Source organism: Balaenoptera physalus (assembly GCF_965194825.1).
Source record: "Balaenoptera physalus genome assembly, chromosome: 20".
NCBI lineage: Eukaryota > Metazoa > Chordata > Mammalia > Artiodactyla > Balaenopteridae > Balaenoptera > Balaenoptera physalus.
This window is the reverse complement of record NC_138901.1, coordinates 18491449-19015896: the sequence shown is the minus strand read 5'-3', so window position 1 is coordinate 19015896 and position 524448 is coordinate 18491449. Positions and strand designations below refer to the sequence as shown.

The 524448-nt window shown below is 44.9% G+C and overlaps 13 protein-coding genes, 1 long non-coding RNA gene and 2 pseudogenes across 46 annotated transcripts in view; 10 read left to right on the top strand and 6 right to left on the bottom strand.

Annotated features, from left to right (window-relative positions):
- LOC309650182 overlaps window positions 1-7934 on the top strand; it is a 12037-nt gene extending 4103 nt beyond the window's left edge. For both annotated transcript variants that reach the window (XR_014257444.1, XR_014257445.1), the window contains 2 exons: window positions 6255-6353; window positions 7377-7934. This is a non-coding gene — a long non-coding RNA (uncharacterized lncRNA). The remainder of the gene's footprint in view (window positions 1-6254; window positions 6354-7376) is intronic.
- A 15580-nt stretch (window positions 7935-23514) lies between these two features.
- Window positions 23515-40129, bottom strand: LOC309650709 (large ribosomal subunit protein eL19 pseudogene; annotated as a pseudogene). The gene is made up of 3 exons (XR_014268692.1): window positions 39986-40129; window positions 36266-36364; window positions 23515-34453 (listed from the first exon to the last, which is right to left on the bottom strand). The product of XR_014268692.1 is annotated as a large ribosomal subunit protein eL19 pseudogene (transcript).
- A 10844-nt stretch (window positions 40130-50973) lies between these two features.
- On the bottom strand, window positions 50974-97630 carry CDK12 (cyclin dependent kinase 12). Of its 4 annotated transcripts, none has more exons than XM_082442356.1 (14): window positions 91262-97630; window positions 86112-86990; window positions 79854-80030; window positions 78776-78915; window positions 78054-78224; window positions 74647-74836; window positions 69350-69406; window positions 68861-68962; window positions 63366-63443; window positions 62235-62351; window positions 61623-61754; window positions 59604-59815; window positions 58283-58735; window positions 50974-54426 (listed from the first exon to the last, which is right to left on the bottom strand). In XM_082442356.1, exons 1-14 carry the CDS (start codon window positions 92308-92310, stop codon window positions 53714-53716), a joined length of 4470 nt encoding a protein of 1489 aa, XP_082298482.1. In that variant the 5' UTR covers window positions 92311-97630; the 3' UTR covers window positions 50974-53713. The 4 variants fall into 4 exon arrangements, with proteins under 4 accessions (XP_082298482.1, XP_082298481.1, XP_082298483.1 ...); XM_082442355.1 differs by having other exon boundaries at window positions 86112-86993; window positions 91262-97629; XM_082442357.1 differs by having other exon boundaries at window positions 50974-54399; window positions 86112-86993; window positions 91262-97628.
- A 2752-nt stretch (window positions 97631-100382) lies between these two features.
- Window positions 100383-126106, top strand: MED1 (mediator complex subunit 1). Of its 9 annotated transcripts, none has more exons than XM_082442351.1 (18): window positions 100405-100870; window positions 102839-102945; window positions 105398-105476; window positions 107308-107362; window positions 107467-107599; window positions 108303-108331; window positions 110987-111058; window positions 111578-111652; window positions 112146-112219; window positions 112817-112906; window positions 114191-114302; window positions 114826-114950; window positions 115205-115323; window positions 116096-116297; window positions 117734-117829; window positions 117954-118059; window positions 119693-119984; window positions 125192-125366. In XM_082442351.1, the coding sequence occupies exons 1-18, from the start codon at window positions 100846-100848 to the stop codon at window positions 125222-125224; spliced, it is 1824 nt and encodes a 607-aa protein (XP_082298477.1). In that variant the 5' UTR covers window positions 100405-100845; the 3' UTR covers window positions 125225-125366. The 9 variants fall into 9 exon arrangements, with proteins under 9 accessions (XP_082298473.1, XP_082298472.1, XP_082298471.1 ...); XM_082442349.1 differs by having other exon boundaries at window positions 125092-125330; XM_082442352.1 differs by lacking the exon at window positions 125192-125366 and adding an exon at window positions 120028-120283 and having other exon boundaries at window positions 119693-119833.
- A 90-nt stretch (window positions 126107-126196) lies between these two features.
- Window positions 126197-242967, top strand: FBXL20 (F-box and leucine rich repeat protein 20). Of its 4 annotated transcripts, XM_082442359.1 has the most exons (16): window positions 128185-128345; window positions 174703-174764; window positions 203017-203071; window positions 205688-205762; window positions 207556-207650; window positions 208150-208218; window positions 222099-222194; window positions 223830-223956; window positions 225245-225319; window positions 228476-228606; window positions 230549-230609; window positions 231527-231571; window positions 233333-233389; window positions 234394-234606; window positions 236078-236291; window positions 238576-242967. In XM_082442359.1, exons 1-15 carry the CDS (start codon window positions 128304-128306, stop codon window positions 236183-236185), a joined length of 1311 nt encoding a protein of 436 aa, XP_082298485.1. In that variant the 5' UTR covers window positions 128185-128303; the 3' UTR covers window positions 236186-236291; window positions 238576-242967. The 4 variants fall into 4 exon arrangements, with proteins under 4 accessions (XP_082298488.1, XP_082298487.1, XP_082298486.1 ...); XM_082442362.1 differs by lacking the exons at window positions 128185-128345; window positions 236078-236291 and adding an exon at window positions 126197-127486; XM_082442361.1 differs by lacking the exons at window positions 128185-128345; window positions 238576-242967 and adding an exon at window positions 126197-127486 and having other exon boundaries at window positions 236078-238415.
- On the bottom strand, window positions 162211-174694 carry LOC309650714 (small ribosomal subunit protein eS27-like pseudogene; annotated as a pseudogene). The gene has a single exon. The product of its transcript is annotated as a small ribosomal subunit protein eS27-like pseudogene (transcript).
- Window positions 242968-242973: 6 nt separating the features above from the next.
- LOC309650701 (transcription factor CP2-like protein 1) lies at window positions 242974-253951 on the bottom strand. Of its 3 annotated transcripts, none has more exons than XM_082442370.1 (15): window positions 253306-253950; window positions 252683-252834; window positions 252473-252546; window positions 251619-251724; window positions 251404-251510; window positions 249108-249260; window positions 248759-248869; window positions 248185-248282; window positions 247914-247968; window positions 247537-247630; window positions 247064-247154; window positions 246529-246611; window positions 245923-246068; window positions 245726-245777; window positions 242974-245103 (listed from the first exon to the last, which is right to left on the bottom strand). In XM_082442370.1, exons 1-15 carry the CDS (start codon window positions 253386-253388, stop codon window positions 244856-244858), a joined length of 1653 nt encoding a protein of 550 aa, XP_082298496.1. In that variant the 5' UTR covers window positions 253389-253950; the 3' UTR covers window positions 242974-244855. The 3 variants fall into 3 exon arrangements, with proteins under 3 accessions (XP_082298496.1, XP_082298498.1, XP_082298497.1); XM_082442372.1 differs by having other exon boundaries at window positions 244942-245108; window positions 253306-253949; XM_082442371.1 differs by having other exon boundaries at window positions 244979-245777; window positions 253306-253951.
- Window positions 253952-264111: 10160 nt separating this feature from the next.
- On the top strand, window positions 264112-277930 carry STAC2 (SH3 and cysteine rich domain 2). 4 transcript variants are annotated; one of them, XM_082442390.1, is made up of 12 exons: window positions 264114-264278; window positions 264437-264586; window positions 271278-271584; window positions 271923-272020; window positions 272204-272294; window positions 273702-273817; window positions 273910-273982; window positions 274075-274136; window positions 274610-274707; window positions 275097-275148; window positions 275517-275654; window positions 276360-277930. In XM_082442390.1, the coding sequence occupies exons 2-12, from the start codon at window positions 264497-264499 to the stop codon at window positions 276462-276464; spliced, it is 1230 nt and encodes a 409-aa protein (XP_082298516.1). In that variant the 5' UTR covers window positions 264114-264278; window positions 264437-264496; the 3' UTR covers window positions 276465-277930. The 4 variants fall into 4 exon arrangements, with proteins under 4 accessions (XP_082298518.1, XP_082298516.1, XP_082298517.1 ...); XM_082442391.1 differs by having other exon boundaries at window positions 264114-264586; window positions 273705-273817; XM_082442389.1 differs by having other exon boundaries at window positions 264114-264586.
- A 4558-nt stretch (window positions 277931-282488) lies between these two features.
- Window positions 282489-286936, bottom strand: RPL19 (ribosomal protein L19). Its single transcript, XM_082442396.1, has 6 exons — window positions 286793-286936; window positions 285729-285835; window positions 284200-284322; window positions 283451-283571; window positions 282957-283067; window positions 282489-282698 (listed from the first exon to the last, which is right to left on the bottom strand). The coding sequence occupies exons 1-6, from the start codon at window positions 286795-286797 to the stop codon at window positions 282575-282577; spliced, it is 591 nt and encodes a 196-aa protein (XP_082298522.1). The 5' UTR covers window positions 286798-286936; the 3' UTR covers window positions 282489-282574.
- A 2737-nt stretch (window positions 286937-289673) lies between these two features.
- On the top strand, window positions 289674-308061 carry CACNB1 (calcium voltage-gated channel auxiliary subunit beta 1). 3 transcript variants are annotated; one of them, XM_082442377.1, is made up of 14 exons: window positions 289674-289961; window positions 292405-292491; window positions 295581-295700; window positions 296813-296935; window positions 297501-297637; window positions 297863-297939; window positions 299334-299353; window positions 299618-299698; window positions 300143-300201; window positions 300388-300497; window positions 300650-300801; window positions 303882-303977; window positions 304402-304587; window positions 306161-308061. In XM_082442377.1, exons 1-14 carry the CDS (start codon window positions 289878-289880, stop codon window positions 306620-306622), a joined length of 1794 nt encoding a protein of 597 aa, XP_082298503.1. In that variant the 5' UTR covers window positions 289674-289877; the 3' UTR covers window positions 306623-308061. The 3 variants fall into 3 exon arrangements, with proteins under 3 accessions (XP_082298503.1, XP_082298502.1, XP_082298501.1); XM_082442376.1 differs by lacking the exon at window positions 299334-299353 and adding an exon at window positions 298349-298503; XM_082442375.1 differs by lacking the exons at window positions 289674-289961; window positions 292405-292491; window positions 299334-299353; window positions 306161-308061 and adding exons at window positions 293813-293917; window positions 298349-298503 and having other exon boundaries at window positions 304402-304805.
- A 2117-nt stretch (window positions 308062-310178) lies between these two features.
- On the top strand, window positions 310179-316877 carry ARL5C (ARF like GTPase 5C). Its single transcript, XM_082442399.1, is given in 6 exon segments — window positions 310179-312984; window positions 314971-315118; window positions 315825-315878; window positions 315882-315908; window positions 316428-316433; window positions 316437-316877. Coding segments are annotated over 6 exon segments (462 nt in total). The 5' UTR covers window positions 310179-312961; the 3' UTR covers window positions 316641-316877.
- Window positions 316878-316906: 29 nt separating this feature from the next.
- PLXDC1 (plexin domain containing 1) lies at window positions 316907-392706 on the top strand. Of its 2 annotated transcripts, none has more exons than XM_082442374.1 (14): window positions 316907-322454; window positions 330640-330821; window positions 352346-352489; window positions 352779-352848; window positions 353453-353575; window positions 354208-354326; window positions 355276-355375; window positions 364679-364774; window positions 368897-368978; window positions 372277-372337; window positions 373516-373651; window positions 379880-379915; window positions 382076-382236; window positions 383560-392706. In XM_082442374.1, the coding sequence occupies exons 2-14, from the start codon at window positions 330687-330689 to the stop codon at window positions 383677-383679; spliced, it is 1383 nt and encodes a 460-aa protein (XP_082298500.1). In that variant the 5' UTR covers window positions 316907-322454; window positions 330640-330686; the 3' UTR covers window positions 383680-392706. The 2 variants fall into 2 exon arrangements, with proteins under 2 accessions (XP_082298500.1, XP_082298499.1); XM_082442373.1 differs by lacking the exon at window positions 316907-322454 and adding an exon at window positions 322804-323020.
- A 13579-nt stretch (window positions 392707-406285) lies between these two features.
- FBXO47 (F-box protein 47) lies at window positions 406286-454599 on the top strand. Of its 7 annotated transcripts, none has more exons than XM_082442380.1 (11): window positions 406287-427996; window positions 430145-430351; window positions 430888-430980; window positions 433637-433713; window positions 435037-435114; window positions 436739-436847; window positions 441461-441637; window positions 443125-443271; window positions 443945-444087; window positions 446397-446556; window positions 447215-454599. In XM_082442380.1, the coding sequence occupies exons 2-11, from the start codon at window positions 430171-430173 to the stop codon at window positions 447325-447327; spliced, it is 1278 nt and encodes a 425-aa protein (XP_082298506.1). In that variant the 5' UTR covers window positions 406287-427996; window positions 430145-430170; the 3' UTR covers window positions 447328-454599. The 7 variants fall into 7 exon arrangements, with proteins under 7 accessions (XP_082298509.1, XP_082298510.1, XP_082298506.1 ...); XM_082442382.1 differs by having other exon boundaries at window positions 406288-427996; window positions 430810-430980; window positions 453184-454599; XM_082442381.1 differs by having other exon boundaries at window positions 406288-427996; window positions 430810-430980; window positions 448172-454599.
- A 4257-nt stretch (window positions 454600-458856) lies between these two features.
- Window positions 458857-499317, bottom strand: LASP1 (LIM and SH3 protein 1). Of its 2 annotated transcripts, XM_082442393.1 has the most exons (7): window positions 498871-499303; window positions 491572-491666; window positions 482624-482708; window positions 475214-475321; window positions 464991-465135; window positions 464530-464633; window positions 458857-461896 (listed from the first exon to the last, which is right to left on the bottom strand). In XM_082442393.1, the coding sequence occupies exons 1-7, from the start codon at window positions 498937-498939 to the stop codon at window positions 461723-461725; spliced, it is 780 nt and encodes a 259-aa protein (XP_082298519.1). In that variant the 5' UTR covers window positions 498940-499303; the 3' UTR covers window positions 458857-461722. The 2 variants fall into 2 exon arrangements, with proteins under 2 accessions (XP_082298519.1, XP_082298520.1); XM_082442394.1 differs by lacking the exon at window positions 464530-464633 and having other exon boundaries at window positions 498871-499317.
- A 12114-nt stretch (window positions 499318-511431) lies between these two features.
- RPL23 (ribosomal protein L23) lies at window positions 511432-516660 on the top strand. Its single transcript, XM_082442397.1, has 5 exons — window positions 511432-511577; window positions 512137-512220; window positions 512521-512649; window positions 516299-516412; window positions 516520-516660. Exons 1-5 carry the CDS (start codon window positions 511565-511567, stop codon window positions 516600-516602), a joined length of 423 nt encoding a protein of 140 aa, XP_082298523.1. The 5' UTR covers window positions 511432-511564; the 3' UTR covers window positions 516603-516660.
- A 138-nt stretch (window positions 516661-516798) lies between these two features.
- Window positions 516799-521903, top strand: SPMAP1 (sperm microtubule associated protein 1). The gene is made up of 3 exons (XM_082442398.1): window positions 516799-519329; window positions 520688-520787; window positions 521650-521903. Exons 1-3 carry the CDS (start codon window positions 519123-519125, stop codon window positions 521805-521807), a joined length of 465 nt encoding a protein of 154 aa, XP_082298524.1. The 5' UTR covers window positions 516799-519122; the 3' UTR covers window positions 521808-521903.
- The last annotated feature ends 2545 nt before the right edge of the window (window positions 521904-524448 follow it).

Sequence of the window (524448 nt, the reverse complement as noted above, 5' to 3'; positions counted from 1 at the left end):
AGGCCCATGGGGTCTTTTGCTTGAAGCTCTGGGTGAACGATGCCACTGTGAACAGCTCCAGGACTTCCAGTCTAATCTGGGCCCCTGGGAAGCTCGAGAGAAGCAATTTGCTCCACCTGGCATTCTTCCTCTGCCCTTTCCCTGGACACTGTAGTCTGTCTGGGTCATTCATGCCCTCTCTCACTCCTGCCATCTGCATCTCCACCCTCCCCCTTCCTCTTTCTCCAATCTCTTTCCTCTTCCCTTCCTTCTTTCATCCTCTGTCTATCTTCACAATTCTTTCTCTTCCCCTTTCCTCTTTTTTCTCTCTCTCATTTTCCCCTTCATTCTCTCTTGCCTAGTTATATGATAAACCTTTTGGTCCTTGAAATCCTCCCCTCCCAATCAGGAAAGTGGGCATTACTCGTGTTCCATAAATTTCACAACTAAGAGGCTGCTGGTGAGAGATCCATTCTTACTAGACAATCCTACCAGAGGGAAGCTTTTATCTCAAGAGAGGGAGATAGCAACCCATAATCCAATCTTGTGGATAAAATTAAGCAGTCACTAAACCCCTGCAATCCCCAGAACAAATCCAGATCAACATTGTTGTCCACTTGCCCAACACCATTTGGGATAAGAAATCATGTGGGGAGCTATTTGCAGGGTCATTATTGGGTTTCCCTAGTGTCTCTCTCCTTACTCTACTGTTTTAAGATCCTCCAGGTCAAGAAGACACCCTGAAAAAAGACAACTGGGGGTCAACAGAAACCACACATCCAGGGTCCCTCACATGCCATTGTACCCCTACCAAACTCTTTTCATTCTTGGCCCTGAAAGGCAAAGATAGATAAATCCTTGAGCCTGATACTGCACTTGGGCAAGAATGGGGGACTGAGATCACCTTCCATTATCACCTCCCTCTCCTTGTCCCAGTGTTCACAATACTGTGGTTCTCCTGGTATCTTCTAAACACACACACACTCTCTCACTCTCTCTCTCTCTCTCTCTTTCTCTCTCTCCCCTTTATCTGTGGATTTCCCCCTCCCTTCTCTTCTCTCTCCTCCATTCCTTCTTTCTTGTCCATTACCTATCCCAAGTCTCTTTCCATCTCTTCCTTCTGTAAAGAGGTCTGTCTGCTTTCAGCACCACGGACAGAGGCACTGGGTGGGTTTGCCTAACCGGCGGGGCCGGACCCTAGCGGGTCTACTTCTGCCTGCTGGGATCTGTGCAAGTGGTGACTGCACACGAGTTTCTTTCGGCGTGTGTGATTGTGCGTGTGTGTGTGTGTGTATGTGAGTGTACCCAAGCCTGTGTGAAGCCCGTGTCTGTGCCTCCCTGGGGCACACGCCTGTGGGCATCTCCGGGTGCATCTGTGTGTTTGTATCTGTCTGTGCTGTGTCCCCGCCTGCTCTCTGTGTCCCTGGCTGAGAAAGGGGATGAGATGGGGACGCTCCGTTCTGGAGGTGGGGGAGGGAGCGGGTGGCTTAGTATCCCAGCCGGGCCTGGGGGGCGTCATCCTTGCCCAGACGTGCTCCAGTCACCATGTGGCATGTGTGCCAGCCGGCACAGGCTGAGGGCATTCTGCCCTGGCAAGGGAGGAGGTGGAGGGGGATGCAGGGAGCTGGAGACAGGCAGGAAGAGGTGGGAACTGAGCTCAGAACTCAACTCTGGGGCCAGGCCCTTTCCATCCTGCATGAACTCCACTCACAGTCATGGGCATGAAGAACTGTACAGATTATTTGCCTCTGTAAGGGCCTAGACAGCCAGATACCTCACACACACACACATATCCTGAGGGAAATGCATGGGAGGCAGGCCTATTCCGGCTTGCACATGTGTGCAAATCACCTGGCCCTTTTTGTACCGGTTCCTGCACAAATGCACACACACATACACAAACGCCCAAGCCATTCTTAGAGTGTTGGGGAGGCTTTGTGTCACAGGACGCCTCATCATGTGGGCACTTCCCTCCAATGATACCAGGCAACCATGGTAAGGGTCTGGTAGCTCCTATAATAACTGTTCCTTCCCCGACAAACGGGCGGTGCAGGCCCTGGGGTTGCCATCAGGAGTGCCTGCCCTCTGCACCCAGGTAAGTCTGGGAGGATACTGCTGCTTCCGTGCTTCACCTGGGACAGAATGAGTGAGGGAGAGGGGAAAGGCACCCGAATGGCTCCTCCTTTCCATCAGTCACGCGCTCCTCATGAAGTCCTCATCCTCCTCAGAGAGCCTGGTGTACTGGAGACAATCCTAGATTACTCATCCCAATTTCAATACTAACTGGCTGTGTGACCCTGGGCAGGTTATTTCTCAGTGTGATTTAAATATGACAGTTCACGTAAAGGGCTTAGCTCAAGAGAGTTGTCATTAAGTGGTCACTATTAGTATTGTTACATTAATACTATGGAAAGAGTGGTTAGCCAGATTGGATGAAATAATGTTGCTAAAGCTTCCAGCACAGTGTCTGACCCATAGTGGGTGCTCAATGCATACGAGTATAGTATAAATTTAGTGGTAGAATTTCAGGAATTTAGGCAGTTAAAGGGAATTGAGAATGAATGACAGTATTCTCTCTCCAAACTTGAGAGGCATGCACTCCCAAGCACAGCAGGAGTGGAAGTTAGACTTGCAGAAAAGCTGAAGGGCAAGCTAGGAAGCAAAGGATTGGGTTGGTGAGAGGCAACCCCACTGTTGTGGGGCATTCAGATCTCTGTCCTTCAGAAGCCTCTAGAGGGTCTCCATTCCAAGTCTGAACCCATTGTCCACATGTCTTCCCTCTTGTTTCTTCTCTTGGCTTCCCCATCAATAAATGGCACCACCCAGTTAGTTGCTCAAGCCAGAATCCTGGGAGTCACCCTCAAGTTCTCCCTACCTCTCACTCTCCATATAGACTCTCACCAAAAACCATTGATGTACCCTGAGTCCAGACTCCTCTCTCCTTCCTCAATGCTTCCCCCCTAAGCCAGCTCATGTTACTTCTCATCTGAGTCTCTGCTCTAGCGTCCCACCTTACCTTCCTGCAATCCAATCTCCCACAGCAGCTAGGGTAATCTTTTAAAAATATAAGCTGGGCCTTTCGCTCCCTGTCTTAAAATTCTGCAGTGGCTTCCTTAGCACGTAGAATAAAATCCAAACTCCTTACCTGCTGGGTCTGGTCCCTGCTTCCCTCCCCAGTGTCATTTTCTGCCTCTCCCTCTCCATGCTCCAGCTTCATTGGCCTTTCTTTCCACTCTGCAAACATTGGAAAGATCACCTTCCCACCCTAGGGACTGAGCTGCTTTCTTGGCCCAAATCAATCCCCTCGCCTCCCTCTCACTCTTTTTGTGACCAGCTCCTTTTTACCCTTCAAGTCTCAGTTGTCCCCTCACCCCCATGAGAAACCTTTTCTGATGTCTTTATCCAGAGTGGTGCCCTGGTTATTCTCTAGTTCAGCATTCTGTTATTTCCTTTGCAGCACTTTACTTAACTCTTCATCTTATTTTTGTAAATTTATTTATTTTATTTATTTATTTTTGGCTGCGCTGGGTCTTTGTTGCTGCGCCCCGCCTTCCCCTAGTTGCGGCGAGCAGGGGCTACTCTTCGTTGCGGTGTGTGTGCCTCTCATCACGGTGGCTTCTCTTGTTGTGGAGCATGGGCTCTAGGCTTGCAGGCTTCAGTAGTTGTGGCACGCGGGCTCAGTAGTTGTGGTTCGTGGGTTTAGTTGCTCCGTGGCATGTGCGATCTTCCCGGATCAGGGATAGAACCCGTGTCCCCTGCATTGGCAGGCGGATTCTTAACCACCGTGCCACCAGAGAAGTCCTTTATTAACTCTTGACTTGGTTTCTGTCTGTCTCTCCCGCTGGTCTGTAAGCTCTCTGAGGGCAGGGACTGTAGTATTTGTTCTGTTCCCATGGTAAACTCTGGGCGCAGCATGCAATAGGTACTTAGCCAATGTGTTTGTATGGTTGAATTGATGAGTACTTGGACATATTCGAAGAGGAGTGGGGGAAGGGTAAGCAGGTCCTGTAGCCTGGGCTCCAGCCTGCCCCATTAGGGGTCTGTCTCATCTCTCTTTCTTCCTCTCAGAGGGCCTGTCTACTGGCAGCCTCCTAATTATATTTTACTTTACTATAAATCTTTTTGTTAAATGTAATTGAAAAATACACCTTTCCAATCATCACATTAACCTAGCATCCACTCTGAGGCGGTAATTAAAGACTTCCTAGAATCTCCCACTGGCTTGGGAAGAACTGGCTCAGAGAGCATCCTCTGCCAATCCCTAATGTGTCAGCATGAGCCTTCCTGCCCCAGAGAAGGTGGAAGCACAGGACACACGCTGCCCACAGTTCAGGTTCAGGGGGTCGAGTATATTTTCCCTCTTCTCTCCCTGCTGCAGGACTCAGACAGCTGGGAGCAGGGCTCAGACCCCAGTCCCGCACTCCCTCTGGGACCTGACGTCTGCAAGATACCCCCTCCTCATTCTCTCCTGGGCTTCCGGCTCAGAGCTGTCTCAGGTAGAAGGTCAGGGAGGAAGGGGAAAGAGAAGGAATAAAAGCTCCCCCAGCACCTTCAATGAGTCAGGTCTGTCCCAATCAGTCTTTGCAGCTCGCTGAAAACAGGCTGAGGAAACTGATGCTGCGAGGGGCTCTGCAATAAGTAGGGATACAGTCCAAATTGAAAGGCCAGGCTCTTAGAACCTAACTCATAATATTGCCCCTTTCAGAGTCCTGGTGCTGCCCTTGGTGACTGGTGCCCTCAGGCTAGCCCCTCTCCCTTTCCAGGACTCTAGTTCCTCAACTGTTCTGGTTTCCTAAGCCCAAAACTCCGGAGTCATCCTTGATAATGCTCTTTTACACCCGCACCTGATTCAAAAGCAAATCTGTCTGCTGGGCCTTCAAAATAAATCCAGAATCAGAGCACTTCTCATCTCCCCACTGCTACCACCCTGGTGCAAGCTGCCATCTTCTCGCTCCTGGATGCCCACAGCTTCTGTCCTTGGTCTGCTTCAGTCTCTTTTTGGTGTGGCAGCCAGAGTGATTATTTATTTATTTATTTAATTTTTGGCTGCGTTGGGTCTCTGTTGTTGCGCACGGGCTTTCTCTAGTTGCGGCGAGCAGGGGCTACTCTTGGTTGCGGCATGCAGGCTTCTCACTGCAGTGGCTTCTCTTGTCGCAGAGCACGGGCTCTAGGCGTGCGGGCTTCAGTAGTTGTGGCGCATGGGCTTAGTTGCTCCGCGGCGTGTGGGGTCTTCCAGGACCAGGGCTCGAACCTGTGTCCTCTGCATTGGCAGGCGGATTCTTAACGACTGCGCCACCAGGGAAGCCCCTATTTATTTATTTATTTAATTGAAATATAGTTGCATATAATATTACATTAGTTTCAAAGAGTAACTTTGTAAAAAATAACAGCTTTAGGGAATTCACTGGTGGTCCAGTGGTTAGGACTCTGCACTTCCACTGCAGGGGGCACCAGTTACATCCCTGGTGGGGGAACTAAGATCCTGCCAGCTGCATGGCCAAAACAAACCAACCAACAAAAATAACAGCTTTATTAAGATATAATTCACCTATTTAGGTGTACAAGTCGATAGCTTTTTAGTATATTAATGGAGCTGTGTGACCAACACCACAGTCAATTTTGAACATTTTCACCACCCCCCGAAGAAACCCATACCCGTTAGCACTCACTTCCCATTTCCCCGCTAGGCAACCAAGATTAAACATCACCTTCTCTAAGAAGCTTTTCCAGACTACCCCATCCAAAACTGTACCTTGTTTCCCTTTCCCCCTTCTTTGTTTTGTTTTTTTTTTCTTTAGTACGTATCACCACCTAAAATACTATGTATGTTACACATTTATTATGCTCACTGTCTAGTTTCCCCACCCCCACATCATACACAACAAGGTTCCTGAGGGGTGGGCTTTATTTATAGTAGCACTCCCAGCACCTAGGACAGGAACAGGTACATAGTAGGTGCTCAGTAAACAAATGTTGCATGAATGAATGAACTCAATAATAAAGGTATTGAGATCAAGGATCTCAAAAGTGGCATGCATTCTCTAGGGGCTGGCAATGAAGACCCATCATGGGGCCAGCTCTTGGGTGCCTGGATTTCTCTTTTTCCTCACTCTTCCCCCTTGGTCTTCTTTTCTTTCCTGCCTCAGGCACGTATTCCCCTCACCTCCACCCTCTGGGCAATCCTTAACACAAACTCCCTAACCTGTAGACTTGACCCTCCTCCTACTCTCCTCCTGCCCTGCCCAATCTCTGGTTCTTCCCCGATCTGTTTTCAGACTCAACCCTGGAGAACATCAAGTGGGCGGTCTTCGGCAGGCTACAGGAAGAATTGTCGGTTTCACTGCTTGAGTCCTTCAAGAGTGATGAGCCCTCCAGTAAGTGTTCACATTACTGTGCATACAACTTTGGCCAGGCCCTGAGTTGAGTGCTTTGGACCAGTCCTGTCAGATAGAACTTTCTACAATTATGGAAATGCTCTATTTCTTTTTCTTAAAATTTATTTTACTCAAGTATATTTGATTTACAATGTTGTGTTAATTTCTTCTGTGCAGCAAAGTGATTCAGTTTATATATATTCTTTTTCATATTCCTTACCCTTATGGTTTATCACAGGATATTGAATACAGTTTCCCTGTGCTATACAGTAGGGCATCATCATTTATCCATTCTAAATGGAATAGTTTGCGTCTACCAACCCCAAACTCCCCGTCCATCCCTCTCCCTCCCCGCCCCCCCCACCTTGACAACCACAAGTCTGTTCTCTATGTCTATGAGTCTGTTTCTGTTTTGTGGATAGGTTCATTTGCACCATATTTTAGATTCCACGTATAAGCGATATCATATGATATTTGTCTTTCTCTTTCTGACTTACTTCACTTAGCATGATAATCTCTAGTTGCATCCATGTTGCTGCAAATGGCATTGTTTTGTTCTTTTTTATGGCTGAGTAATATTCCATTGTATATAGGTACCACATCTTCTTTATCCATTCATCTGTTGATGGACATTTAGGTTGTTTCCATGTTTTGGCTATTGTGAATAGTGCTGCTATGAACATAGGGGTGCATGTGTCTTTTCAAATTATAGTTTTGTCTGGATATATGCCCAGGAGTGAGATTGCTGGATCATATGGTAACTCTATTTTTAGCTTTTTAAGGAACCTCCATACTGTTTTCCATAGTGGTTGCATCAATTTACATTTCCACCAACAGTGTAGGAGGGTTCCCTTTTCTCCACACCCTCTCCAGCATTTGTTAGGAAATGCTCTATTTCTGTTCTGTTCAATACAATAGTCACTAGCCAATATGAGGTTATTAAGCGCTTTAAATGTGGCTAAATATGACCAAGGAAATGAATTTTAAATTTTATTTAATTTTTGGACTTCCCTGGTGGTGCAGTGGTTAAGAATCTGCCTGCCAATGCAGGGGACACGGGTTCGAGCCCGGGTCCGGGAAGATCCCACATGCTGCGGAGCAACTAAGCCCATGTGCTACAACTACTGAGCCTGCGCTCTAGAGCCCGCGAGCCACGACTACTGAAGCCTGTGCGCCTAGAGTCTGTGCTCCACAACAAGAGAAGCCACCACAATGAGAAGCCCGCGCACTGCAACAAAGAGTGGCCCCCACTCGCCGCAACTAGAGAAAGCCCGCGTGCAGCAACGAAGACCCAACGCAGCCAAAAATAAATAAATTTATATTAAAAAAATCATTTTAGGGGCTTCCCTGGTGGCGCAGTGGTTGAGAATCTGCCTGCCAATGCACGGGACACGGGTTCGAGCCCTGGTCTGGGAAGATCCCACATGCCACGGAGCAACTGAGCCCGTGAGCCACAACTACTGAGCCTGCGCGTCTGGAGCCTGTGCTCCGCAAAAAGAGAGGCCGCGACAGTGAGAGGCCCGCGCACCGCGATGAAGAGTGGACCCCGCTTGCCGCAACTAAAGAAAGCCCTCGCACAGAAACGAAGACCCAACACAGCCATAAATAAATAAAATAAATAAATTTAAAATTAAAAAAAAAAAAAAAAAATCATTTTAAAATTTTAATTTAATTTAAATTAATTTAAATTAAAATAGTCACATGTAGCTAGTGGCTTCCAATTGGGCAATGCAGGTTTAAACATGTTATTTTATTTAATCTTTACAATTATCTTGAGGAGTAAGTATGATTGCCCCCATTTTACAAATGAAGAAGAGTGGCTAAAAATGGGACCACCCTCCAATCTAGATCACCTTTTCATGACTTCCCCCCCACCATAGCATTTACTGCCTTCTAATATAATTTACTGATGTACTATGCCTGTCTCCTCAGCCAAAATATAAGTTATCTGAAGGCAAGAATCTTTGTCTGAAACATCCCAGAACCTCAAACAGTGCCTGGCACATGGTAGGATATCAATGAAATTCTGTTGAATAAATGAACACACATGCTCAAGGTACTTCTGCCTTTGCAGGAGGAGGGCTGGATTCTAACTTGAGCCCCTTTGCTTCCAAAGCCTGAGTTCTTTCCCTTGAAGCCATTTTCTCTTAAGTAGTCTCCCCAGCTCCCTCCCCAAGTTCTCTTCCTTGGTGACCCTGGGCTGACCCAGGAGTTCCCTGCTCCTGCAATTTCTAGCCCAGGCAGAGATATGGCTTCTTTTATATGACCTTGGCTATGATGCCCATGAATTTTACTAAATTTTACCAAAACTCAGAGATCCTCCTGCTTTCAAGGCAGCAGCCTGGGTCTGTTTTTCAGGCTGTGGCCCCAGGAGGTCTCCCCCTCCTCCTTGGTTCTCTTCCCACCTCAGACACTGCTATTCCTTCCCCTCTCTGCTGAGGAGGGGCTGGGCCAGGTGGCCTGGTCATTTCCTCCTTTCAGAGGGACACCTCTGGGGATGCAGTGACATGAAGGTAAGTGGGTAGAATCCTCCCCCATCCCGAGTCCCACCCCGTGAGGAAGGTGATGAGGTATGTCCTCATGGCTGGGTGGAGGGGCAGGAGCTCTTCCTTGAAACTGGCAACTGGGGTTGTTCGTGACTCCATTAGGAGAGATGAGAGTTAGATAGCAGGAAGGACTTCCCAAAAGTTAGGAAATGAAGTAAAGGTATGAAGCCTCTTCCCAACTTAAGGGTTAAGAGAATTAAATGCACTCGCCTTCCTGTACACCTTCTTGTACATCTTCCTGAATGGTCAATCACAGGTAAAAATGACTGCCGGCTCTCCCCTCAGAGCTCCAGAGCTCATCCTTCTCCAACTTCTCTTTTCCACTCCTCCTCACCCCTTTTCCCACATCCCTCAGCTCAAGGCCACTTGCTGGGGCCAAAGGGGAGGGGGGCCATCTCCCTAGGTATCCCAGGCAATATTAAGCCACATCAAGAGGGAAGAGCTGACTTCTGATGTGTGGCCCAACCACCTTCTGGCAGTGAGATGGGAGGAAAGGCTAGGGTTTCAGGTCAGTCCCAGCTCTTCCGGATCATAGCTGTGTTGTCCAGAGAAGCGGGTCAACCTCTCTGAGCCTCAGCTTTCTCATCTGTAAAATGGGACCAACAGTATTTGCCCTACAGCATTATGAGAGTTGGAGACGGCTCATGGGAAGTTCCTGGCACAGGGTAGACACTTAATTATTATGATTATTATTACTTAGGCTCCAGGAGGCCCTCTCTTTCATCCCCACGGATGAAGGAGGGCCTTTCCCCTGCCTTGTTCTCCATTTAGACCAGTGCAACGGTTTCCTTACTGGATTCCCTGCCTCTAGTCTCACTCTGTTCCAATCCAACCTCTACACCCTGCCAGAATTCTTTTTCTAAAACTTAATACAAACCCATCACTCCCTTCTGAAAATTCCTCCCAAGTTCCCCACTGCCTACCAGGACACAGGAAGCATACTGCATTAAGAGTGTGGCCTCTGGGGTCAGACCTAGGTCTGATGCTCAGTTCTGTTGCTTTCTAGCTGTGTCTCTTGGGCAAGTTACTTAATACCCCTGAGCCTCAGTTTACTCATCTTAAACATAAAATAACAGTACCTGCTTAGTGTGGTTATTGAATGAAGACACAAGGCAATCAATATAAAGTGTTTGACACATGGAAGATGCTAGCTCTACCTATTATAACAATATGAAAAAGTTGTAACTCCTGAGAATGGCATGCAAGGCTGTCTATACCAGTTAGACAATAGGAAAGACTTCCCAGTTTTTAGAGCAGGATTGTCATGATGAAGCAAGCAGCTGGCCTGCCTGTCCAACCTTGTTTCTCCCCATCCTCCACATGATCCCCACGTTGTGGTTGGCACAGTGTGTTACTCACCATCCCCCATGCTGAGACTTCTTTCAGCGCCTTTGCACATGTTGTTCTTGCTGCCTTGAATGCTCTTTCCTTGCCCTCCTGGTAAACTCCTACTCATCAGTTAAGACCTCATTCAAGCCTACTGTCCTCTTCAAAGACTTCCCAGACCCCTGAGCAGGCTCAATCACGTTCTGGTCCTTCACCATCCCAGCCCTGACCTCTGCTCAGCATGGGGTAAGAGCCACATACTTCAGGACCAGGCAGCCTGGGTTTGAATTCTAGTTCTGCCACTTCCTAGCTGGGTGACCTCAGGCAAGTTACTTCACCTGTCTGTGCCTCAGTTTCCTGATCTGGAAAGGGGGATAATGATAATAGTATCTATCTGATAAGGGTGTGAGGAGTAAATGAGTTACTACGTGTAAAGAATTTGCTCTCACTTGGCACAGGGTAAGTAAGGGTAAGCTGCCATAATTATTATTCTAGCCTCTCTTGCCTTCCAGAGCAAGGTTTGGTCTACATGTGTGTCTTCCTCACTAGGCTGTGAGCTCAGAGGTTAAAGGCAGGAGCTGAATCATAGGCTGGTGCAGAGTAGACACTTGGCACCTCCACCTGGATGGACAGTCACGAAGGCTCTCCTTTATCAAGAGCTTTCTCGTCTGTCCCTTAGGGTAATTCTATGAGCTGGGTACAAATGTTCTTTCCATTTTACAGATGAGGAAATTGAGGCCCAGAGGTAAATGCCTTGGGGTCCGAGTAAGCGAGCAAGTAGCAGAGCCAAGGGCTACTCTTGGACCCAGATGACTCCAATCAACCCCTCCTCCTCCCACTCCTGAGCCTCAATTTCCTCATCTATAAAATGGGATGATAGCTATTCTTCCCGTGTCTCAGGTTTACAGTGTGGATTAACTTATGTAAATGTAAGAGATCTTGAGGAAGAATGAGGTTGGAGTCCCCCTTATGAACTGGGTAATGCTTTGTCTAGGATAAAAACAAGAACTTTTCTAGGGGTGAAACTGAGGAGTAGCTGAGACCCAAAAGGCCCCAAAGCCCCAGTTCACCCCTCTCCTTAGGGTTTGTCTGGAGCCTGGGGCCAATTCAACAACCTCCCCCCTTTCCTGGGCCCACTGCCAGCCCCTCCGCCCCTTCCCCCGCCACCCATTGCCACTGGAAGACAATGGTGGGCAGGCCCAGCCTTTGTGAGAGGGGTCAGGCCAGTTAATCTTGGGCTGGGCTGGGGAGGAGCGCACAGGGGGACCAGGGGAAGGGAGAGAGGGCGGCTAGTGGGGACAGACAGCAGAGGGTCTGTGAGGGCTGGGAGGGCATGGGAGGCCAGGAGCCTGAGGAATAAAAGCTTGAAACAGGCTTTGGGGAGCTTTTCCTCCGAATGTAGATTTGAGCTCCTATTAAACTTGCCAAAAATTTGTGTTAGCTAATGGATTCTTAATTCTGTCTAAAATGAGAGAGGGAAAATTATGCCATTCATCTTGTATTGGTTTGAAATTACATCTGACACCTAATCGATCATACTGTGGAACATTAACTCTTTGGAAGAGGCCCAACTTTTCCTCTCTCCCTTGCTTTCCAGTGTTCTCCAGCCGCTCCCACCCCCTGACTCCTTCTTTTGTATTTCATTAACTAAGCAAAGCTCTGGCTGTCTCTGGGGGAGTTAGGGAAAGGGTTCATTTGAATCAAAGGAGATAAGCAGGCCCCCAATCTTTTGCCCAAAACCAGAGCCCCAGCTTCCAACCTTCACGTGTCCTCCTCTCTCTGCCTCCTTTTTCCTATGCATCCTGAGATCTGGAAGCGCAGAATGGAAGGCATTGGGGTGTGGGGTGACCTCAGAGCCACCTTGGGGGCACCAGGGAGAGGCAGGGAGCCAGTCAAAGCTGAGCTAGCACCTGGGGCTGGGGCAGGGGCCGTGGCAGGGGGCTCACCTGCGACTTGCCTGGCAGATGGGTGAGGAGGAGGAGGGCAGATGACAATAGATTTGCCTTTGGGGATCCTGATGAGCTCTGACTGAAAACCCCAACCCCAGACCTGCTTTTCCAGGAGGAGGACTTTCTGGCAGCAGGGAGAGCCCACTGGAGGCCGACAGACCTGGGCTAGGATCTTGGCTTCACTGCTGATGAGCTGTGTGACCTTGGGCAAGTTACATAACACCTCTGAGTCTCAGTTTCCTTCTCTGACACAGAGCTTTCTGTGAGGGTGAGAACTGGATGAGACTATCCAGGTAAAACTGGGACAGAGCCCATGGCCTGGCACACAGTAGGTGCCTAATGAAGGCGACAGTCAGAATCCAGATCAACACCCTCCCTCCCCACTTCTGCTGCTTCCCCTCCTCGCTCCCCTGCCCCCAACCTCATTCTCCTCTCCCACCTCCAACTCCCTGGCCCCTCCCTCAGGGCAGACACAGGGCCGAGAAGCCACAGGGTCAGGTCAGGCCAGGAGGGCCAGTCAGTATCTCCTCCTAAGAGGACACCCAAAGGAGGCCTGGGCCCCTGGGTCTCTGCAGTGCCCCCAGCCCCCTTCCTTCCTGGAGCTCCTCTGTCTCTTTCAAGAGTTGTGGGAGTTATCTCCTGCATGGAGTTCTCTCTCAGCACTCCCCTCCCTGCCCAGAAGGTAAGGTCTCTTGAGGAAGGGACTCTCTAGGAAGTGAGGCCAGGAGGAGGGGCAATCCAGCCGGGAGAGAGCCACTTGCTTCTACTGAAGCATCTCTGACCTCTGCCTGTGGATTCCAAAGGGCTCCTGTCCTCAATCCGAGCATCCCATCTTTTATTGGCGAGGGGTAGATTGGGCTGGGAGCGGGGCTTGGTCCCTCAAGAGCATGGGAGGGCAAAGGGAACCAGGTGGGTGTGAGAGAGGGGAAGGGGGCAGGGACATTGCCACCACCTCTATTCCCCAGGGGGTACCATGGCTTCTCCCCTTGGCTGACTTCGGGCCCTAAGGGAGGAGAAGGTTCCAGCGCCCTCCAGCTCCGTGTCAAGGGGGTAATCGTGGAAGGAATATAGCATGCAGCTGGTCTCTGGTGCAGGACACCATGGGGGGCTGAGATGCCTCTTTCATGAAAATCTGGGCCATTTCTGGACTGTCTCAGTGTAGACTACTCTCATTAAGCACCCACAAATACTAGAATAAATAAACGTGCAGATGAAGGGCCCAGGCTGGTTTAAGTGACCAGTCAAGGTCACACAAGGAATCATTAGCTCCTATCAGGTACCTGCTCCAAAGGCAGGAAAGAATGGCCTAGAATGCCCTCACTGCATTCTTGAGCCTTGTGGAGAAGCTCCAATGTGGGGGCTAAGAATGACGGGGAAGTCTCACCTAGTGCCCTCATTTTACAGAGGAGGAACCCAGGACTCAGAAAGGGGGTGCAACTGACCGGGGCCACAGGGTGAGACGTGGGCCTCTGGCTCTCAGTCCCCTGCTCTTCCCCACCCGCATCATGAGCCTGAAGGGATGTTTTCTGGGTCACTTGTCCAGCAGAACCCACACTGTTTCTGGGGAGGGGGCTGGAGTTTTGGGAGGGAGAGAGGAGAGATGCTGAGAGATGCTTTCCCTGAAGAGTGAAGAGCAGAGGGGCCTGGGTGGGGGGCTCTTAACTCCACCTCCCGCCCCAAAACACATACAAACACACAGAGGCAGGATTTTACTTCCGAGTGTCCCTGCTCTGGGGAGCTTGCTGTTTCCCAGGAGACGCCTAGTGGAGATGATGCCCCTTCCTGCCAGTCTCCCTGGTAGCCACTAGGCGGCTGTGGCTCCCTCTTCTGCCTAGAGACACCACAGCAAGGGTCCCACGTGGTTTGTATTAATAGGAAGTGGAGCCCAGGCCTGTAAACGCTGAGGATGGAGCAGGGCACCCAGGAGCAGGTGGGCAGCAGGGTCAGTAGGCAGACTCAGGCAGCTGCTCACAGGGCCACATTGATCAAGGGTCCTGGGCAGCCTGGCATGCCTAGATACGTCTGGTGACCAGAGGGGAAAAAAATCCTCCCTCCCTGCTATCTTTTTTCCCAAACTGGGAATGTTTTTATTGTGTTTTTACCTTGAATATGAAAGTAATGCATGATTGCTATAGAAACAGATAATTCCAACAAAACAGAATAAACAAAAGCTCCAGGCTCAGATTTTAGGATCTGCCTTTTCCCACAGGAAAGCAATTAGCTTCTGGCTCAAGAGTCCAGGGCAAGAGTCTGCTGTGTTCAGGAAGGAAGGGGGAAGCATCATGACATTGTGGAATGTTCTATAATCTGGGAGATCCTCCTGAAGTAAATACCCTTGTATTAGAGAGGCTGACATGTGTGTCTGTCTGTTTTGCCCCCAGATCAGTGGCTTCAGAGTAAAGTTCTTCCCACCCACTCTGTGTTATTCCCAAACTCCCACCTGCTGGGTGCACCAGTGTGGTCACCCAGGAAATACAGACTGGAAGAATAAATGAATGAACTCACCGATGAGGAAACACGCCCAGAGATAGACACTGAGTTGCCAGAGTGGCCCAGATCAGGTTCGCAAACGCCACTGCCACTGGAAAAACTGGCCTCAAATCCTTCACCAGCTTCCTCTTTCCCAGGGCTGAGGAAAGCTAAAGGTTGGAGTTAGCCAAAAAGCCTAAGCCTATATAAGAAATAGTCCAGGTTTGGCCCTTGGAAAGGACAGGGCCCAGGCACTAGAGGGAGACTGTCATGGCTTGTAGGAGGAGAGGCCCCACCCAGAGAGGCATGGAGAACCTGATGTGAATTTAGAAATTAAGTCTATGCCAGATTAAGCTCTATGAGAACTCCTGAACAACAAGATTTGATAAGCTTCTGGGCTGGTGAATGTATCCATGTGCTGGGAAGGTGGTGCACCCCAGTTCCATGGGGACCCTTCTGGACCTTGCCCTGTGTACCTCTTCATCTGCTGTCTGCTGTTCTTTTGCAATCTTTATAATAAACTGGTAAATGTAAAAAAGAAAAAAGAAAAGAAAAAGAAAAAGGAAGGGAGGAAGGGAGGGAGGGAGGGAGGAAGGAAGGAAGGAGGGTAGAAGTTAAGTTCATGCCATGCCAATGAAGTGGAGAGAAGTTTTGTCCCTTTACCCTGACAAGGAAGCAGCTCTGGCTGGAAGGTTCCAGGTCTTCTTCCAATTAAAAAGGGATGTAAGCATATGGACACTTACCTCCTTCAAGGAGAGATTAGGGATCCACCCAACACAGCAGCAGGTATGGAAGCCAGCCCCTCATCTCTTTTCTCTTTCTTGCCAGAATTTAGGCAGGGTCCTGCCATCAACATATTATCCCATTCAGCTATTGACAACTGTCAGGGAAGTCTTAACCCCATTTGACAGATGAATAAACCAAGGCTAAGAAAGGTAAAGTCACTTGCCCAAGTCACAAACCAAGCAGCTGACCTAAGAAGAGCCTCTAGTCTCAGGTCTGGCCCCCAGATGCTCTTTCCACTGAGGCCTCCCCTCAGCACTTGGTTTCCTGGGGGCCAGGATTTCATGGCCAGACCACCCCTGCTAGATGCGGGGACAGGTTCTCTAGAGGCCCCTGGCCTTCCTTTGAGCTCAGATCCTTGCCGCGTCCTGTGTTGTTTGAGCAGACCCTGTCCCTACTTCCCCTAAGAACTGTACTTAAGGCACCCAGGGAAGCATCTGATAAGACATGTGCCACCCTGTCTTGGCCCATGTGATCAGTTCTCCTCGAAGATGTCACATTTCCCATTTTGCCAAGACTCGTTCTACTGAATTTCTCAGTCCATCACTGTGCTCCCTCCCCACCCCAAGCCATCCGTACCCTCCTGGGGAAGGGGCAAAACTTTTGCTGAAGGCAGGCCCGGAGGCCGGCGGTGTTCGTGGCCCAGGGAGGGCATTATGGGCCCCTGGGACGGAGTTCAGAGCCGGACTCAGCTCCGCTCCTCCTTGGGGCCCTCCCCGCCCACCGGGGGCAAAGGCCGGCCGGCTCTCCCTACCCGCTCTGCCTGGCCTGCCGCAGCAGGGCACCGAGGACCCGGCAGCCCGAGGAGCGACTGAGGGCAAAGGCCGGGGAAGGGGCCCACAGATGCGGCCTCGGCCCCCCCTTCTTTGGCCGGGGCCCCCACGGTGTCGGGGAGCAGGAGGAATCAATCAGGATAATGAAGCTGCAGCCTGCCACGCACCGCGGGGGCACTGAAGAGCCGGGGCCGGTGCCAAGTCCGCCAGACGGTTCGGAGGAGCCGAACCCGTGGCGACGGCGGCGGCGGCGGCGGCGGCGGCGGCGGCGGCGGCGGCGGCGGCGGCGGCGGCGGCGGCGGCGGCGGCGGCGGCGGAAGCCCGGAGTCCGCGCGCCGAGGCAGGACGCAGCTCCGCGCAGGCCCCTGGCAACCGCGCCTTGGCAACCGGGACGCCCAAGAGAAATCTTAAAGCTGCAGCGCCTCTTTCCTTGCCGCCGCCGACTCCTGGACCCCAGGGGAAAGGGGCGTGCCCTTAGTGGTGGGAGTCAGGCCCTGTGCCTCTCGGGATTTGGGGGTCTGACTCATACCCTCACTCGTTTGTTTATCAAATGTAGATTGAGCCTACGCGCCCAAGCAAGGGCTAGACTGGGGAGGGGAATGGGCAGTGATTAAAAATTGAGCGAGGTCCTGCCAAGAGGAGTTCACAGTCTAGCGCGCAAGGCAGACCAGACTGGCTGAGGTGAGCAAAGCCCTGTGTTACCCGGGATGAAGGGCTTCGGCTGGAGTGCTGAGGGGCTGTTACAAAGTAGTCTCACAGCACCTGCCTTGCTCCAGGCTGTGGGTCAGCTGCTTCTTTCCTGTTATTATACCCCCACCAGCCCTGTGAGATGGTATTATTATCATTATCGATCCCATTTTAAAGATGAAGAATTAGAGGCCCAGAGAGGTGAAGGGACTTAGCCAAAATCTCATTTTATGTTTTGGACAATCTAGGACCGATTTACATGACTTCTTACCCTGGCCAGTTTTCATTACAGCGTGATGTCTGGAAGGTTAGGCTTGAGTGAGGACTTCCCAACACAAATCGTGTAAGAAGTGGGGAGAAAGGGTAGCTGACATAAGAGATGGCGACTTCTCCCTTCTGCTGCCCACTACCCTGACCCTGTCTGTCCTGTCCTCATGCGCTGGCCTGTATGTGGGCAGAGGGCTAGAAGCGGTGACCTCCAGAGTTCCCTCTGGTTCTGTGATTTGATATCTCCTGCCTGAAGTCCAGGCACTGTGCCACCTCTCTAGGCAGCAGTAGTTGGCAGGGGGCTACAAACTGGGGGAGATTCCAGTCTTCTGAAAAAGGGGGTCAAGGGTGATGGGGGAGGATTAAAGAAGTGGTAAGGGGTCTTTGGCAAAAGAAAACCTGAGTCAATATCATTAGGCAGGTTGGGCCTCATCTTCCTGTCTCTTGTCCACCTATCTTTCTCTTTCGGCACATCTATTCAGGTAAGAAATTTGCGCCAGGGCCTGAGGTAGGCTCTGAGGCTGTTGGTGAGGCAAAAATCATGCTGGCTTTGGAACCAAGCTCATCTGGTTTTAAATCCTGCTCTGACACTCATCAGCTATGTGAGTTTGGGCAGGTGACTCAATCTCCTGAGCCTTATTCAGTTTCTTTATCTGTAGAGTAGAGGCATTAATACCTACTTTTCACAATACCTTTATTGTGAGACTTAAATGCAATGAGAAAAATGTATATATGGTGTTTGGCACATGGCAAATGCTTATCAAAAGGTAAATTTAAAGATGTCTTTGCTTATTTTGGTAGTCTAAAGATATGTCCACATCCTGATCCCTGGAACCTGTGAATGTTACCTTATCTGGAAAAAGGGCCTTTGCAGATGTGATTAAGTTAAGAATCTTGAGATAGAATATCCTAGATCATCTGGGTGGGCTCTAAATGCCACAAGTGTCATTATAAGAGAGAGGCAGAGGAGATTATACACACACAGAAGAGGAGAAGGCGACGTGAAGACAGAGGCAGAAATTGGAGTGATGTGCCCACATCCAAAGAATGCCCAGCAGCCACTAGAAGCTGAAAGAACAGATTCTCCCTTAGAGCCTCTAGAGAGAGCACAGTCCTGCTGACACCTTGATTTGGGCCCAGTGAAACTGATGTTGAACTACTGGCCTCCAGAAATGTGAGAGAATAAATTTCTGTTATAAGTCACCAAGGTTGGGGGAATTTGTTACAGCAACCTGGGGAAACCAATACATTTACATTGGAAATTCCATCTTGAACAAAACCCAGTACTTGCCCTCTAGTTCACAGTCTAGTGAGAAATGAGAGAAGTAAACAGTGCATAGGGATGCCCAGAGGGTGGAAGGGTAAGGTAGGTAAGGCTGTTGTAGTTGGAGAAGTTAGCCAGGTGAGGGGCTAAAGCAGGAAGGGCATTCCAAACAGAGGAAACAGTGTGGGTAAAGGCACGGAGTAAGAGAAAACACTGCCTTCAGGAAACGACCCACATTTGGAATGGCAGGTGCATGGGGATGTGGGGGGTGGCATGACAGAACTGCTGAGGTGGGAGGCAGGGGCAAGAGAGCCGAGTAGCTTCCACCCCTGAATGGAATCAAGCTGTCTGCCCTGGGCTGGCACTGGGCCCCAGATCAGAGAATCCTAGACTGTCAGTTATGGACAGAAGCCTTAGAGACCATCCTGTCCAGTCCTGCCATTTCACACATAGGAAAATTGAGGCCCATAGAGACAGTCCATCCGGGGAATAAGCTAGAACCAGACAGCCACACTCTGGCCTCTCTTGAGCCTGGGTGTCCCATATCTGAGGGTCTCAGAGACACTGCCTGGTGGTCCCTCGGTAGCCCACTTCCAAAAAGCACAGGCCCTGTGGTCTCTAAACAAAGAGGGGATTATTTGCATATTATTTGCATGCTGTTAATTAGATGAGGGAGGCAGATTCACTCAGCCCCTTCCCTTCATGTCCCCCTGTCCTATCTCACTCCCACTGAGCTCTTCTTCCTCAACCATCTCTTGACCTCAGCAACTTCTCCCATAATTCCAGCCCAGGCCTCACCCCTCAAGGCCCCTTACCTAGCCCCAGCCCAACCCCTACTGTATTAAGTGTTTGGTCCTGTCTGGAAAAAGTACCTGGTGTGCCTTTAGTATATCTAATCTGGATGGAGGATCTTGGAGCGTGTTGTAGTGGAAAGGGAGGTGATGGGCTTTCCCGCTCGAGGTTTTCTCTGCGAATGGGGAGCGGTGAGCTCTGTCTCCCCGTAGCCCAGGGGCCATCTAAACGGGGCTATGGAGTGGGGGAGGCAGGTGCTCCTTGGGGATCTGGGGGCAGGTGCCAGCTGCATGCCCCAGGCCTGCCCCAAGCCTCTTGGCTGGCAGCCACACCAGCCCACAGAAGAGCTGGCTCCTTCTTTTAGGGAGGGGGAATCCTGGGGAAGGTCAGGGAGCATCCCTTGGCCTGGCAGCCTAACATGGATAAGGTTGAGGTTACCATGCGCGTCATTACGGATCCTCCAATGGGGACAGCACATCCAGATTCCGGGGCTGTCATCAACCCAGTCCAGAAAATTATGAGGCACTGTGCTAAACTAAGCACAGTGTCTCCCTGAGGGTAGGCACTCAATAAAGTTTTTCTGATAATGAGGGGAGACAGGTAAGGAGGAAGGAGAGTCACAGAAAGGCACAGGCTCTGCCTCTCTCACCTCCCACTAGCCCCCTCTTATCTCCGAAACCAAGGCTATGCCCAGAACCTCTCTCAGATGAGATGTCTGAGCCTGTCACCTGATGGTCACTGGAGAAGGCACCACACTGTAGCCATGACAGGTACACAGGATGAGCTCAGGTGCCCCCTACCCCATCCTGGCAGAGTTGATCTGGGGCTCTGTCACAAATACGGCTGACTCAAGGTAGCTGCCAGGAGCTGGGGAATGTTGATGCATTAGGATTCATGGAAAAACCTGAGGCACAGCTCTGGCTAGCAACTTGCAGAAACCAACTTGCTCTGGTTAGGACAGTGGCCTGGATATGAGAAGAAAGACTGACCTGCACATGTGAATAATTCTTCTCCACGTATGAGTGATGTACAAGGTGCGTGTATACGTGCTACAGGGGGACTCAGGAAGCACTCTGACCTGCGTGCACAGCTGTGTGTACATATCCCAGTGTGTACAAGTATATGTGGCATGTGAGTGTCTTCATGGAATTCTACCTTTTCTCTGCTCTGGGACTTCTCTTCTTGTTTTCTGGTAAAATGGGAAGTGGGGTAGGAATGTCAGTTTCACCATCCCCAGCCCTGCTCCCTTGTATAGAGGTTCCCTGCCTCCATTTGCCCATGACAGCAAGCAGTGGATCCCTCCCTGGTCCTGAGTGGGGGGTTCTAGTTGCTTACTGGCCTGGATGACTCCATCCTGCACCTATTCCTTCTTCCCCTAGTGTGCCCCATGCCACTCCCGCATCTAGTGTCCAAGTCAAGGGGAGAGGTGGGAGGAAGTGGGGTGATGCTATGGGAGTGGGGGTAGGAAGGGTGGATCAGATACTGTTCGATTTTGCCCGGGTCCCTCTGGATCACTGCTGCTCATTTAAAATTCTGATTTAAAGCCGAGCGGCTCTTTAAATTTCCACATTAGCATGCTGCCCTGATGCCAGGCCAAGATGTTGGGATGGATTTGGCAGGAACGCCTCCAACAGCAGCAAGCAGCAGCATTTGCCAGCAATAAAACAACGCATGAATAAAAGAAGGCTGGCTTGGCGGCAGCAGCAGCCCAGGTAGCTGGGTGAGTCAAGGAGGGGCCCTCGTATTCAGAGGCTCAGAGACATGAAGGCCTGTGCAGGGCACATGTGAGTGTAGGACTCTGCGGCTGTTTTGGCCCTCACCCTCAATCTGTGCCTGCAGTGGAATCTGGAGTGAGGGCCCAGGAAGGATGGTGGTTCCTACCCTGTGCCTGTCTCACCCCCCTCTCCACAGGGTTATCTTCTTGGAGGGGACAGATGTTGCTTTTGATGAGGACACAAGGACTTGGCCCATAGCCTGAGTTGTCCTACTTCATTAGGGGCCCAGAGAACAGGTGGGGTCAGAGAGAACAACACTGCCTAGAATGGCTTCCAGATCCATGACCCCGGGTGCCTGGGTGCTGAGGGGCACTGTCAGGATAAGGGGGCTGGGTGGGAGGCTGCCATGAGGACTGGGTATTGGTCCTGAGCTGGGTGCGAGAGATGCTCTGGGCTGGGTGGTTGGCTAGAATGAGGAGCGACCAGGGAGAGCAAAGGGCTGCTGGGCCTGGCCTAACTCTAACTTTCTGCAGACTCGGGAATATTATTTGAGGTCAGATGGCAAGGGCAGCAAAGAGGTCAGATAAAGCCCTGGACTGAAGCCTGGCCACTCCTAGAGGTCATTTTGTCCACCCCTGCTTCCCAGCGTCTAGAGAGTTCAGCTCCAAAGGACTTGAGGCTGCTGGATCCTGTGCTCCTCTGCTCCAATCACCTGGCTGAGGCTCATCACCAGCCCCCAAGAGATTTCAAGGAACAAGCGGACTATCCTGCTCTTACCATCTATCCCTCCCACTTGGTCAAACCATCTTCTTCCTTGAAGCCCAGGGGAAGAGACAGAAGCAAACAGAGGGGTGAGAGCAGATGGTCTCTGTAGTCTCAGCTAAGGCAGTAAGGCAGAAAAGAGCCTTATGCAGAGCACCCTTTCCCAGTGGAACTCCTCCCTTCCAGCTCACGAGTGATTTCAGGCCCCAACATGGGGAGACTTTGTTGGGACTTTGAATTCTCTCAATCCCTGGAGAAGCAGGAGGGCAGACAGGCAGGACCAGGCTTGGGCAGGGCAAGGGCCCCATATCCTGGGACTTGGCCTGTCCTGTCCTGATAGCTTTTTCCAGGGAAAATGAAGTGGCCTGGCCTCCCAGGCACCTTGTTCCCTGTTCCACACATTGCAGGTGAGTCAGCACTGGGGTTGGGGAGTGGCTACTAAGCTGAGTTTAGGCCAGAGAGATGTCCTTCTGTCATTTTTTCATTCACTCAACAAATATTTACCAAAGAGCTGCTTTATACTAGGCACTGTGCTGGGCACTGGGCACACACTGGTGAACACAGACAGACAAGGTCACTGTCCTTGTGGAACTTTCCATCTGGTGAGGGAAATAGGATCATTATTCAAAGGACTGCACAAATAAGTATGAAATAACTGCGCTAAACGTTATGAAAGAAGACTATATAGTACCATGAAAGTATATAATCGGGGGACTTGGCTGAGTCGAAGGAGCTGAGGATGAGCTTGCAAAGGAGACAGAGAAAGAGCAGCTAGAGTGGTAGGAGAATTGGCAGTGACATCACAGAATCAAAGGAGGAGGTGGTCAACCGTGCTGAGAGATGCTGCGAGCTCGTGAGACACCTATCCGCCCTGACTCTTCACCTGCTAGTTGTGAGTACAGGTATGGAAAGGCTCTGGCATTGTGCCTGGCTCACAGTTGGTGCTCTGTAATGTTAGCTCCCTTTTCCCCCTCCCTAAGCTGAGCCTCCCTCCAGGGACCCCAGATTTCTGGAACAAAGGAACTGCCTAGGCTTAGCCTCCTCTGTCAACTCAGGCCCCAAACCCCAGCCATCCAGTCGTCAGTGAGGGACTCTGGGCCTCTCCACATTAGTCCCTTCACATAGAGCTCTACCATCCCCCAAACTACTTCTTCCTTTGCATTGGTCTTCCACGAAGAGGGGCTGGGGTCTAGGTCTTGGAGAAAGATGGCATTCTGGCTGTGCTTCTGGGGCTGAGTCTGAGAAGGCAGTTGGAATCCTCAGCAGCTCCCAAAGCTGCCAGGGGTGAATCTGAGTGTCTTAGGTAGGGAGAGGGAGTAGTGGGGAGATGAGGAGGGGGGCTGCCCACCCAAGGCGGCGTAGAGCCCAGAGCCTTTTCCATTGCAGACACCCCATCTGTCTCCCACAGAAGGCTCGGGTTGGAGGAGGTGCCGAGGAGGGGGGTACAGAGGGTGAAACTGTACAGTCCGAAAGTGAGTACAATGGCAGTGAAGGTGCTGACTGGGGAGAAGGTGGAGGGTCAACACGGGGGATCGGCAGGAAGAACTAGAGGTCAGAGGTTGGGAATGGAGGTGGGGAGGGTAGGGACACTGCATGCTACTCTCCCATATAGCTTTGTGTTTGATTTTGATTTAAAGCTCCCTACCCCACTGACCAGAGGGCAAAGAATCACACTTTTCTGGCTAACAGACTAATGATGTTCCTAAGCCCAGGGCCAGGCTGGATTCATGATGCTTCCCTCTTCCCAGCAGTCAGACCTTTGCCAAACCTTAAAATAATATTTTAGTTAAATTGGATGGCTTCCAAGGTGTTTCCTTTCACATAGTACTTTAACTGATCCTGCTAAAGTCCAGGGAGGTAAACATTATTATTATTCATCTACAAATAAAGCAACAAGGGGTTTAAAAGATTAAGTGAATAACTTGGATCACAGGAGAGTAAAGAAAGGGGACCGGAACCCAAGTCTCCTGACTCTATATGCAGCCATTAGGCTGTTCTTGGGACTTCCTTGCTCCTTATTTTTGTTGATTATTGTACCACCTCCACTGCCAGGTCAAGTCTGAGGTTTTCTAGTAGAGAGCTCAGATCTCCTTCCCTGAAAAACCCAGGCCTTGTTGAACACACATCGACACAGCACCCCCCCTTTCTAAAGTCTAATCCAGACATTAGAAAACTGGACATCCCCAGAGGGATGAACCTCCCATATATGGAAATATGAGAGCGCTCTAGACTGGAAGTGGTGAGGACGGAGGGACAGGGCAGGGTGTGGGGAGAGGGAAATGCCAGGCCAGGAAGCAGCTCTGTTGGCATACATTCCAGGTCCTGAGTGGACCCTTGGGAATCCCTTTGGACATCCCCTCCCCACATTCCAAGTTCTAAATACTAGTTTCTTTCCTCTACCTATACCTAAGAGAATGTGATTCCACAGCTTCCCTACCTACTCCAGTCTTTTCTCCAACTCTTCCCTGTTTGGAAATTCTTCCTAGGGTGTAACTTTATAAGGCTGCAGCTTATCCCTTCTAAAACAGATGCCAAGGGAACCCAAGACAGGGCTTCGGCTATTAAATATAAATAGACAAGGGAGGGAAACTGAATATAGAGACAGATATTATATCTCTCAGTCCCTGCGAGTTATTAGGAAGAAGGCACTAGTGGTTGCTAAGCAACAGGTCTCCATAGAGGACAAGGCACCTAGAGGAAAAAGCCTCCTTTGACTGAATATTGGGGTGAGAGAGTAGGAAGGTGGGGGTCGAAGGGCTATAGACTGGCAGGCTGGGCTTCTGGGGAATGGTTGGTGTGTCCTCCAAGATCAGCCCTATTACCCAGGCCTTAGCAAACTCCGCCTTTATAGCTTTCAGGATTGGTGGAAGGAGGAAGGCCTCAGGCACTCCTCCCTTCCTGCCAGGAGGAGGGAACCTGATTTCCATAGCAACCCAGAAACAAACCTGGCCTTGTTTTGCTTATGGCTTCTCTGTAACCCCCTCAAGGAGCACCAACTTTCATAGAGCCCTTTCTCTGACCCCCAACTTCTGATTTGAGGGGCAGGGCCCACAGAAAGGTTAGGGGTGGGGATGCCACAAAGCTGGTACACTTGGCTCTAAAGTGACCTATTAAGACTCTAAAGGGGGAGTGACTTTTAGGGGAAAGGACTTCCAGGTGTCCTCTGACCTCTGCACCTCCTAAGGGCTGAAAAAAGCAGGGGCAAGTGGTGGCATCAGAAGCAAATTCTGGGCCCAGGCTTCCTTTCTAAAGATCAGGTACAGGCTGGGGCTGGGGGTCAGGAAGAATGAGGAGGCAGGGTCTTTTTTTGCCCCTTGCCCACCCAGACCCCCATCCTCCTAGACCTGAAGTCCACTGTCATCAAGCCCCGAGAATGGAGATATAGAACATTAACGTATGTCAAGTATAAGTGAGTGGCACCGAGGGGCATAATCTGTTTTTCTAATATGACCACAAGCAGAGTGTTAGAAGAATTAGGCCGACAGCTGCTGGTTTCCCCCTCCCTTTCTACCCCCCCTCCTCGCTCTCCCTCTCCCTTGCTCCTCGGCGTTTGCACACACCAATGGCAGCCGAGCCCTGCTCGCGATTTCTCTTAATCTTCCTCCGCCATCCTGCGCTCTTTCCGCAGGCGGTGCTGCTAAACCGGCAGAACTCCGCGTCACACCTTACTGCTCTCTGAGATTGCTCCACAGAGAGCTGAAGGAGATGGCAATTCGGCGCTGATGCCGGCTGGCAGCAGTTGAGAGAGGGGAAGGAGGAGAGAGAAGGAGGAAGGGAGGGGGGAAAAAGTTGGCACGGATACCAAGTTTTTCCCTAGAGAGACATGGTTTGGGGGGGGCGGGCGGTAGAGAAGAAGGGAGAAAATGACACAGAGAAAAGGAAACGAGGAAAAAGAGGCAGAGGGAGAGCGACAGAGAGACAGAGAGAGAGAATTAAAGTTCTCTCAGACATTCACATGTAGGCATCCTTAGCCCACCTCACTCATGACCCTCTAAAGATCACACCACCCAGTCGGGGTTCCCAGCCCCCACTCTCTCTCTCCTTCTCTCTCCCCCAGCCAACCTGGAAGTCAAAGCGACCGAGGCATGTTGTGTGTAGTGGTGCAAGTGTGTGTGTGTGTGTGTGTGTGTGTGTGTGTGTGTGTATACGCCTGTATGTTGTCTCTGTTTTGGATCGCAGTAGAATGCAGTATGTAAATGAGATGGTTATTACCGCAATGTTCATCAAGCTGAGCCGAGAAGACATTAATAGCCTGATGAATATGCATGTGAATTTGTTAATTAAGTTAATTATTCTGCTGAAAATGCATTCGTCTTCCAAGGACATTTTCCCAATGATTTTTACATGCTCTAGCCATTAGTCATGCTATATTTTATCAGGGAAATGAGTTTGCTTAAGTTGTAAAAAAAAAAAAAAAAAAAGAGAGAGAGAGAGCAAGAAGAGAAATAGAGAAAGGAAGAGGGAAAAAATGAAAGAGGAAAGAGGAAAATGTGTTGAAGTTGAGAGTTGGAAGGCATCTGAGGCCAGCCTGAAGTTTGAGGCCCAGCTGGGCTTTTGAAGCCTGCCCTCGATTTTTATGGGTATCTCACTCTACAATTTTTGCCCTTTTTTTGATGACAAACTTTTTTTTCCAGTGCCAAATTTCCAACACATTAATTAATTGTTGTAGCCAATTAACTGTAGTTGTGCAAATGAGTTTAGCACTAATTACCATGCAGTGCCTGTAATCACATAAAAAACTTGCTGAGAGAGAGAGAGAGAAAGGAGGAATGGGAAGGGAGTGGTGGCAGGAGAGAAGGGTACCTGGAGTAGAGGGGCAGCCAAGGGAAGGGAAGAAGCAGGGGTCCTGAAGTTTCCTGATTAGGCTCCATCTTGGCTTCAAGGGCAGGTAGCTGTCTCCACATTCAGGACCTCTGACAATCAGGAAATCTCAGAGGGGATAAGAGCCAGTAAACAGTGGTCCCTTTTGTCTAAGAACTTCCACCCAGGGAATTTCCTGGCGGTCCAGTGGTTAGGACTCCATGCTTTCACACACAAGGGCCCTGGTTCAATCCCTGGTCAAGGAACTAAGATCCTGCAAGCCCCTAGGCACAGCAGAAAAAAAAAAAAAACAACTTCCACCCAAAAAAGAGGTTTAGAATGGATATCTCTGGTTGCTTCAACAATGCAAAGTACTCCCTATACATTCTGAAGCCTTCAGTGTTTATCCCCCATGGCTGGAATTACTGGATAAGGATGGAGGGCACCATTGGAAGAAGATGTGCCATTTCTGATGGGCCATGGAAGATGGAGAAGAGTGATATGTGCTCTCAGCCTGGTTCTGGAGCTTTAAGTAGACAGGGAAAGTTGTTATAAGTCCACCACAGCTACTAGAATAGGCCAAGGGAGCAATGGTAACATCAACTGTAAAAAATCCAGTTCCAGCAGGAGGTGGGAAGAGGCAGCCTTTGGCCAGACATAGCTCCCAGGAGAAAAGCCAAACCTTCTCTCCTGAAAGCTGGCATTTCTGCCATTGATCACGTTTGGGCTGACTTTAGGTTTCCACCTGTCAGCTTCTACCAGTGCCCAGAGGCTGAGGGATAGACCAAATGATTTCTCTAGCTCCTTCTGATTTAGCTGTCCATGATTTGGAGAGAAAGAGCAGTGGTAAAGTGAGGACTAAGTGTGAACTGGCATTTTTTTTTTTTTTAAGCAGATAAAGGCTTGTTTTTTATTGAATGAGTGATCTATGTAATTGCTGAGGCCACTATGAACAGAGAAGAGGGAGAGAACTGTATTTCTTGGTCTCTTCCTCCTTGGACAGAGTCTTGACGATTTCCTCCTTCTTGGCCTGGAGCCACTCTTCGCGCTTTTGGGCTTCCTTGGTCTTAGACCTGCGGGCCTCAGCATGGTCTGCCAGAAGCTTCTTGCGAGTCTTGTCTGCCTTCAGCTTGTGGATACATTCCATGAGAATCCGCTTGTTTTTGAACACTTTTCCCTTCACTTTCAGGTACAGGCTGTGATCACGTGGCTGTCAGTCTTCTTAGAGTCACAGTATTTTCTGAGCAGCTGGTGCAGAATTCTCATCCTCCTCAACCAGGTTACCTTCTCGGGCATTCGAGCATTGGTAGCACCCTTTCTCTTACCTATGCCCATGTGCCTGCCCTTCCGGCGGGCCAAGGTGTTTTTCCAGCATCAGGCCCAGGAATGGACTGTCACAGGCTTCCAGATGATCAGCCCATCTTTGATCAGCTTCCGGATCTGCTGATGGGAGTTGGCATTGATAATTTCATTAGTCTCATTGGGGTCCAACCAGACCTTCTTTTTGCCACAGCGGAGGACACTGAAGCCAAGCCTTTTCTGAAGCCTGAGCATACTCATGCCTGCGGCCGCAGCAGCAAAAGAGTGAACTGCCATTTTTGATTCCACTTTGCTTTCCCCAAACCATGTCCCAGACACTGAGCCTGCCCAAGGGGTGTGTGTGTGTGTGTGTGTGTAAATGACCTATAGTTCCCCACCACACTAAAAAAAAAATTAAAATGCTATTTCTCCCTTACTGCCCCCCGCCCCAGAATAGAGAGCTCACTTGTCATGGGACTCAACTTCCTCAGACCTCATCAGAGACACACTCAACTTCACATTTCCAAGGAGACCCTTGACCATTTGTCCTCTGATAGACACCCAAAGGCTGAGTCCTCCCTTTCCCATTCTAGGTCCCAGGTCTGTGGGCAGATTGCTCACGGGCTCCATTCACTTCAGTCTTGAAGCGGCAAAGGGGAAACAATTTGAAGGGCATAAGCCGTATTGCCCCCTGCTTCTTGACACTGCTCTTCTAACCTATGAACCAAAGTTACCTGTGAGGACCTGAAGTGACCCAGGCTGCTCCAGTGCTCTTCCTGCCTCCGACATCTCTCTTCTGGTTCTGCCTACACCCTCTTCCTAGCAACCTTCGTCAAGGTCTGAGAAAGCCTGGTGTAGTAGAAAGAGCCCCACTGTCTTGAGTTCCAAGCTCTTCTTCGCCATTTAACAGCATGTGATCATGGGAAAATCATTTACGATAAGCCTTAATTTTCCCTGTCTATGAAATGGAAATAATAATAGGTGCCATGCCTGAAGGGTTAAGAAACTTAATAATTGTGATTATAAAACAACACTCAGGACACCAAGTAAACAGGCTATTTCATTAATTGCTAGTGAGTACAAAGTGGGAGCACAAAGTGTTCCTTTTTTAAAAAAAATTTTAATTTTATTGGAGTATACTTGATTTACAATGTTGTGTACAAAGTGTTCTTTAACAGGTGAATGGTTAAACTGTGGTACATCCATATCATGAAATAAATAAAAGAAACAAACTATTGATACATTCAAAAACTTGAGTGGATATCCAGAGAATTATGCTGAGTGAAAAAATCCAATCCTAAGAAGTTACATAGTGTATGACTCCATTTTTCGAATGAAAAAATTTTAGAAGTGGAGGATAGATTAGTGGTTGCCAAGGGTTAAGAAGGGGGTGATGTAGGCATGATTATAAAAGAGCAACATGAAGAATCCTTGTGGTGTTGGAACTGTTCAGTATCTTGACTGTAGTGGCAGATGTAAGAATTTACACAGGTAACAATATTGCATAGAACTTAATATACACACATACACAGATAAAACTGGGGAAATATGGATCGAACTGATGTCAATATTCTGGTTGTGATGTCATACTATAGTTTTACAAAATGTTACTACTGGGTAAATGTGGGCAAAATGTACAAGGGATCTCTCTGTATTATTTCTTACAACTGCATGTGAATCTACAATTACTTCAATTTTTAAAAAAGGATATGATAGATTATTAATGTTTCTGCTGGGTTTAGGAGAAAGAAGGGGCTGCCCATGTGTTTCGATTGAAGAATTCCAAAGAGGAGGATTAAAAAATATTATTCTTATTATGGTACATCAATAAAGTGATCATACCTATGGGGAGGGGGGATATTTGTATCTGTTGACCCAATAATTGTACTTCTTGGAATTTACTATAAAAAAATGCATGGGGACTTCCCTGGTGGCACAGTGGTTAAGAATCCGCCTGCCAATGCAGGGGACACGGGTTCGAGCCCTGGTCCGGGAAGATCCCACATGCCATGGAGCAACTAAGCCCATGCGCCACAACTACTGAGCCTGTGCTCTAGAGCCCGCGAGCCACAACTACTGAGCCCGTGTGCCACAACTACTGAAGCCCACGTGCCTTGAGCCTGTGTTCCACAACAAGAGAAGCCACTGCAGTGAGAAGCCCGCGCACCACAACGAAGAGTAGCCCCTGCTCTCTGTAACTAGAGAAAGCCTGCCTGCAGCAACGAAGACCCAACGCAGCCAAAAATAAATATAAATAAATAAATAAATTTATTTTTTTTAAAATGCATGAAGTTTTAGGATAGGATGTACATCATGGTATTATTTATAACAGTAAACATGTCTAAATGATTAAAATAGTGGATGAGCTTTATAAATCATGGCATATCTAGGTGATGAAATACTCTATAGACTTTAAACATACTTAAAAAAAAATACACTGAGCACAATGCCTGGCAGTCAATAAATGGTAGTTCACTTTACTGGGATGTTCTGGGTATTAAAAGAGCTAATGTAGGTAAATGCACTTGACAAACTGTAAAGTGCTTGGCAAGTGCTCTGTGTTGCTATCTTTTTTTTTTTTTTTTTTTTTGGCTGCGCCATGTAGCATGTAGGATCTTAGTTCTTTGACCAGGGATCAAACCCATGCCCCCTGCAGTGGAAGCGCAGAGTCTTAACCACTGGACAGCCAGGGAATTCCTCTGTGTTGCTATCTTTTGTGTGTGTGTGTGTGTGTGTGTGTGTGTTGCTATCTTAATGGCTGTCTCTCCCAGCTCCATCCTAGATGAAGCTGTACTTCCAGGCAGAACACTACCTAAGGAACTCCTAGCTGGAGGCATGGGAATGGGGAAACTGACTTCTTTGGGAGTATGAGTCAAAGGATTGGGGCTACTTCCCTTCCAGGAGACTGCCACCCCCTGCTCCAAATCATCAATACAACTATGGACATTCTCCCCAGCACACGCACACACTCACATTTGGCCTATAATTCCAGGGGACTCATAGAGTCTTTGACACGATGTCAGCCGTGATGATTCCATAAAATTAATAGACTCTATTGTATCAACCACTGTTGACTGAGCACCTACGCAGTATCAGGCACTGTCCTAGGTACTTTACACACATTATTTCACTAAATTCTCTACACCACCTTAAAAGGTTGTTTATCTGCATTTCACAGACAAGGAAACTAGGGCTAAAAGAGGTTAAATGACTTACCAAGGTGGTACAGCTCGTAAATGGCAGCACTGGCATTGGAACTCAAGGCTGTCGGCCTCTAAAACTTACAATCTAACCACCACACATACTACGTTTAGAAGAACTGAGGAGGGAACTGCACTGAGGACCACATCTGGAGGAGCCCCAGAAAAGTACCCTTTGTTCTTCCAATGCCCCTTGGGTGGACACAGACTTAAACTCATACCAGGCAAAAGAAAAATCTCTAAAGAGAAGTGGGTCCATTCTGAAGTCTTATATCCCATGAGTAAGTTTTTCCATGTGTCTAACCTCTATCCTTTCTGCTAAAATCCAATCCTTTTTCCTCTCTTGTTTCCAGTGGGGATGGTGAATATATGACATTGTGCCCCTCCATGAAAGGTCCTCGGTCAGGAGGGGATCGAGGAATTTCTCTTTCCCCAGGACTGTTGAGGCCTCAGTTCCTTGGTCTCTTGGATCTTCCCCAAGGTATCAAACCAAAAGATGAGCAGCAGAAAATGGACCAGGAAGAAAAGCAGAGAGAGTAGCCTACCCAGACCAAGGAGACCAACTTGGAGGACGGCCTGGGACTCTTTCAGGACCTAAGTCCTGGGCTCAGGGTGAAGTTAAGGTGGTCAGTTTTCCCCACCAGGCTCAGCAGCCAGCTTCATGTTTGACATCTATCCAGCTGTGGAGGTCTGGCCAGCATCCCTCACGCCAGAGCCTCTTGTTTGTCGCAATGTGACATCTCTATAGAAAGGAGGGATCTGGGGGTTCTGCCACTCTGCATTTATTCCTCCCGTCTCAATACTACCTTGCTGTACTTGCTCAGGACCAGCCAGCCCAATGGGAGGAGCTTAGAGAATAATCTGAGGAAAAAGAATAATCTTGTGAGGAAGAGCCTGGGATCCCAAGACTAGGTCCAAAGCTCTTTTCTCTCAACATGAGAGCCAGGAGGGAAACTGGGGCCTGAGTCTGGACATAGATTGGGAACAAGAGGTGTCTTCCCTCCCTCCATCCTTCCTTCCCTCCTCCACACACTATTCTACCTTGCCAGGGCCTAAGCATGCTCACAGCTCACTTTGGCTTCCCTTGGCCCATCTACCTTATGGACAGGAGAGAGTTAAAGGCATGGTATGGCAAGCTATAAATTTCCCATCAGTGTGGGGAGAGGAGAACTGTTGGCAGGGAGGGGGTTGGGCTGGGGGGGGGAGGGGGAGCTGGGAAAAAGCCAGGAGGTTGTCTCTAGGTAACAATAAACACTGCAAGCAAGGAGCAGCTGTTACACTTACTCTCTCTGCATCACAATGCTGAAATAACACTAATAAACCAGTGTGCCCAATACACAGGCATATACGCATTTAGGGCCAAGCCCCACTGTACCCCTAGGGCTGCCCTTTGCTTCAGGTCAGGGGCCTTGGTGCCAGTGGACATACCTGTCTTGGCCTGGCTATACTTATGTGGAGGATGAGGACTGGTGAGTCAGTCTCAGAGCCAGAGTGGCATTCTCAGAGGAAGCGGGGGATTCCAGGTTCAGATCCTGATGGCATTCACTGGTAGGAAGAGGTCAAATGGGGTAACTCTTGGCTGGGAGTTGGGAGGAGGGGAGGAGAGTGAGAGAGAGAAAAGTATAGGGAACAGACAACTACTTACCATGTCTTCTCAGATTGGAGGGCATGAGGCAGCCAGGAGTGGAGTTAGCTGAAGGGAGGTGGAAGAAAAGGGGGACTGAGGAGAAGGTTTAAGAGGAGGAACACGTGGTATTGAGGAGTGATCCTTGTATCTCCTGGGGCTGAACTCCCTACACCTGCCTACACCCCACCTGGTGCACCCAGGCTCCCCCTCACAGCACCACTTTTATACCAGAGCCAGGTGATATGTCAGTTCAGTTCAGGATTGGGCTTTATTATGGGCATTCCAGCAGGGACCCCTGGGCTCCTGATGCTGCCAGAGAGCGCTGGGGGAGTGGAGCTGGTCCCATCTCCCTACACGAAGAGCAGCTGGTCTGTCCCTTCCTCCAATCAAAACTGTCTCTGGATCCCCAGGCGCATCCCAGCAGAGCGCCCCTCATCCCAGCTGGACAGCAGAGCCGTCATCAGTGAAAGGAATAGAAATAGGCAAATGAAAACTTAGGCTCTGTCAGAGAACTCCCCTCCTATTCTTCTCTGAGGTTAGAGGGAGGATATTTATTATGTGTCTGGATACATTGGTATCCGAGATCCCTATTTCCTTTTGCTGAAACAGGGAGGCCCTTGGGACTGTGGTCAGAAGCACAGCTGATTCTCCTGGTCCACTTTCTGGCCCTGTTCTGCTGGTGTGACCTCAGACACAGTAGTCTATCATCCCCCTGATTCAGAAAGTCAGGAGAAGATGCACATTGCCCACCTGACCTGTAAGGGTTCTCTTCTCCAGCGAAAGAGTACTGAGACCAAGTAGTGGTAATCCTTCCAGGTTCTGGTCTTGTAAGAGTGCCTTTTTCTTTTTTTTTTTCTTTTTTTTAATATTTCTAAGTCATGTGGTGTCAGCTGGGTACCCAGACCTCTGGGCAGGTAAGTGAGAGTAGGGAGGAGTAGCTGTGTCTGCCTGGAAAGCCCCTTTCCTGAAAGGTGCCTAGGAGCGCTGAGCTGCCTCAGCACAGAACCCTCTGTGCAGCCCATGGATACAGTGGGGCAAGAATAACTAGCCTTTCCTCACTGGGAAGCCTCTCCCTGGGAATGCTCAGCCTCCCCTGCTATCTTCTCTCCCATTTCCCTCTCTTCTTAGCTGGGGCCTCTCCTTGCCCCACAATCCAGATGACAGACCTCTATCCAGAGCTCAGAGTGGGGGAGAAATGAGGTAAAAGAGAGCTCTAACAGGCCTGGACCCCCTTCCCCTCTGTTGTTTTCATGAGCCACCCCTGCTGCTATGAGCCACCAGAACCTTGAATTCAGGTGAGCTGCCAGCAGCCTTCTCCCTCCCCACAGCCACTCCAGCCAGGAAGATACGCACCTAAAGGGCCCCAGAGCCCACGGTCTTCCTACTCGCAGGGCCACAGCCCCCTCCTGCATCCCTAGGAATCTGCACCACAGACAGACTGGGATGAGTTAGAAAGAAGTGCGAGAGACCCCACCATGTGCTGTGTGCTGGAGCAGAGGGCCAGCTGCCTGTACGGCAGAGCAGGATCACCAGCCAGGAGAGCTGGCACAACTTGGGCACAGAGCCTTGTTGGCATGTTAGAGGGGGCAGGGGAGGGGATGGGGTAAGAAGGCTGTTTCAGGAGCACACATCTCCTCCTGGCTCCCTCTCTGGGCACTGTTTCTTCTCCTTGGCTTCTCTCCCTGGGTACTGATGGACATCATGGCGCTGCCACCTCTGAAATGTCTTCCTTCACTTCTTCCATGGCTTTGGGAGCTAGAGAGGGCATCTGTATGATAACCTTCGAGGTGTTGAGGTGGGAGGTTCAGACATCCAGCTCTCTCACCAACCAATGGGACACACTGAGGGAGAAGGAGGAAAAGAGTCCCATCAGAGTAAAAGCTAAACCCTGGGCCAAAAATGAGCTCCTCAACAATTCCCTCTTCTCTAGAGCACAGGGGATTCTGGGTACCGCTACCTCTGCCTTCTACTTACTTCAAGTCTATCCCTCCTTCCCTGCAAAAGCTCAGGGTTTCTTCTGGATTCCAGAGTAGGCTCCAGGCTCTGACTCCAGGGCTGTAGATCTCATACCCTTGGCTAAACCTTGGGAGTATGAGGCAGGGCTGGTGGGGATTGAGGGGAGGGAGATCTTGTTCCTTAGAGAAACATCAAGAATCTAGATTGAATGCTTTAAGGGCCTTTTAGCCCCTCCAATATACCTCTAATCTTGGAGTAGGGGTGGACAAGGGGTGAGAAAGAGGGCCTAGAGAAAGCCTGACGCCTCCTCTCTTTCTTCACTGCGTGCGCCTCCTCTGCTGCTCCCTGTTGCAGAGGAGAAACAGCAGCTCTGTGAACAGGAGCTATCTAATAACCCCCCGAACAACACTCAATATGAACGGCCTGCCTTATGTTAGGCAGCCAGCCCCACAGGTGGGACTACAGGCCTCAGTTTCCAAATTTCCCCTCTCTAACTTCTCCCCTCTTTCAGGCTTCTCCCCCATCTCCCCGCACAAGAGAATCTTCCTTTTCAACCCCCTGGCACAGTTCTCCTCCCCCACCCCCACTTCTGCAGGCCCTTGGAAACAGGGGAGGAGCTAGACGGAGTCTATCCAGACTGTCCTGAGGCAATGCAAGGGGGCCCTTCTCATCCTGTTGGTAGTAGAAAAGGCAGAGAATTAGATAGCCAAGGAGATGACCCTGAGTGTCTAAGACAGGGCAGGGTGAGTCTGGATGCACTTAGAGAGGTGCATCTTGCTCTTCCCTAGGGACTCTGGGGATATTAAATGGTGTACTAAGATAGAGGAGAAGACAATTCTGGGAGTAGAGGATAAGTGTTGGGGGTTTGGAGGGTGTGACGAAGTTTCTACCCATACTGCTTTCCAAGCTCTGTGCCCATCCTTGCCCTGATCGCAACTTAGTCTCAAGAAGCACAGAACAAAGAATGTTGAATTTTTTGAGGAAGGAAGGAGATGCCAGGAAATGCCATCTTCGGCAACTTGGTGGGCAAGCCACTTCTCTCCATCATTCTTTCTTAACTCTAGTGTCTGAATAGTGAAGGAGGTGGGGGTGGGAGATGGGGACAGCTGGAAATGTGCCCCTCTCTCCAGTGTGCACCAACACCGCATAGAGCCAGATGGGGCTTGACTAAGAGCTCTGGGCCATGGCACCGCGTGACTACAGGGGCATTTCTGACTCAGCTTTCAGAGCCTTGAGTTTTAATTCTGTCTCTCTTCTTGGCTTAGACATGGGACAAGACCACTCCTCGCTACATTTTTTGGCATAATTTTCTTTAGCAGCTTATATTGCAGCAGAGAAACTTGTGATAAGATCTCAGAAAAAGCTCAATATTTAGTCACCATTGGGGGATTTATTTCTTGGTTAAGGAACTGGGGAAGTTAGTGTATTTCCTTCCCTGTGGACCTTTTAGAATATGGTAAAATCTCATGGGAGTGGGAGGTTCTGGGGGATCTGTCTACTTGGAAGCAAGGGAATGGATGAGATGACCTCTGGAACAGGCTGTACAAGGGAAATGTTCCCCCAGTAATGCACCCACCTGACTCCCCTGAGTTGCTTCCAAGACTTAGGAGCCAGAGACATGAGACTCCAAGCAATGGAGAATAATATTCTGCCTACCCTCTTCCCTTGACTTTCCTCCCCACACCCTACCTACTTACATTTCCCTGTGTTCCCAGGAACTCTCCAAATCCAGGAACAAAAGCAACTCCAGGGCAGGATTCAACTGATTTCCCTTCTCTGGGTCTCTGTTTTCACATCTGTAAAATGAATCGTTTGGCAAGATGAGCTCCAGGTTCTCTTCCTCGCAACAGTAAGGGTCTATGATTCATACCCCAAAGGCACCAGCCCTCATTTGCATGCTGTTTTGCATGTAATCTCCACGGCACTTATTCTAAACACACAGAAATATCTCTGAACCCTGCCCTTCTCCTCCCTGTCACCACAGTCTCTGGTTCTACGGTCCCTAGTTCTTGTCCTCCTCTTCAAGGACCTCAAAGCTCTGTCCCCACCTTCCTTTCACAATTTTACAGCACTCAGTGGGACAAGCTCAACTGAACAAAACCTCGGGAACAAGAAAACAGCCTTACCTAATATCCTGGCTGCAATTTGGGGGCCCAAAACTGAGTCAGCTGGTACATTTCCATCCTTTTTGGAGGTCCTGGCCATTGGGGGGAAATCCTGGTACCTCTCCCCAGTGCCTCCCCTCCTCCTCCACCTTGCTATTCTCCATGCCAGAACGCAAAGTGGCCAGTGATTGATGGGCCTGGGTTCCTGGTAACCGCACCCAGTGGCCCAATCCTCCTCCCTTACCCAATCCCTCCCCTGTCCCTATTCAGAGATCAGATTGTCTCATGTTGGTCCCTGAGGTCCCATTAATTAAAAATACATCCAATTAAATGGCAGGTGAAAACGTGCTATTGGAACTCTCCACCCCCCTACCCCAGCTTGGTCCTCCCCACCCCCATTTTAAGGCTCAGCTGTGCTTTGAGCTGAGAAAAAAAAGAGGGAGAGAGCAAAAAAGAGGGAGAGAGAAGAGGAAGACATAGAGGTGGGGGTATTCGGCGGGGGAGCTATTTGAACCTCTGCCAGGGTAGCATGTGCCAGCCTGGGAGGGTGGCACTGTGCCCTGGTGTCTAATTTCTGGAGGTGTGAGTAGGTTCAGTCAGCTGGGTACCCACTTCCATTTCCCTTAAAGGGGCAGAGGGAAGTCAAAGGGTGTGTCTAGCTATACTGCCCTCCTTCTGGGCTTGGTGAAGGAAGGAGTAGAAGTATAAATGGTAGAGGGCCCTTAAGAGGGGATGTGATGTTCAGGGGTTGGGAGAATCTGAGGCTTCCATTCTTGGCATATCCCTGCTCTTCCCTGAACTGCAAAGAAGATAACGAGAAGCTGTTTGGGACCCAGGTGGCAGGGCATGGCAGTGCTCCCAAGCCAGGCTGTACCTACCCCTGCCCACAGGAAAGCTGAGAAAAAAACGGAGGGATGAAGGAAGGAGCCATATTCTGGGTGGGAGCAGATGGGTCAAATAGGATAAAATATACAAGCATGTACATTTGTGTGGGCAGCACCTTATAGGTAAGAGGATCTGGAGGGACTTGTCCTATTTGCCCTTTCTCTAGGCAAAAGGAAGCAGCAGTAGTGTGAAGTCACCTCAAACTGGCAGGCTGCGAGTAGGGCATCTCCTCTCCTCCACATTTATGGTGTCCCCAGCGTTTTGTCAGGTAAGGCATCAGCCCCACCCTCCACCCCTCTAAAGCCCTCTGGCCCCAAGCAATGCAAAGCTAATAGGCACTGAGAGATGTTGGGAGAGGAGCTAGGAAAAAAAAGGGTGACTAAGGGTGGTACTCAGAATCCAGGCAGTAGTGGGGGTATCTGCCGACCGAGGGCCCCCGTCTGGCCTCCTTGGCAGCCTCAGTACCTCCTCACTTCACTTTAACGCTAATTGGAGATTTTAATCTGCACTGCTGCTCTGCTCGGGGTGCTGGGGGGAGCGCCAGCTGTGCAGCAATTCCAGCAGCACCGACTGTTTAATCAAGCTGTCCTCCTGGGGAGGGGCCCTCGATCATGGGGGTAGGAGGGAGGAGGAGAACCTCTGTCATCTCCCTTAGCCTGTTCAGCCTGGAAGGGCTTCATGGAGACTGAGGATCAAATATGGGACATCTCATCCCCATAAGGGCTCCATGGCCACTTGGATCCCTAGCAGAGACATTACACAGTACGGGGGCGGCCTGAGGATCAAGGGTCAAAGCAGCCGCCATCCCCATCCTGCTTTCTGAAACCATTGTTGGCGCAGAGCCCCAGAGTGTCCTGGGTGTCCTCCAGCCATTCAGGTGGTAAACATCCTCCAGACCATCTTAAGCTCTGCAGGTCTGTGCTGGGGGAGGTGATGGGGGCATAGAAGACTGAACTTTCCTAGTCTCTCAGTCTCTCTGAGAGAGTCCTCTCCCCAAAACTCTTTCCTAAGAGAGCTAGTTCTTTAAGAGCTACTTCTCTTAAAACAATTGTAAGAGATTTTTTTTTTTTTTTTTCTCTCTGAAAAACCAGATACCTCCACCCTCTGGGCCAGAAAGAGACTGTCTTAGAGGCTGGGGACAGTGGGGTGGACAGCTGGAGCCTGCTACACCTTGAAGGAGAGAAACACCTGTGCAAGGTGTTTTGTGACGAGAGCTAGGGGGCTTCCCAGGTTCAGCTGGGAATATAGTGACATGTCAGTCCACTAGAGAAGAGCATTCAGGGTCTCAGGCCATTTTTAAGGAAGAAAAAGTGGAAAAGCAACTAATTATTCTTCTGGCTCCTTGGGACCCTGGTCTCAGGCTCTCTGGGGGTGTTTCTGACCCCTATCTTGGGGAAAGATTGCGGTGTCCCCCTCTCCCCTCACCCAAACTCTGTCTGCGGAGGGGCAGGAGTTTTAATTGGTCAGCAGTGCCCTCGTGTGGCAGAAACCAAGACTGCAGCCGCCCAAGTGGCCCAGCAGCTTTGAGGGATCAGACATCCAGGTTGACAGAGACGTAGGCAGGGTACCCCAGGTACCCAAAGCATACTTACTGCTCAACCACTTCCAGAGACATTTCTTACTTTCTAACACCTACTCTATCCCTCCATCCATCCCATCCTAACTGCTTCACCTCCAACTCAAGGTATGTGCCTACCAGGGGAGGGAGCACCTTACCCAGACCTGGCACTTATTTAGGCCTGCTGCTTGTGCCGTCTGGATTGCAGGGGTGAGAGAGGCATTGCTGAGAGAGGAGACCTAAGGTCAAAAGGGTAAGCTGATGTCAACTCCAGTGGCAGGAGAGGCTCTGGCACCCCTGCCAACTCCCTATAAGTGCCAGACAAGAGCTGCCACCCGAGCTCAAGACAGAGTATTACCTACTGGTGGGTTCTTCCCTGTAGCAATCCATTCGCTACCCCCTGGAGGGGTCTGGGAATGAATACAGATAGACTCTTAGGGTCTGAGATCCTTGTCCTCAGGAATGGACACCAGATAAAACCTTTCCCTCAAAAGATTCAAGTATTCCCCAAGGATGCCAGGCCACTGGACAGAATGCACATCTGGACTTCAGGCTTTCAGCTCGAAGAGAAGGGCTGCCTGTCATTAGACCCTTCCCCTCCAGTGTCAAATACCATCCATTTACTGTTTACTGTTCCCTTCTTTCCACACGCACTAAATGGGGGAAATGGTTTTAAACTACAGAAAAGGGGGTGGAGAGTTAACATTAGGAAGGTCTCTCTAAAATGTAGGGCTGGACGTCACCAAGGCAGAGAGCTGAGTCACAAAGGCCTTCCCCTTGTTGGAGAAATTTAACAACAGAGAGAAATAGTCCCAGAGAGAAATATGACCCTGTTTAGGGTTGGTGGGTAGGGAGAGGAGCACACCTACCTGGCAGCAAGAAGGGTAGGGGTAGGCACAGTAGGTTGGTGACCTGCCCAGTTCTAGGCATTGAGGATGGAAATAAGCAGGCTGGCAGACCTCTACTTCTTGTGTCTTTGCACAGTGTTTGGACAGGGGGGGATCTCCCATCAAACCTGGAAATGATGTGGAGAAGCTGATGAGAGGTAGTTAGAAGGGATATCAATGCCCTACCCTCACGCAAAAGAAAGAAAGAGAAAATAGCTTCTTAGGGAAGAAGAAGAAGGCAGGACTATGTGTACGTATGAGGTGGTAGGTGAGTGGGGCAGGTGTTGTAGAGAGGCTGAGAGTAACCAATATCAGCATCACACTATTGAGGAATATTCATTAGCACAGCTGGCCAAGAGAAAAGAACAGGAATGAAATGACCACCAATGCCAATAGAGGGGGTTACCCACTCCAGCCAGGAGGGAGGAACTGCTAATCAGAAGATAGGACACCATAATAGGGTCAAGTAAAAAGCTAAGGATTTCCCAAGGCAATAGAAATTGCCTTGGGAAAAAGCAAAAATAAACAAATGGGACCTAATCAAACTTGTAAGCTCTTGCACAGCAAAGGAAACTATAAACAAAACAAAAAGACAGTCTATGGACTGGGAGAAAATATTTGTGAATGATGTCACTGACGAGGGCTTAATTTCCAAAATATACAAACAGCTCATACAACTAGATAACAAAAAATCAAAGTACCCAAGGAAAAAATGGGCAGAAGACCTAAACAGACATTTCTCCAAAGAAGACATATAGATGGGCAGTAGACACGTGAAAAGATGCTTAACATCACTAATTATTAGAGAAATGCAAATCAAAACTACAATGAGGTATCACCTCACACCAGTTAGAATGGGCATCATTAAAAAGTCTACAAATAACAAATGCTGGAGAGGGTGTGGAGAAAAGGGAACCCTCCCTACATTGTTGGTGGGAATGTAAATTGGTGCAGCCACTATGGAAAACAGTATGGAGGTTCCTTAAAAAACTAAAAATAGGGGGCTTCCCTGGTGGCGCAGTGGTTGAGAGTCTGCCTGCCAGTGCAGGGGACGCGGGTTCGAGCCCTGGTCTGGGAAGATCCCACATGCCACGGAGCGGCTAGGCCCGTGAGCCAAATTGCTGAGCCTGCGCGTCTGGAGCCTGTGCTCCGCAACAAGAGAGGCCGCGATAATGAGAGGCCTGCGCACCGCGATGAAGAGTGGCCCCCGCTTGCCACAACTGGAGAAAGCCCTCACACAGAAACGAAGACCCAACACAGCCATAAATAAATAAATAAATAAAAATTAAAAAAAAAAAAAAACTAAAAATAGAGTTACCATATGATCCAGCAATCCCACTACTGGGCATAATATATCCAGATAAAACTATAATTTGAAAAGATACATGCACTCCTATGTTCGTAGCAGCACTATTTACAATAGCCAAGACATGGAAACAACCTAAATGTCCATCGACAGATGAATGGATAAAGATGTGGTACATATATACAATGGAATATTACTCAGCCATAAAAAAAGAATGAAATAATGCCATTTGCAGCTACATGGATAGACCTAGAGATTATCATATTAAGCAAAGTAAGTCAGAAAGAGAAAGACAAATACCATAGGATATCACTTATGTATGGAATCTAAAATATGACACAAATGAATTTATCTATGTAACAGAAACAGACTCACAGACATAGAGAACAGACTTGTGGCTGCCAAGGGGGAAGGGGGTTGGGGGGAGGGTTGGATTGGGAGTTTGGGACTAGCAGATGTAAACTATTAAACTATTATATAATATATAGAATGGATTAAACAACATCCTATTGCATAGCACAGGGAACTATATTCAATATCCTGTAATAAACCATAATGGAAAAGAATTAAAAAAAAAAAAAAAAGAGCTAAGGAAACTTCTCTGGAGATCTTTGGGTGTAAGAACGGCCCTGAGACTGTGTGTGTGTGTGTGTGTGTGTGTGTGTGTGTGTGTGTGTGTGTGTGTGTGTGTGTGTGTGTGTGTGTGTGTGTGTGTGTATGTATTAATCCCTTACAAAAGCAGGTCAGTGGCCTCTGATTGGCTTAAGGTCTCTACCTGGCCTTAAAGTCTGTGAAAGAGACTGAATTTTGCAGGGGTCCGGATGTCAGGTAATTGATGGACATTACCAAATTCCTCAGGGGCCATCACTCCTACTGCTGCTGCCACCTGTAAAAGAAAATTACAGGTTATATTAGAAATAAGGGATTAGACACCAAAAAGGGTCTATGGGCTTTCACCCAGGGAGCATGGCCTTGGCAGGTAAAGTGATGGTGATGGTCACCACTCTTCTAATTCACAGAGCTGAGAAGGATTCTGGTGAACCTTAAGTATGCTCCCAAAAAGAGTTGTAAGTGTTCTAAGATTCCTAGCTCCAGGGAACTAGCTCCCAGTCTGATAAAGTAAAAACCATGGTTCCTATACTTAAAAGTTAGGAATTCAACAGAAATAGAAGCTGTGAAACCCAGAATTATAAAGGGCAATGAAGGTTCAAGGCTAATGGAAAGTTAATGCAAGAAAGTGACTCAAAGGAGGGTATCTAGTTTTAGATCAGATAATCAGATTGTATTTGAAGCCTCTCTTGTCCAAAACAGCTTCTTCAAGAAAGGCTCAGAGGCCAGAAGAAGGTCCTATGAGTTAGAAAGGAGGTTTGTGGGACAGCAGATTTGATGCAATTTGGGCAGGTAGGTCTATACACTCCCTGTGTAGGGATGAATCTGCATGGGGACCAACTCCACATTCCTCCTGTGCTATCAACTAGGGTGTGATGGAGAAAACGTAAAGATATGTACTGGGATCTATTTGTCAACAGCAGTCAATACTCATTTTTTTTTTTTTTTTTTTTTTTTTTTAGTCAATACTCATTTTGCAAACTCCCTGCCCCTCTGACCCAGACCTATAATTCTTTCTATCTCTAAGCTGCCTTACTCTCTCCAAGATACTGCTTCCACTTTAACAACTCGTTAGCATTCCCCTCCCTGCTTGTCAGTGGCTCCCAGACTCATGCTGAGAAAATAAGCATTGGAAGGGACTGTAGAAACATCTGGGAGAGGTCCAAAGAGGAGAAGGGAGTCTCAGCACCAGAGTGAGATGACTTTAGAACCTGCTGTGCATGTCAGCCCATTGAGCACATTATTCAGGGCTTAGGTCATTGTGGAGCACACCACCTTCCTTCTGCCCCAACAAAGGAGAAAACCAACCCAAAGCTAAAAAACAGGGGGGGGAGGAGTACAGCTCCGCCCCCATTTGCCTGTAATCTCAGAGAATATCTTATTTTACTCAGAGTTCTATAATCCCTTCTCTCATTCAGCAACTCCCCTTAGTTTCCCAGCAAGTGAGGTGTTTTCTTTCTCCTTTCCTTCTGATTTTATTTTTCAATATAGCTGTATTATAATGCAAAGGAGCCTGAGCTGAGCTTTAGGGTAAATTCCTCACAATGCCTCTGAGGATCTTTTCCTACTATCCAAGCCCGAGATAGTCGGCAACGAGCTCCTTGAACTATGGTGTAACTCTGAGGCATCAGGATCTTTGGCTGTGGCTTGCCACTTGCTTCCCAGTGAACCAGAGTTCTTGACTCTAAATAAAAATTACAGTTGTACAATTTGCATGTCATTGAAAGATTAATCTTTGAGGTAAAAATATATAAATCTTCTCAGTTTTTCTACTAATTTTTTTAACCTAACTTTCCCCCTCAATCTGTCCTTCCCCCCTCAAAATCTCACAGCCCTACCTTCCTTTCTTGAGGAAGCACAGGGCTGTCAGGAATTGATGCTCTTGGATTCTAGTCTTGGCTGACTGCCACTAACTCACTGTGAGACTGTGGACAAGGCATTTCCCTTCCCTAAGCCTCAGTTTCTTGCTCTGTAAACTGAGAAGTTGAATTAGGTGGTCTCTAGTTCCCTTTCTAGCTCTGGCCATCTATGATTCTATCAGGAAGAAGACACAAGTGTCCTCCCATCAGGAAGTGAGATATTCCTGCCCTTCACACCTTTCTCTCAGGGCCACTGCATAAAGAAGCTCCCCTGTAGATGCCTGCCTTTCTCATGCTGGCTTAACTAAAGGGACAAACAAGTGAGTTCCAGCAGGAGGCCAAACTCCTCTTATTATGAAGAAAAGATGTTAAAAAGGTGATCTAATTCTAACCTTGAATCTTGAAAGCAGATAGGAGAAAAGGCAGGTATGGGGCAGGAAAGAGTATGATAAGCATGCCCCCCTAACACACTGAGCACACTCACCCTAGGGAACCCCGTATAACCAGTGACTGCTTAGCCAATACAACTGTGTGTGGATGGAAGAAGAAAGCAAGGACATGTGTAAACACTTCAGGAGCATAGACGTAAATGTCCGATCAATGCATATACACTCACTCCTGTTCTCTCCTACTTAGGCCTATACGTGCCTTGTAAGAAGCTAGAGTGGGAGGGGACACCACATCCCAGTCTTCTCCCTCCCCAAAGTCAGAAAGGAAGAGACAGTGAGACAGGAGATACTTGGCTTCCTATAAATTGTTTTGTCCTTCCTCACAGCTGCAATCAGAAGCTAAGGGCTCCCGCAGGCCTTGTTCTGATCTGCTGCAGGCAATGGAGGGTTTTTGAAACCGAGAGGACTTGGCTGCGGCCCCGTTTCAGCTGCCATTGGGTCTGGCTAATGGGCTCATTCGGGAAGACCCCCGCCTGCTGCACTAAAGAGTCCCCTGCCGACCCCTTCCCCAGTCCCAACCCAATTAATAAATGGGGGCTCCCACTTTATGGCTCTGGGAGCAGGAACCAGAGATGCAAATGACCCCCAGGGAGGGAGAGAAAAAGGCCTTCCAAGAATCAAGCCAGAGAATTGTGCATCCACAGGCACATGCTGCCACAGGCTAGTCATATCCCATTTTCAAAGCATTAAAGGGGAAGAAACTGGCAAAAAAACTGTATTTTCTTTCCCAGATCCAGAATGGGATAGCATTCCTGAAGTCTGCGGGTACACCCCAGGAATAAACTCTCTTTCACCTGGTTCTCCAACCTGAAAAAGGCAGAGTGCAGGTGATCATCTGGGCACAGAGCGTGTGCCCAACTATTTTCCAGAGGCTGTGCCTCCTCCTAGACTCTGCAATAATGCACATAGACATATTCCATCAATTGGTTAATAAAGTAAACACTTTCTACTTATTCAGAACAAAGCAACTACCTCTTTCCAAGCTCTCATCACCATCAACAGCATAAATATGTCCTGGGGTTATCATCTTCAGCCTATCTTTTATTCCTCCCCTCACATCCAAACTATCATCAAGTCTTGCTAATTCTACTGCCCCCTCTCTTTCTTCTCCTTCCCCTTGTCCTACTCTAGTCCTGGCTCTTGGGGCCTTACATGTGGACGAGAACAATATCCTAGCAAGCTTTCCTGCTTCCATGACCTAGTATAGCTGCAAAAGTCCTCAACGTCATATTCATCTCATCATGCTCTGCTCTGTTACTGCTTACCAAATCAAATTCCTCATTCAGGCCAACAAGATTGCTCCTCCAACTTCATTTCCTAATATTCCTTTCCCGTACTACCCTGACTACTCCACTCATAGCCCTCTGCACAAAACACATAAGCTTTCCATAAGTTTTCTCCCTCTGATCACCTTCCTCTCTTCTGTTTCATGTCCTCTATCTTCATTACCTTCGAGGAATCTTTTCTGGCTAACTCCAGTTTTTCTCATTATTTCTTTGCTTTGGTTCCTTCTGTACTATGTTACTATTTTATTTTATAACCTGCATTAATGTACTGACTTATAAATACCAATTTCCCTACTTCCCACCAGGTATAAGCCTCATCTCTCACTAGACCCAGAAGCTTCTTAAAGGTGGGACCCTCTCATAATCTTCCCTAGAAGTTGCCCTGTACTCAGGACATGATCCAGCTAATGATATTACTGCTCCCCATAGAAGCAGCCCTCGTGGTACAATTCGGGATATCATATCAAACAACTACAAGAAATACAATCTTATTCTCAATGTCAGTTTTCAGGCTGCCACCTACCCTTACCAACATTGAACATGACTTCAAAGTGTGTTGCAAAACAAAACAAAAACCTAAAAAAAAAAAAAAATACAGTAACCGTAGGATTTTGTTTATCTTCTTAATTCATAGTATATATACTATTTTTTTTAAGACCCCCTTAGGATGAGAAGCCCCATTTTGTTCCCTATTCCTGAGATTAATCTTATGTTCTGAGGTCATGACCTGATTTTCTAGAATGCAAATCAATCCCAGAGGCAATAGTAATCTTGTTTCCTACCAGCCTTGTCTCTAGCCTGCCTCTGACCCATCACATTTTTGGAAGGTCCCTAGGAATAGAGAAGTTATTCTTGAGTCTCTCTCAACTACTTAGCAAGTACTTCCTTAGATTAACCTCACTCTCAAATGTTGACTCCACTTCCTCTAGTTTAGCCCTGTGTGTTTAGACAGGAAAAAATGATCTGCCACCCCCCTTTATCTCCTACATATTGCTCCAGACAATAAGGATTTGCCTTTTATTCTTTCCATCCCTTGGCCTCAAGGTGCTTAATAATCCAGATAATAAAAGCAAAGGTACTATGGTACCTGACACATAGTAGGTTCCAGACAATGTTAGTTCCCCATTCTTTCCCTTCTTCCTCCCAACACTTTCTCAACCTTTTTGGGTCTGTTTTTTCACTGGCTAACGATGGCACTGAACTAGACAAACTAATGTCCTTTTGTAGCTCTAACATTCTGTGACTCTAATCCACATATTCTGGTTTGTTTGCTCTTCTATGCATCCTCCTCACTTGGATCTAAAATGAAGGGGAGAGGAATAATTAGCTTCCAGGTTGACCTAAAACATATAAAACCACGTGCAGGAGAGTTTTAGAACTCCAAAAATACAAATAATTTTTAGCTTGATGCATCCATATCATTTCCTTCTTATTCCTGAAATACTCTCTTGAACTACATAGATAGCAGTGCTAAGCAAACTGTCCTTGATATAAATTATTTGCTTAATATAATCTAGCTTCCCTTGTGAAACTGTCTGCAGAGCATCCCCCAGCTTAAGGGTTCCAGGCTCATCCTCCAACCGTAAAGGTAACACTACTGTAATCAAGGGGACACTTTACTCTTTAATGCGGCTTCCTTGAAATGAATTGTGAACCTTTAAGGCAGTTATCCCCTTTCAGTACCCCAACGACAAATTTTCCTTCCATCCTCATATCTGTATCTCTTCTTTATAAGCAATGATACACTGTTTCTTTCTGCAGCCCCACCACCAGACTCCTCTGGTTCTCCCTTCTTTCCCTTATTTCCATCTCCTTCTCATATTGCTTCATTTTATATGAGACCTTTGGTCCCCTAACAGAAATTGCAAATACTGATACAAGGCCAAACCTAGAAGTTCCTGAATTTATAAAAGGGATCAGACTCCTAGGCTTTCTCTAGGTCTCTGAATTCAGCTTCCTTTCTCCAGGGCCGAAAGCATTCAAAATTGCATTAACCTTGGTAGGGAGGGCTATCTGTCTACAAGCTGATCCTCACCAAGGGTGTCCCCCATCAAACACAAGAGGAAGAAAGATCCTCTCCTTGAGACAACCCATCAGGCAAGCGCCTTCAACTAAAGACAAGATGCTCTCAAAGATCCCGGCTCTGCTTTTCACTTAGCTTTGCTACATTATAGCCTTTTTAAGGTCTCTCCATGTTGCCGGCCTCAGGGATGGTTTGGCTTGGATAAAATGTCCTTCATTCTTTTAGAACTATCAACATTATCTTCAGGTTACAACCATGCCAGAGCAAAACATCCCAAAATCCATCTATTTCCAGGTCCTAGGGAACATATGTCTAAATGAATTTACTTCACGGCTATACCCTCTCATTCCAGAGAGTATGATGTGGCTGAGGGCTGCATATTGAGAAGCCTTGGCTAACAACTACCCACCTAGAGAGTATTAAAGAGTAACTGCGTATCAGCCTCTTTCTCTCAGCCTTGGACTAGTAATTCTTGAGATAGAGATATGAGAGCAATCCAGTTGTCCAGTGTTTTGGCAACCTAGTGATTAATCACCAGGGCATCAAAGCAACCCTCATCTGCTTTCTCAAGGATAGCAGGGCCCTCTTGTCATCAAGCTTTACTTCCTATAGACACCATCTGCAACCGAGCTTCGAAATGTTATCAGCAAAAGCAACAGTCTCAGGATATGAGGGAAGAGAACGAAGAAGCGAAGGTTAACCAGTTAAAGAATCTCTTGTACCCCACACAACGTAAATTAAAAGCTCCTTTCATAGCTTTTAGCAATGAGAAAGTTATTTTGCTTTCTCCTTCACCTCTCACCCCATTAAGTTGAGGATCTGGAATAGACATTTGTCTCCTGAATTTCTTCTCACTACCCTTCAAAACTACTAAGCAGCAATAACTCTAAATACCCTGCAGGGTTAATCAATCAATCTCTCTGGCAGGACTAAAGCATGTGAGTTGGGTAGTGAGCTGGGAGAAGAGAGAAAAATAGGAAATGAAAGGAAGTGGGTGGACAGGAGATGGAGAGAGAGCTGCACATGGTGAGGAGTGGTAGAGTACCACCAGTAATTCCTTTAGGTGTCATACCTCCCCCAACTGGCTTGGAGTATACTCTCACTTGAGAGTATTCCTAAGGCTATATAGGAACACTAGAAATGCCACACCTGGACAGTAAAATTAACCAAAGTGTCCAGGAATGCTCACCTTGCCTCTCAGGACAACCAGAAGACTCAGCAGTTCCATTTCTCCCTTGGAATGTTTGAATATTTACTCACTTGAGGAACTCCCCACTTCCATTCCACCTAGCCGTTCAGGATGACTAAGTTGTGAACAGAGAAGTAACTCAATACCAAAAAAAAAAAGTCAAGCTATTGGGCAGTCTTTAGCAACAATGTAAATCCCAGTTCAGCACAAAGAATATTAACTGTCAACTTCCTTGAGGCATTAACCTTACCACACAGTTAAGGATGCCTGTCTAGGAAAAGATAGTGCCCAAGAAATTTAGGTACTGAACAGTATGGTTTCTACTTAGAAATAGCCTTGAGTGTGATAGAGAAAAAAGTCCAGGTTAGTTAGGTCCTCAACTTTCAGGCCCAGAATTGAAGACAGCCATTGCTATGAAGTGGAAACAATATTCTCTACTAGGTTGAAGTTCACACTTCTAGTCATGAACTTGCAGTACATAAAGATCAAAAACGAATTCCTTTTCTCTGGAGGCTAACAAGAAACACAGGACTCCAGGAACTGGAACAATCTTGAGCTCTCCATTCTCCTTCTGGGTAAAGACATGACAGCCCACAGGCAAGGAAACATCTTACTTAAACTGTGGGGATTCAAAACAAGCTGGCAACCCTCATGATCACGTTTTTGAATTGGATTTCTTCCTAATTTCCTTGTTCTGGTGTACCCCTTAACCTTGTATGATTGCTTACCCCACTCACAACTTCCTGATACCTGTCTCCCCTCTTCCTGTCTCCTGATGCTTTTTTTTTTTCTGTCCTCTGCCTACTTATGTCATAACTAGCAGGAATGTAGCACATATTACAAGGGAAAGTTTAGTCCCCAGTGTCCTAAACCATGAAAGGGAAGGGAAAGCAATCTTCTCCTCATGTGGAGACAGGAAAAGATTTTGGAAATAATAGGAATTTTACCCTTATAAATAACTTTGACTTACTTCCTGGATTGGCAATGTATCAGGAAATCTCAACAGAACTAGCAACACTAATCCATCCCCATGCTGGCCCTACTCAAGGTACATAGGAGCTGGCGTGAGGGTGAGGGTTTCTGATTTAAGAGACTATTTTTTTTTGGGGGGTCTAAACAGCTTCTTACCAACTTCTCTTGATGACAGTTGAGCTCAAACCCACTTACCTCTCCTTTCAGGAGGAGTCAGGGTACATGAAGCTCAACTCTTTTGATGGCCTGGCACCATCATTACTTTTGTGCAACTGTTTTTTACTTTAGAAAATCACATCTTATGATTTCCCCCAATTCTTTATTCTCTAGTTCCTAGTCTAGTGTTTTGAAGCACCTCTTCAAATCCTGAGAACTTTTTTTTTTTTTTTTGGTAATTTACGAGTCTACAGAGATTCTGAGACAAAGAACCCCTAGGATAAAGTGGAGGAGAAATGCTCTTTATACATATAATTAGATCTGCTCAAAGGGTACAGATTAAGAAGTAAATGCAATGGAGCAAAAGTGGTATAGTAACAGGAAATATTTAATTTTCCAATCTCCACTTTCCATTTTTATAAACTGAAAGAAAAAATTTAATATATTACAAAATATCTATACATAGACAAGGTAAACCCGATGGGGGGCAAAAACAAGAGAGAGAAAGGAATACAGTGTCAGGAACCTAAATCAGGGAGAATGAGGTGGCAACTGACACTTTTCTGATGCAGCATTCTCTCTCAAAACCTGCTGGTAACCATTTTAGTACTGTAACTATATATGCATATTATACACACACACACACACACACACACACACACACACACACAGGTGGCTGGGTGATGTCTATGGCATAAGCTAACAGAAATCCTACTTACAATTCGTGCTAACTGCCCTGCTTTTAAACGTATAGATCTGATGTTTTCAAATCCTTATCGTTCCCGTGGACAGTTGAAGGAAAAAACTAAAGAAACTGGGTCAAATTTGTTTTCAAAACATAAAAATGATCATGGTCCGGCTTCCCTGGCGGCGCAGTGGTTGGGAGTCTGCCTGCTAATGCAGGGGACGCGGGTTCTGGCCCTGGTCTGGGAGGATCCCACATGCCGCGGAGCAACTGGGCCCGTGAGCCACAACTACTGAGCCTGCGCGTCTGGAGCCTGTGCTCCGCAGCGAGAGAGACCGCGATGAAGTGTGGCCCCAGCTTGCCACAACTAGAGAAAGCCCTCGCACAGAAACGAAGACCCAACACAGCCAAAAATAAATAAATAAAAATTAAAAAAAAAAAAATGCAATTGATGTTAAAAAAAAAAAAAATGATCATGGTCAAACCAGTTTTGCCTCTCATTCGTGAACAGAATCAGACTTCTCATCTATTCAAAATAATGTATTTAATGGACAATATCTCCCATGGTTCAGTAATTAAAACCAAAACCACTTCTGAATATAATTAATTCGGTTTGTAATTTTCTAATAGCCAAGCAGAAATTCTGCCAAACCTGTACTTCCATCACGTTTATAGATAACATAGCTGAAAAATTAGCAAATACCTTTTCTTCCTCCAGACAGATTACAGGTTGTTTCTTTGTCCTTCCGCCTTTAGAAATAGTCCAAAAATTTTTTTTTCTTTTTAAAGGTTAGACTCCCAAAATGGGGGTGGGGGTTGAGATGGGATCATACATACACACACACACACACACACACACACACACACACACACACACTCACCCCCTTCCCTAGTAGTAGGGATGGGGGAATGGAGACTTAAGTATATTATTTAGAGTATTTGGCATAATTAAAAATAAGGGGTGGAGAGGGAAAAACACTATTGATGACTGCTGATAACCAAAATACAATTAAAATATATAGAGAATTTTATTCATATTTGATGGGAAACCAATTTTTCTCACTGGATACTTTTGAAAGTATCACAGGCTTAAGTTCTTTAATCAAAAATGGGAGAGCAGGGCTCAATGACTCTAATTCAAATATTCTAAAATACAAAGGCCCATGTCTGAGGACTAAGAAGTCAACAGACAAAAGGTTCAGATGAACTTTAATGCAATTTACCAATAGCATGTCAGTGAGCCTAGCAAATCTAATTGGACACACTGGTATAAAAAGCCATCAATGCCAAAATGGCTAGAAGGTTCTCTTTTTAATCAATGTTTGGCCCTGAGGGCAAGGCCAGACCAAAACCCAGAGAATAATAAAGAAATACACACACCGGATATCTGCCTATTTCAGTAACAGGGGAAAATAGTCTTCATGTAAGTATCAGAAGAGGGTTCTTCTTTCATTTCTTTAAAGTTTTTTTTTTTGTTCTTTTTATTTTTTAATTAACGCACCTCTCTCTTACAAGTAGTGTTTATTTTTTAATATAAGAACTTGGCATTGAAACATGAAACTTTACTTGAGGTCTGTAAACTATTCTCCAAGATGCTGAAACATATTTGCCTTTTCTTTGTAAAACGGGACTAACCTATGTTTCACAAAGGTCTAGGTCTGTGCAGATAATTTATTTAAATGTATATGTTTTAAAAACACATTATATGCTGGTACTCACACAAAACTGGAAGCCAGAATGAGAAACCTCCCAGGTTATCCCACCCTGAAAGCCTTTCCCTCTTCCATTTTCTGTTTATAATAAGGCAAAATTCTTGCCATGAAGTCATAATTTAACCCCTTTTACCAAAACCAAAATCAAACCTCTCTGGAGGAAAATCCCTAAAAGAATTGGCAGGATATACATGCTGAGATGTGTATATGTCAATACTGTTCTTTCTTATGGTCTGCTCTTTTAAAATTATTTTTTTAAAAAAAGGTCTCAGGTAGTGATACATCTTCAGAAAAATATCCACCCTCAACTAAGTTACATTTCCATGTATTTTCAGGATGTATTTTTTTCTCTTTGACAATATTACAATGCTCTGTTTCAAAGGTTTTTCTTGACATAAAAATATATGCGTAAACAGTATGTATGCTAACTGATCTTAGTAGCCCTCCATGTATGGAGGCATCATCTGCTACCCTAGCTCAGCAGCAATGTCCTAGGCTGGTTGCATCTACAAATCAACTTCACCATCAGAACGTGGTTTTAAAAAAACCAAAAAACATTTTAGAATTGAAGATTTACAGAGAACAATATAGGAGTTTGAATTTCCTTTCCTTTATTTCAAAAAAAGTAAAGAATTATCCCAGGTTTTTGGGCATCTCAACAATTAATTTTTTCCAAACAAATGCCTCAAAAAAGAGAGAGACAGAGAGAGCGAGTGAAAGAGAAACTATAAAGATGGGGTAAAAAAGGTAATAGATGGGGTAAAGTCTACCTACTTGCCCAAGAATGCCACTTTCTACAACCTGCTTCATGTGCAGGGAGAGACGGGGCATGTCTTTTCTCAAAGTGGAGCAAACTTTAAGGACAAGCAATTTATTTGGAAAAAAGGTATGTTCAAGATGCTCAATGGGGTAAAAAAAGAGTTCACTTGAAAGCAAAAATGTGAGATGGTGGAGAGGAAGGAAACATTTATTTAAATCAGCCAGTCACTCTGTTTCCCTTATAGCAAAAGCCTAAGAGCAGCTCAAATTTTGTGAACACTATTCTCTTAAAAAAACAAAAACAAAACAAAACACAAAACTTTAAAAACCTAAAGAGAGCCTCTCCTGAACCATCTCAAAATTGAAACTGTTTCCTTTTTCTTCTGCTCAAGAAGTACAGGCAATGAACTAATTAAACATTTACTTTTCAATTTAATGACCCTCTCTGTATTCTCTACTTATATTTACTAGGTAGAGCTGAAGTAAATGTTCTGGCTATAGCCCATCCAGGGGGAACTGGTGCCAACATCACTATTTTATAAGTCGCTTGCTAGTAGCAAGTGAGCAAGAAATACAACAGACAGCTTTGCAGTAGCCAAATGCAGATGATTACCTCGCTCTGGCAAATGATTTCATTAACGTTTCAGAGGACTGGGTGGAAGGATGGATAGGGAAGGACTCTTTCAGGACTCTGAAGTCTCTGGGTTAGTAAGGAACTCCTCTCCCTCTTCCCCCTCTTGGAGGGACTCTTGTAGGCCCCCGATAGAGTTTTCCATAAGCAGAAGACTGAGCTGGGGCCCCCCAGTTAAGGCCTGCTCCTGAGCCGCTGGCCCCAGTGGTTCCTGGCCCCAGCTCCCCATAGTTTTGCAATTTGGTCTCTGCATGTACCACAGAGTTGCTGCTTCCCTCAGCCTTCAGGAATGGTTGCCCGACCACTGAGTGTAATGCTAAGGGGACCCTGGCAAAACGGAGGTCCTGGTCCCCTGGGAACTGCACTGACCCTGTGCCCTGGTAACTGCTAGACTCCCCAAGGTGGCTCACAGAGCCCGAGAAGGTCCTGTTCTTCACCAGGGTCTGGGCCAAGGATTCTGTCAAGGCTGGACCAGAGTGGCGTTCATCAGTGTCAGTGGCACTGAACCCTGTTTCAGGCCCATCATTGTTTCCATAAGTCCTGTTGGGATGGGGTCGGGTGGAGTAATCCATTGGTCTCAAGGCCTGGTGCTCATGTGGCAGGTGGCCAGGAGGCTCTGCTTCAGGCTGGGATAAAAGTTGCAGCAAGGCGGCTGTCACGGCTGGGTTCAACTCCTGGGGGGCGCTGGAAAGATCGCCTTCAACCAGAGGGGGTGGAGGTGGCGGCGGTGGAGGTCCGGGGGGCTCAGGGGGCCTCTTCTCTGGTGGAAGAATGTGAGGAGGACATGCTGTGGAAGGGTTACTTCTTTTAAACACCATCTTAAAAATCACATGTGACTATAAACACAAACACACACACACACACAGACACACACACACACACACAGCCCAACATAAACAAATATCAATACAAGTAACCAAATATATATAAAGAATAAAACCTTGGGATCAGGAAATCGCAATTTATAAATAAAATCAAGTGATGAAAAGTAAAACAGTTGCATTCTGGATCTAACAGCTGGTGTAAAAAGATCATATATTTCAAATGATTGTCCTGCTTTTTGTCTGAGATTTCCTCCATTTCCTTCCTTAAGGAATTGTTCTAATATGTAGGCTGTTGGTAGCCTCCCCGCCCCTTTTTTGCTGTTGGATCAAAACATTAATGAAAATTAGAAAGAAGGAAGATGAGAGGGAACAATACAAATGCTGTGGTCACATATCTAGGACATAATCTTGCTGTACAATAGGAGACCTTGTATGGACTTAGCTAACACATTTTACAGAACGTTTGATGATATAAGGTTAACACATAAAACAGAACTAAAAGAATATACAGGAGAGGTGAAATAAAGTAAAAACCTTCCATTACCGTCATGTATAAATTATACACTTGCTTCTCCCAACTTGAGTCCCTTTTCCCCATAATCACATTCTGGAGAATAGGATATTAACCACCATACTGTCATTCAGTTTCCTTTGTTACAGTAATTATAAAAAATCACTATAGCAATGTCATGCAGAATGGGATGTTGATAAACATCTGTTTATCTTGGAGACAGTGACAAGAAACGAGTATTTAGAAATGTATTGAACTAATACTACACTCTGTCTTTCCAAAGATCTTACTAGAACCACTCCCTAAAGTTTTTGTCACCCACTGCTGGATTACTTTGCCTAACCATGGCAATCATTGTCTGATAACTCCTGCCAAGGCAAGAGACTAGAAATGTACAACAGCGTGAGTTTGAGGACACACAAAACCAAGTACAATCAGAACTGTGACTTCAGAGAGTTGGGAGTCATCCTGCTGAAGAAAAGACTTAAAGTTTTGGGATATCTTCCAAATGATTGATTTTTCTGTTCCCTATGGAAGCATATTTTTAAATGTCCATATAATCAATTCTTTATTATTATCTGAGATAGTGATATAAAGTCATTACTCAGGCAAGCCAAAAGTAGTTTTTATAGTTATCATTAGGTATTTTGGTTGTATATTTACCACAATTATATTTTGCAAAAACAATCAGGAAAGCAAGCATGCCCTTAGCGTGCAGATGAAAGTACTCTGAAAACACTACGAAACTGTTGAGCAGTAGGAGGATAAGGTCGGTGTGTAACATACAAGTAGGGTGACCAAGAGTCCCAATGTACCTGGGACTGAGGGGGTTCCCAGGTTGCTAACTTTCAGTTTTAAAACCAGGACAGTACAGGGACAAGGTGGTCATCCTATATACAATACGCACCCAAGTTACTTGTTAACAGACTGGCTGGTTGACTAGGTGGTAGAGAAAACTGAATTAAAGGACAAAAAAATTAGCTATAGAAAAGACTCACAACTTGAAAAGTAGACATCCAGAAAAAGGAGAGCTAACTGGACTACAAACATCTATAGATTTCAGAGCTTTTTGCCGTGAACACTACATATCTCACTACATAAGAACATCAATCACAGTACCAGTTATTTTTTAAAGTATTTTTGGTCTGTATATGAAATGGAACACCAGTTTTTTTGTTTTTTTGTTTGTTTGTTTTTTTAATACTAAGGGCAAACAACTTTAAAAATGCCTAACTGTAAAAATGGACAAAGCTACACTTATTTTCTTCCATCTATACTACTTTTCATATTTGCCTTTTATGTAAATAGCCTAGTTGTGTTTCAACAGAACTAATTCTTGAGCTCACATTCTTTCACATGTATGAGAGGATGAAAACTATTTCAAAATAGCAAAGGCAGATGGATTGTAAAGAACTATTAAAGGTTAATAAAATGTCTTAAGAGAATTAAAAATAAAGATCACATTAAAAAAACATACTGTTATAAGATTCAAAATATTAACAATATTGCCAATCCTTAACAGCCTGTACCAATGGCGGGAGGGATTAATGAAATACACAAATAACTTAAAACTTCATTTTACTCATTAGATTTCAACCAAAACCCTTTCCCAACGAGTACAGAATAGCTAAACAGTAGCCAAAGTGATAGATTTTTACCTTCTCTGGCTAACTCAGTCTGCCCTCTGGTGGAAGTGCTAATGAACACTAAAATGGCCAAATGAGAGGTAGCAGGGGAGAAACAAGAACACAGAGACATCGGAGAGACACCAATGGGATAATCCAAAAGTGACTGTAATCATTAGGAATGGCATTTCTACTCTCCTCTGAAAAGTAAATCCAACAATTTCTGGCCATGAGCCAGGCCTTAATTTTAGTTCAATTTCACCATTTGGCTGATAGCTTGTTGACTCAATTACTGGGTGAATTTCTTTCAAACACTATGCCATTGAACTTGAACAACTTCTTTCAGATATTTTGATTGTAGCTGAATTTTTTTTTTGGTTGGGGGGTGGGTGGTGGTGCAAGGGAGGAGGGTATGAGAGATGAGACAAAAAGGCCTACTTTAATTCTAGATTTGCTTTCTCTGTTATTCCACATCCTGGAGTCTCTTAAAAACAATTGGAACTGTTATGGCATAATAGCAAAGTGAACTACGAAACACATTAAAAAGAAACACATTAAGAAGGTACAGGAATTCTAGTTCTGCCTATGATTCCAGCAGTGGGACCATAGGCAGGCTTATTTAAACTCCCTGGATTGCAGTTTCCCTATCTATAAAGTAAGGGGGTAATTTTATTTATGTTACCTTCTGTTTTTTTTTTTAACTTTACATATGATAAATAGTTTATATATTTGACCTTGTACTAGTGGAAATAAGGCATATATTCTCCATACCAACCCATATGAAATGTGAGTACAAGAGCCTAAAAGTTGAAGGTTAGTGTACCCCATCAGACCTTGTACATCTTCTCATTCCCCAATTCATGGGGTCTTCATGGACAGCAAAAATTTCCAAGGAGTTGGAATCACTTTCAGATAAGTAAAGATTTTGCAAGTAAAGACTGTGAATCAGAATTCATTAGAAAATTTAAACTTCTTTTCCCTCTAATAAATTGTATGCTGTGGTCATGTGAGATCAAGGTATACATATTTTCTTTTATCAGATTTTTTTTTTTTTTAATATAATGCTCAATTCCTAATCTGGGGTCCATTTAGTTACCTCTTTCAGGAACACAGATTTAAAGGAATCATTTTTATATGCTATTTTTTGGAAAGGAAATGTACTTTGTTAATTATCTACTTAGAAATCTCAAATTATTCTTCAGGAGATTAACAATGATATCTTATTAGGGCTTTCTTGACTGTATGTTTCTGGCGAGACTGGTATCTAGCATCCACTATACTAGAGTACAATTGACTATTTGTACAATCTCATTAATGGTTTGTTTGGAAGGCAGATTTTCAAGTGCCAATACTAGTTGGCCACCACACACACAGTGGTTCAAGATGCATCACTAGCTACAGTTGTGGTTTCCTTGTGTGAGAACACAGGGACTTTACTTACCTACTCCCTAGGAAATGGAAAGATGGAAAAACAATCAGTATATGAAAGGTGCTTTAAGAAGCTTTGAGACTTAAATAAAAGAAGCTGGGTAAGAAATACATCACTTGGTGCTATGTTCTCCTGTAGACTAGGTGACAGAAAGACTGAAACCGAGGCCACTGATGTGAAAAAGAAAATGTTAGAGATTTTTAAGAGGATCAACAGCACCTGAGCTCAATGAGATTCATGACCGGTCTGTTTACCTGCTGCCTCCTCCTGTGGCATTGTGGGAGTTCTTCGGGGCCCCTGTGGCCCACTGTTCTTGTCACTGTTGTTTTCCTCCAGGTTGCCTGCTGGCTCCTGGGTTTTCATTAGTTGACTCAAGAGAACTGCCAACATATTCTGCATGTCAGCTGGTGTGCTTGAAGCTTCAGGGGTTGTCTGTTCTGCTGAAGGTTGGACCACTGGGGCAGGGGGTGCCTCCTTCAAAGATTCCTCTGGGGCCGTGGGCTCTGAGTCCTGCTGTTGGGGAGTGGCTTCTGTTAGGGCACTGATGGATTGGTTCAGGGCCTCCAGCTGCTGCTGTATCTCTGGATTGGAGTGGATGTTAAGCAGCTGCGCCATTTGAGGAATACTTAGGTCGGTTTGGCTCTGCAGCAGGTTCAATAACACTGCCAATTCACTTTGATTCAACTGCTGTGTGATGTCACCGAGGCCTGTGGAGAGACAGTGGAGCCAATATAAGAGGATGAGGCAAGGCAAGGACCTTTGCCTTCTTCAACTGGCAATAGCAACTTACAATATCCAATGAATGAAGTTTCATTTTGAATGTCTCATTTTTCGTGCCTCCAACTGTCATGACACATTTGTTATTCTTTATATTTTCACTTAAAAATACAGGGACTAATTAAAACATCTCTGTATTGTGAGTAAAAGTGACTTCATTTTATCTATATTCTTCAAGGTCAGTGATTTTCAACCCTTACTGTACATCAGAATAGGAGAGGTTTTTTTTTGTTTGTTTTTTGTTTTTTTAATATCTTTATTATGAGTATAATTGCTTTACAATGAGAATAGGAGAGATTTTAAAATTCAGAAGCCTCAGGTCCCATCCCTAGAGACCTGGCAATTGTTTGCAGGTGTTTACATTTAAAGCTTTTTAGATGATTCTAATATGCAGCCAGCACTGAAAACCACTGTTTTAAGTGGACAAGGAAGGAAAAATGAGCCAAGGAAGGAATAGCTGTAGCTCAGAAAAAATGGTTGCACCACAGGAGAGCTACCTCGTTGTTTATAATAATTCATTATTACACAGTTTTTGATATATTTAGATCAAATAACAGTCTACAGAACTAACTACATTTAGCAATTGTGACTTAACATGATTAAATTCTAAGAAGGTCTTAACAAATCTAACATAAACAGGGCTCCAGTTATGTTAGGGAGCCATGGGTAAACTAATCTTAAATTAAAACACACACACAAACAAACACACACACACACACACACACACACCCTTGCACTTGACCTTTAAAATCTGCCACGTGCTTAGTAAAAGCACAACGGCTCTATCCCAGCACTGACCTATTGCATCCCCAGCCCCAGGCTCCACCTTGCCAGGAGCAGGCTGAGGTGGTGCTGGGCTGCTGTTCTTCACAGGCTCAGCACTTGTCCCTGAGATAGTTTCTTTTCGAGAGGCTTTGGGTGGAGGTGGCTCTTCTACCAAAACACCGCTTTGTCGCTGCCGTCGCCGTTTCTTACTCCATAATTCATGGCAATCCTGCCAGTGGGGGAGGCTGGAAAAAGACAAAAGAAATGTGTGTGGGAATGCAGTAGTGAGTGAATGGAGGAACAAGAGATTAAAATGGGAAGGCAGGGGGTTCCCTGGTGGCGCAGTGGTTAAGAATCCGCCTGCCAATGCAGGGGACACGCTGGGTTCGATCCCTAGTCCGGGAAGATTCCACATGCCGCGAAGCAACTAAGCCCATGTGACACAACTACTGAGCCTGCGCTGTAGAACCCGCAAGCCACAACTACTGAAGTCCGTGCACCTAGAGCCTGTGCTCCGCAACAAGAGGAGCCACCACAATGAGCAGCCCACACACCGCAACAAAGAGTAGCCCCCGCTCCCTGCAACTAAAGAAAGCCCGCGCGCAGCAATGAAGACCCAACGCAGCCAAAAATAAATAAATAAATTTTTAAAAATAAATAAAATAAAATAAAATGGGAAGGCAAAGTGCAAGGGGAAATAGAAAGGATAAGGAAAATATAAAAATAACCAGAAAAGTTAGTAAACAGAGAGTAGCAGTGTAAATAGAATCATGGCATATGGTAGTCTGAGAAACTAAAAATCCAAAAGCCCAAAGAATTTCTTTCTACAGTGAGAAATGAAGATCTTGCTAATACCAGAGACACACTTGCTATATAAATGCCCATATTCCAGTCAAACAGTTAAGTTTTATAACTGTTCTTGCTTGGCATAACAAAAATAAAGGAGACCTTTACTGGTCAAGTTTCAGTTGGGAATAAATAGAACAGAGGTGACTGCCTTGTTAATATCTACAAAAAGTCCAGGCAAGGTGGTAATTTAAATCTTGGAACCACAAGAGCATATCATGATTAAATCACCTCTGTGTAAAATCGATTTATGTATTACTTGGTCTGTAAGGACCAAAAAACTGGTTCTTTCTTCTTTCTGCCCACTGAATTTCATGACTGGATATTTTCATTTGTGAGGTTTATTAGTATATTTTAATATATTTCCAGACTTTCCTATACTCAATAAATTCCAGTAAGTCAAACCTTACCACAATAAAGATTATCATAGCCAAAATTTCTCTATAACAAGTTTCCAATTTTTACTAAAAAGCTTACATATTTCAATCACATTCAATGTATCAAAATTCAAACACAATAAATGAATTCGAACATTTCTTTGGATTATCAGATTTGTAGATATTACCTGTTTGTGTACTAACATCTCATACATTTAAGATACACAGTACTTCTATAAGAAAGAAATGCCCAAAAACTCTGACATGAAAGCTATAATGCTGTCAGTGAGAGTCAAAGATTTTTATCTATCAGAATGTGAGATGTGAGTGTAGAACCTCTGAGGATCTCATACAATACAGGAAATTAATAAGATTCTGATGGAAGAAAGACACATTCATAGACCATATTTTCTATATCAAAATTCAGGACATATGGCTTGATAGTGAGACAAACTATTTAAAATTAGAACTGTCCTTGCACGTGTGGGATAACATGGTCACCGCAGATATAGGGAATTAAGAAAGATGAAATGGTTAACAGCAAAAATTAGAAGGAATACTTCCAAAGAGATTATATAGAGCAATATGCTGGGGATCCAGGGACAAAAGAAGATAGCACGAGTCCAGTTAGAACAAATATCATATCTAAATCTATCCTTTAAGAAAAAAACATAAAGCAATAAACTTCTTATCAACCATAATACTCAAGGACACCTCTCTATTTGGTTGGCCACTGCAGTTCCTTTTTCAAAAAACCTATTATTTTGAGTTTCTCATCTCCTGAAGCCTCGGGAAGGTTTAGGGTCACTACATGGTCACCAGCACTTACTCTGGAGGATCCATTTTGCTGAGCTCGACATCTTTAAGGAAGTCACTCTGTAGGGTCTGCTCAGCTGTACAACGTTTGCTAGGATCTAACGTCAGCATGTGGTCCAGTAAATCAAGTGCTGCTGAAGGAATGCTGTGAAAAGGAAGAGAGAAAGAATGAGTTCACAATGACCCCACAGTTCTTAAACCGATAACCTTATGTCAAAGGTCTCTGAATTTCCAGCTCCATGTAAAACTATGGGAAGGGAGTTGGAACCTGGCTAAACAAGCAAGCAGATTTACTCCCACAATGGATTCAAGAAATGCAATAGTAATACAGGTAGAAAACATGAAGCCAGCAGTTTCATTCTCTTTTTGTTTTAGGAAGATCAAAAGGACTATGAGAAAACTTATATATCATTCAAAATAAAATGGTTTTCTATCAGCTAAAGCCTCCATATGAGAAAATTACAAAAGGGCTATGATAAAACTCATACTGCTCAAAAATAAAATGTTTTCCTATGGTGTGTTTTCATAATAAACTGGGACAGCACTAACTCCTTAGGATAGGAAAAAGTCAAGTCCAAACAACAGCCAAACACGGAAACTAGATGTACATATCTGTCAAACTCACAAAGAGAATTCTTCTCGTAGGCGCCTTCTATATTGCTTCTTCGGTTTCATTGTATTGAAGTAGGGCAGCTTGATAACATCAGGCCACACAGCTGGACAAGGGCTACCACAGAGTCGACTGAAAACAAAGCAAGAACAAGGAAGTGAGTGAGTCAGCATCATAAATTCTGGAGATCCTAGAAGCAGAAATTATTACCTCCTCAGGTCTGGGGGATCTTGGCTTATTAAGTTAAAAGGCATGCAGAGAGGTAAAACCTGACTGCACTGCTTTAAGGACAGAAGGAACAGGACAGAAAGACTGGTTACACGATGGTGAAGAGAAAATACTGGCACAATAGTCCAAAATGATCCACAGATTTGGTTTTGTAAAACATGTTCTTAATCCTCCACATAGGTTTCAACTACCAATTTTGTTCTGTTCAGTTAGTATTAATTTCAAAGAGCTGAGCTGGTCCTATAATGTCCCTCAAAGGGAAAACTAGCAGAAGAGAGCCTAAGACTGGAATTTTGATGGAAAACTGAATTTACTGCATAACACATGAGTTACACACCACCTTTAAAAAAAAGTCTACATTAGCCTGTCGTATTCTTCCCCTTAATCTTACTGAAGAGAAATAAAACAAAAAACAAAACTCAAATTCGATCCCAACCCCAGACTTTCCCAAAATCCTCTATTACAGGCTCCCTTTTATAATTATCTGTTTACCTGATGCATCACTTACTAAACTCTGAGTTCTTTGAAGGCAGGGACCTATCTTATTTATCTCTGAATCCTATAGTTTAACAGAGATAGGAATTTGTTATAGAACAGGCTCAACGAATGTTTGCTGGATAAAGTTGATCTTAATCTAACCTAAGTAAGAATGGAACAGCTATCCTGAAAACAGCATGCTTTTATATGAAGAACTAATAAAAAAAAAATGCAAAGAAAGACCTAAGAACTAGGTGGAATACAACTTCTTTCCATATACAACCCATGACAAAATATATGGTAAACCTGATTGAGTGAAGAGAAACTTACGTAGACATAAGGAGCATAAACTCACTTAGCAGAATGACTGAAAAGTGTTAGAAATTAGAGGATGAGATTACCTATCACCCCTGGGCACTCAGAGCACATGCACAGCTGTACCTGATCAGTTCTAGCTGAGCCAGTTCCAGATTGGCTTGAAAAATTGGCTTCTTTGTGAACAGTTCCCCAAGGATGCATCTAGAAAGAATAAAATTGAGAGGTCAGAAGAGAAATTCCTGGAGCCTATTTAAAGTGTGTCTCAATAAACTTTTATACTATATCAGACTGTATCTGATATACTAAATAAGCCCAAAACTCAGGGTCTGAGTTTCATAAAAGAAAATATTTCTTGCAGTGAAAATAGTACAAAGGATTTAGATTTGCTGGTAGATCAAACTTTTGCCACCTATAAAGGACAGTCTATAAGCAGAAAAAAGGAGTCAAGAAGCCTTTTCTATCAATTCCACTGTAAATTTAGGAAATAACTAAACACTAAAAAACACACACTTCAATTTTACAAAGATGCTCAGCAGTTTCAATAAAAAGAATATTAGCCTTTTTCATTCATCTGCTCTGCAGAATGTACACTATGTACATGTACAGCCCTCTTGGCACTGTATTTGTAAAGAAAAGTTTATTGTCATCAGTCAGGATCAGTTTCAATAGGACTTTCAAACATATTATGCGTAAACACTTTTACCATTTTGAAAAGGCCTTTCAAAACTATATTGACATATTTACCCAGTCTCCAAGTATCTCTCCACAAATTACTTATTAATTACAAAAGGAAAACTGCTAACTATTTAGTGTGGAAAAAAGACAACACCTTAACCAAGTGACCAAAATTAACATCATCAGTAAGAGGCAAACAGGGTTCATGTAAATACAAATGTAATACCTTAAAAAAAAACACTTATGAAATAAAAAAGAATGAAATTCTGCCATTTGCAACAACATGGATGGACCTAGAGGGTATTATGCTTAGTGAAATAAGTCAGATAGAGAAAGACAAATACTGTATATTATCATTAATATGTAGAATCTAAAAAACAAAACAAATGAATGAATATAACAAAACAGAAATAGACTCACAGATAGAGGGAAAAAACTAGTGGTTACCAGTGGGGAGAGGGACTTGGAGAAGGGCAAGATAGGGGTAGGGGATTAAGGGCTACAAACTACTATGTATAAAACAAGTAAGCTACAAGGATACATTGTACAGTACAGGGAATATAGTCAATATTTTATAGTAACTTTAAATGAAACATAATGTACAAAAATTCTGAATCCCTATGTTGTACACCTGAAACTAATATTATAAATCAACTAAACTTAAAAAAGAACACTTATGGAATATTCCAGCCAAAATCAAAACCAAAAAAAGGCTAAGGAACTGTTCCAGATTAAAGAATGAAAACTAAATGTAGTATATGATAATGGACTGGATCCTCTATCAGGTGAAGTATTGTTTCCAGGACATTATGAGGGTACCGACAAAATCAGAGTATGGAATGTAGGTTAAAGTACTCTATTAAATACATTGTATCAATGTTAAATTCCCTGAATTTGATAATTATACTGTGATTATAAGAGAATATCTTTGTTCTTAGGAAATGTACATTAAATATTAAGAGGGAAAGGAGCATGATACATAGAACTACTTTCAAATAGTTCTGGAAAAACATACGTGGTATACATATATAAACGCACATTTTATTCTATGTATATATTGTACGTTGTATTATATATAAGTACATATGTATAATACATATACATACCACATAATATATACATATGTGAATATAAAAGGAAATGTGGCAAGATGTTAAAAATTAGTGAATCTAACACAAATGATCTCAAAATAATTAATGCTGAGTAAAAGATGCCATAGGGAAAAAAGAGCATATATAGTATGATTCTGTTTACATAAAATTCTAGAAATGGAAATCAATCTAAAGTGATAGAGAGCAGAACAGTGGTTGCCTGGGAATGGGATGGTATGGACAGTAAAGAGGGACTACAAAGGAGCACATGGAAAATTCTGGAGGTGACCTTGGTGACGGTTTCACTGGTGTATATAAATAATATATCAATACTTAAATTATATACTTTGAATATACGCAGTTTATTGTAAATCTCAATTGAAAGGTTAAAAAAAATCAGTGAACCTGGATAAAGGTTATACTAAAGTTCTTTGTACTATTCTAGCATCTTTTCTGTACATTTAAAATTATTTCAAAATAAATTTAAAACATGAAAAAAATTACACGAATACTCTATACTTTTTTGTATGCCTGAAATATTTTTTTTTTCAAAAAGTGGGGAAGAAAAAAGTGAACAACGAATCTCTTCTAACCTGTGCTCTGAAATGAGATTAATTTACAAATATTCCCCAAACCAATGTTTTCAGTCAGCCCTCTGTATCCATAGGTTCCTATCCACAGATTTAACCAACCATGGACTGAAAATATTTAGAAAAAAAATTCCAGAAAGTTCCAAAAAGCAAAACTTAAATTTGCCACACTGGCAACTACTTACACAGCATTTACATTGTATTTACAACTATTTATGCAGCATTTACAGTGTATTAGGTATTATAAGTAATCAGAAATGATTGAAAGTATACTGGAGGATATGTGGGAGGGTGTGTGTAGGTTATATGCAAACACTACACCATTTAATATAACAGAGTTGAGCATCCCCGCGTTTTGGATGCAGGGGGTCCCAGAACCAATCCTCCTGTGGATACAGAGGGACAACTGTTTATAGTTTAACTTTGAAATTCTTTAGCTTGACAAAATTTGAGAAAGCAAACAAATCCAGCTTTTAAAGTTATTAGCACACCTTTCTTTTAGCATTTGTTAACCTCAAATTCTTATTTCCAATATTCCCACAAACCTTATCCAAAGAAAGAAAAGCATAAGTAAAATTTAATTCTGTTTCTAATATTAACGGCCAAATCAAATTCCAAATACAGTGTTATCACAACATGTAGAATAAAACGCAGAAAGAACAAACCCTGATGAGTTTTCAGACTCTAGGTATAATGTGTTGTACTAGTTTTTCTGGTTTCTCCCGATTTTCAAACTGAACTGCTCCATCAATTAATTCTGTCAAGAACATCCCACAAAAATATCTTCAGAGAGACTACCATGGATCACCAAAGCAGTAAGTGCACATCAAAAGTCAAGCAAAATCTCAATTCAATGAGTCACTGAGCTTTAAAGAAAGTATAATTTTCTATAATTTTAATTTCCAATTGTGTTTTGTTTTATTTCAGTTTCCAGTCCTTTGGTGGAGAAGACATCATTATGTAATCAACACTTTGCTACTGCACTGATGTAGCAGGTTGCACAGAAATAGTACCAACAGAGCTATGAACTTTCCCTGTGCATCTTAATGGGGCATTAACTTTAGAGCCTGGTTGTGACAATTTAAATGCTAATACTGTTAGAGCAAATAGTCCAGAACACAAACACGCCCAGCTTGGTCAGTAAAATTTAACTAAAGCTTCATTTGAATTGGGTAGGTTACTACAGAAATCATGCTCTTTCTCCATCACCCTTTTGAATTTTGAAATAAAAGCCCTATACTGCTCCTTTTAAAGAATGACGTTAACAGAGGAGAGAAAGAATGGAAAAAAGTGATATGCTCCACTGGGAAGTATGTGTGTCAGAATCCTAAAGTATGGAGGTCAAGGTCAGTGTGCATGCATAACTCATACAGTGTAAGAAACAATTAACTAGGGGACTTCCCTGGTGGCTCAGTGGTTAAGAATCCGCCTGCCAATGCAGGGGACACAGGTTCGAGCCCTGGTCCGGGAAGATCCCACATGCCGCGGAGTCACTAAGCCCATGTGCCACAACTACTAAGCCTGCGCTCTAGAGACCGCAATCCACAACTACTGAAGCCCACGTGCCTAGAGCCCATGCTCCACAAGAGAAGCCACCGCAGTGAGAAGCCTGCGCACGGCAACAAAGAGTAGCCCCTGCTTGCCTCAACTAGAGAAAGGCCACGTGCAGCAACAAAGACCCAACGCAGCCAAAAATAAATTAATTAAATTAATTTATATATTAAAAAAAATGAAACAACTAACACAGCCCATTTAAAATGTCTATGCCCCTAACATACAAATTGTGGTCTCTAAGTATCGTTTTGTACTAAAAGGAACTAAGACTCCTTAGAGAAATGGCCAATTCCAGGTCTGTGGCAGGAAATGAACAGGATGAGCCTAGAACCAGAAAACAATGAAGGCTATCAAAGACTAATATGGTTGAGTCAAAAGGTCCCAAGAATTAACCTGCATAAACTCCCACTGACCAAAGACTGGACAGTTTGAAGAGGAATAAGGATGATAACTACAATGAATTAAAACATGTCAAATTTGTTTAAATCCATGAGTTCATAATGAAACTAAAAAACAAATCCCAAATAACTTCTCTTTGGTCATCTTTGGAGGATAATAGTAAGCCACCTCATTATTTTGAAAACTGGTAAATAAAATGAAAGAATTCAACCTTTAATTAAACCTTTTCAACTTTTTTTTTTTGGCTGTGCCATGAAGCTTGTGGAATCTTAGTTCCCCTTCCAGGGATCAAACCCAGGCCCTCAGGAGTGAAAGCATGGAGTCCTAACCACTGCACCACCAGGGAACTCCCTAATTAAACCTTTTCTGTATCATTTGTACCCAAAGTTAGCCAAATAGATAAACTATCTTTATTTCAAGAAAGAATAAAATGATTAGAATATCGTATCACAAAACAACCACAAATGGATTGATGGATGTGGATCATTAATAGCTAATAACATTTCAAAAAGAGACAACTACGTATTATGTAAAGTGGTGTGTATATGTGTAAATCTGCTCCGATAGGGATGAATATTTTATTAGACATTGTTTAGAACTGCTTGTATAAGAGGATAATAAAAAGTAGACTAATTTATAATGGATTTTTAAATTGTTTTTAAGTTCTCTACAGATAATGTATCCAGTTATTGCCTGTACTATGGGCAGAGGCTCCCACTGCTTCCTACCCCCAACTTTGATGCACAAGTGCCTATGTAATCTGTCAGAAGTACTCAAAACCACCTGTAAAATAGTTTCAGGGTCAGTGGGTGTTGGGAATCAAACCTGAATTCACCTACAATTTACAGGAAATAAAAAAAATAGAGAACCATGCTAAAAGATCACCATGAGAATGCAACCAGCAAAGTCCAGATTATGGGAAATTCTGTAGGACAAATGACCCAGTTTCTTCTAAAAAAATTATAAGAGGGGGGAAAAAAAACCTAAGAGAGATGGAGGGGGAGTCTATAATTAAAAGACTTGAGATAATCAATTACAATCTATGAGCCTTATTTGAATGTATTTGGATCCAAATTCAAAGTAAGCTTAAAAAAAAAAAGAAAGAAAATTGGGGAAATGTTAAAAAAAAAAAACTATGTGTCTGATATTAAGAAATATTCAACAGATTTCTTTGAAATCTGGCTAAAAGTTGATCCCCATCCTTTTGAACTTAAAGAAAAGCGGCAAAAAGCCAATGTAGAGATAAAACAGGATACAAATTCAACAGTATGTGAGTTACAAACAAAAGAACAGGTGAAAAAAGCCTTACCCACAGCTCCAAACATCTATCGCTGGCGTATAACGCTCCTCTCCCAGCAGAAGTTCTGGAGGTCGGTACCACAGAGTAATGACTTTGTTTGTATAAGGGCGGCTGAAATGTAAAACATAACCATGACATAAATTTACAATGGTTACAACAGTTTCTGATGAAAAATACTTGTACAATTAAATGCAAATTAAAATAGCTGCCAACTGGAGACAGGATCATTGAAACAGCTCCATAGCAACCTAAGAGTTCAAAAGTAAACTGGACAGAAGGGGATGAAGAAATAACTTCCATTCCAATTTGAGTTGATTTATTTCAGTCTAAGGCAGATTCAAGAATTTAGATAGAATTTACTGTCTAAAATCTAGGTGGTAACACATTTAGAAAATTAGGGAACTCTGAGAGTTATTGCAATTTGCAGAATACTAGCATATCCAAGAATGAAAAAGATTCTTTCCTATTTCCCACATGTAATTTTGTTGAATGACTCACCTCTCTTCAGAATTATAGAGCCGAGCAAGTCCAAAATCTGCTAGTTTGATTTGCCCACTGTAAAACAAAAATTAATTATTTTCATAAGTAACAACAGCAGCCTCCAAATTACACCTAAAAAGTCAAGTGCTAATTTAGGAGTTAAAGGAATTACAAAAATGAATTTTTAACCTCTGCTCTTTTAGTTCTACTCTTAATGATCACTCTGCCAGATTAAGCCTCTTTTGACGACTCCACTATACAAAGCCTTAGGGAGTTTTTTTTTGCACTACTACTGTATTTTTGGATTTGACTCCTTAACTAAATATTTCTTTTATTTCTTGGCAAACAACAGTGGCTAGAACCTGCTAGATTAAATACCTACTGTTGGGGAAAAAAGGAACGGGCTGTTTTAGATTAAGAGAGATTTAAGAGGCCTAACAACCAAATCCAATTCATAATCCTTGACTGATTCTGGTTTGAATAAACTAGCTATACAAAAGGCTTTTTTTTTTTTGGCCACGCCACGGGGCATTGGAGATCTTAGTTCCCCAGCCAGGGATTGAACCTGGGCCACAGCAGTAAAAGGGCCGAGTCCTAACCACTGGATCAAACGTAATGATATCTGTAAGTTACTTTAAAATACGTCAGGCAGAAAAATAAAAAGGGAGCAAATATAGCAAAATGTTAATTGTATATGTATTATTAATTATATTAGTGTCTCAACTTTTTCTTATAATTTGACATTTTTCATAACAAAAAGTAAACTGCAACAATTCTGTGGCTATAACAGATTTTTCAAACAGAGAACATACCTTCGATCTGAACAATTTTTATGATGAACAAGGCCCCTTCTACCAACAAACTGCCATCACTTCCTATACCATAAAGATACACAATTATGACTTTAGAGGGGTTCTCAGACGTTAATATGAAATAAGAATCACCTGGAAAGCTTGTTAAATGTTTTCTGGGCCCCATTGCCAGAGATGCTGATTCAGTAGGTCATGGTCCATGAATCCGCATTTGCAACAAGCCCACAGGTGATGCCAATGGTGCTGATCTGAGAACCACACTTTGAGAACCACTCCCTTAAAAGGATCACATCCACGTTTCATTCTGCTAAATATTCTGTCTTTGACAGTGATGTCAAGCAATATTTTAATAAAATGCAACATAAAATGTTGGGAAACTATTTAAAAACCATTATTAACTATTTTGGATTAACCATATTTATCTAAATTCTTGTGTAGTCTATTTATTCACATTTACAGCTTGCGTTACGTCTTGCGGAATGAAAAGCCAATTCACCTTTTTTAAGGGACTGGGGATATCTCAGGTGCCTGATAGCTCAGATCAAGCAGAAAAGTGAGGTAGAAGAGAAAAAAAAGGGCTCTTCTAGGAGGTGCTCCTCAAAGTCTGAGCAATGGGACAAAATATTAAAACAAAAAAGCTACTAGCAACTAAATTTTACATTAAATCAACTCTTACCATTCCTAGTAAAGATTATGGGCACCTTACCCACCTGTCCCAGACATCATCACATTTTAAGTTCGATTTATAAGCAAATTCTGAGAGAAGCAAAAAGGAAAGAAATAGCTGACTTGAGCCCTATACTGAGACAAAAAGCGTTCCTCAAATTTCTTGGCATCCTTACTTTGATCCCAAGACTCAAGGCAAGTCCTACTATGGTAGGACTGAAAGTTAAAATGGCAATAGATATACACTTATGGAAAATGAGGCTAGACCTAAACATCACCAGCACCTAGCATATTTCCTAATCCATCCCCCCCCCCACTCTCAGTAAATAACCTTTTTCATTGGAAACAGAAGCCATCAGGTGGGACCTATTTAACATATTTTTACCTATAAACTTATTTACACCTCTAACCTTGCTTTCTCCTTTCCCTTCAATTACAGAAAAAGTGCGTCAATCTCTTTTCTTATTCAAGGATAATCAGTATTACCACCTCTGGCCTTGACCCCATCTCCTTTAGAAATTCGTTTCTTTAAATTACTTTGGTTCTTTCTTGAATCTTCAACTTCCCCTTCTTTACTGATTTTCTTTTTGCTTAGCATTTAAATATGCTCAAACCTCTGCTTCTTTAATACAAAATTAATAAATACAAAAAACTGAAGTCACACCTACAATCACCTTCCCATTAATTGTGCTACCCACCCACTTACCCCACACTTTCACCACTGACCTTTTAATTTTCAGATTCTCTCCTTGGGTCTTAAAATCTACCTGCATCACCTGACATCTATGACCACTCATTTCTTAAACCTGCCTATTTTGCATTCATATTTCCTTATTTTCTTCCTATCTGTCTAATCAGCCCCTCGGGTTCCATCTTCTCACATCTTTTCTATGCTTGATAACTCCTGAATCTACACTGCTAGTTTGAAACTCCCATGTGACCATATGCCTATTCGACGTCACTACCCTGGATACATAACAGACATATCCAAAAGGGGTTTACTCTTCCCCCGACGCATCCTGCTGTTCCTTCTGTATTCCCTATATTGACCACTGTGCCACCCATCTAGATAGTTTCTTAGGACAGAAATCTTTGAGTTAAAGAACTTTGATTCATTCGCCACCATTCACTCACTCATCAAAGTCTACTGGTCTACCAAGTCCATCCTGTCCATCCTCTTCTAGCAATGCCTTGGTTAGTTCAAGCACTGACCATTTCTTACATTGTTCTTAATAAGTCTCTCTGCCTCCAGTCCACACGCTATATAGTGACCATTTAGTGATGTTTCTAAAACAGAAGACTAATTATGTCTCTCCTATATCTAAAATAATTTGGTGTCATTTATACTTGTGTAATTAAGATAAAATAAACAGCATGGGGCTTCCCTGGTGGCGCAGTGGTTGAGAATCTGCCTGCCAATGCAGGGGACACGGGTTCGAGCCCTGGTCTGGGAAGATCCCACATGCCGCGGAGCAACTAGGCCCGTGAGCCACAATTACTGAACCTGCGCGTCTGGAGCCTGTGCTCCGCAACAAGAGAGGCCGCGATAGTGAGAGGCCCGCGCACCGCGATGAAGAGTGGCCCCCACTTGCCGCAACTAGAGAAAGCCCTCGCACAGAAACGAAAACCCAACACAGCCATAAATAAATAAATAAATAAATAAATCCCATTTAAAAAATAAACATCATGGAGCCCAACGCTGCTCTCCTCCCTCTCGTCAATGCTTTCTCTTTGTCCACCTGAGGACTCCTCTCTAGGCCATCTCACCCAGAAGTCTCTGTGTAGACAGAACTAAATGGGCAAGAGCAGAGGCTGGCTGGATCAGACTAGACCATGAGACTCCTGCATCCTGCTTAGCAACCTGAGAAGGAAATTCACTTTAGTCTAAAACCTTATCAGCTTCCTGAATATGGGAAGTCAGGGACAGAAAGGGGCCTGACCCACCAGAAAGGACACCAAGCAGGACTGCAGTTATTCCCTGGCCTGAAACTTCCCCCAATAGAGGAGCAAAAGGAACAGAAAAAAGTATATTAATACTATAGTCCAGAAAGCTGCAAGATGATAGCCATCATCAAATTTCTGAAGCACTATTACTGTGGATACAGATTAACCAAGCCCAGCTTTAATGAGAATTGTGGTGGATCACAGGGATAGTGACAGAAAGGAATGACATATATATATATATATATAAAATTTTTTTTTCTTTAAAGACTTTTTTGTTGTTGTTGTGGACCATTTTTAAAGTCTTTATTGAACTTGTTATCATACTGCTTCTGTTTTATGTTTTGGTTTTTTTGGCCGTGAGGCATGTGGGATCTTAGCTCCCTGACCAGGGATGGAACCCACACCCCTCGCATTGGAAGGCGAAGTCTTAACCACTGGACCGCCAGGGAAGTCTCCAGAAAGGAATGATATTTTTAATATCGTGTTTTGTCTAAAAAAGATATTTAAGTACAAATAACAATTTTACAGTAATTTGTACAATTAATATAATAATGCATTAATTGTATAATTTAAAAACAAAAAATTAACCAGCACCCTTCAATGGTTGTTACCTGTAAATAAAATTTAAGCTCCTTAGCAAGATATACAAGATCTTTAAATTGGCTCCTTGCAACTGTCCAGCTTCATCTCTTGCCATTATGTGCTTCACTCTTCTTGCCCTAGCAATACTGACTCCTTTACAGTTTTCCAAACATAACATGTTATCTTCACATTTATGTGCTTTTGTACATGCACTCTTCTTTTGCCTAGAAATGTGAACCTCTGTTGTCAGCCTTTCTGATAAATTCCTATTCACTCCTCAAGACTGCATCTTCCCAAATGCTCCCAAATTCAAGGGAAAAAAAAAAAAAAGCTTAATAAATGTTTATTGAATTGAGCAACTTATTTGTTTGGCTTCCCTACTAAACTCTGAAATCTTCAGGGACCAACCATCCCATGTGGGACTTTTAGTGCTAAAACCAGGACAGTCTCAGGCAACACTGGAGAGTTGGTCACCCTACTCCACAAAGACAGGAAATATGTCATAACCATTCCATATTCCCATCTAGATAATGTTTGTTAAATAGAACTGATCAGAAATATTTAAAACAAAGGGTGCATCAGACAAAGATGGCTATAAACAGCCCACTACCTACAGAACCAAACACTGGCCTTATTTCAATGGTGCCAGACTTGCTTTTTATTCCTCAGTATGCAGGGCTATCACCAAAGACTACTGTATCTCAACTGATATCACCAACGCAATTTAGGCAAATAGCCAAAGAGGAAGAAAGCAGATGATAAAAACTTCTGAAGAATTAACACTGTTCTTCAACAAATTCCTGTCTGTCTATACTATTAAAACCCAGGAGTGAGTGCTGGGCAGAAAGGTCAGTCACCAACTACATCTGTGTTTACTCTGAAATTCGATAACTGAGAAAGTCTCAAGAGCAGTTAAAAGAGCAGGTATGTTTCTCCCCACTAAACAAAGGAGAATGTCATTAAGAACTTGATGTGTGTTTGAATTTGCCTAAGACCACAAAAGTATTATTTACTAACTATGGCAAAAGCTCTTTGAATATTCCTATAGGATGTAAGTAATTCTCTAAAATGTCTGCATTTAAAAAAACCTTTATAATCCTACCTCTTTTAGCCCTTACCAACACTGAGTCTGGAGACTCTGCTGATCAGAGTACCCCTATCACAAGCTGTTCCTAAGGTATAGACATCAGATGTACGTAAATGCAAAGAAGTGCATTATTGGGTTTACCTATAACCCCAATTAACTAGCTGAAACTAAGGGTGTCAGAAGAGAGGGAGAAAATGCTTAACCTCATATGGTTACTGTGTTACCTGTTGTTCAGCAAAATGTTAGAACACTTAATATCCCGATGCAGGAAATTCTTTTTGTGACAGTAATCCAGTCCTTCCATTAGCTGTTTCATGAATGACTTGATATGATCCTCAGAAAAGTGCACCAAACCAGATTCCAAGAGTCCCATTAAGTCATGGTCCATATACTCAAATACAAGGTAAAAGGCTCCTACATAGGATAAAGGAAAAAATTAAAAACAAGAGAAAAAGGATGCCGAAATGACAATGCGTCAAATTTTAACATCATTTTGGAGTTGACCATAAGCTTTCTGGAAAAACCACTTAATTTTATACATGAAGAAACCAGAACTCAAGCAGTTGAATAACTTGCCCATTCTAACAATAAATAACAGAACTATTTTTTGAATTAATTTTCTGACTCATAGTCCAGTGCTCTTTGGACTACTTACTTCTCTGAAGGGACAACTGCCCCAATTAGATTGTATAACTAGTCTTTTATGATCTAAATCAGTTGGCAAATTACGGACCCCTTGGGCCAAATCCGGCCTGTCTATTGCTGTAAATAAAGTTTTATTTGTACTATACAACCATGCCCATTTGTTACACATTGTCTAAGACTATTTTGTAGAAATCTTTACCTTAGTTAACAGCACTCACATAATACGCCAGGAGTACATTTAGTACGAATTATTATTATTTTTTTAATTAATTAATTAATTATTTATTTTTATTTATGGCTGTGTTGGGTCTTCGTTTCTGTGCGAGGGCTTTCTCTAGTTGCGGCAAGTGGGGGCCACTCCTCATCACGGTGCGCGGGCCTCTCACTATCGCGGCCTCTCTTGTTGCGGAGCACAGGCTCCAGACGCGCAGGTTCAGTAATTGTGGCTCACGGGCCTAGTTGCTCCGCCGCATGTGGGATCTTCCCAGACCAGGGCTCGAACCCGTGTCCCCTGCATTGGCAGGCAGATTCTCAACCACTGTGCCACCAGGGAAGCCCCTAGTACGAATTATTAATGAAATTTATAATATTTAAGAATTGAAAGAAAAATGAATCATCTAATTCAATTTCCTAAATTTAAAAGTAGATAAAAGGCTAAGAGAATTGTGAAAGATTTGAAATCCATATTATCTTCCCACTTTCAGCAGGGTGCATGATAGAGGCAAATACTGTAACATAGGAAATACTAGACCTAGTTAGACAATGATCCATCCAGCCTAAAATTCTTCTCTCAGTAGCATAAAGGCAAGGATTCTTAGTCTAGGGGATAGGCTTCAAGGACTCTTTGAACTCTCTAAATAGCATACAACATTTTAAACACATGTGTATGCAACATTTTAAATGTATTTTTTTGAAGAGTGGATCCATAAGATATTTTAAAAGGTTCATGACCCCCAAAAAGTTAAGAACCACTGCATTAAAGGAATATCTTATCTTTAGCTAAGCCCTCGTTATGAATTACGAAAACACTAAAACTGCAAAAGAGGAGTGGATAAAGGACACAAACGGACAACTCAAAAAAAGAGAAAATAAGTAAAATTGATAAGACATGGAAAAAAACTCAGAATATAAAGAATGCAATCCAAAATCATGATATCATTCATGCTTCACCTATCAGATAAGATGACAATTTTTTAAAAAGATAAACTCAGTGTTAGGGAGGATAAAGTGGGATGGGACTCACTGGTGGGACATAAATTATTACTATCTTTCTTAAAAGCAATCTGACGTTAAATATGAAAATTCATTTGACCAAATAATCCTACTTCTAGGAAACTATATTAAGAAATAAATCAAAATACAAATATTTATGCACAAAGATGCTCAATGCAGTGCTATTGTAATATTTTTTTAAACTGGCAACTAATTGTTCAACAAGGACTGGTGAAATAAATTCGGATTCATCTATCTTTATGCACAGTCATTAAAACATGTTAATGATACAGGAAATTGCTTATGACAAGTTATAAAACACTAAATACACTCTGATCTTGGTTATGTTAAAATAAATACAATATATATAAAATATAAAGTACTAGAAAAAAATATGCCAACATGCTAATACTACAGTGGTCTTCTATGGATGCTAGTATACTGGGAGTGGGAGAGAGTGATTGCCATTTTCCTTTTCTTACTCGCCTATGTTTTCAATTTTTCCACAATGGGCATGCATCACATCCATTCATTCATTTATTATTTTATGATTAAAAAATTTTTTTTTAATTTTTTGGCTGTGCCACACAGCATGTGAGATCTTAGTTCCCCGACCAGGGATCGAACCCGTGCCCCCTGCAGTGGAAGCACGGAGTCTTAACCACTGGACTGCCACGGAAGTCCCCTATTATTTCATGATTTTTTAAAAAAGAATTTAAACAGTACATGGTAAATTATTTAAACAGTACAGAAGGGCATGGATGAAAAGCAAGCACCTCTCCAGAAGCAACCAATTAACATTTTCTTACGCTTCCTCACAGAAACTAGTTATACACTGTATTATTTTTATAATCAGAAAAGGTTAAAAAAAACACCCAGAAATATACCTAGTATACTTAATTCTATTCCAATCTAACTTTCATAAATTTATCTAAGCAGGATTTCCTCTTTTCTTTAAAACTACTTCTACTAAACTCAAGAGGTATTACTCCCCTAGTGCTAATATATGAGGCTCTGTAAAGAAGTCCAACTTAACTTTATCCATTACCCTCCTAATTTTATGTATTTCAATCATATTCTCTGTTAACATCTCAGGCTATATTCACAGATGCCACCTCTTCACAGCTGCCTCTCTCTAAACCTTCAGATTTACTTTAATAAAAGTAGGCTGGATGTCATACATAGACTACTTCAAACATAAGTATGGAAACAACAAACGAGTGTATCCCCCATAAACAAAAGTTACAAATCCAGGAAAACAAACCACTATGTGACCTGAAAACTGTTTTAGAAATACCTGCTTTGGATTCTAAACTGTATGAGTACAAAACTACATTAAAAAAAAAAAAGGATGCATATAAATGAAGGATGTAAAAATGAGAATAACTGTCAAATCTGGGTTTTAATTTCCATTATTGTTATTACAATTTGTAAAAAAAAAAACCAAAAAAACCCGACTTCAAAATGTTGGTTGGAGGAGAATCTTATATTGTTTATGTGCTGGCCTTATTAGGTGTTAACAGCAGACTCTAATTTTAATGATTAACAATGATTTCTAGAAGTGTAAGAGTACACTAATGACGAACAGACATTTTATAAAATAAGCACTGTTCAGCACAAGAACAATCTGTTAACATCTTAATTCTGATGTGGATTAAAGAAAGAAGCTGGACTTTAGTACAACTTGTTAAAAAATGCAAACAGGCAAACAAGCTAAGAAAGGGAAATAAAATGTACCAATCTCCCATGCAGAAACATGATTCTTTGCTAGTACCTTTGTCCTTCTTGAAATCCAGCGCGTCTTGTTTATCTGTGACAATTTCCTTCATGTTAACAACACTTCGGTGGATTAGCTGACGAAGGATTTTGATCTCACGAATGGCTGTGATTGGGAAGCCCTCTTTCTCATTGTCCAGTCTCACCTTCTTCAGGGCCACTAGCTCTCCTGTTACAACAAATTCAAACTGTTATATTACAATTAGCATTTTTGGCCACCATCATGAATCAACCAATATATGCTCTTGCTCTGAAACAGACTTAATGCCTACTTTAATGCTACATGGCAGATATTTTTACACTGTTTAAAAAAAAAAAAATCCTCATGTTCTCTTTATCTTTGTTTTTTTAAAGATTTTAAAAGTTTAATTCAATATTCTGTTAAGCCTAAAAATTTTGTATTATTAAAATATACCAATAATTCAACTACTTCATTTTCTCTTCAAGGACTAGCCCCTTACCAAAGAGCAACTGACAAATTTTATTTGTACCTTCTCTTAAATTCCCAGCAAGCTTATTATAAAACATTTACAATGGACAGAAGGAGGAAGGTTTTTAGACAGTAGTAATTATGCTATTCTTTTGGAAAATTTTAGTCTATTTCATAACTTTTGGAGACCAAATAAGAACTCAAAGTTTACTTTTGCTAAATCCACTTAAGACATCAGTACTGCTAAATTTTTAACCTTCTGACATCTAAAATTTTGTGGCAATATTTACCTGTGTCTTTGTCCTTGGCTTTATATACTTGGCCATAGGTTCCCTCTCCAATAATCCCAATAATGTCAAACTTGTCCACACAGCGTTTCCCCCAGTCACTTTCTGTTTGTCTTCTTTCTCCATAACGAGGACAACAAATTCTAAAAAAGGCAAAACAAAAATAAAAACAAACAAAAAAGTTATTTTAAAAAATTAAGTGTATTCCTTTTTTTCTTTTTCTTTCTTTCTTTATTTTTTTGGCTCCATCACATGGCTTGAGGGATCCTGATCAGGGATCAAAACCGTGCCCCCTGCAGTGGAAGCATAGAGTCCTACCCATGCCAAGAAATTACCTAAGTGTATTCAAAGAACAAAACAGAATTCTTTTATGATGATTTCTCTGGCTCCTGAGTCTTTTATCAGTTTATTAAAAAAGCAGGAACAAATGATATGAAATAAATAGTTTAAACAGTCTCTCACAGTGGCTAATCTCTCACAGATTTTTTTTTTTTTTTGCTTCAGGAAGACATAAGATCAAATAACAATAGATCTGCTACCTTACTGAGTACTGGCTTCCTCAACCATAGACTGGGAAAATAATCCCTACATCATAGGGTTACTATGAAAGTAAAATATAAAACTTTGGCAATAATATGTGCTCAACAAATGGCAACTATTTTTACTACCAAGAGAAGAATGCTAACAATCAGAAGATCAAACTCAGATTCTACTACATTTATGGCATGGCAATTTATGTAGTTCAGGGGAAAAAAAATCCCACATCTATTAATTCTTCATTAATGTGTACATGGTTGACACCCTCTGAATTAAAGGATTTTTTTCTTCTTCAATACGCTAAGTATTATGAATTCAAAAGATACAGTGGGATCAATGTTCATGGTATACTTGGAATTGGGAAATTATTGCTTTTCTAAAAAACACAACATGGTATCTATGAGTGTAGATGAAAGGATTTTATCCATTAAAATAAAATAAGATCTACATTAGGCCCAATCCTCTATAAGCCTACTGGTGTAGGTTGAGGTCCAAAGGTAAGGAAGAAAGCTGTAATTAAGGATGGGTCCCTCCAAAAACTCACTTTGGTCTCTTTTTGTATGGTTGCTGAGGTGGTGTGATTGCCTTTGGTTCTGGAGAGTCTGGGGGAGATGGATCCCCACCAGGGAGCTCTGGAGGGAGAGGGAGGTCTGTGAGTAGATGACGTGGCCTTTGTTCCTTCTCTTTCTTTACAGGTTTTGAAGGTAGAGTTTCTTTCGGACTAAACAACAGAGAGGAAAAAATGAAAAAGATCACAATTACTTAAAGGATGTGCAAATAAAACTTTTCAAAGATTATAATGTCTGGCGGTTAAAAGATTACAAAGATTTTACTTTTAAGGGAAAAAAACCCTTAAAATAATAATATAACATAAAGTAATATAACATAAAGAAATGGAGTTTATCACAGTTAAAGAGACTTGGATTTTGCAAAAAGAAATCTATAGTATATTAAAAAAACCAATACAAAATTTGGCATATTATTTGTAGAAACTTTAATAAACTTCTTTAATGTCCTTCCTAAGATTCTACTTGGATTTTTATTGAGATGAAATAAAATGCAGGAAGTTATAATCTTAAATTTGCAAAGCACCACTGCAACTCACGAAGTCACCAAACCTGCGCCATATTTTAACCAGCAAAGATTTAAATGACTGAAAGCCAAGCAATGTAATATTGGGTTGGCCAAACAGTTTGTTCAAGTTTTTCCATGTTACAGAAAAACCTGAACGAACTTTTGGGCCGAGCCAATACTATTATGCTACTAAAGATGTGGAGAGAAACTTGGAAAAAGAAAAATAGTATTTTACAGTGTTTTGTAAGAAATACAGCTAAGCTGGAAATCAAAATAAGTGAAAAATATACTTATTTATTCTACTGGCTGGGAAGCAAAAGGCAACCATATCCGACCATCCAAAATGGATAAATAACCTTCAAACTAAAAATCTAAGGAGAAAGAGTCCAAGAGACTATTTCAGAATCATTAAAACACTGGTAGCAGAAGGTCTCTCATGATAATCAACAAATTTTAATAGTCAGTGGGGGAAACAGAAGGGATGGCTTTCCTGGAATAGATTAGAAAATTCAGTTTTCAGATCCAATTTTTAACCACCTCTATTTATGAGTAAAGGAAGGATTTTGTGCTAGGCATGTCCTCAGAAAAGATAGTGCAGCATACGAATTCATGCCTACAAATAAAACCATGCTAGATAGTCTTCTGTATTCCATCACAGTATCAGAAGATTAAAAAGGATCTAAGAATCCTAACCACAGTACAAACCTCCTCTACGTTTTCAACAAGTGGTTACTTAAAAAAAAAATTCTTTCATGAATACATCCACAGAACCATAAAGAACAGATCTACCCCTTGCAATGTATCTTTTTTTTTTTTTGGCTGTGTTGTCTTTGTTGCTGGGTGCGGGCTTTTCTCTAGTTGCGGAGAGCAGGGGCTACTGTTCGTTGCGGTGCACGGGCTTCTCATTGGGTGGCTACTCTCTCTGCAGAGCACGGGCTCTAGGCGCGTGGGCTTCAGTAGTTGTGGCACTCGGGCTCAGTAGTTGTGGCTCATGGGCTCTAGAGCGCAGGCTCAGTAGTTGTGGCGCACGGGCTTAGTTGCTCCGCGGCATGTGGGATCTTCCAGGGGCAGGGCTCGAACCCGTGTCCCCTGCACTGGCAGGTGGATTCTTAACCACTGCGCCACCAAGGAAGCCCTGCAATGTATCTTTTTAAAGCATACTGCTGCCCTCTGTGTGTGAAACACAATCTCAAAAGCTACTACTTCCTACCAATTTTCATCATTTTAATCTCTTATAAATCAGACAGAACAATAGAATCTAGTTTGTACCGTATCAACCAGAACTGGGGTAGTCAATGGAGAGCAAAACAATCACCTGAAACTTTCTGTTAAATTACTGATAGAGATGAACACACAACATTATTATAATTTGCACTAAGATTTTTCTACCCTGGGAACAAAGCCTGTTACCAGAAAACTCTTGAGTCAGGATGCCATATAGATTTTTTAAATTTCCCCAATTTTTAAGACATTTGGGACAGAAAATTCCTAATTTTTCAACTAATGTCAAAATATTTTTTATAAATTTCAACTCCTCATGACTCAGAAATAGATTCCATCTTGGTTCTGTGTCACTAGAATCAAATTATCTGAATTCTTTCACCATCATTTAAGTTCAGTCTATATTTTATATTTACACTTGTTTTCTCCAAAACTTACTTTATGGGTTCAAATATTGTTTGCCACTGTGAAATGTACATTGCTTCTGAAAAATTATATTTTTAGTATGTTTATGTCAAGAAAGAATGAGTGTTTGATGGGATATGTACTACCAGTTCAGGGCACACAAGTTAATAGAGGTCAAATTCTGTTTCAACAAATTCCAAATGTACCAAAAACCTTGGAATAATGATGACCCATAAAATTGCAGTGCTTAACAACATTATGCTCTTTAGCCTTTAGTGTAGGGCACTCACTAAAATAAAGCTCTATATAGTTCTGAGGGCATACAGTAGATGCAGAGAGCCTAACATATTGGAGCAGATACTGAACATCTAAGTCATTACTTGAAGATTCAGTACCAGGAAGTGCTGATCTACTCTATCAATATCAGTATTTCCTGATTCTCCATTTATACCTGCAGATGGGTTCACATGTAGTGACAAGGTTGCATAATGCTTGTGTATAATTAAAAAAAAAAAAAAGTTGCCAAGCTCCAAGATGCTGAAATTTTAGAATCCGGAGAGTCTCTTGGAATTTACGATGCTGGATTTAATCTGTAGGTACAATGTTAACACCTCTAATAAGTTTTTATTGTTAATAAAGAAAAAAATATGAATTTACATATGAACTATGCGAAAAGAAATTAATTCTTTTTTTTTTGGCTGTACCACGTGGCTTCAGGGCTCTTAGTTCCCCGACCAGGGATAGAACCCGAGCCCCCTGCAGTGGAAGCACGGAGTCCTAACCACTGGACCATCAGGGAATTCCCGAAAATTAATTCTTATTAATTTTCAAAACGTAAAATAAACTACTTTAAATAGATCATTTATCTCCTTCCCCTTAAAGCAGGTTGTTTAAAAAGTGATTTATTTTTATAAATTTCTATTAAAAATTTGAGTGAATACATTAAAAACATTGTATTAGCATTCTAGTAAAAAACAAGCATTCTATTAGAAAAATCCTAAAATCGAATCTGAATGTTTACCCAGGTCTACTCTACACGAGCTCAGTACTTTAAAAATACAGCCTTTAAGAATAATGTAGACTTTACTCAAGTCTGATAAGACTCCAAATGAACCAGGCTATCAAAAAAATAAAACAATATTAAAAAAAACCCTATATGGTTAACTTAAAATTTTTTAAAAAGCAGCAGATCCCCATGAATAGCTATGTTCATGAAGAATGTACTATATCAAGGTGGATGTCTGGCAGCCTTTGCTTCCTGAAACCAAGAATTGTAGACCATGAATCAGAAAGGTTTTTGCAATACCATTAATTAAATTCACTCCTGCATTTGATACCTGGGTTAATACACTCCTGGCCCAATATATATGTTTGAAAGAAAAGTTTCATTCTTTTCCCAAAAGGACAAATCCTCTAATACAAGCTTTATGTCATCCAGGTGGCAAATAATTTCTTAACTACATGCCCGATGTCATTTCACACAAGCCCTGACCCTGGCTCCTTCAGCAGTTTTACTTATTCAAATAATCAATATTTAACGGCTGCATTCTGTGTTCTATGTTTAAAGCACTGTAGGCAATAAAAAAGATGTTAAGTCACATTCTCAACATTTAAGCTCCTGAAGCCTCACATGAGAGAAAATAGAGAAGAATATGAATCCCATGTGCAACTTTCAGATTCCTTCCTAAAAAGTTTTCTTACATAAAATTATTTTTCGGGACTTCCCTGGTGGTCCAGTGGTTAGGACTCCGCGCTTCCAATGCAAGGGGGGCAGGTTCAATCCCTGCTCAGGGAACTAGGGTCCTGCATGCTGTGCGGTGTGGCCAAAATTTTTTTTTTTTAATAAATAAATATTTTTCATGTGAAAGATAGGTGCAGCTGGTACATAGACAGGGTGGCACCAAATAAGTAAATAAAGACAAGAACAGAAAAACCATCTTGAATTTACAGTTTTATAGTAAAAAAATAAAACTGATAGTGGAAGAAATCTTCACTTCCATTTTTCTACCTTTAATAAGGACTATAAAATAAAATAGTTACACTTTTGGAATCAGAATAAATATATAACAAAAATAATTTTCTCACTTCATTCTCTCTCTTACACATTTTTAAAGATAGCTACACATACTCAAATAAGCACTGAATGGTCTTACCTTACCCCTCATCCGCAATCTGAAAGATAAAAATTCCTATGTGCTTTCTATCAAGATTGTTCCACCTCTGGAAACCTGCACTCTATGCTGACGCATGGTAGGTAGGTTCAACAGCTATTTGGTTAGCCAAGTAAACATTTCAAAAGGAAGATTCTTAGCCACACTGATATTGTCCTAGCCACTACGTAAACTAATATTTAAACAAGGTTCCTGTGGATAGATAGTGGCCTAGGTTCCCTTTGGATGATACTCAACTGACTATTTTCCAACAAAAACTGTAAAAATATATAGCTTGTATCTATGAGAAGTATATTGTGTACCTCAAACAAATTTTCTACATAAATTTCAGGTTCTGTTCTCCTTTGCAGTTCTCAGGATGTGGCAGAATTCATAAATACCTATTAATATTAGAAAGAGCATGTGGAATTTTTCTTTAAAATCAGATTTACAGCTATGTATAGTAATGGAGCCATTCTTTTAAATAATCTCTTTCCCCCTCATTTATTGCACTTGCACCCTCTAAAAAAAGCGCAGAGTGTAATCTGAAAAAATATAGACCTAAAGGGCTGAAATGTGTCACTGTTCAAACTACTGATGTCACCTGGAAAGTAAGGGAAGCTTGGGAATTGGTTTGGGATGCAAGACCGTTAATACTTATTTTTGTGCTTACAATGGAAGTTTGTTGCAATAACTGAAACTCATATCCTCCAGAACAAGAGGGCAGAATCTCCATAGAAAAAAGAATAACACAAAGACTGCCATGGCATATGTCACTGCTAAATCATGTTTGTTTGGTGGTACTTGCCTGGCTAGGCCTGTCAAGAAATTAAACAAATATATTTCCTAATGCCTTCCATGAAATCAGATTCATGCTTCAAATCATTTCAGTTTTCAACACTCAGAGGACTCATTAAAATTAGAGCTCTTCCCATCACCCCACTGTGAATTTATATTCTAATTAGCAAAGATTCTACATATTGTTCTTTTCTTCTTACAGGATAATTAATTTTTTTAAAGCATCAGGAGGAAAAAAAAAAAAGTAGCTATAAAAGACATTTTTGGGGGGCTTCCCTGGTGGCGCAGTGGTTGAGAATCTGCCTGCTAATGCAGGGGACGCGAGTTTGAGCCCTGGTCTGGGAAGATCCCACATGCCGCGGAGCAGCTGGGCCCGTGAGCCACAATTACTGAGCCTGCGTGTCTGGAGCCTGTGTTCCGCAACAAGAGAGGCCGCGATAGTGAGAGGCCCGCGCACAGCGATGAAGAGTGGCCCTCGCTTGCCGCAACTAGAGAAAGCCCTCGCACAGAAACGAAGACCCAACATAGCCATAAATTAAAAATAAATAAATAAATAAATAAATAAAAATTAAAAAAAAAAAATGACATTTTTGGGACCATTGAGGATATTATTATTATTGATATGCTACTGATACTATTTAATAAATGAATAAGTTTTTTAGGGTGATAAAGGTATTGTGATTATATAGGAAAATGTTCTTGTTAAGAGAGACATGCTAAAGTATTCAGAAGTGTCATGATATCTACAGTTAAAACAAATGTGGCAAAAAATTAATAACTGGTGAATCGAGGTGAAGAGTATACAGGTGTTAATTATATTCTTTTAACTTTTCTGCAGCTATTTAATATTAAAATTTTCAATGTAAAAATTTAAGGAGAAAAACACACGATTTTTTAAAATTTGAATCAAAATTATCAATAAATACACTTATGAGAAAAAGGGTTACGAGACCTCAAACTGTAATTCTCTTTTCCTAATAAATGTCATGCATAAGGACTTTTCCACTGAAAACCAAACATCAAAGGCATTTCCTATTCATGAAAGCATTCTAAACAGCCATGCATTAGAGCAATTTTGACAAAGCTTGAGAACAAAAAATACATTACACTTCGAACAAGAGGGTTAAAATTTCCCAGTTAACCACAGGACTTACCTATCCATGTCATCATCTCCCAGTAATAAGGGTGGGAAGGGCAGAGGAGGCAACGTTGAAGTTTTTAGGTGTGGAATAGCAGCTGTTACAGATACTTGAGTCTTCACAGAAACCTGTACAGGGGGCTGAGAATTTGCCTGAGAGGACAGAGTTGATGTCCTTGGGTGAATAGAAGGGGGCAAAGTTGAAGTACTAGAAGAAAGAACCTGACTAAATGCTGGCTGGGGAGGAGGCAGAGGTGGTTGCTGTGGAAGAGCTGGTAGTGGAGGCAAAGGTGGCAAGGGGGGTGTCTGAGGTGGAGGGGTAGTAGTTGGTAAAGGAGGTGGAGAAGTAACTGTGGGAAGAGGTGGAAGGGTCTCCTTTTCAGATGTCTCTGTCTCTTTTGGAGTAGCAATCTCCTCTTTCAGTACTACAGGTTTAGAGTCTCTTGTTCCCTGTCCTTTCGAATCTTTAAGAACAGGATGCTTCTCAGAGTTCTCATCCAACTTTATTTTCCCTGTATCTAAAGAACTTTTCACCTCTGTGTTTAGATGTGTTACATTCACCAGTTCAGTATCTGGGGCAGATTTTTCCAATTTTACACCTCTGGGTAACTTTTTAGACTCCAAGCCTGAATCCTTAGCCTCTACTGAACTGTTCTCTTTTCTAGGCAAAAATATAGGTGAACCCTTGGATTCCTTTCCATCCATTTTTGCTGCAGCAGCAGCTGCTCTTTCTTTCTTTTTCCTACTGAGTTCAGCTCCCAAGCTGGAGTTCAGTGGAAGCCTGACAGGTGAGATACTGGAATGTCGACTGCGTGACCCGGATCTCTTCTTTTTACTATGAGAAGTTGAGTGTCTTGAATATGCAGGACTTCTACTTCTAGACTTCATGGATTTTCTACTGGAAAGAGAACACAGCAGTTTAAAATAGATAGACTACAGCAATATGGAATAGATCAGTTAAACAAACTATGAAGAACTGTAACTTAAAAAACCCACTTTGAGTATTTAGCAATCTTAAAAATAGATTAGGTACCATCAAATAATAATAATAATGTATCAATATTGGTTCATTAATTGTAACAAATGTAAGATGTTAACAATGGGGAAACTGAGTTTGAGGACATAAAATAATTCTTTGTACTATCTTTACAATTTTTCTGTAAATTTAAAACCGTTCTTTACTTAAAAAAATAGATTAGATGGGCTTCCCTGGTGGCGCAGTGGTTGAGAATCTGCCTGCCAATGCAGGGGACATGGGTTCGAGCTCTGGTCTGGGAAGATCCCACATGCCGTGGAGCAACTAAGCCCGTGTGCCACAACTACTGAGCCTGCACGTCTGGAGCCTGTGCTCCGCAACAAGAGAGGCCGCAACAAGAGAGGCCGCGATAGTGAGAGGCCCGCCCACCGCGATGAAGAGTGGCCCCCACTTGCCGCAACTAGAGAAAGCCCTCACACAGAAACGAAGACCCAACACAGCCAAAAATAAATAAATTAATTAATTAATTAAAAAGGGAAATTCTTTAAAAAAAAAAAAAAAGGCTAAGTCATCTAAGCAAATAAATTTTAAAAAATAGATTAGAAGGAAATAAATCCTGCATGGCAACATATTTCAATCATATAATCTAAAAATTATCCACTACTTATTCAACTGAAGGAAGATGGATGGATACTTTTTTCCCATGTTAGAAAACACCCATATTCACAATGATTACTTTTAGCATTTTGGTTTAAATATGTGATAAAATGAAAACATGATTTTAAAAAGTCACACTTAATGCTGAATGTGGGTTATATCAATTAGGAAGTTAAAAGTAACTAGCACACTTCACCAAAACCTAAATTTTTAAAACTAGACAGCTATTTTATTGAGAAATCCCAGGATTCTGTTCCTTGTATCCTCACTTTATAATTAAGTTGCGCCTATACTAAACAAACCCCCGATATACAAGAGTTAGGATTTACAAAAACTAGATAAACCGGAGAAACTGTCTTACCAAAATAATTTATTAGAAATTCTTAAAACTATGATGGCTTCTAGTACTTTCAAATATAAAATGATTTCCAATAAACTTTTTAGGAATTCATAAGGCAAGGTATTATTGCATGTTCAACTTATCTTCTCCATTATTAAGGAAGGATTGGGAAGTAAAATCTGGGAATCTATAAGGCAGATTATTCTAAATTAAAACCCAAACCCTCATTAATTCTTTTTTGCTTTTTAATAAAGCCTAATGTGCTTAGGGCTCAGTGTGAGGAGGAAAAAAAATTAGCACAAAAAATGTGACTGGACAAAAGATAATTTGTCCAGTAGTGTAAAACGAATTGTTCCCATTCCAGATCTTCAATATCTCCCTTTATCGTTGATCATTGGTAAGATTGATGTGATTCAAAATGTTTCAAAACAAATAGCATATACATGGTAAGTGAAACAACTCACATGATGTTAGTCATGATTTTCTTATACCTATAATGCCTTTTGGAAACTTTCTTCCAAGTTTATTAAAATGTAAAGTTATCATTGGATTCAAAGTGCTCAAAACAACAATAACAACAATGTATATATGAACACAAGGATATAAAATACTGAAAGTAGTTAAGTGAATTTACCAAATATCCAATTACCCTTCAGAAAACTAATACTTCTCTTGTAAATGAGTGGCTAAAACAAGAGGTATTCTCATATTGAATTATAGGCTGGTCTAAAACTAACATTATCTCAGGAAAACACTAAATAATGTCAGAGACCGTGCTCTACAAACCACTGTTTCTTTCATCTTTCAGCATGACTAAATCTTCCTAAGGAACTCTGCTACAAACCCTCAACTTCTGAACAGAAGCCTACTGTTAATAGGACGTTTGGATGGCCATAACTTATATAAACGTTACATTTGAGGTCCAGGTCCACTCTTCATGGAAAAAAGGGGGTAAAAGGGAACAACAAATAGGTAAATGCAGGCAACAAAAAAAATTGTCTTCAAAAACAAATGTATTTTTTCCCTGAATTAAGTTAGGTTCCACCATTTGAAATGAAATTTCTACTATTAATCACTACTAATTTGGTGGATGCAAAGACCTTGCGTTTCTGCCAAAGCATTTTCAGTCTTTAAAAATGAAATCTTTTGTTTAATTTTGACTGTCTCTCTCAAGGAAAAAAAAAAAGAGAATACCATAAAAGGGATCTGTATGTTCCTCCACTCTGACTCTAAGAAATTGAATGAGGAAAAATACGTACATAACGCACACACACAAACACATAATGCTCTTTTCAAGCCAACTAAAAATGTGCATATGACTCCAGGATTATTATGTAGTGTTTATATTTGTGTCCTATAATACTGTGTCTCCAATTCTTTGATTTATTTTTACCAACACTGCACTAGTTCCAACTAAGTGAGTAGAGGAAGAGAGAACTTGAGATTTGAATCCAAAAGGAATCATTGCAAAGTAGCAGTTTTTACTGAAACTTGTTTTAGTGCTTTAGCCTCAATGTAATTCTGTATTCCCAAACCCCATTAACAATCAAAAATTCTCAGAATAGCCTTTATGAAACTACTCCCTCAAGAAAACAAATATTCTGAGAATATTTCTTAGGCATCCTTTAAAAACTGAGCAATTTTACAAATGGTACACTTAAGACATCCATTTCACTGTATATAAATTTACCCCTCATCCCTCCAAAAAAAAAAAGTGAACTCTAGCTAATGGTGTACATGCTAAAGTGTTTACAGTGAAGTATACGGATGCCTGCAACTTACTTTGAGATGAATCAAAACAAATGAAGGTGGAGAGATGGATAGAGATGATAAAATGTATAGCAAATATTAATTGCAGAATCTAGGTGGTACATACCTGAGTCCTCACTACAATTGTTTCAACTTTTCTGTGTTTGAAAAATTGTAATAAAATGGAGGGGAAAAGCCTAAGGAACTTCAGACTCTGACAGCTAAGAACTCCTGTAGCTTGATGAATTCAAACTAGTTTATGAATAATTATAACTTTAAGTCAGCAAAAATTACTCACATTGACCATATAAAAGACATGCATGGATTTCTTCGAATTCGCCTAATTTCTCTACCAGTGTTCAACAACATTTTCCTCATTCTTTGATAGAATTTACTGACTGGCTCCAAGTACCAGGCACTGTACCTGGCTATGCACTCATATTTACTAATTAATCCTCACAACAACTCTAGAAGTAGGTAGTTATTATTCTCATTTCACACAGAGAGAAATTAAATTATACGCCAAAGGTCACAAAGCAAGATTAGGATTCCACTCAGGTAGAACTCCAAAGCCCAAGTTCTGCTTTTGAGGAAAATGTTAAGTCCACAAAGAGGAAGGTACATCTCATCACCTAGGAACAAGAACAATTTTCTGTAGACAATTCACTTCAACAATTAAATTTCAAACTAACATGACTTTCTCACCAAAAATATCACAGTGAAGGTACTATTACCAATTTTTAAGAGAAAGACTTTGAAATTCACCTGTGGTCACAAATAAGTCAATGGTGATGCTGTAAATAAAATCAAATTATCCTTGGAACCAATTTCTGCTAGGTTATACCATAAAAGAGAAAAAGAACTAATTGGCTGAATTTCCACTAGAAACATCACATGAAAGATAGGAGCCTCCTCTAAGTTATCAAAAAATTGTCAATTAGGAAATAAACTTACAGGTTTGGAGACTCAGTGAACAGCACAAATGGTAGATGACTTAGGCAAATAGCCCCGAGATAATACAAATGAAAATTTTTAATTTCTTACATCTCCAATCAGGTCCAATGAAGCCTAAGGCACTAATACCAAAGTGATTTTTAAAAAGTTAAGACAAAGCAACCGAAATAGCTGGATAAACTCTGGGCACCAGTATCAATCCTATGCAGTCAGTAAGCAGAAGCCTATGATTTTTCTCACATGGGAGCTTACAACTGAAGATCCCACCACTGGAAGTACCTACCTTTAGCAGCTGTAGGCATGTGAACTCTGCACTTCTCCAATTCTGGGTTAAGAGGAGACCAGACTCACCTACATGATGACTAGCCAATAGCAAAGTGTTCTAGTCAATGATGAACACCGGGGGCTTCAACAAAATGTTAACATGTCTAATTGCCAGTTCCTCATAAGCCACCGTAAGAAAGAACGGACTGTTAGACAAATAGCTCACCTGGGGAGCGGACTCCGGCTCAGAGAGCGCTTGCTCAGGAAAGGGCTGCTGGACCGCCTTCGGCCGTAGGGACTGGGTGATCTCCCACTGTAAGAGCCACTCCTTTCATAGCTGGAAGAACGTCGCCGGCTATAGGGACTCACAGACCTCTGTCGTCTACTGTAGGGACTGGGTGACCGTGCGCTGGACTGGTAGGCCGAAGGTTCCTTGTAAGGTGGGCTGATTGACTGCCTTCTTGAGATACTTCCCGGACTCTTCTTGTAGGAGTCATAATTGCTAGAGGTGTGAGATCTCGGGGGACTAAGGTCATAATCTTGGCCGTAAGAAGCTCCTGAGGGGCTATCATCTTGCTTGGGGCTGTCCGACCACTTCCGGTGGGGGCTCCTGGACCTCCGTTTGGGGCTGTCCACGGTTTTGTAACTTTTGGGTGTTTCCCTTTTCCGATGACTTTTACTCCGGTCTTTGTGCCCGGACTTCAACTCACGTTCTTTCCGGGTCTTCTCCTTATGGAGTTTGGATGACCTGGATTCCTTGTTGCTGCTGCTTTTGGAGATCTGCGTCTTCCCATGGTCATCATTCTCCTCATTTGAACGCTTTGAACTTCCTGATATCCGGTCCTTCATCGATCCCGACTTGCTGGAGGCTTCCAGGTTTTTTTCTTTCTCTGACTGTTTAGTTTTTAGTAAGTCCCGGGAACGTCTGTGCTGGTGGTGACGGTGTTTGTGCAGGCGGTCACTCCGATCAGTCCCGCGACGTTCATCATTCTCCCTCCGGTCCAGTTTGAAGGCCATGTCGTCAGAGAAGGTATCGGAATCAGAGCTAATGTCATCATACTCCACCAAAGGTTTGATAATTGTACCCAAAGGTGCTGCTTCGGGGGTCACCAACCCCATGTCTTTGGAGTGCTTGGACCTATGCCGCTTGTGCTTCGACACCAAGCGGTGACGCTCTCTGCTGTTGGAGCTGCCACCTCCCGATGACGGCTGCAAAGTTCCAGAAGCTCCTCCACTCCCGTCCTTCTTGCCCCCATGTCTCTCTGGATTGGGCATTCCCTTTCCCCTGGCCTCAAAAAGGGGAAAAAGTTCCCCAGCACTCCAAAAAGTAACCCCCACCCTCCCCCCCAGCCCCAGCCCCACGCCTACCAAAGCGCCCCTAACAAGGGGGTGGGGAGGGAAGGGACGGTAGCCCAGGCTCCTCCTCCCTCCCGACTCCTCAGCACTCTCCTACATGAGGTGGGGGGTGAAGGAGCCAGGGAAGAAATGAGAGTTCCTCAGCAGTGGAGTTGCGAGACAACGGGTAGCCGCTCGAGTCTGTTTCCCCTCCTCCCCACGCCGAGCCAATCCTCAGGCCCAGGCGCCGGGGAGGTCGAGGAAGTAGGAAGCCGACGGCCCGGGGCTGTGGGGCCGACTCCTGCTCTGGGGCCCTGTGAGGACTGCGCGCGCCCTTCCCCTACCCGGGAGCCCGGCTCGGGGCGGCTTCCTGTCGCTGGGGTCCCGCGGCCTAGGTGCCTCACGCCCCCTTTGTCCCTCGCTCCTGAAAGAGCCCCTTTTCTAGCTTCCGCCTCACCTCAATACCTCACCCTCACTCGCTCCCTCACAGAGTCTCTCAGTCACACACTAGGTTAAACCGAAACGGCACTGGGAGGAGGGGGGAGGGGGTAATCCCAGGAAATATCGCGAGAGTCTGCAGTACTCTCGCGGTATTTCGTGCTTCCTTTCACCTCTCGTCACTGCCTGCTCAAACAACGCGAGAGCAGGTCCCAGGCCAGAAACGCATTCCGCCAGATTCTCGCGATAAGATCCCAGCTCCCCGGTTGAGCAAAACTTTATTGAAACGGATCTAGAAGGAATTTTTTAATTCAAGACTTTATTAATAACTCAGTGAACAAATACATATTCCCAAGTTCCGGCGCAAACTAATTTTTGCATACTCTGTAACAGCTCCTTTAAATACCAGGATGAAAATATTGTCAACAGGATAAAGGGCAAATGTGGGGCTATTTCAACCCAAGTGCCTAAGTATTAACGATTCTTCCCACTTAGGTAGCATACACTACTACGTGCATTATTACTAATTTTCGTACTGCCCTGCAAAACACGATTTCCTCATCCCTATTTTACAGATAAGGAAACCCGGACTCAGAAAAATTGAGTAAGTTACTTAGGGTAACAAAGCTAATCCAGCAAGGGCCAAAGAAGAGATTAAAATTCACGTCTGGGGACTTCCCTGGTGGTGCAGTGGTTAAGAATCTGCCTGCCAATGCAGGGTGCGTAGGTCCGGGAATATCCCACATGCCCGTGGAGCAATTAAGCCAGTGCACCACAACTACTGAGCCTGCGCTCTAGAGCCCGCGCTCTAGAGCCCACGAGCCACAACTACTGAGCTTGCATTCTACGACTACTGAAGCCCGCACACCTGGAGCCTGTGCTCCGCAACAAGAGAAGCCACAGCAATGAGAAGCCCACACACCACAGCGAAGAGTACCCCCTGCTCGCCACAACTAGAGAGAAATCCCGGGCACAACAACGAAGACCCAACACAGGCAAAAAAAAAAAAAAATTAATGTCTGACAAACTACAAGCTCTTTCATTGTGTGGTACTACCACTCTCCAGTCTGCTTAAAATCTTAAGAACCTTGAAAGCTCATCACCTCTTGAGATCCTCTTATGGCTCTTTTGGAATCATTTAGCCATTTATCTTCACACAGAAGATTATAGTTATGAACAAGCAAAGCATAGTATCATGAACAGGAAAAAGTATCTTACATTGCTCCTCATTTTTTATTTTTCAAAATTCCTTGGCACATGTTAACTCATTCCATTCACAACTTACCTCTTCACAACTAACCCCTGAAATAAGTTGCATTAGTGAGGTGACTAAGGAACAGAGAAGCTAAGTGGCTTGTCCAAGGTTCCCCATTCTTTTCTTCAATAAATATGTGTGTGAGACGTTAAGGTCATTCTCCGTGTACTAGTGCCCACGGAGGGCCCTCAAGAAGGATATAGACAATATATTCATACCTCAAAATATAAGGTAATAAATGTCATAAGAATGATACAGAGCAGTGTGGAGGTTCAAAAGAAGGTTGGGAGTGGTAAGAGAAAGCTTTATAAAAGTATGACATTTGAGGGGCTTCCCTGGTGGCACAGTGGTTAAGAATCCGCCTGCCAATACAGGGGACACGGGTTCGATCCCTGGTGTGGGAAGAGCCCACATGCCGTGGAGCAACTAAGCCAGTGTGCCACAACTACTGAGCCCGCATGCCACAACTACTGAAGCCCGCACGCCTAGAGCCCGTGCTCCGCAATGAGAAGCCACCGCAATGAGAAGCCCGTGCACTGCAACGAAGAGTAGCCCCCACTCGCCGCAACTAGAGAAAGCCCACGCGCAGCAGCGAAGACCCAACACAGCCAAAAATAAATAAACAAAATTAAAAAAAAAAAAAGTATGACATTTGAGTTGGACCAGAAAGAGTAGATAGGGATTTGTATATGCAAAGAGCAGCCAGTAAATTAGGAGTCAGAAAACATTCTGAATGAAGGCAGAAAAATCTACTCTCCAAATCACTCCCTGAAAATGTTCTTGTTGCTTTGGGTCTCATGGGTACAAAAAAAGTATTTTACTTAAATGTTTGAGTCCATAAATCTTCATTTAAAAAAATGAAAAAGACGGGGAATTCCTGGCGGTCCAGTGGTTAGGACTCGCTGCTCTCACTGCCAGGGGCCCCGGTTCCATCCCTGATGGCGGAACTAGGATCCCACAAGCCGTGCGGCTCAGCCAAAAAAAAAAGGAGAAAGACCAAGTTTTTCATGACAACTTTTTAATCATCTACGGAAGTAAAATTAATACTATCAAGAAAAAAGAAAGAAAAAAAGAGGATAGAGTTAAGCACTCGAACTCAGGTGTGGTAACTCCTCATTCATTGCTGCAAGAGGGCCTGGATGTAAAGGTCTCCACCAGTGTCTAACATGATGGCAGATGACGTGAGACTTAATGAGCCGATTAGATGAAGTGACTGGTCCACCTTATTAAACGTTGGCATAAGTTCAGCAAAATTACTCTGATTTTTTTCTATCTTTTAAATGAGATCAAGGTTTTGACCCAGGATGCACCCACAACCCACAGTAAAATGGAAAAGTGGGGATGGCAAAAGGAATTGTGATGATGTGGCAAATTAAATCTTGAAGAGTAAAATTCATTATCCAAATTAATCCACCATTATTCCAGCAGTAGAATCTTTCTTGTTTTTTTAATTAATTTATATTGGAGTATAGTTGCTTTTTTTTTTTTTTTTTTACTCATTGTGTTATTTATTTATTTATTTACTTGGTTGCACCAGGTCTTAGTTGCAGCTCGCTGGCTCCTTAGTTGAGGTACATGGGCTCCTTAGTTGTGGCATGTGGACTCTTAGTTGTAGCATGCATGTGGGATCAAGTTCCCTTACCAGGGATTGAACGGAGGCCCCCTGCATTGGGAGTGTGGAGTCTTAACCACTGTGCCACCAGGAAAGTCCCTGTAGTATAGTTGCTTTACAATGTTGTGTTAGTTTCTGCTGTTCAGTGAAGTGAATCAGTTGAACGTATACACATATCCACTTTTTTTTAGATTTCCTTCCCATTTAGGTCACCACAGATCACTGAGTAGTGTTCCCTGTGCTAAACAGTAGGTTCTCATTAGTTATCTATTTTATACATAGTAGTGTATATATGCCAATCCCAATCTCCCAATTCGTCCTACCCCCTCCCTTCTGCCCTTGGTAACCATAAGTTTGTTCTTTACATCCGTGATTCTATTTCTGCTTTGCTAATAAGTTCATATGTACCATTTTTCTAGGATCCACATATAAATGATATCATATGGTATTTGTCTTTCTCTTTCTAACTTACTTTGCTTAGTATGATAATCTCTAGGTCCATCCATGTAGCTGCAAATGGCATTATTTCATTCTTTTTTATGGCTGAGTAGTATTCCATTGTGTGTGTGTATGTGTGTGTGTGTATATATATATATATATATATATATCTCACATCTTCTTTATCCATTCATCTGTTGATGGACACTTAGGTTGTTTCCATGTCTTGGCTATTGTGAATAGTGCTGCTATGAACATAGGGGTGCATGTATCTTTTTGAGTTATAGTTTTGTCCAGATACATGCCCAGGAGTGGGATTGCTGGATCATATGGCAACTCCATTTTTATTTTTGGGGGGGAACTCCATACTGTTTTCCACAGTGGCCGCACCAATTTACATTCCCATCAACAGTGTAGGAGGGTTGCCTTTTCTCCACACCCTCTCCAGCATTTATTATTTGTAGACATTTTAATGATGGCCATTCTGACTGGTGTGAGCTGGTACCTCACTGTAGTTTTGATTTCCACATTTCTCTAATAATTAGCAATGTTGAACATCTCTTTATGTGCCTGTTGGCCATCTGTATGTCTTCTTTGGAGAAATGTCTATTTAGGTCTTCTGTCCATTTTTCGATTGTTTTTTTTTTTTTGGTTATTGAGTTGCATGAGTTGTTTGTATATTTTGGAAATTAAGCCCTTGTCGGTCTCATCATTTGCAAATATTTTTCTCCCAGTCTATAGCTTGTCTTTTCGTTTTATGGTTTCCTTTGCTGTACAAAAGCTTATACGTTTGATTAGGTCCCATTTGTTTATTTTTTATTTTTTTTAAAAGATATGGTACATTTTAAAAAATACTTATTTAGGCTGTGCTTGGTCTTAGTTGCGGCTCATGGGATCTTAGTTGCCGCATGCTGCGTGCAGACTCTTAGTTGAGGCACGCATGTGGGATCTAGTTCCCTGACCAGATCGAACCCAGGCCCCCTGCACTGGGAGTGTGGAGTCTTACCCACTGGACCACCAGGGAAGTCCCCTATTTGTTTATTTTTGCTTTTATTTCTATTGCCCTGGGAGACTGACCTGAGAAAACATTGGTATGATTTATTGTCAGAGAATGTTTTGCCTATGTTCTCTTCTAGGAGTTTTATGGTGTTCTGTCTTTAAGCCTTCAAGCCATTTTGAGTGTGTCTAAATTTTTAAATACAACTGCTGAGATTGGCCCCAAAACTGGTGAGAATTGTGCCTTTGTAAAATAAGGGTTGCTTCCCTCTACAGAAAAACTTTGAACTCTGAAATTCCAGGACTGCATGATTTGCTTTATTTGCATGACCTCCCAGGGCAGGGAGTCAGGGCAACTCTGGGAAGCCCAAGGTGATCAGTCAGGTGATGACTGTAGTTTCCCTGTAAATCCCCCAAAGCAGGTCAGAAAGCTTCTCCTTAGGCTGTACACAAGGGGAAATATTTAACTAAAGTTATAATAATTTTCCCCCACCCCAAGGCCAATTTGTTAGTTTAGATTTTGGTTTAAAGAGTCCTCTGGAGTCTCCCACAAAGCTTAGTCATTTAAAATTTGTCCATCCTCCTCTTCTTGGCATTTAAGATTACTCCTATGTGTACCTTAAATGCTTTTCTTATTTAATGACACGTCTCTCCTATCTTTACTTTTAGAGTACAAATTTTTCCACAATGTCATTTCAGCTGCATTTTTGGTTGAGAAATAATAACTTATTCTATTCTGTGACTAAAATTTGGTAAAGTTTATTCTGTTTTCAAGTTTTATATGATTTAACATTTCCTAGCCACACTTAGCACAGACATTATTGTTTATTTGTACAGAGAGCTTCCATGGGGAAATGTAACTGTGTATCCAACAGTGATACTTTGGGCATAAGAATAAATTAACAAAAATTTTTGGGTGCCTACAATTACAGTGACCAGTCATATTTTCAGAACTCTAAATCAGGTGAGCCCATCAAGGGCTGGGGCTGTGCTTTCAAGTTTATATTACCAGCTCCTAATACACAAGTATTAGAACTCCACAGACATTTGTTGGATGAAGAGCACTTTGACAACAAGAAAGGAAACAGCATTTTATTTTTTGCTTTTATTTATTTATTTTTTGGCCGTGCCACATGGCTTGTGGGATCTTAGTTCCTCAACCAGAGATAAAACCCAGGCCCTTGGCAGTGAAAGCGTGGACTCTTAACAACTGGACTGCCGGGGAATTCCCACAGCATTTTCAATATGAACTGTCTTTGGAAATTCTCACTAGGATAAATGCTCTCTGTACTTCATCAATGTTAAGATTGCTAGATTTACATTCTATAATGTTTGGAACATACTTTTACACTAAAAAAAATTTGATTATCTGAAATTCAAATTTAATTGAGTGTTCTGTTTTTTATCTGACAACACTATCAGTTTATCCCAACAATATGCATTGAGTCTCTGACATGTGTCAGGAGCTAGGTTAGACAGTGTCACTAGACAGTAGTGAAAGCAGCCGCCCTTCCTGGATTTGATAGTTTAGCAGGGAAGACAGGCATTGAATGCATCATCATGTACTTAATTAATTTTGATGGTGAAAGTGGTATTAAAGAGAAATTTGAAATAATATAACGGAGGACCTGATCAAGTCAGGGGTTAGAGAAGCCTTGCTTCTCTAGTCCAGAGCAAGAGACATTTACATTGAGATCTGAATAAGTCGGCCTCAGTGAGGAGAGGGGGATGGGGTAGGGAAAGACCTCCCAGCAGTTAAAAAGGCATGTTCAAGGACCTTGGGAGAGGAAGGAGTGAAGGAATTGTCTGCAGGTGGAAGGTCAGTGTGGCTGGGGTTTGGCAAAGGGAGAAGAGCTGGGTCTAGAGAGGCTTTTTAGGCCCAGTAAAACATTTGTCTACTAAGCCCAAGTACAGTGCTAGGTAGTGGGGATTCAGAAATGAGAGGCAATTCCTGCCCCGAGAAACTCACTGTGTAGTGACTGAAAGGAATGAGGGCACAAGGAATAGACAAGAAGTAAAATTTAAGTTCTACTTTCAAGGAGCATGGTTTATATCTTTGTGGCAATAAGCATGTGGCAAATAAAGATTTATTCTTATTAAATTTACACTGCTGTGCCTGCTCATCTGAACTGCAGTTACCTGCTGGAATGGCTTCGGAGGATGTTTGCATATCATTTTTGAAATACGGGGAATGTCTGAGACTAAAGAACCAGTGGAAATCCATTGCTTAATATCCTTAGAGCAAACTAGGTAAAATCCAACTTTTCAGCAGTTATTCTCGAGGGTGTGTATGGAAAAAAAGAACATTAAAAAAAAAAAAAAAAGGTAGCCTTAACTATTTTAAGAACTTCCACCCAATGCTAGCACAATTGTATTTTAGCTTGGCTCTTGTTCCAGTGGCCACGAACTTCTCGGCATTACTCCAGCTTTCTCTTTGTGAGGATTTACTGATACAAGAGATATGACTACACATTCTTTGTGATTTGTAGTGTAGAGTATTAGCTAAACTGCTTGTTTTCACTATGATTACAAAAAAAGATACAGTCAATTGTGAACACCTTTGGGATCCTAAAGATAATTAACAGCATCCGATGATCTGACGGCTGCAAACAAGTTTTTCTTAATCCAGAATATCCCAGATCTTCAAAAATATTGGAATTGCTCAAGAAAAATATTTCTGAAATTAAAAAGAAAATGAGGACATGTAAATTAAGCGTACCGGGCTAGCTTGGGACATTGTTACAAACACCCAACATCTTTTTTCCACCTAGTATCTCAAGAAAGCGAATATTTTAATAAAATATTCCCGATAACAATATTCTTCGAAAAGCTAGTTACAAACACCCAACATCTTTTTTCCACCTAGTATCTCAAGAAAGCGAATATTTTGGGCTTCCCTGGTGGCGCAGTGGTTGAGAATCTGCCTGCCAATGCAGGGGACACGGGTTCGAGCCCTGGCCTGGGAGGATCCCACGTGCCGCGGAGCAACTGGGCCCGTGAGCCACAACTGCTGAGCCTGCGCGTCTGGAGCCTGTGCTCCGCAACAGGAGAGGCCGCGATGGTGAGAGGCCCGCGCGCCGCGATGAGGAGTGGCCCCCACTTGCCGCAACTAGAGAAAGCCCTCGCACAGAAACGAAGACCCAACACAGCCATAAATAAATAAATAAATAAATAAATAAAGACACCACGTTAATACTACATTATAAAAAAAAAAAAAAAAGAAAGCGAATATTTTAATAAAATATTCCCGATAACAATATTCTTCGAAGAGCTAGTCTTTTAGTAAAGAGAGCTGGGGATTTAAATTTGCAAACTGCTTAAAAGCCAAAACGAAAGTGCCAATTTTCGCAGAGAAGCCGAACACTACCCACTGACAAACTCCATACCCAGGGCCGAGAAGTCTGAGACAATCGAGAGAGAAGGAAGGGTGGGGAGAATCTCGCGAGTAGCAACGTATTAACCATTTTTCGCGATATTTGGTGCCCAGCCCTTTTCCTCTCTCTCGCAGGATCACGGTTAATCTCGCGATCTTTCGGAAGTTCTGTTGGGGAAGATGGCGGCGGCCGCGAGCACCCTTCTCTTCTTGCCGCCGGGGACTTCAGACTGAGCCTTCCCGGGAAGAGTGGGGACTGCAGGCGCCCTGCGTCCCGGGAGCCCGAACCAGCTTGGTTCCTCTGTTAGTGGTGAGGAGGGGCATATCCTCTTGTGTAGACCTCAGGCCCTTCCCGCTGTCAGGATGAAGGCTCAGGGGGAAACCGAGGGTGAGTGACTGAGGGGAAAAGCAGGGGGCGGGACACAGCTGGGGGAGCCAATCTCTGAGAGGAGCTGGGGGGCAGATGCTTCCGCGAGGGCCACTCTCCCGAGGGCTCAGAGTCTAGGAGGCGGGATGTGTGTGAGTTTTAGATTCTGACTGCTTTCCTTGGTGATGGAGAGCTTTGACTTTGGGGAGATGGGGGCTCCCAACTTCTGTTAAGGTTTCCTGCTTAGCTAGGGGCAATCATTTGGGCCTCAGGGAATTTTTAGCCTAAAGGGATGGGAGACGTGGCGAGTGAATGTAAAACTTGCTCCTTCCAGAAGAGAAGTGTGAATGATGACAGAAAAACAATAATACAGCGCTGTATGTCAAAGGACTGGAGAATGTTTTCGCGTGAATGAAAAGATTAGGTACTTAAGGTATTAAAAGCCAGCAGTTCTCAAGAATGTCACAGTGTTCACATCTTGTGCTATTGTATATTCTAAAAATGCGTTGAATTTCAATCAATGTCTGAACTAATTCAGAACTGCTGAAAAACAACTTTTCTGTGTAACCTTATGTAGATTCTCTGAAGTTCCACTTTCCAGTTTAAATGCTTCCTTAGCATTTTGGACACAGTTCTGTTGATACAGCTCACTATTATTTACTTGTCTTCTCCAATGTGCTCTGAGCTATGTAGATCAGGATCTTGCCTTTCTCATCATTATATAGTCCCCGGCACATAATAGTTGCTCAAAAAATGTTTCATTAGAGCATTTTTGTAAAGATATTTATCATCAGGCTTCTTAAGGGAAAGAAGGGGGGATGTGTTTTGAAGGGGAGGAAGAAAAAAGGTATACTTCTTGGTGCAGAGGAATGACAAGTGTAAAATGGAAACTCGATGAGACAGTTTTGTCTAGTTTGCTCACTGCTGTATCTCCAGCATGTAAAATAGTGCCTGAGTGAATGAGTCTTGAAAGTGGGAATTGTCAAACATTTCTCCAGAACTAAAAATTGGCTGAAACAAACCAAAAAACAGTTTTCCAGAAGATGAAGGCATTGGAGGGAGGAGTTGAATCTTGATTTAGATGTCACTATCTCAACTCAGATTGCTGACATTCTATTCATCTTTCAATGGCACCTTTTCTGTAACATCCCCACAACTAATTACAAACTTTTCCTCCTTTGAATTTCAATAGTAATGTGTCTCTGTTTTTAAGAACAAATCTCATTTTGCTTTGTGTGATGGTTATTTTCACATTAACTTATCCACACCCCCTCACAGGTGTCATCTCAGGCATGTATTTTTGCACTGCTGGTGGTCTCTAGCACAGGTCCTTGCTCATGCTAAGCAGTTACAAGAATTACAGGAGTGTTGGAGGGTGTAGGAGGTTCCTTTACACACTATCCAGGAGCCATTCTTTTCTGCTTTTCTCTTAACTTTGCTGGAAACTCATCGTTTAATCATTGACATCGTCCATGTTCATATAGTTTGAGTTCAAATAGGAAAAATCTTAATGGCAAATAAAGCCTGTTTTCTTGATAATACTTATAAATCGATCTCTTAAAATTATGTGAAAAAATTAAGAAAGTCTGTATTTTCACTTTGAAAACGAACTAACCGTAGTTAGGCCATGTTCAAATGTATGCTCTGCATATATCATATAAGGGATTTCACGCATATCATGAAATTATTTTGTCACTAAATGGTAGTCTTGATCCTTAAACAGGATTAGAGATGGTTCTTTTTTTGGTTCTCATTAAGTTTGAATAGAAAGCAGTCCCCTTCTATGGTGTTCGTTAGACTAGACCCACAATTGTGTGTGTCTTCCTGTCATTAAAAACGAATTCTTCATATGTTTTGAAGTAAATCATATTGGAAAAGATTTTAACTGAGTTCTTACCAGGATGAAGTATGGGAGTTTTGTTTGCAAGAAAAACTGTGGAAGGTCTTGAAAGAAGAGTTGCTGATGATGTTTTCTGATTTATATCTTAGAGTCGGAAAAGCTGAGTAAGATGAGTTCTCTCTTGGAACGGCTCCATGCAAAATTTAACCAAAATAGACCTTGGAGTGAAACCATTAAGCTTGTGCGTCAAGTCATGGTGAGGATTGTGGTGAAGTGGATAAAGTGTTGTGCTTAGATAATTATTTAATAAGCTAAGCTCCCTGTGTAGACTTTTTCTAACTAGTTATTATGGTGTGTCTTCAGTTTTATTTCTCATAAAATCGTAAGCACATGGTGGCTTTCAACTTTTAAGAGTCTACCTAAGAAGGAGGTATATTTATAAAATTGTGTTAATCGTGAGTTATAATACACTGGGGTACTTTAGGCAAAGTGCTAAGAAATACACCTGATAGGGAGTTCCCTGGTGGCCTAGTGGTTAGGATTCCTGGCTTTCACTACTGTGGCCCAGGTTCAGTCCCTGGTCGGGGAACTGAGATTCCACAAGCACCACAGTGCCGCCAAAAAAAAAAGATACACATGACAGACAGACTGATAGAGACATTTATTTTTCACTTCCTGTCAAGCTCCTTGATTCTAATGTGTTAATACTGTCACTGTATCTATTTTGCTAGTTGAGTTTGCAGTTCATTTTTAATTAACTTCACCTGTTTACTCTGTGGCCCTCTTTCTCTACAGTACTACTTCTCCTTTCTGAGTCATTCACCAGTATGGGGAGCCCTTAGTTAGGTGGAATACAGGGAGTGGGGTGAGGGTAGAGGCTGGATGTTAAAAGTTCATCCATATGATTCCAGTGGTAGTAAAATGTTATAGGAGTACTTTACTTCTATGACTTGACCTGGGCAATGGTTATATGGATGTGTTCACTTTGTAATAATTCACGATCTCTTCACTTCAGGTTCATATACTTTTCTGTATACATGTTATACTTCAGTGAAAGTACCCCTCTACCAAACCTTACACCGGGTCCAGAGTAAGTTCAGTTTAGTAGATTTATTAGAGCTTAAAATGATCATATCAGTATATAGCCTAGGAAAAAAACTGAATTTGCTGTCAGAAAACCTGTATTTTAGTCTTGACTCCAGTACTTCTACCTATGCGACCTTGGACAAATTATTTGTTCTTTCTGACCCTCAGTTTCCTCATCTGGAAAGTAGAGACACACAACACCAGTTTGCTTTTTCACACAGTTTTGCTGTAGGGATCAAATGAGATAATGGACACCAAAGTGTCACGCTGCTAAAAGATTTCCGTAACTAAGTTCTACAGATATCTTCTGGCTCAGGATTGTGTGCATAAAAAAGGTTTTTTGTTTTTTTTTAGAAGTCTTAAAGAATGGCAATTTTTCCAGTCTGGGAATTCAGAGGTTGTCATTTTTATACTATAAGGCAGCCATATTCTAGTTTGAAATATGGTCTATAAGTGATATTGTCATTAGGGAGACATTATGACATAGAGGGATTCCAGGTGGCTACTAAGACCCTCTTTTGGGTTACCAGTTCTTGGTTTGGTCACCATAGCTTCCATCGTCTACTTCTCACTTTTGCAGATTCAGAAACCTACTTTTATTGGTATGTAAAAGATTTTGAAGAGTTTTCAACAGCTGACATACTAACAAAATCTCAGTAGATGAACATGGAAATCAGAATGCCAGTTTATTAATTTACAGCAGAGTGTTTGTCTTTCCAGCTACCAAAGTACTGGTATCCATTGTCCTTGCAATGGACAAGGTCCTTGTATATTCAAGGTACAAAGGGAGCTAGATTATTAATTAGTCAGATATTTGTGAGGGTGGAATTAGAACAAAGAGAGATGGATTTAGGGTGTGGAAAAGTCTGAAAAACTATCCTTGTGTCATAAAACTGTTCATACTTCTGGGGACTAGAATGTTGTGCGAAGAGAAACTTCTTCCCTGGATATGTTTAGAAAAACCATGCTAAATTTTTTGCTCTTTGGCTTTTTCTGGACTATGTATCCTGTTTCTTAGAGTCAATCTAGTTTGACTAAGGTCTGGCTGTATTTCTTAGATTACATGCATATCACCTTATTAGATTTGGGAATTGTCCCATCTGAACTATCCCATTTAACTTATTGAATCTTAGGATGTAGTCACTTCTACAGGAGGCTGATCTCATTTATTACATTTTGATTCTTCCTAATTTTTCCCTGAAAGTTATCTTATTTTAGATCTGGAAATACCTTTGGAATAGGCTTTTTTTTTTTTTTTTTGCCATGCATGTGGGATCTTAGTTCCCCGACCAGGGATAGAACCCACGTCCCCTGGGTTGGAAGTGCAGAGTCTTAACCACTGGACTGCCAGGGAAGTCCTAGATCTGGAAATACCTTTTTCTACTTTCATGGATATGGATATGCCTGTATCCATGTATATTAACCTTTCCTTTTTTGGATGGATGGACAAACAGTTAAAAATCTATAGATTATCTAGAATATATAGAAAATATAGAGTATATAGATTATACCATAATATATAGACTATCCTGAAATGTTATTTCTAGGATAATGTGTATGTTTACCCAAAACACTATTGGCTTTGTTAGCTTTTACCTGAAATGTTTTCCTTCTTAATACAGGAGAAGAGGGTTGTGATGAGTTCTGGAGGGCACCAACATTTGGTCAGCTGTTTGGAGACGCTGCAGAAAGCTCTCAAAGGTTTGTAAACATCTTTGAAATATGCTAATTTCTTAAAAACCCCCCAGTTTAGGAAAGACTATTTTATACTTACACTAGAAATATAAATTGAGATAGGTCAACGTTCTATGCTAGATGTTGTTCTTGCTTTCATTATGGAGTTGAGATGAGCTCTTACCTGAACTTTTGAAACATTTATTTTTTATCCCATTTTGGAGGTAGGTAGAAACTCAAAAGATAATTGATGGAGGGTAGCTATAAGATTGCAGATAGCAGGGGAAAGTTTTTTTTTTTTTCCCTTCACATGTTCTCTCCTAATTAACTCAATAAGAAGATGGACTTTTTGACTCTAAGAGATTTTTACAGTGTTTATAAAGAATGTTTTCAGGAAAGCAAACATAAAATTCAAATCATGAGCTTGATTATTCAAGCTTATAATTACTACTTCTGTTTTTGAAGGAAAATGAAAGTAAAAACAGATTTTACTCTGATTATCACAAATGAACCTAATTCAGCTGAATATTGTTTTTTTTTTAATTGTGGTAAAATGTATATAACAAAATTTATCATTTTAACCTTTCTTTTATTTTAATAAATTTATTCATTTACTTATTTTTGGCCGCACTGGCTCTTCGTTGCTGCGTGTGGGCTTTCTCCAGTTGCGGCGAGCGGGGGCCACTCTTCGTCGCAGTGCGCAGGCTTCTCATTGCGGTGGCTTCTCTTGTTGTGGAGCACAGGCTCCAGGCGCGCGGGCTTCAGTAGTTGTGGCTTGCAGGCTCTAGAGCACAGGCTCAGTAGTTCTGGTGCACGGGCTTAGCTGCTCCACGGCATGTGGGATCCTCCGGGACCAGGGATGGAACCCATGTCCCCTGCATTGGCAGGCGGATTCCCAATCACTGCGCCACCAGGGAAGTCCCATTTTAACCGTGTTTAATTGTACAGTTCAGTGGCATTAAGTGCATTCACATTGTTGTGTAACCACCACCACCATCCTTCTCCAGAACTTTTTCATCTTCCCAACTGAAACTCTGAACACGTTAAACAGTAACTTGTCATTTCCCCTCTTCCCAACTCTTGGTGGCCACCATTCTATATTCTGACTCTAACAATTTGACTACTCTAGATACCTCATATAAGTGTAATCATACAGTATTTGTTCTTTTGTGATTGGCTTATTTCACTTAGCGTAATATCTTCAAGGTTCGTCCATTTTATAGCATATATCAGAATTTCCTTCCTTTTTAAGAAAGCTGAATAATACTTTATTGTATGTATACATTATATGTAAACAAAATAACATTTTGTTTATACATTCATTCATTGATGGACACTCAGGTTGTTTCTATCTTTTGGCTATTGTAAATAATGCCACTATGAACATAGAATATTTGTTTCTATGCTGGTTTTGATGTTAATCTTCCTTATTCTAGCATTAGCAGATAAATGTGTCTTTTTTTTTTTTTTTTAGCCGCACCGAGCGGCATGTAGGATCTTAGATCCCCGACCAGCAATTGAACCCGCGACCCCTTCAGTGGAAGCGCGTAGTCTTAACCACTGGACCTCCAGGGAAGTCCCTAAGTGTGTCTTCTTTAAAGATAACTTGTCCCAAATGAGTAATGAAAAAGAGAGGAGAAAAGTCCAATCATTTTTTTCAAATCTTTTTTGATCCTTATTACTGCTTAGGCCACAGCTAAGCCTTACCAAAGAACTTTATGCACATTATAAGCATTTGAACTATTGAATGTGTTTCTGGCTTTGGAAGGATAGATACACTCTCAGGATGTTTCTGGCTCTGAAGAATACAATTTATTTGGAACATCTTTTGTGATTTCCTTTTTTCACCCTTTTGTAGTAACGTCTTTACCAGCAATGACTGACCGTTTGGAGTCTATAGCAAGACAGAATGGGTAAGTAGTGTATCTGTAGGCAGAAATGTTTAACTTAGTGTTGACTTTGGGTGGCTTTATTTATGTGTCTTCTATTAATTTTTGTTTTGATTTGTTCCTGCTAGACTGGGCTCTCATCTCAGTGCCAGTGGCACTGAATGTTACATCACGTCAGATATGTTCTATGTGGAAGTGCAGTTAGATCCTGCAGGACAGCTTTGTGATGTAAAAGTGGCTCACCATGGGGAGAATCCTGTGGTATGTGTTGTTATTTCACTGGAATCTGTGGGGTTTACTTAGGGACATTAATTTTAAAAGGAATTGTTGGGGTTTGAAATAGCTTGGGTTTAGGTTTTTTTCATGAGCCACTATAGAGATGATGTGATGGGCTACAACATCAGTAGCTGTAGAGTGGAATTTAGTATAATCTGGGTCCATCTCTGACATCATCCAGAGGCTTTGACAAAAGGAAACACCAGAGGAACCCTTTCCATTTCATATCAACAAACGTGAGCCGCAATTGAACAATAGGTTCTGGGGATACAAATAATTTAAAGTTCCTACCTCAAAGAACTTATAATCAAGAAGCACAGATAATCTTGTACATAACTAATGTCTCTGAAAAACCCTGTAATAGAGAGGAATGTAAAATGTGTATAACCAGACAGTTGAATATGGATTCCAAGGATGGCTTTAAAGAGAGGTCCTAATGTTTTAAACAAGCAGCTGAAAGTTGATTCCTTTATAAGCTATTTCATATATATTTTAATCTTTAATTTCCTGACCCAACCCATGGTTTACCAAGTAGGAGAAGATATTTTTGATATCTTAATATAAGAACCTTCTATAGTTTTAATGTTTTTGTTATAAAGCATGTGTTATTAATAAAAGAGAAAAACTTTTGATGTCTTAAAGCATCTTAAAGTAGTTTAAAGTTTTAACATAATTTCTTTAATTTCAGAGCTGTCCAGAGCTTGTACAGCAGCTAAGGTGAGCAGATGACATTTATATTCCCTGATATTGGGAGACAGTGCTATTCTTTTTTTTTTTTTTAATTTTTAAAAAAATTTTTGGCTGTGTTGGGTCCTTGTTGCTGCGTGCGGGCTTTCTCTAGTTGCGGCGAGTGGGGGTACTCTTGTTGCGGTGCGCGGGCTTCTATTGCGGTGGCTTCTCTTGTTGTGGAGCACGGGGTCTAGGCACGCAGGCTTTAGTAGTTGTGGCATGCATTCTCAGTAGTTGTGGCGCACGGGCTTAGTTGCTTTGCGGCATGTGGGATCTTCCTGGACCAGGGCTCGAACCTGTGTCCCCTGCATTGGCAGGCGGATTCTTAACCACTGCACCACCAGGGAAGCCCGACAGTGCTATTCTTTATAGCTAAGTTTTGAGGATGGTCAGAAGTTACTTTCCTGAGGAACAAATTTATTTTCTTGGGTCAAGATTTTTCATAGTCTGTACTTGTTCACTTTCAGAATTGACTTAGCTTGATGTTTTTTTACCCTATTCCGTCTATCCCAGGGTTTTTCAACCTTGACAGTATTGAAATTTGGGTTGGGAAATTCTTTGCTGTAGGGGGCTGCCCAGTTCATTGTTGGATGTTTAACAGCATCCCTGGTCTCTCCCAACTAGTTGCTAGTAATATCTCCTGAATTATGATAATCAAAAATATCTCCAGATATTGTCAGGTGTCCTCTGGAGGGCAAAATCACTCCTGGTTGAGAACTACTGAGCTAACCTTAGGAATTCTGTGTGGAACAAAAATAAATAGAACCTAATTATTGAATCAGAGAAAGCTTGAGAAAATTGAGTCTATACCATGAAAAGAACTTTTTTTCACTTCAACTTTGAGAAAAATTGTTTTATATTTAAGGTATATGGGTCCCATTATAGTAAAGTGATAGGCTTGAAGACAGTCTCTTTCAGTAATTGATGTTTTTTGCCATTGGCTTATCTTTTCTCTTTGAATTGAGTGGAAATTTTCATGCTTAAATTTAAACCCAGAATTAACTCTCTGGGAATTTGAGAAAGTCATTACTTCAATTTTATGTTTTAAATTATAGTGAAGTTATCAGATATCACATGGAGGAGTCTTAGAAAGGGTGTTAATATTGAGGAAATAAGTTTTACACTCAGTCTTCTCAATGATCAGTTTAATGTCCTTATAGCCAAATACACCAGATTTGAACGAGCTTTGAAAAATTGCAGTGCAACATAAAAAAATAACATTTTATGATTTCATTAACTCAATAAGTCTAGCAAAGGTGTATTACCAGAATAGTCCAGGAAAAAAATATTTCTGGCTCTAATGTGGAGTAAGAGACCATACCAATTTATGAACTGATGGTGTTCTAAAGTTAATTTGTAGGCATGTTTGAAAGTGGGAACCTTAGGAAGAATATTAGTCTTTACCTGGTTTTGTTTTTTTTTAAATTTATTTATTTTTGGCTGCATTGGGTCTTCGTTGCTGCGTGTGGCTTTCTCTAGTTGCGGCAAGCGGGGGCTACTCTTCCGTGTGGTGTGCGGGCTTCTCGTTGCGATGGCTTCTCTTGTAGAGCACGGGCTCTAGGCGCGCAGGCTTCAGTAGTTGTGGCGCGTGGGCTCAGTAGTTGTGGCTCGCGGGATCTAGAGTTCAGGCTCAGTAGTTGTGGTGCAAGGGCTTAGTTGCTCCGCTGCATGTGGGATCTTCCCGAACCAGGGCTCAAACCCATGTCCCCTGCGTTGGCAGGTGGATTCTTAACCACTGCTCCACCAGGGAAGTCCTACCTGGTATTTTTGATCACTTTGTATAGATGGTAATTTTAAGGTAGGGAATATATTTTGCTGCTGCTCTTGCTTCCTTTTAATGTCTTCATGGCACTTTGGGCAGTAAGTGTTCAATAAATGCCTGACCAAGTATCTGACATTGTCAGAGCAGTACAGCTTTCAAGAGACATTTTTTTTGTTTTTAAGTTTGAAAAAAGATGTAGAGAGTTAGAATTGTTGAGTTATGTTGGATTCCTGCTCACAAAAGCTTATTTGACTAAGAATCCATGCCTGAATATTAGTTTCTAGGAAGCCAGGGGTTCATGGTAGTAGTTACTTTTTCCTGGGGTAAAGCTAGTCATAGGAACATTTTGGAATATGTGGTTTGCCTTCACAGTACCCATTCTCCTTTTCCTTAGGTCTCCCATCTCTCTCCTAGTGTTCATTTTCCTTCTTTGCTCTTATGTTGCCGTATACATGAAAAGTGTTCTATCTGTATACATGAAGTGTTCTATCTTCCCAATTTATTTATTTCCATTTTCTCTCCAAAAGTTCTTTTTCCTCATGACATCCAGTCATCTCAGTTACAAATTAAGAGGAGAAGAAGTGATTTATTTAAACCAAGTCTCATTACTTAAGAGGGAATTACTATATGAGTTATCAGGTCTTTTTGACTATCTTTTATACTGCTTATTAGCACCTCCTCCAGAAAAATGGGGCAGAGAAAGGAATACATTGCATTTTCTTTTCCTACTTTTGATTGATTGTAGAAAACTTTTGGGGAAAAAGAGTAAAGCAAATTATTAAGATTAGTTTTATATAGCCATGATTTTTGGCACTTTGCTGATAAGACTGAATAGTAACTGTATGTTTTATTCTCTTCCCTCTCCCCTGAACTTCTTATAGGGAAAAAAATTTTGATGAATTTTCTAAGCACCTTAAGGGTCTTGTTAATCTTTATAACCTTCCAGGGGACAAGTAAGTATTTTTATTTTTTTGCTTTTTTTGGAAAAATTAGTATAAATCTATAAACCATTTTGTACTTAGAAATTTGCCAAGTCTTCCGCCCTAGCTCATTTGTGATTTCTACTCATACTGACAATGTATAGCTCAGCTTCCAACTCAATGTCTTTTAAAGGTATTTTAAATAAACAAATATCTGCATTAATGGATTATAGTGCTAGAAGATAATCCTTGAGATGTCTTCAACATACTGATTTCTAGGCTGAAAGAAATTGTTATGGAACTGGGTTGCCACTTTTATTTTTAACCTACCTGGGATTCTGTATACCTGCTTGGCTCTTTTAAGTAGAGATAAAAATTAGCTTTGGTAGATCAGTAATGATTTTTTTTTTTAACATTTTAAAGTTTTATTTTGTTTTTTAAATAGATATCTTAGTTGCCTCTAAGGTAGACTTGCTCTCTAGGCTTTCATGTTTGTGTATATATGTATATTTGTCAACTATTTAATTCTTGTTTTCTTTATTTACTTTCTAGCAAACTGAAGACTAAAATGTACTTGGCTCTCCAATCCTTAGAACAGGATCTATCTAAAATGGCAGTTATGTATTGGTAAGACTGGCTAAAGTGTCAATTCTGTTTGACCTTGTTCTTAAAGTTTTTCATCTATGGGGTTACTAGGCTCTTATTTTTTTTTAATATATATTATAGATGTATGTTACTATGCATCTATGTTTTACCTGTATTGTACATCTTGTCCATATCCTTTCACTTCCCAAGTGATTGCATTCCATTTTCTGAGTATCAGTATCCCTAAGTTGTTGGTTGGTATTCCTTAGGTTTTATCAGAAGATTGTCAAACCTGGCCTCCCTTCTGATAAATAATAGTATAGTTGTAATTTTTGTTCACCATATTACATACTGATGTATTCTTAGAAATAATCCCTTCACTTTGAAGTTGAAATACAATTGTTAAATGCCCAAGTACAAGATAGAGTCATTGGGATAGAATTATAAGATGTTTAAGACCTGAACTCATTATCACATTGTACACTAATACCTTTAGGGCTTAAATATAAGCAAACAGAGATCATTTGTCTTGCAGGAAAGCAACCAATGCTGGTCCCTTGGATAAGATTCTTCATGGAAGTGTTGGCTATCTCACTCCAAGAAGTGGGGGTATGTGATTCTATTTTGCCTGTTTAGAAAAGTGTCTCATTTTAGTTGAGGGGTTATTACTTACAATTTCACCTTGGGTTTATAAGCAGAAGGTGAAAATTACCAGTCATTTGTGTTTCTGTTTTTTTTAATTGAAATATAGTTGATTTACAATGTTGTATTAGTTTCTGGTATAGAGCAAAGTGATTCAGTTATTTTTTTTTTCTTTTGCACATTCTTTTCCGTAAGTTTATTACGAGATATTATGTATGGTTCCCTATGCTTTACAGTAGGACCCTGTTGTTTATTTTATTTATAGTAGTTTGTATATGCCAATTCCAAACTACTAATTTATCCCTCTCTCATTTGTGTATTTTTTTAATGGTTTCTAAGGTGTCAACACCTGCCCTCCCCTAGTTTTTTTTTTTAAATTGTGAAGTAAATTGTTGCTGCTAGAATCAATATTTATGCTTCTGTCATATTTCATAAGCTGCTTTGGATCATTAGTCCTCATATCTGAAACTATTTTCTTGTATATAGGTTTATAGGAACGGGAATGTTTTTCTTTATTTGTAATTTACCTGATAAAAAAGTAGTGATAAGTTTTATTTTGCATAGGTCATTTAATGAACTTGAAGTATTATGCCTCTCCTTCTGACCTGCTGGATGATAAGACTACATCCCCTATCATTTTGCATGAGAATAATGGTAAGACTTTCACTGTAAAGTAACTGAAGGTTTTGCTCGGTGTTTAAAGAATATTTTCAAAAATTTGAATGCCCAGGCCTGCCTGTACTTTCTGGTTTGCTACTCCCAAATTAATTTGCCATCCCTACCAAAGTTTTCCATTTCTACCAGAGTTTGCATCTGATACATTCACATACACTCCTACAGATATACATATCTATATGTACACATATATACATAATAATAAAAGCTTAATAATTGCTTTTGAATAAGTAAATGAGTAAATGAAAAAATGTAAACCATCTGACTTGAAATAATCCCCTTTAATCATTACTTTAAAGGTAAAGAAATTAGCCAACTTACTAAAGAACTAAAATAATGGATCTTACTTTGAATTTGCACTTTTTTTTTTTTTTTTTGGCCGTGCAGCACGGCTTGATGGATCTTAGACCAGGGATTGAACCCGTGCCCTTGGCAGTGAAAGCCCGAAGTCCTAACAACTGGACCACCAGGGAATTCCCTATATTTGCACGTTAATAGACTAAAACATAATGAGAAATGGCCTAATACCTCATTTGGTCCCCTTTTAACTTCAATCATTGACTATCCTATAATCATAATTCTACTTGAATGCTTTCTGAAGTTGGAGAAAATAAGTAAATATTGGTAATGAGCCTTTACAATTTTTTTTCCTTGGACTGCATTGTTTCCTGTATTTTGTTTTATTTACTGACAGAAATATTGCTTGGTTAGAAAGATAACTTGTAGCATTTCTAAGTTATATAGGTATTATAGTATCTGACAAACAAATTAGGGCTGACAGATTATACAGAAGTTAGCTTTTTTTTTTAATGTTAAGATACTTATAATTTTTTTTTATTTCTTTTTTTAAAAAATAAATTTATTTATTTATTTGCTTTTATTTTTGGCTGTGTTTGGTCTTCACTGCTGTGTGCAGGCATTCTCTAGTTGCGGCGAGCTGGGGCCACTCTTCGTTGTGCTGCGTGGGCTTCTCATTGTCATGGCTTCTCTTGTTGCAGAGCACGGGCTCTAGGCGCACGGGCTTCAGTAGTTGTGGCACGTGAGCTCAGTAGTTGTGGCTCGCAGGCTCTAGAGCACAGGCTCAGTAGTTGGGGCGCATGGGCTTAGTTGCTCCGCAGCATGTGGGATCTTCCAGGGCCAGGGATCGAACCTGTGTCCCCTGCATTGGCAGGTGGATTCTTAACCACTGCGCCACCAGGGAAACCCAAGATCCTTATAATTCATGTTACTTTGGAGAATACCATTTTTCTTTCCTTTTCTCAGTTCCTCGATCTTTGGGCATGAATGCATCAGTGACAATCGAAGGAACATCTGCTATGTATAAACTCCCAATTGCACCATTAATTATGGGGTCACATCCAGTTGACAACAAATGGTAAGTTAAATATAATTCTAGGATAGCAATGTCCATTTATTTCAACCTTAAGCCCAGTAAGAAACAGGTATTACTTTGACTTGGCTCTTCCCCCACTTGACTTTCTAGAGATGGGCTTTTTGTTTTACCCATTTAATTTCTCTTTTCAATATTTGCATGTTCCTCTTTGAAGTCTGCTCATAGAACACATTCTTATCCTGAGAGAGAAAGAAGAGAACTGTGCTACTTGCACTGGTTTAATGATTGCTCTATGGGATTTTGCTATGGGACTTTATGTTGATTTAGAGCTATGCTGGAGTAATAACTAGAGAACGTGCCTCAGGATAGATGTTTGATAAGATACTCTAGGGTTAACAAACAGGATATTTTGGAATTGGGGGAAAGAAGTTCAAAGAGTGAACTTTTGATAGGTTTTATGAGTAGGTGGTTATATGATACAGACATGTCTAAGAATGAGTGTTTAGATTTTTCATTTTCACATCAATTCAAAATCCCAATCCTCTACCTTTTTTTTTTTTTGAAGGACTCCCTCCTTCTCCTCAATCACCAGTGCCAACAGTGTTGATCTTCCTGCCTGTTTCTTCTTGAAATTTCCCCAGCCAATCCCAGTATCTAGAGCATTTGTTCAGAAACTTCAGAACTGCACAGGTGAGTTTTAAGAAGCATCAGGAGCTAATAATTGTTATAAAAGTGAAAAGCAAACTTCACATTCAGATTATCTTAGACCTCTTTCAGTCTTGGCCTCAGAAAACCACTGATGGGTATAGATGTCATGGTGCTTTTGCTTATTAGTAAGTACTTTTTGAATAAATGGGCAAATGAAGTAGAACTCATGAAGGGAAAACTGAGCTGTCGACGTTTTCATCTTACTGTGATCATTGTATTGATCTTTGTTTTTCTAGGAATTCCACTGTTTGAAACCCAACCAACTTATGTACCCCTTTATGAACTGATCACTCAATTTGAGCTGTCAAAGGACCCTGACCCTATACCTTTGAATCACAACATGCGATTTTATGCTGTAAGTAAGGCCCTATGAATTGTTGTAGATTATGTTTGGACCCAAGATCAGAATCTTCCTTTTATAGGATAACTGAGGTCAGATGATGTTCTTTTGGACCGCTGGATCATGTCCTATTTCCTCAGTCAGGCAGGAAATTACAGAAATCTCTGAAACATACTGAAGAAAGAGCAGGAGCTTCCAAGTCAGGAAACAACGTACATTTCATTGTTGAAATTTCAGGTGAAAGTGTCTTAATGGTATTCTGAACTTTTACAAGCATATAAGTAGGTGTTAAGAGTTCTTGCTGTTTAATTCTTTCAAGTGCCATGAGTTTATAATCTGCAAAGTATTTAACAGAGAAGAAAGTACTGGAATGAATAAATTAAGGAGCGTTTTAAAACCACATCTGGACTTGAATTTATTTGAATGTTTGACAGTCTGGATTAAGTAATAGTTCCCAAATTCTGGCTCTGTTATAACTATATATAGGGCGTTATTAAAAATATAGGTTTTGCACTTGTGGTCCAGGGACCTCTTTTATACAGATTTCTGAGGTAATTTTTATGTTAGCTAGATTAGGAAACCACTAGCAGAACATTTACAAAGAAGGGGTCTTTTCAGCCAAGCGAGTGTGTGGCATTTAACATTAGCTGACCAAAGAACTGTGGAGCTTTAATATTCAGCAAGAAATTGCTGATTTTTGAGGAGTAGGTTTTTTTTAAGGATAGTTTGTGGTTGGAGTACAGTGGGTGAGTAAATAGCATTCGTTTCCTTTGTTCTTTTTGCCCAGGCTCTTCCAGGTCAGCAGCACTGCTATTTCCTCAACAAGGATGCTCCTCTTCCAGATGGTAGAAGTCTACAGGGAACCCTTGTTAGCAAAATCACCTTTCAGCACCCTGGCCGGGTTCCTCTTATCCTGAATCTGATCAGACACCAAGTGGCCTATAACACCCTAATTGGAAGCTGTGTCAAAAGAACTATTCTGAAAGAAGGTACTGCCTTTCCTTTTGATATACTTACTGGTAAATGGAAACTGACTACTCTAGTAGTTCTCTAATTTTGTGGCCCATCATATCACCTGTGGAGCTTTTAAAACTACATATATTTGGTTTTCATACCCAAATGAACTTAAATGTGGGAGAAGTTGGGAATCTAGTTCAAGCTCCATGAATAATTTTGATGGAACCAGTCTGTAAATTGGCATTTGGAAACCACTGGATTTTTTTGCAATGGACTTACTCTTTTTCTGCATGCAGCAATATAACTGGGTACCTAAGGGCCTGAACCTTGCAGCAGATATATAAGGTAGAATTTGGGATTCTGCAGGAAGAGAGGAGTTCTTGATATCTCAATTTTAGGTTGTTAGGACAGTGGTTCCCACGTTTTAGTCCTGAGTATATTTCCTCTCCCCATTCTTTGGAGAACTTAATCATATAGCTTAAAAAAGGATGAGACGTGTGCCCTTCTCTTTTTTCTCCCAGGATGCTGGAATGCTGATGTTTTTCAAACAGTTTGGTATTAGAAATCTTGATATGAATTTTGGCTGCTCTAGTTAACCATAGTTAATTTTTTACTTTAGTTGTAAAGCACTTCAGTGATAGAGCTGTATCAGCGCAAATGGTAGGCAAGAAGAAATGGAAGGTAAATCAGGAGATATCTTTTATGGAAATAAGAATTGCTTTAGAAATGAGAAATTTTAGAAAGTTGGAGTAATGACACAGAGCATGTGCAAGTGTCCTTATGACCCTTCTGTTTCATATATTTCAATCCTAGGAGAATTTTCCACATAGCTTCACGGTATTTAAAAATGAGTTTTTGTGAGATAGTTATGAAGTTAGTCCTACAGAGATTTATGCTTTTTCCCAAGAAAGTATATAATCCTTGTCTCTGGGCTGTCAGCCTGTTTGGCTTAGAAACCAATGATAATAGTTATATATAAGTGTATTTGGCATAAATATATCATTTTAGATTGTAGCCCCTACATCTGTGCTTACCAAACTATGGAGTGTATAGCTAACAGCTGTATACTGGTAGAAGGCAGGGTTTATGGTAGTGGTTCTAATGTCCGCTTATCAAATAGAATGAGAAACTCCTCTTGGCCACATTTATTTTCAGAATTCACTTTCAAGGCAGGGTCTTTATATCTGCCAAGGACTTTATCAATTGGGATTAAGTGCCTTCATTTTAGAAAACTGAAGTTTAGTTACTTATTTGTTTTGGAGTATTTGTAACATATACTGGTAGATTCCTTGGAATCTGATACCTTTAGTCACCTGTGGGTGACATAGTAGGTTTTGTGTATTAAAAAAATGTGTGGGATTTAGTTTCCAATGCGGGAGAGAAAATTTCATAGTTAATAATTACCATTTACATGTCTCAAATCTTTTATTTGGTTGATTATTTTATGATCCTTTTCTTTGCCTTTTAGATTCTCCTGGGCTCCTCCAATTTGAAGTGTGTCCCCTCTCAGAATCCCGTTTCAGCGTATCTTTTCAGCACCCTGTGAATGACTCCCTGGTGTGTGGTGAGTTATGTGGGTGGCTAGCACCTCTCTCAGGGCAGCAGTTTGGTCCCTTTATCTTTTTTTGAAAAGTCAGAAACTGAAGCTGAATCTATCTTAAATGCCTCCTATATATTTTTTCTTTCAGTGGTAATGGATGTGCAGGACTCAACACATGTGAGCTGTAAACTCTACAAGGGGCTGTCAGATGCACTCATCTGCACAGATGACTTCATTGCCAAAGTTGTTCAAAGGTAGCACTGGCCCTTTTCCATCAGAGTCCCATTAAGAGGTGTATAAGGAATGTTGTTTTCAGTATTAGAGTGAATTGGAAATTTAGTAGGAAAGCATTTAGTCACTGCTTTGAATTCACCCTTCTCTGCTTTTGGATCAGAAGCAATGTGAGCTTTTTGGTTTTATAAATCTCATTATGAGAGTAATAGGAAGTAAGGTAGGTAACTTCAGGCCCCACATTAGGGTTCTTTTATGAGGGAGAGAGGTGAAATAAGATGTAGATCTTTTTCCACTTTTTCCTCTGTGTCATTTTTTTTTTAAACACATAATGCGTCAAATGGCAGTCTGTGGGAAGATCCTTAAGCCAGTCAGCTTCCCATAATTTCAAGATTTTTTTGGAGTAGGTAGCAGTGGTCTGTTTAGTAAATAAATTTTATTGGAACACAATAAAACATAGCTGTAAGTGAACACATCTGTTCATTTACATATTGTTTATGGTGGCTTTTGAGCTAAGATGGCAGAGTAGTTGGACAGAAACCATATGATCTTTGAAAGTCTAAAACATTACTATCTGGTCCTTTAAGAAAGGTTGCTGACATATTTTAGAGCAAAATATTTTCAAACATGTTTATAAACATAAATTTATCTGTAACATAAAAAGTGCTTTGCTTTAAAATTAAAACGATTTCCTGCCAGTGGTAGCACTTTTCACAGCATAGCTTTGGGGTGATCTAAGCCATTAAAGTTTAGAACTCGATGGGTCAAGAGGTTTTTCTAATGGTTCATCAATTAAGATAAATTATATATACCATTAATCACATGTAAAGCCCAAAAGGAGGGCATTTTCTTACTGAGTTCATTATTACCAGTTTTATTTTAGTTCAGTATGATGTCTAATTATTTGGACTCTTGTTTATGGTTGGTTTATTTGGTGGCTGGCACTTCAAAAGAGGTTGATGATTGCCTCTGGTCCAGATTCTTTTTTTTTTTTTTTTTGGGCTGCGCTGTGCAGCTTGCGGGATCTCACTTCCCCAACTAGGGATCGAATCCGTGCCCCCTGCAGTGGAAGCATGGAGTCCTAACCACTGGACCGCCAGGGAATTCCTTCCAGATTCTTTTTATTTTTAATTTTTTTTTGGCTGTGTTGGGTCTTCCTCGCTGCGCGCAGACTCTCTCTAGTTGCAGTGAGTGGGGGCCACTCTTCGTTGCGGTGTGTGGGCTTCTCATTGCGGTGGCTTCTCCTGTTGCGGAGCATGGGCTCTAGGTGCGCGGGCTTCAGTAGTTGTGGCACACGGGCTCCAGAGCACAGGCTCGGTAGTTGTGGCACACGGGCTTAGTTGCTCTGTGACATGTGGGATCTTCCCGGACCAGGGCTCGAACCCGTGTCCCCTGCATTGGCAGGCAGATTCTTAACCACTGCACCACCAGGGAAGCCCCCAGATTCTTTTTAGAATGAGTTTACCCAAAGCTCTGGCATTTCATAGAACTGCTCCTGCCTTGCGGGTTATTTGCCTTGCCTGAAAGCTGCTTATTGTAAACCTTTTGGCATATGTAAGTCTCAGGCAAAATTAAAGCCTGTTTTCCCAAATAAAAAGTTGGTTTCATTAGCAGCTAGTGCAGTATTAACTTTGTTTTTTCCATCTTATTTTACAGATGTATGTCCATCCCTGTGACGATGAGGGCTATTCGGAGGAAAGCTGAAACCATTCAGGCCGACACTCCAGCACTGTCCCTCATTGCAGAGACAGTTGAAGACATGGTGAAAAAGAACCTGCCCCCGGCTAGCAGCCCAGGGTATGGCATGACCACAGGCAACAACCCAATGAGTGGTACCACTACACCAACCAACACCTTTCCGGGGGGTCCCATTACCACCTTGTTTAATATGAGCATGAGCATCAAAGATCGGCATGAGTCGGTGGGCCATGGGGAGGACTTCAGCAAGGTATCTCAGAACCCAATTCTTACCAGTTTGTTGCAAATCACAGGGAACGGGGGGTCTACCATTGGCTCGAGTCCGACCCCTCCTCATCACACGCCGCCACCTGTCTCTTCGATGGCCGGCAACACCAAGAACCACCCGATGCTCATGAACCTTCTTAAAGATAATCCTGCCCAGGATTTCTCAACCCTTTATGGAAGCAGCCCTTTAGAAAGGCAGAACTCCTCTTCCGGCTCACCCCGGATGGAAATGTGCTCGGGAAGCAACAAGGCAAAGAAGAAGAAGTCATCAAGATTACCACCTGACAAACCCAAGCACCAGACTGAAGATGACTTTCAGAGGGAGCTATTTTCAATGGATGTTGACTCACAGAACCCTATCTTTGATGTCAACATGACAGCTGACACGCTGGATACGCCACACATCACTCCAGCTCCAAGCCAGTGTAGCACTCCCCCAACAACTTACCCACAACCAGTACCTCATCCCCAATCCAGTATTCAAAGGATGGTCCGACTATCCAGTTCAGACAGCATTGGCCCGGATGTAACTGATATCCTTTCAGACATTGCAGAAGAAGCTTCTAAGCTTCCCAGCACTAGTGACGATTGTCCACCCATTGGCACCCCTGTTCGAGATTCTTCAAGCTCTGGGCATTCTCAGAGTGCCCTCTTTGACCCTGATGTCTTTCAAGCCAATAATAATGAAAATCCATACACTGATCCAGCTGACCTTATTGCAGATGCTGCTGGAAGCCCCAGTAGTGACTCTCCTACCAATCATTTTTTTCCTGATGGAGTAGATTTCAATCCTGATTTGTTGAACAGCCAGAGCCAAAGTGGTTTTGGAGAAGAATATTTTGATGAAAGCAGCCAAAGTGGAGATAATGATGATTTCAAAGGATTTACATCTCAGGCACTAAATACTTTGGGGGTGCCAATGCTTGGAGGTGATAATGGGGAGACTAAGTTTAAAGGCAATAGCCAAGCTGACACAGTTGATTTCAGTATAATAGCAGTGGCTGGTAAGGCTTTGGGTCCTACAGATCTTATGGAGCATCACAGTGGTAGCCAGAGTCCTTTAGTGACCACTGGGGACTTAGGGAAAGAAAAGACTCAAAAGAGAGTAAAGGAAGGCAATGGCACCAGTAACAGTAGTCTATCAGGGCCAGGATTAGACAGCAAACCAGGGAAGCGCAGTCGAACCCCTTCTAATGATGGCAAAAGCAAAGATAAGCCTCCAAAACGGAAGAAGGCAGACACTGAGGGAAAGTCTCCATCTCACAGTTCTTCTAACCGACCTTTCACCCCACCTACTAGTACAGGTGGATCCAAATCTCCAGGCAGTTCAGGAAGATCTCAGACTCCCCCAGGTGTTGCCACACCACCCATTCCCAAAATCACTATTCAGATTCCTAAGGGAACTGTGATGGTGGGCAAGCCCTCCTCTCACAGTCAGTATACCAGCAGTGGTTCTGTGTCTTCCTCAGGAAGTAAAAGCCACCATAGCCATTCTTCCTCGTCTTCTGCTTCCAACTCGGGCAAGATGAAAAGCAGTAAATCAGAAGGTTCATCAAGTTCCAAGTTAAGTAGCAGTATATATTCTAGCCAGGGGTCTTCGGGATCTAGCCAGTCCAAAAATTCATCCCAGTCTGGGGGGAAGCCTGGCTCCTCTCCTATTACCAAGCATGGACTGAGCAGTGGCTCCAGCAGCACCAAGATGAAACCTCAAGGGAAGCCATCATCACTTATGAATCCTTCTTTGAGTAAACCAAACATATCCCCTTCCCATTCAAGGCCACCTGGAGGCTCTGATAAGCTTGCCTCTCCAATGAAGCCTGTTCCTGGGACTCCCCCATCCTCTAAAGCCAAGTCTCCTATCAGTTCAGGTTCTGGTGGTTCTCACATGTCTGGAACTAGTTCAAGCACTGGCATGAAGTCATCTTCAGGGTTAGGATCTTCAGGCTCATTGTCTCAGAAAACTCCCCCATCATCTAACTCTTGTACAGCATCTTCTTCCTTTTCCTCAAGTGGCTCTTCCATGTCATCCTCTCAGAACCAGCATGGGAGTTCCAAAGGGAAATCTCCCAGCAGAAATAAGAAGCCGTCCTTAACAGCTGTCATAGATAAACTGAAGCATGGGGTTGTCACCAGTGGCCCTGGGGGTGAAGACCCAATGGACGGCCAGATGGGGGTGAGCACAAATTCTAGCCATGCTGTGTCCTCCAAACATAACATGTCAGGAGGAGAGTTCCAGGGCAAGCGTGAGAAAAGTGATAAAGACAAATCAAAGGTTTCCACCTTGGGGGGCTCGGTGGATTCATCTAAGAAGACCTCAGAGTCAAAAAATGTGGGGAGCACGGGTGTGGCAAAAATTATCATCAGCAAGCATGATGGGGGATCCCCCAGCATTAAAGCCAAAGTGACTTTGCAGAAACCTGGGGAAAGTAGTGGAGAAGGGCTGAGGCCTCAGATGGCCTCTTCCAAAAACTATGGCTCTCCACTCATCAGTGGTTCCACTCCAAAGCATGAGCGTGGCTCTCCCAGTCATAGTAAGTCACCAGCATATACCCCCCAGAATCTGGACAGTGAGAGTGAGTCAGGCTCCTCCATAGCAGAGAAGTCTTACCAGAACAGTCCCAGCTCAGATGATGGCATCCGACCTCTTCCAGAGTACAGCACAGAGAAGCATAAGAAGCACAAAAAAGAAAAGAAGAAAGTAAAAGACAAAGATAGGGACCGGGACCGGGACAAAGACCGAGACAAGAAAAAATCTCATAGCATCAAGCCAGAGAGTTGGTCTAAATCACCCATCTCTTCAGACCAGTCCTTGTCTATGACAAGTAACACAATCTTATCTACAGACAGGCCCTCAAGGCTCAGCCCTGACTTCATGATTGGGGAGGAAGATGATGATCTTATGGATGTGGCCCTGATTGGCAACTAGGAACCTTACTTTTTAAAGCAAAAACCATGGCCAGAGAAAAACTAAGTGTATAGGCAAATCACCATAAGGAGTGAGACAGGTCTGATTTTGTGTTTTAAGAATCTTAAATGGCATGGCTTTGACACCAAGTGCGGTGAATTTAGAAAGGCATAGCCAGACCCTACTAAAGAGACCATAGGGTTTGATTCTGGTTACCACGAATCACTTGTTCCTTTGCCAGAAAAAAAAAAAAAAAGTTAAAATACTTGCTTATGAAAGGGAGGGGGTGGGAAGGGCTTAGGGAGAGGGAAGGGTGGGAAACAGTTTTGTGGGAAATATTCATATATATTTTTTCTCCCTTTTTCCATTTTTAGGCCATGTTTTAAACACATTTTAGTGCATGTATTTGAAGGGCTGGGCAGAAAATGAAAAAGCAATACATTCCTTGATGCATTTGCATGAAGGTTGTTCACCTTTGTTTGGGTAGTTGTCCATTTGAGGCGTGGGCAAATGAAGGACTTTGGTCATTTTGGACACTTAAGTAATGTTTGGTGTCTGTTTCTTAGGAGTGATTGGGGAGGGAAGATGATTTTAGCTATTTATTTGTAATATTTCAATCCTTTATCTGTTTGCTTTTATACAGTGTTTTTTTCTAATTCTATGAGGTTCAGGGTTCAAAATGATGGGAGGTGGAAGAACGAGGCTTATTTGGTGGTAGGGAGCTTGCAGCTTGTGCTGGTCCTGGAGTCTCAAGCTGAGGCAGATTAGTCCGAGTCCACCTTTGGAGTTAAGTAGAAAACCAAAATGGTATTTTTGTTTTAGGAGGTTTTTCATAGGGTTCAGACATCATAGGAATATTAAGAGTTATCTTTCTGTGGAGGTATTGATTTATAGTTTCTTTTTCCTTTAAAGAAAGCTGGGCTGGCTTTTTGGGATGTAAACGTGTTTTCAGATGCAGTGAGGTTTAAAAGTGGGACAGCCTCCCTGATCCAGTGGCATGAAAACCAGTACAGAATTAATAGTTCTCCTATTTCTACAATGTGCCAAAAGTCCACATCCCAGCATTTTGTTTGTAGGAGAACTGATGCCATTCCTGAGAGCTGGGCTCCTTGTTTCCCTTCATCACAAGGATAAGGAGTCCAGACTTTAATTATTCCATTGTATGCTCCCTTAGATAAAACAGTAAAAAATTTGCAGCCATAGTTCACTTAAAACAGTTTCAAGCTCACTTGAAGTAATGGGGGCCTGGAATGCTAGGTGGGTATGAAGATAAACCCTTGCTACTATGTAGCAACACAGTTGGACCTTTTTGGAGGAACAGGTCTGAGTCTGGATTCTGGGGGACATCAATAAGAAGCCCTTCTCATAAATATAGAAATCCAGGAGACCATTTGAGTGCAACACAAGTTCTCAGTATTTGGAGGGTCCTCTCAAAATTCTGCGGCCTTACTTTGATTTTGACACCTGCACTGTGCCATTCCTGATGATTCCATTCAGGTTCTGTGTCAGCAGGACGGGGCATGATCCCCAGCACAACTCTTCTGGATTAAAAAAAAAAAAAAAAAGCCAGGTGATTCATTTGTGTGTGTGTGTGTGTGTGTGTGTATGTATGTATGTGTGTGTGATAAATGGAGTGACTTCATCAGGTATTGAAGATTTCTATATTCATCCCTTTCTGCAGGTTGGAGTTAGCGTAGAGTTGGAAAATCAGCTTTGGCTTTCTTTCCTGACTGTCTCTGATTTCCTTTAGTGTTCTCCCTTTTCTGGTCATCAGCTCACAACAACTCTGCCACTTTTGTGTCCCAAGGTAATAAGAAGTAGGAAACGAAACATTGCAAAGTGGAGCAAGAAAAGTTATCGGTTACCGTATCAGAGTCAAATGTCTTGGGTGACACTAAGGAGGACATGGGCAAGGTGATACCAGAGTGCTTTATCTTGTGATGCTGATACAGTAGCAGCCTCTCAGACATACAACCAGGTTGGATTTCTCACCTAGTTTTGAATCCTATCCCACTGGTTTCTGCAGGAAAAAAAAAAAAAATGGTTTTTAAGCTTGTCTGGGTGGGGAAAATCTTATGGGGAATGTACTGCATAGTATCAGGGGCTCAGCTCCCCCAAGCAGAGCCAACAAATACCAAAATGAGTAAACTGGGAAGCTTTTTCTCTCTTTCTGTCTTCATCCCAGATCAAAGAATCCCGAGTTAGGATCTGGATGAAGGATAAGCCCCTGACTTGTCGATGGGCACACCCCACACACTGACCCAGCATCTGAACTTGCTTAACAGGGAGCCGGGGCTAAACTGCTTCACCCTGCCTGAGAACCAGGGAGCACTGCATTTCTCCACAGGGTGGAGGAGAAGAGGCAGAATAAACCAAGCCTGGGACACCTCCCTCCTGTCTAGGTGTACTCATTCTCCTGTTTCAAAAGACGGCAAGGACATGAAGTCAACTTCTACCTATCTTCTGCTGCTGGAGTCTTTATGTATTCTTAGTTTGACCTGATTCCTCTTCTGTCTTTTGGCTTCATGTTAGGGGTTCTTGGTCAAAACCTGCTCTGATGTACATGAAGATTCCAGGTTCAAAAATCAATTTCTTTTAAAACAAGTATTTGGGGGGGGGGTGGTGGGAATGAAGCAGGATATAATTGCCAAAACTAGGCTTGAGGTTGGTGGCTCTTGGAAGGATTTTCCTTAAGGCCTAGGTCTGAAAATTTAGGGCAGCACTATTATGAATTCTCATAAGAAACCTTCCAGGGAGCCAGTGAGTCATAGTATCCAGATGAGTCACTTAAAGCAGATGCCAGTATAGGAAACTCATTATTCACAATCCCTAAGCAATCTCATTTTCTTTTACCTTTCCCCCCCCCCCCCCCAATCTTCCTCCCCCCTGATTTCTACCCTTGAGTTAGTTTTTTGAGGGGTAGGAAGTACTTAACATATCAGAAGCTAGGTTGGGAAACATGCTCAGTTGCAAAAGCTGAGCTTTAAATTTTGTTTCAGAAATGTACATCACGAGCAGATGGGGAGGGTCTTTTCTAAAATCTTTTCAAATTTGATTTTCTGTGCATATGGCCGTTCTGTAAATACTTCGGGGTTTTTCATTTTTTTGAAAGTAGACAAAAATCTGTGGGATTTTTTTTCCCCAAGCATTACAAAAACGTGTTTATTTACATGCGAATAAATTTCTTTGATAAAAAGCAACATGCCTATGTGTAATAAATTTTTAACCTTTGAATAATTTTTGTTTATTCAGCTTTTTAAAAGTCCAGTCAAAAAATTTTAACTAACAAAGTAAAAGTCTTTCCTATTACTTGAAATTAACTGGAAAGTATAATTGAAATTAGGGAAACAGACCCGTGAAAGTTTTCATCTGATTTATCTGCTCAAGTCAGTTTTACTAACTTTTGCAGGCCTTCGTCACTAAATTCATCAGTAGTGCTTGCTGGGAGAAAACTGCTCTTAGATGAGATGCAACTAAAAGGCTGTTCTTATTTGACTGAAGTGAAGCAATAAAAGTAAAAGTATCTGGCACAGGAGGAGGCTGTAACATCTAGACCTGGCTTTGTGGGCCTGAGAATGAGTTTCTGAAACTGGTTTCCTTGCTTAGGAAGCCCTTTCTAGGATAAAAAAGTTAATTTTAAAAAGCTCTTGAGGAGTTGGTTAATAAGCCTTCCAGCTAAAATATGCCGATTTTAAAAGATCTCCAGCACTAGTTGCTCTTAAATAAGCTCATCTCTTAATCAGACATTCCTAATAAGCCAGTCACTGAATGTGCAAGTGAAAAGAGGTATGAAGACAAACTCATCTACTTTGTAATACAATTAGAAGTGGTCCAGCCAGGACTGCTAGAATTTATGATAGTTTCTAATATTTTATCTTTGGGAAATAATTCTGTAGTTTGTCGCTCTAAGGGTAGACTCTTATTCGTTAATTCATAGAAATTAGATAATAAGTTTTGAGACCTTGAGGGCTGGGGTTGCTAAAGTATAATATGACACAATCTAGCTTCTACAGAAAGAGAATGAATGTTACGGCTGGGCAAGCGCCCCCGCCTGCTCCTTCAGACACGCTTGTTTCTCCCGCCAAAGTGGCGTCAGGATCAGGTTCTCACCAACCAGAGCCCTGATTGGAGGGCGGGCAGGCACTAGAGCCCATTGGGTGCCAGCGGCGGTCGGGCGGCGGAGGAGCGGGTGAAGCCAAGGCCTTTCTGCCTCACCCGCCCCCACCTCCACCAAAGCGCGCCCCTCCCCCAGCTAAAGGAATGGTCGCCCAGCTCCTGCACTGCACCCCCTGACCCCAAGGCACGAGGTGCGGCCTTGCCGCACGTCCCCAGAGCAGAGGGCAGCACAATTGTCCCCCTGTCCTCCTGATCCATGCACAGGAAGATCCACGCTCCGCAGCGGCCCCCCAAGCCTCCCTGCAACACCCGGTAATGCAATCCACGGGGGCGGGGGAGGCGGCGGCAACAGCGGCGGCGGCGGTGGCGGCAGCAGCAGCACTGCCCCAATCTAGAGACAACCAGAGAGGAGGAAAATGGCTCCGAGCAGGGACCGCCTGCTGCACTTTGGGTTCAAGGCGACAGTGAGTGATAGGGGAAGGGAGTTGGGTGGTTGGGAAGGACATGTGTGCCAGCACAGGCTACCGGGGAAGCGACAAGACTTAGGGGGCTGGGAGGACAAGACAGACAGCTCAAGTGCTTGGTGAGTTGGTGCGTGCTGTTTGCCCGCGGAGGAGAGGAGAGGGGGCTCGGGTGCTGTGTGCAGTTGTCCTGCTTTCTTCTCGCTCACCGGTCGGCGAGCACGCGCACACTCGCATCCGCCCCACAGCCCCTCCAATACATAAATACACACAGACACACAGGCACTTCCCTGCCTCTCCTTCTCGCGGTGGGCTTTCCTGCCTTGGAGGCGAGAACGCGCTCGTGCCGCCGCCGCCGCCGCCGCCGCCGCCGCCGCCGCCGCCGCCGCCGCCGCGCTCTGGCTGCTCCCGGGCTGATGGTCGCCGGCTGCGCCCGGGGGTGGGGGAGGGGTGGTCCTGCGCCGCCGCCGCCGCCGCCGCCGCCGCCGCGCGCTCCTCCTCCTCCCCCTCCCCACGCCGTTCCGAGGCCCGGGCGGCTCTGCCCAATGAGGAGCGGCGTTGCTGGTAGGTGGGGAGTGTTTTTGTTTTGGGTTGAAGTTGAGGCTGAGGAGAGAGAGCTAGCGACGAGCAGTCGTCGCCACCACCGCGGGAGGTGGAGGAGGCCCTGCCGGAGTCGAGAGGTCTCTCCTCCCCGCCGACGGTCCCTGCCTGCAGCTCCTCTGCCTCCTCTCGGTGCCGGAACTCCCGGGCCTGCCCGGGGCCCCCAGTCTTTGCACTCCGCACGCCGCAGCGCCCGGCCCCGGCCGCACCCGCCGGCCCCATGAGGAGGGACGTGAACGGAGTGACCAAGAGCAGGTTTGAGGTGTGCGCTTGGAGGGGGCAAGGGTGGCGGGAGGAAGGCGATTCCCTCTCTCATGCCCCGAAAAATTCGCTCCGCACCGAGCCTCCTCCCTTGTCTGGCGCCGTCACCCCCCGGCCTCTAGGACTGCCAGACTTCTCTCCCCTTTCTCGCGACCCGAAAGCCCAGTGCAGCCCGGCTTCCCTCTTCCTCCCGACCGGTCGCCTCCTGCCTCTTCCACCAGCGGGGCCCCGGCGGGGGATTAGCTCTGGCGCCCTAATTCCCCCTCCCCCCAGTATCACTCAGCTTTCCACTCTTTACACAACCCTTGGCTTGCCTCCCTTCACCCGGCAGAAAAAGCATCACAGCTCCGATCGACCGGAGGGAGCTAGCTTCTTTTCTTTCTGCCACTTTCTTCGTGAAGCGAGGGGGAAATTATGGGCCAGGGGGCTTTTCTCCGAGTTTGAGAGACCTTGGTTCAACTAGGGAAGTGGGGGTGGTAGACTGAGATGATAGAGACGACCACGAGTTTTCGGTGCTGTTTGCTTTGGGTATTGTTCTGATACTTCCTCTTCTTTCCCGTTTAGTCTGTACTTTTGTAGCTCATTGTTTCTGGGAACTCTTAGACGTGTACAGGCTTTGAGATTGGGACGAAGGTCTGAGAGACTTAAAATCCATTCAAGTCTCTTTGTCTCTAAGAACTCCACCTCTGGCGAGAGAGGTTTATAGTAATGGAATTAAGGAATGGGTGAGGAAATAAAACATCCGAAAGCGTCTTTAGAGAGTAGTCAGTGTCAGGAAGTGGTTCCTTTGGGAAGTGAAGTATCGTAGCTACAGGTGAATTACAGTAGTATAGTAATATACGGGAAGGTTTTTTGAGGGGATAAGAAAGAGAAAGAAACTACAGCAAGAAGAGTAAATGTTGCCTGGCCTTTTTTGGCAGAGAATCAGGCTGACCTGGGATCACTCACAGCTCAGTGTACATCTCACTTGGTGTTTTTCTTCATTTCCATTTGAAGGATGAAATTGTAAGACGGTGAGACAGAAGTTTCAGGAAGCTTGCCAGCTAGTTGCAGAGGATGAAATTGTTACCTGAGGTCTTCAGTTTAGTCTATTCCTTGATTTCTTTTTATGCTTATGGGAAAAATATTTTAATTTACCCATAAAGATCAAGACAGGGAGTGTTGGGGAGAGTTTAATTGCAGAGCTACAGTGTTACTGTTGCAGGCCAGGAGTGGAGAAAAATCAAGGAATTGGTCTCCTTAGAGTTTTCATATTTAACTTAATCATGGGAAGAAATTATTATAGTAGATATGTTTTGGTGTTTAATAGAACTTTATGTTGCCCTAGTGTAGAGAGACCCAGTAAACTTAATTTATGATGGTTTCCTATTCAGTACTACTGTAAAAGTCCAGACTGTCATTAAAATTACTGAATAGATATTTAGCAGTTAACAGAAATCTTCAAAGGGGAACCCAAATACTGAAGAATTGAGTGGAGGATGGCCTTTTGCCATTACAGTCAGCTCTTTATCATTTTGATATTCACTTTTAGGTTTTGTGAGTAATTGTTGGAAAGAGTTCTTTGTAGCTTGTGCTTTAAAATTGCATTGCTATATCCTGTTTTTGTAATTATCTTATATTTTAATTTGTAGTTTATCTGTACTGGTGGTACTAAAATAGTAAGAAAATGTATTGCTTTCTTGAGCATGTCTGGGTTTTTAAAATAAATTTATTTATTTTTTATTTATTTTTATTTTTGCCTGCGTTGGGTCTTAGTTGCTGCGCGCGGGCTTTCTCGAGTTGTGGCGAGCAGGGACTACTCTTCATTGTGGTGCGCAGGCTTCTCATTGTGGTTTCTTGTCTTGTTGCAGAGCACAGGGTCTAGGCGCGTGGGCTTCAGTAGTTGCGGCACATGGGCTAGTTTTGGCACACGGGCTTAGTTGCTCCGCAGCATGTGGGATTTTCCTGGACCAGGGCTTGAACCCGTGTCCCCTGAATTGGCAGGCGGGTTCTTAACTACTGCACTACCTGGGAAGTCCTGCAAGCATGTCTGTTTACCTTGATTGGTATGTAACTGGAAACTAAAGTTTTCTGAACATGTCTAAGATAAAAAGGGAGGAAAACTCCATCTTCTACAGTGTTTATTTGTAAACAAAAAGCTACTCTTATTATGAATTGAAGTGTTCATGCTGAAATACAAATGAGAAGGGACTGGAAATGATATGTGTTAATGAGTTTCATTGTCTGATGTTTCTTAAAGTCATTTACCCCTTAATGACCTAATATACCGGTAATAAAACAATGAACTATTTGGTCTCTCATGAAGTAATAAACCTTGCTAATTCGTTGAAAACATTTTAAATATTTACTTTCAATGGATAAAAGATGTAGATAAGATAAAGCAGGCTTTTCATATCTAAAATATTTACATCAAATTATTTTTTTAATTCTCAAAAATCACAGGTTTTTAAAGGACTGATAATTTTATGATTGTAAGCAGATAGCTCTGAAAATTTTTGTGAGTGCAGGAAATTTCTATAGCAAATATATAACAACTAATTTCAAATTAGTTATGGTTAATACAAAAAGTGAAAGATTGTTTTCTTGGCCACATTTTTTTTCTGGGCAGAAGATAACTAAAGCTTATCATTTTTTATTTAATTCTTTAAAATCTTTTTTAGGGAATATTCTGTGTATTATGCTTTTGGATGTTGTTAGTGAAGGCCACACACTTTAAATCTCACACTCAGGGGTAAAGCTGTAGAAAAAAAAATTTTTAAGTTAAAATCAAGGGAGAAGAGTACCTGTTAGGCAGCTATGTAGTGTCCTGTAGAATAGCCAAGTAGATGACTGTTGGATGTAAGAGTTTAAAAAAGATATGGAGGTGTGAAAATTATTGTTGTTCTTTGCTGTATCACTTTGGCATTAAATCTGTACTATGATAACCCTTATAAGTTAACGTAATGCGTACTGAATTGTTTTAGTCTTTTAATTGAAATTCATTCAAATACTTTTATATTACTTGCAGTACACTTTGTTTTGTGGCAAATTTTGATAATTTCCTTTCACATTTAATAATGATTATTAAATATGTCCTGTATGCCAGGTGCACTGAGCTAGATGTTTTACCTTGGTTACTTCTACTTCTCACAATTCTCTTTTGAGGAAAGCTAGGGCCCGAGAAGTATTCAAGTAGCACAGCTAGTACTTCTGGGAGCCAAGATTCCAGTCTGCATTTTTTTTTACTCCACTCTATCATTCTGCTCTGTTTTTAGCATAACATAGCATAAAAGCCCATAAAATGTGTGGAAAAGAGCTTTCCTAAAGTTCTTCATCCAGTATATTTTATTTTGCTTTTGCTATCGAGAGAATACAGCTATCCTTCATTTTAAGTACTGTAGCCAGTGCTATCTTAACATAGTGAAAATTAATGACAGACACGTGTAAATATCTAAGCTAGCCCTTGAATCCAAGTTTAGATTTTTTTCAGTTAAGACTCTCCACTTGTCATACTCGTAGTAGCTCCATTATAAGAATGTAGTACTATTGGAGGAAAAAATTCTTATTTGGGTTTATTAAAAAGTATAACTTAAAAAAAAAAGTTATAGTGGTAACATTCACTGACATTCACATACCATTTTACAGTTTAATCAGTGCCTGGAGATGTTAAGACTCACATAGCTAGGAAATGATGAGTTCCAATTTGGGTATTTTGAATCCCTGTTCATTACTGTTTTTCATTATACCTCACTGCCTCTCTGATAAATCTATAATACTACAGTTTGTATGATTAGGTTGTAATATTTCTTTACCTGCTTCATTTTATTGCTTCAGTTTGTCCAAAATAAGAAAAATCATAAACTGTTTTGTGGCAGAAAGAAAATACTGCATTGGGAGTTAAGAGAACTGGATATTAGATAACCTTGATTTTTGTCACCAACTAACTGTAGCTTTGGTCATCTCTTTTCACTTCTCTGGTTTGGTCATTTACCTCCTTTGTAAGAAAAGGTAGTTAGAATCAATTATTAAGGTTCCTTTTGTTCCAGATCCTATGAATCTGTAATTTTTGAATAAAAGCCGACCTTGGGCCTTTCTTCTGAAATAGCCACTCCAGTATTTTGTTAAAGTTTGTAGGCTCAGTCACACAGTACAGTTAAGACTGCAGTAATGACCCTTTTTCTCCCTTAAGGTTTTATCTTGTAACCTAAAGAACATTCTGCATAGTAAATAACCACATTTTCCAACTTGGTGCATGTGGAAAATGTTATATGTATATTTTCCAGTGGGTGAGAGTTATTTGTGTCACTCTATTTGAAAGGCCTTGCAATGGGAAAGTAAAACTAACTACTAGTAAAACTAAGGAATTTTGTTTTTAATGCTTTAGAGATTGGTTTGAAAGCAATTATCTAACATTACTATAGAAAATCCAAATTAAAAGTCTGGGCTTTTTAGGCCCGTTCAGACAATCTGTCCTTTTTTGAATAGTGTTATTGATATTTCTTTATTGTATAATCATGGGTCCTTTTGAATCACAGTACACTGTATCATGTACTTATATTGTAGTCATTCATTATTTAAAATAAACATATGTTTGTATCTTGCTACAGTATACATAAGATAAACAGTTATGTATTGAAAATTATGCTTTCCATTAAGTCATTAAATTTTTTTAACTTGGCAAAAACTTCACAAGATGTATTGTTGATATTTAATCCTACGTTATAAGATGTAATCTATTTCTTTCTTTTTTTTAAAATAAATTTATTTATTCATTTTTGGCTGTGTTGGGTCTTTGCTGCTGCGTGCGGGCTTTCTCTAGTTGCGGCGAGCGGGGGCTACTCTTCATTGCGGTGCGCGGGCTTCTCATTGCGGTGGCTTCTCATTGCGGAGCACAGGCTCTAGGCGCACGGGCTTCAGTAGTTGTGGCACGTGGGCTCAGTAGTTGTGGCTCATGGGCTTTAGAGCACAGGCTCAGTAGTTGTGGTGCACAGGCTTAGTTGCTCCGCGGTATGTGGGATCTTGCCGGACTAGGGCTCAAACCCGTGTCCCCTGTATTGGCAGGCGGATTCTCAACCACTGTGCCACCAGGGAAGCCTCGATGTAATCTGTTTCTACATTTAAGATTTTCATTCATTAAAGCAGTATTTCTGTTAGAAGTATCCACACTTTTAAAGTCATGTCTTCATGTTCTAGGCCTTTTGTCAGTTTTAACTGTTAGTATTGGTGTTGTTTTTTAATCTTAATTTAAAAAAATCCTTCTATTTTCATCCCCAGAGTTGCCTCTTTTCAAATTTTGGTCTCATTTTTCTTCTAAATTAATGAGTACTTGTGTTCTTCCTAGCCCTTAGATTACTGTTTCCCAACTGGTGACAGATTGGAAACTAAATTAAAAATTTCAGTAATCTAACTAATACTGTGGTCTTGCAAGGGTATTTTTAGATGTCCAAAATAAAATATTCCGTTACACCAGGAAAATCCAAGGGAGGGAGGAAGAAGAAAGAATGCCCTTAAACTGACCAAATTTAGCTGCTTGTGCATAGTTGTCTTTACACTGTTTTCCTATTTAATATCCCAGACTTAGTGAATTCTTAGATCAGACCCCCCACCCAAGAATTGCCTCAGAAAAATGAAGGCATCCACCTGTGGTTTTATAGTTTTATGTCTTAATGCACTTGAACCCATTTGATAAAAGATTTTAACTTAATAGCAACTACAGTAGGTGGTGGTATTGAACTATGCAGTAGTATTTATGCTTGATTCATGTTGCTTTATTATATAACTTTAAAAAGAAAGGTATGTATTCAAATGTAATAAATCCAAAACAGATTTGTATTAGCTTTTGAAGACTATTTCTGTTAAAAGAATGGCTTTGCTGGCTAGTTATTTTCAGCACATATCAAGTAACGATTTAGCAGGCATGTGATTTAAAGCTATAGGTAAGTAACCTGTTTATTCCCAAATCATATTTCCTCCAATTTGATTTTATGATATCTGTTGGCTTTAATAAGCCTCATATCTGACAGTTGTAATCAGGTGGAATTGTAAGTAATTTAATCCATTTTGCTGTCTTCTAAGTTGCTCTGAGGTAAAAGTCACCTATTAAAACATGGTAGACAAGGACTTAGTCAGTTATGAAACATATATTGGCAATGTCTTCTGTCATTTTTGTCCTTGATCCCAGGAATTTCTAGTAAAAAGTAAAACAAGGGAAATAGAACACTGAAAGTAAATAGTAAATTGATCTTATGCATTACTTTGGTGCTAAGACAGAAATCATATCTAATAACAAGGAGGTGAAGGTTGGCAATATATCGAATGCCTGCCCAGTTTTATATAATCAAATGTAAAAGCTATTGTGATATTTGTTGGTGAGTGTAACTTTCTAATTAACTGAAGGATGCAGGCAGATATAATTTCACGATCATTTATTTATTTTTTGATTTATTCTGCTACTTTATTTTCATGTAATATTTCCTACATGACTTAAAAAGAGTTATAAATTAATCATATTTTAACAAGGGTGGATAATTATGGGTACATGCACAGAAAAAACTCAAGAATTCAGAGTCAGACTGTGGTTTATTCCCTACCTTAGAATTTGTAGCCAAGGGTTTCTTTGTTTTTTTTCCCACCAAGAAGAAATCGATATCTCGGGGACTGAGAAAGTGGGAGATCTTTGCTGACATGAAAAGAGTTCTACTTTCAGAATGGGTTAGAACAACAAGGGGTGCATATACTAACTCTTCACGATCATTTAAAAGTAAAAAATGGAAAAGCATTCTCAGTTTTACTTAAAATTTGCAATAATAAGAATATGCCATAGGTATAGCTATTCTGAGTACTTTTTTTTTTTAATATATGAAGAATGAGGGTATTTATGTTGCAGGAGGGACAGGCAAAAAGAAAGCAGTAAAATTTCTAGATTAGGGCAGGTTTTTAAATGTAGAGTACCTCTTCTTTTATGCTTCTGTCATCCTTGGTTGACAGTGTAGGCCCTGGAAAGGTCATCGCCAACTGCCTGTATCCTGAATTGCAGTTAGCAGCAAAGAGCCAGATTTGTTTTGTTCTTTGTTTTCTTTTTTCCTTTTTTGAGGTGGGTGGGGTGAAGGGAAAAAAAAGAGAAGGGATTTGCAGTTCCTTGAAAATTAACAGTTAAAAAAAAATGTTTCTGAAGAACCTAGGGGCAGGACAGGAATAAAGATGCAGACATAGAGAATGGACTTGAGGACACGGGGAGGGGGAAGGGTAAGCTGGGACGAAGTGAGAGAATGGCATTGACTTGTATACACTACCAAATGTAAAATAGATAGCTAGTAGGAAGCAGCCGCATAGCACAGGGAGACCAGCTCGGTGCTTTGTGACCACCTAGAGGGGTGGGATAGGGAGGGTGGGAGGGAGACGCAAGAGGGAGGGGATATGGGGATATATGTATACGTATAGCTGATTCACTTTGTTATAAAGCAGAAACTAATATAACAATGTAAAGCAATTATACTCCAATAAAGATGTTAAAAAAAAAAGAAAATTAACAATTTAATGTTAACTGTAAATGTTAGCTGCAAGGTTTTCTAGAGTTCTGTGTTAGAATATGTTATCCATTTTTTGTCATCTTATTTTTTGAACCAGATCATCTATGTACTTTAATGTTCTAATTTTGAAATTAATTTGAGTAAGGAGAGGATGGAAACATTAAGATGGGACTTCCTTGGTGGCGCAGTGGTTAAGAATCCTCCTGCCAATGCAGGGGACACGGGTTCGAGCCCTGGTCTGGGAAGATCCCACATGCCGCAGAGCAACTAAACCCGTGTGCCACAACTACTGAGCCTGTGCTCTAGAGCCCGTGAGCCACAACTACTGAGCCCACGTGCCACAACTGCTGAAGCCCACGCGCCTGGAGCCTGTGCTCCGCAACAAGAGAAGTCACCGCAATGAGTAGCCCGCGCAGCGCAATGAAGAGTAGCCCTGCTCACCGCGACTAGGGAAAGCCCGCGTGCAGCAACAAAGACGCACTGCAGACAAAAAATAAGATAAAATAAATTAATTAATTTAAAAAAAAGAAAATGAAAACTTTAAGATGTTGTCTTTAGGATTTTACAGGGGGAAATAACTTCTGAACTATGAAGTACACATGTATGTATTTTACATACACATACACGTGTGTATCTATGTGACCTTGGGTAAATTGCCTTTCTGGACCCCACTGTCTGAACTCTAAGGTTCCTTCTCACATGGAAATTCTGTGATTCTCTGTAAATAAATCCCCCAACTTGCTGTGAGTTAGATATTAGATATTCAGTTTATTGCCAGTGTTCTTACATTTCTTTGTTTTTAACTGCTGGTAAACACAAAACACTTAGCCTTTGTGACCTGAACCTATATTCTGCTTTCGATTCCTGCTTGTTTTTGCCCTGAATTTTGATAAAAATGGAGGTGGGCACTGGCAAAAGAAAAAGACAAAAAGTATGGTATATGTATATACCACAGGTACATGTAAACCATATGTACATGTATATGTATATACAGCTATGGTGTATCTGTCCAAATGACCTTTGCCAAGGGAGTGAGGAATGTGTTAGGAGTGTTATGATTCAATTTTTAATATTTATGGAATTTTATGTATTTATATATAGAGAACCTATTTAAGAGCATTAGCTTTGAAGTCTGAGTTTGAACCCTGGCTTGGAAAAAGTGTATTATAAAGGAAAGAATGTAACTAATGATCTCTTTTCATCTGATTCAATTTTATATATCAGGTTTATTGAACAGGAACATCTATGAATTTTAACCAATGTAGTTGAACAGTAATTAACAGTGTTTCAATTTGGAGTTTATACTGTAACCATTATTGCATTCATTGTTAGGCAAATGTGGATATATGTCTCCTAAGATGAGAATCTGGAACTAAATTGTAAGTTGACATTTAAAACAGTCAGCTTTTACCCCAGAAACTGGTCATTCTTCCGTCTCTGATTTGTAGAAAATAAAGCTATGGCATGACTGAACATGGACAAGTAAATAGAGATGCATTTATTTTTTTAAGAGAGCACTGCATTGCTAATACCCTTTCCCCACACTCATCCTTATCAGTTTATTTGGAAAATTATTTACATGTCCTTCATGTAAAGACACTCATGTTGCAAAAATCACATCATAACTTACTTCTGCAACCCATTTGTAGGAAGGAAACATGATATATTTTTGAAGTATCCTTGGATAAGTTAAAGCATTTATTTAATAATGTAACTTTCCTAACATTATCATGAATGGTAACTTCAGGAAGATAAAGGACTTACTATTCAGTGTTCTTAGTCACAGCTGACTGGAGTTATACAAAAACAGCTTCCCAAATCTAGATCTACACAACAACAAAAAATGCAGTTTTACTGAGGTCAACACGTTCCTTAAGAAAGAATAATTGTATTTAGATTTTTTGCCTCAGAAGGTGGATTATAGGCCCTAAATGACATAAATTTCTTCTGAGCGCATCAGTTTCTGGTCCAGACACAAAAGTTTGGCCTAAATATAGGAATCAAGAACTCAAGGGGCCTGATGTTGGCAGTACTGTGAACTCAAACTGAACACTGGGGAAAACCACTTACTTCTCTGTCTTTACAGCTCTAAAATAAGATTTCCAATATCTATTTCCCTATTTTAATACAAACTGGATTAATGTTAAAGATTAAACCTAATATAATGTTGTATGCCAATTATACCTCAATAGAAACAAAAAAGATTAAACCTAAAACCTCTACTACTCCCTGAGTTAAATGGATATTATTAAGGAGGAATAAATGAAACTAAATTTAATTTATGGCAACTGAATTCCATAGTAGAGATAAATAAGTAACAACCTGAATGTCTAATCAGAATCACCAGTGAAGTTTTTTGTACAATACTAATCCCTTGAAACACTGGGATAAAGGGTCACAAGTTAACTTGTATTTGCAACCTGAACTCCACGGGGAAATCAATCTACATACCATAGATTTGCCATTATAAAACCAATATGTCTTTGTAAGTTTCTATCCTATCCTAGATGTTTTAGCCCTAGAAACAAGAGCAATATCTAATGTATAACACCTAAAATATAGTTATTTTACAACTTGCACATTTTATGTGAATCAGATACATTCAGTTTTACTAATGAAACCACCACACCACACTACAGCCTCTCAAACTACCAAGAACAAATATGTCTGGGAGCTCAGCAAAGCTTATCTGACCTTGTCTGGGGCACAGAAAATCTCAGTATAGAAAACCAGGGCGGGCTTCCCTGGTGGCGCAGTGGTTAAGAATCCGCCTGCCAATGCAGGGGACACAGGTTCGAGCCCTGGTCTGGGAAGATCCCACATGCCGCGGAGCCACTAAGCCCGTGTGCCACAACTACTGAGCCTGAGCTCTAGAGCCCGCGAGCCACAACTACTGAAGCCCACGCGCCTAGAGCCCGTGCTCCACAACAAGAGAAGCCACCGCAGTGAGAAGCCCTCGCACCTCAACAAAGAGTAGCCCCCGCTTGCTGCAACTAGAGAAAGCCCCTGCGCAGCAACGAATACCCAACACAGCTAAAAATAAATAAATAAAATATATAAATTAAAAAGAAAAAGAAAACCAGGGCATGGTATTGATAGGAGTTCAGTTCTGTTCAAATTTTATTTAGCACCAATATGTGTCAGATATTGATAGGTGTTAGAGGTACAAAGCTGCTCCAAAGCATTGTCTTTTCCTCAGGGAGTTTGTAGTCTTAGTTAAGAAGGAAACTGCATGAGAAAAATAATTTAGTGGGTTCTGGTAAATGCAGTGATAGCTATATGGGAGCATGATAAGAACCAATTTCATGAAAAGCATTCACACTTTCTGTGATCCTCATACTGCTTATATGAGATGCATTACATTTTATTTAGTGCTTTTAAAAGAAAACAAAATCCATTGAGGCTGCTTTTAAAAAATATTAGCACTCTACTGTCAGGTGTAAGAATTTATTTTTTTAATAAATTTATTTTTTATTTATTTATTTTTGGCTGCATTGGGTCTTCGTTGCTGCACGCGGGCTTTCTCTAGTTGCGGCGAGTGGGGGCTACTCTTCGTTGTGATGCGTGGGCTTCTCCTTGCAGTGGCTTCTCTGGTTGCGGGGCATGGGCTTTAGGTGCGTGGGCGTCAGTAGTTGTGGCACATTGGCTCAGCAGCTGTGGCTTGCGGGCTCTAGAGCGCAGGCTTAGCAGTTGTGGTGCACCAGCTTAGTTGCTCCGCGGCATGTGGGATCTTCCCAGACCAGGGCTCGAGCCCGTGTCCCCTGCATTGGCAGGTGGACTCTCAACCACTGTGCCACCAGGGAAGTCCAAAATTTATTTTAAAAAGTACAGGTATGAATTACTTATACTTATCTGTACCAGGGACAACCAAGGGAAAAGAGGCATGTTTTCATTAGTAGTTTCTTTGGTTTTGCTGGTACATCTTTAGGGAAACAAAACAGTGGGACTACTAATGATAGAGCTAATCAGAGTAACTGCTCTTCTCTAAAGCTGGGCATTTCTCAGAGATGTAAGCAGAAATTAAACAGGGTTAGAAGAAGAGTAACAGGAAAGTAACACTTTCACCAGTAATTCCAGGAATTAATTATATAGTAGGTAGTTATACATATATTGTTCCATTTGTTCTTAAAGCAAAGAATAAATTTTGTTAAGGAATTTATGAATGACTGAATAATACTGACCCTCATGTATGGAGGGCATCCTGCTAACCTTCCTTCAGTAGGACAGATATTTTGAACTGCCTTAAATAACCACTTAATATAGTGTTTTATACATTAAAGAACATGTTCCCATTTATGATTTCATTTGAACTTAAAAAAAAATCTTGTATATTAGGTAAGGGATATTTTTCTGCTGTTTTATAGGTAAGAAAGCAGATGCTCTGGAAGGCTGTTATTTTACCAACATTAAATAGCTAAGTATAAAAGCCAGAACTTTAATCCAGTTGACTTGAAGTTTCTTATACTTGCCTCTAGGGCATGCTGACTGAGAATTTTTTTTTTGCTTACTTTCTTTCTCTTTCTTTCTTTCTTTCATTGGAGTATAATTGCTTTACAATGTTGTGTTAGTTTCTGCTGTACAGTGAAGTGAATCAGCTGAGAATGGTTTTTTTTTATTTTATTAAAAAATTTTTATTTTTAATTTATTTTTTATTTTTATTTTTGGCTGTGTTGGGTCTTTGTTGCTGTGCGCGGGCTTTCTCTGGTTGCGGCGAGCGGGGGCTACTCTTTGTTGCGGTGTGCAGGCTTCTCATTGCAGTGGCTTCTCTTGTTGTGGAGCACGGGCTCTAGGCGCACAGGCTTCATTAGTTGTGGCACATGGGCTCAGTAGTTGTGGCTCGTGAGCTCTAGAGCGCAGGATCAGTAGTTGTGGCTCATTGGCTTAGTTGCTCCGTGGCATGTGGGATCATCCCAGGCCAGGGCTCCAACCCATGTCCCCTGCATTGGCAGGCGGATTCTTAACCACTGCACCACCAGGGAAGCCCCGAGAATGGGTTGTTGTAAACAATATACCCATTGTTATTCTTTTGATCCATAGCAAGTATTTATAAGATGTTTGGTTAGGGTTGATTAACACTTGAGTTTGTGGTGAGCGAATTGAGCACAGTTAATTTTGTGGGGACTGCAAAACATGGGCATTGAACCTGTACTTTGGCTTACTAGCCAACTTAAGTAACTCTTAAACAACCATGAACAAATATTCTGGATAAATCATGCCAAGTTGTAAATTCCTTTCAGATACCTATGTAATAAATTACATTTGTAGCAAAAGCTGTTAGTGTATCATTCATATGTTGAATAAAACTGATTTGATTACCTTCTTTACTATAATTCTTCCTCATGAAGACTAGGAGTGAGATACTAAAAGTTTTATAATAAGTATTTGTAGAATCTTGAATATAAGTTTATAAGGCTTCATGTTCAGCCTCTTTGCAAGTTTTGCTCTTAGGCTTGATATATAAAGTCTGGGCAGCATTTTACTCTATCATACTATATTATTAAAGATGAAAGGTAGGGCTTCCCTGGTGGCGCAGTGGTTGAGAATCTGCCTGCCAATGCAGGGCACACGGGTTCGAGCCCTGGTCTGGGAAGATCCCACATGCCGCAGAGCGACTAGGCCCGTGAGCCACAATTACTGAGCCTGCGCGTCTGGAGCCTGTGCTCCACAACAAGAGAGGCCGCGATAGTGAGAGGCCCGCGCACCGCGATGAAGAGTGGCCCCCACTTGCCGCTAGAGAAAGCCCTCGCACAGAAACGAAGACCCAACACAACCATAAATAAATAAATAAATAAAAATTAAAAAAAAAAAAAGATGAAAGGTAGCAATATACCACTGTTGAGTGAAAAATAATAAACATTTAGGATATAGTATTTTATGAATAAACAGACATGTCTAGATAAAAGATCATGTAGGTTTAGTAGAATAAAAAAATTTTAATATCAGAAAGAATACCAAGAAACAATATTACCATCTTCTAGAGTGTTTAAATTATTTATTTCAGTAATTTGAAATTTGCATTAAAAATGATCCCATCCATAAAATGCAAGGTGTTCTGGAGTTATGGCCAAGATCTATCTGACCCTTCTAACAGCTATCAAATATATAGTCATATGAAGTGTGTGATAATTCACTACATTACCTTTTTAGTCTTGACTATACTATATACCTACCTAGGATCCAGTTTTATTTTTCTATGCTTTACATGTTCTGGCTGTTGTCAAGTGACTGGGGTCTTGTCAGTATTTCCAATAACGATATTGTTTCAGAGATGAATTAACAGAATGAAAAACTACAGGATTCAATTCAACATTAGGCTGGGAACCAAGGGAGAATATATATGCTCCACATTATCCTTTTTATTTTTTTAACATCTTTATTGGGGTATAAATGCTTTGCAGTGGTGTGTTAGTTTCTGCTTTATAGCAAAGTGAATCAGCTATACATATACATATATCCCCATATCTCCTCCCTCTTGGCGTCTCCCTCCCACCCTCCCTATCCCACCCCTCTAGGTGGTCACAAAGCACCGAGCTGGTCTCCCTGTGCTATGCGGTTGCTTCCCACTAGCTAGCTATTTTACATTTGGTAGTGTATATATGTCCATGCCACTCCACATTATCTTAATTGGAAAGAATGTTTTTCTCTTGTGGAATTAGGCCTGGATACACATTCAGGTTGAAGGTGCATAGGCAGCCAAATAGTATTTGTAAGTAGTTGTTTTGCTTAATGCCAGTGGTACTGAAAAGGAAATGATCAAATTGAAATCTAAGTAAAACTTAACCAAGAATTAGCTCAGTAAACTTTCTTGTAGCTTTTATTTACTGCGGCTGAGTTGGACTATGGCTTATTAAATGGCATGCAATCTCCGTGAAGTGTACCATTATTTTAGAGAAAGTCAGTTTTAGCATCATCCGCTTTGGCTGTCCTAAAGTAGCCTCACATCTCCCAGTTTAATGTGTTTCAGGGACGTGTCTTTCTTCTGCCCACTTCTATTTTGCAAAAATAAGACAGTTATAGGCCTATGGTTTAATTTGGTACTGGTAATGTGGGTTAAATTAAGTTGTTGCTTTAGTATTTGTTCTTGGAAGAGAAGTTAAATTATAATTTACTATGCACCTTAAAGTGAGTTTCAAGTGAAAAGCAATTTCTCCATCTCTCTATTCTCTAGAAGAACAATTGTTAATTGTTTAATATGTATCCTTTTTAAAATTATGTATCTATTTAATATGTATGGATATGTTCACATTTTATGAACAAACAAAATTATGCTGGACATACGGTTTAGAAACTCGCTTTTTTCTTTTAAAAAATTATAGTAAGTTTTAATTTACCTAAGAAATACGTGGATACATTTTTATTTAAAAATTAAAACATTTTGAGTATGATAATTCCTTTTTATACTGCCCATAATCCTGATCCTCTTCACCTAAAGAGATAAGGGCCAGATAAACAACAAGATCCTACTGTGTAGCACAGAGAACTATATTCAATATCCTATGATAAACCAAAATGGAAAAGAATTAAAAAAAGAAGAATGTATGTATATGTATAACATATACACATTGCTATACAGCAGTAACTAACACAACATTGTAAATCAACTATACTTCAATAAAAAATTAATTAATTAATTTAAAAAGGGGGAAACCAAAAAAAAAAGAGAGAGAGATAAGGACCAATTTTAAATTTGATGAGTGTCCTTGGAAGTCTTTTTCTCTGCTTTTACATAGCCTTAGTTTTCTGTGTGTGTGTTTATGTAAGTTGCCTCATACTGTATCTGGCATTCGGAAATTTTAACTACGATATGTCTTAGAGGTCTGTTAGATATATTTCTTTTCACAGTTACATAATATTCTATTATATGAATATTCTAGTTTGTATAGCTAGCTATTAATTAACCTTTAGGTTTTCTCCTTTGCATTCCAAACACAAATGCAATGAATGTTCTTATATATGTGCAAGTGTTCCTTTATGTTAAATACCAAGAAGAGGGTTTTATCAGATATTGTCAAATTGCCTTCCTAATTTATGTTTTAGCCCATAGTGTGTGAGTGAACTTGTTTCTCCACATCTTTACCAACATGTGATATTTCCCAACTTTAAAATTTTTCAGTGATAGAAGGAAAATTGTGTTTTATTGTATTTTGTATTTCCCTCATTACTACTGAAGTTGAGTATCTTTAGTCTTCATGTTTTATTGATCTCATGTATTTCTTCCATAAGAAAGAAATTTTTCTTTCTTGCTTATTTTATCCTTTGTTAAGTTTTAAAAATTAGGTCATGCCTTTTTTTTGTTTGTTTTTTGTTTTTTAATCCCTTTAGGCATTCTATATATTGGATACTAACCCTTTGTGTACCCATGTATTCGCAAAGGTTTTCATTGAATGGGCTTGTCTCAGTGTTTCTTGGTGTTTATTTAAAAAAGGGTCTCCTATCCCAAGATCATAAATATTCTTCCATATCTTGCTACATTAATTTTTGTAAAATCTAAGTTTTTAACCCACCTAGAGCGTATTATATAAGGTAGAGTTTTAACTGAATTTTCCCACATATTGATAGTTCATCTTCTCCCCACTGGTTTTGAAATGCCATTTCTGTCATAAAACCAATTAACTGAATTCAAAGGTCTGTTTTGAACTGTGTTCTGTTTCTTTCATCTATTTTTTTATCGCCAGTACCACAATTTTAATTAATTGGTTTTATACATTAATATGAAGGAATTTATATAATATTTTCCTTCCCATTCAAGAATATGATAGGGAGTTCTTCCTTTAAGATCTTAACACAGTTTGGGTTTCCCTGGTGGTGCAGTGGTTAAGAATCTGCCTGCCAATGCAGGCGACACGGGTTTGAGCCCTGGTTCGGGAAGATCCCCCATGCCGTGGAGCAACTAAGCCTGTGCACCACAGCTACTGAACCTGCGTTCTAGAGCCCGCGTGCTGCAACTACTGACGACCGCGCGCCTAGAGCCTTTGCTCCACAACAAGAGAAGCCACCGCAATGAGAAGCCCGAGCACTGCAACTAAGAGTAGCCCCCACTCGCCACAACTAGAGAAAGCCCGCGCACAGCAATGAGGACCCAACACAGCCAAAAATGAATAAATAAATAAATAAATAAATAAAAAGATATTACACAGTTTTCCTTTTATTTCTGCAAACTTTATAGTTTTTGAAGTTATTACAAATGAGCTTTGTTTTCCTGTTACAATTTTTTCTTTTTCTTTCTTTTTTTTACATTTTCTAATGATTAATTCATTCAGCAAATATTTGAGCACTTTCTATGTGCCAGATATTGTTATAGATGCTGAGGGTATAAAAGTGGACAGAACACAAAATCCTGCCCAAATGGAGTTTAAAATTTAGTGAAGGGAAATGGACATGAAACAGATAAAAAAGTAAATGCGTAATGTGTCTGATGGTGATAAGTGCTATGGACAGAAATGAGGGACAGGAAAAAGAGGAAGGGTGGTGGGCATGGTTCATATTTTACATAGAATGGTTAAGGAAGACCTCACTGGTGGTTAACATTTGAGCAGACTTAAAGAAATGATGGAGCAAACCCTTACAGGCAAAGGAATACAAAAATGAAGGTGGGAGTGTGCTTGATGTATTCCAGAAACAGAGTGGACAGGTGAGTCACTGTGGCCAGATCATGGTGAGGTTGGGTAACTGTGGTAGGGAAGAGGTCAGAGAGTTATGAGTCGGGGGTCGGGGTGGGGTGGGGAGTGGGGAGCATGGGAGAGCAGGGCAGGTCATAAATGGACTTATTGGCCATTTTGCGCTCTGGATTTTATTCTGACAAGGGAAGCCATAGGGATTTTTGAACAGAAGAGGAACATTCAGGCTTTGAAAGGATCACTCTTGCTTTGTAGAGAAGTAGTATATATATAACTTGTGTTAAAGGTTCTTGGAGTAATTCAGAAAAGTAATAGTGGTATCTTGTATGAAGTTGATTGTGATGGAGGTGTAAGAAGCAATTGGATCCTGGATATATTTTAAAGGTAGAAATGATAGGATTTACTGTCATTAGGAAGCTATAAAGTTGGTGTATTGATTTTTGTGTATTCATTTTTGTGTCCAGTTAGCATGCTCCGAGCTGCAAATACTAGAAAACCCTTTTAGTGGCTTAAAGAATAAGGTGTTCCTTATCTCACATTATAAGGAGTCCAAAGCAGAGCTTTTTCCAGGATTAAGAGGCTTGGTTTAGAGAGGTGGTTTTCAAACTTCAATTTGCTTAACAGTCACCTGGAAAACTGGCAAATCACCTGGGCCCATGAACTTGCATTTCTAAGATATATAAAGGTGATGCCTAAGTGAGTACCACACTTTGGGTAACACAGACTTGGAGCCTAATAATTAAGAGGACTTTAGGGTTTGAGCAAAACAATGGAACCATACTGACTGGGTTCAAATCTTAGCTCTGCTATTTCCTGTCTGTTTTAAAATTTCAGATATATTGATCTCAAGGGGCTATTTTGTTGTTCATTTCTAATTTTATTGTATTACATATAAGTGTATTAGTGGCTTATATGATAACAGGTGTTTTTTTTGGTAATTTTATTTATTTATTTATTTGGCTGCGTTGGGTCTTCGTTGCTGTGCGTGGGCTTTCTCTAGTTGCAGCGAGCAGGGGCTACTCTTTGTTGCGATGCATGGGCTCTAGGTGCTTGGGCTTCAGTAGGTGTGGCATGCAGGCTCAGTAGTTGTGGCTCACGGGCTCAGTAGTTGTGGCTCGCGGGCTCTAGAACACAGGCTCAGTAGTTGTGGCGCACAGGCTTAGTTGCTCTGCAGCATGTGGGATCTTTCCGGACCACCTGCAGCATGTGGGATCTTCCCGGACCAGGGCTCGAACCCGTGTCCCCTGCGTTGGCAGGTGGATTCTTAACCACTGCAGGCAGGTAGGTGGATTCTTAACCACTGCGCCACCAGGGAAGTCCCGTGATAACAGGTTTTTGAAAGTTTCTTTGTGGCCAAGTACATCATGAGTTTTTGTAAGTGTTCTGTGTTGGAACAAAGTAAGATTTTGTTTATTGAATGCTTGGGTTTGATGTGGGGGAAAAAAAAATCACAGACACAAAATTTTAAAATGAGACTGCCTTTTTAAAGGGTGCATTGCAGGAAGGAAGAAGAGAAGTGCTTACCAGTCAGAGACTGGAGACCAGAATACCCCATTTTCTTAACATTTCTTAAAATTATGGTTTTTCTGTTTATATCTAAATATGAAATTGTGATGGATCAACAGAGGAGGCAAGCCTCAGAACCCTTAAGTAGAGGAAACAAAAGAAGACTCTTAGGTAGAAGAGGGAAAAACCTAATGATGAACCCTAAATACAAAGGGGACCTCATATTTCTGACTTAAAACATTTTAAAAGGTCAGTTTAAACTTGGAAAACTTCAGAAGGGCTGATGACACTTTTGAAAGGGGTCATAGTGTTTGTCCAATAAAACATTAAGGATTTATTATTTTCTTAGCGTCTTACCGATTCCTAATTACTGACATGCAGTACTGTCGAATTATGGCAAAGCTAATTTTTTTATCAGTTCATATTTTGGCTGAGATCGCTATTTAAAGCTGTGTGACTTTGGAATACATTTAATCTCTGCGCCTCAATTTTTTAATTTAGGAAATGGAGACAAAATAGAATCTTTCTATCCAGGGTTGTTGTAAGAGTTAAATGATATATAAAGTGTTTACAAGGCCGCAAGGTATACAATATACATTCAGTAAGTTTATTGTTATTATTTGACTCAATTCATTACACATATCTCTTAGATCAAGTTTGTAATATGTGGTATTCAAATCCTCTAGATTTTTATTAACATTTTGTCTATTTTGTCTCTCTTTTTTCCCCTAATTAATTAATTAATTTTGGCTGCGTTGGGTCTCCGTTGCTGCGCACTGGCTTTCTCTAGCTGCGGTGAGCAGAAGCTACTCTTCGTTGCCGTGTGCGGGCTTCTCATTGCAGTGGCTCCTCTTGTTGTGGAGCACAGGCTCTAGGCGCGCGGGCTTCAGTAGTTGTGGCTCGCGGGCTGTAGAGCACAGACTCAGTAGTTGTGGTGCATGGGCTTAGTTGCTCCGTGACATGTAGGATCTTCCTGGACCAGGGCTCAAACCTGTGTTCCCTGCATTGGCAGGCGGATTCTTAACCACTGTGCCACCAAGGAATTCCCTGTCTCTTGGTTTCTTTTAGAAGAGTATTAAAGTTCTCCGGCCATGTCTAAATGTGTTTGTTTCTTCTCACAGTGCAGTTTTTGCTCCATATATTTTGAAGCTTTGTTGTTAGACATATAAACTTTAAAGAATGTTAAATTTCCTTTTCTTGGTGAGTTGTTTCTCTGTATCTATTTCTCCTTCAACTCTTAATGATTTTTTCCTTGAATTAATTTTATCTAATAATATTGCTGTAAAGTCATTTTATTTTTGAGTATTGGGCTTACTTTGGGTTCTCGCATTCTAGATTTTGGACTGGTAGTTTTTTTGCTCTTCCGTGCTTTAAAAAAATCTACTATTATTATTGTCATTATTTTTAATATTTCACCAAAGTTTTTAGTGGTCCTTAGAAGGTTCATGAAAATAATCTGGTCCATTACTCCCAAAAGCAAGAGAAGTACCTGGTTCACTTTTCTTCTTCTGAAAGTAGATCCTTTTAAAAAGGTTCTTTTACCGTGGACCTAAGTGATGAACTTACCTAATTACTTATGTGTGGAAACATCTTTTTTTCCTCCTCATTGCTAGGGTCATCTAGGGTGGGCTGGGTACAAAGTTCTCAGTTGCAGTTATTTTCCCTGAGCACTCTAAAGATATTTCTCCATCATCTTCCAAGTTCTGTTGTTACTGAGGAGAAGTTTCCTGTGAATTTATTTTTATCTTTCTTCTTCAAAGAGCTTATTGAGTACACATTTTTAAATTATATTTTTTATTGAGATATAATTCACATTACAAGAAAGTTCTCTTTTTTATAGTATACAATCTGGTGGCTGCACAGATATGTGCAGACTATCACCACAATCAATTCTGGAACATTTTCTGCACTTCAGAAAGAAACTTGTACCCTTTATCCATTACTCCTTATCCACTATCACTCCCTTGTTCTAAGCAGCCACTCATCTGCTTTCAGTCTCTGTAGATTTCTCTTTTCTGACTTTCATATGAATGGAATCATATAGTATGTGGTTTTTTGTGACTGGCTTCTTTACTTTGCATAATGTTTTCAAGGTTCATCCATGTTTTAGCATGTTTACCTTTTTATGGCTGAATAATGCGTTGTATGGATATACCACATTTTGTTTATCCATTCATTTATTAACAGGTATTTTGGTTGTTTCCACCTTGCAGCTGTTGCGTATAGAGCTGCTGTGAATATTCTTATGAATAAGTATGTGTTTGAAACGTTTTTTCAGTTCTTTTGGGTATGTACTTAGGAGTGGAATTGCTGGGTCATGTTGTAATTCTATGTTTAACGTTTTGAGGAAGTGCCAAACTATTTTCCACAGCAACTGCCCATTTTGCGTTCCCACCAGCAATGTACAATGGTTCAGATTTCTCCATATTCTTACAGTTATTCTTTTCCCTTTTTTTTTTCTTTTTCTCAAATTATAACATCCTAGTGGGTATGAGGTGGTATCTCATTGTGGTTTAGCTTTGTATTTCCCTAATGACTAATGATGTTGAGCATTTCATGTGCTTGTTGGCCATTTGTATATCTTCTTTGGAGAAGTGTTTATTCATATTCTTTGCACATTTTTAAATTGGGTTATTTGTATTTTTATTGTTCAGTTGTGAAAGTCCTTTATTTTGAATACTAGACCCATATCATATAATTTGCAAATTATTTCTTTGCATGCTTTGTAATTTTTTGTTGAAAACTGAACATTTTGAGTATTAAAATATGGCAACTCTAGAAATCACATTCTCTCCCCTCCTGGGTTTGTTGATGCTGCTTATTGTAGTAGTATTGTTTGTTTGTTAGTGTCTTTTTCTGAACTAGTTCTATAAACTCTGTATTCTTTGTCGTGTGTGGCCACTGAAATCTCTGTTCCATCAGCTTAGTAGTCAGCTAATGATTGTACAGAGATTTCCTTAAACATCTGGAACCAGAAATTCTCTCAGTCTTTGCTGAGGGGCCTCTTGTACATGTTAGGGCATGCCTTCAACACTCAGCCAGGCAGTTTACAATTATGCCTTAGCCTTCACTTCCTGTTTCTGCAACGCCTCAAGATCAACCAGAAGTGATAGCTTAGGGTCTTCTCAGGTTGTTCCTGAGTGTGCGCACAACCCTGGGCGTGCATGTGGCCTTCTAGATTCCCAGGATATAGGAGCTTTTCAGTACCCTTATGGACATCTCATTCTCTAGCCCTTTCCCCTCAAGCTCTTTGGTTAGTCTATTGTTTGCCCCAATTGTTATCTGTTCCTTAGGCAGCAGTGACTAAAACATTTGCCTATAAATGTTTTGAACAAAGTGGAGTAATTTCTTTAGCACTAGGCCCCTTTTGAGTCGGGCAAAATAAAGACGAGCCTTTTGAGCTCATCTTCCAGGGAGCAGCCAGACAGGTCAAGACAAATAATTACAACACTTTGAAAATGAGATATGTTCTGGTTCCTCAGTTACCAGCAGTGCAGGCTGTTATTTTCACTACTGCAAATCTGGGGGTTGGGGTAACTTAAAATGCCACAAAGCTCTCTGTTCTTACTGAGATTCAGCCTTTGTTCTTGAATATTCACTCCTTGGACTGTTGCAAGCCTTCGGTTAATTTCTGAAGTTGAAAAATATTTGATTTTGTCAGTTTTTTGGTTACTTTTATGGGGAGGTGGGATTTCAAAATTCCTTATTCCACCATTTTTGTTGATGTCACCTCTGAGTATGCTATTGATCTGAGGTTTTAGAGGAAACCCGATTCTGGCTCCCTAATTTTGAAATACTCCAATTATACTAAAAATGTACTTTCTCAATTTCTAATTTTTATTCTGCAGAAGAGTGACCACAACCACTAGTTTGGCCATGTTGTCTCCTAATCATTTTTACGTACTACTTATTTTTAACCACTCCTGTTACTGATGATGATTAATTAATACAGTGAATTTGAGTGGTTATTGTCTTTGTCCTATATTATAGAAAGGTATCTTGAGATATCAGCTTAGATTCTGTCCATTTCATTTGAATTCATCTCCTCAGTGTAAACTGAATTATTTTCAATTTTAGGTTTATAGGATGTATAATTAGCTTTATTTTTTATTTTTTTAATAAATTTATTTATTTAGTTAGTTATTTTTGGCTGCGTTGGGTCTTCGTTGCTGCTCATGGGCTTTCTCTAGTTGCGGCGAGTGGGGGCTACTCTTCGTTACGGTGCGCAGGCTTCTCATTGTGGTGGCTTCTCTTGTTGCGGAGAACAGGCTCTAGGCACGCGGGCTTCAGTAGTTGTGGCTCGCGGGCTCAGTAGTCGTGGCTTGCAGGCTCTAGAGCGCGGGCTCAGTAGTTGTGGCACATGGGCTTAGTTGCTCCATGGCATGTGGGATCTTCCCGGACCAGGGCTTGAACCCATGTCCCCTGCATTGGCAGGCGGATTCTTAACCACTGTGCCACCAGGGAAGCCCCTAATTAGCTTTTAAAAATCCTAGAGGAGGCAGACAAAAAACAGAACTGGTGATAATGACCCAGTGTATTGCAGAGGAAATTTGACAAGGGAAAACAACATCTTAGTTATAAGATTAATTATAATCTGGCAGTCTTTGATATGCACTTGCTGTGACTTTAGAATGAGTAGAACCAGAAATAGCTAGAAACGATAAAATTCTCTTTGCTTTTAGTTTAAAGAAACATTTAGCCCTTCAGTCAGTCAGTGCAACAAATATTTATATTATGGTTTGTCATGTGTAAGGCACTGTGGTTAATCCACTTTCTTTTTTTTGTTTGTTTTTTTTTTTAATTAATTAATTAATTTATTTTTGGCTGTGTTGGGTCTTCGTTTCTGTGCGAGGGCTTTCTCTAGTTGCGGCGAGCGGGGGCCACTCTTCATCGCGGTGTCCCAGACCAGGGCTTGAACCCGTGTCCCCTGCATTGGCAGGCGGATTCTCAACCACTGCGCCACCAGGGAAGCCCTCATCCACTTTCTAAAAGCTTACAGCCTAGTAGGTTAGAAGATTGTCAACACAATAAGAAAAAATTTAAGATATATAATAGAACTATAAGCAAAGTTCTGGATTATAGGAAAGTAGGAAAACATTTCCACCTAGAGATTATTGGGATTTCTGAAGAGGTTTCAGGTAAAGCATCCCTTATCCTTTCTGAAGTTCTGAACAAAGAAAGAAAACAAGAGTAGCAGGTAGGGGTGAAAATACCACTTTTATTACTAACAGAGACAAGGTTGGAGGATACAACTTTGAGTACGTGTGCCAAATTGTGCCTTTTAACTGAAGTCCTTTAGGTAGACCAACCTGCCTCCAAGCAGTGCTATATTGACTCAAGCCTCCCTATGCAAGGGAGAGTCTGGCGCTAAATAAGCGGCGAATGCTTGCTCCACACCTTGGAAAGGTAGAGCACAGAGATGGGCCAAGTTTGCTCTTCACTCTTCTAAGATTAACTAGTCAGATAGGGTCAGATAAGTCACTCTGTCTCTGTAAGTAAAGAAGTACAGAGAAGTCAGGAGTGTGTTTAGGGAAAGTTCTTCCTCATGAAAACCTGAAGTGGGAAAAAGGCATTCCCTTCTAGGAGAGAGGATCAGCGAAGCTTTCATGGAGGATATGAAATTGGAGCAGAGCATTTAAAAAATGGATTGATTTCTAGGTAGAAGACATAAAGCCATAGGGATGAGAAAGTATAGGCTTTGTTTGAAAAAGAGGTAGTAGTCTAATTTAACCGAGCATTTGAGTTCTTGGTTTCAATAGTGTTATCCTTTGGGGGTTATTATCAAACATAAACATTTAGCTCTTGAACAGTAGTTGGCTCTATTTCAAGGTTATTTGACTTAAAAGATTACAAAAACCATCCCTTTCAGGTTTTAAGACAGCAAAGTAAAATTATTTTCAGGCTTTTTTGAAAATCATCTAAAGACAGGAATATAAACTCCATTTTGAAAGGATAAGACATCTGTAATCCTACTTGTATAAGAAGAAGGAAAGCAAAAAGAAGTAGTAAGTGGCCTAACAGAGGAGAGGAAGGTCAAACTCTATAGAGGAGAATACTGGCAAGAGACAGATCATGATTTGTCTGCAAGACCCCTGAAAAGCTCAGTACATGGAAGTACCATGTACCACAGATGGAGGCTGAGAACAGGGAGCATTGTCTGAAAAATCTATAATGGGGGATGGACCCCTCTCTGCCACCACCCCCACCCCCATACTCACCCCTTGCACCCTGATCAGTTGAATGACTGCCATCAGACTTACAGAAGTCAGGACATTATTCTTTGGAGGAATTGAACATGAGAAGTTCAGGACCTAGGACCCTAAGCCCAGAGGCAAATGAGGCTAAGATGCCACAGCGAACAGTGGAACCTGCTAGTCTCCTTCCCTCACCTAGTTCCAGAATTCCATCAGGCAGGTAAGAGATTAGAGTCTTCCTTCTAGTAAGAGAAGGCTCCAGAGAAAAGATAGCTGAATTTAAAATTCTACTTACGTATCAACAGGCTTGTGCCTATCAGTGTTGATTTTTAAAAAAAAAAATCTGTAAACATGTTTCTGTTCATTTTTTATGGCTGTTGGCAGACAACCTCGTAAAGTCATTCATGACCAAACTCTTTATAGAACTGTCCCATAAAACATACATTCTAGGAAATCTACAAAAGCCTTGGATTAGTAAAATGGGGAGAAAAAAAGGGAGGGGGGCTAACTAATAAAAGGTTGCTAACATTTTTTTAAATGTGTCATATACCATTGATATTTTAAAACAAAATACAGATTAATTTAAACCAAATCTAAAGGGTATAATCCCAGCATTTAAAAATGGAATGCATGTAGATTTATGAAAAATATCATTGTCCTAATAGTTTTTGTTTTGTCTTGGGTCACCACTGGTTTGGGGAGATAAGGTCAAGCATACTGCCAAAGAACAGAGTTATCAAGCCTATGTTCTAGGCTAAGTCCTAATTTGTTTGTACATCCAGTAATGACACTGGCCTGCTTTTTCTCAGTCTGTATTGATTTTAATTTTGATTTTTTTTTTTAAGATTTATTCATTATTTATTTATTTATTTATTTTTGGCTGCATCGGGTCTTACTTGTGGCAGGTGGGATCTTCGTTGAAGCATGTAGGATATCTTGTTGCGGCGCGCGGGCTTCTCTCTAGTTGTGGTGTGCGAGTTTTCTCTTCTCTAGTTGTGGCGCACAGGCTCCAGGGCGCATGGGCTCTGTAGTTGTGGCGCTCTGATTCCAGAGCGCGTGGGCTCTGTAGTTTGCGGCACATGGGCTCTCTAGTTGAGGCGCACGAGCTCAGTAGTTAGTTGCCCTGCAGCATGTGGGATCATAGTTCCCTGACCAGGGATTGAACCCGCGTCCCCTGCATTGTAAGGCAGATTCTTTACCACTGGACCACCAGGGAAGTCCTAATTTTGATTCTTTTTTAATGTTTAAGAAAAATAACTAAATGTAAACCTATTTTAGTATATTCTGTATGCCTGTGTAAATTACATTTCTTTATTTATGTTGGTTCCCTCTTTGGTTTCTTTCTCTTTTTGTATCCAGCTTTACTGAGATATAATTGACATATAACATTGTGTGAGTTTAAGGTACACAGCATGATGATTTGACATAGTGTATTTTGCGGCTACCACAGTAAGGTTAGTTAACACATCTGTCACCTCACATAGTTAATGATGTTTGTTTTGAATGTGTTTTTATTTTATTTTATTTTGGCCGTGCTGCATGGCATGTGGGATCTTTGTTCCCTGACCAGGGATCAAACCCCTGCCCCCTGCAGTGGAAACAGTCTTAACCACGGGACTGCCAGGGAAGTCCCAGTGATGTTTGTTTTGTGGGAGAACATTTAAGATCTACTCTCGGCAACTTTCAAGTATACAGTATAGTAATGTTCACTATAGTCACCATGCTGTAGATTAGATTTACAGAATTTATTCGGCTTGTAACTGGATATTTGTACCCTTTAACCACCTTCTCTCATTTCCCCCACTCCTCAGACCCTGGCAACCACCACTTTTGAGATTATACGGTATTTGTCTTTCTCTGATTTATTTGACTTAGCACCATGCCTTCTAGGTTCATCCATGTTGTTGTAAAAGGCAGGATTTCCTTCTTTTTTGTGGCTGAATAATATTCCGTTGTATATATATACCAATGTTTTCTTAATCCATTAATCTGTTGACAGACACTTAGATTGTTTCCATATCTTGGCTATTGTAAATAATGCTGCAGTGAACATGGAGGTGCAGATATCTCTTTGAAATAGTAATTTCATTTCCTTGGATATATACCTCAAGTGGGATTGCTGAATTATATGGCAGTTTTGTCTTTAATTTTATGAGGAACTTCCATACTGTTTTCCATAGTGGCTGTACCAATTTACATTCACACTAACACTGCTCAAGGGTTCGCTTTTCTCCACCTCACCAGTACTTATTATCTCATGTCTTTTTGATTATAGTGATTCTAACAAATGTGAGGTGATATCTCATTGTGGTTTTGACTTGTGTTTCCCTGATGATGTTGAACACCTTTTCATATACTTTGGAAAAATTTCTGTTCTGATCCTTTGCCCATATTTATTTATTTATTTATTTATTTTTGTTATTATTGTATGAGTTCTTTATATATTTTGGATCATAATCCCTTATCAGATATATAGTTTACAAACGTTTTCTCCCATTTTATAGGTTGCCTTTTCATTTTGTTGGTTGTTTCTTTTGCTGTGCAGAAGCTTTTTAGTTTGATGTAGTCCCACTTGTTTTTTGCTTTCCTTCTGTGCTTTCGGTGTCATATCCAAAAAAATCATTGCCAAGACCAATGTTAAGGAGCATTTTCACTATATTTTCTTCTAGGAGTTTTAGGCCTTACATTTATTTAAGTCTTTAATCCATTTTGAGTTAATTTTTGTGAGTGATATAATATAGAGGTCTAATTTTATTCTTCTGCATGTGAATATACATTTTTCCCAGTACCTACTATTGAAGAGACTATCTTTTCCCCATTGAGTCTTCTTGGCTCCCTTTTCAAATATTAGTTGACCGTATATTCATGGGTTTATGTCTGGGCTCTTGATTCTGTTCCATTGGTCTGTGTGTCTGTTTTTATGCCAGTACATAATGTTTTGATTACTAAAGCTTTGTAATGTAGTTTCAGGTCGGGAAGTGTGATGCTTCCAGCTTTGTTCTTCCCTCTCAAGATTACTTTGGCTATTCAGGATCTTTTGTGGTTCCATATAAATTTTAGGATTGATTTTCTATTTCTGTGAAAAATGCCATTGGAATTTTGATAGAGATTGCATTGCATATGTAGATCACTTTGGGTGGTATGGACATTTTAACAATATTAATTGTTCCAGTCCATAAACATAGATATATTTCCATTTATTTGTGTCTTCAATTTTTCTCATCAATGCCTTACAGTTTTTATGTACAGATCTTTCACCTCCTTGGTTAAATTTATTGCTAGGTATTTTATTTCATTTTTAATTTTTTTAATTGCAGTGTAGTTGATCTACAGTGTTGTGGCAATCTGCTGTATGGCAAAGTGACTTAGTTTTATACATATAGACATTCTTTTTAAAATATTCTTTTCCATTATGGCTTATCCCAGGGTACTGGATATAGTTCCCTTTGCTATACAGTAGGACCTTGTTGTTTATCCATTCTAAATGTAATAGTTTGCATCTACCAACGCCAAATTCCCAGTCCATCCCTCTCCCTTCCCCCCTCCCCCTTGGCAACCACAGGTCTGATCTCTATGTCTGTGAGTCTGTTTCTGTTTTGTAGATAGGTTCATTTATGCCATATTTTAGATTCCACATACAAGTGATATCATATGGTATTTGTCTTTCTCTTTCTGACTTACTTCACTTAGTATGATAATCTCTTGTTGCATCCATCTTGCTGTAGATGCCATTATTTCATTCTTTTTTATGGCTGAGTAATATTTCACTGTATATATGTACTACATCTTCTTTATCCATTCATCTGTTGATGGACATTTAGGTTGTTTCCATGTCTTAGCTATTGTGAATAGTGCTGCTATGAACATAGGGGTGCATGTATCTTTTTGAGTTATAGTTTTGTCTGGGTATATGACCAAGAAGTGGGATTGCTGGATCATATGGTAATTCCATTTTTAGTTTCCTGAGGAACCTCCATACTGTTTTCCATAGTGGCTGCACCAATTTATATTCCCACCAACAGTGTAGGAGGGTTCCCTTTTCTCCACACCCTCTCCAGCATTTGTTATTTGTAGACTTTTTAATGGTGGCCGTTCTGACTGACGTGAGGTGGTACCTCATTGTATTTTTGATTTGCATTTCTTTAATAATTAGTGACGTTGAGCATCTTTCAATGTGTCTACTGGCCATCTGTATGTCTTCTTTGGAGAAATGTCTATTAAGGTCTTTTGTCCATTTTTTGATTGGATTGTTTGTTTTTTTGTTGTTGAGTTGTATGAACTGTTTGTATATTTCAGAAATTAAGCCCTTGTTGGTTGCATCATTTGCAAATATTTTTTCCCATTCCATAGGTTGTCTTTTTTTTTTTTTTTTAAATGGTTTCCCTTGCTGTGCATAAGCTTGTAAGTTTGCTTAGGTCCCGTTTGTTTATTTTTGTTTTTATTTCTATTGCCTTGGGAGACTGACCTAAGAAAACATTGGTACTATTTTTGTCAGAGAATGTTTTGCCTATGCTCTCTTCTAGGAGTTTTAAGGTTTCATGTCTTATCTTTAAGCCATTTTGAGTTTATTTTTGTGCATGGTGTGAAGGTGTGTTCTAACTTCATTGATTTACACGCAGCTGTCCAACTTTCCCAGCACCACTTGATGAAGAGACTGTTTTTTTCCCATTTTATATTCTTGCCTCCTTTGTCAAAGATTAATTGACCATAGGTGTGTGGATTTATTTCTGGGCTTTCTATTCTGTTCCATTGATCCATGTCTGTTTTTGTACCAGTACCACACTGTTTTGATCACTGTATCTTTATAGTATTGTCTGAAGTCTGGGAGAGTTATTAGGTATTTTATTTTTTTATATTATTTTAAATGAGATTGTTTATTTTCATCTAGTTTGTTCTTAGTGTATAGAAGTGCAACTGATTTTTGTATGCTGATTTTGTAACCTGCAACTTTAATGAATTATTAGTTCTAACGGTTTTATGGTGTAGTCTTTAAGATTTTTCTGTATAAAATCATGTCATCTGCAAACAGAGATACTTTTACTTCTTCCTTCTGATTTGGATGCCTTTTATGTCTTTCCTACCTAATTGCTGTGGTTGGGACTTCCAGTACTGTGTTGACTAGGAGTGTTTAGATTACCTTTGTCTTGTTTCCGATCTTAGGGGAAAAGCTGTCATCCTTTCACCATTGTGAAGTCAGCTGTGGGCTTGTCATATATGGCCTTTATTATGTTGAGGTACATTCCTTCTATATCCAGCTTGTAGATGGTTTTTTATCATGAAATGATGTTGAATTTTGTTCAGTGTTTTTTTCTGTATCTATTCAGATCATATCATTTTGGTCTTTCATTCTGTTAATGTGGTTTATCACATTGATTAATTTGTGTGCATTGAACCGTCCTTGTATCACAGGGATAAATCCCATTTGATCATGGTGTATGATTTTGTTAATGTGCTGTTGAATGTGGTTTGCTGTTATTTTACTGAGAATTTTTGCATCTAAATTCATCAGGGATATTGGCCTATAGTTTTCTTGTAGTTTCCTTCTCTGGCTTTGGGTAATGCTGGCTTCATAAAATGAGTTTGGGAGTGATTTCTCCTCTTCAATTTTTGGGGAAGAGTTTGAGCAGGATTGGCATTAATTCTTTCTTATATGCTTCCTAGAATTTTCCAGTGAAACCATCTAGTCTTGTGCTTTTCTTTGTTGGGAGGTTTTGATTACCGATTCAGTCTCCATACTCATTATTTGTCTATTCAAATTTTCTACATCTTCATGATTCAGTCTTGGAAGTGTTAAGAAAAAAAAAAAACCTGTTGCACATTAAAATGTTGAAGAGTTTATTTGAGCAAACATTAATTTGAATTGCATAGCACCAGTCCAGAAGCGATTTTAGAAGTGCTCCATGCACAGGAGCTACGGGCATGGTTTTTATAGACAAGACACCGAAGCAAAGTAGTTATTTGATTGGCTGTATCTTAAGCTGTTGCCTTATTTGGGATTGTTCTTAAGTTTCATTTTCTCAGATTCCAGTGCATTTACGCTGGCTTAGGTTTTGGTTTGCAACCTGGGCTACCAAGGCATTAGAGCCACCTCAGACAATTAAACCCTAATTGCCTCCTTGTTTAATTACCTTAACAGTAAGTGGTCATGCTTCTAGGAATTTATCCATTTCCTGTAGGTTGTCCATTTTATTGGGGTATAATTGTTCATGGTAGTCTCTTATGATCCTTTACATTTCTGTGGTATCAGTTGTAATGTCTCCTCTTTCATTTACAATTTTTTTCTTTTTTTTTCGTTTACAATTTTATTTGAGTCCTCTCTTTTCCCTTGGTTAGTCTAGCTATAGGTTTGTTAATTTTGTTTATCTTTTTAAAGAACCAAGTGTTAGTTTCATTAATCTTTTATATTAGTTTCCTTTCTCCATTTCGGTTATTTCTGCTCTAATCTTTATTATTGCTTTTTGCTGACTTTGGGCTTAGTTTGTTCTTTTTCTAGTTCCTTGAGGTGAAATGTTGGTTGTTTATTTGGGATCTTTCTTTTTTCTTAATGTAGGCATTTATAGCTATAAACATTCCTCTTAAAACTGTTTTTGCTGCATCCCATAAGTTTTGGTTTGTTGTGTTTCCATTTTTGTTTGTCTCAAGATATGTTTTGATTTCCCTTTTGATTTCTTCTTTGATCTATTGGTTGTTCAGTAGTGTGTTGATAGATTTCCACATATTTGTAAATTTTCCAATTTTCCTTCTGTTACTGATTTCTAGTTTCATGCCTGTGATATTGTGATTTATAACACATATATTTTGGTCTTCGTTCTTGACTCCTGACTCACAACTCCCAAAAACCCTTGTAATTTCCTAAGTGAGCAGTGGGAACATCTTTTGTTCTCAGTTCAAAGCCATAAAGGTGAAATGGGTGTCTTTTTATTTACAACAAGCCCCTTTCAACCACACCTGAGTTTGTTAATAAGGTGAATTTTTGAAGGCCCCTAGGTAACTGAATGATGGAGACCAGTTGCCAGGGGAGCCAACTATGATTAGAGGGTTGGAACTTTCAGTTCCACTCCCCATTTCCCCCTTCCCCACCTCTGGGGAGGAGAGAGGAGCTGAAGGTTAAAGCAGTCACCAATGGCCTGTGGTATAATCAATTATGTCTATGTATTGGAGCCTCCATTAAAAAAACCCAAAAGGATGAGGTTCAGAGATCTTCCATGTTGGTAGCATCTGCATGCCAGAGGGGTGGTGCACCCCAGTTCTTATGGCAACAGAAGCTCCTGCACTCAGGACCCTTCCAGACCTCACCCTGTGTTACCTCTTTATCTGGCTGTTCATCTGAATCCTTTAAATAAGCTGAGAGGGCTTCCGTGGCGGCACAGTGGTTAAGAATCCGCCTGCCAATGCAGGGGACACGGGTTCGAGCCCTGGTCCAGGAAGATCCCACATGCCGCGGAGCAACTAAGCCTGTGTGCCACAACTACTGAGCCTGTGCTCTACAGCCCGCGAGCCAGAAATGCTGAACCCCTGAGCCTGTAGCCTGAGGACGAAGAGTAGACCTGCTCACCACAACTAGAGAAAGCCCGCACGCAGCAACGAAGACCCAGCGCGGCAAAAAATAAATAAAAAGTAAATTAAGTAAATTAAAAAAAAAAAGTTGAGAGGCATAAGTTAATGTTTCTCTGAGTTCTGTGCACCACTTCTAGCAAATTAATTGAACCTGAGAAGTGGGTTGCAGGAACCTTCAATTTATAGCCAGTTGGTCAGAAGCACAAAGTAACACCCTGGACTTGCAATTGGTGTCTGAAGTGGGGGACACTTGTGGGACTGGGCCTTTAACCTGTGAGATCTGATGCTATCTCCTGGTAGATAGTGTCAGAATTGAGTTAAATTTGTAGGACACCCATTCAGTGTCTGCTAAGAAATTGGATATTGCTTGGGTGTTGGAAAACACACGTCTGAATACCATTGTGATCAGGAAAGATACTTGATATGGTTTCTGTCTTACTGATCTTGTTGAAATTTGTTTTGTGGCCTAACATATGTTCTGTCTTGGAGAATGTTCTGTGTATGCTTGAGAAGAATGTGTATTTTGCTGCCATTGGATGGACTGTTCTGTGTAAGTTTATTAGATTCATTTAGTCTATGATGTTGTTAAAATCTTCTGTTTCCTTATTAATTCTCTGGAAGATCTATCTGTTATTGAGAGGGAGGTATTAAAATCCCCTGCTACTATTGTATTGCTGTTCGTTTCTCCTTTTAGTTCTGTTATATTTGCTTTATATATTTAGGTGCTACAGTGTTGGGTGCATAAATATTTACACTTGTTGTATCTTCTTGATGAATCGACCCCCTTTATCATTATATAATGATCTTCTTTGATTCTTGGTTTCTTTATTTCTGTCTTCCTTTAGTGGAACCAAGCTTAATGTCATCTAGTTAAAGCTCCTTCTCAATGGAAGAATCTACTCTATGACATCGCTGATATTGGAGAGACTGGCTGACCAGTAATGGGGAGAGCTCACAGCTTTACACATTTATTTAAGCCAAATCTGTCTTAAACACATTGTCTCCACTTCTCCTAGGTTGGTTATCTTGAACAGTATAGAGCTACTTGATTGTAAAGGACAATTCTTCAGTTATTCGATAGCAGCTATAATGTTCTTCCATTGAACATTTTGAGTATTCCTCTTATCTTTACCATTTTCCACAAAACTTAGCTTTAGAACCTCTCAATATCCTGGGATGCATTTTCTAAATGATATTTAGTTGATTTCCTTTCTCAAATGTGACGTTAGAGTTATTGACAACCACTCAGAATATACAGTAGTTTTGTCCCTTGGTCTGGTCTGCTTTCCATTAATGTATCCTAAGATTATAGTTTTTCTTTTCTTTTAAAATTTGTTACAGGAAGTCACATAAGTAACTCATGATAAACTAAAACTCCCTGTTTTTTGTGAAACTAGGTTCCTAGTTTCATATTTATATAACTGGTAATTGCTTAATTTTAGTGAGAGATTTTTTTAAAATTTGCCCTGTTTAGTTTCCTCATTTTTAAAAATTAATTAATTTATTTATTCATTTTTGGCTGTGTTGGGTCTTCGTTGCTGTGCGCGGGCTTTCTCTAGTTGCGGTGAGCGAGGGCTACTCTTCATTGTGGTGTGCGGGATTCTCATTGCGGTGGCTTCTCTTGTTGCGGAGCACGGGCTCTAGGTGCACGGGCTTCAGTAGTTGTTGCTTGTGGGCTCTAGTGTGCAGACTTAGTAGTTGTGGCACACAGGCTTAGTTGCTCCGTGGCATGTGGGATCTTCCCGGACCAGGGCTCGAACCCATGTCCCCTGCATTGACAGGCAGATTCTTAACCACTGCGCCACCAGGGAAGTCCCTAGTTTCCTCTTGATACTGTCCTTTTGAAATCATGTTGAACCCTGATTCTGTTATCCAAGGTTATTATTTATCCTAATGAGTTTCATGGTATACAGAAGTTTAGTAAGTATGTTTATGACTTTATTCAAAATATCTAAAACTATTGCATGGGTATTTTGGTTAAACATGGGAGTTTGACTTAATACATTTATTTCCTTTCTTTTCAAATAACACTAACATTATAATAAAAGAATAAAAAGGAGTATGAGATCACAGGGACAAGAATGACAAAAAAAATTTTAGAAGATAAAAAAATTAGTAGAAAAGTGTTAAATAATTTAGCCAAGTAGAGGGAGGTACACTCTGGGTTGTCTGCAGAGACTAGCAAGCAAATTTACAAAACCTCCAAAAAGACTCAACATTTGGTAGTAAAAAGTGAAAATACAAGAATGAGGCTTGAGATTAAAAGTAGGTAATGGTTAGAGAAAGTTTTTTTAATCCAAAATGTGTTTATTGGAATGTTTTCCCATTCATCTTGATTCTGGGGGCTTTTAGTACTGCTTCCATCTGAAGGAGCATCCTTCTGTAAGCCTTGCTTTTCCTCATGTAGGCTGGCAGAGGACAGTAGAGCAGCCAACACACAGAACTACTGTTTGTGCATGGCCAAAGACAGTGGTGATTTTATAGCATCCTGAGCATTTCACATCCATGAAATAGGAATTGGGGCTCTGCACCAGGCTCTTCTTCTTGTGTTTCCTTTACTCCTCTTCTGGAGAGGGACGAAGGAGATCCTTTGAGAGAGGCATGTTCTCGTGGGGAGGTCGTCACCATCGGAAAGGCTGAAGAAAGTCTTAAATTAAGTGGTTGAATCCTATGTAAACTACTACTTCCCCCTCTAGGAAACTGGGCATTTTTTTCTTCAAGAAAATGGAGGCTGAGGGTTCTGGATCCAGGAATATCAGATGTATGAAAAGGATAGGGATATGGAGCCAAACAGTGAACTTACAATAGCTTCTTAATGCCATGAAAAGGAGTGGACAGCCAAGGATAACCTGATAGTTGAGGAAAGCCTCCAAAGTGAGAGGCCAAACAAACACATAAAAGAAACAAGGTAGAGAGCAGAGGGGAAGAAACTGCGGGTAGGGCAGAGGGGAAGAGGTATTAATCTCTAAGAAATGAAATGTTGCATCTTCAAAAAACAGAATGCTCTTTTGAAACTCTTTCAATAAATAAGAAATAACTCTTGGAAATAAAAAATGATACCCCCCCAAAAAAAAACATTAGTGGAAAGATTGGAAGTAAAGTTGAAGCAATTTCCTAGGAATTAGAAAGAACATATTAAATGAGGAAAATAGGAGACAAATAATTTTAAAAATTAAAGATAGACCAGGAGGTCCAATATTTGACTAATAAGAATTTGAGCATGAGAGGACAGAGAAAGTAGTGGGAGATGATACCAACAGATTTCCAAAGCATTTTCCAAACTGAATCATAGAATTGCAAGTTGAAAGATACGATAGAATAATAAAAAAGACACAGACCAAGAGGACTGATTATGAAATTTCAGTAAACTGGGGATACAGAGGCTGTACTAAAAGCTTCCAGCAAGAGTAGCTAGAGGTTACATTCAAAGGACGAATCAGAATAGCATTACATATCACAGTAGTAACATAGGAAGACAGAAATGCATTAAGCAGTATCTTCAGATATCTTCAGTGGAAAGGATTTCCAACCTATAATTTTATTCTCAGCCATATTATCAATCAAATGTGAGTCTAGGATAAAGATATTTTTAGACATGCAAGTGACCAGAATTTCAGTTCTCATGAGCCTTTTTTCCCCCGTAAGTTACTAGTGAATGTACTCTTAAATAGGAAGGGAAAAGAAATCGGGTCCAAGACTCAGAATTCAGTCAAAGAGAAGAGCCAAGGGAGAGCCCAAGGTGACAACTCTGTACCTAGTCTAGAGAGTCCCACCACAGAGGGAAGCAGAAGAAAGAATAAAGTGTTCTGGGAAGGTATGGCTCTGGGAAAAAACAATATCTGATGTGTTTGAGCATATGGAAAATATTGATAGACATGTGACAGATGCTGGAGCATTTGAGGAAAAGTTAAAAATATATAGAAAGTAGAAAAAATGAGGTTGTCATTAATTTGCAGGGAGAAAGAGTGCATGGTCCTATTGTTCTGCTTGGCTCAGCACTCAGTAGTATCTGTCCAGTATTACATTCACACTCACTCTTTATTTAAACAAAGATTGTCATAAAATTACGTAGGGTATGGAGGCCAGAGGTAGAGGTTGAAACTAAATACTTACATTCCTTGGCAGTATGTCGATAGGTAATATCTAAATTTGATAAATCAAGCATATTTAGAAAAACAGAGGTAAATATCAAAAGAACCCCCTGGAAGATTCGATAGGGTATAAGGGTAGGGTGGACCCTACTGTTTTTCCAATGTCCTTTTGTCTTGGTTGACTTTTTATATAAAAATTCAGTTAAGTTATATGGTATATTATAGAGACCTCTTTCTAGATATATATATATATCAATTAATAACAGCCAAATATTTAGCTATATCATGCATCCTTTGTTTAGCTATCTTGTTCATAATAGCACCACTGTCTTATTCATATCATGGCCTAGGAAGTCTAATAGATTTCCTTTGTCTATTAATTTGGTATCACTTTTCCTTAATGATTTTCTTACAAAGTTATTTCTTCCCTTCCTTTTTAAAGAATCTTTGTTCTGATTTAACATATTGTTTCTTTTGGTTCCTTTTAAATCTAAAATATAATTTCTGGCATGCAGTTAGGGTATCTAGGGTACTGTGTACTTTGTTTCTTACATTATCTAAAACAGGGGAATGCTTTTTCTACAAATAAGTAGCATGGCTGTATTAAAATACCATTGCTTTGGAAATATTTCCTTAGCAGTAAGATGATTTAGAATGTGTGTTTGTGAGTGAGTTGTAAAATTACTATCTGACATATGTCTTGGAAAATTCCACAGATTCTGCCAGTTTTCAGTGTCTGGCACATCGACTAGAATTTGTACATGAGGAAGTCAAACCCTACTTTCCTCTGATTTACCACCCCCTCTGGCATTTTGGAATATGAGATTCAGTTGAATGCTTGCTAATCCTGAGTCAGATCCCATCATGGCCTTGTTGTATCTACTAGTAGTTCTTTTGTGTGTATATAGTGTGGTGGAGCTGGGGTAAGTGGAGGAGAAAAGGGGAGGACATGTAATTATATTGCCACCTTGACTTTAAAATTCTTTCCTTTCACCTCATAACTTCAAAAGAAATTTTCAGTAGGGCATGGAAGATTTCCAGGATTGAGCAGTACCCAAAATGAGTTCCAGTCATATCCAGTAGTTCATCAAAGTTCATGGAGTCATCGGTGCTCTGGAATGTTGTTGTGGATAGTTAAAACTGATTAAGTGGAAGAAATTCTCAACAGAAAACAGAATAAAAGTGTATACTTATTTTAGATTGAGAGCAATGAATTGGTAGTGGATATTGATTTCGGTTAAAGAAACAGAAGTCAGGATAAAAGAAAGCTTGTAATATTGAGTCAGATATTAGAAAGTGTCCATAGCAGAAAGTTTGATCTATTAAGTAATGTATCTGTTTTCTAAATGTATCCCTTCCTTGGTGTTTTTATCTAGGGATTTCTTTCTTAAGGTAAATTTAGTCATGAGATGGTAATGCACTGACAGCAGTTTGCTTCTAAAAAGCAATTCTGTTTCTACTAGGGACAAGATGTTGGGTGGAGGAATTACAAACTTACTTTGTTTTAGGTTTATTTAGCCATACAAAAATGTTTTTCCTCTTAGATTTTGGCAAGAACACTAACCAGTTGGAAAAACATCTGGTGTTGGTTGAGTGAGGAGGGAATGGCATAATCAGTAAAAACTACTTATAGGAAAAAATCGTTTTAAAAAAGTCTCTGCAGCTTCAACTCTGGATTTCTTTATGATGGTTCATTCTTAATCTCTCTCAGAAATTTTCTTCCCACCAAAAGATTTTACCTATGTTGGGCTACTTCAGTATGTCTCAGATTTTATTCAAATCTATGAAATTTAGATCACGAGTCATAAACTTTTAAAATGTGTAGAATGTGTTTTCATAACTTTTGCTGTCTAACAACCGCTCTAAAACTTAGTGGCTTGAAACAATTATTCAGTCTGGCAGTTCTTCTTCTAGTCACCCAAAAAGGTCGCCCGTGAGGCTGCAGTCCTCTGGTGGCTTGACTGGGGCTTGAGTGTCTAAGATGGCCTCATTTACAGTCTGAGACCTTGGTGTCACTGTCAGCTGGTACTCTTTTTCCACAAGGCCTGTCATCATTCACAGGTTTAGCCTGGGCTTTCTTACATGGTGGCAGGAGTGTTTCAAGAAGGTAAAGTTTTGGTTAAGGCTTAGCTTGGAAATTGCAGTGTTATTTTCACCACATTCTTTTGGTCAGATCAAGTCATCATGTGAACTCAAATGCAGAGGGTGGGAAAACAGACTCCACCTATTGAAGGGAGGTGCAGCAAAAGCCCATTGCAAAAGGGTATTGTAGCAAGGAGATAAGATTCTTCGGAGGCCCTTATTATAAGGTTCTACCACGGTCTGCCCTCTGGCTCCAATGATTTGCATTCTTGTCGCATGCAAATCATTCCCTCCCAAGACCTCGAAAGTCTTATATCCAAAAACAACCTGTATAAATACACAAATAAATAATGGTGAAAACCTGTAACTTGTTATCTGCATTTGATTTAGAGGTAGATGAGGGTCCTCACCTGTAGTTCCTCTTGATCCAGAGACCTATGAACTAAAAAGAAAAGTTATCTGCCGCATACACTCAACATATACTGTTATTCACAGAGATAGAATAACGGCAATATACATTCACCCTAAAAAGGGGGAGTAACAGGAGGCATATAGCGTATATCAATTCTGAAATATAGCAGGCGCATTGTCAAGGTCACCTACTCCAGGTGAAATGGAACAGGACCCTATGGTCCTTCCCCCCCATGTCCTCTGCCTCCTTTTGTCTGTAGAAAAACTTTAGCTAAAGAGTTTAATCAGAGAATTGAGAAAATGCAGAAGCAAAGGAAAACAGTCAAACAGACCAAATATTAATAGTTCAGTTATTAAACAAATTCAAGGACCTTTAGTTCCTCCTCATGGGCTGTAGATAATATTCTATGTCCTTTGAGTTGTTTTGTAGATATTGAAACCCCCACCAGGTGGAAGAAGTTTACTACATGATGACCAGACTGTAGCCATGACATGAGCTGCCACAATTCTGAGAACTAGCCTCAAGGAAATGGGAACAAACCGACCCTGGAACTGAAGATTAACTGTACTTAAAATCAGGATGACGCTGATCAGACCACCGCATGACCAATTTCAAGATGACTGTCAGAGCTGACTATTTGGTTCCTGCATGTAGCCCCCTACCTCCGCCTATACACGCCTGAAACTCCCCTTTAAAAGCTCTTGCCCACTGATTGTCAGTGAGGAGTTGGCCTTTGGGCATGAGTCCACCCTCTCCCCTGGTTGCCAGCCTCTGAAATCAAATTTTACTTTCCACCAACCTTGCCTCTCAAGTATTGGCTTTCGAGCGGCAAGCAGCTGGACCCTACTTTTGGTAACACAGAAGCAGGCAACGTGCCTTGATTGGGGCCCAGTTTTGCTTCCTGGGAATGGTTCCCTAATCCATTGTTCTCTGTGATTCTTGGTACTGCGTTATGAGCTCTTAACACTGCTTTCTGAGAGGTCTCTCCTTTTACATAAGAAATATCTTATGAAGCTAAGTAGCTTTCTCAGGGTACTTCCTCCCTATAGAAAGTTGGGAACCCAGAGGCCTTTTTTCATTTTAAATAGTTTCTGTCCCTTGTTGTACCCAGCAGGTACAACTTCCTTTAAAATTTCTGAAATTTTCTGTGAATCTGGTTTGTGTTATTCCATGTCCCCAAAGCTACATCATTATAACTCTTTTAAAGACAGACCTCTCCTGACTTTGGTTGTGTCTATCTGCTGTGGCATAAATTCCCTTTAGCTTCTTAGAGGCCATTATGTTTAGTTGAGAGAGTCAGCTAGGTATGGCTTTAAAAGTTTCTGAATTAAAAGACAATTGTATATGGACTTCCCTGGTGGCATAGTGGTTAAGAATCTGCCTGCCAGTGCAGGGGACACAGGTTCGAGCCCTGGTCTGGGAAGATCCCACATGCCCCGCGGAGCAGCTAAGCCTGTGCGCCACAACTACTGAAGCCCGCACGCCTAGAGCCCGCGAGCCACAAGAGAAGCCACCACCATGAGAAGCCCATGCAACCAAGAGTAGCCCCCGCTCGCCACAACTAGAGAAAGCCCACGTGCAGCAACAACGACCCAACGCAGCCAAAAAATAAATAAGAATTAAAAATAAATAAATTAAAATTTAAAAAAAAAGACAATTGTATAACCTTTGGTTAGGCAGAGTTCACATATATGATATTCAAAAGCATGGTGTGTTAAAAACAAGGATAAATTGGACTATATCAAAATTAAAAATATTTATTCTTCAAAAGACACCATTAAGAAATAGAAGTCACAACACACAGAATGGGAGAAAATATTTGCAAGTCATAGAGTAGATAATGAATGTGTATTCAAAATATATAAAGAGCCCTAAATCTCAATAGTAAGAAGATAAACAACTCAAAAGGGAAAATGATTTGAATATACATTTCACCAAAGAAGTCTTTTGAATGGCTGAAAAGCACATGAAAAGATGCTCAACAGCATTAGTAATTAGGGAAGTGCAAACTGAAACCACAATGAGATACCACCCCATTAGGCTGACTGAAATAAAAAAGACAACAGCAAGGAACGGTAAGATAGAGACAGACTGGAAACCTCGTACATTGCTGGTGGGAATGTAAAATGGTGCAGCTACTCTGGAAAACAATTTAAAAGTTTTAAATAAACTTAACCATATGATACAACCCAGAAAATCTCCACCTTAGAATTTATCCAAGAGAAATGAGAACGTATTTCAACCCAAAGACTTGTATGAGAATGATCATAGTAGCATTATTCATAATAGTAAAAAAAATTGTAACAATCCAAATGTCTGTCCACTAGGAATGAATAAACAAAATATAGAATTCCATACACTGGAATACTATTCAACAATAAAAAAGAATGAACTACTGGTACATGCTATAACATAGGTGAACTTAAAAAACATGCAGAATAAAAAAAGTCAGATGCAAAAGATGACATATTTTATGATTCCATTTTTTAAAAATGCCCAGAAGGGAAAATCTACAGAGACAGAAGGAAGATTAGTGGTTGCTTGAGGTTGGGGATCAGCACAGGGATTGATTGCAAATGGGCATAAAGGATATTTTTGGGGTGATAGAAATTCATCAAAACTGAATCGTAGTGATGGTTACACAACTTTATAAATTTACTAAAAATTATTGAAGTGTACACTTAAAACCAGTGACTTTTATGATATTTGCATTATGCCATAATAAAGCTGCTAAGAATGCTGTATACAGATGAAATCCCATGATGGTGAAAACTTAGCAATTATTACAACTTTTTTTTTTTAAACAAGAAATGTATCATATCCCTTGAAATAAATGGGCCATAAGTTGAATCTTCCAACTTTTTTCTTCAGGTATTTTAATCGTAATTTTTGTAATGTATTCAGTCTTTTGCTGTGTTGATGTCATTTGCATGTTATTTGCTGAATTTAGAGTAACATTCAGTTTATTAAATTTCTTTCTTCCTCCCCTCCCCTCCTCTTCCCTCCCCTCCCCTCCTGAGATACAAAGTGAAAAAACCATGGAAGCCTGCTGGGAATTTACAGTCAAAAAGTATTTCCTGATCTGTTTAGTAAAAATGACATTCATTGGTTGAGGAATTTCTAGGCATTGTATTGCTTACCGACGATACTGGGGGGAACTAAACAGACAAGGCCCCTTTCCTCTCAGACCTTACAGTCTGATGTAATGGACACATCATCCTTGAGGAAGGAGTAAAGAAGGGGCACACTCTCTCTCATTAAGGACCCTCCTGATACCGCACACATCACTTTTTCTTACATCCCATTGGCCAGAACGTAATGAGAAATAAAGTCTTCTTTCCACACAGCCATGTGCTAGCTAAAAATTGGGAATTCTGTTACTCTAGGTGAGTAGAGAGGATATGAGGGGATACTAGTATTCTATGCCAAAATACATATTAAATTTTGTATTTCTTCCATAATGCTTGAATAACATAGGTCAGACCTTTTAATTTCCGTTTTTGGAGTTGGTAGCTATACTTTAATTTAATCAGCAGGGGTCACTGTTGAGAAAGTATTTCTTTTCCTGTCATTTGTTCAACCCCTCTGCATTTCCCACCCAGGTCCTGTATTTAAAGCCTCTTGAATTGGTTTCCTGTGTCTTTTTTGTGTGCTAAGCATTTAAATTTACTGTGTTAGTAAACTAATTCCCAAAATGTGCCAAAGATTTAAAAACTGATCAGAAAGGCTAAAATAATAGCCCAAAAAAAATGCTTCTTATTCTTCAGGAGCTCTATGTTGTAATTACAGTTTGCAACAAGTGGTTTCACAGTTACATTTCTCAGCTAGGTAATTTATAGAAAAACAATTACAGTTTTATACAAAACAACAATAAATGCTAATGTATGACAAAACAAATCACTTAATTTTTTAAAAACCTGAATATTTAAGAATGTCCTATCCCTATATGACAGGGGGGCTGTTGCAGTGTCTGTTTTTGTTTGTTTAGGGGATGATGTCCTACCTTGAAAGAAATAATCAAGAGAGAACAATGTAGTTGCTCTCATGTTCCCCCCCACAATATCCTTGTAATTTTTTGTGGATAGATTATTAAAATATATAATAATCTATCCACATATTAATATGAAACCAGATAACCTAAGAATGTCGAATGTTTGAACAGTGACTTCCTCTACAATGATTATATCTAAAACCTTCACAAATTTGTTATAATTCATTATATCCTTGATGTAGTTGGATTTGACACCCTTTATATTTTGTATGAGAAACCTAGAGTTTGGATTCAGCTGAAACAGTAAGATATCTAAAACATGTATTCTATTGCTTCTGTGAAACATTTATTTTACAAACAATACCATGGGGACTTCCCTGGCACAGTGATTAAGAATCCGCCTGCCAGTGCACGGGACACGGGTTCAACCCCTGGTCCAGGAAGATCCCACATGCCCTGGAGCAGCTAAGCCCGTGTGCCACAAGTACTGAGCCCATGTGCTGCAACTACTGAAGCCTGCACACATAGAGCCCTTGCTCCGCACCAAGAGAAGACACCGCAGTGAGAAGGCCATGCACCGCAATGAAGAGTAGCCCCGGCTTGTCACAACAAGAGAAAAGCCCGTGTGCAGCAATGAAGACCCAATGCAGCCAAAAAATTAAACAAACAAACAAAAAAAACCCAGTGCCATGAACTGGAGCAGAAACCATTTGGGTTTCCTAGAAAACATCTAAAATTAATGTGTGTCTACCTCTAAGATTATTTTCTAAGCTCCATTGCTATGTCACTACAAATAATAAAATATTCTGATTATGTGTTATAACTGTAATTTCTTAAGTCCTGAGATTCTCAATCTATTTTATCTGTTCCATTGGTTCTCAAACTTTAGGAAGCATCAGTATCACCTGGAGGGCTTTTTAAAATACAAATTGCCCCTCTTGCCCTCCACCACCCCTGGCATCCTGTTTCTGATGCTATAGGTCTGGAGTACAGCCCAAGAATTTGCATTTCTAACAAGGTTCTGTTTGATGCTGATGCCGTTAGTCAGGTGACCATGGTTTGTGAACCACTGATCTTTTTCTTGCAGACTTGGAGTAGGATACATATGTGCAGAAGGAATTGGAGGGAAATATAAATCTGGACAGATATCCTATACACATGATGTTTCCCAGATACTCCCAGGACACTGTCTATTCCTTTTTTTCTTTTCTCTTTTCATATACCTCATGTTCTTACAGAGACAACAACATTTGGTCTATTTAGACTGACTTAGGGGAAAAAATTGCTGCTGGGTGTGACTTTTTTTTTTTTTTAATAAATTTATTTATTTATTTATTTTTGGCTGAGATGGGTCTTTGTTGCTGTGCGTGGGCTTTCTCTAGTTGTGGTGAGCGGGGGCTGCTCTTCGTTGCGGTGCATGGGCTTCTCATTGCGGTGGCTTCTCTTGTTGCGGAACAGGGGCTGTAGGCATGCGGGCTTCAGTAGTTGTGGCACGTGGGCTCAGTAGTTGGTGGCGCACGGGCTTAGTTGCTCCGCGGCATGTGGGATCTTCCCGGACCAGGGCTCGAACCCGTGTCCCCTGCATTGGCAGGCGGATTCTTAACCACTGCACCACCAGGGAAGCCCCTGGGTGTGATTTTTGTTCCTTTTTATACCTAGAATTGCACAAATCGTGAACAATGCATAGCAGGTTTATATTTTTTATCAATTTAATTACCGTGTATGTTCAAGTGAGCAAAGTGCCTTGGTGGGTGAGATACGTAGCATTCAATTAAATACTTTGAATATACAAGATAAAGAGCTTAGCATTTCTAGTATAAAAATGATTATCTTTTATATTTTGTGGATTTGAGTTGGGCATAGTCTAGTATATTGGGTGCTTAGCTTAGTGATATTGTTTTATACTTGCTAACTTGATTTTTCCCCAAGATCTCAAGCTTAAGATATATGTTGTGTGCTATGAAGTCCCCCAGGCAGGTCTCAATTTTAGATACATTAGCTGTCTTTGTAAGACATTGTTATTTATGTCATCAACCCTAGATTATTCAGGGTATACTTTATAACTACTTCATGCATTCTTTCCTATAAGTGTACCTGGAGAAGAATGATCTTAATGGTGTAGAGTCTTAGAAACCGTGGAATTTGAGAACTCGTTTAGGAGGAAATGTGATGGCTTCATTTTGAAAGTCTGCCTTATAGAAAAAGGGATATGATTTTTTCTTAATACCTTCCATTAATGGGTAGAGAATTTAGGGAAGCAGATTATTCTTTGATGTCCGGCAATTTCCAAAAACATGTAATTGTCAGGCAGCATTACTTTTATTGTAACATAGTGTGTTTGCTGCACTGAAACTTGGTAGGTGATCCAACTTTCCATCAGCAAGTCCTGTAGCTTCTTTAAAAATCCTTTTGTCTAATTTTTTTATTTTCCACTTCCACCACCCCTGTAATCTTACCTGCATCATCTTTTACTTGAACTATAATTTTAATTTATTTCTAGCTTATCTCCTTGATGCCAGTCCAAAATTAGTATTTGCTTATTTCTGTGTTCTTCATTGTAGAGCAGGGGCTCCTTAAGTACCGAGATAACATCTTACTGTTTTTGTATTTCATTGCCTAGAAAAGTGCCTAATACAGCGTGTTCAATAAATGTTCATTGTATGAAGTCAAGAGGCATCCATGTAATACTTAATAGCAGGGACTGAACATATTCCTCTCAGTTTCAGTGACATGTGTATTGTTTTTAGTTGCTTTTTATTGGATATATAGGTATTTGGGTTTTTTTTATGTAGCTTACTAGAAAAGCTTATAGTGACGGCTCTGTTAAAAGTACCCATTGTGAGTTATTTCATTAATTTGTTAAATGATCCTGCATGTATCCAGAATGCATATGGTGGTGGTTATGAGGCATTATTACTTTTCTGCATGATATATAAAACTTGAAAGAGAACATTTCCTATCCTAGGTTTCTGAACATCTCTGTGAACAAATAAATGTGAGTTAGATTTGGAGAATAACCTTACCTTAATGGCATTTTTAAATGGTCACTCAGTACTGATATGCAAATAAATCTTTTGTAACTCAGTTTCCTTATATGTACAATGAAGACTAAGGGTAGTATGAAGATTCAGTACACTAATACATAAAATACACTTAAAATAGCACCTGGCACATAATGTCATCCTTCTGACTGCTATTAGTTCATTTTTTTTCTAAAGACAGGGAACAAATTAAATGTCTCAGACATTTTTTAGCCTAAAGAGTTTCTGAAAATATGACTTTGGCTTATAACACCCACTGTACTTATTCACCTCTCTCCTAAGAGGATTACCTCTGAACTGTTGAGTTGAACATAATAAAATGTTAAGTGACACTTGACACAATGATTTTGTTTTTGCAGATGTTCTCAAATAGCGATGAAGCTGTAATTAATAAAAAACTTCCCAAAGAACTCCTATTACGGTAAGTCTAACTTTATGTTGGTTTTTTTGTGTGTGTGTGTATCATATTTGCCTGTTTAAAAAAATTTTAGACTTGTTGCTAATTTTCATATATGTATAGGATCTGGATTATGTAGATTTTAAAATTTATTGATTCTTTTGTTAAACAATCTTATTCTAGGGGTTACAGCCTTTTAAAAATTAAAAAGACAAGTTTTTTGACACTTTCCTCTGTTAGACTTATGAGTTTACCATCCTTATTTTTAATGTGTAGAAACTACATTTGGGATCACTTGTAACATAAAACACACAGCTCCCAATTTATATACCTCTGACTTAGGAATCACCTGGGGAGAAACAGGCATCCAGGGAAGTTATTTTCAGTGCCCATTATTTGGGCACATAATCATACCATTCTTTGTTCACTTTTGTAGAATATCATGACGGAGAAAGGCACATTCTCTTTGCAAATGTTAGAAGTTAACAAGTTACTGTGCTCGGGACATTTTTTTCTTGCTCATAGCTGCTACTGCAGTCTAGCCCATAACCAGCCCAGTCCCTGCTTCAGGGTGAAAAATAATCTCTGCCCTAGTGCTGGTAAAGAGTATTCCTGGCATTCCTAAGTATTTGCATGCTGAGTCCTCCACTAGATTGCAAGATCCATGGAAGCAGGGACTAAATCCTATAAATCTTTACGTAGGACTTAACACTTTGAAGATGCTAAGAAAAAGGAACTGAATTGAACTTGGAATGGATGTTTTCTGTGAAAGCAAAACATACATATGTGCTGGTTGACTGTAGTTGAAAGAACCTCCTAGACTACCCAGAGCCATTGGAAAATGTATCCTGAATATCTTGGGTATCCCTCAAATTTCAGCGAAATTTTAGCCATCTTAAAGAAAAATATTTTTAAAACAAGTTATGTTCTTCACTGTTACCATAAACTGAGTACACTAAGACACACTTATTTTCAATATTAAGCATATTTTGTACTACAGTAGTTTACCTTGAGACTCGGAAAGATATATGGAAGTTATTTGACTCTTTGGTAACTGGCTGCATCCTGTTGTGGTTATATTTTTATATTTTATTAGAGTTTTTCTGTTCTGCCATGAAACTCAAATTCCTTACTGTGGCCTACAAGACCTCTCATGATATGGCAGGGGAATAACATGATCTGGTTTATATTTTTAAAGGATTAGTCTGGGTACTATGTTCCAACCAGATTGGGGGATTGGAGTGGAGAGCAACAAGAAAACTTTTAAAGAAATCCAGGCAAGAGATGAGGGTAATACAGATAACATTTTCTGTAATTATTTACACTGCGTTGCCTGCCCCGACTCTTTCTAGCTTTAGTCACTGTTTCTTTCTCTTTTCCCCTCCCTTCCCCTCCTTCCTTCCTTTTTTAGATATAAATTGACATATAATCTATTAGTTTCAGGTATACAACGTAATGATTCAATATTTGTATATATTGCAAAATGGGGGCTTCCCTGGCAGTCCAGTGGTTAAGACTCCATGCTTCTACTGCAGGGGGCACGGGTTTGATCCCTGGTCGGGGAACTAAGATCCTGTATGCCACGTGGCGCAGCCAAAAAAAAAAGGATATATTGCAAAATGATCACAACAATAAATCTAGTTAATATCCATCATCACAGGACTTCCCTGGCGGTCCAGTGGTTAAGACTTCGCCTTCCAATGCAGGGGGTGTGGGTTCGATCCCTGGTCGGGGAGCTAAGATCCCATGTGCTTCGTGGCCAAAAAAACCAAAACATAAAACAGAAGCAATATTGTAATAAATTCAATAATGACTTTAAAATTGGTCCACATCAAAAAAGAAAAAAAATCTAAAAAAAAAAGAAAGGGACTTCCCTGGTGGCACAGTGATTAAGAATCCACCTGCCAATGCAGGGGACACAGGTTCAAGCCCTGGTCCAGGAAGATCCCACACTCAGTGGAGTAGCTAAGCCCGTGCGCCACAACTACTGAGCCTGCGCTCTAGAGCCCACGAGCCACAGCTACTGAGCCTGCGTGCCACAACTACTGAAGCCCATGCACCTAGAGCCCGTGCTCCGCAATAAGAGAAGCCACCGCAATGAGAAGCCTGTGCGCCGCGATGAAGAGTAGCCCCTGCTCGCCGCAACTAGAGAAAGCCCATGCACAGCAATGAAGACCCAATGCAGCCAAAAAAATAAATAAATAAATAAAAATTTACGAAAAGGAAAGAAAAATATTTATCACCACACATAGTTACAAAATTTTTTTTCTTGTGATGGGAACTTTTAAGATCTACTCTCTTAGCAACTTTCCAAACATATGTTACAGTACTAACTATAGTCACAAAGCTGTATATTTTATAAAGCTGTATATCCTGAGGACTTATTTATAAATAACTGGAAGTTATGTATAACTTTTGGCCACCTTTACGTATTTCACCCACCCCCCACCTCTGGAAACCACCAATATGTTCTCTTTATGAGTTCCAATTTTTGTTTTGTTTTTTGTTGTTTTTTAGATCCCACATATAAATGGGATCATACAGTATGTGTCTTTCTCTCTCTGACTTAGTTCATATAGCATAATGTCTTCAAGGTTCATTCATGTTGTGGCATATGGCAAGATTTCTTTCTTTTTTAGAGCTGAATAATATTCCATTGTGTGTATGTATACATATACATACACACATATACATACACACATATCTCACATTTTTTTTATCCATTCATCCACCAGTGGACACTTAGGTTGCTTCCATGTCTTGACTATTATAAATAATGCTGCAACGAATATGGGGGATGCAGATATCTTCTCAAGTTAGGGTTTTTGTTTCCTTCAGATAAATACCCAGAAGTAGAATTGCTGGATTATATGGTAGTTCTATCTTTACTTTTTTAAAGAACCTCATACTGTTTTCAGTAATGGCTATACCAATTTACATTCCCACCAACAGTGTATGAGGGTTCTCTTTTCTCCACATCCTCACCAACACTTGTTATTTCTTGTCTCTTTGATAATTGCCATTCTGATTGGAGTGAGGTGATATGTCATTATGGTTTTGATTTAGTTACTGTTTTGACTTTACTCTAGTACCTGTTGATGAGCTGTAAGGTCTATAGTTGCCAAAACAGATGGTATTCTGGGGAAGATTGGATAAAGAGGAATTTCTGTATCAACCAGTTTTTGTTACCACAAACAACTCCTAAATCTCAGTGGCTTTTTCTTACCATTACATGAAGCTATGGGTTAGCTGAGGCTCTCTTTCAGGCAATGGGTCAACTTTTTATTTAAACCATTTAAGCCAAATAGGAAAGAGACTTTTGTGGTATCTTTGAAATTACACTAAACAGATAACAATTGATTAGTATAAATATTAATAAATTCTATCCAGGGCATTTGTAATTTTTTGAAATTTGTTGAATGTAATATTTCCTTAAGAACTTTGAATACCTTGATAAATATCTTGTGGGGAGATATGTGTTGTTACAAGACTATGTGTTGTTACTCATTTTTGTCCACTAATTTTAGTATCCATTGCTGTTACCTGAAACAGTTACCACTGTTATGTTTGCCAAAGTTTTATATTTCTATAATTCTTCCTGCATATAAATTCTATTTCTATTATTCTAATTAATAATAATTAGAATTCTACTGTAAGGAAGAGCCTTCACTTCAATTACATTTACTTATTTATTCAGTTATTTATAACAGTATAAACTCATGGATATTTGTTTTATTTTATGAATTATATTGTTACTATCATGACTTATTGTTCAGCCTTTTTATGTCTTCTAAATTTGTGTGTGTGTGTGTGTGTGTGTTTGGAATTTCATACCATGTCTGTGTATTATCTATTTTATTTTATTTTTTTTAATATTGTAACAAATTCAATAAAGACTTTTTAAAACTATGTATTTATTTATTTATTTGGTTACACCGGGTCTTAGTTGTGGCTCATGGGCTCCTTAGTTGCAGCACGTGGGCTCCTTAGTTGCGGCAGGTGGGCTCCTTAGTTGCGGCTCCAGAGCTCCTTAGTTGTGGCTTGCCGGCTCCTTAGTTGTGGCATGCATGTGGGATCTAGTTCCTTGACCAGGGATCGAACCCGGGCCCCCCTGCATTGGGAGCGTGGAGTCTTATTCACTGCACCACCAGGGAAGTCCCTGTATTAGCTATTTTTAAAAATACAGATTAATAAGTAGCATAGAATATTTGGTTTGATTAGATTTTAAGTTACATGTTAACATTATTTGATCCACCATATATCAATCTACAAGGAGAAAAGTTGTGTTACTAGGGCTGTACTATTTTCTTGCAAATCCAGAGCCACAACCAAGTTACCAATGAATTAAGGAAGTGTTCTTGTTTTTTCTTAACTGTAACTTACTAATTTTCCTCCTTCCTTTTTGAAACAAAGTTTATTAGTAATGCTCTAGCAAGCTGGAATCCACTGCTTGCATAATGTGAAATTCAGTTAGCGGGATTGACAGTACTTCCTTTGAGAGCAGAACCATATGCATTTATTTAGAAGTACCTCTTGAAAAATGAGTGTCAGTGTTTATGAGACAGAGACTCTTATGTGTTTTCCAAGAGCTAATGTAAAGTGAAATTACATTACATTCATTAAAGTGAAATGCAAAGTGAATCTTTGTTTCTCAAAGATTCCTTCTGAGGATGACATTGATAACTGTAATAATAATGTGAGTGGTAAGACTGCTTGAGCCCACACATGCCCTTTTAGCTATAAAACAAAGTGCAGTTTCAGAATGAGGATTATCATTGCTTATAAGAATCTGAAACTTTTTTCATTAATTTTTCAACTCTTGGGGTGTTGTGGGTCATAATTGTCATGCAATATGTAATACGTACGTGTGAGTTGGTAGATGAACTTTCTGAACTTAGATGGAAAGAATGAATTGGCTGGGATTTTTTGTCTAAAAGAGATAATCATGCTGTGTTGGGGGTCCCCAAGACTACTCCTAGGTTTGGTGATTTACTGGGAGGACTCAAGGCTCAGCATATAGTCATACTCATGGGTATGATTTATTACAGGGAAAAGGTACAAAGCAAAATTAGCAAAAGGAAAAGGTGCATGGAGTGAAATAGAGAGGAAACCCGGTGTAGGCTTACAAGAGTCCTTTCCCAGTGGAGTCACACAGGATGTGCTTAATTCCTCCAGAAATAAGTTACAATAAAAAAAGTAAAATGTTGTCTACCAGGGAAGCTTATCAGGGAATAGTGGGAACCCTCCCCAATCCAAATTCTCAAATGCCATCCAAGGGTCAACATTGCAAGCAGGCCTTTCTAATAAGGATAGGCCTGCTATGTGAACTCTTTTCTGTACACATGCTATCTTATATTCTCTTCCAGGAAGCTTACAACATTGATGATATCTAATAGATTTTCATTCAGTGTAATTGCCAGGAATTCAGGGCAGATAGGGGTTTGTGTGTTTTCTTACTTTTAAAGGCACATAATGGTGAAGAACATGGACTCTGGAATCTGAACACCTGGATTCTGTCATTTGCTAGCTGTAAATTGAGGATTTTAGTACCTACCTCTTAGAGTTATCCTAAGGATCAAAAGGGTTGATAAATGTAAAGTGCTTATTAGAAGAGTGCCTGGCACATAGGAAGTGCAATAAAAATGTTATGTATATTACTATTGATTCTATTTTTTACTCATAGACCATAACATGATGTGATTAGATGCTAAGACTACCAAAAGTGATCATCTCTCAACTTTAAGGTGCATTGGCAGATGTTCCTGAATGAAAGAACAGAAAACCAGTATTGCTCTTACTGAGCATTTAGTTTTCTAGCCTTCTCAATTGTCCAGAACAAATCAAAGAAACAGGAAGCAAGCTGTAAGAACAAATGTGCATTTTACTCAGAGGATGCATGCCAGCCATTTCTCAGGCCCTATGTACTCCTTTTTTTTTTTCTTTAGACACAGTTATTACAAATTTGATTATGAATAGCAGTACGTAAAAATGGGATCAGAAGATTTATGTTAATAGAGAGACCACTGAGTTTTAAGAAGTAGCAATCTGATAGTAAGGGAGAATATATAAAAACTAATTTTAAAAACAAAAGCAGGGGACTTCCCTGGTGGTCCAGTGGTTAAGACTCCACACTTCCAGTGCAGGGGGCACCTGGTCAGGGATCTAAGATCCTGCGTGCCCCGTGGTGCTGCCAACAAAAAAAAGAGAAAAGAGAAAAAGAAAAAAACATACCAACAAACACGTAGGATTGAGAACAGAGCAGTGGATCCCAGGTGGGAAGGGGTGGTGGGGAGGGCGAAAGGTGTAAAGGGGGTCACCTGTACGGTGGATGGATGGAAAATAAATTTTTGGTGGTGAGCTTGTTATAGGGTATACAGAAGTAGAAATATAATGTTGTACACGTGAAGCTTATACAGTGTTATAAATCAGTGTTATTTCAATTAAAAATAAATAGTAACATTCAAAACCACTACAGTACAGGGTTGCTTATTTAATGAGAAGTTTTAGTCACTTAGTTACCCATGAGGATTTCACTGTATAGGATGACAAGTGATGTTCTTTATGAAAGCTATGCAGTATCAAGAAATAATTAAATTATATTCCCTTAAACCTTTTGGGGAGGAAGTGGTTCAAGTGATAAATTTAATTAAATACCAAGAAAAATAAGTCAGTACATTTTGTTCTTTACTGATTTTTAACACAATAGTTACATATATGACTATAAACGTATATTTAGGCTGGTTTTTTCCTATACCATGTATGCATGATGCATTTTCATTTGAGTTTGCTACTGCAATTAATTGATATGTTTTCTTTTTTAAAAAATATATATTTATTTATTTATTTATTTATTTTTGGCTGTGTTGGGTCTTCGTTTCTGTGTGCAGGCTTTCTCTAGTTGCGGTGAGCGGGGGCTACTCTTCATTGCGGTGCGCGGGCTTCTCATTGTCGTGGCTTCTCTTGTTGTGGAGCACGGGCTCTAGACATGCAGGCTCAGTAGTTGTGGCTCACGGGCTTAGTTGCTCCGCGGCATGTGGGATCTTCCCAGACCAGGGCTCGAACCCGTGTCCCTTGCATTGGCAGGCAGATTCTTAACCACTGCGCCACCAGGGAAGCCCTCGATATGTTTTCTTGGTGAGAGAATTTTGCATTAGCAGAATGGCACAGTTTAAAAATTACTACAGACCTCATTCTTGTACTTTGTATTCCTTCAACTTTCTTTTTTTTTTTTTTTTAAGAAATTCACGTTCTTTTATTTATTTATTTATGGCTGTGTTGAGTCTTCGTTTCTGTGCGAGGGCTTTCTCTAGTTGCGGCAAGTGGGGACCACTCTTCATCGCGGTGCGCGGGCCTCTCACCATCGCGGCCTCTCTTGTTGCGGAGCACAGGCTCCAGACGCGCAGGCTCAGTAATTGTGGCTCATGAGCCCAGTTGCTCCGTGGCATGTGGGATCCTCCCAGACCAGGGCTCGAACCCGTGTCCCCTGCATTGGCAGGCAGATTCTCAACCACTGTGCCACCAGGGAAGCCCAACTTTCTTTTAAAGAATTAGTATTTGTAGAGCGGTTTTAGGTTTACGATAAAATGAGAGGAAGGTACTGAGATTTCTCACGTACCCCCAACCTCACACATGCATAAACCCCCCACCCCCATTATCAACATAACCCACCAGAATGGCGCTTTTTTTTTTTGCCAAGGATGAACCTACGTTAACACGTCATAATTATCTGAAGTCCATAGTTTACCTTAGGGTTCACTCCTGGTGTTGTAGATTTCATGAGTTTGTACAAATGTGTAATAATATATCCATGATTACAATATCATACATAGTAATTTTACTGCCCTAAAAATCCTTCATGCTCTGCCTATTCATCTCTCTCCCTTTTGATCTCCATAGTTTTGCTTCTTCCAAAATGTTACATAGTTGGAATTTCTTTTAACCTTACTATAGGAGCAAACATGCAGTGTACCAGGCATTATGTTAGATATAGAAATAAACAGGAGTCATTGTCCTCAAGAAGCTCAGCGAGTAGTAGAAAAGACCAACAAGAAAATAATCAATATAGAGCTATAATGGAGGTTTGCCTAGACCATTACAGCAAGCTCACGTGTAGGACTTTACAACCAACCTTGGAGAGCTCAGAAGATGCTTTCAAGGAAATGAGACATGAGTTGAGTCGTAAAGGGGTAAGTAGTGATTAACTGGACAGAGAAGGAGAGTGAGGGAGAAGAACATTTCATATATGAGATTATTGTTTCCCCTTTGTGGACAGAGGCAAAGGGTCTTTGATTCAGCTATACTACAAGATTTGAGGCTCAATCTCTTTTGCATAATACACAGTATTGTAGTTCAGGATTTTTTTCTCCTAGGGTTTGCCTGGCAAGCAAACTGTCATTTGTGATACTGTTTATATTGGAGAATTTACAAACTTTGCACATACAGTCCATTAGTAAATTGGATGCTGCCTGTGTATAGAACTTCATCTCCTCCCTGGTTTGCATGTTTCTTCATAATTGCCATTTGCTTTTTTTTTTTTGGCTGTGCCACACAGCATACAGGATCTTAGTTCCCCGACCAGGGATCGAACCTGTGCCCCCTTCAGTGGAAGCGTGGAGTCCTAACCACTGGACCGCCAGGGAAGTCCCACAATTTGCTATTTTAATATTTCCAAGCCTAACACTTCATTGCCTGGAGGAACAACAACAACAACAAAATATTCTGAGGAGTAAATTGGATGTTTTATTTTAGGTCTGTCAGGGAGAGACTTCAGCTCTGGTTTGGCTCCAGATTTTCTTAGCCAGTAGCAACTCCTGTGCTGCCTTGATAGCATGGTAGTGATGGACTATTAATAAGATTAGGCACACTGCCTTTGTTTAGGTCGTGTATATATGTGGACACACAGAGCTGTTTGTGTTTTGAGACTAAGAGCCACCTGGCTATGCGAAGATACTATTTTTTTTCCAAGTCCTTTTTGTCTTCCTATCATTAAACATCCTAATACTGTGAACTCCCACCAGGCTCAGCTTGATATTGTGAAGCTAGTTTTTGTTTTTTGTTTTGTTTTTTTTTTGGCTGCGTTGGGTCTTTACGGTGGCTTCTCTTTGTTGTGGAGCACGGGCTATAGGTGCCCGGGCTTCAGTATTTGTTCTATCCCATTTTTTCCTTTATTTTTTAATATCAATATAGACTCATGGATTCCTACTTTATTCAGTGTGTTGTAATCCCATTTGGGTTATCCTTGTTTTCTGCTCAAAACGTTTCAGACTTAGCCAGTGGGAGCCCCTACAGTTATATTCTATGTTCTTGGATTATGTCCCCATCGTTGTTTGAATATATACCCGTTTTTTGACACAAGATATTCTAGGACCTTCTTGTACTTTTCCTGACCCAGTCCTGGAATCAGACATTTTTGCAAGGAGCTCAGGGATGTTTTTTAGTGGAGAATGGTATTTAGAAGCTAAGATCTCTACCCTAGCTATGCTTATTGCTACTGGGGCATCATTGCTCGTAGATCTTCTCATCAGGTAGAGCTAAGAAATACGTGTTTGGGGGTGGGTGGTATGTAAACATATCTTTATGCAATTTTATGTCTGTCTGTGTCTATATATAGGTGGATAGATTAAAAATGACAATTCTCTTACATAACCAGTTTATACTAACACCCCCGATCCCAGTCTAATACCATAGGGCTCATTTTAGCTCTCATCCCTTCCATATTTATAACTATCTTCTCTAAGGGAGAAATATGACTCTATCCACAATATGTTTACTTATTTACTCAATCTTAGAATGCACATGAAATAATTAACCCATAACATTGTGAAAAGAATCTAATTAGAGTTCATTCATTATTTATAGTTTTTTGGTGTGACTTTTGTTTGTTTTGGTCTTTTGCCTGGTGATATACAGAAAATACTGAGTTCAAAAGTTATATTGGTTCATTCTCTTTTTTTACATTATTCATTTAAAATATAGTTCATTTTATTCATCTCTGTTTGTATTCAGTTTGGGGTTTTCCTTTCCATCCTTATTCAATGGATTTATTTGTTTGTTTTTAGCAGATAGGTAACTTGGCAGTTACCAACCTACAAACTTTGTGTCCCCTGTGGTGGTTGGCCCCTGAAATGTAAGTTCAGTTCTTCTAACTTTAGCAGCTTGGAGTCTGCCCCACACACGTAGTATTCAGAGGTCACTCAGAGGTTTGGACAGGATTTGTGCTCCCCTCACCTCACTCTGGCTCCCTCCCTTCTCTCCTCACTTCCCATTGCCTGTGGTTGCTCCAAACTCTGTTCTCTGGTTCTCCTTCACAGATTTCTATACAAGTTCTAAGGGCCCCAAGTACAACCTGCCCTCAGGATAAAACCCATGAAAAAACAAAACAAAACAACTGGAAAGTCGCTTGTTGTTCCCTTTTCCTCTTTAGTAGCTACCTGCATTTGTTCACTCTCCATTGCCTTCAGATGGTTGTTTTTTTTTAAATTAATTAATTAATTTATTTATTTATTTATGGCTGCATTTGGTCTTCATTGCTATGCGCGGCTAGTTGCGGCGAGCAGGGGCTACTCTTCGTTGTGGTGCGCGGGCTTCTCATTGTGGTGACTTCTCTTGCTGTGGAGCATGGGCTGTAGGCTCATGGGCTTCAGTAGTTGTAGCATGTGGGCTCAGTAGCTGTGGCTCGCGGGCTCTAGAGCACAGGCTTAGTTGCTCCGCGGCATGTGGGATTTTCCTGGACCAGGGCTCGAACCCATGTCTCCTGCATTGGCAGGCAGATTCTTAACCACTGTGCCACCAGGGAAGCCCCAGATGGTTGTTTTTATATTTTGTTCAGAGTTTGAAGTTGTGTCTAGAAGATTAGAACAGTGAAAATTTACTCAGCCATGACCAGAAATAGAACCGATTTTGTTTATTTCTGACTATATAAAACAGATATGGTTTCAGAAGTCAGATCTGTACAACAGGAGATATGGCCCTCCAGCCCCACCTTTCTACCCCATCCCCATCCTCCATTTTGAATCATTTAACAAGAGTTCTGACGGAAGAACGATTCTTTTTTTTAGTTTTTATTTATTTTATTTTGTCTGCGCTGGGTCTTAGTTGCGGCATGTGGGATCTTTAGTTGCGGCATGCAGACTCTTCAGTTGTAGCATGCATGTGGGATCTAGTTCCCTGACCAGGGATCAAACCCAGGCCCCCTGCATTGGGAGTGTGGAGTCTTACCCACACCACCAGGGAAGTCCCTGAAGAACGATTCTTGACCTTCACTTCTCTTGAGTATTAGATTTCAAACTCAGGCAGATTCCATCTTTGACATCCATTTTTTTTGTCAGTGGTTATGGATTAACTAAAAGATTGATCTTCACCTAGAGATGTGAATTTGTAAATTAATGATAAAACTTTGCTGCCATGCACTACTGTCATCTCTCTAGCCTGGTATATTTCAGTCTGTGATCAGGGGGTTAAAAACATGAAGGTGTACTTGTTCTGCAGTTTGCTTTAAAAATGTCTGAATTGTTGACCTCTAAATTCACATCTTTTATAAATGTTTTTGAGAGTGATAAATTAGTAACCTTTATAATATTAGTAAGAATCACCTGGAGAGTGGTTTTTTTAAAAAATTCTGCAGATATCTGGGCTCCACACTCAGAAATTCTGAATCCGTAGGTTTGGGCTAGGACCCAGGAATTTATATTTCTACCAAACATTCTAGGTATTGGGTGGGCCAAAAAGTGCCTTTGGTTTTTTAAGTAAAAATAAAAGACACATTTTTCATTTTTACCAAGAACTTTATTGAACAGCGTATTCACCCTTTTGTTCCACTACCTTCTGCCGTTTTTCAGGCAACTTGATAATTCCATCTTCCCAAAACTTTTTATCTTTTTGAGCAAAGAACTCATGGAATTGAAATTTTTTCCATTAAGAGAATTTTGTAAAGACGGAAATAAACGGAAATCCAAAGGTGCAATGTCTGGTGAATGCGCCGGATGAATCAGAACTTCCCAGGCAAGCTGTAACAGTTTTTGCCTGGTCATCAAAGAAACATGCGGTCTTGCGTTATCCTGATGGAAGATTATGCGTTTTCTGTTGACTAATTCTGGATGCTTTTTGTCGAGTGCTGCTTTCAGTTGGTCTAACTGGGAGCAGTACTTGTTGGAATTTATCGTTTGGTTTTCTGGAAAGAGGTCATGATAGAGGACTCCCTTCCAATCCCACCATATGCACAACATAACCTTCTTTGGATGAAGACCGGCCTTTGGTGTGGTTGGCGGTGGTTCATTTCACCTGCCCCATGATCTCTCCTGCTCCACATTGTTGTACAGTATCCACTTTTCATCACCCATCACAATTTGTTTTAAAAATGGAACGTTTTCATTATGTTTCAGTAGAGAATCGCATGTGGAAATATGGTCAAGAAGGGTTTTTTCGCTTAATTTACGTGGAACCCAAACATCAAAGCGATTCACATAACCAACCTGGTGCAAATGATTTTCAGCACTTGATTTGGATATTTTGAGCATGTCGGCCATCTCCCGCGTGGTATAACATTGATTGTTCTCAGTTATTGTTTCGATTTGATCGCTGTCAACTTTAACTGGTCTGCCCAACCATGGAGTACCGTCCAGCGAGAAATCTCCAGCACGAAACTTCGTAAGCACTTTTGACATGTTCGATCAGTCACAGCACCTTTCCATTCGCTGCACAAATCTTTCTTTGAGTTTCAGTTGCGTTTTTACGTTTCTTGAAATAATAAAGCATAATATGCCAAAAATGTTGCTTTTTTTCTTCCATCTTCAATATTAAAATGGCTACACAAAAATTCACCAATTTTGATAAGTCTTTTTTTAAACGCACACTGATATGAAGCTATCACATACAATCTAACAAAATTGTTTCAAATGAAGTTAAAGACAACTAAGTGCTACTAGAGCCACATTATGGAAAAAAACTTACAGACCTTTTGGCCCACTCAGTACATTGGTGCAAGTGATCCATGAACCGCACTTTAGTAAACAGTGAAGCAAAAGAATACGAACTAAACCTTGGGAAATGCCTTCATTTGAAAACAGAAGTATAGTAAGTGGCAGATACAAGGTGGTATCTGAGAAGCCAGAAGAGGAGGTTCTTAATAAGGGAATGGTCAATATGTTTGGAGGGATAAGGCTTATTGCAGACTGATAACGGCCTTTGGATAGCACAAGAAAACCATTAGTGTTCTTCAAGGTACAACTGCAATTGAGTAGTAAAGATAGAAATTAGATTGTAAAGTGAGAAAAAAGGGGTGATGACAAAAAACCCTTTTCTCTTTGACTATCTCCACCCATATTGACCCCATTGTTTTTTTACTTTCAGCAGCACTTATATTTTCAGGTCACACATTATATTGGTTAATCATAAGCTGCCCTGTGTCTACATGTTTCTTTCTACAAGACTACAAGCTTCTGGAGGGCAAATATGTTGTCTTATATTATTGAATTTCCTCTCTGCCTAATAGAGTGCTGGATATAACTAAGAACTCTGTGGACACTTAATGACTTAACCTTTTTTCTTGTGTGACTGTGAATTAACAAGATTAACTTTTTTTGTTTGTTTTGCTATCCAAGAACATTGTGTGTTACTAATTATTTTTGTCTTGATTCATGTCCTTAATGATACAGTTTCTTAATAAATTTCATTCTGTTTCTGTTCTTGCTGGTTGTAGGGAAAGCTATCAATTTTTCATCTTTTAGCCACACTTTTAATATTAGTTCTAGTAATTTTTAGTTGTTTCTTAGATTTTCTATATATTTGTGTCTCCTGCCCAAAAAAAAAAAAACTCTTCCAATTATTTATAGTAATTTTTTTTCATCATTGCTTTAGCCACAACCTCCAAAATAAATGTTGAATGAAGGTGATGCTATCAGTCATTCTTGTCTTGTTCCTAACCTTACCATAGTTTTCAAAATCCATTCCTTGTTAGACTCCAGGTGTTTCCCCAGTTATCTGCTATCGTAGCACAGCTATAATGATCTTTCTTCTTTTGAGTATTTGAAACCATCCTTTATGATTTCATTAGGGTAAAATCCTAGACGTGGATTATTAAGGTGAAGAGTATTTTCCTTGACAATCTCAAATTTACAGAAAAGTTGCATTATGGTACAAAAAACTTTTCTTCCTGAACCATTAGAATAAATTGCAAACCTGATACCCCATGAGTAGGTCCTTAATACTTTATTTTGTATTTTCTAATCCAACACCATATAAGTCTAGTTTCCTCCCTTTCCAGATTTGAATTCTCTTCTGTGACAAACCTGACTGTTGTTATCCTTAATGTATTTTGTTATTTACTCAGACTTCCTGATTGTAACCAATCTCCGACTGCGGCTGCTCCCTTTCACAAGGATTCCATCTTCACCCCACTGGGTTCACACGACTCATGCCAGACCACTCCCCTCCTCTTGCATGGACACCCTTCTACTCTACTTGGGTTCCAAAACCCGTGGTGGATTTCTGCTCCATGTGGTTGCCCTCTTCATATGGCCCAGGCACTGACACATTATGGTAGGTCACCCCAGTGTGTGGATGCCCTCACTTCTTTTGGGCTTCAACTCGTCATGTGAATCACCTACACGGACATCCTTCTCAGCCCCCTCAACCTGTGACACCCCACACCAGGCTGCCCCTTCACCCTGCTTGTCCAATATCTCACTAGGTCACCCTCTTTGTGGATGCTGTCCTTCCTCATATAACTCAGCATTCTACTCCTGTACTCAAATACATTCACACAAAAACTTATAAGTGAAAGTTCATAGCAGCATTATTCATAGTAACCGAAAAGTGGAAACAATCCAAATGTCCATCAACTGAAGAATGGATAAACAACGTATGATATATCTATATAATGGAATATTATTCAGCCATAAAAAGGAATGAAGTACAGATATGTGCTACAACATAAATGTATGATTAAAAACACAGTAAGTGAAAGAAGCCAGACACAAAGGCCACATACTGTATTAGTCCATTTATATGAAATGTCCAGAATAGATAAATCCATGGAGATAGGGGTTGTCAGGGGCTGCAGTAAAGGGGCAATGGGGAGCGACTGCTAATGTGTACAAGGTTTCTTTTAGGGGTGATGAGAATGTTCTGAAATTAGATGGTGGTGATGATTGCACACCATTGTGGACATACTAAAACTCACTGGATTGTGTGCTTTACAATGGTAAATTTTATGGTTTGTGAATTTCCTCATGTGTATATAACTTTATATAAACTTATTTTAATTTATAGTAAGTAATATAATTTATAGTAAATGTGTAATAAATATAGTGGTGGTAAAATATACAATTACATAATAAATTTTTATTTATATAAAATTTGAAACGAAACATTCTGCCCTTTATTGGGAGGAAGTGATGGCCTGAACCTCATGATAGTAATAGGCTAGAGAGAAAATAGACTCAATCAAGAGATTTTTAAGAGTTACATTTGGTGACATATTTGCTGGTTGATTTGATGCATTGTCAGTGGGGGTATATATTGGAAAGGAGTGAAAGATGATGCCCAAGTTTTTTGCTTTCTACTAAGTAGATAGTGAGAATACTCACTAAGATAAAGTAGGAGGAGAAACAGGACTAATGGGAGGAAAACAATGAAAATGAGTTCAGTTTTGATAATTGAAAATATCAAAGTAGAGCTGTCAAAAGGCAGATGTATATACAGTCTAAAGCTTATCAGCATGCTTTAGAAGTCATCAACATATATATAGTAACTAAAGCCATGAAAGAGACACTGTATTATATTTAGCTCTTTTGGATTTACCAGTACCCGTGGGAAATAAGGAAACCAGAAGGAAACACAAGGCCTCTCAGACACTGAAATAAAGAGCTTTGGGGCCAAAACTTCATATATAGCCTAGTGGTTGTCCTGTAGATTGACAGCCTTTGGGTCAGGTGTCCAGCCAGGTTCAGCCAGGTACCAGCTTGGCATCATCACCTGGTGGTTGATGTGGAACTCTTTAGAAAAGAGCTGTGCATGGTAGATGTTGAGGTTTGGCCATACGTCCAGACAACTGTACTCTTACATATTCTCTCTTGGCTTAAATATTTTATATTAAGGTGATTGATGTCTTATGAGTTAGCAATATTTCATGTGTATCTTAATCTAATATATGTAAATCAGTATGTCAGCTATAACTGAAACCTATTTGATTTTTATTTACTTTATTTAATTTGTCTCCAGAGCATCTGGGGTGGCTTAGATCAGGAGCAAATATAATAAATACAAATAAATAATCAGAATCATGAAAAATGTAAAGAAAAGTAGAAAACCAAAGCCAGAAAGTAAACAGATGCACCCTTGTAAGAGGCTACATAGTTGCCATAGATGGGTCTCAAATTTAGCTTTAAACTTCTTGATAGCATAAATGAAATGTCATTCTTAACAGAAAAGAAGAAATATACATATTAGTCCATAAAAACAGAGTGCTTCCTAGCACTAGTTTCTAAGAGAAATTTCTCAAATGGGAGTTTACTTAGATTTGGTAGTTAAAATTCCATGGCTAAATCAGTCACAGATTTCATATGGTCACATCTTGTACATGGGATTACCAGATATGGATAGATTAGGTTTGCATAATTTCTGCTGAATATAAACTTGGTTAAAATAATAGTTAAGGACTTCCCTGGTGGCACAGTGGTTAAGAATCCGCCTGCCAACGCAGGGGACAGGGGTGCGAGCCCTGGTCCAGGAAGATCCCACGTGCCGTGGAGCAACTAAGCCTGTGCGCCACAACTACTGAGCCTGCGCTCTAGAGCCCACGAGCCACAACTACTGAAGCCTGTGCTCCTAGAGCCCATGCTCCGCAACAAGAGAAGCCACCACAATGAGAAGCCCACGCACCACAACGAAGAGTAGCCCCAGCTCGCCGCAACTAGAGAGAGCCTGCTCCCAGCAATGAAGACCCAACACAGCCAAAAATAAAATGAAATAAATAAATAAAAATTTAAAAAAATAATAATAGTTAACTGTAAGTAACTGGATAACAAGACCGATTGTCTGATGTGTCTCCTCTTCGTATTTCTTATTTGAAATAAGGTCATTTCAAAAATGAATAGGAGACTTAGTTTTCTCTCCTTTATGGCCAGGGTTGTGCATCTGGTTTATTTAAGAGTGATTTTGCATTGATGTTCAAGTTTAAAAGGAATGGGGGACCAAAGCACAGCCCTGATTTAGGAGGTTGAAGATTATCTGATCTAGCAGATTATGTCTACCAGCTTTGATTCACTTAGTAATATGGAAGATGTCATCTTTGTGTTCACGTTAATAACTAAGCAAGTACAGAGAGCTTTTATAACTTAATATATAACAACTCATTCTTGTCTAAAGAGTCAAACTCAAATAAGTCCATTATAGCTACAGGTAGCATACGTTGCTTTTGGCAGAATTCTTCAAAAGATCATGGTTAACTACAATAATGTCATAATTATACCTGAAGTCCTCTTATCAGTTGTCTTAAATGACATCATGCTCTTATTCAACCTGTGTTTTTCACTCATCCATATGTAAGGAGCATTTTCAAGAATGCCGATGATGAGAAACACATTTTCCCTTTCCTAGAATGTAAATTATATTCCACAGGATTCTTTTTTTTTTTTTTTTCCACCTGGCATATCTGCATTTTTGCTTCTTTGGAGGGAGAGACTTTACTCATGTTCCATTTCCCTCCCATAGTAGTAGACCACCCATTTTTAGTTGAGTGTCCAGCCACTACAACAAAGACGATGCATCCCAGTAAAACAGGAGCCTAGCAAACGTACATCTGTAGTCTGCTAATAAAGACACTAGCATATAGTTTTAATGAACAAGTCCTGCAAACCGATGGTCTCATGAGGAATAGGTTTGCAACTTTGAAAATACAGTTCCTGTCAGACAGTAGACAAGTATCAGAATTCTACATTCGGAGCAGGCTTTAACACTCATGTGGCCAAAGATCTGCATCTAGTGCCTTAAAAATTTTTTTTAACAAATAAAATATAAATCACTCATGAGCCCAACACTTTTTTAAAAAAATGAAAAATCATAAACAAATGGCTTCCTTGTTCCTGCTTTGTCAACACCCCCCCACAAAAAGCCTATTTTCCCCACAAAGCTAACATATATCCTCTTATATTTAGATATATAATATGCACAGTGCTTACATGCATGTGTTCATGTGTACCTATTTTATATTTTTCAAAAATGAAAACATATAAAAACTGTTCTACAACTTGTTTTTGTTTCTGTCATTTAATAATCATTGACATCTTTTTAGGTCCGTTCATGTAGCTCTGTCTCATTCTTTTAAATGGCTGCAAAGTGCAAATTTTTTTTTGTACCATAATATATTTAAGCATTTTTTAATTGATGTATATTAAGGTCATTTTCTAACTTTTTGATATTTCAAATAATGCTGCCATAAACATTCTGATAACTATCTTTACTCATACTTTTGCTTCTATAGGATGTAGTGTCTGTGTTTTTTATTTTATTTTATTTTGTTTATTTTTTTAATTTATTTTATTTTTGGCTGCGTTGGGTCTTCATTGCTGTGCGTGGGCTTTCTCGAGTTGCGGCTAGCAGGGGCTACTCTTCGTTGCGGTGTGCGGGCTTCTTATCGTGGTGGTTTCTCTATTGCAGAGCACGGGCTCTAGGCACGCAAGCTTCAGTAGTTGTGGCATGCGGGTTCAGTAGTTGTGGCTCGCGGGCTCTAGAGCACAGGCTCAGTAGTTGTGGTGCACGGGCTTAGTTGCTCCGTGGCATGTGGGATCTTCCCAAACCAGGGCTCGAACCCGTGTCCCCTGCATTGGCAGGCGGATTCTTAACCTCTGCACCCCCAGCGAAGCCCTGTGTTTTTTTTTTTTAATGGGTACTATTGAACTACTCTCCAAAAGAGTCGTGCCCATAGATATCCCCATGGTATGAATGGAATTACTTATTTTGTTATACCTTCTCCAGGATCATGCTATGCTTTTTAACTTTATTTAGTAAACAGAACTATATTAAGAGGTATTGCTCAAGAAGGTTTGGGATTTTTGTCATAAGGCTGTGAAGACAAAGGAAGTTGGGAGTAAATCTTTTGCAGAACCATACCATGGGTAACCATATCCCCAAATCTACTCTCGGTATTTACTTTAACAGCCAGCTCCATGTTCTCCAAGAATCTAGTATTAAGGGTTTGGGGTTTTTCTTTCTTTCTTTCTTTCTTTTTTTATACAGCAATAGATTTATTTATAATTAGACCCCGTCTTCTTCCACATCATGTCTCAGAAACCTGGCCAAAGTCTTTTTGCATGAGTGGGGAAGGTGAGGCCCACTTTTCCTCAAAGCTAGGCCAGTTTTTCAACAATCTATTGATAAGAGAAGGGGGAGGACTTTTATTGAAGCAGTCAAGCAGGTTCCTTCAACAATAACAGACCTTTCATTCTGCGTCAGTTTTCTTATCTCTTTGATCATAACCATGCTGGTTATGGATAATAGGTATCCTCAAGAAGGAATTATGTGAAGGGTTAAAGTGTAAGGTACCAAGCCTGAAGATGATGAAAAGCAAGAAGGTTCTAAGTATAATGTTTTATTGTTCTGGCCTATCATATAGAAATGTCAATATCATTTCCCCTTGATTTATCCTACAAATACATACTTATAGTGATGTTTTTTATTTAAGTTAATGTTACCATATTTAGAAGAATAAATGTTCACTGTGAACCTCCTCCTCTCCATCCTCCATCCCCACCCACCCCCCCCACCCAGTCACTGTAACTAAAACTCTGACAGCTTATCTCATCAATCCTTATATTTGGGTTTCTAAAGGTAATTGTCTCTATTGTCAAGTACATAGAATAAATAGAAGTCAAAAGCTACTAAGTAATAGCAGACATTTAGACTGCTTGTGGAGTGGTAGAAGGGATTTAAGCACAGAGGTTTATCACATACCAGGGAGCCAAATCAGGAGTGGGGAGTCCAAGCTTTTATTGCTTGATAGAGGAGCACAGCGACTGTATTTGTCTTCTCTCTCTCTTTTTAATGTACCATAATGTCAAACCCAGGTGAAAAGCCAACTCATGGGAATTTTGACATTAAGAACCCCAGGCAGTACATTCTAAGAATGAAATTATGATTGTTGGGGCATGTGCTTCAGAGAGTCTCCTAGGTCTGCATTTGACCTCTAGCCTGAGGTTTCATGTCTATCTTTATTTTGTAAAGAATCTATCTGTTGAAAGTTTACTAAAGTGTAACTAGGATCGTTATCTAAAATTTCTCTCCTGTGCCCCCGCCATGTGTAATATTATATTTATACAAATTGCTCAGGGATTAGTGGTAATTTGGCAGAAACAGGATCTTTAGAGTATGAAGCTCCACATAAAGGCACTATATAGTGGATGACAGGAAAAAGCAGCAGCATTTAAGCAGTGTAAGAAGGTTTGTTGCATTAGATAGATAAACTTACTGTTTTAGGAATTGAGGTACCTGGGGGTATATATATTTATTTGGGAATGATTTGTAATCAGTATTTTAAAAGATGGGATATTTATTTTATTTATTTATTTATTTATTTATTGAATTTTTGAATTTTACTTTATTTTTTTATACAGCAGGTTCTTATTAGTCATCAATTTTATACACATCAGTGTATACATGTCAATCCCAATTGCCCAGTTCAGCACACCACCATCCCCACCCCACAGCGGTTTTCCCCCCTTGGTGTCCATACGTTTGTTCTCTACATCTGTGTCTCAACTTCTGCCCCGCAAACCGGTTCATCTGTACCATTTTTCTAGGTTCCACATACATGCGTTAATATACGATATTTGTTTTTCTCTTCCTGACGTACTTCACTCTGTATGACAGTCACTAGATCCATCCACGTCTCAACAACTGACCCAATTTCGTTCCTTTCTATGGCTGAGTAATATTCCATTGTATATATGTGCCACATCTTCTTTATCCATTCATCTGTCAATGGGCATTTAGGTTGCTTCCACGACCTGGCTATTGTAAATAGTGCTGCAGTGAACATTAGGGTGCATGTGTCTTTTTGAATTATGGTTTTCTCTGGGTATATGCCCAGTAGTGGGATTGCTGGACCATATGGTAATTCTATTTTTAGTTTTTTAAGGAACCTCCGTACTGTTCTCCATAGTGGCTGTATCAATTTACATTCCCACCAACAGTGCAAGAGGGTTCCCTTTTCTCCACACCCTCTCCAGCATTTGTTGTTTGTAGATTTTCTGATGACGCCCATTCTAACTGGTGTGAGGTGAAACCTCATTGTAGTTTTGATTTCCATTTCTCTGGTAATCAGCGATGTTGAGCAGCTTTTCATGTGCTTCTTGGCCATCTGTATGTCTTCTTTGGAGAAATGTCTATTTAGGTCTTCTGCCCATTTTTGGATTGGGTTGTTTGTTTCTTTAATATTGAGCTTCATGAGCTGCTTATATATTTTGGAGCTTAATCCTTTGTCCATTGATTCGTTTGCAAATATTTTCTCCCATTCCGAGGGTTGTCTTTTCATCTTGTTTATGGTTTCCTTTGCTGTGCAAAAGCTTTTAAGTTTCATTAGGTCCCATTTGTTTATTTTTGTTTTTATTTCCATTACTGTAGGAGGCGGATCAAAAAAGATCTTGCTGTGATTTATGTCAAAGAGTGTTCTTCCTATGTTTTCCTCTAAGAGTTTTATAGTGTCCAGTCTTACATTTAGGGTTCTAATCCATTTTGAGTTTATTTTTTGTGTATGGTGTTAGGGAGTGTTCTAATTTCATTCTTTTACATGTAGCTGTCCAGGTTTCCCAGCACCACTTACTGAAGAGACTGTCTCTTCTCCATTGTATATCCTTGCCTCCTTTGTCATAGATTAGTTGACCATAGGTGTGTGGGTTTACCTTTGGGCTTTCTATCTTGTTCCATTGATCTATGTTTCTGTTTTTGTTCCAGTACCATATTGTCTTGATTACTGTAGTTTTGTAGTATAGTCTGAAGTCAGGGAGTCTGATTCCTCCAGCTCCGTTTTTTTTCCCCTCAAGACTGCTTTGGCTATTCGGGGTCTTTTGTGTCTCCATACAAAGTTTAAGATTTTTTGTTCTAGTTCTGTAAAAAATGCCATTGGTAATTTGATAGGGATTGCATTGAATCTGTAGATTGCTTTGGGTAGTATAGTCATTTTCACAATATTGATTCTTCCAATCCAAGAACATGGTATTTCTCTCCATCTGTTGGTATCATCTTTAATTTCTTTCATCAGTGTCTTATAGTTTTCTGCATACAGGTCTTCTGTCTCCCTAGGTAGGTTCATTCCTAGGTATTTTATTCTTTTTGTTGCAGTGGTAAATGGGAGTGTTTCCTTAATTTCTCTTTCAGATTTTTCATCATTAGTGTATAGGAATGCAAGAGACTTCTGTGCATTAATTTTGTATCCTGCAACTTTACCAAATTCATTGATTAGCTCTAGTAGTTTTCTGGTGGCATCTTTAGGATTCTCTATGTATAGTATCATGTCATCTGCAAACAGTGACAGTTTACTTCTTCTTTTCCAATTTGTATTCCTTTTATTTCTTTTTCTTCTCTGATTGCCGTGGCTAGGACTTACAAAACTATGTTGAATAATAGTGGTGAGAGTGGACATCCTTGTCTTGTTCCTGATCTTAGAGGAAATGGTTTCAGTTTTTCACCATTGAGAATGATGTTTGCTGTGGGTTTGTCGTATATGGGCTTTATTATGGTGACATAGGTTCCCTCTATGCCCACTTTCTGGAGAGTTTTTATCATAAATGGGTGTTGAATTTTGTCAAAAGCTTTTTCTGCATCTATTGAGATGATCATATGGTTTTTATTCTTCAGTTTGTTAATATGGTATATCACATTGATTGATTTGTGTATATTGAAGAATCCTTGCATCCCTGGGATAAATCGCACTTGATCATGGTGTATGATCCTTTTAATGTGTTCCTGGATTCTGTTTGCTAGTATTTTGTTGAGGATTTTTGCATCTATATTCATCAGTGATATTGGTCTGTAATTTTCTTTTTTTGTAGTATCTTTGTCTGGTTTTGGTATCAGGGTGATGATGGCCTCAGAGAATGAGTTTGGGAGTGTTCCTTCCTCTGCAATTTTTGGGAAGAGTTTGAGAAGGATGGGTGTTAGCTATTCTCTAAATGTTTGATAGAATTCACCTGTGAAGCCATCTGGTCCTGGACTTTTGCTTGTTGGAAGATTTTTTTTTTTTTTAATTTTTTAATTTATTTATGGCTGTGTTGGGTCTTCATTTCTGTGCGAGGGCTTTCTCTAGTTGTGGCAAATGGGGGCCACTCTTCATCGCGGTGCGCGGGCCTTTCACTGTCGTGGCCTTTCTTGTTGCGGAGCACAGGCTCCAGACGCGCAGGCTCAGTAGTTGTGGCTCACGGGCCTAGTTGCTCCGCGGCATGTGGGATCTTCCCAGACCAGGGCTCGAACCCGTGTCTCCTGCATTAGCAGGCAGATTCTCAACGACTGCGCCACCAGGGAAGCCCCTTCTTGGAAGATTTTTAATCACAGTTTCAAGTTCATTACTTGTGATTGGTCTCTTCATATTTTCTATTTCTTCCTGGTTCAGTCTTGGAAGGTTATACCTTTCTAAGAATTTGTCCATTTCTTCCAGGTTGTCCATTTTATTGGCATAGAGTTGCTTGTAGTAGTCTCTTAGGATGCTTTGTATTTCTGCGGTGTCTGTTGTAACTTCTCCTTTTTCATTTCTAATTTTATTGATTTGAGTCCTCTCCCTCTTTTTCTTGATGAGTCTGGCTAATGGTTTATCAATTTTGTTTATCTTCTCAAAGAACCAGCTTTTAGTTTTATTGATCTTTGCTATTGTTTTCTTTGTTTGTGTATCATTTATTTCTGCTCTGATCTTTATGATTTCTTTCATTCTGCTAACTTTGGGTTTTGTTTGTTCTTCTTTCTCTAGTTCCTTTAGGTGTAAGGTTAGATTGTTTATTTGAGATTTTTCTTGTTTCTTGAGGTAGGCTTGTATAGCTATAAACTTCCCTCTTAGAACTGCTTTTGCTGCATCCCATAGGTTTTGGATCGTCGTGTTTTCATTGTCATTTGTCTCTAGGTATTTTTTGATTTCCATTTTGATTTCTTCAGTGATCTCTTGGTTATTTAGTAACATATTGTTTAGCCTCCATGTGTTTGTGTTTTTTACGTTTTTTTCCCTGTAATTCATTTCTAATCTATAGCATTGTGGTCGGAAAAGGTGCTTGATATGATTTCAGTTTTCTTAAATTTACTGAGGCTTGATTTGTGACCCAAGCTGTGATCTATCCTGGAGAATGTTCCGTGCGCACTTGAGAAGAAAGTGTAATCTGCTGTTTTTGGATGGAATGTCCTATAAACATCAATTAAATCTACCTTGTCTGTTGTGTCATTTAAAGCTTCTTTTTCCTTATTTATTTTCATTTTGGATGATCTGTCCATTGGTGTAAGTGAGGTGTTAAAGTCCCCCTCTATTACTGTTACTTTTGATTTCCTCTTTTATAGCTGTTAGCAGTTGCCTTATGTATTGAGGTGCTCCTATGTTGGGTGCATATATATTTATAATTGTTATATCTTCTTGGATTGATCCCTTGATCATTATGTAGTGTCCTTCCTTGTCTCTTGTAACATTTTTTATTTTAAAGTCTATTTTATCTGATATGAGTATAGCTACTCCAGCTTTCTTTTGATTTCCATTTGCATGGAATATCTTTTTCCATCCCCTCACTTTCAGTCTGTATGTGTCCCTAGGTCTGAAGTGAGTCTCTTGTAGACAGCATATATATGGCACTTGTTTTTGTATCCATTCAGCAAGCCTGTGTCTTTTGGTTGGAGCATTTAATCCATTCACGTTTAAGATAATTATTGATATGTATGTTCCTATGACCATTTTCTTAATTGTTTCGGGTTTGTTTTTGTAGGTCCTTTTCTTCTCTTGTGTTTCCCGCTTAGAGAAGTTCCTTTAGCGTTTGCTGTAGAGCTGGTTTGGTGGTGCTGAATTCTCTTAGCTTTTGCTTGTCTGTAAAGCTTTTGATTTCTCCATCAAATCTGAATGAGATCCTTGCTGGGTAGAGTAATCTTGGTTGTAGGTTCTTCCCTTTCCTCACTTTAAGTATATCATGCCACTCCCTTCTGGCTTGTAGAGTTTCTGCTGAGAAATCAGCTGTTAACCTTATGGGAGTTCCCTTGTATGTTATTTGTCGTTTTTCCCTTGCTGCTTTCAATAATTTTTCTTTGTCTTTAATTTTTGCCAATTTGATTACTATGTGTCTTGGTGTGTTTCTCCTTGGGTTTATCCTGTATGGGACTCTCTGCGCTTCCTGGACTTGGGTGGCTATTTCCTTTCCCATGTTAGGGAAGTTTTCGACTATAATATCTTCAAATATTTTCTCTGGTCCTTTCTTTCTCTCTTCTCCTTCTGGGACCCCTATAATGTGAATGTTGTTGCATTTAATGTTGTCCCAGAGGTCTCTTAGGCTGTCTTCATTTCTTTTCATTCTTTTTTCTTTATTCTGTTCCGCAGCAGTGAATTCCACCATTCTGTCTTCCAGGTCACTTATCCGTTCTTCTGCCTCAGTTATTCTGCTATTGATTCCTTCTAGTGTAGTTTTCATTTCAGTTATTGTATTGTTCATCTCTGTTTGTTTGTTCTTTACTTCTTCTAGGTCTTTGTTAAACATTTCTTGCATCTTCTCGATCTTTGCCTCCATTCTTTTTCCGAGGTCCTGGATCATCTTCACTATCATTATTCTGAATTCTTTTTCTGGAAGGTTGCCTATCTCCACTTCATTTAGTTGTTTTTCTGGGGTTTTATCTTGTTCCTTCATCTGGTACATAGCCCTCTGCCTTTTCATCTTGTCTATCTTTCTGTGAATGTGGTTTTTGTTCCACAGGCTGCAGGATTGTAGTTCTTCTTGCTTCTGCTGTCTGCCCTCTGGTGGTTGAGGCTATCTAAGAGGCTTGTGTAAGTTTCCTGATGGGAGGGACTGGTGGTGGGTAGAGCTGACTGTTGCTCTGGTGGGCAGAGCTCAGTAAAACTTTAATCCACTTGACTGTTGATGGGTGGGGCTGGGTTCCCTCCCTGCTGGTTGTTTGGCCTGAGGCAACCCAACACTGGAGCCTACCTGGGCTCTTTGGTGGGGCTAATGGCAGACTCTGGGAGGGCTCACGCCAAGGAGTACTTCCCAGAACTTCTGCTGCCAGTGTCCTTGTCCCCACGGTGAGCCACAGCCACCCCCCACCTCTGCAGGAGACCCTCCAACACTAGCAGGTAGGTCTGGTTCAGTCTCCCCTGGGGTCACTGCTCCTTCCCCTGTGTCCTGATGCGCACACTACTTTGTGTGTGCCCTCCAAGAGTGGAGTCTCTGTTTCCCCCAGTCCTGTCGAAGTCCTGCAATCAATTCCCACTAGGCTTCAAAGTCTGATTCTCTAGGAATTCCTCCTCCCATTGCCTGTGGGAAGCCTGACGTGGGGCTCAGAACCTTCACTCCAGTGGGTGGACTTCTGTGGTGTAAGTGTTCTCCAGTCTGTGAGTCACCCACCCAGCAGTTATGGGATTTGATTTTACTGAGATTGCGCCCCTCCTACCGTCTCATTGTGGCTTCTCCTTTGTCTTTGGATGTGGGGTATCTTTTTTGGTGAGTTCCAGTGTCTTCCTGTCGATGATTGTCCGGCAGCTAGTTGTGATTCTGGTGTTCTCGCAAGAGGGAGTGAGAACACGTCCTTCTACCCCACCAACTTGGTTCCTCCTCCGCCATTGGAAATTTATTTTATTAAAGAGAGCCATCAGGGTGGTAGCAAGTCCGCCTCAAGGGAACAAGAAAGGCATTCAACATTTCCATCTATGGACAGATGTAGAAAATGTGGTATACAGCTTTAAAAAGGAAGAAAATATTATTCAACTTTAAAAAGGAAGGAAATTCTGATACTACATGCTACAACATGGATAGACCTTGAAGACATTGGTGCTAAATGAAATAAGCCCGTCACAAAAGGGCAAATACCATGATTCCACTCATATGAAGTACCTAGAGTAGCCAAATTCATAAAGAACGAAAGTAGAGTGGTGGTTGCCAGCGGCTGGGGGAGAGGGAAATGGGGAGTCATTGTTTACTGTGTCCAGAGTTTCAGTTTGGGAAGATGAGAAAGTTTTGGAGATGGATGGTGGTGGTGGTGGCACAACAGTGTGAATGTACTTAATGCCCCTGAACTATACCCTTAAAAGTGGTTAAATGGTAAGTTTTATGTTATGTATATTACCCAAATTTTAAAGAGTTTCAAGAAACTTTATTTACAAAATGCATGTAACTTTGTCTGATGTAATTATTAACTCAGTTTATTCCAAGTTCTAAAATGTGATTGACAGCCTCTAATCACTAAATAACAAAATTTTGCTCTATTAAGCTAACTCAGAGTAATAACAGAATAGAAAATGTAGCTTTCATTCGTCTCCATATTAATGCTTCCTGACCTCCATTTTGTAACACTCCAGCTATCTCAAGGAATATCGTCTTTAAAGTACACACTATATTGTACCTTTTGCCACCTGCACAAGAGCTTTACTTGTTATTCAGATCAAAATGATCCTTAAGGGTGTTCATGAGCAAGGAGAACTGTAAGAACAAGTGACCCGTTCACTTTACTCCCAGGATGCTCTGACCTGTTTTTACAGGTGGCTTATGGTATAGAGAGTTATCGTCCTTTAGGCAAATTAATTATTTCAAATAATAACGCTACAAAATAAATATTTAGCCTCTCTAAGACTGAGAAGAATTTTAGGTGGTGTTTCCTGACATTGATGTGTTAACTGAGTTTTATAATTTCCCAAATTGGAATTAAATATATAGAGATTTAATATTTTATAGTTGCTCGTTTTTAGGTTTTACCAATATTTTATCTTTTTTCCTTCATAGCTGTAAAACTCTTTATAAAGATAACCGTCCCCTAACCTATTTCTTTTGATAACCAGAATGTGGAAATTGTTCTTTTACTTAAAAAAGTATCAGAAATATTTTATCATCCCTTGATGTGAATAAATGAACTTGTTATGGTACTTACACATACATTATCAAGTAAAAGATTACCTTTCCCCCCTACATTTTTATGGGCAGTATTGTAAATTGCCCCAGCTTTTTGTGTTATTGTTTAAAGAACGTCTGCCTTTTTGTGCATGTGTTAACATCGCCAATTATTTATAAGCAAAAATCGAGAGAAACTAATTCATCATATAATAAAGTTTTCCTCCATCTCTTTTTAGGATATTTTCTTTTCTGGATGTTGTTACCTTGTGTCGCTGTGCTCAGGTCTCCAGGGTAAGAATGGCTGACATGATTACAAGAGCATCCCTTCCTGACATTAATGATAATCAGCTTCTGTAGTAGGCCAACTGTTTACTTCAGATGGTAGTTGTGTGTTATGTTTCCATGGTTGTGGTTTCACGCATGGGATACCCAAACCCATGTTAATTCTACAGTGGAATTCTACTATATGTACTATCTCTAACTTTAATTTTTTGAAATTCTTGACTATTTGTATCATACAAACAGAAGAAACATTTTCAAGGAAAAAGCACTAAACATGCAAATTAAAAGAATAGGCTTTACTCAGAACTGTAATAATATAGTGTTTCATTATGTTTCCCTTATTCATTTTATGTACATACATGGAAGGCTCTTGATATCTCCCTATATTTTTTTTCTCAAAAGGTTATAGCTAGAATTTAATTTTTAAGAAATTGTAGAGCAAACCAAATTCCATTCTCAAAATCAGTTTCTGCATTACTCTTACTTATCCATTTTTGTCAATTGACATTACTATGACAAAACAGTGAAACATAATCTTATTGCTGCCACTAATATTAAGAATAGAATCTCTGTTGTGGGAAAATTGCTTTATGAATCATTCATAGTCTCTTTTGTAATACAGATATATAATAATTAATAAAATGAATGAGTAAAAAGTTATCATCTTTTTATAAACTGGACAATGGCTTTTTGATGTTTAACAAATACTTATTGAGAACTTACTATGTACCAGGTATAGTCCTAGGTGCTGAGTATGTAATATGGTTATATCACAATACTCAGCATCAGAGTATTGTGTTTATCTCTGTAAGTGGACAGGTTTTCCTTCAAATTTCCATCACCAATTTCCTTTAAAAAAAAAAAAAAACCCACAAAACTTGCCATAGAAAATCCACCTCATCTTGCTAACTTTAATGTAATTTCTACATCCTAAAAGCCATACTAAATCTGTATCTCAGCTATTTAGGAAACAGTCAGGCATATTTTGATGATTTCTATTCATGACAGTTCTGTTCCTGGTACCTGAGTGGTTACCCTAGTCATGGCTGGTACAAATGAGTGGGGTTTCTTTTTTGTCTCCATATGAAGCTGAGGTCATCATTGAGAAACAAAATTCCCAGACCAGTGTCTTAACCTGTTTGGTTGCAGAGTCTCATCTCAAGAATGTTGATTTGAGTGAGTTTTAATTGTTGTTTTCATGTTCAGGTTCCTCTTCGTTCTTAATGTGTTTTAACTTAAAAGGAAGCACAATGCCAGTTTTCATTAAATCTGTACAATTGGAACATTGGTAGTTAGCCTGTTATTCTCTGTACTTGAAGTATTTAGTTAATTTGCTTTTAAAAAAAAAACAACGAAAACTCTAGAGAGGAACCTGTCATTCCTAATTTTAGTCTCACTTTAGCATGTGTTGTCCTGCTTGCTGAAGAAAGTAGTATAAGGAAATGAGAAGTATCAAAACAAATCAGAGATACAGTTAGCCCAGGAATCTAGTAAACATATGATCTTTAAAAGTTTTATCTCATCTCCCATGGAGCCACTTAAGAAACTGTTGGAAAAATATGAAGCCACAAAAAGAAAAGTAACATTGAAATCCTGAGAAAACCTTAAAGATTTCTATAATAATAACTGTTTATCCTCATACCCCTGACATTTCTTACTGATTGTGTGATAGTTACCTGGGGCTTATAAGTGTATCTTCAGTTTCCGTTTTAGAATTTCAGTATGGAATCTGTGTTTTGAATTGTTGTAGTAAGAGATAATATTCTTAGTTTATAACTTAACAGTGTTAAGACTTTTGTTTACACTTTAAATTTAGTAGGGAAAACGTTTAAAGGCTTTCTGATTAAAATACAGAACGATCCGCGAAAGGTTAACTCTTAGTGGAGTCATTTTTCACCTTATCCTGAAAGGTTGAAAATCTTGGAAGCTTTCTTGCCTCCCTTTAGGTAATTAAAGAAATGTATGAGAAGTCTTAAATTTCAGTGTTTAAAATTACCACTGAATCAAGTTGAAGGGAAAGATGACCAGTTGAAAAACACGCCTGAGTGAGCAAATTGGTAATGAGGAAAGCATTAAGTTTCTGTCATGTATACTGAGAAATGATAGTGTCTTTTGTAAATCCCAGGTCACCATATCACAGTTTTGGGTCCAAACAAGTGATGCTATGAATAGCATATTTTTATTGAACATGGCATATGTATTGAACACACTACATTCAGAGTGCCGTCTTCTTTCTTTCGTTTCACACTCACCTCGTTCCTAGTTGAGGGATAGAGTAACAGACTTGCTTTTCATTAGCTGGATTATCTCATTTTGAGATTGGAAACTCCAGTTAGAAAACAGTTTCCGGCTATGATACTTATCACAACCTGTTCTTTCCCCAGCCTGCTAACGTAAGATCCTTCTTAGCTACTAATTTCTGTACCCACTCATTTATGAGATAATCTACTTGGAGAATAAAGTATGAATCAGAAATAACACTGACTTTTTGGGAGTTAATGGTGGAGGTGCTAAGAAATTTTTTGGTCAATTTCAATCATTAGTAGGTTGAATTGTGAACTTGAATTTTGCTGGCTTTTCCCCTTCATTTCAGCTTCTGTTCATTCTGTCTCTTCTTCAAAATAGGCCTGGAATGTTCTGGCTCTGGATGGCAGTAACTGGCAGAGAATTGACCTGTTTGATTTCCAGAGAGATATCGAGGTATGACTGTGTGGTGTGTGGCCCCATCTCCCTCCTTAGAATGTAATTGCAGCATATGGGACAGATTAGCCCCAACCACGTAAATCTCCTTTCCCTGGAGAGAGAGACTGTTCATTTCAGCGCATCTGAACTTCATGGGAGCCTGCAGTTTTCCCAAGAACTGGTTCAGTTTTTGAGAATGAGCAGAATTATTTTACTGAAATAATACTAAGTTATTTAGTATTCATAGGACTCAGAAATTTTTGTTTTTATTTTTGTGGTGGAAATGTGAACCTTTGTTTGCTCTTTTTAAGGAAGTCTTTTCATATTTGTTTGTTTAAAAATAAGTGGAGTTAATTTATTGGGGCATGATATTTGCATAAATTCTTCTTGATGAGCATTTTGGGTTCTGGGGAGCCTATAGATAGTTCTTGTAGAGAATGAATTGGATTACTTTTGTTGGGGAGAGATTTTTTTCCCTTCTCACTTCTCCCCCATATTTTATCTCTTAGTATTGCCTATTTTCTCTAAAATGGAGAAGAATGGCTTAAGCTTAAATTATTTTAACCTGAATTTGAGCTCTGTGGTCCTTGGTTTTCTCATCTGGAAATAATAGCTTCCTCACAGTGTTATAAGGATTAAATAAGATTTAGATTTAGCTTTTTTTTTCTGTTGGTTTTTTTTTTTTTTTTAAGTTCTAGTGGAACGTAGTGGTCTTGAGAATCCATGTAAGAAGTTAAAAAAACCTCACATGAACTTTACATTATCTTCATAAAGTACTTTTATTTTTTAATATTTTTTCTAAAGTTTTTTTTTTTGATGTGGACCATTTTTAAAGTCTTTATTGAATTTGTTACCATATTGCTTCTGTTTTATGTTTTGGTTTTTTGGCCACAAGGCATGTGTGATCTTAGCTCCCCAACCAGGGATCAAACCCACACCCTTGGGCTTCCCTGGTGGCGCAGTGGTTGAGAATCTGCCTGCCAATGCAGGGGACACGGATTCGAGCCCTGGTCTGGGAAGATCCCACATGCCGCAGAGCAGCTAAGCCTGTGAGCCACAATTACTGAGCTTGCGCGTCTGGAGCCTGTGCTCCGCAACAAGAGAGGCCGCGATAAGTGAGAGGCCCGTGCACCGGGATGAAGAGTGGCCCCCGCTTGCCATAACTAGAGAAAGCCCTCGCACAGAAACGAAGACCCAACACAGCCATAAATAAATAAATTAATTAATTAATTAAAAAAAAAAAAACAAAAAACCCACACCCCTTGCATTGGAAAGCGAAGTCTTAACCATTGGACCGCCAGGGAAGTCCCATAAAGTACTTTTAAAATGATACCCACCGACATGCTGGATTTTTCTGTTTTTCACAATTCTCTGATCTTCATGGATATAAATGTTTAAAGCAGCCTGGCCTACAAAATCATTCAGCAAGCTTTTGTGAAGTGTTCATTGAGTCTCTGCTGTATTTAGAGTACTATAGTAAATACACAGAAATAATAGAGAGAGTTAATATCCTGTAGCTGCAGGAGGGGAATCTACATTGAGGTAGTGGCATAACAGAACTACAGAGCACCATTTCCTCAAATACTGAGTATCTTACAAGAGGAACAAAGTAAATAATAATATAGGGTTTAGGTATGTTTCAAGTAGATGGATTAATCAGGAAAGCTTTCTCCCAGTAAGTTGAAAATTTCATTTTGATTTAATTAGGTCTTTAAAACGAGTAGAAGTCTCTTAAAAACGAGGATGTGGTCTTTTCAAAAACAATGTGGTGGCTTATCTTTTTTTTGTATACCTGTCTTCTTTTTTTACAGGGCCGGGTAGTGGAGAATATTTCAAAAAGGTGTGGGGGCTTTTTACGAAAGTTAAGTCTTCGTGGGTGTCTCGGAGTAGGAGACAATGCATTAAGGTAAAAACATAGCTATCGATTAACTAATCTTCTTGACTGAAGTGAAGAACAACACCGAACACAGCACTGTCTCACCCAGAAAAGGCTGGAATAGTTTTCATATTCCTAAGCTATTCTGAACCCAAATACATGTTCACTGCTTATAACACAAATATCCAGTAGTGGGATGTCTGGTTTTGAGAATAAAACAAGAACAAGTGCTCCCCACAAAAAGCCAGATTCCCCATATTATAAATGGTTCGTTTGGAGCCTTGAGTAAATTTTTTTAAGTTTGTTTACTGGAAGTTAGGATAATTTTAACTTTGGTTGACAAAAAGATTGATGTTTAAAAGTTTATGGTTGAAAAGTAATTTATTCGTAATTGTGAACAACTTTTTGTACCATTTTGTACCAGTAGTATCCATTATTTACCACTATTGGTATCTTGTATTATTTTTTTAATACCGAGAATTGTGCCCGTTTTACCTCAAACCCTTTATTTTGTTTCTTTCCTGTAAAGGACCTTTGCACAAAACTGTAGGAACATTGAAGTACTGAATCTCAATGGGTGTACAAAGACTACAGATGCGTAAGTATTTTATGTTTTAGAAGGGTAAGTCATAGCCTCTTGTGTCCTGCCTATACTAGCTTTTAATGCAGACTACTAAATATATTTAGCAAATTTCATTTTGGTTTTATAGAGGAAAGATGTTTAAATTTAGAAATGGAATAAGATACTTATTTTAGAATTTGGCTCAAATTCTGTTGTGATATTTAAAAGAAAACTTAAAATTGTAGTCAGTGAATGTGCAGTAGGGAATACTAATATAGGACTACTTATATTTCAAGAAGACACTAGTAGCTATCATTCAAAAGACACATAAACAGGTGATTCTATAAAAAGATGTAAAATCTTAAACACAGCTTAGAGTAATCAATATAGACAGCGTTTATTAAATGACTCTTTAAAAGTACAGTGTCTTGTGTCAGTCACAATATAAAAGAAAGAAAGCATAATCCTCCATCCTTCAGAGTATACTGTCACAGACCCAATAGACATAGAAGGTAGACATAAAAAACATTCAGCCTAAGGATCTATTGGTAATAACATGTATCAATTAACATTTAAATATTATGTAGGTGGGGCTTCCCTGGTGGCGCAGTGGTTGAGAATCTGCCTGCTAATGCAGGGGACACGGGTTCGAGCCCTGGTCTGGGAAGATCCCACATGCCACGGAGCAACTAGGCCTGTGAGCCACAACTACTGAGTCTGCGCGTCTGGAGCCTGTGCTCCGCAACAAGAGAGGCCACGATAGTGAGAGGCCCACGCACCGCGATGAAGAGTGGCCCCCGCTTGCCGCAACTAGAGAAAGCCCTAGCACAGAAATGAAGACCCAACATAGCAACCAATCAATCAATCAATAAAAATAAATAAATAAATCTTTAAAAAAAAAAGCAGAAACCTACCATTTAAAAAAGTATATATATTTTGTAGGGAAATTGTTGCTTATTGGAAGGTGAAGAAGATGTTTAAACAGGGAGTGGCCAGGGTTAGTCAGTGGATCTTCCTGTTTTTCAAAAAGGCCTCATGAAAGAGATGGGCTCTTTAGAATTGCTTGAATGAGGGAAAGTAGAAGACACTCCAAGCACAGGGTACACATTGTTTATTTTATTCCTTTCTTTGAGGTTACAACTGGTTAACTTTTTAAATTATTTTATTTTATTTATTTTTGGCTGCGTTGGGTCTTGTTGCCGCACGCGGGCTTTCTCTAGTTGCAGCGAGTGGGGGCGACTCTCCGTTGCAGTGTGCCGGCTTCTCATTGCGTTGGCTTCTCTTGTTACGGAGCACGGGCTCTAGGCGCCCTGGCTTCAGTAGTTGTGGCACGCGGGCTCAGTAGTTGTGGCTCACGGTCTCTAGAGCACAGGCTCAGTAGTTGTGGCACACGGGCTTAGTTGTTCTGCAGCATGTGGGCTCTTCCCGGACCAGGGATCAAACCCGTGTCCCCTGCATTGGCAGGCGGAATCTTAACCACTACGCCACCAGGGAAGTCCCACAACTTGTTAACTTTTAATTCAAGAAAGTGTCTGAGGATTTATATTTTCAAAAGAAACAATGGAAAAATCATCAAAAATGAATAAAATGGTTACTTATGGGGAGAGAAAAAACATGAAGAGACAAGAATGAAAGGGAGACCTCTGAAGTATCATGTTTTGTAATTTTACTTTAAAATTAAATGTAAATATTTTGTATAATTGAAACATGGATTAAGTCAAAAAAAAAAAAAAGCAGTTCCTAAATATTGAAAACAAAATAGAACACATGAACCGATCCATATCAAGTTGGAGGTGTAACCATACAGATATTACTTCTACTGACTTCTGATTTCTTATGAAAAATTTAAATATATGCCAATCTAGACCAAATGGTATAGTGAACCTTTCACCCAGCTTCAAATTGATAACTGAGAACTTATCACTTTATGGCTAGTCTTGTTTTTTCTATACCCCTGCCCTTTTATCTTACTCATTTTATCTTATTTTGAAAAAAGTCCTAGACACTGTATTATTTAATCTGTAAATATGCATTTCTAAAATATGCATTTCTGAAAGCTAAAAGCTTTTAACATAAGCACATTAACTTTACCACTCCTATTTTAAAAAACCCATAATATCTTAAAATTATCAAGTAAGCACTGGTTAATGTCCAGAATTTTGCATGTTCTAGTGACTTTAGAAATACAGTAAGTCCCCTACATACAAACGAGTTCCGTTCCAAGAGCATGTTCGTAAGTCCAGTTTGTTTGTAAGTCCAACAAAGTTAGCCTAGGTACCCAACTGACACAATCAGCTATGTAGTACTGTACGGTATAGATTTATAATACTTTTCACACAAATAATACATTTAAAAAAACACAAAAAATAAAACATTTTTAATCTTACAGTACAGTACCTTGAAAAGTACAGTAGTACAGTACAACAGCTGGCATACAGAGGCTGGCATCGAGTGAACAAGCAAGAAGAGTTACTGACTGGAGGAGGGGGAGAGGAGGTGGGAGATGGTAGAGCTGAAGGATCGTCAGCAGTAGGAGACAGAGGGCAAGCTGCAATTTCACTCACGCCTGACGTTGATGTAACACACGTTCACATCTTTGAAAGTTCGCAACTTGAAGGTTCGTATGTAGGGGACTTAGTATATATTAAGCATAGTTTAAAAGAAAAAAGATACAAACTTTAAAATCAAAGGTGGAGACTTCTGCTTCTGATGATTACAGTCACTGCCCTCCTGCTGTAAACAACTCTAAAACCGTACAAAACATAGAAAACAAGCAGTATTAGATGTTGGACAACATGCAGAGCAGGTCTGAGAAACAAATGAGGTGAGCCTTATGATTGCCCTGGCTTTCTGCTTGGTGGCATTTTCGAGATAATGGCACAAGGAAAAGGAACCCAAGCACAGCACAAAGTTCTGGCTGATTTGAAGAGAAAGAGATCAAAGTTCAGGGAGACCAGCATGGCTAAAAATGTGTCTGGAGAGCGGGGAGCTACTCAAAAAAGGGCTACAGAAACCTACACAAATTTGGCTGAATAGTAAACTGTATATTCACATATTGAGACCCCACGAAGCTGCGCAAAGAACATCTAATAAGGAAAGAACAATTACTGGGAAACTGTGAACTGAAGAATTGCCAGAGCTTAAATAAGGTTGGGAGAAGTTCTGACTATCCAAAATGGAGAAAGCTCATTGAACACCTTGGGACATTTAATAGAGACTTCAGAAAGGTCACACCTTGGTAGTGGAGCTAAACTAGACCAGCCCTAATAAAGGCTAAAAGGAAAAAACTTAGGATCAAATTGATTCACAACTAATTTAACTGCCTGCTAAATCAAAACTCAACATTCTTTAAAGAGAGACACAAAATCTAGATGCTCAGCAATGTAGCATACAGAATTTCCAGCATTCCATCAAATATTACAATACATGCAAAGAAGCAGGAAATGATACCAGAAGAAGAACCAGAAGAAAAACTAGGCAATAGAAACAGACCCAGAAAGGACAGTTTATAAAATTGACCAACAAAACGTTTAAAAATAGCAATTACAAATATGCTCAAGAATTTAAGAAAACTTAAAGATAATATGGAGATTAAGAGCAAAAGGATGGGGAGGGACTTACCTGGTGGTGCAGTGGTTAAGACTCCACACTGCCAATGCAGAGGGCGTGGGTTTGATCCCTGGTTGGGGAACTAAGAGCCCACATGCTGTGGGGCAACTAAGCTTGCGTGCTGCAACCACTGAGCCCATTGCTCTAGAGCCCATGTGCAATGAAGAGCCCGCACACTGCAACAAAGACCCAGTGCAACCAAAATTTAATTAATTATTTAAAAAAGGAAAATTTCTCTTAAAAAAAAAAAAAAGAGTAAAAGGATGGGGGACTTCCCTGGAGACCCAATGGTTAAGACTCCGTGCTTCCACTGCAGGGGGTGATGGTTTGATCCCTGGTTGGGGAACTAAGATCCCGCATGCCGCGTGACATACCCCCCCAAAAAAAAGAGTAGAAAGATGGAAAAAGATGTACTATCACAGGAAAGTTGGAGTGGTTATTAATATCAGATGATGTAAACTTCAGGAAGAAGAGTAGATGGAAAGATATTAAATAGTACCCTCCTCTTTCAGTAAAGATAAAACAAGTAGACAAAAAAAAAAAAGAAAATGGAAAAGCTATAGAAGACTTGAGCAGCACTATCAGTGAACTTGTCCTAAGTGACATAGAATGCTGTACCAGAAAGCATGCTTTTCATTACTGGGATATTCAATAAGATATACCAAATACTCAGCCATAAAACAAATTTCCGTAAATTTAGAATGATCGAGATCATATTGAGTGTATTCTATGGCCTCAACAGAACTAAAGTAGAAATCAAATAGCACATATCCGGAAATTTTGAAAATTAAATATCACCCTTCTGAATAATCCATGAGTCAAGGAAAAAATTACAAAATAAGTTTCGCTGTGTGATAGTGGCAACACAACATTCGAATCTTGTGGAATGCATTGAAGGCAGTGCTTAGAGGAAAATGTATAGCTGTGAATGCTTACCTTTTTCTTTTTTTTGTGGCTGCGTTGGGTCTTCTTTGCTGCACACAGGCTTTCTCTAGTTGCAGCGAGCGGGGACTACTCTTCGTTGCGGTGTGCGGGCTTCTCATTGCGGTGGCTTCTCTTGTTGCGGAGCACGGCTCTAGGTGCACAGGCTTCAGTAGTAGTGGCACGTGGGCTCAGCAGTTGTGGCTTGCGGGCTCTAGAGCGCAGGCTCAGTAGTTGTGGCACACGGGCTTAGTTGCTCTGCGTCATGTGGGATCTTCCCGGACCAGGGCTCGAACCCATGTCCCCCTGCATTGGCAGGCGGATTCTTAACCACTGCACCACCAGGGAAGTCCTGTAAATGCTTATCTTAAAATAAAGGTTTAAAATCAAATCTTGCACCTTTGAAAACTAGAAAAAGAAAAGTAAATCTACAATAAGTAAAAGGAAGGAAATAAAAAAGATAATGGTGGAAATCAATGAAATAGAAAATGGCCATAGAGTAGAGAAAAATCCATGAAACCAGAAGCTGTTTCTTTGAAATAAAATCAATAAGCTTGATCGACCTCTGTCGAGATTAGTCAAGAAAGAAGACACAGGGCTTCCCTGGTGGCGCAGTGGTTGAGAATCCGCCTGCCAATGCAGGGGACACGGGTTCGAGCCCTGGTTTGGGAAGATCCCACATGCCGCGGAGCAACTGGGCCCGTGAGCCACAACTACTGAGCCTGCGCGTCTGGAACCTGTGCTCCGCAACAAGAGAGGCCGCGATAGTGAGAGGCCCGCGCACCGCGATGAAGGGTGGCCCCCGCTTGCCGCAACTAGAGAAAGCCCTCGCACAGAAACGAAGACCCAACACAGCCAAAAATAAGTAAATAAATTAATTAATTTAAAAAAAAAAGAAGATACAAATCACCAGTACCAAGACTGTAAAAAGAAATATCACTAAAGTTTCTACACAGATTCAAAGGGTAATAAGAGGATGTTATGAGCAATTTTATGGCAATAAACTTGACAGCTTAGATGAAATAGATAATTTCCTTGAAAGACACAAATTACCAAAACTGTAAAGAAATAGAAAATCTGAATAGCCTTATATCTTTATAAGCTGGATTGGTAATTAAAAACCTTACCACCAAAAAATAAAAACCAGAACAAAAACCTCTAGGCTTGGACAGTACTGAATTCTATTGAATATTTTAGAAAGGAATAATCTTTCAAAAAGAGGAGGAGGGAAAACTTTCTAACTCATTATATGAGATCATCATTACCATGATATCAAAAATAAAATAAAAATGACAGGAAAAGGAAACTACTGGCCAATATCCCACATGCACATGTAAAAATCCATAACAAAATATTATCAAATTGAACCCAGCAACATATGAAAAGGGTAATAAATCATAATCAATTTGGATTTATCTCGGAAATGTAAGGTTGTTTTAACATGCAAAATCAGTCAGTGTTATTAAGTTCCAACTTAATAACAGATCAAAGAAGAAAAATCACATGATAATCTCAATAGATCCAGAAAAAGCATTTTACAAAATTAAACACCCATTAATGATAAAATCTCTAAACAAACTAGGAGAAGGTAACTTCCTCAACCTGATAAATTGTATATATGAAAAACCTAATTTTAACATTGTATTTAGTCATAAAATACTGAACACTTCCCCCTAAGGTCAAAGCATGGATATTAGGTCTACTACATCCATTCAACATTGTACTGGAAGTCCACCTAATACAATAAGGGAAGAAAAAGCGGGGTCATACAGATTAGAAAATAATTTTTAAATGGCATGATAGGGTTCTAGCAAGTTCACAGGAAACATGGCCAGTATGCAAAAATTAATTCTGTATCCGTAAACCATCAATGAACAATTGGAAAATGAAATTTTAAATATAGCAACATTCGTGGTAACATCCAAGAACACAAAATACTTAAGGATAAACTTAATAAAAATATGTGCACGTTATGTACACTGAAATCAGATTTCTAAAAATTAAAGGAAAGTAGGTCTTAAAAGTTTTCATGGACTTCCCTGGTGGCGCAGTGGTTAAGAATCCGCCTGCCAATGCAGGGGACACGGGTTTGAGCCCTGCGCCGGGAAGATCCCACATGCCGCGGAGCAACTAAGCCTGTGCGCCACAACTACTAAGCCTGAGCCCTAGACCCCGAGAGCCACAACTACTGAGCCTGAGTGCCACAACTACTGAAGCCTGTGTGCCTAGAGCCTGTGCTCCGGAACAGGAGAAGCCACTGCAATGAGAAGCCCGTGCACAGCAACGAAGACCCAATGCAGCCATAAAGAAAGAAAGAAAGAAATTTAAAAGTTTTCATCACAAGAAAAAAAAATTGGAGCTATGCATAGTAATGGATGGACTTATTGTGGTAATCATTTTGCAATATATGTGTATATTGAATCATTTTGTTGTACACCTAAAACTAATACAATGTTACATGTTAATTATATACCCAATTTTCAAAAGGAAAGTATGATAATAATAACTTGTTAAATAGAGAATATCAATTAAAAGAAATTGTAAAATATGAGTCAAATGGAAATTCTGGAATTGGAAATACAGTATCTAAAACATATATAGCATGATGACTATAGTTAACAGTACTGTATTGTATACTTGAGAGTAGATTTTAAATGTTTTCACCGTAGCAACAACAAAATGGTATTTATGTGAGGTAAACATTGTGTTAACTAACCTTCTTGTGGTAAACATTCTACAACATATATGTGTATCAAATCATCACACTGTATACCTTAAACTTACATAATGTTATATGTCAATTACATGTCAGTAAAGCTAGGGGGGGAAAAACCCCAGAAAAACAGGTAATCAATCAATAAATTTAGAGATCTGTAGGGCTTCCCTGATGGCGCAGTGGTTAAGAATCCGCCTGCCAATGCAAGGGACACGGGTTTGAGCCCTCGTCCAGGAAGAGCCCACATGCCACGGAGCAGCTAAGCCCATGAGCCACAACTACTGAGCCCACGTGCCACAACTACTGAAGCCCACGTGCCTAGAGCCTGTGCTCCGCAACAAGAAAGGCCACCGCAATGAGAAGCCCACGTACCACAACAAAGAGTAGCCCCCACTCGCCGCAACTAGAGAAAAGCCCTTGTGCAGCAATGAAGACCCAATGCAGCCAAAAATAAATAAATAAATAAATAAATATTTAAAAAAATAAAAATAAATTTAGAGATCTGTAGCAATTATCCATCCAGTCTGAAGAACAGAAAGATTAAAGAAAAATGGACAGAGCTTCAGAGACCTGTGGAACAACATCAAGAGTAGAATGCGAATGAATCCCAGACAAGATAGAAAGAGGCAGGAAGGAAAAAAAAAGTGAGAAATTAATGGCAGAAAGCCTCCCAAATTTGATGAAAAACGTTAATCTACAGATCTAAGAAGTTCAGTGAACCGCAAGAAGGATAAAAATATCCATACCTAGACATGTTAGGGCCAAACTGTTGAAAACTGAACACAGAAATTTTTGAAAGCAGCAAAAGGAAAATAACTCATGTATACAAAAGGAATATTTGAGTAATGGGTGACCTAATCAGAAATAATGGAAACCAGAGCCATGTGACATATTCAGTGTGCTGAAAGGAAAAAAACAAGAATTCTGTGTCTAGCAAAACTGTCCTCTGTAAATGTAGGCAAAATAATGACATTCTCAGATAAACAAAAAGGGAGAGAATTTGTCGCTAGTAAATATGCCTGGCAAGAAATAGTAAAGGAAGGCCTTCAGGATGAAAGGAAATAAATACCAGACAATAACTCGGATCCATAGGAATTGGTAAATGAAAAGCATCAGTAACGGTAAATATGTGGGTAAATCTAAGACTCTAATTTTTTCATATCTTCTCTTAACTTCTTTAGAAAATAGAAGATTGTATAAAGCAATCATTATAGCATTGTATTGTTAGGTCTATAATATATATATAGAAGTAATATATGAAATATATTTGAACATATGAAAATAATAGCACAAAGGAGAGAGGAGGGAACCATTACGTATTGGAGCAAAATGCTTGTGCTTTATGAGAATTAAGTTACTGGTTTGTTTGTTTTTTTAAATTTATTTTATTTTTTTGGCTGTGTCGGGTCTTAGTTGTGGCATGCGGGATCTTTGTTAAGGTGTGCAGGATCTTTCGTTGTGGTGCGCAGGCTTCTCTCTAGTTGTGGCATGCGGGTTGTTTTTTTCTCTGTCTAGTTGTGGAGTGTGGGTTCTAGAGCACGTGGGCTCTGTAGTTTGCAGCACACGGGCTCTCTAGTTGAGGCTCATGGGCTCAGTAGTTGTGGCACGTGGGCTTAGTTGCCCTGTGGCATGTGGGATCTTAGTTCCCCGACCAGGGATCAAACCTGCATCCCCTGCATTAGAAGGCAGATTCTTTACCACTGGACCACCAGGGAAGTCCCTAAGTTATTGTTTTGAAATAGATTGTGGTAAATTAAGATACATATTGTATTCCATGAGCAGACTATAAGAAAATAATTAGAAAAAAAAAGGTAAAAAATCAACAGAGGAATTGAAACAGTACACTTAAAACAAGAAAACAGTAAAGGAGACACAGAAAAACAAACTCAAAAAAAGCATGAAGCAAATAGAAAAGGATTGCAAAATGGGAGAGAAAATCCAACCATATCAATAATTTTATTAAATGTAGACAGACTGAACTCTTCACCCAAAAGACAGATTATCAATATGGATTAAAAAGCAACACCCGGGGCTTGCCTGGTGGCGCAGTGGTTAAGAATCCGCCTGCCAATGCAGGGGATGTGGGTTCGAGCCCTGGTCTCGGAAGATCCCACATGCCACAGAGCAACTAAGCCCGTGCACCACAACTACTGAGCCTGCGCTCTAGAGCCCACAACACAACTACTGAGCCCGTGTGCCTAGAGCCCGTGGCCCATAATTAGAGAAGCCACCACAATGAGAAGCCCGCATACTGCAACGAAGAGTAGATCCCGCTCGCCACAACTAGAGAAAGCCTGCGCACAGCAACAAAGACCCAACGCAGCCAAAAAAAAAAAAAAAAAAAAAAAAGCAAGATGCAAATATGTGCCGTCTACAAGAAAGAGACATGCTTTAGATTCAAAGACGCAAATAGGTTGAAAGTAAACAGATGGAAAAATGCATACTATGCAGATAGAACACTCCACCCAGTGATTACAGAATAAACATTCTTTACAAACATACTGGAACATTCTTCAGGATAGAGCATAGATTGGGCCACTAAACAAGTCTTAATCAATTGAAGAAGATTAAAATCATTCAAAATAGTTCTCTGACCAGAACTAGAGAATTAAACTAGAGATTCATGACAGAACAAAATGTGGGAAAAGCTCAAGTATTTGGAAATTCAGCATCATGCTTCTAAATAATTTTGAACTGAATGAAAATGAAAAGCTACCAAAATTTATGTGATTCAGCCAAGGTAATGATACAACTCTGCATTCCTATATCACAAAAGAGGAAAGAAAGAAAGCTCAAATCAGTAACAACCTTCAACTTTAAGAAAATAGAAAGAAGGGCAAAGCCCAAAGCAAAAAGAAGAAGGAAAAAATAAAGATTAGATTGGATATCAGAGAAATAGGAAACAAAAACAGTCATAAAATCAATGAAACCAAGAGCTGGTTCATTGAAAAAAGTTTTTTAAATTGACAAACCTAGACTAAGAAAATAAGAGAGAAGATTCTTTTTGATAATCTATCAAAAGCAGGAATGAAGGAGAGAACTAAGTACTTTAGCCAAAAGACAGATGAAACGTTTATCCGGTAATACCATAAATAACTTCATACTAACAATTCAGGCAACCTAGGTGAAATGGACAAATTCCTGCGAAGGCACAGATTACCAAATTTGACTCAACAGAAAAATAGACAATCTGAATAGGTCTATAGCAAGTAAATTCAGTAATTCAAAATTGTCCCGCAAAAAAAGCCCAGGCCCAGATGACTTCACTGGTGAGTCCATCAAATATTTATAGAAAAAATAACACCAATACTCAAACTCACTCATAAAATAAAAGAAGAAATACTTCATAACTTGTTCTATCCGGCCAATATTTTTCTGATACCAAAAATATCTGATGTCAAAGCCAAACAGAGATATCACAATAAAAGGAAATCTACTGTATTCCTCAGGAACAGAGATGCAGAAATACTTAACAAAATTTTAGCAAACTGAATCCAGCAACATATAAAAGGGTTGGATCCTAACCAAGTGGGATTTATCCCAGAAATACAAGTGTGGTTTAACATCTGAAAATCAGTTAATGTAATAGTTCATAATAATTAGTAGAATAAAGCAGAGATCAACAAACTTTTTCTTTATGGGGCTGGATAAGGAAATATTTTAGGCTTTGTTGGCCATATGGTCTCTGTCACAGCTACTCAACTCTGCCAATGTTTTACAAACATTGCCAGTGTTTTACAAAGTGGCCACAGACATTACATAAACAAATGAGCATGGCTGTGCTCCAATAAAACTTTATTGCATGGTGCTGAGATTTTAGTTTCATTTAATTTTCACATGTCACAAAATAGTATCTTTTGATTTTCTTTCAACCATTTAAAAATGCCAAAACCATTCTTGACTTGCGGCCATATAAAAATAGGCAGCTGGTGAGGTTTACTGCCCTCTGGAATAAAGGACAGAAACCACATGATCATCTCACTATGATAGGCAGCCTCTAAAATGGCCCCCAAATAATCCCTACCTCCTTATATTTGCACCTTTGTGTAATCTTTTCCCTTTGAGCGTGGACTGGACCTAGTGACTCATTTCTAACAATAGAATACTGCAAAAGAGATTGGATATCTCTTTGGAGATTAGGTTACAAAAAGACTGTGACTTCTATCTTGCTCTACTTTCTTCTCCAGCTCTGGGGAAGCAAGCTGCCCTGTTGTGAGTAGCGCTGTGGAGAGGTCCATGTGGCAAGAAATTGAGGTCTCTGGCCAGCAGCCAGCAAGAACCTGAATTCTATCAAAAACCAAATGAGGGGCTTCCCTGGTGGCGCAGTGGTTGAGAATCTGCCTGCTAATGCAGGGAACACGGGTTCGAGCCCTGGTCTGGGAAGATCCCGCGTGCCGCGGAGCGGCTGGTCCGGTGAGCCACGGTTGCTGAGCCTGAGCCTGCGCCTGCGCCTGTGCGTCTGGAGCCTGCGCGTCTGGAGCCCGTGCTCCGCAACGGGAGAGGCCGCGATGGTTGAGAGGCCCGCGCACCGCGATGAGGAGTGGCCCCCCCTTGCCACAACTAGAGGGAGCCCTCGCACAGAAGCAAAAACCCAACACAGCCATAGATAAATTAATAATAATAATAATAAATTAATTTTAAAAGTTAATTAAAAAAAAAAACCAAATGAGTAAGCTTGGAATTAGATCGTCTAAGGTCTGCCAACATCCGCCTAAATGAGCTTGGAAGGGAATCTGTACCTAGTTACCTTTGAGATGATTGCACCTGTGGCCAGTAGTACCTTGATGGTAGCCTTGTGAGAGACGCAGAGTCAGAGTCACCCTGCTAAGCTGCCTGTACCTATGTTCCTGATCCATGAAAACCATGAGATAATAAATAATTCTTGTTTTAAGCTGCTCATTTCCGAGGTAATTTGCTCTGCAACAGTAGATAACTAATACATCATTAGATACAGTAAAAGCACATGACAAAATGCAACACTCATTCGTGATCAAAATTTTAAACAGGGAATTCCCTGGAGGTCCAGTGGTTAGGACTCAGCACTTTCACTGACAGGGCCCCGGTTCGGTCCCTGGTTAGGGAAGTAAGATCCTGTAAGCCTCCAGGCGCAGCCAAAAAAGAAAAAAAATTCAACAAACTAGGAATAGAAGGGAGTTTCCTTAATCTGATCAAAAGCTTCCATGAAAAACCTACTGCTAACAATGTACTTAATGGTGAGAGACTGAATGCCTTACCTTAAAGTCAGGAGCAAAGTGAGTTTCTATTCAACATTCTACTGGGGATTCTAGCCAATGCAATAAGTTTACCAAAAAGAAAAAAGCATACCAATAGGAAGGAAGTAAAACTGTCTTTTTTGGCAGATAACATAAATCAGAAAGAAATGCCAGATTTCTACTCTGAAAACCATAAAACATTACTGAGAGAAATTAAAGAATATGTGTATCAAGAATATATAGAGAATTCTTACAATCAATAACAAGGCAATCCAATTAAAAATAGGCCTGGGACTTGCCTGGCGTTCCAGTAGTCAAGACTCGGTGCTTCCACTGCAGGGAGCACGGGTTCAATCCCTGGTTGGGGAATTAAGGTTCTGCATGCCGCGCTGCGTGGCCCAAAAAAATTAATTAAAAAAAAAAAAAAAAAGACCTAAGCACTTAGACATTTCACCAAGAAAAGAGATGAATGGTTAACAAACACAAGAAAGAGTGTTCATTACAAAATTGCAAAATAAAACCACAAGAGGCAATTTGACAAAGGCATTTATGAGGCAATTGAGGAAACTTGAACACAGACTGGGTGTCAGACATTAAGGAATTAAAATCCTTATTTAGAAATATGTCCTGAAATATTTACAGGTAAAATAATATGTCTGGGATTCACTGTAAAGTACTGAAACAAAGAAAGGAGGAAAATAGATGAAATAGCAATAGTAGAATATTGATAAATGTCAAAGCTTAATGATGGTACATGTGCATTCTCTGTTATTCATTCTTGAGTATATTTGAGATTTTCCGTAATTAAAAAAAATTTTAAATGAGGAACTTGACCACTGTGGGCAAAGAGCCTTTAAGGAATTCATAAAGAAAAGCAGGCAGTAATTTACATAACTTAGTTTGTTTCAGCCCAACACTGGTCCATCCTCTGTATACCTTGCAAAAATCCGATTTTTTCATTACTGCCATGCAAAAGGTTATCTGAGCAGAAAGAGATTTAAGTGAAAGAGCAGAGACAGAGGTTTTGGGCTTCATGTTTCACCACTTGCTGGCAGGTACTAGCTAGCTTTCTGATGTTCCTGAATTTGCAAAATGCATGTAGATCTCTTATCAGCACAAACGTAGTTTGCTGTCAATAGCTACTAACATTTCCAAATGTGAATCAGGCACCATCTTCCCCTCACACACATTCTCATAAACAGCACAGCTTTTTTTTATCCTTTGTGAACCTGCCTCTTCCTCAGCGTGAAAGGTCCCTGGATTTATAACTGCTTTTATTTGGGGTATGGAAATTTTACAGTTCTTGTAACACGTGAGAGTCATGTATGATATTCCAAGGATGTGTTCTTATTTGTTTATTGAGAATTGTGTATGATATTGGTATATCATACTAATATCCTTAGTAGGATGTGTTCTTATTTGTTTATTCATTATTTTCTCCTTTTTCCATTTTTCAGTACATGTACTAGCCTTAGCAAGTTCTGTTCCAAACTCAGGCACCTTGACTTGGCTTCCTGTACATCAATAACAAACATGTCTCTAAAAGCTCTGAGGTAAATTTCTTACAACAAGAATGTCCAATAATCAGAACAGATACTTATTTTTTTATTAACTAAAATAAAGTTGGAATTGAAGGAAACTATGTTTTGTAGATACGTACTGTAGTTCAAAATAGATCTTTTGTTTTACTACTTGCCCAAATTACAGGACACATTCAGGTGAAATGATAGAGGTAACTAGGATTTCTGAACAGAACAGTACAGTTTGTACGTGAATGAAGTGCTTAGCAGGATTCTGTATATATAGTAAGTGCTCAGTAAGTTTTCATTGTTTTAATGTTACTGTATTTTTTAAAAGTACATTACAAAAAGATATATCTTAAAAGGAGGGTGAAATGCCCAATGTCTTTGTACTTTTACTTTTTTATCAGCCTTTTATAAAAGATCATGGTGCCATGTATTAGTTACATTTATGAAGAGTAAGAATTAAGCCATTAAAAGACGAAATGTAAATTTAGTTAAGTAGAGTGTAAGTAATCTGAAAATGTGTCTCCTTCTATACCTTCCTTATGAGCATTGAACACATGTATCTATGGCTGGTGTAGGATAATAAATAAGATAGTATAACAGTGTTTATAGTTCATAAGTAATTCACATAAATGATCTCATTTATTTTGAAATCTTGTGAGGTAGATAGGACAGACACTTTACAGATAAAAAAAATCTAAAACATTTTTGAATGCCAGGTACTGTGGTTCAACCATGGGAGGTAACTGAATAAGATATTGTTCCTGCCCTTAAGTTGCTCAGAGTCTCGTAGAAGAAAAAAAAAACTAAATGTGTTGTCGTATTACAGCGGGATAAGTGCTATGGTAGAAATGAGTGCATTAGTTTGGGGAGAACATAGAAGGGCTACTGCTAATCTTGGTTTAAGAGAGGTTCTGTCAGGCTTCCCGAAGTGACTTGCCTGAAGTCACACTATTAATGTTGAAGAATGAACTTGAACCAAGATCCCCTGGCTTTATTTTATAAAACAATTAAAGCAGTATTTTCCAAAGAATGCCATAGAGCTTGGGATTCTTCCATAGTTTAAATGTGAAATCAAAGATCAAAGATGAAGCTAGTGTTTGATAGAAGGCAGAGATCTAATACAATATTTCCTAAATTCAGCCTGTGGAAACTGTACCTAGATACTTCCCAAGAGAGAAAATTTACAGATCCTTTGTAATTTTTAAAATAAAAGTTTAAATGGCCTCATTATTACTTTGATAAGTACTTGAATTATTTGATAGAGAAATTGAGTTTGAATCTGACTCTTCATTAATTACTCTGTTAACTTGAACAAGTCGCTTAATTTCCATTTCCTATATAGAGACCGTTAAATTTGTGATAAGTGCAAAAAGAATATACTTTGAAAAGTGTAAACCTCCATAAAAATCTAATGTATCTGAAAAACAGCATTGTGCTTGAGTTTGTTAGTTAAGGTGGATTTGAGCTAGCCCTCCTAGTGATGTAGTCCCACATGAACACCACAAGCGTTGATAAATGCACCTTTTGTTGCAGAATTGCCTGTATTCTAAATCTACATTAAGTAAATATGTCCCCAACTAGATGGCCAATAAAATGAGACTTTGGTGCCTTTGGAATTGGATTTAGTCATATGTTTGTTTCATTTTGTTTTATCCTAAGTGAGGGATGTCCACTGTTGGAGCAATTAAACATTTCCTGGTGTGACCAAGTAACCAAGGATGGTATCCAAGCACTAGTGAGAGGCTGTGGAGGTCTTAAAGCCTTATTCTTAAAAGGCTGCACACAGGTAATACTCCCTGTCTTACTTGTGAATGATAGAGGCACCATGAACTTGGTGGGCAGCCCAAGATGTTGGCTTGAGAGATACGTAGTTGTTGTGTATTACTGACCAAAGACCCATGCTTACCAAAAATTAAAGGGTTTTCCCTAGAGTGAAAAAATAGAAGAATTAACACCTGCCTGACCAAAGATAAATTTTTGAGGGGAGGCAAGATGGGGAGACAAAATCATAATACGGAACAGGTGCCACAGGCAAGAAGGTTTTCAAGTAATTTAATCTGAAAAGACAACTTGTCATGTTGTCACTGCCTGAGACCTTGAACTGGATAGGCAAGGAAGACAGTCTTGGCAGTTTCCACTAGTTGTTTAACTACCAAGAGCTTTTCTTAAATGTGCCAAGTATACAGCAACCTACATTTCATAGTGTTGATGCTTATTTCCTGCCAGTCACATCACAAATCCAACATATTTTGTCATTAAAAATTTTAGTATCTCAGTGTTTTACAGTGGGAAAAAAAAAGGAATTGACATGGTAACAACACCTGGAAGGAAATGATCAAGAGTGGGTTTAGAAGTGACTGACAAAGTAGGGCTAGGCTCTTATTACCTTATTTTATTAATGGTTGCTAAAAACCATGCCTTGTATTCTATTAAAAAATGCCCTCATTCTTTCACCACGAAGGGAAGATTTTCACGGTTTGAAACAGAGCTTTGAAAGTATGACCGCCTTAAAACAACAACTTGAGCTCCTGGTTATTTATGGAATCCTGAAAAATATTGATTGGGATGCATGATTATAGTCAATTACTTGCCATCTGTTCTCCGCACTGTACGCATAGCACTGATCTTCCAGCAGCAGATAACTACAGATTTCTTTCTCAGCTCCTGTTCCCAAAAGTTTGTTGTTAAGAAACTTTACAGGGAGTGTAGCAATGTGAAAGTTATTTTAGTTTCAAAATCCCTCAGCAAAATGCTGCAAGGCATCTTTAATTTATCAGAAGAAAAATCCATAAACATTAGGCAATGTTTATTTTATCTTTCCCTTGATTTGGTGATAATATGAATTTGACATGGTCGGTACTGATAACAAATACTGATAACTGTACTAATCATTTGAATTACACGTTTATATGATCATAGTTCATTGTTTCTGGTTCATTTGTTCCTTTGAAAGTTGGTTGGCTATATTTAGAATGTGTTGACGAATGTGTACACTCTTAAATCTTTAAGATTTAAGGTTTAAAGATTTTAAACAATGTCAGTAATAATTTCTTCTCTCTTTTTAATCTTTCTAGCTAGAAGATGAAGCTCTCAAGTACATAGGTGCACACTGTCCTGAACTGGTGACTTTGAACTTGCAGACTTGCTTAGTAAGCAGTCCTTCCCACAACTCTTCTGTATTAGTAATTCATTTCAATAATATTATTGTAAGAGTTTCAGTCATAAAGACCAGTAGTTTGTCTACTTCAGCCCTGGGGACGCAGTAATCATAGATGATTTTTTAAATGCTCAACAGTACTCGCCCCTAGGGGCTTTGACATAGATGAGATAGAGGGTAGCTTATACAGAATTCCAAATAAGCTAAACTGTAGCTCCACCCCTTTCTCTTCTACTTAAGAAAACTCTACTTTTTAGAAGTAAATTATTCACAGACTTCGGCATTTAAAATATTTTTGGTAAATTAATTGCAGTCACACCGACTAACATCTGTCAGTGAGTAATGACTATTGGGAATCATTGATATAAGCAGATGACAAGCAAAATGTACCCTTTAAATTATTTTCAAGTAGTATTTGTAGTTCACACTTGGCTTGTTTAGACTATCAGCTTTTTTGTGTCTATCCCAAACCCCCTGAATTTTGCTCAGAGAATTTGCTGAAACTATTCAGGATCCTAGAACATTGACAATACACCTTTAGCTTTTCCCTCTTGCCTTGAAAATTGCATATGTGTGTTGCCTTGAAGTGAGAGCTTCTCATAGCAATGAAAAAAGTTGGTGAGGGTTTTCTTTGTTTTTGCTAAGCCTTCTGTGTATAATACTCTCCCCTTCTTGTTTGGTCACCTGAAACTTTAGAGCATAGTGGTTGTTTAGTTTAAAGGTGACACACACAGGGCCACGTTTTGTGCAATTTAGGCACCCTGCGCTTCCAGCCCTTAAGGGATGGTGCTGATAGCAATCTGTTTCAGAGGCTCCTAGAGACTGAGTTAAAGGAATGATATTTTGATTTCCATAGTTGCTAACTACCAGAATTTGCCTACTTTCATTTATGAAACAAATATTTGGCCTGAAAGAAAGATCTTACACAGCTATTGTAAACACGAAACCATCATCTTACAGTGATAGGAAAAAAACTGTTCTTGCACATCTTCAGATTTTATTTATATACATACATAAATATACACATGTGCACTCTGTATATGTGTGTGTGTGTGTCTGTGTATATGTTACGTACACACACACACACATACATAGAAATACATATATACCATACCTACCGTTTGCCATTTTAGTTTCATTTCCTTTACCCTTCCAGCAGACAGAAACCAATTGGTAAGCATAAAGAACCAGCTCTGTCATATGTTTATTTTACTGTTTACCTTCACCCAGATCTTAGGGCATGAGTCGTTCCTTCTGTCATTCTGTACAATGTGATGAAATGATTGTCAGCATTCATGAGACTTCTTGAAGTTTCTGCCCAAAACTATTGAAGTGACCAAAGTACACACTTAATGCATTCTCTTTTTCTTGACTAATCTGAAAACATAAAAGTTTAGTAGATTTTGCTCTTTTAACAGTTTAAAGTATTGGTAATATGACTTTCTTCCTCAGTAATCCCTTATAGACTTCAAAACATTAAGAAAGAAAAGGCAGCACAACCCTCCCAGTATTTTGTTAATAATGCGTGACACAAGCTCCATTGACCTGCTAAATATGCATGTTTATGGATTGCTGCTTCTCTCTTTATTTACCTTTCTTTCAGTTATCCTTGTTTAGTAATAACTATACGTCACATTTGTGTGGCACTTTTTTAAGGTACTTCTACATGTGTATATGCCTCATCAATTTATTCTCATGACAGACCTTGTATCTGCCTTAGCATCCATTTTTCATCTGTATGTTGTTTCAGTTCTATAATACTGAGAACATACTGATTTAAGCAGTGAATATTTAAAGTTTGATTTTTTTTTCAGTTGTCCTTGCAACCTAAGAATACTGTTTGATTAAACAGAAATGACAGGAGAGCTTTATTCTGAGGCTTACACAAAATTAGCAAATCTATCAGGACAAATTAAAATGCTGATCATATCCAACATGTTAAGGTGTTTATACATGACATCTTTTTTTTAATGTAACATCTTTTGTGTTCTTTTTTCATTTTAAAATAATAATTTAAAACATACAAAATTATATTGGAGTTGGATACAACTATTTATCTCCATTAAATTAGGATAGTCTTTTTTATTTATACATCTTTATTGGAGTATAATTACTTTACAATGTTGTGTTAGTTTCTGCTGTACAACAAAGTGAATCAGCTATATGCATACATATATCCCCATATCCCCTCCCTCTTGAGCCTCCCTCCCACCCTCCCTATCCCTCCCCTCTAGGTGGTCATAAAGCACTGAGCTGATCTCCCTGTGCTATGCAGCAGCTTCCCACTAGCTAGCTATTTTACGTTTGGTAGTGTATATATGTCAGTGCTACTCTCTCACTATGTCCCAGCCTCCCCTTCCCCCACTGTGTCCTCAAGTCCATTCTCAACATCTGCATCTTTATTCCTGCCCTACCACTAGGCTCATCAGTACCAATTTTCTAGATTCCATATATATGTGTTAGCATACAGTATTTATTTTTCTCTTTCTGACTTACTTCACTCTGTATGACAGACTCTAGGTCCATCCACCTCACTACAAATAACTCAATTTTGTTCCTTTTTATTGCTGAGTAATATTCCATTGTATATATGTGCCACATCTTCTTTATCCATTCGTCTGTCGATGGACATTTAGGTTGTTTCCATGTAGGATAGTCTTTATATTATAAAACTAAGATTTAGAAATAAATGGATTTATGGTTGATATGAGATTACAGCTATGATCCACAGGTTGTTTCCTTTTTTTAAAGTAACTTAGTATCAATTTTGAACTTGTAAATGCATTTATACTATTAAAATACTGCTGTTTTTATCTGTTTTCTAGGTTTTAAAATCATTTAATTGAACCTACACCATGATGCACCCCATCTGTTCCCAGTCCTGTCAGTCCCATTAGGTTAAAAGAACCCTGTTATAGCTTCTTCCCTTTGCACCAGAAATGAGCACAGATTCTCTTGAAAGCTAAATCAAAAGGAACTGGAAGGAAGAAACAAAGTGTATTCATTTTCTTTTAGGTCTGCTACATGGTTAATATCAAATCTGCTTTTATTTCTTTTTGGCACTTATTTCACAGAGGTAACTTTTTTCTGTCCTTATCTTCTGCTAAGTAACTAATAACTATGGGTTTTTCCCTCTTGTTTTTTTTAGCAAATCACAGATGAAGGTCTCATTACTATATGCAGAGGGTGCCATAAGCTACAGTCCCTGTGTGCCTCTGGCTGCTCCAACATCACAGATGCCATCCTGAACGCTTTAGGTCAGAACTGCCCACGGCTTAGGTAAACGTTTCTTGTTTATCTCAAAAAATCAGGGGAAAGGAACAGTGGCCTCCTTCACTCATATTTATTCCTTGGAACCTTGAATTTTTTAAGGTAGACACTACAAGGCCACTACTACCCTTTCAGATGCGCACCTACTTGCTTTGTACCTCATTTGATTACATGCAATTGGCCTGAACCAGGGGGTAATAGTCCTCATTTTCTGCTTCTTGGCTATCCATACTAGAAAAATATCAACATTTTATCACATTACTTGAGAAAAGAAATGAAAGCATTTTCTCTTATTAATGCTTTCATATAATTCCTTTCTGAAGAAAGTTTTTAGAAGCCCACCCTGTGATCATTTATATTGTAGTAATGCTGCCAGGTGCATAGCAGGGAGCATTTAAAGAGAAAAAACAGCTCCCCCTTTGTGCTGATGGTCTTTTAAAGCGAGCTTTATTTCTCTGTGGCTCCTCTTCTCTACCTAAATACAGGATTGGCTGAATATTTACTAAGAATGCTGTGTTAGCACGCACATGGTATCAAGCCCATATTGATTTTGTAAGAGCACACAGCACACTATTTTGTAATAAATAGGGATAATCCCCGTACACCTTTTTTGTTCTTTAAAACAAAACTTATATTGTACTTACTATATATTAAACGTGTTAGCCACTGTTTTAAATTATTTACAAATATTAATTCATTTAATCATCATAACACCACATAAGCACTGTTATTATCTCTGTATTATAGGTGAGAAAACCGAAGCACAGGTCGAGTAACCTGTTCAAGGTCTCACAGTTAGTAAGTGCAGGAGCAAGTGTTCATTCTCAGGCAGTCTAGCTCCAGAACCTATGAAACCACTTGTCTTACACATAAGAATCATTGTAAACCAATAAAAACTTTCTTAAAACTTTTTTGTAATCACCTGGCCATGGGCCTTTGTAATCTCGGAAGCCTAGAGCAGAATACTCTTCAGGAGCTGAGGAGGCAGCCAGTCTTCTCTCTAAAAAATATTACGTATTACCTTTTTCTGTTTTAAAGAGAGGGATGTTCAGCTCCATTCTCCTTCATGGTTTATTTTATTGTTAGAAAAAAAAGGCTCTCAAATGTGATACTTAAAAGTTGGGTTCAGTCAGATCATACTTTCCCATTAGATACAGTATTTTAATTGATTGTCAATTGATAATGATTCCTTATACTTTAGCTTTATTTTTTTTTTTTCAACTTCTGTAGTAATTTGTAAGCAAACATACAATGTTCTTTGGTACTGTCGTGCAGACACCACCAGACTTTTCACAGAGAAGAGCTACTATTTTTGATTCCCCAGCCCTGTGGTTGGTATTTAAGGTGGTGTTCAGCAGTTCCTGAATAGGAGCGTGGCTGCCAGCTCAGCTGCCCTCTCCACTGGGCCTCCCTGGGAGCCTGTGGGAGGAGGCAGGAAGCTTAAGGGTATTTTTTCATAAGTATGGAATTTCATATTTGGGACAGGCCTGTGATTAACCAGTCCCTTCATAGTATTTTGAAAAGCTATTTAAATCTTAGTGAACCTACATGTAAAATAGGGAAAGAGAATAATTTAGCAACAGATTAACTGAGACAGAGTATTTATCTCCATCTCCTTTGTTTTCTAGGAGCAGGCTGCCCTCTGGGGGTAAGCAGTATGCCATCAAGAAGGCTTTTAAATGCGTTTCTCATGCATTTTGGCATTAACTACAAGCTTCTATTATATTCTTCTGATTGCATCACCCTAAAATGTGGTATTTACAGGACCACTTTATGATGACTCCATGAAAACGAGTAGCAAGATCTGTATACAGACTTGCTTAGCTGTGAATATAACTCCGTGTTATATAGTCCTTAGGGAATAAGAGGTTGTTTTCTTAAATTCTTGCCGTTTTAATAAACCCAGTTTTCAGGGACCAATGGGTTGACTTTCACTTTGTTTTTTTAACAGAATATTAGAAGTGGCAAGGTGTTCTCAACTAACAGATGTAGGCTTTACCACTCTGGCCAGGGTAAGTGTTTTCTTCAGGTTCTGTAGGTTTTGTTCAGGGTTTTTTTTTATTTCAGAAGAATGAGCAATGAGGGAAATGTGGAGTGGCAGCAGAATTGAGGGTGTAGGGTGTGGGGGGATCTCTGTGGCTGGTGTTCCTAAGCATCCTTGGGCTGCAGCTACAGGCAGCTGCTCTGGAAAGGCAGATGTGCATTGGAGACCATGACATTCCTTCGTGAGACTTGATTTTCCGCCTCTTCATAAGATTATAAGTTAAACTAAGTGGGAATTTCCTAGTGCTTTTGAAAGAAGCTTATTTGGTTATTTGGTATGCAACTGGTGGATGAGAGTAATGTTGAAAGAAACATATAAGCCTGATTTAAATGGAGAGGTTTTAAGAGATTTTCTGTATTCTCCACAAGATTTTAATACATGGAGTGGTTTGTAAATCACTGTATAATAATAGTATTTAAAATTATACCATCTTTGACCAGTGTAATGGAACATGGGAAGGGCATTTGCTTTCAGGCAGATCAATGGAATACTAATGGGGGCGGCGGTGGGCAGGCCATGGCATAACTAGATGAGGACATACAAATTCCCCTTCTGTGCTTACAAAGAAATCATTTTCATTAAATTATTTTTGGTTGAAAGGATCTCTGTATTAGTTCAGTATCAATGTTCAGGAAATTTATTCCCTTGGACTTTTAAGATGTTAGATACTTTAAGTGTGGAATAATTGAGAAATTTCACGGTGATAAAGGCCTTTTAAAAATGTGTAATTAATGGAATAAGGCAGGAAGTGATATAAGAATGACACCAACGCTGAAGCTCTTAAGATTTCATCAGTCTATTTAATATTACTTCTTCGTTTTCTCACCTTAATTTTTTCCCAATTTTAAACGTTTGTACTGTAATGTTTGGGTTTGTGTCTTACAGAATTGCCATGAGCTTGAAAAGATGGACCTGGAAGAGTGTGTTCAGGTAAGATTGTGGATTTTTACTCAGAAATATAGTATGATAGAAACTTACATAGTACGTGCACATCAGAACGTTCAATTCCCTACCCTAGTATAGTGGGGAGCCTGCAGCACTGCTGACTCTGCATTAATTGAGGTGTCCTCCAGGCATACCAGCAGAGGTGCTCACGGTACTTTTGCTAAGGAACTAGGAAAATACCTGCCATCAATAAGGTTGCCATTGGCGAGAAAGAAGGCTCAGGCATTTAGACCATAAAGGTACTAAGATATTTCCTTAGACCTACAGGGTTATGATGCTAATAAATAATTAAAGGCCCAGCACACTGATAGATATCACTGCCCCTTTTTAGCTTAACTGGACCCTGCGCCCCTTACATCATTAACCCTGGAGACCCAACTCTGTATGGAACCCTGCCCTTCAGGCAGGCAGACTTAGCTTCTTATCAAGAGTTTTTTTTATTACCAATTTTAAGAGCTTTCAGCTTATTAGTTGGCTGGGGAGAAATTTTAAAGAGGGACTCCTAAAAAGAAGATAGAGCAGTGAATTTTTTTAATGGTAAAAATAAAGAAGAGAAGATACTTCAATAACTATAGACGCCAGTTTTTCTAAATTACTTGTTATCCGGACACTACTTGGTCCCTATTAGTTCTTATTGAAGTGAAACTTACTCACATCCATCTGTTTCTTGCACATGCCCAAATGTCCTGTGCGTCCTTTCCAGTGTTAGTCCTCTGAGTGACGTGCACACGCCTGCCTACTCCAGTCCCCCACCCCTGCCATTTCTTAGCCCCTGTGAAATTATGTGTATTATAACAACAATCTCAGAATTGGAGAGAAATTTGAAAAGAAATGCTGATTTACTCTCCATCCTAAGATAGCTATAAAAGACTGTTCTTCCTTCAGGAGTTCTTCCTTACTGAATGTTCATAGTTAACCCAGCAGCCTCTTTCTGCCACCCTTAGGGAAAATAACTGACATGCCAATTATCAATCCTGAGTTATGACATGGCTTATAAAAATATGGGCCAGATATCTAAAACTTTGAGGATGTTCCTACATTAATTTTTTTCATGGTGCAGTGTCTTCTGATTCACTTCTGTGATGGTTCTAAGGAGGTCAAACAAAGTCCAGTGGGTGGAAGTTATGAGGGAACACATTTTCATTTGTTTCAAAAACAAACAACTTTCGACAGACCTGTTCAAAGATGACTAGATGAGTTTAAGCCCAGCCTGGATAGATTCTCAAAGAACAGGTTCTGGGGCTTCCCTGGTGGCGCAGTGGTTAAGAATCTGCCTGCCAGTGCAGGGGACACGGGTTCGAGCCCTGGTCTGGGAAGATCCCACATGCTGCGGAGCAGCTAAGACCGTGCGCCACAACTGCTGAGCCTGTGCTCTGGAGCCCACGAGCCACAACTACTGAAGCCCGTGAGCCTAGAGCCCGTGCTCAGCAACAAGAGAAGCCACCACAATGAGAAGCCCGTGCACCGCAATGAAGAGTAGCCCCCGTTTGCCACAACTAGAGGAAGCCCGCATGCAGCAACAAAGACCCAACGCAGCCAAAAATAAAATAAATGAAATAAATAAATTTTTTTTAAAAAAAAAAGAAGAACAGGTTCTGGTAGCTGATGGGATTTCAACCTTACGATTCTGTTATTTGATGATCGATATCAGGATATCAGTCTAAAATACTAGTGTAGTCAAGAATGAGGTATGACCTATGAGTTTTTTGGAATTATACCTAAAATAAACTTATATGTTTCTTTCAGATAACAGATAGCACATTAATCCAACTTTCTATACACTGTCCTCGACTTCAAGTATTGGTGAGTTTGACTGTGGAAGTTTTATGTATCTATTGGATTTAATCAAAACCCAGCTCTTACTTTCATCTTGGTGCCTGGCTACCATTTGGGGAAAGCATATTTCTCCAAATTGTCAACTTACAGAGGACCAAGGGAGGATCTGTGTGAAGGGAGAAACTGAGATAGAAACTGGAAAAGTTAAACATTTTCAGTATCAATGCTTGGAGATTGAAAACTCACATGGAGAGTATGAGTTCTCGCTCCCACATGAATTACACTCCAGCCTGAACAGTGCTTAAATTTCCAGAGATCCAGGAGATGAGATGGCCTGAAATACGGTTTGCTTCACATTGGGACCAAGTGTTCCTATAAAATAGAACCAATCAAGGCTTTACTAGGGGTCGTTCTCTGCTACTGCTTCCAGTAACACTGTGGGAAAACATTCTGGTTGACTGTTCTGTACCTAGGCTTATTTTTGGTGTTTTGTGGCACATTAAACTATGTTTCAGTTGAGGGTTCTGATTTTCGCATGGAGGAACCAGGGATTTAAGGAAAACTCGTAAAGGGAAGAGGTGACCACATCTTACAGCTGTAAGAGTCATCTTAGGTTAATTAACTATTTGGGCATGCCCCTGCACCAGGTATTCAATATTTAGTCCAAATTCCAGAAAATGTTTTACAGGAAAAGCTTGAGCCCCACTTGTCCCTGTAGAGAAGAAAAGTATCAATAATGTGTGTGTGGAGAGCGTGGGGGGACATATTTTGTTTATCAACTATTTCACAGTCATTATAGGAATTCACAAAATATATTTAGAATCACACAGAGAAATGTTGATCATTGATTGTCAAAAGCAGAACCCCAGCAACTCTAGTATGCGTTCTTATTTCACCACACGGCTCCAGTGATGGCTCCATATACTTCAGACTCAAACCAGAAAATTCTCCTTTTTGGTTGCACACAGGCCTCTGGGTAGAAGAATGCCATTAAATATTTCAGTGTCCTTCCTTGCTCTATTTGGCTGCAGAGTCTGTCTCACTGTGAGCTGATCACAGACGATGGAATTCGTCACCTGGGGAACGGGGCCTGTGCCCATGACCAGCTGGAGGTGATTGAACTGGACAACTGCCCCCTAATTACAGATGCATCCCTGGAGCACTTGAAGAGCTGTCACAGCCTTGAGCGGATAGAACTCTATGACTGCCAGCAAATCACACGGGCTGGAATCAAGAGACTCAGGGTAAAGATGGTGGCATCACCCTCCGGCTCTAGTGTTCTCAGCACCCTTTCCTTCTTTCTTTATTTTTTCCCTCCATTTCCTTTTTTTAGATTTAGATTCCTGTGATTATTTATATTTATGTGGACATTCAGCAAAGAGAAAAAAAGATGGAGAGCAAACCTAAGGGTAGATAGTTCTTACCTGTTGTTCCAGATATTTAGTAGGAAAATACCCACTGAAGGGACGAAAAGTAGATCTCCTCCCAGCAGAGTCTCTCTAATAACATGCCCAGAGTCAAAAAAGCACATGCCAGATTTTGGTTCTAAAGGAAAAAAAGGAGTAACATAAAGAAAATATTTAGTTAAATGGGATTTAAAATTTTAATTTGTATTTCCTTTCATAGCAAACTGTTTTGCTGGGGTTCATATTTTTTTAAGGCAACAAATGGATCACGTAGTTTTTTACTTTCTCCTTTTGCCCCATCCTTCGTAATAGACCCATGTATAGCCAAATGACTAAAAGACAGATTGCCAGCAAGGAGCTTATAAAAGACTGGATGAATCTATATGTTGGATTATTCAGCTCAACAGACATTTATTGGAACATCTGCTTGATGCCTGTTGTGGGAAAGGCACTGTGTTAATTTGGCCCTTACAATCAACCTTTAAAATTATCCATGTTGGCCTTATGGCATCTGAGTGCATAAAGGAGCAGCACACTTCATCTTGAGTTCCAATTGACCTCAGTTCCACCTCTCCCTTCAGACCTAGAGGACTGAGAACATAACTGCCATGGGGAGGCCTCGTACCCATAGCTCTTCAACACCAAAAGAGGCGGAAAGCCGCAGGTCAACCAGAGCATCTTCTGTGGCCTACGTACATTAGGGTTTTTGGACCTGCCTGGCTGTCAGGAGTCTCTTCCACCTCTGAATCCTCAAGAGTCACTTAGCACTTTGACACTCTAATTTAGCTATTTATGTGCATGTCTAGACTATAAGTCCGCTAAAAGCAGGATCTCCATCTTGACCATCTTTGCAGCCCTTTTACATAACTAGCACAGTACCTTGAACATAGTAGGAATTTAGAAACTATGTTGTAAAAATTAGAAGCATGTTGTTAAAAGAGGATAATGAGGTTTTTTTTAATATCAGAAGAAACATTGTCCATAATGGCTTGGAAAAAATTAAGTTTTTAAGCGTATATAATTTCTTCCAGCTCTGGGAACACCTTTAGGACAGGTTAAGAGATTAGCATGAATTTCTTCCCCAGTTTTATTATTATGGAAGCAGTTACTAAAGTTATGTGAGCTGATTTGGTCTTTTAGAATAACGTGGGATGGTACAAAGTAGAACCCAGGTCTCTCAACATCCCGTCTGTGCTCAGCCTCTGCCCTGCCCTCATGTACACTCAGTCCCTCAGTGGTTTTTCTGAAAAGCAACGTTGCTCTTTCTGTTTAAGCCCTCTCTCTTAGTAATGTTTCTGTCTTGTTTCAGACCCATTTACCCAATATTAAAGTCCACGCCTACTTCGCACCTGTCACTCCACCCCCATCAGTAGGGGGCAGCAGACAGCGCTTCTGCAGATGCTGCATCATCCTATGACAATGGAGGTGGTCAGCCTTGGTGAACTGAGTATTTAATGACACTTCTAGAGTTACCATGGATCTCCATTGGAAGCGACCCCAGTGTTCCGGGCAAAGGTTACAAAGTGAGGGCAGCGTCCAGATCCCCAGAGCCACACATACATACGCATACCCACTCTCACCCCCACCCACTCTGTCTCTGTGACCAGGGGATTGGGTTCGTGCTGGCTTTATCATGTGGACTGGTAAAACTTAACCATTCCTGTTGGATGTGCCCAGAAGAAAATCATAAGCAAGGTAGACGGAAGGGGGCATTCCAGCAAACCCAGTGTTACCGCTACTGTGGTTTCTTTATTTTGTTAAGGGGTTTCTTTGGCAGTTTTGGAACAGCAGCTGCAGTCCTCCAGGGTCAAGGAAAGCATAGAAAAACAATACATGTTGTATCCAGGGACCAGAGAGAAAATTTCTTTGCATCCTATAAATGGTAGCCATCCATTGTAAGATGACTACAGAGCTTCTGTGCTTCCTTGTTCCCATGCCAACATGCTGAGCATGCTCACAAAGAAGGCTTGTCCATTCCTCCTCCTGTGTTTTAGTATTTGGCCCAGAGGTTTCCTAAATGGTTGCATTGAAATCGCTGTGGTCCAAAAGTGATGACGTATTCACTCAAATTGTCACTTTCTGTAGCACACTGTGTACCTGTCTTTCATTCTCTGTTGCTCCCTGCCGCACTCTTGCTCAGTCTGTCATCTGTGCATAGTCTGCTTACTCACACTCAGTTGTTACTCCTTTGCTGTTGTTATGTTTACAGTTTGCATTTTGGATGATTAGTTGGGGTTACCAAACATTTTTAAAAGAGACATTATCAATAAATATTTTTTAAATTCTAAATTTTACCATTAGGGGACCCTGCCTGAATCTTTGCCAGTCTGAAGGGAAACTATAACAAAAGCAAGAAAAATTATGAGAAGAAATTGAGCTAAGACTATTTTGATGAAAACAAACTTTGCTTTTTGGTTTCTGTTACATCTTGTGATAAATGATAATATGCATGATATGCCCAGTATTCCCCCTGCACATTTTTCCTTCCATCTAACTTAATAAGGAGAGAGAAATGCATTATTAGGAAAGGGTGGAATGGCAAATCCCAAAACTGAACCTGAAAGCTGCCGCCACCCAAGCTCAGATGTGTTGTGTATTCACCGAAATCTAGGTGTGATCAGTGGCATCTAAGATTTGTGTCTCTGAGGTTTGTTCTGCTTTAGCAGGAATGCTGCTAGAGGAGTTGTGCAGTTGAGCCGGGTAGTTTCTCTTTTTTCCCCCCATTTCAGCCTATCAGGGGTTCAAGAATGACCCTATCACAGCTGGTCAACTGTATGTCAGTGTTGATGGTATCATATCTAATGTTGGAGCCTCAAAGGACCAGAACCTGTCAGCCATATCTCTCTTGTGCTCCAGAGTTTCTGTGAATGAAATACTATAGTAGCCAAGTGAAGGCATTGGGGCAGCAGAAAGAGAACATTGAGAGGAAGTAGGGGGTTCAGTGTCTCTTCCCAGCCTGGTCACCAGAGCTGAGGGGAGGGAATTTAGTGCCCATGACTCAGAGTCAAAGAAGAAGCTCCCCCCACCAAAAAAAAAGAAAAAAGAAAAATCATGGAGGATGAGGGAAATAAAATGAGTTTCTGAAGTACGAGAAGTAGACTTCTAAACATCAAGGTTAGAGACCTTGTGTGATTTTTAGTAAGGTGACTTTTTGTCTTTTAGGACATTAATGTGCAGTCCACTATAATCTTAGGTCATCTTCTGCATGATCCAGGCTGTTATCAGGCTTGTTTTAATGCTGTAGGTGCTGGTTCTACCAGCATGTGTAAGAATAAAGTGTGATTTGTTTTTCCACAAGCAATCAGTTGAAAAGGTCCTAGGAATCTGTACTATCCACCATTATTTAGCACTTAATTTATTTTAAATCCCATTTTATTATTGTGCCCTTTTAAGCTCAGATTATGTGTGTTTTTCATTTCCCTTCCCTTATCCTCTTTTCAAATTACCATATAAGGAATATACTTTTTAAAGTGAGACCCACTCTCCTGGCTATACCCCACATATACAGATACACACATGTGCACACACACTTCCAGATGTGGTTGATAATATTCAGATCCCTGGGTCCTCACTCAAACAAAACTAAAAAGAAGAATATTTAGGGGGCAGCTGCTCTAACGTACAAGTTTTTTTTAAAAAAAAAACAACAGTGTCTGAACAAAACCCTGATTTATTAGTGAGTGTGGATTCGAATTTCCCAATAGTTGAAGCTCTTGAGGTACTTCTTTATTTAAAAAACCCTATTCACCAGTACATGAAGGTCTTGGAAATGCTGTTTCTGTTCTCAAAGAGTGTACCCATGTGCAGGTCCATGTGGAGGCGAGCCCTGCCTGTCTGGGCCAAGAACAGAGTCAAGTGAGGGAATAAAGGCCCTGGAGTGTGCAACACTGGCATGTATGTGGTCAGGCAGGAACCTTGTTCCTTTCTGAAGAAAACTTCTGGCCCATCAAGCTTGGAAGGACATGTATTTTTTATGCCAATCTAAAACCTATGTCAGCTGATGAAATGTACCAGGACTTCGAGAACGCAGAACGTGGTAAGTTTTGGTCAAGTGGAAGGGCCCTGCCATCTGAACATAGTATTTCCTGTCTCATCTTCAGGGACACTGTTGAAAATCCAATAAGGCTTTACAGATGTAGGAAAAACTCTTCCTTAAGAAAAACTTATTGGTCCGTTTGTCTGACTCCAGAGCCACTCCACAATATGCCTTCAATAATAAAAAAAATACAGAGTGAACGGAGAGAAGAGATTTGGGATAAGTAAGAAGGTGCCCTCAAAGTTACTATACATCCGGATCATCTCTTTCCTAAGCAGCCTTTTCCCCTTACATTTTTTAGCATCATCAGTATCTTTTACATCTTCATTGGCCCCATCAAGGTGATGATTCCAGGTTTGTTTTTTTTTTTGCATTGACTTCTCCCATGTCCTTCCTATACCCATCCTTGCCCTCTATCTTGAAAGCTTCCATCTCACTCCCAACAATGCTGCTAATTTATTCTCGTGTCTTCAGTTTAGCTTCCTCTTTGGACCCTTGTCCTGATCTGGGCAAACTATCCTGGGCAGCCTTGAATTCAGTAACTGTCATGTAGCTCAGGCCATTTTTCACTGGGTGATCTTTGTTGTTTGCCTACTGAGTTTGAAATCAAACTGTTAGATATGAGGAGTAAGAGAATCTGCCTTCATCCTTTTTCCAATATCTGGAATGTGAAAGCACATCATGCTTTATGTAAAAAAATGTTTTCTCCTCCTGTTCTGCTCTTTAGTGGATGTAAAAGTATTAAGTGGTTTTTATAAATTTCTACATCCATTAAGTTGATTTAGCAGACATATAAGTCAGAAATTTTTCATATTCCTTATATCACATTTTAGAGGGCAACCTGGTAAATATTTTTATGATGCTTTATTTTGAGCTTTCCAAACTGTTTGAATGGTTCAGTATAGCTACAATGCTATATGGCAGTCAAGTTCTTTTATTTCTTCTAATTGCCTTGTAAAATGCATTGTTACTGGTCTGATAACCCACTAATGCCATGGGGGAGCTAAACAAAGTATGAGTTGGAACCTGTCTTGGTTTGAAGTTGTTAGGAAGTGTGAGAGTGTCCCTGGAAAGAAGAGGTGGTTTCCTGCCTGCCTGTGGGCAGCATATCCTTGGTGACTGTATTGTTTAGAGGGGAGGAACACTTGATCATGGTGGACCCTTGTCCATTTAATGTTTATGGAAAGTCAGATTGCTTATGACAGTTGCCACTAGTGAGAGAGGAAGGGTTTAAAGAAAATTGGACTGTTCTGCTTTTTCCCTCCTTGTGTGCATGATTTAAGGTTAGATTTCTATCCTTGTTGTGCATCCTGGCTGACAGACTCTTTCACTGGTATGCTCTGAGCTTCCGGAACATTTTATACAAAGATTGCCTTCTCTATCTGCCCACCAGTTCTAGGATTTTTAACCACCTCAAACCCAGGCGATGTGAATTAGTCAGGTGTTGTCTGAGAAGACATGTAGGATGTTTCATTGGAGGTCTTGAGGCAGAACCCTCCTGCTTACAATGATCTTGGACCAAAGAACGCTAAAGTGTCAGGAGGGTGAGGGGAATTAATAGTCTCAGCCTCTCCTCACCTTTATTTCTATCATAAATTTTAATTGTAAGATTGGAAGATACAGAAAGCTGTATACAACCATGTCGATAGGGTATAATTAACCCAGGTAATTTGGGAATAAAATTTGGCTTGTATTTGCTATATCCAGATGCCCAGACTTAACATCTTGGTTCTCCAGCAAAGAACATGCTGCTCTAACCTTGCCCTCTCCCTTGGGACAAACTTTCTACCTACCAGAAACTACCATTTGAGGCAAGTGAGTCTTCTGTGTGAAGGGCTTCTGCAGCACAGCCCCCCCGTGCCCTCCCAAGGCAAATCTACCTATTTTGCCCATTTTTATTCTTAAGAACATCAGTTCTGCATCTCTGAAGCCTTTGATCCTTTGGGAAGTCAGTAAGAACTTCTCAGCTGAGTCTGAGTGAATCTTTGGAGCCCAAGAGAGTTACCCTTAATTTTCAGCAGAGAAAAAAATTTTTGGACAAACTCACGTGTGTGTTAAGAAAATTCCATAATGCACTTCCTCCGTCTCTGCCCTCTATGTTTGTTGAGTAACCCCTTAGTAGAGGTTGTTTCACAGGTGTTGAGACTCAGTGCTTCCTCAGCCAGGGTAGTTCACTGCCCTTTTAGGAAAAAGAACCATGAACAACCAAAACTGTATCAATTGACCCTGTTTATTTTCTGTGTTTTTCAGTGTCTTGTTTTGAAGAATTGGGGTGGGGAAATATGGTAGTTGACATTCAAAGTAGAGGAGAGAATCAGTTCTGGAAATGGGGTACTTTGCTTCAGGTACAAGCATCTGTCCTGAATATGTAGAAACAGCTGCCTCACATGTGAGTAGGTTTACTTTCCTCTCCATGTAATGAACTCCATGCCCTTCTTAGTAGCAAGGAGGGCTTCTACTTTCTACACACGTAACCAGGGTCATCCAGATGGGGATTGGCACCACTGAACACCACCTGTGCCTCCCATCGGCTTCTGGGCATGATTTTCACCAGGGCAAGAGCAAGTAGGCAGTAAATGAGAATCCCCACCCCAGGGAGAGATAAGAGAAGAGAGGTGTTCAGACACATACCTATTCTCTTCTGCCATATCCCCAAGAACCCAGGGAAATGTTTGAAGTGATTTTTTCTTTTTTTTTAATTAAAGTGGATGAAGAAAGATTTACCCCACTAAGTTTTAGCTTGCCCCTGTCTCTTATACTACTTGTTGTTATTCATTCAAATCTGTACTACACTGCTGCTCACATACATGTATGTGTTTCTTACCTTAGCCTAACCCTTCTCAACCCCTGAAGTCATTATTCTATTTTGTGTTTTCTTTTTTTATGGCACTAGTGAATGAGAACCTAAAGTCTTAGAAAATCCTAACTTGAAAAGGAGTCTCTAACTGGCATGGTTTGATTAATTACTTTACCTTTTCCCCCTAAAGACTTGAATGATTTTCTTCCCTAGTGCTATATAATAGATCTGTAATAAGTGAAACCTTTGCTGCTACTTTTCTGGGTTTACATCAGTTTTTTCCTTCCCTTAAAAATAATTTCTTATCTGTGCTTCTCTGATGACTGTTAATTTCTAATAAGTACAGGAAGAGGTGAACCTGAGATTTCTTCTCTTACTCCCCTCCTCACCCTACCCCCAAATTATACACTAACCTCTAACATATATAAGATCCATGAGATGGGGCTCATCATAAGATGCTTGTGGGGTTTTTTTCTCATCATGCTGCAGCTCTCAGAGCTGGCCCCTGAGGATCTGTGACTACCCAGTCCGAAGGGTTACTACAGGGAGAGAAAGGCTTTCTTAATTTTGCCTTTCTCCATTCCTGTTTTATGATCACCCTTCAGATGCCTCCCATTCTGGCTGCCTCCTTTTTCCTCCCAGGAGTTGCTTCCAAGTAACCTGCCTCGGTCATTTCCCAACTGCTCTCCTCACCTTTGCCCACCTTCCAGTGACCCTGAGAGCACAGACCTGAGAGCTGGGGCCTGTGCAGAGCTCAGAGAACTGTGAGGACGACCCCTGCCTTTCAGACTCTACTTGGGGACAGAGCTGGGTAAATGGTGCTGTGGGAGAAATTTTTATCTTCAAACCAGGCTGTTTCGCCCTTTGCACTGCCCCGCCTCCATCCCCACTCCCCTGAGGAAGGGGTAAAATGCAGAGGATGGTTGACTAGCAGGGTCTGATCCCCAACATTGCCGTCTGGCCTAAGCCTTGTCCAGCCATTCGGCCTGCTGTGGCGTGAGAGCTTCAGTGTGTGGGAGCTGCCGCTTGCTTGTTTCTCCACCAGGCCTGCCCCAACACTTAGCCGGTCCCTGGGGCCAACACAGTTCCCTACGTGGTGACTTAACACCAGCCTCCATTAGCTGTCCAAGCGACTGTGTTTCCACCCAATACTTTTGGCGCTTGAGGATGGGGGGAGGGAGGGAGGGTTATTTAAAATAAATAAAATCCAAGGTGGCAGTAGAGGATTCCTTTTGCTTTAAAAATCTTTGGACTAAAAAAATTTTAAAATTTAAAAAAATGTTTTTTTATATATGAATATATAAAGTAAATTGTTATGTAACTATTATTGTTTCCTGTATGTTCTAATTTTTGGTTTATGATGTAATTAAAGGAAATAAGCTGTGAAGACTTTTCATTTTACTGCGGAAGTAGCCTGACTTGGAGCTGTGATTCTTAACTTCCTTGAACCCTTGATCTGTAAAGGTTCCTGAGGCTGAATGAAGGGGCTTCTTTTTGGCATCTTTATTTTTTTTAATATCCTTTAGTTAGTACCCTTTATTTATTTATTAATTGTTTAATAATCTTTATTTAGTACCTTTTCAGTAGCCTTTATTTAATACCCTGCACTCCACTTGCTTCTAAGAAAAACAGAAGACATAATATAAATCAGAGTTTCTAAAAAACTTTTGTCTTAATTAATTTGATAATAACAATTCAACCTGAGTCCCTTGTCTGTGCAAAGCATTGCCCTTACCTGGACTAGGAAGGGGTGAGGGAGTGGTGTAACGGTTAACCAAACTCACTCCACGTGACCTTGGCCAGTTAACCCCTCTATCTCAGTTCTTTGTTGGTAAAGTGGGGATAACAGTACCTGCTTTAGAGTTGTGAAGATTAAAAGTGATGAGTGGCACATAGTAAACGCTCACATGTTACCTTTTATTCACTTCATTTCAGTATATTTCAGTATCTAGTCTGTGCCAGAGGCTCCTAGGTTGAGAGATGCACGAAGGCTAATGCCTTTGGTCCCTATCCTTTTGGTGGAGACGAGCAGTGGAGCCAAATCAGCAACCTCGATTTAAATCTCAGGGTATCTACCGTGCCCTGAAACACCTTTGGGGAGCCCTGTGGAATCATAGGGCTCACTCGAAATCCTCTCATCCTGCATGAGTTAAATGCCTAATCTGGATTGGTCATCTGGGGCCAGCGGGGTCCCACAGTCCCTTCCAGGGGTGCAAGCAGGTGCCTGCTTCCTTGTCCATATTGAGGCAGCCTTGGCTTTTGAGGGAGCCAAGTTCGAGGTCTTTGAACTTCAATAAGCAGACTTTCCCTTCCCCTGTCCTTTAATCCTGTTAATTCAGCCAGTGTAGAGCCTTCCTCCTTCCTACCTTCCCTAGCCAGAGGCCACCAGGTTTAGGACTCAACAAAGATGATCAGTAAATGATAAATGGGGTAAATGATTAATAATGGCATCTTGGCCTATCTCCCAGTCCGTGCAAATGGGTTTTCTCTTTTCAGTATGTTTGAAATTTTCCATAATGAAAATTTTGAGGGAAGGGGATGAAAAAAGAGGCGTGGAATAAAATATGACCCAAAATCACTTATCTTTTTTAAAAGTACTTTAATATAAAGTTGGTTTTCTACACAGAAAAATACACAGAGAAAATCACTTTCAGGTAGATTATAGGCCTAAAAGTGAAAGACAAAATTAAAGTTTGAACTTTGAAAAACATTCATAGTAAATTATATTTACCTTAATATAGGGAAAGATTTGTTAAGACCTAAAAATTAAAAGATTAATTTTAATTCAACTACATTTCTTAAATAAAAAATAATAAAGCCCTATAGCCTCATTGTTCAAGAATAGCTATAGTAATTCCCAAGTCGCTAGAACTGAAGTTTTAAATAAGCACAGTGATTTAATAGTTGAATAATCTTTTGGAGGCTTTAGTGATTAGTTTTTGCCCAAACTAATTGGGAAAAGAATCCAGTCAGATTTATTTGTTTATATCTCTGTCCCAGACTCCGTCCCTTGCCCTGGTCTGTAAGTTTAAGCAGGGGACGTATCCCCAAGAGGACCGTAACACCAAGAGAATTGGACAACACGTTGAATACATAAATCTTTACTTTTAAAGGGAATGAATAAAATTTTAAATAAACATGAATTAATGCACTCTGTTCAGCAGCACTGCTTGGGGCAAAAGCTCCTTATCCATATTGCCAGGGTTTTTGCCTCACAGGCTTGGCCAGCTCAGCTCAGCAGGGAAGGCTGTGTCTCAGGGGTTCCAACAACTTGCTGTTGAGCAGAAAGAAATGTGAGCCTGGGGGCTGCTTGTCTCCTCCCCAGGGGTAGGACACATGACGATTTGGCTCTTCACCTGAAGCCTGGTGAAGCAGGTGAAGGTTTTAACCAGGCCTCTGGTGAGCACAGGACCCCAGAGAACCAAGGCTGGCACCAGTCTCCTCCTCTTGCAGCAGGGCACCCCTGGGCCTAGGTCAGAACCAGGTAGTAGCCGTCTGGATTCTGCACTGAAAGCAGTAAAAGAAAGAAAGGGCACCACCGGGATGAGATGGGCCCCAACCACCACTAACTACTGTGCTGCTCCTAAACCTCCAAGCAGCCTGCAGTGCCTCTGCCGCACCCAAGTGTTCTTCCAGCCCCACCCTGGATCCAGCTCTTCAGGAAGCCTCCCTGGGTACTGGAGCACAGAGGAGGGATAGAGGGCAGGCATCTGAATAACCAGGACCACAAGCCAGCTGATCAGAAGTGCTCTGCTCCAGGTGGTGTCCAGCAAGCACCTGCCCTTCTGACTTGTATGACTTGGGGTGGGGGGTGGGGGGGGCGGGAAGAGGGGTAGGGGCCTTTCCTTCCCTTCTGATAAACTCCCTGAAACTAGGGCATGTCTCCCTCATGAGAATGCATTTATTCAGTTACTTCTTCCTGAGCAATAAATGGCTGTCTCCTAGCAGTATGACCCTGTCCCTTTGACACAAAGCTGGTGTAGAGCAGATGTTTACCCCTTGATTGGGACACAGCACCTGCAACACACCTTCAGGGAACCTTTTAATCTCATTTAGGAGGCAGTATAAACAATCTTACCCTTTCTAGGGCCTGCGAGACACACCTCTCCCTCTAAAAGCCCTACCTTTCTTCACCACAGCCACAAAGTACGACTCATCCTCAAGATTCTGAACCACCTGCAAGGGAGAGGGGTCACTAAGACAATTCTGTTCTTAGAACCAAACGGAATAAGCTAGGGCAAGGGAGGGGGAGACAGGGCTTGATGTTGGTAGAATGATCCAGGCCTTTGTGGGACCTTGCAGGGAACCGCTGCCGATTTACCTGGTCACTGAGGAGAATGAGGATACCCCCAGGGCCCTGGTGGAAGAGCCGGTGGATCTGATTGGCTGGGAGGGCCAGCAGTTCAGCCAGTTTCCCCATGAGCTCTACAGCACTGAGTTCATCCAGAGAGATCTCTTGATAAAAGCCTGGGGGTGTGGGCAGCACAGGGGCAGGAGTCAGTGGGGGCTGCGGCCCAGAGGGAGCCCCAGATATCAGGAGAAAGGAGAAGACAAGGCGACAGTCTCATTGGGAGGGCCGGGGTCAGGGGAGAAGGAGTAGAGAAGGAAAAAAAATGACGAATCCACTTCACTTTCATCTCCTATTCCTCACCTTTGGGGAGGCCTAGGCTGAGAGGAACCCCCAGTTTAAAGAAGAGATGGGACACCGTATGATAGAGGGACAGGATCAGATGGAGTCAGAGTGTAGAGCATGGAGGAATAAACCCAGGGAGTCATCCTGGAAGGAGAAGACTAGTCATGGAAGATGAGAATGCCAAGGGCACCCTGGGTCCCAGGAATAGTGGAGCGTCACCCTTTCCCCAGGCCAGAAGAGGTTTCATGCAACCACACCTGAGTTTCTTGTCTTCTGAAGAGCCCAGAACCTCACCTGAGTCAGGGTTCTTAGGAACCTCGTTCTCTTGCCTGGAGGCCTCCTGAGCGACATATAAGGTCAGCCGGTGACGGATGGGCCTGGGCCAGGAAAATAGTCTACATTCATACCTGAACTAACAGGTTCCAGTTTTAGCCCCCATCCCTGGGAGAAAACCTGCGTCCTCCCAGGTCTCTAGGGATAGGGGGTCACCAAACTTTTCTTAGGTATTTAGTGAATACTGGACCCTAGGGGAGAGAAGATGAGAAAAATCCATCTCTGTCCCCAGAAATTGAGTGATGCAGATGGGATGGCCACAGAAAGAAGTCACAGGAGCCTAACTTTTAAGCCCAATTCTGCTAGCCTTGCTTGCTCTGTGACCTCAGGCAGGTCGCTGTCCTTTGAGCCTGAGTTTTTTCCTTTGTAAAAAGAAGTGGGGCTAAGTGGTCTTTCAGGTGCCTTTGGCTTGAACAGTCTATGAAACATGAGTGTCAGCTGAGTTGGTAAGTGCCACTACAGTGGGAAGGGGACCCTGGTTGGCAGTGCCCAGCACCTGGCTCTTAGAGTATTGAAAAGGCGGATCCCGTCGGCAGCTCCACAGATCTGGATAAGGTCCTGGCGGGTAAGCTTCAGGAGATCAGTGCCTGCAAAGTCAGACAGGACTAGATTAGGGGAAGAGAGCCCGGGGGTCAAGGGTGGCAAGGGATACAATCCAACGTTAGTCTACAAATAGCCCAGACATGGGAGCCAGACTTGGATTCAAATCCCACCTCTGCCGCTTGCTAGCTGTGTGTCCTTGGGTAAGTTATTTAACCTCTCTGAGCCCTGTCCTCAGGGATAGTGTATAAATTGTATGGGATAATACACGAGAAGAGAGCCTAGCAGCATAGTGTGCTTGCCAACTCTTAGTTCTACATAGAAGTTAGTTGAAGGGCACACAGCAAGCCAGGACAGAGACAGGCTTCCTGCCCGAGTGTCTGCCCTCAGTCCCCTACAGGTCAGGTCCCTACCAGACCCCAGCCTCACCAGTGAAATTGGCCAGCGACCGACAGTAGTTGGAGAACCGGTGCCGATGCAACCACTGCTGTGTCTCTAGGATGGAGGCTCCAGGGTTCAGATCCTGAGGTATAAAGAGAGCGGTCCAGATAACACCGTGGACCCACGGACTGAGAACAAGGTGGAGGGGAAACATGGCCCCTGCCCTTGGAGGTCCCAAGGCTGAGAGGGGAGGCTCATCCTGCCGTAGGGAAGTGCCCAGCACCATCCGCGAACCATTTGGCTCTCTGTGGCCATACCACATCTACCCACCAGGGGGCAGGGCCACCCTATTCTGGAGAGTGAGATGAACCTGCTGAGAAGGCTTTGCAATAGGGGGTGTGGGAGTGTGGAAAGGGAAGACTCACTTGAGCTGGGCTGCCCCCCAAGGTGTCCAAGGCGAATGGTGGTGAGGAGCAGAGCCTGTGGGGAGCAGGGAGTCAGGCTCAGGGAAGCAGGGCGGCCAGTCTCCTGCCCCCCTCATCCTTCCCCAGGCCTGTCCCGGTGTCACCCACGTGTTCCCCAGAGGCTGCCTCAGCTGCACCCTCAGGCCTGCCCCTCCCCCGCTGCCTAGGCTGAGGGGCTCTTCTCTTCATTCTCACCCCCAAGGGCTGACAGAAGGTGCTCGTCCTGCCTCACCTCTCCGGGGACAGGAGCTTGCAGGAGTTGGGGGAGGTCAGAGCAAGAGGGCTCAGAGGCGGGTGGGGTCCCGAACTGGGCTCTGGCCATGGTGAACACTGCAGGTAGACAAACAGCGAGGTTAGCCTGGACATTCGGGCGGGGGGGTAGGGGGTGGGCAGTGGTGGCTGTTGGCCTGCCTTGGGCCAAACTTGGCCCCTGCCCCAGGAGTCCCTGACAAGTAGATCAAGTTCCCATACAAAGAAGAGAGTAAACTAGCCTGCAGCTCTGTTTGGGGGATTTGGGGAAGGCTTCCTGGAGGAGCTACAGCAGGAAGGGAGATGCTCCAGGCAGAGGCAGCGGAAGTGAGGGGCGGCCAGGGCAGGGCAAGGAGAGGCAACCTGCAAGGCGTCAGCTCCCCGGAGTCTTGAACCACAGGCAGTGCGCTTTGTCCTCGCGGGAAACAGGTGGAATCACTGGGAGGCTGTGATGATCCTGGAGCAGTCGCAGCCCCTGAGGCCTCAGTTTCCCAGCGTGTACAACGAGGATCTTTTCTCCGGACCTCCCCTCCCGCCCCCGCACCCAGCACACACACCTCCATGAAGACTGTGCTCTCACAGGCGGTCTGATACTTGTCTCTCTCATGCACGGGCTGTTTCTCAATCTTCTCCCGGTCAGTTTTCAGTTTCCGGTCAGCTCCTTTGGGCTACAGGAGGGTGACAAGGAAACCTCAGAGGCCCTCTTTACCTGCCCACTTCTCATTACAGGAGGGGCTCTGAGAAAGAGACCAAGCCCCATCCCTCTGTGCACGGAGAATGAAACAGTCCCAAAGAGGGGAACCGCAGGCTGAGGGTCCGCCGCAAAGCAGAGCCAGATCCACACAGCCAGCAAGGCGGGGTGACAGCCCTGAAAGGGAGGGGACAGGGCCCCCGTGCTGCATGTACCTTAAACACCTTGATGAGGCAGCCAGCTGAATGCAGGTGCTCCGGCGAAAGCTCCTTGTCACTGGGCTTGAAAGTGTCGATCTGAAGGCGGAAGGGAACGCCTTTCTCTCCACCTTTTTTCCTAGGAGTGAACTCAGTGCTGATGCAGTGAACCTGAGGTGGAAAAGAAGGGTGACTCCAGGTCCCACCCACATTCAAGGGATCTCACCTGAAACCTGTTACCTGTCTGTCACCTGTCAGCCATTAGTCACAGCAACTTCCCACCCCCAACCAGTGTCTATTCTTAAAGCATAACTTTTTTTTTAAGAGGAACAATTTTTTCCAGCTTTACTGAGATATATTTGACATATAAATTGTGTATGTTTAAGGTTTGCAGTGTGTTGATATGATACATTTATATATTGGAAAATGATTACCACCCACCATAGCATTAGCTGCTAACACCTCCACCACAGAAACACCCTATCACATAATTAACCTTTTTTTGGTGGTGAGATCATTTAAGATCTACTTTCTTCTTAAAATATAACTTTGTTAGGTCTTTTCCCTTGTCCAAAATCCCTCAGCAGCTCCCCAAGGTTATGAGATGAGAAGCAAAGTCCCTGACCCTGGCTGGCATTCAAGTATCAAGCTTTTCTGCTCGGCTGCTCTCTCTCCCCCATCAATGAACCAACTGACCTACCACCCAGCCTAATCATCACCTCAGTACACCTGCACAGCTTTTCCTCTACCGGGAAAGCTCTCCCTGCTCACATCTGAACCAGTACATCCCATTCCAGAGTAGGGTTGCCAGTTAAGATACAGGATGCCCAGTTAAATCTGAATTTCTGATAAGAAACAAATAATTTTTTAGTATCAGTATGTCCCAAGTATTTCATGGGACATACTGATACTAAAAAAAAAAAAAAAAAAAAAATTCTTCATCTAAAATTCAAATTTAACTGAGTGTCCTGTATTTTTTTTGCTAAATCAAGCAGTCTACTCCAGGAAGCCTTCCTGACCTGCACACCCACTGTAGCCCTCCCAAAATCTTGTGGAGAACAGCTAAAGGTAGGGAAGCTGAGGCTCACAGAGATTATGTGACCTGGGCAAGGTCCACGCCAGGAAGTGGTGGAACTGAAATTGTGCCACATCCACCTGACTCCTAGTCCGGATGCTTAGACTATAGTGGATACTCAAAAAAGGGACTTGCAGGTGAGTTTTGACAATATTGTTTGATTATAAAAGGAAATCTTTCAGCATAGAAAATATGGAGAACACTGAAAAAGTATAAAGAAGAATACAAGCATTTCCCATCACCCCGCCTCTCAGAGATAGTACTGTTAACATTCAAGTATTGTTTCTTCCTATCTTTTCTCTGGGCAAGGGAAAAAAAACCCACAACTTTTGTACACACACACACTTTTATTTTTACAAAATAGAAATCAAACTTTAAATACAAGTCTGTATTCTGCCTTTACTTATGGGAAAGCAGTTTCTCTTGTCATGAAATATTTCTCAGAGACATCATTTTAATGGCTACACAATTTCCATTATAAACCTGTACTAAACACTTATTTCAAAGTCAATCCTCTTCTGATGGACATTTTGATTATTTAAAATCTCTTAATATAAAAAATGACACTGGCATGAATAGCTGGTAAATATATCTCTGTGTACTTATTGAACACTGCGATAGGATACATTTCTTGAAGTGGAACTACTGGGTAAATGAGTGTGAACATTAAATTTAATAAAATTTGCCCACGTGCCACATACCTACAGAATAGGTGCACCAATTTGCATTCTCAGGATATGAGGGTGTCTGTTTCTCCAAACCTTACCAATAACAGTTTTTAAAAAGTCTTTGCCAGTTATATATATATATATATATATATATATATATATATATATATATATATATATATATATATACACACACACACATATATATATAATTTTTATTAGCATTATTAGCATTTTATATAACACATTATATGTCATATGTGGCAACTATTTTTCCCATTTAATGTCTCCTTTTAATTTTGCCTGTGTATTGCAGACCGTTACTTTTTATGAAGCTAAATTCTGTCCTATGTTTTGTAATTTCTTCCTTTGCCTTAATGTTTAACAAGTCCTTGCCTTTGGTGAGATTTGATCAACATTTATCCATCTTTTTTTCCTCAAGGTGTTTCTGGAAGTGGTTCATTCTTATCACGTCCCCCACCACCACCCAAACTCACCTTCCTTTCCCACCTAGGCTGCTGCCACCCACATCTGACCTCCAGCCTCCTCCCTGTCCCAGCTTCAGACTCACCTGCAGAAAGAGGGAGGTCCTCTTGGTCGGGTCCCAATAAAACTCCACCGTGTTGAGTTGTGAGGGTAGCACTTGGGGTTCTATCACCCCCACGGACAGTGGCACATCTGCAGGCACAGGGTTGCAGGCAGGGAGTCGGGCTCAGCCCTCCCCATCCGCAAGGGCCTCTAAGACAGAAAGCAGTCCTAAAGGGTCCCTGGTCCCTCCCCATTCACCTATGTCCAGGATGCGGTCCCCAGGCCGGCTCCACCTCCACCCATCCAGCTGCTGCTGCTCTGTGTACTGCAGGCGCCGGTCGTGGAAAACCACACGCACCACACTCTGCGGGCACAGGAGGGCGCCTGGGCATTTAGGAACCAGTTCCCACACCTGGGGCAGGCCAACCTTTCCAGCCTCTCCCCCACCTTGCTTCCCACCCTCCAGGGGCAGAAGGACTTAGAATCACTAGATCCGTGTCCAGATGCCACCTGCCACTCACAAGCAGTGAAACTGAGGAAGTAACCTAGAGCCTCAGTTTCCTCATCTGTAAAATGGAGGAGTTAATCCCTTCCCACTCGTAGTCACTCTACCCGTTTCTTTTCTCCGCTGCATTTATCAGTTTGCGATTTGTAAATCAATTTGTAATTGCATATATTAATAATTTGTGTAATTACATGTTTGTCTCACTCAGCAGAATGCAAGCCCCCTGAGGAAGGAAACTGCATCTGTCTCTTTACCCCCGAATCTCTAGCTCATCGAACAGTTTCTGGCAAAGAATGGGAGCTAAATACTTTTTTTTTTTTTTTTTTTGAGAAAGAAGGAATCATGTGTGTGAATAATGCTATGTGAATGTATTTCTAAATCCTGGTTCTGCTACTTACTGGCTCTGTGTCCTTGAGAGAATACTTAACCTCACTGTGCCTGTTTCCTCAACAATTCCTGCCCACCACTGAGCTGTTGTGAAGGTCAAATTGAAAGGTGGACTTGAGAGGGTTCTACTTGACAATGACATCACAGTGATGACATTGGCTTCCTGCCCAGAGGGATAGTCATAGCCAGCTTTTGCCAGTTCTGGAAGGGGTGCGCCTACCTTCAGCAGCCGGGGCCCCTGGGTGGCATCGCCCAGTCTGGGGTTGCAGAGCATCCTCACCTCATAGGACTGGCCTGGGAGAGATTAAGGGGATGTGTGAGCCCCACTCTGAGGGGCAGAGATGCTGCCTGCCACCCCCAGCCTGCCCTGGGCCCCGCCTCCAGAGCTTGCTGCCTCACTAGCCCCTCTCCTTCCCCAGGCCCAGCTCACCCTGGTTCAGGTAGGTGAGGGTCTCCTCCTGCTGCTTCACAGCTGGCGAGGTAGCTGCACAGAGCACGTACTGGAAGGCGGGGCAGGGCGGTTCCGCACGGGGGATGTTGGGCAGCTCTTCCTGCTTCAGGTAGGGCAAGGGCAAGGCCTCCCTGCCAGGGAGAGGAGGGCACTGCTGGCTTTCTGCCCTGTCCACCACATCCTCTAAGAGGTTTTGACTCTTTCTGCCAGGTTCTCCCTTCAGGGAGCCCACAGTTTGCTGTAGCAGGGGGCCTAAGGGGCCCCTATTCAGCTCCTCTGGCCTCCAGCAGACCTCCCTTAAGGTACAAATCCCAGATACTACCAAACATTTGCAAACATCTGCTATCAATTACTTGTTTGCACCCTCAGGGCTTGCCTGACACCCAGTGAATGCTCACCACAAGTGTCCTGAGTGGGTGGGTGGTCAGGATGTTTTGAGATGTCCTGGGACCCACTGAACTCCAGGTACATTTGACCACTTCCCCACCCCCAAAGGAAGGCAAGAGCAGAAGGCCCACAACCTTTGGCTTGAAACAGATGGTCCATCTCAACTCCGAGCAGGGCCTTCCTCGGGCACTGTGGGAAGGGGGTGTGGCCCTTACCTGAGCAAGCTGCTTGGTGGCCCGGGGTACAGTTCCCCGGGGCTGGGCCACAGGTGCTCCGGCTGGCTGTGCCAAAACAGCATCTTGCAAAAAGAGCAGGACCAGCTGTGTCACAGAAAACTCAGCACTGGGTTGGGCTGGACCCACTGGGCCATCCACCCGGGGCCTCGGGCTTTATATACAAGAGCATAGCCCCAAAAGGGTGGGGCAAGGCCTCAGCCTCTTATTGGCTGAGCAACAGGGGCTCTAGGAAACTCAGGACCTATTAGGCAGCCCAAGCTGGGGGAAATCAAGAAATGGCATCCCTAGGGCTCCCCACCAATCATTAACTCAAAGGGGAAATGGTGGTGCAGCAAAGCAAGTCACCGGGATGGACATCCACTGCCCCACCATTCCCCCAGAGGCCCAGAACAACGAGGGGCACCCTCAGGCTAAAAGATGGGCCCCAGATCCATAAGCCATGTAGAGACCTGGAGACCCACGGGCCCAGACCCCTCACAGGACCCCGTGGGGGGGGGGGGGTGGAGCCTGACCACTCCAGGGGATGGAAAGAGCGACAAACAACATCACATGGACCGACAAAGGGCCTTTGCTCCCCCTGGCCTCCTTCCTTGTCTCTACCCACCCCCCATACACACAGGTGCAGTGATGGCCTGACACCTGTCCTGTCGCTGGGGGCTACCTGGCTAGGGGACTGGAGTTTACAGAACATAGTCCAGCTTGCTGTGGAAACAACTCGGGGTTGGTGCTGGGAGACAGAGCGTGCCTGTGAGGAGGAGGGGTGGGCCCGGGAGAGCCCCCCTCCCAGGGAGGTAGAAGGAGAGGAGCTGCAGCTGGGCTGGTTTCTCTGCCCCTCCTCTGCCCTGGGGCTTGCGGTGCACTGTGTTTATGGACAAATACAGTCTGCCTGGGGCACGGCCGCCTTCCCCAGGCTCAGCCCCTGTTGTCACTGTACACAGTCAGCTCAGGGGGCCCCCTGCCCCCACCCCCCACTACTGTGTTGGGTGTAAATAGATAAGGGCCTTGCAGAGAGCACAGACGGGGCTCTAAAGATGTGGCTTGACCTCATGTGAACCTAACTATCTAGGCTTTGTGATTCTGGGGGCCCTTCCTTGAGGGGAGAGGGAAAACCAAAGAGTATGCCCACACCCACAATGCGCAGGGTACCTCCAGGTACCTTGGCCCTTGGTCTTCTCTCATGAAGCCAGACAAAAGGAGAAAAAGGGGATGGGAACCTTCCTGACAATGGGGGCCAAAGAAACCTGAGTCCCCAAGATCCGCAGTAAGATCCCCAAGACTTCAAGACTCACCCGTTGCCCAAAGCTGGATCCAAGGTCAGGAGGCCCCCCATGGGACCCTGCAAGGTTGGACAGAGCAAGATCCCAGGAAGGCCAGGGGAAGGGGAGTAGAAGGGGTCCAGAGGGAGGGCTTGGCCCTGGCCTAGGGGGAGCAGGGTGTAGGGGTGGCAGTGGGGCAGAGGGGATGAGCAGGTGGAGGGAGAGGCTTGTTATGCTTCCTATGGAGGATGGAGGTGGAAAAGGTGGAGGCTGGCGCAGGCCCCCTTCGAGGACACCAGTGGAGGGGGCTCCAGCTGCATAACCCAGTCCCACCCCCTCCACCGCCCCCCAACATGTCCTCTACCTCCAAAGCCGTCTGTACCCTCCCCCTGCCCCCTCTGAGCGCCCCCTCTCCCCTACTCATTTTTTTTTTTTTAATATTTATTTATTTATTTGGCTGCACCGGGTCTTAGTTGTGGCGTGCGGGATCTTCGTTGCTGGCAGGCAGGATCTTTAGTTGCGGCATGCGAACTCTTACTTGCGGCACGTGGGGTCTAGTTCCCTGACCAGGGATCAAACCCGGGCCTGCTGCACTGGGATCACAGAATCTTAGCCACTGGACCACCAGGGAAGTCCCACCTCTCCCTTACTCTTGCTGCTACTCCCTCCTTCCGCCCATCTCAGAGTCTCTGGGCTTCTGTCCCCAAAGAGATGTTGCTGGGCCTGTTTCTGGTTTTCCTTGGCTCTGTCTCTCCAAGGAAAGAAGCCAGCCTTGAGGCAGACAGAACCTGGTCACTCAGAGCCCCCACCCCACCCATTCACCGTACCGCCTGGGCCAGCACAGCACAGGGTATAAACAGCCCATCCTCAGGCCCAGAGAGGCCTCAGGAAATTTCTGGTCCAGGCTCGCCACTCTCAGAGGAGTCTCAGGCTCTGGGTGGTCTGAGGCCCCCACGAGGCAGGGACACATTTCTGAACCTACTTTCCTCATGGGTAAAATAGGAGCAAGGCCTCCCTCCCACTCAGTGTGGCAGTGAGGACCCAAGGAACTTCTGTGGAGTTGCATCTTATCCCAGTGTTTAACCCTCAGGAGCTTCCCTTGGGGTAGCAAGGGACACCACTAAGGACCCCAGTCTCCTTGGCGGTGTCCCTCGCTGGTTCTGGGGACATGACTGTCCCAGAAACTTCCCCCAACACCGATGAATTTCATACCCCAAATGCTCTATCATTTTCTAGGCCATGGCATAACACGATCCTAATAATACCTTTGGGGTTCCCTAAGCCAAGGAAGTAACTTTTTATCTGTCAAAATTGCTGAGAAATAAGTCAGTGTCCTCCTCTAACCAAAATGTATTGTTTCGTTTTGTCTTCTATCCCAGGCAACATTCCGACCTGGCCAGTTGGAGAGTGAAGCCAACCACTCCCTCAGAGAAACAGAGGCTAAAAGGGGAGTGTTCCTCATTCATTCATTCATTCAACAAAATGTTATGAGTGCCTACTGTGTACCAGGCTCTCTCTCCCTCCCTCCCTCACGCTAGTGTGTGCGACCTGGGGCAGGGTACCTGGGTGGGTGGAATCCTAACCTATCCAGGGCTCAGGCACCACTGTTACCCCTACATTAGTGGTCAAAAGGTCTGGGCACTGAGTTCCAGGGAAATGATTTTTATTTTTTTATCTTTTTAAAATTGGAGTATAATTGCTTTACAATGTTATGTTAGTTTCTGCTGTACAATGGAGTGAATCAGCTACTATATGTATACATATATCCCCTCCCTCCTGGATCTCCCTCCCACCCCACCCCCGGCCCTTCCCACCCATCTAGGTCATCACAGAGCTCCGAGCTGGGCTCCCTGTGCTATACAGCAGGTTCCCACTAGTTATCTATTTTACACATGGTAGTGTATACATGTCAATCCTAATCTCCCAATTCGTCCCACCCTCCCCTTCCGTAAAAGGAATGGATGAGAGCACGATTTTTCAGACACACATGCACACACGCAGGAAGCTGGCAATACCATATGGCAATCCCTGTGTGCTCTGTGTGTCTGTGTACACTAATGCCCCCACCCTAGGAGGGTGGTCCTTTTTTCCAGCAAACTGTCTCTGAGGTTTCTGGGTGTGCAGCTCCACAGGGCACCACGCTAAACAGCGCCCCCCTAGAGTCCGAGGATGCACAGGCCTGGCTCTAAGTCTCCAATCTTTTATTCCTGAGAGTCCCTCTCACCACCAGTAAGTCTCACCTTGGAAAGGTTCTCTGTTCACGCTTCAAACTTACTGCCTCCTTCTTAAAACCCTTCCTGCAACCCAGCCAGTTGGCATTTATGTTCCCCATGTCCCTCCTCTGCCCTTCACCAAATTCCTTCACAGCAGTCATCTGATGTGCAGTTTATTCTTTTTTTAAAATTATTTATTTATTTATTTTTGGCTGTGTTGGGTCTTCGTTTCTGTGCGAGGGCTTTCTCTAGTTGCGGCGAGCGGGGGCCACTCTTCATCACAGTGCGCGGGCCTCTCACTATTGCGGCCTCTCTTGTTGCGGAGCACAGGCTCCAAATGCGCAGGCTCAGTAGTTGTGGCTCACGGGCCTAGCTGCTCCGCGGCATGTGGGATCTTCCCAGACCAGGGCTCGAACCCGTGTCCCCTGCATTGGCAGGCAGACTCTCAACAAGTGCGCCACCAGGGAAGCCCTAATGTGCAGTTTATTCTTAAGGTACTTTGTCTAATGTTTGTTTTCCCATCAGAGTAGAAGCCCCTAGAGGGTAGGGACTAAGAGGTAAACATACCTCTAGATAGACCCTGAGTGCAAGTGCAACTAGGTGGATTTAGGCAAGTAACTTAACATTTCTGAGCTTCGTGCTGCAACTATAAAAAGGGGATGGTGGGAACCTCTACCCCACAGGGCTGGATAATAATGAATGAGATAACAATTGAGCCGTCAGTAAATGTAGGTGTCTTTTTCTCTACATATCTCCAGTGCCTAGTACATCATACAGGTTTATTTATTTAACACTTAAAAGTGTAGGTTTATTTATATAACACATAAATGTAGAGGGTCTGCTTATTTAGCAAAGTGTTCTTCAGTGCTCAGTATGACTCCAGAGTGCTTTTCAGTCTATCTTCTAAGACAGATGCTATTTTTTTCTGTTATTCTATTATCACCGCCCCCCTCATTATACAGATGGTGAAACTGAGGCTCCGAGAGGTTAAGTAACTATCTCAAGGTCACACAGCTAAGAGAAGACACAGCCAGGGTTTGAACCCAGGCCACCGGGTTACAGTTCTTGCTCCTAATGACTGTACTATGACCACTCTGCCGGACAAATGTGTGTGGAATTCTGAAATTAACCAGGCAACAGTCCAACCTGGGGAGCTGGAGAATGAGGTCTACCACCCCTCCCCCAAAGAAAGAGGGGCTGATGGGGGCCAGTGTTCATCGTTCATGCATTCATTTATTTAACAGCTCCCAAAGAAGTATCAGACCCCGGAACCTGGATGGCAGGGACCCCTGGCCTTTCTGAGCTTCGACCTCTTCAACTGCAAAATGGGGGAAAATACTTTCTGTTCCAGTCCTGGGCTGTGAGCCCTGAGGATGAGTAAATATGAATAACAGTGGCTGGACTGCTGTGGTTTTGATAGATGGGGGTGGGGGGGTATTAATAATGGCAGGAGGAGCAGGAATGGCTATGACTTGACAATTCGCTTGGGATGAGCAGCAGTGGAGGCTGCAGGAGGGAATTCCCTGGTGGTCCAGTGGTTAGGACTCTGCGCTTTTACTGCCGAGGTCCCGTGTTCAATCCCTGGTCGGGGAAATAAGATCCCACAAGCTGCGTGGCAAAAAAAAAAAAGGCATTGCAGGCAAGGGAAGCAGCTTTTCAGGGGTGTGAGATCCTCCAGGTCCCACTGCACGTTACAACCACCCCTTGAAGTAAGGAGGTCCCCAATTACAGTCTATGCAATTTGTCCAAGGTTATTAGCTAGTGAGGGTGGGCTGGAACCTGAGTCACCTCACTGCCATGCACCCAGACCAAGACACAGGACTCCTTCCAGGCCATCCCTGCAATGAAGCCTTTGGCCAGAAGACCCTGAGCCCACTACTCTGGCTCTGTTTCCATGTGGCTGCCCTTGGGAGCCAGAAGGATCTTCCTAAGACACAGGAATGACCATACCATAATCACTCTCAGCGCTATTCTCACGCTGGGCTATGGAAACACCTGGGTAACCACGCCCATCTTCCAGGGCATCTGTGGCACACCATAGTTAGTGCTTAAAATCATTTTTTGGTAGGAAAACCAACACAGATATTCTTGGACTCAAACGCAAGGCTTGCACAAACATTTAATATAGAGACATGTTTTTAAATTCCTTTCAAGTTCTGAGTGAACCACTTTGCCTACCTGCCCCCCGCCCCCCATGCCTCCATGGTACCCCTGGATTGTTCACCTGGGTTCCAATGAGCGAGTTTGAGAAGCCCGTTTGTGCAGGAAAACGCATCTTCCTGGTCCAGCATCCAAGGCCATTTGTCCACCTTTTTCTGCCTTTCCCTGTCACCACTCCCTCTCTCCCTTGCTTACCAGCAACTTCCAGAACAGTCTGTTCTGTTTCACACCTCTGTGCCTTTGCCCAGGCTGTTGCATCTGCCTAGAATACTCTGGCCCCTCTGCCTTCTAGTCCCCTTGACGGCCTCTGTCAACTCAGCTCAAGGCGCATCTCTGTCCCCGCTGCTTCCTACCCCCAAGTCCACTCGGAGGGATCCTCTGGGCAGGAGGGCACCCTCTGGGTCAGGATTTACCGGAGGGCCTCAAATGCAGGACACTGGCACCCCGGGTGCCCAGAGCCTCTCTAGGCACTTAGTAGGACCACATGGTTTAGATGTCTCAAATGTGGACCCTCGAAGGCCCCACCTACCCACTCCTCCCTGGAAGACATCCAACGTTGTTTTCTGTGCAGTCTGCAGGGGGCAGTGTGGGCCCAGGCTGGCCCCAGGATCCCCAGCTGCTGTTTCCACTGGGTCTAGACTCTCCCAGCCAGAAAACCGCTCCCCAGGAGGAGTTAACAAGCTGAATCCCAAAGGGGGAGTTACAGGCAGGCTCCATCCTCCTTGCCTCAACATCTCTTTGGCATCCTCACCCTCACGCTTCTCCCACTTAGTAAGCCAGTCACCCTCACCCCTAACACCCAGATCCAGTTGCTTCCAGACTTCATCCTCCTTCTTTTCCACCAGCTCTCAGCAGCACCCTGCAGCCCAGTCTGTGCCCAGGGCCCCTCTGCAGCCAAAGATCCTCCTTTAAGAGTTTGGGGGCCCTCAGTGCTCATATCTCTAAAATTCTAACCCCTAACAGCCCCATCCCATCCACTGGGCTCCACCTCCTTGCTCACCCCAAAGTGATGACATTGCTGTTACCTTGGTAACAGATGCTTTGTGGGTGGGTATGGGGAATGGACCAGGGAAAGAAAGGGGTGGCTTCAGGACACTATCAGAAGCATGGGAGATGGTGGTGGGCAAACTGGCATAGGGCCTGGGGAGGGGCAGCCAGGGGCTGTGACCCCCACCACAGGCTGCTGTCAGCCCTATGGCCCCAGCCTCAAGGGGAAAAGAAACAGAATAGAAGGGGACATCTTTGTGGAAAGAGAGGTTTTCTTACTGAGAGAAAGGGAAACATCCCCCAAACCATTATCCCCCTCCCATGGAAACAGGTCTCCTGGACAGCCTCGACTTGGCGGGGGAGGGAGAGGGGTGCACACACTGGAGCCCATGTTGTTCCCCTCCAGGGAGCCTGGGGCACAGAGAGAGGGAACAGCTCACCCAGGGCGTGTTAGGGACAGCGCCACAGGCAGTGGGAAGGCGGCTCTATGCCAGTGTCCCAAGCTCCAAGGGTTGTTGGCAGCAAGGGATGGAGGGGCCCTTCTCCAGCCTCTGGGGACCTGGCTGTCGCAGATGCCACAGCCGGGAAGTATGTCAGGCACTTGCATAAGAGCCTTCTATATTTCTGCAAAATCATAATTACCGATGCCTGCCATGGGCCTTAGCTCATTAGAACGGTATCTGCCTCTGAGGCCCTGGGGTGGGCTGGCAGAGGGACGTAGGGGAGACTGGGCAAGGCCAGACCTCGCACTGTGTTCTCGGCATCCCCAGCTCCACTGAAGTTGGGTCCTCTTCCTCTCCCCAGCTGGGAGATGAGAACCCAGACTTGGCCTCAACCATGATGAGCCCCCCTACCCTAGGAGCCCCGATTCTAAAGCTGGAGGGAGAGGCCAGCCACTCATGTGCTCTGCTTGGGCTGTCCTTGGTAACCCATGGGCGCAGAGGCCACAGCAGGGAAGGGCTTGAATTGAAGGTGTTTGTGGGAGAAAATAGGTCAGTCCGTATGGCAGAGGCAATCCCTCACATTAGAGAATCTAAACACCTTAGTGGAGGGGCCCTGGGTCATTGAGGCCAGTGGTTCTTAATCTTTTGGGGATCTAAAATTCTCTGAGGAGCAGATGATAGCTCTGGACTCTCCCTCAGAAAATGCTTATCCTCCAAAATTTTATGCAGCTTCAAGCGGTTCACGAACTCCCTGCAACTTACCTACAAGCCCAAGGTTAAGAATCCTTAAAAAAATTTTTTTAAAATATTTATTTATTTATATACTTATTTTGGCTGCGCCGGGTCTTAGTTGCGGAACGAGGGATCTTCGCTGCAGCACGCAGGCTCTTAGTTGCTGCATGCATGCGGGATCTAGTTCCCCAACCGGGGATCGAACCCGGGCCCCCTGCATTGGGAGTGCAGAGTCTTACCCACTGGACCACCAGGGAAGTCCTAAGAATCCTTAATATTTTAAAAAAATAAAATAATAATAATAACTATTTATCATGCACTTACTCTGTCCAGCTCTTTATATATGTTAACTCATTTAATCCTCAAAAGAACACTAAGAGATATACAATTATTGCCCCCATTTAATCCAACTCCATTTCAAACTAATCTAGTCCAGTTCTGCCAATCAGAAGAGAAGGAAACCAAAGACCCTCCAGAGATGGATAGCTCTCTGCCCAAGGTCACAGAGCAGGAAAAAAGGGTAGACCAGGATGAAGACCAGGTGCTCTTAATGTGCTGGACATTGTGCCATATGCAGATTTGAAGCCATCTGTCCATGCCTCCACCCATCCCTCTGTCCCCAGGCTCCCGAGAGCCCAGAGCCCATGCTCATTCACTCAGCTCTCCCAGTAAGAGGCCCCCTGGTAGTTCTATTATGACTTCTGGTCTGAGAGCCCTTCTGAGAGTACGGCTGCCACTCCTCCTCCTGGACCACCTTGCCGCTTGCTCTGACAACCCCTCCTTTCTGCCCTCCAAATCTAAGATGGACAGTGTTCCTCCTCAAGAAGCTAGCCCAGTTGCTCCTGCCCCATCTCCGAGCCACTGCAGTGGGAATTGTTGGCACTGAGACAGTGACTCAGACTTAGATCATTAAAGACTGCTCTGCAACAGGAAGGCCACAGGCCAGAAAGGACATCCAGAGGTCATGGGATCCAGCCCCCTACCTCCTCCACAGCTGCCCCACCTCAGATTTCTAATGCCCAGACCAGATGGGCCCCAGGGCCCACCGACTTCCCTGCCTTTCCCCACTGATTCCCCTGGGAGTTCTTTCCCACGTCTAGTCAGAGTCTCCTGGGTCAGTTCTCCCATGGAATAACAGGCTCCAAACAGCCGAGGAAAGTGAGGGAAGGAAGCTGTTTCTTCTCTCTGCCTCAGAAAAAGACCTAGGAAGAGACAAATCTCCCAGAAGAAAGGAGAGAAAGAAGAAAATGAACTTTCTGTGCCTGTCTTCTCTGGGTTAAGTGGTGTACTACACTGTCTCATTCATTCTCCCGGGAGTGAGGTAGGCACAATCTCCATTCTGCTGATGAAGAAATCAAGGCTTTAAAAGTTACCTACCCAAGGTCAAGTGAATTAGTGACTACACAGGTACTGGACTTGAAGGAACCCAGAGCCTCTTCTCTTTGGAGGGGAACAGGGGTACCTCCCCCCAGGAGGCCTCACAAACACAGACGAAGCCCCTGTTTGCTCCAGCCCAGGACAGGTAGAGATAGAGAGCTGATGACCCCATCTCAGGGTGTTCCAAGCATTTCTAAGTCTGAGTTGCCTAGGGAGGGGTCGTTGGGCTGACCTGTGCTGGGCAGGAGGGAGGAGGGTGGCCCTCAGAGGGGAGCAGTTGGTAATGAATGGGCCTTTGGGGAAACTGGTCTGAGGGCTGAGGCCAGGTTCTATTCAAACTCCTTTCAGGAAAGCTAGCACTCAGTGTGTGGATCTGGAGGGGGAGGGGACTAAGCCCCCACTACCACAAACCCTCCCATCCGCCCTTGTCCTAATTCTGCCAGTGGCAAATAAATCTCTATTCCTGGACGCAGTAACCTGAGCAGTGCTCCACCGGTGAGCTCATCCTCAGAAGGAGATAGATGGCATGAATGGCTATGTGCATGGGGAGGGGCGGGGGAGGGAACACTAGGTTCAGCCCCTCCTCCAGGCCTGGCATAAAGGCAGGACCCTCTTGAGTGCCACCCACCCCTCATCTCATCACCCACAGCAGTTGAGGAGGAAGGAGACTTAGACCCAGAAGTCTCTCCACCCACACCCAGGGAAGGATTCTCTCAACCTCCAACCTACTTCCATTTTCTTGGATAGGCCCAGAGATGAAGCTAGACTTTTTGGTCAGGGCCAGAAGGGGCAGGAGGAGAGGGAGGGGAAGTTCGGGAACTAGCAGGTAGGTGACATGCATTAGCTTCATTAGCTTCAGGCCAAGTGGACAGAGGACACCTTGGAGGGTAAGAAACCTCTTCCCCCTCACCTCTCCCTACCCCCATCTAACTCCATTTGTGGTAGGATCTTTAGGAGGGGGCATGTCTTGGAGAGGTTTGGGGACCTCAAGTGTGGGGACTGAGGCCTCTTCTCTGCTGAAGTCCAGACAACAAGACTGGAAAGCAATATAGTTGTCCTGCTTTCCAGGACAGGGCTGGCCTTTGACACATGATGTTCATTTGTCCATTCTCTGCTGAGGAAACCCCTACATAGTCCGAGGATAGACACATTTGGGGACAGTGTCTCCAGGGCAGAGAGACATCCAGTTAATTGGGCGGAAGTGTCCCCATTCTTCACGTCGCTATCAGGAAGTCCTACCTTTAACTCACTTTCAGCTATCTTTCTGCAGATCCAGCCTATTTCTATTACCCCCAACCCTTCCAGACTTGAATATGATCTCCTGAGGCTTCCTTCAACCTTGTCACGCCCCCAATTCCGGGTTTTTCAGGTAAAACTGCTCCCTCCACTTCTTTACCCTCCAAGCCCCTCCCCATCTTGTCAAGCCCCCCCAGGCTCCGCCCAGCTCGCCCTCCTGGCCACCGAGGCAGCCAATAGCTGAGAACCTGATTTGCATAGAGGCGCTGGGGAGCTGCGGAGGGAAAGGGGAGGGACCAGGCGACCTCCTAAATCAAAGTTGGGAAGCGAGGACTGGGCGGAGGGGGTTCCCGGCTGGGGCCGGCGGGGGGAGGGGAAGGGGAGGGGGTGGGGGGGCGGGCGCAGAGGACGGCGAAGCCTGCCGGACACTGACAGCTCCATCGCTCCCTCCCTCGGCTCATCCCCGAGTGCCCACTTCCCTCCTCCCCTCGCTCGGAGCAGCATCCTTGGTCCTCACTCCTGGGGTCGTCCTGCTCCCGCGGCTCCGTGTAATTACCTCCTCTCACCCACCAACCCGGGAACTTTCTCCGCCCGCACCCGGGAGTGGGGGGGTTGCTTTGCCTGGGCGGGTTTCTCCTGGGGTTCGTTGGGGGGCAGTCTCTAGAGAAGGGCTTCAGGGTCCCAGAGAGACGCCTGCCGCCCTCAGCCTCCCTCCAGCCGGGCTGCCGTCGGGTCTCGGCACCCTCTCTTCCCCTCTCTCCTAACCATGACCGAAATGAGCGAGAAGGAGAACGAACCGGATGACGCGGCCACCCACAGCCCCCCGGGGACCGTCTCTGCCCTCCAGGAAACCAAGGTAACTCGGGAGGCGCGAGGCCTGGACCCCTGCCCAGTGCGCCCCCAGCCCGGGCGCCCTCCTCCCGATGCGGTTGCCACTGTGGCCTCGGGTGCCCTGGGGTCACAGTAGCGGGACCTGTGTGGTCCCTAACGCTCCGCGCGGCGACCCGGGGGCAGTGGGTTCGTGACGAGGGGCCACAAGGAGCCCCCATCCCACAAGCACGACACGCCCTTGCGCGCGTGATGAGCGGACGCTCCACCGCGACCCTCCAGGGAGGTTGTATGTAACTCGGCTTTGTTGGAGGGAGTCGGCGCGGCGAAGGCGGAGGCAGTGTGTAGCGGTGTGTAGCGGGTGTGGGCTGGTATACTCGCCCGCGTGTGCGTGCGAGGCGCACCCCTCCCGTGTCCGCCAGGTCTGTCTGTCCCTCTCTCTTTGCCTGTGTCTCTCTGAAAATGTCTCTACAACCTGTTTGTCTCTGTCTTGGTATCTCTCTGTGTGCGTCTCTCTCGGGTCCTCTCGGCGTCTCTGTGTGTTTATTTCTGAGTCTCTCTAGATGTCTCTCTCTGACCCGCCGCAGTCCTGCATTCCCCCCGCCCATCCCAACCGGGTTAGGCTCGGGGACTTGAGGCCGCGGCCCGGGGCTGCGCAGCTTCTGAGTTCGCGCTGGGGGCTGCTGCGGCGCGGGCCATCACTGGCGGGGACCCGGGGACTGTTGCTGCGGCTCCGGATGAGAAAGACAGGCAGCCCACGCCAGCGGGCCGTGGGCCGGGGAGGGGGGCAGGGAGCTGGTAGAAGCAAAAAGGGAAGTCATCATAATTAATGAATGTCATAATTACCCCTAATTATGTATGATTGCTACTCCTGCGGGAGTCACAATGAATAAATTATTCCCCAATGAAGTCAGGCGGAGGAGCCCAGACTCCTGGCGCTGAAGGCGGTGGGGTGGGGGAGAACACTGCTCACATTCAACCGCCCCCCCCCCACGCCTCTACTCTGCCTGCTCCCTCCCCAAGTTCTAGGTGCTGACCCGCAAGAAGTTCTGCGGAAGCGACCTGAGCAGGGGACCTGGGGATGGGGAGAGAAGAAGGGGCAGTGCTCTCTCTGCCCCGCCCCGCCCCCCCCCCCCCCCCCCCCCAGATTTCAGGCCAAGACTACTCTGTCGCTTTCCACCCTGGAAAATTGTTCCCACCCAGCTTCTGTTACCCAGATGAGGAGGGGGACAGCCAGGACCAGAAATGGGTGGGGTCTTTGGCTTCCCCTGGTATCACTAGCTCATCTATAGCTCTTTCCAATGCCCATCTTCCTCTTAATTCTGTCTTGACCGCCCCCCAGGATATGAGGTTAATTCAAGGTCAAGGTCATCAAGGGAGTGACCAAGGGAAGATGAGTAGGACCAGAGTGGATGGTGTCAGGCTGAGGCACCCCAGGTAGGCTCCCCATCCCTAAACCAAAGGGACCCGGTGGGTCTCCACAGCCAAGTCTTCAGATTCACACTTGACCTTCTCCTGCTCCCTTCTGAGAACTAGACCTTGGGCTCTCAGCCCACAGAGTTACCTCCCCCTCAGAGAGCCAAGTCTACTGGGAAAGGAATGAGGTGTTGGGGGGCAGAATATTGCTTGGAATATTTGTGACAGCTCCTTTCAAGCAGAAGATCCCCATCCTGAGGGAACTGAGCCCCATCCTGAGTTCCAGCGCCCCTGAGCTTCACAGCTGCCTTCTAGTCACCCTGGACAGACACATACAAACCCCTTGCTTGCTTCCCAGGGGATTGAGGGCCTCCCAGGTCCTGCCCTGATTCCCACACCACGGCCTGGCCACTCAAGAGTTCTCCGAGAGCAGGCAGGAGGGCTGGGCAGTGCTGCCTCAGCAGTCAGCAGGCTGCAGGCTCAGCTGTGTGGGGAGGGGTGGTCAGGGCCTGGCAGGTCTGTACCTCCTTCCTCCCAGCCCAAGGACTGTCCCATGCCATCACCTCTGGGTCTGAGCCATGGAGATCTGTGGAGCAGGGAAGGAAGGGGAGTGTACACCTGACCTGGTCCCTCTGTGCCAGGCCAGTTGGAGCCCTGCCCCTTTGCCGCCCTCCCCTGTACCTCATTTATGAAGGACTCAGTAATGACAACACAGGCTGGACTGCAGGTCTGGGGGAAGGTACTCAGGAGGGCAGAGGTGGGCAGAGAGAGAATTCAGAACACTTGCCAGCCTCCTTCCATCCCCCCACCTCAACTTGTCCCAAAGTAGCTTCTGTCTTCAGACTGTAGAGGTGGAGGAGAAAGAAGGGAGAGGGTCAGTGCTCAATTTGAGGCAGGTACAACAGAGGTGGCTGGTGTACTTGTCTTCATTAGGCAGTGAAGTCAACATTCCAGACCTATTCGTCAGTGTTTGGGGCCCCCTGGCGATTTCTTGCCAGCTCAAGTCCAGCCTCCCGCTCACCCTAAAGTCGGGTATCACTCCGGCACCCAAGCTACTCAGCCACCCTCCTAGTGTCAGCGTCGCCCTCTCTGGGTCCCCATCCCATCCTACTACATAGGGCCTGCCATCACCCCCTTTGGTGCCATCTTTGGAAAGACCCTGCCATGCCAGCTCTGCCATCTGAGTCAGCTAGTGTCACATCTGCCACCACCCTCTGCCAGCTGCCTAGTGCCATTTCAGGAGCTGGCAGGAACTGAGGAAGGAAGGGACTGTCCAGGGTGTGGAGAGGTGGGGAGGAGGCAGGCAGGCCAGGTCCTGCCTCCAGCAGGGGATTCAGAATAACAGGTCTGATGGTCCAGGCTCCAAGCCAGACAAGCTCCTGGTGCTTTGGGAGGGAATGGGGTCCAAGTGGGCCAGCTTGCCAGGATATATGGCGACTTCTTCTCATGCCGGGGAATGGGTCCTGGGACAGTGGGGGCACCAAAAAGATAGAGGGTGGGGAGGTAGAGAAAGGTCTTCTCTGGAAACTAGGAGTCCCAGAAGTGGAAATACCTGGCCAGGCTGAGCCCAAATGAGGTTTGGGTGGCCAAGCCAGATGTCTCTGGTGTGGGCAGGCATTAAGCCATTTGGCAGAGATGCCGTCATCTGCCCTCCAGCCACAGCCCTTGACATCTGCCAGCCATCCCAGGTGGCATTCCTTCCCACTTCTCCACCCTCCTGGGATCTGGGGCAGAGTTGGGGCTGCCCTGGTGATGGGGAACATTCTGTTCCAGAGGCTTTTGGTACCCTGCAGAGGTGGCTCTTGGAACTGAGGCCAGGTGGGGACCAGGAAAGGGCACAGGCTGGAGAGTAGGGAGGCTTGAAATCTCATCCTGTGAGGATTACTTTGGAAATAATGGTCTCAGGAGGGGGGAACATGATTGATGTCTTCAAATATTTGAAGAACCGATGTGTGTAAGCGGGAGTAGCCCTTCCTGGAGCCAAGGGAGGAACAAGGGCCGATAGGCAGGGAGGCAGGTTTCAGCTCTAAATAGGGAAGCACTTTCCAGCGATTGCAGCTGCCCAAAGATGGAATGACTGTCCCAAGAGAGGATGTGCTTGCCGTCACAAGAGGTGACCAACAGAGTCAGACAACAATTCAGAGGGGACATGGCCAGAGCAGTGCAGGGTGGGGACTGCTCTATGTGCCCACTCTTTCAAGTCCCTTCTAACCCTACATTTCATGACAAGCCCATGGCACAACTGAGGGCCAGAGGTGAGGGCCAGGGCAGAGTGCTCCTGGTCACTTGGGCTCAATAGCCAAAGCCACTGGTTCAAGTCCCGGCTCTGCTACTTAGCAGCTGCGGACTCATGATGAGTGAGTGACTTAACCCCCTCAGTTCCTCATCTGAAAAGTGGGCCAATAATTGTCACCACCTCAGTGGGTAGTGCCAGGGTTAATGAGATGCTGAATATCAATTCCAGGACTCTGACCACGACAGCCCCTCATTATGTTCATAAGTTCAGGTTTTTGCTTTGGGGACTTGAGCCTGTATTGCTTAGACAGCATCTAACCCTGACTTGGAGGTAGGGAAACTGAAGCTTAGAGAGAGAGGAAGTGAAGTGACTTGCCTTCAGGCAGCAGATTGCATTCTGCCCCCACCTCCCCAGCACATCCTCCCAGAGACCTCCTGTGCTCTGTGCCCATGGCCCCTGCGCAGAGCAGTGGGTGGTTCACCCGCCCCTCTGGGCCTGTCAGAGCCCCCAGAGCCACATAGAACATATTCGTGTTCTAATTAATTGTCCCTCTGGGCCTCGACCTCTGCCCCAATGCCCAGGCAGCTGGGGCCTGGGGCCTTGCTTCTCAGAGACACACAGAGAAGCCCACAGTGCTGGCCAGGAAGCTGGATTTGGAAGGAGCTGAGCAACTCAGCATGCCAGTCCCCCTAGGGCTCTGGCCTTTCAGCTGGCATACCGGGGCCCGCCTTTTGCCCAAACATTTCCCCCTCTGCTTCCCCCTCTGTCATGTGGCCTGCTGGCCTCCCTAGGGCTAGAGGGGCCACCACTTCCATTCCCTTGGCATGGTTGCCAAGCTGGCATCCATGGCACACAGGCTGCCTGGTGTCCCAGCTGGGAACCCTGGCCGAGTCTCTCTGCCTAGAGCCAGGCCTCTGCCCCCCACCTCCACCCTTTTCTTTTTTTAACTGGTAGAAAGGAATGGGAGGAGTAAGGGCTTTCAACAGGAGGGGAGTAGGGCAAGGGTCTGGGTAGAGAGGTCCAGATCTCACTCTGGGTAGAATAAGGGTGTGTTTGGGTGAGCGATGGAAATAACTCTGGCCTCACCGTAGAATCCACCCTGCACTCCAGAACACGTGCTCTGTTTAGGATTCCAGCCACTTGCTCATCATTTATTCCACAAACATTGACTGAGCACCTACTATGTGCTGAGGCCCATTATGGGGATTTCAAGCAACTTTCCCTGCCCTCCAGGGGCTCACAGCCTCCCGGAGGAGTGAGAAGTAAATGACAACATAAACCTGATCGGAGCTATCATGGAAGCCCATTCAGAAGCAGCCAACCAGAGGAGGGAGTGGGCCCACTGAAAGGAATTCCTGCAGAAGAAGAGACAGCTTCCCAGGGAAGGAAGAATCACAGGAAACCCTGAAGAAGAAAGCGGGAAAAAACTGGATAAGGCAGAGAAGAGGACAAACATGTAAAAAGCTCAGAGGCATAAAACACGGATGAGTTCAAGTCCTCACATTTGGGCTCAGGTGGAAGGCCTGGGGTGGAAGGGCAGGTCTGGCCAAGTTGCAGTTTCATGGCTGGGACAGGGACCTTGGCTGGGTCCTGAGGAGCCATGAAAGGTTTTTTGCAGGGTCAGGGATCACCTCCCTGGCAGCTGCATGGAGAACAGGTGGGGATGGGCAAGGTGGAGGCAAAGAGCTATGGCCCTGAACCCGACAGGGTGCTGCAACCTGAAGCAGGGCAGGGCTCTGGGGGTGCTGAGGTGTTGCAGGGGATGAACTGGAGAGGTGTTTTGGGATGAACTGGAGAGGTGTTTTGGAGGGAGAATCAGCCCTGAGGATGAGGGTCCAGGGTGACCACTCCCCCACTCCCTGTTCAAGGACTGAGGACCTGGTGTGTTTTGGCCCCCAAAGTATTATTTTGTTAAGTCGAGTAAATGGTACACCCATTCAATGAAATTCCTGTGCAGCCATAAAAAAAGAATGGTGAAACTCTTTGTGTATTTGTATGGAATGATTTCCAAGAAAAAAGCAAGGCACGGGAGAAATAGTATACTACCATTTCTGCAAAGAAAAAAGGAAATAAAACCTCTTGAATTTGTTTCTATCCAATTTCACATAAAGTTCTAGATTTCTTAACTGACTTTTTTTTTTTTTTGGCTGCACGCAGCACGCGGATCTTCCTGTGCCCCCTGCAATGGAAACACAGAGTCTTAACCACTGAACCACCAGAAAGTCCCGCTTAACTGACTTTAAATATCATAAGTTCATGAAATGGATTAATATTTTTCATTAAAAAATTACTTTTATAAAAAAAAGTCTAGGGGTGGGATGGGAAGGGTGGGAGGGAGATGCAAGAGGGAGGAGATATGGGGATATATGTATATGTATAGCTGATTCACTTTGTTATACAGCAGAAACTAACACACCATTGTAAAGCAATTATACTCCAATAAAGATGTTAAAAAAAAAACAGTGTAGGGACTTCCCACGTGGCTCAGTGGTTGAGATTCCGCACTCCCAATGCAGGGGGCCCGGGTTCGATCCCTCGTCAGGGAACTAGATCCCACATGCATGCCGCAACTAAGAGTTCACATGCTACAACTAAGGAGCCCATGTGCTGCAACTAAGGAGCCCATGTGCCACAACTAAGGAGCTGGCGAGCCGCAACTAAGGAAACCGCCTGCCACAACTAAGACCCGATGCAACCAAATAAATAAATAAATATTTTTAAAAAACAAAGTCTAGATTTCTTTTTGAAAATTGAGAAACCTGGCAACGCTGGGCTGCCCCCACAGACTAGCTCAGCTGGCTAAAGGAGACCAGCAGCTACTCGCTGGCTGTCCAGTCCCCACCACTCCTAATCAGGTGCCTGTCCAGCCAGAACTCCTCTGCTCGAGGAGGTTCCCTGCCTGGCTCTTGTGGGCACCTGGGATGGTGACCTGCCTTCTGGAACTTGGCAGCCTCTTTCTCAGTACTTCATCTCACCTCTGGCTCTCAGCCTTCAGGCTACCGCTGGCCAAGGAGAGATCCCGGGGAGCCAGTCCCCTCCAGGCTCACAGCCCCTTTTCCTCTCTCAGCTCCAGAGGTTCAAGCGCTCACTTTCCCTCAAGAACATCCTCCGAAGTAAGAGCATGGAGAACTTCTTCTTTCGCTCGGGGTCTGAGCTCAAATGCCCCACCGAGGTGCTGCTGACACCCCCGACCCCGCTGCCGCCTCCCTCCCCACCACCAGCATCTGCAGACAGGGGCCTACCCACCCCAGCCCTGTCCCCCTGCCCGATCCCACGCCCCCTGGCACCACTCAAACCAGTGAGGCTGCATAGCTTCCAGGAACACGTCTTCAAGCGAGCCAGCCCCTGTGAGCTGTGCCACCAGTTCATTGTGGGTAGGTGCCTGGGTGGCAACAGAAGGGGTCGGGGTGGGTGTGGGAGGGGGCCCATGGACCTGACTGCCTGATGTTGGGCTCCTGCTAATCCTAACGGTGCCCCTCCCTCTGGGAGGACACATAAGCACCCTTGGGGGTGGGTGGGGATCCAGTGTTGCTGTGTTTACTAACAGCTCAGATTCCACCCTGACTGTGTGGAGGTCGGAGCTAGGCCCCAGGCTGGCATGAGGATGCCCAGTCCCTTGCTTCCTCATGCCCTAACCTGCCTCCTTTGCTCCTTGCCCTTGGATGTAGCCTCTCTTGACCACCCCCTCTTGCCAAACCCACATTCTTCCCAGGAAACTCCAAGCAGGGTTTGCGGTGTAAGACATGCAAGGTCAGTGTCCACCTCTGGTGCTCCGAGGAGATCTCCCACCAGCAATGCCCAGGCAAGACGGTGAGTGGGGACCACACAGAGACGGCTGGCTGATGCTCCCAGGCCTGGCATGTGGGGGAATGAGTGCCCCGCAGGGCTGGTTCCTCATGTGGGGCGGTGCTTGGGCTTGGGGAAGGCCAAACTCTCAAGGGGCTGTGACCTCCCTGTGCCCTCTCTCTGCCCCACCCCCACCCCCCGCCACAGTCCTCCTCCTTCCGCCGCAACTTCAGCTCCCCCCTCCTGGTGCATGAGCCGCCACCAGCCTGTGCAATGAGCAAGGAGTCCCCACCCACTGGTGAGTGTCCACTGTTGCCCCTGATCCCACTGTGGTGTGATGAGAGACCCACGCACTCCTCAGATGAGCACCTGAGTCACCCTGGCACTGCCCGTTCTTGGCACTACTACCACTCCCTTCTTTTTTATTTTTTTAGACTTCTTCTTCTTCTTTTGTTTGTTTTGGTTTTTTTCCCCACTTCCCTTCTTTGGATGCTCCTGTCCTGAATGTAGAGTTCATTCATTCACTCATCCATCCTTCAACAAACACTTTATTGAACACCTACTAAGTGCCAGGCACTGTGCTAGACATGGGAACGCAGCCCTGAAGAAGGTGGAGCTCATGGTCTAGTAAGGGAGCTAGACGTGAAATAAATAATCACATAAATCATCAACTAACCATCATTTGGTGAATGCCTGAAACAGAAGGATAGGGAATAAAGAGAGGATAAAGTCGGCACCGACCTCATCCACAGAGGCAAAGAAGGCATCCAGGAGACTTGAAGGATAGGGAATTAGTCTGAGGATCTGGGGAAGACCAGTGTGGACAGAAGGCAGGCCAGAGGTAGGAAGGGGCAGAGAGTTAAAGAAAGGATAATGAGGCTGGGACTGAGGGAGTCAGAGTAAAAGGGTGAGATGGGACCCTGGGTGCAAGGCCTCGGGGTCCATTTTAGGAGTGTTCTTTGGACTTTATTCTTTTTTTTTTTTTTAATTGAAGTATAGTTGATTTACAATGTTGTGTTAATTTCTGCTGTACAGCAAAGTGATTCAGTTATATATATATATATTATTTTTCATATTCTTTTCCATTATGGTTTATCACAGGATATTGAATATAGTTCCCTGTGCTCTACAGTAGGACCTTGGTGTTTATCCCTTCTGTGTATAAACAGTTTGCACCTGCTAATCCCAAACTCCCAATCCATCCCTCCCCCACCCCGCCTCCGCCTTGGTAACGACAGATCTTTGGACTTTATTATAAGGTCAATTTTTGTGTTTTTACAAGAGCATTCTGGCTACTGTGTGGGTTGGAGGGGCTGGACTGAAAGCAGAGAGACCAGTTGGGAGGCCATGATGGTTGCCAGGAAAGAGTCTGGTAGCTGGGACCAGGCTGGTAGCAGTGGCGATGGAGAGAAGTGAGCAGATTCTAGAAATGTTTGGGAGGTAGGACGAGGTGATGGAGTGAACACAGGCAGTGAGGTGGGCAAGTGGTCCAGGATGCTCCAGGTTTGTGCCTGGGCACCGTGGGAGGACACAGAGCTCTCACTGCTGTGAGGGAGACCTGGGAGGGGCAGGTGAGGGGAGTGCAGATTTCACTTTAGGGCTGGCTGAGCAGGACAGCGAGCAGGGCAGCCGGGGCTGAGATGCAGGACTTCGGGGCAGAGCGAGCCTGGCAGCAGGGTGCCTGGCCTTGATGGTGACTCCTCAGTAGGGGCCAGCGGGAAGGTGGACCCCGTCTATGAGACCCTGCGCTATGGAACCTCCTTGGCCCTGATGAACCGCTCCAGCTTCAGCAGCAACTCTGAGTCCCCCACACGGAGCTTGGTATGGGGAGCACCAAAGGGGAGCCTCGGGGGCAGAGGTCTAAGAGGGTGGGGGGGTCCAGGGGTTGAGCCCTCCCCTCTCTGTGTCCCTAGAGCGAGCGGGATGAGCTGATTGAGGACGGGGAAGGCAGCATCCGCAGCTCAGAGGAGGGCCCTGGCGACAGCGGTGAGTGGGATTGGGGACGAGGGGCAGAAATGGAGCACAGCGCGGGCCGCTGCCTGCTGCCTCACACCCTCGCCCCACCCTGGCATCTCCAGTATTCACAGCCCCGGCCGAGAGCGAAGGGTCAGGACCAGAGGAGAAGAGCCCTGGACAGCAGGTGAGGCTGGGCTGGCAGTGACCCCCGGCAGGCCAGGCGGGAAGGGGATGTCCTTCTCCTTGTCACTGATCCCTAGGTGGGTGACAGCGTGCTGAGTGGGAGTATCCCCGCTCCATCATTTATCCTCAGTCTACCGGGATGGGCAATGCCAGGGTGAGCAGGCCCGGGAGGCAGGGGTGTTACCACTCCCACCACTGACCCAATGCCTACTGCTCCCACTCCTACTCCCCCAAGGGTGGGCAGTTCTAGGGCGCAGCAGGCAGAAGAGGATCTCTCTTCTCCATCCCTGGCCCAGTCCCTTCAGGGGTGTGTAAGCACAGCAGATAGGATAGTCTTCACCTCCCCTGTCATTGACCCAGGAGCACTGTGCCCCATCTCCTAGCCCCCAGGGTAGGCAAGGTCAGGGCAAGGGGAGAGTGGGTGGAAAAAGAAAGGTGTCCCCCTCCCATCAATGACCCAGAGCTTTTCCACAGGCCCCCAGGCCCCTTCTACGGAAGGATGTGGGGCCCATGTACTCCTACGTCGCGCTCTACAAGTTTCTGCCCCAGGAAAACAACGACCTGGCTTTGCAGTAAGTCCTCCAGCGGCCCAGTCCCCGCCCCGGGCAGCTGCCTGGCCCCAACCTCAGGGCTCTGTGCTCCCAGACCTTGGAACATGAGTGTGAGGGAGACCTTCAGGAACCTTCTCCTGGCACACTTGAGGCTACTGAGCCCAAAGAGGAGATGGAGGTGCCAGAGTCCAAGAGGGATTGGTGCTAATGTCACGTTTCCTGCCCCCTGCCTGGCCTCTGTCCTGGAGAGTGTCTGCCATACCTGTAGTCACGCAACGTCCTCTGAGGGCACCGAGAACTCTCCCCCAGCTGAGGGGGGCATGCAGGGGATCTGGGGGCCTAGGACCGTTGGGATGCAGAGTGGGAGGGTCCCTGCTGCCCCATGTGCTACCCCCGCTCTCTCACCCCAGGCCTGGAGACCGGATCGTGCTGGTGGATGATTCTAACGAGGACTGGTGGAAGGTGACTTGGCCGGGTGGGGCGCGGGCGGTGGGGGGCGGTAGGCACGTCACTAGCCCGCACCCTCAGAGAGCACTGCCCCAGAGACCTGCTCTCCTTCCGCCACCGGCCCTAGCCAGGCCTAGGCCCACCCTCAGGTCTTACTCTCATTTTGCCCCTCCCCGCCCCAGCCTTGCCCCTCCCCGCCCCAGCCTTGCCCCTCTGCCCACCTTGTGCCCTTTCCAGCCCAGAAGCCACCCGACTAGGGGCTCAAATACAGAGAACCCAAATCCGGAGGATGACCGCATTGGCTCTGAGTGGGCATTAGGTCTAGAGAAAGCAGTGGGGGTCGAGGTGGTGGCACGAGTGCTTATTGCCAGCCTCATCCCCAGGGCAAGATCGGCGACCGGGTTGGCTTCTTCCCAGCCAATTTTGTGCAGCGGGTGAGGCCAGGCGAGAACGTTTGGCGCTGCTGCCAACCCTTTTCTGGGAACAAGGAACAGGGCTACATGAGCCTCAAGGAGAGCCAGGTGAGGGCCTGGGCCCTGCATGGCTGGAGAGGTGGGCGTGGGAGAGAGGCGGCAGGGGTGTGGGCGAGGGCCCTGGAGGAGGACGCTCGCAGCCTGGCAGCAGGAGGGAAGGCAGGCTAGAAGCAGTGGGGCTGGGAAGTTCCCTGGTGGCCTAGTGATTAGGATTCTGGGCTTTAACTACTGTGGCCAGGTTCAATCCCTAGTCCGGGAACTGAAATTCCCGTTAAAAAAAAAAAAAAAAAAAAGCAGCAGTGGGACTGCAGGGCTGTCCTGTCCTCCCCTCTGGGAATTGGGGCTGGCAGCTAACACAGGCAGAGGGCTGAGTTATGTTGGAGACAGTCGGGGGAGGAGCACTGGGTTAGGAGTCTAGAGGCTTGGGTTTGAATGCTGGCTCTGCCTTTGGGTTCTTGTTAACCATGGGCAAGTCCTTTTCCCCCTGTTACCTCCTCTGTGAAATGGTAGTGTGTCAGGGGCACGAGACCAGCTCATCTCAAAGGTCAGACCCGAAGTGATGTTCTGTGTCTGCTGACTGCCTATTCTTGCACCCTGTACTCTCATGGGATCTGCTCCCATCACCCGGGCTCCAACCACATCTGATGCTGGTCCCATCATCCCCTGGGATGGACCGCCTGGGAGCCATCAGCAGGACTTGGGGCCAGGGATGCAGGCAGTGCCAAGCCTCAGCTTCATGTCTCTTCCGCTCAGATCTGTGTGGGTGTGGGCAGGAGCAAGGATGCTGATGGCTTCATCCGCGTCAGCAGCGGCAAGAAGCGGGGTCTGGTGCCAGCCAACGTCCTGACCGAGATCTGAGAAGAGCCAAGAGAACCCAGAAGCCACCCCTGCCTGTGCCCGGCCCTTGCTTCTGGCCCCAGGAGGGGAGCAGGCATCTGCCCACAATCTCTCTCCCTCTGCCCTTCTCCTAGGGGCCAGTCACCATGGCTTGGGAGGCTTCTGCCCTGAGGAGGGTTTTATTTCATGGGTCCTGGGGTGCCCTGAGGAGGCTGCTCTGAGACTTGGAGGTGGGGAGGAGGAGAAAGTGGGAGGGGATGGGAAAGCTCCAGGTGGGTCCCCCTGGTGCCCAGGCACTCCCAAAGCCAGTTGCCATGCTGAATTCAGCCCTGAGAGGAAGTTCCTGGGGAACTTCCCTGCTGTCTCTTCCAGAGACCTTCCCCTGCCCACAGCATCTTTGCCTGCCTGACAGCTCCCCTCTCCTCACAGAGCCTCTGCTTGGGTCTTTGTGTGTGTGACCCTGCAACTGACCCTTTGGAAGTGGGGCCTTGGGAAGGTGCCTTCCCGGGTCCCTTAGCCCCAGCTCTGGGTAGGGAGGGAATTCAGGGCTGCAGGAGGATCCTGGTCTCACCACCTCTGTCACTCCATCAATTCTCAGGAAAGTTCTGCGGTTATCTCTCCCATTACTTGAAACCTGGGTGGACAGAGGAGGGGAGGGCTGAGGTCTGGGGAAGTTGTGGTAAATCAGAGACTGTCCCCTCGAGTAGCACAGTCACCACAGGGCAGCCTCATCCTACCCTTGTGCACCGCGAAAGGGCACCCAAGAGCGGCCTGAACACAGAAACCCGATCAAGAACAAAAGACTGGCCCGCGCGTGCTCAGAATAACCCCCAGTTCAGTGTCAGGACTCTAAAAGCTCAGTTCCTGCCCCAGGCCTCTCCAGGCCCACCCCAGGAGCCCAACCTTCAGGGCTGACCCCGCAGTGACCCTCCCTCACCCCCTCTCTCCAGGCTCTGCAGGGGACAGGGCTGCCGTTGCAGGGGTCCCTTTTCTGGTTGCATCTGCTCCCTTGTCCAGGACACAGAGCCCTGGGAGGAAGAGGGAGTGGGAGACAGACAAAGAATTCTGTTTGAGCACCAGGAGGGGAAGGGGGTAGGCATCCTGGGGGTGGGGTGGGGACACGCAAAGAGGACCCCTCCCTTGCAGGTTGCTTTTCTCTGGTGCCAACTCCCCTCTCCCCCCAAGCTCAGAGCCTCCTCTTGTGCCCTTGATCGTGCCAGCCAATGCCACCCCCCATCCTAGGCACAGTCACACCCTCCCATGCAGTGGGAGGGACACATCCTCCTACCCACTGGCCCCTGCCCCACCTCTCCCTCGCAGAGCGGGGGTACTCAAGCCACACTGCCCTGTTTGCTGCCATGAGGGCCCCACCCCTCCAGCAATGTCCCAGGGGCGGGCCCAATGCCCACTGTACATGAGGCTGCATGAGGCGTCTGCTGGGGCATTGCTGAGCCCCCAGACTCCTAATTAAATGTTTCTTGTCCCAACCTGTCTGCTCTATCTGCTTGGGCTAGAGGAAGGGAAGGGGGAAGGGGTCGGGGGGGTGGGTGGTGGTGGAGGTACGAAAAGGGGACAGCCTGAAGGTCGGAGAATGTGTTCATCTCCGAGAGGAGGGGTGTGGGGACTGAGCTGGCCCGGACAGTGAGGGTCCCCAAGCCTCCTCAGTCCCTTCCACCCAAGCAGCCTGAGCCAGGCGGGATCTGAGGAAGTGGGGCAGGAGGTTTGGGGGACTCCGGAGAGAGAGAGAGGGTGGGACTGCGGCCACTTTCTGGTTCGAGGCGCTCCTGCCTCGCGCAGGGGGCGGGCACACACCTCTGTGTCTGGACCGTTCCTGCCCAGTCAGAGATGCCCTCGGAGACCAGCCGTACCCAGGGTCGGGGGCGGGGGGGCTCAATACCCGCCCGGGATCAGCCTTGCCCCCGCAGCCCCCTAAACCCGAGGCAGATACGTTGGCGGCGAGGACAGCAGCGGACGGTGGGGCCCTGAGATGACTCATCGGGAGCCTGGCGCCAGGGGGCCGCGGTGGCGCCCCGCCCGCAGCGGTGCCCGCCGCCCACCTGCTCCGGCTGAGCCGCCTCTTTCCCGTCCGCACGCCCGGCCGCGTCATCGCCCAGGCGAGCACGTCCTGTGCTATTTATAGGCAGAGGGGAGCGCCGAGAGAGGGAGAGGCGGGCTGCGGCGGTGCCAGGGCAACGCCGTGCTGCCAGAATGCAGGGGGGGGGGCCCTGCTCCCCCGGATAGTCACCCATCCGGCTCTGCCTTCCAGCCCCCCCAAATCAAGGTAGGCCCCGTGGAGCCAGACCCTGGGTCCCCAACCGCTTTCTTTGGGCTGCTTCAGGGATGACTCTAGAGCTTGGGGGTGGTAGGGGGAGCAGGAGAAGGAGGTTGACCCCCCTTCCTAGGACCCCTGATGATGGGACTGGATAAAGGGGTCACAAACCCAGTCCAGAGTCTTAAAAAGAGGGGAACTCACGCAAACAGGCACCTACTGTGCCGGGGAAACTATGCCAGGAACTTAATTTTATTTTATCCTCTAAGGACCCAGTGAGGAAAGTGGTGGTGTCCCCTTTTCACAGATGATGAAACTGAGGCCCAGAGATATTAGGTGGCTTGCCCATGGTCATACAAATTAACCAGCCCAACCTTTCCCTTTTTATACTTGGAGCAACTGAGGCCCAGAGTAGACTAGAAACTTGCCCAAGGTCACCCAGCAAATTAACGGTCAAGCTGGTCTCAGAAATTCTCTCTCTGGCCTCTCAGTTCAGCTCTTCCCCCACCTGACCCTGGGTCCCTCAGTGGCTTAAACCAGCACGATGGAAACAGAGACACCTTGAAATGCTGGGCTGGGGGCTCCAGGGATCAAGACCCCACTCCACTGGAGAGGGTCAGAGCCTTTCAGCCAAACCTTCTGCACCCCCACTTGTGTCTGCACCGGCCAGCAGCTGGCCTGGACCCCTGCCTCCTCCCCAGCTCATCTGCTGCGCTGCTGAGCACAGCAGCTTCTTCCGGTGGCTGGACCACTAACAGTATGCTCACCGCCTGGGGCTGGGAACAGCTGGTGCCCCCCCTGTAGCCTCTGCCCTCCTCCGTGCCCACTCTGGGGGTAGCAGGACCAGCAACACCATTGGCCTGGGGCAGAGGATGTCAAGCAACCTGCTGGTGGTGCCAACCCACCATTTGGCTCTGTTGTCTGACCCACACGTGCCCTCCATCCCCCCACCTCAGCCTGAGCTTAAGCTGGCATGTACCCTGTGGGGATTAAGGTTTAGGGGAGACACAAAAAGAGGGGGAGTCTGGGGGCAAGAGACAAGAGGCCTAAAAGGGCAGAGAGATGGATACGAGGCAGTGGGTGGGGAGACAGACAGGTCCCCTCTGTGCAACCCCACCCATCTTGCTAGCACCACTCCCTTTGGCCCCTTCAGCCTTCTTTTTACACCCCCCCCCCCCATTCTTAACACCCCCTCCCCAATGCTTAGGACATTGGAGGCACCTGCTGGAGAGTGCGACCAGCCAGTGTGTACCTCTGGCCCCGGCCGTCCCTGTGCTTTGGGGAGCCAGCCTAGGCGGTCCGTCTCAGCCTGAGAGAGCACCCACTGTACCCCGTACCCCTCCTCCAGCTTGTGGCCCTGCAGCAGCAGCTGTGCCCCGTACCTCTCGGCTGCAGCCCGCTCCGAGCCACCCCCTCCCACGTCCGGTCTGGAGGACTCAAAGGTGGGTGCTAGTGTTCAAGCCACACCGGTATTCTGGGGAGTCATTGGCCCTTCCAGGCCTCAGTTTCCTCCTCCAGAAATGGACTTGCTCATGGAGTCTTTACCTGAGGGCCATGAGCCCCTTTAAAGGGTAAAATTATATGATGGGACCAGTTGCAAACTCTTGAGAGAATGGACATGTCTTTTCATCAGAATTTCACAAGGCTCCAGGACCTGAAAGAGACCCAGCGGTTACTTTAAGGGGTCTGCCTGCTAAGGGGGGCCCTCGCAGGTACTGCCCTGGGAAGGGCTTAGAGGCCTGTGGTGGAAAGAGGTAAGCTTAGGCCTGGGGTGAGCTTCAGAAAGAAGTGTCTTCTACATGCAAGGCTTCCCAAGAGATAGGCTCCTACAACCTGATTCTTCCTACCCCCCCCCCACCCCCCGCCAAAAGTGAGGCAGTTTCCTACACCTTCAGTGACCTGTGAGAGAACAGCACCATCTCCTGGTCCATGGTGGAAACCTTTTCTGTGCTGCAGGCTCAGGAGCCTCAGTAAAGGTCCTTATTCTCCTTCCTGTCATCCCTCTACTGCCTGGAGGAAGTGGAGGTGGGCAGCCTTCAATGCCCTTCCTCCTCTGGCAAGAAGGCATCTCATGCTTCAAGTAGCTTAGCCGAGGCCCTTCTTCCAGGCCACAGCTTCCCCACATGGAATGACAGGCTTAGAGCAAGCCTAAGGATATACATTATGCACAGGCTGCTATGGTGGCAACAGGCAGACCAAAAATCAGTGTCCTCTCAGCTGAGGCTCTGATGCACGTGGATGGTGATGGAGGTTGTCTGGACTATTCTGTCAGGGCCTCCCTGCCTTGGGCTACCCACATCCCCACCTGTCCAGACTGGACGAGGACACTGCAGGCAGAGCTGGGGATAGGTCTGCTGCCCCCAGGATCGCTTCAGCCCTGCCTTTCCCACGCAAGTGCAGATGGAAACATGTGCCCAGAACACATCCTGAAGACCCCTCATTGGCCTTCGCATTACTCCCCACAAGCAAGAGTTCCTCAGAGACCGGTAGACCGCAGGGAGGTAACCAGGACGGGCACACCAGTCATAGCTGTGCCCAGCTTTCCTCCCCAGACTTCTCACCTGAGCTGACACTCCTGTATTTAACTGGCTGACTGACCCCTTCCACCTGGACACCTGTCACTCAAACTGCCACCCACTCAAAATATTCAACTCGGCTCTTCCAGGGAGTCTCCCCACAACTAGTTTCTTCTCCTGATCACCAAAGGCATCTCCTGCCCAGTCCTCCAAAGCTCAAGGCCTGGGGACCAAGCCAGCCTTCTTCCTGAGGCCTCCGTAATCAGTCTATAAAAGAAGTCCTGTCTTACTTCATCTTGAATCCATTTTTTCCCATTCAGGCCGTCTTAACAGGTGAATCCAACATGTGGCTTCACCTCTTTTCTCATCTGCAAAATGGAGAAGCTAATACCCTACTCTACAATGTTGTGAAGATTATAGAATCAATACAAGTCAGTGTCAAGTGCCTCAGTACTTGGCTCACAGAGCAGATACTTCACTGAAAAATTCATTGGTGGTTACTACTACCAGTTAATAGGCAAAATAAAACCTACTTCTCATCTGTAAAAAGGGATATGAATTAAGTCACTCAAAACTGCTGTGACAAGTGTGTATGTTATATGCCTTTATTCCAATTTCTGCTAAGAAAGCCTTTTTTCTTTGGGCCATTTTTGATGGTTATAAACCAAAAAACAGAACAGGAAACAATACTTTTAAGGACAGGAAAGAAAAAAAGTTTAGAAATAGAAATTGGGATGCTCAAGATGACAGCTTCAGTCCTATCTCAATAAGGCTGTCTAAAGACAGCTTAGGCAGTAGTCAGCAGTTCAAGTCCAGATCATACCTTCTGGACTGGTGGTGGTTCAAATTCCCACTGTCCTGGAGTTCCAAGGCAGTAGACCACAACCTTGAACCTCAGTGCAGTTGAGCAGTGCAAGCATATTATTTTCTGTTGTTTTAAAATAATGTGACAACTCATGTCACAACTGAATACTGGTTCCCAACCAACATTTGAGACCATGTCTGAGGTGCCACTCATGCTCTGCTGAAAAGGGCAGTTTTGAGGCACAGTCTTTGAGGCTTGGGTAGAAGCCATTCCTCTCCTCCCTTCAAAGTAGGCCCCACACCCCATGGATGGAGGGGGCATGAGCCTGACCAGAGGCCAGGAGCCAAGGAAGAAATGAAGCAGGAACCCAGGGAAGGGCCTGTATCTCATTCCTCAGTTCTGGCCCTGTAAACAGTAAAGACCCACCAAGCAGCCAGAAACTGGAAGCAGAGAGGTAGGCAGATAAAGCCTTGTTTTTTTATTGAATGAGTGATGCATGTAATTGCTAAGGCCACTATGTACAGAGAAGAAAAGGAGAACTTTATTTCTTGGTCTCTTCCTCCTTGGACAGAGTCTTGATGATTTCCTCCTTCTTGGCCTGGAGCCGCTCTTCACGGCGCTTGCGGGCTTCCTTGGTCTTAGACCTGCGGGCCTCAGCCTGGTCCCTGGGTAATGGAAGAGAGAAGACGGGTGAGCTGCTGGGGACACCAAGAGCTCCTGCTTCAACTAGCCAATAGTCCCCACACTACCCTGACATTGATGGTAGGTGGTGTGTGGGTATGTACAGGGCAGAGCAGCATACACCTCTAACACAACAACTGTATTCTGGACAGACTGCATGTAAATCAAGATTAGACATCAGCACATTTTAAATGTCTCAGAACTTGCCCCTGTGACAGACACCAATTCCTAAAGAAACTTACGCCAGAAGCTTCTTGCGAGCCTTGTCTGCCTTCAGCTTGTGGATATGTTCCATGAGAATCCGCTTGTTTTTGAACACATTACCCTTCACTTTCAGGTACAGGCTGTGATACCTGTAGGGTACAAGGATTAGAGGTTCTGGTCAGCAATGGGATCAACACAGAGGTTGGCCTGTGATCTGCTCCTCTACACAAGGCCCCTAAGCATGCAGGGTTTCCTTTTCTCTCTTCTTGCTGCAGGGACGTCTTTCGCCCAAACCAGGACTTTTTGTGCAATTTCTAGACAGAAGAGCTCACCTGGCAGATAAACTTAATTCTTGGGCTGTCCTGATGGTGTATGTGGGCAGAAGAACAGGACAGAACAGAAGAACTTTCTTAGAAAATACCAAGACACATGGCTCTCTCCCCAAGGCCAATGAGACAGAGCTTGTATCTGTGCAAAGAACAAGCCATCGAAACAGCAATGGGTCTTGGTGGGCCCGAGAGAAGGTACTTACATGTGGCGGTCAATCTTCTTAGATTCACGGTATCTTCTGAGCAGCCGGCGCAGAATTCTCATCCTCCTCATCCAGGTTACCTTCTCGGGCATTCGAGCATTGGCAGTACCCTTTCGCTTACCTACGAGGAGGATGAGTCAGGCCCACTGTAGTGCATCTGGGTTACTAGAGCCAGCTGACTAGTCACAACAATAGCTACCAATTTCTGAAACTCTTTGGGTCATGTGCCAAGAGTTGTACCTCACTTTAAGTAGCTTTATTTCCACTTTACAGATGATGATCCCAAGTATTTAATTTCTTTCATTTACTCAATTTTGAAGGAAGCACAAACAAAGCAATTATTCCCCATTCACTCCACAGAATGTGGATATGACAGGGCATGCACCAAGGCAGTATGGTAAGCTGGGAGGGCTTTAAAAAGGTGATGTGACCTTCATCTCCCTAGGTCATCCTGACCCTAGGAAGCGGTTTTAGGATTTATTGGACATTTCCCAAGCACCCAGTAGAATGGATGGGTAGGGTACCAGGGTATAGGTGCTCAATAAATGTGACCTCTTTCTACCGATACCTTCAACTCCAACACCAGTGCCAACTTTCTGATTTGCAGAGAGAAAAACACACCAAGTATCATGGAGTAGGAAAAGGGCTCAAAATGAGTCAGAATGCGAAAGGTTTCTGAATATATCTTAGTCTAGATTTAATCATTTATCATTCCCAAAGTCTTGGAGTAAAGGGAAGAATGTACTTACCTATGCCCATATGCCTGCCCTTCCGGCGAGCCAAGGTGTTTTTTCGGCATCGAGCCCGGGAATGGACCGTCACAGGCTTCCGGATAATCAGCCCATCTTTGATCAGTTTCCGGATCTGCTGACCTGGGAAACCACAAGGCACCTGGTCAGTCAGGTGGGGCCTAAGCCCCAAGTACACCCGTCACAACCCAGAGTCCAAACAGGACATGCCAGAGACGCTGCTCACATCCCTGGTTTTCAAAAATGGTGGAAATTGGGGAACTTCTATTTCTTTCTTAAAAAACAAAACACAGCAACAACAACAAAAAACCTCTACCCTTTTAGATGTTTTACAGCACACTCAAAATATACATATTTGGGGATATGTGATCAAAATAGTATACAAATACGGCCTAGTCCTTCAGATCCTGTTTCACCTATTAGCTACCAGTCTAAAATAAGGATTTTTTGAGCACACAGTACAACACCACAAACCCAAACAGGTAAAGGATTTCCCTCATATTCACAAAGATTCCTGCTTGACCAAACTTTCCTGAAGTTTGACCAAAGTTTCAAACTTTGAACTTTCCTTGACCAAACTTCAGGTTCCTGAAGCTTCTCTTAGGCCCATCTGTACACTTCCTTGTAAATTCTAGTTTTAGTAAAAACTCTTCTTAAGTTAGTTAAGCAGAAACCCCTACCCTTGATATCTGACCACCCAGGCCAGAATCCCCCTTACCTCCGTTTCCCTAGTAATTTTCTTTCTTTTTTAAAAAAGAAACAATTAAGACAATGTTGTGTTAATTTCTGCTGTACAGCACAGTGATTCAGTTATACACATATATACATTCTTTATATATATATTCTTTCTTTTCCATTATAGTTTATCGCCCTCTTAGTAATTTTCCATCCACTGATCCCCTACACCATGCTCCTTGGCTATAAATTCCTACTTGCCCATGCTATATTCTGATTTGAGCTCAATCTCTCTCCCCCAAAGTAAAATCCCATTGGTCCCTGTAACTATTGCAATTATTCTGAATAAAGTCTGCCTTACAATTTTAAACAATGTCATTGAATACTTTTCCCTGTAACAATATTATGTTGAAGTAATGTGGGCATGTTGATGTTATCTGCAGGACCGACACTGTCTTACTACTTTGAATTATATGCAAACAGTCCTCTAATAAAGTCTGAGGCCCCAGGTCTTTCCAATTCATCATCTCATCGGCCATCTCTACCCCGCCCCAGTCCTTGTACTGTCTCTTCACAAATCCTTCTCACAGCTATAAAACAGAACATCCACTCTAGCGATATTTATTAATATAACATTGGGTGGTTCCATTAACTTCCATCCTGTCATTCTGGCAAGTGGCAGGAAGAGAACCTCTGGCATTCCATACTTCTGTGACTCCTCCATTTTATAACCCCCCCCCCAACTATGAGCTCTCCTAGGTTTGTTAACAGTTAACACAGTCGTGTCACCCTTCATTGCACAAAGGATGAGAAAGGGGTAGGATGAAGAAGGAACTTAGACCCCAAGAACTCACGGGAGTTGGCATTGGCGATTTCATTAGTCTCATTGGGGTCCAACCAGACCTTCTTTTTGCCACAGCGGAGGACACTGGAGGCAAGCCTCTTCTGAAGCCTGAGCATACTGTGACAAACAGAAAACACTATCAGGTCCTGGAAACCATTCCTGGGCAAGAATGAGCATCCCCAACAAGACCTGCCCTTCAAAGTCTTCTAATGTTGTGAAACATAAGGGGCGGGGGAGGTGCATGTGTATATGCATTTAGCATTAAAGACAAACATGTCCCCCCAGACTTTTGCCACCCACGATGCAGCCCCAGGTTAATAATCTTCCCTATACCAAGACCTTTGTAAAGCTTTGCCTGTGCGTTCCTGTAAGGGACAACAGCCCACCCTGGGATGTCGACAACCTCTAGGTTATGTCTTATATGTGTCTGTTTTCTCCTCTGGAAAATGAGATTAACGGATACAATTGGAATGAAGAGCGGGCCTATGCCCTTTCTGGTACCCAGCACTAAAGACAAGTGTTTAACGTGAAGAATCCGAGGCCAGTGGGCCTGATTTGCTAGTTAATCTAGTCCTTTGCTTCCTGGGCTCGTTTTCCCTTTCTTATCCCAGTAATAAACTAGCCTTAAAATTTTTCTTATGACGGGTGTACGGGGTAGAAGGCATCAAGGTTCTAGGGATCGTTTCACTCTCGGCAGTCGGAGGCTTGGGGCCTACAAGCGACCTGTCTTACGTCACATGGAAACAGAGATCGGCTCGGAGCCATAGATCGACCCAGCGAGTAAGGGGGCCACAGCCCAGTCCCCGCCGCCGCCTTTCCTCTGCCCGCGTGGGTCTCCTCAGACACGTGTGGGACGCGAAGCCCGCCTTTACCCCGTCCTAGAGCTCCGGGAACGCTCCCCCACCCCCTCCTCTCGAGGCTGGGAGCTAGTGTGCTCCGGCCTATTCCAAGCTCCGGGACGCGCCGCTTCAGGGCCGCCTCCACCCCGTCTCTTCCAGCATGGGCTGCGGTACCGAGTCCCGCAGTGCGGCCGCAGCCAGAATCAATCAATATCAGAGACCCGAGAGCCCTTACCTCATGGCTGCGACCGCAGCGGCCAAAGGAAAGAACTTGCTCTCGCCAGGCTCCTCCCATTATCTGTGAAGGGGAGAGCCCACCCCCCGCTCCGCTTTCGCCCGTATTCCCCTCCGGTCCTTTAATCTTCCGCCACCCTAAACTTACTTATATATTCTGTAAAGACCCGGGATAATAGAAGTCTAATATCAGGAATCGGTTTTAAACTTTAAAACATAGAAAATATCTCCCTTCGGTATGGCAAAATGGTATAGTCCGACTTCCTATTAAGCATGCGCAGCAAGGGTACCTGATCACGTGGGCAGTGGAAGCCGGAAGTCAGCTGGATTGCGCAGGCGGGATAAAGTAGTTTTACTAGAGCGGCCCACTCCTCCCAGGCATACTGGATTCTGTGGAAGGATGTTTTGTCAGCGAGAAAAAAATGAAGCAAGAGAGAGTAATGAGGGCAGATATCAGACAAAAGCAACCTTTTATTCACTCTCCCGGTAATTGGCAGCCCCTGGAGCGCAGAATAGATCACCAAAGACATTAGTGTATGTTTTTGAGCCACTGGGGCTCTAAATCTCTCAGTGCCTCAGTTTCCTCTTGTGTATAGTGTACCTAGTTCTAATATATACGTCGCCTAATTGTGAAAATCACATGAGTTAACGTTTGCAACTTGCAAAAGAAGGCATTAAGACAGGCTCCTTGATGGCGGGATCCAGTCTTTGGTTTGGCTCACACTGTATTCCAGCGGCCATGGAGCTTTGCACGTAGTAAGCACTTGAGAAATAGCGAGTGAGTGAATGAATAGTTGCGAAAGTCTAAAAAAGAAAAATCGAATGACAGGCCCTCTCATAGTTATTTCCTCTTGCTCTGGAGCATCCAAGGCAAAAAACGAAGGAGAACATTCCAGGGTCCAAGAAACATTGATCTGAGTTCTGGTTCCAGCTCCTTGCTTTGCTCCAGCTGATAATCCCGTATCTATCATCTGAACTTTTCCTGGCTGCTAAATAGAGCTGAGAAGGTCAAAAAGAGGAAGGGGAAGGGAATTCCCTGGCGGTCCAATGGTTAGGACTCCGTGCTTTCACTGCCAAGGGCCCGGGTTCGATCTCTTCTCGGGGAAACTAAGATCTCACAAGTCGCGCGGCGCCCCTCCACCCCCCAAAATAAAATTAAAAAGAGGAAGGGATGCAAAATTTATGCCACTTCCTCACAACACAAGTAGTGTCATCGCCATTTTACAGCTGAGGTAGCAGAAATTGAAAATCTAGGTCTTTCTGACTATAAAACCCATGCCTTTCTGTCATGCCAGGCTTTGTTGTGCCCAAGGGGAAGATGGGAGCCCTGCTCAGTATTGGCTCTTGGGGCTGGCCATCACTTGTTGCAAAACCCAGGGTGAAAAGGAGTCAGTGTGTTCCACAGTCTTCCCTCCAGCAGAACATAGCAGGTTGGCTTATTTTTTTTTACTTTTGGCCGCACTGGCTTAACAGGATTTTAGTTCCCCAGACCAGGGATTGAACCCAGGCCCTAGGCAGTGAAAGGGCGGAGTCCTAACCACTGGACTGCCAGGGAATTCCCAGGTTGGCTTACTTTAGGGTCTTTGAACCTGCACAAATCTTCTTCATTCTACGTCTCATCTCTCCTCTTTGTGGAGCCCTGGAAGGGGTCAAACAAGGAGGTAACAGGTTCTCCTGTCGTGATTAACCCCTGCACAGCACCTTACAGCATCTCCAAACACCCCAGCAATCCATCATTTAATTTCATTTCCCTCTTCTTACCAGTAATCCCAGGTGACAAAGACACCACAGTACCGGCAAACCCATTTTACAGGAGAGGTGTACTGATCTGTCCAGGGCCACCACCAGAAAGAGCCTGAACCAAGTTGGCACTAAGGTCTCTTGCCAGAATCCCCTACTCTTTTTCTCTCCATAGATCATGGTGGGTGGGGTTCAGGCCTTGGGTATCTGTCCCCAATTCAAGGATGAAGGGGGAGCAATTCTAGGTCAAAAGTCATTAGATCTGGGAGTTTGCTGGTGGCTTAGTGGTTAGGATTCAGAGCTTTCACTGCAGAGGCCCGGGTTTGATCCCTGGTCGGGGAACCGTCCTGCATGCCGAACAGCGTGGCCAAAATACAGGGAAAAGAAAAAAAAATAGGTCATAGATATGATTTTTGCCAGTCTCTCCTGTCTCAACTCCACATTTCTTCCTTTTCCCTCTCTTTCGAGGAACACAGACCTCAGCCAGGCCCACCCCTGGCCTTTTGGAAGGGCTTGGGGGATGTTAGCACTAGGGCAATAGGACTCCTGAGTCCCTAGGATTTCTTGTTGCTGTCTCTGCTGAGACTCCTTTTGGACACCCTCTCCACCCCACCTTCAGCCTCCAGCCGGCCAGCACCACCATACTGGCGAGGGAGGGGACTTTCCGTTTGGTTCAAGTCGGCCTGGGACCACAGTGGGGAGAAAGGAGTTAAAGCCGGGTCCCAGGATCACCAGGGCCGTGAAGTTCCGGTGGCCCAAGCTGGAGTGGAATGGGGAGACCAGCTAGGAAGAGCGATTTGGGACGGAAGAGGGGGGCGGTGCCAGCCATGCTAATCCGCGCTTCAGCTCCATCCGCGCCTGCCATCCACTGGTATACGGCACCCCCCACCCCACCCCGCTCTCAGCCCCTTGGCGGGTTTCTAATCTCCCCCATAGTGGGCCACCCTCACCCTAGGCCAGTCAGAGGCTAGCGCCAGCCGGGAGGAACATGCGTCCCTTCCGCCGTCCTCCCATTGTCTGTGCGGAGCCAGCGGAGGGGCTGCGAGGGGCGGGGCCGGTGCCGGAGAAGGAAGGGAGGAAGGGAGGAAGGGAGGAAGGGAGGGAGGGAGGGGCGGGTGGGAGCGGAGGGGGCGGGGGGAGATGTTGAGCCTTCAGGGACCGAGGAGGCGGCGGCAGCAGAGGAGACAGCGGGAGGAGGGAGGGAAGGCAGGAAGAGGGCAACCGAAGGCCGGGCCAGGTGGCTCGACCGGGTGCTGGCTGCGCTGCTCTCGGTTCCGACGGCCTCTCTCATGCGTTGAGGGCGCCCGGCTGGGCCGGACCGGCGGCCGGAGGGGAGGCTCCTCTCCATGGTCCAGAAGACCAGCATGTCCCGGGGCCCTTACCCATCCTCCCAGGAGATCCCCATGGAGGTCTTCGACCCCAGCCCACAGGTGAGGCGTGGTGGCCGGGATCGAGGGAAGGGGGCCGGTCCCGCGGACCTTGTGGGGTCGGATCGAGGGGGGCCGGGGAAAAAGGGGTTATATGCCCGGCGCCCAGGGGAGGGGGCTGTGCGCCCCCCAGCTCTGCCGGTGAATGATTGATGGGCGCTTGGCCGGGAGTTGTGCTGCGGTTTGGCTGAGCGGGGAGGAGGCGGTCGGGCCGCCTGTCACCCTCGCCTCCTCCTCCTCTCCCACGCGTCAGGGTCTCTGCTGCTCGGGTACCGGCTCCAGTGGGTTGAGAGTGTGGGTGCTGGCGGGGGGACCCGGGGGTTGAAGGAGGCTAGAGAGCGAGCTCAGGCAAAGCGGGGACGCAGAGCACGCTCAGGGGCGCTGGGCGGGTGTGGGTGGGGCGGGGGTGGCCGAGGCGGTGGTCAGAGGGCGGTGCCAGCAGGCCTTCAGAGCTGCAGACACTGGCCCTCGAGGGTGGGGAAGGGGCCAGCTCCGGGCCAGGCCCCCGTCCCAGCCACTTAAGCTCCGCCCCTATATTGGACCACCTCCCCTCCCCCAACAAACACCCACGTTAACCCTCCTCCACCCCATCCCCCCCAGCCCCAGAAAATGCCTCCAAAGTTTGGAAAGTTGAATGGATGCCAACTCACTGTCCTGGAGGGGAAGAAACTGTGTTACCTGGGGGGCGTGGGGATGGGGGTGGTCTGCCGCCCCCCCCCCTCACACTTCTCCTGTGCCCCCCAGGTTACCCCCAGAAAGGGGTATTCTTGGGTGGGGAAGGTGCCCATGGAGTGACCAGCAAGGTCTGGGGTGGTCGTGCCAGGGGATTTCTCTGGGACGTGTCCTTATCCAACCTGGCAACACCCCAAGGCTAGGATAGCATTAACTCTTTTCTTGCTGTGGCCAGCCTGGAGCAACTGTAACCACCATGATAATGTGGGCACGTGGGGTGTGGGGGTCAGGTCAGACCTAAAAATACCTCCCTTCTCCACCCCAGGCCCCTTGGAGCCTGGGAGGCAGCTGACTGGGGCCTTCCTTTCAGCTGTCCCCTGTCCCTCTGGGTGCCACTCCCTTTTCCTTGCCGGGGTAGTGGCGGTGGTCTGAAAGAGTCTGGGGCTCACTGGGGAAATCCTCTTAAGTTCATAGAGATCCTCAGTCCTCGAGGTTGGAGATATGTCTTGCTGGAGAGAAGGTGATGGGAGGGAGGATTCTCGAAGGGTTCCCAGGTGCCCTTCTCTCCCATCTATCCATCCTCCTCCTTGTACTCAGGCCCAAGGAACCAGAGCCCTAGAGGCTCTGGTCATGGCTTACCTAGCTTCTTTGGCAAAGAAACTCTAGGATGGAGGCTGGGGGCAGGGGCTTGGAGGGCCTGAACCCTCAATGATTCCCCCCCACTCCACTCTAGACAGGCTGGGGGCCAATGTGTATATTTGAATTGGGGAGAGCAAAGAAGTAGCCCCCTTTACAGGAGGCCTGGAAATACCTGAATGGGTGGCTGCGTGAGAGGTCAGGCAGTGTCCACTCCACCCAAGCCAGGAGCCCAGCCAGTGGGACTGAGCACTTCTTCTCCGAGGCCCTGCGGGGGGCTGTGTCCTAGACTCATCTCGGGGCAGGGCCAAGGGACATTTAGATTGATGCAGCCTGGTGGATATCATGGGGACAGGACGTGGGCATTGGCAGCTGAGGGTTAGAGGGCTTGATCCCTCTTGCCCCCTTGGGGAGAGGTATGATCACTGTGACCGTGACGAGGGGCTGAGAAAAAGTCCTACCAGGATGGAGGCGGGGTGCTAAATCTGCCCCCATGGGTCAGGGTTGGGGTTAGATGTTTACTTTCCAAATACAGTTCCACGCCCCCTACCCCTCCCTGGGAATCTAGTTTTAGGTCTCCAAGAGCTGAGAGCTGCAACTCCCCTCCCCACTCTGCGAAAAACAAGGCAAGAGTTGGGCATGGGGAAAGCCAAGCTGGGCCTGGGTTGGCGATTCCTCTTCTCTCTGGGGGCCACAGGCACACTCAGCCCCGCTCTGCTCCAGCTGATGTAGAGAGGGAGGAAGACTTTCCCAGGGGCTCTCTCCGCACCCCCAGCACTGCAGGCAGCCTCTCCCTCCCCCCTGAGGCCTCTGCAGCCTGCCCAGCGTCTCAATTAGCTTTGCTGCCTAATGAGCCTCCAGCTTCTCAGTGCCTCCCCCTTTCCAGCCTCTCTGGCTTGGTTTGGGGGTTTCTGTGTGTGCTTCCTAGGGCTCTCTTTCACTGTCCCCCACCCCGTGGCTGTGGTCTGGGTTCTCCCTCCCGCTCGGGCTGTACCATCTCAGGAAGAAGATAGAGGGGCGGGCTATTGAGATCAGGGAATGATATTTCCAAGGCTTGGCTGTGGTTCTGGGCCTGATGGGATGAGGGCTGGGAAAGGGCCTTTTTGATTCTACTCTTGTCCCTTCCTGGCTTCTCCAGGGCAAATACAGCAAGAGGAAAGGGCGGTTCAAAAGGTCGGATGGGAGCACATCCTCGGATACAACATCCAACAGCTTTGTCCGCCAGGTAATGGGTAGGCTGGGCTGAGAGGAGGGAGGTGGCTGGTTGGTGGAGACCAGGATTGGTGAGCTGGGTCAGAGGCTTTCTCCAGGCACCCTTCCCCATGTCATTTGTCACCTGCCTAGAACCACCCCATACCCTTACACCCCATGACCTCCTCTGCATATACTGTCAGCTGTACCCACTCCCTCAGCCCCCACCCAATCCCTACCCCAGCACCAGACACCAGCCCCTGCTGCCTGCCTGCCTGCGTCATCTCATTCAGGGACAGCCTGGCCTGCCTCCTTCTAGCTGGCTTCAGGCTGTCACCCACTCCCCCTGCCGGCTGTCTCCTTCCATGTCCTCCCCCAGAATCTGTGACAGCATGGGGTAGAGGCAGGTCCTAAGAAATGAGGAGCCAGGACATTTGGGTCCCTGGAACCCTGATTAGGTATGGATCAGGGAAACGCCCTCCTCACATCCAGATGTGACTGTTCTTTAATACGCAGAGAGAGAAAGTGTGTTGAGGGAGGTGGAGGAGAGGCAGGAGGAAGTTGATATTAGAGAGGGCTTTAGCCCAGCATCCCTGAATGAAGGGGGGTAGTGTAGCTGAATGGCTTTCTGGGGTTTTCTGTTCTCCCATCAGGAAGATGCTGTTCTCATCTCTGTTCTAACTCTCAACCCCAGGCCATCTCAGGCTCAGGGAGAAGCAGTGAGAGAGAGCTATGTAGTTGCTATGACTACAGAGCATCTCAACAAAGCCTGGTACCCAAAAGAGGCAAGAGGGGCTTAGGATCAGACAAGGAAAGGAGTACATTGAAGAAAAAATGGGCAGCATATGAGGGCAGAGGACAGTAGGGAAGTCAGCCCCCATCCCCGCCCGCCCCCCCACCGCCCGGCCAGGAGAGAGAGGGTGATGCCAGGCAGATCCACTACAGATTAGAGAGAGGCCCTTCTCTTCACTTCTTCTGTCTCCACGACACTTGGCACATGTGAGCCCGGGCCTGACTTGAGAGGGTCAGGAAAGGGGCTGTTCATCCCAGCATCTCCATACAAACACGAAGTCCTTTCTTTGATCTTTCCCTCATCCCCCGTGTTGCAGGACTGGGCCGGGGCCGGGGCTAGGAAGAATGACACTGTGCTCAGTGGAGCCCCTCTTGACAGAAAAGGGCCTCATTCCTTCAGTGTTTGCCGACCCAGGGGATCAGACCCCAGTCTCCAATCCTTCCTCCTCTTAGCTCTCCAGCTCTGACCCCCTGTAGGTGGCAGGGAGTGGGGGGGCAGTCCTTGCCACATCTCTGAGCTAAATATACCCTAGCAGTTTGCACATGTAGCAACTCTGCTTGTAACCTGAGCCCCCTGGGGGAACGGGCAGTTTGGGCCACCCCCTAGGCCAGCAGGGCCAGGCACTGAGGGCGCCGGGATGGAGGCGCCCAACCGGACCCTCGTAGTGGTGAGCTGGGGATAGAGTGAAGGTGGGGGGAGGTGGGAGCAGCCCCTCAGGAAAGCTGGTGGGAGGCCTTCACTCCAGCCTGTCTCCTTGCCTCACTGTTTCCTTGTCTCCCACCATTTTTGGGTGTGTGTGTGTGTGTGTGTATGTGTGTTTGTGTGTGTGTTGGGGTCAGTAAGTGTCTCTATGCCACTCCATCTCTGGGTCTGTTCCCCTGGCTCTCCTGGCATCTGTCTTTCTGACTCTGAGTGCTCCCGTCAGGAGGGGTGGAGAGTGGTAGATTAACTGGTTTTCACTCTCTTTCCTTTGCATCTCTTTTCCAGCTTCTTTTAGTACCCCACCCCCCCCCCACCTTTCCCCGCTCCACTCTCCCATTTTCATGATTTGATGGGCAGCTGCACTCACTGATGCACCAGGGCGCTCTGGGGAGGTGGGAATTGGTCTTCTCTCTTTCTCAGCTTCCCTCCATACGAAGCTAATGGGCATTCCTGGCCAGGTGACCCTTTCCTGTCTTCAGGAAAGAACCCCCTCACCTCTGCAGTCTTGTTCTTTCTTCAGGTCCCCTCCTGCCCTTTGTAGCAACGCCACCACTGCACGGTCACACAAATCCACACCTCCTGGCTCCTGCCCTCACATGCCCTCAGGGACACAGACACTGAGGGCGTCCCCCCGTTCCGCCCCATATGCACACACGTGTACCTGTGTGCATTCAGTCATACACACCAGGACATACCATAGAACATACCCTTGAAGTTGCACATCCAAGCACATCCGTGAATTAGCATGTTCATTCACGCCCTGGGTCTGGACAGGCTATGCATGTCTTACACATGTGCCTGCATCACTGAGGGAGTTCCTTGTGCTCTGGGATGGTCGGTGTGATCAAGGCCTGCTTCCTGGCACACCCAGACTTCTGAGCCTGCCTTAACCCTGGCAGCCGGCAGCCCTAGTACTGAGGAAAGGCCTGCTCGTGTCCTCTTAACTTGCCTCTTCTTGCACCACCCCAGGAATCTTGGGTTCTTTTTTGTATCTTATGAGAGCCTGAGGGCTGGGGCTCCCCAGCTTCTGGAAGAGGAGGTAGGATTCTATCTTTCCTCACCCTTGAGCAGAAAATGGCAAATTTTTGTGTGGCCCTAGCCCGTGGAGCAGGCTGCCCATTGCCGCCAGTGCCGAGAGCTCAGGCCTAAGCTGGTGGCTAGAGCCCCTGGAAGGACTCACTGGGCCTGTGCTGAGTCTATCTCAGCCGGTGCTTTCTGGGGTTTTCTGTTCTCCCATCAGGAAGATGCTGTTCTCATCTCTGTTCTAACTCTCAACCCCAGGCCTGGGGGCAGGGGAGGGAAGGAGGAGCAGGGAGTGGAGGAGGAGACTGCACTCCACCCCTGCGCTGTGCCCCTATCAGGTTCCTACCCCTCCCTGGGCCCCAAGCAGCTGTCCTTGGACCTGCCGTAATCCCCTGCTTGCTGCTGTCACCCTTCCTAGGGCCACACTCTTTCCAGGGGCCTGCAGACCTCATTCTCCGGCTCTTCCCATCTTATACCACCTCCTCCTAGCCCTTGTGGTATCATGCCGGGCTGGCTGGGGCTTGAGGCATCCACGACGGGTGCCTTCCGAGGCCCAGGAGCTGGGGAGGCAGCGTTGGCCCTGAGCTGGCCCTGTCTGTTTTCAGGGATCAGCAGAGTCCTATACCAGCCGTCCGTCAGACTCCGATGTGTCTCTGGAGGAGGACCGGGAAGCCTTAAGGAAGGAGGCAGAGCGCCAGGCATTAGCCCAGCTCGAGAAAGCCAAGGTGAGAAAGATGGGAAGGGCTGTGCTGGCATTATTTCCCTTACCCCAGGCCTCAGAGACAGCCTGGACAGACCCAGGGTCAAGTCTTGGCCCAGCCACTTCCTAGCTCATGTACCCCTCTGATGTGCCTCTGTCTTTCACCTGTAAAGTGTAAGCTATAATACCTGCCTCCTTATAAAGTACAATAAGTGCCTAATTTCTACACGTAATAGGAGCTAAACATTTCCACTCATTTCTGGAGTCAAATTTTCTGGGATCTTATTAGCTGTGTGATCTTAGGCAAGTCACTTAACCTTTCTGAACTTTAGTCTCCTCATTCATTAAAATGAATATGGTGGGAGTTCCCCGGAGGTCCAGTGGTCAGGATTCAGCACTTTCACTGCCGTGGCCCCGAGTTCAATCCCTGGTCGTCGGGGAACTATGATCCCACAAGCCACGTGGTGCAGCAAAAAAAAAAAAAAGAAAAGAAAAAAAACCAAAAAATGAATATGGTAATAGTACTTAACTTTATTGGGTTTTTGTAATGAATAAATGAGATAATGGGTGTGAAACATATAACACAGTACCTGTTACACTACACAGTAGCTGCTATCATTATTATTACTATTATTTGCTCTTATTGTTGTTGTTGCTATTATTATTATTCCTTCTTGGTGTTATTCTGGGCTCTCCATTCCCTGATGCCCCCCTCCACCCTGAGAGGACTGAGTTCTATGGTTTGCTTTTTTTTTTTATTGTGAAATTTAATATATGCATTAAAAAACTGCGTAAGCCATTCAGTATATGCTTTTATTTAAAAAAAATTTTTTTTGAAGTATAGTTGATTTACAATGTTGTGTTAGTTTCAGGTGTACAGCAAAGTGATTCAGTTATACATATATGTGTATATTCTTTTTCAGATTCTTTTTCATTATAGGTTATTACAAGATTTTGAATATAGTTCCCTGTGCTATACAGTAGGTCCTTGTTGTTTATCTATCTTATGTATAGTAGTGTGTACAGTATATGTTTTAATAAACAATTTACAAAACCAACCTCTCCATAATCACCACCCCAGTCAGGAAGTTGTACGTCCCATTGTGATTTAACCCTCTGGTTTTCATCTTCCTCTAGACCAAGCCAGTGGCATTTGCTGTGCGGACAAACGTCGGCTACAACCCATCTCCAGGGGATGAGGTGCCTGTTCAGGGAGTGGCCATCACCTTCGAGCCCAAGGACTTCCTGCACATCAAAGAGGTGGGGATGTGTTGGCATCTGGAGGGAGGGCAGGGTAGTGGGTGCCAGGAGAGGGGCTGTCAGAGCTCTAGTTGGAAAAGACTTCTGAGCCAAGCAGAGCTGGGCTAAATCTGCTGTGTGACCTTAGGCAAATCTTTCCACCTCTCTGAGCTTCGCATTTTTCATTGGTAAAATGGGATGGTAATGCCTAGGTCACAAGGTTGTTGGGAAGGTTTGTGATGAGGCCCGTCAGTGGGGTGGCAGTGTGCCAGGCACGTGGAGGTGCCAGCATTTACTTCTCTCCCTGCCTTTCCAGGGTAGGGCTGGCACATGGGGGAGGAAGGACTCTCAGAACGGGGATGTGCTCGGGGGTGTGGGTGGTCCATGGTACAAGAGGATGCTGGTTCCGGAGAGTCCTGAGAATTGGGGGCTGTAATCAGAGGCTGGTGCCAGGGCTGTTTGAGGGTGCCGCCCCCTGGGCGGGGTAGGCAAGTCTGGGGGTGGTGTCCCCTGGAGCTGGCTGCTGGCTTGTACCTCTAATCTCCCTCTTGGTCTCCCCCACCCCACCTGCCGTTGTCGTTTGCAGAAATACAATAATGACTGGTGGATTGGGCGACTGGTGAAGGAGGGCTGTGAGGTTGGCTTCATCCCCAGCCCTGTCAAACTGGACAGCCTGCGCCTGCTGCAGGAACAGAAGCTGCGCCAGAACCGCCTCAGCTCCAGGTGTTTGGCTGGGGGCAGGGCACCTCCGGGAGAGGCCAGCCAGCCAGCCAGGAGTAGGCCCTAAGGGTTGACGTGTTGCCCTGAGGACACAAAACTGTCTGTGGCATCACCAGTGGGGCTGGCAAATGAGGGCGGGAGCAGGGGCCAGCCTGTGAGAGAACAGATCCCCCACCCTCACGCCCACCTCCTTTGCTCACGGCTCCATTTGCCTCTCTGCCCACACAGCAAATCAGGTGACAACTCCAGCTCCAGTCTGGGAGACGTGGTGACTGGCACCCGCCGCCCCACGCCCCCTGCCAGTGGTAAGAGCTGCCGCCACGCCATGGGGTCGGGTGGAGCTCCTGGGTGGGGTGGTCTCCCCACTGCCTGTCCCCTCCTTTCCCTGCAGTTGGGGGTACCCCAATCCTGAGTCCTCCAGACACATCCGGTGGTACCCCCTCCATGAAGAGCAGGACACCCCACAAGCTGGGCCTGTCCATCAGCGCCCATTCTGTCATGTCTCTACTCTCCCATTTCTTTGGTAGCTCCATCTCTCTGCCTGACTGCCCTGCCCCCTACCCCCCATTCATTTCTCCCAGCCCTGTTCCATTCACCTCTTCTTCTTTCTTTTTTCCCCATCCCATCCCTGCGTTTTTGTACTTGTGTCTCCATGTCCATCTCACTCCTCCCCACCTCGCCTCCTTCCTCCCTCATCCTGACTCTCCGGTCCAGGTAATGAAATGACTAACTTAGCCTTTGAACTAGACCCCTCAGAGTTAGAGGATGAGGAGGCAGAGCTCGGTGAGCATAGTGCCTCTGCCAAGACTAGCGTTAGCAGTGTCACCACCCCGCCACCCCACGGCAAGCGCATCCCCTTCTTCAAGAAGGTAATTCTTGCTGGGTTCTTGCGATAGGGGAGGTCAGAGCCCAGCGCTTTGGCGGGGGAGGGGGGCTGGAATGGATTCCGATGTGGTATCAGCCTGATTCTGTGGGAATCAGGCCTTCCTGCCAAGGAGGAGGGAAGGGTAGAATGGCACCAAGAATGGGCACGTCTGTCTCCACCCACAACTCCACCCTGGCCCACTTCCCCGGAAGGGATGGTTCTTGCAGTGGAAGCACCCTTTCTCTGGGAAGGCTGCCCCCGCCCCTCAACTGAAAGCAGGGTCTGGGTAATGAGACCTGACCTTTCCCCGTCACTGCCAGTGGGATAGTCCATGTTTACCCCCACTCCCACATGTGAAGGGGAAAGTGGAATGGTGACCCTTCTTGGCCCTTTTCGGACTCTATGGGGCTAGGGTGGGCACACGGGGATCTCCTGGCTGCAGAGCAGGACAGTTAACGTACCCTTAAAATGGGCAGTTTGGCCTGCCCTGGGGCCAGGAGATGGGCACCAAATTAGAGGCTGTCACTCTTCCCAGCTCTTTTCCAAGACCCAGAAAGGGGGTACAGGATGTCTGAATATTCCCAAGTTCACTGGACTGGCTGTCAGTCCTGCTCCCAGCCCTGATCCAGGGCCATCTCTGGCTCCCCCTTGGCACGGGGTCCCATCCCCTCTCTCTGGCTCTGTCTGTCACTAACACGCATGCCCTGTTATCTCTCCTCGTCTGCCCGCTCTCCCTCCCTCTCTTGTCCTGGCTCCTCCCTTGCCCTCTGCCCCTGCCTGGGTACCTTCCCCTTTTTCCTCCCCCTCCCTCCTCTTGGCAATCTCTGGACCCAGCCAAACAGAAGCAGAAGTTGGTGAGTATCACAGCTTTCTGTGTCCCCTTCCCCACCCCCTGGGATGAGCTAGGGGGACCTTCTAACACCCATTCCCATATCTGCCCCCCTTTTCCCCAACCCTTCCTGGTTCTCCCTCGCCATACCTCCCCACCCCACCCCGATCCCCACATCTGGACTTTGGGACCAGGGGGAGGAAAGGATGCATGGGGGAGCCTGGAGGTGGGGGAAGAGGGGCTAATGCCATCTCCACTCTGGGGTTTCCCCTCCCTGCTTCCCCCCCAGACAGAGCATGTGCCCCCCTATGACGTGGTACCTTCCATGAGGCCCATCATCCTGGTGGGACCGTCGCTCAAGGGCTATGAGGTAGGAGCCCCTAGAGGCGAGTGGACCCAGAGGGGCCCAGACCTCCAGAAAGACTCCATAGAAAGGTCTTCAGACCCCAGAGAGATCCCCCAGCAGGGCCCTCCCAGGGTTTCCTCCCCAGAGGGCTACAGACCTTCAGAGACACCCCCCTCCATGGGGGGCCCAACCCCCAGGGAGACCCCAGAAGGGTCTAGTCCTCTCAAAAAAACCCCAGAAAAGTCCTCCCAGAGATCCCACCTAAAAGGATCTTTGCAATCAGAGACCCCAGTGGAGGCCCCTCAGGCTCAAAAGAACTGCCCCCTCCCCCCAACAGGGACTTACTCATCTCAGGGATTTAAGAAGAAAATGGAATGTCAGGGGGCAAATACCTAGCAGTCCACCCTCCCTGAGGGGCTTTAAACACCTGACCTCTCCTCCCCCCTACCCCACTCCCCGCAACCTCAGGTTACAGACATGATGCAGAAAGCTTTATTTGACTTCTTGAAGCATCGGTTTGATGGCAGGTAAGACCCTGGGAGCTGGCTCTCCACTCCCACCATGGTTCTCTGCTGCTGGGGATGGGCAGGATGGCTTGAATGACAATCCTGGAACTCTTGGATTGAGGGATAAGAGGCTGTCCTGGAGCCTGGGGAGTAGGCAGGGCATTCTAGGCCACCCTGACCCCTGGCTCCTCTTGCCCCATCCCCCAGGATCTCCATCACTCGTGTGACAGCGGACATTTCCCTGGCTAAGCGCTCAGTCCTCAACAACCCCAGCAAACACATCATCATCGAGCGTTCAAACACACGCTCCAGCCTGGGTGAGCCCACCCCTTAACTCCACCCCCACCCCTGCTCTGGGGCCAGATGTGGGAGGGGGGAATGGGGGCATCTCCAGAAATGCTCTATTTGCCCACGGCCTCCTGGGAGGCCCCCTTACATTTCCCCCTGCCCCATGACTCCATTCTCCCAGCTGAGGTTCAGAGCGAGATCGAGCGAATCTTCGAGCTAGCCCGGACCCTTCAGTTGGTTGCTCTGGACGCCGACACCATCAACCACCCAGCCCAGCTCTCCAAGACCTCACTGGCCCCCATCATTGTTTACATCAAGATCACCTCTCCCAAGGTGGGTGCAGGAGTCTGACCCTATTGGAGACAGGAGTGCTCTGGTTGGGCTGCCTGTGTAGAAACCCCAGGCACTGCTTACTTAACTGTGTGACTTAATCTCCTCGAGCCCAGATTCCCTGCTCTGTCGAACTCCATTGTCTGGATATTGTGAAGATTCAACCTAATGTGAATACTTAGCACTTAGAAAGGGTCTGGTATAATATACCTGGTCATGTTTTTTTTTTTTTAAACTCATTTATTTATTTATTTTTGGCTGTGTTGGGTCTTCGTTGCTGCGCGTGGGCTTTCTCTAGTTGCGGCGATCGGGGGCTACTCTTCGTTGCGTTGCACGGGCTTCTCATTGCAGTGGCTTCTCTTATTGCGGAGCACGGGCTCTAGGCGCACGGGCTTCAGTAGTTGTGACACATGGGCTCAGTAGTTGTGGCTCGCGGGCTCTAGAGTGCAGGCTCAGTAGTTGTGGTGCACGGGCTTACTTGCTCCGTGGTATGTGGGAGCTTCCCAGACCAGGGATAGAACCCATGTCCCCTGCATTGGCAGGCGGACTCTTAACCACTGCGCCACCAGGGAAGTCCCCCTTGTCATGTATTAACTATTTTAAATATTATTATTAGGGTCATGCAGGCCAGTCCCCTGTCTCTACTTTGTTGACTTCTTCTCCTTAGTCCAGAAAACAGAAAGAATTCTGTGCTTTCTGTCCCAGTGTCACCCAGCTACTTGGCGGCTGGGTAAAGACCTTTCCTGTCTTTCGATTTCAGCCCTTTTTGCTGCACTGCCTTCATGTAGGCCTTGATAGAGATGAAATTGGTAGGAAGGCTGATTTACTTCCTGGTCATATAGCGGCTCCATTAGTTTTCCCTCCTAGACATTAGTAGGGGTTTGAGAAACAAGGAAGGTGAGCTTAGGTGAAGGATTTGAAATGAGAAGACAGCATGGAGTTCAAATCCTAGCTCTGATTGGCTTATTTTTATTTAATTACTTAAATCTTGGTTTTGGTTTTTTGGGTTGTATTTTATTGAGCTTGTGATCTTGGGGGGATTATTTAGTTTTTGTACCTCAATTTCTTTACCTACAAAATGGGAATTATAATCATTCTCATATGTTATTATTGAGAGGGTTGGAAGTAATGATGTGAAGAGCCCAGAGTTCGGTCTGACTGATGAAGGCAACCAGAGGTGGTAACTGTTAACATCTCATGCTAGCACCCAGTTTCTTTTTTTTTTTTAATATTTATTTATTTGGCCGCTCTGGATCTTAGTTGCGGCACACGGAATCGTCATTGCCACCTGCGGGATCTTCGTTGCAGCACACGGGATCTTTTAGTTACGGCATGCGGGATCTAGTTCCCCGACCAGGGATCGAACCCTGGTCCCCTGCGTTGAGAGTCTTAGCCACTGGACCACCAGGGAAGTCCCTGAGCACCCAGTTTCTTAATCTTTCTGAGTCCTAAGTTTCTAATGAGCATAAAGGGGGTGATGGGATTTAAGTACTTCCTGGGGTGGTTGAAAGGATCAAATGAGACAATGGCTGCAAAAACACTTTGTGAACTAGAAAGTTAACAGACACTTCCATTGCCCCCACTGAGCACTCACTGAGGTTAAGGGTGGGGACTCCGGAATCAGACTGCCTGAGTTTAGGTACCAGTGCTACCACTTACCGGCTCTGTGCTCTTTTGGCAAGTCACCTAACTTCTCTATGCTTCAGTTTCCTCATCTGCAAAATAGGAATCCTCAAATGGTGCTTGTGAAGATTAAATAAACAAATTAACCACGCAAAGTGCCTGGTACCTACTAAGCCCTGTATCTATTCTTTTTTTTTTTTTTTTAGATTTTTATCTTGAAATAATTTCAAATTTATGGAAGAGTTGTAAGAATAGTAGGACTATCTTTGAATACCCTTCACTCAGATTCACTACTTTTTAAACAGCTTTATTGAAATAAAAGTCACATGCCATTCAATTCAGCCATTTAAAGTATACAATTTAATTTTTTTCAGACTCACTAATTTTGAACATTTTGCCACATTTACTTTATGTATGTATGTATTATGTATATGTGCGCTTATATATGTGTATCTTTTTTCCTGAACTATTTGAGAGTAAGTTGTAGATATTGTATGCCTTTATCCCTAAATATTTCAACATGTATTTCTTAAGAACAAGGACATTAACTTACATAACCACAGTACAACTGTCAAATTTAAGAAATCTTATCTAAAATACTGTCCATCTTCAGTTTTCACCAGTTGTCCCAATAATGCCCCTTATAGCAATTTCCCCTTCAATCCAGGATCATGTGTTGCATTTAGTTGTTATATCTCTTTATAGTCTTTAAGCTGAAAAATTTCCTCAGCCTTTCTTGGATTTTCATGACACTGACATTTTTTTAAGAGTACAGATCACTTATTTTGTAGATTGTTCCTCGGTGTGGGTTTGTCTGATGTTTCCCCATGACTAGATTTAGGTTTTACGTTTCAGGTAGGAACGTCACCAAAGCGATGTGTCCTTCTGAGTGCGTTGAATCAGGAAGCACAGGATGTCGGTTTGTTGTATCATTGGTGCTGTTAACTTTGATCACTTAGTTAAGGTTGAAGCTTTATGTTTAGCTATTATCATCATTATTACTGTTATTACTGAGATGAGAATAATAATAGTGGCTGCATATTGGCATTATTGTCAGGACTAAATAAATTGATTGTGTAAAAAGCACAGAATAGTGCCAGTACATAGCACGTGTCCCTATAAAGGATGGCTACTGCTGTTTACGTGGAGGGGAAGTTGGCCCAGAGAATGAAGCCTATAAAGGTTACAGGGGTTGGGAAGGAGAATCACCGCCCTTCATACAGCCGCTGCTGGAACTTCCCAGGACAGGCTGGCATGAGACCCAGGAGAGAGCCTGAGCGCTGTGTAGGATGGACACAGGACTGGTGAGGTCATTTCTGAAGAGGCGGCCAGGGCTGAGAGTCATGGAACATCCCCTGGCCCCGATACTGTCTCTCCACACTGGCTGCAACCAGGACCTGCCTCTCCGGCTTGGTGCATTGCAGGGTCCCTCTAGCTCCTCTTCTCCCCCCACACACCAGGTTCTTCAGAGGCTCATCAAGTCTCGAGGGAAGTCTCAGTCCAAACACCTCAATGTGCAAATAGCAGCCTCGGAGAAGCTCGCGCAGTGTCCCCCCGTGAGTGCTCAGACCCAGGGGAAGGGAAGGGGCGACGTTTGGGTTCTCCGGGTGTCCTGTGGCCTGCATGAGAGAGTGACTGGGAACGCCTGGGCGGGGTCCAGAGATGCAGGCGGGTTTTCTGGGAAAAGGGTGCTGGACGTTCAAGTCCCAGAAGCACCACTTCTCTGTGGGGAGTTAAGCCCCTCTCCACGCCTTGGTTGCCTTATATCTAGAATGAGGGAGTTGGAGTATTGGGGTACCAAGACCTCTTGTAGTTCTGTCGATTTATCTATCTAAGAGCCCTCCTCTTCCTGGACATCCAGAGGTTTCTTTTTAACTTTGTCCTTCAACCCCTTGACTCCACCCACTGCCCCAGGCCACACCCTCACCCCTTGGTCATGCCCAGCTCATCCCAGCCCTGCCCTTAACCCCGCCTCCACAGGAAATGTTTGACATCATCCTGGATGAGAATCAATTGGAGGATGCCTGCGAGCATTTGGCCGAGTACTTGGAAGCCTATTGGAAGGCCACACACCCGCCCAGCAGCACTCCGCCCAATCCGCTGCTGAACCGCACCATTGCTACTGCAGCCCTTGCTGCCAGCCCTGCCCCTGTCTCCAACCTCCAGGTACAGGTGCTCACCTCACTCAGGAGAAATCTCAGCTTCTGGGGAGGGCTGGAGGCCTCGCAGAGGGCCAGGGCGGCGCCCCAGCAGCAGGAGCACACCGTGTAGGTGCCCCGCCCATGTCCCCTCCCGCCCAGGGCTCGGAACTGAGGAACTGAGCACAGTGAACACGGGCAAGGAAGGGAAGAGTTTTATTTTGTAAAAAACAGTGATGAGTGGCAGCTTCTGGTGTCTGTGGTTTTTGATGGGATTGGGGCTGGCTGGTGGGGCCTCCCTGGGCCTGGTCCCATAGGACCATATCTGCTGCCCTGGGGGCTTTTGCCTTGGGGGCCTTGTAGGATAAGTGACTAGGAAGAAACAGAGGAAAATCAATATATGTTTGCTGGACTCTACACCCATTTTAGACCGAACAGAGGTCACAGCATTTTAGACGCAACAGACCAAGGGCCCTCAGACGCAGGGAATCCCACAGAGCAGGGCCATTCAAACCAGAGAAACTGCCCCCTCCTCCAGAGCCCTAATCTCAGGAGACTTCTCAGTAGGCACCCAAAATGAAGCACCTTCCATGAGTTGAACCTTCCATCCTTCTCCCAGTTAAACAGATTCCAGGAAAGACCCTCCTGTGGGTTCTCCACCCTGCCTTGATCTCCTCCCGTGGGAGCCAAGGCCTATCTCTGAGGTCAAACCATTAAGTATTGGGTTCTAGATTAGAACCAGAAGAAACCCATGAAATCATTCTAGACCATTGCTTTTCAAATTTGTTTTCAGCACCAGAGCCCATTTGTTCACTGAATCTTGTGTGGAAGCTCAGTATGTAGACAAAGCATCCTTGCTCTGCTCAGAGGGAGCTAGTGGCCTGGCCTCCGTTTCACTTCCACGGGGACCCCTGAAGCACTCTGTGCCCTGTCCAGCCACCCCAGATCTCCAGGGAATAGTTTGGAAATTGCTGCTCTTGTCTAATCCCCGTCACACCACCACAGAGACCTTCCCCAGCCTGCAGCTTTGAGTCTTTGTTGGGGGCAGGGGAGGAATCCTATCAACCTTGGAGACTTTGTTATCTGACTAGGCAATGGGGTGGGGGGGAAGTGTGGGGTTCCGGAAGCCTGTGATTAGGGTCTGGTTGGGCTGAAGGAGCTGGCTGAAATCCCCCCTTAGTATATTTGGGAAACTGGGGCAATGACTAACCCAATCAACCACTAACGAGTGGCACTACTAATGAGCTGTTAATGATGATTTAGCCCAAGACAGCATTAATGTGTGCCTTGAGGAATTGATGACTAATTGTTCGTGGGCTCTCTCTCTACCATGGTTACCAGGAGAGTTCATGCCTTCACCCACCTTAGGAAGGTCCGGTGCCCCCTCTCCTAGTGGAGGAGCAAATGCCTTGAATTCTGTCCTCTGACTCTCTGGCTGGGCTCCAGAGCCGTTTGCCGGCTGCCCATCCCCTAGGGTCAGCACCCTCCTCTCCTTCAGCCAGGCTGGGTGTCTTGGTGCCCTCACTAACCTGCCTTGCTTTGTTGTGTTTCTCTCACTCCTGCCTGATCTGCATGGTGTGTGCCGTCTGCCTGCTAACCAGGGACCATACCTTGCTTCCGGGGACCAGTCGCTGGAACGGGCCACCGGGGAGCACGCCAGCGTGCACGAGTACCCGGGAGAGCTGGGCCAGCCCCCAGGCCTTTACCCCAGCAGCCAGCCGCCAGGCCGGGCGGGCACCCTGCGGGCACTGTCCCGCCAAGACACGTTTGATGCCGACACCCCTGGCAACCGAAACTCTGCCTACACGGAGCTGGGAGACTCGTGTGTGGACATGGAGACTGACCCCTCCGAGGGGCCAGGGCTTGGAGACCCTGCAGGGGGCAGCACCCCACCAGCCCGACAGGGATCCTGGGAGGATGAGGAAGACTATGAAGAGGAGCTGACCAACAACCGGAACCGCGGCCGGAATAAGGCGCGCTATTGCGCAGAGGGCGGGGGTCCAGTTCTGGGGCGCAACAAGAATGAGCTGCAGGGTTGGGGGCGGGGTGTCTACATCCGCTGAGAGGCAGGGGCCACACAGTGGGAGGAAGGGCTCTGAGCCCAGGGGAGGGGGTGGGGACAGAGGGGCTCACCACTGCGGATGTATCTTGCCTCCAGGGGGCGCTGTCTCCCTCCTTTCAGATGCCTTTGCTCAATGTTTGGGGTTTCTTTGGTGGTAGCATTCCAACCAGCTCCTGGGACTCCCTTAAGCCTCAGCGGTAGGTTTTTACCTACATGCTGTGGGTGCATGGGGGGATGACAACCTTCCTGCAGTATCCCCTCCCCCACCTCAGGGGGCTCTCTCCCCTCACCCAGAGAAAAGGTGCAGTTCCTCAACTCCTTCTACTCCAGGCTCTAAATGAGTGTCCTAAAATGGGGTGGCCCTTTCTTTTTCCAACCTGGAGTATTTGGGAAGGGTAGGGGGGCTTCTCCTGGAGAGGGAGACCACAGACTCTTTCCCATGAGGTCTGTCTTCCCCAAGCCCCAGATCCAGGGTCCTTCACCATGCCCACCCCTCCCCCTAGCTTCCTGGCAGCATTGTCTGGGAGATGAAAGCTACAGCATTGGAAGCCCCACCGGGATCTCGTCTTCGGGAGTGGTCTGGGTAGAAGCTGGCAGGCATCAGATGTAGTGCCCTGTGCCCGCCCAGGACCTAGAACCCTGAGGAGGGGGCAACCTGTGATGCTGCTACCCACCCCACCACCTCCATGCCTCAAGGCTTTGCCTACCCCAGGAATGAGCTTTGCCTACAACATCCCTTGCCTGCAGCCATCAGAAGAGGGGGCCCCTCTGCATCTGAGCCCCCCATCCCCTTGTCACCTGGGTGTGGAGCCCATGGAACACTCTGGTCCAGCTCATTTTGAAACCAAAAAACTGCTTCACTTTCACCCTGAGGCCCCAGGGGAGAGGCCCTGCGGGTTGGTGCCCCAGAGGTAATCGTCACCCCAGGGGTTGCCTCAGGACCTCGGATCTCCCCCGGGGGGCTTGGCTGCTGCTGCTGCCGCTGCTGCTCTGTATCTGCCTCTTGTGATCCCATCCTTTACCCACGTCCACGGCCCCCAGGAGAGGCCTTGGTACCCCCTCTGCCCTGGATCGTCCCTCTGCCTAGCATCCCGTAGCCCAGCAGCCCTGCCCCCCACCCCCACCAGCACCCAGCTGGGCCAGAGAGAGCCGATTGTGCCAACGAGGACTGGGCCCTGCCCGGCTGCCCGCCTCAGGGATGGGCGCCTCATGCCTGTCTCGCCACCTCCTGTGCCAATGTTGTCCCCCCCACCCCCCACCCCCACCGTGGGGTGGGGCGCAGCTTCCACTTACTGGTTAGAAGAGACCACTGCCCAACCTTTCCCCTTCCTGTCTGGTGTCCTGTGCCCCCATCTGTCTGTCTGTTCGTCTGTACTCCCCTAGGAGAAGTATTTTGCCACATATAAAACCGCCGTCCTGTCCTTTGCGGCCACCTCCTGAGCCTGCTTCTTTGTTCCCGCCTCATGGTTGCCAGCCTAGGTGTGTGGGAGCTGCTGATGTGCAGGGAGGGAGAGTGAAGGGGTGGGTGCAGGAAGAAAGCCGTGGCCGGTCTCGGCTCAGCTCAGCCCCAAGCCCCATGCCTGTCCAGTCTGTCTCCCCATAAGTAGAGCCAGGGAAAACTGGAAGCTGAGAGGGGAAGTGGGGTGCCCCGGGTTTCGTTCAGGGGCTCAAATCCAGAGCCACTGGCATGCTGTCTTAGAGGCCGGTGCTTGTTTCTCTGCTCCTGTGGCCTCAGCTGCTCCCCAACTCCCCAGGGAGGGATGGGCTGAGCTTCCGGCTCCCTCCACTGATGCCTCCACAACTATCCACCCCAGCCCCTGCTAACCAACCTGGTGGGAGGGGAAGAGGTCTGTTTGTGGGGAAGGGCAGAGAATCAGGAACCCCCATCCCAGTCCCAGACTGACAGATCAAAAGCCAGGAGGAAAGTCAGCAGGTGACAGTGCCCGTTCCTGCCACCATCAGCTGGCCGGATGTGGACTTGTGACGGTTGATCCTTCCTGCTGTCGCCTGTATCCTGCCTCACCCAGCACGCACAAACCATTTCTCCACTCTCATGGTTCTTGTTTTTGGGGTGGTGGACCTGAATGCTCCTGCGCAAAATGTGTGTGTAGAGGGCAACAGATGTCCAGACCCTCCAGATGAGGGGTTAGCAAACCCAGGGAAAGAGGAACTGGGGAGGCCCACAGGTCGAGTGACTGGCCCATGGTCAACAGGGAGGTGATGGCAAAGCCAGCACTGCTGGGACTGGAGCCCAGTCTGCCTGCCATGGTAGTGCTCCTCCCACTGCCTTTCAATGGAATCAATCTTTCTTTCCTGTGTTTATTCATTGAGCAAACATTTATTGAGCATCTACTATGTACCAGGCACAAGTCTAAGTGGGAGCTACAGACAATTCAGGGCAGCACAATGAGCTCTCTGATGTGGGAAGCAGTGGGTCCTGGGGGAACCTGGAAAAGGGGTCCCTGCCTTAACCTGGGGAGATCAGGGTGGGCTTCGTGGAGGAGGTGAGGCTTGAGTGGAGTCTAGAAGGCTGGTTAGGAATTAACCTGGGCAGAGAAGGAGGGGAAGTGTTCAAGGCAGAGGAAATAGGTGACACGCATGACACGTTCTTGGCACTTTGCTAGCAAAGTGTGCTCTCAAGGTGGTGGTAAGAGAAGGGTCAGCAGGGGCAGGTCACAGGGGCCTTGAGTCACAGGGAGTTTGGGCTTTGTCCTCAAGTTTGTGTGCAGAAATTGAAGAACTGTAAGCAGCGATGGTAAGATTGCCTCGGTTGCAGTTTGGAGCATAGCTTGGAGGGGGGCCTAGCTTGGAAACAGCTGCAGTGCTCCAGGTGAAAAATGAGGAGGGTTTGCAGTGGAATGGAGAAGGAGGCGGTGGCTGCCAGAGACATCTAGCAGTTACTATTGAGAGCTCTTGGAGAGTGATTGGAGGCAGCTAGTGAGAAAAAGGGAGGCATCTGGGGTGACTGTGGGTGAGGGTCTTCCCAGACATAGAGGAAGCAGATGAAAAAACAGGTCAGAGGCAGAAATGATACTTAGCTTTGGACAAGGTGGGTTTAAGGTGCATGTGGGAGAACGTCCAAGAGGAGAAGAGCAGAAAACAGGCTGGGTCTGGGGCTGCACAGAGGAACTCCATCTGCAGTGGACCCTGGTACTTTAAATCAAAGGCAGGACTCATTAGCTTCAGTTTACAGATAAAGCTCAGTGAGGTTAAGCAGTCTGTCCATAGTAACACAGCCATCAAGCAAGGACATAAACTGAGATCGGATTTCAAGTTCTGTGGTGTCCGTGACACCCAAGTCTCATGCTAATTCCCCTGGCCCAGGATGCCCTAGCTTCTGCAAGGGAAGGGGTGCAGGGGAGGAGAAGGCAGGTGTCTGAGTATGTTTCTGTCTTCTCTCCACGTGTCTTCTGCCTGAAATTGCATTTGCCCAGAACTTGCTGGCAGAGGCATTTCTAGGTGGCTTAGAGATATTGAGAGATGAGGAGAGACTTTTTTTTTTTTTTAATATTTATTTATTTACTTATTTATTTGGCTGCGCTGGGTCTTACCTGTGGCATGTGGGATTTTCAGTGGCGGCATGTGGGATCTAGTTCCCTGACCAGGGATCGAACCCAGGCCCCCTGCGTTGGGAGCGCAGAGTCTTGGCCACTGGACCACCAGGAAGTCCCTGAAGAGAGAGAGGCTCTTGTCTCCTGGTAACCATAAGACCTCAACCAGCACACAATAAGCACGTTGGTGGTTGTCAACATGTGAGGATTTCAACAACCGTGAAGTCGGCTGGGACTAGGCCCAGGGAGGCTGGTGCTATGACCGCAGCCACCTCAGGGACTCAGGAACCGAGATGCTGGGGACCCCTCCTATCTCCCTGCCTGACCAGCTGCTTCTGTCTTTTGAGGAGGTTCTACCCTAGAGTGAGCTGAGGTCGGAGAGACTGAAGGTTTCCACCATCCTACAAGTGAGCTGAGTTGAGGCCACCAGGGCCTGGGAGCGGGGTGGAAAGTAGGGTGGTTTCCAGCCCAGTACCCTTGACAAAAATCTTTTCTTAGCCCCAGTAATCACATCCTCGGAGAAGTGTGCCTTGGCTCCCTTCTAAATCAGGCCTTCCAGCCTACTGTCTCTCAGGGTTTTTTTTTGGTTGTGTGTTGGTTTTTAGTGTGTGTATTTGTCTGCCTAACTAGATGGCAAGCTCCATAAGACCCGGACAGGGTCTGTTTTGTCTGCTTGGCATGTTCCTAATTCCTGACTCACACCTGTCAAATGAATGAATAAATGAATGAGTACCCCCTAGGATCCAGACTCTGGGCCTCACAGCAGAGGCAGCTCTTGTCTGTTTACTGAACGTGCTCCAGCGAGCAGAACGTCACTTTCAATTCTGCTATTGATGGTGGGGTCAGGGTGCACTAAGAGGTTCCTTCCCGCCTCCCCTCCAGGAAACAGATGGTAAAAATACTTTAAACATTTCTGCTTCCCCTAGCACCCTCTGCGCCCCTATCCTACTCCACCCAGCCGCAGCCCCAGCTCCTTTTTAACTAGGGCTGAAATGGAATCAGCCCAGATGGGCTCTGGTAGTCAGTTCTCCTTCCTTCTAACTCTGGGCACCACCCTGGGTGGGATGAAATTTCTGTATTTTGTGAGCTGTTCTCTCCACAAACTTCCCAGCCTTCCTCAATCCTCTTCAACTTGTGCTCATACTCCTTTTTTTTAATACTCCAAAGACCATTTCTCAGGCTGTAACTTAACTTATGGCCCTTCAGTCCAATAACAACACATCCTCACTGTATGCCAGGCGCTGGCTCGGGCAGGGAGTGGGGGTGGGGTACACAGATGAGCATGACATGACCCCGCCCTCTGAGACTCACAGTTTTTGGGTTTTTTTGTTTTTTATGGCCACACCTCATGGGATTTTAGATCCCCGACCAGGGATCGAGCCCAGGCCCTTGGCAGTGAGAGTGCGGATCCCTAACTGCTGGACTGCCAGGGAATTCCCTAGGACTCACAGTTAACTGGAGAAAGCAGACATGCCAGTTATCGTCTCAGTGTAGAAAGAAGCCCCATTTAGTTGGAGAACCAGGCCAGGGCTTGGGAAGTAGGTGGCTTCTATGGCGGGCACCTAAAGGGACAGAGGAACCCACCGTTCTGAGAAGGTGAAAGACATTCAGGTGGAGGAAATACAGAAGCAAAATCATAGTTGGGCCTGTGTGGGCAAGGACCATGGATGCAGAGCATGGGGGGATAACCTGTGGATGCAGGTGAGGGTTGTTCATGGAGGCTCTTCAATGTCAGGTGAGGAGACTGATCTGACTCCAGTGGGCAATAGGGAGCCACTGAAGGTTTATGAGCTGTGGAGTAACAGACTCTGAGCTGTGCTTTAGGAAGGTTAATAGGGATGTGAGGCGGATGCTCTGAGTGGAGGGGAGGCAGGGAGACCAGTTACAGTGTTGTTCCCTCGGGGAAGGGCAGCACTCATGGGCTGTAAGAGGGCAGTGGCAGAGGGCTAGAAGGAGTCGAGTCTCCTGTGTGGTGACTGGTCTCTCTTAACCGCCCCCTCAGCCTGAGTTTGGCTTGCCTTCCCCATTTCTCTTTTTGTCTTCTGGTTTTTCCCAGTTTAAGCAAAGAAGGAAATTCACAAACAGCCACAAGCAGCTCCCTCTTCCAGCCTGGCTCTCTCTTGGCCCAGGCTCTGCTTGGCTGGGTCTTAGTATCCTGGACCCCTTTGCAGGGTCTCCGGCTGAGAGATCTCTCTTTTTGCTCCGTCACTGTCTTCAGATGCCCACCCTTGGGAATCAGAAAGCTGTGCTGGAGCAGTTGTTTTGTCAGTGAACCATAGAAGCAGCACTGCTCTACTCCTAGAAGTGGCCCATCACCAAGGGGCCTGCAAAAGGAGGGGACACCTTGCCCTTCCCCAAGGGAACTCACTCGGAGTAGGCCTACGGGACCCACACTGGTGAAACAACTAGAGACCTGTAGAGGGTTGGAACGTTCTCCCAGCTCAGAGAGGATCAGTGGGCTCTGTCTGCCTCACACAGCTAGTAAGTACAGAAGGTGGGTGGCCTAGGGTTTTGCTTGTCTAGTGCCTCAGACATGGCACTCGGAGAAGGCAGAGCTGGCATCCGATGTGGGCCCCTGGGCTAGGTCTCTTTGATTTGCAGTGGGCAGCAGTCCGCCCAGAGAACTCTTGGGGTTTTCTCAGGGCGAGGGAGAGGATGTGAAGTCTGGACCCCATTTTCCTTACACCTCCAGGGCTCTGGACACATAGCTCATTGTCACTGTGAGGTTCATAGCGCCCTCGAGGGGCCAGCGTCCCAGGGGATTCCCAGGCCCCTTAGGGGACGGACTCATGGGGCGTCCGCAACCTCGTAGGTAAAGCTTGCCCGGCCCTCCCGGGGTGTGTGTGTGGGGGCGGGGCTCCAAGCTCGGGGACTCGACCCGGGCACCCGAAAGCCCCCGAGTCCTATCCCTGTCTGACCCGGGACGTGCCATGAGACAACTGATCGGCAAGTTGATGAGCACCTTCCGGAAACAGGGTTAAAGGGCGCACAGGACATCCAAGCGGCCGCTTTGATCCGGCTCCCACTTGTCCCCCCATCCCCCCGATCTGGGGTCTTCTGGGCGGATGTGATGGGGGACCTCGGGCTCGGAGGGTCCTGAGTGGGGCCTCCCCGCCTGCTCCGCAGTCTCCCCTGCCCCCTCCCCGCCCACTCCTCGGCGGTCGCGCGCTTCGGTGCGCCCAGGGGCGCAGGGCTGGGCGAGCCTCCTTCCTCCGGCTCAGCGCTGTCGCCGGTTTCCTGCGATTGTGACTTCACGCTCGGCTCTTTCCTCAGACCCCTTCTCTTGGCAAGCCCTGAGCGCCCCCGATCTTTGGCACAATCGCTTTTCTGGAAATGTGGAGCGGGGAATGTGGGGCTTAGCTCCCATTTCCACTGTTCAGGAGTGGCGCAGGTGTCTCGGCCCGGTGGGAAAGAAACCTGCCCTGTTGTTTTTTTGTGGGGGAAGGGGGCGGGGGAGCAGAAGTAGTAAGGAGGGGACAGGCCCCCCCAACCTGCTGGAAACACTTGTCTCCTTCCTGGGAGGCCTGGGGGAGCACACAGTCCCCTGGTCATCGGGTTTGGCCCTGACCCTGCCCTTCCCCCGGATGCCGCCAGAACACAAGGTTATCATCGTGGGACTGGACAATGTAGGAAAGACCTCCATTCTCTACCAGTTGAAAGCGACTCTCGGATGGGGGGCGGGGCTGGGCCTTCCCACCAGACTGACAAGCATTTGGACCAATCACCGGAGCCCTTCCCTGCGTTCTCGGGTTCCCCTGTAGCCAGGAGGATTGACTGGAGGAACCTGGTGTGACCTTCCTGGTATAGTGGCCGCTCAGTTCAGTGACTTCTCGGCCAGGCCTTCGAATCGTGCTCAGTATGAGCAACCCCACTGCTCCCCTCCGTCTACCCCCGGCCCCTGCCAAACCCGGTTGCGGGCTTGAAGCTGTCCGAACCTGCCCGATGGTCTCCGTGCTCTTCGCTCCCCCTAGCGTCAGGTCTCTGCTTCTAACTCCTGCACCCCAGTCTTGTGTCTTCATTTTCTCCCCCCTTCTTCAAACCCAAAAGGTAGGGCCAGCTTTGGGTCGGCCTGGTCTCTGTAGCTCCTGGTCTAGCAGAGTCTGGCACAAGTGCTGAGTAATTATCCATCGGAGCTTTTCCCGATATTCACTCTGGATGGCATCTCTCCTGTTTGGATCCTATTCAGTTAGGAAAATTTTCCCCTGAAAAAGTAATATATATATATATTTTTAATTAGAAGAAAAGGGAAATTCAAACAATACAAGCATATATAGTGAAAAGTAAGTTTCCCTCTCACCCCTAACTCCCAGTTTCACTTCCCAGATTTTCCAGAGGCATTCCCTACATATAAAAACGTGTGTGTTTTCTAAGTCACTTTAAACAAAGCCCCTTTCTGATGGCCCTCAACTTATGTCTGTCTCCTTTTTCCGATCCCTTTTGCTACTCAAAGTGTGGTCCACGGACCGGCAGTGTTGGCATCATCTGGAAGCTTGTTAGAAATGCAAAATGCTGGGCCCTAGCCCAGACCCACTGGATCACAATCTGCACTTTAGCAAGACTCCCAGGTGATTCAGCTGCATATTAAAGTTTGGGGAGACTTCTCTAATAAGTCTCCCCTCTCTGGGGTCCAAGCCAGGCAGGACTTGGTCTCACTCCTGTCTGCATTCCCTCATGCCCAGCAGAGGCTCCGTCAACCTGGGCTGAATTGTTCTAAGTTAGATTCAGCCTGACTTAAGGTGGGGGCCAGAGCTGGGAGTGGACTGGGCTGAACACTTGGTACTCTCTCCTGCCTCCCCAGCCTGACAAATGAGGTGGTCCCTACATGTCCCACCATCCGTAGCAACGTGGAGAAGATTGTTTGGCAAAAGACCCACTTCTTCATGTGGGACATAGGAGGAGAGGAGGCTCTGCGCTCCTCTTGGAACACATACTACTCCAGTGCTGAGGTGAGGAGGGTGCCTGGGCTTGGAGGAGCTGTGTGATATTAGCCAGTCACTTAACCTCTCTGAGCCTTGGTTCCCCCATTGTGAGATGGAGACCATAATAATGACCTCTCTGGGCTGTGAAAATTAAATAATAAAACAAGAGCTAATTCAGATGTGTCAAATACTTAATGCAGCACAAAGCCCGTTAAAATTTTTGAATGCTTCCTGGCAGCTTTGTCTGCTTGCTGTCAGCTTTCTGTTTGATGCCTTGGATGGGGTAGGCCCTTTGTCTCTGGGGGCCTTACTTTCTCATTCTGGCAGCAGCAGAATCCAGTGGTTTCATTCCTGGAGTGGGAGCTGATTTCAAGCTCCAGTACTGCTATTCATAGGCTGTGTGGCCAAGGGCAAGATACATCACCTCCCTGACCCTCAGTCTCGTAGTTTGTAGGCATCGTAATAGTTCCAGTTCCACAGGGTTGTGGTGAGGCCTAAACGGAGTCATGAAGGCCCAGTGCTTGGCATAACCTCTGGCACACAATCAGAAGTTGTGCTCAGTCCACCCTGGGTCTGGGTAGAAAAGGGAATTCAAATGGGACTAGGGCAGTGAGGTCTTGAGAATGCACAGTTTGTTTTCTGTGGGACTTACATCAGGGCAGAGTACAGTGAGCAAGGAGACACGTTCATTGAAGAGAAAGCCCATCACTCACAACTCGCCTTTGCTGGCCAGTTCATCATCCTTGTGATTGACAGCATGGACCGGGATCAACTGCTGACCGCTCTGTAGGAGCTGTATAAGATGCTGGCCCATGAGGTAAGACCCCTGCAGTTGGGAGAGGACCCGGTGTACTAGCTCTGTGACCTCAGTCTACTCACTTAGCCTCTCTGAGCGTTATTCCTAATGCCCCAGTCTCTGAGAACCTCTATCCCAGCGGCTTGGGCAGGGCGAGATTATCCCAGATGAAGGGCAGTAACATCCTCAGCACAGCTGATCACAGAAGCCAGAGTTGCAAGTTCAGGTTCTGACCCCACTTCTCACTCGTTGTGGGACCCCAGACAAGTTACTTCACCTCTCTAATCCTCAATTTCCCCAAGTATAAACGGGGAGGATCATCAAATTCTTACCTCCTGAGATCATTGTAAGGATTCTATGAGCTGGCTGGGAGGCATTCCAGGAGCTGTCGGTGTCACTGGATGCGGTTGTTAGTGTTGGGCAGGACCTCCATCCCCACCCCGCCTGGGGAAGCAGGGGAGGTCGGGAGGACTCATGGGGCAGTGGGAAGGGGGGCTGGGTCCTGGCAGGCTGACTGGGGCTGGGTTCCTCTGTCCACAGGCTCTATGAGATGCTTCCGTCCTGATCTTTGCCAATAAGCAGGACATGAAGGACTCCATGACCACTGTGGAGATCTCCCAATTCCTCACCCTTAGTGCCATCAAAGGCCACCCGTGGCACATGGCACATACAGGGCTGCTGAGCCCTCACCGGGGAAAGGTTAATGGCTGTCCCACCTGGACCTCCAGGGCTTGGCCTAACCAGTGGTGCTGACCATCAGAACCTTCTCCTGGCTCTCTGTTGTCAGAATCTGGCTCACAGTTAGCTCCTGGGTCAAGACAGCTGAGCATCTACCCATGGTTAAGATGCTGTGGGTAAGCAGTGAGCAAGACAGGGTCCCTGCTCTCTAGGGGTTTGTTCTAGTGGGGAGAGAGGCGACACTCCACCTAAACACAAACATTTTAGGTACTGAGAAGTGCTTGAAGAAAGTGAAATTGAATAACAGGGATGGGTTTGCTTTAGCTCTGGTCGTCAGGGACCATCTCTACTAGGAGGTGACTTCTGAGCTGAGACCTGAATGAAGAGACAGCCATGGGAAGACCTGGGGGACAAGCCTTCCAGGCAGGAATCTCTCTCAAGTCCTTTTGGCCTTGAGTTTCCTTATCTGTACAGAGGAGGGTGATTATACCTGTTCCCTCCCAGAGTTCCTATAGAGAATAAATGATATCATTCATTTAACATTCATTGGGCACCTACAGTCCATCCTCCATATCCATGGGTTCCACATCCTCAGATTCAACCAACTGCAGATGGAAAATATTCGAAAAAGAAAATGCCAGAAAATTCCAAAAAGCAAAATTTGAATTTGCCGTGTTCCAGCAATGATTTACATAGCATTTATATTGTATTTACAACTCTTTACATAGCATTTACATTATATTAGGTATTATAAGTAATCTAGAGTTGATTTACAGTATATAGGAGGATATGCCTAGGTTATATGCAAATATATGCTACTTTATATAAGGCACTTGAGTATCCGAGAATTTAGGTGTCTGCGAGGATTCTGGAACCAATCCCCCATGGATATGGAGAAGTGACTATACTTTGTGCCAAGCACTGTCCTAGGCACCTGAGAAACAGCAGTGAACAAAACAGACAAAAATCCCTGCCCTTGTGGAGCTTATTTTCCAGTGGGGGTGGGGTGTGGGCGTGGGAAACAGACAATAAACAATAAAAATAAGAAAAATACACGGTAAGTTAAAAAGTGATAAGTGTAAAGGGGAAAAATCAATAGGAAAGGGAAGTTGGATGTCTGTTGTGGGGAATGTTGCAGTTTTAGATAAGGTGTCCAGGGAGGGGCTGCTGAGAAGGTAGCTGCTTAAACACCTGAAGGATGTGAGAGAGCTAGGTCATGGTCCTACAGAAAGGACCTCGAATCAGGCCTGGAGAATTCCCTTTCCTCTTCCCTCTCAAGTGGAGTCACAGCAGGCTGGGGGCCTGGATGCCCAGCTGAAGAAGGGGAGACTTTAAGCAGGCCAGCCCAAGGAACCACACATTTCTGGCAGTGTCCTTGCCAACTCCTGGGTCAGGAGGAACCCCCTCCCCCAAACCACAGTTGGTTCAATTCAAGCGGCATTTCCTAAGTAACCCCCATGTGCCAGACACTGTGCCAAGTGATACAGACATGACCAAGACTCTACTCCTTCTCTGGGGTTGCTCACAGTGTAATGGAAGAACTTGCTTATGGAGCCTCCTTCCAGGCCTTTGAAGCCACCCTGGTACTGACCCAGTGATGGAGCGGGTGGGAAGGGGGCACTGGAGCCTTGCCCAAAGACATTGCTAAGGTGAGTCTCCAGACCTCTTCCTCAAAGAAGCCCTCCCTGACTCCCAGACATCCAGAGGCCTCTGTACATCTCCTTTCTAACCTTCATCAGAGCACGTAGTTACAGAATTGTTTGATCATTTGTTTAATATCTATCTCCTCTGCTAGACTGTAAGCCCTAGAGGGCATGTCTATTTTTTCACCAGTAACCCCTAGCACAGTACCTGATACATGGTAGGTACACAGTCCGTTCATATTTGTTAACTGAACACAAAATTGGTTATAAATGTGGTCGCTCCATCAGTCAGCTCTGGGCAGGCGCTGGGGGCTGGGAAGGCCATCATCCTCATGGGACATGCTGATCCTTGCCCTGTTCCTCTGTCCCTGCAGGCTGCCTGCCGGGCTTCAGTGGATGCAGTCTTGGGCCACTGTCAACTGATGTCCCAGCCTGAGGCCAACCAGAAACATTGGAGGGTTTTGCATGGACTATGTGGGTGGAAAACCCAAGTGACCGTTTGTTATTTTTCTGTGATTCTCTGCTGGGACCAGGGGCAGCTATGGACAGTGAGATTGCCGCTATCCACCCAACCCCCACTGAGGCGCTAGACTGAGCACCGTGAATTGCTGCAGACAGGACAACAGTAAAAGCTGCCCTTCACTCCATGGGAGCAGGTGTCCTTCTTGGAGACACCAGGGAAGCTGTTGGATGTGCTGGGGGATTAGGAAGTGGAGCCCCCTCCCCTCGGCCCTCAACCTCTCTGTAGGACAGAGTAAGAAACCCTGGAATTTTTCTTTATTTCCTAGAACCCTAACCCTAGCCCCCTCACCCCCACTCCAGCTTTCTGGCCCCTTAGACATCTTTGTCCCCTACCCTTTGATCAAAGGAGATTCCAGAAAGGTGAAGGGGTCGGCTCAGGAGAAGGAGAGCAGAGCCAAAAGCTGGGAGGGGAGAGGGCAGAGGACAGGACCTTCTGGCCAGGGACAGTCCCTCGCACTGCAGGGAGTTCTACTCCTCGCTCACCCTCCCATTCCCTCTGACCACAGCTTTTGAGCTTTACGCCGCACCTTCGCTCCCAGTGTCTTTCCAGTGTGAATCCTACTCCTCCCAAATGTCTCAGATTCCTAGAGCATTTGCTTTTCTTGTCTTTTTGTAGTGATTTTTTTCACACTGTATTAGGAATTTTATGAAGGTGTAATAAATGTCATTGAAAACTGCTCACCTCTTATTTCTGCCTGCTTCTTCTGCTTGTGCCTCAGACTGGCTTTTGGTTTTCATACAAAGCTCTCAGGCAGGGGAAATCCACCTTGGAAATGGAGGGGGGCTGCCTCAAGGGTCTATCTGGCTAGGGGACTGGCTCTTTGGTCCTGGGCTCTACGGCTCTCTGCCAGGTGACTGACACCGTCCTTGCCAGGATTCAGAGCTCTGGGCTCTGCCTGGGCCTAGGGGAAAGAGTGGTTTGATGCTAACTCATGGAGGAGGGGAGGAGGGGCCCTTTGGGGTTGGAAAAGCCCAGGGGTCCTATCAAAGCAGAGCTGGAAACAGGATGGAAACCCAGGCTACCCATCTGTGTACAGGGAGCAGTGCTATTACCCCAGACGACCTGGGATGGTCCCGAGGTCAGTGGGTCTCTTCCCTTCCCAAGTCAGGTAGTGACATCTCTGTGAGAGGCTGGACACAGATATAGAGGGCTCAGGATTTTTTTAACCTTGTGGTTTCCATAAGGCGTGATTGTGGAGAAAGAACTCAGGAATTGTAAACATCGCCGTTCAGATTCTATGTTCCTTCCATTAGATTATTTTCAAAGAGAAACACAATAGTTCAAAGGTAATATCATCCCCTTATTCCACGGAAACTCATTCTCACGGGAAAATAGTAAGAGGATGGGGGTATAGCTCAGTGGTAGAGCATTTGACTGCAGATCAAGAGGTCCCCGGTTCAAATCCGGGTGCCCCCTCTCTCAGCAAGACTTTTCGCGTTTTCTTAGTCTTGGCAATGCACATGTTGAAGTTCCCTTACAAACGCGAGGGGAAGGATCCTCGAGCACTGCTGTCCCGTTTTGCAGTCGGGCGAGGGTGGAGTCCGCGGCCTGGCCAGACCACGCCCTCAGTCTGTTGGTGGATTGTACAAAGACCCACTCTCGTAATGGTAGGGCGGAGGCGGTAGCACCCGCAGGTGGCCTTGCCCACGGACCCCAATTGCTGTTGAGAGCAAGAGAAGCTGAGTCTCTAAGGGCCGGGCTCGGGCTGGGGAAGGAAGGCCGAGAGGAGTCTACGAGAGCGTGTAGGATGGAGAAATGGGCGCCAAGAGAAACGCTAAGGGAACTCTAGCAGGGCAGGAAAGGGGGACCCAGGCCCAAAGGAAGGCCCCTGAAGTGAGGAATCTCTAGGGACTTCCCCTCCCACATTCCCAAACTGCAAGTTTCTTACATCATTAGAATTCTTTAGTTCAGAGCTTCAGGAAACAAACCCTGCACCCAGATGAGTAATCTCTTGAGATTCATTTTCTCTCCGTCTCTTGTAAACATTGGCCCTCCTTTCTATTCTTGCGCCCGGCACAGCGCCTGCGCCAGAGAAGCACTAATAAGTCATCCGTGTGGCTTTGCCACCAGAGGGGGTATAGCTCAGTGGTAGAGCATTTGACTGCAGATCAAGAGGTCCCCGGTTCAAATCCGGGTGCCCCCTCAGTGCCTTTTTAAGGCACCGAACTCCGATTCTCCAACAATTTTCTTTACAGCATTTTTTTTTTCTTCCACAATTTTGTGTTGACATTTCCTTCGCCACCTCTATTTTGGGCGGATGAGGAGCAGCGAGAGTACAAAATACAGGAATTCTAAAGCAGTGGCTCGCAAAATGTGGTACCGAGAACAGCACCACCACCTGGGAACGTGTTAGAAATGAGGATTCTCGTCCCTATCTCTATTGAGCTTGGGGGTGGCGCCCAGAAATCTGTGTTTTAATAAGCCCTCCAGGTGATTCTGATGTATACTCAAGTTCTAGAAGTTTACATTAAAAAAAATGACAGGTCGTTTGCTTCTAATTATTTCCGAGTTGCTGTTTCAGCCTGAGTTCTTATTAAGAGACCTTTTAAAACAGACCGCGGGGCATCCCGGACGGGGGAATGTACAAAGAAATCAGTGCCGGAGCTGGAATTTCGTCCTGGGACCTCTCACCTTGACCTCTCGGAAGGTAGGGGCAAAGACTTGTGAACCTGCCCGGCTGGAGTAGGAGGTCGCGGGCAGCTCCAGGCCAGGACCAGAAAGTGAGGAAAACCGCAGAACAGGCGCGATGCGGCTCGTCCTGTGCCCACTAGAGGGCAGCAAGAAGCTACAGCTGGAAGCAGCAGTCTTTTTGATCCTGAGTCGGCAAAATAGCAATTTAAGTAAGACAACAAGAAGAACTTACAGATAGGCCTTGTCTTGTCTCATTGTGATTGAATAGAGGGCTTAGGACTGGAGGAGGTTGCTTCTGGGACCCTGGGTCCTGAGGAAGGAGGAACTGGGATTCTGAAAGATTAGAGAGTCTTTAGGACCCCAGCCCCGTATATGTCAGGGCACCCCCCTCGCCCCTCTATCTCCCTCCATCCAGCGCTCGAGTTTCTTGCCGTCGTACGAAGTAGGTCGGGGAGGGAAGAGGCACCTCCGTGTCCTGACCTGATTCCCTGCCGTCTATTAAATCTCCTAAATTGCAGGTATTTTATTCTGTTGTGGTAGGAAAAAAAAAGGGGGGGGGGAATCTATCCCCAGAGCCTGCTATAAGGTGGTGGCAGTTGGGGTGAGACATTTCCTTGCTCTGGGACTGGCTTTGAAGATTGACTGGGTCGGGCCCTGAAGAGGCCTGGGGTCCCCGGAGAGGAGGGTGGCCTCGGTTACCTTCTGGGGGTGGGAAGGGGTCCAGGTTATTTCAAAGTAGGGGTGAGCCAGGCCCCCTCCACCTCCATGTCTGCTGGGCTGGGGGGCAAGACAATGGGGACAAGACAATTGTCTGCTGGCAATGGGGGATGGGGGTGGGATAAAGTGGAGAGGAGCCACGGGAGGGCGTGGAATTCAGGCCTCTGCTGCAAGGGGAGATTCTGGGGTGGGGGTGGGCATCAGAAACCCACACAACTCCGTGGAACAGCCCAGAAAGTCGGGAAGCCTGGTGGAGCTGGGTCGGGGGGGTGGGTGGTAGGAGCTCATGGTCCGAGGAAGAGGTCTGGCCTCTCGAGCCTTCTCTCCACCGCTTTCCCCCGGGGAGTCAGGAGGGGAAGGGAGGCAGGAGCTAAGGTGCGGTGTGGGGGTAGCTGATGCTCTTCGGGGGTTCCTCCAGCCCGAGGGTCCCCCGCCCTGTCCCCCTCCTGCGTCCGCTGCCCCCCCTCCCCCCGCCTTGGGAGCGGCCGCGGGAGCTCTCGGGGAGCGCTCGGGCAGGGCTGGGAGGGCTGGGGAAGCCTCGGGGCGAGCTCTGGAGGCGCCGCGCCCCCCCCCCCGCCCCGCCCCGCCCCCTCCCCGGTCCCCGCTCCGGGAGGCCGCTCTGCTCGCTCGCCGCCCGCTGGCGCTCCGCCGCTCTCGCCGCTCTCGCCGCTCTCGCCGCCCGCTGGCGCTCCGCCGCTCTCGCCGCTCTCGCCGCTCTCGCCGCTCTCGCCGCTCCCGCTGCTCGCCGGCCCCGCGCTCCGCCCGCCGCTCCGCCGCCCACCCCTCCGCCTGCCAGCCCGGGGGACCGCGCCGCCAGAGCCCGGCCGGGGCAGCTGCGGGCCGGGGGCGGGCCCTGGCCCCCACCATGCGGGCTGAGCTCTGGCTCCTCGTGCTGGTGCTCAGGGAGGCTGCCCGGGGGCTGAGCCCCCAGCCCGGAGCAGGTAGGACTGGCCGGAGTTGGCTGGGGTAGATCGGGGCGGGGGTCGGGGGGCAGGTAGGCGGGCGTGGGCATGGGCAGGTACCGGCAGGCTGGCGATGTTTGAGGCGCCGGGGGTCGTGTCCGCGGGAGGCCGGGCGCCCTGTGGACTGTGGCAGGTGGACAGGGACCCCACTTTTCTAAACACACAGGGTGTATGAGTGAGGGAGGAAGCGTCAGACACTGATGCCCCGATCTCTCCTTCCCTCCTGGAAGGACACTGGAGGGACCCTGGTAGAGGGGGATCTATAAGGCAGTGGGCTCTGGCCCCAAAAGGGGCAGTGGGAGAGACATAGGGACCCCTGGTCACACCGGATGAGGCTGAATTCTGATGAGATGCGGAGTCTGGGGTGCCTCCTGTCCCAGTTTTGCCTCCTTTTTCTTTTCCCTGCCCCCACTCCCAAGCTGACCCAGGCTGGGCGCTGGGTGGGAGCAGCCAGGAGGATGGAGGAGACCCAGCATCTTTCCTCCAACAAGGGCAGTAGGGGCCAAACGCCTTCCTCTCTCCGTTTGGTACTTGGAGAGCAGGGCCCAGAAAGAAGCAACTTGCCACTCCCCCACCCCCAGCCTCCAGGGTCCTCCTGTCACTCCTGCGCTGCTCTGCCCTGGTGGTCCTTGGCCTTTAGCTTCTCTGGCTCTAGATTGGGGGGTGGGGGTGTCCTATCTTGCACACTCCTCTTCCACACAGCAGTTCTCTACAATCATCGCTCTCACCTGGAAGTCCTTTCTGAGATCTACCTTGAGTCCCTCCTGTTACAAAAGGAGAACCATTTTTCAACAAGTAATTTTACATTCTCCTCTTTCCTTCTCATGTACATAGAACTTCTCTGGGGTTGGGGAGGTGGGTAATTGCAGTCAAGCCTCTTGAGAGAGAGAATTGGGAAGATAGTGCTCCATGCCTCACTGGCATACATGTCCCCCAGATGGATGGAGCAGGTGGAGGGTTTGGCGAGGGGGATGCTGTAGGTGGGCTGCTGTGTCTCAGGGATGTGCTGGCATCAGGCAAAGCGTCAGTGACAGTGTGCTTGACTTTAATGATCCCTGAATGTAGCTGAGACAGGCCTGGGTCCCTGTTGAGAAGGAGGGTGTGGGCAGAGGACAGTGGAAGCTGATATGGCAAGAGGCTGCTGGTGAAGAACCACCAGTTTTCAGAGAGACCACGCAGAGAGTGGCCAGAGACTTGGTTTCTAGTCCCAGCATCTCACTTGCTGTGTGACCTTGAGCAAGTTACTTTCCCTCTCTGGGCCTATTTCCTCCCTTATAAAGTGAGGCTGTGGGCAAAATTTTTAACTCTTGGTGGTGAGATTATGAGAGATCTTTTTTCTTTTTTAATGTTTGTCTTTCCTTTTCAGATTTGTTAGGATGTGTATGGGGTAATTGAAAGCAATCTTTTAGATCTCAATATAAAAAGGAATGGGTTGGACAGGTCAATTTTTGAGGTCCTTTGCAAACCCAACCTGGTGGGGTCCTCTGAACTTAGGATGTGACTGGGTGGATGAGAGATGGCTCTGAAGCTGACTGAGTTGGGAGAACCATGGAGTGGGTTGGGGAAGGGGGCATTGGGAGGAAACAAGGATGTGCTGGGCCATGGGGGCCAGACCCAGGCCTGGCTGAGGGCTGCCTCTTCAGAGTTGGGTTGGAAGAGTAGATACCCTGGGAGGTCAGAAAGAGGGGGCAGACAGAGACTTGAATCACATCTCTCAGTACAGGACACCCTGTCTCCTCGGCTTTGACAGAGATTCAACCAGGAGAAATGGACTTTCTCTGTAGCAGGAGAGATTGGTTAGACCTAAGGAAGCTCTAAGAAGCCAGCGGGGGCAGCTATTACTCCCAGGGCTGTGCTTTTTTCACAAGGGAAGGCTGGATTTGAGGGGGGCCCTGTGTGGAGGCAGAGGGATGTCTTCTGGGGAGAACAGATGCGGGGTGGGACATTCTGAGGGAGGGTTGCTCTGATTGGTGGTGGAGCCCTGGTGACGGTGAAAGGGCAGCGGGGAGCTGGACCTGAGAGGCGCTGCCATCCAGCCCCAAGGCTCCAAGTCCTCCGCGCTGCGGTGGGGATGGGCTCAGGAGGGAGCTGAGATCTCCCCTCCCGCTTGATGAATTGGCTTGTTTAGTGGAGCCTTGAAACTTCGTCTATCATTAAAATGGGAGCAGGAGAAAGATGAGTGACCCAAAGATATAGTCAGGTGGTGGGCGAGGCCAGCAGAGGCTGATAGACAGACAGATGGACAGACAGGAAGATACTGGGGTGCACAGGGGGAGCGTGGGGGTGGTGGCACTCAGGGTCTGGTCCAGGGGAAACCGGAAGTGCCTACAGCAGACAGAGAAGGAAAAGGCAGCTGGACGTGACTTCCTGGCTGTCAGGAGACCAGGGCCAGCACCGACCCCTGGTGACCCTGGCAACTTCCTCCTTTCTCTGACCCTTGGTTTCCCCATCCATAAAATGAGGTTTGGACCAGATTGCCTCTAGGGCCCCTTGAAGCTATGACTCTGCTTCCGGCCTCCTCCTTGCTCACCAGGGACCTCCAAGCAGAGCGAGACTGAAATCCAGATTTCTCACAGTGGCCGTCGGACAGCCCCTCCCCACCTCCAGCCCTGCTCTCACTCTGCCTGCGGCCATCCCCCAAAACCCTCCGGCTGCTGTCCCCTGGGATCTGCAGGTATCGGGCTTCTCTTCGTCCAGTTCTCCATCAGCTCAAGGGCCGCCTCTCAGAGGGGCTCACCCTGAGGGCTCTGTCCAGAGTAGCAACAATCCCCAACTCTCTCGCCCTTCTGTTTCCCTCACAGCCCTTCTCGCTACCTCACGTTGTCTCATTTGCTGAATTACTCATTTTGTGTGTGTCTTTCCCGACTAGAATCTTCATGGGCACGGGGGTTGTGTCTGCCTGTTCCCTGTTGCTGCCCCAGCACCCAGCACGGTGCCTGGCACACAGTAGGGTCTCAATAAACATGTACTGAGTGAGTGAATGAATCAGAGGGGGTCACAGACCCCAGTCTGTCCCTTTGAGAGAAACTCAGAGAGGCAAACTCTTCTTTTCTCCTCTCCTCCCCTCTTTTCTTCTGAGCTACTGGCCATCCCTCCCTGCCCCTTCCTCATGCCTCCCTCTCTCTCCCCAGCTCAGGGTCCTCAGTGCGTTTCTGCCTGCCAGCAGGAGGGGAGAGGGTGCAGTTGGGGGCTTTGTAACTGAGGGGCAGGATTTCAGCTCAGGGTCTGGAGCCTTCCCCGGGCCCCTCAGAAAGTTGGTCCTCATGTGAAACCCAGGAAAGGCAGGAGGACTCTGCTGGGTGCTTTGTGCACATTATTTTATTTAAGACTCAAAATGACTCGCCCGATGTAGGTTTTATCACTTGCACTTTCCAGAGGAGGAAACTGAGGCTTAGAGAGATTATGAAATTTGTCCGAAGTCATAGGCAGTAAGTGATAGATTCAAAGTTCAATCTCAAGCTTGTCTGATTCCAAACCTGTGCTTTTATTGCTGTGATACTACAGCGAGGGTTTCTGGTGAGGCTGTGCCATGAGGGGAGGGTCTTTTCAACCCTGTGGGTTGCAGGTACTCAGGACATTTAAGGATGCCTTCCTTCCTTCCTCCCTTCCTTCCTCTCTTCCCTTCTCCCTTCCCCGCTTCCTCCCTCCCTTCTTCCCTTCCTTCCTCCCTTCCTTCCTCTCTTCCTTTCTTCCTTCCCCTCTTCCTTCCTCCCTCCCTCCCTTCCTTCCTCCCTTCCTCCCTCCCCTCTTCCTTCCTCCCTCCCTCCCTCCCTCCCTCCCTCCCTCCCTCCCTTCCTCCCTCCTTCCCTTCTTCCCTTCCTTCCTCCCTTCCTTTCTCTCTTCCTTTCTCCCTTCCCCTCTTCCTTCCTCCCTCCCTCCCTTCCTCCCTTCCTCCCTCCCTTCCTTCCTCCCTCCCTTCCTCCCTTCTTTCCTTCCATCATCCATGTGTGCTTGATGAGCATCTGCTCTATGTCAGGCACCTAGAGCCTGTGGTGGCACAGGTAGCAGCAATATGTCAGGATCAGGGCTGGGACGGTGCATGTAGCATTTGGGGTGAGGGGCAGAAATGTCAGAGGAGGCACTGGGAAGAAGTGACATCTCATGAGACTTGAAGGATGAGCAAGAGCTCATCAGGAGAAAGATTTATTTATGGAGCAGAGTGATCTAGGATGAGAAAATTGCATGTGTGAAGCCTCGTGGCCAGAGAGAGTAGGGCTGCGTCCTGCAAAGGGCTGTAGGAAGATGGGAGGCTGGAGAAACCAGCAGGGATCCTGTCATGAAGGGGCTCAAGTGCTGAGTGGAGGGGCTGGGCTTTCAGCCGAAGGGTCATGGCGAGAGGGGAGCATGGGAGAGATGGAATGAAGTTTGTCCTCTGGGCAGGGTGCTCTGGCAGGCGTGTGGGAGACTGGCCCAAGGGCATTAAGGGTGGGGGCTGAAGTTGCCACCAGGAAAGAGGTGACGGTGGCCAGGACTGAGTGGTGGCCATGAGGTTGGAATGGCAAGCTTGTGTGACGTGTGGGATGAAGGTGGCTTGGCCCAGACGCTGGGATTGCGTGACCAGGCCTCGTGAAGTCAGCCTGTTGCTTCTTGCCCTGGAGCAGGGCAGGGGCACCAGAAGAGGGTTGGGGCACTACCACTGGGCCGTGCCCCTGCATTCCAGGGGCTACAGTCTGCCAGAGAAGCTCCCAGGTTTGGACCCAATGGCACCCAGTGCATTCTGCCCCTGCACCTTAGGACACAGCCTGGCATTGCCAGTCACCTCTTGTACTTTCTGTGGTCTGAGCAGAGCCTGCACTTTTTCTGTGCCTGAGTGCAAATCCTGTCCTGGACTAGTTGTGTGACCTGGGGAGATTCCTTAATGTCCTCGTGGCTCAGTTTCCCAATTTGTAAAATAGATCTAAAACTAGCACCTCTCTCATGGGGTGACTGTGGGGATTAAATGAGTTAGTGGGTTTAAAGCCTTTGGAATAGTACCAGCACAGAATAAGCATTCTCTAAAAGTCAGCTGTTATTTTTATCATTACTGTCACTATTGTGACATCCCACTAGACTGTATGCTACTTAGGGCCATGGGTGGTGGAATGGATGAATACATGACTAGCGTATGCTCTGGAAGCTTCTTGCTGGGAAGAGGGAGCTCTCCAGTGCAAGGCAGAAGGCAGAGCAGGGGGTGGCTGAGGGTTGGATAGGCGCACGGGCTTACTTGCTCCGCGGCATGTGGGATCTTCCCGGACCAGGGCTCAAACCCATGTCCCCTGCATTGACAGGTGGATTCTTAACCGCTGCACCACCAGGGAAGCCCCTCCCTGTTTAAAAACCGTCTCATTTATGTTTCTTCCTTGATGCTCATGGTGGCCTGTGCCATAGGCATGATTGTCATCCCCATGTTTGTGATGAGGAAACTGAGGCTTAGAGAGGTAAACTGATGGGTCCAAGGTCACACAGGTTGTGGTGGCAGGCGTGCCCTCCCTGGCCCCAGCTCTGGCTGGGCCCCTCTCCCTGCCCTCTCCCCAGGCCTCAGACCCCCGCCATCCAGGCTCCCTCCTCTCTCGGTTGCAGGACGGTGATGCCTGCAGATCTCCAGCATCCCTTTCTGGGCCAGCTGAGCTCCTCTACTTGCTCTGCACATGCTCCTTTCCTGTTTTGGCTCCTGCCCAGGCCTGAGGGCTGCTTGAAGGAGGACCCAGGGAGCTGGGCAGACCAGCCCAGCACAAATAGTTCTGCCACCAGGGGCAGCTGTGGGCCCCACCCGAGAGCGGCAAGACAGCGCTGGCTTGCGGTCTGGGCTACAGGCAGGCTGCCTTCCCAGCACTGGGCTCAGGTCCATCTCAGCCAGTGGGCATCTTGGGGAAGGGGTCTGGAGACCACCCTCTCTCCATCTTTTCCAGAGCATCTGGTTGCGATTAGGGGCAGGGGAGTGAGAGGGGGCCGGCAAGGATCCAGCAGGCGCCAGCAGCCAAGAATGACTTAATTGGATAAAATGTCTAATGACAAACCAGAGCCCCACAACAGGGTCCTGGCCCCAGTCCCAGGCCTGGTCCTGGGCAAGCCTTTTCTCAACCTCTGTTCTTGATGGCTCCTAAGTTACCGCCAGTATAGTGTCCTCAATTATGCAGTGATTGAGCACCTACTGTTTGCGAGGCACCTAGGATACACATTTGCGGAAGGTGGGAGGGTCCTGTGGGAACTCAAGTCTACCAGGGAGACAGGCACAGTTAGACCACCAGCAGATGCTCTAGGAGAGAGGGCTACATCCAGGAGCTCTGGGGAGGGTTTGGGGCAGGTCGAGGTGGAGAAGGGCATCTGACACAGTGCAGGCCTGAAACTGATGGAGATCACAGGGAATGTCACCTCCACCCGTCTGGTGGTCTGTGTCCCATATACACGTCCATTGTAGGTGTGGCAATTGGAGAGACCGTATAAGATACATCTTTGGGGGCATAAATCTTTCTGAAATGGAAAAGCCTGGTTTCTGTGTCATTTGGAATAAATTTAATGACCTAGAGGGAACTGGAGAGAGCATCAAGTCGAGGAACGGCTGCTAGATGGCCTGTGAGCAGCCACTCTCCAATCCCGTGCCCGCAGCAGACATTGCTAGTTGATCATGACAACCTTTCCTGCTAAACACAAATGGAACCTCAGAATTCTTCACAATTAGAGTGCTCGTGGCTGTCACTAATCGATTGGAGATGGCTTTTGAGATGAAACCTATTTGCCATCATTGATGGTGTCTAAGCTCCTTGTTTCATGGGGAAAGTGACTTCCCCAAGGTGTTTGAAGGTAGTGATGAGACTAAACAGTGGTCCCCACTATGGAGACATCTTCGACTGTCACAACCTGGGAGGAGGTGCTACTGGCATCTAGAAGGTAGAGGCCAGGGATGCTACTAAAAAATCCTGCAGTGCATAGGACAGTCCTCCACAACACAGAATTATCCAGTCCAAAATGTCAGTAGTACCAAGGATGAGAAGCCCTGAACTAAAAAAACTCTGCTCTCTGGCTTCTAGTCCCTGGAGTCCCCTGGAAGGTAAGATTATGTGCCATTTCTGGTAGAGAAATAGGGAACTGGTTTGGAATGTTCCAGAACAATTGTTCTCACCCTTGTCTGCCGTGTTAGGTCCAGGTCTTCTCAAAAGCTCCCCGGGGGATCATTTAAGAATCCTCATGCACAGTCCACACCACAGACCAATTATATCAGAATCTCTGGGGTGGAACCCAGACACCAGGAACTTTTAAAACTCCCCAGATGATTCCAGTGAGGTTGAGAATAATCACCCCTTTGGGGGCAGATAAGGGAAACTTACCTCCATCCCTACCTGCTGTATGACCTTCTTTAAACTCTGTGAGCTGCTGATTCCTGTCTGCAAAATGGAGAGCATCATATCTACGGTGGAGGGCTGGAGTGAGGGCTGCGTTACCTGTGCAAAGTGTGTGGCGTGGAGCTCAGTGCATGTTGGGTATCTCCTGCCCTGATAATCACTTTCCCCAGAGTCAATGATGGCATGGGAATCAGGGCTTCTGCAGAGTGAGCGGGCTGGTCCCCCTCCAGGGCCTTCACTCTGACTGTCAGGACTCAGCTTTCTGTCCCCTTCTCCCAGGTCAGGATGCAGGCCGAGACTCTGGAGGGGCCGTCCAGGGGACCACCATGCAGGGCTGGAATCGGAGAGCCCGAGAGATCCCTGGCCAGGTGTCGGAGCCGGACAGGACTCAGCTGAGCCAGGACCTGGGTGGGGGCACCCTGGCCATTGACACACTGCCGGATAACGGGACCAGGGTGGTGGTAAGTGCTGGAGGGACATGGACGGGGAGGGAATTGGCAGTGGGGGGGGCCCCCAGGTGCCCCATGTACACTTGTCAGACACACAAGTGTATCCTTTGGGGTTGGCCCTGGACGTCGGTGTGGAGAGAGGGCTCCCGGGAGACGGGATGGAAGCGGGGTCAAGCCTGGGTCATAAAATCTTAGCATCTCAGAGCTTCATAGGCTTGCCTACCTCCTTGTGGACCCAGAGAGGCGAAGTGACTTGCTCAAGGATGCACAGCATGTCCACAGGGTTCCTGACACTGGACTCTTCCACTTCTTAGGGCCTCCACTAGACGCTGAATGAAGGTGACATTATTAGTCACATCCAGCTGCCAGCTCTGGCCCCACCCCGACCTCATTTCTGCACCATCTACAGACCATGTGGCTCCAAAGGGTTAATGGTGCCGAGGCTCTGGCTGCTCAGCCTCAGAGCAGCGCACGCTGAGTGGAGGAAGCAATTAGGGTGATGCTGCAGGAGAAAACCTCCTCTGCCTGGGGCAGTTCTGGGGGTGGCAATGCAGGGAGGAACTGGCCCCTTGTAGAGCTGGCCCTGCTCCCCAGCTGGCTACCTGGGAGGCTCATGGGGGCCTCTGTGTCTGTGGGAGAATCTGTAATCATGTGTGTGTCTGAGGGTTATTGTGTATTATGTACATTTGCCTGTGTGTCTGTCACCATGAGCTGCTGTGTCTGAGATGAGTGTGTGTGGGTGTGGGTGTGTGTGTGTGTGAGACCATGTGAGTGTGAATGTGCCCACGGCTGTGTGTGGAGGTGCCCATGGCTGCCGGGGAAGAGGGTGGATTCTCAGGATGCAGAAAAACTATGAAAGGAGAAGCAACAAGAGGATGGGCTTCTTGGCATTTCTTTATTTTATGTTTAGTAACTAATTTTTTAAATCCAAGAAGCGCATGCAGTCAAAAAGGCCAAGTAATGCTTAAATCAGAAAACAAAACACATCAGTCCACTCCTCTCCTCCGGACCCGCCCACCCCTCTCTCAGAAGGTGTCACTTTGGGCACCTTCTCCTGGCGGTCATCTCCGTATTTCTAAGTAATTTGCTCACACTGCTGCCTGTCGATAAATCCGTTTAGACATTATCTGTTGATTGCCTGTTGTGTAGATGAAGAGTGCCTTTTATATGCCTTTTATATATTCCCCCAAGCGTGGTTTAATGCTCTCAATATAACTGTTAAATCCATATGCTCTGCTTTTTATCATAATCAGGTAAATATTGTTCACCACTAATCCAATCAGGGTAATATCATTGTTTACTTTCTTGCATCATTTTTGCTTTTCCTGCCCCCAATCCCCACCTACTTTCTTAGTTTTTTGTACTTACCATGGCTATATATTCTTTTTTTTCTTAGTTAATTAATTTTTGGCTGCATTGGGTCTCCGTTGCTGCGTGCGGGCTTTATCTAGTTGCGGGGAGCGAGGGCTACTCTTCGTTGTGGTGTACGGGCTTCTCATTGCAGTGGCTTCTCTTGTTGCGAAGCACAGGCTCTAGGCGTGCGAGCTTCAGTAGTTGTGGCACGTGGGCTCAGTAGTTGTGGCACGCAGGTTTAGTAGCTGTGGCTCGTGGGCTCTAGAGCGCAGGCTCAGTAGTTGTGGCGCACGGGCTTAGTTGCTCTGCAGCATGTGGGATCTTCCTGGACCAGGTCTCAAACCTGTGTCCCCTGTGCTGGCAGGCGGATTCTTAACCACTGAGCCACCAGGGAAGTCCACTGCTATATATTCTTAAACATCCATTGGCCACAAATATAATTTTTGGTGTGGTCAAACCTGTCAGTTTTTTTTTTTTCTTTTTTTTGGAAACCTCTCAGCCATCGTCATCCTTCTCCAACCTGGCCGGGTGCTCGCCTGCCTGCCCACAGCCATCCTGGGACCTCCCTCTCCTTCATCCTGGAACTCCCTTTTCTCTCTCCTTGCTAGGCACCCTGTTCTCTTGACCCTGTGTCTTTTCTTTCCCGCTTCATTCCCTTGTTTGTTTAGCTTTCTGAGAAAGGTTACAGAAGAGGAGAACTTGCACATCTGAAAATGCCTTTATTGTATCCTCACACTTGATTGATGGTTTGGCTGAATATAGAATTCTAGATTAAAAATAATTTTCCTTCACAAGTTTGCAGGCATCTCACATGGTCTTCTGGCTTCTGATGTCACCATTGAGAGGTCTGATGTGCTTATGCCCGATCTTTGTAGATGCCTGCTTTCCCCTCCTCTGGAAGCTTTCAGGGATGTTCCCTTAACCCCAGCATTCTGAAAGTGCCTGTTCTGGCTCTTTCTCTCTCACCGCGCCGGACACTTGATGGACTGTTTCAACCCAGAGACTTATATTCACCAGTTCTGGAAAGTCTTCTTGTTTTATTGCTTTGATCATCTTCTCTCTACGTACTCTCTTCTTTCTACCAGACCCCTCAATTAGATGTCCATCTCGGGGATTGATCCCCAAACTTTCTTCTCTCTTCTGTTTCTATCCCTTTGCATTTTTTGTTGTCTATTTGTTAGTTTGCTTGTAATTGTTGATGTTGATCCACTTTCTGGGAGATTTTCTCAACCTTATTTTCTTAATGTTACTGATTTTTTTTCTGCTATCGTATTTTTCATTTCCAAGAGCTGTTTATTCTTTTCTGATCATTTCTTTTTTTTTTTTTTTTTAATATGGAACGCTTCACAAATTTGCGTGTCATCCTTGCGCAGGGGCCATGCTAATCTTCTCTGTATTGTTCCAATTTTAGTATATGTGCTGCCGAAGTGAGCACTTCTGATCATTTCTTTAAAAAAAATAGCCTCCTATTGTTCTTGTGTCATGGATGTAATAGCTTCTCTCTCTAAGGATATTTTTAGAATTTTAATATTTTTTCCTGCATCATTTCTTCCCTTCCTTCCTTCCTTCCTCCTTCCTCCTTCCTTCCTTCCTTCCTTCCTTCCTTCCTTCCTTCCTTCCTTCCTTCCTTCCTTCCTCCCTTCCTTCCTTCCTTCCTTCCTTCCTTTCTCTCTCTCTCTCTCTCTCTCTCTCTCTCTCTCTCTCTTTCTTTCTTTCTTTCTGTTTAATGCAGGGACAGTATACACAGGAGGGCCAGGTGTGGGCAGGGTGAAGGAAGAGAAGACGTTAGGAAAAGCTGCAGCAGGGAGCAGCTAAGACCTCTACACGTGAGCCTGAGCTGGCAGGGAGGGTTGTTGCCCAAAGCAGCAAGAACTGCGATGCCTCTGCAGGAGGGGTGCCGGGCAGGGGCTGTACCAGTGGGGGCGGGAGACGGACCAGGGCCAGCCTGCAGCCTGGTGCGGAGGGAGCAAGGTAATACAGTCTCTGAACTCTCTCTCTTTCTGCATCATTTCTGTGACTTATCTTTCCTGTTACCTCGTCCTCAGACGTGGCTTGGCACCATTACTGATCCTGTCTTTATTTAAAATGTTGATCTTTTGTTCATCATGGATTTTTCTGCATCAATTTAACTAATTTGATTTAAAAATATATGGCATTAAAATATTCTCTTGATGACTGAGTTTGTAGGTGCCGCTTTTTAAATGTTTTTATTTTTAAAAAATTTTATTGGAGTATCGTGGATCTACAATGTTGTGTTAGTTTTAGGTGTACAACATAGGGATTCAGTTATACATATACCTATATTCATTCTTTTTCAGATTCGTTTCCTATATAGGTTATTAAAGAATATTGAGTACTGTACAGTAGGTCCTTGTTGGTTATCTATTTTATATATAGTAGTGTGTGTATGTTAATCCCAACCTCCTAATTTATCCCTCCCCCCCACGTTTCCCCTTTGGTCACCATAAACTTGTTCTTGAAATCTGTGAGTCTGTTTCTGTTTTATAAATAAGTTCTTTTTGTTGGTGCCACTTTAAATGTTACACCCGAGGTCAGTGCCTCCCTCGCCTCACCCTAATCCCGGCCCTGAAGGGGAGCCATTCACTTCCCATCCTGCCCTGTCTTCTCCATCCTGCAGAATCAAGGAGCCATGGTGGGATGATGGAATAGAGGGCCAGGGCAGGAGAGGTACCCCAAGTAAGGGAACACTTGGAAACTCACCCTGTCCCCAACCCCCAGCTTTGCTGGGCTACCGGTTAAAGAACTGGTATTTGCTCTGGGCCAGACACCATGGTCAGAGGGCCATGGTCCCGTCTGTGCAGAGAGGCCGCTGCAGAAGAGAGCCACAGAGACGTGGCCTTCTGGAAGCAATTGTCTGTGGGTGTTCAGAAAGGGCAGTGGGGATCATTAAGAGCCAGTATGGATTCAATAACCCCAGAGCTTAAAAAACAGCTCAAATTCTCGGGCTCCACCCTGGACTGATTGGGTGAGAAACACTGGAGCCTGGGAATTTGTTTCTTTAAAAGTCCCCCGATGTGATCCTGATGGTTCTCTAGGTGTGGGAACTTCTGAGCTGTAACCTTTCAAACCAATTTTAAAATCGGTTGCCAAATTGAACACTGGAAGCTGAGGCTTTCTCAGGCACCACGTGGCTGTACTTGACCACAAGACTTCCACCATCCTGGGGGCTTTGTGGCCCCCTCAGTAGCCACACGTGAAGAGTGCACGTGAAGAAGCAAAGCCACCTTGGCAGGAGGCCCCTCTGACTGCGCTAGGGGTGTCCCCAGCCCTGCCCAGAAGATTGGAGGATCAGACTTCTAGACCAGGCTTCTCCCTTAGCTGGAAGAGAGTTCAGATGTCAGATTAGGAACCGGAAGGCTTCCTTGGCAGGCTGGTTGATAGTTGGCCTCAGGCCAGATGAAACTATTGGGATCATTATAAATCCTGGCACTTCCGTTTAGAATAAGGTGGGAGAGATGTGACTTAGCAGCGGTTCATGAGGAAAACACTTGGGGCTCCTCACTGCCTGTGGGCTGGGATGAGTCAGGAGTGTGGAGTGGCTGCCAAGGACGGAGGTGGGAAAGCCAGCTGTGTTCATGGAAACCCACAGAAACCCACAGAAACCCGGGGACCAGGGCTGGGGCTCTGGGGATCCTGTGGGGTTTTTCTTGTCCTGACCATAGCTGAGGGGTTTGAACCCCCTTTCAAATGGCTTTCTAGAAACCAGAGTAGTCCAAAATGGTTGAAGGAGCTTGGGATATTTAACCTGGTATAGAGAAGCTTCTAGATGTGGCTGCTTTCTAATAGCTGCAGGGCTGTGACTGGGGCAGAGGGAATAGACTATTTTCCTCCATAGCTCATATCCCTTCCTGCCCTGAATTATCTATTTATTTGTTTTTATTGCCTGTCTTCCCCTGAAACCGAGGCACCATGAGACCCAAGACTGTCTTATCACTCTGTAGCCAGTGCCTGGTGCATGATGGGTGTTCCTCTTTTGAAGGAACAAAGGAAGTAGGGATTTCCCCATCTCCAGAGGCCTTGAAAGACAGGGTTGTTGAAGAGAAGAGGTTGTGCCTGGGGTGAGTTGTTGGACTTAGTGGCCTCAAAGGACCAAACTCTACTGACTCCCGGGTTCTCACACACATAAGAGAATGTCAGTGCTTATACATGCCATAGATGCCGGAACATGTGCGCACACACTGCGGCCCGGGGGGGTCTCATGCCAGAATCCTCAGAGGGGCCTGTGCTCCATTCCTACCCCGCCTTGAACCCATTAGGCCTTGCACTGAGCTGCACTCAATGGGGGATGGTAACGATCGCCCCCTTCAGCACAGCCAGACCTCCACACCACCTGGGCTGCGCGCTCACCCTACCCTGGATGGCGGGCCCTCTTGGTCCCTGCAGGTGCCCCGGGAAGGGGCCCAGAGACAACTGCTTCTCCCGTGTCTCTGGTCAGCGTCTCTGAGAGCTGGGGTCTCTCTGGCCGAAGGAAACCCGATATTGGCAGCAGAGGGCTGAGCAAGAGGGAAGTGGAAGGAAGGGGACATTTCAGCAAGTTTGATTTGGTCTGTTTCATAAAGTTTTCTTGGCTTTCAACTGTTTATCCATATCACAGTCTAATCTATGCCAGCAGGAACCAGGCTTTAGTTCCCTCTGCTCTGGGGCCGTTATCGAGGGGCTTAGGGCCTGGCAGGTGGGCTGCCATCCCCTTTGCCTCCCCCCCGCCGCCCACCCCGGAGCCCCATCATCTTCCTTCATTGTTCCTCAGTCCACCCTCCTGGCCCCAGCTTCCCTTCTGGCCCAGCTCCCTCACCTCAGCCCCTCTGCCCAGCCCCCATCCCAGGCCTTCTCTGGCCCAGCCCCCTCTGACCATCTTCCCTTCTCGCCCCTCTGGCCCAACCCCATCTTCCTAGTCCCTTCTGCCCGGCACTTCCTGCCTGGCGACCTCACCACAATGCTCCTTCCAACTCAGACGCTCTTGCTTTGGCGGCCTTGAGGCATCCAGCCTGCGCTCCCAGGATTAGCTGGCAGCTCCAAGGCCCCTGGTCAGAGCCATCTCCTTGGATGTTATTCCCATGCTCACTCTACAACCACATCCCTGTGGAAATAGGATTCTTGTCCGGACTTGAGCTTTCCAGAGATTTTTCCACCAAGACCAATCCTGAGTTCCTGGGGACACTGGAAACTTTGTGGGCGAGGGAGGGATTGGGGAGAGCCATAGTGCTAAGTCAGAAATCCGGGAAGAACCACAATTTATTCTCCAAGAGGCTGAAGGGGGATGTCGTCAAGCCTGGGGATTTCCAAATCCAAATTAAAGGTTTTCTTGGTTCTGTGGTTCATGTCTGGGTCACAGTTTGGGAGGAACCAAGTTTAAGAGCAGTCAGATTTGGAGGTTTCCCCTGTAATAGAACAGGGTCACACACCTAATAGAAAATTCTGACTCCCCTCCTCTTACCCCAGTCTTCCTCCTGGCCCAGCTTCCCTGAATTCCTCTCCTCTCTGGCCCGAGCAAAACTTCCCAGCTCATGCAACCGCCACGGCAGGCCCAGGGATGCTGAGGGACCACACGGTGGGGTAGGGACTACATCATCCAAGACAGTTGGGCAGCGAGAGGAACAAGTGAGTGCAATACCCTCGTGGTTTCTACACCCTCCCAAAGGAGGCAGTTCCCAAAAGGAGACCTTCAGAAGGGCCTAGGGGAGACGGGACAGACAGACTTGCAGCCTCGACACGTGAAGAGCCCCAGGCGCTGCTCATGGAAGAACCCGGCCGTGCCAGTGCTGGCGCTGAGGGGAAAGCATGAGATGAGCAGGCTGTTAGGGGAAGACTTCTGGGGGTTGAGGGTGAGACGGGTGGAGGGAAAGTCGTGAGCTGAATTCTGAAGCGACAGACGATAAGAGATTTTGTGAGAAGAATGGGTGTCCAGGGAGGTGGGAGGTGGAGTCCAGACGTCCAGTCTTCAGCGCTGTGGAAAGAGTCCCGCAGTCTTGGCCTTCCATGTGGCACGTACCAGCTGCTGACCTTGGGCTGGACACTTAAACCCTCAGTTAATGAACCTGGCGTTTCAAGCCCCTCCTAGCTTCAGATTTCCCAAATAGGGGAGGGTAGGTACTGATCTTCCTGGGTTGAGACTCATTGCAAAATGCGCGGCACGGGATGGGTTCTCAGTCCCGGGGGTCTCCCTTGCCCGGCTCGGTAAGAGTGCCACAGCGCCCTCTGCTGGCTGCTCAGGCCCAGGCGGTCTGTCTCCCACACAGGACCCTTTTGTTGACCCTTTTCCTTGCGCAGGCTGGTTGTTTGGTTGGTTGGTTGGTTTTCTTTCTTGTTGAGGTGAGATTCACGTAACAGAAAATTAACCATTTGAAAGTGAAGTGCATTTAATATACCCACAATGTTGTGCAACCATCACCTCTATCTAGTTCCAAAACATTTTCACCACCTCAAGAGGAAATCTTGGACCTTTTAGGCCGTTGCTCCCCGTCCCTCATCCCCTTCAGTCCCCGGTTATCACCAATCTGTGTTCTATTTCTATGAATTTACCTGTTCTGGATAGTTCATGTATAAATGAAATATCATATATGATCTTTTGTGTCTGGTTTCTTTCACCTGGCATAATGTTTTCAAGGCTCATCCATTTTATGGCTGAATAATATTTTCCATTATACGGATATACCACAGCTTTGTTCATCTATTCATTTGTTGATAGACATCTGAGTTTCTTCCTGTTGGTTCTTGGGAATAGTGCTACTGTGAACATGTATATGTGTATATGTTTGAGTACATATTTTCAGCCCTTTGGGGTATACCTAGGAGTGTAATTGCTGAGTCGTAGGGTAATTCTCTGTTTAACCCTGAGGAACTGCCAAACTGTTTTCCACAGTGACTGAACCATATTACATTCCCACCAGCAATGTATGAGGGTTCCCATTTTGCCACATCCTTGCCAACACTTGTTATTTTCCTTTTTTTTTTTTTAAATTATAGCATCCTGGTGGATGTGAGCTGGTATCTCATTGTGGTTTTGCTTTGTGTTTCCCTAATCACTAATGATGTTGAGCATCTTTTCATGTGCTTGTCGGCCATTTGTATATCTTCTTTGGAGAAATGTCTACTTAAGTCCTTTGCCCATTTAAAAAATTGGGCTGTTTGTCTTGGGAAAATTTCTTTCTTTCTTTTTTTTTATAACTTTTTTTCCCTTATTTTTTTGCCTGAGTCGGGTCTTAGTTGCAGCACACGGGATCTTCCTCTGTTGAGGCATGCGGGATCTTCGTTGCGGCGCTCGGGCTTCTCCCTAGTTGTGGTGCGTTGGTTTAGTTGCCCCGCAGCATGTGGGATCTTAGTTCCCGACCAGGGATTGAACCCACATCCCCTGCATTGGAAGGTGGATTCTTTACCACTGGACCACCAGGGAAGTCCCGGGAAATTTTCTTTTCTTTCTTTTTTTTTTAAAATTTTTTGCCCACACCATGCTGCTTGCAGGATCTTAGTTCCCCGACCAGGTGTCAAACACGTGCCTCCTTGCAGTGGAAGCATGGAGTCCTAACTACTAGACCCCCAGGGAATTCCCTTGTCTTGGGAAAATTCCTTAACCCCTCTGAGCTCATTTTTTCATTGTCAAATGGTGATGCTATATTGCCCAAGTGTACTTGCAAAGATGTCATACAGTAATCTACATAAAGGCACCCAGGGTTGGAAATGATAAACATTAGCTGACTCTGAATTAGGCTATGGTCAAGGTGACCAACCATCTCGGTTTTCCCAGGATGGTCCTGATTTTGGCACTGAAGCCCTCAGTCTCAGGTACATTGGGACAGTTGGTCATCTTACTCTGGTCCCAATACGGTAGATAGTGTGTATCTTTGCCATATCATCACTCTAAACCTCAGTTTCCTCATCTGTAAGGTGGGACTGAGAATGCCTCATAGTGTTGTTATAAAAATCGGTTGAGCTAATTGGTTGAAAAGTTAACCAGAAAGGTCTCGGAAAAAAGGGTAGTGTTTTTTCCCCCAGATCTTAGCTGGAAGTACAAAAATGGGATCCCAGCAACAAAAGAGGATTTCCTGGCCTTGCAGCTTCAGGGGCTACCCTTCATATCCTCACGACTCCTCAACGTATGGTGGGAGCTTGTTAGAAATGCAGGTCAGGCCCCTCAGACCTGCAGCATCAGAATCTAATTCCCAGGTGATTTGTACGCACATTAAAGTTTGAGAAGTTCTGCTTTATATCAGAGGCTTTGAAGCAGGGCCAATAATCCGGGATATGGAAAGTGTATCAACAAATTTATCACAGTAGTGTTTAAAAATAGAAAAATAGGGCTTCCCTGGTGGCGCAGTGGTTGAGAGTCTGCCTGCCAATGAAGGGGACATGGGTTCGAGCCCTGGTCTGGGAAGATCCCACATGCCGCGGAGCAACTAAGCCCGTGTGCCACAACTACTGAGCCTGCGCGTCTGGAGCCTGTGCTCCGCAACAAGAGAGGCCGCGATAGTGAGAGGCCGGCACACCGCAATGAAGAGTGGCTCCCACTTGCCGCAACTAGAGAAAGCCCTCGCACAGAAACGAAGACCCAACACAGCCAAAAATAAATAAATAAATAAATAAATGGATCATCACGTTTAAAAAACAAAACAAAACAAAAAGATTCCTTTGGGGAGGTTTAAAACAAAAAACAAAAAACAAAAACTGGAAACTACCTAAGTGTCCAACAGTAAGGAAAAAGTTAATAAAATTGTCGGTTTTCTTCTGAAAAGGCCATGATGCCTTTACAAACGATGGTTAAAAGACCATGTTCAACATCAAAAACTGCTTCAGAAATCATGAAACATGACAGAAGAAGTCCACACAACTGGATAGTCAGCAGGATTATAACCACGTGAAATTACATTCATATGAAAAGGACTAGAAGGAAATATGCAGAACAGGACGAGGTGAGAGATGGGGGAGGCCTGTTTTTGTTTTTCCTTATTTCCTAATTCTCTGTGGTTATATGATATATATTGATGCTATCAAAATCTCTGGTTGACTGATATCCTCCAAAAGCCCACACGTAGAATCAGTGTCAGGATAAGATGCTTCTTTCATTTCCATGAAGCGTGAGGGGTATTAAAAAATGCTTTGTCTAGAAAGCCAGCTCACACCCTTTTTCCAAGCCTGGTCCAAATCCCCACTTCCAGGACCTTCTCAGGTCAGCCTCACCCACCCTGACACCTCTTTACCCCAGGCCCTCAGCACCATGCAAATACCCCTTTGTCTAGGCTGGGTCCCTCACTTCCCGGGTTAGTCCAGGGGACCTGTTTTCTGCACTTCTGTGATGACAAGTGTTCCGGGTGGTTTATTTCAGCCTGAGGCTTAAATACCTCCAGAGGGCAGATGGGGGTCATTATGTGGATGCATGAGGTAAGGGAACTAAAGGAGGCCTCCTTGAGCGCTGGCCTCACTCTGTGGCCTTATATTTCATCCACCCAACTACCCCAGGAGGCAGGTGTTTCTAATACTATCCGGGAACAGAGAGGTGAAGTGCTTGCCCAAGGTTGCACAGCTAGTGAGTGGCAGAGCCAGGACAAGAACCCAGGTCTTTCTGTCCTTGTAGTCCTCAGAAACAAAAATGAGTGATGGCCTTGGTCCAGACAGAGGGTGCTTCTTAACCAGTGCTCTTCAAGCTTTACTGTGCAAAATAATCCCCTGGGAAGCTTGTTCCGATGCAGATTTTGATCCAGCAGGTTTGGGGTTGGGCCCTGGATTCTGCATTTCTACTGAGCTCCCAGGTGATGCTGATACTGCTGGTCCCTGGGCCAGACTTTGAGTAGCAGGGATCTAGGAAACATTCCTATTGGCCTTGTGAAGCCTCCTAGAACGGTGGAGGCAGGGAATAGGATGCCCGTTCCTCCAGTAATCCCCTCAGCATGTCCTGGGTTGGATTCAGCTGCCTGGCATGCCATCCTAACCAGCATGGCCGGCCAGACATCTCCAATAGGCCCTGCAGGTTGCCCTTGGTTGCTTGCCCCGGCATTGCCACTTGCCAGTTGGCTGGCAGGTGATGGGCTGATGGTGACAGCTTAGCCAGAGTTCCTGTCCAGAAACGTCTTGAGCCCAGCCAAGGTAAATGCTGCCCTGCTGTCAGAAATGAAGTGCCTGGCAGGCTCCGGGCATGAATAATTGAGGCAGAAAAGACATTGTAACAGCAGGTGCTGAAGAGGGGGCTGGGGATGGTTTTGAGGAGGCAGCCTCCACAATCAAGACCTTTCCTGGAAAGGTCCAACAGAATCATTTTAATAGCTCCCACTTTTCAAACACCTACTGCGGACCAGGCACTGGGCTAAGAGCTTTATGTTGTTATGTTTTGTCTAATCCTTTCAAGAGCTCTGCAAGAAAGGTTACTGATGAGGGAACTGATGCTCAGAGAGGAGAGGGATGTTTTGCACCAACTATTATGCAGTGGAGCTAGTTTTTGAACTTGGGTCTGCTAACTCCACAGCCCCTGCCCTTGATCCTAAAGCAGTGGTTTTCAGGTTGCACTCCACGGAACCCTAAGGGTTCCCAGAGGTGCTCCATGGGCTGCTGTAGGATGGAGGGTGGTGGGGAAGGAAGTAGCACAGCAGGCTGGGCTCCAGGCCCTTCTCTTTCCTTCCCACAGAGTGGCCTTACTTTGATGTAATTTATGTATTGCACCTCCATGGAAGTTTAATTGGAAGAAAGGATTTCATGGTCAAAAATGTTTGAAAGCCACACCATGCTGCCTCCCAAAATGAATGTGGTTTATCGACTGGGGTTTCTTGCAGGCATTTCAGGGAAACATAGTTCCCTTTGGCGGACTTGCCAAATGGTCTGGCTCATGCTAAGCTCCCTGACCCTCTGTAATGTCAGGTCACCCCATCTCAGCTTCTAGCCTCCAGTCCACAGTGCCTGGAGGGCTGCCCTCTGGGTTATCAGGACTGCCCCACAGACAGCAGGTCAAATGCGGTGACATCTGTGAATTGGGTGAATTCCTCAGGCAAGTTCACTGCCAAGCACGGCCTCTAAATCCTTTTCAAGAGACATATCTATATGGAATATGTGAAGAAGGCTTCGTATTGACTGGGCTTAGGACACAGATTCAGCTGTTGTAAAAAAATGCCCAACTGACAAGGTACTTAGATATGAAGGAGGTTTATTCTTCTCTCACATGTAATAGTGTGAGCATAAGTAAGCAGGAGTTGATGTAGTGTCTCTATGGTGTTAGGGAGCCAGCTTCCCTCTACAACATGTGCCTCGCATGTTGTGGTCCAAAATGGCTGTTTCTGCTCCCACCATCACATCTGCGTCCCAACCAATGAGAACTGGGCAAGGTGAGAGTCCCCCAGTTCCTATTGAGGACAGTCATTCTGCTCATCTTCCACTGGCCAGACATAGTCATGTCTCCTAGCTGTAAGGAGGGCTGGGAAACGTAGTCTAGCTCGGTGCCCACGTGCCTAACTAAAGCTGGAAGATTCTGCTACTAAAGGAAGAAGGGGAGAGTGGTTATCGGGAGACAGTTATCAGTCTCTGCTGTGTGTGGACTTCGCCTTCAAAACTGCGGGTGCGGGCTTCCCTGGTGGCGCAGCGGTTGAGAGTCTGCCTGCCAATGCAGGGGACACGGGTTCGAGCCCTGGTCCGGGAAGATCCCACATGCCACGGAGCGACTAGGCCCGTGAGCCACAATTACTGAGCCTGCGCTTCTGGAGCCTGTGCTCCGCAACAAGAGAGGCCGCGATAGTGACAGGCCCGTGCACCGCGATGAAGAATGGCCCCCGCTTGCCACAACTGGAGGAAGCCCTCGCACAGAAACGAAGACCCAACACAGCCATAAGTAAATAAATAAAAATTAAAAAAAAAAAAAAAAAAAACTGCGGGTGCCAGTGGCAGCATGATCAGGGACCTGTAGTGGCAGACGGGAAGCACCCCCAAGGTTAGTGAATTCCAAGCCACCACCAAGTCAAGAAGCCAGTGGTGATTGACTTTGCAGAAGAAAAAACATGGTGGCCAGTGTGTTGCCAGGGAAAAACTCTCCCAGAAATGTGGTTTCTCATTTCTCTCTTCCCATGCAGATTCTCACTGTCTGTGCTGGTGAAGGACTATCTGTGGTATCCCTGGAGGTACTTCCTCTGATCACCCCGTGAGAAACACTCATTAGGGCTCTTTTGGTTCCAAGGAGCCATTCCAGCTGTCTCAGGGGAAAGATTTATAGAGAGGGTGCAGAGACCTGTCACAGGATCGAAGGGCTGGAGATGAAGGACAGCCTGACCTCAGGGACCTGGAAAGCTGTCAGGAACCAGGGCTGCTTTCTCTGTCTTTCGACACCCTCCTCAATTCTGTCTCTTTTTTACTTACCCAGCATTTATTTATTTATTTATTATAAATTTATTTATTTATTTTTGGCTGCGTTGGGTCTTTTCAAAAATTATTAATTAATTAATTTATTTTTGGCTGCATTGGGTCTTCCTTGCTGCGCGCGGGCTTTCTCTAGTTGCAGCAAGCGAGGGGGCTGCTCTTTGTTGGGGTGCATGGGCTTCTCATTGCGGTGGCTTCTCTTGTTGCGGAGCACAGGCTCTAGGCACGCAGGCTTCAGTAGTTGTGGCTTGCGGGCTCTAGAGTGCAGGCTTAGTAGTTGTAGCGCATGGGCTTAGTTGCTCCATGGTATGTGGGATCTTCCCCGACCAGGGCTCGAACCCATGTCCCCTGTATTGGCAGGCAGATTTTTAACCACTGCACCACCAGGGAAGTCCCCAGCGTATATTTACTGAAGCCGGATGTGAGGGCTGGCTTCCTTCTCCTTTCTGTGGACCAGCAGTCACACTTAGGACAAGGCCCTGATGACACCAGAGGCCCCGTGTTCCACACTTGCTGCCCTGCTGGACTCTCAGTCACATGATCGAGTACTCTTCCTCCGAGTTTGAGCAGGTGGAGCCAGGGTTTCCTTCCATGGCCTGAAAGCATCTCCCGTGTTAGCTTCACTTCCTCCTTCTTCCTCCTCCTTCCCTCCCTCCCTCCCTCCTTCCTTCCTTCCTCCTTTGACAGAGAACTGTTTTTCTTTCCCCTTCCCTGCATCCCAAACTCCTCCTACTCTGCCCCACTCGGGACAGGAATACAGCGCAACTGACATGCTTCAAGCCTCAACTGTAGCAATTCAGGTCTTCTGACTGGAAGGACCTCCTAAGGGGATGATAGGAGCATTTCAGGAAAAGAAGACGGGGCGTTGGAGGTGCATTCCTTTGGGCAGGATGTCCCAGCTATGGGAATGATTTCCAAGGACTTGGATTCCCAGAGGAGGCAGCTGCTTCCTTCACACATGGCTTTTGTGTCACCTGCCATCAGTGATGGGGGAGGATGCTGTCCTTATTGGCGTCCCACTGCACGTTCTCAGCTCAGTCTCTGGCACCATCAGCCGTGGGGTCCTGGTGATTGAACTCATTCAACAGCAGATCCCTAACACGTACCATGTGCCAGGTGCCAGCCCTGTGCTGGGAAGGTGCTAGGGGTGAGGAGAGGATTGGGACATGGTCCCTGAACTCTGTGCTCCAGAAAGGCTCCACTCTGGTTCTTCTGATGTGAGACATTTTAACTAATCACTAATAAGCAACCCAAGTCACCTTCCAGTGGGGCGGTCACTTAAAGACCCGAGAAACAGTGGACAGAGGAAAAGTCACTGCCTTTGAGTGAGACTGACCTGGTTTCAGAGAGTTATGTGGGCCTTGGTTTCCCCACTTATAAAATGGGACTAATTTTAGCACTCATCTCCCAGGGTTGTCACGCACAACCGTCGCAGATCTGCAAAGGCCAGCTTCCCTTCTCTTTCCTCCCATTTTCCCAAGCACCTCACCAGCCCCCCAACCCCTGAGGGCTTCGTTCTTGGCTCTGCCCAGGAGTGACCCCAGCTCCAAGTTGTCCCCTCCTCTCTAAGCTGCAGTTTGGCCTCACCCATCACCATGGAGCCTCCCTAGGCCGGGGCTTGGAATAGATACCGCTCCTGGCTTCACTGTCCTGGGGATAATCAGAGTCACCCCGTGCCAGGAGAGGTGGTCTGTTGGGGCCTGCTGGGGACCTGTGGCCAGTTCTGCATGGCGCTGCCCCCTGAGGCAGTCCTTCCCCTGGCAGGCCAGCTGCACCTGGCACTTTTGAGGCCAGAAGCAGAGGCTCAGCCTCGCCCACCTGGCCTGAGCAGGGGACCCGTAGGTACGGAGGCCCGTACTCACCCGGGGATCTGCTGACACTTTGGAGAGAGCGTGTGCCTGGGAGTTAAGAGGCAGCAGCTCTTTTAGTCTCTGACTCTCCTTGAGTCAGCACGGTTGCAGACTTTTTGTCAGTTAAGAGGCGCCATTGGAGGGCTCCTTGGGAACTCAGAGAATGAGACAGGTCTGTCCCAGGATCCCCCAACAGCACACAGCCTGGCTCCTCAGCGGAGCGGCACCGGCTGGGGCGGTGGACTGTTTGTCCTTCAGGGACCAAGGACTCAGAGCAACGGGCTAAACGTCCCCAGTCACCCCACCCTTTGCCTCTTAGATGAGGCAGCAAGAGACGTGTTAACGTCTGTTTGGGCTTCACAACTTCAGAGCGTGGCTTCTGTGCAGGGGCCCTCATTTCCAGCGCTTGGAGGTTTGGTGAACGCTCTGACCAGGTGCGTCCCACGAATCAGGTGATGGAAACAGGACCCCTTTCCAAGCCTCCAAGCAGCAGTTTTAAGCATAGGCCTCTCAGGTTCCTAGGTGGGAGCTGTACTGACTCCCACTGTACCTGACAGTACGTGTTCCCCATGAGCTGCTGTCCTGCTTTGTTTGGTAATACCGTCCCATCCTGGTCACTAGAATGCATGGTGGTAGCAATAAAACAAAGGCTGAGAAGGCTTTCAACAAACTGTGCTTTGAATGGTCCTGCTCTGAAACTAAAGTGTGGAGATAACAAATCTAAAAGTCAAGTCAAGGGAATTCCCTGGCAGTCCAGTGGTTAGGACTCTGCGCTTTCACCGCCGAGGGCCTGGGTTCAATCCCTGGTTGGGGAATCAAGATCCCACAAGCTGCACAGCGCAGCCAAAAAAAAAAAAAAAAAAAAGGCAAGTCAGTCATCACAAGTGTACAACACATTGAGAGGGAGAAGCCTGAGGTGCAATGAGAGTGTAACGGGGGCATCAGGAAAGTACTCCTGAAGAAGTGACCACTGAGCTGAGGTCTGAAGGACAGAGAGGAGTCAGCTTCTGAACTGAATGAGAAAGAGGTTTGGAGATACAGGAAGTACCAAGGTCCTGAGACAGACAAGCACTTGGTGATTTCAGGAACTGAGAGAAGCCCAACGGGTCTGGAGCATGGAGAGCAAGGGGGAAGTTAGAGCTGGTGGGTTGGGGCCAGACTACCATGCATCAGGAAGAATTCATGTTTGCGAATAATAGAGTGCTGAATCCGAGGACTTAATAAGCATCCCTCCAGGGACCCAGGTTCTGTCTAACTCTCCACTCCACTAGCCTTAGGATGGGGCTCTTATCCTTATGCTCACAAGATGGCTGTTGAAGCTGCAGTCATCACATCTGCATTCCAGGCAGGAATAAGGAGAAGGGCAAAGGCAAGAGGGACAAGCAGTCAAATTTGCTTGCTACAAAATCAATGTGCTATTAATAAAAAAGAGGGGTAATGAATATTGGATAGGCAGTGTCTAGAGTTTGCCCCACAGGGCCTTGTAGGTCATGGTGAGGAGTGTGGCCTTCAATTTGAGTACAGCTGGGAAGCCGCAGAATGTTCTAAACATGGTGGTGACGTGGAAGGGGAGACATTCAGGGTTGCCCCACTTGAGGCAGAGCAACACACACCTCTGTATTAGCCTCCTAGGGCTGCCATAACAAAATGTCACAAACTTGGTGGCTTAAAACAGTAGAAGTTTATTGTCTCACAGTTTTGGAGGCCAGAAGTCTGAATCAAGGTGTCAGCAAGGCCACGCTCACTCTGAAGGCTAGGGAAGAATCCTTCCTTGACTATTACTAGTTTCTGGTGGCCCCTGGCAATCCTTGGTGTTTCATGGTTTGTAAACTGCATCACTCCAATCGCTGCCTCTATTGTCACATGGCCTTCTTCCCTGTGTCCCCTCTGTGTCTCTGTATCTAAATCTCCCTCTCCTTTCGTTTATTAGAACACCTGTAGTTGGATTTAGGGCCCACCCTAATCCAGTATGACCGCATCTTAATTACATTTGCAAAGACTCTATTTCCATATAAGGTCACATTCAAGGTACCGGGGTTAGGACTTGAACGTAGCTTTATGCAGGACACAGTTAAACCTTCTGTGCATTCAAAAGGACTAGAGTGCCACCTAGACGCTGCTTTGCTCTGTTGGTCACTCATGTGTCCCCCCCGCCCCCCCACAAGGTCATAATAAGACAGCCTAGGAATTAGAGAGGCAGGTTTACTTCCAAAATTTTGACTGTGCCAGGCACTGGTCCCTCTTTCTTCTCCTATAAAAGGACAAAACGAAGGTTCTGGGCTCCTAGAACAGGCCTCGCCTCACCTTGGCAAACACTTCTCAGGCATCAAGGATTCAGGGACCTTGAGCCATGGGTGCAGAGGTGATCTTGCCTGTCCCTATGTGTCACGGGCTCAGAGTTGGGGGTTGGGGGTGGCCGTGGGAGTAGACATTTAAATGACGGGCTGAATAGCATCTAAACTTGGTTTCCTTTCTTCAGGCAAAATTTTAGGCTAACGGATGCCCTTTAATAAGCCACTCCTTTGTTGGAGCTAGCGGAGAGAAGAGTTGAGCTGTAGCCATGGCTGTGGCAAGTGGTTGCAGCTGAACCTAAACTGGCTTCATCGCTGGAGTCCTGCAGACTGTCAGATGCACAGTGTTGGTCAGGGCGCCCTGTTGTTCTTGCTTTGAGGTGGAATAAAAACCGCTCACCATGTGACTCCCAGGAAGTAGGCTGGGGGCCCTCAGACTCTTCTCTTGGGCACCTTTGTTCACATGTCTTTGCATGAGTTTGTGTGCAAGGGGCTTTGTTTCTTGGCTGGTGATTTTTTCTTTTTTTAATTGAAGTACAGTTGATTTACAAGGTTGTGTTAATTTCTGCTGTGCAGCAAAGTGATTCAGTTATACATATATGTACATTCTTTTTTATATTCTTTTCCATTACGGTTTATCTCAGGATATTGAATAGAGTTTCCTGTGCTATACAGTAGGACCTTGTGGTTTATCCATTCTATATATAATAGTTTGTATCTGCTAATCACAAACTCCCAGTGCATCCCTCCCACACCTCCCCTCCCCCTTGGCAACCACAAGTCTGTTCTCTATGTCTGTGAGTCTGTTTCTGTTTTGTAGACGGGTTCATTTGTGTCATATTTTAGATTCCATATATCAGTGATATAATATGGTATTTGTCTTTCTCTTTTTTTAAAATATACTTATTTATTTTTGGCTGCGTTGGGTCTTCACTGCTGTGCGCTGGCTTTCTCTAGTTGCGACGAGCGGGGGCTACTCTTCGTTGCAGTGTGCGGGCTTCTCATTGCAGTGGCTTCCCTTGTTGGGGAGCACAGACTCTAGGTGCGCAGGCTTCAGTAGTTGTGGCTCGTGGGCTTTGTTGCTCCGTGGCATGTGGGATCTTCCCGGACCAGGGCTCGAACCCGTGTTCCCTGCATTGGCAGGCAGATTTTTAACCACTGTGCCACCAGGGAAGCCCTGTCTTTCTCTTTCTGACTTACTTCACTTGGTATGATAATCTCTAGTTGCATCCATGTTGCTGCAAATGGCATTATTTCATGCTTTTTTATGGCTGAGTAGTATTCCATTGTATATATGTACCACATCTTTATCCATTCATCTGTCGATGGACATTTAGGTTGTTTCCATGTCTTGGCTATTGTGAATAGTGCTGCTATGAACATAAGGGTGCGTGTATCTTTTTGAAGTATAGTTTTGTCTGGATATATGCCCAGGAATGGGATTGCTGGATCATATGGTAATTCTGGTTTTAGTTTTCTGAGGGACCTCCATACTGTTTTCCATAGTGGTGGCAGGTAATTTTTTTGGTTGTTTTTTTTTTTTTTCCGTCAAGGTGGGGACCCCAGCAGAGATGGATGGAGATAGGAGAGATGGATACCCAGGGAGAAAAGACGTGGCATCTGGTCTCTTGCGGGGTGGGGGAGAAGCAGAAGCTGAAGGGACTGCTTTCCAGAGGGAAGCTGTGAGCTCAGGGCATAAGCACAGCTTCCCCAGTGCCCATGGGCAAAGTGGGGGGCAGTGGTTCCTCCTCTGGGCATCTTCTGGGACCCCAGGGTAAATGACAGTGACAGCAATGGGAGGCAGCATCCTTGGCATGGGCACCCCAGAGGTGGTAGCATCAGGGTGACCCCCTCAGGTGGCTTCATGAGTAAAATCAGAAAGCCAACAAGCGTGGGCCCATATGACATTCACAAACTGTACCCATGAGTCAGCCCTTGAGGACTTCTGTGAACGCTGGAGGTCCTCATTGGGCAAGTTGGGGGAGAAGATCAATAAGAAGGTGATGTTTAAGCTGTGCACTGAAGAAGTAGGAATCTGCCAGGGGGAGAAAGCAAGGTCATTCTAGGCAGGAGGACCAGCGTGTACAAAGGCATGAGTGACCACTGGTGGCCTCAGACTGTCGGGGAGTCAGTCTGGTGAGTGGGTGCACAAGGGTGCATAGGCGAAGGAGAGAGGGAGAGAGAAGCGAAGCTAGAGAGAAGGTGGGGCTGGCTCACAGTGAGACCTCGTATGTGAGGCTGCAGTTTGGATTTTGTCTCGAGGGCAGTGGGAGCCCCCGATGGCTTGTGAGCAGAGGCTTGTGGCCTCGTATGTGTTTTAGATTTGTTTAGATTTGTTTGATGTCCGTGCTAAGAATGGGTGGAGGGGCCGGCAGTCTAGAGTCTGGAGGGGAGGAACCAGGCAGTGGCAGTGGGAAATCTACCCCCAACCCCATGTTTCTCCTGCTCATCTTCCCCCCAGCCCTGCCCCGACCCCAGGTCCCCAGAGTGTGTCACTTGTCAGAAGAGCAGAGTCTGTCTCCGGGCGGGTGGAGAGAGCAGGCATCCCTCGGCCCTGCTCATGCTGGGCCCAGGGCAAGGGCTGGCTGGGCAGCTGGCAGCTTGGCAGGGAGAACATGGGCGGCTCTGCTGTGTCTGCAGCCACTGCCGCCCGACAGCCTGATTAATGACCCGCGACGCCCAGGGCTCCACACGAGTCAGCGGCTCCATTTCTGTGGCAGCGGCCAAGTGGACCTGCCCACTCTGCCTCTTCTCCTCCTACGGCTGGCGGCTGGTGCTCCCAGATGGGCTGAAATGTTTTGACATTGCCTCCTCCCCGGGCTCTTCCACACTTTCTGCTGACCATTTCCAGCGTCCTTTAAATCCTGCCCCTAAATGCTCCTGTACAGGAGAGGCTTTACAGAGTTAACCCCCAGCCCTCTGGGTTCTGGCTTGTTCTTTTACTTTGTCCCCATCAGGCACAGAGGAAAGCTTAAAAATATGTCTTGAAGGCATCGTTGCTGCTTCTCTCCCGTCTCTCAACCCTTTAGTGACTAATATGGGCCCTGTCTTATCTCTCTGCTGGAGGGTCGGTGTCTGTGCATTCTGTTTGTATAAATCCCACCTGCGCCATCAGACTAGCAATGCCCCAAGATCAAGGGTGTGCCTTCATCTTTAGACCGGTGGCTTCTGAGAGCCAGTTTTTTCTTCTCCCCTAAACTGGGTACTCCCCAGGGAAGGGGGCTATGTCTCCCCCTCAGTCTGGGAGCTCCCTGAAGACAAGGGCTGTGTTTGGGGCTGCCTTGCCTGTTGCTCCCTCACCTCCCAAGTTGAGCTCTGCCTTGGGTGTGCTCTGCGGGGGACTCAGGGGCTGTAGGAAGAGCCTCCTGGCCTGTCTTGGGGATGGCAGGGCGGAGCATGGCTACAGCAGGTATGGATTTAGCTGGGGGCCAGAGCTGTTGGGGGCGTGGCTAGGGAGCAGGTACTGAGCTATCCAGGGCCAAAGGGCTCCCAGGCCTAAACCAGCTCTGAGCCACGGTCTGGCCCCCTGGGAGGGCCATGAAGTCTTGTATCCAGACCCTGGCCCCCTGGGAGGGCCATGAATTCTTGCATCCAGACCCTGGCCCCCTGGGAGGGCCATGAATTCTTGCATCCAGACTCTGTGGTTCTTGGCATCCTGATTCCTCATGCCTCCTGTGGGCTCTGTCTTGGATAACGACAGGAGGACAACCACAGCTACTACGTGTCCCGTGTCTATGGTCCCAGCGAGCCCCGCAGCCGGGAGTTGTGGGTGGACGTGGCCAAGGCCAACCAGAGCCAAGTGAAAGTTCACCGAATCCTCTCCAACACCCACCGGCAGGCTTCGGTGAGTGCCCCAGTCCCCGGCAGAGCTGCCCTGGGCTGGGAGGCTGGGGGCCAGCCCACCACACCTGGTCAGTGGGCATGGCTTGTGGCCTGAGGTCTGTGGTCTGGGAAGTGCCTTCCAGGGGACCCTGGGGGGCTTTGCCAGAGTTGGAGTGCCCTCCTGTGGTACTGCCCTGGACATGCCTGTGCCCCCCCTGCCCAATCCCATCCAGATAAGCATGGGGCAGTGTGGATGCCCAGCCCTTTGGCCTGAAGGTTGGCCCATGCTGACTCTCTCCCATCCCCTGCAGAGAGTGGTCTTGTCCTTTGATTTCCCTTTCTACGGGCATCCTCTGCGGCAGATCACCATAGCAACCGGAGGTAAGGCCTTGTCCGTGGGACTGGGAGAGGGTGTGGAGATTTCAGCCAGAACTTGGGACCTATCTGGGAAGGTTCCCTGGAGACAGGGTTTTACAGATGGACTGGGGAGAGTCCCACATGTGGCTCTCTTGGGACCCCACTCTCAGGAGAGAGGTCATCAGTGTTTCAGCCCAGCTTCCTCACATCTACTGACTTGCTTGTGTGTGTGTGTATGTCTGTGTGTGTGTCTGTTTCTCTCCCTCTGGGTCTGTGCAGGCCACTGCGGGCAGTCCCTTGGCCCCTGTGCTTCTGAGTCTGTAAATGAGAGTGAGGAGACTGCACTGAGAGCCCGCTTCCTGGGACCAGGCTTCCAGTTGATATGAGCAGCCTGTCTTTGATTCCTGTGCACTTTCCAAGGGGCAGAGAGAGGTGGGAGGTGCAGAGAGAACCTTCTGGTCTGGGGCCCTTTAGCTCCATACATGCCAGACCCATGCCCACTATGTGAGGCTGGTGGACAGAGGTCCAAGACTCACTTCCAGCCCCGTCTACACTGCTCTTCCCTGCACGAGGAAGCAACCCTTCTGGGCCATCTCTGATGATTTGTCGACACTTCTTCCCACCCCAGGCTTCATCTTCATGGGTGACGTGGTCCATCGGATGCTCACGGCCACTCAGTATGTGGCTCCTCTGATGGCCAACTTCAACCCTGGCTGCTCCGACAACTCCACGGTTGCTTACTTCGACAATGGTGAGATCAGAGCTCAGAGTTTAAGTCACCCAGCTCCAGGGCTCCCTTGGTCCAGCCCCTTTAGAGGAGCCCAAGTCCCAGAGAGGGCAAGGGACTTGCCCACAGTCACACAGCAAGACAGCCACCCTACCTTTCTGTGTTCCTTTTCCTCACCTGGAAGATGGGGACAAAAATGCCTGCTACCTGATGAGATAATGAAATGAAAGCACTTGGCTCTTAGTAGAGGTGAAATAAATATCAGAGATATTTACTGTTTCTTATTCTCACCAGGTTGTCCCTTGAACACCTACCTTCCACCCCGGGAGAACAGATGTTTCTCCTATTTCTCCTCCTTTTCATCTCAAGGGGTCGGGATAGGCAAGAAGGAAGGGGCGTGCTTGGGGTTGGAGATGGTCAATCACAGTACCTGGTTGGGGATGGGGAAGCTGAAGAAGGGTTTTCTGGTTCCTCTTCAGCTTGGAAGTCAGACTGTTTGTGGGCTGCCCAGCTTCTGCCTCCTGTCAAATTTGCAAACTGCCCCATCATCCCTAAGGAAGCCAAGCTGTGGCCCATCCACATTGGCCACCGTTTCCGCAGGGCCCTACTCCCCTCACTGTCTCCCTGTCCAGCCAGGTCTCTGCTCTCCTCACCAGGGACAGTCTTTGTTGTTCAGTGGGACCACGTCTACCTCCAGGACCGGGAGGACAAGGGCAGCTTCACCTTCCAGGCAGCTCTGCACCAAGACGGCCGCATTGTATTCGGCTACAAAGAGGTGAGTGGGTCCAGCTGCAGAGACGGCCTTTCTTTCATTCAGCAATTATCTACCGAGATCCTCCAGTGTGCCAGACATAGGGTGTGGTGCCGGGGATACAGCAGTTAATAAGATGGCTGACGGCCCTACCTTTGTGGAGCTGAGAGTCTGGCTGGAGGGATAGATGTTAATTGTGGGGACAAGTATAGAATTGCCACTGTGACAAGTGCTCCTAAATTGAGATGCCAGGAAAGCCTTTCACGGGGCTCTTTACCTGAACAGGGGTCAGGGAAGGCTCTCCCGAGGAAAAGAATTGAAATCTGTGGAATGCGTAGGGGTTAAGGAAGCAAAGAAATGAAGTGTGCTCCAGGAATGAGAAAACACATGCAAAGGCTCTGTGGCAAGACAGAGCATGGCCGGTACAAAGCTCTGCAAGAAGGCAGCCTGGCCGGAGAGAAGAGAGTGAGAGCAAGAAGGGGGGCGCAGGGGGACAACCGGATTTGCCTTTGGAAAGGACGCTCTGGTTTCAGAGCGGAGAGCAGAGGTCTGGGGCTCAGAGGGGATGCTGGGAGATGATGTGGGAGAGAGGTGATGCCAGCTTGGGGTAGGGAGGGGGCGATGGAGAGACCTGGATAGATTTGAGAGCCAGTTAGCAAGTTAATTAACAGGACTGGAGATGTATTAGACGGAGGAGGAGGGAAATGAAGGGGGGTGCGAACTGAGGGTGACTCCCAGGTCTCTGGCCTGCATGGAGGTGCCATTCACAAAGAGGGAGAAAAGAAAAAGGAAATGTGTTTGGAGACAGTGTGGGGAAGACTTGGAATTTGGATGGGACCCCATTGGGTTTGAGATGTCTGAGTCCTCCAAGAGGCAAGGCCCAGCAGGCAGATGGGTCTGGAGCTCGGAGGGGAAGCCTAGGCTGGCCCAAGAGCGTTTGCGGGGTAGACTGAGCCTCTTCTTCCCGCTGCAGATCCCTATGCCCGTCCTGGAAATCAGCTCGTCCCAGCACCCCGTCAAAGCAGGCCTGTCAGATGCCTTCATGATTCTCAATCCATCCCCGGACGTACCAGGTGAGTCCCCAGGGATCCACAGAGATCCCTGGATGGGGCTGGACTCACCTCGGATTGAGCCAGGCTGCCAGGGGCAATGGCAGGGGCAATGGCAGGGGCAATGGCAGGGGCAATGGCAGGGGTAATGGCAGGGGCAATGGCAGTGGCAGGGAGTGGAGGGGTGGTGGAGAGTTGAGTGGGAACTGAGGGAAGAAAAGGGGCAGAATGAGTTCCAACTTTTCTTCATTCAAGCAGAGGAACCGTTTTTTCCAATAAAATCTCCAGGGGGAGGCACTGCTCTGGTGGAGGAGGGGGAGGGGAGCCAGGGCCCTTCCACTCAGCACACCCTCTATTTAGAAAATCTCCAAAGACACCAAATTAGGGTTTACGAGTCCTCCCAGACCACAACCATAATTGCTTCCCCACCCCCAGATGATAGAAGGAGCATCCCAGGGGGTTTCAGGAGACAGGAAAATTAGGTTTCTCTCCTGTCCCTGATCCCATCTTCTAATTCCCCTTCCTGGAGGCAACCAGGGCTACCAGGGTATTTCTAGGGCTACAAACCTTCAGGTAAGTATACGTACGTATATTTAACACCAATGATGTCATATGATGTCCTCTGTTCTGCTCCTGAACAAAGTATATCTTGCCCATCATTCTGTATTAGCACACGTCTCATTCTTCCTAATGGCTGTGTGATAGCCCATTGTGTGGATGTACCTTATTTGAACCAGTCCCCTGTGCATAGACTTTTCAGTTGTTTCAATCTTTCACTACACCAAATAACACTGCAGTGAATATTCTTGCAAATAGGTACTTTTATGCCCTTGTGTGAGTATTTCCATAAGACTAATTCCCACCACTTCACTTGCCCTTCCACTGTCCCCGCCCTGAACTCCCTCCCAGTGCTCTAGCGAGTAGCTCAGACCCTGCTCCGTTGCTGCAGTCAGCATCTGCTCTGATTGGTTAACGCCTGAACTGAGCTGGTTACTAAAGAGTTTCAGTATCACCCTGATTGTATTAGTTAGCTACTGCTGCGTAACAAATTATGCCAAAACTTAGAGGCTTAAAACAGCAAACACATTATCTCAGGGTTTCTGTGGATCAGGAAGCAAAGCATGACTTAGCTGGGTCCTCTGGTTCAGAGTCTTTCACAGGCTGTTCTCATGGTGTTTCCCAGGGTTACCTCAGTGACTGTTGGGGGGAGATCCATTTTTAAGAGCTTTCATGTGGTTGTGGCAAGATTCAGTGTCCCCCTCAGTTCCTGCCACGTGGACCTCCGCATAGGACAGCTCACAACGTGGCAGCTGGCTTCCATCAGAGCAGGCAAGGAAGACAGTGGTAGAGTGTGAGCAAGATGGAAGCGAGAGTCTTTTTGTAACCTCATCTTAGAAGTGCGGTCCTATCGCTTTTGCCATATGCTGCTGGTTGGAAGCAAGTCACTAGGTCCAGCCCACACCCAGGATAGGATTACACAGGGTGTGAACACCAGGAGGCAGGGATCATTGGGGGCCATTTTATTTTATTTTTTTAATTTTAAAAAATTTATTTATTTATTTATTTTTGGCTGTGTTGGGTCTTCGTTGCTGCGCGTGGGCTTTCTCTAGTTGCGGTGAGCCGGGGCTACTCTTTGTCGCGGTGCGTGGGCTTCTCATTGCGGTGGCTTCTCTTCTTGTGGAGCACGGGCTCTAGGCTCCTGGGCTTCAGTAGTTGTGGCTCATGGGCTCTAGAGCGAAGGCTCAGTAGTTGTGGCACACAGGCTTAGTTGCTCTGTGGCATATGGGATCTTCCTGGACCAGGGCTCGAACCCGTGTCTCCTGCATTGGCAGGCGGAGTCTTAACCACTGCGCCACCAGGGAAGCCCTGGGGGCCCTTTTAGAGGCTGCTTACCACACGATTACAATCCCATCCCTAGACACCGAGCTTTACAGTATCTTATTGGATCATCCTCGCAACATTGTAAATGAAGTCTGTACATTTGTTTCTTTCTAAATGAGGACACGGAGGCTCAGAGAGGTGGCCTGACTTGCTTTCACACAGCTATGAAAGGTAGAACTGAAACCCAAATCTTCTGTTTTTTAAACCCTGGGGTCCACTATTGAGACTTTGTAAATCTGACCCACTCCCATTCCACCCAGAGGGGTGACTCCTTTCCTCCTCAGTTCCCCAAACACCCACAGCCCTGTGTGCACACACCCAGGCTGCTTTGCAGGAAAGACCATTCTTGGTGTCCATGCCACCCCCCTCCCCGTGCATTAATGCATCATCGGGGCGGGGTCTGTGCCTCCTTCACAGCTCACAGGGCTCTCTCTGTGCCCAGTGGGAGAGTCTCAGGAAATGTGTGTTGGATCCAGCTGTTGAATGAGGGTGGATTAGAGGAAGTCAGATCCCCCAGGAGTGTGTGCATCTGAGGCTACTCTGTGATTCTGGAATGAAAGGCTGTTTTAGAGCAAGCCAGGGAGATGTGAGGAGGTGGGGTAACGAGGGGCGGGGGAGGAAGCAGAGCCCACCTGAAATAACAGGAGGGCAGCTGCTCCTGTCCTGTGAGACCAGGAGGAGACGCAAGGGCTCTGTTGTGGGAGCCGCTGGATTCGGTGACTCCAGCTGCTGTTCTCGGAGGTGCTGGGTCCACCCGCCAAGCGAAACCCACACCTGACTCCCAAACTCTGCCCAGCGGCTCCTGGCCTCCAGTCTCCCTGCCCTCTGTCCCCCATTCCTTCTTGTCACTGCCAGACAGATCTGGTCACGTCATTCTCTGGCTCCTTGTTGCCCAAAGCATCAATTCAAAGTCCTTTGATGCTGGGCACAGCCCACCTTTTTTTTTTTTTTTTTTCCTTTCAGTTTTATTGAGATGTAATTGACATACAGCACTGTGTAACTTTCAGATGTCCAGCATAATGATTTGACTTACATATGTCTCGAACCGATTACAATGAGCTTAGTGAACATCCACCATCTCATAGAGATGCAAAATTAAAGACATAGAAAAAAATAGATTTTTTCCTTTGTGATGAAAACTCTTAGGATTTACTCTCTTAACAACTTCCGTATGTAACAGACAACAGTGTTCATTATATTTCTCATGTATGTTAGGGTCACAGCCCACCTTTATAGGCTCATCTCCAGACCCTCCTGTCACCCACCACTCTGTCCAGGCAGCACTGGTCTGCATGCCCTGGGTTCCCCAAACATGCCAAGGGCTATCTGCGTCTTTCTGATGCAGTTCCTCGTATGAGATGCCCCCCACCTGAAGTCCTTTTACCACTTGGCAAATCCTACTCATTCACTGGTCCAGCTCAGATGTTGCCTCCTCCATGCAGCAGAATTCACGGCTTCCTCCTCCATCCCCCCAGCACTTTGTTAAAAGCTTTAATATAGAACTCATGACACTGTCCGGCTCATTCACCTTCTCCCCAACTGGCCGTGAGCTCCTTGGGGTCTGGCCATGGCCCCAGCACTTAGCCCAGTGCCTGCAGCAGGGCACGTGCTCAGAAAATGAGTAGCAGCTCGAGAGTGAGTGCTGACGGGAATGGGCGGAGCAGAGACCCTGTCCTCTGCCCTGTGGTGACACTAAGTGAGAACAGGACCTGACATCTGAGTTTGGGGGGTGAGTGCTTTGATAATCGCATCTCTTTTTGTCAGATATTTTTTAGCTTGGGGGTGCAGGCAGGGACTTTAAAAGGAACATAGAGGTACGGGTGGAGCATATCACGTGCATGCATTTTTCTGGGGCAGCATCCGTGGCCTCCGTTGGGTTTTAAAATGGGCTACAACCTCTGCTTTTCAGAGTGATGGCTTTTATGTGGCTGAGAGATCAGATTCCTCTGGGTCTGATATTCAACCCAGCAAGCAGGGAATTTGTTTGAATTTGGCTGAGCTGCAAATAACAGTAAATCCCAAAAAACCATGATAGAAGTTCAGGTAGAGGCCTCTGGTCCACAGACCCTATCACCGGGATATTCACCTTGAATATTCCCCTTGTCCCAACCCATCTGTCCTACAGAATGAGTGATGTCACTGCCCTTGTACCCAAGCTCGGCTCCTCCCTGCCTGGGGCCCTGTGAGGAGTGGAGTTTTCTCCCCACTATTCAAGAATCCCCCAGTCCCTGAACCCTGTCTGGGGGACTCTCTCTTCCCCCCAGGCTCCAAACACTTTCCTCCCACCCCTGTCTGAGGGTGGAGGGAATTCTGCACAGTCTCATTCCTGGGGTTGAAGGAAGAAAATGCTGAAAACAACCAGAGTTTCTCTTACCATTACTTCCTTGCAGAATCTGCTCTGCAGGCTTTGGAGCAGAGAGTCTGCAGAGCACGCTTTGATGCAGAGAAAAGATTCAGATTAGCAGCGTCTGTTTGCAGAAGCACGCAAAACATAGAGGGTAGCTGATACACTCTTTATTTGACTGGAGGGGGCCCCAGAAGTCAATATAATTTCCTCTATTCATTTGTTTAAGAAACCCTTTCTTTCATGGACAGTATAAAAGCAACTTTAGGACAGCCAGCGTCAAAACTGACAGAGATTCTGAATTAATGGAATTGTATTAATTCATTAATTAATTGTAGCCCGCCCCTTGGCTGACCCCAGAATGGCCTTGGACGGCCTGAACACTTGGGCCTTCTCCTTTACCAGAACTTTCCTTTCCTTTCAAAAGCAGGCTTGAGAAATGTGGCAGAGGCCTGTGCTGTACCTTGGTGCTGGGCAGCTGGGTGGGGAAGGGGGAGGCCCCAGAACTGGCTGCGGAGGAGTGAGAAGGAGCAGCCAAGTGGGGGTGGGGGGGTGTCATCACCAGATCAGGCCCGGTTTGTCTTCTCCCTGCTCCTGATAAAGGATCCTTTACAGTGCTCTTCACTGTAGCTTTTTATCCATCCTGGGACCCTCCCCCCTCCCCCCTCCCCTCTCCCTCCCCTCCCCCTCCCCCCACCCCGTTTTTCACTTTTCTTTTTTTTTTCTTTTCTGTTTTTCCCTCTACTCTGCTCCCTGAGCCCTGCCGTTTCTCACCTCCTCTCCTCCCTCTGCCCTTTTCTACACTGCATCTGTGCTGAGGAGGTCTCTCCTCCCTCCCCTCCTGGGCTGAAAGCTCCTTGGGGTACAGGACCCTCATTGTGTTTATCTCTGGGGTCCCCTGCTGGGGCTCAATTCATGATTATTAAAAGAATAACCAAATGAGCAAAGGAAGATGTGAATGCGTAAATGAAAACTTTTTCCTGAGCCACCATCTTAGATTTTTTTATATCGTAACCACCGTTTTGGAGGGAAGTTTGTGGCTGGACCTGTCAGTCTGATTTCTTCTGACCAAACCAACCCTCTCCCTGCTGGTGTCTGGTGTGGAAACAGAACAGGACATGCCAACCTTGCTTTTGAGCCATGAACATCTCTTGATTGCATGGCAGGGCTTTCCATGTCTGGACCTTAGTGTTTCTGAATCTTTGATGAATGGAAGCAGAGATAAAACAGAAATGTCTCAAACTGCCAGAAATGTGGCGCTGGGGTGGTCACTGTCTTGGTTCCGGCAGGGATCTGTTGGTCATGCAGATGGACATCATCATCCTTGGGCAAGCCCCAGATGTTGGAGAGATAATCCAAAAGCAAATAACACAGGCGGGGATATTAAGGGATCTGTTTATCAAGAAATAAAAGTATTGCCAAACCAGACACTTAAAAAAGTACAAGTTGGCAGTTGAAGTGAGCAACTTTTTTTTTTTTAATAAATTTATTTATCTATTTATTTATTTTTGTCTGCCTTGGGTCTTCATTGCTGCGCACGGGCTTTCTTTTTAGTGGTAGCGAGCTGAGGAGGCTACTCTTCGTTGCGGTGCATGGGCTTCTCATTAAGGTGGCTTCTCTTGTTGCAGAGCACAGGCTCTAGGCACGCAGGCTTCAGTAGTTGTGGCACATGGGCTCAGTAGTTGTGGCTCACGGGCTTAGTTGCTCCGCGGCATGTGGAATCTTCCCGGCCCAGGGCTTGAACCCATGTCCCCTGCATTGGCAGGCGGATTCTTAACCACTGCACCACCAGGGAAGCCCGTGAGCAACTATTTTTAATCAGAGATATGTTTCTGCCCGCCCACCCTCCTCCCACTTCCTACCACACACATCTCCCCCACCCTTGCTGGTAGGGCTGTGTTGCTTTTTGGAGGATATCTGATCATCTCTGGCTGCACCCTCACTTGAGGCACGTCCCCACCTCTGCTCCCCAGTGGGCTGGTGGGGAGACCCATTCCTACATTCTGGTGTGGGGTTTGCTGGGAACCTCACCTTCCCCAGCTGCTGTTCGTGTGTCTCTATCCATGAATTCGACTCCCTTGACAAGTCCGTGTCTCTATCATGCCCCAACCCTGACCCCCTTTGTCCTCCTATTTCACCTGCCTTCTGACCGAGGGCAGGCTCTCCCCTGTATCCTTGCAGGTGGAGAAATCCTGAAAGCCAATTCTCCTCCTCCTTTGAGCTCTAACTTCATGAGGGTCTGGCTTTTTGTGGCCCGTTGGCAGCTGCCCTTTTGAGAAAGACCATAATCTGTGGTGGGCTGAGGAGGAAGGGCATTCTTCCTTTGTGCTGTGGGCTGAAGTTATAATAAGTTGCTGGGGTTTTCCTGACTATTTGTAAGCCATTCATTCATTCACAGTCATCTCTTGAGACCCTGTTCTGTGCAGGGCCTGGCGCGAGGGGCTGGGGGACAGAGACATATAACTTGTAGGCTCTGCTCTCGGGGAGCTCATAGCCTTGGGGGAGGTGACCAACAAAGTAAATGGTTGTGAAACAGGTGACACTGGACAGTGCACAGGAGGTTGTGGAGCTCAGAGGAGGGGCCACTAACTGCACCCGAGGGTGGGGGATGTCTTCAAGGGGGGCCTGTCATTTGAACTGAGCCTGGAAAGACAAGGCAGATTAAGAAAGAAATGTTTACGCAGAGTCTAGACCCCATGGCCTCAGGCACCTCGGAAGACCTGATGTTTCACCTTTATTTTTTATCCTATTCCATTTCAGTGTTAAAAGGGATAATTCTTTAGGAGAGATGGCTTCTGGGGGTAGTGGGTAGGATGGAGCTGTGAAGGGCTGCCTGGAACTTCCCCATCCCCCACCTAATGTCTCACATCCTGCAGGCTCACTCAAAGCCCACTCCACCTTCGCAGAGCAGTTGGTGTCACACAGGGAGGGCCCTGCAGCACATATAGGCCTTTGGTGAATTGAAAATTGGTGCCTCTTCTGGGCAGCTGAATTACGGAAAAGTGCCCTTCCTCACCCCAGTCTCCTTCAGACCCACCCCTGCTTGGCAAAGGGCCTTTCTTGTATTAGAAAAAATCTGTGTGTGTGTGTGTGTGTGTGTGTGCGTGTGTATGTGTGTGCGCGCGCACGCACACCTGTGAGTGGTTAGTGCTTGCATTTCAAGCACAGGCCTCTGAGGTGGACTGCAGATTCCTGTTTAGTTCCGGGGTAGCGCTGCGGCCACCAGCGCCGGAGCAGTTTCCTTTTCATTGCACAGAATGTTTCAAGGATATTTTGTGGTCGCAGATGCTTCAGGGGCTGAGGTGTCCCCAGGCTCTGCAGCAGGACAGCGGGGTGTGGTGCGAAGAGAGCACGCTTTGGGTCAGACCACCTGGGGTTCAATCCTGGGTTAAGTAGGAGGGAACGGTTCCAAAATTGAGGATAAATAAATGACAGAAACGTAGCTGAGATGTTCTTTTGAGCAGTGGATGCTCCCCTAGATTCTTCATTCAGGATGGGCCACCCAGCGGTTGCACAGGACACCCTCCTTTTCATGGATGCCCCCACTGAGTTTTGCTACCACCTCGGGAAACTTTTCTCCAAATCACCTTCAGCTGAGTGAGAAACTTAGCCCACCTACTCTGGGCTTCTAGTGACAAAAACCCAACTGAAACTAGCTTAAGTGAAAAGGAGTGCACTGGGGATGCTAAAGTAGCCCAAAGAACCTAAGGAAGAGCCAACAGCTGGGAAGATAGGACCAGGGCAGGTCCGGGGACTCCAGAGCCTGGAATGCCGCCAGTTTCTCTCCACGAGGTGGCTTCATCCTCTGGCTTTCCCCATGAGACTGGAACCATGGCCATTCACGGACGCCGAGCTTGCATCTTCTTAGCAGTATTACTGGAGAGCAAAGGGCCTTCTGGTTATAGTTTAAAAGTCCCAGGGAAGGTCTCTGATTGGTCTGACTTCATCAGATGCCCAGCCCTGGACCAATCACTGTGTGGCCAGGGAGGCAGGGTCATGAAAGAAGATGCAGCACAGACCACATGTAGGAAGGGGCTGGGGGCAGTTCTTTCTGTTTCCAGAAGGAAGAAGGGGTGCTGGGCAGACCAAATACTAAGTGGCCCTTTCCCCTCATGGGAAAACTCATTCACGCAGCTCAGCGGCTGACGGCCTGCCTTTTGGAGCTGAAGGAAACCAACCCCAAGTCACGGTTCTTAGGTGGACATGGGGGTTTGGTGGGAAATATCAGAGCATCTCAGACTGCCATTTTAGGAGAAGTCATTTCATCTACGGTTCCAGCTTTTTCCTCCCAAGGGTGTTGGGGCAGGTGTTAATGTCTTTCCACCTCACAGACAAAAAACCGAGGCCCTAAGGTTATCCTGCTTGTCAGGAGCAGATCTCGACTCAGAACTCAGGGCTCTTGACTCTGAGGTCCTGTAGGAAGTTTCTGCAGGGACCGAGGCAGGACATAAGCCTGGCTCCAGGCCCTGAACCTTGCTCTCCCCTCCATCAAGGAGGGGAGAGGTTCTCCAAGGTCAGCCTGTCCATCTGCAGACATTTGCATAGTGCTCACTGTGGGTCAGGTTTGGGACCAGATGATCATAGTCGAATGGTCCCCACCCTCCAAATCAACCCTAATGACCACACAACGTAAGTGCAGTGAGAGGAGGGCACAGGGCAGAGGGGGTAATTAGAGGCAGCTGGTCTAGAGTGGCTGCTCAGAGGAAGTGGCCCTGAGCTGGATCTGGAAGGGTGAGCTGGAGAAGAAGAGAAAGGGTGGAAAAACATTATGGATCAAGGGAACAGCAGCTGTGAAGTCACAGAGGCATGGGAAAGTGTGGACCCCCTGTGTCCTGACCCCGGGAACAGCCAGGCCTCTGCGTTATTAGCCTGCTTATAACACAAAGCTCTCCCCTCAAGGCCAACTCCTGTTCTCCTGTCTCCCCACAGTTTCAACGCCATTATCCCAGGATGATGGGTTTACTTCCTGCCCTCAGTGGTTGCAGACTAACTCCCGGCTCCACTCACTACAATCTCTTGCCCACCTGTCAGGCTCCAGCTCCAGGCCCTGAAGCCCTCTGGCCACGAGCTGCTCCTGATGACAGGCTCTGCCTATGTTTCAGAATCTCGGCGAAGGACCATCTTCGAATACCACCGTGTGGAGCTGGACCCCAGCAAGGTCACCAGCACAACTGCCGTGGAGTTCACCCCATTACCAAGTAATTTAGGGTTGTTCCCACTGATGGGGGGGAGGCATTCCACCGTCTTGGAAAGAGCTTTGGAGTCAGACTGAGCTCCATCCCAGGCCCACCACTGTCGCCTGTCTGGGTACCACCACCTAACTTCTCTGGGCCTCCATTTCTCATTTGTAACATGGGCCTAACACCACCTCCCTCCCAGGGCTACAGTAAGGGTTAGAACTACAGTAGGTAGAGCTGAGGATGTAAATGAAAGCTCAGACATTAACTGGCACATCCCAGGCCCAGGGCATGGCTTGTGCTTTATACATGACAGCTATTGTTGTTAACACATAATTGAAACCCAGGAAAGAGGTACCTCTGAGAACTTAGACTGAGCTCCCAGAAAAGATAATCCAGGAACTGAATGGGTCCGTAAGTTTATCATTGTATTTTCCTTAGAGAAGGCATGATGCTGGCATCCACAGGCAGGAGGCAGTAGAGGGATTTAGCCAGTAAGCCTCCAAGATCCAGGGGGCCTGGTCCTGTCCCTCTTCTGTACCCCACTCACCTGCCGTTGAAGGCACACCATGGCTGGGGCCCCAGCGGCTGTTGCGGACCCCGCAGGATCGGGGTTGGATGTTCTTCAGGATATGGTCAGGGCAGCTGGGGCAAGTGAGGGAAGGACAGCACTCTCGTTCTATTTTTAAAGAAAGTTTTAATCTCCTCTCCTGTTTCATGGTACCTCCCAGCTTCCCTCTGAAGCCACGGCCTTCTCCCTGCCTTCTGGGGCATTTCTTGCCTCTCTTTCCCCCTCTTCCTTTTCCCTGGAGGTTCTGGGAGCAGGGGGTGAAGAAAGAAGAGGAGGTGGAAGGGTCTTCTAGAATGCTAGGCCATGTCCCCGCAGGTGTCCTCCCCCGGAAAAGAGGACGGTCCCTGACACCTAGTCACAGGACAAGGACACCTGCGGTTCCAGCCCCGCCCCCACCCTAGTGGCCCTCCCCCTAGGCAGGGCTTCCTCAAGGACTGGTGAGAGCAAACCCAGGAATGGATAAACTGCATTTGGGAACAAGGGCATCCAAGGGCAGGGCTAACTGCTGCGGCAGAAGAAGTGAAACATCCTGGGAATGCGTTTCTGGGACACTGTCTGTACATTTAAGCCACTTCCCACCCCTCCAGTGAATTTTGTGAGCATTTAATAGCACACAGAACATCTGAAATGCAGATGAGAAATAAAGGTCAGTGGGTTTTATGAATATCCCACGAGGCTTCCAGGGTTTTTTCTCAGTTTGACTGGAGCCATTTAAGGGGTCTCCAGAGTCCCTGGGAATGATCATGGGCTCCCATGTAGGGGAAGGGACAGTGTTACCAAGACTGTGATTTGAACCCCCGGGAGGCCGGTTTGCTTTGTCCTCAGAGAACTCTGCACCCCACAGCCCCAGGCTATCTCCCTTACCTTTGGGTAGGGGAGGACTTTTAGCCAAAATTCTTCCAGAGGTGTGGCTGGACTGTCTTCAAGCCATAGCACTCCATGGCTGGTCCCTCTTCTAGAAGAGACTCATGAAAAGGTGGCCTGGGGTGAAGGTGGGAGCTGGGGAGGGGGATTCCCACAGCGGGACCTCGAGACTAGGAGCTCAGGCTCTCGGCTCAGACAGACCTTGGTTCAAACCCAGACCTGCCACTCTTAGCTCTGTGACTGACTCTCTCCAAGCCTCAGTTTCCTCCTCTGTAAAATGGGGATAACAAAAGCACCTATTCATCAATTCCATAAACTTTTGTTAACTGCCTACCACATGCTGGGCGCTGTTCTAGACCCTCTGGATGCACCAGAGAACAAAACAGCCAGAGCGCTCTCGTTCTTGGGCCAAGTCGGTCCCTGCTTATTTTCTGCCGATGGCTTTCCCTCCACCCTTCCAAAGCCTGCAGAGCCCTGGTAGACAAAAGGACACAGTGCCACCTACAGCTCGTCCCTCCCACAAGGTGACTGAAGGTGACCACGCTGTGCCCGCAGCAGCTTTTCTCCCACTCACCGAGGGCTGGTTACCACCTGCCACCTTGTTGGGGGTCCACAGGATGCAAACTGATTCCCTCGTTAATGGACTGTGGCCCAGGCCCATGAAAACTCACAGAGAGAAGAAATGTATGTGACGTCTAGTGAATGAGTGGTCATTTTCTATAGTTAGTGGTCACTTCTGGCTGCTACTAACGTGTTCTGTTCAGCTGCTCATCAGATGAGCCCTTATGTTGCACACAGTTATTCCGGGTCAGCGCCTGTCTGTCCTTATCATAAAATGCATGGGCTTTGTGGCAGCTGCTTGCCACTCTGAGGTCATTCTGGTTCACTTAAGTGGGCAGCATTTAAGCAAGTGAACAACTCTTAAAATCCAGCCCCCATACCTCCTGCTCCCCGGGCCCTCTCTGCTAGGGGTCCATGCACCCTCCAGCAGCTGCTCCCACTAACTTCCCTGCGCTCCACCCTTGCCCTGCCCGGCTAGGCCCCAGCTGCCCCCCCTCCCCATTCCCACCGCCTTCCAGCTCTCCACTCTGCTGAGCCGGCTAGCGTTCTGACTGCTGTTGGGAGCACGCCTGGGATGTGTTCCTCCCGGGCCTCTGCACACGGAGGCCCCTCTGCTTGGACTTCTCTCCCAGGAGGGCTGCCAGGCTGGCTTCCTCGCTCTCTCAGTCTCCTCAGAGGCCTTCCGCAACCTCCCTGAGTAAAACACATCCCCCACCGTCCTTCCACCTCCCTGATCTGATGCGCTTTTCTCCCAGCCCTTCTCACCACTGGCAACCCTAGGGTGGATCTGTTTGTCTGTGTATTTGTTGGCTGTCTCCTCCACTGGACTGCAGGTTCCATGGGGGCAGTGCTTCTGTCTTTTCCTGTTCACACTGCATCTCCAGCATTGGGACAGTGCCGGGCCTGTGGTAGACCCTCAATAAATATTTGTTGAAAGAATAAATGAGTGAATGAGCACCTGATAGGTATATTGAGGGGAATGATGGACCAGAGTCGATAACAAATAGCATTCACTGGCTCACCGTGTGGCCGGCACTGTTATAAACCCTCTCACAGCTGGCCTGCCACACAGACAGCATCTCGATCCCTCTTTTACAAGTGAGGTACCAAGGCACCAAGAGGTCAGGTAACTCTCCAGGGAAGATTTAAGCTTGGATGAGCAGAGGTCAGCACACCCCCTGGGAAGAGCTCACTTCCAAGAGGAGAGGGAGAGGAAAGGAATGGAATACGTATGCCTGGCCTGGTTTACTCTCAAAAACTCAGCTCCCAGACTTCCCTGGGAGGAGCTGGAGAGGCCAGGAGCGGGCCTCTGACGGCAATTCAGCCACACAAACAGTCCCTAGGAGCAGGGAGTGCTAGCTGGTCAAACCAGGACATCTTAAATCCTTTCCAGTGACTGTAGACAACACAACTGTAAACACTAAATTTGCCGAGAGACTCGATCTTAATTGTTCCCAGCACTGGAAGAAATGATACTGGTGTGAAGTGATGGTGGCGTTAGCAAATGCTACAGTGGTGATCATACAGCGATATAATTGGATCAAATCCATATGTTGTACACCTTAAACTTACATGATGTTATATGTCAAATATATCTCGATTTAAAAAAATCCTTTGCAACCCTGTAATTGTAGGCAATAGGCCAGAAGTATAACTTTCCAGACTAGGTGCAATCCCTTTGTACGTGCCTGTGGCGCCCTGTAGTTTTCCTTCGTAAACCTCATCACAATGATAATTTTGTAGTTATTTTTGTTTGATGATCTGCTTAGGGTCTGTCTTTCCATATGACTGTAAGTTCCAAGAAAGTACCAGGTCTTACTGCTGAATCACCAGCACCAGCTCAGGGCCTGACCCCCTGGTGACAAAAGGAAGGAAGGATGGAGAGAAGGAAGGAAGGAAGGAAGGAGGGAACGAAGGAAGGAAGGAAGGGAGGGAGGGAGGAAAGAAGGGTGGGAGTGAGGGAGGGTAGAGAGGGAGAATTAGAGAATCAAGGCTGGACTCAAGTGAGGGTGGCATTAAAAACTTCTAGGGTCCCTGCTGGTCAGAGCCTCCAGAGTTCTGTAAGGACCCAGCATTCAGGAAAGTTGCACCTTTTGGAGGCCTGTGGAGGGGCTGGTACTGAGGGGCCGCTGCCTTCTCTCTTGCAGCCTGCCTGCAGCATCGGAGCTGCGACACTTGCATGTCCTCAGACCTGATCTTCAACTGCAGCTGGTGCCATGTCCTCCAGAGGTTTGTACCAGGCTCACCCTCTTATTCCCACAGGCAGACTGTGCAGGGGGCAGATGGTGGCACTGCCCCACTCCCTGCCTCAGGCCTCATTACCAACATGAGGGTATCTCTGGCTAGTGCTACTGTGCCACTTAGGACAAGAATATCATGAAAGTGAGTGTCTCCCTGAGGCTTGTGACCCATCAAGGTGACTATGTGTCACCCTGTGGTGACACTAGACTTCTGCAAGACCATTCAGAGATTCCAGCTACTGCAGCTCCCTCCTCACACCTGGGAGGGTTGGTTCATCCTCTGGCAGGCCTTCTCAAAGAGTGGTCCACAGCTGTGAGCATCCCAGAATCACCTGGGGCTTGCGCTAAACATGCAGATTCCCGGGGCCCACCCCTGGCCCCCTGCGTCAGGTCTCTGGGAGAGAAGCCCAAGAGCCTGCATTTTAACACGGTACCTCATCTGCAAACAAGCGTGAGATCCACCAGCTCAGAGACGGGATGAGTCTAAGACCCATTGCCATTGAAAGAGAACCCCATGACCCCAAATCAGCACCTCAAGATCTTTCTCAGGCTGCAGAAGGGTTTCCTGAAAACCACGGGTGTGGAAATTGCAGGCGTCTGTGGAAAGTTGGAACAAGTGACAAAGCTGTGTTTGCTTGGTTTTGGAAGCAGGGAAAATTCTGGATGAGATTCAGGTTCAGGCATAAAGTTCTTAAATCCAAGTCATCTTCCTCTCCTTGTTCTGAAATCATTCCCTCACAGATTAGACTCAGAATCTGAGCCCTGTTCTCCTGTCCAAGATAAATAAATGGCAGGGGGAAAAAAAAAGAATTTCTTTGGGGACTAGGGCTCCCATGAGAGTGGGAAAACCTATGAACTACAAGAGCCTTTAAGGCAATCTTGAAAATTTGCAAATTATAGAGGCTCTGAGTTCTCTGCAGCTGTCCTGAATCTGTCAGTGTTTCCTTTGCTCCTTTCCAGTCTCCTGATGCAGAAATAGAAGCCATTGCCTTTATAGGCAGCCTGCCTAGCACACAAGACACAGCTCTGGGCCGGGAGGAGAGAGGGGTCCTTGTCAGGCCTCCCAGGTGTTCTTCCCAACAGCTGTGCTCTTATTCACTCTCTTGGGGCCTCAGTTTGTTCTCCCTGTAAAATGGACTGGGGTTATGTGATTCGGGGAGATGCGGGTGAGGAACATGCCTGTTATTTTAACTTCTCAAATACCAGATAGTATTTTTGCAAAGTGTTCAGGGCCCTTCACATGAAAGGCACAGAGAGCCTCAGAGAGAGTACACAGGGTACACCCCAGGTTGGTTCCTCCTGGCGTGGAGCTTTGCGGTGTGGTCCATCTTGTGCACTTTCGAGTTTGAGAGTCACTGTCTGAGCGTAGGGAGATAATCCAGATGACTGCAGAGGAGCCCTGGAATGCTGGCGCTGGCTGCCACCGCATGACTCAGTGTCCACCAACAGCTGAGCCATGAGAACTGCAAAATGGGTCAGATGAAAGCAAAACCCTGGCTTGATACACCCCCACTTAATGCATACGCCCAAACCCAGAAAACTATGACAGTTTAATAAGGGTTGGTCAGGGGGAGGGCAGGGCCTTGGGTGTGGACACTGCCTTTGCTGGGTTATGTCAACTACGGGACAAAGAAGCTCCATCAGGGATCCTGTCCCCGGATGTCCGTGGGCCTGGGCTCACCGAGCACGGGCCCCTTCTTGACAGATCTCTGGAGCCTCAGCTTCAACTGAGAGCTGACTCCAGGTTCCTAAAAAGCCAGAGGTCAGAGCTGGTGCAGGGGGCCGGCCACCATGGTCTCTCCCACCGACAGCTGCTTGAAACCACCACATGGCTTCTCGGCTTCCCCTCCACCTACTCTGCCCTCGGCAGCCTCCCAGGGCTTCCCCTCCCCGTGCTGGGGCCAGATCTGATTTAGATTATTTCACTTATATCATGCAGGTATTTTCCTTTCATCCCTACTGCCCCCCAGTGACCCACTCTGAAGTCTATGGGTGACTTTGACTCCAGGATTTGGCTCTGGAGATGAGGGTCATACATAACCCCTGTCTTACAGTGTTGTCATGAGGGTCCCATGAGATAGTGCCGGAGCAGCATGTGACTGGGGCAGCACCTGGCAGTCAGGAGGCACTCAAACAATGGCCATTTCTCATGCCCTTCTCCTTTGCGTCTGGGTTGGTTGGCCCCGAGCTTGGAAAAGGGGTGCTCTTAGGCATTTATCAAAGGCTCAGTCTTTGAAAGAACCACTTAGTTTGGCCTAAAAGAAACTTTAGTCTCCAGCCCCCAACAATGCCCCTAATCTTCCATCCCTCAAGGTAGGGGGCACGGAGGACCTGACAGAGGGGGTGTGCATGGCTCAGCTCAGCTGCCCCTGCTGCAGGAGGAGCAGCTCAGAGGCATTTTCAGAAGGAAAGACTGACAGCGCCTGGAAGCCTCAGCCTCACCAGGTCTCGGATAGATGGGCAGGCAGTTGCTGGTGCAGAGTTCACCAGCCACGAATCCTTTCGCAGCACTGGTGGCTTGGGATATTATCTTCCCATGCGGAGGTTCCTGAGCTTAAGTAGGGCTTGGTGGATTCTCCTGGCACCAAAGAGTGCAGAACGGAACTTTGAGCACGATGCCATGGAGAGCATTCTCTGGTTCGTCCTCGCACCACACCCCTTCCCTAGGGAAGCGCTTGACATCTTCCAGCCCAGCTGAGCTCTCATTGTCCTCCGGAAACCCTTGTCAACCAGTGTTTAATCTCTCCCAGTCTCTGGCAGGACCCTGACTTCTGCCCTTCAATGATCACACAGGGGGTGTTGGCCAGATTGGCTGATGTCCACCCTCAGCCCCGCCCCTCCTTGACAAGTTTAGGCTCCTTCACAAAGAAAGGGAGGCTTGATGAATGAGTAAGACTTTCCCCAGATGAGAACATGTGTGTGAATTCCCTGGATTCTCAGCAATTTCATGGCTGCCCAGAGTCAGGAGGACCTTAAAGGTCATCAGAGGTCATGCAATCTGTCAGCTCCCTACACACACCACATCTGGGCAGATGTGGCCTTGGTCCTGGGGAGCTTGGTCAGGAGGAGGGAGAAGATGCCACAAATAGCTTCCCCTCCTTTTGGAGAAAGGAGTAGAGGGGACAGGAGGGTCTGACTCTCGCTCCCACGGCACCTGCCCAGTGGTCTTGGGGAGGTACGCCCCCTCCTTGCTATCATCGGAGAGCTGTTACTGCATAGGGGGAGGTGAAGGGGAGGGCTTCTCTGTCAATCCCATCACACCTCTGGCCTTTTGGTTCCCCCTGCAGATGCTCCAGTGGCTTTGACCGCTACCGCCAGGAGTGGCTGTCCTACGGCTGTGCCCAGGAGGTGAGAGGCTTAAGTGAGCCAGGTGTGGGGAGGAGCAGGGCTACTAGCTTGGGTAGCTCTTCTCAAGGCATCTCTGGCTCTTGGTGAAATTCTCCCCTCCACCTGGGGCTTGTCTCCCTGTCTGCTCTGAGCCAATTAGACCCACATGGGAGGTTTCTGAGGGCTCGATGGGTCCCTGAGACAAGCACTTCTGGTGACTTGGCCTGGAGCGGCAGCTCTCCAGGGGCTCTTTTGGTCCTTACAGAGGGTACGCTGGGCGTGGCCTTCGCCACAGCGGGATCCTCTGGGAGGCTGTGCACCTGGTGATGTTCAAAAGGCGACTACCCGGCTCCAGCCCTCCGGCATTTGAGGAAGGCAGTGGTTCTGGGAACGAGGGGTGTTGTTCCTGGCACCTCCCATTTAGAATCCCATGCAGGTTCCCTTTCACTGCTGGAATTTTCCAGAATGCTCAACACTTTGACTCTGGGTGGGGAGCATCCAATTCTCACACCTTATACTGACACAGACCCTTTCATCCATGCATCCTTGCCCCCTCCCTTCCTCCCTCCATTGCAGTGCAAGCACAGCACATGCGCCCAGCACTTCACCGCGTGCTGCCCTGCACTTGCTCTGATTTAATCCTAATACGGTTCTCGGGAGCTGGGGGCCAGTGCCCCCACTGACCGGAGCGGGAAACTGAGGCTCAGAGAGGTTTAGTGATTTGGCCTGCAGCTCACAGCTGGTGAGATGGTGAAGGTGCCAGGCCCAGCATTTAAATGCGAACCCCCAGAATTACTGCTATGTGCTCACCACCATCTGTTTTATCAATAAGGCCGGGTGAGCTGTTTCTGGCCTTAAAAAAAAAAACTTTGTCCATCCAGAAGCCTACTTCTGACGTTGGCTGTTGGTGAACGTACAGATTTGCTTTATTTAAGATTGGCATCTCAGCTCCTTCTTTCAGGAAGGATTCGAAGCAGCTGACAGATAAATTGCCCTGTAAGATAAGATGCTTTCAGGATAAAGTGGAAAGCTTCAATGTATTCAGAGCCCAGCTTTGGTTAGATTACCATGCTTGGGCCACGCACCGGAATCTTAAATCTTCTGGCCGCTGAGGGATGCAGGCGCCCCACGATCCTCCTGTGTGCAGCTTGGCCGCCGGCGAGGCCTCTGTCCAGGGCAGCACCGGGTCTCTCTTGCAGGCAGAGGGCAGGACGTGTGAGGACTTCCGGGACGAGGACTCCTTCTCGTCCTCCCCCGACAGCTCCTTCAGCCCCTTTGACGGAGACCTCACCACCACCTCCTCTTCCCTCTTCGTCGACAGCCTCACCACGGAAGGTAAGGGTGCGGAGGAACCACCGCCCTGGAGCATCAACTGCCCCTGATGGGGATTATCTCAGGGAATAGGGTTGCTCCATCCTTTCACACCTGAGGCTCCAAGAGTGGCAGAAGCCAGGTTTAGAGCGAGTAGACTCCACGCCCGTATCAGGGCTGTGGGACGGAATTCACTGTGGCGAGGGGAACGATTACTGTCCCAGCACACTGCCAGGTATTTTATATAATAATATCTCGGTTCATCTTAATAGTGATCCTTAGAGAACCTGTGCGGTCTTAGCAGCCCTGTAGCAGGTATGAACTCAGTCCACACACTCAGACGTCAGGGAAAGATTGCCTAATTTTTCTGACTCCCCCTCTGGCTCCCACCCCTCGCCGAGCTGGCCTGGTGGGGAGTTCCACCCCTGCTGTCCTGGGGCTTGGCTACCCAGTCCTGTGCCATCCAGTGGGCAGAGGGTAGGGTGGGGCAGCTCTGACCATCTTGGGTTGCTGCCGATCCGTCTCTGCTTCTTCAGGCCTGGTTGTCCCTGGGGTCTTCTCTGCCATCCCCATGTTACCGGTGGAACGGTGACTCCTGGGTTCTTGTCCTCTCGAGGGAAAGAATTCAACTGAGAGACATAGAGTAGTTTTAAGGAGCAGGAGTTTTATTAAGCAAAGCAAAAGTACACCCTCAAGAAAGGAGGGCAGTGAGCTGTCGAGGCACCAGAAGCAGCCCCGCGGAGAGGGTAGGGTTGGGTTTTTCAAAATCATGGGAAGTCCCTCCCTGTGTCCTGCATCACTGGATTGACAAGTTGATGGACAGCTTTAGGTTATATAACTTTTCTCCTTGTATGCAGGCACTTACCCATAAGCACCCAATCGGAAATGGGGGTGGGGGTGGGGAACCACAATGCTAATTTATTATAAATAGCGCATAATGAACCCCAGGTTAGTCTGAGTCACCTCTTAGGTCTGGGTGCACCTGCACCAACCGGTGCTGGTGGTTCGGAAAACCCTGTTGGGTTTTCAATATCTTGCTTGGTCCTGATAAGGCTGGAAACTTAGCGTTCCTTAACCACAAAAAGGGAGGATCTCTGGGCATGTTCTGGTCACCAGTGTCCAGGTGGGGAGGGAAAGATGACCCCATCCCGGATGGGGCGGGACCCACTTACGTTTGACTAGCTATCTAACACAGCCTTTAGTTCCACGGTCCGTTTCTTCCCATTTCCTTGAGGCCAGTTCTCAGAATTGTGGCAGCTTACGTCATGGCTACAGTCTGGTCATCATGTAGTTAACTTCTTCCACCTGATGGGGGTTTCAGTATCTATAAGACAGCTCAAATGATATGGCTCAGAATATTATCTATAGCCCTTGAAGAGGAACTAAAGGTCCTTGACTATGCTTAATGCCTAGACTATTATTATTCAGTCTTATTGGACTATTTTCCCTTGTTTCTGCATCTTCTCACATCTCTGATCAAACTTACTCTTTGGCTAAAGTTTTTCCACAGACAAAAGGTAGGCTGAGGACATGGGGGGCAAGGACCGTAGGGTCCTGCTCCGTTTCACCCAGGCCTGAGGTCTTATTGAAGCTGCTAGAGGTCCAGCCACCCTGTGGGGAACCCCGTGCAGGCTCCTCGGATTCTTTGGCTATCTCTGAGAAATTCCTCCCTCATCCTTTTTCAATACGTGGCATCTAGGTTTTAGCCCCTTGCCCTAAGTCTAAGACTGAAAGTCTTATGGGCTCTTACCACTTCCCCTGAGTGAGATTACCTGTTTGAAAGGGGCAAATGGAAAGCAGGAAAGGAGAAAAAAGTTAATATTTTTAAACATTATTCATCCACAATCCCATTTTATAGACAAGGAAATGGGCTCATAAGGAGCAAAGTAGTTTGCTCAGTGGTGGAATGTTCTTTTCGTGGTGCCCCCCTGACTTTTTAAATGCAGCCTAGAGCACTGGAGAGCAGGAACCCATGGAACTGGCTGGAGGGAAGTGAACAGTTGATAGAAAGAGCAAATATTTAAGGGGACTGACCATGTGCCACGTAGGGTGGTAACATTGTGTACCCATTAATATTCACTTAGTCTTCCTAACAATCCTGTACGTTGATGCTGTTTGATCCCCATTTTACAGAGGAGACAGTATGGCTCAGAGAGGTTGATGGCTTGCCCAAGGTCACACAGCCAGGAAGAGGTGGAGTCAGGTCTCATCTAGCTCCAAAAGCAGCAATCTTGCCCCTTGACCCCACTGCCTTTCTCAGTGCTGAAAAAAAATAGAAAAGGGTCTTCATGGATTCAATGGGTGGAAAAATAGGGAAGGGTGAAGAAGTGGGCAGATTCAGACGGGTCCCAACACTCTGAAGTTGCCCAGGAATAACAAGGAACTGGTTAAAGCTCAGGTATTGAGAGCAGAGACTGGGCTAGAGCTGAGGGAGATTCAATAAATCAAATGAAAAAAGAGCAGGAGGAGATCTTGCCCTCAGGGAGTTAATAAGTGAGTCCAGGGGTGACCTTCCAGTTAAAGGAAACTCTACTTAAAACGAAAAACCCCTGGCCAGTCACTCCTGAGTTAACCCTATGTGCTACTGAGGGCACAGTCTGAGCCCAGAGCTGGGCTGGGGGCTGCACACCCCGTCCTCCAGGTCAGAACCCAGCCTTTCCCTCAGAGGTTTACCTCTGCATGAGGCACAGTGCCTGAGGCCAGAAGGATGGCTGTGTGGGCGTGGAGAGCCCAGTGCGTGGCATCTGGGGGCTGGATTCAAATCCTGACTTGGAAGTATTCTCCATTTCTCCCGGGTTTTTGCCCTGATGATCTGTCCCTACATAGAGGCAGCGTGTTCTGCTTATCAGTTTTATCATGTGTGTGTCTTCTATCAGCCCAGGAATGTGTCATTTCTGTTTGCTGTGTAATAGTCCCCAAAAGAAAAACATATGTCCTTCCAGCCCTGGAGGGGGTGGTAGAGATTGTTAGGTTACCTCTATAAGAAAAAAATTGGGGGGACTTCCCTGGTGGTCCAGTGGTTAAGACTCCACACTTCCACTGAAGGGGACAGGTTCGATCCCTATCAGGGAACTAAGATCCTGCAAGCCACGTGGTGCAGCCAAAAAAAAAAAAAGAAAGAAAGAAAAGAAAAATTGATAAAGACTTCCTCCCACCCCAAACTCTCAAGGTGTCTGGAGGGACAGGTTTGGGTCACTCCCTGCCTGTGCAATTATAGCCCACACAGGGAGACTTACTGGAGGCAGAGTATATCTCGGGGTCCAGATGTTGTGAATGAAGGGGATACAGCACTTCAGCCAGGGGGACCCACCTGGCCAGAGCAGAGGTGGAGAGCAGAGAAGTTAGTGAGAGCAGCTGCTGGAGGGTGTGTGGAGCCCTCTGTCACCAGCCAGCCAGAGGAGCGGAGAGGACCAGGGGAGCAGGAGGTATGGGGGCTGGATTTTAAGAGTTGTTCACTTGCTTAAATGCTGCCCACTTAAGTGTACCAGAATGACCTCAGAGTGGCAAGCAGCTGCCACAAAGCCCATGCATTTTATTATAAGGACAGACAGGCGCTGACCCAGAATAACTGTGTGCAACATAAGGGCTCATCTGATGAGCAGCTGAACAGAACACGTTAGTAGCAGCCAGAAGTGACCACTAACTACAGAAAATGACCACTCATTCACTAGACGTCACATACATTTCTTCTCTCTGTGAGTTTTCATGGGCCTGGGCCACAGTCCATTAATGAGGGAATCAGTTTGCATCCTGTGGACCCCCAACAAGGTGGCAGGTGGTAACCAGCCCTGGGTGAGTGGGAGAAAAGCTGCTGCGGGCACAGCATGGTCACCTTCAGTCACCTTGTGGGAGGGACTGGCTGTAGGTGTCCTTTTGTCTGCCAAGGGTAGATGTGGACTGGCTACGATGGATTTCCAATGGTCTAGATTCAAAACAAGTTGATTCCAATCAAGTTAATTTGTCCAATGATGTTTAGGGTTACTTTGGTTAGTGCTGAGTAACCAATTCATTTCAACTTGTAGTAACGAAATAGACTCAGAGGCATACATAAATACCTTGTGTACTGAAATTCCTGAAGAGAACGTATCTTTCTATTATATGCCTACAACTCTCTATTTGTTTTGTTTTACTTTGAATTTTTAGGGGTGCTTTTTATTATTTTATTTTATTATTATTATTTTTTAAAAAATTATTTCTTTATTTTTGGCTGCGTTGGGTCTTTGCTGCTGTGTGCAGGCTTTGTCTAGTTGCAGTGAGCAGGGGCTACTCTTCGTTGCTGTGCGTGGGCTTCTCATTGTGATGGCGTCTCTTGTTGCAGAGCATGGGCCCTAGGCGCGCCGTCTTCAGTAGCTGTGGCACGTGGGCTCGTGGGCTCTAGAGCGCAGGCTCAGTAGTTGTGGCTCACAGGGTTAATTGCTCCATGGCATGTGGGATCTTCCCAGACCAGGGCTCGAACCCGTGTCCCCTGAATTGGCAGGCGGATTCTTAACCACTGAGCCACCAGGGAAGTCCCGAGGGGTGCTTTTTAAATTTAACTTTTTTATAAATTATGTAACAGTTAAATGATAACATCGTTCCAAAGTCAAATCTACAAAAGTAGCTATATTCAAAGAAGATTAGTTTCTAGTTTTCTCCCCTCTGCCCTATTCCCTCTTTCCTCTATGAGGGACCATTTACAAATTTTCTTATGGTTTATTCTTTCATTATCTAATGTGATTTTTTGATGTTTGAAGATTTATTGGAAATGTATAGCAGAGCAGGATGCCACGTCCAGGCACTGGGAGTGTAAATAGCTGGGTATTGAGAGGCTCACAGTCTATGGAATCAGTGGGACCCAAGATGCCACAGAAACAGATACCAAATGCAATGGGACACAGGGGAGGACACACCCATCTGTCCTCCGGGAAGTGACAGGCCTGGACCAGGACTAGGGTGAGGCAAGTGAGGCACTCAGTGCAGGTATCAAGTTTAAGGAGGCACAAAAAAAAAAACAAAACAATAATTAAGATAATAATCTTTTCTTGCAATATTTGTAAAAATCAAAATTAATGCCAAAAATTCCATAATAAACAAACTTTCAAAAAATTCTAAAAAGACAGGATCAGACCCTGTGTCACATGTATCACCCTAGCCCCAGCCCTGCAGGGGGCATTTCAGGGGTGGGACTTTTGAAAGAGAAGGGGAGGAAGGGCATCCCCTGCAGGAGGAACAGTATATGCAGCAGCTCAGAGATCTGAGAGGGCTCCAAGGTCTGGAGAGCCTTGGGTAGCTTGTCACAGACACTGACATGCTGTTGAGTTGTGGCCAGTGGCAGGAGAAAAGAAGACTGGGACACACTGAGAAGGGCCTTGAACATCTGTGAACAAAGGGGAGCCGGTGAAAGCCTTTAAAATGAGGAGGATGGTGGAGGTGCTAGAAGGGAAGGAGGAACGAAGTGCATGTTGCAGGCCCTACATTGTGGAAGGTTCTGCTGGTTTAACGTTCTGATGCTTGAAGCAGTAATCTCCAGTGATCTAGAACATTCTCCTGACATGGAATTCTTGCTGTCCTTTCCCCATAGGAATCTGTGGGGAAGAACCACAGGAAGGGTCAGCCATTGGAACTTATTTAGGAGGCTGCAAGATACACTCCTTGAGGTGTAGACGGAATGTGTTGTACCCTGGGAAGTCTCCAAGCAGATTCGATCTTGTGACACACACATCTCTCCTCAAATCCTTCCTCAGCTTCCTGCTGCCCCTTAGGAGACTGCCCCTTAGGCCCTCAACTTGGCTTTCCGGACAGCTGATCCCCCCACCCCCCACTTCACTCTCACCACCCTTCATTCACATCCTCCCTACCCTCCAGCTGCACTGAACTGCTTTTTTTGTCTCAAATGGCCAAGTTCTTGCTGACTCCAGCCTTTTCCCCCGCTCTCTCCTCTGTCTGGGACCCTTTCTCCCAGCCCCATAGCTCATCACTCCTTCTTGACTCCCTTTGTCTGGGGGAGGCCCCCAGTCGGAGTCAACTCCTAGTAAACACTCAGTAAATATTTGTTGAATGGATGAACACTATGAAAAGTTGGCTTGTCTGTGGCCTTCTACCTTTACACTGCTGTGTGACTTTGAGCAAGTCACCTCCCCTCTCTGTGCTTCAGTTCCCCAGCCTTCAAAATGAAGGGTTGGACTTGAACCTCCCTAAAGTCTCATCCAGACCTAGTGACAGAGGCCATCATGATTCCACTAATCTTGTGCCTTCTCTCCTTTCCCTTTGAAGATGACACCAAGTTGAATCCCTATGCAGAAGAAGAGGGTGAGTACAGAACTGCCTGCCCCTCTTCATCACACCACTGCCTCTTGGACCCAACCCGGAAGAGGGTGCAGCCGTCACCTGGCCTCTTTGCTTTTACTCTGAGTGGGGGAGGGGGAAACAACAGCAGCCTGAGCTTCCCAGACTTCCTGCTGGGTGGGAAGGCAGGGGCCTTCTGGGAACAGACCCCCTAGACTGAAGGAGCAAATTGACATCTAGACATTTCTCATCTCAGCCAGGAACCTCCTGTGGTTCTTCTCCAGTCCTCTGTGCCCTTGAGTATCCGCTTCCCTGATAGGAGTGAGAGGAAGAAGTGAGGGCTAAGCTAGGGCAGGCATGGCTGTGTGGGCCTGTGGCCCTGGCTTCTGTCCCCAGGGGCCTCCCAGCCAATGAGGGGTGGAGAGCAGCTTCTCTCACTCAAGTGGCATTTGATTCCCAACCTGGCTTGGCAGAGAGTATATAAACGTTGCCCACCACAATTTTTACAGGGCGCCAGAAGGTGGGGTCCCCTTTCCCCAGGACTCCCTGGGGGGATAACCTCCTCTCTGGGGACATGGGGTGACCCCACCTCCCCTGCCCTTTGCCCAGAGCCAGCTCAAGCCCTTGCTGCAACTACCACAAAGGGGAGATGGAAGAGCCTTCCAGCCCCAGGGGCTGGGAGACTGTTACCTGGGCTCCAGCAGGAGAGGAAGGACTATTAATGCAGCACATCTTGATGGGGTCTCCCACTGGAGACGGAACTATTGCTGCTCTGTGGGCTGTGGGTGTGAGTGTACACGTGTGTCTGTTGGGCTGGGGGGAAGCAGGGGGCCCTGGACCACGTTCCCCTTACTCTGCACCATGTGCTCATCAGCCCAAGCTCTGCCCCTCAGATCATAGGGTCACTGAAGGCAGAGGTCTGATGGCCAGCTCAGGAGAGGCCAGTTTGGGGCGTGTCATCACAGCTCCCCCAGCTCTTGGCAGATAGAGGCATGAACCACGCACAGGAGTGCCCCAGGATAGTTTCTCTCCTGGGTTTTTTTTTGCTGACAGAGAAAAGGGGATAGGGAACATAATGATTTTGGATGCACACAACATCTTATTAAAAATCTCTACCCCCTGTTGACTCCCATTCCACCCACCAGCGATGTAAAATGGATTCAATATTTGTGTTGCTTACATGCTCATCTGTCTTCTCTATGTCGTGATCTCCACATCCTTTTAGGGTAGGGAGAAGGAGCAAAAGCCCACCCCAGGTAATATCAGGGAGCTAGGTTTCTTGGTGGCTGGCACTAACTGTGTCCTTGGACAAATCACTTCATCTCTCTGCATTTCCATTCCTTCAGCCGTACGAGAAAGGGGTTGGACTGGATGAGCTTCTAGCTCGATAGTCTATGGAAAATACCCAGTCTTCTCCTGGGGAATGTATTTCAAATGCTTGGAATGTTCTCAAAGAGTGTCTGCTGGTTTATTAGCCCTCAGAGTGTCTAGTTCATTTCTTTTATTGAGTTCCTCTGATGGGTCTGCCATTTTTTCTAAGAGTTGAAAGCACAGAGATGGATAAGACACTGTCCTTGCCCTACAGGAGGTCACAATCTGGTAGTGGGCAGTGACAGATAAAAATGTGGTCATTTTACTATCATAATAGCTAACACTTAGTAAAGTTGTCCAAGATACCAGCCGTGATCCTCAGCAGTTGACATGAATTATCTCATTTTCACCCTCTCAATAACCCTACCAGGTACTTAACGTTATTATCCTTGTGCTACAGAAACGACAACCGAGACACAGAGAAGTTAAATAATTTGCCCAAGGTCACACAGCTCATAAGTAGCAGAGCCTGGATTTGAATCCAGGCAGCCAGACTCCAGATCCCAACTCTTAGCCATCACATGCCCTTTGTGAATTCCTTAAAAGAACTTATATGGGATGGGTACTGGAGAGAACTTTTATGATCCTTAGTAGACATTTGGGCAACTTTTAAGTGATGTTGGAAAACCACCTGAACCGTGCTAAGAACAAAGTTAATGTCATACTCATAATGGTTCCACCGACTCCACCTTTTCATGTATTTGATAAGTAGACCTGAAGGTTCAGTCGGCTTTCATCTCTGGGACTTTGTCAGAACCCAGGACCCCATGACCCCACCTTCCTTGCTCCCCTGACCTAATGGTCTCTCCACAGGCCTTCAGAACAACCTCTCGCCCAAGACAAAGGGCTCCCCCTTGCACCTGGGCACCATCGTGGGCATCGTGCTGGCCATCCTCCTCTTGGCGGCCATCATCCTGGCCGGGATCTATATCAATGGCCACCCCACCTCCAACGCTGCGCTCTTCTTCATCGAGGTCAGTGCAGGATTGGGCCGCCTCTCTGGCGTCTGCATCTGCATCAGTTGTTTCCCCAGCCTTTCAGTACCTGCCTCTCCCCATCTCATCCCTCACCCGCCACATGCCAGCCTCCTGTTTCCACCTGAGGGACTTCATCGACTCCATCCAGGCACAGCTTGCACTGGCGGGCACCCTCTGAGTCCCTAACCCCCCAGGGCTTGACCCCTCAGGACTCCTCCGGCCCTCTTGTCCTGTTGAACAGCCTCTGGTTTTGAGCTCCCATTTGTGAAATCGGAACAGTCCCCAGAGGAAAGAAAGAGGCCAAAAATGCCTCACATGCCCCTTGAGTGTTGTGTAACCATCCCTAATGATTTATGGTCTCTCACACCCAAATTCCAGGCCTGGTGCTTATTCAAAGCCATAATGGAACTGAGGTCTCTGCCTCTTGGCCTGCTGTGTGGGATTTTCAATTAGATTTGACAGGCCATAGTAATCATAAGAGTTGCTCTGTCTGGGAGCTTTTGTTGAGGATGCTGCAGTTTGGAACATCTCAGGATTCAGAAGAGCCAGCCTGAGGTGCAGCATGGGAAGTAAGGCCTGGGCCCCTTCACTCTGGGCCACAGAGCTCAGCAGCCTCTGCCCCAGCCCCCAACTCTCGGCATCTGACCAGCTCTCTGAATCCTACAGTGATGGGGCCTCTGGGACTGCAGTCCTCCACATGGGTCACAAGCCCCCGACCTCGTCACCCAGAGGCCTAGGTCGTTCCCTCCTCTCTGTTTAGATGCCCCCTGTTTCTTATAGTTCTAACCAGTCATTCTTAGGTTAAGATTAAGACCTACTGAGGCTAAGGCCACCCTTGTTTCACCCGGGGAACCTGCAGATCCCCAGCCACAGGGGTGCTGACCAGAGGTCGGATGCAGGCCTGGGAATCTGCATTTTCTTCAGCTCCCCAGCTCTGATGCAGGACCTGTACTGTCTGGAGGGTTATCTTAGCGTTTCCAGAGCCTCCCAGATCGTTCCATCCCTTACCCGCTCCCTCACTTTCCACAGTCTCAGGACTCTACTCAGTGTGCTGCTGAGCTTTTCACCTTGCGTCCTGCAGTCCACGCGGCGAGGAATAAAATGACCTCCTCCTTCCCAACTCCTGGGGCTCCCAGCAGGTTTCCCCGGGGGCGAAGGATCACAGCCGGGAGCCTTCTGGGGGAGAGGGCCCTAAACTTCACCCTCCCCCAACACCTTTGGAAAGTGCTCAGAGCCGTCCGCCGGGGGGAGGGGGAGAGGGTGGGGAGGGTCCCGGGGGGTGGGATTGCGCCCGCTGACTCCGCGTCTGTGTCCCCGCAGCGGAGACCTCGCCACTGGCCGGCCATGAAGTTCCGCAACCACCTCAACCACTCCACCTACACAGAAGTTGAGCCCTCAGGCCACGAGAAGGAGGGCTTCGTGGAGGCCGAGCAGTGCTGAGAGCGCCAGGTCTCCCTTGGAAGGAAGACCCGGGGACCTCGGAAAACATGAGTCAAAGCAAAGCAGAGAAGTGACTTTCCTTGGCCTCCTCTGAACACACCCTGGCTGGGAAGATGAGCCCATGGTCTGCGGTGCCAGAGCTATACTTTGGCCATCACATCCCAAATATTGAAGCAAGAGGCAGAGAAGCAACCACGTTGAATTTTTAAGGAGCAATAACCTAATTTCATCCTGTTTTGACGCCAGGGGTCTCCCCTTCTGAGTCTCTCAATGGTCTACTCTGTAGCTGCCTCAGAGGTCCCCTCCCACCTGGAGACGGCCAGATGCCCTGCTCCGGTCACCTAGCGCCCCTGCATATGACACAAGAGAACCCAGCTCTAGATTGGGGCTGCTGTATTCCAGGGTCCATAGACTCAAGAGCTGGTCCTCAAGGCTATGGATTCAGCATATTTTGCCCCAGCTTCTGTGCTCTGGAAGTCTGAAGAAGGAGTTCTGTCCATCTGTTAAAACACAGCTTTGGCTGCTCCCAGCCCTTTTGGCAAGCCACTGACTGGCATGCTGGCATCAGAAGAAAGCCAAATGAGAGAAGAAAGAACTTGTGGGAAGATTGTATTTTTAGGCTTCACTACCCAAGCTTGACCTTTCTGCTGAGAACCAGTACTTCTGCAACAAACATGTGTGTTGCCCGTGTTGCGGGCTTTATCCAACTGCGGCCCAGCCTGGGCCTGGCGAGCTGTGCTGTGCATGGCCACGTCTACCCTGCGGGCTCTTCATTCCAATGGCACGTTTCGTGTCCACTGTATTCACTGGCCTGGTCTTCTGTCAGTGCCAGTAAGTACCTCCAAAGGCAGGGCCTGCCTGATTACTATTTTTCCTCCTCTGAGCTGGAATTTTATAGCCATTAAAGAGAAACAAGGTGGAGAGAGGGCTTCTTGAAACATACCCAGCAGGGAACTTCAGTTGGATTCTGTTGAAAAGCAAAGCCTCCAGAAGGATTGGGACAGAGGAAGCTGGTGTGGGAGAGAGGGACTTTATGCGTAAGACCTTGACCTGGAAAGTTGCTTGCATCTCCCCAGCTCTGCCGGAAGTTCTTGGGGCAGAGAGTTTAGGCTTCCGAACTTAACCTGGTTTTAAGGGAGTTCTGTCCCAGGGATGAGTTGGGGTTGCTTCTGAAGAGCATTTCAAGTGAAAACATATAGTTCACCCCCATTCAAAGTGAAAAACATCATCAGCAAATAAATATTAAATCACAGTCTCCACTTGGTCACATCCTTTTATGCATGTCACCGGGATGCTGCCGAAGAAAGAAGTTAGTTTAAACACAAGGCCTCCTGAGGTGGGGGTAGGGAGTCTGCAAATAACCAGGCACGTCCAAACACTGGGCTGAAGGTTTTCCAGATGTTTCATGGTTTATCCTTGGTGAGGATGGTAACAATCAAAGTGGGAAACATGCTGGACCTCGGCTATCTACATGTATTCTTCATAAACCAGGCAAGGAATAGCTATGGTTTTGAGAAATCGTATCAGAATTTGAGAAAGTAAAAAGATAATGCAGCAAAGAGAATAGGGTTCTTTTCAAGCTTCTGAAGGACAGAAAGGTCTGAAACAGAACTCTCTTAATGGGAAAATTACAGCCAGGCACTGAAATACTCTGGGCTCCCAGCACTGCTGGCTGGCAGGAGGGTGATTTTTGCCCTTGCCTGACCAGCAGAGCATCTATGACCTTTGTGTGTCTAAAATGGCCAGTGGGGCAGTCCCCATTGTGGCCAAATGCAGTGCACAGCACCATGTATCCCACTCCCAAACTCCAGCGCACTTCTTCCCAATGGGAGCTCTTCCGATTGTTCTGATTCCTGGAGGGGAAGCACACAAGAGTGAAGAAACGGGCGGTGATGTCCTGAGGTCTCTGCCGGTAACACTGCAGGTAGAGAGAGAAAGCATGAGCTAGCTCGGGCCAGTCAGAGCAAGCCTAGCTGGCGCCTGGGATGACAGTGGTGAGGGTAGTGGAGCTGTTTGGTAGCCTGGTTTGTTAACAGCAAAAAAGAACTAAAGATGTGTCCCTCAGAGAGGTCCCTGGACGTTAAGAGTCCCTCAAGCCAAAACGAAGTGCTCCCAAGAAACAGCCAGCAACTCGCAGAGTTAACACTGGTTCCCAGATATCCTTAGGATCTCTCACAAGATCAAGCATCTCTTAGACCCAGGAGTTTTACTCCAAGGTTTAGAGCGGGTTCTCTGGGTAACTATAGAGAGTGACTCACCTGCACGGTGTGACCAGAAGGAGACAGGGGTTTCATGGTCAACCAGCAAAGTGGTACTTCTGTGCTGTGCCGTGCACAATCAACCGCAGAGAGCTTGCAAACTTCCGGTCCCCTCCACCCCACAGGCAGATACAGTTACCAAGGAGAGCAGGTGGTCAGCAGGTCCTTCCTTCCCTACCTGGAGCCTTTGGGCATCCTCACAGTGATCCCACTGGAGGAGGTGGATGGGTCCATGAAAGCTCATCACTGTGACAGCAAGCTTCAACCCCTTGAAACAGCTGTCTGTGTTGTACCCAGAAATCAGAAGCTCTCAGGGAGGCTCTGTTTTACACCAGAACTCTTAAGGGAGCCAACAAGAAAATGAGAAGAAGAAGAAGAATGCAGAGGCCAAGTGTGAGAGGAGACCCCTGGATCAGGCTGTGAGCACAGCTTAGTTCCCCTTTAATCAGCTGCCCCTAGATTTGTGGATTTGTCCAGTCAGGTCCCTGGGGTTTCTGATTCTAGAACATGAGTGCATATAAGCCCAGCCACCAACCCCAGTACCTAGAAGTGCCCCAGGAAGAGCAGATGGGGTTTTCAAGCTTGGCTAACCGGCCGTCTCCCTTCCGCCATAATCAGGTATCAGCACCCACTCACCCCAGCTGGCCTCTGACTCTGGAAACTGCCTCTTCAGGTCTTCAGGTCTCAGCCTGGAGCCTGAGGTTGAAAATGTCCTTTTGTCACTGTTAGAGGTTCTCCATGGGCCTATGGAAACAATCTTTAAAATTTGTGTGTTTTGCCAGGGCTTGCCCTGTGTCGTGTATTCTTGTATGTATATATTTAGGTATCTATCTATATTTATAGATAGATAGATAGATTATTGCTAAAAACATTGGATGAGGCTTGTAGCTGTGCTCAGCCTGTAGCTTGTTGTGTTATATTAAGACAGTGGCAAAAGCTGCCAGCCAACCACACTGTGTGAAAAGAAGAGTGTTCACCACCAGAGCTGATCACTTATTTCGTTGTGGGCAGAGCTAAGACTCTCTTCTCTGGGTACAGGAACAGATAAGAGATTTGCATGAAACACTGATCAGGGGCCACACCCAGACTCCCTACGCCAGGTGGAGTCACAAATAAAATCAGCCTCTCTCTCTCACCATCTCCACCCTACCCCACCCCCAAAGAAAAGCCACCTGAACTTACAGCACAATTCGAAGGATCTGGGATCTGAGGGCACACTAGCTGTTCTAAATGCAATGTGTTCACATATTGAGCGTGAAAATTCCTTGCACGGATTTCAGTGTTAATAAAAGGCAACGTTCATTTACGACTTCTGCCGTGTGCAAAATTAAATGCAAAGGATTTTGAGTGACATTCTACAAATCCTCGCACAGACTTTAGTCCTGATGACTGCCAGCTTCTCTAAGGACCTGAGCTAAGGAGCAGAGGAACAGCCTCCAGCAATCTGCCCACCAGGGGTACTCTTCCCAAACTCCTGTCCCACCTCAAGAGAAACAGCCTGGAAAGAGACTCCAGCTATTTATTCGTGGTTTGTAAGTCCCCGGAAGTAAACCTCATGGGTTTCTAATCTGCTATCTAGAGATACAGAATAAATGTGCTAAGTTGACACTGCCACATTTCTGGAGGCTTTGCATTTGAACCACTTTAGTAGCCTCGTCGTTTTTATTACTTTGCATGTTTTGCTCACAAAACATGGTTAAGCAAACCAAAACAAAAAGAGGAAAAATTTGAACTTCTTATAGCCAAAATCAGCTATGCCAAATTTCAGGCTCCAAAAAAGCCAATTTATAAATAAACATGCTGTGTTTGCCAAATAAAGAGGAATGTGTTGGAGAAGGCCATGTGGATTGGTGAGAAAGCCCCCCCAGCTGCTCCGCAGGGCGTCAGGAGGTGGAGCTGCAGCCCCAGCCCTGCCCCTGAGGAGTTGTGTGTTGTCAACCAAGTCACCCAACTTCTCTGGGCCTCTGCGAAATCAGAGTGTGGAAGGACTAATTGATCTAAGGAGGGGATGTTTTCCTCTCCTTAGCAAATACGCTCATCTGTTTCTGTTTTGTTTTGTTTTTTTCCGGTTCACAAGCAGCTCAGATGGAAGCATCCCTTTTGCTTCCATTATCTTGGTGAAGTGACCAACTTTGTTTGCCCGGGACTTCCCTGGCTCTAACACTGAGAGCACTGTGTCCCAGGAAACCCCCCAGTCGAGAGCCCACTGGGACAATTGGTTAGTTTATCCTTGGAGTCTATCCCGACCCCATTGGCTGAAGAGATGTTAACAAGCTCTAGTACTTGTAGAGCATCAGAGTCTTGGACTTACCTATTCAAAGTGTGGTCCACACAGGCATCCCCTGGGGGTCAGCTGGAAATGCAGAACTCAGGCCCACCCACCCCAGATCTACTGAGTCAGAATCTGCATTTGAGCAGCTCCCCAGGTGACTGAGGTGAAATGCATGAACGTTTGAGAAGCATTTCTAGGAAACAATTTTACTGACATGATCACAGCCTGTCGGGGGGGGGCATTATTCCCCCATTTCTCAGATGAGGAAACTGAGGCTCAGACAGGTGGTTTACTTGTTTATTTATTCATTTGATCAATACTCATTAAGCACCTACTGTGTGCCAGGCATCATTAAGTGACTTGCCCAAGGTCACACAGCTAGTGAGTAGCTGAGACAGTCCCCAAACCCAGGACTTTGGATTCCCATCCGGGGTTGTTCCCCGGGTACCGCGGGGTGATGCCAGAACCACGTGGCCACAGTGTAACAGGGAAGCTGATTGTAGATTAAACAGAGCCCTTCCAGGCCAGTAGAGAGTCTCAAGAAGATGTAGAACAACGACGTCAGATACATACTCTAGGGACTTTCTTGGCGGCCAAGGGATTAAGACTTGGCGCTTCCAAAGCAGTGGACACGGGTTCAATCCCTGGTTGGGGAACTAAGATCCTGCGTGCCATGCGGCACAGTACGTACTTCTGGGTCCTGAAACTGTGAGCTTATCATCTATTTATTTACACAGCCCAAGAGCTTAAAAATATCCTCATTTTTACTGCTTCCTTCTCACCCGGATCCCCCACTCCAGTGACCCTCCGACGTGAAAATTTGGAAACACTCTCCGTAAGGCTTTACAGAACACCAAGGCACGCCTCAGAGCTTATTTTCTTGAATGGACGACAATTGATTACTTCATTTTTCCCGTGGGGCTGGAGAGAAGGGAGATGGGGAGGGGAGGGAGAATCCTTACTTGAACTGCTAACACCAAAGAGAAATTTTTCGGGGGACGATTTTTCTGATGTTCATAAAACATTTTTACATTTGGTCCCTAGAGATAGCTAAATCATACCCACAGTTTTCCACAAAGCTAAAAGCATGGAAAAAGAAACATCTAAATATAAGCCAATAAAATCTCATCATACACTCCCAGGCTTGGGTGAGAACCTTCTCTTCCAGCTTCAGTGTTTCCTCTTCAAATTTTTCTATTCAGGAACTGACTGTCACCACCAGGGGATCAGATGGAGTAGCCAAAATGTGTGTCGCATGCGTCCAGCTGAGAAAGTCTGAAAAGCCTCAAAAAATAACAGATCCCATCTCTCCTCCACTGATCCGCCTTACATTCCCCTCAGTTTAGATCCCGTTTTTTTTTTTTTTTTTAAATTAATTTCCTTATTTATTTTTGGCTGTGTTGGGTCTTCGTTTCTGTGCGAGGGCTTTCTCCAGTTGCGGAGAGCGGGGGCCACTCTTCATCGCGGTGCGCGGGCCTCTCACTGTTGCGGCCTCTCCCGTTGCAGAGCACAGGCTCCAGACGCTCAGGCTCAGTAGTTGTGGCTCATGGGCTTAGTTGCTCCGCGGCAAGTGGGATCCTCCCGGACCAGGGCTCGAACCCGTGTCCCCTGCATTGGCAGGCGGATTCCCAACCACTGTGCCACCAGGGAAGCCCCCTAGACCCCATTTTGAATACACAGTTTTGCTGCTCTCAACAAACTTGGACGCAGTGGGTCCAGTGCCTACTGGTGATTGTTTTGCCTTTACTCCTCTCTCCCAAGGAACAGTAAGTAATTCCAAGAGTCCCCCTCAAGGTCAAAAGGACAGCCTGCTCCAGGGCCCACAGTCTCCAGTGGCCAGAGCTGCAGACACCCCTCTCTGTTCCTTGGGTTTTGTTGGGTTGCACCCCACAGACCTACAAGGCCTGTGCTTGCCCAGATTCAAGACCAAAGAAAGAGCCCAGAGTCAGCAACAGACATATCAATAGTTTAATGGATGGGGGAGCTTACACGTCTGAAGCAGGGTCCTGGAGCGACACCCCACCATGTGCAGCAGACGATGGGCAGGCCATGGTGGCAGTCTTTGCTCCCAGGGGTAAGGGGAGATTGCCAGTTACAGGGAAATTGACATCAGGTGGGCTCATTAGTCACCAGGGAAACCAGTAGAAGGGCACGCCCCTCACTACCCCTTTGACTAGAACAATCACTAGCTGGGGCCTGGGCCAAGTACCTAGGAAGGTCAGTCATGCGTGTAAGATAATAGGCGAAGCATAGGCACTGGTCAGGCTGGGGATGTACAGAGAGCAAGAGAACAGCCATCTTAAGTGGCCCGACCATACAGGACCCTTCTCCCCCAAGGCCTCTGTGCTCACAACTCTGGGCATTAGCAATGCTTACTTACAAAGGCCCTGATCTACTTATTTTTGTCCTCTGACATGATGATGATGGCGGGGGTGGCAGCTCACATTTGCTAAGCGCTGACTGTGTTCCAGGCACTGTTTTATGAGAGTTATTTGTATTATCACCTATGGGGCAGATGCTACTGTTATCTCTACTTTACAGAGGAGGCCACTGAGGCTCAGAGCGAGGGGGAATTTGCTCAAGGTCACCAGCAAGGTCACTCAGGCAAGGTAACTAGAACTCGGCAAAGGTAACTAGAAGTCAGATGGACTTTGGCCCTCAGCTTTGGTTCCTGAGGCCAAAGCGTGCCCACTCTCCTACCCTCAACACCTTGACCTGTCTTCTGTCAAAGGCACTATGGACCCTGTCCTCCGTGGAAGACTCACTTCCCAGCCAGGAAGTGAAATTGGGTGGGAAGAGGCATCACTGACCTAGTTTCAAGCGGAAGTTTTAAATCTCTGAGGCCCCACAGATGGGGTGACCTCCAGTTCACTAGGCTTTAGCCCTGTAGGAATGAACCTTCTTGGGGGTGCTACTCCCATCCTTTGGGCCACACATCTTAGAGACTCTTACCGGATGTTTTCTCATCTGTAAGAGCCCAGTTTATGAGAATGGCTCTCTTGGGACTTCCCTGGTGGTCAGTGGGTAAGACTCCGCGCTCCCAATGCAGAGGGTCCGAGTTTGATCCCTGGTCGGGAAACTAGATCCCGCATGCATACCGCAACTAAGAGTCCACATGCTGCGACTAAGAAGCCCGCATGTCACAACTGAAAAAAAAAGATCCCGCATGCCGCAATGAAGATCCAGCGTGCCGCAACTAAGACCCGGCACAGCCAAAATAAATAAATTAATTAATTAATTTATAAAAAAAGAATCGGTCTCTTGTCCAGTCCCCCAATCCCTTAGTGTTACAGATGGAAAACTGAAGCCCCAGGAAAGCCAAGAACCACGCCCAAGACCACACAGGAAGTGAGAGGGCCGCCCCTGCTGGTTCTCCAGCATGTGTGGTGGGTAAGTGCATGGGCTCTGATGCCACCAGGCCTGAGTTGAATCCTGGTGATGCCACATACCACCTCTGTGACCTTACAAAATTACTCAGTGTCCCTGTGTACTTTCCACTTCAGTTAAATGGAAGTGATGAAAGGAATAGCACCTGCCTCCTCAAGCTTCATGAGGATTAAATACTCCAGTGTTTAGCCAAGCATAGCACTAAGTGCTCCAGAAGTCTTGGCTTCTTTTTTACTTGTTAGTTACTGAATGCAACGCCACCTATTATCCAGGGCAGTGAATGGCTTTTCTGGTGCGTCCTGCTGTCTTTATGTTTGAGCATCACATCTACCAGAAGGAGACACTCTGCTGAGTGACCTGCTCAGAAAGCATCCCTCTCAGAATGCCTCCCACTTTCCCCGGGATGGGGACAGACACCAACAGACATCCCTGCTACGGGGTGGTTCTCGGTACTCTGAAGGAAACAGAAAGGCACTGAAACTCTTCATTCTTAGCTTTCTTTTTCTTTCTTTCTTTTTTTTTTTAACATCTTTATTGGAGTAAAATTGCTTTACAATGTGTTAGTTTCTGTTGTATAACAAAGTGAATCAGCTATACGTATACCTATATCCCCATATCCCCTCCCTCTTGCATCTCCCTCCCACCCTCCCTATCCCACCCCTCTAGGTGGTCACAAAGCACTGAGCTGATCTCCCTGTGCTATGCAGCTGCTTCCCACTAGCTATTTTACATTTGGTAGTGTATATATGTCAGTGCTACTCTCTCACTTCGTTCCAGCTTACCCTTCCCCTTCCCCGACTCCTCAAGTCCATTCTCTACATCTGCGTCTTTATTCCTGTCCTGCCCGTAGGTTCATCAGAACAATTTTTTTTTAAGATTCCATATATATGTGTTAGCATATGGTATTTGTTTTTCTTTCTGACTTACTTCACTCTGTTTGACAGACTCTAGGTCCATCCACCTCACTACAAATAACTCAATTTCGTTTCTTTTTATGGCTGAGTAATATTCCATTGTATATATGTGCCACATCTTCTTTATCCATTCATCTGGCAATGGACACTTAGGTTGCTTCCATGTCCTGGCTATTGTAAATAGTGCTGCTATGAACATTGTGGTATATGTTGCTTTTTGAATTATGGTTTTCTCAGGATATATGCCCAGGAGTGGCATTGCTGGGTCATATGGTAGTTCTATTTTTAGTTTCTTAAGGAACCTCCATACTGTTCTCCATAGTGGCTGTATCAATTTACATTCCCACCAACAGTGCAAGAGGGTTCCCTTTTCTCCACAACCTCTCCAGCAATTATTTTTTGTAGATTTTTTGATGATGGACATTCTGACCAGTGTGAGGTGATACCTCATTGTGGTTTTGACTTGCATTTCTCTAATAATTAGTGATGTTGAGCATCCTTTCATGTGTTTGTTGGCAATCTGTATGTCTTCTTTGGAGAAATGTCTATTTAGGTCTTCCGCCCATTTTTGGATTGGGTTGTTTGTTTTTTTGATATTGAGCTGCATGAGCTGCTTGTATATTTTGGAGATTAGTCCTTTGTCAGTTGCTTCATTTGCAAATATTTTCTCCCATTCTGAAGGCTGCCTTTTCATCTTGTTTATGGTTTCCTTTACTGTGCAAAAGCTTTTAAGTTTCATTAGGTCCTATTTGTTTATTTTTGTTTTTGTTTCCATTTCTCTAGGAGGTGGGTCAAAAAGGATCTTGCTGTGATTTATGTCATAAAGTGTTCTGCCTATGTTTTCCTCTAAGAGTTTTATAGTGTCTTGCCTTACACTTAGGTCTTTAATCCATTTTGAGTTTATTTTTGTGTATGGTTTTAGGAAGTGTTCTAATTTCATTCCTTTACATGTAGCTGTCCAGTTTTCCCAGCACCACTTATTGAAGAGGCTGTCTTTTCTCCATTGTATATTCTTGCCTCCTTTATGAAAGATAAGGTGACCATATGTGCGTGGGTTTATCTCTGGGCTTTCTATTCTGTTCCATTGAGCTATATTTCTGTTTTTGTGCCAGTACCATACTGTCTTGATTACTGTAGCATTGTAGTATAGTCTGAAGTCAGGGAGCCTGATTCCTCCAGCTCCATTTTTCTTTCTCAAGATTGCTTTGGCTATTGGGGGTCTTTTGTGTTTCCATACAAATTGTGAAATTTTTTGTTCTAGTTCTGTGAAAAATGCCATTGGTAGTTTGATAAGGATTGCATTGCATTCTTAGCTTTCTATAATTATCTTCAAAACACTAGCTCATTTTTATGTCCTTTAAGGGAAAAAAAGAAATATGAGAAAGGGATATTGCAGAAATCAAACCCTGGAAACTTCCCTCAGCGATTAATTCTGAAGGAAGGTCTCAGTAATCAAGGCTGACTTTTTAAGTAGACCAGATGAGGCACTGGGCTGACTTTTCCATTTCCTTTTTTTTTTAAATTTTTCTATTTCCTTTTAAACGTAAATTAGATTAATTGTTGCAATTCCTTTTTTTTTTTTTTTTTAATTATTTATTTATTTATTTTATTTATGGCTGTGTTGGGTCTTCGTTTCTGTGCGAGGGCTTTCTCTAGTTGCGGCAAGCGGGGGCCACTCTTCATCACGGTGCGCAGGCCTCTCTTGTTGCGGAGCACAGGCTCCAGACGCGCAGGCTCAGCAATTGTGGCTCACGGGCCTAGTCGCTCCGCGGCATGTGGGATCTTCCCAGACCAGGGCTCGAACCCGTGTGCCCTGCATTAGCAGGCAGACTCTCAACCACTGCGCCACCAGGGAAGCCCCTGCAATTCCTTTTTAAAAACAGATTAATAGAGCACCTACAATGAGTACTAACAGGTACTTTGCATATTTGTAGAAAAGATACATGTAGAACAAGACGCATGGCTCTTATCTGGAAACTCTTCTTTTCCTCACCTGAGAAATCCCTCTCAGGGATATTTTGATGGAAAGGAAAAAGGTGAAAAACCTTTCATGTTATTTCAAAGCCTTGTCACACGAGGCCAAGACAAGCCCAGATGTGGCTCTCCTGCAGGCTTGTGCGTGCGGATTGGCTAACAGGCCTGAGGAAGGGCAAGATGAATCCCCATGCCTGGCTGAAGAGGGAGTCTTTAATCTCTAGGCCCACAAAACAACCAGAAAACCCAAATTTCTCATTTCTCCTCTTGCTTGCTTCCTCTCCTTCACGAGGGGAGACTGTTGAAGTCCCCAGCAACCCCAGAAGCAGGACAACGGGTCATTGGACACGGAAGCATTTCCCACTCACACAGGCCCCAGGGCTGGGTCTGCCAGTTTCTGGTTATTTGGGGGAAAAAGGCACAAATTAACTCTCAGTCCTCAGCACCCAAATATATGACTCTTAGGCAGTCTGCTGCATAAAGAAAGGACACAAAATGAGGAAATGCAGAGCAAAGTGTCAGAGACGTTTCTGGAACAAACTCCTTCCTGCCCAGGTCTTCCTAATCCAGATTTTCAATTTCTGGGGGAAAATCGCTTTCTACAGTGGAAACCCCCTAGCAGAGTGGGAGGCATGGAAGGGTTCATGGCCCCGGGCAGGTCAGAATCAAGTACCAAAGGGCTACAAAGGAATATCCCCTTTTCTGTGTTTATGAAGATTTACTGAAAAGTCCCTTGAGGAAGTCATTCTGCTTCTCAGAGCTCAGAGAAGCAGAAAAGCTCCCATGGGCCTTCTATAAGTTTTCTCCCAGTTCTTCTACTTGGAGGTGATGGTTGAAGATATATCCAACACAGTGATTTCTGTTAGTTCCATGAGTTCCTTCGTTTCAGGCTGTAGATTTGACAACCAGCAATTACAAGAACCTAAATGAGTACAGCTCTCACAGTACTTGTATTTCCCTATGCTCTAATAAAACAAAGCTCCTCACCAGTTTGACATACAAGGGGCTCCCTCTCCCGCCTCCACTGTCACTCGTAATGAAAGGATCGCTCCTTTAGGGCTTTACAGCTTTCAAAACACTTTCACTTGTTCAAGTCTTATGCCACGGGGGCGTCGGGACCTCCTGATGCTATTCCTCCCCCCAGCCCAATGCCAAACAAGATGCCGAGTTCAGTACTAGAATAACCATACTTTATATTGATAGATCTTCTTAGTTTTCAAAACACTTTCTCAATATGGTATCTAATCTGAGCATACTAGTTCTCCTTTGAGATTAACAGGATGGAAACCTACATCTCATGCTAAGGATAAAGGAAACTGAAGCTCAGAGCACTGAATGATTTTCCCAGGCCCCACTGCCTCTGACCAAGAGATCACATCAGAACTTCAACTCCACCCACCACTAATAATATACCAGTGACAGCTAAAGTTTATGGAGCATCTTTTGTAGTCCAAGCAGTACTAAGCACCTCATAGGCATTTCAGCCAGAAAGTGGAAAGGAAGGCAGTGACCTTCACTCACTGCTGGATTCCCAAGGACATCAATCAAAATGCACTTTTTAGGCACCAACCTGGGCCCAGCAAAGCAGGAGCTTTAGAAATACAGCATATAGGGAATTCCCTGGAGGTCCAGTTGTTAGGACTCGGTGCTCTCACTGCCAGGGGCTGGGGTTCAATACCTAGTCAGAGAGCTAAGATCCCACAAGCTGTGTGTTGCAGCCAAAAAAAAAAAAACAAAACAAAACATAGAAGATAGTCGCCTTTATGGTAGAGTCAGTGAGACAAGATAAGATCCTTCGAGACAGAAAACAATACAATCTAATCCATATTTATGGCCTAAATTGGTAAGCCGACTAAACTCTCAAAGTTACAGTAGCTCAAAGGAGAACTAAGATGGAAGATTTAGAGCTGCACTATTCAGTCTGGTAGCCAATAGCTACATGCTACTATTGAGCACTTAAAATGTAGCTGGTCCAAACTGAGATGTACTATAAATTCAATCTGCACTCTGGATTTTAAAAATTTAGTACCAAAAAAATTATTGTAAACATATCGCATTAATAATTTTTAGGATTACACATTAACATTATAATGTTTTGTGTATGTTGGGTTAAATAAATTAGTAAAATTAATTTCACTTTTTTAATGTGACTACTAGAAAATTTTAAATTACTTATGAGACATGCATTATATTCTCTTTTTTTAATTCAAGTATAGTTGATTTACAACATTCTGTTAGTTTCTGGTGTACAGCAAAGTGATTCAGTTATACATTATATATACATATTCTTTTCCATTATAGGTTATTACAGATATTGAATATAATGCTGTACAGTAGGGCCCTGTTTATCTATTTTATATATAGTAGTTTGTATCTGCTAATCCCAAACTCCAAATTTATCCCTCCCATAAGTTTGTTTTCTAGTCTGTGAGTCTGTTTCTGTTCTGTAACATTGTGTCATATTTTAGATTCCATATATAAGAGATATCGTATGATATTTGTCTTTCTCTCTGACTTACTTCACTTAGTATGATCATCTCTAGGTCTATCCATGTTACTGCAAACGGCATTATTTTATTCTTTTTATGGCTGAGTGGTATTCCATTGTGTGTGTATACACACACACACACACACACACACAATGGAATATATATATATATACCACATCTTTATCCATTCATCTAAATGTCGATGGACATTTAGGTTCCGTGTCTTGGCTATTGTAAACAGTGCTGCTATGAACATTGAGGTGCCTGTATCTTTTGTTAAATTTATTTATTTATTTATTTTTGGCTGTGTTGGGTCGTCGTTGCTGTGTACAGGCTTTCTCTAGTTGTGGTGAGCGGGGGCTACTCTTCATTGTGGTGCGTGTGCTTCTCATTGAGGTGGCTTCTCTTGTTGTGGAGCACGGGCTCTAGGCACTTGGGCTTCAGTAGTTGTGGCACATGGGCTCAGTAGTTCTGGCTCGCATGCTCTAGCGCAGGCTCAATAGTTGTGGCACACGGGCTTAGTTGCTCTGCGGCATGTGGGATCTTCCCAGGCCAGGGATCGAACCCGTGTCCCCTACATTGGCAGGTGGATTCTTAACCACTGCGCCACCACGGAAGTCCCACCTGTATCTTTTTGAATTAGAGTTTTCTCTGGATATATGCCCAGGTCCCATTTGTTTATTTTTGCTTTTATTTCTATTGCCTTGGGAGACTGACCTAAGAAAACATTGCTACAATTTATGTCAGAAAGCGTTTTGCCTATGTTCTCTTCCAGGAGTTTTATGGTGTTCTGTCTATATTTAAGTCTTTAAGCCATTTTGAGTTTATTTTTGTGTATGGTGTGAGGGAGTGTTTTAACTTCATTGGTTTACATGAGGTTGTCCAGATTTCCCAACACCACTTGCCGAAGAGACTGTCTTTTCTCCATTGTATTGAATATATTCTTGCCTCCTTTGTTGAAAGTTAATTGACTGTAGGTGTGTGGGTTTACTTCCAAGCTCTCTCTTCTGATCCATGTGTCTGTTTTTATGCCAATACCACACTGATTTGATTACTGTAGCTTTGTAGTATTGTGTGAAGTCTGGGAGTGTTATGCCTCCAGCTTTGGTTTTTTTTCCTCAGGATTGCTTTGGCAATTCTAGTTTTTGGTTCCATATACATTTTAGGATTATTTGTTCTAGTTCTGTTGAAAATGTCATGGGTAATTTGATAGGGATCACATTAAATCTGTAGATTGCTTTGGGTAGTATGGCCATTTTAACGATATTAATTCTTCCAATCCAAGAGCATGGTATATCTTTCCATTTCTTTAAATCATCTTCAATTTCCTTTATCAATGTTTTATAGTTCTCAGCATATAAGTCTTTCACCTCCTTGGTCAGGCTTATTCCTAAGTATTTTATTCTTTTTGATGTGATTTAAAAAAGGATTGTTTTTATACTTTCCATTTCTGATATTTCATTGTTAGTGTAAAGAAATGCAACAGATTTCTGTATGCTAATCTTGTATTCTGCTACCTTACTGAATTCGTTTATCAGTTCTACTAGCTTTTGTGTGGAGCTTCACATTATATTCTATGGGACAGTGCTGGTTTCAAATAATGATTAGTCATCATGTTTTAGATGCCTAACTAAATGTTAAGCACTTTATGTGCATTCCTTATTTAATCTTTTCATCATCTCCACAATTTCATTGTTATTCTATTGAATATTTTACAGATGAGGAAGCCATGGCTTAAAGGAGTTAAGTATATAACTATGAAAAAGGGTAAGTTAAAACTAAATGTGGGACTTCCCTGGTGGTCCAGTGGCTAAGACTCTGCGCTCCCAATGCAGGGGGCCCAACTTTGATCCCTGGTCAAGAAATTAGATCCCGCATGCTACAACTGCTGCAACTAAAGATCCCACATGCCGCAACGAAGATCCTGCATGCCGCAACTAAGACCCGGCGCAGCCAAATAAATAAATTAAATAAATAAATATTAAAAACAACAAAACAAAACAAAAAAACTAAATGTATTTCAATGGAAAGTGTCCACAATAAATTGTTTGTTTCTTTTAAACAGTGATCAACCATTATCAGAAAAATAAAATATGCTTATATCATTTATTTTAAATAAGACATTAAGTGACTTGCCCATGGCCATCTAATTGCAGGGCCAGGACTTGAATCCTGGGCCTGGGATGACTCCAAGTTCATGCCCTTATCCCCATGATAACCCACAGAGGTCAAAAGGCTTTGGAGGGCATAGTAGCTAAACTCTCACCCATGACAGGTCTTCTCTCTGTAATATTCCTGGAAAGCAGCTCACTAGCGCCTGCTTGAATACCTATAGTAATGGGGAGTTCATTGCCTTGCTAGGCAGCATGCCCCATTGCTGGCTACATGGTTATTAAGATTTTCCTCCATTAAATGAGGAGGAATCTGTTCATCCTAAGTTCTTTCCTTGAGTTTGGGATCCTCTTAGTGGAGGTGGCCTCCTTGAGCTAGGCTGAAAGGATGGGCTGGTTTGCACTGGTCTCTAAGGAGAGACCTCAGGAAAGGGTCCAGCAGGTTACCCACTGCTTCACAGGGAAGGGAGCCCAAATCTGGCTACACCCCTCCTCGCACCTCCGAGGCCCAGCACTTCTTGCAGACTGACCCAGGTAAAACTTGCCTGCTTGGTGTGCACCGCCTCCCTGATGTGGGACCACAGCTGCAGCGAACACCTGACTTTCTATTCACGGTAAAGCCTCCATCCGCTGAAAGGATAATCATCTGCCTGCTGTTCTGACAGGTTCTCATCAGGTGAGGGCTGAATGCTGGGTCTTTAGAAAAGACACAAGAAACGGCAAGCTCCTGGCCCAGCTTTGGCAGCTTCCCTCAGCTACTCTAAAGGGAAGAAAAGAAATTGCTGGGATAGAGGTTGGGGGTGGGACTAGGCATAGAGAGGGAAGAAGAAGAATTTGGGATGCTAATGAATTCCTTGTGATCTCACTTTTCTTCTTCCAGCACAGGTCCCTCTGCAAAAATTGATGGGGCTGCCTTGCCAGCCAGAGCCTGAAAATGTGCCCAGGTAGACAGAACCCCAAGTCCCAGGACAGCCTGTGAAATGCTGGCTGCCTACAAACATATAAAAGGGCAGGACAGAAAACAAAAGGAGTGATCTGCAACTGACAGCCCTTCCTTGACATTGTACTTCAGGGCTCTGCTTTCCCTGTCTGACCCCTCCCAGGGACAGCAGAGCTGTGAACCCAGGAACACTGATAGCCAAGAGAAGTGGCATCACCAAACCCTACCACTGCCTCTTGCCTCCTCTCACTGCCACTTTCAACATCAAAAAATAATAAACTGGGACTTCCCTGGTGGCACAGTGGTTAAGAATCCGCCTGCCAATGCAGGGGACATGGGTTCGAGCCCTGGTCTGGGAAGATCCCACATGCCACGGAGCAACTAAGCCCGTGCACCACAACTAATGAGCCTGCGAGCCACAACTACTGAGCCTGTGCTCTGGAGCCTGCAAGCCACAATTACTGAAGACCATGCGCCTAGAGCCCGTGCTCCGCAACAAGAGAAGCCACTGCAATGAAAAGCCCACACACCGCAACGAAGAGTAGCCCCCGCTCGCCACAGCTACAGAAAGCCCGCACTCAGCAACAAAGTCCCAATGCAGCCAAAAATAAATTAAAAAAAAAAAAAAAAAAAAAAACTACTATGTTGTACACCTGAAACTAATATAATATTGTAAATCAACGGTGCTTCAATTTAGAAAAATATATAAAAAATAAAAATAAAAGAAATGCCCTCCAGGAGTTTTAGTAAAGGGTCTGAAGCCTATAATTTGATCCCCAGTTCCATTCCATCTGCCAAAGCTGTGTCAGGCCCCACGGTCACGACAGCAGGCCAGCCTTCTGCCAGCAACCACGCCATGATTACAGGTTGTTCCTAAGAGCTGGTATAACTAGCAGGGTTAGGCTCAAGGAAACTCATAGTAGCATTATTGATTGCCAATCGTGTTCTAGGCTTTGCCCTAAGTGCTTTATATACTTGCAACAAATTTGTGAGCCAGGAATTATTCTTATTAACATTTTAGGAACGGGGAAACTGGGCTCAGAAGCATTAAATGACAAGATTGCCAGCCAAAAAATAGCAGGAAGGGATTTGAACCCAAATCTGTCCTGCTCTTAAAATCTGTGCTTTAAAAAGACAAAACATGGCTTCCCTGGTGGCGCAGTGGTTGAGAATCTGCCTGCCAATGCAGGGGACCTGGGTTCGAGCCCTAATCTGGGAAGATCTCACATGCCGCGGAGCAACTAGGCCCGTGAGCCACAACTACTGAGCCTGCGCGTTTGGAGCCTGTGCAACAACAGAGGCCGCGATAGTGAGAGGCCCGCGCACCGCCATGAAGAGTGGCCCCCGCTCACCGCAACTAGAGAAAACCCTCGCACAGAAACGAAGACCCAACACAGCAAAAATAAATAAATAATAAATTTATTTTAAAAACCAAAACAAATAAAATTAAAAAAACAGAACAAGGGACTTCCCTGGTGGTCCAGTGGTTAAGTCTCTGTGCCTCCACTGCAGGGGGCGTGGGTTTGATTCCTGGTCGGGAAACTAAGATACATGCTGCGCGGCACAAGACCACACAAACTAGTACCATGAATCGTCACCAAGTTATAGTGACCGTCACCAAGTTATAATGACCGTCAACACCGGGCTTTCCTTGTTGCAGCTCTACGCCCACGCGTTCTCCTTTATCGGGTTACTTTGAAGCAAACCTAAGTTTTGTCATTTCATCTGTGAATAGTTCAGCCTGTGTCTTTAAAGGAGAAGGATGCTCAAAATCTGTGCTCTTGACCTCCTCAAAATAAAGACCCTGGGTGAGAGATTACCAAGAAAGTACCCAGAAAACTTGCAAGGTTTCCTTCACCGCCAGAGGGGAATGAAGCATTCCCCAGCTGCCTTCAGCCTTTCCGAATAATGTGGGAAGGGTACAGTCATTATCTACTAAGTCCAGGAATACCCATCTGGCAGCCCAACATCATGGGGACCTGGCCACCTGGCCACGTGGACAACATTCCTGCCTGTTACCCCTGAGTAAAGTTTATCTGCTGGAAAACGTTACCTAACCAGTTCTCTCCAGCTGCACTATGTCAGAACTTGTTACCTTGTTGGCTGTCATGTGCCCATGGAATAACGTTAACATTTACTTGACACACCTACTACGGGTCAGACACTGAGTTAGGGGTTTCTGTATGTGTCAGGAACCAAACGCTTGATTTTTAAAAATTTTTATCTGATTTTTGTTGTTCAAATTTCCATTTGGTTCAGAATTCCAAATTCTAGAATATTATGGGAAGGACTCTATATAATCCCTTCAGGGGCTGAATCCATCAATCAGCAACATTTCTTAAGAACATGCACACTTGCATAAGTCACCCTGTGAGTCACCCTGGAGCGTACCAAGTATAGAAGACAGTTCCTGCCTTATACTACAGTGGAACACATTTCTCTGTATTCAAGTCTACAAATAGTAATCTCCTTCTCCTGTGCCACAGGGCTTGCAATCCCCATCCTAAGGAGCTTGGAAGTCTAGTAGGATAAGACAAAGTACACAAATAAGTAGATCTATAAACCGGAACACACCAACTGGCACAGCAGATGTAAAAATAACACGTCCTGGGAGTCAAAAGGAAATAGCAGTTATGCGTGACTGGGGGGAATCGGGAAAGCTTTGGTGGGGAGGTGTAAACAGATTGTTTCCCAGGTATTGGTGCAGTTTGCTCTACAAGCCACGTGCCCTAGACTCTAGAGGCCACACACTGTGTTCTACTCTCCAGTTCTTCCTCGCCATGACACTGGTGATGGCCCTTACTGAGTGTAGCTGGCTTTGGTCCCATCTGCATTCTTCCATGAGTCCAAGGTGTGCATGACTGCTCTGGGCTGTCTGCCTCTTCCCACCAAACCCTGGTTGCTGCTACTGCTGGCTCTCGGGGTTTGCTTGTTAACCCCAGAAGCCTGGGTGATGCTGCAGCTCTCTGTGTCTCCAGCAGATGGGTTTGCTCATCGAATATTCGGTTTTCTGGGCATCATGAGGATGACAAGGGGGTTGGAGGCACCACTGGAGGAAAGAGTTATACCTTCTAGGGTTGGGCCTGAAAATAGACCCGTCATTAAGGTTTTTACAGGCAGAGGTGATGGGAGAGAGAACTATAAGGAGAAAGGCAGAGGCAGGAATAGAGTGTTTTCAGAGAACTCCAACTGGAGGATGGGCTTTGGTGGAGGGCAAGATGGAGAGAACCGTGGAGGTTCATCTGGAGAAGCAGCCTGGGGCGTTTTGTGAAAACCCATAAGAACATGCTGGGGACTTACACGGGCAATGAAGAGCTAATAAAGGGACCTGGCAGAACTGTCACTGTACCTTAGGAATGTCAATCAGGCAGAGCAAGTGACATGGATTGGAATGGAGGGGAAAAATGAAGGCCAGGAGACCAGCTAGAAGGCCCAGGGTGTACGCTCTTTGCAATTATCTGCTTACTTACCCATGACCCCCACTGGAAAGTGGGCCTCTTGAAATAAGCCTTCTACTTTCCCTAAACATCTTGGGGAATGGGCCTGCACTGCATTAATTTTTTTGTTTCCCTAGTGCCTGACATTAGTAGGTGTTCAATAAATATTAGTGCCTGGCACATAGTAGGTATTCAATAAATATTTGTTAAAAGAAAGAAAAAGATAGGGAGAGAGGGAAGAAGGGAAGGAAGGAAGAAAGAAAAAAAGCCATACCTGTGATAAGCTATGGAGATGGTTTAGGGGTGAGGTAATGAGGCCTTTCTGTAGGGGTGGAGGTAGTAAAAATGGTAAGGTCGGGGAGCCACAGATTTCTCAGTAAGAGCATCTGTAGAACTTGGCAAGTGACTGGTTGTGGGAGTAGAGCAAGAGCAAGGAATCTAGGATGATCGAGAGAATGGTAGGACCATTAATAGAAATAAGACAAACGGGAGAAGCAGGTCAGTGGGAAAAGGCAGGACTGTTACCTGAAAACTGTGTTCTCCTCTTGGTGGGTATCGAGCCAAAAGACACAACCAAGCCAAAGAGCAGGAGAAGGAGGGATTTATTACTTGCAGCAAGTAAGGAGAACACCAGGGATCTTTCCCAAAGCAGTATCTCCCCAAACAGCAAAATTGGGTAAGAGTTTAAGCTAAGGGTACATGCATATTCATGAAGGGGCTTGGGCAGTAGGCAGAGTCCAAGCTTTCGCTGATGGAAGTCACGAGGGTCAGAAAACATCCACATCTTCATCCCTTAGGTTCCAGTTGATCTGGTGGTTGAACGCTTCAGGCTAATCTCTACCATCAGGAACAGGACTGGGAGTCTTTACAACTAACTTATCATCTTTGCTATTGTTACTTCTCTTGCCTGATAACAGGCAGTGTTCCTGCATTCTTTGTTCACTTAAGATAATTAAATACTGAGACCTGAAGGGTAAGCTGGGATGAAGTGAGAGAGTGGCATGGACATATATACACTACCAAATGTAAACTAGATAGCTAGTGGGAAGCAGCCACATAGCACAGGGAGAGCAGCTCGGTGCTTTTTGACCGCCTAGGGGGGTGGGATAGGGAGGGTGGGAGGGAGACACAAGAGGGAGGAGATATGGGGATATATGTATATGTACAGCTGACTCACTTTGTTATAAAGCAGAAACTAACACACCATTGTAAAGCAACTATACTCCAATAGAGATGTTAAAAAAAAAATACTGAGACCTGTTCAAGGACAAGCATTGTGCAGGCTTAGATCACAAAATGGATTAGGCCAAAAATGGCTTCTCTTATGTCAACAAACCCATGCCTGGTTCTCTTCATCTGGGGAACCACTTATCCCATCTGCTTACAGGATAATTTTCATTTTGGACATTTGGAGTTTCAGGTCCCAGCAAGTCCACCCAAAGTAGTGTCCAGTACACATGGAGCGAAAGTTCAGGAAGGAGCTTGGCTCTAAAAGTACAGACTGGCAGGCATCTGCGAAGAGGTTCTAGTGGCAATCGTGGGAGTGGGTGAGATCACCAAGCAGAGAAGAGAGGAAACAAGAGGCCTGAAGGCAGAGTCCTAAGGAATGCCAACATTTATGGGATGAGAACAAGCAACGTTGGAGAGAGAAAAGCGAAATCAGGAAAGTACAGGATCAGGATAGCCGAGGAGGAGGTTTCAAGCAGGGGGAGGCCATCAGCAGAGCCAGATGCTTCTGTGGTCCAGTGGGATGAGGCCTGTAAAAGAGCCCGCTGGATTTGGCAACAGGAGGTCTCAAGAGCCCTCAAAGGGTGCAGTGACTGTGACACGCTGAGAACGGGATCCAGATTGTGCTGGGTAAGAAAGGAGCAGGTGGTGAGAGCCAAGAGGTAGTCAGCTAAACTGCTCTTGAAGGGCTTTGGCAGCTATGGGAAGAAGAAAGGAAGGACAACGGCTTGAGAGGGAGGTAGGATTGGAGGAAGATGGGCTTTTAGAACGGGTGTAATGAGAACAGATTTGCAGGCGGAAGAGAAAGAAGCTGTGAGCTGGAAAAGGAGGGAGACGGGGCATTTGGGGGAGCAGAGCAAGGTCCCAGAGAAAGGGGAAAACCAAGAGAGCATATTTTCTAAAAAGCCTACAAATCAAAGCAACACATAAGTGGTAATAATAAGTCCTTACATTTGAAAAGCAGTGAAATGCAATCTGCAAAGCATTTTAATATGCTTTATCTCATTTAATCCTTGTGACAGGCATATTATTATTATTTCTACTAAAATACAAGGAGGTTAAATGACTCACCCAAGATCACACAGCTAATAAACAAAAGAACGTGGGATCAAAAAGCCAATCAAGAGACTCATTGATTAAAACGCCTGGGAAGGGACTTCCCTGGTGGTTCAGTAGTTAAGACTCTACGCTCTCACTGAAGGGGGCTTGGGTTGGATCCCTGGTCAGGGAACTAGATCCCAGATGCGGGCCGCAACTAAGGAGCGGGCGAGCCACAACTAAGGAGCCTGCCTGCCACAACTAAGACCTGATACAACCAAATAAATAAATTTTTTAAAATAAATTTATTTACTTTATTTTTTTATTTTTGGCTGCATTGAGTCTTTGTTGCTGCGCGCAGGCTTTCTCTAGTTGCGGGGAGCAGAGGCTACTCTTCGTTGCAGTGCACAGGCTTCTCACTGCGGTGGCTTCTCTTGCTGCTGAGCACGGGCTCTAGGCGCGTGGACTTCAGTGGTTATGGCACGTGGGCTCAGTAGTTGTGGCTCGCGGGCTCTAGAGCTCAGGCTCAGTAGTTGTGGCACGCGGGCTTAGTTGCTCCGCGGCACGTGGAGCAGGGTTCGAACCTGTGTCCGCTGCATTGGCAGGCGGATTCTTCACCACTGCGCCACCAGGGAAGCCCCATAAATATATATTTTTAAATGCCTGGGAATTCCCTGGAGGCCCATGTTTAGGACTCCGCACTTCCACTGCAGGGGGCATGGGTTCGATTCCTGGTTGGGGTCAGATCCAGCAAGCCGTGTGGCCAAATAAATAAAATAAAATGTCTGCTGTGCCTGGCACCATGTTAGGTGCCAAAGATCCCAAAGAGAGCAGGAAATAGCTCCCGCCCTCGAGGAGTTCACAACCCAGTAGACTGAGCTCCACGCTACTGACAAATAGGTTCCAAGACATAAATGTGCTCAACGGAGGGCACTAATTCAGACTGAGGAAGGAGGAGGAGGTTTCAATGGAAGCTTTCAAGAGGAAGTGAAGCTGAGCTGAGACTGGAAGGATAAACAGCAAGGAATGAGCTGGCTAAGAAGTGAATGAAAAGAGGAAAGCGTTCCCAGCAAAGTACACTGGTGTGCAAGAGCCTAGGGCCTTTGGGAAGTGTGAGTTATTCACTCTGAGGGCACACGGGGCGGGTGTGGCAAGGTACAAGAGAGGCGCATGCCAAGATAAGAGTAGGGGAGCTTGCATGTTACGTGGAGGGATTCAAATGTGTCCTGAAGGTGAGTGCACCAGTGAAGGATTTTAAACAAGAAAAGATATCACCAAATTTGCATTCTAGAACCATCACACTGGAGAACCCCTGGAGGCAGTGTGGAGGATGGATTAGAGGAGGATGTTAGGGGAAGCAGGGAGATCAGTTAAGATGCAAATGTAGGGAACTCCCTGGCGATCCAGTGGTCACGACACCAGTGGTTACGACTCGGGGCTTTCACTGTCGTGGGCCGGGTTCAATCCCTGGTCAGGGAACTAAGATCCCGCAAGCCGCGTGGAGTGGCTTGAAAAAGAAAAAAAGATGCAAATGTAGTGGCCTAAGCAAGAAAGGATAAGGGCCAGGCTGGATGGGGCAGTAGCACTGGTAATGGAATAGAAAATGAATATATAATGATATACTATAATATAGAAATTTATATATACATAATTATATATATAAAGAAAAAACTGGCCCTCCTTAGAGAAAGAAGGAGATAAGGATATAAAGAAACAGAATGGTGTAAAATAGGTTCCGGCTGAAACAGAAGCAGGAAGAGAAGCAGATATTAGTGGAAGTGGAGAGCTGAGTGGAAAAATGAGTTGGGACATACTGGGTTGAGAAGCCCCTGAGCCATCCAGGTGGAGGTGCCCAGTAGGTAGCTGGTTATGAGGATCTGGAGCTCCTGGGGAGGCTGACCTGGAGATATATCTTTGTGAATCATCAGCATAAAGTAGTGAACAGAGCCACAGGTGGGGGTGAGTGTTTAGATGAAGAAGAGAAAATGGTCTCTTGCACAGCCTTAAGGAACACTGGCATTTAAGGAGTAGGTAAAGAGAAAAGAGCTGAGAAGGAGGTGAGAAGGAGAAACCAGAGAGACAGGAGAGAAAAAAAGGAGAAAATGATGTCCCAGAAAAAACTGAGATTGAAGCAGGTCACCTGGGAGAACGCTCCTGAGAGTAAGAAGAGTACCATCTTTGTTCGTTTTCAGGAGGAGTGGGGTATGGCTTCCTCCAAGCTGGTCAGAGGTTTTAGGAAATAGAAGGAAAGTGAGAAAAAGAAAGGCTGAGAAATAGAAGCGAGAGTTGAGCCCATCTCCTCTCCTCTTTGCCGTGTTTTCTTGCTCTTGCTGCGATAATCAGTGCACTCATAGAAAATAAAACTTGTTATTTGATAAAATGTGGAGAATCAGATGCTCAAAATGCTTCTATTATGTGCTTCAAAACCCAACACGCTGAAAACAGAGATCATCCAATGTGCTCACGCTGTCCTTAAAAATGTTCCTTTGATAAACATTAACTGTTCTGTTTACCAGAGATGTTAAGGAGGAAGATAAACAGGGCAATTTAGAAGTATTTAAAAATTGAGGTTTAAACCATAAGAGAAAACAAGAGGCAAAAATGATCCAAAACTGCATGAACATTGCAGACCTCAGCTGCCCTTGAAATCTTTTTCTCTGCCTAACATTACATAATTCTTCATCAGCCGAAGATATCAGTTTCACATGCTAAAGTTCAATGAGTATGTGTCATACTTAAAGGACAGGGTATTGAAAGGAAAGAATAATATAAAGAGATGTAAGAAAGGTTTGGCACATAAAGGCAATGCACATAAAAGCCTGAGTATTTTCTAAAGAAGCTTTAAGAATATTATTGAAAAATAAGTGATGCAGACTTGCATTTTGGATGATATCATAAATCCAGGCATCCTAACTAATTCCCCTGCTGAAAACGAAAAATTCTGGATGAAATAAGAAAAATATTTTCTTCTAAATGCATGAATAAAAATAAGGAATATTCATCCAAAACCAAGTGATGGTAGGAACCCAGAGATAAATGGAGAAATTATCAAACCAGTTGGCTCTCAGTTTTCAAGACCTCAAGGAGCTCCAGGGACAGGAGACAGAGCCCCAGGTCTGCCTAAGGTGGAGATTCTAACTGGATACCTCCTCATACAGGTCAGGCCCTTAAAGGCTATACTTTCACTGGTAGGCTAATCCAGAAATAAATCTAATCCTTCCACCTGGAAGGTCTGCAACCAAAATGGGCTGTCTTGATTCTTGTTACCACAGGAAAGTGAAACAACTTCCTGAAAATGTGTAACCAAAAGCTAGTGCTAAAACAAGTTTGCAGCGCAGATTCATATTAATTGGATGGTCTGAAAAGCCTCTAGCAGAGAATGTAATGTAAAGTGGTCCTAAGTGCTGGAAGAAGCAAATACAAATCCTCTTAGATGAACCCACCTTTATCTCTGGCCCTCCAAAATTCCCACAGATAACATTTTAAGAAATATTAAATCACAGTCAAAAATCACAAAACCCTTGGAGGCTTCCCTGGTGGCGCAGTGGTTGAGAGTCTGCCTGCCAGTGCAGGGGACACGGGTTCGAGCCCTGGTCTGGGAAGATCCCACATGCCACAGAGCAGCTAGGCCCGTGAGCCACAATTGCTGAGCCTGCACGTCTGGAGCGTGTGCTCCGCAACAAGAGAGGCTGCGATAGTGAGAGGCCCGCGCACCGCGATGAAGAGTGGCCCCCACTTGCTGCAATTAGAGAAAGCCCTCACACAGAAACGAAGACCCAACACAGCCATAAAATAACAAATAAATAAATAAAATTTTAAAAATATATATATATATATCTGGTGCCCAGTTGAAGATCCTAGGGGAATAGGGAGGACCGGGATAAATTATTAACCCCTAAGAGTGCTGCAAAAAAAAAAAAAAAAAAAAAAAGTCACAAAACCCATAAACAAAAAGGTCCTACTGTATAGCACAGGGAACTATATTCCATATCCTGTAATAAACCATAATGGAAAAGAACATGAAAAAGAATATATATATACACATATACACACACACACACACACACACACACACACACACATATATATATAACTGAGTCACTTTGCTGTATAGCAGAAATTAACACAACATTGTAAATCAACTATACTGCAGTAAAATTTTTAAAAAATGATTTTTAAAAGCTGCTTAACATCACTAATTATTAGAGAAATGCAAATCAATACTACAATGAGGTATCACCTTACACCAGTTAGAATGGGCATCATCAGAAAATCTACAAACAACAAATGCTGGAGAGGGTGTGGAGAAAAGGGAACCCTCTTGCAATGTTGGTGGGAACGTAAATTGATACAGCCACTATGGAGAACAGTATGGAGGTTCCTTAAAAGACTAAAAATAGAATTACCATACGATCCAGCAATCCCACTACTGGGCATATACCCAGAGAAAACCATAATTCAAAAAGACACATGCACCCCAATGTTCATTGCAGCACTATTTACAATAGCCAGGTCATGGAAGCAACCTAAATGCCCATCGACAGACGAATGGATAAAGAAGATGTGGTACATATATACAATGGAATATTACTCAGCCATAAAAAGGAACGAAATTGGGTCATTTGTTGAGACGTGGATGGATCTAGAGACTGTCATACAGAGTGAAGTAAGTCAGAAAGAGAAAAACAAATATCGTATATTAACGCATGTATGTGGAACCTAGAAAAATGGTACAGATGAACCGGTTTGCAGGGCAGAAGTTGAGACACAGATGTAGAGAACAAACGTATGGACACCAAGGGGGGAAAGTTGCAGGGGCATGGGGGTGGTGGTGTGATGAATTGGGAGATTGGGATTGACATGTATACACTGATGTGTATAAAATTGATGACTAATAAGAACCTGCTGTATAAAAAAATAAATAAAATAAAATTCAAAAATTCAAAAAAAAAATCACAAAAACTAATGAGAATATACTGTAGCACAGGGAACTCTACTTAATGCACTGTGGTAACCTAAATGGGAAGAAAATCCAAAAAAGAGGGGATATATGTATATGTATAGCTGATTCATTTTGCTGTACAGTAGAAACTAACACAACATTGCAAAGCAACTATACTCCAATAAAAATTAATTTAAAAAAAGAATTTATACCCAAAATATTTAAAGATCTCTCAAAACTCAATAAGCAATTCAATTTTTTTAAATGGGGGAAAAAAATCACAAAACCCAAGGAAGCTAAGCTCCAGGAGCAAGAGATGCAGGAATATAGGCAGCAGAATCAGATTTATAAGAACTTTAGATATAGGAATGATCAGAAACACAATATAAAATAACTATTTTAGAGCTTTTAAGAAATAAAAAAGAAATAATATGAGTAAATAAGAAGAGCTACAAAAATGATCAAGTAGTTTAAAAAAATAAATAAAATTCTGGAACTGAAAAATGTAGTAAATAAAATTTAAAACTGAGCGGACTGAATTAATAGCAGATTAGACACACTGAAGAGAGAATTAGTGAACTAGAAAACACCTGAAGAAATGACTCAAGCTATAGCACAGTGAGCCAAAGAAATGAAATATGAAAGAATACTCAGATTCAAGAATCCCAATTAATTTCTTTCCTTTTTTTTAATCTATCTATCTATCTATTTATTTTTGGCTGTGTTGGGTCTTTGTTGCTGCATGCGGGATTTCTCTAGTTGTGGCGAGTGGGGGCTACTCTTCGTGGCAGTGTGCGGCCTTCTCATTGCAGTGGCTTCTCTTGTTGAGGAGCACAGGCTCTAGGTGCGCCATCTTCAGTAGTTGTGGCTCGCAGGCTCTAGAGCGCAGGCTCAGTAGTTGTGGCACACGGGCTTAGTTGCTCCGCGGCAGGTCTGATCTTCCCGAACCAGGGCTCGAACCCATGTCCCCTGCATTAGCAGGTGGATTCTTAACTACTGTGCCACCAGGGAAGCCCCCACTGAATTTCTAATAGAAATAAAAGGAGATTTCCAATCCAACACATGATAATAAAATTGCAGAACACCAAAGACCGACTAGATCGTAAAAGCAGAGAGAAAGGTCAGATAACTTCAAAGCTGCAACATTAGACTGATAGCCAACTTCTTAAGAGCCACAATAAAGGTAAGAAGATAATGGAACAGGACTTCCCTGGTGGCGCAGTGGTTAAGAATCTGCCTGCCAATGCAGGGGACATGGCTTCAAGCCCTGGTCCGGGAAGATCCCACATGCCTCAGAGCAATTAAGCCCATGCACCACAACTACTGAAGCCTGCGTGCCTGGAGCCCGTGCTCTGCAACAAGAGAAGCCACCGCAATAAGCCCGCGCACTGCAAACAAGAGTAGCCTCCGCTCGCCGCAACTAGAGAAAGCCCACGTGCAGCAACAAAGACCCAACGCAGCCAAAAATTTAAAAATAAAATAAGAAGATAATGAAACAATACTTTCAATGTGTTGAGAGGAAATTACAATCAACTTAGAATTCTATACCCACTGAAAATCTATAAAGAACGAAGGTGAAAAAGAAGGAATCTCAAACAAATGAAAAGGAGGGTAGAGCGGTAAATGGTAAAATAATTAACCACATAGGGACTATCTATTTTATCTAATCTATTGACTACATAAAACTATAGTAAGGTTCTAAGGCATTAAAAAACTAACAAAAGGGTATCTGCTGCCATCTGGCCCCAGGGACCACAGTATAGGTCTAACCATGGCTCTGTGCTACCCTGTGGCCATGGGCTCAACAAGGCCCAGAAGGTGACCGAGATCATGACCCAGCCAAGACACAGCTGTGGCCTTGGGCACCTCATCAAGCACACCGAGTTCCCTCAGGATGTGATCCAAGAGGTGTGCAGCTTTGCCCTAAATGAGCAACATGACACAGAGATGTTCAAGGTCTCCAAGGACAAGCAGGCCCTCAAGTTTATCCAGAAAACATTAGGGACACATATCTGTGCCAAGAGGAAAGCAAGAGAACTGAACAATGTCCTGGCCACCATGAGGAAAGCAGTTGCCAAGAAACTGAGGCCCCTCCCTGCTCTGTGCATAAGAAAAACTGTACTGGAAAAAACCCAAAACAAACAAACAAAGAAAACAACAAAACCCAACCTCAGTTAAGGTAGAACTAAAATATACAACCCAGTAACGTAAGTCAGAAAGTGGGTGATTGGAATTAAAGTGTTTTCAGGTTCTCACAGTGTTTGGAAAAGGCAAAAGGGTAATGATTTACTTTGGACTTTGATGAGTTAAGTACTCATAACAAATTTTTAGATCAAGCACTAAAAGTCTAAGAATAAAATGTTTAGCTTCTAAACTAATGTGGGGGGGAAGGTAGTGATAAAAAGTTGGCAATCAAAACAAAGTTAAGAGGGCAGAGAAAAAATAATCATAAAAAGGGGAACCAAATAGCTAAAAAAAAAATCAGTAATTGCAATAAGTATAATGCGATAGATGCTGCAGTTAAAGGCTTGTCAGAGCAGTGAAAAATCCAGCTCTATACACTTTTTAAAAAACTCATCTAGAATATAAGGATACAGAAAGGTTGAAATCAAAAGAATGGAAAAGACACACTAAGCAAATACAAAGTAAAAGAAAGCTGACATAACTACGTAAGTAACAAAGTAACAAGATAAAATGTACTTGAAAGCAAAAAATATTATTAGATACGAAAAGTTCACTACATAATGATGAAAACTATACTACAAAAACTGACAGACTAAAAGACACGACTGAAAAATCCATCATCATAACGGGAGACAGTAATATCCTCAAGTGATCAATAAACCAAGCAGGCAACAAAAGAAAACAAAATCAGTAAGGATTTATGAAATTTGAATAGCACAATTACCAAGCTTAATTTAATGGACACATTTAATTAATATAAATTTAAATTTAATTAATTAAATTAAATTAAAAACAATGCCAAAGCAACATTCCAAAACATTACAAGGACAGCACAGAAAGGAAAATGATATACCAAGTTCACTCACGAACATAGGTGCAAATATCCTAAGTAAACTATTAGCAAACTGAATTCAGCAGTGTTTAAAAGGATAATACACTATTCCCAAGTTGGATTTACCCCAGGAATGTCTTGTAGACTGAATATTAAGAAGTCAATTAATTATTCATTTTCTTAGGTATAACATATTACGTTTTAATAGGGAAAAGTCCTTATATTTATGAGCTGCATACTGAAGTATGTCATCATATTTGCAGGTTATCTTTAAATGGTTAAGAAAAAAAACATACAGGGAATTCCCTGGCGGTCCAGTGTTTAGGACTCAGCGCTCTCACTGCCCAGGACCTGGGTTCAATCCCTGGTCAGGGAATTAAGACACCACAAGCCGTGTGACATGGTCAAAAATAAATAAATAAATAATAAAATAAAATGTGTGGACTCAAAGTTATCAAAAGAAAAGAAAGAAAAAAATATACAGCCCACTCAAAAAAAGTATATATAAATATACTCAAAAAAAGAAAGAAAAAAAATACAGCCCACTCAAAAAAAGTATATATAAATAAAAAAAGAAAAAAGAAAAAAAAATATACAGCCCACTCAAAAAAAGTATATATTATTTATATATACATAGATAAAGCAAAATAGTAAAATGTTCACAATTTTTGTGCCTAAATCATAGGTATATGTGTGTTCACTGTACTATCCTTTCAACTTTTATGTACATTGGAAATTTTTCATAATGCAAAGTTATGAAAAAGGAAAACCAAGTAATGAAATGTACCACGTTAGCTGAGTAAGGGGAAAAAGTCTTTGACAAAATTGAACATACATACATGATTTTAAAAAAGTAAAACTATTAGCAAACATAATGGTGAGGGCTTCCCTGGTGGCGCAATGGTTAAAAATCTGCCTGCCAATTCAGGAGCCAAGGGTTCAAGCCCTTGGGAAGATCCCACAAGCTGCGGAGCAACTAAGCTTGAGAGTCACAACTACTGAGCCCGCGTGCCACAGCTACTGAAGCCCGCACGCCTAGAGCCCATGCTCTGCAACAAGAGAAGCTACCACAATGCGAAGCTCGGGTACCGCAACGAAGAGTAGCCCTAGCTTGCCGCAACTAGAGAAAGCCTGTGTGCAGCAACAAAGACCCAATGCAGCCAAAAATAAATAAAATAAATAAATTTATATTGAAAAAAGAGAGAACTTAGCAAGCAAGTGTATTAGAAACAAAATCAATAAATGAAAATCAAGCGCATTTCTATACACCAGCTACTAATAGATTAAAAATATGAAGTACCCAGGAATAAATCTAACAAAAGGTGCGCCAGATCTCTATGGGGAAAAATTATAAAGCTTTATTAAGAGATATTAAAGAATACCAAAATAAACAGAGGGCTTTGCTATGTTCATAGACTGCAAGATCTGCATTAATAAAAATGTCAGATGTCCTCAAATAGATCTATAGATTCAATGCAATCCCATTCCACAGATGAATTTAAACCTTTTTTTAAGAGGAAGGAAATTCTAACATATGTTACAACATGGATGAAGCTCAAAGACTTTATGTTAAATTAAATAAGCCAGACACAAAAGGACATACAAAAATAATGTATGATTCCACTTATATAAGGCACTGGAGTAGTAAAATTCACAGAGGAAGTGGAATCATGGCTTCCAGGATCTGGGGTGGGGAGGAGGGAATGAAGAGTTAGTATTAATGAGTACAGAGTTTCAGCTGGAAGATAAAAAAGTTCTGGAGATGGATGGTGGTGATGTTGCCCAAAAACATGAATGAACTTGATGCCACTGCACCATACACATAAAGATAGTTAAAATGGTAAATATCATGTGTATTTTACCACAACAAAAAATGGTTAATCCAAAATTCCAGATAATATTCATCTCTGGGAGGAAGAGAGGAGATGCAATTGGAGAGAAGTAGGCATGGGTCTTGACAATGTTCTATCTTGGCCTGGTAATAGATTCACAGGTATTCATTGTTGTTGTTTAAACTAAACATATATATTTTCACACCTGATTTTGTATGCATGCCATATTTCTCTTAAAATTTTAAGCACATATATACATATAAATATAAGGAAAATAAATGTATGTGGTAAACCTGTAATGAAAAGCAAGGGAATTTATAAACACAAATTCAAGATAATGGTTCCCTCTGAGGGAGAGGGAAGGAAAGGGATCTGGGAGGGGACCCTAGGGGACTTCAGAGGTCACGATGATGTTTTGCTTTGTTTCCTAAAACTGAGTGGTGAGGTATACACAGGAGTCTGTTGCATCACGATTCTTTTCTCCTCACACATAGCTTTCAAATATTCTTTTAAATTTATTCAGTGTTTAATAAATGTAATTTTTACAGAGATCCCTAACAATATATATTTTAGAGTTTTGGCTTTATTTGTAAGTCTGGCACAGTGTCAAACACTGAGGCCAGCTACTTGATTAGATTTGTCTGGGCTACTTCTTTCCTAATACCTTTGTGGTTCCGTGGTCTAAAGAAGTACTTGTGATATGATGAACAGACAACTTTAGTATATAATAAACCATAACTCTCCTTTATGCAAGTGGTTAAAAGGAGAACGTGCCCTCCTTTGGGGTATATTAAAGTTTTGCTGCAGCTCTTCCAGTTCCTTGCAGGGTAGAAATTGGGCCACTATGTCCCTTGGCTGCATTCATCCCGTTAGCTTTCTCTGCCTTTTTCCCCAACATCAGCAAAGAAATAATACATAAAATAGAACCACACAAAATATCCTGTCATTTTTGACAAAGGAAACATTTTTCCAGGATAAAGTACCAAGCATCTCTACTATTATATTAGAAAGTGAGTAAGGCTAATTATGGGGGCCCAGAGAGCTGTTTGGCAGAGCCCTCATAGCCACAAAGAACCCCAAATTTAGATCTTGGACCTCATCTCCAAATGAGATTACAATACAGTCACAAAGGCACACAAAAAAGATTTTTAAAAGACATTTTTTATGTAGTTTGAAGTGCATGTCCCAATACCAGACCATGATTCCTGCAGTGCCCTGTGAGTTGATATTTATTATAAGTCTCACCATTATCTTCTGACTAGAGGTTATATTAAAATATATTTCTTGGTTTGGCATTCTAACTTATTAAATGTAAATATGTTAAAATTTACCACTAATTGTATAACACTGCTTTGGTGTTTCTTCATTTTGTAATAAATCAGGAGCCTTTAAAAATTAGGGTTGCCAGGTTTAGCAAAGAAAAATACAGGATACCCCATTTAATTTTAATTTCAGATAAACAACAAGTAATTTTTAGTATGAGTATGTCACATGCAAAAACGGACACTTTTTTAGTGTATGTATGTCCCAGATTTTGCATGGGACATACACATACTAAAAAATTACTTGTTATTTACCTGAAATTAAAATTTAACTGGATGTCCTGTGTTTTACCTGGCAGCCCCATTAATGGAAGTACCCAGCTTCTCCACCTCTGAGTGCCCCAGAGTGGGTAGAAAAAGGAAGTAATATTTATTGAGTGTCTGATATGTTATGAGCCAAGCGCATTGCAAGCGTGATCTCATCTAAACCTTGCAACAACCCTATGGGATACTTATTATCACTCCATTTAAAAGTGAACAGTATAGCACAGGGAACTATACTCAATATTTTGTAATAACCTAGAAGGGAAAAGAATCTGAAAAAAAGTAGATATGTATGTAGGTATAACTGAATCACTTTGCTGTACACCTGCAACTAATACAACATCGTAAATCAACTATACTTCAATTAAAAATTTGTTTAAATATATAAAATAATTTTTTAAAGGAAATTTTTAAAAAGTGAATACAAAGCTTGAATAATTTATTCAAGGTGAGACAACAGAAATGAGATGGATGAAGAATCAAATTCAGGCTTACTTCCCAAATCTGTACTTTTTCCCTGTCAGTGCGCCTCCCATCAGAAAGCTTTCAGATGGCCCCTCTTTCTTTTTTTTTAAGGTTTAATCAAAAAGGGAAATACTCCAAAAGCTTTTCTATCATACCTTAATATTTCATGTGAAATATTATATTTTTTCATATCTAATTAAATTTGTTTGCTTTGAGTATAATGTAATTATAAGTGAAATTTGCATAGCCTGACGTGTTTCGAGGAATTTATGTTAGTGAAGAGTTTTGCCTTAGGAAGGTCAGGTAATCTTTTGTAGCTCAGTTTCTTCATCTATAAACGGAAGGTGTTCTGTGACAACTAAAGCTCTTTCTAATTCTCCACCTTGAGGATTTCCACTCCTCATTTAAGAAAACATTAAATTTTACACAGCTCTCTGCTGTCACCTGCTGGAAAAATTACAGAACCTATTTCTACTTGAAATGCACTCTATTCAGTAGCCAGTGAGCTCTCTAGATCCTGTGGCTTGTTTACTTAGTAATTTCAGTCATTAATAAGAATTATAGATTTCGAGTTTCCCCAATTTCAGTGTTTTCCCAATTTCAGTGTTTTCAATTTCTAAAACATTCCAAATGAACCAAGCCATCTGAGTTGACCATCTGGAAATTAATTTTTTAGCAGTTTTTTTTTTCCCCACAGGGGAGTATTTTCCATACTTGTCCCGTGTTTTGTAATGACTGTCCTCCCAAAGCTACTCACACAAAATTTGCTTTAATAATTGCTGTTAGTGTTGCATTCATGAGATCTGATAAGAAATACTTAATAGAACAGAAAAAAAATTTTTTTCTTAAAGTATCTTTTAAAGATTTCTGGAGCATGTAATTTTTGTCTTCTAAAAGGCAAGGGTACAAATGCTCATCTACTTTCACACCCTCACACACAACCTGGAATGCATGTACATTTTTTTTTTTTTTTTACCTAACTGCTTTATATCTGGAAAGTCTAGTTTTTTAACTGGAAAAGTGTCCCTGAATTAAAGACTAAGTGCTGGCCTTAACTTTTTTATTTTTTTAGAGCAGTTTTAGGTTCACAGCAAAATTGAATGGAAGGTACAGAGATTTTCCATCTACCTCCTGCTCCCGCCCCCCCCATCCAACCCCCAGCATCAACATCCCCCACCAGAATGTTGCATTTGTTAAACTTGATAGACACAGTATTGTCACCCAAAGTCCAAAGTACATTAGGTTTCACTTTTGGTGTTGTACATTCTAAGGGTTTTGACAACATATAATGACATGTATCCAGTATTACAGTATCATACAGAATAGTTTCCCTGCCCTAAAAATCCTCTGTGCTCTGCCTGCCCATTCCTCCCTCCTCTCTAGCCCCTGGCAACCATTGCTCTTTTTACTGTCCCCATAGTTTTGCCTTTTCCACATGTCATATAGTTGGAATTATACAGTATGTAGCCTTTTCAGATTGGCTTCTTTCACTTAGCAATATGTGTTTAAGGTTCCTCCATGTCTTTTTGTAGCTTGATAGCTCATTTCTTTTTAGCACTGAATATTCCATTGTCTGGATATACCACAGTTTATTTATCTATCACCTACTGAAGGACTTGGTTGCTTCCAAGTTTTGGCAGTTATGAATAAAGCTGCTATAAACATCCATGTGCAGGTTTTTGTGTGGACATAAGTTTTCAACTCCTTTGGGTAAATACCAAGAAGCATGATTGCTGGATCATATGGTAAGAATATGTTCAGTTTTGTAAGAAATTGCCAAACTGTCTCCCAAAGTGGCTGTACCATTTTGTGTTCCCACCAGCAATAAATGACAGTCCCTATTACTCCACATCCTCATCAGCATTTGGTGTTGTCAGTGTTTTGGAATTTGGCCATTCTGATAGGTGTGTAATGGGATCTGAATGTTGTTTAAATTTGCAGTTCCCTGAAGACATATGATGCATGGCATCTTTCTTATGTTTATTTTCCATTTGTGTATCTTCTTGGGTATCTGTTCAGCGCATTGTTTAATTGGGTTGTTCATTTTCTTACAATTTTAAGAGTTTTTCGTATATTTTGGGTAACAATCCTTTATCAGACATGTCTTTTGCAAATATTTGCTCCCAGTTTGTGACTTATTGGCCTTAATTTTTAAAACAAAACCATTTTCCAGAATTCTCAACACAATGCTCAAAGTACAGCCCAAATAATTCAATTATAAAATATAAAATATGGGATTAAATTTATTGCCAGTTGGACATGAAAAGATGCTCAACATTGCTAATTACTAGAGAAACACAAATCAAAATCACAGTGAGATATCACTTCACACAGGTCAGAATGGCTATCATCAGAAAGTCTACAAATAATAAATGCTGGAGAGGGTGTGGAGAAAAGGGAACCCTCCTACACTGTTGGTGGGAATGTAAATCGGTGCAGCCACTATGGAGAACATTATGGAGGTTCCTCAAAAAAACTAAAAATATAGCTACCATATGATCCAGCGATCCTTCTCCTGGGCATATATCTGGAAAAGATGAAAACTCTAATTCAGGGAATTCCCTGCCTGTCCAGTGGTTAGGACTCCACGCTTGCACTGCAGGAGACACGGGTTCGAGATCCCTGGTCTGGGAATTAAGATCCCACAAGTCGTGCGGCCAAACAACAACAACAAAAAAACCTTTAATTAAAAATGATACATGCACCCCAATGTTCATAGTAGCACTATTTGCAATAGCCAAGACATGAAATCAACCTAAGTGTCCATCAACAGATAAATGGATAAGAAGATGTGCTTCGTATATACAAAGGAATATTAGCCATAAAAAGAATTTTAAAATGCCATTTGCAGCAACATGGATGGACCTAGAGATTATCATACTAAGTGAAGTTAGACAGAGAAAGACAAATATTATATATCATTTATATGTGGAATCTAAAAAATAATACAAATGAATTTATTTACAAAACAGAAACAGATTCACAGACATAGAGATCAAACTCATGGTTACCAAAGGGGAAAGCCAGGGGAGGGATAAATTAGGAGTATGGGATTAACAGATACACACCATTATATGTAAAATAGATAAGCAACAAGGATTTACTGTATAGCACAGCGAGCTATATTCAATATCTTTTAATAACATATAATGGAAAATAATCTGAAAAAATATATATAATTGAATCACTTAGCTGTACGCCTGAAACTAACACAATATTTTAAATCAACTCTACTTCAATTTTTAAAAAATTTATTGCCAGTTGGGGTTGAGTTGGCTTCTGAGAGTGGGAGCCAATAGCTAGTCCCTTCATATCTGAATCCACACTATCTCAGGGGTTTTTTTTGTATAGCTGCCTGGAGCCTGATGCAATCTAAGGGGTAATAAAATCAGAATCCTGGGGAATTCTCTGGCAGTCCAGTGGTTAGGACTCTGTGCTCTCACTGCCCAGACTAACATCCCACAAGCCATGAGGCCAAAAAAAAAAAAATCAGAATCCTACACCTTTCTAAAAACTAATCTTGAGGGAGGGCTCCTTTTGAAAGGAGATCAGAAAAAGATTTTGGGAAAAGGGCATAGTGTCCACTAACTGCTGTGCTATTTGTTCCTCAGCCTCATAATTTCCCAGACAGAGCTATCAACTGGCTTAAATATTTGAGTACATTTATTTATTGCTATATTTCGGTTTATGACAATACTCATTTAAAAATATCCAAAACACCTTTTCAACCCTTCTCCATCTCTTCCATTTGTGCTACAGTAATATACAACAGTGTACATTTTAAATATTTTTTCTAATAATGCAAATAATGTGGACTCAATACAGAGAGCTTGGAAAACCCCGAAATGCACAAAACAAAAAAGAACTTACTTAAATCTCCCTTAATATTGCCACGCAAAAATAACTACTGCTGACATATTACTAGTGTCATTCCTCCTGTTACCTGAAAACTGGGTTCGCCTCTTAGTGGGTGTTGAACCAAAAGACACACCCAGGCCAAAGATAGGGAGAAAGAGGGATTTATTACTTGCAGCAAGTAAGGAGAACACTAGGGATCTTTCCCAAAGCAGTATCTCCCCAAACAGCAAAATTGGGTAAGAGTTTAAGCTAAGGGTACATGCATATTCATGAAGGGGTCTGAGCAGAGAAGTCAGCATAGAATTGGGACAAAGGTCAACAGAGTTCAAGCTTTAGTTGATTAAAGCCAAGAGGGTCAGAAGATGTCAACATCATCGTCCCTTAAGATTCCAGTTGATCTGATGAGCGCTTGACGGGGGTTTGAATTCTGCAAAACAGCTCAAGAAAGTGCTTCAGGCCAATCTTTACCTTTGAAACAGAACCTGGACTATTTACAACTGATTTATTATCTTTAATATTGCTACTTATCTTGCCTGGTAACAGTTTGTTCTTTTGTTCCCTTAAGATCATTATTACCGAGACCTGTTCAAGGGCAAGCAATATGACCAGACTTAGATCACAAAATGACTTAAGCCTCAAATGGCTTCTCGTGTCAAAAGGCAATATCTGGTTCTCTTTCTCTGGGGACCCCCTACCCTATCAGCTTACACTTCCAGTATTTTATATACTTATATATACATTTTTTTTCATTTTAAAATAGTATAATACCACACACATTACTTTATAAGACTTTTTTTCTCTCTCTTTTTTTTTTTCCTTCTTTTTATATAGTAGACTTTTTAACATAGCGCTTTTCCAGGCAAAATTTGACATGACCCAAACGTAATCACTAAAACTGGCTTCATGCTGGGAAGGACACTGGAGTTGAAAATCTTGGGAAAGACACAACTTGTTGGGCCTTGGTGTCCTTGTCTGAAAAGTGAAGAATTTCTTGCTATTCTCCTGCCAAAGGCTTTTATTGGATGAAATCTTGTCCCCATGTTACATCCTAAGGACTCTATGTAACAGTCCCTGGTTCCACATACCCTTAGTTTATACATCTTTTTAATCTCGTTTGTATATTTTTCTCTGACTGCCCTATACAAGTCACTTGAATCTGCCTTATTATTTTTGCTGGCAATTTTTGTGATTCAGCTGACTAGTCTTTAAACATGAAGAGTCAAAAAAGAAAATACCCATCTTTTCCGTTAAAAAAAATGAGGACAAAAGAGAAGATAAAAAGTCCTCAATCAGTGGGCTTTGTTCTTAGTATTTAAAGAAATAAATGCACAAAGGTAAAGGACAAATAACTGTTTCAATTCAATTCAACCAGTTATGATTCAGTCAGAAGAAAAGGTAACAGACTTAGGGACCAAAATAAAGCAACATCAAGAGAAGATGAGAAATACATCAGAAGGATGGACTAGGATTTGGAAATGCCAAGGAAATCAAATTAGAAAGGAAATTACTTTGTCTAAAGAAGGGAATTTAGAAGTAGCTTTAGTTATTTTCAATTATATAAAAGATATAAGCCAACTATGTGTTTTCTCTATCAAGAACCAACAGGAAATTGATTTAGCCTGTTAGATTAATTAGATTAATTTGGACATTAAAAAACTGTTCACTAAGGGTTGGGAAATCAGAAAGTAAAACGTGGAAAATGTGCTTACTTTTTGTACAGGGACTGCTGTTGTACTCTGATATCTGCTCTTCCCTTCTTATATAGTAATAGAATCCCCTATTTTTAAGCTGGGCACAGGGCCCTCCAAAATATTTCTCAGTTAGGACTGACTATGTTACTAAATTCTGGCCAAATCCACATCAAGGGAAGAGTCTTTGAAGTGTCAGGGAGAAGTCCCTTCTTCCCCCTTTCCTCCTTCCTGCTGACTGGAATGTGAATATGATAGCTTGAGCTCAAGCAGCCATCTTGGGCCATGAGGTGGGAGCCACAGGTTGAGGATGTGGAGCAACAAGATAGAAGGAGCCTGGGTTCCAGATGATTGTGGAGCTGCCACACCAGTCCTGATTACTTATCTCAAAACGTTGTTTATATAAGAAAAATTAACTTCTATCTTGTTTAAGCTACTGTAGTTTGGAGTTTTCTATCACTTGAAGCTTATCCTAATTTTAAGTGTTATCTTCTTAAAACCAGAATTTGAGAAAGTTTATCCTCAGATGAATATACAAAGTGCTCCTTGCAGCACTGTTTAATATTAAAAAATTGGAAACAAACTAGTGATGTGGAACCAATTAAACAAATGTGCGATATATCTTTATAGTGAAATACGATGTAACTAGTAAAAGGGATGATATAGATCTATATTTATTGGCCAGGAAAGATTCCAACAGGAAGGAGATGTACCGAAGTGATATCAGTGGTTATCTCCAGGTAGAAAGGTTAGGTTGATTTTTGGGGGATGGGGGGGAAATATGTATATTTTTACATTTTTCTGCAATAAACATTGATTTCTTGTAGGAATTTTAAATTAATATTTTTAAGGAAAAGAAACCTGTATATTGTTTTAATCAAAGAAATTTGTGGAATTTCCTTACCTAAAATTTTTGTGTAATGTTACAAGTAATCAGCTGTTTTTGAATAATTTAGATCAGCTCTCCTCCTACTCTGGAATTCAGGGATGAAGATATAATTTGATCACTCAGCAGCAGTCAAAGGTAAAGGGAATGATATTTTAGGCTTTCATAACATAAAATAATAGTTAAATGCTCATTTTATTAAGTAAAAATAATTGCAACAGACTTTCCCTCCCACACATGGCACATTTGAGAGTCAATTTACATATAGATCCTTGCAAAATTCTGAGAAACAACTAAAACAGCACTAGCACCACCTAGGTTTGGGTTGGTTTACATGTGTATATGGGGATGTAGCAGGGCAGCGAGAGAAAGACCAAGTCAACTAACTCATGCCTAAATTGAGTTCCACCGTTACTGCCGTCAGAGAGTTCACAATCTAACAGGATAAGTTGTACATAATTAACCATGATTCAAGGCCGAATGAAGTGACCATAGAGAAGTACCAGCAAAGAATGAAGAAGGTTCAAAAGAGGAAAAACATTTCTCACTTTAGGGATTTTAAAGGGTTGAAAAGGAGGAGGTGGCCTTCGAAATGTTCTAAGTCGGTATATCTCAAACTTGACTGTGGATTTTGTTAAAATGCAGTTTCTGATTCAGTAGGTCTGGAGCTGCATTTGAGTTTCTGCGTTTCTAACAAGCTCTCAGGTCACTTGGTTCATCCAGGGACCTCTCTTCCAGGAGCAAGGGCCTAAAGGCTATCTTAGGATGTCAAAAGGTAGAGTTGGAAGAGACCTTTCTGAGCAGAGAAATCAGTATGAACAACAATACCAAGGTGACAGCAAGGGGTTCAGTTAGGGGGAAATAAGGCTGGAGACATAGAATTTGGCCACATGGAAGCAGTCCTTGAAGGCCAGGTTGGGAAACTTTTATTTAATTAAAGGCAATAAGGAGCCACTGAAGGCTTTTGTGCAAGGGAATTATATGAGCAGTAACTACAATTCTCATATAGAGCCCTATAAATAAAACAAGCTTAATAAGTCAACAAATATTTGAAGTTAGTAAATTCAGAGACCATCAGCAAATATGTCTTCAGTTTTCACCCACTGTTTATGAATACAAAATTAAGTATGGGGCCTTGGAAGGGACCTATACAAGTAGGAGGCTCTGAAGCTTAAGTTTCCAAAGCCCCATGGTAGATCCATCTCTGTGTCTGTTGTTCTTTCATCTGTGAAGGATACAAAAGAGATATATGGCATCTCAAGAAGTTTACAGCGTGGTTTAGGAGAGAAAGCATACTTATTGAAGAAACAAGCTTTATGCAGGTGTCAATCTTAAAGTGGGTCCTGGAGGAAGATTTAGAAAGAAAGGAAGTCATTTTTGATGGAAGGTTCTGCACAAAGAGTGGGGGTGAATCTGCTGAAGAAGAGACACCTCCTCCCATCCCTCTCCCCCTTCCCCCCCATCCTCGTTGAAATAGCAGATTTGATTCCTGCTACATGTTACTCCAGGACGGGTGCTTGTGACCATGAGCCACTAGAAGACAGAATCCATACTTAACCTGCAATTAACACGGGGCTTGGCAGAAAATGAGCATGGATCATAAATAATGAATGAACCAATAGAGGAGGAATAGATGATAGAGGACATTGAAGAAATGGCAGAGGGATTTGAGTTTGATGTGGCTGACAAGGCAAAGTCACCATAGGTTCCTGAGATGGGGAATGACAAGGTGGACACACAGTACGTCTACCTAAACTAGATTGCTAATTCAGCGGACACCTGGCTGAAATCAGCACTGGGCACAGCTGACCACTCTCGTTCTTGAAGCACTCCCTTTCAAGGCTTCTCTGTGACTCCATTCTCTCCTGGTTTTCTCCAGTTTACTCCACTAGATACTCCTTTTCAATCTCCTTGCAGAACTTGTCTTCCTTACCCCAATCTCTGAAGGTCACTATTCTTCTATTGCAGAAAACTCTTAAATTTATATATCCAGCCCAGATTTTTTTCCTCCAAACTCCAGATGTAATTCAACTGCCTCCTTGACATCTCCCTTAGATGTCTCATAGACATATCATATTTACCATCTGCAAAATCAAACTTTTAATTTTCTGCTAGAAAAACTCCTCCCCACTGGCATATCACAGTAAATAGGATTACCATCCACTCACTTATTAAAGTTAGAAGCCTGGGAATCATCCCTATCTCCTTCCTTTCCCTCCCTCCCATATCCAATCCATCAGCAAATTCAGTTACTTTTATCCTCAAAATATATCTCAAACCTGTCTCTCCAAGGCCACCACTCCAGCCCTGCACAACATCCTAACATATCTTACCTCTTCTACTCTCACCCACCTCATTCATTCTCCACATAAAAGCCAGAGCAATCTTTAAGTGATGTAAATCAGATTGTATCACAGCTTAAAACTCATGCATGACTTTCCATGACACTTTGAATAAAATCCAAACTTCTCATCACTCCACACCTTGGTATCCACTAGGCACTCATAGCCCACAGCATAGGGGCTGAGACCTTGTCGCAGACCTAATAAAAAATGCTTGAGACAGGGGAGAAAAAAAGGAACTGGCTCCGAATAAACTTTGTAAGTCAAAATTAATGAATATTTGTGACTGCATGATATATGTCAATTAATCCTAAATTTCATCTCAACCTTTATGAAGTTATTTATATATTTTATTTTACTGAGGGATGTGGGTACATATTAATTTCTTGGATATAATGTGGAGTGGGTCCTCAAAAGCAGGAGTATAGAGAGCCTTCAGGGGGTCGAAAATGGCCCTCATTTAAGGCCTTTATATAAGGTCCTGCACACCCCCATCTATGCTGCCTTCTCCACGGTCTCCATGAGGCCACTTCTAATTGCTCACTAAACTCAACCAGCCGGCCTTGCAAATGCCTAGAACATACCCAGATCTTTCCTGCTGTTCCATTTTCTCCCAGCCCTTCTCCTGACTGGCTCCTTCTCCTCCATTAGTTCTCAAATTAAATGTAACCTCCTGAAAGGGACCTTTCTGACCAGTCCATCTAACGTAGGTGTACACTCCCTACCCCCAACCTTCTCATTTTCTGTTGCCTTATTTCCTCCATAACACTGCTCTCCATCTGCAGTTTATTTTGTCTGTTTATTCTATATTTCCCATTAGATTAATGAGCTCCATCAAGGCAGGAAACTTATACATCTTGTTCTCTGTTGTATCTTTAGGGCCTACTCCAGTGACTGACCCAGAGCAGGTTTCAACAAATAGCTACTGAATGAATAAATGATTGAGAACTTAATCTTTAAGGGAGGAGGGCCATGCAAGGAAGATTTGTCTTGGACCCCATCTTGAGATGCCGGAGGCACTCACCCTCCTTTGATTCTAGGCACCCAGATAGGTTTAAAAAGGAACGTTTGGAGGTTTTTCCCAACAGAAGTTTTCATGAAAGCTCTTGTAACCTACCCTCTTCTGGGTCGGGGGGGCCGGGGTGGGGGGAGGAATTAAAAACCGGCGCAAAACTAGGTTAAAGGGAAAGGAAGTGGTTTGGGGCAGATGTGCGCTGCGCCAGGTTCGGGCTCTCTTCGTTTTGCACCCTCCCCTCCCCGTCTCTAACGGCTCCACCCCTTCCTCTCATCAGCCTGAAGCAAAGGGTGGCTTTGGGTTAAGTTCAGGATCCAAAGGCCTCATCCTCGTTAATTATTCATGGTGTAGGAGGGCACTGTGGGTGTCGTTCTTTTAAATATTTATGAGGGGGCGGGGCATCACTGCCGCTGTGGCTCCTGGGAGGGTTCTAAAATATTCCTGTGGAAGGAGGGTACTATGGGAGCCGAGGTTCTTGCTATTCATGAGGGGGCGGGGCCTCCTTCCCGCTGGGGCTCCTGGGAGGATTCTAAAATATTCTCGAGGCCAAGGGGGCGCCTGGGAGGCTGGAGCTGACGGGAGCCGGAACTTCCCTCTTCCCGGCGGCAAAACCTTGAGGAAATATTTTCTTTTTTAAACAGTAAGAAATTTGAGGATGGTAGGACAAAACGATTAAGTCCCATTTTCCTGTGACCCTTTTGCCGGAAAACTGTCAAAATCTGTGGTAAAAAGAGATTTTTCCCCCCAATGCTTTCTGGAGATAGTTTCATCTTTTCATGGGCTGAAGAGGGTCAAAAATGCACCACAGTGTGCTTTGACTCTTATATTGACCAGTTTCTCTTTTATGGCCTCCCTAGTTTACCTCTTTGGAGATGTTTTGGGCTAATTCCCGAGCAGATGGGGGTGGGTCTCTTCAAAGGATTTTCTTAGGTTAAAACAAAGTAGAAATCCTAGTGAATTGCTGTTGGACGGTTTTCTCTGAAAAGGGGGGGGAAAGTTCATCCAAGAGAGCCCTCAAAGCCTTTCACACGTGGGCAAGAATGAGTGGGGTGGAGCAGGGTATTGAAACATCGTCTTATTAGGATTATTTGGGCTCGTGATTCTCATTCTCTAGAGGGCTGAGAGGAAACCAGAAATAATTTGGAATTACACCTTTAGGGTTTTCAGAAAAGCCTGCTATCTCCCCCAAAACGTTCAGGTCTGAGGAAAATAAAGAATTGTAAGAGGAGAGTTCAGTTTTAGAAGAATTTGGGTTATTGTGTTTCAATCCTCTCAGAGGTTTAAAAATATATGTAGTGTGTAGTTGACACACTAAAGTCCCCTGGGTATTGGGTGTCAGTGAGTCTCTGAAGAGCCCACAGGCCCCCACCCAAGTCCCAGGTTACCTGGTCCTCAGAGAAACAGAACAAATCCTAGGCCAGATGTATATTTTACTATAATGAAAATGCTTTAAAATGCCTACTGTGAAAAGTTAAAAGCAATCTTATGGATTAAATAAATTAAGATTCTTCCATTTGATGGAATCCCATGCAGTTCTTAAAATATCAGTACATATACTTGCAGAAGTGTATCTATTGGCATGGAAAGAAATTACAATTCTAGTTACAATTAAAACTAAAAAAGCAGGGGCTTCCCCGGTGGCGCAGTGGTTGAGAATCTGCCTGCCAATGCAGGGGACACGGGTTCGAGCCCTGGTCTGAGAAGATCCCACATGCCGCGGAGCAACTAGGCCCGCGAGCCACAACTACTGAGCCTGCGTGTCTGGAGCCTGTGCTCCGCAACAAGAGAGGCCGCGACAGTGAGAGGCCCCAGTGAGAGGCCCGCGCACCGCGATGAAGAGTGGCCCCTGCTCGCCGCAACTAGAGAAAGCCCTTGCACAGAAACGAAGACCCAACACAGCCATTAAAAAAAAAAAAAAAAAACTGAAAAAGCAGATTGCAAAATAGTGTGAACAGAGATTCCCTCTTTTTTTGTAAAAATGAAATGTATATGTAAAATTCTGGAATGATATAAACCAAAGTGCTTAATTTTAAATGTTAAAAACCAAATGAATTTAATTTTCTTCTTTTTGTTTTGCTGTATTTTGTAAAATTTTGACAATGCACACGTTACTTGTGTAATTTTAATGATTATTTTTAAATATCTGCTAAATTGAATGTTGAAGCAAAGTGCTATGTATAGTATGTTTTTTTTTTAAATTAATTTCTTTATTTTTGGCTGTGTTGGGTCTTCGTTTCTGTGCGAGGGCTTTCTCTAGTTGCGGCGAGCGGGGGCCACTCTTCATCGCGGTGCGTGGGCCTCTCACTGTCGCGGAGCACAGGCTCCAGACGCGCAGGCTCAGTAGTTGTGGCTCATGGGCTTAGTTGCTCCGCGGCATGTGGGATCTTCCCGGACGAGGGCTCGAACCCGTGTCTCCTGCATTGGCAGGCGGATTCTTAACCACTGTGCCACCAGGGAAGCCCCTTTAAAAATGTCACATAAAAATGTCACATTTCTTTTCTTAGAATATATCTCATCCAAATATACATCTCATTTTCTGCTAAAGCTCTATCTAAACTATTTGGCTAAGAGGGAAAAGATCTTTAAGTATTTCATATCATGCTGAGATGAATAAATAGACTCTACTGGTTGGACTCCATAAATTGGACATCACATTAAAAGTTTTGTAAATATAAAGAGACGGGTGTTGCCCATCAAAGTATGAACCTCTCCATTTAAAAAAACAACAGCTCTTCATCATTATGACTTCCTTTCTTCGTTGTCTCTTTTACTTTGTTTTTCTAATCAGGATAAATTCATGAGATAAGAAAAAGGATGGCATCTAGAGTAAATACCAGTTTCACTTTGATTCCCAACCAGAAATACAGACGTAGTAATCATCGATCCAGCCATTTTCCCAACATCCTTGACCCAGATTCTCAGCCCTTATCAACGCTTGGAAATTTTAAAGCCTTGCCATTGGAAATATTCCAAATAATCTTAAGATGTTTGTCAGGTGAGGTTTGGGGTCTATGAGTAGGCTACATGGACAATTGAATGTTTTATTTTCCCCAAGAACTAGTTTGTCATCTTAGGCCCTGCTAGAATGTTAATGGTGTTCACATTTTTTATTTTTAAAATTTCATCAGTGTTAGGTAAGTGGTACTCAAAGAAAATATTATACTCAAATGCTTTAAAACATGTTACTAATTATAATGACATGGTAATTTGACTGTTACATCCCCAATGTTTCTAATTCATTGAGAACTAGATTTAAAACAATTTTAAGATTTTCCTTTTTCCCCACTTTTATTAATTTATTATTTATTTATTTATTAGTATTAATAATATTATTATTGTTATTAATCTATTATAAATTAATAGATTGTGCTAATAGTGATGTTCTTGTATTTAAGCCGTTCATATATATGTGTGTGTGTGTATATATATATATATATATGTTTCTTTTGATAGTGAAGGATATCAGCATGCTAAGCATGGTGTCCAAAACAGTCAGCCAGCACATTATTAATTATATCTCAACCTCATCAGGAAGCAAAAGACTTTTACTACAGGACTTTCATAACCTTGAGCTGCCTGACAGGAGACAAGACTCCACTATATTGGAACACTACAGATCTCTAGGTAATTTATGTAATGTAATGAGAAGTGTAACAAGTAAAGAACTATACTTAGTTAAGGGGATTTTATTATACAATTCTGTAAGGCCTGTGCGAAATGGAATACTTCCTATTTCTATGATGCTTTTACTCTTCAGTGTGAGGACTTTCCCTTAATAACAGTCCCTTACACTTATATTTAAAGATGAGAGAATGCACTTTAAAGTGTCAGTCCTTGTGATTTCATGTGGATACAATGTCACCTGTGCTTATTGTCTAGGTGGCTTGCCAGTTTAGGAAATTGATGTATTTTTCTATGCTTTACTTCCTGTGAATCCAATGAGTTTTATCTCTGTACTGCTTTTCCCTTTCAACCATAATCTAGTTCTTAAAATAGAAATTTAAGCATATTATTGTGGAAAATCACTTATTCTCTTATCAGAAACAGTGGTTTTCTTTTTTTTTTAAAGCACTGTGCACATTTACTAATAAATCATTATGCTATTATTAAATTAACCTTATCAAAGGAAATTCTGGACAATTTCTTCCCTTGATTTGTAATCATTTATGTCTTTTACCCCATTCATTGATTTCATTCTCCCTAAGAGTGCTGAAATAAAATTCTAATTTTGACTTGACTAATGACACCAGTTTAATTATGAAGCTACTTATAATTAACCAAAACATGGCAATAAAAGTAAATATCAGAGTGATGTTGAGATGTAAATAAAGGCGTAAGAGTCAGTTGCCTTTTAGTAGCCCAAGGATGCCTAGCTTTAAGATAATAAAATAAGACTATATAGATGTGTAAATACATCAAAGTGTATTTGACAAGTATACTTAGTAAGGCTAAATGAAAGGTCTGTAATCTGGTTACAATGTTATTGGTTTCAGTATTTATGATTAGGCTTTGTGAAGCCTGTAACAGAATAGGGCAATTACTTTTTGCTACTTGTCATTGTGAATATCTTTTTTCCAGTATCATCGGCTGCGGAGGAAGGCTACTTGGGAAAAACTTATTCTTTAGTTTTAATTTGAAAGAATTTTTTCTCCCTGACCAGGTTCAATTGCATAAACAAACAAAATAGCATTAAGACAATTATGTGGATAATTCAGTTAAAAATACAAATATGTATTAATCTTAAAAGCTAGCTTTTAAAAATGGTTTTACTCATGTAATGATTTCAACCTTCCATTTAAATTTTGTGCAGACACCTAGCTTATGACTAATTCTTTAGACAAATGTTTTATATACTTACCATTTCCTCATGTTGCCATTCCTATCTGATCTGTTCTTGTTTTCCGACATTAAAATAACATTTTCAGAATTCTCCATTCTAAGGATTATAAATTTTAATTTGCTTCTTCATACAAAACAGAGCAGATGGCCAGTGTGGAAAGAACATTACATCTGACTCTATTTTAGTGGGAAGAAATTAAAGAAGTTAGTCTCTAAAGGGTATAGCAGAGCACCTGTGTTAAAAGAACAAATAAGTCAGCCAGTATTGGTTTTTATGGTAAATTGAAACCCTTAAAAATAGGCGTTCTACATTAGAAAAGGCAACCAACATACAGTTATAGCTTACAATTCCCCAGCTATGATATGCCATGGGACTGGATGCCAAAACATGAAAGGAAGAGAACTCACCCTGAAAACTAAACACTGAAAATGTCTTTTTATGTACAAAAATAAGGAGGGCTTATGTTTAAAACTCAATTCTGGTCATGTGTTGCCCAAACATAGCAACTTCTAAAAATAGATTCAATTCCCATAGATTCTACAGAATTATATATAAAGTAGTTATTATATTATGTAAAAAAGTAAATGCAGAGAAGATGAAAACTGAAGAAAGTCGTGATATTCAGATATATATTTTCCTACCATGTATCTTATTTTTAGTTTGAGGACATTTGGCCTTATAGGAATGTTAACAATGTATTGCCATTTTAGGAAAACAGAACACTTAAAGTTAGAGGAAACAAATTACAACCATACACTTCCTGTCACTGTAGTTCAAGTTACATATCTCACTGGGAAACTGAAGGGTTTTTTTTTTTTTTTTAAATATCTAAACACAAAATTCTATACATTCTTAACATGCAAGCCCCATAAAAGGATATCTCTGAAGGAAGAGATAAATATTTCATCCAAACTGGATACTTTCTGTGAGAGAAAAACCGACTTCTAATCTCTGAAATTTTAAGTACTTACGACTTCAAGTTTTTGTATTTGGAGAAAGGAGTACAAAATCTCTTTTCTCATTCTTTCCATTAGCAACTCTTAAAACATTTTCCATGGTGGACATGAGCTTAATTTTAAGAGATATTGGAATATGTTTTCTGTGGAATAAAGACAGTAGAGTTTCCCTGTTGTGTTTCGTGTTTGGTTATTGTATCTTTTTAAATCTAAATACTTTCTCGTATCTGTACTATAGCATCAATTTCACAATTTTTTGTAAGATTTTATGCCATAGCCTCTTAGGTGGACACCAGAGTCACTTGGTAAACACCATATATAAGTGTTCTGCACCCTTCCTCCCAAACTTCCTCTTAAAAACTCTATCAGCTCACAGCCCACTATCGTATACTTGACTTTCAGGAAACATTATGCTGTGAGTTATAGATATTCTTAAGTTAATTACATTGTTGTCATTTTTTCATGTGTCTCTTTACTTTCTCAGGTCTACTGTTTAAAAGATGTACATTGCTGCTACCCACAAAGGAAAGACTAAAGTACATTCACAAGATACTCGCAGAAGTAAGATCATACTTCTGAATTAGCTCACAGTCTTGATTTCCAGTAAAGATATTTTATTATTAATGTCTTATACTCATTTTAAATCTATCTTTAATTAGTAGAATTTCATGAATTGGTACTAAAAAATTGGTTGATGATAATCTAATACTTTACCAAGTGCTCAGAGATTATAAAACACCAAAATGTAGTATAAGAGTATTTTACTTATTATAAAATAATTTTTACATATACCTAAGTACATCATTCAAGTTTATTAGGTTTATCGGAGTAATAAAAGTATTTTTACCTCATGTGGGAATTCTGAGGTTGTTTTAAAGTGGTGATTTAGATATTTTATTAAAATGAAAATTATTTCCAAATGTTAACATTTTACTATTTAAATATATGTATTAAAACTATTTTTAATATATAAAATGACGAACCTTTTATGATAATTTATGATTTGGAAATGTGTATCAATATGTTTGGGCATAATCTCTGTTAGACATTGAGTTTTACTATATAAACCTAATACATATCTAATACTGCTGATTCAGTTTTACACTCAATATGCAAACTGTTTCTGATCCACTGGCTTTTTTCATGTCAGTGTTTGCATTGAGTTCAGCTGTATGGTATTGCAGCAGCTTCCAAGATGATCTTCCTGCCATTCACTTCTTCACTTCCCAAGACATTCTAAATGCTGAATCACTTACATCAAATTAATTTTCTTGCTTTTAAAAATATTTCCGTGGCTACTCAATTTCATCAAGATAAGGTCCGAAGTCCACAGGTGGTATTTAGGGTTCCCCCTGACAGTGCAGCCTTACTTTCTACTACTTTGAGCCTAATTAAGCTGCTCATATCTTTCTGTCCAAATGAATATTTAAAATTTTTACCTCTATACCATTTTGCCCTTATTGTTTCCCTCACCAATACGATCTATTGATTATATTTGAATCCTACTTAAAGACATTGCTTGTTTCACATCCTTCATAAGCTTTTTTAATCATTCTCAAAATTATCTTTTCCCTGCTTTCATTGTATCTGATATGTTTGGTCATTTTAGCATTTATACATACTTTATCCTGAAATATAAAATTAATTTCATGTATGTATATCTTATTGTTCTAAAAAAATTGTGAGCTCCTTGAGGCAAAGACTTTGTTTTATATTTCTTTCATAATCCCCACCTATATAACATGAGACTAATCAGTTATTTAGTGTTTTAGTTATTTTCAGTTTAGACTGAAAACAATCCTTGCGTATTTCCATTAAATTTGAATGTCAAATCATTGCACAGTTCCACTGAAAAGGAGGAATTAACAGTTGTTCTCTTTACAGGTTTCCTGTTTTAAATTTAACGGCTGTGTAGCTCCATTGCAATGTTTAGGATTACCATGTTACGGCATGTTTTTACAGGTACATTTTTTTTTTAGTGAAAGAAGAAAAGGAATTCTTTTTGAACTGTTATCAAGTAGAGCATGTAATCTGTCTTTCTATAGGATAATAAAAGTAATAATGATCTAAAAAGAAAACAAAATAACATTGTAAAGGTTTGAGAATGTGTTAATCTAATAATATGTTTGCCACCTCAGATTTTCTTCTTGGATTTCTCACTGGTAAGAAATGTTTAACACTTAATTTGCTCTATACCCTTGAATGTCCTTGAAGTTTCCAGCCAATTGTAATGACTAGAAATATTGTGGGGTAGAGGGTGTGTGTGTGCAATGAGTTTTAAGTCTTGGGCTAGTTATTTAGGATATGATCTTAGAAATGAACTGTATAAAAAAAATAGTAACTATAGGAAATGATAGGGATAACTAACCTTTTTGTGGTAATTATTTATATATATATATATATATATATATATATATATATATAATTACTGTGTTATATGCCTTTAACTTATACAATGTTATACATCAATTATATCTCAGTAAACCTGGGAGGGGGGAAGAAATCAACTGGATGATTTTAAGAACATTTTTTACTATTTTATTATAAACAAAGAAGATAATAACATTATTATTAATGCTGTTCAATATATTATTAATATATTGCACTGTTCTAAGCAGTTTGCATGTATTAACTTACTTAACTATTACAGCAACCTTATGAGGTTTACAACAATCTTACAACAGTCTTGCTTATATCCCATCCTGCCAGCCAGCCACCATCTGCGTGTACAGATTCCAGGGGCATAGGCCCTCCTTCTAGCCCTCTTCCAAGATAGATAGATTTCTGCTTTTTCTTTTTCCCTTTGGAACAGGTAATATGAGCACATGTATTCATATAAAATTCAAAAGGTACAAAATGGTATAAAGTGAATTGTAAGTCTCCTCCCAGGCCTGTTCCTTGTTCACAGAGTTCCCTTCAACAGAAGTAACCACTGTTAGCAGTTTCTAGTATGTCCTTCCAAAGAGAATAAGATTCATTTTTAAACTACTAAAATGTAGTTCAACTATTTTAAGAAAAATTGATATGATTAATCAACTTTTTCAAAATCTGCATATAGTTGAATACCATTTGAATTTTTTCATATATGTTTAACTGTACATTCTGGTCTCCTCAAAGATAATTATTATATTTGGTCCTAATAAAAATTGGTTTTTGTTCACACCCAAATGTCGTAAATAAATGCTCATAATTGTCACATTAAAATGAGGTCATTATCATTTGTAAGCAATAGCATAAATGATAGCTAGAGGGGATCAAAAGGGTTCTACTGTAGTCTAAAACTAAGCCACAGTATGGTTGTGAGTCAGATGTCTAAAGTTGTATCTATATTGTCAGAGTTCAGGATTCAGTACCATTTAGTTCCCTGAAAAGATACTCCCTATGCAACCAAAAAGAAACTGGATTTTGGAGCATTTCTAGGTTTTGTTTATATAAAATTTCCTATGAATTTGAACAGTTCCATAGTGGATAAAAATTGCACATTGCCTCGATTTTATGCTACTGCAGTTATGGTCATAAGGCAATAGTGACTTACGTTTTGATTTGATGGTTTGAACATCTGAAATGTTTCCTTTATCATCCTCAGACCTTAACAGCAGGATGGGATGAACTTGAGTGCCATCGTGTTTATAACTTCTTATGTGAGCTGACTAATCTCTCCCGCAAGATGCAGACAGTTGTCTGCAGCAAACCAGGTAAAGAACTAAAATTCAGAGATAACATTATACAGAGATTAAAATAGAAAAAAAAAAGTATAGTTCTAAAGTGTATTTCAAAATAAATTGTGGCATTCGTTTGTAGTAAAAAGACAAAGAGATGTAAGGGAATGATAAACACTGAATCAGATAGTGAGGCAGAAGTGGCCTGTGATTAGAGAAAGAGAAGCGCTCACAGGGCTTCAACCACATTAATAATATTTTATTCCTTAAGCTGGTGGAGGATACAAAGGTGTTCATTATAGTATTCTTTAAACTTCTATATATACCTGAAATAGTTCATATTTTTAAAATTATAAGAGGGACTTCCCTGGCAGTCCAGTGGTTAGGACTCCATGCTTCCACTGCGGGGGGCATGGGTTTGATCCCTGGTTGGGGAACTAAGATCCTGCATGCCACACGGTGCAGCCACAAAAAAAATTATAAGAACCCTACAATTTAGCAATTTCACTCTGAGAAACTCCCACAGTATGCACAAGGAGATGTATAAGAATGAGCATTGCAGCATGTAACCAGGGAAAGCTGCAAACAATGTAATGCCTGTTGTCAGGAGAATGGATAAATGAATTATGGCATATTTATACAATTAAAACCATTAGTAGTGGGCTTCCCTGGTGGTGCAGTGGTTGAGAATCTGCCTGCCAATGCAGGGGACATGGGTTCGAGCCCTGGTCCCGGAAGATCCCACATGCCACGGAGTAATTAAGCCCATGTGCCACAACTACTGACCCTGCGCTCTAGAGCCTGCGAGCCACAACTACTGAGCCCACGTGCCACAACTACTGAAGCCCGCGCGCCTAGAGCCCGTGCTCCACAACAAGAGAAGCCACCACAATGAGAAGCCTGTGCACTGCAACGAAGAGTAGCCCCTGCTCGCTGCAACTAGAGAGAAGCCCATGCACAGCAACGAAGACCCAACCCAGCCAAAAATAAAAATAAATAAATTTATTAAAAAAAAAAACATTAGTAGTTAAAATGAATTAACTAGAGCCATGTGTATTACTATGGATAAATCTCAAAATATAATTTGAGAAAAAAAGGTTACCAAACAATACTTTTAATATGATACCATTTATATACATATTAAAAACATGCAAAACAATTCTATATATTCTTTATGGTTATATACATATGTAAAAAAGTATAAAAACATAGTTGGGAGGTATGATAGTTAATTTTGAGTGTCAACTTGGGTAGGCCACAGTACCCAGATATTTGGTCAAACATTATTCTAGATGTTTCTTTGAAGTTATTTTTTAGATGAGATTAACATTTAACTCAGTAGATTTTGAGTAAAGTAGATTACCCTCCATAATGTGAGTGGGCCTCATCCAATCACTTGAAGGCCTTAACAGAAAAAGACTCCCCTCCCCAAACAAGAAAGAATGCTACCAACAGACTGCCTTTGGACTTGAACTAGAACTCTTCTCTTGTCTGCAGCCTGCCACCCTACCCTGCAGATTATGGACTTGCCAAGCTTCCAGAATCCTCATGAGCAAATTCCTCAAAATAAATCCTTCTCTATGTATATACACACATCCTGTTAGTTTTGTTTCTCTAGAGAAAGCTGACTAATACAGGAGGGATAAAACCCAATTCAAGATGGTGATTACCTCTGGGGAGGAAGGAGATTGGGACTGATACACAAAAAGTTTTAACTATATCAGAATGTTGTATTTATTTTTAAAAATCTGAAGCAAATATAGCAAAAAAATAAAGATTTGACAAAGCTAGCTGATCAGTACACAGTGTTTGTTATAGTATCTCTGCTTTTCTGTCAGCTTGAAATATTTCATTATGAAACAAATCATGGCAGATTTTTTTTTTAAAGGCAGACATAGAAGCCCAATGAAACAATAACAAAATTAATTTATCATGTCCCTCTCTTGATCAAAAAGTTTTATTAGCTTCCTTATATCTTCAAAATAAAGCCCAAACTATTTATATTGGCCTTCATATTCTAATCCTAACTTACTTTTTCAAAATTATTGCCCACTACCTCTGTATCAGTTTGACATAGGCATATTGCTCTACTCACTGTATCTCAGACACCTCTTACACATTTCTACCTCATACCTTTTATTCATTCTCTCTTTTTCCTGAAATACCATCTCTCCTTTTCACCCTTGAAGACCCAATTTACCTGACCTCCTCTGTAAAGCCTTTCCTGATCTTCCCAGACCTGCAATAATCTCTCTCCTCTAAACTTCTGTGTTACTTGACTTAACACATCAGGAGATACTTACATATGGCCTTAGTGCATTGGCAGACTTTCCATTTACACTTGTCTTATCTACAAGTAAGTAGAACATAAATGGTATAAAAATATAAAATGTAAAATGGTGCCACCACCAGGGAAAACAGTTTGGACATTCCTCAAAAAGCTAAAGGTGGAGTTATCATATGACTCAGCAATTGCACTCCTAGGTACATAACTAAGGAAACTGAGAGCAGGAACAAGGACAAATACTTGTATACCAGGGTTCACTGAAGCATTATTTTCAATAGCCAAAAACTGGAAACAACCCAAGTGTTCATTAATAGATGAATGAATAGACAAAATGTGGCATATACATACAATGGAATATTATTCAGTCATAAAAAGGGGTGAAGTTTTGATACAGGCCACAACATGGATGAACACTGAAAATATATAATAAGGGGCTTCCCTGGTGGCACAGTGGTTAAAAGTACGCCTGCCAGTGCAGGGGACACAGGTTTGAGCCCTGGTCTGGGAAGATCCCACATGCCACGGAACAACTAAGCCTGTGCGCCACAAATACTGAGCCTGTGCTCTAGAGCCTGAGAGCCACAACTACTGAGCCCATGTGCCACAACTACTGAAGTCCGTGCGCTTAGAGCCCGTGCTCCACAGCAAGAGAAGCCACCGCAATGAGAAGCCCGCACACCGCAACGAAGAGTAGCCCCCACTTGCTGCAACTAGAGAAAGCCCATGCGTGGCAATGAAGACCCAACACACCCAAAAATAAAATATAATTAATTAATTTTAAAAATATATATATATGCTAAGTGAAATAAGTCAGACACAAAAGGACAAGTATTGTATGATTCCACTTATGTGAGGTACCTAGAACAGGCAAATTCATAAAAACAGAAAGTAGATTAGAGGTTACCAGGATCTGGGAAGATGGGGAATGTAGAGTTATTGCTTAATGGTTACAGAGTTTCTGTTTGAGAAGAGGAAAAAATTTAGAGTAAGACAGTGGTGATGGTTGAACAACACTGTGACTGTAATTGATGCCACTGAATTGTATAGTTTAAAAATGGTTAAAATAGCAAATTTTATATTATATATATTTTACCACAATTTAGGAAAATAATGCAATATATCAAAAACTGTTGAATTATATACATTAAAGGGTAAGGTATACAGTATGTAAATTATATATATTTCAATAAAGCTGTTTAATAAAAACGTGAGATACCACTTCATACCCACTAGGATGGCTAGAACCAAAAAGTCAGATAACAAGCGTTGGTGAGAATGTGGGGAATTTGGAGCCCTCATACATTGCTGGTGGGAATGCAAAATGGTGCAGTCACTTTGGAAACAATCTGGTAGTTATTCAATAATTAAATATAGAGTAACCATATGACCCAACAATCCCATTCCTAGGTGTATCCTCAAGAGAAACAAAAACATATGTCCATACAGAAACTTGTACATGAATGTTAATAGCAACATTGTTCATAATAGCCAAAAGGTGAGACAACCCAAATATCCATCGATGGGTGAATTGATAAAAAAATGTGGTATATCTATACAATGGAATATTATTTGGCCATAAAGAGGAATGAAGTATTGATACTTGCCATAACATGGATATACCTTGAAAACATACTAAGGGGACTTCCCTGGTGGTCCAGTGGTTAAGAATCTGCCTTCCAATGCAGGGAACACGGGTTCCATCCCTGGTCAGGGAACTAAGATCCCACATGCCACGGGGCAACTAAGCCCACATGCCACAACTACTGAACCCACGCACTCTGGAACCCACGCGCCGCAACAAGAGAAGCTCACGCGCTGCAATGAAAAGATCCCGCATGCCGCAACTAAGACCCAACACAGTCAAATAAATAAATAAATAAATAGAAAATAAGTATTTAAAAAAAAAAGCATGCTAAGGAAAGAAGTCAGTCACAAAAAACCACCTACTACGTGACTTCATTCATATGAAGAATAGGAAAATCTATAGAGATGGAAAGTAGTGCTTAGTGCTGGGTGTGGTAAAGGACAGAAGGATAGGAGAGTGATAGCTAAAAGAGCAGGGTTTCTTTCTGAGGTAATCAAGATGTTCTAAAATTTACTTGGTAATGGGCACATATATCTGTGAATATACTAAAAAAAAAGTTGAATTGTACACTTTAAATTGGTAAATTTTATGGGATGTAAATTGTATCCCAATAAAGTTGTTTTAAAAAAAGTAGTTCCTTGATAATCTCAAATTTTTACAGAGTAAAATGAAGTAATACTCTCAGTACAAAGCATTTAATGATGTATGTCTTGACCTATCCAATATGCATATCAATCTTTCTAGGAAGAATTGTTTACAGTTCTTTTGTCTTCATAGGAAATGCCCGAAAACTGGAGTTAAGGATCAGACTGTTCTGTAGGAACGTTCTTCTTGATCATTGGACCCATCGAAGTGATTCTGCATTTTGGTTGACGTGTATATTAAAACCATGGCCAATGGTGAATCAGGCAAGATTACTGTATATCATCTTTGGACCAGTAGCTCCTCAAGATGGTGAGCATTCATTTCTTAGGGATGTATGTTACAAAATTGGTTAATTACTTTCACTTTAGGAAACATATCTTTTTGTACCTGCTTAGTTTCATCATTCCTAATAACTGAACCGTGTTTCATGATTTCATAAATGTATACTACATTAACTTGTACGTAACTTAAGCATCAAGACAAAAATTGTTCTGCTGCAGGCCATTTCCAAATATATTCTCATCATCTCTGATTTACCCAAAATAACTGCATTTCATTTTTCTTATATATATTGGCCATGCTGCACAGCTTGTGGGTTTTTAGTTCCCTGACCAAGGATCAAACCCAGTCCCACGGCAGTGAAAGCCCGGAGTCCTAACCACTGGACCACCAAGGAATTCCCTGCATTTCATTTTTAAACATTATTATTTTTTTTAAATATACTTATTTATTTATTTTTGTCTGTGTTGGGTCTTCGTTGCTGCACACGGGCTTTCTTTAGTTGCGGTGAGCGGGGGCTACTCTTCCTTGCGGTATGTAGGCTTCTCATTGCGGTGGCTTCTCTTGTTGCAGAGCACGGGCTCTAGGCGCACAGGCTTCAGTAGTTGTGGCACATGGGCTCAGTAGTTGTGGCTCGCGGGCTCTAGAGCTCATGCTCAGTAGTTGTGGCGCATGGGCTTAGTTGTTCCGCGGCATGTGGGATCTTCCCAGGGCTCGAACCCGTGTCTCCTGCATTGGCAGGTGGATTCCCAACCACTGCGCCACCAGGGAAGCCCTTTAAACATTATCTTAACTCAAGATTATATTTGCTGCTGTAGGGGACTAATAATGCAAGGGAAGTAATGTGGTAGTCAGAATTGATGTTTTACTTAATTTGGGGTGCATCATACTATTTTTTGAAAGTTTTTGGCCTTTCTAATTAAGTTTTGCTTGGATGAATGTTAAAATTAGCATGTATTTAGTTCACACTGCCTTATATCAGGAGTTAACTAGTTTAAAGTGTGTTGAGTAGCAGCAGGAAGCCAATCTGGGATCAAATTTTGTTTGTGTGTGTAATTCACAAAGAGAATTGGTCATAGGTAAATAATAAAAAATTGACTGGATTACTCTGTTTTGATATAAATGTCTGGAAAATTCTCAAATACAAATTCTCTCTTTTTGGAAGTCTATCACTAGGTTTTATTTCATTTTAGTAAGATTATATCAATTGTTTATTTTAATTTCTGTTATGGGGTAGCATTATCTTTGAACCAGAAACAGTGTTTTGCTTGGTGAAACTACCTTTTCTTTTCCTCATTTAGCTATTGTTGCTGTGCTTCATCACATCAGTCAGAGACATTAAAATTTATACTGTTATCAGAATTGACCTTTCATTATGAAAGTTAAAATGAAAGTAGCATATATAAGTAATGGATTCCATTATGCAATCCAATTTCCTTTTTAAACAATCTGTGTAATCTTTATCACAAAGCCAACTATTCTGTCATAGCCTAGCTTTTGTTTCAATTATCATTCAGGACAGGTGGTTTGGCAGAAAATGATAGAAGAACCTGCAGATGAACCCAGTCTGAAAGGTTTGGCTGATGCCATTAAATTACTATATGATACAGGCACCAAAGGATGGACAGCAGATGATGTTATCAGTCTTGTAGATGAACTATCAGGTAAAAAGAATTATTTACCACATACAGTAATAGAAATTTGTTATTAGAATACAGTTATAAAATTGTAAGGACAACTCTATAGGTAACAAAAGAATTGCCTATTGGAAATCACTAAATGCTTTAAAATATTTAAAGTTTGGCTTTTTGTTTGAAGAGAATGCATATAATCAACTTACTTTCCTTCCATTTTCCTTGCCAATTTTATAAATATGTATTTATTGCTATTATTTGAAAGCTTCATAATTTAATTAGCTTAATTATTCCCATTTTGAAGTTCTCAGAAACACCTCCGAATGTTGGGTAAGAAGAAGGCCCTTTCCTGTTGGTACTGGCGAGATGAAACAATGTTTCGCATTCCTGCATAATCCTTTAGATTCTAAAGTTTACAAGATTTCTTTCTTTAGCAGGATTACACCACCTTGTCTATCGACCTATGTGTAGGAGAAATGCTTTGACTGTATTACTAGTATATTTGTGAGAGTCGCTGTGACTTGGCAATAAATAATCTCTGTCCCCGGTTGAATGCTGTAATCGGAAAGCATTTTTTCTGAGATTCTCCCTCGGCACTGATTGTATTTCCAATAAAGTAATATAATATTGCATGTAGTTAATGATGTTTACTATAGCTATTGTGTAATTTCTCATTAAATAACTGTTCTTTCTTTAATAAAAGTGGTTCCCCGTGAGTGGCTTCTAGAGAATAATGCACATCTCCTAATCCTAAGTGGGAACAGCATCTGTTTCACTTTCATGGCTAGTAAAGCTGTGAATGGACGGGCCATTGAACTGGCAAAGCTGATAGTCTTTTTGGCTTTGGTAAGTATAAAATAAGTTTTTTCTAGCAAATTGTTTAACATTATAGTTGACCTACTAGGGAGCTGCCCTGAAGGAACTGAAATATGTATGAAACATTTTGAAAGAATATGTATTTAAGTATATATTTTTATATATACTTTATATATATTTTAAATTTTTAAAATTTATATAATAAACTATCATATCTGGAATCATTCCTTGTGTTAACCTCTCCCCACTTCATATCTGGATTGTCATTATATAGCTCTGCCAAGTTATATTCTTTTTTTTCCCTTAAATTCCATTTAAAAATAAAGCATCCCTTATGATTTGCTCCAGGATAATCCCTGGGCAGCAGGGAGAGAATGTGTAAGTGACTGGTGGTAGAAGTGAAATAAGATTAGTAATTGTTGAAGCTAGGGAATGGATACTAGGGGGTCATAATACTACTCTCTTTACTTTTATATAGTTAAAATATTTTTCAAAATAAAAACACTTAAAAATATATTTAATATTCATTCATTTAACACAAATTGAGTGTTTACTATGGGCCATACCTGTGAGAGATTTTAGGACTGTGGAAATTAATAGAACAAATCCCTGACCAAAAGCTGCTTACATTCTTCTGAGCAATATCAAAGTATATATAAATAAATTCAATGTAATAAGTGCAAAAATATGTAAAAAAAGATACAAAGGTATCAGAGAGGAGCCAATATTGGGTGGGCGTAGAGTACAGAGAGGGCTTCCCCAGTTCCAGTAGATATAAGTTTTTTTAATGAATAGGAAGTGTTCACCAGACAGAGGGGTTCGATTATTCAAGCATGTACCTGCATGTGTTGCATAGATATCTCATTTATTTGGCTTCCATCACAGATGCCAGCCCAACCAGTGCTTCAAAAGCAATGGAATAATCTTCAGTGGGCTGTTGTGAGGAATAATTGAATGTAATCCATTTTCTACAAAATGGAGGCAGGATCTTCACCAACTCAACTGCTTAAAACATGAATGAAATCTCTGTGGCTCTTTTAAAATGTGAAGAAAGCTACTAAATTAACTGTATTCTAAATGTAAATGTTTATTTTAATAAGCAGAGGCCCTCAAAAAGAAAAAAAAAGGAAAGAGAGAATTGGAACTGCATGACTATATCAGGGAACTATAAGCGGTTCAGTATTATTTCTGAAGGGAAAAATGTGCAGAAGAGGAGGAGATGGTAAGTTTAGATAGGAAGGGAGAGGCTAGGTAAGGCAGGGCCTGGTAGACCATTCTGTGGAGCTTGAACCACAGGAGCCACACTGCTGACAAGTTTTAGGAAGCAGGGAGACATTGTCAGTTTTACGTTTTTGGAAGGTGACTTTGGCCACACTGTAGTAAAAGGAATGGAGAGGAAACCGCTAGGGGTGGAGAAACCTTCTCCGGAAAGCCTTCTCTGTTTAACATCTCAACTCTGGTCATTAATTTTCTCTAAATGGCCTCAGATTTGTCTTCTCTTTATCTTCATTTACCAGTGGTGTTCTAAGGCCACTGTATGTGTGGGGTAAGTCATCTCCCAAAATAGATTGCAAGCTCTTTGAAATCCAGGACTATGCCACTTATTTCTTTCGTAGTGCCTTGTACAGTGCTTTACACATAATAAGTAGTCAATATATCTTTCTTGTCATGTTAACATTATTTAGTTACAGTACTATATAGTTTATTTTCATGCTGTATGTTATTTGGCTATGTGAGTTAAATTGACCATTTAAGATGTTAGTAAATAAACCTTTTTCCTTTCAGTCAGTTTTACCTATAAACATGTAATTTTCACTTTATCTGTCTTTTAAATAATAGAGAAATATTCCCTACTACTCTCAGTATGGAAAGTTGGTGTCACTATAGGGTTCTCTTGCCTGTTGAAATTGTCTGTCACCCTCATTGGACTCCTTGAAAATAGAGGCCGTGTCTTTATGGCTTACCATTGTATCCCCAGCTCTTAGCATGTGCTCAATAAACACTTATTGAATGAATGAGCAGGAGCCTTGTTTTTCATGTTTAATAATTGTTTTCAATATTATTTCTTACATTAATAAATAGATATTCTATGATAATCTTTTTTTCTATGATAATCTTGAACCAGGCTTTTTTTACTTCACACTTTTCCCCACTAAATTTATACCATTTGAAAGCAAAGAAGTATTAGATATAAGAGCATTTCCCATTTATAGACTCAACATGATGTTATATGTATTAAATTCTGTAAAATTATAAACGGTCATTGTTAATACCATTTTCAAATTCTACAGCTTTCTTCAAATGAAGATTTACCATAATGCTTTGTATGTCTAAATCAGGTATGTGAGAAAGAACTATACTGCATGGATTGGGCAGTTAAAATGACGCAAAAAGTCTGTAAAGTCTTTAGCACTCCGGTGGAAAGAAATAACTTCCTGCAGAGTGTGGCAAATGCATTTGCGTATGTGATAATGGAAATGCTACAATCAGTTATGTCTGGTGAGTATGCATGTAGATGGTGCACAGTTGTGAGTAAAGTGCATTCTAGTCTCCCCTTAAGACATAGATAATTCTGTGTAGACTTTTATATCTAAGCTAAAAATAGAAAAATCAGACATTGTTTTTCCATGAGATATATTTAGTTCCTGGTTTCGTCACTTTTTAAATCTGGTATTAGTTTTAATGGAAAACATAAAGTTGAAGAGTCTGCTCTGAAAGGAACTAATTTCACTTCTGCACAGCAAAAAATTTTAACTTGCTTACTTAACCAACTATCATAATCGTAATATTCTTTATTTGTATAGTTTACACATATATATTTTTATAGTTTTATTAGGTGCCCAACATGATAATTAACCCTATTTTACAGATGAGAAAACTAAGGCTTAGAGAAATTACCTGACTTGCCCAAGGTCATGAAGTTAGAAGCAGTAAAGCATGCACCAGCATCTTTTTCTTCTGATTTCTAATTCAGAGCTCTAAATATAATTCCATGATTTCAATGGTTAACGTCTGACTTAGGGAAAATCACTAACTAGTCTTCTGTTACATATTATTAGGGAAATTGGAACATCTTATGTTTCAAATAAATCATATATTTAGAAACTTAACTGTCATTTTCTTTTCCCTACTGTCTATTCCTGTGTATGGCATATAGGAGACCATGATGAAGACGACAGAAGCTTTCTGAATTTGTTCCATCTTGTGCATGCTCAGGCTAACTTCCATAAGGAGGTCCTGTATTTGACCATGAATACTCTCTCTACCTAAATACTCAGAAAGCCTTGCATTTAGAGAATAACTCAGTGAACTAACTATTAGAAGAGTGCTACTTTTCCACACTCAGAGAATAGCGTCCATGGGACTTTTTATCACCTAAGTAACCTAAGAATTCAAAAGCTGCATAAAAATTTAGAAGCAACTGCTTACACCATTATTAATGTAAAAATTTCAGGCAAACCCAGGAATGTATTAAGATTTCTCTAGAAAACAAGCTGTGCTGCTCTAGATTTTGGTAAACCTAACACCAAGCTAAAATGGAACATTAGTGTTCAAGAATCTGGGGCCAGCCAACCTATATGTGTGGGTCTTCAAAGCAAGAGAAAATTCTGATGCATAGTTAGAACAGACCCAGATTCACTAAATGGTGTGTATCTGTTCACTTTGCTTAGGTTGTGTAAACATAGCATAGAATGTTTTGTGAAGATTTGCAGTATGATGTTTTGGAATGTGCAGATATAAATCACATTTTTTTTTACCACCTTCTTGGCATATGATTACAAAGAACATTTTATTTGCTTCATGTTTTGCAGATCAAAAACCAAAGGAAGTATGTGCGTGTGTACGTATATATCCATACATATATATATATATATATATATATATATATATGTATATACACATACATGCACACACATATATTTCCTTCTCTAAGACAAATCATCTAAAAAGTCTATAAATAGAGGAAGGCATATATTGTCTTAATACAATCAAGTCATCTTTTATTCTTTCCTGGGGATTAGAGTAAAATGTTGCAAGTAAGGAGAAATATAAAATGAAAGAAAGTAGCTATTCTGCTCCTAAAGCTTTTCTCCCTATCTATCTTAAAAAATAGGACTTGAAGGAAACTGAAAGCATGGATGGTTCGAGCAGCCCATGAGAGAATGGGGTTTATCTTCACTCAAGTAAATGGATTCCAAGAAGCTCCAGGACTATTTCAGTTTGACTAGCTTCTGCCACTGCCACTCTTACTATTAAAATAGAAAAAATAGTGCCTAACAAGCTGAAATAATGCTGGAGCCCTCCTGGATCTCCTATTTTCTTCTCCTTGGGTTTGATCACTTTACTTCTGCTGAAGACACACCCCTTCCCACTGGACTTCTCAGAGGCTGACTTTTTCTTTTCCTAAGCCCTTGACTTAACTCACCTCTGGAGTTGAGGAAGGGAAGAAAAACTAGAAGATATGGAAATTACCCACAGGAGTAGGGTACAAATTGTGGGAAATTCTCAAGTTTGGCAAGAGGGGCTCAAGTTTGGCAAGAGGGGCTCAAGTTTGGCAAGTGGGGTACAAATTGTGGGAAATTCTCAAGTTTGGCAAGAGGGGCTCAAGTTTGGGGTACAAATTGTGGGAAATTCTCAAGTTTGGCAAAAAGATGATTTGTACTCCCACTAATAACAATCTAATGACACACCTTAATAGGATTGAGAAAGAGTGAAAATTGTGGAGAAGATATGAATTGTGATAACAAGGTTTTACTATGTTTTCGTAGCAAAAGGACTTACCTCTATTTTTGGAGGGTCAGAAATTAACTGCCTTTCTTTGATGGATTGTCCAACTGTAATTCCATCAGTGGCAGGAATTTTTTCTCCAGAGTTTAGTATTTACATATTTATGTACAAAATTCTTGCTTTTATCCTGGTTTCATTTTCTTCCTTTCAATCTAAGGATTCACCCACAACTAAATTATAAAGATTAAAAGTTGGCAGATACCAGAATACAAAAATAACACTTTAATTAGCTTTTTCTTTTCCCTCTCTCACCCATTTTTCCATATGTGCTTTGGAAAGCCTAATCCATTTCTTTGTCAAAACACTGGTGACTCCAAATTGAGAATATTATATTATATGGGGGAAAATAGAAAAATAAAGGAAAAAAGTAAAAGTTTTCATATAAATAGTGAATATTTTAAATATTTTACTAAATAAATGTTAAGTTTCATTCCCTTAGAGAAAGAAATTTGGCATTGTGAAATCTCATTGAAACTTGAACTATCCAAGTCTCCACACCAGTTATTTTCAGCAGGTTTACAAAATAAGCATGGTTTAATTTAAAACATTGCTTATCTGGATTGTGAATCACATTACACGCTTCAAGTGACATGACTGCTGCTGTAAATTTTTTTAAAACTCACCTTATTTCATTATTCTTAATAATTGTGAGATTATTATCTCACCCTCCCCAGAAATTTGGAACATAAGAAAATCTGTTTCATTCTTTGGGTACAGTAGATAAATGATATCATCTTGCTACCACTAAAAAATAAACTGACAAATTCTTCATTCAATTATTAATAGATAAAATAACCTTTGAGACCAAATTTGAAGCTTCCTCAATTTGGCAGTTTTTTGCCAAATACATTTGTCATCAGGAACAAAGTGTGAATCAATTTTTAAGGTGGGAAATTAACTTGCAAAAGTATATATTATCATTAGTATTGATGTTTAAGTGATGGTAGAGGCAGTCATATTGCCACAAAAAAAGGGAGCATTTGCAAAATAAATAGGCTAAAAACCCTGGGAGACTGTCCACTTCTAATTCATTCTAGAACAGTCATAAAATAACGATGTAAACTACCAACAGTTCAGATAACTTATCTCACCTGTACGTCTTTCTAAAGTAGGAGATTAACCTGGGCTTCTAGCTTTTTCCCCTTTTGGTAGTGATTTCCTCAGTCTCTTTTGACCTTGATTTGTAGGATGATTTTTACTTCCACTAGAAGCAAGCTCAACAACACATCATTATATTTCTTTTTACTATTGTTTCTAAACACACACACCACACCACACCACAATAGCACTAATAACAATCTAATGACACTCCTTAGAAACTGAAGTTTATATATTGTGATAAATACTCCGTACCTTATGAAACTATAGAACGTGTATCGTTAATACTTTTTTGGATAATTCCTTCTCATGCCCTGCTGACCCCTCAACTATATCATCTTCATGATGCAGGCAGTACTTTACTGTACTTGGGAAGCCATTCAAGCATTCAGGAAGCTCAAGCAGTTGTTTATCAGGCCGCTCCCCATAGCATGAACAATAGGCACCTTATTTCACCTTTATCCATCCCTTCATGGCTTAGTTGGTGCTTCCAGTTCTTCTGTTAATAACAAAGATTTTATTGCCAGGATAATTATTCACCTTTGGAGATTAGAGCAAGCATGAGGAATCCAGCAAAAAAGTGCAACTGGAAGAACCACCTTATATCAGTAAAAAGCAAACATGAGCCTCTTTGTGTGATGATTCCTCAAGAGTTAACCCCTTTAAGTGAATAGGACTCAATTATATGATTACACATTTTCATGTCAATAAATATTGTGAAGGGTAAAAACACAATGCTACCACAAAAACCTCTTTGGTTATTGGACACCTTACTAGCAAGGAGACTTCTTTACCAATTCCACTAGCAGGTAGCTCTGAAACCTGTAAGAAATCAGGCGATGGAAATATGCTCCTTGGCTTATTGAGACATCACTAAGGTAGGAAAGATGATCTGAAAGACAGCTGTATTGGACAGTCTTCTCTAGGTTAAAAAAAAAAGTGCCAAAGGACTAAGAACACTTTTTTTTTTTCATCAAGAAAGCAAATACAACTCCAGAAAATTCCTCAAGTAACTAGACTTAAAAACAAAAACTTAGTTTAGCTCTTGAAAGGCTTTTAAATTTTAAAAAATTAATAATTGTACATATTCTAAGATCACTGCTTTCTTAAAGGTGCACAAAACTGAAAAGTACTCATTGTTATTTTTAAAGAATTGTATTTCTGGTGAACTGTCTGATACCTAAATATTTAAAATATTTGCTAATTTTATTTAATTTGTTATTTATTCATATTAATAAAATAAAATTAAAATTGAAAACATTTCTAACTTGTTCAGAGTTTGTCATGATGCAATCATTGAGCATGTAATTCCTTTAAATTTTTTTGTATTTTTAAAAATTAAATGTTTAAAATTGAAGTATAGTTGATGTATAATACTATATAAATTACAGGTGTACAATATAGTGATTCACAATTTTTAAAGGTTATACTCCATTTATAGTTATTATAAAATATTTGCTATGTAATTCCTTTAAATTATTTATTGTGGAAGAACTTATTTTTATTTAAGCTGTTAATTATAGCCCTACCATGATCAAAAAACTAAATGTCTTAATACAAAATAATGTTTCAATTAGCTATATATTTATGTATATTTTTATGCTTAATATTTTAGTGTATAAATAAATAATTTCATTTACTAGCAACAACTCTTAAATTGAACAATAAATCTATAAGCAGAACAGTATCCTATACTATTCTGTTATTTAATTCAGAGACAAAACTCCCAAGCAATTAATATTCCGATTGCTGCTAATATACTACAATTGTCATAGTTTAACACCAGTTTCAAAAAACAAAATATGTGATTAAGTATTGTGGATTACCTGCAATTTCCCATGACTACAAGATCTTACAGTGTATTTCTATGAACAGAGTTCTTAAATATTTCTAAAAAATGTCTGCCTTAGCAGATTTTTTTTTTTAGTTTATAATGGAAGTTGTGTCAGTGAGTTTTTCTGTTTCCCCCTTTATATATGACTTTGCTTTTATTTTTACTTAAAATAGATGGAAGCAAAACTAACTTAGAAGAGGCCATTCTAGGCTTAGTAAGCATTTGGTCTGTGATAAAGCCAAAGCATGTAATTTACAAAGACAATTTTCCCACTTCAACTATGTTTAAGTCCTTTATTAAGGGACATTCCCATTATTTTTAAATAATTTAAAGTTAAAATGATACTGTTAAAGGATTTTGAAGTTTGAACAATGCTAATTTTAAGCCTTTTAAAAGAAAAGAAATTTTCTGAAATTTAATAAATCACGTCATGCCAAGTTTCAAACTCAAAGTTTGGATCTGATTCCATATAAAGTACCCAAACAATGAGTTTTAGGTGGCTCCAACTTAGTAACATTTATCTTCCCATTATTTAACTGTTTCCCAAAATATATTCTCTTTCTCCTAACATAAAATACATCATTTTTCCACCCAAACCCATTATTTTTTTTAATCAAGAAAGCAGGTATTAATATAATGATTCTTAGCATTATGCCACATTAATTTCTTTCTAAGTAATCTGCAATTATTTAGAGATGTTTTTACTACATTGATGTGGGCCAAGTACAATCCTCATTTTTATAGGACATGATTGCCCTATGACACAGATTTATAAAATTTACACAAAACTTTATAATATTGATACAAAAGTAATTTTCTCAGTGTTTTATTATATTTTAGGATGGCAATACACAAATAGTTTAAATGTGAAATTTAGAAAATTTTATCGAAATGAACACAGTAAAACTCTGTTATAAACTGTCATATTGGGACTTCCCTGGTGGTCCAGTGGCTAAGACCCCATGCTCCCAATGCAGGGGATCTGGGTTCCCTGGTCGGGGAGCTAGATCCCACGTACCACAACTAAAGATCCTACATGCCGCAACTAAAAGATCCCATATGCCGCAACTAAAAGATTCCGCATGCCGCAACTAAAAAAAAAAAAAAAAAAGATCCTGCATGCCACAACTAAGACCCAATGCAGCCAAATAAATAAATATTTTAAAAATTAAAAAATAAACTGGCATATTATAGCATGGGTATAGGCACAAAGTCATAAAGTTTCTTCCAAAATGTAACTGTTTATTTTTTAAAACCATAATATTTCACAAGTAATTGAAAATAAGGGTGTCTTTCTGTCTTTATATTGTGCCCAATACCAGTGGTATATATCACTGGTGTATAACTGAAATTGGCTGATTGTTTTCACTGAATTGATTAGTTGTTTCAACTTTGTATGGATACAGACTGAAGAGCCTTGACCTCGTAAAAGACTTCAGAGGGAGCTCGGTTAGAGACTATACCACAAAGATCTACACCGCCATAATTAACTGTGTAACTTGGATCCCTCCAAAATACTGACACTTGCCCTAATTACCTAGGTAAGGACATAGAGCTGCTCTCTTGACTTGAAGTACAAAATTTTAGTTTGAAACACAAGTTATACCAAAGAGTTAAGAGGAATGTTTTAGTGGGAAATGTTATGTCACGGACTCCACAGAAAACAGAAGATCATCCCTGAATGTATTAATGCCATGCTTCTTGCATTAGTGTATCTGTCAGATTGCCCCTTTTTGTTATATACCACTATGTAGTATTGTACTTGTTAATATTCCCTAAGCAGCTTAGACAAATGATCACTGATATATGTTTGGGGTAAATAAATATTTTCATTTTCTCCTCACAATGTGGCGGTTGGTACCCTAAAAGAGTTTGAAGTTGAGTTTTCATTATACAGTGTCATTTGGGGAGGGCAGAAAAGCGGACTACTGGTAAACTGTTAAAGAGTTTGTTCCTGGGAATTCTGTTTTCAAAGATGTAGTTTTTCATCCTAGAATTATAGAATTTTGAAATGGAAAGAGACATTAACAATTTTCTAGTCCAACCATTACATTTGTCAGAATAAGCTGAAGCCCTGAATGTTAAATCACTTATTGAAGGCCACATAATTTATTGCCTAGACAAGCTCCTAGAACAGTGTTTCTTCTTGGCCAGTATTTTAAAATGCAAGTTTTCCATCTTAATTTTGACATATACTGCCTCAATTTTCTTTCTTTTTAAAACCTGGAAGTTGAACACAATGTCATAAATAAAAACTATTAAGTTAATCTTTCTCCTTGTTTATTTTTAAGCTAGAAATAAAAATCAAATGTAGAACAATCAAGACAGACTTTTCAAAGGAATAGATACCACAGATTTGGGGCCCAAGTCTACTCTGGACCCTCAAATATATGGTTTCTTCAACCCTACTTGGACAGAGAAATATGTTGAAAGTTTTCTGTTTTGTTTTGCTTTTAAGAAAAGGAACATTTGACCATATAAAAAACATTTACTTGGGGCTTCCCTGGTGGCGCAGTGGTTGAGAATCTGCCTGCCAATGCAGGGGACACGGGTTCGAGCTCTGGTCTGGGAAGATCCCACATGCCGCGGAGCAACTGGGCCCGCGAGCCACAACTACTGAGCCTGCGCGTTTGGAGCCTGCGCGTTTGGAGCCTGTGCTCCGCAACAAGAGAGGCCGCGGTAGTGAGAGGTCCGCGCACCGCGATGAGGAGTGGCCCCCGCTTGCCACAACTAGAGAAAGCCCTCGCACAGAAACGAAGACCCAACACAGCCAAAAATAAATAAATAAATTTATAAAAACAAACAAACAAAAACATTTATTTGAGGGTAAGAGATTTTTCCCAAATAACAAGTGTAACCATCTTGTTTCAATAATTTATAATTCAGCTATTCAGAAAGAATGAGGACTATATAACTGTTTCTTTCTTTAAATGAGAAGCTGGAGCACAACGGGTATGGAGTGGGGAAGATATGATAAATCTTAAAAACTCAAATGACAACTTCCTTCTAGAGAGTGAGACATGGGAAATCACACAACCCCAGATTGTGCAATCTCTAAAGACAGTGATAAAGTGACTACTTCATAGATGAAGATAGACAACATGCTCTTGGATCTACAAGGGAACCCCCTCGTGTGAGAAAGGAAAGAACATACTTTAGCATAATATGCAGTTGCATTTAGACCTAAGGAAAGGCTATCAAATAAATTTTTGAGCAGTTCTCCATAGTAACTTTAATGAGTCTACATTTCAGCTCTGTGTTCTCAACACCTCTGTCTACAGCTCAAACGCACGCAGCAGCTGCCAGCCATGCCCATGAATTCCTGATGTCCCAGCCGAGTGAGTGCCTCTGCCTCTGAGCTCAAAAAGCCCCTTGCTTGACAGGGGTTAACCATATCCGGAAGGCTCTGGAAGAGGTCTGCTGGGCAGCAGGACTGCTGTTGATGAGAGGCTTCTTGTTGGACTGGAGTCCAGGAGCTGTGGGAAACCCAGAAACAGCAAGGCTCAGATAGGAATAGCAGCAAAGGTATCAGCTTCCGATACTGGTCATGGGCTAAGACAAGAATTAAGAGTTCTTCTCGCCACTCCGCCAAACCCCACAGCTGGGAAAGAATTGACATCTCCCGCAAGACCCCACTCCCAAGTAAATTTGATTTGCTATATCATCCTCCAGTTAGAATGAGTCACTAGTTAATTAATTAATGCAATTATGCAAGCATAATTGTAAGCCACCCTGCTGACATATAAAGATGTTTTTTACCTTTAATTACCAGGAGAAAATGGACAAATTGGAGTTTGAGCACCTAACTTGAAGAAAAAACTAGGAAATATAGTCCCTCCCACCATGCACACCACTCCCAACACATTCTACTTAAAAATCCTTCGCATTGTGGGCTTTATTTTTCATTTTTAAAATTGTTACTTTAAATTAGGTCTCAAAGAAAGAAGTTGGCATTTCTTATTCTTTTCAGAGTGGTCTGGGAAATGCTACATCAGTGCACCTGAGAAAAAAATAGGAAAACAAGATCCTTGTAATTTTGTTTTTGAATCAATACCCGAAATAATGACCAGAAGCAAAAATCCACCGGTGCGTCAGCAAGCAGGATGCTCGGCCAGTCAGCTTCATCCTTCCCCCCTGAGCTGTAGGCTCCACGCCGCCGCTGCGGGCCCCTAGAGCAGATAGATAATGTAGGACAGAATGACCAGACCTATGATGGCAAAGAACATCAGGATGAAAATATCCAGCATTGTGGAGTCCTTGGCCGAGGAGGCCTCTGGATCCCGGGGAAATGTGAGCTGTGAGCACGGAGGTTGCAGTCAGTGGAGAGAAATGGCTCCCTCTTCCCTCCACTGCTCAGCCCTCCTTTCCCCTCCCCCTCCCAGGGCCTGAGACTAAGGGATGCTGCATCTCCATCAGCAGCTTACTCTCCCCCCTCACCCCACAGCCAACCAATCACAACGCCTGGGAGCGGGTAACCAAGGAACTGCTCGATTTCGACCAGGCAGCAGTGAAGAGGCTCAATTTCTCCCCAGGAACCCAATCCTACCCCTTTGTAGCTAAATGGAGTCTGAATGTTATGGAAGTAGGAAGAGATCTGATCTGTATCCAGGTGCCCAAGGAATGAATCCTCCTGAGTGCCTTTCTTCTCCTTTTTCCCTCCCATCATCCTTGACAAATAAGCTCAGAAAATAATGGTTGGGAGTTGGGTGGGCCGCTGGCACATTGTAAAGTCACGTTATGGAGGGACATGGATGAAGTTCTCACATGAGTCTCAGATGACATGTCTGGGGATGGAGCTAACACTTATGGGATTCCTATGCTGTGTCAGATACTGCACACGTGGTGTAATTTCAACCTCCCTATAAGTCTTTTATAGATGAGGCTCAGAGATGGTCAGGAACTTCCCTAATGTTTCACTGGAAAGGGCAGAGACCAAGATTCAAAACTAGGCTTGTCCACTCCGAAGTCCACGTTCTTCTCTCGCTCCAGACTGGCCCACCATGTTAGTCGGGAATGCCCCCTCAGCCCCACCTGCACTGCTCAGTTTGCGATGCATGTTGCTCAGATCCCTCCGATTACAGTATGAGCCCCAGAGGTCTCTCCTCTATTGATTCCTTCTCTCTTCGTGGTCATTTCCCACATCCTTGTCCCTCTTATATCCTCTTCAGAACTCATTGCAGTGTTATACCCAGAGAGGGCACTAAAGAACTCTGTTAGGCCCATCCTTCTGCAGTAGGTGTCTAGAAATGCAACTCAAGTGACGTTTTTTTTTTTTATTGAAGTATAGTTGATTCACTATGTTGTGTTAATTTCTGCTGTACAGCAAAGTGACTCAGTTATATATACTCTTTTTCCTATTCTTCAAGTGGCTTCTTCTGAGGGGAAAGGAGAATTGGTGTTTTATAGTTTAAGCTGGGTGGGGGGTAGTCAGTTATGTCTTATGTAATTTTTATGCCTTTTGCCTTATTTCCTACTAAATTAAAAAAAAAACGAAAACTCCCTGTGTCACCTCTGAGGCCTAGTGTCCTTGGCTCCACCCCAGCTAGTTCTTTTGAAGGACCCAGGATGAGGGCATGAGCAACCCCTTCGTCATGCTAAGCCTCAGGAACTTAGGCCATTTCTAGAAGGGGATCCAGAAATTCCCCGCATGGGTTCCAGCAGGCAGGGAACAGAGCTGTTAGGGAGTGGAGACTTGGCGCTGGTTCCCTCCCAAGCAGACTGTCCCTGAAATCACTCCGGAGGTGATTAAAGCCTCCTGGGGAGAAGAGGCTCCACAGACAACAGGGTGCAGGCCAACGGAGGCAAGATTTGCCAACTCATTCCCCACTATTGGGGCAATATTAGGCAGCCTGCGCCTTCGGAAGGGGAGCAGGTGTCAGTACTGACTTTAATTATCCTACCCAGTGCTGCCTCACCACTCCCTACACCGCTCCAGCCTGGCAGCCGCCTCACCCCCTAATTACAAAGGCTTACTCTGGGGAAAGGCCTTTCCTCTCCAGCCTGCTGCTATCTGGAAGCCAGGAAAAGCCTTAATTCTGTGCCCGAGTGGGCAATGCTCCTCTCCACAAAGGCTGACTGGTGGGCCCACGCTGGGGCTGAAGGATCTAGATTCCTTCTCTACCACTGTCCCTTTCCCAACCCTGCAGAAGAGGGGAAGCTGGCTGCCGTGCCTGGTCAGAGGTCAGACCCAGGGCACCTGGAGCAAAGAATGGAGCGTGGGAGATACTGCCGGGAGAGGGGCAAAGGGCATGTGGCAAGGTCATGGCGGGAGGCTGGGGGCATCACACTGGGGTCCTAACACCTCCAGCCCTGCCACCAGCTGTGTGACTCCCACCAAACATTTCTGCATTTCTGGGCTTCAGTGAACCCCATCTGTAAGATGGACATCACAGTAGTTACTTCTCTCACAGAGCTGGTAATAATGTCAAAGGGAAAAAATGTGTGTTTAAGATCCATTCATCAGACATCGTGAGTGCTGCTTCGGGTTGCCAGAGCACCTTGTGGATGGCTTCACCCATGTCATCCCACTGCAGACCGTCCCAGGCCATCTGTCATTTCATTCCTCAAACGCGTGCTGAGTTCCTCCTTTGTGTCAGGCAGAGCCAAAACTGCCGCCACCCCCAAGCTGAGCTCATTCATTAATTCAGCAAACATTTGCTGAGCAGCTATGTGCCCAGCCCTGGGCAGGCAGCGGGGTTGGAAAGATGAATGAGCCCCATTACCTGCCCTGACAGTGCACTGGCTAGTGGGGAGACAGGTGCATTACAAAGGAAGTAAGACAGTTAAGACGAGAATATGGGAGCTCAAAGAAGCTTCTGGGAGTGTCACCAAGCTGGGCAGAGGGATGTAGCCAGGAGCCAGCCGGTGAGGAGTTCTCCACAAGGAGGAAGTAGGTGCCAAGGCCCCCGTCAGAGCAGACACACCACTGCTCCCTTCCTCCCAGGGTGACAGCTTCCAGGCTGGTCATTCTCCCCCTGAAGGGCAGCAGAGCTCCCAGGAGGGTGATGGGCCAATGCCCCCCAAGCAGACGGGACACACACACACAGCAGCACCTCAGAGCCAGAGAGATAACCAAGTCCGCAGGTAAAAATTATACTTTTATTTGAGTCACCAGGAGAAAGAGTCACTTGTGGTCCAAGTCAAATGTTCAAAATCATAACAGCCCAGAAAGATTTGATCCCAAGCACAAGCCCACGAGGGAGGGGACCAAAACAGACCAAGGAAAGACAACCACCCCATATAAAAAGATAAACAGACAGCTACACACACACACACACACACACACACACACACACACACACACACACACACGGATGAAATGTTTGGACAGAGGCAAATTTCACATGGTCATTTCTGTTTCTTTTTAAATACAGGTCTGTGGGGTGGTATTTTTTTTTTTTCCAGCTATTAAAAAAAGAAGAGGCCCAGAAGTGCATATGTGAGGGGGGAAAAGGCGGAAATTAAGCAATAAAGTAATCTTCCCTGGAGGGACATGAGGAAGAAAACAGGAAGCAATATTGAGAGAATTCACTTTTCTCACCATTGGGCTTCTTGCATTTTATTATTGGTCCACTAAAGTTATATTCACATTCTAGCTTTGCTTTCCTGGGATTAGATCAGCTAAAAAACCTGTGAAATGTAAGAAAAGACCAGGGACTCGGCCCAGCCCTCAGGTTCTGTGCTCTTCTAGGGATGGATGGTTCTGGAAAGGAATACGGACTCCCAGCAGCCCCTGGGTCCCTCAGCACCAGTGTGACTGTCCCTCCTCTCTCTGGGGGTGTGTAAGAAAAGGTCCCCTATTTTTAGGATGGGAGGCATAGAGGGCTGGCAGCAAGATTCCAGCGGCTGGCTTGCCTTGTTTTGGAAGGAAATTTAAGCCGAGTGAAAACAGGCTACTTCTTGCTCCCCCAGGTCCTCCTCCCACCCTCTCACCACCCTGCCAACCGCAGGTTCTCCAACAGGATGTGTCTCTGACCTTTGGTCCCAGAATCCACATTGTGCTTTGAGATCAAGAGGAAACAAAATGGACCAGCGCCTGCCTCAAGGCTCCCAAAATTGTTCCCTCTCTGCCTCCCTCATCCCCCAAACTGCCCAATATAAGACACTCCACCTGCCTTCACCTTGGCTCTGGCCAAGGGCGGAAAGGGATTGGTCAGGCAGGGGCTCAAGCCTCTGATTTGGGGTAAATATTCCCAAGTCAACTCACAAGCAGTGAGGACTTGATGCTAAATATGCCTGCAGGGCACAAGGACGCAAAGATGTCAACCGTGGGGCCTGAGTCAGCGGACTCGGGGTGAAGATGGGAGGGGGAGACCCAGAAGGGTGACAAGAAAGCCCAGAGATGAATAAAGCCAGGCAAGGGTCGTCACAGCCACCAACGAGCAAGAGAAGGGACTTGGAGATAGCACCATCTTTCCCTTCCTCATCCTGGGTCTGTGCTTCCAGTTTTCTAGCCCTGGGACCCTCTCCCTCTGCTTCAAGGAGGCTTTAAGTAAATGGGGAGCGAGCCTGGGCAGGGTGGCGGGGGCGGGGGAGACAGTGCGGGTGACACAGGGTCCCCTGGCCCCCTATTCTGCGGCCCAGGACACAGAGATGGGGGAGAGAATATGCCTGGAGCCACAAAGCCTTCTCCCCACCCCTCCCCAACCAAGCACACCCCCCCCCTTTACTTCTGCCTGGCACATTGGAAAGGGGGTTGGTGGGCTTCCTCCATTCAGGGATAGAAGGAGGGATTTTTTACTCCAAAACATAAGGAATTTCTCTCCCCCAGCATCCTCCCCTCTCACTGTGGGTTTCGAGGAAAATATCGGGGAAGACAGCTCTGCACACAGCCCGCACCCCGCCCGCTCCTCTCACGCTCACACTCACCCTCGCCTGTCGCAGACACCTGCAGACACTCGCTCCTTCCCCCGCAACAAAGTCCTGGAGGTACAGAGGGTCCTGTGGTTTCGCATAGTCCAGCTGGGGTCGGGCGGGAAGTGGGGAGGGGGGGAGGCGGTGGAAGGCCTGGAGACACCTTGCCAGGAGGAGCGGCCTGTCTAACTAGATCTCACAGGAGGCTTCCTTGCCCCACCCTTCACAAGGAGGCAAGCCAGGGACCCTGGAGACCGGGGTGGGAGTGAGGGAAAAGGGCTGCGGAGAGAACACCCCGTTCCCCTCCTTCCTGCAGCTGTCGCTAAAGTAAGAAATGTGAGAACCGGACCCAAGCCGAGCTTCCTGGGGAGCTGCTCGCCCACACCAGGCTCGGGGTGGGCAGCAGAGCAAAATCACAGTGTGAAAAGGAACCGTGTCGGGAGGGATGAATGAATCCCAAAGCAGGAACTTCACCCTCCTCTGTTGCCCTTGAGTTGGGGAGAGGGGGGTGAGGGGGCCCCTTGGAGGGCTGGCAGCCCCATCTTTGAGAAGCAGAGGCAAAGCCCATCTCACTGGTCCCTGCACGACGGCGGCAACCTCTCCACCCCCGTCCCCATCCCAGGGGCAAGGGCGGTGGGTCCCACTCCCGGGAGTGTGGGGAGCAACTCCCAGCCGCCCTGGGAGTCCTGGGGGTCTGGGGCTCACCCCAGCCTGGAATGTTTGGGTGTGTGAGGAGGTGGGCAGGAGCGGCTGATGGGGCAGAAAAGAGAGAAGGCAGAGGCCTGGGAGCTGACGGGTCGCCCCCCCAGACCAGCCCCACGGGCCTCGGCTTCCCCCAGAGCGGTCCACACCTGTTCCATCCAGAGAGAAAATCAAGAAGTTGGTCAAGGGGAAAACCTGCCAGAGGAAGGAGCCGCGAAAGTGGCAGAACAAGGCTTCGGTCGGCAAAAGAAGCTGGAAGAGGGGGAGAATAAACAAGCTGTTGCAGATTTTAAAAAACAGAGACACCAAAGGGTGGACAGGTCACGCCCAGGACGGATGCGATGCTGCGGAATGCACTGAAGACGGATGGGGCGGCGGCGCCCGGCGGGCTCAGATGGCCTCCACGTAGTTGGCCGGCAGCATCCCCGTGTCGCCGGTGCGCTCCACGGTCCCGTACATCCAGCCGTCGTCGATCTGCTGCACGTTGACGATGGTGTCCCCGTCCTGGAAGGAGACCTCGTCCTCGTCGGCGGCACTGTAGTCGTACACGGCGCGGTACCGCTTCTGCAGGGGTCGGGGTGCGGTTAGTCAGGGGTGCTTAACTCTCTGGGACCCCAGAGCAGAGTGGACCAGGAGCTGGGAGACACGGAAGGGCTGGGCTCTGCCATGAATTTTCTCACCTCTGTGTCTCATTTTCTGAGAGCAACCACCTTTTTAACAATGTATCTGGCGTCTGCTAAGGGCCAGGCACAAACAGGGATGGAGGTTACAATAGTTCTGCCCTGTCTCTCGGAACAGGAATGCGGTAATGTCCGATAGACACCATGCTGGGTAGAGGTTAAAAATATGACATGTCCTGTGTTCTATTATCTGCATTTTTTTTTTCTTTTGGCCGCCCCGCGTGGCATGCGGGATCTTAGTTCCCCGACTAGAGATCGAACCCGTGTCCCCTGCAGTGGAAGCTCAGAATCTTAACCACTGGACTGCTGGGGAAGTCCCTATCTGTGTTATTATAAGCACCAGTCTTTCTTCTTTTTTTGAAGCTGTTGATGAATCTGGTTCCCAAATTCAGGACAAAGACCAATTCCTGTGAGAAAAACCTCCAGGTGACACAAGACATATCTGTCAGGTCCCACCTTCCAACCTCAGCCAAAGTCTTGTGCTTAAGCCCCAGCTCTAGGAAATGTCCAGTAAAAACACATGAACTCTAGCTGTGATCTTGGAAGTAGGCAAGATTCTAACGTCCTCTGACCCTCACTGCCCTTGACATCGACTTGTCTCCGGGGGTCAGCTCAGGCTTTACGGTCCCCCAGGCCAGGCTCTGGGATCAGTGTGGGTCCGGGGCTGGACGAGCCCATTAGAAACCTCCGGGATCTGCCCCCACTGCCCCGCCCCACCACCAGGACCCCCTCTCAGACCTTCTGTTTCCAGCCTCCGGTCTACCTCCTCCAACTGTTCATCTATTGTGATCTCGGGGGAACTTTCCAAAATGCAAACCTGAGGATGTTACTCCGTGGCTTTAAATCCTTCAGAGGCCCCCTATCCTCTTCAGCATGAAATTTCAAACTTTTTTTCCCCCCGCAGCAGAAACCAGCTTCATGAGCCCAGAAGGCTATGGAATAAGAGTTCACAACCCTCACGAAATGACTGAAGTGACCTCGGTCTCTTATCACCAACTCTGCCTTTAATCTCTTGGGCCAAGTCACCACATCTAAGCCTGCATCCTGCAATAGCCGCCTAACGCATCTCCCTGCTTCCGCCCTCAACCTCCTATTGCTGCTTCTCAACGCAGCTGCTAGAGCCATCTTTTAAAAACACAAGTCAAACCCCTTACTCTGCACAGCTCACCAGTCACAAAGGCCTTCCTATGGCCTACAAGTCCCTGCATGATCAGACCTCATTCCCTACCCTCTTCCCCTCTCTGGTCACCTTGGCCTTCCTGCTGATCCTTGAACTTTTCTAGAACATTCCTGCCTCAGGACCTTTGCAATTGCTGTTCTCCTCCACCACTCATTCCTTTACTTTACTGAGAACTTTGCTCTTCTCTCCCCTCCTCATTCGGCTATCTTTTTCTTCACAGCTTATCTCTGACCTTTTGTTACATACCTACTTATCTATTGGCTTTCGTGTTTGTCTCCCGGCTGGAATGTAAGCTTCAAGAGGGCAGGAAGGTGGACTTTTATTCAGAGCCAAATCCCTTCAGTCCAGAACAGGCTTAGTGAGTGCTGGAAGGACCGGCTGTTCTATCTGGAACCTTATCCTTCACGCGACCTCCGGCCCGCCTGACACCCCAGATAGCACTGACAATCATTCCCTCATTTGTGTGGCCAGAGCCTGAGGCCCGAGCAGGCCACTAATCTCAAGCTACTTTATTTCTCGGAGTATTGTCCCTCCTGCTCCTACATGAGCTACTTTGAATTCCAAGGCACCCGGCACAGAGGAGCTGAGCTTGGCTGCACCCGTCACTGGGATAAGTAGCAGGACTTACAGACCGAACTTCAAGTCTGACGGCTGGTAAGCCCGATCCCACCCCACCTCCCACTTTGCTCGTTAATTTATTCACTAAATTGATGAGTGCCCATTTTGTGCCTGGCTCAGAGGAGGTGAACCGAAGAGACACTGCCCTGTCTACGTGGAGCGTCAAGTCTAGTGGGGGTGACAGTCAGAAGATGACAAACCCAGAGAACTGTTTTAAGGTGGAGAGAGTGCTCTGAAGGAAACCAGCGGGGCGGAAGGACAGACACGTCAGGGGAGACCCACTCGATACAGGGTGGTTTGGGAGGGCGCCTCAGAGGCAGGGGCAAGCTGAGATCTGAGGGACCTGGCGGGTCGTCGTCATGGAGACTGGGGAGCAGGGCGCAGTCCGGAAGGCCCCAAGCAGAAAGGTGCTTTGTGCGCTCCCAGGTAGCTGGAGTAAAGAAACGTGGGCCGGGAGCTGGGTAGACGAGACTCGCCCAATGTACAGCTATGGCTGGAACACTGGGTCCCAATCTGCCCCCTACACCACACTTCCTTTCTGCTCGAGAGGCTGAGACCCCTATTATCTGCAGATGGCAAGGGAGCTGGGGTCAAAGGTCAGGGGAGGCCAGGCCTCCTGGGTGGGTTTTCTAAGGAAAGTCCAAGAATTACGTCCAGGAAGTCTCCCCTAGGCCCACTCACCTCCCACACCTCCTCTGCCCGCAGCCAGGGCTACTCACCCCGCCCCCGCCTGGGGCACTGCGCTGTATGGAGACCGGGGCTGCAGGCTCCTTGTAGCCACCGTAGGACTGGGCTGCCTGCTGCTGCTGGGGCTGCTGGTAAACTGGAAGCCGGCAGGAGACGGGCTCAGAAACGGTCTTGCCAAAGCCAGCCCGCTCCCTTCTTCCACGAAGCCCATGCCATGTATTCCCACCGCCCATCACCTCACTCAACCGCCACGCTGCTCAAAGGCTTCTGTCTCTGTGTGCACATTTGCTGGTGCCGCGTATTCTGCAGCAGGGGCTGCGTCTCCCCCCGTGGCGCTGGGAGCCCAGAACGGGCCCTGACCCTGGTGCCTGTGCCCTCGGTAGGGATGGGGCCTGGGGCTGTGTGTGTGTACACGAGGCTTCCCTCTCACCTCCTCCCCGCCCTGCAGCCGGCCCGGCCTCAGGTCCTCTGCCCGCACAGGCCTCACGCTCACCTGGGGCGCTGGTTGGGATGTGGTGAGGCTGCTGCTCCTGGGGCCGCCGGTAGCCAGTGTCCTGGGGATCTCGGCGCTCCGGCTCCAGGCCCTCACCCCCGCTGGGGCCCATGCGGCTCTTCTCGAACTCTTCGTGGTATTTTATCTGCGGGGGCAGAAAGTGCTGGGTGAAGGACCCACAGCAAACCAACCAAAGTTCCCCTTCCGCTGCCACTCAAGATCCGGGGACGGGAGAGACTCCTGGAGGTCTCCAGGCAAAGAGAGCTGGGTTCTTGTTGGGGGTGTACCAGCTATGTGCCCCTGAACAAGCACTTAACCTTGCTACACCTCCATTTCCACTTTACAGGGGTTGCTGAAGGATGCAATGAGATAATGGATGTAAAAGGGCCACGTAAACTAAAGCACCAGACAAATATAAGTGGTCATTTTTCTGTGCCTGTGGCAGGGGCTAGGGCTACCCTGCTTTCACACTGGTCCACAGCAGCAAAAGCGGCAACTCCTGTTTATTGAGCACCTACTAGGTGCCAGGCACTGTGCTAGGTGTTCTGCATCACACGCTCGTTTTACCTTGACAGCACCTACAAGGGGGTACAGTATAGTCGCCATTTAACAGACAAGAAGGAAACTAAGGCACCGACAAGCAGCATGAGTTACCCATGCTCACGGAGACTCCAGAGACTGTGCTCTTAACCAGCAGGCGACTCTGCCTCTTGTGGGCATGACCTTGCAGAGTTCTGCTGAGGACCCTAGCCTGCAGGGCAAAGAAATGCCAGGCCCTCCCTTAAGGGTGGGTTGGTATCTAGAAGATGAGTTCCTTCTCTCCTCAGGTTCCAAAAATGGGCAAAAAGAGGCCTAGAGAAGCCACACACCCCAGGGTCCTCAGCAAGGGCTGGCTGAACTGAACACACCGGGACCCAGAGCTGCGTTCTTAAGATCTGGTCTTCAGACTGTCTGCTCCCAACCCACCTGAGCTGCTTGTTAGAATGCAGGTTCCAGGACCTTCCATAGAATCTACAAAATCAGGGCTTCGGTTTTGGAATATGCACTTTTTTTTCTTTCTTTCTCTCTCTCTCTCTCTCTCTCCTTCTTTCTTTCTTTTTTTTTGTGGGGGGTACTATGCACTTTTAAAAGATTCCCCCAGGTGAGTCTGAAGCAGGCTCAAGTTTGAGAACCAGTGATCTAGAGCAGAGGTTGGCAAACTCTGGTCCACGGGCCTGCAGCCTGTTTGCTCACGGCCTGCGAGCTAAGAACGGTTTCTACATTTTGTAATGTTTGGAGGCTAGGGACGGGGGAGTTGGGGGAGAATTAAGAGGAGTAAGATTGGTAACATGTGAAATTTCTATGACATTCAAATTTCAGTGTCCAGAAATAAAGTTTTACTGGAACACAGTCTCACCATTCATTTCCCCATTACCTATGGTTGCTTCCATTGCAGAGCTGAGTAGCTTCGACAGAGGCCCTTCGGCCCATAAAGCCTAAAATATTTACTATCTGGCCCTTTACAGGAGAAGTTTGCTGATCCCCGCTTGCCCAAATATGTTGACTGCATATTCCTGTTGGTAAAATCTGTTTCAACACAATCCTCCCAAATTTCATCTATTTTATCAATTACACACAAGCATCACTTCACAAATATGGAATGTCTCCTGTAAAACTTACACCAAAAATATGAATAAAACAAAGGATGAGATGAAAAAGAACCACCTCCAGGAGTTCTAGGGTTTTCTCCCTGTACTCCCAGTGGCATGTAGCCCACACCCCACCTTCAGGACCCCTAGCGGGGTCTATTCACTTTTCAGAGAGGACACTGGTGGGGAGGAAGCAACCAAGGAGAGGTGGAAGGTCCACGGTTTGTGTGTTCCGGGATCACTGGGCTGGGCCAGTGCTCGGGGAGGAAGTGGGACAGAGAGTGACAGAATAGCTCCCCCTCACCCCCCAGAGGAAACCTGGAAAGCAGGACACAGAAAACTGGTCCTGTCCTGAGCAGACCCAGGCCTGAATTCTCTCCAGGCCTCGGACCAGAAGCCGGTTCTCACTTCCTGTTCACCAGGATCCTGCCCCGTGCTTCTCCCAGTGAAAAAGGGGGTGGGGTGAGGGGACAGGGAATGGATGGGGGCAAAGCCTGCCCTGTTTCCCGGAGCAGAAGCAACAAGCGATCCGGTGCCCCAGAAGCCCCTGCCAAGGCCTGATCCAGCTGTCCCAGTCCCGGACCTCCCATGGGCCACCCCCTCCCACTTTCTTTGCAAGGAGGGCAAGAGTTAACACTCAGCCAGGCAGGCCTTACACAGGAGTAGCTGGGCTAAAGGTCTGCAGGGGTGGTCTGCCTGCCAATGCAGGGGACGCGGGTTCGAGCCCTGGTCTGGGACCACCCACGTCGCTCTGCTGCTCTTCCAGCTGTTGACTGATGGTGACCCACTGCAGCCCAGGCTGGGAGAACAGGTGGGGCAGCAGCAAAGCCCAGGATGGGCCCTGTCTGGAGGCAGGGAGGACCAGCCCCCTCCTCCCCCTGCCCCTTCCCTTCATGCCCAAGTAGGGACCCACACCCAAATGGTGAAATAAACTGAGCCCATTCCTGAAGGGGAGGCAGCTGGCCCCGGTCAGACTGAAAACCCATCGAATCCCTGAACTCCCACAAGAAAGAGCACCCAGGGGTTAAGTTCAAAGACACAGGGCCAGTGCCCTGCTCTCAGATTCCTAAGACAAGGGCAAAAGGTGAGTCTCCCTTAGCCCCACTCCCTCGGTGACCCTGTCCTCCGGTGAGCAGTCGGGGGTGGGGACAAGGAGAGGCCTCTAGGCTCCCAAGGCAACTGGCCTTCCGACTTTTGTCCTGGGGGGTGGGAAAGGTCAGCTTCCCTAATTTACTGTCTGTTAATGAAAAGAGGTCTGACTCTGGGAGCCGATGACTAGGGGAGGGAAAGTGCACATGTGGAGGCCGACAGAGGCCTCCGGGCCCTGAGGGAGCCAGGAGGTGGGCTGAGGGGCAGGTGTGTCCCTGATGCCGGGGCCCAGCTACCCCGGCTGACAGCCCACTTCTCTGCGTACGGCTCTGTCTGTATTAGTGAAGGGGTGACTCTCTGAGGAAGAAGGCATGTCTGGGTCCCAGGCCTGGCGCCATCCCCTTTCGTGTCCTACAGACTTAGTCCTTCATCGAGAGCTGCAGCGACCCTCCCACGCCTCACCCCTGGGGTCATGAGCCCGTCACTTGCTCACTGAGCTTGGAAGAGTCCCGTCCCCTCTGGGCCTGAGTTTCCTCATCTTAAAAAGAGGTTACGGGGCTTCCCTGGTGGCGCAGTGGTTGGGAGTCTGCCTGCCAATGCAGGGGACGCGGGTTCGAGCCCTGGTCTGGGAAGATCCCACATGCCGCGGAGCGACTGGGCCCGTGAGCCACAATTACTGAGCCTGCGCGTCTGGAGCCTGTGCTCCGCAACAAGAGAGGCCGCGATAGTGAGAGGCCCGCGCACCGTGATGAAGAGTGGCCCCCGCTCGCCGCAACTAGAGGAAGCCCTCGCACAGAAACGAAGACCCAACACAGCCAAAAATAAATAAATAAATAAAAATTAAAAAAAAAAAAAAACCCTACCTTTAAAAAAAAAAAAGAGGTTACGGCACCACCTGCTCCCACGTGGTCTTGAGGCTCCCGACTACCTCTAGGAACCCAGCCAAACTCTAGCGCTGAAAGCAACTATGGACATGTGTGCGTTTCCACAAGTGGCTGATGGGATCCATCTTGCTCCTTAAAAAGCCACCCCACATGCGTAAATATCCATAAAATTAGGGCCAGCTGATCCAGGTGGACAGAGTAGTGGCAGCCTCCCCACCACCGATGCAGGAACCACCTGTTAATCATAATAGTAATAACCTTGACCTCTGCTCAGCTCTTCACACTGAGTTCTCTGCACATAATCTCCCTTGGCCCTGACAATAATCACCCTAAAAAAATAAGTCGGATAGGTACACTTTAATTCCTATTTTACAGAAGTAAATGAGGCTCACAAGTTAAATGACTTTCATTACTCAGTCAGGGCTGAGGCTGGTGACACAAGGACAAAGCCACAGCTGGATGGGCCCTTTCCCGGGTCAGGGTGACCACATGCCCAAGTCTGCCCCTAGTCCCAGTTCATGTCTTCTGGAATAAATACGAATAGCACTGCCTTTCACTCTCAAAAGGGATGATCATCACAAGGTCACCCTAACTTTGAGAGAAGGGGTGCCTGGCACTGAAGTCAGGAGTTGCAGCACAGAGGGGAAATGGACTGCAAAAAGTCAGGCTGCAGCTCCCTTCTGCCCAGCCCCACCTGATAAAATTTCACTCCTCTCAACTTCCTCTCCCTCCCCTGCCCAACGAGCGAGGAAACTGTTATTACTTTGCCGATCAACCTAATAGTTTGAGAAGCAAGGAGGCACCTTAAAGGGTGTTAGCACATTCAAAAGGGAAAGGAACATTGTTCAGAGGCCAAGGCCCTGTCTGATCCCTCCCTGTTCCAAGCTCAGCAAAGTTCTAATCGTCTAAATGCCCTGAAAAGGTGTCACCATAAGCTCAGAAATGTCAGCAGAGCCCTGGTCTAAAAACTGTCCTGGGATCCCATGGAAGGATGCCAGGCTGTAACTGTGCCCATGAGATCCAAGTGCACATGGGTGGAGGGACCCAGGCCTAAGGACCCTCCCCGCTCATCCAAGGGCCCTGCCAGCCAGGACTCCAGGATGACTAGTTGAGGGTCCATTCCAAACCTACGAAAAATGCATTTTTTCTGCTAGCTGATGTTCTGTTTTCTGAACCCCTGCTCTCCTGATTGTGGTGGAAAACAAAGGTCTGACTCCGCACTTGCTTCCACATGATCCTACATCATGAGCAAGAAGGGAACATCAGGCTTTGAATGGAATAGTCAACTCACCAGCCAGGGTCTGTTTTTTTCTGACAGTGTTTCCGTTTGTTGCAGTCCTCTGTGGTGCCCTTACATGTATAACTCATTTCCTTTTCTCAGCCAGCCCAAGAACAATGTATCACTGTCATCCCCATTTTACAGATGGGGAAACCAACGCTCAGGAGGTAGGTAAGGGGTGGGTGAGTCCTAACATCAGCTCCTAGTTCTCAGCCACCATGTTATGCTGTGCTCCCTGTGAGAGACTAACACGATTTTGTTTTTAAAACAAATGTAAATCTGTGCTCCATTTCATTAGTAATCAGAGAAGTGCAAGTTAAAACCATGAGATACCACTACACACAATCAAAATGGCTAAAATGAACAAGTCTAAGGATGTAGAGCCACGGAAACTCTCATCACTGCCGGCGAGAGGGTAAATCAATACCACCGCTCGAAAAGTAGTTCAGCGTTATCTGGTAAGGCTGAAGGAACATACGCTCTGAGATCTGGCAATTCCACTCCACCTTAACACTAGGAAATATGTATGAAGCTGTCCACAGCCATAGAAGCAATCCAAATGACCATCAACACCAGAATCAATATAAGCATTTTAAATGGAATGCTATACAACAAGAAAAAAGAACAAACTACAGCTGCATGCAAACATGTACATGATTCTTTAAACCCAGTGTTGCCCAAAGGAGGCAAGACACAAAAGAATAGATATGTTCAAAATTGGGAAAAACAAAACTATAGTATTCAGAAATGCATAGTTGTGGGGGGAGGGATAAATTAAGAGTTTGAGATACATATACACACTACTAAATATAAAAGAGATAATCAACAAGGGCCTACTGTATAGCACAGGGAACTATACTCAATATCTTGTAATAAACTATAAGGGAAAAGAATCTGGGGGAAAAAATATGTATATATAAAACTGAATCACTTCTCTGTACACCTGAAACTAACACAACATTGTAAACCAAGTATACTTCAATTTAAAAACAATAAAAAAAATTACATACTAAGAAAAGAAAGCATAGCTACATTTTAAAATTGTAAAGAAAAGAACAGCACACGCTTTCAAAAATTAAACTACAGGGTTGTCCAACAAGCCCACCTCCGGGCCATTTGTCTCTGGGGCTAGAATTTTCTTTGACTTTACTATTTACTACTGATTAGGCCTGGACTATAAGGAATGAAGTTTATTTAAGGAATATAAGCTACTAATTATTTCTGACTGAAAGAAATGCAAAGGATTTCTGCCTGTAGCAAGGCTATCTCCAAAGCTTATGGTTTTGGGTTTTTTTATAAATTTATTTATTTGTTTGTTTGTTTTGGCTGTGTTGGGTCTTCGTTGCTGTGCACTGGCTTTCTCTAGTTGTGGAGCGGGGGGCTACTCTTCGTTGCAGTGCGCAGGCTTCTCATTGTGGCTTCTCTTGTTGCAGAGCACGGGCTCTAGGTGCCCGGGCTTTAGTAGTTGTGGTACGTGGGCTCAGTAGTTGTGGCTTGCGGGCTTAGTTGCTCTGCAGCATGTGGGATCTTCCCAGGCCAGGGCTCGAACCCGTGTCCCTTGCATTGGCAGGCAGATTCTTAACCACTGCGCCACCAGGGAAGCCCAAAGCTTATGGTTTTATAGTCCTGGAGGACATTAACTAGTTCTGCAGCTAATGGCAGAACACTAACTAGTTCTGTATCTAATTATATCCAGTGCTTTCTTTCACAGACTAGGCATCACCTCTGCCTGTCAGATGCTCCAGCTGGTTCCTCATAATTAAGGTAATTATATGATAGGTACTCACTGCATGAGAGTTACATTTTTTGTTGTTGTTTTTTTTAACACTTTGAAAACTCTATTTTGACAGGGGTGCTGTCATGCTCTGCTTCTTGACTTGCATGGTGAGTACACACACAGGTGTTTATGTGTTACACTTCACAGAAAAAGGAAAAGTTAAAAGACCCAAAATTGTATACAGAAAATCAGTATATAAGTAGATATGTACATAAATAAAAGCTTCTCTGCTTGAAGACTGTGGCTCCCATATAGGGACCTCAGCAATTAAAGACTCCCATCCATTACAGCCATCACAGCTGGTGACCAAAGGCCAGGATAAATTTCAGCTCACAGCCTGCATTCCTGGCCTCTCACCCCTTCAGGTGCCTTTAATGAAGACACAATTACTAAACAACAAGGTCCTACTGTATAGCATAGAGAACTATATTCAATACCCTATGATAAACCATAATGGAAAAGAATATTAAAAAAAAGAACGTATATATATGTATAACTGAATCACTTTGCTGTTCAGCAGTAATTAACACATTGTAAATCAATTATACTTCAATTTAAAAAAAAAGACACAAATACGCACCACAGATGTCTAACTAGCACCTTGCCCCCTCAGTTTTCCAGACATTCTCAGTACTAGACAATGGCCTAACTTTTCAGCCAAACTTTAGTCCATGTCCCTTCTTTAGCCACAGTGTAGAAAGCAGACAAGTCTGCCTTTAAATTAATAGCAATTGACAATATTTATCACATACTAAGTGCTTGACATTTTCCTCGCAAATGAGGAGTCATTTGACGTTAACCTGGGAAGTGAGTGACAAGCTACATACAGGAACGCTATTTTGGATACAAAACAAAAGGTGTGGCTCTAAACACCATCTTTCCCAAAACTCTTCTGGAGGAGGGACAAGTTAACAACATGGTTTAAAGTTCCCTGGGGGGTTCTGGGATGTGGCCAGGCCTGGCACCTTTGGTGAAGCTTTTTCAGGCTCTTGGTGACGATTCTCAAACTTCAGGTAACCCAGGGAATGTGTTAAAAATGCTGGTTTCTGAAAAAGAAATTTTATTTTCTATCTCTTTAATTTTGTATCTGTATGAGATGATGGCTGTGCCCTAAACTTACTGTGACAATCATTTCATGATGTATGCAAGGCAAATCATTATGCTGGAGAGCTTAAACGTATACAGTGCAGTATGCCAATTATAGCTCAATAAAAATAAAAAGGAATGACAAAAATAATTTTAAAAATAAAATGCTGGTTCCTAAAAAAAAAGAGAGAGAAAATGTTGGTTCCTGGGTTCTGCTCCCAGGTGGCCTGGGGAGGAGGCCTGTGAGCCTGCATTTTCAATCAACCTTTGCAAGTGATTCTGGTCCAGCTGTTTAGAGGCCCACAGTTGACAGACTAACTGTACTTGCTAAAACCAAGAGTCTTCCAGCATTGTGGTCACAAGTCACAGGTTCCAGCTAAAGCTGCAAAAGCAGAACCAGGTCAGGCTCAAGTCACCGCCCCCACCTCAGAGCAGAGGACAATCAGCTAATTGCAGCCCTGTGGTTAATGATAAGATGTTATCTCCTCAGGTGTGAGTGTCTTGGCCAGAGTGAGCTCTGTTACCAGGGCTCCTCAGACATTAACACCTCCAATAACTAGTTGGGGGGGAGGGGGAGGGGAAGGGGAGGGGGAGGGGAAGGGGAGGGGGAGGGGTGCGTGCAGGTGCAATAGGCCGTGTGTGAAGTATTCTGGAAGCCTTCCCGAAAGGGAGGCAGGGATGACTGGGCTTGTCTCCCTTCTTCTAAAAGCCCCAGGCTGGAAGCAATGAGTGAATGTGCTGGGGGTTGGGTTGTAGGCGGGGAACAGGTATCCAAGATGAGACAGTCTTCACAGTGAAAAGCCACAGAGGCTGAAGACCCAAGATTCCAGCTTTGTGAGCCAACTGGGTCTTCCTTCTGTTACCCGTGGCTTCCCCTCCCTCCCGTTTTCCATGGGGAGAGCTGAGACCCACACCTTCTTTCCTCCCGCTTTACCCTTTGGAGGTTGGGGCACAGACTGGCAGGGAAGCTCTAGGGTGTGAGGTCAGGTCCTGGCTTATGAAGAAGCAACTGAGACAGGCTTTTTTTTTTCCGGCGGGGGTGGGGGGCAGAGGAGCAGGGGAGCAGGTAGGGATTACAGCCCTCAGAGGCGTCCTAGCCCAAAGGAAGCACTCCATTTCCTCAAGCCATGAATTTCAAGCTGCTGGTCAACAACCTAGTTGCGAAACCCATTTAGTTCAGTCGGCAACCAGCGTCTTTCACAAACTAAAATAGAACAGAAAATATCGGAATGCCCTCTAAGCGGTAAAGCACTCTTTCCTGGAAGTTTTGATTCTGTTTCCCTTAAATAAATCAGCAGGCCTGTTCGGTGGGTCACGATGTGAAATGTATTTCATACTGCAGGTTGCTGTCAAAGCTTAAAAGCCATGGTCTTGGGCATGGCAGGTTCTGATGGCTTGGGCCCTGGCTTCTGACATCCGCCTGAGCCACTGCCGGAGTCCACCCTAAGCACGGTCCAGCCAACTTCTAGAAGGAGTGCCCGACCAAGGAGGTCGGGTGGAGGGCTGAGGGCTGGATGCCGGGTGGACCAGCTAACACACAGGCCCTCTGCAGCCTCTATCCCCAGTCCCTCAGCCCAGTGACACGGGCAACGTGCCAACCCCTTCCTGTTCCAGACATGAAGACAACCGCTTGCCCGGTCCTTTGTAGGACCCTGTGCGACATGGGTCTGCGGCCCATGTCCTGTGCTTGTGGCTCACAGTGGTGCCCCCCCGACCCCACGTTGCCCAAAGCCCCTTAGGCAGCCTTCCCACGGCCCAGAGCCATACAAGCTGCTGGTCCGTGGCTCCACCAAGCAGGGAACTGAGGCCTGTCCCCTGGCCACAGGTGCCATGGGGCGCATCGATCCACTGCGCACTCTCCACACCCAGCCCTGCCATGGCCAGACACTGGTCACCGCCCCGGGCCCAGGAGTGCCAGGCCAGGGGGAGCAGGGCCAGCGGGCAAAACCGGCTGGGGTTTTTACACAGGAAGGAAGAGCAAGCCGAGGTGGGGGAGGAGGCAGAGGGGGGCGGAAATGACTGCAGTGTCAGCACCCAGAGGCAGACAAGGGGGAGGCCGGCCTCTCCCCACCTCTGCCACCCAGTTTTGACCTTTGTGCTCAGACAAAACAGCCAGTCTGGACCCTGGCACTCACCACAGCCGGGGGGTGCGGAGGATGTTCAGAGAGAGTAAGGGGTACGGGGGGTGATTTAGCATAAAGGCCCTCCCTGTACACCCCCCCAAAAGTCCAGTCCTTTTAAGGCGGAAATACTATGTGGGCAGAGGGTATCAAAGGGGGAATCTGGGGGTGCACAGAGGAAACGCATCTGGGAACCCCAAACCCTTCCCTTCCCTCTGCTCAAGCAGCCGCCAGCCAGGCCCGCCTAGGAGAGCAGGGGCGGCAGAGAACTGGCCTCATGCATCTGCCAGGCGGGCGGGGAGGGGACGAGAAGGGAGGGCAGGGTGTCAGTATGGTACCCCAGGGAGCAGGGGAGCTTACGTTACTGATCTGGTCCTGGGTCTTCTTGATCCTCTGGAGTTCGGGTGTGTCTGCCACCACGCTGAAGCCTTTGCCCTTGTTCTTCTCAAACTCCTCCTTGTAACGCACCTGGAGGACCACAGGGTGGAGAGGGATTGGAGTCGAGGCACGGGGAGCAGAGAGGGCCCCAGCCGGCAGCCACCTCTAAGGCAGCAACGAGCCAGGAGAGAGACCCTGACCAGAAACCCCCCTGCAGTGACATCCACCTCCACGCCCCAACTCAAAGCACAAGCCTTGGCCAAAAAGTATTAGACTAATGAGAATAAACCATTAATACGTATTCAGTGTATCCTGAGTGCCAAGCGCTTTACATGAACTATCTCATTTAAGTCTTGCTGTATACTATCATTAGCTCCATTTTACAGACAAGGAAACTGAGCCGCAGAGAGGCAAAGTCCCACGCCCAAGGTCACGCAGCTTAGCAGCACATGTCCAGAGCCACCAGGATGAAACCCTCATCTGCCTGACTCCTGACCCTTCGCCACTGGCCCATCCTGCCTGAAAGCCAGAGGAAGAAGGTTCTTTCCAGAGCTCCAAAGACTGGCCCAGCCCTCACCCTAGCCAGGATGTGGCTCTACCCGCCGAAAGCCCGAGGGAGTTGCTAAGTGACCAGCTGAGTGAGGGCTGTACCAAGGGACAAAGTTGGTGCCCAGAAAGGGGGGAGGTGAGACAGCCGCTCGGAAAACTCAATCAATGAGCCTTTGACAGGCCCCGGCGGCTGCCAGGCTGGCTTCTGAGGTCAACGCCACAGGAGGGGATGAAACTGGCGGGGGGACAGACAGCACTTCAGAACGGGTTTCCAAGCTCCGGGGAAGACCCCTACCACACCTCCACGGCCCCCCTCTTTTCTGAGAATTCCATGGAAACCTGAGTACCAGAGGGACTTGAGTCAGACGTCAGAAAGGACTTCCCAAGCACTAAAAGAATTGAAATATGAAAACTATCCTGTCCTTCCCTGGGGGTTTTGAGGAACAGAATGAGGCTGGAAATGCCCCTTGGCTTTCTGAGTGTGCACTGTCCACCTCGGCAGCCAGCTGTTCCAAACCCCACCAGCTGCCTGGCTCCCCTCCATGGGGGCTGTACTGTCCTGGAGGCAGGTCAGCCCAGGACGTGAGGCCCAGGACCTTGGGAATCTCCAGGCAGCTCCCAGGCGTGGAGTCATCTGGCCACAGGGCCAAGCTGCACCGGGACCCGAGTGACAGTACCCACCTGTCAGTTCCTCTGCACGTCCCCCAGGGGCTGGGGTCCCTGTTTGTCTCCCGAGCCCCAGCTTTACCCATCCATGGGGTTCTTGTGCCTAAAAGGTTCCAGAACCTCTTTTGTTCTGATTCAGACTAAAAACAAAGGCCTGGATGTGCCTTTGGAAGAGAGTAAGGGGTACTGGAAGTTAACACAGTGGGTACAGGTACCAACCCACCCCAAGGGCCCAGAATTGCCCAGCATCAGCTCCTCCAGGAAGGCCTGGGCCAGCACAGCAACTCTTAGTGTTGGGGGTAGGGGGGTGGAGAGAACCCTCTGGGAAGGGGGCGTCAGGAAAGGTAAGAAACTTAAGAGTCAAAAATGTGTAGCTTCATACACTAATATGTATAAAATGGATAACTAATAAGAACCTGCTGTATAAAAAAATAAATACAATAAAATTCAAAAATTCCAAAACCATGTGTAGCTCCAGATGCAGAAGCCCAGATCCAAGGCCTCTGGCCTTGGTTTCCTCACCTATAACAGGACTGTCATAGGAATCAGTTAAAATATGGGGAGGGGGCTTCCTATCACCAAGCATAGGCAAAGAGCCAGAGGGAGCTGGTATGAACATAGGCTGTCTCCCACCTGCTGAGTGATCTTGGGCAACTGACTTAACCTCTCGGGCCTCAGTTTCCACATCTGTAAAATGCGGCTCATGATAGACCCATTCCAATGAACGGTGTGGATTACAAGACAGTGGCTCTAAAGCAGCAAACACATTGTGGGGCACATAGCAGGGCTCAATGCGTACTGATAAGGGTGGGTGTGAAAGTGCTTTGTCAACCTTGAAGTGCTGAACAAATGCCACTGCCCCACTCCTTCCTCCTCTACTTCCTGGCCTCTGGAGCATCAGGCCCCTAATCCGGGGAATAATTGTCATGGCAACACTACAATGACATCAGCTGGTTCCCAGGCTCGGGAACTGCCTCTCCCTCCCTGCTGGGGAGGGTAATTCATTTCACTCTTGGCACAGGCAGCCCAGAGAGGGCAGGGCTGGGCGGAGCAGGGGCAAGAAAGGATGCAGGACTGGCTCAGCACTACTTTGCTGTACGTTCCTGGGCTAGTCAATCCCCCTCTCTGGGTCCCCTGAGAGGGGCTAGCCAGCTGATCTCTAAAAGCCTTCCCAGCTCTGGAGTCTGTGACCATATTTATTAAGCACCTGCAGGCCCTGACTATGGAGAATCAAGGTGGGGAAGATTCTCCAGGAGGCTGTTTGGAGCTGGAGTGTGTGGCAGAGGTAAAAGGTGGGGAGCCAAGAGCGTGGGGAGGTCCGTGCCTAGAGCCTTGCTCATCACCCAAGCAGGAGTGTTTGCCCTCATCTGGGATGGCTCACCAGGACATGACAGGGGGCTCTAGGAGGGAAGTTACCTGCCCAAGGTCACTCAACCTGCTTTGTTGGTAGATGCAGGATACAACTCAGCACGGCAGCTCGGATGCTGCCTGGGCCTCCCATCCTGGAAACTCCCAAGGCAGGGCTGGGAATGATGCCTGAGGCCCCAAGAAACTCTACTTTTTAATATGTAAATTTATTAATTATTCTCCCAGGATCTATCTTGTTCATCACTATTGTAGCAAACAGTAGGTATACACATGTGTTTGTTGGGTAAATGATGAATGAATTGAATGCAGACATAAAAATCTCCAAACAGGCAGCGTAATTTGAAAAATAAAGCAGAAACTAACACACCATTGTAAAGCAATTATACTCCAATAAAGATGTTAAAAAAAAAAAAAAAAGAACTGCCCTGCTGACCCAACATAAGAGAAAAGATCACGACTTTAAAAAATTTTATTGAAAAAAATATGATACCAACAATTTCCACTTACTATGTGCCTACCATGAGCTGGACCCACATACTGTGTAACCCACCTCCTTCTAACAAAAAAGAAATCGTTTTAAAATTAGACACACACAGGAACTTCCCTGGTGGTGCAGTGGTTGAGAATCCACCTGCCAGCGCAGGGGACACAGGTTCAATCCCTGGTCTGGGAAGATCCCACATGCCGCGGAGCAACTAAGCCCGTGCGCCACAACTACTGAGCCCGCGAGCCACAACTACTGAAGCCCGCGCACACTAGGGCCCATGCTCCTCAACAAGAGAAGCCACCGCAGTGAGAAGTCCGCGCACTGCAACGAAGAGTAGCCCCTGCCCGCCACAACTAGGGAAAGCCCGCGCACAGCAATGAAGACCCAACGCAGCCAGAAAAGATAATAAATAAATTTAAAAAATACACAACATAAAAAAAAAAAGAGGGATTGTGATGAATTCATAACATAAATGGAAAAAATAAAATAAAATATTCCCAGGGAAAAATCAAAAACTAAAAAATAAAAATAAAATTAGACACACACGGATGGGGGAGGAGAGCCAACGAAAAAGGTCAGTTCTGGAAGCAATCATCAGAAGGTCTAGTATTCCTCAGCTTTATCATACCCAAGTTCCATCTCCTCTCCTTTCCAGGAGAATAGTAACAGCGAACATTTATTGAGTGCTGATTGTATGCCAGGAACTGTTTTAAATGCCTAATATATACTAACATCCTCACAATAACCTTTGGAGGGAGGTAATCCACACTTTACAGATGAAGGCACTAAGGCTCAGAGAGGTTAAATAACTTGCCCAAGGGCACACAGCTAGTGATGGCAGATCCAGCATTTGACCCTCAGCCAGCTCCAGTAAGAGTGACACAGGTATGCTGCCTGCCTTGCTGGTCACAAGATTCAGGATAAGAGAGTGGGAACCCTGCCAACAGCAGGGCAGAGAATGAGGCTCTGCTACACTCTCCTGTGCCCTGTGGCATGTGCCCTGTGGCATATCCCACGCGCAGCACCATGGACGATGAGGGAAAAATGAAAGAGACCTTTTTCTTGCACTTCTGCCTGGGCTCAGGGGCCCGCACGGCCCCAGCTCAGCCCCACCCTAAAGCTGCTGCTTCTCAGCGCAGGGCTGGCGGTGGGAGAGCTGCCAGGCCCGGCCACCAGTGCCCTGCCTCAGCCAGGCCTGGGCAGGACCACCCAGAGGGTCATTTCTGGTCAGCTCTGTGGCTGCTGTCCCCACAGGGGAGGCTCCAGGTGTCCCAGACACCCAAAGTACCACTTTGGGAACCAATCTAGAGACAGGAAAACAAAGTTGAAATAGCATGGGCAACTTCCCAGAGACTGAGAAGAGACACACCAACGCAGGCCCAGGAAGGGGCCTGGAAAGAGACCAGCTGACACCCTGGTGGGGTGGGGCAGACGAGGTAGAAGAGGTTCCCACTTCCCTTCCCATCGGCCACAGGCCACACCTCCTGCCTCCACAGTGGCCAAAGGCACCAGAACCCATCACCGCCCCCAGCCAGGCCCGCTCAGCCCTTCAAGCCTCAGAGCATCGGGCCCAGCCCCCAAACTCTGGGTAACTGGGTTTGCTGTCCCTATTTTACCGGGCAGGAAAAAAAAAAACAACTCTGAGAGGCAAGGGGCCAGACTCAGACCACACAGCTGGGGGGAGGTAGGAGACAGAACCAGGCTTGCAAAGGGGGCAGGACCGGGGTCTCCACCCTCCGCCTATCCCAGCTCCAGCCCCCAGGAGCCCAACTGCAGATTACAGCAGTGGCCTCAATGCAAAGCCCTAACTCAACACCCCTCACAGCAGCTCCTCGGCTCCCTCCCTACCCAACAGCCTGGCTCCAAGCCTCTCGGAGCATGCCTGTGGGACCAAAAGCCCTCATCAGAATCACCAGGGCCGCCAAAATGCAGATTCCTGGACCTGCCCAGAACTGCCAAACAGAAGCCGCTTGGGCGGGGCCTAGGACTCTGCATTCTAAAAAGCCCCCCTGTCCCCACTGGTGACTGGTGCATCGTGGGCGTTAGCGCACAGGGCTGGGTGCCACAGCAGGCTGCAGAGGGGCTTGACTTCTGCCTCCGTCATGGGGCTCTGGCAAGGGGCATGGCCTCTCTCACCTGTGTCCCCATCTGCACCACAGGGCCAAGTTCCTCGTCATCAGGTGGTTGTGAGGATTAAACGAGGTCCTATGAAGGACGCAGTGAGAACCTATGAAGAGTGACTGCCTTTCTCATGATTTCCCCAGCCAGCCCCAGAGCCAGGAGCCCAGGACCCAGGAGGCGAGCAGTGGGCCAGGCCCCTGGGGGACAGGGGGGTCAGAAGAGCCTTCAGACCCTGGGCAGGGGTTGCTTCCTCCTACAGACCCTGCCCCTCAGGGATCAAGTTCCAGGGGCAAAAAGAGCTGCAGCCCAGCTTTTGTGGGACCAACAAAGGCTGAGGGAATTAACAGGGTTTGAATTTCTCCTTCTGAGAGTAGGGGTGTGTGTGTGCGTGTGTGTGTGTGTCCCTTGCTTCTGCCTGTGTACACACACTCCCACACTCCTCTCAAGCTGTGGGGTGACTACAGGTCACCCCATGGTGCTCTGGTCTGCCTGCCCCACGTAGCCCCTTCCACCTCTGGCCCCAGTAGGCTCCAGACAGGATGGGGAGTCCAGGGCAGTGGTCAGGGCCTGGCTAGGGTCTTCCCTGTGCAGATCAGGCCCAGGCCCCAGCGCTGTCTCAAGCCTACTTCCTGCCAGCTGGGCTACTCAGCCCTCCTCAGTTGGCAAGGCTCTGGTATCCACTCCGGCTCCCCCAGTGACTGTGGCTTTCACACCACAGCGGGGGCGGGGTCCGGGCTGGCAGATGTGAGCTGCTGCTGACATCAGCTTCCCCTACTTGCTCCCCATCACTGTGGGACACACGGGGGGGGCCTGAACCTCTGGCCTCATCAGGGTTACACGCGGTCAAGGTCACTGTACTCGGGAGTGAAAAAAACAGAGCCCAGACCCTGAAACCTCACTTAGAGTGCATGTCAACAGGCAAAGTCCGGTGCCTCTCAGAGCCTTGGTTCCCTGTCTGACCCCTGGAGTCGGGTCAAGGATAAATGAGGCAAAGTAACTAAAGTGCTTGCTAAGCTGCAAAAGTTCTCACCAGCATGAGGAACTATCGTGTTTATTATCAAGGTAGAGATAGTTTTCCTTAGGGAGTTGGATGGAAAACTGGAAAGAACACAAGTCTCAGAGTTAAACAAATCGGCATTCCAACTCATCAGCATCTATTTCCTCTTCCGTAAAGTGAGACCGATCCTGCCAACTGCACAGGGCTGTTGTGAGGATTGAACATTAATACGCCCAGAGCACTGAACACTCCATACATTAACCATTAATACAGTTATTACCTCTACTGCTACATATATGATCTTAGCAAGTCCCTTACTGTCTCTGAGCCTCAGTTTCCTCATCTGCACAATGGGAAAACAGCACCTTCCTCACAGGATTGCTCGGAGGAGTCAACGAGAGAATGCAATGCATGTAGATGGCCCAGGGCTGATTCTCCTTCATGTGACCAGAGAAGTCACATCAAGATCTGGCAGCAGGAGCCCCACTCTGGAGGGATCAGGAGAGATCCCCCTCTGAGGCCCTGGTGGATCCTGCAAGACATTTTCCTGGCCCTGGGCACCCTGCCCACTTGGTTACGTTCCCCAAGGGGTCTCTGATGAAGCCCCGCTCTGCCCCACTCCACCCCAGAGTCCAGGCCAGGCTTGTCCCAGAAGCCCTCCCAGACCCCCAGGCAGGGTTAGTCGTTCTGGCCTAAAGGTTCTGGACCTTTTGCTTATTCCTCAGTGTCCCCTGAAAATCGAGTTTTCCCTGGCGCAGGAAGCCCGTCTCCTCCCCTACTGTGGTGACACGCAGGGCTCCCCACCCAGCAGGCGCTCAGGAAAATCAGGCCCAAGGAGACACAGGCAGGACAGGCCCCCTTCGCAGCCTGCCCTCTGAGGGGGGCTGTGAGTGGAGAGGAGGGGGAGGGGACCAGCTTCCTGGAGGAGGTGGGCTCTAGGGGTCCCCCACAAAATACCTGAAGCAGAAAAAGTCCGACGCCCACACCCCTCCCACCCACTTTAGGTAGGAAGCGGGATACGCTCTCGCCCACTTCTCTGATCAAGTCAGGAAATGTGAAGTAACTGGGGGTGGGGTGGGGGCAGGGAGATTGGTAACTGCTAGGATTTCAGCGCCTTGGCCTTGCCGAGTAACCACAGAAGGAAGGAGCCCTTGTCAAATCCAGGGGTTGCCCCGCCCCCAAGGGCCAGGCCCCGCCCCCTCACCTGACTCTGGAGCTCACTCTGTTGCTTGAGGCGGAGGTTTTCCGGGGTGTCGGCCACCATGGTGAAGGACTGCTTGGGGTAGTGTCTGCAGGACAGAAAAAAAAAAAGAGTGGGGGTCATTCCGGGGGAAGGGGCAGGAACCTCTGGGCTTCCATTCTCTTATCCTTGGGCAGCCCCTGCCCCTGTCCCAGCATCAGAACCACAATGCCCATTGCCCATGGCCGAGGGGAGGCAAGCGTTTCTCAGACTCAGCCTGGGCTGAACTGGGAAGACGCATCAGGCCTGAGTGGCTGGCTGGCCACCAAGAACTCCAAAGGGAGGACATGGGGACACTCTCTAAGGGTTTCAGATCACCCAAGTAATCCATGTCTATTGCACAGGAAGGTCAAGGGGGCCAGGCACCCAGGAGGGCCTAGCCAGGCTGGGAAGAAGATGCTCATGGGGTTAGGACAAAGCTTTCAGCTGAGACCAGAAGTGGAGACCAATGTAGCAGAGGAAGGGCGGGAGGGATACAGAGACAGAAGTAAAGGGGAAAGGGATACATATATCCAGGGGGGCTTCCAGGAAAAGGCAGTGAGACAGAAAAAACACACACATCCAGAGTGGTGTTTCAAACAGCTAACAAGGTCCAACATAATCGGAGGGTAGATGAGAGATCAGCTTGAGGCCGAGAAGAGGTCACCACGGGTGACAGATAAGAACACTGTAACAACAGTTGATGTTTTCCTGTGCTAAGGGTGTACATGCCTTAGTTCATCAACTTCTTACAACTGCCCTATTATCCCCCTTTGACAGATTGGAGAACAGCAGCTTGGAAAGGTTAAACAATGTGGCTAAGGCACACGGCCAGTAACTGGAGGCATCCAGATTTGTACCCAAACGGTCTCCCAGGACCCAACACCCTGAACCAAACCCTCTAATCTCCAGACACAGGACAGGCCATGGTCCTGTCGCCTAGAAAGAGGGCTGGCTTGGAGGTAGCACGAACCAGTTCAGCCCTCAGAGCCAAGCCTGCGGGGACCTCCAGGACCACTCGGTCCAACCCCCTCATTTCTCCCAGAGGAGGAAGTCGTGTGCTGGCGCCAGGCACTTAGCTGACTTCATAATAATTTATCACATGGGTTTACTGTCTTCTCTCTCCACTGGTTCTCTATGAGGTGAAGGGATTCTTGGTCTTTTCTTCATTGGTTTATTCCAAGCTCCCCAAATAGTACCTGGTGTTCAATAAATATTTGTTGAATAAACGAATGTCCTACTAGGTGTTGAAGCCAAGCCAGGACTAGAACTCGGGTCTCCTCCATTCCCCTGGGTCATCACAAAGTCCCCCAGCAAACCAGCTAGAGGAGAGGCAGCCCTGAGTCACTGTGGTCTGTGTGTAGATGCTGGTATGTGAAAGGGCTGGGGGTCTACATAGGCCCCAATTATTTCAGGGACTGGTGGGTGGCTTCTCGAAGCAGGAGCCAAAGCCTGGCCATTCTTAGCTCTGGCTGGCCACACCCCACCACAACTATGACCACTAGCCGATGCCAGACTCACAGGCTGTCCCCAGGTAAGAGATGGAGCGCCATCTTCCAGCCAGCCAGGTTGGCTGATGTGCCCTGGAACTGGACACCAGCAGCCCTCCACCTCTGTGTGTTTCACCAGGCCTGGCATGTTTTCCAGCTGCCCGGCCCATCCTGAGCGAGAGCTATTGGTAATCACACACAAACTTCCCCGTGCCAAGGGCGGGACTCGGGGGCTGGAGAACTCAACTAAATGGTGGGGGGGAGGGTGGGGGGTGGCTAGAAGGAGCACAGTGCTGGGTGCTGCCCTGCCACTGTCTCACAGGGTGACTGGCAAATCGTTTTTCCCTCTGAGCTAACTTCATCATCTTGGACCTAGAATCACAAAAGGTGATTCTAGCTGTGCCCCAACTCCAAGCCTGCACTGCCCTGCCTGAGTCCTGCCTCCCAGATCAGCCCAGGCCCATGGCTCCCCGAGCAGAGGGAAGAGCAAGGCAAGAGACTAAAAAGCAAATACAGCTGCCTGCAGCCGGCAACACAAATGTCCCATAGATGAATGTGGGGCTAAGGCTGTGGGTCCAGTCCCAGGCTTGGCCCAGCTCCGCAAAGCCAGGGCCACCTACAGCTGAGGTGCTCCATTCAAACTCCCTGAGCAGTTCCAGGAAAAGGGAGGATCAACTGGGAGTCTGTTCCTGGCGACTAGAAAGAGAACAGCAGGAGGGATCTAAGTAAGATCTCCAGCAGAACTGGCAGGCCCTGAGGTCCTAGGAGGGAGGGCTTTGGAGATGACCCTCCCACCAAATCAGAGCCATTATGAAGCTGTCAAGGGGTGGGCAGTGTGGTGAGGAGAGTGTCTGTAAGTCGGGGCTCATGAGCACAGGAGGGAGGTTAGGTCCTGAAGCAGGGGGATGGAGAAGACCTTCAGGGCAGCTCTGACCCAGAGCTTGAAGGGTCAGTTCTGAGATGGTGGCTCTGGTTAGCACTTGGTGGGGAAGGGTGTCTGGCAGGCTCGGAAAACACACATGCACAGGAGCCAGTCTGCAAACCTGTGGTTTCCCATTTGCCTGAATGTACAGGGTTAAAACGGAGTGTCAGGTCCCGTGGCCCAAGGTCAGCCAGACGCAACCCCACTCCGCAATTCCGAGGCTCCTGTGCACTTTGTGTTATTCCTCACGCACGATGAATATCTAGACGAGCCCTCTGCAGCAATGCACTTCTCCTAGACACTAAGGCCAGCAGGTCCACATTCATATACCTCCTACACGCCACCAGAAGGGTCTCAGGAGACCCCCCAACATGCAGCGGGTGCCTCTGGATGGGGCTGGCGGGTCTTTCATCCTCTCTTTGGAGCCATCATGACCCCCAGATCTCAGCCTCCCCACAACCAGAACACTAATCCCATCAGAAGGGAAGGGGGGGACCAGCCTAGATGTCGTCGACTCAGCTTAATCTGGTGGGAGGAGGAGGGGGATTTTAAGCCTGCATCAGATTAAAATAGATTAAAGAGGGGCTCTGGAGCCTCCAGTCTCTTACCCTTGCCTCCTAAACCCCAACCCCAGGCCAAAAAATGCAGGCAGCCATGAGCACAGGCTATATTCCTCCTGCTGGGTCAACCCTGTCCCCTACCCACAGCCCCCAGCCCTGGCAAGACAACTCTGCCTTTCCCGTCCCCTGCTCACTGCGCTTCCGGTTCCCATGGCAACCTCATCCTCGGCTCAAGGCAGGAGAGCGGTGAGAGCAGGCAGACAGAGAGAGTCTATGGGGGTGGGGGAAGAGACACAGACAGCCAGGGTCCTCAACTGCAGAGGAACCCACGAAGGCAAAACTAGGAGGCTGTGTCTGCAGGATCCTTGTAGACAATTTAGGTGAGGAAGACAGGTGCCATGGGTTTGTTTTTAGAAGGGAGGTTATGCCAGGCCGCCAGTGCTGTGCCCCTCCCCCATCCACATGACTGCCTTCCAAGAGGGCTACAATCGATTTGACCTCCTTCCAGAAACAACTGCTGGGAATTCTACCTTTTCCCTCCCTCTCTATCCTCAGGTTGAAGTGCCCCCCCAACCCATTACCCTCAGATCCCAGTTGAGATGAATGGATATATGCGTATCCCAATGCAGACGCAAAGGCAGAAGAGGGGTCCCCCCCAGCTAGTGACCCCACTGGAACCCCAGCCCCACCAACAGACTGGGCCACGGTGAGGGAATGAGGGACCAGGGTGGGGAGAACTGGGTGTCCCAACCCTGGCCTGGAGCCGGGTCCAGGGCACAGCTGTTCTTTGTCCCTTCTGTGGGCCAGCCTGCACCCGGCCCCTTGTTAACCATTCCAAGCGGTGGGCCCTCTGCCGATGCCCCTCCCCACCCTCGATGGCAGTATCAGCTGCTCTGGGAAAGAGAGAGGCATGGAGAGAGCCCACTAGGACAGGAAGCCTTGGGGGCAGGACAATCAGGCAGCTGCTGGCAGCAGCCCAGGCCTCTAGGAAAACTGAGTCACATAAAGTGACTTCTGGATACACTGTATCCTGTGCACATTCTCTCCTGAAACCTGCCACAAGGCTTTGGGCTAAAAAGGGCAGGCGTTATCACTGTGCCCATTTTACAGATAAAGAAAACTGAGGCTCAGTGTTTCAGAAGAAAGAAACTCAGGACAGAGATCTGGCCCAATGCACTCTCCCCTATACCACACCTGCCCAGCCAGCTAAGCACAGGCTGACATCCCTCCCTGCCAGGTGAACGCCTGCCCACTCCCAGCTCTGCGGAAAGATATGCTTGGTTGGGTGGGTAGAGAACTTCCTCTTCTAAACCCAACCAGTTTCCAAGCTTGGCTATTATGAGAGAACCCTCTGGGGTCTCTCACCCACCCCCCAGTCAGAAGCCACCTACTCCTTAAGACACTTCTAAAGCAGGTGTCTCAAGAGTCCAGACATGACCTGTGGGGATGCAGGAGAAGGGGGGCTTGCCCCAGAGGACCTCTGAGTCACCTTCCTGCTTGGAGGGACGATGAGGACAGGGAGGATGCTGAGAAACTGCAGGGCTCCTGCTATGGGCTTACTGGGGAGAGAGATCACGCGTAGGAAGCCCCACTCCCAGTCCCGCCATCAGCTGTGTTCCAGAGGCAGAACAAGAACAGACCAGATATCCTGGAAGCCCAGCTCCCCCTTTCTACAGGCAACCTCGCCTCTTCCAGCCTTGGATCCCTTCAAAAACCACAGCTTTTTGTTCAAGGAGGAACAAAAATACATCAACAAAAGCAACAAGGAGCCTTTGGTTTCACCAAAAGGGGGGGAAAAAAACCCACAGCCCCTACATCCTGCCTCTGGAAGGAGCTGCTGATTCCCCTGCTGGGAACACTGCCCACGGGCAGGCGGGTAGGGAGGGCTCCCTTCTTACCCAGTTTCTCACCAGTTCCCCAGGCCAAAGGGGCTGAAACACTGGGGATAGGAAGCAACAAGGAGGCATTGTTTGACCAGAGGGAAAAAAATGAGCAGCTGAAAAGATCAAGGCTAGACATGAAGAAGAACTTACCAGCCCTCAGTGGTGGTAGACAAAATGAAAAATGGCAATACACAAAGAGAAATGATTCTGCCAAGTCAGGAAAGGCATGGAAACACTGCGCCTCAGTTTCCTCATCTATAAAATGGGCTGTTAGGAAGCAAAGTGATCCCTGAGGTTCCTTGAGGCCCTGACATCTGAGTATAAGGATTTGGGGGTGAGAGAGAGGTAGGGGCTGCCTAGAGGCCACACTGCTCGCTGTGGATACCCCTTTGGACTCCCCGCTCCCAAACATAGCACACACACCCATCCCACTCCCTCTCCTGGTGCTACCCCCAGCTCCCCAAGACATCTGATCCCATTGTTCCCAGCCAGAGACAGAGAACTCTGGGGAGGTGGGAAAGCCCCAGTCCCTATTCCTGGATTTGCCCACCACTGCCCCATCCCCTAAGAGCAGCTAGGATTCAAGACAGTTTGCTAGAACCCAGAGATACTTCAAGCCCCACCAGCACAGGCCCCACCCCACTCTCTGAGGCCTGGGGAAGGAGAAGGACCACAGTCCCTTCCTCCCCAGAACCAGGGACACCTCCACCCTCCTCAGCCCCTCAGCCCACAGCTCAAGGCAACTGAAGGACAGACCCCTACCACTGCAGTCAGTGAGGAGGGGAAAGGTACAATTGAGCATACCCCCCGTTCTTCCCAAGCCCATGTCCACCCCCTACTTGACACCCCAAAAGCTGGTTCCCCTGGCCTGCAACTCTGCCTCAGGTCTGCAGCCTCTACAGACTCATGGCCCCCAAGGAGAAAGGAACAGGCACGTGTCCCCCTGAGCCCCCCCCACCTCAATCCCCCTGTCCTCCGGGCTCCTCTACTATTTGCATGGAGACAAAGGACCAGGTTTGTACGTGGACCCATCTGCCCCACTTTCAGAAAGAATAGTTTACAAAACAAATCATCGAGGGCATAAATGAGGGCATAAATATTCCTATAACAACTGGAATAGGCTCACCCCACCTACCCAGAAGCTTCAAGAGAGAATTCGATTAACAGTGGGTTCTTCCGCTGCTGGCTATTATGCAAATGCAGGCATGCTCCCCTCTACCTTGTCATAGCAAGGCTGAGTGCCTGTGGCCTGGGAAGTGTGAACACAAACACAGCCTATACAGTCCGACATCCTGGCGTTTCTCCCTGGCCCCACAGCTGGCGGCAGCGTGTGTGTCTGGATATGCACAGGCACGTGTGTAAATGCACGTCCTTGGGGGTCCCCTACCACCCAGAAGGCCGGCTGTGGGCTCTGGCCTATGTTCTCTCCCCGGCCTCACCCCAGGTAAGTCTGGTGCAAAGAGAGAAATAGAAGAGGCCTTTTTGCTGCGTTCAGTCACTTTCCAGAACTTAAATCTCAATCTTGAGAAGCCACTGGAGAGAGACAGACAGCTTTCTTCTTTCTCTTGCCCACCCTTCCTGCAAGACTCTGGCTCAGGGACTAACCAGAGATCGGCAGAACGTAGAGGTCCCCCTGCACACCAAACTTGCACACTCCCTCCCTGGGTGGGCTCAACTCCCTGGCAAAGGGCCGGGGGCCGGGGGGCCGGGAGCGATCACCTGTCCCTCTGGGTCTTGAGCGGGACGTGCTGAAAAGCCAGGCCTGAGCTTCACAAAGCAAGGCCAGGCTGGCCTTATCCTGGAAACCCCAGGATTCAGGAACTGGAATGTCACTGGGGGATGGAGCCAAAGGCAGGAAGAAAACAGGAAGGGATGAGAGTGAACACGCAACACCCGTGCCTGGCACGTCGCAGGTGCGCAAAACTTTTTGGTCTAGGCTCCAGCATCCCTGGGTAGGAATTTTTAACCACGGGAAAACTGAGGCCCCGACAGGTCCGGAGGGCGCCCCGAGCAAGCCGGGCCTGCCTCTGGGTTATCCCGGAATCCCCACGTCTGGCTTGCTGGCAAGGACCTGCAGCTCAGCAGACGCCAGCTGAGGGAGTGTGGCTGCCTCGGGCCAGGTGCTACCACCGCGCGGGTGAAACACAGCTGGGCCACAAATCCCCCGAGTGTTCGGCCCCTCATCCAGGGTCCTTCCCAGGTAACATCCCAGCTGGGCCAAAGGTCAGCTAGGCGTGGAAGAATAAGGGCTGTAAAGGCTCAGGGAATGGACAGGGGTCAACCTGCTTCTCTGGCTGGAGGCCAGGAGAGAGACAGGGGAATCTCACCCTCGGCAGGTTGGAAGCAGCATCCCAGGAGGGGTGTTTCATCTTCTGCCTTCCCTGGAGCCCCCCTAACCCCTGAAGGAGCTACCCACCCCTACTTGCTGCAGCCTCCCTAGAAGAGGGTGAGAAAAGTAAGCTGGGACTTTGGCACTAGACTGAGAACAGGCAGAGAAAACAAGGACAAGCCTCTGATTTCTTTCTCCAACTCCCAGCGCTTGCTGCATTCTAGGCTACCGGAGTCTTAGGAAGAGACATGAAGAAGCCTTAGTCCCTGCCATCCACTGGGCTCCGGGCTCAGCCAGACTTCTGCCTGGAGGGGCCGAGGCGCAGAAGCTGCCCCCAAAGGAGCCTAGGTGCCCAGAATCTAGCCTGAAGTGGGCCAGCAATCAAGGGGTTAACTGCCCCAGCCTCTGGCTTTGCTGAACCCCACCCTACTCCCCAACAGAGGGAGGAAGTTGCAGAGAATCAGGGCTTGTGTGAGCCTTTAAGAATTTGAAGAATGTCCCATTTCCCTTGGGGGGGGGGGGTGGGAGAGGTCGGTATGGGGAAGAAGACCAGTGGAAGCTAATAGAGGAGAAGGGGCAGCTGAAGGAGGAGGCAGGACAGAGCTGTGACCCTCCTTCTACCCCAGGCAGTCTTCCCAGTGCCCCCAATCCCTCCCAGAAGGGAGGTGATTCATGGTGCTTCTTGGGCTTGAGATTTTACCAGAAAATATATTTTCCCAGCACCTGGCACAGGTTGGCATCTAGCAGCCGGCAGGGCAGGCAGTAAGCGCCTGATGAATGCTCCAGCCCCAAGGAGAAGAGGGTGTGGTATGTGCAGGGGAGGGGAGGGCAGTAAGGGGGAAGACAGCCTTTCACAGGGGTTTAAGGTCCCAAAGTTCCCCTCCCAGGTGAACTTCAGCTGCAGAAAGCCTCCTGACTGAGAATTTAAAAAGAAAAAAAAAAAAGACTCAAGTCAGATCCTGAATTTTTTTGAACACTGATCTTGCCGCCTACTTGCAGTGACTTGACCTTCTGAAGCCCCACCTAGTAGCGTGGCTGTGAGGTCCTACATGAGCCCTGACCTGAATGCAATCAACCTGAAACTGCATGGGATGGGATGGGGGTATCCCCCTGGAATGGGGGACCCCACCTCTACCCACCTCCCCACAGCAGACCAGAGCAAACTCCACTGGAAAAGACATGAAGGTCTCCACCTCCCACCAGGCAGGGAATAGATCTGCCTGGGGCCAGGCCGCTCCCTTCATGCTGCCCCCACTTCTCAAGAAATGACTACTGGGAAGGGCCGTAGCCAGGAGCCCCCAGGCCTAGTGCCCAGACCGTCTGGTAGGGGGCAGGGGAGAGGAAACAGTCAGGTGCGGTCATGGGGAAAGAAATGTGGAAGGCGAAGTGGAGAACAGAACTGGGCAGAAACAGGACTTTTTCTTGAAAGCCCACGCTGGATCCCTCTCTCACAGCAGACTGCGGTGGAAAGAACAAGCTTGCTCTACGGGGTTTGAACTGGCCTGTCACTAGTCATTCATCTTGGGAAAGCCCCTTCCCTTCCTCAAGCTTCAGTTTCCTTCGCTGTAAAATGGGCACATTAACAGCCCTGACTTCATCCAGCTGTGGTGAGGAGGACTCAACATGGTTAAAACACATGGAGCAGAGCGTGGAAATGCTGGGCCATGTCCTCTTGTGGGTATCAGAATGGAAGGAAGCGCTAGGAGGGAGCCAAGTGCCCGCCCAGCCCCTGCCCAAGGCAGGACTCACGCGTTGCAGTAGGGCTTCTTCTCATAGCCCTTGTAGTTCTTCATGTTGAGTGTCATCTTGCAGGTCTCGCAGTGGAAGCATGCTTTATGCCAGAACTGGGGACAGAGGCAGAGGGAGGACACCCGTCAGACACCAGGATTCAGGAAGGGGGCTCGGGCCCCAGGAAGGAGCTCTCCATCCGGGGACTGGAACACAGACACACCCCAGGTGAGCCGGGGCCATCTCAGGTCACAGGCTCTGGCAGCTGATGACACCACCCTCCCTCCCCTGTCCCACTGGAGCTATCCGGAGGGGGAGAAGGGCAGACACAAGGTTGAGTGGGGAAGAGGCCAGTTATAACAGTAGCGAGCAGCCCCCAGAAGGTCTGCTCCACCTCCCCCAGACCACTCCCTCTGACGGAGCAGGAGAAGCCTCATTGCTTATGCAAAGCTGCGCCAGGGTTGCTAAGAAGCCGGTGCTGAACGTGAGGGGCAGCTCCTCAGCCTTGACAGAGGAGGAGGGCCCAGCCCCCATGCACCCAGTCCCTCCTAGCTCCCACACCAGGGCCTCCAGACACACCTGAGCCTCCAGACACACCTGGACCTGGGCAATGCGCCAGCCCCACTGCCTCCCCTTCCTGAGCGACCCCTGCCCAGACTGGGGGTGGGTGCCCCAGGCTCTAGCCTGGGGGCTAGACTGGCACCACCCCAGGCTCTAGCCACCACACCCACACCCTTCCCCCATCCCTCAGCTGGTCTTCCTCTGAGGCACCGCCCTCCTCTGCTTGGAGGTGGACCCCCCCCCAGTAGTGGACATCAAAGCCCCGCCCTGACTAGCTGTGTGACCTTGGTCAGGACCTACACCTGTGAGCAATTTCTGCGTCTGTAGAATGGAAATCATAATACCCATCTCTCTTGGGATGGTTGAGGTTTAAGTGAGAAATCACCTACAAAGCCCTCAGCGTAGCACCTGGCACCCCTACATACTCGAGTGTCAGGTGCTGGGTGCGGCAGAGACGACCCTCAGCCGAGGGGGCTCGGCGGCTCGGCGGGAGGTGGGTGTGTCTTGGGGTGCAGGTGGGGCTCTGCCGTGCCCAGCCACAGCTACAATGCATGTGAGTGAGAATGCGCGGCAGGGAAGACTCCACTGCAGCCCGGGGACCCAGAACGGAACCAGGATCCACCCAGGGCGGCTGAGGGAGGGGAAGAGAGTCAAGGACCACGAGGACAGGGCAACTGATGCAACAGAGGTGACCCCATCCTGAGAAACGCCGATGCTCACGCAAACCCAAGCAAATGAGAGAAGTCCGCCCCTGGCAGCCCAGGACGAGGCCCCCGGATCAGCACCCACCAGGAGTCCAGCTTCCAGGACCCCAGAATCCGGGCTGCTGGGGTGACCCAGCTGGCCCGTCCCTGCCCCATTTCCCAGCAGCCAAGGGAGACACTCCTGACCCCTCAAAGAAAGAGGCCAGAAGCCAGGGAAGGGCACAGGGAGGCTTTCGAGGTGCCCAGCACGCGCCCGGCTCTTGGCCACCTGTCAGGAAATTTCCCCAAGGAGGTGCTTTTCAAAATGTGTTTCCCAACCAAGGCGTGCTTCTAGGACACTTCGGAGAAGGGGACAGAAAAAAGGAAGCTGAGACGTTGGCATACCACCTCCCTCACCCTGGACCACTTCAACCAGAGACGACGGGGTAATTTGGGGGGTAATCACCTTCTAACAGGGTACTTTCCCCATCAAGGAGACCCAAAGGACTCTCCAGTGGTGGAACAGTAAACAAAGTGACGGGAGAACTGCTCTTTGGGAAGAAGGTCAGCGGGAAATCTGGAAGCAAGGGATGGCTGTTGTAAGCTGGGCCTCCACCCCAACCGGGGCCTATCCCTGAGTCCAGCCCACACTCCTCCCGGTGCAAAACCCCAGCACAGACAACCCACCGGAAAGCTAAAACAGGGTAGTCCCTGCCCCCACCAGCCCTCGAAGTGAAAGCCCCTCTCCCTCCCCCAATGCCTGGGAGGCGCTGGCAGAGTGCCCCAGCCCTGTCACCACCCAGTCTGCTGGCCTCTGCCTGCTTAGCTGCACATGCCCCTGCCTGGGCCCCTACCCCCGCAGGGGCCTGCCAGGAAAAACATTTTCTGGAATCCAGACCATGACCCACTTTCACACACACGTAGGCAGGAATCCGCACTGTCCTAGGCCTGGGGACCTCCGACGCTGCCCCCTGATTGACTTGGGGGAGAGAAGGAGAGAGACACAGACACTTCCACCCTAGCAGACAGCCAGGTCCCCACCCTGGAGCCAAGCCCCTTGGGAAGGGGGCATAGTATACTGGCCAGGCTGGGGTAAAAGGCCAACAGCCAATCCGGGGGTTCCACAAGACACACACACACACACACACACACACACACACACACACACACACACACACACACACACACACACACACACACACACACACACACACACACACACACACACACACACACACACACACACACACACACCCGCCAGCTGCCACTGGGAGGAAGGGGAGCCCTGTACAAGGGAACGGTGCCCATTTCCATCGGTAGCTCCTCCCCACCTCACCCCCACCCCCCTTGCTCTCGGCTACACACGTTAGAGGCTGAGGCAGTGGTCATCTGTTCTCTTACAGGGGGTCCAGTAACAGAAAAATGAAAACAAGAGTGGACTGAGTACCTTCAGGGTAACTACGGAACTCGGTCTCTGCATCTGTAAAGAGGAGCTAAAACTCCCGGTCCCAAAGAGGTGCTGAGAGGAGATGACACAGGCGCCAAGCCTGGCACCACTAGCTGCTTCTCGTCACTTCCCTCCCCTCTCTGGAGGAGGGCTCCAAGGTTCAAGAAAATCCAGCAGCTCCTGCCACTGTGTCCTTTTGGGGTAGGAAAGCGAGGGGAGCAGGGGCAGAAAATGACAAGTCATTCAACAGCCCCTTTGGGCCAAGCCTGGGCCGGGAACCCTGAGGGGACCCCAAATGAAAAAACCCCATCCCTGTCTCAGTTGGGTCTGGTGAAGGACACAGGGAAATAAGTCAATACAACCCCACAATGAGCCTCTGTCTGCCTCTTTCCCCTGCCCCACGAGCCCTGTCTCAGAGCAAGAGTCCCCTCTTTCTTTTCAATTTCTTTTTTTTTAATCTTTTTTGTATTTTTTGGCCGCACCATGCGGCATGTGGGAATCTTAGTTCCCTCACCAGGGATCGAACCCACGCCCCCTGCCTTGGAAGCACAGAGGCTTAATCACTGGACCACCAGAGAAGTTCAAGAGTCCCCTCTTTCTTAGAGGCCACAGGTAAGAAGATTTCAGAGGATTCCCGGGACTCAGGGAGCAAAGTTACCTCTAGGCATGCAACTCGAATCCTCCCTGCTGCCCCGGAAGTCCACTGTTTCCCTGTTCACCAAAAACCAGACCTCTGGTGCCTGTTAGAAGCCTCTCAGCCCATCTCCTAGGCTCCAGCATCGCCCTCAACTCTCCCTTGCCTGCAGCTCCAAAGCTGCAACCAACTCCACAGAAAGGCAGACAGAGGCTGATGGGACAGAAGCAAGACCCCCCGCACTTGGGTGAGGCTTGGGCCAGCCCTGTCTCTCTGGAATCACCATGGAGGTGGCGGAAGCGGCTGCTCACAGCTCTGGGTGAGGGGGATGCGGTGAACTTCGGGTCGCTGTGCCTGCAGCCTGGTATCTTGCCCTCTGCACCCGGGCTGCCTATGACTCAGGGTTGGAGTATGAGACCTCTCCCTCCCTTCCTGTCACCCAGGGTTACAGTTTCTCACTCCTCCAGGGGCAACCCTAGCCCCACCCGGGCCAGGTCACCAGCCTAGCTCAGTTGGCCACCTGGGAGGCTGGCTTAAAGGCATAGACCGTGGCTGCACCACCACACATTCCCAGGGAGTGTTATTCCTGGTTCAAGAGCCCAGGCCCAGAGCATTCCTCAGGCCAGGGTCAGGAAGGGGAGGGACCACTATTAACGAGATAGTGTAAATAAAAGTACTTTTTGCAAACACAACAGGCAGAAGAGCTGAGCAAGAAGAACTTTAGGTCTGAATTCCTGCTCTGGCGGAAAGGGGAGTGAGCCACATGACCTGCCTGAGCCTCTGATTATGGGGTTCTTAATTTACAGGAGCGATCACATCTGCTTTGTGAGGCTCCTGCGAAGACTGGGCCTGGCACATTCCAGTGAGTCGTAGCTGTTATGAATGGACGGTCACGGGATGATGGTGGGGTGCTCTCAGCTAGGAAATGAGGCGCCAGGGCTGCAAGGCCTTTTCTCCTTTTTTGTGTCCAGCCCAGCTTCCTTCTACCTTGCTGCCCCCTGTGGGGGCTGAGAGGAAGGTGGTTCAGACAGCCAGAGGCAGAGAGCTCTCCCAATGGGGGAGTCCGGGGAACTGCCTCCACCTGTGTTCAGGAGGCCGGCGAAAGCAAGCCAGGGGAGAGGGACATGGCAAGACTCTTGACAATGCAGGTCCCCAGCCAGATACGACTGCTTCCTCACAGGGTCTAGGACAAAACTCCACCTCCCTCAAAATGTAGAGGACGTTGTGAGACGCAGCCCCTCTCCCTCCCCAAAGGCCCTGCAGCAGCCCCTGAGGGTGCCTGGCACAAAGTAGATGCTCAATAAATATTTGTTGAATGAATGAGTGACGTCACCCTGTTTCTCCCCCAACTCTGATCCCATAAGTCCTCTGGGGAAGCGAATCTCGACCTCAAACACCAGCAATACATATTTATTCAGCACCCAGCAATACATATTTATTCAGCACACAGAGCACACTGGGTACGGCAGGTTGAGGGCAGGGTGGCCATCATAGGTGACACAGACTTTAACCCAGCTAAGCCTTTGGGAGATAAGGCTCAGGGAGGAGAAAAGGCTAACACCAAGGATGTAGCTTTTGCTCTGGGTCATGTTGTGTCGTAGGGAAATTGCAGTGAAACAGGCGAGTCTAATTTGACTCTCTCCTGTTATAAATGGGAAGCCTTGGGAAGTTGGTTAGCAACTGTATCTATGCGACCGAAGGTTCCCCCTCAGGTCTCAGTCCTCCAGGCACCAGGTCCCCATTCCAAGTGCCTGCCCTTACTACCTGAAGGGGGTTGGGAGGAACAGGTCTGATACCTGGATATTCCAGGCCTCCTGCTCAGTGCAGGGGTGAGGTCTCCCCAGGGCCACCTCCTGTAAGGAGAGTTCTAAAAAGAGAGAGGAATCACGAACTCTCACTTCCCAGGGCAACCCCCACCTGAATGTCCCCTTTCTGCGAGGGCAAGAGAACAGCTGGGGAGGGCACCTTGAAGGATCCCTGCACCACTCCCCTCTGACTCCAAAGGTATGGGGCTGCAGAGAGTACCCCAGCAAGGTAGGGAGGGCACAGCCTATACCACATCCCCTTCCGGGCACTTTAGTGCACTTCCCCACCTTCAAGGAAAAGACATTACCATACCCATTTGATAGATGGTGAATACTGAGGCCTAGAGCCATTCGTAGAGCTGGCAGGAGCAGACCTGGAACTAGGACCAAGTCTCCCAACTCCCAGGCTAGCAATCCCTCCATCATATATTGCTTCTGCCTTACGTGGGTGGAAAGTGGCCACAGCCTCTTCCCAGTTCATGACCGTGCAGAAGAAGGAGGGCACAGGGAACTCAAGATGCAGAGACCAAAATCCCTATCACCGGGGAAGGGCAAAAACCCCAGTGTGTAAGGACAGAGAGCTCTCAGCTCCTGCCTCCAAGCTCAAATCCTGCCTTCCGGCATGGTCATTGGGAAGGTCAGTACCCACATCCCTTGTACCCATAACATGGCCTTCCTCTCCACCTGCCCAGCCAGGCCCAGGACAGTGAAACAGCAGCAGCCCCATATGCCCCTTTCCTCCAAGAGCAATTTCAAATGTACCTCAGAACCTTGGAAACCCCACCCCCTCACCCTGACTCAGAGACCAAAGGTCACTGAGGAAGCACCAACCCCAAGGTGGAGGGGAAAGACAAAAGTATCCAACGAACTACCCTTTCCCAAACAAAACCTGGCTCCAGGTGGGCTCTGCACCCCTCTTCCATCCCATGCCCCCCAGCCCCTGCCACTCCAGACGGGAAGGAGGGAATCTTTGGACTTGGAGCCAGCTTTAGGAGGTAGATGACAGGCACGATGAGGAGGGGGACAAAATCACACAGGCTTCTCCTCCAGACTGGGGAGGGGATGCAGAGAGGAGGTGGATTTTGCCTTAGGATCTTCGGGAGATTAAAAGAGGCCAGGATCCTACCCCAAACTGCCGGAAATACCCAGTTCTACTCTCCGCCCCCCTCCAAAAGTATAATGGCAACCAGATGAACGAGTCCAGCATGATTGGGTGGGGGGGAGGAGGAAGACGCGTAAGGGCCCCCAGGGGACAGTGAATTTCCAGAAGGCCACCTTCCCTTCCCCCTAACACCTCCCCCTTTTCTTGGCTTCCCCTGAACTCAGCCAACCCCACCCTCCACTGGGGAAACCTGCTTTGAAAAGTTAGCTCTTTGTTCTACAAGCTGGACTCGGCCTCTGAGCACAATTTCAGATTTCTGTGAAGCGACCCCCACCCACCCTACTACTCCAGCACGCGACCCCGCCCCGGTCCGGCTGGGCGGACCAGCACTGGGAGTTGGCTTCCAATTTGAGGTGGGGGCTGGGAAGCTACGGAGGACGTCTGCTAGGCCATTAACCGCTGACCCACCAAGAGGACTGCAGGTCGTGCAAAAAAGGGGTCTCGCAGTGGGGCTTGGGGCCTTATCCGCAGGCCAGTTCACCAGATGCAACACTCGCCGGCTGATAGCCCCCGCCCTCCAGTCTCCAGGCCAGGAAGCCCGGCCATTCGCCGCCGGAGCGGACGGTTTCGCGGGGGCCCCCAACCTCTGCCCCGCCCCCCCGCCGCCCCCTCCCCCAGCGCCCAGCGCTTCCGCCTACTTGGCGCTCGGCGAGGCGGGGAGAGGGAGCGGCCGTCTCCTCTCACTCTCCCGGCCCTAGGGGGCGGGGCTGCACCCCTAACCTTCCCTCACTCCCCCCACCCCCACTCCGGGGCCTGGCTTCCCTACTCCACTCGCGTCCTCCCAACCCCTGGGCACAGAACCCACTCTTCTCCAGTAGTGGCTGCCCGCCACGCGTGGACTCCTTGCCTCGCCCCGGATCTCCTGGTTTCCAGACTGGGGTCTGTCCCCACACCCCACGACACCGCCCTCCCTCCCTCCTCTCAGGATCGCGGGGATGAGGCGGCATAGACCCAGCCCCGCTCTCCTCCCCCGATCTGGAGCACTGCTCGGGGATTGCAAAGACGTGTCTCCGGGTCCCGCGTCTCACCTTATCCAGACAGTTCACCTTCTCCGTAGGGTACACGATCTTGCCGCACCGGGCGCAGTTGGGATTCATGGCTCCGGGAAAAGCTAGGGCGGGGACGCCGGAGCTCGCGCACGTTCTCTTTCCCCGGAGCGAGCTGGCGGGAGACGGCCGCGGCTGCAACTGCACAGGCGACGGCGACGGCGGCTGGAGCTAGGGAACTGGCCTCCGCCTCCGCCCTCCTTCCCCTAATAAACACAGCGGGGAGGAGGGGCTGTACCGGGGCGGGGACGCGCCGCGGGCGCGGGCAGGGGCGCGCGCGGCGAGGCGCGCTCCCCGGGCGACCCAGGGCTGCGCGGGGGCGGGTTCCGGGGAGGACTGCGGGACCGGGGGTACGCGCCTAGGTGAGCTCCCAAGCAAAAGGAGCCCTGGAGAGATAGGCCCGGAGGCTAGGCGCGGACAGACGACCTTGCCCAGGGCACTTCCGGCGGGGCGGAGCCGATCTGGCTGCACATCTGGGCGCCTGGGCTGCAGGGGGCGGGCAAACACCTCGCACCCTTCCAGGGTGGGGTTTGAGCCCACCCGAACACCAAATCAGATTCTCCAGATTTGGAGACTTCCTTTGTACCCGTCGGTACCCGGCGAGAACCTGCGGACCGAACGGGAAGCCCCTGCTCCGCCCCCATTAGCCTTCCCCTGCAACATCCTTTCCCACATTTGTAGGGCGGAACCAGTCCCTCCCGCCAGGACTCAGCGCCTCGCAGCCGAGTTAGGTTTTCCCTCCCCGCGCCTCTGCCGTGTAGCTTTCCTGTGGTTCCCCGGATCCGGGGGCCTTCTGCTTTCTGCTTGGCCCCTTTTCCTCTTTCGTTCCTTTCTCCATATCCTTACTCTCCACCTTTGGTGTAGCGTTGACTTAACGCCCAAAAGAGCACTATCCAAGCGCAGAAACGGCGTGGGGGTATAGCTCAGTGGTAGAGCATTTGACTGCAGATCAAGAGGTCCCTGGTTCAAATCCGGGTGCCCCCTCGTAGTTTTTTCCTCAACTTATGTAACTAGTATAATTTATTCTTGACTCATATTTTAACCTTGGGTTCTACGTTAAAGAAAGCAGAGAAAAGCTACTTAAAAATTCCTTCCTCATTTTCCAACCGTAACGGAAAGCTTTCGGCTTTACTTTGTACTCAGCAGGAGGAGGGGGTGGGTACAGGCACAAATCAGGTACAAAAGCTACAGGTCCCCACTACCCACGCCAGCGGTATCAGGACTTCTGCGGTCACCGCTGGCAGCCTCAGGGGTGTCAGGCAGTTCCAGGAGCTGGTTCAGGAGACAAGACTCCCCCAAGTTCCTGTTCAGTTTTGGGTGGGGCTGGGTCAAGGGAAGGAAACCCACAGACACAGACTTTCTCCAACTTCACCTTTCTTTATTACCGGTGACAGGCGCATGCCGTGTTTCCCTATTGCTCATGCCACCGGCAGAGTGAAAGCACTTCGAGAACGTCGAAATGGCCAATGCCGACCCAAAAGTTCATTTAATTTACAAAAATAAAGTTACATCCGGATGTAAACTGATATAAACTAATGTAGTGGTTCTCAAACTTGAGCTTGCGTCAGAATTACCTGGAGAGTTTGTTAAAGCACCTCCCGGTTTCTGATTCTCTTGGCCTGGAGTGGGACCCCGAGAATGTGCATTTTTAACAAGTTCCCAGGGAATGCTGATGCTGCTGGACGACACTTTGAGAACCACTGAACAAATAATAAAAGGCCATCAAGTTTCATAACCTAAAGATGGGGACAGATATCTATTGGCTGCGTGACTGACGGTATCAGTGTTGGGTCGGAGGAAAACGAGAAGGGAGCAAGGCCCCTCGACTAAGTTTTGCCCAAAAAAAGGAAAAAGAAAGGATAGTGGGAGAGGCATGCTTCTTCAGACAGGGGGCAGTTGTGATATTTTAAACTCGGAATTTGGTTGTGTCAGCCCTCGGGGCCCCGGGGGAATACTACTCGAATGCATTTTTCCCCACGGCTCCCATTACTGTGCGACGCGTCGCGAAGCTGGACATGACGATTAAACAGATCTGCCGTGCGGTGCAAAGCCCAGACCCGAGAAATAACTAATATTTCACCCCTTTCCTGGACATCAGGCCTCAAACTCACCACCTGTAGGTGTAACGGGCCAAAGCCCTGCCTTTGAACTAATATAAAGAAGGAGAAAGCCGTCCACTTTTCACCCTCCTTCTTACATCTATGCTGTGTCTCGTTAAACTTCGCCACTATATAAACCTTCTGAACTTGGATTCTGTTCTAATCTGCCTGGTCAGAGTATGAACTAGGCAAAATAATACTGCTCCGCCCCAACATTCCATCCCCCGCCCCGCAAAGAAACTGTAATTAACGTTAAACCAATAAGTCTTGAAGGGTCTCAGGGACTGGAAGGGTCTCAGCCTTCTTTCTGCCTGCTGAGGCTTCTTGCCACTGAGTGGGGGTATTCAGCTGAAACATGGTAGAGTCACCCCTGTGTGACTTCCGGGGAGAGAAAAAATTCACCTGGTGCAAGAGGATCTCCAGGATCCTCTTTGGATCCTGGATTCAGAAACCTCAGACTCTTGGGTTATTCGGGGTTAACCTGAGTGGCTGTGAAAAACAGAAAGGTAGACAAGGGGGCACCCGGATTTGAACCGGGGACCTCTTGATCTGCAGTCAAATGCTCTACCACTGAGCTATACCCCCTCTCTTGTTGAAAGCTTGGTAAATTCTTTTTAAATCCATTCCAAATTTTTCCTTCTGAAAATATCCAAAATTAGTCTCTTCTTGTTACATGATACTGAATTTAGTAATAACGAGTTTAAAAAGACTAACTAAAACCGTGGGATTTTGAAAACATGTGAACTTAGGTACCAATCTGCCTTTCTCTAGGTTCAATTCTTTATCCACAATCCCACTCATCTCTTCAACCTAAGAAGTCAGAGAAGAGCTTCTTGCAAAACTGAATAGGGAATCCTTTCCCCTGGTCTCTCTAAAAAGAATGCAAACACCAGCTGAACAGACATCTCCACTGAGAGACTTTCCTGGTGGTCCCTCTCTCTTTTTATGGAGCAACTACTATGTGCCCCACTCTAAGTGCAGAACATACTTTCAAATAGAAAGACACACAGGTTCTCAGCCTCACTGAGTTTAAAATCTAGTGGAGTCAGAATAGAAACAAATGCACAAATGAATAAACAAGGAAATGCCCAGTAGTAATAAGGGAAGTGACTAAAATGAAAAACAAGATGGTGTGTTAGGGAGGTCCAGGGGGGTATTTCAAGGTGGAGAGTCATGGAAAACTTTTCTTTGCAGGTGATTTTGGAGTTAAGATGTGAATGATATGAAAGAGACAGCCATTTGCCCAGCCCATCTGTCAGAGGCAGGCATTCCAGCTAAAGGAAATGGCCACTGCAAAGGCCGGAGGGCCAGAGTAGCTGGAGGAACATGAAACAGGGGAGAGTGATTCAAGAGAGCTGGAGAAGTAGCCAGAGAGCCTTATAGGCCCAAGTAAGGAGTTTGGATTTTATTCCAAATGGATGAAAAGCCAGCCGTTGGACAGTTTTGAGCAGAGGGACTGGAAATCATCATTCACGCTATTGTGGGGGAGATTTACAGGGAGTGAAGAGTAGAAACAGAGAATACATACAATGGACTACTATTCAGCCTTAAAAAGAAGGAAATTTTGCAATATGCGACAACAGGGGACATTATGCTAAGTGAAATAAGCCAATCGTAGAAGGACAATTACTGCATGATTCTACTTACATGAGGTACCTAAAACAATCACACTTATAGAAGCAGAGAGTAGAATGGTGGTTGCCAGGGATGAGGAGAGAGAAACCGGGAGTTGCTAATCAATGCATACAGTTTCAGTTATACAACATGAATACGTTCTAGAGAGCTGCTGTTGAACGTTGTGCCTATAGTTAACAGCATTGTATTGTACACTTAAAAATCTGTTAAGAGGGTAGATCTCGTGTTAAGTGTTCTTACCACAATAAAGGAAAAGAAGAAAAGTGGACACAATAAAATTTTTAAAAAGAGAGAGGGAGAGGTTAGGTAGGATTCTATTGCAACAGCGCAAGTGAGAGATGGTAGCAATGTCTGAGACTACAGTGACGTATTAGTTTCCTGTTGCTGCTGTAACAAATTACCACATACTTATTTGCTTAAAACAACACAAATGTATTATTACCTTACAGTTCTGGAGGTCAGAATTCCAAAATCAATTTTACTGGACTAAAATCAAGGTGCTGGTATGCCCACATTTCTTCTGGAGGCTTTAGAGTAGAATCAGTTTCCTTGACTTTTGTAGGTTGTAGAGTCCGCCAGCATTTCTTGGCTCATGGCCCCTTCCTCCATCTTCATAGCCAAGGTTGCATCTCCTCACCTTCTGATCTCTGCTCCTATCCTCACGTCTCTCCATCTCTGACTCTGATCCTCCTGCCTCCCTCTTATAAGGACTCTTCTGATTACTCAGATAATCCAGGATAATGCCCCCAACCCAAGACCCTTAATCACATCTAGAAAGTCCCTTTTATTATGTAAGATAACATATTCACAAGGGCCTTGGGATGTGGACATATTTGGAGGCCCATTGTTTAGCTTATCACAGGGAGAACAGCAGAGCTAGAGAGGAGAGCAGGCATCCAGATTGACCATGGCAGGGGAGCCATGTCCTTCCTGTACACTGGATGGCTTGAGAAAGATGAGGGAAAGAGCAGAATCAAGAATGGCTTTTCTTTAGAGTCACTGTTGGTGGGAAAGTAAATTGCTGCAGCCACTATGAAAAACAGTATGGAGGTGCCTCAAAAAACTAAAAATAGAGTTGCCATATGATCCAGCAATCCCACTCCTGGGCATATATCTGGACAAAGCTATAATTCAAAAAGATACATGCACCCCCGTGTTCACAGCAGTACTATTCACAATAGCCAAGACATGGAAACAACCTAAATGTCCATCGACAGATGACTGGATAAACAAGATGTGGTACATATCTACAATGGAATACTACTCAGCCATAAAAAAAGAATGAAATAATGCCATTTGCAGCAACATGGATGGACCTAGAGATTATCATACTAAGTAAAATCAGAAACAGAAAGACAAATACCATATGATATCACTTATTTGTGGAATCTAAAGTATGACACAAATGAACTTACCTAGGAAACAGAAGCAGACTCACAGACATAGAGAACAGACTTGTGGTTGCCAAGGGGCGGGGGAGGGATGGCTTGGGAGTTTAGGATTAGCAGATGCAAACTATTATATATAGAATGGATAAACAACAAGGTCCTACTGTATAGCACAGAGAACTATATTCAGTATCCTGTAATAAACCATAATGGAAAAGAATATGAAAAAATATATAAAAATATATGTATAACTGGATCACTTTGCTGTACACCTGAAACTAACACAAAATTGTAAATCAACTATATTCATTTATTTTTTTATTGATCAATATATAGTTTTACCAAGTGAATCTCTATGTTGAAGGTATCTAGTCAACTCCTGCCAATAGTAGACATGATTTTAAAGAAATACACTAATATGCCGGCCCCCCCAAAAAACATGTTGTTATTTTACTTATTTATTAGACATTTCAATTTCTTCCTTTGTTATATTACAAAGCTCTCAGGCTCTAAATTAATTAAAGTATGAGATTGGCAGAAAAATAGAAAAATAATTGGAATGGGTAAAAAAATTGAATGTAGCATATTACAGACATGGCATTTCAAGTCATTTATGAGGAGAATTTTTCCAACGGTTTTCCAGGTACTCCCTGGAGCCTCTCCTGTAGGGACCCCCAATGGGGGTAGGGAGTGTTGCCAGGTTGGAATAACTCTCATCCTTCCTCATTTGAACCAAATTTAACTGTTTTACATAGTGAACTTATTGGTAAGTTGATCTGAAGGGTTCTGGACCTAGGATCCTGTGCTGCCATCAGACTCTGGTCACTAAGCCCTTCCTCTCCTTAGACATTCCAGAGCTGACACTGCTGCTCTCTGGAAAGAGTCACGTTGTCATCAGGAGAGAAAGGCTCTGAGGAGTCCTTCTTCACCGAGAGCCTTTCATTCCCCTCCCCTTCTAGGAGACGTGAACTTCAGAACCTCTGCCTCCGACACCCATTCCCTTTAATTCTCCAACTATACTTTAATAAAATAAATTTTAAAAAAAAGAATAACTCTTCTTTTTTGTCTTCACTATCTGGGTGGATGTGGTTTCCAGAGATAAAGAACTGAGAAAGGAGTAAGTTTAGGAAAAACAAAAACAAAAACAAAAAAACCCTCAAGAGTTTCTTTTTAAAGCTCTGAAACAGAACGTAATAAAGTACAGCCTCCTATCCTCATAGACTTCACATTCTAGTATGAGGTCAATATGCTAAGTTTGAGGTGCCCTGTAGACATTTAAGAGGAGATGTTAAGTATGCAGGTGGAGATCCAGTTAATTCTGAAGTTCAGGGAAATGTCTAGGTTGGAAACATAATTTGGGGAGTTGTCAGTGTATAGTTGGTAGCTGGTGAAAGAGGGAGTCAATCCCAGAAGTGCACTAGATTCGACTCATACCAGCTTGTGAGAACCAATTGTTAAATTTTCAGGTATTTTTAAAGCCAGTTGACTTCACTGGAAATTAGCAAGTGGGCGAATTTGCACTATGGGAATTGGCAAATGCTAAAAATCAGGTCCCCTGGAGCCAGTCGTTAGCCAACCCTGCTCCTGACTGATTCTGACTTTCTCCAAAAAGCAAGGGGCCAGCTCTTCAGCACTCTCTGAGGAGGAAAGATAAGGTGTAGAAGGTTTGAGACTGGAGAACGTATGTGAAATAGTCATTTTAGAGAGTGAGAAAGTGAACCTAGTCAGTCAGTGGTGGAAGAGTAATAAACAGGGAGACTGTCTGAGATTGGTGGAGCGACCCGGACTTCTGAGCTCTCCCCTAACCACATTCTGCTTCTTGGGTGCAAGCTTGGTGGAATGCCACAGTTGAGTTTAATTAGGTTTGGCTGATAGGTACCACCCAGGGCTTATAGTGAACCAGGCACTGTGCCACTGTGGGGAATACAAAAAGAAATGCAACATGATCCCTGCCCTCAAGGAACTTACAGTCTAGTTGGAGAAACAAGATACATACTCCAAGGGGAAAAAAATACCTGACAGTCGAGAAAGTAAAGGTAGAGAGTAACAGAACTACGGAGACAGCTTGTTGATAAGGAGAGAAATGAAGTCACAGACTTTCTTAAAAATTGGTAGTGAGAAAGAAGAAATGGACAGGCGATAACAGCTAAAGGGAAGATTTTCCAGTCTAGGGAAACCTGTTGATGATTGAAGGAGCCAAGCGAGTGGAAGAGACTGAAGATGCTGGAGAGAATGGAGATACTGCGGGCACGTCTGGTACAAGAGCAGGGGTGTCTTGGGAAGGACAAAGGAAGCACTTCCTCTCCTGTGCAAAGCACAGGCTGGGGATCCAATGCAGCTCGGGGTGCAGGCAGGGAGGATGGAAATTAGACTTAAAGAATTCCAAGATGCCAGAGGTACAAGAGGTTGTTGTTGTTGAAGGAGAGAAATCCCATCGCACACCCCACAGGACCTTCAAGCCCAGCTCAGACCGGACTTCGCCCTCCCCTTCTACCACTTGGGTGCGAATTGCCTTTTCTCTTGGTTCTTTAGCATCACCCCAGGAAACCTGAAACAATTGGTCATACATATCAAACTATTGTTAATGACCAATGCAATGTCTGGTCAGTAAACACTACAAATAAGCTGTAATCTCCTACTTGCCAGCAGAGGGGGTATAGCTCAGGGGTAGAGCATTTGACTGCAGATCAAGAGGTCCCCGGTTCAAATCCGGGTGCCCCCTCAGGTTCTCCTTTTAAACCTTAAATCATCCCAAAGATGGTAGAAAAGAAAGGTGGTACTAACCAAGCGAATATTTGGTCATTCTTCAGTGTTTTCTGGGAATACAAAAAGTAATAAACTACAGCATTGTAGATTTTATATTCTAATGAGGTCAATGAGCAAAGGAATTTCCTGTGTTCTCTATCTCTACGTCAATGGTTCCCAGTCTGTGGTTTGCGAGTTGAATTCTTGTAGGTCTGCCTGTGAGACACTTTCTACATAGGAAAAAAGAATTTATTTCATACTTCGTTACTTACCTGTTTCATTCTTATCCATTCATGAGTACGGTGGAGCTTTCCAGAGGCTACATGATGTCACAACAGACTAAACAGTGAAAATCCAGCTGTCTTTCATTAAGCCAGATATTAAAGGGATTTCTAACAGAATGTAAAGCAAAGCTATTCTTCTCATTATTTTTAAAATTTAAATACAGTTCTTTTTCATTTTAAAATGTTATGTATTTTAACAGGTAGTGGATTTATTACCTTAAGAATTTCACAATTTAAATTTCTAATCTGGTAAATGTCAATAGATATAACTGTATAAACAAAACCTCTTTGGAGTTCTCAATAACTTAAGAATGTAAAGAATATTCAGACAAAGATAATTGAGAATGACTGCTCTAAGTAAAGAGGTGGTTTGGGGAAGAGCATGCTGGAGTTGTGAAATGGCACAGGGAAGAGACGGCTCGTTCAAAAAGACATGACATCGAAGAATTTTGAAGAACATGTAGTGGATAAAGCAAGAAAGAGTCCTGAAATCCTAAGCAGTTTGGTGTTTCCGGAGTGTGAAATGTAAGAGGCGAGGTGACGGGAGATGAGTCCCGGGAGAAGGTAAGCCATTTCAGGAAGAGACTCCAATGCCATGCTAAGGAGATTGGACTTTATTCCATAGGCACTAGAGGACCAGTACAGGCTTTTAAGCAACCAGAGGTTATGGTCAGACCATTTGGAGGCTGTTGCAATAGCCTTCAACCAAGGGCAGACTTTTAGATGCATGGACAGAAAAATTAGTAGCACCAACCAAGACAACTAATATAGGCAGAAAAGCAAAATTTCTGGGAAAATCATGATTTCGGCTTTGGACGTCAGGTTTGAAGTGCCTGTGGGGTGGAGGTGTCCCAGTCTTTGGTTCCATACATTGGCTAGAGCTAAGCAGAAATGTCTGGGCTGGAGATACAGACTTGGGAGTTATCAGCATATTGATGGTAATGGAAGCTACTGGGTGGTGTGATCACTCAGGGAAATACACTGAGAAGGGACAATGAGTAGGGAGGAGAGAACAATACAACAGAGTGGCTTAGAGCCTGTGCTTTGGAATCAGCCAGACTCAGGGTGCCATTCCATCTCAACCTTTCATGATCTGTGTGATCTTGGACACATGGCTTAACCTTTCTATTTCTCAGTTTTCTCATCTGAAAAATGAGAATAATAATACCTAAGTCACAGGGTTGTGGGGAGGATTCAAGAAGTCACATTCCTGTAAAATGCTTAACTCAATGACTGGTACTTAGTAGCACTCCAAAAATAGTAACTTCTATTATTATTAACATCATGGAAACCATGGGTGAAGAGTATCAAGAAGATGGGAAGGGCCCCAGTGTGAAACGTTGTGAGGTCAAGTAAGATAAAGACTGAGGAGGGTCCTTGGATTTTGGAAAGAGTAGGTCATGGTGACCTTTCTAGTACAATTTTTCAGTATATATAATTTGTAGTATAATTTCAGTCATGTAGTGAGGACATAAACTACACTACAGGGGTTCAAGGAACATGTGCATGCAGGAAGTAAGGAAATAGAGACAGATCATTCCCAGACCTTTGGTTTTCATGGACCACTGAAATTACAAAAAAAAAAAAAAAAAGGGCAGTGTTGGGATAGTAGAAAGTTGACAGTTGACATAGGGTTGAAAGGAACATATTTAACAAAAAAGATGAAAGAAGATAATCCCAGAATAATAGGCAGTCCTTTCAATTGAGCAAATGGAGCTTTATAAGAAACACTGTGTTTTCCAAATATTTCTAATTTTGCCATAGATGAATAAAAATTCCTTCACACAAGGATGCTGACGTATGGAGACCATAGAGGTAGACTTCTTCATTTGTTCAGCAATCATTCAGCATGTATTTACTGAGCCAGGCCCTATGCTGAATGCTGGGGATATACCACTGAACGAAAAGGAGAACATGGGCTCAGTCTTTAATGGAGCATATAGACTAGTTGGGGGGGATCGTTATTCAACAAAGTCATCAAATATATATTGAAGAATTGAAATAAATAATAAGAAGGAAAAATACTACGTGAGAGAGGTCAGGGTAGAATTTCCCTAAGGAAAAGATATTTAAGCTGAGATCTGAAAAATCAGTAAACGTGAAATACATGATACGGGTAGGCAGGGTAGAGTATTCCAAGCATGTGTGAGGCCTATGGGTATTCAGGAGCATAGATGGTATCTGGGACCAAAACGTCAACCCTGCAGAGCAAGACAGAGCACGGTGCAAGATGAGGTTAAGAGGTAGGACAATGCCAGATCGGGGCCTAGTAGGCTGTGATATGGATTTTAACTTTGATTCTAAGAGTACAGAAACCATTGGAGGATTTTCAGGAGAGTGACATAGTAATGTTTACATTTCTGAAAAATTATTTCTGGCCATTGTATGAAGAGTGAGTGGATGGAGGGGGGAGAAATAGAGGTCAAGAGACATGTTAGGAAGCTTCAGAAATAGTTTAGGCAAGAGATGGAGGTGACTTGGTCCAGAGCATTAGCAGAGGAGATGGAGAGAAGTGGATATATTCGAGAGACACTGAGAAGGCAGACTGAAGAGAAATTGGACAGGAATCCCAGAGGGACACCTGGATGGATGCTAGTTTCATTTATCAACAGAGACAAATATGATAATGAAATCATACATTCAGAAACACATGGAATTTGGCTGAGAAGTGAAGGAGAGAGAAAAACTGGTAACTAGAGAAACAGGCAGGAGCAAGTGAAGGATTTAAGAGTGATAAGAGAAATTTATAAATGTATAAATTTATAGACCTCTTAAAGTTGAAGTACCCCAGAGCTTAGCCCATGGTCTTTTTTATTTACCCTTGCTTCTTTGTGAACTCATCCACTATCATGTCTTTAAATATACTTATATGCTGACGACTGCCAAATTTATATCTCCCTCTTTCTGGAACTCCAGGCTAATATGTCCAACTTGCTATTTAAATTTCTTTTGGTTGTCTAACAGACATCTAACTCAACATGTCCAAAACTGAACTCATACTCTTACCCCCAAACCTGTTCCTCCCATAGCTTTCCCCATCTCAGTTGATGGCAATGCCATCTTCCACTTGCTCAGAACTAAAGCCTTGGAAACATTTTCTTCTCTTTCTTTTGCACCCCACATTTTGTTGGCTCTACCTCCAAAACATATCCAGAATCTGATCACATCACATTACTTCTATTGCTACCTCTTTAGTCTAAACCACCATCATTTCTCTCCTGAGTTACTGCAAGAGCTTCCCAATAGATCGCCTTATTGTATCTTTGTGTTCCCTCCCACAGCCTAGTCTCAAATAGAGTGATCCTTCTGACATATTAGTCAGATCATGTCCCTCCTCTGCTTATGACTCATTGGTTTCCTATTTCAGTCTGTAAATGTCAAAGTCCATAGCAGTGTACAAAGCTCTAATGGTCCAGTTCCATTACTTCTGACCTTCTGTCCTACTACTCTTCCCTTCACTTACTCTGTCCAGTCACTCCTGGCTTCCTTGCTGGTCCTCACATTGTTCAGGCACAATCCCACCTTAGGGTCTTTCATTGGTTGATGACTCTATCTGGACTGCTTTTCCTAGACAATCATATTGCTAGCTCCCTCACCTTAAAAATCTTCGCACTAATGTCAACTTCTTCCATGAAGCCCACACTGATCATTCTATTTGAATTGCAATCTGTCTCTCCTCCCACTTCCAGACCTCTCTTACTTTTTTCTACTTTTGTTTTCATAGTACTTATCACCATCTAACATACTATATACTGCAATTACTGCGTCTATGGCTTAGTATCCAATATCCACCTTCACCGCCACCCTGGCTGAATGTAAGCTCCACAGGGCATAAATGTTGATCTGTTTTGTTCTCTGATGTAGTCTAGCGTATGCCCAAAACAGAATCTGGCATAAAGTAGTCGTTTAATAAATATTTGAATGAATATATCGACAGAAAGAAGTCCGAAGAATGGGAGAAGTTGAAGCAGTGAAAGGAGTAATGAATAAAGCAAGATATCTAAAATACAGATGGGTATGGGACAAAGCAACACATATGGAATTATCTGTAGCGCTATAATGGTACTTCTCAGTTATATCACAACCTAATGAAACCGTTTCGAACTCTTTCCCTCTAGCCCCCGACGCCGTGTGTTCTTTGGAGGCCCCTATACAGCACAGACCATTTAATCATTTCTGAACCTCTAGCGTCCATCGAAGTCCCTGGCACATACTTAGTGCTCAGAGAGGTTTTCCGATAAATTAAACCAATGTTTCTCTGTCCCAAACAACTACTTTCGAGTTCGTATGCAGTGTACAGTGGGTACCATGCACGCTCCTGCAGCCCTCAACCCCTCCACCGCCCACTTCACAGCGAGAGCCCTACACGATGTCCAGGATTTATGACGTAATAAGACCGCGCCCTGGGGAAGAGAGGCGGATTGAACAAGCACCAGGTCACGTGACCAGATTGGGCGGGGCGTTGGAGTTGAGATCTCAGTGTCCTGTATAACTACTTCCTTTTTGTCCCTTTCCGGCGTTCAAGATGTCGAAGCGAGGTGAGTTTTTGGCTTTGGGAGATCCTTCGCCATCTGTCGCGAAGTGGCTGCTGGCCTCGCCGGGAACGGCGGCCATGGGCAGCTGGGACGCTTTGCTCTGCTCCGGGCCGGAGAGGGAGTGGAGGGACACCGCGAGAGCACCGGGAGAGCCCCCGAAAGTGACGGGGGGTCCTGGAGGGTTGAGTTCGCAGGATCCAGTCCTGATTCTTGACCGAATCCCGCGGGTTCACTCCACGCCTAGCGCTTCAGTAATGGGGTTGGAGTTGGACTGGCTTAATCCCCAGCGTGGGCGACTTGTGCGGTCTCTCGCCTTGCAGGAAGAACTACGTGGTGCAAAAGTTGGATCGAGAATTGAGTCGTCCAGGTCCCTTAATCTCAATGTAATGTGCTAATAGTGAGGAATTGGCTATTTGCCTTGAGAACTGGGTGGCACATGGGGAGGGGATAAGGAGTCCTAGAGAGAGCGAATCTACAGTGTACCGCTCCCCGAAGCACATGCGAATGAATATATAGCTTAAGAATGTGAAGGCACCTCTCCTGTTTCCCTTCTTACTTACAGGACGTGGTGGGTCCTCTGGTGCGAAATTCCGGATTTCCTTGGGTCTTCCGGTTGGAGCCGTGATCAACTGTGCTGACAACACAGGTGAGACCTTCGGCTGCACTCTGCCAAACTGCCCCTTTTAAAAGCACTCAGTGGGCCTTTTGCTAATGACCCACTGAGCCGTCAAGAAAGGGCAGAGTGAAAACACCGCTTTTGGGTGAAGCAGCAGCATGTTGTGTTGTTTTGCTTCAATCGGTGGTGTGACAAGGTGTTCCACCTGGGGGACTAACTGCTTGGGAGTGTGTGTGGAGGGGGAGGCCTTGGAGGTGTTGGGGAAATGCAGAACTGCCTAAGAAGCCCTCAAAAAAACTTTTTTTTTTTTGTTTTTGTTTACTTTTATAGGAGCCAAAAATCTGTATATCATCTCTGTGAAGGGGATCAAGGGACGACTGAATAGACTTCCTGCTGCTGGTGTGGGTGACATGGTGATGGCCACAGTCAAGAAAGGCAAACCAGAGCTCAGAAAGAAGGGTCAGTAGAGAGACCAGATCCTCCTTTTGGTCTGTGGACAGTTGAAGGACTTCTCCCTCTATTGGAAAATAGAACAGTAGTTTTACCATTCTCAGGGCCTCTTAAAGCTTGATTTTCTTTGAGAGGCAGTGTGAGATAAGCTGCAGTTGAAGTTCTATTCTTGCTGTCTTAAAGACCATTCTTTTATTTTTATTGGCGTATAGTTGCTTTATTTACAATGTTGTGTTAGTTTTTACTGCACAGCAAAGTGAATCAGCTACACGTATACATATATCCCCTCTTTTTTGGATTTCCTTCCAATTTAGGTCACCGCAGAGCATTGAGTAGAGTTCCCTGTGCCGTACAGTTCATTAGTTATTCTCATTAGTTATCTATTTTACACATAGTATTGATAGTGTATGTATGTCAATCCCCATCTCGCAATTCATCCACCACCACCACCCCACCCCCAGTTAAGTTCTTAGTTGGCTTCCGAAGTAAGCTAGGGGCTCTGCATATTTACCCTGCCATTTCCCCCAGCAAGTTCAGCCGATAGTTAACAGACCACCTCACATATTTATACCTATAGAAGCAAAAGCTCTGTCCTGGGATTTACAGTCCCATCCACATAGTTCCTTCCCCAGCTCTCCTTTTAGTTCTTGGTTTTTTTGTTCCAACTTAAATCCCTTCCTTTGTGCCTCAGATTTTTGCTGTGCCCCCTACTAGGGTTGTCTCTTCTATGAGAGCAGGTCTTTAATTAATTGCTGACTCCTAGGCTACAAATGAACATGGTGGTACCAGGTGAGATCACAGCCTTAAGACTTAAGTCACCTCAGGCAAGTTTCCTTTTCAGGAACTACTAATTTGAAAAGGAATAATTATACATAGATGAGATTAACTCAGGGTTGTGACTTGTCAAAAGTTTGGCATGGTTGCTTCTAAATGTCTTCTGGTAGAAACTAAAACAAGGAGCTGCTCATTGCTTAATCGTGGACAACCCCCAAAAGTTTTCCTACTAGATGTATGGGTTAGAGGGGGGCCTCAGACACTTCTGACTTGACTGACTTTAGAGCTTCTGATACTCAGTGTACTTGAGTTTCCAGCTCCTGAACTTTTCTCCTGTGCCTGCTTAGTTTGTCTCTGGCCTGGGATGTTTTGCTTTTTCTGAGAAGTCCTCTTAATGCGCAGTACACGTGTGACAGGTCTCAGCCATGTATCACAGTTACTCTTTGAAGGTCTGTATCCTACTCTATCCCCAGGTGTTTAGCCTTTTGGTCAGAAATCTTACTTTGTTGACCTCTAACATTCACTTGGGGGCTTGGTAGGCAAGGAATAAGCATTGTGCTTAAGCACTGATAAATCAATGTGTTGATTGGGATCAGCATGCAGCTAGACAGGCTTTCCTCTTAGAACACTTGCTGGGTCTGATCTGTGGCCTGGGGAGCTGTCAGGGAAGGGCAGAACAATTGTCCATCACTATGGGTGAGGTGGCAGCAGGATGTGCTGTCTGTCTCAATCAGTTGTGGGACAGACCAGAGGACACTTCATGGTTATAAAAATAGTTCTGACTTTCCAACTCTTAATTTTTTCTTTGGTCCTTGTTTCTTCTAAATGAATACAGTTGACCCTTGAGCAACGAGCAATGTGGGTTTGGACTGCATACGTCCATTTACGGATTTTTTTTTCCCCCACAATATATTACTGTACTACGCTATCTGAGATTGGTTGAATCAGTGGATGCAGAGGGTCAACTATAAGTTACACATGGATTTTAGACGGCACAGAGGGCTGGCGCCCCTAACCGTTCATTTTTCAAGGATCAGCTACATCTCCTGGCCTTAGACTTAATTATAACATACAGAAATGTGGAAAGGAGCAGGACTGGAAATCCGGAGTCCTGTATTCGTGTGGCCTTATTTATTTGCTAGATGCATTTGTGAGAATTTAAATTGTTCTAAGTAGATGAGAGTCCAACGGAGGAGGGTCTCAGCCAATATTATCTGTCACTCAGTGTGTTTCCCATTGTTAAAAAACTCAGAGACCATCTATGTACATAGATAGTACTTGCTTCAAGGATAGCCGGGATCTCTGTCCTTAGAAGATCCTGCATTTCTAGTGTCTGATATTAAATATGGAAATGTAACTATTATCCCTACTTTACAAGAGGAAAACTTGAACTCCAGAAGATTAAGTAACTTGTTCAAGGTCTCCAGGCTACTGTCAGTCAGGATTTGAATCCAGGCTTTCTTTCAAGTGCAGTAGATGCTTTGAATGTCTGGGAAAATGTTCACTTTAGGAGCAGGTAGCGTTTTTTGTTTGTTTGGTTTTTTAAAATTTATTTTATTTTTTTTTATTTATTATTTTTGGCTGTGTTGGGTCTTTGTCGCTGCGCGCAGGCTTTCTCTAGTTGCGGCAAGTGGGGGCTGCTCTTCGTTGCGGCGTGCGGGCTTCTCATTGTGGTGGCTTCTCTTGTTGCGGAGCACGGGCTCTGGAGCGCGTGGGCTCAGTAGTTGTGGCTCGTGGGCTCTAGAGTGCAGGCTCAGTAGTTGTGGCGCACGGGCTTAGTTGCTCCACGGCATGTGGGATCTTCCCGGACCAGGGCTCCAACCCATGTCGCCTGCATTGGCAGGCGGATTCTTAACCACTGCACCACCAGGGAAGCCCTGGAGCAGGTAGGTTTTTAAAAGTTACTTATGACCCTGGAAAACATTTCCTCAAAAAGTTAAACATAGAGTTAATTAAATAAGAAATAGAAGTTGAATTTCAGTTACCCAGCTCTTAGACCTCCAAGGGATGATCGTTTTTAATATTTTATGTCCTACTTTCCAATGTAAATGGGACCATTACCTTCCCGTAACCCATTTTTGCTTCACAAATTATTCTTGCATATTAAAAACTTAAAGAAGTCCATAATCATTTAAAATCGTTCTGTTCTGTGCATGTGTCATGAGATATTTAGGTTAATTACAGGTTTTGCTCTTAAAACAACATGTGCCCTGCAGTTAGAAAGGCATAAAGTGCTAATTTTTAGGTCAAGGTTTGCACTTGGAGGTTTTGATATAAATTGGGATGGAATATTGCATAATAAGGAGTTAATAGCTTGGCCTCTCCACTCATTCAGTGTGAGGAGGGTCCCATTCCCAATTCTATGGCATTAGGATCTTTTTAAAATTTATTTGGCTGTGCCGGGTCTTAATTGTGGCACATGGGATCTCTATTTGCGGCATGCAGGATCTAGTTCCCTGACCAGAGATCAAACCCAGGCCCCCTGCATTGGGAGCATGGAGTCTTAACCACTGGACCACCAGGGAAGTCGTGACATTAGGATCTTAAATAGTACCCACCTCTTGGGTGAAGTGAGGAAAAGTATAGAAAGTGCTTAGCAAGTTTCCTGCTGGTGTGTTGCTAATCGTCCTCCCAAAGTACAGATTTACACTTGCAAGGAAATGCAGGCAGTTTGGAATTAAAATGAGTAAGGTCTTTCCTTAAGGGGTGATTGGTGTTTACACTGTCTTTCACACTTGATTTTAGGAAATGAAAAGCTAATGAGTATACGTTCTGTCCAAATGGGAAATGTTGGAGAGCTAGCCAAGGTGTAAATTGCTTTCTCGTGGTGGCACTGGAACTTGGCAGGTTAAATGACAGCTGCTTTTTTTTTCCCCCCTCTCAGTACATCCAGCAGTGGTAATTCGACAACGAAAGTCATACCGGAGAAAAGATGGTGTGTTTCTTTATTTTGAAGATAACGCAGGGGTCATAGTAAACAATAAAGGCGAGATGAAAGGTAATAAAGAATCCACATCGTTGTTAGGCTTTTGAGACTGGATGATTTAACTTGAGTACAAGGAAAGGGCCCTTTGAGCTTATGTGTCACATCATTCTTTTATGCAGGTTCTGCCATCACAGGACCAGTTGCAAAGGAATGTGCAGACTTGTGGCCCAGGATTGCATCCAATGCTGGCAGCATTGCATGATTCTTCGGTGTATTTGTAAAAGAAAAAAACGATAATAAAAATTATTTGCTCCATGTCACTCTTCTTGACACCACCTAACCCTTACCCCCTCTGTAAAATAAAACTACCCAGTGCAGACTTTCTGTGGGCATGTGTAAAAAAAGATAAACAGTCATTGCACTTCTGTCAGTGTGCAGACTTTGGGGACTTTGCAATTTCTGCTGTAAAAACTTGAGTTTTTTAGTTCTTAAAATAAATTGCAGGTGGTAGATACTGCTTGGTGACAGGTTATCCCAGGTGACTACCCTACAGTTAGAAAGGTATTTGAGATAAGGTAGCATGTATGGTCAGATCCTTAACACTCATGGAGTTCAAGGAGTGATGTGAGTAGGAACCAGGTACACGCGTATATATGTGCACTTCTGCAGTTAACAGGTTTCCTCTGGGTAAGTTGGCACATAAATGAGTTGACATTTGTAAAACCTGACACATAATAATTGCTCTCATGGAAGATGACTAAGTTGTTAATATCTGCAAGTATTTTGCTATCAAAAGTATTTTGACAACGATGGTCATATATCTGCCAAACCCTAGCTTGAGAATAAAAGATGATAGAATGCCAGCACAACAGGCATGAGCCCTGGCAAATTCTGCCTGAAGGTATTGAACATTAGCCTTTTTTTTCCTAGCCATGAGAGTAACACTGTAGCTTTTTTTTTCCAAGCCATGACAGTTGATCTAGGTGACATTCAGGGTCTGGGGAAAATGAGCACTCAGCTGGTTTGGATCAATAGTCTGGCCTGAAGATGTTGGAAGAGGATTTTTACACTAAAGTTTGTGTCCACGTATCTAGTATCTGGAAATTGTTTTATCTGTAAGATTGGGTACAATGAAAGGCAGAGGATTAGAGTGTATGTGAAGACCCTAGCACAGTCACTTGGCGAGATGGCTTCCCTTTTGTCCTTCAGATGTACCAGAACTAGAAAGCAGTGGTTCTCAATCTGAGGAGTTGAAAATGTGCCCAAGTCATATCTCAGACCAGTTAAGTCAGACTGTGGAGGTGGGACCCAGGCATCAGGACTTTTTAAAGCTCCCTAAGAGATTCTGAAGTGCAGCCAAGATTGAGGACCAGTCCTCTGTCTAGACTGAGTCAGTCTTGGTTTTAGGAATATTAAATCCCAAAGTCTGTAAAATAGACCAGTCTTCCTCCCCTACCCCATCCTCCAGGCTGGTGAATTTCAAGTCTTTAATGTGACATGAAGCCCCCAGGTACTCCATTTAAAATGAATCTTTTTTTATCCCATTGCATAATATGAAGTTTCTCACCTGCCTTCCTCAAATGTGAGGTGAGAGCTGGGCCTGTCATTTTTTCCCCTCGTCCTCTCAAGTCCTCTAATGTTCTTTCCAGGTTCTTTTCACGTTTTAATAGAATGGGCTCAAATTATAGACTTCCTATAATTTCATATTTGATTGCTAGGAGCTCACCTGTCATAGTGTAGAAAGATTAAATATGCTGAGCATTGAGATGCTGGGGTTGGTGACTATTATGTGTAGGTATAATGCAACCTTCTAATTAATACATGTGCCTTTGTATTATATTATTATATCTAATACATTTGTTACTAGTATTATAATAGTAACATAAAAGAATTCCTGGATTTATTGCCTCATCTGTAAAATGATAATAGCACCTCAGAGTTGGTGTGAGGAGCAGAGGAATTTGTATAAGCCACTTTGATATGTAAAGCATCTATATAAGGGTTTATTATTCAAGGGAAATTTGGGAAGTAAAAAATAAATATAAAGGAAGGAAAAATCACTTGTAACAACAATAACTAGGGAAAATCACTGTTCATGTTTTGCTGTATCCTATCATATATACATAATATTAGACAGAGGGAAGTATGGTACTTACTGTTTTATTGATAAGTATACAACTTTTACTGTTTTGTTGGTTTTTTAAATTTAACGGGAGGAGGAATAGCTGATGAAAAGAATTGGGTGGGGAGGGGAGAAGTGCTTTAAGTGTGTTTACTGGAAATCAGGAGATCTGAATTCTGGTTCTGGATCTGCCACTAAATGGATTTAGGGAATATTCCAACATTTCTGAGCTTCAACTTCCAGTTCTGTACAACGAGAGTTGGAAGTAGATGCTCTCTGAGCTCTTTCTGATCCTTTCTGGGTACAAGCTTTTCAAGGGAACTGGGTTTGGGAAATATATATAATAAAGTGGGAGCAGCGAACCTTGCTCTTAAAAGGAAAACAGGGAGCTGGGCCCGACTGCGTTAACACTGCCCACATTCAGTAATCCCCCGTCTCTTCAATCTCTGATTCCTCTTGCATGGTTCCCTCCTAGACATCCCTGACCTCTGGACCATTTAAGCAACTTCCCCCTCAGCCCCGAGAGCCTACCTCGTAGGATGGGGACAGTAGGGTTTGTGTCACAGGAGTCTTTGACATCACGTAACAATGCGCAGGGGAGCCCCCACCTAGGACCCTCCGCTCGCGCTAGAAAAGCCTTCGGAGGCTGCGGCGGTTAGGATGGCGCACTTTTGCGTGTGTCCTCTGTGGCTGGAGAAGAGCTTCATCTTGGATGGAGTGGCCGTGAGCACCATGGCCCGCACCTATGAGCACGTGAGGCCCAAGCTCTGGTCGGCGATTCCACCCTACAACGCGCAGCAGGACTACCACGCCCGCCGGTACTTCCGGAGCCGCGTGGTTCCGCCCATCTTGCGGAAAACTGATCAGGTACAGGAGCGCAGCGGAGGACCCCACCGTTTGTGCCCGCAGAGCTTGGCCCTCGTGGCGGGGCCGACTTCCCAGATCCGGGCGTCTCATGGCAGCGCCCTCACCACCAGGGAGGCTCCCCGACTCGCACCCTCTCAGTTTTCTTAATGAAACCCGGGAACTGGCGGAGGCGGGAGACAGGTGTTGAGCGCAAGCTCACTGAGCTCACAGAACCACCTTCCACGCCTGAACTTGAGAATGATCTCATTTTGGGTTTCTGCAAGCCTCTGCCAAACAAATGGGTTTCGTTGTCCTTTTTGGCATCACGGATCCACCCTTTGGGGTGACCTCCCGCCGCAAATTCTCAAAAAGCCCGACAATCGGTAAAAAGACAAAGAACTGCCTAGGTGAGGGGCCCTTGGTCCGGTGACGTCATAGTTCAAGAGGGCTCGCTCGCTGCGACCTTCTGTGAGCTGCCTGGAAGGAAACCTCCCAAAGTTCTGCAGCCCTCGCTTCTCCCCAGGCCTTTTCCCTCGTGGATGTTGCCCCTCCCCCGCAGAGTACTTCCCCGGGATCAAAGATTCTGAGGCTATTATAGGCTCAGCTCCAATTTTTTTCAACACTTTTGCTTCCAATATTTGTGTCTATAATACATGTCAGTGACTTAGGGAGAGGAGGACTTAATGCGGGTTATTCTGTGAACAAATCTTGGGAGTTTTTGTGGTCCCGGGTGTTCGTGTGTGCGCATGTGTGTTCAGTACATGCATATGGACACACACATCTGTGTGTGCCATGTTTGTGTGTGTTTGCTGTCTACTCGTAATTTTTATAGCAGAAGGAGCCAGAATCTGGGGGAAAACTCGAGAGTTTAAAAGCTTGAAAAATAATATGGTGTACACACTTTTGAAATTTTCTATGTTCCATTTTGTAAGTATTCTTTAATCGTCACAGACACCATTTGTGGTAGGTATTATTTTCATTTACATGAAGATCATGTTTATTGAAACTTTAGTATGCCAGGCCCTTTATTTGAAGGCCCTTTATATCTCACTTAAATTTCAAAGCAAACCCCCATTTTACTGTTGAGGAAATTGAGGTCCAAAAAAGCTGTGTCATTGTCCTAAGGTCACACAGCTTGTTAGGGGTAGAGCTGGAATTAGAACCAGTCTCTCTGGCATTAGACATTGAGCCCTTAACTGCCAGGCTACACTGCCTCTCCCTGAAAGGCAATAAGTCACTAAGTATATTTAATCTGTCTGGCCCTGTTACCCCTGGCTGTGACTTCTCCCTCCCTCCAACAAGCCCGGAGGCGGGGGTTGGACTGTGCATCTCTCTGCATCATGACTGACAGTCTTCTGCATTTTCTCCCTCATTCTCAGGATCATGGCGGTACAGGAAGGGATGGCTGGATAGTGGATTATTTCCATATCTTCGGGCAAGGACAGAGATACCTCAACAGGAGAAACTGGGCAGGGGCAGGCAAGTGCCACCTCCCTTTCCAGTCTCACCATGGTCCCACCTAGGAAGAGGGGTGTGCATTCCAGAGAGAGAGAAACAGGGCCATAAAGAGACCTGGTTGGGGGAAGCGACCCAGGGTCTGACTGCATCCTCCAGCTCTTCCTCTCATACATGTGCAGATGGTGTCACAGTGCTCCCTAATAGTTATTGAGCGTCCGCTGTATGTCAGGTGATTTTTACCCTCAGAGTATCCTCAGGTTGCAGCCAGGGAAATTGAGGTTTAGGGAGTTAAAATGATTTGCTAAGAAGGGCTGAGCTGGGGTTGGAATTCTACTCTTTCCAACGAAATCCTGTGTTCTTCTCACTGCTCCCAGAGCAGGCTGTGTCCTGCTCACTCTCTAGGCCCCATTTAGCAGCAACAGGAAAAGGGAGAGTTGAGACCTGTTTTTCTGGCAGGGTGAACCCTCCTCCCACCCCAACTCCACCACCCTTTGGCCACATTCTAGTCACATGTCCCCTGGCACCATTGGCCAAATTGAGCTCATCCATTTTCTCCAGCTGGGTCAGATGCAAGGGTGAAATTTTCTCAGTTCTCCTGGCAGCAAAGCAAGTTCAGCCAAGCCCAGAAATTTCTGGCCCTTCCCGTCCCAGCATGTACCATTCACGCTCCTCCTGCATGCTATTCCTAGTATGAGGTCTGGTTTCCAGGATGCCATCTGTCTCCTCCACCTCACCAACCCTTGGCTTTTCAGGATTGAGGGTTCAGCTGGGACATGGGAGCACTGTGACTATACTGGATTGGCCTCCTGTACCAGCCCAATGGGAGTGGGGAAAGCAAGAGGGGGCTGAATACAGGCTCAGGCCTCTCTCTCTGTCCCGCAAGGGCATTCCCTCCAGCAGGTGACCGGACATGACCACTATAATGCCAATCTGAAAGTGACCCAGGGGTTCAATGGTCAGTTTGGCTATCGCCGGAACACCCCAGCCCTCCGCCAGCGCCCATCTGTCTTTGGAGAGGTCACCCAATTCCCTCTCTTCTAACAGCAGCTCTTCTCTTCACACTCCTCGACCTGACTTTCTAAGATGTGTATATGAACTCTCAGTGTTACTTTATATTAAAACTTTTGTGTGTGTGTCTCCAAGTGTGCTGTTTCTTCTTTGAGGCTGGTGGAGGGGGCAAGCTAGTTTCTCCATCCTCGGCTTCCCTACCCTATGGAGGAGGTGGGAGGAGAAAGGGCATCTCAGGCTGTGCCCTTAAACTCCATGCAAACGGAGTGCCAGGCTTGAAAGGAGAGGCCTCAGGTCTCCCCTGCCGCTGTGATAAGGAGGAACCACACTACTTAAGCCCTCATCCAAGCTCTTCCCCAGGCATCGGGACGGCCCAGGTCAGAAGCTGGCTACTGTTTCCATCAAGAACAGAGCAGGCAGTGTGGCCACAGGGATTGGCATCGGTTGCCCTGAGAAGGAGTTCCTGATTTTCCTGAGTCATCCCATCCGAAAGAACTGACATCTTCCTTCTCCTTCCCACCCTCAACTCATCAAGAGGCAGAGGACGAACAGAGTGTATCTGGGGCCGAGGATTCTGACACAGTAATACCCTGTATACGGAAGCTTTCTCTACTAATGCTATGTCAGTTTCCTTTTCAGCTAGTTTCCAGCATGTCATTTTTCAAGTGCCCCACCCAGTTTCCTGGTGGCCAAGAGGAAAACCAGAGCAGATGATGGATAGAAAAGGAGGTGGAGCTTTCGAATACAAAGCTTGCCGGAATGCCAGAGTGGGTGGAACCTGTTTGTATTGAATCACCATAAGTGGACAAGGAAGAGAGTCCCAGTAGGTGATGGGGTTATAGCTCAGAGGTAGAGCATTTGACTGCAAATCAAGGGGTCTCTGGTTCAATCCTGGTTGCCCCCTCCCTTCCTCCTTTATCCTTTTACTTCCATTACGTGGAAGTGAGTAAATATTTCTTCACTCCCAGCCCCAGGGTCACTAGAGGAGGAAGACAAGAATTCTCAACAGATTCTTGTTCAGAAGTACTAGTTACTCTCACATTCTAAATGACCACTGAGAACAGATCCCTGGAGGACTCTGTTGGGCTTCAATTAAGACAAAGTCCATGAGGAAATTCTTAGTCTAAGATTAGATCTGAGCGCTGTGAACACAACTTAGCAATATGATGTGTGACAGAGTAAAGATAAAGACATTCGTACAACATGTATTGTTGACAGCTTAGTACACGCAAGGCTGCGGTGAATTAAAAGATGAAAGAGGGCAGCTGTCCTCAGGGAGCTTTCAGTCTAGTGGAAGTTGACACATTCACACACAGCCGTCAGAGGAAGAGCACTCTGTAGCTCAAGAAAGGGATACCTTTTAAAAAGACCTATTCAGGGACTCTCACCTTTTAAAAAGACCTATTCAGGGACTCTCCTGGCGGTTCAGTGGTTAAGGCTCAGTGCTTCCAACTAGGGAGTGTGTGTTCAATCTCTAGTCGGGGAACTAAGATCCCACAGGTGCTGTGTGGCTAAGAAACTTTAAAAAAGACCTACCCACTTCTTCTAGATATAATTTAGAAATCCAGCTCAGTCTTGTCCCTGGAAGTGTCCACTGCTTATGCCAAGAACCCTAGGCACATCTTCAGGACAATTCCTCAAGTTTGAAAATGCCAAGTGGAAGCATTTGATTGGCCGAGCCGTGGTCAGACATGCATGTCGTCTTCCTCCAGGAAGGCGACAAGGTGGTCTTGCCTCACCAGGTTTGACAACACGAGATATTACCCCAGAATTAGAGGGGTGGGTGTTTGGATGTAAAAATGAATGCATCACCACTACACCTTTTATCCTCCTTGAAGAAACTACTGTAAGGAGAGAGCATGGTAAGTTATAAATTTCAGTCCTGGCAGTCAAAGGTTTGCTTTCTCACACCCCTTTATTTCCCATTTGTTAAAATTAATTAAATCAAAATTTTGTATTAAATCATGTTCACATTTTATCATGATCATGTAAATACTATTTATTATTGAGTCTATCCATATATACAGTGATAGTATTTCCTTTCTTGAAAACTTTTCTGAAGAAAATTACCTCATTTTCTCATTTGTGTATTTTTCTTTGTGCCTATTGGTAATTTGAACTTCAACAGCCTCACAGTACAATTATTCACCTGCTCCAAACCTACCAAATTAATTTTTCAAGGCAGTCCTCCTGACACCATCCATCCTTCTGTTTCAGGCTGTTTAGACCTGCCACCCAGTTTGGGGTGCCTTGGGAATTCCCATTCTGTCTCCTCTGTGTTGGATTCTCTCTGTTTCCTGGGCAATGTCTTCCTTTTTCTTAGTTTCCTTCTTTATATGGTGGAGAATAATCCGCAGGAGCTTCTTGAGAAAGAATATACGGGAGGCAAAATTCTTGAGTCCTGGCACATCTGAAAATATTTTTATTTTACCCAAACACTTGAGAGATAGTTTGTCTGGGAATAAAATTATTGTTGAGAATTTTTTTTTCCAGAAGTTTGAAAATCATTGTCTTCTAGCTTCTCTTGGTAGGTTTGATGTCATTCTTATTTCCATATGTGACCTGCTTCTCTCTGTAAAATCTTAGAATCTTTGTTCCTGATGTTCTGAAGTTTTTCAATGATGTACATGGTGATCCCTTTCAATCTAGAGATTCAAATCCTATCTTAAGTTTT

What these genes read in the sequence shown, in the direction of transcription:
- CACNB1 (XM_082442376.1), top strand. Translation starts at nt 289,878, where the DNA reads ATGGTCCAGAAGACCAGCATGTCCCGGGGCCCTTACCCATCCTCCCAG. An exon ending in GCATCCCCTTCTTCAAGAAG is followed by an intron (nt 298,504 to 299,617) that starts GTAATTCTTGCT and finishes CTTCCCCCCCAG; the next exon opens with ACAGAGCATGTGCCCCCCTA. An exon ending in CCCCTGTCTCCAACCTCCAG is followed by an intron (nt 304,588 to 306,160) that starts GTACAGGTGCTC and finishes CCTGCTAACCAG; the next exon opens with GGACCATACCTTGCTTCCGG.
- STAC2 (XM_082442390.1), top strand. Translation starts at nt 264,497, where the DNA reads ATGACCGAAATGAGCGAGAAGGAGAACGAACCGGATGACGCGGCCACC. An exon ending in GTGCCACCAGTTCATTGTGG is followed by an intron (nt 271,585 to 271,922) that starts GTAGGTGCCTGG and finishes CATTCTTCCCAG; the next exon opens with GAAACTCCAAGCAGGGTTTG. An exon ending in TGAGCCTCAAGGAGAGCCAG is followed by an intron (nt 275,655 to 276,359) that starts GTGAGGGCCTGG and finishes TCTTCCGCTCAG; the next exon opens with ATCTGTGTGGGTGTGGGCAG.
- FBXO47 (XM_082442378.1), top strand. Translation starts at nt 430,171, where the DNA reads ATGGCATCTAGAGTAAATACCAGTTTCACTTTGATTCCCAACCAGAAA. An exon ending in AGTTGTCTGCAGCAAACCAG is followed by an intron (nt 436,848 to 441,460) that starts GTAAAGAACTAA and finishes TTGTCTTCATAG; the next exon opens with GAAATGCCCGAAAACTGGAG. An exon ending in TCTTGTAGATGAACTATCAG is followed by an intron (nt 443,272 to 443,944) that starts GTAAAAAGAATT and finishes CTTTAATAAAAG; the next exon opens with TGGTTCCCCGTGAGTGGCTT.
- RPL23 (XM_082442397.1), top strand. An exon ending in ACCAGAGCTCAGAAAGAAGG is followed by an intron (nt 512,650 to 516,298) that starts GTCAGTAGAGAG and finishes CCCCCCTCTCAG; the next exon opens with TACATCCAGCAGTGGTAATT. An exon ending in CAATAAAGGCGAGATGAAAG is followed by an intron (nt 516,413 to 516,519) that starts GTAATAAAGAAT and finishes TCTTTTATGCAG; the next exon opens with GTTCTGCCATCACAGGACCA.
- PLXDC1 (XM_082442373.1), top strand. Translation starts at nt 322,945, where the DNA reads ATGCGGGCTGAGCTCTGGCTCCTCGTGCTGGTGCTCAGGGAGGCTGCC. An exon ending in GGTTGCTTACTTCGACAATG is followed by an intron (nt 353,576 to 354,207) that starts GTGAGATCAGAG and finishes TCTCCTCACCAG; the next exon opens with GGACAGTCTTTGTTGTTCAG. An exon ending in CCTACGGCTGTGCCCAGGAG is followed by an intron (nt 372,338 to 373,515) that starts GTGAGAGGCTTA and finishes TCTCTCTTGCAG; the next exon opens with GCAGAGGGCAGGACGTGTGA.
- RPL19 (XM_082442396.1), bottom strand. An exon ending in AATCGCCAATGCCAACTCCC is followed by an intron (nt 284,323 to 285,728) that starts GTGAGTTCTTGG and finishes GTGGTTTCCCAG; the next exon opens with GTCAGCAGATCCGGAAACTG. An exon ending in GGGCAGGCATATGGGCATAG is followed by an intron (nt 283,572 to 284,199) that starts GTAAGTACATTC and finishes TCCTCCTCGTAG; the next exon opens with GTAAGCGAAAGGGTACTGCC.
- LASP1 (XM_082442393.1), bottom strand. Translation starts at nt 498,939, where the DNA reads ATGAATCCCAACTGCGCCCGGTGCGGCAAGATCGTGTACCCTACGGAG. An exon ending in AAGAAGCCCTACTGCAACGC is followed by an intron (nt 482,709 to 491,571) that starts GTGAGTCCTGCC and finishes TCTGTCCTGCAG; the next exon opens with ACACTACCCCAAGCAGTCCT. An exon ending in GTGCCCCAGGCGGGGGCGGG is followed by an intron (nt 461,897 to 464,529) that starts GTGAGTAGCCCT and finishes CGACCCCTGCAG; the next exon opens with AAGCGGTACCGCGCCGTGTA.
- SPMAP1 (XM_082442398.1), top strand. Translation starts at nt 519,123, where the DNA reads ATGGCGCACTTTTGCGTGTGTCCTCTGTGGCTGGAGAAGAGCTTCATC. An exon ending in TCTTGCGGAAAACTGATCAG is followed by an intron (nt 519,330 to 520,687) that starts GTACAGGAGCGC and finishes CCTCATTCTCAG; the next exon opens with GATCATGGCGGTACAGGAAG. An exon ending in GAGAAACTGGGCAGGGGCAG is followed by an intron (nt 520,788 to 521,649) that starts GCAAGTGCCACC and finishes CTGTCCCGCAAG; the next exon opens with GGCATTCCCTCCAGCAGGTG.
- FBXL20 (XM_082442361.1), top strand. Translation starts at nt 127,439, where the DNA reads ATGGCTCCGAGCAGGGACCGCCTGCTGCACTTTGGGTTCAAGGCGACA. An exon ending in CCCAAAGAACTCCTATTACG is followed by an intron (nt 174,765 to 203,016) that starts GTAAGTCTAACT and finishes ATCTCTTTTTAG; the next exon opens with GATATTTTCTTTTCTGGATG. An exon ending in GTCCTCGACTTCAAGTATTG is followed by an intron (nt 233,390 to 234,393) that starts GTGAGTTTGACT and finishes ATTTGGCTGCAG; the next exon opens with AGTCTGTCTCACTGTGAGCT.
- CDK12 (XM_082442355.1), bottom strand. Translation starts at nt 92,310, where the DNA reads ATGCCCAATCCAGAGAGACATGGGGGCAAGAAGGACGGGAGTGGAGGA. An exon ending in CCATACAAAAAGAGACCAAA is followed by an intron (nt 78,916 to 79,853) that starts GTGAGTTTTTGG and finishes TGCCTTTTTTAG; the next exon opens with AATTTGTTGTCCTCGTTATG. An exon ending in GCTCAGCTAGAACTGATCAG is followed by an intron (nt 62,352 to 63,365) that starts GTACAGCTGTGC and finishes CTTTGTTTTCAG; the next exon opens with TCGACTCTGTGGTAGCCCTT.
- LOC309650701 (XM_082442370.1), bottom strand. Translation starts at nt 253,388, where the DNA reads ATGCTGTTTTGGCACAGCCAGCCGGAGCACCTGTGGCCCAGCCCCGGG. An exon ending in GGACCTCCCTCTTTCTGCAG is followed by an intron (nt 249,261 to 251,403) that starts GTGAGTCTGAAG and finishes TTTCCACCTCAG; the next exon opens with GTTCACTGCATCAGCACTGA. An exon ending in TCATTCTCCTCAGTGACCAG is followed by an intron (nt 245,778 to 245,922) that starts GTAAATCGGCAG and finishes TCTCCCTTGCAG; the next exon opens with GTGGTTCAGAATCTTGAGGA.
- MED1 (XM_082442345.1), top strand. Translation starts at nt 100,846, where the DNA reads ATGAAGGCTCAGGGGGAAACCGAGG. An exon ending in TATAACCTTCCAGGGGACAA is followed by an intron (nt 111,059 to 111,577) that starts GTAAGTATTTTT and finishes TTTACTTTCTAG; the next exon opens with CAAACTGAAGACTAAAATGT. An exon ending in CATCCAGTTGACAACAAATG is followed by an intron (nt 114,303 to 114,825) that starts GTAAGTTAAATA and finishes TTTTTTTTGAAG; the next exon opens with GACTCCCTCCTTCTCCTCAA.